The 576716-nt window shown below is 39.5% G+C and overlaps 4 protein-coding genes and 3 pseudogenes across 9 annotated transcripts; 4 read left to right on the forward strand and 3 right to left on the reverse strand.

The window, feature by feature from the left end:
• The first annotated feature begins 39952 nt into the window (after nt 1-39952).
• Nucleotides 39953-41659, forward strand: INSM2 (INSM transcriptional repressor 2). The gene has a single exon (XM_008158979.3). The coding sequence runs from the start codon at nt 39953-39955 to the stop codon at nt 41636-41638; it is 1686 nt and encodes a 561-aa protein (XP_008157201.2). The 3' UTR covers nt 41639-41659.
• Nucleotides 41660-43702: 2043 nt separating this feature from the next.
• On the reverse strand, nt 43703-317513 carry RALGAPA1 (Ral GTPase activating protein catalytic subunit alpha 1). 2 transcript variants are annotated; one of them, XM_054716552.1, is made up of 40 exons: nt 317124-317513; nt 288098-288208; nt 285188-285237; nt 281471-281528; nt 272928-272971; nt 271441-271618; nt 268918-269033; nt 266099-266237; nt 264648-264856; nt 260389-260628; nt 247495-247692; nt 242965-243102; nt 238631-238779; nt 235041-235170; nt 233147-233384; nt 230997-231158; nt 211704-211871; nt 208435-208559; nt 206437-206653; nt 204964-205140; nt 199809-199961; nt 195664-195857; nt 195311-195409; nt 191376-191531; nt 189535-189663; nt 179699-179824; nt 177168-177226; nt 173973-174081; nt 172573-172683; nt 161767-161835; nt 151412-151546; nt 150834-151017; nt 139810-140671; nt 136619-136690; nt 114587-114710; nt 107095-107250; nt 91226-91384; nt 89561-89688; nt 60397-60521; nt 43703-45035 (listed from the first exon to the last, which is right to left on the reverse strand). In XM_054716552.1, the coding sequence occupies exons 1-40, from the start codon at nt 317227-317229 to the stop codon at nt 44887-44889; spliced, it is 6252 nt and encodes a 2083-aa protein (XP_054572527.1). In that variant the 5' UTR covers nt 317230-317513; the 3' UTR covers nt 43703-44886. The 2 variants fall into 2 exon arrangements, with proteins under 2 accessions (XP_054572527.1, XP_054572526.1); XM_054716551.1 differs by having other exon boundaries at nt 210333-211871.
• LOC103301987 (eukaryotic translation initiation factor 3 subunit C-like) lies at nt 93319-104299 on the reverse strand (annotated as a pseudogene).
• A 41282-nt stretch (nt 317514-358795) lies between the features above and the next one.
• Nucleotides 358796-399189, forward strand: BRMS1L (BRMS1 like transcriptional repressor). Of its 5 annotated transcripts, none has more exons than XR_008556164.1 (11): nt 358796-359092; nt 363158-363248; nt 369213-369340; nt 371323-371402; nt 384969-385175; nt 388922-389018; nt 390576-390659; nt 391396-391460; nt 392559-392598; nt 393086-393271; nt 395826-395885. XR_008556164.1 is itself a non-coding variant. In XM_054716553.1 (11 exons), exons 1-11 carry the CDS (start codon nt 358951-358953, stop codon nt 397737-397739), a joined length of 1179 nt encoding a protein of 392 aa, XP_054572528.1. In that variant the 5' UTR covers nt 358796-358950; the 3' UTR covers nt 397740-399189. The 5 variants fall into 5 exon arrangements, 4 of the variants coding, with proteins under 4 accessions (XP_054572528.1, XP_027991596.1, XP_008157200.1 ...); XM_054716553.1 differs by lacking the exon at nt 393086-393271 and adding an exon at nt 397622-399189 and having other exon boundaries at nt 395826-395952; XM_028135795.2 differs by lacking the exons at nt 384969-385175; nt 393086-393271 and adding an exon at nt 397622-399189 and having other exon boundaries at nt 395805-395952.
• A 51777-nt stretch (nt 399190-450966) lies between these two features.
• LOC103301995 (ADP/ATP translocase 2-like) lies at nt 450967-452635 on the forward strand (annotated as a pseudogene).
• Nucleotides 452636-455323: 2688 nt separating this feature from the next.
• Nucleotides 455324-469520, forward strand: LOC103301991 (elongation factor 1-beta-like; annotated as a pseudogene).
• Nucleotides 469521-537133: 67613 nt separating this feature from the next.
• On the reverse strand, nt 537134-545256 carry LOC103301990 (dolichol phosphate-mannose biosynthesis regulatory protein-like). Its single transcript, XM_054715649.1, has 2 exons — nt 545007-545256; nt 537134-537195 (listed from the first exon to the last, which is right to left on the reverse strand). Exons 1-2 carry the CDS (start codon nt 545254-545256, stop codon nt 537134-537136), a joined length of 312 nt encoding a protein of 103 aa, XP_054571624.1.
• Nucleotides 545257-576716: the final 31460 nt, after the last annotated feature.

The following is a 576716-nucleotide window of genomic DNA, read 5'->3' on the forward strand; positions in this document are numbered from 1 at the left end:
TACAACCAAGTTCCAAATCCAAAATAATTAATGAACTTGCTGGTAAACATTCTTCTCATGGTTCTAGTTATTTTTCTAAATTTTACACTTGCACCTCTTCAAGAATGAGTTTTTTTTTTATTTGACTGATTAATATTTGTGAGAACTGGACTTACTTTCTTCATATTAACTTTCTAAAAAAAATCCACACACCCTATTCAAACTCAGAGAAAATACACATTTGCTCATTAAACCTCACTGCTTTAGATAATTTTTCCTTTTCATACATTAGCATAGAAAGCCAATGTTTGATCCATGCTGCAAAAGCCTTTAGAGTCCGAGCTTCTGAATTAAGGTCATGTAAAATTCTCATTGCATAACCTTCAAAGTCGCTGCCTTCCCTCGCCAGCGCCCGCTGCCGCCGCGCGGTTTCGCTGTCCAAGGTGACCACCTGTGACAGAAGCTTCGCACAGAAGCTCCGGATTGGGTCCACGGTGACCACACAGGCCGCAGGGCCTGCCAGTCCTTTGAATCCCCAGCGCCGGAAGCTCCCGCACTGGTTTTCACAGCTGGAAGTTATGGGGACTTCTCTTCCCAGCTCCGGGCTGGGGCTGGGACCCCTTGCTCCTCCGGGCAGCCTCCACAGAAATGCTCTCCCTCCCTATTAAAAAAGCAGCACACGTGGGTGCCGGGCCAGCCCGTTCCCTGCTTTCTTCTTTACTTCTGTAGTTGTAGGACCTCCATTCAGCCAGCTTTCCGGCGGTTCTGGATGATGGTGGTTCTGTATTTTAGTTGTACCTTTGATGTGATTGTGGGAGACGCGAGTATAGGCGTTTACCTACACCAGTGGTCGGCAAACTCATTAGTCAACAGAGCCAAATATCAACAGTACAACGATTGAAATTTCTTTTGAGAGCCACATTTTTTAAACTTAAAACTTCTTCTAACGCCACTTCTTCAAAATAGACTCGCCCAGGCCGTGGTATTTTGTGGAAGAGCCACACTCAAGGGGCCAAAGAGCCGCATGTGGCTCGCGAGCCGCAGTTTGCCGACCACGGACCTACACCACCATCTTCTCCAGTCTCCTCGGCAACCCTAATTTCTGTAGTGACTCCGTGTTTCTAGGGTGGTTTGGGACCTACTCATTTGTCCAGTTGATTTATACTCTTAATGAAAGATATTGATCCCAATGATGACCACAGTTTCTACACTTAAGCTCCTTTAAGTCAGTAGTTCTCAACCCGGGCTGCACATTACACTCACCTATGGAGCTTTTAAAAAATGGAGCTGCTCAGAACCCTCCTCAGACTTGGAGAATTAGGAACTTTGAGGGTGAGTAGCAAAGTGAGTTGAACGTGCAACCTTTTTGGTGTATGGGACGACACTCCAACCAACTGAACCTCCCGGCCGGGCTATTCTTAAGTATTTTGCTTCAATAAAGACAGACCATGCTATTTAAAGTTAATAAATTATTAACTTTGACAACAATAATGTATAAACCTGAATTAGTTTTTCTAATAGTGCACTTATTACATATATGTGTCTATATCTAGTTCTATCGATACATACATATATATGTTAGATAAGTAGTTATTCTAAAAACTAGAATCTTTAAATTAATGTTTAATTTTGCACTATTATACATTAATAGGGTGGAAAAATAAATAAATAAAATGCACCACTAAATATATAGTTCCATGACTAGTAGTAGTGTTTATTTATGTAAGGTTATTCTGCTTAGGACTTTTAACTTTCAGGAAATATCAGTCTAAAATAAATCATTAATTCAAAAATGATAAAAGACATTTTATGGAAAAAAGACACTGGGCCCTACTAGGTTGCAGACTCTCAGCCTGTTCCTCAAACCTTCCTAATACTGGCCAACTCCCTTTCCACGGTCAAAAGCTATCTAGACCCTCTCCCTTTAGTTTATTCTCCAGGGGAAGGCTGGGGCCCATTTATTGATCACTATTCAGCTTCTCTCTTTCTTCTACAAGAGCCAGTCTGTTTATCATTCTTTTTCTCTAATGGAGAGAGAGAGAGAGAGAAGAGAAAGAGAGAGAGAGAGAGGGAGAGATAGAGAGAGAGAGAGACTCCCTTAAGCAGGAGTTTAAAAGAGAATGCCTCAGAACAACCCTTTAAACCAATGTCACAAATGCTTCCTTTAAAAAAGGAAACCCTCTTAATAAAAAAAATGAAAAAAAAAACTAAAAAAATAAAAAATAAAAAAATAAAAAAGGAAACCCTCTGAAATGATGCTGTTCCCAAGAGGGCCGTCTGACAGTTTTGTTGCTATATTCTCATTTCTACTACCTTTGTGTAATCATTGTGGTGAAAATTATTGGAGAAAATAGATGCTCTACATTGAACCTTCACATCAGGGTCAACTTTCCTCCACCCTCAAACCCACCTTTCATGCGTGGACACGTGGTATTATCTCTGTGAATTTACATTTTAACTTACTACACTCAACTTGTATTTTTACCGGATGGAGCTCTGATTGGTTTGATATATGACAAATAGTATATATTTAGAAACTCAAACTGCTCCCTCTCTTTTTTTCACACCGGTTAGAGGGGCGGGTCTCAAAGCACAGAACTGGGACAGCCACTGCTTTTGTTTGTGCTTTATCTCATTAAGTGCTGATCACCAGGAAAGCAAACAGCCTGTCATGAAATTTGCCTTGCAAACAATGTAACAAAGAAATCCTGTGAAAAGAGGCTGAACAGAAGGTGGGTTTAATCTGTTGTGGTGTTGGTTAGCCCCGGTTTCAGACTAAGAGCGATGACACTTGGACAAAAATTGGGAGTCTGCCTGCAGGCAACACTTACCCCTGATGTAGAGGTTGTTACAGAAACCTAACCATTGGAAGTTTTCAACATACAAATGAGGATTTATTAAAGGAATTATCTTTGAAGGCTCACAAAGCAATCCTGTTTTCTTGCAAGATGGATGAAAGGCAGAGATTTCAAAACATTTGCTAGAAAACATCAATAGCCAATCCTGCTGATTTAATTTCTTCAATCCCTCAGGCATCAAAAGAAGTTGTGACTTGTCCACATTTGCTTCTGAAGAAAAGCAATATTGTAAATTAAAAATGGCTGGAGCTTAGCTGGCCACATTTCATTTTTAATTAGTTGGAAATTCATAATATTTATTATTATTTCTTCAGCTCGGAAGCTAAGGAACTTCCTTCTCACATTTGTTGTGAGCAGGGTACAGGGAGTATTGGTAACATTCACTTATACACCAAGGAAAAGTTCTTAGATTTAGCTGTCCATCAGAAATACTGAAAGAAACAATATTTAGTCAGCTCTGTTTATTTTGAATTTTTATAGAATTTATTGGGATGACACTGGTTAATAAAATTATATAGGTTTCAGATGTACAATTCTATAATACATCATCTGTATGTGTACTGTATGTTCACCATCCAACGTCAAAACTCTTTCTATCACCATTTATCCCCCCTTTAGCTTCTTTTATTTCCTCCTACCCTTCCTTCTGGTAATCACCATATTGCTGTCTGTGTCTATGAGTGTAATTTTTTTTTATGTTTTTTTTTTGCTTAATCCCTTCACCTTTTTCACCCAGTTCCCCCAAACCTCACCCTTCTAACAGTTATCAGTCTCTTCTATGTATCTATAAGCCTGTTTCTATTTTGTATGTTTATTTTGTTAATTAGATTCCACATGTAAGTGAAATCATATGGTATTTTTCTTTCTCTGACTGGCTTATTTCACTTAGTATAATACTCTCCAGCTCCATCACAAAAAGTAAGATTTCCTCCTTTTTTACAGCTGAGTAACATTCCATTGTATAGATGTTCCACAGCTTTATAATCTGCTCATTTGTTGATGGGCACTTGGGCTGCTTCCAAATCTTGGCTATTGTAAATATTGCTGCAATAAACATAGGGATGCATATATTCTTTAGAATCAGTGTTTCAGGTTTCTTCAACTATATTCCCAGAAGTGGAATCACTGGGTCAAAAGACAGTTCCATTTTTAATTTTTGGAGGTAACTTCATACTGCTTTCCACAGTGGCTGCACCAGTCTGCATTCCCACCAATGTGCACAAGGGTTCCCTTTTCTCCACATTCTCGCCAGCACTTGTCGTTTGTTGATTTGTTGATATTAACCATTCTGACAGGTGTGAGGTGATAGCTCATTGTGCTTTTAATTTGCATTTCTCTGATGATTAGTGATGTTGAGCATCTTTTCATAGGTCATCTGTATATCCTCTTTGGAGAAGAGACTATTCAGGTCCTTTGCTCATTTTTTAAAAATTGGATTGTTTGTTTTTTCTGGTGTTGAGTTGTAGAAGTTCTTTAAAAAAAAATTTTTTTTTTCACAGAGAGAGAGATAGAAACATCAATGATGAGAATCATTGATCAGCTGCCTCTGCATGCCCCCTACTGGGGATAGAGCCCGCATGTGCCCTGACTGGGAATCAAACTGTGACCTTTTGGTTCATAGGTCGATGCTCAACCATGAGCCACACTGACTGGACAAGTTGTATAAGTTCTTTATAAATTTTGGATATTAACGCCTTATCAGTTATATCATTGGTGAGTATGTTCTCCTACTCAGTGGGTTGTCTTTTCATTTTGTTATAGTTTTCCTTTGCTGTGCAAAAAGTTTTTAGTTTGATGTAGTCCTATTTGCTTTTTTTTTTCTTTTGTTTCCCTTGCCGGAAGAGATATATCAGAAAAAAATGTTGCTACAAGAAATGTCTGAGATATTACTGCCTATATTTTCTTTTAGTATTTTTATGGTTTCAGTCTGACATTTAAGTCTTTAATCTATTTTCAGTTTATTCTTATGTATGGTGTAAGAAGGTAGTGTAGTTTCTTTTTCTCTTTTTGCATCTATCTGTCCAATGTTACCAACACCATTTATTGACTATACTGTCATTACCCCATTGTGTGCTCTTGCCTCCTTATGGTCAATATTAATTGATCTATATGCCTGTTTTTAATGCCAGTACCATGCTGTTTTGATTACTATGATCTTCTAGTATAGTTTGATATCAGGTGGTGTGATTCCTTCAACTTTGCTATTCTTTGTCAAGATTGCTGTTGCTATTTGGGGTCTTTTGTGGTTCCATGTAAATTTTTGGAATATTTGTTCTAGTTCTGTGAAATACGCTATTGGTATCTTGATAGGAATTGGGTTGAACCTATAGATTGCTTTTGTAGTGTGGGCATTTTGATGATGTTAATTCTTATCCATGAACATGGTATATGCTTCCATTTATTTGTATTTTCTTCAATTTATTTCTTCAGTGCCTTAAAATTTCCAAGTACAGGTATTTTACATCCTTGGTTAAGTTTATTCCCAGGTATGTAATTTTTTAATCATTCAATTGTAAATGGAATTGTTTTTTCATTTTCTTTTCTTTCTCTTTTTTTTTGACAAACCACCTCTTTTAAAAATATATATTTTTATTGATTTCAGAGAGGAAGGGAGAGTGAGAGAGAGATAGAAACATCCGTGGTGAGAGGGAATCATTGATTGGTTGCCTCCTACATGCCCCCTACTGAGGATTGAGCTTGCAACATGAACAAGTGCCCTGACTGGGAATCAAACTGTGACTTCCTGGTTCATAGGTCAGCGCTCAACCAGAGTCAAACAGGCTGGGCTAGTTTTTCTTTATGATAGTGCATTATTGGCATATAAAAATGCAACTGATTTCTGGATATTTGTTTTGTATCCTGCTACTTTACTGAATTCATTTATCAGTTCTAGCAGTTTTTGATGGGATCTTTAGGGTTCTGTGTATACATATCATGTCATTTGCAAATAGTGAGAGCTTTACTTCTTCTTTTCCAATTTGGATGCCTTTTATTTCTTCTTATTGTTTGATTGCTATGGCTATGGCTTCCAGTGCTATGTTGAATAAGAGTGATGAAAGCGGCCATCATCTGTCTTGTCCTGATCTTAAGGGAAACAATTGTAGTTTTTGCCCATTCAGTCTGATGTTGGCTGTGGACTTGTCATATATGGCTTTTATTATTTTGAGGTATGTTTCCTCTATTCCACTTTGCTGAGAGTTTTTATCATAAATGGGTGCTGGATTTTATCAAATGCCTTTTTTGCACCTATTGATATGATCATTTGATTTTTATCCTTCATTAAAATATTTTTTATTGATTTCAGAGAGGAAGGAAGAAGGAGAGAGAGAGATAAATATAAGTGATGAGAGAGAATCACTGATCGGCTGCCTCCTGCACCCTCCACCCCGCCCCCCCTTTCCCCCCTCCCACACACACACACTGGAAATCAAGCCTGCAACCCTGGCATATACCCTCTTGACCGGGAATTGAACCATGACCTCCTGGTTCATAGTTTGATGCTCAACCACTGAGCCATGCCAACAGGGCTTTATCCTTTATTTTTTTAATGTGGTGATCATAATTATTGATTTGCTGATACTCTATCAACCTTGCACCCCTGAAATAAATCCCATTTGGTCATGATGTATGATCTTTTTAATATATTGCTGATTGGATGTGCTAATATTTTGTTGAGGAACTTAGCATCTATGTTCATCAGGGATATTGGCATATAATTTTCTTTCTTTGTAGTGTCTTTATATAGTTTTGGAATTAGGATAACACTGGCCTCATATAATGTTCTTAGGAGTCTTTCCTCCTCTTGAATTTTTTTGAATAGTTTGAGGATAGGTGTTAGTTCTTTTTTGAATGTTCGGTAAAATTTACGTGTGAAGCTGTCCGGTCCAGGACTTTTGTTTGTTGGGAGTTTTCTGATTACTGCTGCAATTTGATTAGTTGTAATCTGTCTATTCAGATTTTCTGATTCTTTCCTGATGCATTTCTCTGATGATTAGTGATGCTGAGCACCTTTTCATATGTCTGTTGGCCATACATTTACATGTCCTCTTGGGAGACATATCTATTCAGATCTTCTGCCCACTGTTTTTTATAAATCCTCACCCGAGGATATGTTTTATTGATTTTTTGAGATAGAGAGACACCCACAGAGAGAGAAAGAGAGAAACATCAATTGGTTGCCTCCCATACTTGCCCCAATCAAGGATCGAGCCCACAACCTAGGTATGTGCCCTGACTGGGAATAGAACCTGCAACCTTTTTGGTGTATGGGATGATGCTCCAACCAACTGAGCAACCTGTCTGGGCCCTCTGCAACATTTTTAATTGAATTGTTTTAATTGGTGTTAAGCTGTATATCCTTATATATTTTGGATATTAACCACTGATCAGATGCATCATTATGAGTATCTTCTCGCATTCAGTAGGTTGTCTATTCATTTTGTTAATGGTTTTCTTTGCTATGCAAAATTTACATATATTGAAGGTTGATTTTTTTTGTGTGTGGGACAATAAATAGCATTTCAATTCCTTGCCAAATGATAGGTAAGTAGCATTTGTTAAGTGGTAGAATGCACTGAGCTGCACAAGGCTACCTCTTTTCCCATCTTTGGCTCTTTAAGTACCAACAGTACAAAACTAAAACCAAAAGGAAGCTATTCAATGCCCTGGTCAGTGTGGCTCAGGTGGTTGGGCCTCGTTCTAGGCACCAAGGGGTTGGCGGTTCAATTCCAGGTCAGGGCACATGCTCAGGTTGCGGGCTCAATCCCTGGTAGGGGGCATGCAGGAGACAGACTATCGATGTGTCGCTCTCTCATTGATGTTTCTCTCACTCTCTCTCCCTTCCTCTTTCTCTAAAAATCAATTTAAAAATCTTTAAAAAAGAAAAGCTATTCAAAACAACAGTCAGGTCATCCCAGAGATATCCCCAATAGCACCCTACATTTGCCATTTTCTCTTAAAGATCCAATGGTTAGGGAGTATGTGGGAAAATCAAACCAATTTTGCTCCTCATTCTTTTAAAAAATATATATATTTTAATTGATTTCAGAGAAAGGGAGAAAAGGATAGAAACATCAATGATGGGAGAGAATCATTGATCGGCTGCCTCTTGCACCCCCCTACTGGGGATTGAGCCTGCAACCTGGGCATGTGCCCTGACCGGGAATCAAACTGTGACCTCCTGGTTCATGGGTTGACACTCAATCACTGAGCCACACTGGCTGGGCTCAAACCAATTTCAATTGGTCTCAAACATCATTTTAATACTTTTATTTATATTGCTATAATCTCAGGCATTCTCTTATTGTTTTTCAAACAGGTATCTATAATTTTTTTCTATTTAGGACTTTCTGTAAACTTTAAAAATTGAGCTGTTTTGTTAAGCAGCATCTGCTAAAACCTGGGCCTACCTAATATCAGTAAATGTGCTTCTATTTAACTTTCTATTTACAGTCATAAGAGAAATAAACGTATAAAATAAATGCATCTCGATGCATAGCTGTGCAGAAGTACAGATGTTTTATTAATGAAAATGAATCCAGCTTTTTGTAAGTCATGGCAGCAATATAACATTTCATTGTTTGGTTCTGTGCTAGACAGTCCCTGCTGTTTCTACATAGAAATTCCTGTAATGCTTAATGGACATCTGGAAGAATTCAGGCAATTAATCGAATTCACGTAGGAGCTGGGCTAATGGCTGTCTGAAAGGCAGATTACATTAAATCAAACTTGCAATATGAATGAAAGCACTTAATCATACATGCAACATTCATTAGATGCGACACAGCAAGTGTTTTGATTACTTTAATGAAAGATCAGGTAAAGTGCATCAGCTGAACAGATTGAAAAGACAGCATGCTTACAAATGTTTGATTATGCTGAATATCAACAGAAACAGTGCCAGTAATTTATAGCAAAACATATTTGTAGGCGGCTAGAGCTGGTGAACTCAGTGAAATTTGGGGCCTTTCCTTAAAAACAATAATTAATATATGATAAAAGTTTAATCAAATGTCAGGAAAACAGACAGATTGCTGGAAGTTTAGTAGTTTATAGTCACTGGGTATCCTCACGTTTTGAGTGACTTGAAGTCTCCTTGAACCCCATTGAGGTGCACAGTTCTTTTTTTTTTAATTACTTTATTGATTAAGGTATCACATATTTGTCATCAACCCCCTCCCCCAGTTCCCTTCCCAAACGCCCCACACACATGCCCCCCTCCCCCTGTTGTCCGTGATCACTGGTTAGGCTCATATGCAAGCACCCAAGTCCTTTGGTTGATCTATCTCCCTTATCCCCACCCTCCCCTACCTTCCCTCTGAGGTCTGACAGTCTGATCAATGCTGTTCTTGTTCTTCAGTCTATGTTGTTCATCTTTTCCCCTAGATGAGTGAGCTCATGTGATACTAGGAATACACTTATAGGAACCGAAATGAATCAGTCTATAGTGAGTTTCTTTCTGGGCCAACAGCTCTTTTGAGTCCCGGTTTCTATGTCCAACAGTTGTTTATGTGTTCATAACAGCAATGATATTTCAGTTCTAGATGGTGGACAAATGGTGGTAATGCAGGTCTGACCCTCTCTGGTTTGGTCCTGGGCAATCTGCAGTGACGCACATCTGCTGACTGCTAGTATGGCAAGGCATCGTCAGCGTCTTCCATCTCTGGACTGTTTCTCTTCTGACTTCATGGCTGGAGCACTCCTGTCAATTCCTCTCTGTTGCAGGAATCCACATGTCTCGGAGTTGTTTTCTGAAAGTATACAAACATTTTCTCGACCAAAAGTTAATAAAGGAATATTTTCTATAAATTTGACTTGCGATCCTTTTCATTTTTTTGCCCAAATGATTTTCCTTTGGTTTGTTTTGACACCATGTATGTTTTACCTGGGTGACTTGCTGTTAGCATTACAAATGAAAGTTAATTTTCTAAAGTAAAAATTTTCTAGATGTAATTTATTTGCAGGATATTTTTCCTTACATGATATTCTTCTACTATCCCCCCTTTTTTTGGTTTAAATATTGGGAGGCTTTTGGAAATTTTATGCTGTAATCTTGATAGCTTTTAAATTTTACTTTTTTGGACTAAAATGTGACTGCTTTAGGTTCATTATATGTTACGCAATTTTACCATGAGATGAACTACCAATAAAAATTTTAGTTAACACTTTAGTAACAGCTTTTTTGTCCAGTACAATTGATTTTTCTAGAGTATTTGCTTATTTTGATTGGCCAATTTAAATTAGTCTGAAAACTTGACTACTATTTTACTGTCAAATTTAATACTCTAACAACCATCTCGTTTTACCCTGTAATTATTAGTGGAGAGGATTATTTGCCTTCTTGAGTAGGCCCTGAGCATTCCTGGTGCTAGGCTGGATTTAGATATCCTAGACCCCAGTTCCCCGGATCATGGGTGCAAGACATCTCCATCAAGTCTTGTTGCAGTGAGAGGGCATCTGCTGTTGGCCAAGTCTCTGTTACCTGGGTCCTGATTTGAGCTGGGCATGTGAAGCTGAGCAGCCATGGGGGTAGGAGATCTCCTTCAGCAGGGGTGAGGGTTCAGGCCCATTGAGGTGCACAGTTCCTGTTTCTCAGTTTTATGGGGCGATAGTTGACATATGACATTTTATAAGTTTAAGGTGTACAATGTGATCATTTGATACACATATACATTATGAAATAATTACCACAATAGAGTCAATTAACACATCCATCACCTCACATAGTTACCTTTTTTGTGTGATGAGGACATTTAAGATTTACTATAATGTACACAATTCTTGAGTGGAAAGGTATTGCTATACTAAACACATTGTATTAAAAGAAGAATTAACTTCGTATGTTGGGCTTTAAAATCTCATGCCAAGAATCAAAATGCTATCTTAATAGTTGTTCCTGCCTTCTAGATTCATGAATATTTTTCACCTTTTCTTCACTAATTATTGATCTCTTACCACCCCGCCCCCCGATATTCTGTAGGAAGAAACCGTATAAGATAGATTTCCTATATAACATTAATGTAGCAAATGCCGTTTGCAGCTTTTTGGATAAACAAAGATAAGTGATTTTTCTATATCTATCTATCTATCTATCTATCTATCCATCTGATACCACTGTAATTAGAATTTTATTATTCCAGAATTAAGCATTACAGAAAAATCCATGAATACTGTTTTTAAAAAATATATTTTTATTGATTTCAGAGAGAAAGGGAGAGGGAGAGAGAGATAGAAACATCAATGATGAGAGATATCATCGATTGGCTGCCTCCTGCACGCCCCACATTGGGGATCGAGCCTGTAACCTGGGCATGTGCCCTGACTGGGAATCGAACTGTAACCTCCTGCTTCATAGGTTGATGCTCAATCACTGAGCCACACCAGCCGGACTATGAAAACTGTTTTTCCTTTTGGAGAGACAAAAAATTGAGTGTATCCCCAAGTACTTTTCAAATATCAAATTGCACAATACATTTTTAGGCTAAATGAGTTGATTATTTTTACAACAGGCTTTCTCAAATTCATTACACACATTCACAAAAAGGGAAAGAAAAACAAGCTGGCCCAGAATATAACCATTAACTATAGTCTACCAACTAAGTAATTATTTTCTGCCTAAATGTCAGCAACATACTAAGAATGTAACTAGAAGAAAAGCCTCTTGAAGTGCTACTGACTTAGGACTTCCCAAAATCGTTTAGTTAATGTCACAGTTACTTCAAAATGCCCACGTTGTCAGCTATTGAACGTATATATATGTGTGTGTGTGTGTATATATATATAATTAAAAAATGACCTTGCTCTTCTGAACTATGTTGCCCCATTTACTTGTCCAATCTCTTATTTCAGTGGGTTATGTGATCTTCGCATTCTAGGCTTCTGTTTGGAAATGGAATAAATATTTGTATTAGCTCAGGTAGGTTCCGACAAACTAAAAACTTTGTGTTTCTCCGCACTGGCAAATCTTCACCTGTTTATTTGACTGATTGATCAGGAACTGTCACTTCAAATATGTTTTTAATCTTTACTACCTATCCATCCAACGATCTAGCTGTCTGTATCTTTAATTCTTCTGTGACTTTGTTCTTCAGACAGATTAGAGGAAAAAGCAGCTACAAAGATCTACTTGTATTGTGATTTATGATTGTATTTTCCAGGTATTTGTGATCATATGCTTCTGAGATGTCTGAAAAACTGTTTGCATCTAAAATGTATTCTTTGGTATTCCTCCAATTTACTTTCTTAAAAATAAATTGGAGGAATACCCAAGGATGGAGGAGGCAGGGTCTCTGTGTCTGGGAAATGCCCCTTCTCCCAGAATTCTGGAAGAAAACATAAGAACCTATAGCAATAAGACATGGAAATTTTATTAGAGCAAATGTTTGCCTCATTGCACTCCTTTCTTCTCCTGTTTAATTAAAACTGGCTAGATAATTGAAGGACTTGCAAAATCTAGAGTTCATCCTTTTCAGGGTGTGCCCCTATGAGAAAATCGAAAATCATTTTATTCAAACTCAGTGGTTTTATATTCTTGATTTTGTAATTCTTCTACCAAAGGCTTCATTCTCAGAACCCAAGTAAGCGTGAGATAGGACAGAGAAAGCTGTGAGTTCCTGCCTAGTCACTGACAAAAACTTCCTGCTGTTAAGTCTACTAGGCTTAGCCTACGGCTATTTTTCAGTAGGTAAGTGTTCACTGTTGCTTTGATTAAGGTGACTCTTCAGTTGTTCATTTTTACAATTTTCCATAACAATAACAATGCCATTTACTGAGCTTCTGGCATATGTTAGTATTATTTACAGTAAAACTATCATCACAACTCTCCAAGGAAAGTATTATTTTGAGGATGAGAACACAGAGCATCAGAGAAGTTGTTCAATGTAACACAGCTAGTAAGTTGCACAGCCAGAGTATAAACTTGGGTCTGTCCAACTTCAAGGCCTCTCTAGCTAACTAATCACTCAACATCATCCTTTCATTGTGTGCTTTATGTACTCCTCTCTTCCCTTGCTCTTTCATCATGTATTTTGGTTCATTCTACACGTACCTTTCTGAAGAAATGGTTTTGTAGTAGATGAAAAGGGGCTCATATCTTTAAATCTTACAATGGAGTCCTCTACTAGCAGCTCCTAAGACAAGAGTTCAGTCAGCATGTGGCTTGCAGACACATAGGAAACATCCAGGTCAATTCTGAGAGCTCTGTCAGGCAGTTCGCAACGCCTGGATTACTCTGAGTTTGGAAATAATGAGTAGAAGCACCGCTAGGCGTAGTCCAATTTGGCCCCCAAAACTTCCACAATGTAGCTAGCTTAGGAAGCATTAAGTTTAGTTTTAATTACTTTCAACCACTTATTAAGTAATTACTATGAGCAGAAAACTGTGCTAGCTACTTTGTAGATAGACCCAGTTACTTCCCTCAAGGGTGTTCATAACGTAATAAGAGAGAGAATATATTTAATTAGTGCACACGTAGGACTGGTAAATAGAGATTATAGGCATAAGGTCACGTAGTGTCCACGGTGTCCACCCAGTAATGCCATTGTGAAGCCTTAAGTTATGAATTGTATTTGGGAGGGTCCTTCGTTGTATATTAGACCATATCTGATGCTTCTGCTATAAAACACATCATTTGAGTTAGTCCGTGTGGGTTTTTGGAAGCAATCTTCGAGTCCATGGTAATGAAACCAGAGAGGAGTGTAAAGAAGTTGAAGGAAATAAAGCTAAGCTTCAACATTCAATAACAAAACAATATTTTTTCTTAACACCCAAACAACAAACAAATGGAAAAGGAAAAGGCCAACTTGAGAGGAACTGGAAGAATAGATGGCAATACAGTTATTTCCATTAGCCCTCAGATCTAAGGTTTTAAAAGTGCTTTACAAAATATTATGCCTCACAATATCTTTATGAGTGAGGCAAGTGTTATTATCACCATGTAGAGGTGGGGAAAAGAAGGAACAGAGGTTTGCTGCTTTTATGCCAAGTGAGGCCAAATATTTTGTGGAGTATTTGAAATGAGACTTGAAAATAGAGAAGGAAAGAGAGAGAAAGCTGGGAGAATTTGTAATTGAGGGGCATAATTTCACACCACATAAGTGTCTAGAGAACGCTAATATAGTGAATCTTCATTTCCAGTGAAGTGGAATGAAAGCCTCGAATTGCTTCATGCACCGCATCGGGTAAATAGCAATTTCAGTTTCAGAAAATCCTCCACTCACAGTAGAGTTGTTCAGTGCAAATGGTCATGATGAGGATTTCACACATAATTGTCCAAAATATATTAATAGTTTTGTGTGTGTGTGTATATATGTATATATACACATATATGTATATGTGTATATATACATATATACATACAAAATATATCTATAAAAACTTTCTCAGTTGAAATATAAATATTTATAGGAATTGTGTATACTCTTAAAAACTGTTATTTGTTCACATATTTCTTTTCCTTCCCCTCCTTGACTTTTTATATACTGCTTTTCTGTGTTCTCTTTCATTTTGGAACTTTCTTTAAGGGGTTCTACCCAGGGAAGACAGATGCAATAGCTCAGTAAAAATAAATACTGGAGTTCTAGTTTCTTGTATAAAAAATATATATATACTAGAGTCCAGGTGCACGAAATTCGTGCATGGGGGCGGGGGGGGTGTCCCTCAGCCCAGCTTGCACCCTCTCCAATCTGGGACCCCTCGAGGGATGTCCAACTGCCCGTTTAGGCCCGATCCCACTGGACATCCCTCTGACAATCCAGGACTGCTGGCTCCCAACTGCTCTCCTGCCTGCCTTCCTGATTTCCCCTAACCGCTTCTGCCTGCCAGCCTGATCACCCCCTTACCACTCCCATGCCAGCCTGATTGATGTCTAACTGCTCCCTTGCCAGCCTGTTTGCCCCCAACTTCCCTCCTCTGCTGGCCTGGTCACCCCTAACTGCCCTCCTCTGCAGGTTTGATCGCCTCCAACTGCCCTCCCTTGCAGGCCTGGTCCCTCTCAACTGCCTTCCCTTGCAGGCCTGGTCCCTCCCAACTGTCCTCCCCTGCTGGCCATCTTGTGGTGGCCATCTTGTGTCCACATGGGGGCAGGATCTTTGACCACATAGGGGCAGCTATCTTGATTTTGTGTGTTGGAGTGATGGTCAATCTGCATATTACTCTTTTATTAGATAGGATAAAGGCCTGGTGCAGGGGTGGGGGCCAGCTGGTTTGCCCTGAAGGGTGTCCTGGATCAGGGTGGGGTTCCCTTGGGGCATGGAGAGGCCTGGGCGAGGGGCCTGTGGTGGTTTGCAGGCCAGCCACGCCCCTGGCGACCCAAGCAGAGGCCCTGGTATCTGGAATTTATTACCTTCTACAATTGAAACTTTGTAGCCTGGAGCGGAGCCAAGCCTCCTGCTCGATCCATGGCTGCCGCCATTTCTGTTTGGATTTGTTTACCTTCTATAATTGAAACTTTGTATCCTTGAGTGGAGGCCTGGGCCCGCCAGAGTGTGTGGAAAGCTTGGCTTCCTCTGTTGCCGGGGAAACCCAAGCTTCCCTTCTGATAGCCATCTTGGTTGGGGTTAATTTGCATACTTGCCCTGATTGGCTGGTGGGCGTGGCTTGGCTGGTAGGCGTGGCTTATGTAGCGGAGTGATGGTTAATTTGCATATTACTCTTTTATTAAAGAGGATATATAAAACATAAATACATATTGATTTCCTTTATGTAAAGACTTTAAATCTCAACATTCCCAGCGAGAAAGGCAGTTCCCATGGTTATTGATATATATATATTTTAAATTTAACTTATTGGGGTGACATTGGTTAATAAAGTTACACAGGTTTCCAGTATATAATCCTATAATACATCATCTGTATATTGTATTGTGTGCTTACCACCCCAAGTCCCTCCTTTACCTTCTACCTCCCTCACCCCCTCTTCCCTCTGGCAATCACCATACTGTTGTTTGTGTCCATGAGTCTTTCTTTTTTATCTTTGCTTAATCCCTTCACCCTTCTCACCCAGCCCCAGGTTTTTGTATTTTTCAGCAGAGTGTTTGAAGTCACAATATTTAGAAAGTTAAGTTGCCTATCAAAAAATTTCTGACAAAACTAGGAATAAAATCTATGATCTTAACACCAAGTTAGAACTTTTCAAGCAGTTAGTGCTAATGAATATACTATGAGGCTCTTGTTTTAATGAACTAGCACCGTAATTCTTGTTCCATCAAAGATTTGATGTAACAACGATGCTTTCATTGTTAAACTAATTTCAACGTATTAATCACCATTAACCCTTTTTGAGGAGCAAGTCAATTTCTTTATAATATATCAAAATTATTAAAGCTGCTTACATCTGATTTTTTACTATATTTTAAAGTTACAATGTACTACTTAAGAAATTATATTTAAACTAGAGGCCCGGTGCACGTAATTCATGCACAGGGGGTGTCCCTCAGCCCAGCCTACACCCTCTCCAATCTAGGACCTCCTGAGGGATGTCTGACTGCCTGGTGGAATCGGACCTAAACGGGCAGTCAGACATCCCTCTCACAATCCAGGACTGCTAGCTCCCAACTGCTTGCCTGCCTGCCTTCCTGATTGCCCCTAACCACTCACCTGCCTGCCAGCCTGATCACCCCCTAACCACTCCCCTGCCAGCCTAATTGATGCCTAACTGCTCCCCTGCCAGCCTGTTTGCCCCTAACTGCCCTCCCCTGCAGGCCTGGTCACCCCTAACTGCCCTCCCCTCCAGGCCTGGTCCCCCAAACTGCTCTCCCCTGCAGGCCTGGGTCCCCCCTAACTGCCCTTCCCTGCAGGCCCGGTCACCCCCACTTCCCTTCTCTGCCGGCCTGGTCACCCCTAACTGCCCTCCCCTGCAGGCTTGATCGCCCCCAACTGCCCTCCCTTGCAGGCCGGGTGCCTCCCAACTGCCCTCTCCTGCTGGCCATCTTGTGGTGGCCATCTTGTGTCCACATGGGGGCAGGATCTTTGACCACATGGGGGCAGCCATCTTGTGTGTTAGAGTGATGGTCAATTTGCATATTACTCTTTTATTAGATAGGATAGAGGCCTGGTGCACGAGTGGGGGCCGGCTGGTTTGCCCTGAAGGGTGTCCTAGATCAGGGTGGGAGTTCCCTTGGGGCGTGGGGCAGCCTGGGTGAGGGGCCTGTGGTGGTTTGCAGGCCGGCCACGCCCCCTGGCAACCCAAGAGGAGGCCCTGGTATCTGGGATTTATTTCTCTTCTACAATTGAAACTTTGTATCCTGGAGCGGAGCCAAGCCTCCTGCTTGCTCCGTGGTGGCAGCCATTTCTGTTGGGATTTATTTATCTTCTATAATTGAAACTTTGTAGCCTTAAGCGGAGGCCTGGGCCATCCAGGGTGTGCAGAAAGCTTGGCTTCCTCCATCGCCAGGGGCAACCCTAGCCTCCTGCTCTCTCCAGCTCCATGGCTGCCACCATTTCTGTTGGGATTTATTTATCCTCTATAATTGAAATTTTGTAGCCTGGAGTGGAGGCCTCAGCCAGCCAGGGTGTGCAGAAAGCTTGGCTTCCTCCATTGCCGGGGAAACCCAAGCCTCCCTCCTGCTCGCTCAGTGGCTGCAGCCATCTTGGTTGGGGTTAATTTGCATACTTGCTCCTGATTGGCTGGTGGGCGTGGCTGGTGGGTGTAGCTGAGTGATGGTTAATTTGCATATTACTCTTTTTTTTTATATATAGGATATAGCTGTAAGCCGTTCTCAACTGGTTTAGGGAATAATTTAGCCCTAATGCTCTAAGGCAGCCATTGCATGTAACAAATTAATTTTTCTCCTGAGAGTCTAGAATGGCACTACTTATATACTATCTTGGGAAAATTGAGAAAATAGTCAAGTAATTTTATGTGTACTGTAGCTCAGATAAGAAATCTTGGTTGAGAATGTTAAAGTTCTTCGCATCACTATCCTCTTTTAGCAATCTCTTCTCCCTGGCAAAAAATTAACAAATAAGCCTTTGGGAAAATCTATTTTATTGGAAAGCATAACAGTCCATACATATCAACATGGTAGTTAAAAGGTACTAAGGCAGGAAAAGGTTTTATTTACTTATTAGAGGCCCGGTGGGGTCCCTCGGCCTGGCCTCTGGGGATTGGGCTGAAACCGGCTCTCTGGCATCCCCTGAGGGGTCCCGGATTGTGAGAGGGTGGTTCTTGGGTGATGCACCCCAGAATTAGGCTCCCTCCTCTCTGGTTCCAGGTGCGTCATCTGAGAACCACAGCTGCCAAGTCACCGCAGCTTGGCAACTCCTGTGTTGAGCGTCTGCCCCCTGGTGGTCATTGCAAGTCATAGCTACCGGTCGGATGGTCGAATGGTCAGACGGTCGCTTAGGCTTATTTATTTATTTATTTATTTATTGTTAATCCTCACCCAAGAGTATTTTCTTCATTGATCTTTTAGAAAGCATGGAGAACAGAGAAACAACAATGTGAGAGAGACACATCGATTGGTTGCTTGCCACACACGCCCAAGAGGCCAATCGAAGTACATGCCCTTGTCTGGACTCGAACCCATGACCCTTCAGTCTGAAGGCCCATGCTCCAACCTCTGAGTCAGACTGGCTAAGGCAGGAAAAGATTTTATTAATGACAGGGAACTCTATTAGACAATAGCAGCCAGGCCAATATTCTAATTATCTCTATGTAAGCTCCCTAGAGAAATGTAAAGGATGTAAAGGAAATGTAGCCAACCCTGAGATGATCTATTCTGCTCTCACAATAATACTGTCTTCTTTAATTATCATTTTCAACACACACACACACACACAGTATATATTTATTTTTATTTAAAAAAATTTTTTTGTATTGATTTCAGAGAGAAAGGAAGAAGGGGAGAGAGAGATATAGAAACATCAATGATGAGAGAGAATCATTGATTGGCTGCCTCTTGCACACTCCCTACTGGGGATCAAGCCTGCAACCCGGGCATGTGCCCTTGACCAGAATCGAACTCGGGACCCTTCAGTCCACAGGCCAACGCTCTATCCACTGAGCCAAACCAGCTAGGGCCACACACAGTATTTAATGTCTTTCATTAAACAAGCATAGTTGATATTTAAGTAATAGAAAAAAAAAAAAAACAAGAAAGATGTTACTATAATTGATCTCATGAGCTATGACATCCTTAGGTTAAAAAGAAAAGAAAACCAACTTACCAATAAAAACAACAAAGATTAGAGAGTACAATAATTTCATGTTATACATAGTCACTCTAGTCTTGATTCATATTTCTCGTGAGTTTTGATTAATTCATTATTGGATACCAAAACTTCAACTATACTCTATTAGTAACAGAAATACCTGGATTGAGTAAATACTCTATGCTGCCTTTAGTATAAAGGCAGCATAGAGTATTTACCTTCTTCTGAATTACTCATTTCTTGGGCTGTGTGGATTTGGTGCTAGAAATGCTGATCAAAACGGCGAAAAGCAAAAAATGGCACATACATTCTTCCAGTGGGTGAATTATCTCTTGGGAGTTCTGACTGAATTTTGGAATCTGGGTTTATTTGTTTTAAACAAACAGCAGTACATGTCAGTTCAAACGGAAGCTGGTTGAAATTAAGATAATGGAGCACCAAAGGGAAATGAAGCATGTTCATCTCTCCTCCTGGAAACCAGCTTTGTGGAAGTTTCCATGGGTGTTAGCCAGCCTAGCGTCTCTTTCCATTAATCCCAAAGTAACATGTACAGCTGACCCTTGAACAACAAGGGTTTGCACTGCACATGTCCACCTATATGCAGATTATTTTACCTAATAATAGACAAACATGTAAATTGACTGTACCTCTGCTATGCCACCAGCCAATCAGGAGTGATATGCAAATTAACCCAACAAAGATGGCAGTTAATTTGCATATACAGGTGCCGAATGACTGGGGCAGGATGCTTGCATTGTTGCCATGGCGACGATGCAGGCGTTCTGCCCCACTCCCAGTCTCTCAGGGCCTCTGGGCAGCGTGGGAAGGTGGGGCTGGAGCTGAAAGAGGCGGCTCCAGGGCCTGAGCGGAAAGGGGCTGGGCCGGAGTGGAAAGGCGGTGCGGGCAGCCAGGGAAAGGAAAGCCCATTCTGGCATGAATCTTTGTGCATCGGGCTCCTAGTTAAAAGATAAATACCAGCAGTCCTTCCCATATGGGGGTTTGCATTTGAGGATTTAGCCAACCACAGATGGAAAACAGTATCTTTTGCATTTCCAGTCGTGGATTGAAGACGGTTTTCGGTCTGAGGTTGGTTGAACACATAGAGGCCAAGATCTGATTACAGAGTCAAAAGTTATTCGAAGATTTTTAGATTTTTTATTCAGCAGGGCGGGAGGCGCCCCAACGACCTCCTTGTCCAAGGGTCAACTGTAGTTTTAGGCGAATATCATTATAGAGAGAAGCCACAGGTTTCCATGGGTATCACATAAATGGAAGAGGAATAGCATTAACAAAGTTATACATTTTATGTAATGACATGGTAAGTGATTAATGGTTTGTTCATTTACCTTGAAATACAGAACCATAATTTTTTTTTTCATACAAACTTATTTATTTGGATTTTTTTATATTTCAAATTATTGATACATTCAAAGAGTAATTTTAATCTCTATAATTTTTCATGGTGTGATATTTTTTGAAACATTCACCCACATGAAGACCTGGTTTACATTCAAGAGAACCATAATTTTTCTTGGAGAAAGCACAATGGTCATTCTCTCTTAGTATAATATATAAGAATTTTTTCAATGAAATTATCTCATTATTAGTCCAGTGTGTTACATTCTTAATTTCTGATATAAAGCTCAATTTCAACTACATCTAATTATGTAGCAGGGAATCTAGTGTTAGTATGTATTATAAATAAGCATTAAAGGAAAACATTTTTTGTTTTGCCTACATTTCCAAATGATGTAACATAAAATATTACTTATGGCATCTAGTACAATGATTTAGGTAATAATGCCACTAGTTAAAGCTATGACATGGATGTAATACATAGTTTCAGCTAGCTTATCAGACACAAATCTCCAGGAAAATAGGCTTTATTGGTTCAGATACTTGCCTGCTTGCTTTACAGAACACTTTGTTAAGTGAAAGGAAGAATAATGTCTCCAATTGAAAAACAGAGGGAGTTTGGGGCTGGCAGAATGCAATTGCCCAAGTTAGAGTGAACCAAATTGATCTGAAATCATTTAGATAACAATGTGATGGGCAGCGGACAGCATTTGTTATGAAGACAGATTATGCCAGGCAAATCTGATTTATTTGGTCTTATAAAATTACTCAACAAGTTTGTGGATAAAGAAAACTCTATGGACAAACAATATATCTAAATGTTTATAAAAGCTTTTGATGTGGGTCTGTATGAGATTAAGATAATTGAAATGCTGGGAAGATGCTGTCTGGATAACAATGCAATGGTGTGGTTATCAGATTTAAAACAGAGTAATCATAAAAAATGGATCATGATATCTAATTGGCAAAAAACCATAAAAGAGCTAGCGTCTTCATAGATTAATATTGTAAGCAAGTATGAAAATTATGTAGTACACAAAAATTAGCGTATTCTTTCTTTAGGAGGTAACATATCATAAATAAAAATTAGTTCAAAATACTTTACTACTTGTCCAAAATGAAGTATTACTTTATTTTGGCCTCTACTGATATTTACAAAATTTGAATTTGTGGTGCCTGCCAAAAGCATTAAAATAAATAATCATAGGTTTGATAGGTTTCTAAAACATAGTAAAATTCAATGAAATTATGATGTCGGTTTGTGAATAAATTCCTTTATAGATTTTTAAGAGCTGAGAGATTATTTAAAAGAAAATAGCTGTAGTAATGGTAATAACTTTGAGAGAAACAATAACTAATTACAAATAAGGATATGGAAGGAAAAAGGAATACAGTGCAATGTGTTTTAAAGTCTTATTGTCAAGTGGAAAAAATGCTTTCAATGTATATGTACATGGATTACACTAAAATATTTAACAATATCTATACATGGCTATTAACCAGTCAGAACTGATATTGTCATAGAGCTAGAGCAGGCGCTAAAGACCTCTTGTTATGCTGGGCATTAACTCTTCAGGTGATGGATGATGGGGAGGGGGTGGTGTTTTGGAGAGGCTGGAGTGACTGGGGGAATTAAGGGGAGAACATTTTGGAAAGGTAGTGGCTAGTTGCTAATTGATATGGAGGTATTTTAATATTTAAAATATAAAAATACTTAAATAATATTTAAATTTAAAATACTTTAAATATTAAAAACTGATAAAGCTTTTCTGGTGGGTACCAGCTTTATAATAGCCAAAGGATCTAAGACAAATAACAAACTGGTAGAAAATTTGAATAAGTTAAATGATAAAAAGTGAAATATAATTTCAATAAACAGCTTACAAGATGTTAAACTGCATTAGTAATTAAACAAGTATAAATTTATTTTAATAGAACAATAATTTTTACTTAATTAAGCAATAAGTATTGTTTTTTAAGTTTTTTATTGAAGTATAGTCAGCATATAATAGTATATTAATTTCAGGTGTACAACATAGCAATTTGATATTTATACACTTTACAACATAATCACCATTCTAAGTTTAGTAACCATCATTATTATTGACAATATTTCTGTGCTGCACACTACATCACAGTGACTTATTTATTTTATAACTTACTAGAGGTCTGGTGCACAAAATTCATGCATGGGGGGAGGGGGGGGGCGGGTGTCCCTCAGCCCAGCCTGCATCCTCTTGCAACCCAGGACCCCTTGGGATTGGACCTATACCGCAGTGGGACATCCCTCGCAATCTGGGACTGCTGGCTCCTAACCACTTGACTGCCTGCCTGCCTGATCACCCCTAACTGCCTCTGCCTGCCTGCCTGATTGCCCCTAACCACTTGCCTGCCTGCCTGCCTGGTTGCCCCTTACTGCTTGCCTGCCTGCCTCATCGCCCCTAACTGCTCACCTGCCTGTCTGATTGCCCCTAACCACTCTTCCTGCCTGCCTAATTGCCCCTAACTGCTCACCTGCCTGCCTAATGGCCTCTAACTACTCACCTGCCTGCCTAATGGCCTCTAACTGCTCACCTGCCTGCCTGATCACCCCTGCCTCTGCCTGCCTGCCTAATTGCCCCTAACTGCTCACCTGCCTGCCTAATCACCCCTAACCACTCTGCCTGCCTGGCTCATGACTTCTAACCACTTGCCTGCCTGCCTGATCACCCCTAGCTGCCTCTGCCTCAGCCCCTGCCACTGTGGCTTCATCTGGAATGATGTCCAGAAGGTTGTTCAGCTGTCTGGTCTAATTAGCATATTATGCTTTTATTATTATAGATTATTATAGTCTAGAGGCCCAGCGCACGAAATCGTGCATGGGTAGGGTCCCTAGGCCTATCCTGCAATCAGGGCCATCTTCTGCCTGCTTGCCAGTCCCCAGAACTGCCCCACCGCCTCCACCCACCTTGGTTCCCCATTGGCTGGGCGATCAATTTGAGTCTGCGGGCCGGGGGGAGGGACCAAGAGGTCTGCCTTCCACCCGCTTACCAGCCCCAGTCCCACCCCACTGCCACCCACCCAGGTTCCCCATGGTTCCCTGTTGGCCATCCAGTGATCTGAGCCTGTGGGCTTGGGGGAGGGACCAAGAGGTGGTCAATGCACCTCATAGTGACTGGTTGATCGGTTGTTAGGCCATTATGGTCACTGGCCTTTTATTATATAGGACTAGAAGCCTGGTGCATGAAAATTCATGCACTGGAGGGGCGTCCCTTAGCCTGGCCTGCCCCCTCTCACAGTCCAGGAGCCCTCAGGGGCGGGAGGTGACCTGGTGATCAGGGAAAGGTGACGCCCCCATCACACCTCTGCTGCTGCCACTGCCAGCAGCACAAGCCTCAGCCGACCCTGGTTACCTGAGCCTCAGGTGGCCCTGGGCGGATGGGCAGCCACCATCCAAGGCTTGCCTGCACCTCAGGCCGACCCTGGGTGGCTGGGGGGCTGAGGGGACTGGGGAACTCCGGAGGCAGGCCTTGCCGCATACCTGCCGCCCCAGCAGGCTCGGGGGACTGGGTGCCGCCATCTTGTGGCTGTGGTCGCCGCTATCTTTGAGGGCATGGCAGTCAATTAGCACATTCTCTCCTTATTGGCTGTGGGCTCTGCCATCTTTGTGATGGCATGAGGGTCAATTAGCATATTCCCTCTTTATTAGATAGGATTCCCCTTCACCTTTTTCATCCATCCCCTTTCCCCTTCCCTTTGGCAACTACCAGTTTGTTCTCTGTTTCTATGACTGTTTTTGTTCATTTTTTTTTTTTTTAGATTTCACATATAAGTGAAATCATATAGTATTTGTCTTTCTTTGTCTGATTTATTTCACTTAGCATAATACACTCAAGGCCCAATCCACATTGTTGCAAATGGAACTATTTTATTATTTTTATTATTGTTGATTAATACTACAATGTATATGTGTGTGTGTGTGTGTGTGTGTGTGTGTGTGTGTGTGTGTGTGTATGTCTCATTTTCTTTATCCATTCATATATTGGTGGACATTTAGATTGCTTCCATATCTTGGCTATTACTAATAATACTGCAATGAAGATAGGGGTGCATAAATATTTTCAAATTTGTGTTTTCATTTCCTTCGTATAAATATCCAGAAATGAAATTGCTGGATCATATGGTAGTTCTATTTTTATTTTAATATATTTTTATTGATTTTAGAGAGGAAGGGAGAGGGGGAGAGAGATAGAAACATCAATGATGAGAGAGAATCATTGATCGGCTGCCTCCTGCACACCCCACACTGGGGATCTAGCCCGAAACCCAGGCATGTACCCTGACTGGGAATCAAACCATAACATCCTGGTTCATAGGTTGATGCTCAACCACTGACCCACACTGGCTGGGCTATTTTTAATTTTTGAGGGGACTCCACCAACAGTACATGAAGGTTCCCTTTTCTGCACATCCTTGTCAATATATGTTATTTTTTACTTGTTGATAGTAGACATTCTGACAGGTGTGAGGTGGGATCTCATTGTGGTTTTGATTTGCATTTCCCTGATAATTAGTCATGTTGAGCATCTTTTCATATATCTATTGGTCATCTGTATGTCTTCTTTGGAGAAATGTCTATTCATGTCCTCTGCCCATTTTTCAGTCAGATTGTTTTTTTAATATTGAGTTGTATGAATTATATATATATATTTTAATCACATATCAGATATGTCATTTGCAAATTTCTTTTCCTATTTATAAGTTGTCTTTTTATTTTGCTGATAGTTTTATTCACTGTGACTATTGATGTAGTCCATTTGTTTATTTTTGCTTTTTTCCCCCTTGCCCGAGGTGTTATATCCAAAAAGAAACTGCTAAGACCAGTGTCACAGAGTTTACTACCTATGTTCTCTTCTAGGAATTTTATGGTGTCAGTTCTTACTTTATAAGTTTTTAATCCATTTTGAGTTTATTTTGCATATTGTATAAGAGAGTGGTCCAGCTCCTTTTTTTTTTTTTTGGATGTATCTGTCCAGTTTTCCCAACACAAGGAGATTGTCATTTCTCCATTGTATATTTTTGCTTTCTTTCTCATAGATTAATTAATTAACCACATTAGTGAGGGTTTATTTCTGGGCTCTCTATTCTGTTCTATTGATCTATGTGTCTGTTTTTGTGCCAATACCATACTATTTTGATCATTACAGCTTTGTAGTATAGTTTGAAATCAGGAAATGTGATACCTCCAACTTTGTTCTTCTTTCTCAAGATTGCTTTGGCTACTTAGGGTCTTTTGTAGCTCCACGTAAATTTTAGGATTATTTGTTCTAGTTTTGAGAAGAATGCCATTGATATTTTAATAGGGCAATATTTTTTTCTTTTAAGTCACAGAATATAGTTAAGGGAAAGTGGCATTCCTAAGCCTGCTGATAGAAGTATGAATAGATACAACCTTTCTAAAGAACAGTTTCTCAATATTTATTAAAAAATTTTTAAGTGTTAGGTAAATGGTTCTTGTAGTGTTAGGCTAACTTAGATGGATCAGTTTTCTCAGTGAAAATAACTAAAATATCTGGATTTAAAATGTATTCTTAAAACATAAAAAGATATGAAAAGATAGTATGGAATTACCAGTATTAAGGTGAAGGAGAAATGGGAATCCAAATGTGGAAGCTATTCTGCCCTGAGGAAATTTGCTGTTTGATAAAAATTAGAATCTTTATCTTGATAGACTTTCAGTGCAAGGGAGACAGGAAGCAAGACCCAGCACCTGTACATGATAGGAAGCCTAACAGGAGACCCTTTCCCCTAAGATACTGGCACTCCAGAGCCCTTGAGTATTTACTGCTTGTATTCAAATTGCCCGGGTCAGTGAATCTCAAGGCTTGAACTTGGGTTAAATTTTTCTGGATTGACCGTGCCTCCAGGTACTTGGCAAACAAATTTAAGTCTACTCTTAAGTAAGATACCTCCATCATAAGCTTAAATAACTTCCAAAATAATTTTTAAAGTACAATGTACAGCATATTCATGATGATAATCAGGTACACACACAAAAAAACTAGATTAAATGAGCAAGAATCAGCATATACAACAAACAACACAAATAGACTCATGCAGACTTTAAATATTGAAATTATGGGGCATGGACTATAAAACAAGACTATTAAACAATTATGCTGACTATGATTGAAGGCACAAAAGACCAGCATGATGATACCCAGTGAGAACAGGAAACCACAAAAAGTAACATAGCAAGTTTGAATTTGGAAAAGAACCAAATAGAATTTTATTGTGATTTTAAATGTTTTCATTTTATTTTAAATAACATTTATTTTTTAAAATTTAATAAATATATTTATATTTTGTAAATAAAAATAAGTTTTACAAGTAAAATTTATAAATAAAAACTTAAAACCCAACAGGATTTTAAGTGTAGCTTTGACATACCTTAAGACTCAGTGAACCTGAAGATACAGCAAGAGAACTGAGCCAGATGCAGCATGGAGACGGGGGAAAGGGAAACATACGAGAAGGTAAAAGACACAGAAGATATAGTGGGAATGTTCAACAGAGGTCTCGCCAGAGTTCTAGAAGGAGGAGAGAAGGAGGTGAGCAATTATTTGAAGAGTTAACTGCAGAGTAATTTCCAAACTGACAGAAGACTCCAGACACTCATTTTAAGAACTCTTATTAACCTGAAAGCATCATCATACCTAACAAAATGGTAATATGCAAATTATCATCACTCCGCTACGCCCACGATTGGGCCTGCTGGAGGCGCGGGGGGTGGGGGGGGTCGGGACTCAGGATGGCTGATTGGCTGGCGGTAGGAGCTGGGGGCGGGGACTCGCGAGTCCCCACCCCCTGCTCCTCCCGCCGGCTTAAATGGCCGGCGCTGCTTAGGCCGGCGCTGCGGAAGACTCTGGTGGCGGAACTCGGGGTGGCCGATTGCGTGGCTGCCAGCACCAGTTTTCCGCCAGCAGCAGTTTTCCTCTGGCCACCCGCCCGATCGGAGCGCCTCCCGATCGGAGTTCCTCTCGGGGTGGCCGATTGTGCTGATCGGAGGGTGGCCAGAGGAAAACTGCTGCTGGCGGATAACTGGTGCCGGCAGCCAGGTGAAGGAAAAGTCTATTGCATGAAACTTCGTGCAACGGGCTCCTAGTGATAAATTAAAAGAAAACTATACCTACACACACTGAAGTAAAACCTTTAAAAACCAAAGACAAAGAATAAATATGTATTAAAAGCAGCCAGATAAAAAAGATAAATTACTTTAAAACGAGCAACAAAATACCAATATACTGAGAGCTGACTTCTCCCTAGTAAAAATGGGAGGCAGAAGACAGTGCAATATTATTTTAAATGTGCTGAAAGAAAATAATTACCAACCTAAAATTCTACAGGTAGATACAATAAAGACATTTCAGACAAACTGCAGCTAAGATATTTTGTCTCTAACAAATTTCCTAGTGAAGGAAATTTCAAAGCATGTATTTCAGGCAGGAGGAAAATGATTCCACATGGAAAGCCTGAGGTACAAGAAAGAATTAGGAGCTAAGAAAGTGGAAAACATGTGGGAAAATCTAATGAATATTAACTGTATAAAATAATAATAATGTCTTATGGGTTTTTAAAAATACAAAATAAAAAACACAACAATAATAGCACATGTGCAGAAAGAGTAAATGCAGTTAAAGTGTTGTAACTTTTAAAGTTTTATATTAAAACACTTCGATAAATTATAAATGTGTGGCCCAGCCAGTGTTGCTCAATGGTTGAGCGTCGACCTATGAACCATGAGGTTGGGGTTCAGTCCCCGGTGAGGGACATGCATGGGGCAGCCAATGGATAATTCTCTCTCATCATTGATGTTTCTATCTTTCTCTCCTTCTCCCTTCCTCTCTCTAAAATCAATAAAAACAAACAAAAATTATAAATGTGTGATATAATTTTAAAATTAATAAAAGGATTCAAACAAAAGGTATAATTTTAAACTGGTAAAGAGAGGGAATTTGATAAATGAAAATTGGAAATCTATCTAAAAGATAAAAAAGAACAAGAGATGTAACATTAGACAAATGGAAAACACTTTTGAAGATGGCAGATTTAATTAGAAATATAGTAGAATTATGTAAATGTAAAAGGATTAAGTGCTCCAGTTTAAAGATTGTATATCTGGTTAAAAAACCCAACTACTGTTGCTGTAGCTGGTTTGGCTCAGTGGATAAAGTGTTGGCCTGCAGACAGAAGGGTTCCGGGTTCTATTCCGGTCAAGGGCACATGCCCAGGTTGTGGGCTCAAACCCCAGTAGGGGGCATGCAGGAGGCAGCCGATCAATGATTCTCTCTCATCATTGATGTTTCTATCTCTCTCTCCCTCTCTCTTCCTCTCTGAAATCAATAAACATATATTTTTTAAAAATCCAACTACTATTAACAGGAGACACATTTTAAAAAAATGATAAAGAAACACTGAAGTCAAGAGGAAAATATATACGTTCCAAACACCAACCAAAAGATAGGTGATGTCTCTAGAGGAAAACAGACAAAACAGACTTTAAGTCAGAAAGTATTGCTACAGATAAGAGGGATACTTTATACTGCTGAGACATTCAACTAACCAAACATATTGCTTTTAATTCATATGCCTATGACAAATATCAAAATATACAGAGCAAAAATTGAGAGAATACAAAGTGAAATAAAATAATGTGGGAAGGGACATGTACATATACTAGAGGCCCAGTGCACAAATTCATGCACGGGTGGGGTCCGGCCGGCCCGGCCCCAATCAGGGCAGATTGGGGCCAGGCCTGTCAGGAGGAGGAGACGGCGGGAGGTTGGCCGGCTGATCCACTCTGATCGGCCCGATCAGGGCCAGGCCGGCTAGGGGGAGGGGCTGTGGGCGATTGGCAGGTGGGCCCTGCCCCCAACTGGAGGGACAATTGAGGGCAGGGCTGGCCATTAGAAGGGGCTGTGGGAGGTGGGCCAGCTGGCCCCACCCCCGAATGGGGTGGGGAGGCTGATTGGGGTCAGCGGCCAGTGGAGGGGCCATGGGAGGTTGGCCAGCCAGCCCCACCCCAGCTGGCCCTGCCCCTGATCGGGTTGGGGGCGGCTGATCTGGGGTGGGGCCGGGCAGGGGGAGGGGCTGCAGGAAGTTGGCTGGCCGGCCCCGCCCCCTATTGGGGTGTGAGGGAGATCAGGGGTGGGGCCGGCCAGGGGGAGGGCCACGGGGTGTTAGCTGGCCACCCTGCCCTCGATTGGGGTGGGAGAGTCTGATCAGGGGTGGAGTTGGCTGGGGGGAGGGGCCGCAGGAGGTTGGCAGGCCAGCCCCACCCCCTGACAGGCTGGTCCACTGGCCACAGTGGGCATCATAGCGACCGGTCCTTCCTGTCATTGGCTTTTTATATAGAGAGATAATACTGGGCATGTACAAAACGGCAAAATACACATTTTTTTCAAGCATATTAATGGAATTTATTTATTAAATCTAAATATACAGATATAGATAAAGATTGATAAGGCTTTTTTTCTTCCAACCCAGATAGACTACCTTCATTTTTATTCTAGAATGTTTTTTGAAACACACATACACGTTATTCTGTGTAATAAAAGGGTGGTTACATAGTCAGTCTCTACCCTTATACATTTATAAGCAACATCAAGTATATATATACCAATACTGAGCACTAGTGTGACCCAGCACTAGAGAGGATATAGTTTAGCTCAGTCAATTTAATTCTCATTCTGTGATGCAGGTATTGTTTTGCCTAATTTATAGATAAATAACTGAGACTCAGTGAGATTAAGAACATTTTCTAAGATCACCTCTTTAGTAAATGACAGCACTAGAATTCAAATCTACTCTTTTTATGAGCAATGAAACGGCTTCAGAAAATACTTAATCCTTTGAGACTGGAAATGAGGAGAATTTTATGGCAGAACCTCTATAAAATTAGGAAGATGCTGTCCTTGTGCAGCACTGACAAAGGTTTAAGTGTCTACTGTAGAGGAGAGGTATATATTCAGCCAAAGAAGTGGCTAAATAGATTGATGAGGGAGAGTTATCTTAGAAAACTGAGATGATACTAGTGATTTGGAATGTGAGAATAGCTGAGGATAAAGAACTGTCATGTATCCAGCATAACAGAAAATAAATGCTTCTCCATTATGGTATCTTATGCCATTGAAAATCCTTTTCCTCTAGCTCAAGTTCGCTCCTTTCCAATTACTTACAGTTTCTGAAGTGAATCCCAATCTCAACAGGCAGTCTGTCATGACCAAGTGAAAGTCAAGTGGTAAGTTCTCTCTACTTACAAGTTTTGAGAATGTCTACATTATCTATTTCACTCCCTAACAAGGGAGAAGAACACTCATAGAGATAATATAATTACATTGTTCATCAATAAATGATTTAAATCCATTCAATACTTAAATAATTAGGGCCATATCATCTTCTATTAACTATTTTAATATTCTCCTGGCTGAACTCCCTGCCTGAAGTCTCATCCCACACTCCCAACCTTCTCCACATCTTCGCCACAGCCCCAGAACGTTAGTCTGACACAGCCATTAGAGTTCCTTCCAAAGCAAAGATGCGGTTATATAATTTAAATGCTTTAGAAAAATCAGTGGCTTTCAGTGAATAATACCCATGCTCAATTTTAGTCTGAGTATATAATTAATGCTCTTTGCAATTCAGCCCCAACTTATCTTTCCAGCCCAGCTCCTCCACTTCCTATCATATCCCCTTACCATGAGAAACCACAGACCCATACCCCATGAATGGGGAATACTATGCTGTTGTGCCTATGAGATAAGAAAGTGGGGCCAGGGAGGTTAAGTGACCTGCCTGTCCAAGTCCACAGCAAGTAAATGGCAGAGCCAGGATTCAGTCTGAGCCTGACTCCAAGTCAAAGGCTTCATCCAGTTAAACTACATTGTCTTCTTTTATATGTTTTATGAATCTTGTTTTAACCCTGTGAAACAAAGTTAATTTTGAGCATATTAAATGTTATGCATAATCAATGCTGTCTTCTTGTATCATACTGACATAAAATGTCAGTCACATAAACTATTCTGTTATTTTGTAAAATTTATAGTTGCCTTTAATGTCAATAGTTTTCTTTTACCTCAGACACATAAATAATAACAACAATCCCTTCCATTCATTTGGGGCTCATGATGTGCTATGCATTATGCTAGGCATTTTTTTATACCTAATATTTAATGATCAAAATACTCTTTGAGGTAATTATTACTATTTCAATTTTGTGACGAGGAAACTGGCTACAGAAGGCTAAGCAAGTTGCTTAAGATTAAACAGCTAGTAACGGAGCAGGAATTGAACTTGAGACCCTCTCACTTTATAGCCTGTGCCCTTGACCACCACACTATGCCATCTCCCTTTGAAGCTCCTAGATTGAACTTATCAATAAACAGCCTGGACCTTCGATGCCCAGTGCCTGAAATTTTTTGTTTTGCACACACATAGCCTCATCTTGCAAGTCTTGTCTTTACAAGTAGCTGACAACTTCTTTCTGCTCCCATTCACCTAGTTTCGTGGATACCGAACAACTTAGGGTAGTAGAAACTCTGGTTATGAGATGGGGTTTATTTTCCCCGTAGAGAATGGTTTCAGAGGCAGAAAATGGGAGTGATCTAAGTGATGGATCAATTGCCTGAGGTGGGGAAGAAAAGACTGTCCAAAGGTCTTTTGATGCAAGGAAGTCCTTTCTATTGCTCTCATTTTTCTGCACCAAGATTCCCAAATACCTAGAATCTGGGATCCTGTGACTTTATCTTTCCTCCCCTGTTCTCAGGCAGAGTGGGCTCTATATCTGTAGCTTGCAGCAATAAAAAACAGTGATTTTTTTTTTTTTTGAATCATTATACTAGTACTAGAGGCCCGGTGCACGAAATTCATGCACGTGGGGGGGCCCTCAGCCCGGCCTGCACCCTCTCCAATCCGGGACCCCTCGGGGGATGTCCGACTGCCTCTCGCAATACAGGACTGCTGGCTCCTAACCGCTCACCTGCCTGCCTGCCTGATCACTCCTAAGCCCCTAACTGCTCCCCTGCTGACCTGATCACCCCTAACCGCCTCTGCCTCGCCCCGCACCTGGGACCCAGGATTCCCTCCTCTGGCTGGTCGTAGGCACCTGAGACCAGAGCTTCCCTCCCTCTGGCCGGCCGCAGGCACCCAGGACCTGGGCCATGGGACGGGCTGCAGCTGCAGCCGCAGGGGACTGTGGGCAGGAGGCTGTGTCTGGGCCGCAGCCGCAGGCGCCTGGGACCATGGGACGGGCTGCTTGTCCCTCTCCTGGGCCGCAGCCTGGCTGGTCCCCATTCCTCTCTCACGAGCTCATTTGGTCCCCATTCCTCTCTCCCCAGTGTTAAGTGTCTGAGCAGTTCTGGTGCCAGGGTGCAAGGGCGCAAGGGCATGAGGGTATGAGGGCATGATGACCATTTGCATATTAGCTCTTTATTATATACGATAGCCATCCATTCATTTACCCATATGCTGGGCATTGTTCTAGATACTGGATATGCAGCTGTGGACAAAACAAGTAATCTGTCTTCATGGACCTTGCAGCCTGCTGGGGGACAACAGACAATTAACAAACAGATACATCTATGGTGACAGACAAGTGCTATGAAGAGAAGAAAAGCTGAATAAAGGGACAGAAAAGGATGAAGGGTAATGGTGGGGATAGGGCTGCTCTTTTGTTAGGGTGGTCAGGGAAGATCTTTCTGACATAGTATTCTTTGAGAAAAGACCCAAATGAAGTGAAGGAATAAGTTGTGAGCATATCTGAAGAAAGAACATTCTGGCAGAATAAACAGCCTTGAGATGGCAGTATCCTTGCAATGTTTGAGGAAAATAAGGAGACCAATGTGTATGGAATAGACAGAATGAGGGAGATGTGGGTTAAGAATAGCTAGGGCCTGGCCAGTGTGGCTCAGTGGCTGAGCATCGACCTATGAACCAGGAGGCCATGGTTCTATTTTTGGTTAGGACATATGACTGGATTGCGAGCTCAATCCCTGGTAGGGATATACAGAAGGCAGCCTATCAATGGGTCTTTCATCATTGATATTTCTATTTCTTCTTTCTCCCTCTTCAATCCTCTCAGAAATCAATAAAAATATGCTTTAAAAAAAATAGCCAGGGATTTGAATTTTATTCTAAATACTAGAGGCCTGGTGCACAAAATTTGTGCATGGATAGGGTCCCTAGGCCTGGCCGGCAATCAGGGACGATCAGGGCCTTCCTTCATTCCACGCCGCCCCCTGATGGTCAGCGCACGTCATAGCAATCGGTTGAACTCAGTCTCCTGGTCGAACTCCCGAGGGGACACTTTGCATATTAGCCTTTTATGTATATAGATGGTGAGAAGTCATTTGAAGATTTTGAGCAAAAAATTAAAATGATCAGATTTACATTCTAATAGGACCCATCAGACTACTGAATGGAGACACACTAGCAGGCAAGAGTAGAAGCAGACAGACCAAGTGGAGCACAGTGGGAGAGGATCTGAAAATAAGATTCAGAAAATGCTTTCAAAGTAGAGTTGATAAGAATTGCTAATGGATGGAATATGGGATGTTTGGCTTGAACCAAAAGTTTCTGGGTTTAGGTTTAGGCCACTAATTGAATTGAGGTGCCATTTACCAACACGAGGGTTAGGTTTAGGATAGAAAAGCAAGAATTGTTTGAGACTTGTGAGAGAGTTTGACCTCCAAGTTACAGGCCTGCAGCAGCTGCCACTGGGTTTAACCTTTCACAGGGCATATCGAGGCGAGGGAGCGAGAGATAGAAGAAATACAGTTCCTTCTGAGTAATCCTTCACTATTCAAATGACTGAGAAGTAGGCCAGTAATCTGAGCTTCCCTTATCCTCACAGCGATGCCAGGGCAAGAAGTCTCTCTTCAAAATTTTCTGATTACTATTGTCTCAGAGTTTTTGAATTTAAATCAAAGTAATTTATTCCACAATTAGAGATAGCTTAAAATGCAAATGGCTTGAGAGATAATTCACTGTTTATGAATTTTTATTAAAATAGAGTAGATGAAGGTCCTGAGTGCTTAATTAAATCACTAGCAAGAGATAGAATGTAGATAAAGAAAGCAAAGATTTCACTATCTTGCCAGGGATTTCCTTGTTTACTATAATTTCTTCTTTTTTATTGTTGAAAGAATTACATATGTCCCCTTTCCCCCCTATTGACCCTCTCCAGCCTGCCCCCACCCCCACCCCAAGCTTTCACCATCTAATTGTCCATGTCCATGGTCTGTGCATACATACATACACAGTCTTTGGTTGATTACCTCCCACCCACCTACCCTCCCTGCCTTCCCTCTGAGATTCCACACTGTGTTCCATGTTTCTATGTCTCTAGGTCCTCTTTGTTCATCAGTTTATTTTGTTAATTAGATTCTACATATGAGTGAGATCATGTGATACTTGTCTTCCTCTGACTGACTCATTTCACTTAGCATCATACTCTCCAGGTCCCTCCATGCTGTCTCAAAGGGCAAGAAATTCTTCTTTTTCACTGCTGCATAGTCTTCCATGGTGTAAATGTACCACAGCTTTTTTATCCTCTCGTCTACTGATGGGCACTTGGGCTGTTTCTAGATCTTAGCTATTGTAAATTGTGCTGCTATGAACATAGGGGTGTGTATATTCTTTGATTGGTGTTTCAGATTTCTTAGGATATATTCTTAGAAGTGGGATCACTGGGTCAAATGGCAGGTCCATATTTAATTTTTTGAGGAAACTCCATACTGTTCTCCACAGTGGCTGCACCAGTCTGCATCCCACCAGCAGTGTATTAGAGCTCCCTTTTCTCCACATCCTCGCCAGCACTTGTCATTTGTTAATTTGTTGATGGTAGCCATTCTGACAGGTTTGAAGTGATACATTGTTGTTTTAATTTGCACCTCTCTGTGTTTATCATAATTTCCAATGGGAAAGTGGAGAAAGAAGAGGTCATATATTAAGGATCTAGGGTTATACCCAAGTGGAGGGCATCCACCTAAATTCTTTCTCCCCCCTGCCTTTTAGCCCTTAGTCTCTTCCCGAAAGCGTTCATCCACCGGAAGGTCTGTGGCATGATAGAAGCTTGTCGCCTCTTTCCCAGGGCCAGAGTGCAAGCAGGTGCCTCTGGAGAACGCTGCTCACCTGTGCATTCCCATTTGATGTTGCTCAGTCGTTTCCCCAACAGTGTCCTAAGGGAAGGGGCACCACATCCACCCCCAGAAAGGCGCCACGGCAGCTTTTACATGACCTGTTTCTGATGAATGCTTATTGCAAAAAAATTTAACAAAAGTTTAAAAGAACCAAAATTCCTACTAACCAGAGGCAACTCCAACAACATTTTGGCATATTTCCTTCTGGTGTTTTATTCAGTTTGTTCTTTCATAACCGAGCTCTTTATTGTGCATGCAACTGTTTTTGCTTAACATTAGGGCATATATACTTGTCCATGTCATTTCGTTTTTATGGCTACGAAATTATCTGTAGAGTAGCTGCACCATGATGTCCTCAAGTTATTTTCTGACTTTTTACAATTACAAATAACACTGATAAACAGCCTTGTGCATAAATCGCTGCCCTTCTTTTGGGTGATTTACTAAAAGAGTAATTGGTGAATTAAAAGGTATATATGTCTTTTTTTTTTTTCTTCTTTGGGTATATATGGGGTTTTTTTTTTTTTTGGTGTTTTCTTTTGGAGGGGTGCTGCTTTTTTTTTTTTTTTTTAGAGAGAGAGAGACAGTGAAAGGGAAGGAGGGGGGAGGAGAGAGAGAGAGAGAAAGAGAGAGAGAGAGAGAGAGAGAGAGAGAGAGAGAGAGAGAGAGAGATATTGGTTGCTTCCCACACTCGTGGACCTGAGCTGGAAGCGAACTCACAATCCTTAGTTAACCTGCAAACCTTCCATGCATGGGCTGACGCTCTAACCACTCACTGAGCTACGGCCAGGGTGGGTATACGCGTTTTTAATTTTCCCAATATACATTTCCCAATGTATATTGGGAAATATACATTGCCAAACTGATTTCCAGAAAGATTATCAAATTATACCGGGGGGCGGGGGGAGACATTACTGGATCTGTTAGAAAATGTGGCAGCAGTTCTCTTTTTTCTTTAAATAACGAGGAGAGACCGCTGTGCATTATTATACCAATCATTACGTGCTCTGTTTCACAGTATCACGCAGTAGTGGCTGCCAATGCCAGTGCTACAGAGCACGGAGAATACAGATGCACGTGTGCAGTGCAGCTCCGGAGACCCTCCTTTCGTGGAGTTTGGGTGCTCACTGGATGTTGGGGGGTGGAGGGGACGAGGAGCCGAGAGGTCAGAGAAGGGGCGGCAGTGGGGATGCCGCCAGAAGAGGGGAGTTGCGCAGGTGGCAGCGTAGCAGCACCCAGCCGCCTCCTCACACAGGAAGGACTGCAGGGTGACGAAGGGCGGCCGGGAAGCAAACCCTTTGGCCACCGGAGTGATGACGATGTCCTTTGGGTTAACCAGAGATTTCGGGGGGAAACTTCTGTCATATGGGGGCCAGAAATACAAACAGCTGCTGTCTGGCCTTCTCCTACACACACGAGTGTTCCTGAAAATAACAGGGAAGTTACTCCTTGAACACTGTTTCTGGACTGTCACAGAAAGCACACACAGCAATTACGTGATGAGTGATCGAATAGATGTACACATGGAAGACAGGATGGCTGGACACCTCTGCTGTCCACCTAATAACTAGCACCATTCATTCCAAAACATTTATTGCATATCAGTTCTGTCAGTCACGTCATTAAACATTCCATATCATACCTGCTCTTTTGACTTTTTAAGTTTTCATTTTCCTTTTCTTTTCTAGAAACAGACATACAGTCTCAGTTGTTAAAAAGGGACTGAGCGGAAGAGGCCCACATAGTGGCATTTCCCTTTTTCTCTCTGGCAGCATAGATAGCTAAAGGTATTTTCCCTCATGCAATTTAAAAACCAAAATGTCACCCCCTCACTTTAAAACTTTAAATGGTTCTCCTTGCCTGTCTTAGGTAATAAAGTTCAAATTACGTTACCTGCTCCTTTAAAATTCTTTTTACAATCTGACATATCATGATTTTTTCCTTCCATTCTTTTGTGTATGTGAAAAATTTTTGTGTGGTAAAAAAGTATAACAAAAATGTTCATTTTAACACATGTTAAATGTGCAATCCAGTGGCATTAATTGCATTCACAATGTGGTCCACTGATCATTACTATTGATTAACAAAACTTTATTACTCCAAAACAAATTCTACAACCAGTAAGTTCCTATTCCCCCAGTACCTGATAGCCAATAATCTGCTTTCTATCTCTATGAATTTGCCTATTCTAGATATTTCATATAAGTGAAATCTTATAATATTTGTCCTATTGTGGCTCATTTCACTTAGCATAATTTTTGTAAGGTTCATCCATGTTGTATCAGCATTTCCTTCTTTTTCATGGCTGGGGAATAGTCTATCATTTGTATATATCCCACCTTTTGTTTACACACTTATCTGTGATGGACAATGGTTTGTTCCCCCCCCACCCCCCATTTTTGGGCTATTGTGAATAATGCTACCATGCACATTAGTGTACAAGTATGTGTTTTAGATGTCTTCAGTTGTTTTGTGAACATACCCAGAAGTGCACATGCTGGTTTAAGTAGTGATTCAGAATATCAATTTTGATTATAAAGTGTCAGGTTTATTTAGTTAATTTTATATGATTTCATGCTACTTAGTAGAAAATACCACAATGATGGTGTTTTCCAAACTTGGGCCCCAATCTATTAGTAAGTTATGAAATCAATTTGTTTGCTATGATCAGCATTGTGAAAAAGGAAATAGAAAAGCAAGAATGCATTGCACTACTTAAGGGCATTCTTTGGTGAATCTTTCATTTCAGTTGTGTGTGTGCTGTAAAATATGTCTTATTGTGGGATGCGATCAGAAAAAAAAAATGAGTTGAAGAGTGAGATTTGGAATTAGCCAGAACTCAGTGTGAGATTGGGCTCTTGGGGCCTTTTACCAGTTATCTAACTTCTTTTGTGGCTCAATCCCTTCATCAAAACAAGGAAAGTAATAACATGTCCTTGTTTTGTGTGCCCATGTGTGAAAATATGAGAGATTACTTAGGTAGAGTGCCTAAAATATAGTCAATGATGAACATACGTAATTACTTCCAGATCTGCCTAACAATAATGCTCTCCCTGTAAAAACACTTCATTCGCTAGAAGGAAGACAGTATGGACTGACGACCAGACACGTTGCTCGGGCTGTTTCTGCAAAATGGTTTTGTAAGGAGACTCAGACACACGGCTCTTTCCCCTTCTGATTCTCACATTGTGCTTACAACCTATTATGGATTTGGCCCTGTATTATACATCTGTCGTATGTTTCCTCCTTATTTCGCAGATCGGCTCGTGTTGCAAACTTTCCAATACCTTCTAGTGTTTAACACAGGGTGCTGGATGAAAATCTAGGGAGTCTGGCCTACAGCACACCTTTTGCAAGGACTCACTTCTACCCGGGGAAGCAGACATAATCCCGATTCCACCGGTATTTCTCACTCGATCTCCTCCATGCTAAACACGCCCGGGAAGCACCAGGCCGTGTCTCTGGGCAGCACAAGTGGAAGGTGTGAACAGAGAAACCACTTCACCTGAGGACACTGGGAAATTGGATTCTGACTCCCCCCTCCCCCTCCTGTCGCCCTCGGGCCGGGGGCGTCGATAATCCCCGCGCACCCGGGCCCCGGAGCCTGCCCGCCCCTGAGCTCCCGAAGCTCGCGGCACGCACGCGCTCCCGCCCTGAGGGCCCTTCTCCCCAGATGAGTCCTCCTGGTCTCCGCGGCGCGCGCGGTGCGGATCGATACCGGGCGGCAGACGCGCTCCCGCCGTCAAGTGCAGGCACCGGGCGGCGGACTTAGCAGCCCGGCCGCCCGGGCGCAGCTTCCCCTCGGCTCGATCCAGGCAGAGGCCCTTCACGCATTCCCCGGCGGACGCCCACCTGGTCGCCTCCCCGAACCCCGCTGCCCCTTCCTCCCAGCTCGGCTCCGCGGGGCGGGGCCTTTCTGTCAGGCCCCACGGCGGGGGCAGCAGGGCCCCGGCCCACAGGCAGGGAGCCGCGGGCGGGGGGGCGCCGTCAGGTGGCCCCCGCAGGGCTCCTTGCTCCGTCCCTGGAGGCGGCTGCAGCGGGGAGCGCGGCGCTTCCTCACACCCCGGGACTTACCTTCTTCCGTCTTCTCTTTCCCCGGTTGGGCGGCGGGGGCGGGGGTGGGGGTGGGGGGTTGGTGGGGAGGGGGGGATGCCTCGGGCAGCCCCTAGGTCGGCTGGGGCCGGGGAGGCGGACAGGGGCGCGCTCGCCGCCCGCCGGGGGACCCCGAGAGCCCGGCTCCGCGAAACCCCGCCCCGGAGCCCGCTCCCACTCCTGATTGGCCAGCGCGGCCCCGAGGCGCCGGCGGGGCCCGGGCCTGTGTCTCAGCTATAAAGGCCGAGCAGGCATGACCGCCGCAACGAAGCTCCAGGGGCAGCCGCGGTGCTCGCCCGCTCGGCCCCGGTAGCACCCCATTCCCCCCGCCCCCGACTGCACCATGCCGCGGGGCTTCCTGGTGAAGCGAACTAAACGGACTGGCGGCGCGTACCGAGTGCGCCTCGCCCAGCGGGTGTTCCCCGTCCCGGAGCCCCCGGGGGCGCCGCCCTTCGCCCAGGAGGCTCCCAGGGCCCCCGGGCCGGATGCGGAGCAGGCGCCACCGTCTAGCCAGGAGCCCGGAAAGGGGCCGGAGGCGGCGGCGGCGGCGGCGGCCCGGGAACTGTCGGGGTCGCCTTGCCGGGCCGCCGGGGTGAGCCCGGGGGCGGGGGGGCGGGAAGGTGCCGAGTGGAGGGCGGACGGCAGGGAGAGTCCCAGGCCCAGCTCCAGCCCCGCCAAGCCGGTGGGCGTGGAGCTGCGCCGGGCGTTTCTGGAGCGCTGCCTCCGCTCGCCGGCCTCCGCGGAGTCCTTCCCCGGGGGCGCCGCTGCCGTGGCCGCCTTCTCCTGCTCGCTGGCACCCGCCGCCGCGCCGACCTCGGGGGAACAGTTCCAGCTGCCGCTCCGGGCTCCGTTCCCAGAGCCCGCGCTGCACCCGGACGCCGCACCGCTCTCGGCCGCCCTGCACAGCCTGAAGCGTCCCGCCACGGGCGAACGCCGCGCCAAGGCGCCTCCGGGCTGCGTGTCCGGACCCGCGGCCGCGGGGGTCAAGAAGCCAAAGGCCATGAGGAAGTTGAGCTTCGCTGATGAAGTGACCACGTCGCCGGTCCTAGGCCTGAGGATCAAGGAGGAGGAGCCCGGAGCCCCGTCCCGGGGCCCGGCGGGCGGCCGCACGCCGCTGGGGGAGTTCATCTGCCAGCTGTGCAAGGAACAGTACGCGGACCCCTTCGCGCTGGCTCAGCACCGCTGCTCCCGCATCGTCCGCGTGGAGTACCGCTGCCCCGAGTGCGATAAGGTCTTCAGCTGCCCGGCCAACCTCGCCTCCCATCGCCGCTGGCACAAGCCGCGTCCCGCCGTGGCACACGCCGCCGCGGTCTCCTCGATGGACGGGAAGCCTCCTCCTTCGTCCTCCCCGGATCCCGCGGCTGTTGCCTCTTTTCTGGCGGAGGGGAAGGAGAACAGCCGCGCCGAGCAGACGGGAAATCAGCACCTGCAGGCCCGGGACAGCTCCGGGCTGGAGCCGCGCCCGGACGGCGCCCCATCCCAGGGCCTCCAGGTGTTGTCCCACCTCGAGGCACCGCTGCCTCGGGGCCCCTACGCGGAAGGGGTATTGGGGCGTCGACTGCCTGGGCCGGGCAGTGCCAGTGGTGTCGGGGGACCCGAGATCTTCGTGTGCCCCTATTGCCACAAGAAGTTCCGTCGCCAAGCCTATCTGCGCAAGCACCTGGGCACTCACGAGGCGGGTTCGGCCCGCGCGCTGGCCCCAGGCTTTGGCTCCGAACGCGGGGTTCCGCTGGCCTTCACTTGCCCCCTGTGCGGGGCGCACTTCCCGTCCGCGGACATCAGGGACAAGCACCGGCTGTGGCACGCGGTCCGGGAGGAGCTGCTCCTGCCAGCTTTGGCCGGGGCTGCCCCGGAAGCTCGGAGCCCGGGAGGGGCGTCCGACGGGAGTGCTCAGCAGATTTTCTCGTGCAAGCACTGCCCGTCCACTTTCTTTAGCTCCCCGGGGCTGACTCGGCACATCAATAAGTGCCACCCCTCCGAGAGTCGGCAGGTGCTGCTGCTGCAGATGCCCCTGCGGCCAGGCTGTTGAGGGCCCGGAGGCCGCGTAGTTGGCGAGGTTGGCCCCGGAGGAAACAGATCGTGGGGATTTCTGTAGGGCTCTCTTCAACTTGCAAGTTTACCTCATTGCTTTCCTCTATGTTCTCTCCTAGAAGTCTCAGTAGTCCATGTTCTGACATAGGGGCGGACAGCAAAATGTAAAACCCCTTTCTAGAGCAGGTTATGTATATGGATGGCATAAACATTCGAGGCCAAGGACTGCCAGCTTTAAATCCTTCTTTCCCCATGAAAACGGTATCCCCACCCCCTCACCTCCCAAACTCTGAAGGTCCAATGAGTCCCATCTGACTTGTAATTCCTATGGAAAGTCGCAGTGAATGCGTGCATGTCTCAATGTCTACAGTCCTTTTTTGTTTTCCCTGTTGTCATCGCAGGCACCTATTTAGTTTGTTTCAATAGGGTCAGATATCTTGCATTGTATATTCTGTGAATTAAAAGTTGTGACTGGTACCAAACTTATGGGGTGGGGGGAGATTCAAGACCTGTGTCTGTAGATAGAAAATATGAGGATATTTGTGCTTTGGGGATGTGGGGATCTCCCTGTAAGCTTTCCTTTCCTCAGAATTAGTCCACTTTTAAGTTAGTGTTTGGAGGTGGGGAGTGAGCTACTTTATAGGGAGCAGCTGACATATCCCCAAGATTCTCACCTTTAGCTATTTTGTGTGTAGTAAGCAGGAAGAGATACTTTAAACCTTAAAAAAAAAATAGCTTTTTGGAAATAGAGAACTCATTTCCTGAAGTTTAACTGTTTTAGTAGGGTTTCACCCAAATTGTTTGATGCTTCCGTTGTAAATCTTGCACTGTGTATTATAAATTAAACTATGTTCAGTTTAAGGAAGATGTTAATACCTATAATCCACAATGGAGCTGAATGACAAATCATTCAATATCCAGTATTTTCTTTTCAGCAATCTGTCTTACAATTTTTATGTAAACCATATCTGGTGTACATTCTGTACCCATGTCCTAAGAGCCAGAGTTTAGGACACTGAGTGAGTACTGCTTGACAGACCGCCTGTGTTTGTAAGATGCTCACCACCAAATAAATGTACATAGCTGGTGCTTTGTTGTGTTCTGTGTTTGTCTTAAGAATTCCATTAAACACAGCCTATTTTTCAAAGCTACATCTCCCCAAAGCCAGTATCTTACTTTATAATTTTAGTGACCCACTTAGATTACAGCCAGGAGAAATTCTATTTTGTAAATGAATGTAATGGTGAGGAAATGCAATGGAAAATTTTCTTTTAAAGTACGGCTGTGCAGATGGAGCTCCAAAAGGCAAAGAATATGCACTATTCTTTAAAGACACTTTACCACCCCAAAATATCAAAAGAAAATATATTTAAAATTTTAAAGAAATCTAGTGAAGTGTTATCTGAAAATGAAAACAATCATGTTAATTGTCCTAATTAACTGCTATTTCAAGTTGGTATTTTCATTCCATTCTGTTACATATCATCAAACCATTAGCTGTTCATTAAAAAAAAATTGAAAGCACTGTAGAAACGTGTAAGCAGTTACTTTGACTTTCCTCTTTGTAATTCTTCACCTAGGTTGTGGGAAACTGTCTGTATTGTTTAATCTTGTTCCAAGGGACATTTGTTTAATTGTCTTTCGTAGGAATTTTAGTTTATTTTCTACATTGTTTCATAGGAATTTTTTATTTATAAGAAAATAAATACTTAAGTGCACAGGTTTTAGAAACTATAAAAAGTTTTGTTCCTGAATGTATACTATAAGCCAAACAAATTTAAGAAATCAAAGAAACATGAGGCTGAGATAAATTGATGCTTTAACCAAGTGCACTGGGTGAAGTTTCTGGCCAGACCTTATGAAGGAGTAAAATTTCCTGCATTTTTAATGACTGTGGTAGGATCCCTGTGAAATAAGTTAGGGGTGTATCCTGAAAAGTCAAGCCCATTTTTCATGATTAAGATAATCTAGATTTATGCTTCACATCTCTCCATTAATCATATAGCCCTGATTATTAAATATGAAAATACATAAAAGACAAAAACACTAATGGACATAAGTGATAATATTTTTATTATATTACTAAATACTATATATTTTTTTCACTGTTACAAATTTGTAGATACTACATGAAAGATGATACATAATTTATATTTTATAGTTTGTTGTATGATGTATTTACACATGCAGTTAGTACCGATGCCATGCTACATTTCCTTAGGAGATGCCCATTTAAAACAAAATATGAGCAAAATGTGAGCAGCTTATCTACTGTAGGAAAATACTTCTGGAGAGTGGAATGTATACCAACCTGCACCTGCAAGTTGAGTATTAACAATATTAGATTTAATTTGGACTCCTGGGTCATGTTACTTTTTAAAAAAATACACATAATTTAATTAACACATTTATATCAGAAAAGTTTTTTCCTTCTTTCCTTTTTTCCTCCCAAGTCCCCCCTTTATGGTATTTAGGAAAGAACATAGATACACCAGGATCCACCAGCCAATAATAAAGGGCCACAATCTCAAAAAAAAAAAAGGGGAGGGGGCATTTAACAGTGATACTATTTCAAAAGCAAAACATTAGAAAAATATTGAAGCTAGACTTAAATCAAAGTTAGCACAGTGATTTTTCTGGTTATTAGATATGCCATGGTGTCACCACACAGCCAAGAAACGAGGCATTGCTTTGGGAAGAAAAAGTTAATGCTAAAATTATTTCAGTTAGAATTTGAGATGCTAAAAGACCATTTATTTTAATGTTTTATTTTCATAACATAAATAATCCATACACATCTGTATATTAACAGATTTGCAACTTTTGCTATAACTTTACAAATGCTTAAATTTAAAAATTTACATTTGTAAAAAAATTATATATTTACTGAGCCCATAAAGTTGCAATGGGGCATGATAAATAAAATAATGAGAACCAATTCTATTTTGGTTCAAAGGTAATCATGAAATTAAAAGTAAAACTTCTTAGACATAATTATCTAGAAAGGTAAAGGGGTATTGAATGCCCCTCTCCCCCAAGGCAGTTTAGAGTGTAGGGGGAAAAAAACAACTGAATAAACAACTCAAATCTAAAGTATTAAGTTACAAATTATTTAAATCCAGTGTTCTTTTTACAATAAATGTTCAGGAAGGAACATGCATGCTATGGCAAACATAAGAGCCCGAAAGGGTTAACACTATGTTCATGCTAAGGTGGCTACTGCTGATCTCTGCTGGGCTGCTCGTCTCAGGATTTATTGGCTGAGCCAGAGGATCGACGCAGCTTCATGGACATACGGCTTTTGCTAGTTCGAGGAGACATTGGAGAGGCCAGGTCAGCCCCATCTACCTGCGTTGCTGTGGGAGTTTCACTGGGTAGAACCTCTGAGTAGGAGCCTGTGGGGAAAAGCAAGAGCTTTAGTACAGGTCAGGTTATCCAGCCTCTTATCCCATATAAAACAACCTGTCGCTACTAATTTGTAGCAATGGATCCCAAACCTTTAATGAGGTCTTTTGAGAGGAAAGAACAAGCCCAAAACTTTCTTGTTATAACAGTTTACTAATATTTTATTTAAAACCCAATGATCTGGTGGCTCATGCCATCATTTTAGCAAGAAAGCACTAATCCTTATTTCCAGAGCCAGAATCAAGCAGAGAGCTCCCCAGAAGAAGCAATGGGAAGCAAAATCTTTGGGCCAGAAAGGACAGGGATCCAAAGCAATATTCACATGCAGGACGGGCTTAGGAAGCAGGTAAGAAGGACCCATTCCTATCTCTAGGGCATAGGGTATAAAACCAAGAAAAGGGCCTTCACTGCCTAAACTTGAAAATAACAAGCAATCAGTTCCAAAAGGAATTCAGCACGATGAGACCATTATATATGCTAGGTATTAAAATATGCTTTCAAGAAGGAGGAAGAGGACAAGAATTCGCATTTGAAAGTCAGTTAAAAAGACAAACTGACCCCTCAAAATGTCTCGATTTAGAAGAGATAAGCAATACTTTCTTTTCCTTAAAGTTTTGCAATTATATTATCCAGTCCTAGGAAACAGGCAACCAGTTATATTAGAAGATATAAAAATTTAAAAGCAGGGGATGGGTGTGGGATGGGAATGGGGGAATGAGGACAAATATGTTATACCTTAATCAATAAAGAAATTTAAAAAAAATTTAAAAGCAAAGTTAAGTTCAAATTAGAAAATTCTTTGTGTCATTTATAAAGTAGTTCTTCACCTCTGTACTTTATTTCCATGAACTGATTCTTTAATATACAGCAACTCTACAGAACTTTGCACATTATAGGCTCTCAAATATTTTCTGAATAAATAATAAATTATATTAAAAATAAAAGCCCTTGCCCGGCTGGTGTGGCTCAGTGGTTGAGCGTCGATCTATGAACTAGGATCGATACCCAGTGTGGGGAGTGCAGGAGGCAGCCAGTCAGTAGTTCTCTCTCACCATTGATGTTCCTGTCTCTCTCTCCCTCTCTGAAATCAATAAAAATATATTTAGCCCTGACTGGTTTGGCTCAGTGGATAGAGCGTTGGCCTGTGGACTCAAGGGTCCCAGGTTCGATTCCGATCAAGGGCATGTACCTTGGCTGCGGGCACATCCCCAGTAGGGTGTGCGCAGGAGGCAGCTGATCAATGTTTCTCTCTCATCGATGTTTCTAACTCTCTATCCCTCTCCCTTCCTCTCTGTAAAAAAATCAATAAAATATATTAAAAATATATATTTAAAAATAAAAAAAAACCTTCAAAAAAACAAAGGAAATCAGCAAATATAACAGAATAACAAAATTTAAAAAAATTCTGTATATTTTAAAGCACTTTAATCCAGATTTCTGGGCTCTGTGTACATGGCAATTTTCTTTATAGGTGTCACAAACGGACAGATACACACCATATAGGTTGCAGGCTTAAATTTACACATCTCCTTACTCTGTAGGGAAAGCTTTGGCATATTTGTTAGCCAAAGTAGCACCTCACTGACACTTTAAGCTTGGATATAATTGTACTAGAACTTCCATATAATAAAACATTTGTGCCTAAATTGAAATAATGAATATTTATAAGGAAACACAAGATCATTCAATAGGGATATTGGTCCTACTGAGATGTATCCCTTTTATTAAGAATGTGTCTTGGTAGGACACTTCAAAATGTTTTAAAGGGCAAATGTTCTCATTATACTTATGAACAAACATACATTGTCAGAGAAAAAAAAATTATTACTTATAATCCAGGTCAACTGCCCTGCTTTTCAAAGCAACTTCTTCAATATTATTATTTTTCTAACTGAAATGAGGTTGGCCTTCAAAATACAAGGAGAAGGAATATATATATTTCGGTTCACTTTTACTCATCCTGAAGATCTGAACTGATTGATCGTGGAAAACCACAAGGAGAATATGAACCCATGGCCCTTTTTAGGAAAGCACTGCAGATGGACGGCAGAAGGAAGGTGAAGAGCAGTGGCTCATGCTTTTCTGGTAATGCATAGTACTCCCGGCCAATCATGACAGGCTTTCCCATGGCTATTTACCTTGAGATGGCCAATGTTTTCTAGCGGAGGTTTTGGGAGGAAGAGAACTATCACTGCATTTCTTTCTTTGTTGTAAATGAAGAAATGGAGTAGCGAGCAGAAGTGAGAAAACAAAAGAGAAGATAGATAACAGGCATGAGAGACACTGCAGAATTTTACAGGTGTTAACCAAGGAGCAGAGAAGAGAGTAACCAGGTTTTTAATATGAAATACAATTGGTCATGCAATGTGTTAGAGTGATGATGTATCACAATGAATGCTTTATAAATTAAATGTTATACTTACCAACTAACAAAACAAGTTCAAATAGGAAAAAAGAAAAGAAAAGAATTATCTATGAGAGATGCTATAAACATCTATCTTTCCAAGTGTTCACTATACTGGGGGTATGTTATCCTGATCACTCAGTCATAGCATCTTTAGAGCTATACTTACTGCCCCACATGTTAGCCATAGCTTCCACATTAATTAATTTAAAATTAAATATAAAAATTTGGCTTCTCAGTGAACTTGTCACATGTTAAGTGTTCAGCAGCCACACGTGGTTAGTGGCAAGCATACTGGACAGTGCATTCAGAATATTTTCATCATCATAGAAAGTTTTATTGGAGAACACTGCTTTAGAGTATGCCAAATTCAAAGAATATTTTCCTCAAAAACAGGAATTCCCACGTCTCCCTTACACCCTGCAGCGTGAAATCCCCCCTTCAGTAAACCAAATCAAATCAGGCTTCTTACTGTGTGTAGAATATAGCTCTGAGTACCTCTTCACATTTTAGCAAACAGTTATGGTATATACTCAGCATACCCAAACTCTATAAATAATTTAGAGTAGACAGATCTCAACTTTATTTATTTATATTAAAAACATTTTTATTTATTGACGAGAGAGAGAGAGAGAGAGAGAGAGAGAGAGAGAGAGAGAGAGAGACCAATTTGTTGTTCCACTTACTTATGCATTCATTGGTTGAATTTTGTATATTCCCTAACCAGAGAATGAACGTGCAACTGGCATTTTGGGACAATGTTTTAACCAACTGAGTTCCCTAGCCAGGGCTAGATCTCAATTTTAGATGTAAAGAATACAGTGATTTCATTTCACATCCTATTCTGCCTAAGTACTGATTTATATCACCTGAGTCATAAAGAATGTTAGTTTATTTCTATTATTAATATATCCTCAAGTATAAAGTTTAAAAAGTATCTATGGACTCCTATATTTATGCATACTGTATCTGTTACTAACACTGGTACAGTACTCACACAGACTGTGTCTATATCTTAAAGGTATAATAAATTGACTCACATATTGTGCATAGATTACAATAAACTATTATTACAAATACATGTAACATGATGAATATGACTGTGGGATATACAGATTACATATAGGAACTTAATGAATAATTTATTATTACATATAATATACAGATTACATATAGGAACTTAATGAATACTTTATTATGGCTTTGTTTGTACTGCTTGCTGATAGGCATGACCAGTTTAAACTGCTAAAGTTATAGGGTAGACATAGCCTTTAAAAATATTATAACTTAGAAAGCAATTCCAATTAATACTAAACTAAGAGGCAATGTTATCTGTTAGAAAGCATGGGCATGGGTTAGATAGGTATCGTTAAATGCCAAATTTGTCATGTTATTAGCTTTTGGATCTTGGGCAAACAAACACCAGACAGTTTTCTTATTTGTAAAATGGAGACAATACTAATTATTTTACAAAGTTATGAGGGATGAATGATGACATATGCAAAGATCTTGGCACAGAGCAGGTACCCAATAAGTGTTAGCCCTATAATAAGATTACTAAACACATAAGAGTAAAATTAATAGACTTTGAATCAGAACAGATGAGGATTAGAAAAGAAGGAATAGAAATTAGAAATATTTTTGAAGAAAATGACCACTTATAAAATATAATTGTTGAAATGTGGAGAACACAGCATACCAAAAAGTTTAGTTTTGGGGAAATTAAATAATTTATTTACTCTTATGCTAACATTCCTATACTATATAACCTTATATTAAAGGATGCAGATTACCTAAATAATCTTATGGCTTTAATATTGTTAAAGGAGGTGATAAGTGATTAGCATGGATTCACCACTGAATGTCATAAAGGAAATAACACATTTAAAATAAAATGGCACAGAAATATAGGCAAAGTGGTTTCATTTTAAGATATTCAATAATTACCATTATTGCAACTTAGAACATATTAGTCTAAGCTTGTCATATTTTATCTCCTTACAAATGGGAAAACTGGGTTTAAGATACATTAATTTATTTGAGATCATGTAGATAATAAACAGCAGAACTAGGATTTAACCCAGATCAGTCTGATTCCAAAGTCCATACTTCTCCATGGCAACCTTAAAACTATTTTTAAAAAAGAAGATTTTTTAATGAGTGGTAAAGTAGAGCCTTAAAAACAAAAATATTTTATAATTTCTAATTTGTAAATATGACATGTGATTGGGCATTTTCTCTCTTTCCTCTCTCTTTCAACAGCAAGAAGGGGTTGAAAATATTTACATGAAATGGGTAATTATAATAGTTAAGATCATGGACTCTGAAGTCAGAGTCTGGCTTTAACAAGTACCAGGTGATTCTGGATAAGCAAAAAAAATTTTTTTGTAAGCAAATTAAAAAAAGGAAACCTCATAGAATTGCCATAAAGATTAAATGAGAGAATGCATGTATACTACTTAACACAGCAATTGCTCAATTATTATTTTACTATTATCATTACAAAAATCATTACTTTGAATGAATGTTCTAAGTGGAAATTGAACATAGTAATTACTGTCACAAAAGGTTAATGGCTAAGAGACAACCAAGATGGCGGCATAGGTAAACACCTGTACTTGCTGCCTCTTACAACCACATCAAAACTCCAACTAAAAGACAAAACAAATACCATCCGGAACCACGAGAAACCTGGTTGAGTGGAAGTTCTACAGCTAGAAGGAAAGAAAAAGGCGCACTGAAACTGGGAGGAGGTGTGGAGGTGCGAAAGTGCAGAGGTACGGAGGAGCGCGAAACGGGCTGGCAACTGGGTGTGCTGTTGTTTTTTTTCAATCAGGAGGGAGATACAAGCTCCCGATTGCTCTGAACTCCAGTTCTGGGCCAGACTCTGGGGACCTAGACTCATACGGGGAGAAACTGGACTGTCTGGCATCGGGCAGGAACGCGAGGGTGTCTTTCTCTCAGAGGTGCTCCCAGCGATCACTGTTCCTGCATGGGGCCGCAGGACACAGAGACCCGGGGACCTCTCTGGTGCAGGGCTGACTGGCAGCCATTGCTGCTTGCTCCACCCTGGTGATTCCCTGAGACCCCGCCCCACCCAATTTACAACCCCACCCAAGCTGTGCACAGCAGCTTTTGCATATGAATGGCCTGTCCCTCTTGCAACCTAAAACCTAACAAACTGCAGCTGGGTCAGAGAGCTCCAAAGCGTCCAAAAGAAAGCCTAAGGCCCTGCAGTGGCAGCCCGCATTGCTTCACAGCTGGGCCTCATCTGGGCACTTAGAAACCCCAAAGAGGAGGAATCTGCAAATCTCTCTGTAGCTCCTGCTGGGTGGCATCAGGCAGTGGCTGACTTTGCACCTCCTTGGAGATCTAAGAGCCAGTGTACCCAGTGGTCAGTGTGAGAACATACCAGATTACAACCCTTCACATCCATAAGCAACACACTCAAGGGGCAGACTCAGCACCAAAGCTCCACTGAAGCAAGTCCTGCCCCATAATGGTGTCTCCTGCACAGCAGTTCTTCCATTGTAGACACAGCTGGTCCTCACAGCCAATTGACCTGGAGGTCAATTCCTCCCAGTGATACCAACAGCAATCAAGGCTTAACTACAACAAGACTATGCACACAGCCCACAAAGGGGTGCACCAAGAGTGTCCACCTCAGGTGACTGGGGAGGCTGAGCCACTGGGCCCTATAGGACACCAACCACACAAAGCCACTCTATCAACACAGGGAAGCAGCCAAAAATGTGGTGACAAAGAAACATGTCACAAATGACAGAAATGGAGGAAAGCAAACTACTGGCTATAGAGTTCAAAACCATGGTTATAAGGTTACTCTAGAATCTTCTAGAAACCTCCGAGAAATTTAGTGAGAACCTCAAGGATATGAAAAAGAACCAATCAGAAATTAAGCATACACTGTCTGAAATTAAGAATATACAGAGATCCAGATAAGTGGGGGAGGAACCAAGATGGCGGCAAAGTTAAACAACTAAACTGCGGCCGCGCACAACAATTTCAAAAATACAACTAAAAGACAAAACGTCTACCACCCAGAACCACGGGAAAGCTGGCTGAGTGGTAGATTTACAACTAAGAAGGAAAAAGAAAGGAGCATAAACGCGGAAAAGCTGAGGTACGGAGGCGCGCAAATCGGGCTGGTGGCGGGTGTGGCTTTTTTTCAACCAGAAGGGAGATAAGCTCCCGATCACTCTAAAATCCAGTTTCTGGGGACACGTGGGGACCTAAGGGGAGAAGCTGGACTCTTGGCTATTGGGTTGGAAAGTGAGAGTGACTTTTTTGCAGAGGTGCGCCCAGCAATCATTGTTTACTGCGCTGGAGTGCAGGACGCAGGGACTTGGAAACATGGAAAGGCAGAGACAGCTGACGGCAGCCATCGCCGTTTGCCACGCCCTAGCCTAGTGATGCCCTGAGACCCTGCCCCGCCCTGAGACCCTGCCCTGCACATTCTACAAACCCACCCAGGCTCCACACAGCGACTTTTGCATATAAATGGCCTGTTCTGTGGAAGCTTAACCAAATAAACTGCAACTCCAGTCAGACTGCTCCAAAACCACCAAAGCCCAAGCAAAAAGGAGAAAACTGTAGTTCTTGCTTTAGCTCCTCCTGGGGGGCCTCAGACAGTAGCTGACCTGCACCCCATTGGAGATCCAGAAACTAGGGTATCTAGTGGTCGGTGTGAAACGACACCAGATTTCAACCACTCTCATAAGGGACACATTCAAGAGGCAGACTCAGTGAGCACCAAAGCCCTGCTGGAACAAGTCCCGCCCCATAAACGTGTCTCCAGCACAGCAATTCTTCCGTTATAGACACAGTGGGTCCTCACAGCCAATTGGCCTGGAGGTCAATTCCTCCCAGTGACACCAACAACAATCAAGACTTAACTACAACAAGGCTGTAGACACAGTCCACAAAGGGGTGCACGAAGAGCGTCCACCTCAGGTAACTGGGAGGCTGACCCGTTGAACCAATAGGACACAATAGGACACAAAGCTACCCTACAAACTCAGGGAAGCAGCAAAAATGAGGAGGCAAGGAAACAGATCCCAAACGAAAGAAATGGAGGAGAACAAATGAATGGACATAGAGTACAAAACCACGATTATGAGGTTTTTCAAGAATTTCATGGAAAAGGCCGATAAATTTAATGAGACCCTCGAGGATATGAAAAAGGACCAACTAGAAATTAAACATACACTGACTGAAATAAAAAAATATTATACAGAGACCCAACAGCAGACTAGAGGAACGCAAGAATCAACTCAAAGATTTGGAATACAAAGAGGCAAAGGACACTCCTCCAGAGAAGCAAGAAGAGAAGAGAATTCAGAAAGTTGAAGATAGTGAAAGAAGCCTCTGGGACAACTTCAAGTGTACCAACATCAGAATTATGGGGGTGCCAGAAGAAGAGAGAGAGCAAGATACTGAAAACCTATTTGAAGAAATAATGACAGAAAACTTCCCCCACCTGGTGAAAGAAATAGACTTACAAGTCCAGGAAGCACAGAGAACCCCAAACAAGAGGAATCCAAAGAGGACCACATCAAGACACATCATAATTAAAATGCCAAGGGCAAAAGACAAAGAGAGAATATTAAAAGCAGCAAGAGAAAAACAGTTAGTTACTTACAAGGGAGCACCCATACGATTATCAGCTGATTTCTCAACAGAAACTATGCAGGCCAGATGGGAGTGGCAAGAAATATTCAAAGTGATGAATAGCAAGAACCTACAACCAAGACTACTCTACCCAGCAAAGTTATCATTCAGAATTGAAGGGCAGATAAAGAGCTTCACAGATAAGAAAAAGCTAAAGGAATTCATCACGACCAAACCAGTATTATATGAAATGCTGAAAGGTATTATTTAAAAAGAGGAAAAAGAAGAAAAAAGTAAAGATAAAAATTATGATCAACAAATACGTACCTATCAACAAGTGAATCTAAAAGTCAAGTGAATTAATCTGAGGAACAGAATAAACTGGTGAACATAATAGAATCGGGGCATAGAATCGGAGTGGATTGATAATTCTCAGGGGGAAAGGGGTGTCTATGTGGGGGGTACGGGAAGAGACTGGACAAAATCATACACCTATGGATAAGGACATCGGGGGGGAGGTAAGGGCAGAAGGGAGGGTGGGAACCGGGTGGAGGGGAGATATTGGGGGGGGGGGGGAAGGAGAAACAATTGTAATAATCTGAACAATAAAGATTTATTAAATAGCCAAAACCAGTTTGGTTCAATGGATAGAGTGTCGGTCTGCGGACTGAAAGGTCCCAGGTTCGATTCCGGTCAAGGGCATGTACATTGGCTGCGGGCACATCCCTGGTAGGGGGTGTGCAGGAGGCAGCTGGTCGATGATTCTCTCTCATCGATATTTCTAGCTCTCTATCCCTCTTTCTTCCTCTCTGTAAAAAAATCAATAATATATATATATATATATATATATATATATATATATATAAAAGATTTATTAAATAAATAAAAAAAAGAATATACAGAGATCCAACAGCAGACTAGAGGATCCCAAGAATAAAGGCAAAGATTTGAAATACAAAGAAGCAAAAAAATACCCCATCAGAAAAGCAAAAAGAAAAAGAAAATCCAAAAATATGAAGATAGTGTAAGGAGCTTCTGGGAGAACCTCAAGCGTACCAACATCCGAATTATGGGGGTGCCAGAAGAAGAAAGAGAGCAAGACGCTGAAAACCTATTTGAAGAAATAATGACAGAAAACTTCCCCCACCTGGTGAAAGAAATAGACTTACAAGTCCAGGAAGCGCACAGAACCCCAAACAAGAGGAATCCAAAGAGGACCACATCAAGACACATCATAATTAAAATGCCAAGGGCAAAAGACAGAGAGAATATTAAAAGCAGCAAGAGAAAAACAGTTCGTTACCTACAAGGGAGTACTGATACAACTGTCAGCTGATTTCTCAACAGAAACTATGCAGGTTAGAAGGGAGTGGCAAGAAATATTCAAAGTAATGAATAGCAAGAACCTACAACCAAGATTACTCTACCCAGCAAAGCTATCATTTAGAATTGAAGGTCAGATAAAGAGCTTCACAGACAAGAAAAAGCTAAAGGAGTTCATCACCACCAAACCAGTATTATATGAAATGCTGAAGGGTATTTTTTAAGAAGAGGAAGAAGAAGAAAAAGGTAAAGATAAAAGCTATGAACAACAAAGTGACAACAAATACATATCTATCAACAAGTGAACCTAAAAATCAAATAAATAAAAAATCGGATGAACAGAATAAACTGGTGAGTATAATAGAATCAGGGGCATAGAAAGGGAGTGGACTGACAATTCTCTGGAGGAAAGGGGTGTTGGGGGTGTGAGAAGAGATTGGACAAAAATCTTACACCTATGGACGAGGACAGTGGGGGGGGGCTAAGGGGGTAAGGGTATGGGGTGGGGTGGGAACTGGGTGGAGGGGAGCTATGGGGGGGGGAAAGAGGAACAACTGTAATAAACTGAACAATAAAGATTTATTAAATAAATAAATAAATAAAAAAGGTTAATGGCTAATAATTTTAGGCTAACCTAATGATATGATTAGGAATCTGTTTTTAAAAACACAGAAAACAAATTTATAGTTGATGATATATGTTGAAGGAAACTGATTTTCCTGTTGGCATTTACAAAAATTATTTTAAAGATTATATTCTACCTAATGAAGCGGTAATATGCAAATTGATCATCACTCCAACACACAAGATGGCCACCACAAGATGGCCGACAGTGGAGGGCAGTTAGGGGCGACCAGGCTGGCAAGGGAGGGCAGTTAGAGGTGACTGGCCAGCAGAGGAGGGCAGTTGTGGGCAATCAGGCCAGCAGGGGAGGGCAGTTGGTAGGGCAACCCCCTGCAAGGAAGGGCAGTTAGGGGCAACCTGGCCTCCAGGGGAGGGCAGTTGGGGGTGACTAGGCCTGCAGGGCAGGGAAGTTAGGGGCAACCAGGCTGGCAAGGGAAGGCAGTTAGGGGTGACCGGGCCACCAGGGGAGGGCAGTTGGGGGCAACCAGGCCAGTAGGGGAGGGAAGTGAAGGGCAACCAGGCCGTTAGGGGAGCAGTTAGGCGTTGATCAGGCTGGCAGGGGAGTGGTTAGGGGGCGATCAGGCTGGTAGGCAGAAGTGGTTAGGGGCAATCAGGCAGGCAGGCAGGCAAGCGGTTGGGAGTCAACAGTCTTGAATTGTGAGAGGGATGTCCGACTGCCCGTTTTGGCCCGATCCCACCCGGATCGGGCCGAAACGGGCAGTCGGACATCCCTCGAGGGGTCCCAGATTGGAGAGGGTGCAGGCTGGGTTGAGGGACACACAGCCCTCCTCCCCTCCCCCGTGCACGAATTTCATACACCAGGCCTCTAGTATATATATATAACATCTTCTGAGTTCCTAAAATATATTCTTTCAGGTTACTTCAGAAAGTAAAGTGCAAAATGACTTTTAAAGAAGAACACTGAGCTTAAATGGTTACCTAAAGCAATGGCTAAATTTTGATGATTTGTTCTATCCAAAGGTTTAAGAGATGGATCTGATCATCATAACACTATCCCATCTATATGTGGCAATACAGATTTTATGAAATAACAGTAAAATAGATTAGAATGAAGGATGATTTGACACTACCCTAGGTTTTCATAATCACTCTTATCTAGATTAACTCTTATTCTGATGGCATACATAGAAATATTTGAATCTTATTACTAATTTTTATAATATTTATTTAAATAGCAGCCTAACTTAGTTCGATTCCCAGTCAGGGCACATGCCCGCGTTGTAGGCTCAATCCCCAGTGTGGGGCATGCAGGAGGCAGGAGGCAGCCGATCAATAATTCTCTCTCATCACTGATGTCTCTATCTCTTTCTCCCTCTCCCTTCTTCTCTGAAATCAATAAAAACATATTAAAAAATAGCAGCCTATAAATTTTCTAAAGGTAATTATAGTTATATGTAGGTATAGGTATGTATATTTATGTGTGTATATGAATATGTGTAAATGTGCATATATAGAGTCAAACACCAATCAATCCTTTAATTTTTAAAGTACTAAAATTTCTACACTTAATTTGCAGAAAAACAATAATTCCAAGTGGAGTTATATACTAGCTCAATACTACACAATAAACATTAAACATATTTATGGCTGGTGATATTAAAAAGACAACACTGGAAAAAATGAGTGCTATTTTTAATGTTGAAATTGAGAAAGACAATGTTTATTGTGCTTTTCCAGCAAAAAAATCCCGTTTCTTGTTGGCATTCCATAATTTCTTTTATTAAAATAAGGCTTGATTTGCAAAGACAATGTGCTATTAGGGAAAAATATCTAGATTTTGAACTACCAATGTAATTTGGTAAAGAAGAGGAGTAATTTAATTGCAGAGTCAGAGGAGAGGTGTTCATGAATATTAAAAAAGTTAAAAAAGAAGGTCACTGTAAAACTTTTGATATTTTCCACACACATGCCTGACAAAGATAACGGGATTTTTCCTGTAATTTTTTTAAAAATAAGGGACAAGAACAATCTAATAATGTTTTAATGTAGTTATCATGATGTCACACTTTGTTGATCTCCCATATCTCCCCCTCAATGACCTTAGGGATAAAAATAATTTCCCGTAAGTATCAGTCTAATGCCAGAGTCCATTTTGAGAAAATACAGTTATGAAATTTATGGAGCAACTATGATACACCAAAAATGCTTCTCATATCTATTTAAATAACACTAAAAATTATTTTTTAAATCTTTTTTTGTATTTTAATGTTATCACAGTTGGTACATTACTGTTAAATAGAAAGTAGGTTTTAGTTATCTTAAATCAAGTTGTCAACTTAAAAATAGTATTTTTCACATTATTCCGTCAAATAAAATTATGTTATAGGATTGGTTAGAAAGATGGTATTTTTTATATGACTATCATGTTGGCATTACTTTAAACTTAATTTCAAATTATTGCATTAGTATTGATCAGTATTATTTTATATACATGAAGTATGCATAGAATATTTAAAGTTAATTTTCACTTGCAATTATGAATGCATTTCCTCAGTGTGGCAAATTTTATCATCTGTTAAAAAGTAAAAGTGAACCAAAAAACTTCCCTACTGCTATTATGTGGTTTATTTCATGTGTTCTCTCCCCCACTTTCACTTACACTTTTAAAGAGAGTTCTATATGTATGGGGTGGTTTAGGACAGAAAAATCTGAGGTGACTGGAAAACAATAAAACAATCATTTATCAGGAACAGAATGCTTTTGTTACTGCAGAAGTAAATATTTCATTTTTATATTGTGTTGAACCGAGAACCACTCTGCTAAAAATTTCTATCTTTAATAACTACACAGTCTGCAAAAAACATATAAAAAGGTATTTGGTAATACTGGACCAAGTTATTTACAGCAAAAACAACCTCTTAGAGTTTGTTTCTAATGGTTCCTAAAGGTAAAGACAATTAAAAAAAATTAATTGAATGTTCTACAGCATGCTGTATCACAATTGAGCTGTTTTGCACTAAATAAAGTTTTCTTCTTCACTGCACCCCCAAAAAATATTTAACTGAAAGAATTTTTAGCATGGCATTAGGTTTATGTTAAAATTCACATCTGCATTACTATTTAGATAACTGTCAGTTTTATGTTAAACAAGTTGTAAATAAAATACTGGAATATATTAAAAAATGAAGCCAAAAGAGCCTTGACTTGGTTACTGTATCATTCTTTACTTAATGCCTCAGAAAGTGAGAATACTATTTACTTCCCCTATTATATATATATATAAATATAGGCAGTCCTTGGGTTACGTCGGACTCAACATACGTTTCGTGGTTACGTCGCAATCTCCCATTTATTTATATATAAAAAAAGTTCCGTCATTTTGACGTATGTACATATGTGCTTTATGTTTTTTATTATTTATTTACCACAAGTAAAGGTCAGGAATTTTTCCTTTCTTTTAATTTTTTTTTTTACTGTTTCACTTCATTACGTGGGTTCCGACTTACGGCGAAAATCGTGTTACGTTGCACTGTAGGAACGGATCTCCGACATAACCCGAGGACTGCCTGTGTGTGTGTGTGTGTGTGTGTGTGTGTGTGTGTGTGTATGTGTGTGTGTGTGTGTGTGTATCCGGCGAAATATGCAGAATAGGCAAAATAGAAAGGAATATGAAGAAGAGGAATGTGAAGGACTCCAGTTGGTAAACAACTAGAACATTAAAAACGACACCCTTTCTACATTTAAGGGGAAAACTTAGTCTGAGTGTGGTCCCATTATCAATATTTTTCAGTTGTGAAATATATAGCTTGACTATGTGATTCACAAAAGTATTATTCATATCTATTTTAATAATCTAGTCTATTTATCAGATATTCTCTATTATTAAAAAGGACATTTTCAGGTATACTTAACTAGTTTTTATTTTGTTGTTCATTAATTTACTTTTAATATCTTTCTTTTGCCATCTTTCTTTATGCTAAACTGAATAATTTTAGATAGTATCAATCCATTGAAGTGAATCTTAGGTTTTTTAATGTCTCTTTCAAAAGATTCAACCTAGTCATCATTGCTAATAAGTCTTTTATATTAATCAAAAGAGCTCTAAGATTTTAGGTATAATTATTTTTCTAATGCCCAGTTAAATGATCACAGAAATGGAAGCTTTAATTTCATCGACTAAATCTCAATTGAGAATTACAGTAATTTTTTTTCAAATAAATTGGGCAAGAAAAGGAGTACTGTACCTTTAAGCTTATTTAACATAGAAAAAAATTAAAAAAGAGAATTTGAAGGGTTACCATAATAAACTTCAAGTATACTGTATTATCTTTTCCTGCTTCCTTTGAACTCATTAAAATAGTCAGGTGCCTAGTACAGTGCAAGGCACACAACAGAACAACTATTTGGTGAGTTAAGATACTCAATAAAAATGCAACACATTATAAAATACAAAGACATACCATTTCAGTTCAGTAGTACTACTTTTTCATGCTGAGAAACAAAGAAGGTCAATACAAGAAGGTGTAACTAATTTCAACCAAGGGGTTTATTATTAGTTATTTTTTATACCAGAACCAGTGTTAGTGTTTCATGCAGACTGGGTTAGTAAGTATAATTCTGGAAAAAATTTAGTGACCATTTCTGAAATGTTTAGTATGAACCAGGGCAGTGTTAAGTTTGCTTACTGTTTGAGTTACAAGCTTAGTGCTTGCTAATTAAAAAAAAAAGGAAATAGGGGAAGAACAAAGAATGTTTTGGTTGACACTTTGTCTTACCTTCAGATAAACAGAACTGATATTTAATGATCTAAAGAGGGAAAATAAAATAAATAAAACAATCATAAGGAGTACAAAGTATTACAGAATAGGAAGGCCATGAGTCATTTACTTTTTACTGATTCCTTCAAAATTAGTTAATAGTAAAAATGCAGTACCCTTTTATCATCTTTAAATATTATAAAATAATTAACTATTTTAAGTCCTTTTAAATCTAGACCATTCAACTTTATTTGCAAAATTAGAGATAAGACAATATTCTTGGCCATAAAATTCAATGCTCTAAAGTTGACAGTGCATGTTCAACTTGTGTTTCTTTCGCAGATACTTCCTTCAGTAATGATTCCGTGAAAAACAAAAATCACCGCCCATTAGCTCAGATAAAATGTGGTGTATGTACTTCTATGAAGACTGTTGACTTTCAAAGAAACTCCATGTAGGTAAAAGAAAATATGAATCAAATTTATAGGCCAGATTCAAATTTTAAATAATGATGAAAAATATTTATATTTCAATGTTGAAACTGGAATTTTATTCAGGCATGTATTCTATTATTTTAAGAGTTTTTAGAACAAAAGGGTATTGCATTTCAAGTTCAAATAATGACAAGTAACGAATACTTGCTTTTAATCTTACCAGCATCCGGTGGTAAATGATGGTAGGGAGCTGGAGAAAAAACCTGCGCCGCAAAATCTTCAAATGTCGTTGGTTCTAAATGGTGCTGGACAATTGTTTGCAGGTACCGTGCTCTCTCCTCATAGCTGATTTCCGTCAGTTAAGGATGAAGTTAATGCAGCTTATATTGAAAAAGAATAGACTCATCAAAAAGGACTATTGTGATTGCTAAGCCATCAGTTCTTGATAAATATAATGATTCATTAACCTTGCATATATCAAAAGTATGGCTTTTTAAAGAGTAAATAATATGGTTTTTAACATGTTTACATTTCAGGATATCACTATAAATGGCAGCTTAACAGGTAGACATTTATTAGAAAGTAATTACAATACTGAACTGTTGGAAGAAAGAAAGTTAAGTTTACTTGAGAAAGGATTCAACTGCTATTAGGTCAGCCTTTTTTTAGTCAGCTTCAGATCTGAAGATTTGCTCTGAGAAGCCAAACAATAAATATGATAATGCTGCTTAAAATACTATGTCTGAAATTCTATATTTTTCATTTGTAAAGATTTATTGTGAAAAATTCCTGCATATCTTCCTTTTTTTCCTTTTCTAAAATCTCTGCATTTTCCCAACAATTGTCCTCATATTGAATGGAAGACTACTGTTGCTATAATCCTTGAATAACTCCATGCGGTTAAGATAAATACATAGTTGAATCTGTATGTCAGGAAAAAACCCCAGTCAATTATAACACTGAAACAAGCAGGAATATTTGCAAAGAGACCACAGGACTCCTAAATACTGTCTAACAAAGCATCTACAGGGCACTGACACTGACAGAAAAACACTGTACTTCCCTTTCACCACATTTTCTTCTCTGATATTATTGACAAGCAACCAGTACCTTGAAGTGTTGTTGCTTTTGAACAACCCACTCCAGGCTTCCTGTTTCAGCAGGCCTGATTGTGCTGTTAGCACAGAGAGGGCGAGAAAGAGAGAGAATATTTCTGTTGTTCACGAAAGCAACTATGGAAATGGCTGTCAAAATGTAGAGCAGCAGGCAGCAACATACAATTATCAGGAAAAGCTCACATGCTGACTTCATGTCGTATAGTTCCTGAACTGAGAAATCAGTTAACCTTTCTTCTACAACTTTTAAAAGTTTTCCTGCTGTACTCAATATGCTCTGTTGATAGGCTCTACATAAGACATTTAAGTAAGTATAAAGAATAATAACAAATATGCCTATTGGTTGTTTTTTTTCACTCTGATTTTCCGAAACTCATTTAAATATTTTCTCCTCAAAATTCCTTATTCTTTGGAAAAGAAAATTACAATTCAATTACTGTAGTTTTACAATTCTAGAAATTGTATCCCAAGTCTACAATCAAGATCAAGAAAAAAAGTCGTGAAAGATAATTTAAAATTCTAATTCAATGGGACCTACCATAGTCAGTTATATTTATAAAAGTTATTAAGAAGAGGGAAAAAAAGCATCAGAGTAAAGGTAAGCCTATACCAATAGGTCCTTGACTTAGACTGTGATATCCTTTGCCCTCTAAATAGCTTGAGTACTTTCTCCTTGTATTAAAATTTATTTTATGCACTGAAATAATATGAATTCCAATTCCGTGCCATCCATTATTTTCAATTCTGCACACTGAGGTTGAACTTCAAAAGAATTTTACTTCTGAAATGAGTAGCAACAGGACAAGATTATTAAAATGATCAGTGCTAAGAATTTTAAGGAAGGATCATATAGACATTTTTGAGTGTTAACATAGAAAAGAAATATAGCACACTTTTAAAAGAAGGTATATGGTTATAAATGGAAAAGGATGAAACTGATGGTTCAATCTAAATAATACCACATATCTCACAACTTGTTGGAAAGTACTTTTTTCATTGGGGGAGATTCACAGCTGCTGAATTTTCTGCAGTTAATAGAGTCCTTTGATTCACAGCAGTGCCCCTTGTACAAAAAATACTGGCCTTTGTGTATTACCAGAAACTAATTTTCTATTTGGCTGAAAAGGGAAAAATGGGGTTATTGCTTCTCCCTCCTACAGAGCTTTTCATTATGCCTGATGCACTCAACTTCTAAGCTCTTCTGAGAAAAAAAATAACTGAAGAGGCAAGAGGTAGAAAAATGAGCTTGTTAGCACATTAGAAGTGAAGTATCTTGGTGGGCCCTAGAAATTCCCAGTGGTGTGTTAACTTATCACTCTATGCATGCTGGCACTGATAGTCTCCCAATTGATCACTCTCTTTTCGCACCAAAGGTGCTGCCAGGAAGCAAAGGCTGAAGGCCCACAGGAGAACAGTTTGCTATCAAAACAAGCTGTTTTTAAAAGTCTGCTTGAATGGGTAAAATGCTTCATGAAAAGTAGGGTGGAGACACCTACCTGCTTTTAAAATGCTCTACTTTCAGAGGGCTTATAAACGAAATATTTCACTTTATCTTATTATATTTAGAGTTTACACAAAAATTAAGCAGAAAGAAAGCAAATGTTAATATTTCTAAAGCAGGAGGATATTTCCAATGCAGTAAAATTTATAAAAGCAAGACTTGACTATCTAGGTAAAATACATTTTGGAGTATAATTATACTTCATTATACAAAAAAAGGAGACATAAAACTATACAAGCTAAAATGATCCAGATACAATATATTCATTTATATAAAAACACAGGATGTATTTAATAAAATTACAGAACATCTTCATTAGTGAAAATGATGCTTTCTAAAATGATTTTTAAAGAGGGAAACAATCAAACCTTGCTGGTTTGGCTCAGTGAACAGAGAGCCTGCGGACCAAAGAGTCCCGCGTTCAATTCCGGTCAAGGGCACACACCTCAGTTGCAGACTCTTCCTCAACCCAGGCCCTGATCGGGGCTCATGCAGGAGGCCACCAATTGATGTGTTTTTCTCACATCGATATTTCTCTCTGTCTTTCCCTGTCTTTTCCACTTTCTCTAAAAACCAATGGAAAAATATCTTGGGTGAGGATTAAAAAGAAAAAAAAAGTGAAATGATCATTAGTGATTGAATTTAAATTAGGCAGTCTAATGTCTGAAGTTTTCTTTTTGAGGAATTATCTTCAGAAAACACTGCTAGCTTAGTAAATAATTAGTCTACCTACAGTAACTCACCTTCTAAACATTTTTTATAATTTTCAGTTTGATGTGGTCAAATAAGTAAAACCAACCCATTCTATAGTATTTAAATCTTTTCCTTTATTTACTTCAGAAAACGAAATATTCAGGAGATTTAACAAACTCTGAGTACTTAAACACAGTCCTAAGTCCACAAACAAGGTGCTTTTTGTGACTGCGATAAGATAAAGTTCCAAACAGCTCTGTTAGCATCTGCATTGATAATCATAATCCAAAGCGGTTAACTCCTATTTCTCCTATAATAGATTAGACAAAGTTAGACATGTATTCCTTAAAAGGCAGCTCTCTAGGAAAGAGTTATCAGTAACTATAAATTAAGTGGCATACACAAACTTGAGGGATAGCAATAATAGGATAGCTCAAGCTATATTCCTTCTGTGAGAGCGTGTTGGTACTGGCACTGAAATTAAAAAAACTGAAATGGGTAAGGTGATAAAAAGATAATGGTAAACTAACAAATTCAGAACAAAATTTAAAGTACAAGTCTAAGCTGAATTAAGAAGGTTTTTATTGTAAATTTAAAATCACCCAAGCCAAACTAGCTAATAAAAAGCTGTTTGATGAGGGAGACTTTTTAGCTGGTAGGAATCTTTAATACAAAACTAGCCAATCAAAAGAAATAACACACAGGTGCTGCAATCACAGCACTACAATTATCCACTAATCCTTCCTTCTACTTTCTGCAAAAGCAGAAAAGGGGGGAGGAATATTGCTATTCTAAAAATAATAAAAAGAGCCAACCAAATATTTTCTGTAGTACAAACAATTTAAACCTAATCTGTACTTCACAATATTAAGTTAACATTACTATTCAAGTAATTCCTATTGATTTTAAACTTCTGTATGGAATTATTTGTGGTCCCCTGTCACTGTGTTGAGACCAGCTGTCAAGAAAGTGGGGTTCAATTTCAGCCCAGTCCTGGAAGGAGGTACATGAATCCTCTGTGCCACAGTTTACTTGTATGTTAAATGGGGATACCACCACCTGCTCTTATTTATGTCACATGGGATGTCAAAGATAAAGGATATAAATACAGGGTAACCCAAAAGTCCCACGACATCTGTGCTAAAAATAGTTTATTTTGACCTTTGGGTCAAGCCTTTGTAAATAGCAGGAGGACAATTTTCAATGCCAGTTTAAGAAACATCTGTATTGATTGATGTACAAGAACTCTTTGCTAATATTTGTTTGTAGTATATATAGAGGGACTTATTTGGATGAAATGAAACTGATTTCTCATGAAAAAAGACAATATGAAAAAGGTATAATAGAAGGTTAAGTAGTACCACAATTTTCAAATCTACTAATCTCTATAAAAATAAATAAAAGGTAGATCTGGTCTTAAAGAAGTAACAAACTTTCATGCTCCACAATAAATTTCTTAATAGTATAATGTAAGTCCTAGCTGGTTTGGATAAGTGGACAGAGTGTCGGCCTGCGGACCAGAAGGTCCAGGGTTCAATTCTGGTCAAGGGCACATGCACGGATTGCATGCTCGATTCCCAGCAGGGGGCGTGCAGGAGGCAGCCGATCAATGATTCTCTCTCATCATTGATATTTCTATCTAACTCTTCCTCTTCCTTCCTCTCTGAAGTCAATAACAATATTAAAAAAAATAATAGAATGTAATTTTGAACTGCTTTTACTGTCAGAAAAGGCAAAACTTTCAGTTTTGTGATCACTACTTCCATGGCATGCCCATTAGGTTGTACAAACATTTAGCTCCCAAGACCACATTTAAATTACAACTAAATTATAGAACAATCATAAACGAGAACCACCTAGCTAATTACAAGTCCAATAACCAAGAATTATAAAGAAGTAGCCAGGATGACACTAGAGGGGTGGAGACAAATAAAGGGCAGGTCCCACACGATTAAGAAGCAGAATGTCTATCTTGGATGCAGAGGTTCCACCTCAGAAGTGAGGGGTGTCCCAGCCCTATACCTGGCTCCCCAGCCCAGTGCACCAGTGCTGAAAAGAGGAGTCCCCATGACATTTGGCTTTGAAGGATTGTGATGAGTAAGATGAAGGGCTGCTGGAGTCCCAGGTGTTCCTCTTAAGGAGCCACGCAAGGACTTGATGTCTCAGATTCACTTGCTCTGGGCTCCAGTGTGAGGCCTGGAGGGGCAGGGATCAGGGAGGCTCTTTCTAGGGATGAAATGCTGGCAGACACCGTTGCTCCTTTGCTGTGCCCTCTCCAGACCAGCAGTGAGGAGCAGGTGGGTGCCAAATCTGAGCTCTCTATTAACCTGGCTAACGCTGTTTGTTCCAGCAAGGTGAGATTACCTGAGACTCCACCCTCCACCCAACACTCTAGCTGGCCTGAGCTGCTTCCAGCAGTTTTCCCACAAGAACAGCCTGCTTCTGGCTTGTGCTGACAACTTGCCTAAAATCTCTCAAGGTCCACAAAACCCAAACAAGCAGCAGTTGGCCTCAGCTTGCCCTTGTACCTCTTGCTAAGCAGCCATAAGCCTAGCACAAGCGAACTGGTCTTGTTACAACTTGCATTGTAACTTCCTTCAGATAGTCCCAAACCTGGCATAAGTTTCAGCTAGTGTTGGCTGGAACTTAACTTGAAGTAAGTGAGTTCCAGAACAAGAGGCGGCTAGCCTTAGCTCACATCATGGTATCCACCAAAGGGTCCCAAGCCTGGCACTAGTGGCAGCCAGCCTGGTTTGCAGCAATAGCCTCTCCTAAGGACCTCCAAGTGGTTACCAAGTGCAGGTCACTTTAGTAGCTCCCACTAGGTGGCCCCAAGCTGGCACAAATGTCAGCTGATCTTGACCGAAGCCCTTCCAAAGAATCTCCAGAACCAACAGAACTAGTGGATAGATTCAGACCACAAGAGATCACACAACCACCTCCACAAACAACATACCCAAAGGGCAGGCTTGGATGGCACCTGAGCACCACTAAAGCAACTCTTGCTCTGTGGGGTCAGCCCCCATACAACAGCTTGTCCACTGCAGCCAAAGTCAGCTCTCATAGCCTGTCAGACTGAGGGTCAATCCCAACTATTGATATGTTAACAGCAATCAAGTCTCAACAAGAGGAGGAAACCCACAACCCACACAAGGGACCCTGCTGGAGCATCCGGCTCAGGTGAACAGGAAGACTGTACCACTGGGTCTCAGAGTATAACTACAACATTAAGGCCACTCTGCCAAAACAGGGAGATGTAGCAGATCTACCTAACACAAACACAGGTAGTTAGTCAAAATGAGGAGGCAAAGAAACATATCCAAAATGAAGAAACAGGACAAAACTCTAGAAGAAGAACTGAATGAAATGGAAACAAGCAATCTACCAGATGCAGAGTTTAAAACACTGGATATAAGGATGCTCAATGAACTTAGAGGAAGAATAGATGAACTCAGTGAGAGCCTAAACAAACAGATAGAAACCATAAAAAACTACTCAGAAATGAGAATAACAGATGAAGACTACATTAGAGGGAATCAACAGCAGATTAGATGAAGCAGACGACTGCATAAGCGACTTGAAAATAAGGTAGTGGAAAACACCCAACTGGAACAAGAGAGAGAGAGAGAAAGAGAAAGAGAGAGAGAGAGAGAGAGAGAGAGAGAGAGAGAGAGAGAGAGAGAGAGAGAATATTTTTTAGGGGACCTCTGGGATAATATAAAACATGACACCATTCTCATTATAGTTGTACCATAAGGAAAAGAGAGAGAACAAGGGATTGAAAACCTATACAAAGAAATAATGTCTAAAAACTTCCCTAACAAGGTGAAGGAAAAAGACACATAATTCCAGGAAGTGCAGAGTCCCAAACAAATATGAACCCAAAGAGATCCACAGCAAGACACATCATAATTAAAATGGACTAAATGCTACAATCAAAAGACATAAGGTGGCTGAGTGAATAAAAAAACAAGACCCGTTCATATGCTGCCTAAAAGAGACCCACTTCAGATCAAAAGCCACACATACCAACTGAAAGGAAAGGGATAGGAAAAGATATTTCATGAAAATGAAAACAAACAAACAAACAAACGGTGGGTAGCAATACTTATATCAGACAAAATAGACTTTAAAACAAGGGCTGTAACAAGAGACAAAGAAGGACATTTAATAATGATAAAGGGACCAATACACAAGAGGACATATCTCTCATAAAAGACTCATCTAAATATATAAAGCAAATATTGATGGACATAAAGGGAAAGACTGATAGTAATACAGTCATGTTAAGTGGCTTTAATACCCAATTGACATCAATGGATAGATCATGAAGACCAAAAATCAACATAGAAACAATGACCTTAAATGACATATTAGACCAGATAGACTTACTAGTAATTGATAATTTTTAGAAGATTTCACCCATAAGCAGTAGAATGTATACATTGTTTTCAAGTGCACTTGGAACATTTTCCAGGATAGGCCACAAAACAAGTCTTAATAACTTTAAAAAGACCGAAATTATATCAAGCATCCCTTTGGACCACAATGGTATGAAAGCAGAATACCATTGGTGGAGGCTAAATAACATGCTATTAAACAACGAATAAGTTAACAACAAGATCAAGGAACAAATCAAATGATCTTTGAGACTAATGAAAGTGAAAACTCAATGACTGAAAATCTATGGGGCACAGTCAAAGCATTAATAAGAGGTAAATTTCTAGTAGTACAGGCCTACCTCAGAAACAAAAGAAAAAAATCTCAAATAAATAGTCTAAGTAATGCCTAAAGGAATTAGTAAAAAAAGAACAAAGCAAGCCCAAAGTGAGTAGAAGGGAGGAAGTAATAAAGATCCGAGTGGAAATAAATGAAACAGACTCTAAAAAATAAAACAAAAAAGATCAATAAAAGCAAGAGCAGGTTCATTTAAAAAGATTAAAAAAAAATTGATAAACCTTTAACCAGACTCATCAAGAAAAAAGAGAGGGTCCAAACAAATCAGAAATAAAAGAGAAGTGACAACTGACAGAAATACAAAGGATTATAAGAAAACTAGAGGCCCAGTGCACGAAATCATACATAGGTAGGGTCTCTAGGCCTGGCTGACAATCAGGGCTGATCAGGTTCCCTGCCTCCCCCTTCCCTCGCTGCTTGTGCCCCACCACCGCTGCTTGTGCCCCACCACCGTGCAGTTCTCCTGCTTTCCCGCCTCCTCCTTACCTCGCTCCCTCAGTGCCCCGCCGCTGCTGCTGGTCACCCACCATGTTCCACACCGCCCCCTGGTGGTCAGCACATGTCATAGCAAGCGACTGAACTGTTCTCCAGGTTGTACTCCCTAGGGGACACTTTACATATTAGCCTTTTATATATATAGATACTATGAACAATAATATGACAAAATATTGGACAATGTGGAAGAAATGGATAAATTCCTAGAAACATACATTCTTCCAAGACTGAATCAAGAAGAAACAAAAAATATGAACAGATCAATTACTACCAAGGAATCAAACCAGTAGTCAAAAAACTCCCAACAAATAAAAGTCCTGGACTGGATGGCTTCACAGATGAATTTTACAAAATATTAAAAAAAAAATGAATACCTATCCTTCTCAATCTATTCCAAAAAATTCAAAAAAATGGAAGGCTACCATGCTCATTTTACTAGTATGAGGTCAGCATTATCCTGATTCCAAAACTAGACAGGCAGTACAAAAAGAATTATAGGCTAATATCTCTGATGTATATAGATGCAAAAATCCTCAATAAAATATTAGCAACCTGAATTCAGCAATACATTAAAAAAATAATACATCATGATCAAGTGGAATTTATTCCTGGGATGCAAGGTTGCTTCAATACCTATAAGTCAAAATTAATGTGACATATCACATAAATAAAATAAAGAATAAAAATTATATGATCATATCAATAGAGCCAGAAATCCAGCATCCACTTATGATAAAAACTCTCAGCAAAGTGGGAATACAGGGATATATACTAGTATACCTCACATAATAGGGGCTACATATACATATGACAAACCCATAGCTAACATCATACTCAACAGGGAAAAGCTAAGTGTTTTCCTTAAGATCAGGGACAAGACAAGGATGTCCACTTTCACCACTTTTATTCAACATAGTGTTGGAAGTCCTAGCCACAGCAAGCAGACAAGAAAAATAAATAAAAGGCATCCAAATTGGAAATGAAGTAAAACTGTCAGTATCTGCAGATGATATGATACTGTATATACAGAACCCTAAAGATTACACCAAAAAACTACTGGATTTGATAAATAAATTCAGTAAAGTAGTAGTATACAAAATAAATATCCAGAAACTAGTTGCATTTTTATACACCAATAATAACTATCAGAAAAGGAAACTAAAAAAAAAAAAAAATCCCATTTACAATAACATAAAAATATTCCCCGCCCTCCCCCGCCCCCCCAAAAAAAAAAAAAAACCACCACCTAGTAATAAATTTAACCAAGGATTTAAAAAAACCTGTACTTGGAATATTATAAGACATTGAAGAATAAAACTGAAGAAGATACAAATAAATGGAAGGCTATTCCATGATCATGGATGGAAAGAATTAACATTGTTAAAATGTTCATACTACTCAAAAACAATCTACAGACTCAGTGCAATACATATTAAAATACCAGTGGCCTTTTTCACAGAGCTAAAACAATTAATTTATACAGAACCACAAAAGACCTCAGACAGTTAAAATGGCATGATACTGAAGAATCCTAAATAAACCCATGCCTACATATATATATATATATATATATATATATGGTCAACTAATCTATGACAAAGAGGGCAAGAATACACAATGGCATAAAGACAGTATCTTCAATAAATGGTGTTGGGAAAATGGACAAATACATGCCAAAAATAAAACTGCATCATTTTCTTACACCATTTATGCAAATGAACTAAAAATGAATGAAAGTCTTAGCTGGAAGAATTGAAACCATAAAACTTCAAAAAGAAAACAGGCAGTAAACTCTCACATCACTTTTAGTAATATTTCTTTGGATAAGTCTCCTTAGGCAAGAGAAACAAAACACCACTAATCATCAGGGAAATGTAAATTAAAACCATAATAAGATATCACCTCACATCTGTCAGAATGCCTATCATCCAACATCAAGTGTTGATGAGGATGTGGAGAAAAGGGGACCCTCTTGCACTGTTGGTGGATTGTAAACTGGTCACAACCACTACCGAAAGTATTATGGAGGTTCCTCAAAAAATTAAAAATAGAACTACTATATGACCCAGGAATTCCACTTCTGGGTAATTATCTTTAGAAATCTAAAACATTAATTCATAAAGACATATGCATTCACCTGTTCATTGCAGAATTACTTACAATAGCTAAGATATGGAAACAACTTAAGTGTTCACTGATAATGAATGGATCAAGAAGATGTGTTACATATATACAATGGAATACAACTCAGCCATAAAAAAGGAATGAAAACCTGGCCGGTGTTGTTCAGTGGTTGAACATTAACTTATGAACCAGGAGGTCATGGTTCAACTCTCGTCGCACATACTGGGTTGCAGACTTGATCCCCAGTAGGGGGCATGCAAGAGGCAGCTGATCAATGATTCTTTCATCATTGTTGTTCCTAACTCTCTCCCTCTCCCTTCATCTCTGAAATCAATAAAAGTATATTAAAAAAAAAAGAATGAAATCTTGACATATGCAAAAACATGAATGGACCTGGAAGGCATTATGCCAGACAGAGAAAGACAATACCATATGATTTCACATATATGTGGAATCTTAAAAACAAAATAAACAAACAAAAGAGAAATTTATAGATACAGAGAACAAATTGAGGATTGCCAAATGGGCGATGGTTTGGGGGATGAGTGAAAAAGGGGAAAGGATTAAGTTGTACAAACTTTTAGTTATAAAAACAGTCACATGGATTTAAAGAACAGCACAGAGAATACTGTCAATAATCCTATATAATAAAAGGCTAATATGCATATAGACCGAACAGCCGAACAACCGGAACAACTGAGCAGCCGGTTGCTATGATGTGCGCTGACCACCAGAAGCGGGTATGCAGAACATGGCGGGCATTGGCCGTGGCGGGATGGTGGAGCAGGTGAGCAGGGGTGCCAGACCAAGGCGGGGCACTGGTTGCTGTCATGGGGATGAGCCTCTGGTGGTTACTGAAAATTCTTTGCTCCTGTGTGCCGTGGTCCCACCCAGTGCTCGCACCTGCTGCCTGCACCGGCCCTACCTGCACCCGCAGCCAGTGCCGGAGCCATCACTTGCACCCGCTGCTGGTACCTGGTGCCTGTCCCGATCACTTGACACCATCAGCAGGTGTGAGTGCTGCTGGCCCTCATCGCCCGAGGGCTTGTCCACCTCCCCCTGTTCCTGTGGGGTGATCAGGGCAGCAGCTGCTGCTCACACCAGTTGATGGCACCGGCCCCGCTTGCACCCACTGCTGGCGCTGGCCCCAAACGCTCAGCAAGTGGGAGCGGGGCCGGCAGATAGGGGACCAGGGGCTGCTGCAAGAGGGGCTGGGCGAGGGCATGGAGGATGGGCTGAGACCTGCCTCTATGCCTACTGCAGCCTCGTGGCCCACCGTTCCTTTCAAAGTGCACAAATTCATGCACTGGGCCCCTAGTATTGTAATAACTATGTATGGTGTCAGTTAGGTACTAAGACATATTGGGGTAAGGTGTACGAATGCCTAATCACTATACTGTTTGCCTCAAACGAATATATTGTATGTAAACTGCAATTTAAACAGAAACTTAAGATAAAAAGTAATTTGTCTCAAAGAAATGGAAATTTGTACATGTGCACATATATATGCATGTATATATGTTGTACATAAGAAGAATGAAAGTATAATTTTTTACAAAAGGGCATTATGAAAAATAAATGTAATTGTAAGGAGACTTCAAAGACATAGCATTGCTTAACTAATTTTCTCTTAAATTGAAGTTGCAGGTTTTCTTTCCTAAAAAAGAAAAAAAACTATTGGCTCCTTTTTAAGTAAAGGCAAAATATGAAGTGTTTAGATTTGTGCTTAGTATCAGAGCCTCAGGGATTTAAGACCCATTCTGAAATTTCTAATTCAGTAAGCATTCCCTACATTCATATTTCTGTGGCTTCTTTGCAGTTTTAGCACTTAGAATTTCATCTCCTTTCTTTGTAATGAAGATTCTATTAATAGTAATTATTGGAAGAGGGAGAGTTTTGTCTACTGACTGAAAAATTTTTTTGGAGTACTACTAACAACATTCACAAATTAAGATGGCTGGTAGCTTGAAACTGGCTATGGTGGGAGTTTTTATCTCACAGAACTTGATGAATGCCACAAATTGGGGCCTCCCCCTGCTCTTGAGTCAGTTGTTAAACTCACAATGTGCCTCTTTCCTCATGTTTGTTCTTCTAATAAACTAGTGGGGAGACTGGTGTCACGGAACAGAGGCCATGTCTTCTTATCTTTACATATGTCTCTAGCACTTAACACAGGACCCAGTAGTTCTCAATGACTATAAATTATAGAATGAATGAATAAAATTGGTTAAGAGATTGGTATACAGACAGCCTCCTTCATCTAATGCTAATTTTGCTTTCCAGGGGGCAAACCCCTTTGGGGCAAATATATTTGGGACTTTCCTAGGATTGGTTTACAGAGAGTTTAAACCTTTGAGAGAGAGTTTGGTTCCTCATACCTTTGATCTCGCTGACCACCTTTGGAAGAACAAAGTAAGTAAAGCATAATGTATATTAAAAAAGTGAAAAAAGCACACAGGTAAGATCTGATATTAAGAGAAAACTGATAACGTCTCAAAACAAGTATAATAATTGCCTAAAGAAAAAAAAATCTATAAATGTTGAAAGTAATTATAACTCACTACAATGAGGACTGAAATAAACATTTTGCCACATTGGTCATAACAATTTTTTTAATTTAAAAAATATTTCAGTTTTTTTTATAAATTATATAAAGGTATGAGGCAACAAGTTTAGTTAAACTATTTCCATTCATTTAAATGGCCATCTATAAAAAAAAAGGGAAACAATTTCATAAAAATGCCCACAGAAAAAAATTCAAATGGAGGGTAAATTCAAAACAATTTTAAACAGATCTCCAAAACGCCTCTGGATACATAAGAACAGAGGCAATAATATCCTTGAAAAATAATACTTAGAAATTTAAATATTTAGGTTTTTCAAAAGGCCATCTTGAGAAGGTTTGTCCAGGCATCATTTATTGAGAATACTTTAGGGCAGTTTGATCTAAAGGAAGGTTACAATAATGATCCATTAACATTACTTTCAGGAAACTTAGCAAAATCAGCAAAATGTTTGTTTAGCAATAAGCCTTGCCTTGATGGAGAATACAGCCAGAGCTTTGCTTGGAAAAACAAAGCTGCTGACTGGTAAAGTTGGGACTAGAACCCTGGTCATTCAATGGTCCAATGCTCTTTCTACTTCCAATCTCAATGACCTGAGTTTTATATAAAGAAAAAATATATAAGAGGTATTTTAGTTAGCTCAAGAATGGCCAACACAGTGAATATTAGCTTAAATTATAAGATTCACAGTTTTTGGAAAATGTTTATATACTAAAGTATCATATATAGCATATTAAAAGTCCCTGATGAGAAAAGTCCCTGATGAGAAAAAAAGTGAGAAAAGAATCAATCTACATTTGGCTTTTTAGTTCTAAGAGGCCTTGAAATATCTTCAAACATCCTGAGGCAGTATCATTACACAGGGTCTTGAAAAAAATAAGAATTTTATTGAGACATAGAATATGGGTAGACATATTTTGCAAGTACATCTCAAGGATTTCCTGACTGCTATCATCAGTAGTAAAGTGGCAAATTTTCCTGAAATACCCAGGGCAATTAAGTATCCCATGGACTAATGTGTACTACTCATCTGTAAGATGAAAGTAAACTGTATTGCTACCCTTAATAAATTAATACTCCATTTATTTCCTATTGTAGCTAATTTCTTCAGGAAACATGCTGTCTAGTTCATATGCAGTAAAAATAAAAGTCCCTTAAATAAATAGCATGAATCTTGGTATAAATAATGTTTTTTTGTACTATGTTAATAGGAATTCTTCTGAAAGTCTGCAACAAGTTATGCCAAATTATTGTGTATAATTTTTATGATGCCTCATATTAATGAAATTCTTTGGTAGTTGATACTATCTACACCATGAAGGAAAAGCTGTGATTTGTCAGAACAGACAAAGCTGGGCTTTAATCCATCCTTTTAACCATACTGCCAAGTCTATATTGTTTTCACTGCGTCTCAATTAGGAGACAGGCAGGACACCTGGTACTTCTTTATCTAAGTCCCATGGGCTGCCAGATGACTCAAAATCCATAACAGGTGCTAAGGCAGTGTGAGGAGAGACCTATTATTGAAAGCTGGAGTTGAATAAAATTTGAACCATATATAATTGCTCATAAATCAGTCAATTACTAAATGAAAACATTAAGTAAAAAGTTTATAAAAGCTCAATTTTACCAAAGTTCATGTAAACACATTTAAAAATATCAATCTTAAATAAATAGGATTAAAAATTTAAACCTACTAGAAGGTTCTGAAAATCCTTCCTGAATCCAATAACCACTGGTTTCTAAAAAGCACTAAGATGATTATTAAATATGTGTACCTATTTTACTTTCATGATATTTGTATGAAACAAAACATCTAAAAGAAAAGCAATTTACCTAGATTTCTAATTTAAGGAAATTAAAATTATGGACTCTGATTCTTGATAAGATCTACTTGAAAATATTATCATTAAGTAATAATGAGACTTTCATAGTCAATAGAGAACTGCTTCAAATCACTAGTATTAGAGTAAGAGTTTTAAGAAAATGGAGGACACCAGAAACAATCACCTTTGTGTTTTCCTTTTGGGAACAAAAATTTCAGTACATTAATGCTGAGGAAATGCATGTATGTGTTTGAACTAAATACTAAACTTGGGATCTGTTAGAAGATTGTAAAAAGGAAAAAAATAACTAAATAAAGTGAAATTTTACAGTGTACAATTACTTACGTGTTATCTCTACCTAAATGTGCACTAACTTAATTAAGGTTTTGTTTAAATGCTAAAATTACCAGGAGTACAAAAAAGTGATTTATTATTATGGTAAGTAGTTACAAAGTACAGCAAACTGTCATTTAAGACCGTGCCATAGGATCTATGATAAACAGTATATTGGCTTAAACTAATGCACTATATGCCTCCAGGGAATGATAGGCTTAGAGACTGGACTTTAACATCAAAATCTACCCATTAATCTTGACTTAAATATAATCTATTCTGCAGTAAAAGGGAGAATGGGCATTCAATGAATTACTGTTTTTGAAATATTGCACTGGAGCCCATTTACTAAAATCATTTAAGAGGACACGAGGAGATGGAATACTAGTAAATTTTATAGACTGCTACAGATTTACAAAACGTGCACCTTATTTTCCCTCAACTTAGCAAGAGAATATCATTTAAAAATTCTATAGATTAAAGAAGTTTTCTTAAAATATCTTCCTCTAATCCTTTGAAATAACATATTTTATAAATTATAACACTACAATATAGTTTAGTCAACTAATGTTCAATCGAAAAAAAGTATTGGCTATGGAAATATACGGTAAGGTTCAGGATCCTGGGGGCTAAAATAAGCTTTAATATTTTAAAAATATTGTAGATCATGTTTCTTTGCATCAGAATCACTAACTACATGATTAGACTGACCAGAAAAAAATGGATAGGCCAAGAATAGTGTTTATAGAAATATCATGGCATACAATGCATCAGAAAAAGACAACAACCCTCACATTTTGAAAGATATCCAAAATAAAATTAAATAAGAGATAACCATGATGACTAAAATAAATGTTACTCACTTAAATGATAAATCCAGTATTTAACCTTAAGATTTGCTAACTAGTTTATCTTTAGTGCATTATTTTAGCACTTGCAATTGTTACCCATAATATTAATTTACATTTCTATATTAATATAGCTCATATATATTCAGGTGATATTTGGGAATCCTAAAGAGCACAGTGTAAAGAAAATTAAGCCAAATTCATCTTTAACGTCACATGATATATGAAAATTGAGGTGGTTTTAACCCACTTTTCCTTATTTTCAATTTTTATAAAGATTAAAAACTAAATTTTTTTCATTTAAACACAGTTTCATAAAGCAAAACTGAGTTTTGCTCTGCTATAATCTGGTGGGCTGAAAATATCGATAATGACATGTTAACAAGGAATTACTATAAGTGGTTGCTTAAATGTATTTTTTCTTTCTTCTTGATAGTAGGTATGTGCTAAATAAAAGTCAACACTCCTATCAAGAGAGGAAGTAAATGTAGAAACATCAGTTCTGCAACAGCTATTTTTGTTCCTTCTCTTTTCTGAACAGCAATTAGTAAAGCAACCCCTTCCCCTCCTCCCTAGTGCTGTCAAGCTGTTCAGAGCAGTTTGCAACTCGACAATGGTACCATTGTGAATGCTCTCTGGGCTTCCTTCCCACAGAGAGTTAAATGGGCAGTTCCTGCTGCCCATGATTGGTGTCCAGTGAAATAATACTCAAGAGCCAGGTTTTATCAGCTTCACGCCAAAGAAGTGAAGCCAGGGAACCCAAGCCTTCATATCATACTGGACCATATGCCAACCCTGATGGCCCCAAAGGTTTATCACTAAGAATCAGGATCCATCATGTCCCTTGTGAAATTTCACTTCACATACCTTATGTGAAATGCAAAGCTTCACTAAAAACCAAACCTTCCTTACAATTGGTAAGAACAGATGGACGGTAACAGTGGTTTGGCAAGCAAAAGTTAAGATTTAAATAGGCTGTGTTCTAGTGTTTGAGAAAAAAAGCAGAAGAAAATGGGGAGATTTGTGACCCGTAGCTTAATTTTAATTCCATTATTGAGTTATTAAAAATTCAATAGCAAAAGCCCTTATGTTTATTAAAAAGAAAAGAATGGATATGGATTAAAAACACTGCAATACCTATGTCAAACAAGGTTAAAGACTAATTTCAGCTTTACAATTCTTCCTTCTTTGCTCTGAAATCCCCAAACAGCATCTCATTCTACTGCTGCTTTTATATTTAAATAATGACTAGAATAAAACTTGCACATTAAGTGGTAGGTGTGGTGAATAATAATGTGAGCATACCAAATGCACCCTCATCACTAATATCAACTTAAGGGTTTAAAGGAGAAAAAAAATACCCTTTGTTCTAGCAAAGGTGAGAAGTTGCTAAAGACAGAAGTAGAGAAACTTCAAATTTTGTTGTTTTTAGGGAACAGTTTGCCCATCACCTAATAGAGTTCTCTATCTTCTTTCTCGTGCATTAGGATATGACCCAACTGTCTAGATTGGCAAATGTGAACAATACTGTCACACTGGATTTGACAAAAGAGAAAAAATGGTGGTAGTGTTTTTATTTCCTTTGATATTTTTGTTGTGAAGCCAATGTACTATCAGAATAAGATAAAAATACTTCATTTATCCCTAATGTGTAAAATTATAATAGTGCATAAAAGCACAATAATGTATAAAAGTACTTTACATGAAAAAGTGAAAAGAAGGATTGTTATGCAGGAATGAAGAGTCAATCATGAAACTTAAGAATAATGAAAATCTAAAAAAAAAAGAAGAATGAAAATCTCAAACTGTCTTTTTAAATTGGCAAATATGTGTAAATTTTATCAAACATTTAGAGACCTTCGTAGTCTCATTAAGAAAAATAACACTAGCTATTATTAGCCTGGCAATTACAGTACAACTAATTATCATACAAACAGAGACTTTATTTAAATACTAATCTAATCTATTTATTTAGAAAGGATTTACTAGAAAAAGAAAATACATTCAAGCTTCGTTCTGCTACTCAACAGGTAAAAATTATATAAAAGCAGAACTGTCACGGTATACACTGGCTGTTAATATTATTGGAAGTAACATTAGAAAAACCAAGTTTATGTTGGTTTTCTTTCTGCCTGACTACATTATCTGGTTTTGACTTACTTCTTGGATCTCATCTGCTACTATTCTTGCCTTTGTTGTGGAACTCCCTGAATTTCTTGACCACATCACACTTTTATCCCTCCATGTCCATTTCCTATCCTTGAAAAGCTCTTCTCTGGCCCTGTCAGAATGGCAAAATCCTATATATCTGTGAGGTAATTAGCAGAACATGCTTCCTCAGTAAAGCATTTCTAATTTCTCCTTCCCACTATCCTCTCACACTTTAATACAAAAGCACCTTTACATCCTACTTTGCAATATCACTATTGTTGGATCCTTCAGAGTGCACTTCAATCATTGATTCATTCATCCATCCATCCATTCCTTCATTCACCGGGGTCTTCCTCTCTCCTAAACCAGACTGTAAGCTACTTGGTTGTATCCCTAGCTTTTCTCTCACAGTGCCTCCCATATCCTATCTAATAAAAAGAGTAATATGCAAATTGACCATCACTCCAACACACAAGATGGCTGCCACCATGGGGTCAAAGATGGCTGCCCCCATGTGGACACAAGATAGCCACCACAAGATGGCCAGCAGGGGAGGGCAGTTGTGGGTGATCAGGCCAGCATGGGAGGGCAGTTGGGGGGAACCAGGCTGGCAGAGAAGTTCAAGGGGGACCAGGCCTGCAAGGGGAGGCATTTGGGGGGACCAGGCCTGCAGGGGAGGGCAGTTGGGGGTGACCAGGCCAACAGGGGAGGGCAGTTAGGGGCAACCAGGCTGGCAAGGGAAGGGCAGTTAGGGGTGACCAGAGGAGGGCAGTTGGGGGGGACCAAGCCTGCAGGGGAGGGCAGTTGGGGGGGACCAGGCCTGCAGGAGAGGGCAGTTGGGGGCGACCAGTCCTGCAGGGGAGGGCAGTTGGGGACAATTGGCTGGCAGGGGAGCAGTTAGGCATCGATCAGGCTGGCAGAGGAGTAGTTAGGGGGTGATCAGGCTGGCAGGCGGAAGCGGTTAGGGGCAATCAGGCAGGCAGGCAGGCGAGCGGTTGGGAGCCAGGAGTCCTGGATTGTGAGAGGGCAGTCGAGTATCCCTTGAGGGGTTCCAGATTGGAGAGGGTGCAGGCTGGGCTGAGGGACCACCCCGCCCCCTGTGCACAAATTTCGTGCACCAGGCCTCTAGTAGTAGTCAATAAATATTGGTGAATAAATGAAAGATTGAAAATTGCTAAGTAACCATTTTTTGGTTGAAGAAATATAATCTTTAAAAAATACTTAAATTTGTCATAAGTGCACTGAATTCTTGGTAGAGAATAAAAATTTAAGTATTTCTAGAATTAATACAATCTTAATATACAAAACCCAGGGTCCGTAATGTCCAAAACAACCGAAGGCTTGACTGACCGGAAGTCAGTCCTGCAGTCAGTGCTGGGTTGCCATAGCAACCCAGCACTGACTGCCGAGGGGGCTGTGGATCAGGCCCGGAAAGAGGCAGGGTCTGATCTGCAGCCTCCATGGCAACTGTTGATCAGCACTTGCCTCTCTCTCTCTCTCTCTCCAGGCTTCGCCAGCAGCCGTGCCTCTGTTTCTCTCCGGGCCTCTGCGGGGGCTGCTGATCAGCCCTGCCTCTCTGATAAGGCCCGGAGATAGGCCCTGAGACACTGACTGGCATAGAAACCGACCAATCAGAACCAAATCTGGGTGAAGTGTGAGGAGCCAATGGCTGCATAGGAGGCGGAGCTTTTGACTCTGACTGGCATAGAAACCGACCAATCAGAACCAAATTGGCTTGCAGGGGAGGGCAGTTGGGGGAGAGATCAGGTTGGCAGGGGAGAGCAGTTGGGGGCAAGATCAGGCTGGCAGGGGAGGACAGTTGGGGATGATCAGGCAGGCAGAGGCAGTTGGGGGTTAGATCAAGCCAGCAGGGGAGAGCAGTTTAGGGCGAGATCAGGCTGGCAGGGGAGGGCAGTTAGGGGCAATCAGGCAGAAGCAGTTATGGGTGATCAGGCAGGCAGGCAGAGGAAGTTAGGGGCAATCAGGCAGGCAGGCAGGTGAGTGGTTAGGAGATTGTGAGAGGGATGTCCGACTGCCGGTTTTAAACCCCCCCCCCCCCCCCCGGATGTCCGACAGGGATCGGGCCTAAACCGGCAGTTGGACATTTCCAAAGGGATCCCCAATTGGAGAGGGTGCAGGCTGGCTGAGGGAACGGGGCCCCCCTCCATGCACGAATTTTGTGCAACAGGCCACTAGTGATAATAGAGATAGCAGTTAATCATGCACTGAAGTCCTTTTTGTGAGTTTCCATAGTTTAAATATAAGAAAAATAATTATTACTAATCCATATTAGTAAAACTTTCAAAAAGATCATCACTAGAGAGTATTAAGAAACAATGCTATTTTCAGACATACTGGTTTCATTTCCAAAGAATAAATTCCCTTCATTATTATTAAAAGTGTATTACATACCAGATAAATTTATATTGTTGCTTTTGCATTTTTTTGAAAAGACACGGGCAGATTGGTTAGACCCGAACTCATATCTTTGAAGGTATGTAATAAAACTGTACTCTCCCCACCTGTCACTTACACAATGATTGTAAGGAAGCCTCTAAAATATCAGCAACCTCATCAATAGACATATATTGCCATTCTTCAAAAAGAATAGCTGAATAAATTAAAACTGATTAGTAAAGAATATATTAGAGTCACACAGAAGTGTTGCACATATGCAGGGCCCCTGTTTAAATAATGCTCTGTGTACATACACAGACTATAAAGGTTTGGCAGCAAAATCCAGGCCAGGGGGATGTTTAATCAAAAGTTTTTCAGCAAGAAATTGTGCAATAGCAATGCCCATGTCTTTAACACAGGAAACATAAACACTCCCATTACAAAACAGATTGTTAGGTAAATGAGACTGTCTGCTCTTAGGTCCTACTACAATGATTAATATCAAAGGCATAAAAGCTATAAGCATTTCAGAGACCACAAAAACCTGGATCACTTAGTTCAGGAGCGGGGAACCTTTTTTCTGCCAAAGGCCATACAAAATTATCAACTTAAAAATTAGCCTGCTATGTTTGGTCAAACATTTAATTAATCCACCCCTAATGCCTTGGCAGGGCCAGAACAAATGTTTCTCGGGCCTTATGCGGGCCAGATGTTCCCCACCCCTGACTTAATTGATGAGACATTTTATTGTAAAAATTGCCTTCGCTTCTTTTGAAGTATGAATGACCATAACCATAGATCTTAGGATATTTAACAAATAACCAATTTGTCCATGAAGTTTAAGACTTTCATTTAGAAAGTATGTAGAACAAATGACACTTAAAAGATATTGAGAGCTCCTAAAGATGTAGATAGTGCTAAAGTTCAGAAATAAAACTGAAGACCTCAGCAGTGCCTAGACTCCCATAGCTGCCCCCATCCCACCGTTGTTCTCCTGTGGGTACCCACCTTCCTTGTCATTCAGCAGGAAGCGTGAGCCTTCAGGACTTTAGCTCTGTACTGCTTTCTTCCTGGGGAGGACACAAAACTGTACTCTCCCCATCTGTCACTGTCATAAAGTAGTCTTTTAGTATACTTAGATTTGTGTTTTAGAAGAATATTTCCAGTGTCAATGTAGAGGATAATAATAATGATAACATCATTAACAACCAGGTAGCTATCATTTTCTGAGCTCTTGCTACATGACAGACAGGCTGCTTAGTGCTTCAAGTGGATAATTTCATTTAATCCTTACAATAATCCTGAGTTTCGTAAACTTCGAACAGATTTTTAAAGAATAGACATAAAGACAGTGACACACTTAATAAGTAGTTCCAGACTCTTTAGCCCAATGCTTATTTCCCAACAAACAGCTTCCAAAATTTAAAATATAATTGATACATAAATTAAGCGTACTTATCAATATTATCTTCTAAGTCAATGACCTACAAAAGACAATAGATACATAAAATTATGTAGTTTCTCAATAAACACACTTTCTTCTAACATGAAATGGCAGCAATATTGATGAGCCTTCCTAAGAGGTTTTATAATGTTCTATCATAATGAATGGCAAACTGCATTAGTGGAGCCAATCAATTACACTTCATTTCATTTTGGCTCTCATACTTTTGCAACAGGTTCTTTACATTTGAGAAGTAAAATGTAGGGATAACAAACTGTGACTAATTGAAGAATGATCATTGACTTCTGGTAATTTGTCTGATAAAGTTAAACAGAAAACCAATTCTGGCATTTAAGAAAAAGTCAAATCTAAACAGATTAGAAGAAATCAAATAATATTGGTTTGGTAGGAAAGAATAATAAACCTAGGAAGAAAGTGTTTTTTAAAAATGCCATTTAATTTTAGAACATGCCGTATATTGAATATTTCAGAATATTACATACGTATATGCATATAAATAAAGACCCAAAATGTAAATTACAAAAAATCATAACAGACATGCTGCATTCCATCTACTCAAATCTCACCATTTCAGGCCCAGATTCTCTAAACATTCTCCCCTGGAACTCCCACAGCCTTTCATATGTAAACCTATTATGACACACTGTTTCTTGTGATATGATAATGTACATATTATTCTCTCCCCATTAAATTATAAGCTTATTAAAGACAATGTTACCACCTAATTTGTCTTTGCATCTCTCCAAATCTTTACCACTACCATGTTAGTGATCAATAAACATATGTGATAGAAAAAAAGCACTAAAGTTCTGTTTCTTGACCTGGTGGCAGTTAAACTGTAATTATTCATATATAGTACATTTAGAATTAATGTACTTTTCTCAAATTACATTTTGCAATAAAAAAAGTTAAAAAGAAAACTTAAGAAAAAAGAGGACATGTGAGATGGTTAAATTTTTTTTAAAATCCTCATCCAAGGATATGTTTACTGATTTATGTGAGAGAGAAAGGGGGAGGGAGGCAGGGACAAAGAGAGGGAGTGAGAGTGAGAGTGAGAGACATCAATGTGAGAAACACCAATTGGTTTCCTCCTGCATATGCCCTGACTGTGGATTGAACATGCAACCTAGGTATGTGCCCTGACAGAAATCAAACCCACAACCTTTGGTTGTATGGGAGAATGCTATAACCAACTGAGCCACCCACCCGGGCAAGATGGTTAATTTTATGTCAATTTGGCTAGGTGATGGTACTCATTTTGGTCAAACACCAGCCTAGAAACCCAATTCTGGCATTTCGGAAAAAGTCAAATCTAAACAAATTAGAAGAAATCAAGCTGCTTTTAAATCAGGACTCTAAAGCAGAATACTCCCCATAATGTGGGTGAGTTTCATCCATCAGCTAAAGGCCTTACTAGTACAGATGAGGTCCCCAAGGAAGAAAGGAATTTTATGTCCAGATGCCTTCTGACCCAGACTGAAACATCAACTCTACTCAGGAATTCCTGCAGAATTCAGATTTGCTAGTCCACAATTGTATGAGCCAATTTCTTAAAATCAGTCTTTATATATGTATACACACATCATATTGATTCTGTTTTTCTAAGAACTCTAATACAACATGATTGTATGCTGTAACTTCTGAAAATTTCTATGTATAATCTTACATTAAATTTCTATGTATAATCTCTGGGTCAAAATAAATAATTGCTTTAAAATTTTTATTTAAAAATAGAGCCCTGGCTGGGTAGCTCAGTTGGTTAGAGTGTTGTCCCAATATGCCAAGCTTACGGGTTCTATCCCTGGTCAGGGCACATAAAAGAAGCAACCAATGAATGCATAAATAAGTGGAACTAATCAATGTCTCCCCCCCCCACCTCTCTCTCTCCCTCTTTTCCTCTCTCTCCCCCCCTAAAATCAATCAATAAAAAATAGCCATGATAGCTAAGATCATGAAATTAATGCTTTGAAATTATTATTTCCAATACAAAAAAGCCAAAAAACAAAAACAAAAACCAAACAAACCAAACAACTCCCTCCAAAAACCCAAATCTCTCTCTTTCAACAGGTAACTGATAAATGATAGCTAAAATAAACTTGAAATACCCTGCAGGTCCAATGGTTACCCAGAATCTGCCTCCTCTTCCTCTCCAGTGTTATACTTCAATTGTAATTACATGCTCAAACCAAGAAGCTGGGCTTGAGACAAAAAAAGTATATAGCTGACAAAGTCAGAGATAGCAAGAAAATGCTTTCCAAGTACAAGTAATGCAAGAACTGACAAGTGAAGTGAAGGAGAGATTTCAAAGCTTGAAAAACAGTCATCAATACTGACAGATTACTGTAATTCTAGCTGCTAGCAAGATCGATTTGGGCAGCATTTGACAATCAATATTGTCCTCATTTAGTGAACAACATTAGATTCATAGTTACAGAAGATACTCCAAGGATAAAATTTAAACTGTATTTAATGATCATAAATAGCACAATTTATGCTGTGGAATCTTAGTGGGTACTTTTATTGGGCATAAAATAAGTGACACAGCAGTGTAAAAATTATCAAATATAATTGAGTTTATTACATATTATTTTACCTCTTATGAGGATTAAAGTAGTAACTCTGGTGATTTTTAAAGCCTACTTCTATCTCAATTTCTAAGGTTTATTGATCTGTTTTAGATCACATAATTTTTTTCCTTATCCAGATTTGTCAAAAAAATACATTTTAAAATTTAGTATTATATTTCTGATATATTTGTTATTTTAAATTAAAAGACATACTCATATTTCAATATCTTGAAATAAAACATCATTGTAATTTATTATGTAAAATTTCACTTAAAATCAAGTAATTCACCTGTATGAAGTCTTTCCCCCCAATGTTTAGAATTAATATAGAACTTTGTGAATCTTTGTCAAACATGACTATATGTTCTTCAGATTAGCAAAGGCTAGTAGTATCTCTGCTATATACTTTAATAGTATGGGAAAATAATTTCCATAAAGCTTCTAAATTCAAGCTTCCAAGTCAAGAAAAATTTGATCTCTCTTATTTAATGTTTTTACTCTGAGTGTTCAAGAATTGATTTTGCTGATAGAAATTGCTCATATATGCTGTGTAAATAAAGTGTTCATGTTTACTGTTTTCATCTGAAATTATCTCTCTTCATCTTAGATTTTTCTCCAATGTGATATCCATTAACGTCTCAGCAAGATTTAACTATTACAAACTTCACGAAGCAGACTTGAAAATCCAATCCAATCCAATCAATTAACCTACCAACCAAGCAAACACAAAAACCCAATTAGGCAATTCTATGGTGTTGGGAAGAGTTGTTTTATATTGACTGAAATCTTTACACATAACAGAATTAATCATTGCACAAAACTATGTACCTTATTTTATTTACTAAGTACATCCAAATTCATTATCTCATTTAATCTTCACAACAATTCTGAGATGGGTATTAGCATGTTTTTTACAGATAAAAAAAGTGAGGTTTAGAGATTCTGTGACTTGGTCAAGGTCATAAAGCAGAGCTTGAATTAAAAGCCGTGTTTTCTAATTGCAAATCTAGTTACCATACCTCTAGTGTAATGTGCAAATCTGAAATAGCTCTCAAGAGTATGAACTTAGATGCAGGAAAAAGAAATTAAGCCATATCCCCAACACTTTTAATTTTGCATTTAAAACTACTTTATAAAGTGTGCATATTAAATGTTATTTGTACCTTGGGCCAGAAATAGTTTGTGTCTGCCCAATAAACCCATTTCCTGCTATATAATACAAGAGGCAAACAGAGTTTGTATTATAATCTAATCTCTCTCTTACCACTTCCCCGAAAGATTTCAGGCATTCTTTCAACTATCTTTTTTAAAAATATGTTTTTATTGAGTTTAGAGAGAGGAAGGGAGATGGAGAGAGAGAAACACTGATGTGGAAAAGAAACATCGATTGGCTGTCTCCTGCAAGCCCCCTATTGGGGAATGAGCCCACAACCCAGGCAGGTGCACTGAAAGGGAATTGATCTGGGGACTTCTCAGTAAATGGGATGATGTTCAACCAACTGAGCCACATAGATCAGGGCTCAACTGTCCTATCTAATAAAAGAGCAATATGCAAATTAACCATCACCCTGCTACACTCACCAGCCACGCCCACCAGCCAATCAGGAGCAAATATGCAAATAAACCCAACCAAGATGGCTACAGCCACAGAGAGCAGGAGAGAGGCTTGGGTTTCCCCGGCAATGGAGGAAGCCAAGCTTTCTACCTGCCCTTGCCGACCTAGGCCTCCACTCAAGGCTATAAAGTTTCAATGATAGAAGATACATAAATCCAAACAGAAATGGTGGCAGCCATGGAGCTGGAAAGAGCAGGAGGCTAGTGTTGCCCCCAGCAAAGGAAGCCAAGCTTTCTGCACACCCTGGCTGGCCCAGGCCTTGGCTTAAGGCTACAAAGTTTCAATTATAGAAGATATATAAATCCCAATAGAAATGGGTGCCGCCACAGAGCAAGCAGAAGGCTTGGCTCCGCTCCAGGCTACAAAGTTTCAATTATAGAAGATAAATAAACCCCAGATACCAGGGCCTCCACTTGGGTCGCCAGGGGGCATGGCCAGCCTGCAAACCACCACGGGCCCCTCACCCAGGCCGTCCCACACTCCAAGGGAACCTCCACCCTGATCTGGGACATCCTTCAGGGCAAACCAGCTGGCCCCCACCCGTGCACCAGGCCTCTATCCAATCTAATAAAAGAGTAATATGCAGATTGACCATCACTCCAACACACAAGATGGCTGCCCCCATGTGGACACAAGATGGCTGCCAAAAGATGGCCAGCAGGGGAGAGCAGTTGGGACGGACCAGGCCTGCAAGGGAGGGCAGTTAGGGTGACCAAGCCGGCAGAGGAGGGAAGTTGGGGGCAACCAGGCCTGCAAGGAAGGGCAGTTGGGGGGTACCAGGCCTGCAGGGGAGAGCAGTAAGGGGTGACCAGGCCTTCAGGGGAGAGCAGTTAGGGGCAAACAGGCTGGCAGGGGAGCAGTTAGGCATCAATCAGGCTGGCAGGGGAGTGGTTAGGGGGTGATCAGGCTGGCAGGCAGAAGCAGTTAGGGGCAATCAGGAAGGCAGGCAGGTGAGCAGTTGGGAGCCAGCAGTCCTGCATTGTGAGAGGGTGGGATCGGGCCTAAACAGGCAGTCGGACATCCCTCAAGGGGTCCCAGATTGGAGAGGGTGCAGGCTGGGCTGAGGGACACCCCCTCACCCCCATGCACAAATTTCGTGCACTGGGCCTCTAGTGTTTTAAATAAAACGGTAGAGGACACTAACCTCAGGATGAACATCAGAATCAGGCAGACTATAAAGAAGCAAAGGTCAGAAAGAAGACCACCTCAATGGACCTGACAATGTGGAGAAAATTAGTTAATGGGTAATAATCTGTATATTCCTTGTAAGATTAATTACTTTTGTAGAGCTATGCTGGGAATAATAAACCAAATCCTTATATTTCACTACAATGACCACTTAAAATCTGAGTTTTCAACTTAAAGTGAAGCTCTAACTGCCATAAATAAGAAATGCTATATAAATGTCATTAAGATTAATCAATGTAACATGCCATGATCCACCTATAATTCCATTTCATGGTGTCAGAATACATGAGAAATTACATAAAAATCAGGTCATGTAAGCCAATTTTCATCAAAAGAAGAAAATACATGCGGCAGACTTATAATAAATCCATTTCATATGGAAAAAAACATAGTATATATATTTTTAATTCTCACCCGAGGATATTTTTCTAGTGATTTTTAGAGAGAGTGGAAGAGAGAGGGAAAGATAGAGAGAAATATTGATGTGAGGGAAACACATCATTAGTGGCCTCCTGCACAAGCCCTGACCAGGGTACCAAACAGAGCCCAGGCCGGGTAGGAGCCTGCAACCGAGGTACGTGCCCTTGACCAGAATTGAACTCTGGACCCTTTGGTCCGCAGGCCAATGCTCTATCCACTGAGCCAAACTGGCTAGGGCTAGAATATTTTTAAAAACCTTCCCTATAAAGCTTAAATCCATAATCCTATATAATAAAAGGGTAATATGCAAATTGTCCCCTTGACTGGGAGTTCGACTAGTGCTTTGAGTGGGGGGTGGGGCTGGCCCACCAACCGCACACGCCCTCTCCCCCTAGCTGGCCCAGCCTGATCAGCCCCCAATCAAGGTGGGCTGGCCAGAACCCACCCATGCACAAATTCGTGCACTGGGCCTCTAGTTTATTATATAAAAAGAAATAAAATGCTTTTAACCATATAGGAAAAGTAAAAGAAACCATAAACCTGTTTTACAAAGGAATATCAAAAAACAATTTAAAATTTAATACTGTATGCAAATCGTGTCCCAGGCACTGTTCTAAGAGCTTTATACACATTGCTTCACTGAGTTCTCATAATACCATGAGCTACATATTATTGTTCTCATTTTATATTCATGAAAAATTAAGGCTGAGAGAGATTAAATAACTTGTCCAAGACTAGCTATATAGCATTTGAGGCCAGGCAATCTGGCTCCAGTAATCATATTCTTAAACATTCAATTTCCTTGCAAACTTCCATGTCTCTCTGTTGTTCCCTCTGCTTCTGGAATGCTCTTAATCTCACCCACCCAAAAAACTCAATCATCCTTCAAAATTGGTTCAATCGTCATATTTCTCAGAAATGTTTCCTGATATCACAACCCCTTTCAGCTATATAAGAGGCCCCTTGTTATGACACTTCCAGAATATGCTGCATAACTACTATAGCACATGTAAGCACATATACTGAAAATAGTATATTTCTTTAATTAGATTGAGTACTCTCTGATGACTGTTTTGGTTATTTCTGCACATCCAGAGTAGTAGAGTGCCTAGCACATAATGGGGCTCTAATTAATTAACCAAAAGGTAATTAAGCACTGAATTTAAAAGTATATAAAAGAAATTATATCATTCAACTATCATAAGTGCTCAAATTCAAATACTGGGGAGGAACTCCATCACCTATAGATCAATAAACCGAAATTCAAAGGTCTTAACAACAGAAAAACATTTACCTTGGAAAGTAAACAAATATTAGAATATAAACCATATATTAAAAAGGATACAAGTTTTGATACAGTGGAATCAGTGATTTCAGAGCACGGCTTGCATTTATAGCTGTGGCTCGAACCATAATGGGTAGGACCTTTCCATTCACAATAGCACCATCAAAAAGTGGGCCAAAGAAGGGAACCTAATTGAAAAATTAGAACATAATTTTATACTAAAATTGAAGGTTTATAAAAGAACAATCAAGACACGGCATACAAAAATGTTTCTGCTTTCCCTTTAGTTCTTTCTTCAGTAGAAATACTATTCAAATTCAATTATTTTCCATGATGGGTCATTCACACTAGAACAATAAACAAAAAATGCAAAAAGTCTACAGGGTTTCATTCAAAAGAACTGTGTACTTCATGTAACAGACTAAAAAACTTATATTCCCTGCCAACTTTCAAATTTTTGTAGCCTCAATTGTACCAAAAAATTCAACACTGGAAATAAATTCTTCTTCCTCCATTGAGTAAACACAGGCAAGATATACATTCTTATAGGTAGCAAGTTAGTTTTTTAAAAGTTATTTTTGTGTGATACCCAGCTTTATTACAAAACCTGAAACATTTCTATTACATCATTTATTAGAAAAATCTAATAATTTTCATTTTTATCACATGACTGACAATTTCAAGTTATTCTATTTGACTACGGTTGGTACAAATGACAGCAGAAGGCAAGCATATGAGCTGTGAATAATACAGTAAGTATTTTAAGCTTATGGCCACATATTGTCTCTGCTGCATATTATTTTTCAAATAAAAAAAAAACCATTAAAATGTAAAAAAACATTCTTAGCTTGTGGGTTATACAAAAATAGAAAGTGGGCCATAGTTTGCTGACCTCTAGTTTAGATGAACCCTAAAATAAAATCTGGCCATAAGCTTAAATTCACACATAGGGAACTTAATTAAAGGAATTCTTAAGATTCATGATCAACTGTCAAAAAGTAAGTTTTCTATAAACAAAAGTATTCAATTAAAAAAGTAAGAAACATGAAAATACTACCAAATATTTATTATTTTGAAGGCAAATACTTACACAGGTATGTTTCAATCCCACAATATAACACATCCAACTAGAACTACTTATTTGGCTTTAAAAAACACACACACTTTTTAGAACTTGAACTTAAGTGACTTAAGTAAATAATCACATAATCTTAAGATGTATCAACTAAAAATACAGGAATCATATGTTCTTATTATAAAGGAAATTATTACTTCTTACTGTGTCATTTAGAAGCATCCTATATAATAAAGAGCTAATATGCTAATTAGACCAAACAGCAGAACAACCATCCAGACGACCTTCCAGATGAAGCCGACCTTCCAGATGAAGCCGTGGCTGCAAGGGCCAAGCCCCTTGCACGAATTTTGTGCATCAGGCCTCTAGTTCCTTCAATAAAAGGTAAGCCCTTTTGTGAGCTTAGCATAAAAGAACTTCCACTCTGGTAATATCAAGCTTTCTTCCTTTTGAACATAGTTTCTTGCTACTTTTCCTGTTTAGCTCCTTCTGAACCAGATTAAGACAATTCACATAGCTACCAGAGTTTGTCTTATTTCCCACCATTTTCACAACTTGATGTATAGTGTAATCCTTCTGAAAGAAGACAAGAAACAAAGCCATACAGAACTTAAAATATATTACTAAAATGTAAGATAAGAAGTTCTTACCTCTGGTTTTTTCATTATCTGAATACTGAACATGTGATTTTTCATTGGATATATTACAATAAGGACATCACCAAATTCTGTAGGAATAATTCCTCTTCTGTAGTCTCGAGTATGCTCTGACCAAACAATGTGTACTTCATCATTTCCTAAATGTCTCAACTGGAAAACCAAGAAAATAGTTCAGAGTGCTTTAGAAAAGCCCTGTATTTATATAACTATTGTTAACATACTATAAAAAGATTAAAAGGTAAATAAATAAAAAATCATATTTAAAAAATTTCATTTGACCATTTTTTTACAATACATGAAACACAAACATTCAAAAACATCAAGTGACTCTACAGAAGACCAGATAGTTTTTTTAAAAATATGTTTTATTGATTTTTAACAGAGAGGAAGGGAGAGGGATAGAGAGGGATGTGACTGGGGATGTGACAGCAATCAAGGTACATGCCCTTGACCGGAATTGAACCTGGGACCCCTCAGTCTGCAGGCTGACGCTCTATCCACTGAGCCAAACCGGCCAGGGCAAGACCAGATAGTTTTTAATGGCCTATAGTTAATGGGAAACAGAGAATTTAGATAAAAAAGATTAACATACATCCCAAATACTCTCCTTAACTTGCAATTGCACCAATTTTCCACTACCAAACTTTTTAAATGATTGTTTTTAAAAAGTGATTGATTTAGCCCAGCTGACCTGGCTCAGTGGTTGAGCGTCAACCTACGAACCAGGTCACGGTTCCAGTCCTATTCTGGGCACATGTATGGGTTGCAGACTCATTCCCCAGTAGGGGGGGTGCAGGTGGCAGCTGATCAATGATTCTCTCATTGATGTTTTTATGGCTCTCTCTCCTTCTCCCTTTCTCTCTGAAATCAATATAAAATAAAAAGTGACTAAGATTCCTTTTGTTTTTCTGATCACTCATAGTGCTAATGAGCAGTGAACTGGTCTAAAAGAGGTAATAGGAAGAGAAGTAAAAGAAATAGATCATTCATAAATTGGGCAATCACCTATTAAGTATGAGAAAGTTGACTATATTTGGTTTAACAAATTTATTTCCAGGTTTTCTTTGTCTATGAAACTATGCCTATGAAATTCATCCAAATAGACTTCTTTAGAGTTGCTAGACTCTCAATATGTTATTTAAATATTTGTGGTGCTTACTAAGATGTTTTTGGCAATCAGAGAGAGATCATATTGTGATTAAAATTATAAAAAGCACAGTACCCCAAAGTTGAATTTCTGTAAATTATTAGAAAAATGAACCTAATACCCATTAGTCTTGCATGTTCTTCATAGAGATTACTGTATGGACATGCATTTTAAAACAAATTTTGGTTATCTTAGCACGTTTATTGATTCTGCCACTGCAGACATTTGAGTCCATTTTTGAGTCACATCTCACATGAACCTTCCTATTACTTTCAGATAAGTGGACATACCGTAGTTGGGAAAGTCTGAAAGCAAAAACTAGAATAAGTGTCATTAGTATTTTTATTTTTAGTATGAGCTATTTCTATTTCTGAAATATGCTTTTTTTGGCTTAAACACCACAGGGTGGAAAAGAGTTAAATGTGTAATTTAAAGAAAGGAGTTAAGTCCAGTTAATGAAAGGCTCTCTGGAGTTCTTAACCTAGGTTCAAAGGCTCCGTGAATATTTGAAAGTTATCTGTAAAATTTTATATATTTTTCTGAGTAGAGAGTCTATCAAAGTAAGAGTAGGCAATACAAAAAAAAAAAAAAAAAAGGCAAGAATCAGTGTTTTAATGTTTTGTTTCTTTTAAAACTCTAAATAGGCCTTTAATGACTGGGATATGGTTTAGGATTTAAAGATTGTTGAATGTTCCAGGCCCATGGTCGGCAAACTGTGGCTCGCGAGCCACATGCGGCTCTTTGGCCCCTTGAGTGTGGCTCTTTCACAAAATACCACGGCCTGGGCGAGTCTATTTTGAAGAAGTGGCGTTAGAAGAAGTTTAATTTTAAAAAATTTGGCTCTCAAAAGAAATTTCAATCGTTGTACTGTTGATATTTGGCTCTGTTGACTAATGAGTTTGCCGACCACTGGTCTAGGCCATGGGGACAGAAGTGATCAGTAGGCTGTCTGATACTGCTGCTGGCAGTAGCCACTCTAGTGCATGTAGCCTTTGTTTTTGCAGTAGTGCAGTAGCCATCCTTCTGGTCTCAGAAATAGCCACCACAGGTACCCTGAGTGGTCAAACTCCACTCATTGTTTCCTACCAGGCTGCTCAGCTTCTCCGCCAGCTTACAGAGCCAGGTTATGTTGGGCATTGGGCTCTGTGTTGGCTGGTCCAAGGAGGCCATCAACTCTTCATCAATAATCATCTTGCTAATGATGGTGTGCACAGTGGGCAGGTTCAACCTAACCAGTGTCTCCATGCTGATGTAGTCATAGATACTGCTGTAGGTGAAGCAGGTCTGCAGTGACTCTTCCTGGATCTTCCTAACCAGCATGACTCAGACTTTGTTGTCCTCAAAACAAGGTCCCCATACTTTGCCATTTATCTTCTCATTGATGATAAAACTGTGGCAGGTCTTCCAGTCGCCCATCTTCATTGATTCAGGGGGGATCCAGAAAGGGCTGTCATTGGCCCATTAGCAGCTGGTAATGGAACTGCTTGCTGATCATATGTTGGCAGGCATCACTCTGTTGGGCGGCCATGTAGGGGATCTCCAGGAGCATGGCAGACACCAAGTAAACACACTCCAGCAGCTCCAGGTTCATGTGCAGGTGGGAGGGCACCTGCTGGTGCCACTCCTTCTGCTCCTGGCTGGCTCCTTTAGGCGGTGCAGCAGAGACCCTGGACCAGAAGTTTCTGGGCCTGGCTGCTTGACTGGATGTCCAGCAGGGCACTGTGAGCATCACTGGACAGTGCTTGGTGGAAGGCACAGATGCACAGCTGTACCGTGGTGCCGTTTTACAGGATCTGTACTGGACGGACTGCTGCTGAATGCTGTCTTTTTTGTTGTTGTTTAACTTTTTGTGAATGCTGTCTTGTAGGTGGCTCATAGCATGAGGTCGTGGACCTGGTACCAGTGGGAGATATGGCAGAGGATGGCGCACGTGCAGTCTTTGGCATAGATGTACTTGCAAAGTCTCTCCATTAGCACAGCTGAGTCCTTGCCCTCATTTTTTGCTTGATCTTGGCCAGACTTTGAGGAGCCCTTAGGGAAGGTAAGCTGCTGCTGATGGGCCTTGTAATTAAACTTGCAGAAGGTGTGCAGTATGCATCTCAAGCAGACACGACAGATCTCCTCAGTGGTGCCCTTCTCTTCCAGGTAGCGCTGCACAAGCTCAACGATTGGAATACACCTGTGCCTCATCCTTCAGGTGCTCCACATACTCTTTCGAATGAGGATCAGTATTTTGCATTATTTTGGTAAATTCTTCATCCATTCATTCCACCAAAGTTAGGATACAGCCATAGACATGCAGTGGCTCGTCAACATTATGTAGGCTCTAACTCTCTTCCAGAATGTTCTCTTCAACAAAGATGTTACGTTTTGCAAACAGGATGTCCATCAGCTCATTGATGCAGTCCAGGTACTTCTGCCACATCTCTGGCTTCATGTATGTGGCCAGGCTGGGGTTGTAGTCATAGAGAGAACTTGATCTTGATGATGACACCCTCCCCAAGGTTGTTTTCAGAAGCAATCTGAACCAGCAGCTGTAGCAGCTCAAACTGGGTTGCACAATACGTTCCCTTCTTGCCTTGTGCCTGTAGGATCTCATCCAGTTTTTTGATAACAACAATGTAGATGGATGATCTCAGTTCCGCTGGCAAACATTTTTGGTTTCTCCTTAATGAGCACACTCCACTTTGGACCCTTTCCCACTCCCCACCTTCATTGTCCTCCTCCTCATCCAGGCACACAGATTTCCGATCGTGCTGCTTCTTGGCCCATATCTTCACAGTAGCCTTCTTGTCCTCCTCATTGGCCAGAGCCATTTTAAGGAATCTTAAGGCCAACATGGTCTGTTTCCCTTCTTCCTCCTCCTCCTCCTTGTCAGAAGACATTTAGCCTGTGTCCCACTCTTCATCCTCTGAGTCCTCATCTTTATCCTCCATCTTTTTTAGGAACTTGCAACTCTCCAGAAGGAACTTCTGGTTTCTTCTTCAAGAAAGCTGGAGCACTGACTCTGTCTTCATCCCCATCTGAAGAGCCTTTTGAATTCTTTCTTCTCAGCATCTTCATCTGCAGACTGTTCAGGGTTCTGCTTATTTGTAATATAGGACTCAAAATCTTAGTGTGTTTTTGGATCTTCTGGAGCAGGGTGCTCAAGGCCTTAGCATTGTTCTTATTCATCTTCTTCCCTTCCTTATCTTTCCATAACTCATCAAGATAGTACCCTAAATCAGCCAGGATACGGATATAGAACTGGGGACACCTTTCTTATCCACAATGCTTTTAGCCTTCCCACATGCTTTTCCCAGGAGGTCAAACTCTTCCAGGCACCTGGTGACATCCTGAATCTTCATGGCATTACCAAGGGTCTGATAAGGTTGGTCAATTCCTCAAATCTGTTGTCCTTGGCACTTCGAACCACTCTCTTGATATCTTCTTCATCTTCACTCAGCAACAATGGCTGTTTGCGGTACTTATGCCTGACAGGTTTGGTGACAAGCTCCTCCCTGAACAGGGACAACTGGTGCTGAAAAACTGTGACATGGCAATGGCGCTGAAGGGCTGTAGCAGGCGCAGCCAGATCAGCTCAGCCTATGAGTCACACCACAGAACTCTAATGGTTCTTAAAGTCCCCAATACCAATCTATCCAGAAAATCCTCATCATTATGGATGTCATTAAGTATTTGAGAATACAAGGTAAATTCCTGAACTTTAAAATTTGTATCACTAAACAAGAAATGTCTTCTCAGATACTTTGATGGTTATAAGATATAGGCAGCTATTATTATTCTAAAGATAGTACCCAGCTAAATCTAGAGACTGGAATCTATTTTAGAAACATAGTATACATTTTTTTTTCTTTTAAGGAGGACTTTTTTTTTGTAGGTTTAAGTGGATTAAATAATTCTTTGTTTTTTACTTTGGAAACCATAAATGTGCTTATTGCTCTAAATACATGATGGTAGACCTCAAATATCAAAATATTGTATAAGTTTTTTTTTAATCTTTATTGTTCAGATTATTACAGATGTTCCTCTTTTTTCCCCACATAGCTCCCCTCCACCCGGTTCCCACCCCACTCCATGCCCTCCCTCCCCGCACTGTCCTCATCCATAGGTGTAAGATTTTTGCCCAATCTCTTCCTGCACCCTCCACACACACACCCCGCCCCCAAAAATTGTCAGTCCGGTCCCCTTAAATGCCCCTGATTCTATTACATTCACCAGTTTATTCTGTTCATCAGATTTTTTATTTATTTGATTTTTAGATTCACTTGTTGATAGATATGTATTTGTTGTCCCTTTGTTGTTCATAGCTTTTATCTTCACCTTTTTCTTCTTCTTCCTCTTCTTAAAGAATACCCTTCAGCATTTCATATAATACTGGTTTGGTGGTGATGAACTCCTTTAGCTTTTTCTTGTCTGTGAAGCTCTTTATCTGACCTTCAATTCTAAATGATAACTTTGCTGGGTAGAGTAATCTTGGTTGTAGGTTCTTGCTATTCATCACTTTGAATATTTCTTGCTACTCCCTTCTGGCCTACACAGTTTCTGTTGAGAAATCAGCTGACAGTTATATGGGTACACCCTTGTAGGTAACGAACTGTTTTTCTCTTGCTGCTTTTAAGATTCTCTCTTTATCTTTTGCCCTTGGCATTTTAATTATGATGTGTCTTGGCGTGGTCCTCTTTGGATTCCTCTTGTTTGGGGTTGTATGCACTTCCTGGACTTGTAAGTCTATTTCTTTCACCAGGTAGGGGAAGTTTTCTGTCATTATTTCTTCAAATAGGTTTTCAATCTCTCTCTCTCTCTTCTTCTGGCACCCCCATAATTTGAATATGGGTACATTTGAAGTTGTCCCAGAGGCTCCTTACACTATCTTCATATTTTTGGATTCTTTTTCTTTTTGCTCTTTCAGTTGGGTGTTTTTTGCTTCCTCGTATTTCAAATCTTTGACTTGATTCTTGGGATCCTCTAGTCTATTGTTGAATCTCTGTATATTATTCTTTATTTCAGTCAGTGTATGCTTAATTTCTGACTGGTCCTTTTCCATCTTTTTGGCATTCTCTCTAAGATCCTTGAAGGTCTCACTAAGTTCCTTGGAGGTTTCTAGAAGATTCTTGAGTAACCTTATAACCATGGTTTTGAACTCTATATCCAGTATTTTGCTTTCTTCCATTTCTTTCATTTGTGACATGTTTCTTTGTCACCACATTTTGGCTACTTCCCTGAGTTGATAGAGTGGCCTTGTGTGGTAGGTGTCCTATAGGGCCCAGTGGCTCAGCCTCCCCAGTCACCTGAGGTGGACACTCTTGGTGCACCCCTTTATGGGCTGTGTGCATAGTCTTGTTGTAGTTAAGCCTTGATTGCTGTTGGTATCACTGGGAGGAATTGACCTCCAGGCCAACTGGCTGTGAGGACCAGCTGTGTCTACAATGGAAGAGCTGCTGTGCAGGAGACACCCTTATGGGGCAGGACTTGCTTCAGTGGAATTTTGGTGCTCAGTGAGTCTGCCCCTTGAGTGTGTTGCTTATTTACGTGAAGGGTTGTAATCTGGTATGTTCTCACACTGACCACTGGGTACACTGGCTCTTGGATCTCCAAGGAGGTACAAAGTCAGCCACTGCCTGGGGCCACCCAGCAGGAGCTACAGAGAGATCTGCAGATTCCTCCTCTTTGTATGGGGTTTGGAAGTGCCTAGACGAGGACCAGCTGTGAAGCAAGGCAGTTTGCTGCTGCAGGCTTAGGGCCTTCTTTTGATAGCTTTGGGGCTCTCTGACCCAGCTGCTTCCTGTTTGTCAGGTTTTAGGTGGAGAAAGGACAGGCCATTCATATGCAAAAGCTGCTGTGCACAGCTTGGGTGGGGTTGTAAATTGGGAGAGGCAGGATCTCAAGGAATCACCAGGGCAGAGTAAACAGCAATGGCTGCCAGTCAGCCCTGCACTGGAGAGGTCCCGGCGCAGGAACAATGACCGCTGCAAATACCTCCTTCTGAAAGAAAGCCACCCCTGCATTCTGACCCGAAGTCAGACAGTCCAGTTTCTCCCAATATGTGTCTGGGTCCCCAGAGTCTCGCCCAGAACTGGAGTTCAGAGCAATCGGGAGCTTTTATCTCCCTCCCAATTAAAAAAAAGCAGTGCACCCAGTTGCCAGCCCATTGTGCATGTGCACGCCTCCATACCTCCCACCCGTCTTAATGTGCTTTCTTCTTTACTTCTAGTTGTAGAACTTCCACTCAGCCAGCTTTCCTGTGGTTCTGGATGATAGTTGTTCTGTCTTTTAGCTGTAGTTTTGATGTGGTTGTGAGAGGCAGCAAGTACAGGTGTTTACCTATGCCGCCATCTTAGTTCTTCAAAATATTGTATACGTTTTAATTCTCATTATTTACACCACACACAGACTTGAATGATATAAATGTAGGACTTAGGCTTTGTGACATATTTAAAAACCAAAAAAGATTACACAACTCAAAAGCCATGGCTCTATAATTTCATTTTTTAATCAAAATACTTTAAAAATATCCTTCCTATACAGCCATCCCCATGTGTCAGTTTTCCTAATAGGTTTATGTTAACTGAATACAAAAGAAATGTGAAATAAATTTAACCAGGAGGGATGATCCAATCTAATTTTGATACATTAATGTCATATGCTGTACATGTTACAATAGCAGCCAGATCTAATACTAAGCTCCAGGCTATACTGAGATTTCCAAATGGCAGATTGTTCTAAGTGATATCAAGTATAATTGAAGTAATAAACGATAGCAAAAGCTGAGCACACTGTCAGGAAGAATTTAAGTATTTACTTTTTAAAATTAAATGAGTTAGGTTAGGAAAGACAAGACAACTGAAATAATGCAGGTCTCAATTTACAGAAAATTCCTTTTATTTATCTGCTACATTAACCCTTGAACTCTTGCCAAAGCTATCTATAATTTCTAGTGTTCACTTATCTAAAGAAATGAGAGACAAGGGCAACTGTAGTTTTATCTTATAACCAAGGCTTCCCTTCAAATATCTACCACAGAGTACTAAAAGTCTGTTTAATGGAAAAGAACAATACATTTTTACCAAGATGTTGTAATGAAGATATTTGTGGTCCAAAACCAGGTGTATAACAAAGTTATTCTAAACATGTTCAAGCAATTTAAGGGAAAGCTTCAAGAATATCCCTTATGCTTTATATCCAAATGCTAAAAAAGTAATTATTTTATGCTGTCATGACAAGGCATGCTTTTATATCTATATATAGAATACTCCTACTATATAATAAACACAAATTGAGAAATTACTAATCATTGTTATATATCTTAGAAATTTCTGAAAAGACTACTGAAAAATCAATTTTGAGTGTTTAACAGTTAATAGAAATTTTAGAAGTGTGTTTGGTATATTTTATTTGACATAAAAACTTTATATAAGATTTTATATTTACTTATTTCTTATCTCTCATGAATTTACAAGACCATGTATAGTCAATGAGTTTTTCTATACTCTGAAAACACTCAAAGGGGTTCCTAACTACATGTACTACATTGTACCAGATGTCAATCCCTTCTGAAATAGAGTACAAGACTTATGTATATAGAGTAGGTATGTTAAAATCACTGACAACCAACTACTCTTCCAAATTCAATTCAACTACTGCTGAAGTTATTTTGGAATTCAAAGTATATAACATTGGCTGTCGATTATCATTGCCAATTTATGAAGACAAAGCAGTTAAATGAAATTCAACATATATAAAATTGAAGTCCTCAAACCATTATAGAATATTAGTACCAGAAGAGACCTTAAAGTTCTAATTTCCTCCCCAATAGAGGAACTTCCACTGCAATATTCCTGACAAGTAATCCTGACTCTGCTTCTAAAGTTAGGTAGCTTAAAAATTCACAAATCAGTCCATTTATTTTTAAAGAGCTTCAATCATTAGAACATTCTTTATACTAAGCAAAAATCTCCCTTTCTGAAGCTAGTTCTGCCAAAATGAGAAGGATTATCTAGTAAATCTAACTTACAGTCTATATATTTTCAGATCAGTCTAATAATATATCTCAACTTTACTTTTCCAGGCTAAAAGTGTCCTTAGTTCTTCTTACAGTTTACAAACGAATTCATTATCCTGGATTATTACCTCAGTTTATTGATATTTCTATTAAGCTGTGGTGTTCTGACAAAGACAACTAGCCTATCTATCTATAGTGGCACTAGTACTTTGTTCTGTTCACTATGTTTAATTTTTTGCATTTTTATATCTTTGGCTCAAATAGAAGTTGCAGTCAATTCAAACCCCTAAGTCTTTTTCTACAAAGTTCTTTTAAGCAGGTATAACCAAGTGCTAGAACTAAAGAGAGGATTTCATATTTATTCTCATTAAATTTTACCTTATTAGGTTCAGATTTTCTTTAAGTCTATCAAGGTCATTTGTTAATCTGATTCTGCTATTCAATGTGTTGCCTCTCTCTTTCCCAGATCTGTGTTATCCTTAAATTCAAATTCTGTGTCTTCATGTAAATTTTGGATACCAATGTCAAATGGTACACAAGTTTGGGTAAGAGCCATTACAGATGTTCCTCCTGGTTAAAAAATATCCACACTTATTAAATGCTTACTAAGTGCTTCGTGATAACTTATTTAATTTTTACAAAAATGCTACATGGTAAATATAATTATTATTACCTCCATTGTTATAGGTGAGGAACTGAAGCTTAAAAAGATAAAGCAAGCTTGGCTAAGGTCACATAACTAGTTCTAGAAACCGCACTTTAACCACTTCTCTATATTGCCTCTTATTAAATAATTAATTTATATCTCTAGATATAATTACACAACTAGTTATGAATATACTAACTGAACTATTATTAAGACTACATTTCTTCAATTTGTCCACAAGAAATGACTTTGTTAAATGCTTTATACTGTCTATGGTTTTCCCTGATCTAGTAATCCTATTAAAACTAATTAAGTTACTTTGATGCAATTTGTTATGGTGAACTCATTGTGGCTCCTAGTGATCACTACTTCATTACCTAAGTGCTCACAAAACATCTGTTTAATAATCCTATTTTGCCAGGCATTGACATGGAGTTCATGAACGTTAGTAATTTTTGTAGTTGGTGGCCTGTTCAATCTCTTTTAATGAAAATCGGATGCCTGCCTATCTTATGGTAGTGTTCTCATTTTCCGTGATTATGAACAGAGAGAGATTCCAGAGTCAATTCTAGATTTCCTCAGTGCCACAATACATCACTCATCTGGAGTTGGAGACTAGAATTCATGTAAAGTAATTTCATAAAATCAGCTTACTCTATGACTTCCCCATTTCTGTTAAAAGCAACTAACCATTATACTCAGGGTCAAAACCTGAAAGTTGTCAATTTCTGTTTTCCTTACTGTATCTCTAACAGGCTCTTCATTAAAAAAAAATTATAATCCTTTTTTGTACTTTCCTATTTCTTCTACTGTTGTCCAAGGTCAGATGCCAGTTATCCTATACACCTGAACTAGTTCATGAGTTTCTAAAAGGCCTTCTTCTCTCCTCCCTGCTGTCCTTCCTACCCAATTCTTTCATACGTTAGAAAATACTGAGAGCTGAGTAAAGCACTGTGCTAGCTATTGCAGATACATGGTGAGGAAAAAAACAGACACAGTCTCTGCTCTCACAAAGCTTCAAGACCAGTGGAGGAGCAGAGTAAAATAACTAGGCAATAAATTAATTATGAATAATACAGACAATGCTTTAAATATACTCCCCCAAATGCAAGTATCAAAGAAAACTAAGCTATAATGACAACTTGAAGAATGCAAAGAAGGTAATTAGGTTAGGTAGTTATTTCAGCAGATAGTGGGTATACATGCAGAAATTGAAACTGAATAATATTGCCCCACACCCTCATGCTTTCCTTAATCTTCCAAACACTCGTATGTAGCAAAACATACAATATCATATACTCCTCAATCATGTGAAAAGCATACTTTCATCCACATCCTTAGAGCCACATAAGTTTTCATACATTCACTTCCTGTGTGGATCATTCATTTATTTTTTAGGAACTAAGAAAAGCTTCTTGCTCTAGCTGGTTTGCCTCAGTGGATAGAGCATCAGCCTGCAGACTGAAGGGTCCTGAGTTCGATTCCAGTCAAGGGCACATGCCCGGGTTTTGGACTTGATCCCCAGTAGGGGGTGTGCAGGAGGCAGCCGATCAATGATGCTCTCTCATCATTGATTTTTCTCTCTCTCTCCCTCTCCCTTCCTCTCTGAAATCAATAAAAATATATTTAAAATAAAAAGAAAAGCTTCTTGATGCAATAGGCACAGCATCTATCTAGTACATGATATCTAAACAGAGTGGACACTCAATAAATAATACTGACAATTAAAAGGATAATACCACAATACTAGGCAATTTTTCCCCTATCATTACATAGTGTAAAGCATAAAAACAGGATTATCTGCAGTTATGGCATTTATTTTAATATGCCACTTTGAAGGTGATAAGTGCTATAAACAAAATAAAATAGGGTATGTAATGGAATTACTTGGTAGAGGGGGCTACTTTGCTGGGATGGTCTGGAAAGGATTCTCTGAGGAACTGTCTATATGAGTCTGAGAATAGGACAATGAAAATGAGAAAGCCTGATGATGTGGAGAAAGAGCATTTCAAATAGAAAGAAGAGTAAGTGCATAACTTCTGAGATAAGAACAAGCTTGACATGCTGGCAGATTAGAATGACAGCCAGTAAGGCCACATGTGGTAAAGGAAAAAGAAAGTAACAGAAGATGAGACCAGAGGGGTAGGCAGAAAGGTGGCCAAGTCACACAGGGCATTGAAGGCCATAGTGGGGAATTCAGATTTTATTCTACATGCAATGAGAAGCCATTTATTTCTATACCACCCAAATTATATCATTTACAGTGGTGAGATAAATTTACTCTGAATCATTTGTATTTTCTGGTTTCTGTATCTATTCTTGTCATTGGGAGTATATTTATAGAAATCGGGGTTAAGGATAGAGTCTATGACATTAAAATAGAATTATTTTATGTAAGGTTGTTATATTTTGGGACTGAAACCATGCATATAATTCCATAACATTTATTAACTATTATAGTACTATACACTTTTACTAAAATAATGAAAATCTTGTTATTCCTTAAACTTGTTTTTTAACTAATTCTCAAGACTATATTTAGCATATAGTTCTTTGGAAAGTAAAGTATATTGCAATTTTATTTCTAAATAAAATAAAAATAGGAAATATTATAATCAGACCAAATAGGTCTATAAAAGCTCACTCATTTGATAAACTATTGTGACCAAATTTTTAAAAAGAAAATGAATTGCTGTCCATTATACTAACAGTATTTCAGAAGAAACTGACTTAAATAAAGGTTTCTTTCCCCTCTTTTGGGGGGATCCAGGAAATGAAAGATAGACTAGAGAGTCCAACTAAATATGTCACAATTATCTGAACTTGATCTTTATCAAACTCGTAAAAGGATGATTCAGCTACCTATGAAGCAGAGTATCAGCAAGTGGCTAGAACAAGGAGACAGAGGAAATGAGACAAGCTCCTGTGAACACTTTATACCAATGCTTGCAGCACTTTTGATTTTTTTAGGGGTGAATAAACTTAGTTAAGTGGAAATTATTTTTAACCATTTTCCATCAATCCTCCTCAGGTAGAGATAATTTATAGAACAGATGATTTGAACTAGGGTTATATCAGGATTTTTGATATGGTGGAATAATATTTCTAAGAGAGACTACTTTGTTAGATTGAATGTTTGGTTAATTTGTTCAAGAAGTATAGTCTATATTGTAAAAATTCTGCTCCTACTGTCTTGAGCCTTGAAAAAGCTTCTCATCACAAGAAATAAAATGATATATTTAAATATTTTTAAGGATACTTACCTCTCATTCTGAGAAAATAAAATGCTTAAAAATAATTTACAAAATCACCACATAGTTTAAATAAAAAGTGAGAACTCAAATTAGTTTCTGTAAACTAGATATAAATGATTTTCTCCTTTCAAGTTTAAAACAAAGAACCAGAGTCATAAATAATTCTAGCTTGCCAGAGGCATGGCTATTTCTTTATACTGACTGTCGACTATCTAATTTAATTAGAGGTATTAAACTCCATGCTGAGGTCAACGAGCCTTACATCCTCCAATATTACACTTCAACCAGTGCTCATTAATGTGTCTACTGAATGGATTAACACACTAAAGATATATGTACAAAGGAAAGGGGGACAACCTAATGATATCCAATTGTTCATTTGTAATAGGACACATGTTCTAGGCCTCAACTTATTACCTCTAATGTGGAATTTATTAAATTCAGGAGAAAAAATGCCAATACAGAAAGTGATTTTTTATTAAGGGGAACTGGTATAAGACAACTGGTTTCTATGATTAAATTTAAACATTTAACCTTTTATTAAAAAGAAATTGATACTATAATAGAGCTAAAATATAAGCCTATTATTTAGAAAAATCTTACATACTAGCACTCTGAAGAGCAGATTAAGAACAAGAGTAATAAAGAACAGGAAAAAGAAAAACTCAGTATATAGAGTAATAAATATTAAGCTGACAGGTTTTACTTTTATATGGTAGCTACTATATATGTGAAAGCAGTGACATTTGAAACTTCAAAATACTTGGAGAATAAACAACCCACTTCTAAATAACATGTGGGTCAAAGATTCTCAGGAGAAAATAAAAAATATTTTGAACTAAATGAAAATTAAAAAGTACTGGAAAAGGATACTAGTGATGGGTGTATAACAGTAAATGAATTTTATGCCAATGGACTGTACATTTAAAGTAGTTAAAAGGGTAAATTTCATGTTGCATATATATTTTATATTAAAAAAACCCTCTTTCTATACTTATATGAAACTCTTAGTGTTCAAGGTTTAATCCCTCAAAACTCCAATACTTAAAATTTTCACCATTTAAAAGTATAATTTCAAATAGAACTCAACTGTTTAACAATTCTTAAATGGTGTTATCATTTCCAAAATTAATTTTGTTGTGATACCTATTGTTAAACATCCATTTCAGATTCTTCTTATATAATTAGGGACAAATCATTTGTGAATGTTTTGAATGAAATAATAAATCTTACTTATTTGACATTTCTACAAAGGTCACAGGTACGAAAGTTTAAGTACCGTATAATGATCAGGTTTAATATAGTGAAATAAAAATATCCTGACATAATTTTAAAAAAGTATTTTAACAAAAAAATTATATACTTTATTCTGCTCTTATGTGTGCAATCTAAGGTACTATTAATTTTAGACTGCTTGGGGTTTAAAAGTTGTATCCATGGAGCCAAAAAATGATGATAATGATTAGCATCTGTCACTGCCAAGTTCTTAATGATTAAAATTATTTATTTTTGTATTATATTCATAATTGTCTCTAATTTGAGTATGGCTTATTTTCAGAGATTTAAAATGAGTTGATGGAACAAAGTGCTTAATTAAAGTTTTAATGACGTTTCTTCTTGTCACTGGCTCATTTTGTTGTGTTTTAAATTTTTAAAAATTTTTAACTATAGAATTTATTTATAATTATTTTAAAATTTATTTTTATTGTTGAAAGTATTACAGATGTACTCCCATCCCTCCCGCACACACCTCCTCCCAAGCCCACCACACTCTTGTCTGTGTCCATCATGGCTCATTTTGTACTTCTAAAAACTACATGCCAAGAAATTCTATAGCAAACCTCTATTGAACATGTTTTCCTACATTTATCAATCATCTCCACCTTTATTAATCATTTAAATCTAATTAGCATCCCTATATTACTTTTACTAACCATTACTCATTTAGTAATCATTTTCCAACAACATTCTAAAATATAAAAAAAATGCATCAAGGATATTAAATCAATCTTATCAATATTTAAGAAGAGTTCTGAAGTTCCTTTTCAATAGTGTGATAAGAGCACTGTTTTCACAGCTTATTAATGAAGTGTACAGAGCTTTGATATCAAGCAACAAAATATCAAGTAAAAATGACCTATGATATTAAGTTGGTTACATACAACAGTAGTTTTGAATAAATGGAGGAGGAAGAAAAGATGGAGGAAGTGAAGAAGGCAAAGAGAAGAAATGTTGGACAAGATTTTAATTTTAAAGTATTTCTTCCTAACAAAACCAAATACACACAACTGTACTCTGAGGTATCCCTGTGGTCGTTAAAATGATTTTTGAATAATGGTGCCAGCTACAGTAAAATGGTGTCATAGGTTTTAGAAGGTGTGGGCCATCGAAACTACTCCACTATCTCTCTTGTGAAACTTATTTAAATTAAGGCTTATTTTATCTGCTATATTAATTTTAATTAAAAGTTATAATAAAGAATGTTATATTTTAAGTGCTTTTGTAATAATTTACTTTTCCCCCCTCTCCCTCAATCAATAAAAACATATCTATCCATACAAAGGGATTTGAAATATAATTTCACAACTTTGTATACACAAGTTTTTCAATTTGTCAGATCTCCATTTTCTTGAAGGCAAATCTTTAGTTAAGACAATCAATCATATCATTAAAGAAAACAGAGTTTGTTCTATAACAATACTGTTTCTGAAGACAGTATTAGGTGAGTACTCAGAATTAGTGTTTGATCAATTAGATTACTTATATAATTTATATAATAATTTTTGTAAATACCAGGATTTTAACACTTACTTTTTTGGTCAAAGAGTCATCAGACTCAGAAGGCATTCTTGTTGATACATGAAAAATTACTTCCATTGTAGAGGTAGCAAAATATGGTGTGGTCAATCCAGTGCTTTTGTTTTTTTGTAGTCCTCCCATGAAACCACAATGGTTTGTAAGATTTACCTAGAAGCAATGAAGAGACACAATATTAATCAACTAAACAAAATTAAAAAAAAACTCAGTTGAAAAAGAGCAAATTTTTCACTTGTAAAAACAAGGGGAAGGAGATCAACTAATGCTTGACCCAGAATTACCAGTGAGAGCTGCTCTGTTCACTTCAGTATTTTTTCTTAAGTATTTGAAGATCCCTAATTAATAGGAGTTAATTAGAAAAGAAATGAACAGCTGTGTACTATGAATCTTTAGTTAGGCTACTAGGTGTTAATGGTAAATTGGAAAGGCTGTGGGGGACACCAAGGCCAGAGAGTAAAAATCAAGTAGCAAAAATCAAGACTGGAAATGATTTCGGGAAAAGTTAAAACAGTAATGCCACTTTGATAAAATTATTAATTAGGTGTATCATATTTACTCTTCAAAACTGCCTTCCTAATTATTAGTATGTATCATTAGCCCCAAACAAGAATATCAAAATGCAGAACTTAAGCATACTTCAAATGCATCGAACTAGGAATCAATCTGTGCAAAGATTTTTAAATACCTTTTTTTCTGATTCTAGATACAATAAAGGCTAATATCAGGGCCATTGCATTGACTTATATTCCCTGGATCTGTGTGATGCATGGAAATCAGCAACTTAAGTTCATTATAGAAAATTAAAGAAATAATGGGAAAAATTTTTAAACACTGCTTAAATTTCTCCATTCAGAGAACCACTTATACATATGTTTTAAAATAATAAATCTGGATATCGGATAAAGTAGAGAATTGTAAAAATAAAATCTCTGTACTATGTGAAGAGACATGTCTTTTAACCATCAATATCAGCTACTAATGGGTGAACATATGACTAATTTTTATACCATTACTATATGAGATTGGTTCAGTAATACATTCATATAATTAACAATTCAAAAGATATACCTTCCATATCTCATCTCTGGCTACTCAGCTCTCCCAGAAAGCAATTTCTTAAGTATCCTTCCAAAAATGTTCTCTGTATATACAATTAAATTCTTTTATGTATGTGGGTTTTTACATACACATAGCACTTATATACAATGTTCTGCACTTTGCTTTCTTTGCACTTAAAATACCTTGAAAAATACTCCTTATTAGTAAGTAAAGAGCTTCCTCATTTTTTGTTTTGTTTTCATGGCTTCACAGTTCATTTTCTTGATGAACAATAATTTAACTAGTCCCCTACTTGAAGGATATTTAAGTTGTTTTCAATCTTTTGCCATTACAGTCAATGCTGCAGTGAATAACACTGAACACGTCATGTTGCATTTGTGCAAGTAGATCTGTAGGACAAATACTCCAAAATGGAACTGTAAGTCAAAGGGCATGTGCACTTTTAATTTTGAAACCCACTAGCCAAATTGCTTTTCATACATGGCACCAATAGTGAATGAGAGTACCTGTTTCCCTCACACCACCTCAAATTATCAAACTTTATGATCTTTGATAATTTGATAGGTAAAAAGAGTATCTTAGTGTAGATTTTTTTTTTTAGTGACAAAGTTATTTTCAAGTCAATTATCTGATTATGTAAAGGAGAAAGTCTGTTTAATGTTCCCTTGCTGTAAACACTTCGATAACACTTGCTGATCTCTATTCTTTTTAAATAACCTTTTTATCTGGAAATCATTGAAAATTCACATGAAGTTTTAAAAAATAATAAAAAGAAATCCCATGTACCATTTACCCTGATTCCTCCAGTGAAAAACTATATTACAACCAGGATACTGACACTGATAAAGTTAAAAGACAGAACATTTTCATCATGAGAGGATCCCTCATGTTGCCCTGTTACATGATTCACTCCCACCCCACTGCCTCCTTAATCTCTGGCAATAACTAATCTGTTCTTCACTACTAAAATTGTCATTTTAAGAATGTTATGTAACTAATCTGTTCTTCACTACTAAAATTGTCATTTTAAGAATGTCATTTTAAGAAAATACTCTGGAAATTACAGAGTATGCAACCCTCCCAAGTGTTTGGAGATTTTTCAGTTAATGATTTCCAGTGTGATCCCATTGTATGATTTCACTGCTTTTAAATTTGAAGTTTGTCTTATGGTCCAACATATGGTCTATTTTGGGAACTTGAAAAGAATATGTATTCTGTTGTTGTCAGACAGAGTGCTGTATAAATGCAATTACTCCCTCCTGATGATGATGTTGAGTTCTTCCACATACTTGCTTGCTGATTTTTTGTCTGGTTCTTCTCTTAGTTGTTGAGAGAGTGGTGAAGTTTCCATCTATAATTGTGGATTAGTTTATTTCTTCTTTTAGTTCTATCAGTTTTGCTTCGTATATTTTGCAGTTCTGCTGTTTACTGAACATATAGGACTGTTATGTGTTCTTGGTGGAGTGACTGGATTGCGAGAGGATGAAGGCCTGGCTGAGGGGACACCCTTCACCCCCGTGCTTGAATTTCATGCACCAGGCCTCTAGTATGCATATAAGATCTTTGGTTAATCTCTTCCCGCCCTCCCCCCTCCTTCCTTCCCTCTGAGATTCATCAGTCCTGCATTGAGCATCTGACCCTGGTGGTCAGTGCGCATCATAGGACTGGTTGTTCTGACATTTGGTCGATTTGCATATTAGGGTTTTATTATATAGGACTAGAGGCCTGGTGCACAGATTTGTGCACCGGTGGGGTCCCTCGGCCTGGCCTGTGGGGATCGGGCCGAAACCAGCTCTCTGACATCCCCTGAGGGGTCCCGGATTGGGAGAGGGCACAGGCCAGGCCGAAGGACCCCACTGATGCACGAATCTGTGCACCAGGCCTCTAGTAGATAGATAATACCAATGATGTTGTCATTCACCAGTCTGAGTGAAATATAGAAACCCTACATCACTTTATGGCCCTTTACTTTCCCTGTTCTATAATAATAAAAGCGTAATATGCTAATTAGACCGGACAGCTAAACAATCTTCCAAACGTCATTCTGGATGTCCTTCTGAACTAAGCCGTGGTGGTGGGAGCGGAGGCAGAGGTGGCTAGGGGTGATTAGGCAGGCAGGTGAGCAGTTAGGGGCAATCAGGCAGGCAGGCAGAGTGGTTAGGAGCCAGTGGTTAGGAGCCAGCGGTCCCGGATTGCGAGAGGGTGCAGGACGGCTGAGGGACACCCCCTTCCGCCCCATGCATGAATTTCATGCACTGGGCCTCTAGTTGTAACATAATTGTCATGAATATTTTCATGTCACTACATTTAGAAAGACATCAGATAGTGAAATAATTTTTGCACCGACCATCAAACATGGGTGGTATATTTACCCGTATTTTTTTTTGCCATGCTCTTTCTTCCTGATGTTCCAAGATTCCTTTTATCATTTCCTTTCTGTTAACAGAACCTTGTAGTGATTCTTTTAGGGTAGGTCTGCTGGCAACAAATTCTGTAAATTGTCCTTAATCTGAGAATCTTTTACTTCATTCCTTTGCTAGCTATAAAATTCTGGGTTGACAGTTTCTCCCCCCCCCCGCCCCTTGAAAAACATTGTCATTTCCCCTAGTCCCCATAGTTTCTGATAAAAATTTCACTAATATTCTAATTGTTTTCCCATTATAAATAAGGTCCACTTTTTCTCTGTACACCGTTGAGATTTTTTTTTGGCTCTAGCTTTCTTAAGTTTAATTATGATGTATCTTAGTACAGATTTCTTTTGATTTCCTGTATGGGTTTCACCCAGCTTCTTCGATCTGCAGTTTTACTACCTTTATTTCTCTTGCCAAATTTGAGAAGTTTTTAACATTATTTCTTCAATTGATTTTCAGACCGAACCTCTTTCTCCTTTTTATTCTTTTTCTGCTTTCAGATGAGTTTTTTTTTACAATTCTATCTTCCAGTTTACTGATTCTTTGTTCTGCACACCAATCTCTACCTGGTTGTTGCTGGGCCCATCTATTAAGCTTTAAATTTGTTATTGTATTTTCAGTTCTAAAATTTCCATTTAGTTCTTCTTTGTATCTTCTATTTCTTTGCTAAGACTTCATATTTTTCATTTGTTTCAACTGTGTTCCCAATTGCTTGTTGAAGCATTTCCATTATGCCGCTTTAAAATCTTTGTCATCTTATCCTGACTGGCGTTCTGAGTGGTTAGAGCATTGACCCGTGCACCAAAGGGTTGCTGGTTCGATTCCTGTTCAAGGACATGTACACCTGGGTGACGGGGTCATTACCTGCCCCTGATTGGAGCATGTATGGGAGGCAACCAGTCAATATCTGTCTGTCTCTCTTCCTCCCTCCCTCCCTCCCTCCCTCCCTCCCTCCCTTACTTCCACCCTCTGAAAAGCAATGGGAAAAATATCCTTGGTGAGGATTAACTAAACAAAAAACAAATAAACAAAATCTTTGTCCTCTAGGCATTGGCATCTATTGTCTTCTCATTCAGTTTGAGACTTTCTTGGTTCTTTGTACAATTTCTGATTGAAGCCTGAATATTTTCAAATGTCAGTAATTCATTCCTTTACATGGCTGAATAATATTGTCATATGGACATGCCATACTTTGTTTAGGGTTCAGATTGCTCCAAATCTAGCCTACAGTTATTATTACTGCTGTCTATTTGATTCTAGTTATCCTAGTGAGTGGTATCTCACTGTGGTTTTGATTTGCATTTTTCTGATAGATAATAATAACAGGCATTTTTTTCATGTACTTACCAGTTGTTTATTTTCTTAGGAAAAATGTTTATTTCAGGTCCTTTGGCGACTTTTTAAATTGGGTTGTCTTCTAATTATTAATTTATGTAAGTTCTTTATAAATTTTAGAAGTGATTTGCAATTATATTTGCCAATTCTGTGGGTTGTCTTTTCACTTTGTTGATAATGCTCTTTGAAGCACAAAAGTTTAAATTTTAATGAAGTCCAATTTATTGTTTTCCCTTTGCTGCTCATGTTTTTAGTGTCATATCTAAAAATTCCCGTTATTTATAAATTACACTTCAATAAAGCTGAAAAAAATAAGAATCCCTTGTCAAATCCAAAGTCATGAAGATTTACCCATTTTTGTCTTGTAAGAGTTTTTAAAAAATATATATTTTTATTGATTTCAGAGAGAAAGGGAGAGGGAGAGAGAGAGGGAAACATCAATGATGAGAGAGAATCAATGCCTCCTACTGGGGACTGAGCCCAGAATCCGGGCATGTGATCTCCTGAGCTTCTCCTGAAGCTCAACCAGTGAGCACACTGGCCAGTCCTAAGAGTTTTTTTTTTCTTTCTCTTTTTTATTATTAGATTTTTCAAACATACAGCAAGGTTGAAAGAACACTCCTACATCTACCACTTAGATTCAACAACTGAAACCAGTCTTCTAAGACTCTTATAGTTTTAGCTCTTACATTCAGGTCTTTGATCCATTTGAGTTAATTTTTATATACAGTGTGAGAGGTAAGAATCCAACTTCATTCTTTTGCATATGGCTCTCCAGTTGTTCCAGCATTATTTGTTAAAAAGAGTATTCTTTCTCCACTAGATAGTCTTGGCACTCTTGTTGAAAATCAGTTGACCATAGATGTGTGGGTTTATTTCTGGAATCTAAATTGTATTTCATTGATAGATATGTCTATCTTTGATGCAAGTACTACATTGTTTGATTAGCATTGCTGTGTACTAATTTGTTCTTTTTCATATGTTCCTTGCTTTTACTAATACTTATTACCAATACTTTTCTGCTTTGTATTTTTTAAACAGAAAATCTATTTACAGTGTTTCTTTATACTTTCCACATACATAATCTCAGCTGGACTTCACATCACATCTGTTGGGTAAAAAAGTATATTACCTTTGACAAATAAGCAAACAAACCCAGAGAGCTCAAATAACTTACTTAGGGTGAAATAGCAGGTTAGATCAGCCATAAAATATAAACTGAATGATAAAGACTTATGTATTAGACACTGTGCAAGAACTGGAATTTAAAAAGAAAACAAAATAGGGCAAAAGTATCTGCCTTCCAGTAGCTTACAGTCTAATGCACTGGCCTTCAACAATTTTACTTATGTATTCTCTATAAGAATTTTGAGAAACTATATATTAAATTGACAACTACAATAAAAACTTTCATCATAAGTTTAATTATGTAAAGAGATAATTTCTAGTATACTGTATGTTACATATATGTGCTTTAAACATATTTTCATCAAAATCTTAGAGCTATAGATTTTGCTGAATATATATAAAATGTCTGCTACTAACTTAATAACATACCAATCAGCCACATCAAATTCACTTTCATGTCAGAACATATCTGACACTTCATTTTTCAATTAAAATAAACATCTTACCTAATAATAGACCAACATGTAAATTGACCATACCTCCACTACGCCACCAGCCAATCAGGAGTGATATGCAAATTAACTCAACAAAGATGACGGTGAAATTTGCATACACAGGCGCTGAGTGACGGGTCTGGGACGCAGGCTTTCTGCCCCACCCCCGGTCTCTCAGGGCCTCTGGGCAGCGTGGGAAGGCGGGGCTGGAGTGGAAAGAGGCGGCTCCTGGAGCGGAAAGAGGCGGCTCTGGGGCCTGAGTGGAAAGGTGCTGGGCCAGAGTGGAAAGGCGGTGCTGGGCAGCAAGGGAAAGGAAAGCCCATTCTAGCATGAATCTTCGTGCACTGGGCTTCTAGTATTAATATAAGTTTCAGTGGTAAATATCTCACTTCTGATTTACAATTCTAAGATAGATTTGACATAGAAAACTTGATGTGAGTTGGTTGCCAGGATGACCTAAAGTGCAATACCTTTCCATATTTCTTGCTTTGCTTTTAGAGACTCTCTCAGTAACATGACCTCTTGAATGAACTGTCTTTTTTTGGTTCTAAACCTTCTGGGGCAATGCAGGACTTGGGTGGTTGAGTGGTAAGCCTTTCTTTTACAAAAACAAAGAATAGAAAAGGAGAGGAAAGAGACTACAAAAGGGTTCTCAGGCATTAACTTTAGTAAAGTTGAGAATCTATCTGAAAACTAATCTCCTTAAAACGAAACATGCTGATGTGCCCCCTAGAAAGCCTTGGTTTAGTTCCAAGGGTATTTATATCTTAGTTTGAAGACTAATAGTCTAGTATTCGTAGCTGTGAAGAAAATCCAGATTGCTAAACCTATGCGTTTCATACTCTCTGACAATATATTGTCTCATAAAGTAGTCAACAATTTCTGTTCAAGGTCCCAACTGCTGCTGTCTTTGCAGATATAGGATAGAAACAATAACAAACCCACTGTATAGTTATTGAGTCTCCTAATATAATGCTTCTTCTATAAAATAAGATAGAAAAAAACCCACTACTGCTTCCAAATAGAAATAAAATATTTGGTATAATTTAACAACAGTACCTCCCAACCAAGACCAGCTACAAAATCTTCATATGCTTGACTCCCTCCTGTATTAGTGAGAATGGAATGTTTATCTTCTTGTCCTTCAGCAACATAAAATACAGCGATCTTGTGTGTCTCTCGGCTATAAAACAAAAGATTATACCATTCATTTAAACATTAATGTATTGGTTCATTATCCAATAATTATGTTCTGTGTACAAAGTATGTGGCAATAAAAAGATGAAAATGCATTAAATCTTATAATCTGAAGAGGGAGATAAGTAATTATAAGTGAAAAAATTATAAAAATTACAAAATTGCCATTGGAACTGAAGAAAGGTATGATTACTTCTGACTGGAGAAACTTGAAGAAGGTAATATTGAGTTGAGTGAAAGTAAGATTTGACAAATGAAGAAGAGGAATTATATCAGAAAAGCCCAGGTCTGAGTGCATGAAGCATCTTAAGAGTTGCCTGTTGTACAATGTGGCTGAATCGCAGAGTTAAAGGAATTGTGGTTTAGAAATAATATTGTAGAATAGAGATGTGTGAGAAATGATTCATTTCTTCAAAAGTACTTATCATCCAGAAGAAATGTGTACACAAATATTATAAAACTGTCATCCTTGGCAGTCTGGAAGACTGTGCAAGCCCAAGGCTATACCCTCTTCGGAGCAATCAGAGAGCGAACCTCCAAGCTACTAGTCTCTGGGTGAACATGCGGCAAAAAAACACTCTGAACATAATAGCTGCCTCCAAGCCACATCCACAGTAAACAATAAAAATCTAACTGGTTAAAGGAAATAAAGCACAAACTTTTATTAATAAGTAGATTAGGTCAACCCAGGGAGAACCCTTGGTAGCAAGGCTAAAAAAAAAAAATTGCAAAAAAAATGAGCATGGAGATCAGAGGCACACCCTGGGCCTGGGGAATAGAGTTTGCAACATTAGTTCAGCCAACTCACTAGAAAATAAACAAATAATCAAACAAACCACCACCACTATCACACTTTTATTATTTTAAAAAATATATATATATTTATTGACTTCAGAGAGGAAGGGAGAAGGAGAAATAGAAACATCAATGATGAGAGAGAATCACTGATCGGCTGCCTCCTGCACACCCACTACCGGTATGTGCTTGTAGGTATGTGCCCTTGACCAGAATCAAACCCAGGACCCTTCAGTCCACAGGCTGACGCTCTATCCATTGAGCCAAACCAGCCAGGGCCCACCAACACACTTTTGATTCAAAGACACAGATAAAGTTGAAAGCAAAAGAAATGGAAAAAGATACCATGCAAAGAGTAACCAAGAGAGCTGAAGTGGCTACACTAGTATCAGACTTGAAAACAAAAAACATTATTAGAGATAAAGAGACATTTCATACTGTTAAAAGGTTAATCTAACAGGAAGATATGAAAATTAAAAACATATATGCACCTACCAACAGAGCTTCAAAGTACATAAAATGAAAGAAGACAGAATTGAAGGCAGAAGACACTTCTACAGTGTAGGAGACATCAATACCCCACTTTCAATAATGTGCAAAAAAACCTAAGAGAATATCAACAAGGAATTAGAAGATGTGAGTAACAGTATAAACCAACTAGACCTAACAGACAACTACAGAACACTATCCAACAGTAACAGAAAACACATTCTTCTCAAGCATACATGGAACATCTTTCAAGATAGACTACATAGTAAACCATAAAACAAGCCTCAATAAATTTGAAAGACCTGAAATTATGCAAAGTGTATTTTCTAATCACAATGGAATGAAATTAGATATCAGTAAAAGAAGAAAATTTGGGAAATTTACATATATGTGGAAATGAAACAAAGTACTCCCAAATAACTGATGGGTCAAAAAATAAATCTGAAGGGGAATTAGAAAATATTAGAGATGAATGAAAATGAAAGCATAATATACCAAAACTGATAGCATGCAGGTAAAGCAGAGCTCATTGGGAAACTTACAGATGTAAATGCCTATATTAAAAAGAGGAAAATATCTCACATCAATAACTAAATCTTCCACCTTAAAAAACTAGAAAAAGAAAACCAACTAAACTCAAAGCAAACAGAAAGAAAATAATAAAGGCTAGCATGGAAATAAATGAAATAGAACAGAAAAATAATAAGAGAAAAATCAAGGAAGCCAAAACTTGGTTGACATGATAAAAAAAAAAAATGACAATCTACCAGTAGATAAGCAAGGAAAAAAGAGAAACTCAAATTACTAAAAATCAGGAACAAAAGAAGAGATATCACTACATAGCTTACAGAAATAAATACCTTACAGAAGTATAAGGGAACTAGTGACCTGGTGCATGGATTCGTGCACATTGAAAGAAAATTAATTAGAAGGTGGCCCGTGGGTGGGACTAGGCGAGACAGGCCGTACATGGCCTAGAGCCAACCTTCCTTGGTCCCTCCCTGGTGCCTGCAGAGTGAGCAGGGTCCCTCTGGCAGGTGGGGTCCCTTGGCCTGGCCTGTGGGTATTGGCCGAAACTGGCTCTCCAACATCCCCCAAGGGGTCCCAGAGTGCGAGAGGACACTCTGCAAAGTTGCTGTTGTACAGGGTGTGGAACACAAATGCAAGTGTACAGTAAACTAGATACAGAGCGACAGTGCCCCAGCAACAACATAACCCACAGCCGAAGGTGGAATCGTGTGGCCCCGTGAGGAATTGGCTCCCTCCTCTCTGGTTTCAAGGAACTGCTGCTGCCAAGTCACTGCAGCTCGGCAGCTCCTGCCCTCTGTTGGTCAGTGCACATCATAGTGACCAGTCGGATGGTGGGAGGGACACTTAGCATATTAGCCTTTTATATATATGGATACTACCAACAACTGTATGCCAACAAATTAGCTAAATCAGATTAAATGGACAAATTCCTAGATAAACACAAATTACTAAAACCAACATAGAAGAAATAGAGTGCCTGAATAGATCAATAACAAGTAAAGAGATTGAATTAGTAATTTGATTGAAAAGGAAGAGGTAAAATTACCTCTACTTGCAGATGAGATGATTTTGTACACAGAAAATCCTAAGGAATATACCAAAAAGCTATTAGAGCTTTCAATAAATGAGTTCAGCAAGCATTCAGGATACAATATGTATATAGAAAAATCAATTATATTTCTATACACTAGACACCCAGGATTGCTCCCTTCCTCTCTCTAAAAGTCAATAAAAACATTAAAAAAAAAGTTAAGCTCCTGCTACATATTTCTAGTCACAAAACTATCACCAAACTCCTAAATAAAGACTTCTAATAAACATTAAAGTAAACGAGCTATACACACACTTAAGAAAAACTGATAAAAAAGAAGATAATTATTTTTCAGCCTGCTTATTCCAGTTCAGAGTTGCGGGTGGCTGGAGTTTACCCAAGTAGCTCAGGGTGCAAGACAGGAAGCAATCCTGGACAAAATGCCATTCCATCACAGGGAGCACTCAGACCCCCACCAACACTCACTCATACTGGGACAATTTAGATGTGCCAATTAATCTAATGTGCACATCTTTGGAATGTGGGAGGAAAATGGAGTACCTAGAAAAAACCCACTCAGACATGGGGAGAATGTGAAAACTCCACAAAGAATAGATTTTTTCCTCCTTATCAATGATATAATGAAACATAGTTAGCTCTAGCTGGTTTGACTCAGTGGATAGAAGGGTCCTGGGTTCGATTCTGGTCAAGGGCACACACCCAGATTGTGGGCTCGATCCCCAGTAGGGAGCATGTAGAAGGCAGCCAATCAATGATTCTCTCTCATCATTGATGTTTCTCTCTCTCTCTCTCTCCCTCTTCTTTCCTCTCTGAAATCAATAAAAACATATATTTTCAAAAAAATAAAAGAAACATAGTTAAATATTATTCAAGGACCTGCTATATTCTGAAAACTATAAAACACTGCCAAAGGAAATTAAAGATCTTAAAAGAAATCCCACATTCATGGACTAGAAAACTCCCCAAATTGATCCACAATCCTAATGCAACCCCCATCAAAATCCAAGGTGTCTTTTTTTTTTTGTACAAATTGGCAAGCTGATCCTAAAATTCACAGGAAAATTCAAAAGATTCAGAATAGCCAAAACAATCTTAAAAAAGAAAACCAAGAGAGGACTCATAATTCCTAATGTTAAAACTTGATACAAACCTACTGCAATCAATGCACTGTGGTACTGCCGTAAGAATAGATATCTAATCTAATAATAGACAAATATGCAAATTGACCGCACCTTCGCTACACCTAAGCCACGCCCACCAGCCAAGCCACGCCCACCAACCAATCAGGACGAGTATGCAAATTGCCCCAACAAAGATGGCGGCTAATTTGCATATCAAGACAGTGTTGAAAGAAGCCAAGAGCTGCAAAGGGGAGTAAAGCTTCGAAGAAGCAAGCAAGCCAGGGGGGCGGGGGGAGGAGAAGGGAGGAGCGAAGTCAGGGCCGTAGGCGAAGGGAAACGAAGGCGGGCTGGAGGAGAAGGCGGGGCCGGCGGCAAGGGCGGAGCGGAGGCGGGACCGGGGCAGAAGGGAAACGCGGGCGGGCTGGAGGAGAAGGCGGGGCCGGTGACAAGGGCGGGGCGGAGGCGGGGCCGGGGGTGAAGGGAAACGCGGGCGGGCTGGAGGAGAAGGCGGGGCCGGCGGCAAGGGCGGGGCGGAGGCGGGGCCGGGGCAGAAGGGAAACGCAGGCGGGCTGGAGGAGAAGGTGAGGCGGGAGGCAAGGGCGGAGCGGAGGCGGGGCCGGGGGCGAAGGGAAACGCGGGCAGGCCGGAGGAGAAGGCGGGGCCGGCGACGAGAGCGGGGCGGAGGCGGGGCCGGGGGCGAAGGGAAACGCGGGCGGGCGGGAGGAGAAGGCGGGGCCGGCGGCGAGGGCGGAGCGGAGGCGGGGCCGGGGCAGAAGGGAAACGCGGGCGGGCTGGAGGAGAAGGCGGGGCCGGTGACAAGGGCGGGGCGGAGGCGGGGCCGGGGGTGAAGGGAAATGCGGGCGGGCTGGAGGAGAAGGCGGGGCCGGTGACAAGGGCGGGGCGGAGGCGGGGCTGGGGGTGAAGGGAAACGCGGGCGGGCTGGAGGAGAAGGCGGGGCCGGTGACAAGGGCGGGGCGGAGGCGGGGCCGGGGCAGAAGGGAAACGCAGGCGGGCCGGAGGAGAAGGTGAGGCGGGAGGCAAGGGCGGAGCGGAGGCGGGGCCGGGGGCGAAGGGAAACGCGGGCGGGCCGGAGGAGAAGGCGGGGCCGGCGACGAGGGCGGGGCGGAGGCGGGGCCGGGGGCGAAGGGAAACGCGGGCGGGCTGGAGGAGAAGGCGAGGCGGGCGGCAAGGGAGGAACAGAGGCGGGGCCGGGGGCGAAGGGAAACGCGGGCGGGCTGGAGGAGAAGGCGAGGCGGGCGGCAAGGGCGGGCCGGAGGCGGGGCCGGGGGAGAAGGGAAACGCAGGCGGGCTGGAGAAGGTGAGGCGGGAGGCAAGGGCGGAGCGGAGGCGGGGCCGGGGGCGAAGGGAAACGCGGGCGGGCCGGAGGAGAAGGCGAGGCGGGAGGCAAGGGCGGAGCGGAGGCGGGGCCGGGGGCGAAGGGAAACGCGGGCGGGCCGGAGGAGAAGGCGAGGCGGGCGGCAAGGGAGGAACGGAGGCGGGGTAGAGTGCAGCAGGAAATCCCATTGCAGGAATTTTCCTGCAACGGGAAAGCTAGTGTAGATATATTTGGAACAGAATCTTGGGTCCAGAAATAAACCCTTATATACGTCATCAATTGCTTTTTGACAATGTTATGAAGGCAATTCAATCAGGAAAAGAATAGTATTTTCAACAAATGGTGCTAGGGCAACTGCACACCCTAGCTGGCCCTGGACTCCACTCAAGGCTACAAAGTTTCAATTATAGAAGATAAATAAAACCCAGATACCAGGACCTCCACTTGGGTCGCCGGGGGGCGTGGCCGACCTGCAAACCACTGCCCCTCACCCAGGCTGCCCCACACCCCAAGGGAACCCCCACCCTGATCCGGGACACCCTTCAGGGCACATCAGCTGGCCTCCACCCATGCACCAGGCCTCTATCCTATCTAATAAAAGAGTAATATGCAAATTGCCCATCACTCCAACACACAAGATGGCTGCCCCCATGGGGTCAAAGATGGCTGTCCCCATGTGGACACAAGATGGCCACCACAAGATTGCCATCTGGGGAGGGCAGTTGGGAGGGACCAGGCCTGCAAGGGAGGGCAGTTGGGAGCAATCAAGCCTGCAGGGGAGGGCAGTTAGGGGTGCCCAGGCCGGCAGAGGAGGGAAGTTGGAGGGGACCCAGGCCTGCAGGGGAGGGCAGTTGGGGGGGCCAGGCCTGCAGGGTAGGATAGTTAGGGGCAATCAGGCTGGCAGGAGAGTGGTTAGGGGGTGATCAGGCTGACAGGCAGAAGCGGTTAGGGGCAATCAGGAAGGCAGGCAGGCGAGCAGTTGGGAGCCAGCAGTCCTGGATTTTGAGTCGGAAATCCCTCGAGGGGTCCCAGATTGGAGAGGGTACAGGCTGGGCTGAGGGACATCCCCCTCCCATGCATGAATTTTGTGCACCAGGCCTCTAGTATTTCAATAAAGCTGTTAAGAATTTAACTTGGATGCATGATCTATGTGTAAATGCTGATCCTGGCAGAAAGGGAACTTTCAGTGTTCTCATTTTTCAAGGTACAGGGCTATCAATTAGAACTCATAAATTTATTAAAGTTGGAAGAGCTAGACTGAAATGTTCACCTAATACTATATAAATCTAAAAGCTGAGATAAATGTATGTGCCATAAAGAAAAAAAAGTCTTTAAAATGCAAAAAGACAAATCACCTTTATATTATCCATGTCCTTCTTACAATTTAGCTGCCATTTTATGTCAAGTCTTAATCTTTATCATTCCTTATTTCTCTACTTACTAAATACTGCTGCTAAAATATTGGTATATTACTATTAGATTAATGTGCATCACAAAAATGAATAATGAGAAAAAGGTATTAGAAAAAAATGAAATTAGTTAATTTGTAACCACAAATACTCTATAAAAATATGTGTAGTACTGGCAAATATTATGAGCATACTATGAAAAAATTCAATGTGAAATCTGCTCAGTTATAAGCACATCTGAATCCCTGTATATTATATATTCTACAATAGAAATACTAATAGAAATTATTTTGAGATTTGAAGTGTAAAAATATGGTGGTTAAATCATGAAAAACAGGAATTGGTTCATTTACTCAAAAAAATAAAGGATCTATAAACGATCTAGGTAGATAAGAGTATAAAGAAAGAAAACTATTATTTTCTTTAATTCTTTTTTTAAAAAGCAAACAAAAAGGCCCTGGCTGGGTAGCTTAGCTGGTTAGAATGTCATCCTGATATGCCCAGGTTGCAGGTTCATCTCTGATCAGGGCACATACAGGAAGCAACCAATGTATACATAAACAACTGGAACAACAAACTGATTTCTCTCTGAAATCAATAATAAATGAATACATAAAGCAAACAAAAATGTCATGGGTTCATTTAATATAGAGTATCCAAAAAAAAAATTATGTTGTCTCAAGGAAGATGTCCTATTCAAAGTAAACATGAGAATGAAACTACTTTAGCAGAAACCAAGTAGTAGAAAAGCATAAGGTAATGCAAAAACAAACAAACAAACCAAACAAACAAACCCAAACCATGAATAGGCAACATTGGCTGCTAAGGCCTGAGCTCTAAATCAGCAATTTTCAGCTGGTGTGCCTTAAGAATTTTTAAAACTGACTATTTATTTTGTTAGGACACTGACCTCTTTTCCCTTAGATTGTCAAATAAAAAATGACAATGGCCAACACATCAGTAGCCATCGTGTGTGAATTAATATTATACCTATGTTTTTGCCAGATAGGCAAAACACTTATTTTTTGGTGTACTGTAGAATTTTGGTAATTAGATTATGTGTGCCATGAGATGAAAAAGGTTGAAAATTGCTGTTCTAGATTAAAGAGTCTGGTTAGGCACTGGGAAGTCACTAAGGAATAAAATAAAAAATTTACTTTACCAAGATTATTCTGGTACTCAGGACTGTCTAGATGGAGAAGAGCCCAGAGATGAGAGACTACAGACTACTTAGAGAGTTGTTATAAGTCTCTTAGGAAGAAGTAATAAGAACATGAACAAAGGGGTTGGTATCAGGAAAAGGGGACAGAGATGAGAGATAATAAGAAAGAACTGTCATAACGATTATGAAAATCTAAGGGTAAGGGAAAGAGAATGGTGAAGTTTGGGTACTTCTAAATATAACTGGGAAAATTAGCAGAAGAATCTGATTTGGGAAAGAAATGCAATAAATAGGTAGATAAAAATTTATAGTAAACAGCTACAAAATCATGACTGAGAATTGAGAGATAGGTATACATGGGCAAAAAAGAATGGGGGTGAGAAGATATGAGAGATATCCTAATGAAAGGGATAACTATGTTAAGAGGTAGGGGGTAGAAGATGAGCCAGTGAAGACAAACAGAAAATAATTAGAGAATTAGGAGTTGAACAAGGTAATTTTAGTTATATAGAAGCCAGGAATGAACAATATTTAACGGAGTGGATCCAGAGACATGGAAGCATGGAACAGAGTGTGGAATCTCAGAGGGAAGGTGGGTGGGAAGTAATCAACCAAAAACCTTGTATGCACATATGCATAACCCATGGGCACAGACAATAGGGTGCTGAAGGCCTGGGGTGGGAAGGGGGGATAGGCTGGAGGGGATCAATGGGGGAAAAATGGCACATATGTATTAAACTTTTAGGGGATATAATACTCAGGGCTTCTTTAGGGCAGTGAAACTATTCCATATGATATTACAATGATGAATACATATCATTATACATTTGTAAAAATTCATACAATATACAACACAAAGAGTAAGCTCGAAACTATGAACTTCAGTTAATAATAGTATGTTAATATTGGTTGATCAATTAACAAATGTACCACAGTTGATACAGATATAAATTAAAGTGTAACTATGTGGAGGGGGAAAGGGTATGTTGGAATTCTATGCTCTTTGCAAACAATTACTTTGTAAACCTAAACTGCTGTGATTTTTAAAAATGCTTATTAATTAAATTAATCAGATAAAAATTAAAGAGGCTGATGTGGACTGAGAAAACTTTAGACCTAATGGTAGGGACACTAAAATTCAGAAGGATAGTTTCAATAGAGCAGCAGAGGTCTGAGAACACATGGTGTGCAAGACAGCAAAAGTGATGTAATTCCTTCCCTCAAGGACCTGACCATTAGTACCAATGATAAGTTATTATGGGGAACAGTTAGGATATGACAACTCACAGAGAGCTATTACAACTATTTTTGGAAAAAAGCAATAAGAATATGAAAGAAATAATAATAATAATCTATACTAATAAAAGGGTAATATGCTAATTAGACTGAGTCGATCAGACATCCTCCTGACATCCGACTTCCTTCTGGACAAAGCCATGGTGGTGGGACCAAGGCAGAGGTGGTTAGGGGCAAGACCAGGCCGTGAAGGGAAGCAAGCAGTTAGGGGGCGATCAGGCCAGCAGGGGAGGGCAGTTAGGGGTGACCAGGTGGGCAGGGGAGGGCAATTAGGGGCAATTGGGCCAGCAGGGGAGCAGTTAAGCATCGATCAGGCTGGCAGGGGAGTGTTTAGGGGGTGATCAGGCTGACAGGCAGAAGTGGTTAGGGGCAATCAGGCAGGCAGGCAGGCGAGTGGTTGGGAGCCAGCAGTCCTGGATTGTGGGATTGGGCCTAAATGGGCAGTCGGACATCCCTCAAGGGGTCCCAGATTGGAGAGGATGAAGGCTGGGCTGAGGGACACCTCTCCCCCCACCCCCCCGTGCATGAATTTCATGCACCGGGCCTCTAGTTGAGTTATAAAACAATATAAGAGAATATGAAAAACTTTCTTTGAAAAAATTTAGTAGGTTTTTTTTGTATCAAGAAAAATAAACACCCAGCCATACTGGTGTGGCGCAGTGGTTGAGGGTCGACCCATGAAGCAGGAGGTCACAGTTCGATTTCCAGTCAGGGCACAACCCCAGGGCTCGATCCCCAGGAGGGAGCATGCAAGAAGCAACTGATTGATGATTCTTATCATTGATGTTTCAATTTCTCTCCCTCTCCCTTCCTCTTTTTGAAATCAATAAACACATATAAAAATAAAAGCCCACTATAGTGGAAGTGCTTAATTCACCTAAAACCCTAGTTTTTTAATAAAAAAGGATGTTTAAAAAATAACCATAATAATTTGTTACTGTTACATAATATAAAAAAAGATGTAAATTGCAGCATCAATAATCTATAATGAAAAGGGAAAAGTAAAAGTAAAAAGTTTCTGTATGTTACCAAATTAATTTATCAGCTCAAAAATAGGAACTTATAACTATATTTGTCCTATGGTAACCACGCAGGAAAAACCTGCAGTAGATACACAAAAGATTATGATAAAGGAGTCAAAGCATACTGCTACAAAAAGTCATCAAATAACAAGACAGCAAGAGAAGCAGCAAGGAACAAAGGAGCTATAAAACAGAAAACAATGAACAAAATGACAGTAGTAAGTTCTTTCCTATCAATAATTACTTCAAATGTAAATGGAATAAATTATCCAATCAAAAGACAGAATGGCTGAATTGATTTAAAAAAAAGAGAGGGATACAAATGATAGGTTGCCTACAAGAGACTAACTTTAGCTTTAGGGACACACAGAAAATGAGAATAAAGGAATGGAAAAAGGTATTTCAAACAAATGATAAACAGAAAAAAAGCAAGAGTAGTTATACATGTATCAAAATAGACTTTGACTTAAAAATGATCAAAAGAGCCTGGCAGGTGTGGCTCAGTGGTTGAGCACAGATCCATGAACCAGGAGGTCACAGTTCGATTCCATGTCAGGGTGCATGCCCAGGTTTCAGGTTTGATCTTCAGCAGGAAGGCAGCAGATCAATGATTCTCTCTCATCATTGATGTTTCTATCCCTCTCTTCTCTCCTTTCCTCTCTCTGAAATCAATAAAAACATATTTGAAAAAAAAAAAAGGGAATTCTAAAAGCCATTCAGAATTTTAAAAATATGGGCAAAAGGGATAAAAATGTAATTATATAATGACAAAGTGGTCAATCCATCAAGATGATATAACAATTGTAAATATTTATGTGCCCAATATCAAAGTACTGTTGTGCAAATACTCACAGAAAAAGGAAATTAATAGCAATCCAATAATAGCTGGGAACTCCAATACTACCCTAATGGAAAGATAATCTCAATAAGACAACAGTGGATCTGAACAATACTCCAGAGTAAATGGACCTAACAGACATATTCTGTTAGAACATCTGTCCAAAAGGAGCAAAACTACGGCCCGCGGGCCACATGCGGCCCGCCGAGGACATTTATCCGGCCCGCCGGGTGTTTTTGCCGCCGTTGCCTGTCCTGCTTAGCAGCCAACTTAGCAGTGTGCATAGGAATTTGTTCAGAGTTTTTTTTTTAAACTATAGTCCGGCCCTCCAACGGTCTGAGGGACAGTGAACTGGCCCCTGTTTAAAAAGTCTGAGGACCCCTGTTAGATCATGAGTTAGGTTAGATCACAAAACAAGTCTCAATACATTCAAGAAGATAGAAATTATATCAAGTATCTTTTCCAACCACAATGAAATTAAACTAGGAATCAACAACAGGAGGAAATCTGGAAAATACATAATACTATTGAATTTAAATGATACACTCCTGCCAAAACCGGTTTGGCTCAGTGGATAGAGCGTCAGCCTGCGGACTGAAAGGTCCCAGGTTCGATTCCGGTCAAGGGCATGTACCTGGGTTGTGGGCCCAGTAGGGGGTGTGCAGGAGGCAGCTGATCGATGTTTCTAACTTTCTATCTCTCTCCCTTCCTCCCAATGTCACTAATGACTATAGATGCAAAAACACTCAACAAAATACTAGCAACAGAACTGAATAGCACATAAAAGAATCATATAACATTATAAAGTAAGCTTCATCCCTTGTATATAAGGATGGTTCAACATCCACAAATCAATAAATGTGATACATTAACAAAGATAAAAATCACACATTTATCTCAACAGATTCAGAAAAAGCATTTGACAAAATTCAACATCAATTCATGATAAATCTCACACAAATTGGGTAGACAAGGAATGTGCCTCAACATAATAAAGGCCATATATGACAAACCCACAGCTAACATAATACTCAATGGGCTTTTACTCTAAGATCAGGAATTAGATCAGGGTGCCTACTCTGATTATCACTATTCAAAATAGCAATCAAGCAAGAAAAAGAAATAAAAGACATCTAAACTAGAAAAGAAAAAATAAAATTATGTCTGTTTGCAGAGGACATAATCTTATAAAAATCCAAAAAATTTCACCAAAAAAACTGTTAAAACGAATAAACAAATTCAGTTAAGTTTTAGGACACAAAATTGACATGCAAAAGTCACTAATAATATCTGAAAGAGAAATAAAGAAAACAATCCCGTTTATAATAGCATCAAAAAATACTTAGGAATAAATTTAACCAAGGCAGTAAACAATCTTTACAACGAAAACTATAAAACAACAATGAAAGGTATTCAAGAAACAAATAGAAAGATTACCTATGCTCATGGATTGGAAGAATTAATATTGCTAAAATGTTCATACTACCCAAAATAATCTACAGATTCAGTACAATCCTATCAAGATTCCAATGGTATTTTTTACAAAGTAGAAAAAAAAGTTCTAAAATTTGTACGAAACCACAATAGTCTACATAGGCAAAGCAATCCCGAGAAAGAAAAACCTACCTGGAGGCATCACACTTCTTGATTTCAAACTATATTACAAAGCTATAGTAAGCGAAACAGTATAGCACTGGCATAAAAACATATATATCACAAACATTAACTTGAAATGGATTAACAAATTCAGTGTAATACCTGAAACCATAAAATTCCAAGGAGAAAAACAGTATAAGCTCCTTTATATTAAACTTGGCAATGATTTTATGGATATGATATCCAAAGCACAAGCAACAAAAAACAAAAACGAACACAAACAAGTGGGACTACAAAGTAAAAAGCTTCTACACAGCAGGCAAAAGAAATGATAAAATGAAAAGTAAACATGGAACAGAATAAAATATTTATAAACTACATATCTGATAAGGGGTTTAGTATGCAAAATACGTAAGAAATTTATATGCCTCAAATGCAACAAAACAAATCACCCAATTAAAAATGAATAAAGGACCTAAATAGACATTTTCCCAAAGAAGATCTATATATATGAAAGGCTAAGTGACTGACCGTCCGGCCAGTACATATGATGCACATTGGTAATTTAAAAATAAACGTTGACTCGCGCATGCATGATACACATAAAGCTCTCGCTGGTGCAAATCGCACGCGTGTTTTAATTTTATAATACTATATTATATATACTATTTTGACATGTAATTTTTTGCAATAACATAATTACTGCATAAATCTTTCTTTTAATTAATTTCCTTTCAATGTACAAGAATCCGTGCACTGGGCCACTAGTTATTTATAATAGCCAAGACAAGGAAACAACCTAAGTGTCCATGGATGGATCAAGAAATTGAGAAAAAGTTACCTATACCTATACCTATACCTATACCTATACCTATACCTATACCTATACCTATACCTATGAATTTAGCCATAAGAAGAAAATACCTTCATTTGTGAACTTAAATGAAACTTGAGAGCATTATGTTAAGTGAAATAACACAGTGAAAGAAAAATATGTATGTATGTCCTCATTTATATATGAAATCTAAAAAAAAAAAAACTAAACTCATGGAAACGAAGACAGAATGGTAGCTGCCAGGGGCAGAGGTTGAGGGTGGGCAAAATGGGTGAAGGTGGTCAAAAGGTACAAAGTTCCAGTTACAAGACAAATAAGTTATGGGAATGTAGTGTTCAGCATGATTACTATAGTTAACAATACAGTATATTTGAAAATTATTAACAGCAGATTTCTAAAGTTCTCACCACACAAAAAATTGCACCTATGTGAGGTGATACATAAGTTTAATACCTTATTATGGCAATCATTTGACAATATATACATGTATAAGTCATTACACTTAAACTTACATAATATTATATGTCAATTATATTGCAACAAAGCTGGGGAGAAAACTCTGAAGGGATGATATGAGAATACATAAATTAATTTGTTCTTAAAATGAAAAAGCAAAAAAACTCCCCTAAAACCTAAAATAAGAAATGTAACAAAATTATGGCACCACGTATGAATTTTTAGTAGTATTTATTTTGAAAGTCTCAATGAATTGGATTTTTGTAAAAAACAAAACTACTAAAATTGACCCAAGACCTAAAATAAAACCTGAGGAGACTAGTAATAATAATAAAAAAAAGCAAACTAAAAGAATTAGAAATTTTACTTATTCTTCCAAATATTCAAAGAACAGTTAATATTTTATAAAACTGGCTATAACTTTAAGAATGTAATAAGGAGAAACAAAAATTAACTATAGAATATAACAGATAGATTATATGCCCTAATTCAAAATAAAATTCTAGTAAATTTAATACAATAGGAAGTCAAAAGATCTAGCAAAGTTCATCCCAAAATGTAATAGTTATTTAATATCAATAATCTAGTGATATTGAAATACAATATACATCAATTAGTCAAGAAAGCAACACTATATGAAAATCTGAACCAATGCTGAAAAAAATTCTGATAACATTTAACAACCTTTTGTTATAAAAACTCCAGAAAACAGGCTATTTCATTAGCATGATAAAAAAGTACCTATTTTAAACCAGCAACCAAAGATATCCATTCATACTATAACTATGTAACACTGTAGTGCAATTTCTGGTCAGTGAAATAGGACAGGATATAAGCAAAACATGCATGATTTTTAGGAAGGAGATTATCTGCAGATAATGATTACAAATTAAACAAATCCTAAGAGGGATCTAAGATGGCAGAAGAGTAGGTAGAAGTTACACTTATATCCTCCCAAGGCCAAATCAGAATTATATCTAAATTACAGAACAATCAAACTGAATAACTAACTAAACACTAGCTGAACAGAAGTCTTATAACAGGATATCCAGAAGAAGCCATCAAAACTGGTAGGAAGGGTAGATGCTCCAGTGCCAAAAGAAGAGTCCACAGGACACCTGACTGCAAAAATCAGCAGGGAATCCATCCATGAGGGTGAGACAGGATACTGTTAAAAACCAGGTGCCCTCTTAAAGGGCCAGCATACACAATCTTGATGGGAGAAATTCACTGTGGGCTCCAATGAGGGATGGCAACTCAGAGTGGACTGGAGTTATACAGGAAGAAATTTGGTTATATGGCTTTAGGGAGAGGAATGGAGGGATAGCTGCCAATGTCACTGTACTGAGTTAGATACCATCTCTCCTGGGATGAGCCCAGCCCTAGATACTGCATAGTCTGGTGAGATGCACTAGCCCAACCCTCCTGATTCCATGTAGAGCCATCCTGCCAACCACCAGACCCTGCTGGGGTTAGACTCTGAAAAGTCAGCCTGAGGGTCGATCACACCCACAGATGGGCCAAGATAAATTAAGACTCAATTGCAACTGCCCTAGCTGATTTGGCTCAGTGGATAGAGCGCCAGCCCTCAGATTGAAGAGTCCCAGGTTTGATTCTGGTCAAGGGCATGTACTCTGGTTGCAGGCTCAAACCTGGGCCCTGGTATGGGTGTGTACGGAAGGTAACCAATCAATGTATCTCTCTCACATCAATGTTTCTCTCTCTCTGTCTCTCCCCCTCCTTTCCACTCTATCTAAAAATCATGGAAAAATATCCTCGGGGGAGGATTAACAAACAACAACAACAAAGAAGAGTCAATTACAACAGAATGGCACACATAACCCACACAAGGGACTATCTTGGAGCACTTAGCTCAGGTGATCAGGGACAATGCACTATTGAGCCCTCAGGACACCCACTACATACGGCCACCAAACCAAGACTGAAAGACAGAGCAGATCTACCTCATACACAGAAACAAACACAGAGAGACAGCCAAAATGGGGAGACCAAGAAACATGCCTCTAATGAAAGAATAGGAGAAATCCCTGGAAAACGAACTCAATAAAAATGGAGGAAAGCAATCTACCAGATACGGAGTTCAAAACAATGGTTATAAGAATGCTCAAGGAACTTAGGGAAAGAATGGATGAACACAGTGAGAACTTAAAAAGAGAGATAATAAGCATAAAAATGAGATAGAAACCATTTTAAAAAGTCAGAAATGAAGAATACAACATCTCAAATGAAGAATGTACCAGAAGGAATAAACAATAGCTTAGATGAAGCAGAGTATCTAATCAGCAATTTGGAAAACAAGGTAGCAGAAAACACCCAATCACAACAGAAAAAAATTTTTTTTAAAAAAAACGAGGATAATTTAAGAGACCTCTAGGACAATATGAAATGTATCAACATTCACATCATAGGGGTACCAGAGAAGAGAGAGAGCAAGGAATTGAGAACCTATTTGAAAAGATAGTGACTGAAAACTTCCCTAACCTGGTGAAGAAAATAGATATACAAGTCCAGGAAGCACAAAGAATCCCAAACAAGATAAACCTGAAGAGGTCCACACCAAGTCACATCATAATTAAAATAGCAAAGGTTAAAGACAAAGAGAGAATCCTAAAAGCTGGAAGAGAGAGACAGTTACCTACAAGGGAACTCCCATAAGACTGTCAGCTGATTTCCCAACAGAAACTTTGTGGGCCAATAAGATTGGCACAAAATATTCAAAATGATAAAAATCAAGGACCTAAAACCAAGATTACTCTACCCAGTACAACTATCATTTAAAATTGAAGGAGAAATAAAAAGTTTGCCAGACAAAAAAAGGCTAAAGGAGTTCATCACCACCAAACCAGTATTACATGAAATGCTAATGGAACTTCCATAAGAAAAAAAAAGGAGGGGAAAAAAAGAACATAATTATAAAGAATAAAATGTGAATAAATATGAAACTATCAATAATTACTTTACATGTAAATGGCTTAAATGCTCCAATCAAAAGACAAAGGATAGAAGAATAGGTAAGAAAGCAAGACCCATATATAAGCTATTTACAGGAGAACTTCCTCAGAACAAAAGATACATACAGACTAAAAATAAAGAGATGGAAAAAAAATATTTCATGCAAATGGAAAGAAAAAAAAAAACTGGGGTAGCAATACTTATATCAACAAAATAGACTTTAAAACAAAGGCTATATTAAGAGACAAAGGACACTACATAATAATAAAGGGAGCAATCCAAAAAGGGGATATAAACATTTATGTGCCCAACAAACGAGTGCCAAAATATGTAAATCAAATCTTGATGGGCATAAAATGAGATATCGACAGTAACACAGTCATAGGGGATTTTAATGATCTAATGACATCAATGGATAGATCTTCCAGATAGAAAATAAACAAGGAAATGGTGGTCTTAAATGACACACTAGATGAGGTGGATTTAATTGATATCTTCAGAGCATTTCACCCCAAAGCAGTAAAATATACATTTTTCAAGTGCACATGGAATATTTTTTAGGATGGACCACATGTTAGGACATAAAACAAGTCTCAATAAATTTAAGAGACTGAAGTCATATCAAGCATGAATATATATACTAGAGGCCTGTTGCACAAAGATTCGTGCAATAGGCCTTTCTTCCCCTGGCTGCTGGCACCGGTTATCCTCAGGCACCTGGGACCCAGGCTGCAGCAGAACCTTCAGTCTTCACTCTGTGCCTGCGTATGCAAATTAACCTTCCATCTTTGTTGGGTTAATTTGCATACTCACTCCTGATTGGCTGGTGGGCATTGCGGAGGCATGGTCAATCTGCATCTTTCTCTTTTATTAGTGTAGATATTTTACCATATGGGATGAAATTAAAAATCAATCACAAGAAAAAACCCACAAAGACATTAAGAGTAAATAATATGTTACTAAACAATAAACGAGTTAACAATGAGATCAAGGGGGAAAAAAATCAAGATACTTTGACACTAAGGAAAATGAGAACACAACAGCCTAAAATCTGTGGGACACATCAAAAGAAGTCCTAAGAAGAAAATAGCAATACAGGCTTACCTCAAGAAACAAGAAAAATCTCAAATAAACAATCTAACCTTCCATCTATAAAGGAATCAGAAAGAGAACAACAAAGTCCAAAGTGAGAGGAAGGAAATAAAAAAGATCAGAGTGGAAATAAATGACATAGAGTCTTAAAAAACCACACACAAAAACAATGTAAAAGATCAATAAAACCAGAGGATGGTTCTTTGAAAAGATTAACAAGATTGATAAACCTTTAACCAGACACATCAAATGAGAGATGAGAAATAACAACTGACACTACAGAAATACACAGGATTATAAGAAAATACTATGAACAATTATATACCAACTAATTGGACAATCTGGAATAGATAAATTCCTTGAAACATACAATCTTGCAAGGCTGAATCAAGAAAAACTAGAAAATCTGAAGAGACCAATTACAACCAACAAAATTGAAGCAGTAATCAAATAACTCCCAATAAAGATAAGTCCTGGATCAGATGGCTTCACAGGAGAATTTTACCAAACATTCAAAGAACTAATACCTATCTTTTTCAAACTATTCAAAAAGATTCAAGAGAAGGAAGATCCCAAGCTCATTTTCTGAGACAAACATTATCCTGATTCTAAAGCCAGATAAAGACACTACAAAGCAAGAAAATTATAGATCATTATCTCTGATGAACATAGATCAAAAACCCACAAAAAATATTAGCAAATCAAATTCAGCAATACATTAAAAAGGTCATATACCACAATCAGGTGGGATTTATTCCTGGATGCAAGGTTGGCACAATATTTGCAATCATCAAGAAATCAACAAACAAGTATTGGTGAGGATGTGGAGAAAAGGAACCCTCATGTATTGTTGGTGGGATGCAGATTGGTGTAGGTAGCCACTATGAAAAACAGTATGGAGGTACCCAAAATTAAAAATGGAACTGCCTATGGCCCAGTGATTCCACTGGGTATGTAGTTAAAGAAACCCAAAACAGTAATTCGAAGGAATAAGAACCCCCATGTTCATTGCAGTGTTGATAGCCAAGATTTGGAAGCCACCCAAGTACCCATCAACAGATGACTGAATAAAGATGTGGTACATATATACAATGGAATATTACTTAGCCATAAAAAAGAATAAAATCTTACAATTTGCAACAGCATATATCGACCTAAGTGCAGTAAGTCAGACAGAGAAAGACAAATACCATATAATTTTACTTACATGGTGAGGTTGAAATTATATAGGTATTCTTATACAATGTTGGTAATACTAGAAATTAGTATGCTTTGACCTAATAATTATATTTCTAAAAATCTACTGTAGGGTAAGACATTTTAAAAAATTTAAATGTCCAATAACTAACTGGGCACCATAAAAAATTTTTTTTGAAGAATATCAAAATGGCTGAGGAAAATGTTCACAATATAAATTTTAAAAAAGATAACTTACTGTATATTACTATGATTCCAGTTTTGTAAAATAAACAATCATAAGTATAAGTCTAATAAAAAAGAAATAATGAAAATAAGCAATTGTTAACAATAGTTTTATAAATATGTGGTTTATTTTTGTTTTATAATAGCCAAAGAAATGAAACATTATTTTAAAAAGATCATTCTAAGGAAAGTTTAAAAAAAAGCACCCATCAGTTAGGAATTAAGGAAATGAATAAAGATTATATTGTTCCACAAATTCAGTATTAATAGGCATGAAGGGATAGACTATAACTTGGAAGAACAGTAACAGGGAAGTTTTATTTTCTTTAAAGGCAGATTACAAATGTGCATCTGGTAAGAAGAGTAAGTAGAAATTCAAGATAAAAAAGAGATAACTTTTTGAAGATCCAGAGCAGGCAGAGAAGGTGAGAAGCAAAAGTATAGATGGGGGGCGGGGAGGGTTTTCTGAAACTGAATGTGAGCAAGATGGCTCAACATAGAAATTTTAAAGAGACAAAGATGTAAGGCAGAGTTGTTTGATGTGGGAAAGACCTGAATGATCTTATTCCATTTGCATTCCTGTAATATAGTGATGGCATGGCGGATGGTTTGTTTCAAACTAGTTTCCCAATTGTCAGAAATCACTGGGTTTAATTAATGAGACTAATGTGGGTTAAATGTGATTGTGTGGAGGAAGAATAAAGGTTAAGAACTGCTGTTCTAGCACACTGTCTTTCACACAGGAGGTCAAACATTAGAACTGAATTCTTAGTGAGGTTAGAAAAAGAGACCTTTTGACAATAATGAAGGGTTTGAGTGAACAGGAATAAGAAATTTGACAAACAGGAAGACTGTTGAAGTAACGGAGCATTAATCTACAGTAAGGCTTTATATCACACTGGTTTGATAATTTTCTCTAGTAATGTACTGCTGCCTAGGAGTAGAGAAAATACATATTAAAAATGATTCTGGCCTGGCCAGTGTGACTCGGTGGTTGAATGTAGACCAATGAACCAGGAGGTCACAATTAGATTCCCAGTCAGGGCAAATGCCCAGGTTGCAGGCTGGATCCCCAGTAGGAGTGTGCAGAAATTCGCCAATCAATGATTCTCTCTCATCTTGGATGTTTCTATCTCTCTCTCCCCCTCTCTTTTCCTCTCTGAAATCAACAACAACAAAAAAGTTCTGATTATAGAATTGATTACTGCCATATATATAAAGTCAAATACAGAACAGTTTTTAGGGTCTTAAATATGGCATTTAAAAAATAGGTGACAGCCCTGACCAGTTTGGCTCAGTGGATAGAGCGTCGGTCTGCGGACTCAAGGGTCCCAGATCCGATTCCGATCAAGGGCACGTGCCTTAGGTGCGGGCACATCCCCAGTGGGGGATGTGCAGGAGGCAGCTGATTGATGTTTCTCTCTCATCAATGTTTCTAACTCTCTCTACCTCTCCCTTCCTCTCTGTAAAAACATCAATAAAATATATTTTTTTTAAAAATAGGTGACAATGTGTGAGTTTGCTGGACAGAAAGGCAAGTGAAATCAGAGGTGGGTGGGCATATTTAATGTGGGAAAAGTGAAAGTAAAAAACTGGAGATGTGAAAGTATAAAACCCCAGTTGAGTTAAAATGTGAGAGTGAGAAATGTGGATGTTAAGGAGGTTGTAAATTTCAGATGTGAGAAATACAGGTATTCTTAATAATGATGATATCCAAAGTGCCACTTTATTACTGTATTTCTAGTTATATTGCCAAAAAGCACCTATACAAAAATTTCATTTTTGTTAATCTAGAAAGTAGCACATATATATGGATTAACCCTATGGGAATTTCAGTTAAGTAATATTTTGTTGTTTCTAGTACTGGTTTCCCATTAAATTTTATCCAGATACACCAGGAAACTATGGTATAATGGGGTTTTATGCATAAAAATCCACATTATCCAGCTTGCAATCTGGGCATTTGCCCTGACCGGGAATCAAATTGTGATGACCTGGTTCATAGTGGCAATTAACTGTATTTGGATATACCATAAGGCACATCCAAGGGCTTAAAGAGAAATCAGATTTATGGCAATAAACCCAACTATATCCATCTTCTTTATTCCATTAGTATTTTTTATTAGGTACTAGCTTATATTTAGTAGTCATTTCAATTGGGGCCTCTTAGACTAATCAAAAAGGTATATTTGGGCCGTCTAAGTATGTATGGGAAAACAAAAAGAAAATTTATAGGTTCAATTAAATTTCTGCAATTCAAAAGTTGATTCTGAAATGCATAAAAAAGGTATAAATAATTCAAAGATACCTAACATTTTAATATTTTCCTTTAAAAGTTTATTATTTCTAAGGTATAGTAAAATACAGTTTCTGCTCAGAAAGTTGTAACTCAGCAATACAGTACTATTCATACAAACAGAAATAGCTGACTAGTTGACAGTTATAAATTTGAGATTTTCCAACAACTTACCACTGTCTTGAATCCAAGTTCCTAAGTTCTCTAAGTAGTTTTTCATTTTTCTTTAGGAGATGAAAGCTCCTCCTAAACAGATAAATTTATAAACATTTTCATCACCTTTGCAGTGAGTGACATGGCAGTCCCAGAAATACTTTCTATTCTACTCATGCAATTCTTGATACTTGACTTACCTTATCATACTTCTAACACAAAGGAGAACAGACCTTAAAAAAAAAGTAAGGCCCGATCTGGTTTGGCTGTGAATAGGGCCTGCAGACTGAAGGGTCCTGGGTTTGATTCTGATCAAGGGCACATGCCCAGGTTGTGGGCTTGATCCCCAGTAGGGGGCATGCAGGAGGCAGCTGATCAATGAATGATTCTCTCTTATCATTAGTCTATCTCTCTCTCTCCCTCTCTTGAAATCAATGAAAAAAATTTGTTTAAAAAAGGAACATGGCATTATTTCTACCCAGACCCTCATATATTTCTGTCAGTGGATCATTATCTATTTCATTTTTCTTTGCAGATGCTGTGAACCTCCCAAACTCATTTCCAGAAAAAAAAAGAAATAAAAATACTTATAGATTCCTTCTCAAGAGTTTCATTAGATTAGAAAGATTTTTCCTCATGAGAAATAAAATATTCTCAAAATCTAAATCATTACCAAGTAAGCATGTGTTATATGGATGGAATTTGCTTTCTTCCTTGTTTTATACTATATTATTTTACATGGAAAAATGTATGTATAAGTTTTACCAAATATGTTCTATATGTACAAAATGCAGTAGTCTCCCCTGCCCTTAACCCTAGTTTCAATTATCAGTGGTCAACTGAGGTCTGAAAACATTAAATAGAAAATTATAGAAATAAAAGTTCATAAATTTTGCGTGCCATTTTGAGTAGCATGATGAAATCTCACTGTCCCGCTCCATCTTGCCTGGAACATGAATCATCCCTTTGTCCAGGGTATCCACATTGTATACCCTACCCGTTATTCTCTTAGTAGACACTTTGATTATCAGAGAGAGAGAGAAACCACATTCACATACCTTTGTTTACAGTACTATTTTATTATTAGTTATTGTTAATCTCTTACTGTGCCTAAGTTAAAAATTAAATTATCAGAGGTATGTCTATATATATGTGTGTGTGTGTGTGTGTGTGTGTGTGTGTGTGTGTGTGTGTGTATGAAAAAATATTTCATATATATGTAGTTAGGTAGCACTACTACACACTACTACTAATACAGCCTCCCGACCTTTAATTTTTCTTGAGACAATATATAGACCATTCTATAGCAAAAGAGTAGAATGCATTTATACAAGTGGCAATTAACTATATTTGGACATACCATAAGGCAAATTTGTTCCTGATATAATGTGGCTTTCCCATAAGGCAGAGGATATTGCCTTCTAATAAATGGAAAGGTTTAAATCAAGTTAAACACTAAGTAAGCAAGTAGAACTCCATTTCAATGCTTCACATGCATTTGAATTACTTTAAGATTTATTCATTTACTGATATCTGAGCTTCCTACCTACTACAAATTGAACAGAAGCAATACATTAAGTGATGCTTCTTCTATTTTCATACAGCTTTCAGTTTCGTAGAAATTTAAAAATTAAACATATATTAATAATGCTTTATACCAGTGTACAATTTTAGTACTTTACGTACATTAACTAATTTAATCCTCACCATTATGTTATTTGGGAGTTATTTCCTCCAAGTTTAAGTGACTCCAATCTGGGTCTTCTTATTTAAGTCTATGTAATGCCTTTTCATTTAACTCCTACCTAACCTACTTGAATACTTTGTGTGTTGATTGCAAGTTTTTACAACATGCATAAGAAAAAACTTTAAAAAAAATTATAGCCAGATTCTTTTCTTGATTTTGTGTTAAATCTTCAGTTAATTCCTTTGACAGAAACAAGAAAGGATCATATTGGTATTTGTCTAAAAAAAATTGTGAGGCTTCTGTGACATAAGAAGAAATATATATTTGGGCTCTACCTCCAGTCCCTGACACAGAGCTCCTAAAACTCTTGTAAATTCCTGATGATGCAGGTGACAGGAACATCTTCACAGAGTTCCTAAATCCCTTAGGATTTCCTGGGTAATTGGAGAGCTTTTGTTCTAAAGAGGTGACTCTTGATGGGCTCCTGGATAACTTCAGGATGAGGCCATGTCACCAGAAAGGCAACCATGATTAAAAGGTTGGTAAGCGAAATAAACCAATCAGAGAAAGATAGGTAGCACATGATCTCACTTATATGTGGAATCTAATGAACAAAATAAACTGATAATCAAAACAGATCCAGACATAGAAGCATGGAACAGACCTATGAATCTCAGGGTGGGTGTGGGTGTGGAAGTGGGAAGAGGTTAACCAAAGAACTTATATGCATAACCCATGAACACAGAGAATAGTATGGTGAAGGTCTGGGGAGGGGGCAGGAGTGGGATGGAGGGGATCAATGGGGGGACAAATGGGACATCTATAATACTTTGAATAATAAAGATAAATTAAAAAATGAAACAAAACAAGTTGGAACTTTCAGCTCTACCTCTGAGTAGGGGTTTAGGGCTGGAGATTGAGTTAATATCAGTTATGGCTATATGACGAAGCCTCCATAAAAATCTCTAACTATGGGGTTCACGGAGCTTCTAGGTTGGAGAACGCATTCAATGTTCTGGGAGGGGAGCACACTCCAACTCCACAGAGACAGAAGCTCCTACACGGGGGACCCTTCCAGACCTCACCCTATGTACCTCTTCATCTGGCTACATGTATCCTTTAACTATCCTAATAAACTGGTAAATATAAGTAAATGTTTTGGAGCCATTAGAGCTAATTATCAAATCCAAGGAAAGGGTTGTGGGAACCGGATTTATAGCTGGTTAGTCAGAGTATGGGTGGCCCAAGTGGGGGCAGTCTTCAGGTCTGTATAACTCCAGGCAGTGTTGGAATTGCATGGTGTGGAAAACCCACACATTTAGTATCAGAAGTGTTATGAATAAGAAAAAAGTTTTTCCTATTAGCTTCTGTGAAGGTTGGAAAAATAAGATTATTTTTCAATTATATGCCCCATAATTTCTAAGTCAGATAGTGAGGAAGAGAACAGAGACTAAAATGCTTGATCAAAAGATAAATAAAACTAATGTATAAAAACAATTAAGAAAAACTTCTGCTTTATTCTTACCTTTTGTCCCAGGAATTCATTCCCAATATACTAAGAAGCAATCTGCAATAATAAAATGCTGACTGAGGCTTTTGAGGTGCTGGTTCATCTTGCTCCACAGCTTTCATGTTTAAGTCATTAAAGTGTTTCTCAACAAATTCTTTTTCCTCTGTATGTTGCTTAAGGATAGCATTAATAACATCATTTTCCTGTTTTTCAGAAATGCACACAGGTTGTGGAGCAGGAATATTAAGTGAAATTCCAGTTCTCTGTAAGCATTCAGGACTGGTTACACCTAAATACTGCAAAAGCTCATCAAGAACATCTTCATCATCTCTGATTGTATCCCAAGTTGGTACAGTTTCTCTAAATCTTTTAAACTGACAGGAAATCCCATCTTTTATTGTTATATCTTCTAAGCATTCGGTAGATGTAGGTGGCTCTTCTGGCTTCTCTTGGTGAGACAATGAAAGTATGAGAGATGTAGGTTCTGACAAGCCACTTACAGGAGGTGGTCCATATAGGATAGCAGAATCCCATGAATATTTTCCAGAAAGATCACGTACTATGATTCTGACATTTGAATTGGCTGATGCAAGACCAGCAGATAAACCTCCTCCAGGTATACTCTCTTCTGATCTGATCTGAATACAGGACACTAAGGTTGTATTGTTCAACACGAAGAACTGGATATTTGGACTCTCAAAGAGTTCAGGAGAAAGTTCAGTACTTTCACTGTAATGATTGTCATGATTTTCACACACCTGACTTGTTAACATAGCAGGACCACCACTCATTGGATAATGGCCCAAGTGATTTACCAGATGTGTAATAACAGTGCGAGCAGCTATAGAAATTAATCCTTGTTGCATTTGAGTTTTCACTAGAAAAAAAAAAAAAAAGTGAGTGGGAATACTGTTGCTTCTAGGATGTCATATAACAATGAGACACTGGACAACAAATGGGGACATTATCAAAACCACACTCCAATACTTCAGTAATTATTAATATTTCCAATTTAGACTGTATTACAGAAATGACGGCAAATAACAAAACTGTTCTTTAGTGAAGTTTTTCTGTTAATTTTATAAAGAGCCCTTTTTGAAAATGTTGCTTATGGATTCTTAATTTAAGTCTTTAAAAGTATATCATACCTTAAAAGAAGGATCAGAAGTATTAGAAATCACTTGAAATCACTTAGCACATAGATTAGAAAGCCAATGAAATCCAACTGATAAGTTTATCTCATAAGCAGATTCAGAACAGTTTGCAGCATGCCTTAAATGTCACTTAATTATGGCTTTTATCAATGATGTAGAAGTTTCAGAGAAAAGTGATCTTTCACTAAACTTTAAGAGTTGTGATCAATTTAAACAGTGAGTTAGTGTAGCCAGTACATGATTTAAAAAAAAGCTTTATTTTAAAGAAAAAAGTATTTTATGGTCCTGCATACGTCCCCCTGGCCCCCCCAAAGTATCGTTCAGGACATTGTGGTCTAGTTTGAGCAGTTAGTTGTATGTAAGAAGCATCCCCCCCCCCACCCTTGTTTAAGCACATTAGAGAAAGCAAATAGATAAGGAGCATATCCATGTGAGTAACTTAAAAAAAAAAAATCACAGGAAACAGTAAAAAAGAAAAAAGCTCAAAAAACGATGCAATATGAGGCCTGAAAAGGCAGGGTGCCTAATGGCAGAACCAAAAGAAGGAAAAGAGAGGGGACAAAGAAGACAGAGAACACAGAAAGAGGGTGTAAAGGGAGGAAGGAAGAAGTGGAGATAGACAGTAAGTTGTCAAAGTCCACTAGTCCAAGAATGCCACTGTCATTCTAAGGAGAGTTGATGTGGAAACCAGTTTTGGAATAAGTGGTGTCAAGAAGTGGGGACAATTTAGTGATGTTTATCTTGACACTTTTCACCTGGGAGATGGGAGGAGAGCTGCCCCTTGTAAATAAGTATAATCATTCATGTAGAAAGAGGACTTTGGTTGATTGTGTGTGTGCTTACAGTATTCTGGTCTTAGTTACTGACATGATTCAGAATGATTGTGTCTCTGGATTTACAGAGTGATCAGAGTATTGTTTATATTCTGAAAGTTAATCATTTGGGAATACTATAGTCTAGCTGCCAGAATAAATATAGGTTGATCAAAGTATTATCTATATTCAATAAATTCCTTAATTTTAAATGTACTTTGTGATGAATTTTGGTAACTGTATAGAACTGTGTAACCACCAATATAATCAATATATAGTAAAATTACTACATGAAAAAAGGATAAATCTATCCTAGCTGGTTTGGCTCAATGGATAGAGCGTTGGCCTGCAGACCAAAGGGTTCTGGGTTCAATTCTGGTCAAGGGCACGTAACTTGGTTGCAGGTTCCTCCCTGGCCTGGGCCCTGGTTGGGGCACATGCAGGAGGCATCCAATCAATGTGTTTCTCTCACATCGATGTTTCTTCCTGTCTTTCCCTTTCTATTCCACTCTCTCTAAAAGATCAGTGAAAAATATTCTTGGGTGAGGATAAAAAAAATAAAAAAAGGATACATCTTAGTTTATGTAAATTATTATCTCAACTAGGGGCCCGGTGCATGAAACTCGTGCATGGGGGGGGGGGGAGGAAGGGGGGTTTCCCTCAGCCCAGCCTGCACCCTCTCCAACTGGGGACCCCTTGGAGGACATTCCTCTTGCAATCTGGGACTGCTGACTTCTAACTGCTCACCTGCCTGCCTGATTGTCCCTAACTGTCTCTGCCTGCCTGCCTCATTGCCCCTAACTACCCTTCCCTGCCATCCTGATTTTGCCCCCCAACTGCCCTCCCCTGCTGGCCTGATCTTGCCCACAACTACCTCTGCCTTCCTGATCACCTCTAACTGCTCTCCCCTGCTGGCCTGATCTCGCCCCCAACTGCTCTCCTCTGCCGGCCTGATTGCTCCTAACTGCCTCTGCCTCGGCCCCCACCACCATGGCTTTGTCTGAAAGGAAGTTGGATGTCCGGAAGATGGCCAGTTGACCTGGTCTAATTAGCATATTACCCTTTTAGTAGTATAGATAGATTATATAGGATAGGATTGCTTAAATGAGGGTGGAGAAGCCTTTTTCAGCAGGAGATGCTCTTGGCAGACAAAAACACATAATCCCTATATCTGGACTGATAGCCAGCCATATGCACTATACTACCAAACCGGTCATGAAAAAATTGAACCGCTTTCTTACACCTTATACTAAACAGCTGTTGCCCTTAAAACCCCTCATCAGCCCCTACCTTAGGTTGTGCCTTTGAAGTTCACCCAGATTAGGTTCTGATTGGTCGGTTTCTTTCCCAGTCAGCATCAAAAGCTCCGCCTCCTAGGCAGCCATTGGCAACTCTCACTTCACTCAGATTTGGTTCTGATTGGTCGGTTTCTATGCTAATCAGTGTCAAAAGCTATGCCTCCTAGGCAGCCATTGGCTCCTGGCACTTCACCCAGATTTGGTTCTGATTGGTCGGTTTCTATGCCAATCAGTGTCTCCAGTCCTATCTCTGGGCCTGATCAAAGAGGCAGGGCTGATCAGCAGTGTCCATGTAGGCCCAGAGAGAAATAGAGGCATGGCTGCTGCCAAAGCCAGGAGAGAAAGAGAGAGGCAACGGCTGATCAACAGCTGCCACGGAGGCTGGGGATCAGACCTTGCCTCTCTTTCTGCAGGCCTCTCTCTGGGCCTGATCCGCAGCCCCCTTGGCAGTCAGTGCCATGGCAACCCAGCACTGACTTCTGGTGCTTGGTCGAGCCTTGGTCATTACGGACCCTGGCGCGTGCTCTCTCTCTCTCTCTCTCTCTCTCTCTCTCTCTCTATATATATATATATATATATATATATGTAAAACCAATTTTAAATGTTTATAAGGAGACTAGCTTGTGCATTGCTGGTGATTACTTTATAAAAAAAAGGCAAGAGAGCTCTGGCAGGTGTTGCCAAATGGTTAGAGTGTGAGCCCGTGCACAGGAGGGTAGCAGGTTCGATTTAGGGTCAAGGGCATATACCTGGGTTGCATGTTCCATCCTCAGCCCAGCTCAGGCGCGTGCAGGAGGCAACCAATTGATGTTTCTTTCCCTCTCTATCCCTCTCCCACTCTCTCTAAAAATTAATGGAAAAAAATGGAGTGAAGATTAACAACAACAAAAAAGGCAAGAGTGAACAGTTACATTTTCAAGGATATAGCCATAAAGATTCAGAACCAACACCACTGGGTATAGGCAAAGTTAGCAACAAACCAGCCACTAATATTAATAACAGCATCTCCATGATTCCACTCTATAAAAGAACAGTTTTCTTTGTTTGGGCTATGGTTGATTTTGAAATCTTGCCAAGCATCAAAATTTCAATCTTCTTCCATTATCAATCAAGTTTTATGTCTACATAGATGTACACATGAACATTTTACGTAAAAGCTCAATTACACTGAGCTGTTCCAGCCATTATATTTATGGCTAGTTCTGAAAATCAGTTATTCAACACTAGAGAACAACACTAAATAATTAAACTTAATTCAGTTCTACATTTTCAAGACTATAAGCAAAGTAAAAAGATGTCACTAGCTGATGAGAAACAGAGGGGTAGCTTGCTTTTTCTTCTCTAATTACAACTTAGAGTATAATAAATATTAACACTGTAAGGGGCCTTATAGACACTCTAGCCAGTACTTATTTTGTACCTGAGGACAAATAGGTTCACAGAAGTTAAGTGATATGCCCGTTTTCTACAGAAGATTTTACATTAGTACTAGTCTTTTGCTTCCCAGCATAATGTTATTTCCATCTTTACTACAACTCTGACTTTCATATTTTTTTCTTTTTTGGTCAACTGCCTTTTCTTTTGGCAAATCACTATGACATATGTAAACACTGAATTCAATTTTTTTCTGTATAGAGTAACTTCAAAAAGCATTACTTAGCATAAATTATTAAATATATGGCCATTATCAACTGAAAACACTCATTTAAATAAGACTAAATTTATTTTAAACTAGAGACCCGGTGCACGGATTCGTGTACCAGTGGGTCTCTTGGCCTGGCTTGCGGGGATCAGACTGAAACCGGCAGTCCAACATTCCCCGAGGGGTCACGAACTGCGAGAGGGCGCAGGTCAGGCCAAGGGACCCCACCCGTGCACGTCTCTAGTATGCATAGAAGATCTTTGGTTACTCTCTTCCTGCCTTCTCCCCTTTCCTCTGAGTTTCATCAGTCTGTTCCATGTTTCCATGCCTGTGGTTTCTGCTCCTGTGTTGAGTGTCTGCCCTTTCGTGGTCAGTGCACATCATTAGCTTAGGCTTTTATATATAGATGGTAATAAAACAAAGATTTAAAAATTTTTGATGTAGGAAAATACTTTTCTGTTCTTTATTTTCTTTTTTATTTTGAATAAGCTTAAAAGGTGACTTGTATTTTTGTTTGTTTTCAACACAGAAGCAAATGATCTTTGTTTATAGTTAAACCAGGGCAATGGGAACAACAGTTCTTTCTGATTCAAATTCTCTAGAGAGCATTCCTTTTGCAAGTTTACAGATGAGTAAACCTCACATGCTAATTAGAACCCATGGACCTTTGTTTTCAAATTTAAAAAAAAAATACGTTTTATTGATTTTTAGAGAAACAGGAATGAAGAGAGAGAGGGAGAGAGATAGAAACATTGATCAGCTGCCTCCTGCATGGCCTCCACCAGGGATAGAGCCTGCAACCTGGGCATGTACCCTGACCAGAAATCGAACCCAGGACCTCTTGGTGGATGGGTTGACACTCAACCACTGAGCCACATCAGCCGGGTGTGACCTGTTTTATTTAAGCAGAGAATCATTTTTGCAGAAGCAACAGAGTATAATTTAATAGAAATAGATCACAGAAAATAGAGAATTCTTGATGTTGTCTCTGATTTGCTCTGTGATCATGAACAAATTACATAAACTCTTTTAAGACCCATTTTTCTCTAAGAATAACAGACTTTTTGTAAAAATAAACTGAAAACTCATATACAAAGTTAGATATAACAAAATAATATAAGTCCTTCAATTTTGAGAGCATTATAAACAACATAAGTTTTATGAGTTCCTTTTTAAAACCTGCTTATAAACAAACTGTACGAATGAACCAGTCCATCTATAGATTCTGTTCCCAAAGGAAGTAGTAGTGGGAATGCAATATAAATGAATTTGTTCACAAATCTGTCATAATTATTCATATTATTCATATTAAAAACACATTTAGATTTCAGATATAGGCAAAAGCATTTTCTTTCCTAAGTAGTTTCTCTAAATATACAAAATGATAAAAATCTCTCAACTTTTTTATTGGGAGGATAGTTTTATTTAGATATATTTTTGAGTTATCAACTACAGAACATACATATCTCTCTTCTATAAATATGCTTAGATATAAAGAAAACATGAAATGCTCTAATTTAGAAATTCAAAATGAAATTCTAAACTAACTGGCCTTGTGAGAATATGTAAAATGAAGATATCGATGCTGCTAAGGCTTTGTGTAACTAGGATTCATTTAAAAAGTCTATTCAGGGTTGTCTTTTCAGATTGTCAGATTAAACAAACCTAACAGCATTGGCAGCAAACCCATAATTACAGATTATTATGGCATACAAAAGCAACAAGACATAAAAAGCTGCTGCAATTCACTGCACTCTAATAGAACATGCAGAGGAAGTTAATTTTGGCAAATGCTTTAAATATTAGCTTTGCATAATATGTATAGGTGAAACTATAATTAGGACAGAATGAATTCTTTGGAGCCTCCTTTCACTCCGACTCTGCAAATGATGACTTTTTGCTAATAAGACTACTGCCATTTGACAAAAAGCCAACTTCACTACCTCTCTTTATTCTTTAGTAAATTTAATAATTACAGCTACTCCTGCCAATAGTTCTGAAATCAGACTTGTTCAATCCAATACTGAGCTTATTAGGGACACTCTATGTTTAAAAATCTTTGGCCAAAAAAGTACTTGAAGATGATGAAGCATGCCTTAGACAAGGGCACAATGATTAGTCATTTTCTCCACATTAAAAACCCCAAAATGCAGCATGTAGTCACCACAGATCACAGAATCACCTGCTGTTAGTTCACAGCTGTTCCTAAAAGCTTCTGCATTTATCTGGTCCTTAATACCTTTAAGAAAGTCCAAAGGGAATAACTGAATACATTTAGAGAATAGTACTCCACAGAGTATCTGGTACCAATATAAAGCTCATTTACTTAAATTTTTACCTTTCTGTCTTTAAAGTGACTGTTGTTAACAGTACAGTAAATTTGGTATGAAATACAATAAAACTTGCCTTTACATAGTAAACCATTTATTTCACTGTTTAAGAAATACACTACACTGCCCTTAATCAAACTTTTATCATTTTACACCTTTAAAAATGCAAAAACTGTGCCCACCAATGAAAAAAAGCTGTAAGATATCCTATACATATAATAAAAAGCTAATATGCAAAGCAACCAAATGGCAGAACAACCAGTCGCTATGACATGCACTGACCACCAGGGGGCAGATGCTCAATTCAGGAGCTGCCCCTTGGTGGTCAGTGTGCTCCCAGAGCCAGAAGGTCCTGCCTCTCCTGCCTTGGAGGCAGCACTAAGCATGTCCAACTGATGGCATAGTGCATGAATTTCATGCACTGGGCCTCTACTGCGCTCGGGCGCACAGACACAGTTATAAAAAGGAATGAAATCTTACAATTTCTGACAGAATAGATGGACCTAGAGCAGTGATGGCGAACCTATGACACGCGCGTCAGCACTGACATGCATAGCCATTTCTGATGACACGCGGTCGCTGAGGCGGCCGCATGCCGAGGATGAAACATTGGCGAAATAATGTTTTTTCCTCAAAGTGACACACTACCCGAGTTATGCTCAGTTTTTTGGCGAAGTTTGACACACTAAGCTCAAAAGGTTGCCCATTACTGACCTAGAGAGTATTATGCTAAGTGAAATAAGTCAGAGAAACAAGTACCATATATACTAGTATAGTCAGAGAAACAAATACCATATGATTTCACTTATATTAGGACTCTAAAGAACAAAATAAACAAAGAAACAGAAACAGATTCACAGACAACAGGAAACAAATTTATAGTTGCCAGAGTGGAGGGGGTTGGGGGACTGGGTGAAAAAGGTGAAGTGATTAGGAAGTACAAACCAGTGGTTATAAAATAGTTATGGGGATGTAAAGTACAGCATAGGAAATATAGTCAATAATATAATAACTAAGAATGGTGCTAGGTGGGTACTTGAAATACTGGGGGGATCACTCTGTAAATTAAAATTTTCTAACCACCATATGCTATACATATGAAACTAATATAAAATAATAGTGAATGTCAATTTTATTAAAAAAAATACATTTTTAATGCAAAAGGCAACTATTTTCATATAACTTTGTTTTTAGATAAAATAAACACTCTATTTTACTATGCCAAATCTAGAAAAATAATAAGTTGAGATATTAATTATTGTCTAAATATTTTGTACTGTCCAGTATATCTCTATTACATATGAACTATTTCATTTGTATATTGTGTGGTAGACAAATTATTACCAACTTGTGATCAACTCAAAATACTATCATGATCACATCCTAGGTGTTTTAATCATTTGTAACTATTCTGCATTTAAAACTCAAACTCTTCTTTAGTAGCTTACTCCTTGACCACAACCTCCTAGTCTAGTGATTTCCCAATTTGTTTTGTAGAGTCCTTGGAGATGGATAGGACAGAAGTCAGTAGGATCCCAGCCACTATCCTGCTGCAGCTCTACTTTAAAAAGTTTTACAAATTGGGCTTCCTTGTGAAATTTATTTGAAGAGGTTTCACTGCTTAAAAACTCATTTTAAAAACCACTGTCCTAACATACTGATTCCCTTAGTGGTCTTCAACTTTGGCTGCATATTCATCACCTGCAAAGCTTTTAAAAATCCCTGCAATCCCAGATCAATATATTAAAACCTTTATTGACAGGATGAGAGCATCAGTATCCTAATGTGAAGCCAAGGCTGAGAATCATTGTTCTAACTTCTTATTACTAACCACATCTACTTTCTGACTCACTGGATCACTCCATTTTCTTCCAATTTATTAGCCATTTCTAGCATCAGGTCAATCCTTACCAAGCTTAGATTCCATGGTTATACCATATACCAATATTCTGAAAGTCATAGTTTGTGTTTCTGCCATATCCACCTTACTGAATATTGATTGGTGCCAACAAAACTTTGTAGTTTTCATCTTCTTTCAGGCCCTCAAAAACTTCTCTCAATCCTCTTAGTTTACTTCCATCTTCTTTTTTCTGGTCTCAGAAGAAGGGCTAATATTAGCACCTATACTCTCCAGCTCACCTGTCAGGAACTTCACTCTACTAATGCTGATTACCTTCCTACTTTCCGTCTCAGCTTTTTCAATTTATAATTAATTTCAACTCTCTTAATCCTTAAAAAATCCCTTAACCCCAAATCATCCTTTAGCTTACCTACTGTTTTATCACTTTTCTTTTCTTTTTAAAAATAGTCAAGCTTCTTTAAAGAGTAGTTTTGACAGATGGCTCTACAGTACTTCCTTAACTCCTTTTTGTTCCTCAACCCATAGACATCCGCTTCTGCCTCCTACTTCTCTGCTGAAACTAAAGCAGACATACTTGTCAGTGTTTTATACTTGACCTTGCTATCATTTAATACTGCTGGCCAATCTTTTAAAAATCTTTCTCTTCTCTTTGTTTCTGAAAAATTACTCTCTCCTGTTTTTTCCTTCCTTTCCAACTTTTTCTTCTCAGCGCGTGCGCGCGTGCGCGCGCGCACACACACGCACACACACACACACACACAAATATATATTCCTAACAGAGACCTCTCTGCTAAGATCTAGACCTGTATATACAAGAAACAGTCTACTATATATCTTCATGCAAATATCCAATGGGCACCCCAAATTAAACCCTCCTCATTACCCCTCCCAAGCCTCTGAACTCTCTCATGTTCTTGGTCTAGTCTGGGAAAAATCTATCTAATTTAAGCCTTTAACAACTCTTGCTTGGACTATTTCAACAGCCTCAGGATTTGTTTCTCTACTCCTGAGTTAACCTCCCTAAAATCAGTCTAACATACGAGATCAGCAAACTTCTCTGTGAGGGGCCAGACAAAATATTTTCTGCTTCAGGGCTACACAATCTCTGTTGCAACTACTCAACACTACTGTTTTTACACAAAAGCAGCCATAATGATACATAAATGAACCACATGGAGATGTCCCAATAAAACCTTATTTATAGAAACAGGTGGCAGGTGTGGGCCATAATTTGCCAACTCCTGTAAAATATTGTCAAAGTGCTATTAATACTAATTTTATCATGTATATAACCTCCTTAACCCCTTCAATAAACTGGGTTCCTCTGAGCTACCTCTGTATCCTGAATGCACTTTTATTTTTATACTCATAAGGTTATTTGTTTACATCTTTGCCTTACCCTTATATCAAATAGTAAACTCTGAATGTAGAAGCAATGTGGCTTTAAAAATACCTTACTGAGTTCACTATGGACCAAGAACCATGCAAAAGGTTTTATACATATTATTTTATTTAGTACTTAAAACGACCCTATGAGGGAATAAATATTATCTCCACTTTATAAATAAGAATACAGACATAGTTACTTAGCTATTTAATGAGAGTCAACATTCAATACCATGCCTGTCAGACTCCAAAGCTAAATCTCCTATTTAATTATAGAAATCCTATGATGTAGAAAGTAAAATATCAAAAAGAACTTATCAGAATAACTTAGCTAGAAGTATAAAGGGAATGTCATCACATGTAATCTTAGCAATTGTGTATATAAAGGTATTTCTTAAACTGAAAATAAAATTTGCAATAATATATATGGTGAGGTAAACAACTACAAAGTAAAACATGCATTATTCATCCTCACCCATCATTTCTACCCAAGGCCTCAAATCATGCCTTAAGAGAACCCAAACAACAATACTGTCCTGAAGACAATCCATTTTACCTTCGGTTACTGGTTGGAGTTTAGAAGATCGTTCTGAATCAGGAGAGTGCAGAGGTTCAGGTTCTTTCAGACTTTCCAAATGCAAAAAGGGATCATAATCTACAGATGCCAAGTCTGATAGGCTTATTGGAAAATACTTCGGATTGCTAAAACATTGAGATCCATAAACACATCCATGTAATACCTGAAAATACAGGGGGGAAACATACAAGTTTTCCTTTTCAGTAAAAATAAATAAAGTAAGAAGAGAAAAAAGTCCACTCATAATGCAAGAGCTTAACAAAATTTTAAATAGTTTAAAACTTAGCTCTTTGATTCCGGTAAAATTTAATACCTCTTAAGAAGAAGAAGTAAAATTTAACTAGTGATGCTTATATTCAACGAAGATCTGACTCTTCAAAATCTGGCAATAAAACAACAGTGTACTATAGAAACTACTTTTTAATTATCAAGATACTGTAAGATAAATTTATGTTCTTATAAAATACCTAGTCTAAATGAAAACACTAAGAAATGTTATTTCTTTAGGTTTTATAAACCCTTGGTTACCAAATAAATAATAAAGCAAAGAAGTTTACCTTATAAATGCAATTGAGGACTGACTTTTCTATTTTATCATTTTCTGCTCCTGTAGCATGGACTGGTTGGAGCAGTGTCTTTAGGGGTAAGGCCATGATCCAGTCCAGAAGGCACAGAAGTAAAGATACCACCAACTGTAACAACAAAAAGATCATTATTATTGTCAACTCATAAAGTAAGAGTTTAATACTTAACAGAAATTCACCAACTCATTTTTTGGTTAATCCTCACCAGGATATTTCCCCTCATTGATTTTAAGAGAGAATGGAAAGGAGCGATGGGGTGGGGGTGGGGCAATTGTGCAGCACTTGGGAAAAGAGAGAGAGGGAGGGAGGGAGTAACATCGATGTGAAAGAGACACACTGATTAGTTGCCTCCCGCATGTGCGAACCAGGACTGGGGATTGAACCTGCAACCCAAGTACATGCCCTTGACTGGAATCAAACCCAAGACCCTTCCGTGTGCAAGCAGATGATCTAACCCATTGAGCACCACCGGCCAGGGCTCACCAACTTATTTTTTGTTTTCCAAATTTATTTCAGAAACTATCAATCCTAAATTGCAACATTAATATTTATCTAAACCTAACATTTAAGATGTTTTTATTGTGGATTTCAGTGCAAGCACAATGAAAGATAATAAAATAATAAAAACAGGAATGTTAAATTTCTTTAATTAGAACACACATTAAGCTTAAAAAACAATAGGCTTCAATTAGCTATTCTTATTTAACTGCTCAAGGAATGAAATACAAATGAAAAGTTTTAGTCCATACATATTACAATCACTTCCACATTCCTCTTCTAATTAAATACCTCACTGAATACCCTGCCAGAAAGACTAGACTATCTTAACCATATTCTGAAACTGTTACTAATTTTTTAAAATAAACGTTTCCACTGGATACTTTTAAATTAATGGATGTTATAACCAAAACACCCTTATCAAAATGTGGAGTAAAACAGCAGTACCTCTGTGGCCCATTTTATTGTACAAGGAATCACAATCAGTGCCTTAAAAGCATTAATCAAGTAGCAGTAAGTGATCTGTTGGTTTTTAGACTGAAAGATTAATTTTCCAACTCAAGGAGTAACGCTGGTCTGAATCTCCCAACATAGCCTCCAAAAGAACAATAAAGAACAAAAAGAACCAATAAGACATCACAAAACCAGTAAGACATCACAAAACCTAGGTTTAACCAGATAACAGAACAACCAAATTTCAAATTATGTGTAAGTAGAAAGTATACAGAAATCCCAGTAAGCTTTTCCCCATTCTCCTAGTGTAAGCTTTCATGAAGAGGAAGGGCAGTTTGGGGAAAACTGCAAGAGAGAAGGGAACTAGGTACAAACCTAAAAACCACTCAGAAAGAAAAAGACCACCCTAAGTGTGAGTACTGTGGTACTGACCACCACCTGTTAATATCAAACATTAGAGTAAAGGTAACGAAGAGCACTAAAAGAATTGCAATGCCAAAATATAATTCCTGATGGATTTAAAGGCCACAGAGAAAACAGAATTGCACTGTTAAACTTAATTAACTGAGAACTAGAACTGTGGACTGGAACTAGGAATACTATTAGAGAAGAATGTAGAAAGATAATGCCAGAAGTAAAAGGGAAAGAAAAATTGAGATGCATGACAGAGAAGCATGAAAAAGAGGTAGGTGAGATCAAAGGTGACAAAAGCAGGGTTAGAATCCTGAATGCAATTTTTCATTGACTATCACGTAGTGATAAAAAGAACTATTACAATAGTCAGTGTAAGGAGACAGAAGAGAACCAACCAACCAACCAACCAAACAAACAAACAAAAGACAACAAATAACAAAAAATAATTAAAGAAAAAATAAGAGATCTCTACCAGAAGATTCAAGAAATAAAAGGAAAATTCAAACCCAGATTAGGAATACTGAACAACGAACAAGAAAGTATATTATCTGACCATAAGAAAGAAGATTCCTCTGAGGAAGAACCTGGAATTCTAAAAGTGAAGTGAAAGCCACCCTAAAAGTATTGGGAATAAATAAATTACCAGGATAGGTGGAATACATGTAGAATTACTTTAAGGCACAGAGACCCAATCTGTCAAAATTCTAACAAGAATATGTCAACAAATATGGAAAACAAAACAATGGCTTAAAGACTGGAAACATTCAATATATATTCCAATTTTCAAGAAAGGAGATAGTAAGGAACATAGTAAAGTTAGTTACGTTTTGTAGACTACAGTGAAGCCTCTGATTGCATCGATCAAGCTATGGGTACTCTGAAAGAAATGGGCGTGCCTCAGCATTTGTTTGTTCTGATACATAACCTACGTTGTGCACAGGGAGCCCTGGAGAGACAATGGTTTCTTATAGGCAAAGGTGTCCTACAAGAATGCATTTTATCTCTGTTTAATTTGCACGCAGAACATATATGAAAAACTAGGGTAGGTTCAGAGAAAGGACTGAAAATTGGTGAAAAAATATCAATAACTTAAGATATGCAGGATAATACCATCTTACTGGCAGAAAGTAGCAATGATTTGAAACAATTTCGATTAAAGTAAAAGAAGAAAGCGCTAAAGCATTCAAACATTAAGAAGACAAAAATCATGACTATAGATGAAATACACAACTTTAACATTGATAATGAAAACACTGAAACTGTTAAAGATTCTGCTTACCTTGGTTCAGGAATCAATTCAAACGGAGAATGCAACCAAGAAATCAAGGAAAGTTTGGGACTTGGAAGGGAAGCAATGGAAGAATTAGAGAAGATCACTAAGAGCAAAGATGTGCCATTAGAGACCAAAGCTAAGATCACTTACACCCTCCTACACCCGATTACAATGTACAGATGTGAGAGTTGGAGTGAAAAGGGCTGTCCAAAAATTGATTCATTTGGAATATGGTGTTGGAGGAGAGCTGCACAGATATGCTCGATTGCCAGAAAGACAAACCAGTGGGCTCTAGAGCAAATTAACCTGAAACATTGCTGGAAGTAAAAATGACAAAACTGAAGCTGTCCTATTTCAGGCACATCATGAGAAGACAGGGTTCTTTGGAAAATACAATAAGTCTGGGAAAAACGGGAGGGGGCAGAAAAATAGGAAGGCCAAATATGAGATGGCTTGACTTCATAAAAGAAGCCATAGGAATGAGCCTAAAGGAGCAGCACAGGGCTGCTGAGGATAAGACATTGAAGACATCACTCATCCATAGGGTAGCCAGGAGTCAGAGCCAACTCAACAAACACGTATACACATTAGTGTGAGAATACCAAAAAAGTGTACTGGTAGAATACTGAGTAGAAAGAAAGAAGTTAAAAGTATACACAGGAAAGGTAATGTTTTTTTTGGAAAATAATGTTGAGATGGGGAGAAATGCTTTGGAAAATGTAGTAAAAAGAGAAATTTAGGATCCTGCATGTCTTTTTTTTATTTTAATTTTGGACCTATACTTCTTCTTCTAGTTAAAAGGCATCATCCAATTAAGACACTGTTCTTTGTTAAACTTCCAGAAAAGAAAGTTCTTGAAGTAGTAATCTTGTAAACCATCCCAAGTGACCAAACTTGTCCACAGATATGCAGAGGAAGTATTCATCTATACAAAACTACTAAAAAAGAAAACATAAGGATCTAAGCAATTCAGCTGACGCACCCCTCCCAATAATCCAATTATGAAACAAAAGAAAATTGTAATGCAACATCCTAATTTAAATATTTCCAAACAGGTATTTAGATATAGGGAACAAAGAAAACTCCATCTTCAATCAGAAACTAAAAAACTAAACAGAAATAATCAAGGAAAGAATGAACTCAAGTCAGGAAAAGAAAAGAAAAAAAATCATATTAGAAATGATGCCTCAATTATAAAATGCCTAAGGAAGAATAAATTTGAAAAATAAAAAACAAAATTTAATAAGGGACATTGAAGAACTGTGGGAAAACAAGAGAATAAAAATGAGATAAAAAAGTAAAGTGTCAGAGAGAAAATGACTAAAATAGAAGAAAGAGAATATCCAATTTACATATAAGAAGTCTCTAAAATCTACATATATAAAAGGCCCACCAGATGCCAGGACAAACTGACCTCCAATAATGAACTCTTAATACATATCCTGTGCTAAAATTTCAAAAGTTAAGACTTCAAAAATAAATAAAAAAATATCCTTAAGGCCTCCAGGACAAAAGATAAAATAATTTAAAACTGGCATCAGACAGACTTCTCAAAACAATACACAGCCCAGGCAGATTCGGTCCCTGGTTGGGATGCATATGGGAGGCAACTGATCGATGTTCCTCTCTGACATTGATGTGTTCTCTGTCTCTCTTTCTCTCCCCGCTTTGCTGTCTCTCTAAACAATCAATAAACATATCCTCGGGTGAGAATAAATACACACACGCGTGCACACACACACACACACACACACACACCCCAAAACATGAAAAAAAAAGATAATAAAACAACCTCAAGAAAAGTAAGGACTCGACAGCTAAACAAGCTGTTTTTCAAGTATCAGGGTTATAGAAAAAGTTTTAAATATGCAAGAGCTTGGGGACTTCTGTATTCATGAGTCCATCGTGAAGAATAAAGATGAACTTCATCCAACCAAGAAGTTGACTGAGGATGTTCAGCAAAAAGATTAATGGCGAGTATTTGCTATATGTAATTATACTGGGGTGGGCAAAGGTAGGTGTACAGTTGCATTGTGACATTCTTTTGAGTTAATAAAGCTATAGTAATAATCATAATCTGCATGCCTTTTCATACCAGCAATTGTAAACCTACTTTTGCCAACTCCTGTAGGGCTAAGATTAATATATAAAAGTGAAGATGAGTGTGGATGAGTCATTTGTTAAATGTCATATGCTGTATGTTATGTGTAGAAATAAAGTAACTAAAAACGGAGGTGAAGAGAGAGCAAGAGAAAAGTAAAATAAGATCATTTATTAACATACAAGCAAAAGATAGGAGATAAAGAATATCATTCAATAATCACTAGCCAGATAGTAGGAGATTAAGTAAGAAAGCAAGGGGAAAAGCCATTCAAATTGGAAAAGAAGTAAAATTGTTTATATGCACAGATGACATGATATTGTACATAGAAAATCCTAAAGACTCCATGAAAAAACTACTAGACTTAATAAATGAATTCAGCAATGTAGCAGGACACAAAATTAATACCCAGAAATGTATGGCTTTTTTACACACCAATAATGAACTCACAGAAAGAGAAAATAAACAAACAAACAAACAAACAAACAAAAACCCATTTACCATTGCAACAACAAAAAAATTTAGATATCTAGGAATAAACTTAACTAAGGAGGTAAAAGACCTGTGCTCAGAAAACTACAGGATGTTGAAAAAAGAAATAGAGGAAGACATAAACAAATGGAAGAACATACCATGTTCATGGATTGGTAGAATCAACATCATTAAAATATCCATACTACCCAAAGCAATCTATAGATTCAATGCAATCCCAATTAAAATACCAATGGCATATTTCACAGATCTATAACAAACTCTCCAAAAATTCATATGGAATAAAAAAAGACCCCGAATAGCTACAGCAACCCTGAGAAAGAAGAACAAAGTTGAAGGGATCACAATACCAGATAGCAAGCTATATTACAAAACCACTATTCTCAAAACTGCCTGCTATGGGCAAAAGAACAGACGTACCGACCAATGGAACAGAACAGAGAACCCAGAAATTAACCACAGCCATCATGCTCAATTAATACTTGACAAAGGAGGCAAGAACATACAATGAAGTCAAGACAGTCACTTCAATAAATGGTGTTGGAAAAATTGGAAAGATACATGGAAAAAAAATGAAACTACACCACCAACTTAAATCATACACAAAAATAAACTCAAAATGGATAAAGGACTTAAACATAAGACAGGAAACCATAAAAATCTAAGAAGAATCTCTAGGCAGCAAAATATCAGATATGTCGTAGCAATATCTTTACCAATACAGCTCCTAGGACAATGGAAACTAAGGAGAAAATAAACAAATGGGACTACATCAATATAAAAAGCTTCTGCACAGCAAAAGAAACTATCAACAAAACAACAAGAAAGCCCACTGCATGGGAGGACATATTTACCAATGTTATATCTGACAAGGGTTTAATCTCCAAAATTTACAGGGAACTCATACAACTTAACAAAAGGAAGATAAAACAATCCAATAAAAAAATGGGCAAAGGACCTAAATAGACACTTTTCGAAAGAGGACATACAGACGGCCAAGAGAAATATGAAAACATGCTCAAAGTCACTACTCATCCGAGAGATGCAAATCAAAACAACAATGAGGTACCATCTCACACCTGTCAGAATGGCTATCATCCAAAAAGCAACAAACCACAACTGCTGGCAAGGATGTGGAGAAAAAGGAACCCTTGTGCACTGCTGGTGGGGATGCAGACTGGTGCAGCCACTGTGGAAAACAGTATGGAGTTTTCCTCAAAAAATTAAAAATGGAACTCCCATTTGACCCAGTAATCCCACTTTTAGGAATATATCCCAAGAAATCAGAAACACCTATCAGAAAGGATATATGCACCCCTATGTTCATAGCAGCACAATTCACCATAGCTAAGGTTGGGAAGCAGCCTAAGTGCCCATCAGCAGATGAGTGGATTAGAAAACTGTGGTACATCTACACAATGGAATACTATGCTGCTGTAAAAAAGAAGGAACGCTTACCATTTGCAATAGCATGGATGGACCTGGAGAGCATTATGCTGAGCGAAATAAGCCAGTTGGAGAAAGGTAAATGTCACATGATCTCACTCATTTGTGGAATATAATGAACAACATAAAATGATGAAAATAGAGCCAAAGTTATAGAAGCATTGAACAGACCGTCCAACCTAAGAGGGAAGGTGGGTGGGTGGGTAAGAGATCAACCAACGGACTTGTATGCATGCATATGAGCATAACCAATGGACACAGACAGAAGGGGGGGAGGTGAGAGCATGTGCTGGGGGGTGGGAGCGTCTGGGGAGAGTTCAATGGGGGAAAAAGAGACTTATGTAATACTTTAAACAATAAAGAATTAAAAAAAAAGAAAGCAAGGGAATAAAGGCATTAAAATAAGTATACATATAAAGATAATCTTACAAGAACAAGCTATAAAATTTCCGAATACCAAAAGGAACTTAAACAAAAGAACAAGGGAAACACATCATGTAGAGGAAGAAGCAAAGAAAATATAACATAATTTGCATATTAATCATAAAGTGACAGATGTGAGACCAAAAATATAAATCATATCAGAATGGGTTTAACTTGCCTAATATAAGAAAAAGATTTTCAGTTTGACTCACATAGCAAGACCCAAGTATATGTAGTATTCAAGAGATATAGTAAAAGAAAAACGATTCAGAAAGGTAAAGATATACCAGACAAATTAGAATTTAAACCCAAAAGCATTAATTCAAAATGATGATAAAACATTTATGATTATATATGTATCAAATAACCCAGTGACTACTTTTATAAAGCAAAAGCTGCAATAGATGCAAGGAAATATAAAAACATTAATAATGGGAGACTTCAACATACCACATGACAGATCAAGTGAACAAACTATAATCCACATGAACAAAAGTTACTTGAGAATCTCAAAAATGTTTGACAATACTAAAAGGGATCTTCTTACCAAGAGAGTTTGAAAACTGCTAGTACAGAAACTCAAAAACAGACCAAGTAGTTATGGAACTTGATTATTCACTAGAAGGCAAAGGTGAATTTTTTATTAAGTAGAAATAAGAAATCTGATAATCCATTGGGAAAAGCAAACATTAGATCCCTATCTCAAAATACAACAAACTCCAAATAAATGGGGATAAAGATGCAAAAATGAAATCATACAAATACTAGAAGAAAACATGAGTGAATTTCTCTTGACCCAGCATTCAGTGAAAGCTTTTCTACCTATGATTCAAAATCAAGACACAATGAAAGATTGATAAATTGACTATATAAAAACAATTATTTTCCATAACCCCACACATGAAACAAAAAAACCCACCATAAGCAACATCAAAAGACAAATTAAAAAAGGGAGAAAATATATGCAAAATATATCATAGAGTTAATATCACTAATATGTAAAAATTACAGGGGAAAAAATCACCAAAATCTGTCAGAAAAGGTAAAACAATATGAATAGACAATTCACAAAAATAAAAAATATAAAAATTAAGGCATTATTAATTATGAGAAGATATTCAACCTGACATAAAAAAAGAAAGGTACGCTGGCCATGGTGGCTCAGTTGATTGGACATCATCCCATGCACCAAAAGGTCACCAGTCTGATTCTCTGTCAGACACATATACAGGTTGCAGGTTTTATCGCTTATCAGAGTGCATATAGGAGACAACCGATCAGTGTTTCTCTCTTACATCGATGTTTTTCTCTCTCTCTCTCTCTCTCTCAAAATCAGTACATATTTTAAAAATTAAAAACAATGAAAAATCAACAAATGTAAATGAAACCTACACTGAGATACCACTGTTTTCCTACCAATATGGCAAAATTGTTTTTGAAAAATGACACACACTGAGTTTAGGCTCTGAGGAAATTGAGACTCTCATAGTTTCCTTGCAGAAACACCATTAACAAAATTACATATCAATTTACCTTTTGACCCAGCAATTCCACTTCTAGGACTATATCCTGAAGACCCAAACCCAACAATGTTAAAATAAATATATAGGTTCAAAGCTAGTCACTGCACCATTATTTATAATTGCAAAATTCTGCAAATAATCTGTATGTTTACAAATAGGATAGTGAGATGAATAAATTATGTTACGTTCAGACAGCTGTAAATAGGAAAAACCAAAAACATAGAAGATCTTTATGAACTGATTATGAAATTTCCAGAATATACTGTCAAAAATTTAATGTACCAAAAAAAGTGTAATAAACAAGGAGAGAAAAAAACATAGATGTATCAGCTCATTTATGCAAAAATAAAGGATGAATAAACCATAGATTAAAAAATAAAAAGCAACAGGGATAGGGTGGTGGTGGTGGTGGTGAAAAGGACCATAAAATGGAATACAAACAGAAGAAAAAAAAAAGACCTGAACTGTATTTCAAATGAATTATATAACCACACTGAAGTGAGGAAGGGGGAGGGAGAAGTAACCCAAATAACTTTTATTATTTTTAAAAAATCTTTATTGTTGAAAGTATTACATAAGTCCTGCTTTCCCCCCCATTAACCACTTCTAGCCTGTCCCCACTCTCCACCCCAGGCCTTCATCCTATAACTTTTAAACACAATTTTTTGAATTATATACTACATTCATGGTAAACTACACAAAGGCATAGGTTAATTCTAAAACTGCTTTCATTTTCCTAGAACTGCACAAAGTAAATATATTGTGGATAAAGGAAGCTAAGTTTCTCATTGTTGGAGCAGTTACAAACATGGAAAGGGGGAAAACTAGACTGAACCTTGTGGTGTTAAGTTAGAATCAAAGGTGTCAGGATAAACTCATGATGTTTTAAAAATATAAGACAGTAAAGAAATATATATATATACAGGGTGCCCCCCCCCCCAAATATATTCACACTTTGAATAACTATAAAGGCACAATGGGTGAAATCTGAGAAGAAAGGAACATCAATGAGCTGTCAGCTGTTAAATTAAGTGTGCATTCATTTTTTGGGGACACCTGTATAAAACACACACACACACACACACACACACACACACACACACAAAATATATATATATATATTTGTGAGTATATAATATTATCTACTTTCTAGCTCTATCTGCTGAAAGGGCCTAAAATAATGAAAACCCAATGACATTGTACACACCTAGCTCCCAGATCTTAATTTCAAAATAATTATACATGGATAGAATGTCCTTCAATGTTCCTTACAACCTGAGATTCAAAGACTTTATCAAATGACCATGATTAACTTAAAATTTGGCTGAAAATATAACTTGTTACACTTAATAGAAAGCTGTATCTCACATTACAGTCTATTTTAATTAATTATCTTTATTGTTGAAAGTATTATATATGTCCCACTTTCCTCCCTTTAGCCCCCACCCCCTGCCCCAGGCTTTCATCACTAATTGTCTGTGTCCATGGGCTATGCATATATACATACAAGGTCTTTGGTTGATTACCTCATACCCACCCATCCTCCCCTGCCTTCCCTCTGAGATTCCACACTGTTCCATGACAGTCAATTTTAAATATAAGATGAATTAATGTTTACCATATAAATATATATAACTTTGCAATTTTAAAATATAAGTATTTTACTATGTAAGAATATTAAATAGCAAAAAAAGTTTTTAATTACCCTCTTGTCCATTTCATAAGATGAAGCTTCTGTACTTGGCAAAAGATGGGTAATAGTGGCTATCAGAATCTATAGTCAAAAAATAAAAAAAGAAAAGAAAAAGCACAAAATATATTAAACGAATGTTCATTCTAAAACATTAATGTTAATGTAAAAACAATATAAAATCTATTGCTGCAAGGTTATTCTGAAACATTAACACTGTTACTTCAAGGTAATTTTTAATGTGTAAGCTTTTCAAGTACATTAACTACCAATTATTTATAATCTTCATGTATAGAACCAACATTATATATGCTGTTAACTATGAATGGATTTCTCACAAACTCAACTCATGAATCAATATGTATAAATACACAGATAATATATGTTCTAGTAGAAAATTGAAATATATAAAGAAAAGCAAAAAGATGTATAAAAATCATCTGCAATTCTGTCACTAACGATATCTACCCTACTCAAAATATTAGGTATAGAAGGAATATACCTCAACATAAATAAAGGCCATAAGTGACAAGCCCACAGCTAATATAATATTCAGTGGTGAAAAGCTAAAAGCCTTTCATCTAATATACAAGGAATACAAGGATGTCCACAGTTGCCATTTCCATTCAACATGGTACTAGAAGTCCTACCACGGCAAGTGGGCAAATAAATAAATAGCACCTGAATCTAAAAGGGAGAAGTACAATTATTTGTTTGCAGATGACATGATCTTATATATAGGAAACCCTAAACACTGCACCAAAAAATTGTTACAAATATAAATGAATTCTGTAAAGTTGCAGGATACAAAATCAAAATACCAAAATCTATTGCATTTCTATACACAAGCAACAAACCATCACAAAGAGAAATTAAGAAAGATATCCCCATTTACAGTAGCATCAAAATCAATAAAATAGAAATACATTTAATTAATGAGGTAAAAGACCTGCACACAGAAAACTATAAAGCACTAATGAATGAAGAAAGACAGTACTATATGATTCCACTTATATGTGGAATCTAATGAACAAAATGAACTAACAAAGTGGACAGACTCATGGATACAAAGAACAGACTGATAGGGGGGTGAGGCCTGGGTGAGAAGGGTGAAGGGATTAAGAAAAAAGAAAAGAAAGACTCATGGGCACAGCAATTTTCACCTTTTCATTTAAAGGAAGCATTCTATAGCTTCTCTTTGGCATATCTGAATTGTCAGCATCACTATTCTTACACTTTGCGGCCTTTATTAAGTAAAATAAGGTTTACTGAACACAGGCATTAGGATACCATGACAGATGATCCAATAACTGTGATGGCTACTAAATGACTAATGGTTGAGTAGCGTGTACGGTGTGAATATGCTGGACAAAGGGATGATTCATATCCCATTGAAGAAGGACAACGTGAGTTTTTATCATGCTACTCAGAACAGTGTACTATTTAAAACTTACTATAAATTGTTCATTTCTCAAATTTTCCATTTAATATTTTCAGATTACAATTGACCATGAGTAATTAAAATTGCAGAGAGCAAAACTGTGGATAAGGGAGGACTACTGTAAATGAAAAGATATTCCATGTTATAGATTGGAAGAATTAATATTGTTTAATTGCTCATACCACCCACAGCGATTTACTCATTCAATGAAATAAATTCCAATGGCATTTTTCTCAGAAACAGAAAAAACTATTTTAAAATTTGTATGGAACCACAAAAAGTCATAAAGAGCCAAAGCCATCTTGAGAAAGAAGAACAAAGCTGGAGGCATCACACTTCCTGATTTCAGGTTAATTATAAAGCTATTTTAATAAGAACATGATGGTAAGCTACACAGGCACATAGAAAAGCAGATCAGAATAGAGAGCCTATACACAAACCCACACTTACAGTATATGGACAACTCATCTCTAACAAGTGCACCAAGAACACACATTGAGGAAAGGAAAGTCTCTTCTATAAATGGTGCTGGGAAAACTAAATAGCTACATACAAAAGAATAAAACTGCATCCATGTCTTATACCACTCACAAAAATTAACTCTAAATGAATCAAAGACTTAAGTGTAAGGCCTGAAGCCATAAAATTCCTCGAAGAAAACACAGGGAAAATGATTCTTGATACTGATCTTGGTATTGATTTACTGGATAAGACACCAAATGCATAGGCAATAAAGCTAAAACAAACAGGCCGGGACTACATCAAACTAAAGAGCTTCTACAAAGCAAAGGAAACAATAAAAATTAAAAAGGCAACCGATGAAATGGGAGAAAATATTTGCAAACTATGCATCGGATGTGGGGCTAGTACCCAAACTATATAAGGAACTCATACAACTTAATAGCAAAAAAAACCCAAAACCAAATAATCCAATTTCAAAATGGGCAAAGGACCCAAATAAACATTTTCCAAAGAAGACATTGAAATCATTACTAGCTATAAGAAAAGTGCTCAACATCACTAATCACCAGGGAAATGCAATTCAAAAGCACAAGAAAGCACCTCACATCTGTTAGGGCTATTTTCAAAAAGACAAGAGATGCCCTAGCTGGTTTGGCTCAGTGGATAGAGCATCAGCCTGTGGACTGAAGGGTCCGGGGTTCGATTCCGGTCAAGGGCACATGCCCAGATTGTGGGCTCAATCCCCAGTAGGGAGCATGCAGGAGGCAGCCAGTCAATTATTCTCTCTCATCATCAATGATCTCTCTCTCTCCCTCTCCCTTCCTCTCTGAAATCAATAAAAACATATTTTAAAAAAAGACAAGAGATAACAGATGTTGTCAAGGATTTGGAGAAAACAGAAGCTTTATATACTATTGGTGGAAATAGGAACTAGTACAGTCATTATGAAAAACAGTATGGCAGTTCCTCAAAAATTAAAAATAAAACTACAAGATAATCCAGCAATCCCACCTGATGGAAATGAAATCAGTATCACAAAGAGATATCGGCACACCCATGTTCATTGCAGCATTATTCCCAATAGCCCAGATATAGAAACAACATAAATGTCCTTCAACTCACAGATAAGGAAATGTGGTATCTATATGTATAAAAGCCTAAGTGACCGTTACAAGCGAATGACAAGAACAACTGGTCAACCAGTCGCTATGACACACATAGACCACCAGGAGGCAGATGCTCAACGCAGGAGCTGCCCCCTAGTGGTGGTCAGTGCACTTTCACAGCCAACATCCCGCAGCCCCTCCCCCTGGCTGGCCCCCCACCCCCAATCGGCTCTGATAGGGGGCTGGCCAGCCAACCTCCCACAGCCCCTCCCACAGCCTGCCAAACTACCACAGCCCCTCCCCCTAGCCAACCTCCCATGGCCCTTCCCCCCCCCCAGGCCAGTCGACCTCCTGCGGCCCCTCCCCCCGGCCAGCTGACCAACCTCCCATGGCCCCTCCCCTCTGCTGGCCGGCGCCCAAATAGGCCTTGATCATCGGCCAGGCCGAGGGCTCACCTGTGCATGAATTCGTGCACCAGGCCTCTAGTATATACTAGTATGTATTCAGCCATTAGAAAAAGAAGGAAATCCTGCCATTTTTGACAACATGGATGAACCTAGAGGGCATTATGCCAAGTGAAATAAGCCAGACAGAAAAAGCCAAATATTGTATTGTATCACTTATATGTGGAATCTAAAAAAATATTTAAAAGCTGAGACGGAAAGTAAAATAGTGGTTGCCAGGGGCTGAAGGAAAAGAAGGAAAATGAGGAAATGGAGGTCAAAGGGTACAAACTTTCAGTTATAGGTTAAGTGATGGGGATCTAGTGTACAACATGGTAACTATAGGGAACTATATGGTCAGTAATGAATATCTGAAAGTTGCTAGAGTAAATTTAAGTATTCTCATCATAAAAAAAAGTTAACTGTGCGAAATAATGAATGTGTTAATTATCTTGATTTTGGTCATGATTCCACAATATCAGGTTATGTTGTATACCTTAAATATATATATCTGTCAATTATTCCTCAATACATTTGGGGTGGTGTAGAAACCTATCCTCTTGTCTTCCTAAAATATTTATGTATATACTAGAGGCCTGGTGCATGGATTCGTGCACCGGTGGGGTACCTTGGCCTGGCCTGCACCCTCTCACAATCCGGGACCCCTCAGGCGATGTCAGACTGCCGGTTTTGGCCCGATCCCCATAGGCCAGGCCAAGGGACCCCACCAATGTATGAATCCATGCACCCGGCCTCTAGTATGCATATAAGATCTTTGGTTAATCTCTTCTTGCCCTCCCTCCTCTCCTCTTCCCTCTGAGATTCATCAGTCTATTCCATATTTCCATGCCTGTGTGTTGAGCATCTGCCCCCTGGTGGTCAATGTGTGTCATAGCTACCGGTTGAATGGCCGAACGGTCGCTTAGGCTTTTATATATACCAGAGGCCTGGTGCAGGTGGGGTCCCTCAGGGTGGCCTGTGGGGATCGGGCCGAAACCCGCAGTTCAACGCCGCTTGCAATTCCTGCCTGCCACTCCCGCTCATCCCAGCCCTGCTGTGCCTGCCGTGGGCTTGCACCCAAGTCAGTGCAATACTGGCTTGCACCCAGTCAGTCCCTATCAGGAGAGGCTTGTGTCACCACAGTGGCACTCGCCAGCTGTGAGCCCTGCATCTGGCACCCATCTTGGGGGGGCCGGGACGTGATCAGCCCTCTGGGCAGGCAGTGGGACACCCTTGCTGGCCTGAGATCCAGATCTGTCCCACTCATGTTCGCACCGGTTGTCAGGAGCCACCTGGTGGCCACTTTTATATCATTTCTTCCTTGCGGAGCATCTATGGAGGGGACATGGCCATGGTGCCCGAGGCCAGCGGCACTGTTGGGATCATGCCAGCAGCACTGGTCCGTCGGTGCCTGGCCCATTCTCTGGAGATTACACCTGCAGGACTACTGAGGGATTGAGTGGCTGCCACCAGGCTGGTGAGCCACCAGTACAGGTCTGTCAGCTAAGTGGCATTCCTGCTGTGGGAGCGCACTGACCACCAGGGGGAAGCTCCTGTGTTTAGTGTCTGCCCCTTGGTGGTCAGTGTGCACCATAGCGATCTGTCTTTTGGTCACTAAAGGCTTTTATATATATAGACTAGAGCCCGGTGCATGAAATTCATGCACTGGGGGGGGGGGGGGGGTGTCCCTCAGCCCAGCCTGCACCCTCTCCAATCTGGGACCCCTTGGGTGGGATTGGGCCTAAACCAGCAGTCGGACATCCCTCTCACAATCCGGGACTGCTGGCTCCTAACTGATCAACTGCCTGCCTGCCTGCCTGATTGCCCCTAACCGCTTCAGCCTGCCAGCATGATCACCCCCTAACTGCTCACCTGCCAGTCTGATTGACGTCTAACTGCTCCCCTGCCAGCCCGATTGCCCCCAACTGCCCTCCCCTGTCAGCCCAATCACCCCTAACTGCCCTCCCCTGCAGGCCCGGTCGTCCCCAACTGCCCTCCCCTGCTGGCTATCTTGTGGCAGCCACCTTGTGACAACATGGGGGCAGCCATCTTGTGACAACATGGGGCGGCCATCTTGTGATGACACAAGGGCGAGACGCCACCTAGGCTTTTATTAGTATAGACTATACTTAGACTTTATTAGTATAGTCTATACTTATTAGTATAGACTAATAATTAGTATAGAGGCCCGGTGCATGAAATTCGTGTATGGGGGAAGTGTCCCTCAGCCCAGACTGCACCCTCTTGCAATCCAGGATCCCTTGGGGAATGTCTGACTGCCAGTTTAGGCCTAAACCGGAAGTCGGACATCCTTCTCACAATCTGGGACCACTGGCTCCTAACTGCTCACCTGCCTGCCTGCCTGCCTGATCACCTCTAACCACTCTGCCTGATCACCCCTAACTGCTCACCTGCCTGCCTGATTGCCCCTAACCACTTCTGCCTTGGCCCCCGCCGCCACGGCTTTGTCGGGAAGGATGTCTAGCATAACATCTGGAAGGTCATTCAGCTGTCCGGTCTAATTAGCATATTATGCTTTTAATACACACACACACACACACACACACACACACACACACACACATATCTTATATAATAAAAGCCTAATATGCTAAGTGTCTGGTCATCCAGTCATCCATTCAACCAATCAAAGCGTAATATGCTAATGGCATGGCCACTCAACTGCTTGCTATGACGTGCACTGACCACCAGGGGGCAGATGCTCCAACCGGTAGGTTAGCTTGCTACTGGGGTCCGGCTGATTGAGATGGGCTGGACATGCCCTGGAGCCCTCCTGCGGTCCCTCCCTGGCTGGCCAACCTCCCACGTCCCTCCATGGTCCTGATTGGGCACCAGTGGGGTCCCTTGGCCTGGCCTGTGCCCTCTCGCAATCCTGGACCTCTCAGGGGATGTCGGAGAGCCAGTTTCAGCCTGATCCTGCAGGCCAGGCCGAGGGACCCCACTGGTACACAAATTCGTGCTTCAGGCCTCTAGTGTGTGTGTGTGTGTGTGTGTGTGTGTGTATATATATACATATATATATATATATATATATATATATATATATATACACACACACACACACACACACACACATATATATATATATACTAGAGGCCCAGTGCATGATTGAATCATGCACGTGTAGGGTCCCCTACACGCTTTCCCTTTCGATCATGGGGAGCTGGGTGCCTGTCCGCTGGTGCACCAGGCGCTGGAGGCTTCTGAAAGGCCTGCTGCCTGAGCGGACAGGCACCCAGCTCCCACACTTTTGCTTTCTATTGCGGGGGAGCTGAGTGCCTGTCTGCTCAGGCACTCAGCTCCCCTGCTTTTGATGGTCCGCGCGGCGCGACGTCAGCTCGCTGCCCCAGAGGCCCCTTCTGTGCTGCAGCACAGCCATGGCGCAGACGCTGAGCTCGTGCCGCTGCTGGCGACGCAGCTCAGCGTCCCGCCGGCCCAATCAGCTACCCCGGCCACCCCGAGTCCCGCCCCCCCGTGCCTCCTGGCCAATCATGGGCATAGCGAAGGTACGGTCAATTTGCATATTTGTCTATTATTAGGTAGGATATGTATAAGTATATATATATATACCTCCATACATTTACATGTACATTTATGTGGCTTTAAATTTACATACACCGAATAGTATATGAATAAATTTGATACAGAAATATCAAATGGTAACAGACATTGTTAAAAGAGAAAATATATAGTGTGCTATTTACCCTAAAAATCTCTTTTTTTAAAATCCTCACTTGAGGATATTTTTTTCTATTGATTTTTAGAGAGTAGAAGGGAAAGGGAGAGACAGAGAGAAACACTGATATGAGAGAGAGACATCGATTGGTTGCCTCCCGTATACCTCTCTACCAGGGCTGGGAGCCTGCAACTAAGGTACCTGCCCTTGACCAGAATCAAACCCAAGACCCTTCAGTCCGCAGGCTGATGCTCTATCCACTAAGCAAAACCGACTAGGGCCACCCTGCAAATCTCTTGATCACATTCAATTTTTTATATGCTTGTTAAAAATATACAGGGGGTAAATTTATTGTAAGCTATTTTTTACACCTCATTCTGTACATTGGTTCCCGAATGATCTGCCTCTGAGAGTCAGCTCCTTTTCGCTGGAAGCAGGCTGGCGGTGGATAACTCGGGACCTTGGACACAGCCTTGGGGTGCTATATGTTTTTATAAATTATTGATTTAATGCATCAGGTAGAAAAAAATCCTCAAAATATCTACACTAATAAAAGAGAAACATGCAAATTAACCATCACTCTGCTACACCCACAAACGATGCCCACCAGCCAATCAGGAGCGACTATGCAAATTAACCCAACCAAGATGGCAGCCAGCCACAGAACTGGAGCAAGCAGGAGGCTTGGGTTGCCCTGGCAATGGAGGAAGCCAAGTTTCCCACCTGCCCTGGCCAGCCCTGGCCTCCATTCAAGGCTACAAAGTTTCAATTATAGAAGATAAATAAATCCCAACAAAAATGGCGGTGGCCACGGAGCTGGAACAAGCAGGAGGCTTAGGTTGCCCTGGCAATGGAGGAAGCCAAGCTTCCTGCCCTGGCTGGCCCTGACCTCCACTCAAGGTTACAAAAGTTTCAATTATAGAAGATAAATAAATCCTAGATACTTGCTTCCAGCTGGCCCTGGCCTCTGCTAAAGGAGGCACTGAAAAAAAAAAAAAAAAAAAAAAAAAAAGGAAAAGAAAAAGAAAAAGAAAAAGAAAAAAAAGAAAAAAAGGAGGGGCTGGGACCTTGGGTCGCTGGGGGGTGATCAGGCCAGGATGGGGCAGCAAGGGCCGTTGGGAGTAAGCAGACCAGCAGGGGGGCCAGTTGGGGGTGAGCAGGCCATCAGTGGGGGTCAGTTGGAGTTGATCAGGACAGCAGGGGGGAGCAGTTTAGAGTGAGCAGGCCAGCAGGGGGCAGTTGGGGGTGAGCAGGCTGGCAGGCAGAGTGGTTAGGGGCAATCAGGCAGGCAGGCAGGCAGGTGAGCGGCTGGAGCCAGCAGTCCCAGATTGTGAGAGGGATGTCTGACTGCCGGTTTAAGACCGATCCCTGTAAACCGGCAGTAGGACATCCTTCGAGGGGTCCCAGATTGGAGAGGGTGAAGGCCGGGCTGAGGAATGCCTCCCTCCCCCGTGCACGAATTTCGTGCACCGGGCCACTAGTACTGTATATAATAAAGGTTTACCAGTAGAATCTAGTATATTAGATGCACCTGCTTAATAGTGATAATAGAACTGAGCCTCTATTCCTAACTATGTAAATAGGTAACAATTAGTGAAATGCTCCATTATTTTGGAATTCTAGTCCTACTTTCAACTAGAGGTGAAATATAATAGCTCTTCATGTTTAACTGTAGCTGTTGGCCACTATAATGCATAGTGAAGCAATTTGCAACAAATCTTCACACTTAAGTACTTAGGTAAGTATTAATATATAAACTGATAAAGAAAATAAGGAAAAGGATTTGAAGGCTTTCAAATAAAAAATAATCTGCTTAGAGAACAAACTTAATTTTCAAATAGAATAAGCAATCTTAAAGGGTAAAATTTTCAAATGTTTTCATACTAGCATATAGATGCACATTCACATTTATATCCAGTTATCATATTCCCATTGATAATAATAGCTGCAGCAAACGTTTATTAAAATTTATGTATCCCCCATCTTAATGGCACTTCCCTGTCAGCTGTGACTTTACATAGTTACTAAATGCTCAGTCCTCTCACCTTAAATTAAGGGGGGAGAGGAAGATAATTGCTCATCTTAAGAGATTTTTAAGAATTAAATGAGATAACATATGGAGATGACTGGTGTATTAGCTGGTACATAGTAGGTGCTTAATAAATATTAATTACCATCTTTCCTAAAAATGTTACAAGAATATGAAGAACAATAAATTCTGGTTAGAGAGAACTGGTAAGCATTTTAATTTTTTTATGAGATGGATTTAAGCCAATAATTGAAGATGGGATGTAAAGAGGAAAATCAGAGCACTTCAGGTAAGAAGAGAGTGAGGGGTATGTTTAGTCAATATTAAGCCAACTCAGGTGCCTGGACTACAGTGTATTTCAAAGGAATATGTACATGATTCTGAAAAGATGGGTTGGGTCCTCATCTGAAGGCCTGGAAAACCCTAGCTAAATAACTTGGATCTTATTTTATAGGCAAATGAAAACCACTCAAAAGATTTTGTTTTTTTTCAGGTAACTGACATAATAGTCATGTAAATGTGAGTGACAACTTGATAGGGAAGAGCTCAGAAGCCAGGAGATCAATTAGAAGGCTATTGTAGTATACTAGATGCCCAGTGCATGAAATTCGTGCACTCGGAAAGGGGGAGGTTCCCTCAGCCTGGCCTGCGCCCTCTCGCAGTCCAGGAGCCCTTGGGGGATGTCCAACTGCTGTGGAGGCGGGATAGGCTCCCGCCACCACTGCTGCGCTTGCCAGCCATAGCTCAGCTTCTGGCTGAGCAGCACTTCCCCTGTGGGAGCGCACTGACCACCAGGGGGCAGCTCCTGCATTGAGCATCTGCCCCTGGTGGTCAGTGCGCGTCATAGCGACCAATTGTTCTGCTGTTCAGTCGATTTGCATATTTGCCTTTTATTATATAGGATTATATAGGACTAGAGGCCCAGTGCACAAAATTCTTGCATGGGTAGGGTCCCTAGGCTTGGCAGGCGATCAGGGCCGATCGAGGCCTTCCAGCTGCCAGCCGGGGCCTCCCTTCCCCGGCTTCCGGCCACTGGCTAGGGCCTCCCTTCCCTGGCTGCCAGCTGCTGGCCGGGGCCTTCCTTTGTTCCGTGCTGCCCCCTGGTGGTTAGTGCACGTCATAGCAAGTGATCGAACACCCAGTCTCCCGGTCGAACTCCTGAGGGGACACTTTGCATATTAGCCTTTTATATATATAGATCAAGACAGAAATAATGAATGGATAAAATAGTTCAGATATAGTAGAAAGTATAGAAGACATGGAATTAAAACAAAATAAAAACTATAAATAATTAGCTGAAGAGGTAAGAAAAATAATGAATCAAAATAATGTCCTGATATGGTAGTTGGAGGGATGGCATGTTTTCTTAACCTAAGAGATGAAATGAAGCCAAATACACATTCATACAGACAATGGCAATTATAAATTTGCAGGTAGCATTTAAAAATAAGAACACAATCTCCTAACATAAAACACAAGGGAACTGTCATGAACTTTTGATACTCAAAAATGCACATTGGGTTGCCATTATTTGCTTGTGCAAAATTTGAAGAAAACTATTAAATAATTTTATATTTCAAGGTATCCAAATTTTAAAATCCTTAACAAAGGTCGTTATGAGAAATAAATAAGAAATTACTTACTTGAATAATTTTCAAGGGAGAATCAGGCTGGTAAATCTGAAGTCTAGGTATATAGTGAACCAGCATGTGAAGCATGTTACAAGCTACATGGGCTACTGTTTTATTAGTAAACTGTAAAAATAACAAAAGAAAAACACATAAAAATTTCTTCCTGAACTGTTATGCATCAATGCATTAGCTGCTGAAAATTTTTAAACTTTATATTTTTTGTCATTCTATATTTATAAAGTGTTTATTAAAGTATTATTAGGAAGATAAATATACAGCTGCAAAAAAAAACACAACTCATTGCAAAGACACAATTTTATTTTTCCTTTGTAATGTTTGTCCTCATTTAAGCCTTATTCCATTTTCTCTTACCTAGATTTTTACAGCAGCTTCTAACCTTATTACCAATCTTTACCCATTCAAATCTACTAGACACAATACTTCCAAAATAATCTTCTGAAGAACTCCTCTGATGCTAACATTCGATATGCTTAAAACTCTTAAATGACTCCCCAGTGGCATAAAGTCATGCTTTTTATGCTTTTCTCTCTATGACCAAATCCTACCCACTCTTCAAGCCCTGACCAAATGTTTCCCCTTTCCCAAGTCTTTTCTGGTTCCTAAGTCAAAGTGATCTCTGCTTCCTCTGAACTCAATCAGCAGTTTGCTTGCACCACATTTGGTTATCTCAGCTTTTTATACTTTATTCCTCTTATTTTAATCTTTTTCAGCATCAGATCATTAATCTCTTGAATCTAGTATTTACAATTCTTTTCATTCTGGTATCCCTTACTCTGCCTAACAAAACACCTCAAACAGTATATGCTCAGAATTATCTGTCAAATCGGTAATATCTGTACATTGTATCTTTAGAGTCCTATACAGATAGTGTAATATAAGTCTTAAGACAGAAAAAATATTATGCATCTGTTCAGAAACAAAAAAAAAAAATCCATTTATACATTTAGAATCTTCAAATAATTAGTTTATTTCTGAACAAATCTTATTTTGGCCACAAGGAGGGGCATTTAACTTGAATGATAAAGTAAAAAAGTTGAGCAGTTCAAGAATTCAGAAGTAGTAAAGATCAAATAGTAGGTTACAAAAACACTGATAAAGAAAAAATAAATAACCCATGTTGTTAAATGACTGGTTTCCTTTTTAAGAGCCACCCATATGTTTCCTATGGACAAAGCCAAATACATAAAAAGATGACTAGGACCACTCTTGAAGAAAAAGTCAGGAGCAAGGAAATAATGTAATAATAAATTAATGAAAACATTTATTAAAGAGCACAACCTATAATTAACATTTGGAGAAAAAATAATCATGATTCTATACTATTTTAATATATTCCACTAAACAGTGGTTTGTTGTGTTGTTGTTTTTTTGTGTGTGGTTTTTTTTTTTACCTTCAAGGAAACACATATTACATTCAGAGCTTCCTTAATTTGAGGATGATGAGACTCATGGACTAGTTCTTCACAAATCCAAATACCTAAACTGCAAAGTGCTACACATCTGCAAAAGAGGCAACCAATAATGATACAAATAAAAATGTATGCGCTTTTAAAGAAATAAAACCACCATCACAACCAAAACACCCACAACTAGCCAACATAGAATGAACATGCACTGTTTAAGTAAATTGATCAATTTGTTACTTTGTATGTTAGCTCTTCTTAGGAAGAGAAAGGAGGAAAGCACATCCCTAAAACTTTAAATCTAATTTTCAATTATAACTTATTACCAAAATCAGAGGCAGAGATAATATAAAGGATTTTTCTAACAAACCCATATTAAGAAATTGATATTTTCATAAAGATTCTCAAATATATACCCTGCTTTCAAAAAGGAAAGGATGTCATTTGATTAACTGATAGCAGAAAAATGAACTTAAGCAAACTACAAACTCTTTAAAAAACAGATTAGGTACACAAATAAAATGTATATACTTCATAAAGGGATTCCAACAGAAACAGAACTTGTAGAATTTTTTTTCTGTTGCCTAATGTCTTCATTTTCCTATTTGTACTGTTTCAGCTTGAAGGGAGTAATTTGTGATCACAATCAGTGGAATTCCATTAGTGTGTTCAAATATAAGCTTCTGATGAAGAATATAATGGTTTTACGAATAAAAAAAATTGACTCCTTCTAGGATCCTAGTTATATACCTGGCATGTCCTGGTACTGATATTCTTAAATTCAGCAGAATGCTAAATTTCAGAATAATTCAATGCAGAAACATTTTACTGAACACATTGGATCAGAAGTTCTTCAGCCCTCTCTTTCAGTCTAGCACAGTGTCAATGCTAGAAATTGTTTACTATCAAAACTATCAGAAAGTCTTCTAAGCAAGTCTACTGCTTTATTTCTTCTCTACTATTATCTACTCATGAATCTTAGATAATAGTATTTATAGATCTAAATAACCAAATTTCATTGTTAGCAGTAGAAAGAGTTGTAATCATCAAGTAACATTAAAGTCTAAAACGTGAGGCCAAGTTCTCCACGGATGCAGCTAACTAAAGGCACTGACTGGGAGTACAACTGTTTAACAGGTTTTTTTCCTTTTTCTTTTGTGATCGCACACCTGCATACAGTTTCCTACATTCCTCAAGATGTCCAAATAATCTATATCATTCCCAGTATGGCTCAACTCTCTGCTCCATATCAATTTTGGGGGTATAAGCGTCTAAGGCCTATTCTTAATAAAAGCTATTGTGTTAATGATTCCCAAGTCTTTCTGGGGATCTATATTTTAGGCTTCAATATTCTTTACTTGAGAGGCAACATAGTTAAAAAAAAAAAAAAACAGGCAGAAAATCTAGAATCTGAAGCTCTAAGTTCAAATGTGGTTCAGCTATTATTATTTATGCATCTAATAAGGCTCTGAAGACAAACTATCAAGGTTTTAATCATGGCTCTGCCATTGCTGAGTGATAGGGATAATTATTTAAATACTCTGGGCTCCTATAATAGGGAGGATTCAAATTGTATCTATCTTCTAGAGTTGTTACAAATGAGGTAATAAAGTATTTAGAGCAGTGCCTGGCACTTAGAAAGGACTTAGTAAATGTTAGTTTTCTAAGACATCGGTTTCATGCTAGCAAACTTGGAAGAATGATGGTCCCATTAATTTCTTAGAATTGTGATGAGGAATAAATAAAACAATATAATAAGAAAATTCTTGCAAACTCAAAAGATTGTCATTATCATAGAAAATACTAGAGAATTAATATTCAAAATGATCACATTTGAGGGTAAAGCTACCAGAAATGAAAATATGGTATAATGGAAAAGACAATGTCATTTTCTAGGGATGTCCAGTATTAAAATGAAATTAAAATAAAAATTTACTCAAAAAGATTTGTGGTTTTTTAAAAATATTTTTTTATTGATTTCAGTGAGGAAGGGAGAGGGAGAGAGAGATGGAAACATCAATGATAAGAGACAATCATTGATTTGGCTGCTTCCCTCATGCCCCCTACTGGGGATCAAGTCTGCAATTCAGGCATGTGTCCTGACTGAAATCGAACTGTGACCTTCTGGTTCATAGGTTGATGTTCAACCATTGTACCACACCGGCCGGGCTCAAAGAGATTTGTTTTTAGTTAACTTGACTATTAAGTAAGAAAAATATGGAACTTAATTAAAAAGCTGGAGCTATGTCTCATTTAAGCAAACTATTCATTTTACATTATTTTTACTAGTGGAAAAAATAAGAGACTTAAATTAGAATTAATATTCAAATGGTCAAAGCCATGATCTGCACTTTCATTAACCTGGGTCAAAAAATATGTACGTAGGTAATTGGAAAAGAGAAAGCTTTGCAGAGATGTAGGTCAGAGGAGGAACAACACAGGCTACTTTTGAAGCTAATGACATTCTATTAGAATTAGATTCAAGAAATATAATATTGCCTGAATTAATGATATTTTGGGGATGAGAAGAAACATATGATACTGGCAACCATGTGATAAATCTCAACCTTTTTTAAAAAGGTTTAGTAAAACAGAAAATGACAAGTTTTTGCTTCTAAGTAAGGCATTTAAAAAAGAAAACATTCTAAAATCTTATATTTGTTATGTAATACACATTATATAATATGTTGTATATGTAAATCACATATATTAATAGAATATATTACTTCTATAATATAATAGAAAATCCTGATCCAATATTTATTAATATCAAAATATACTATTTTCTTTAATACATTACTTTCTATAATAAAAATATTTTATTTTAATTCAATTTAAGTAACATTCACTGGGTAACTACTACTACAATTCAAGGTATAGCAGAAGAGACAATGACTATATAATCTAAAGGGAAAGCAAAATATATTTAAATATAATTGAAAAAGTCATTTTCAATACTGAGGGTAAAGATAATAAAATGGGTGACTAATATTTTATCTTTTTAATGAAAAAAGGTTCATATTTAAATCATGAAAAAAGTATTTAATCATACAAATAATTTAAATTTGTAATTCAGAATAGCTTTTGTGTATCTGAAACAATGTGGACTGCTAAATAATCCAACTTCTAAAGTGAGATTGCAAACAGAATAGTTATAACAAATCTTAAGAATATCTGACCTACCGTGCAGGACCAGAGGGCTCATCTCTTGCTGAGCTTAATACAGTTTTGATTATAAGTTCCTAAAATAAGGAGGAATAGTAGCAATAAGAGTTCATTCGTTAATTCAATAAATATTTATTAAATGGCGACTATGCCAGGTGCTAGGAATACTATATTGAAATAAAACCAACAGTCTTTGTTCTCATGTACATACTTTTAATAGTCTAATATTACTCATAAAATTAGCTAAATAAATAAAACAATGGTATGCTCTGATTGTTTTTCCCCTCAAAATTCTTATGTTGAAATCCTAACCTCCAGAGATGATGGTATTAGGATGTGCTTAGGTCATGAGGGTGAAGCCGTTATGAATAAAATCAATGATCTTACAAAAGAGACCCCCACAGAACTCCCTGGCTCTTTTTACTTTGTGAGGACACAGGGAAAAGGCCCAGGATGGACCAGGAAGAGGGCCCTCACCTTAAAACGACTAAGCTAACCCTTTGATTTTGGACTTCTCGGCCTCCAGAAATATGAGAAATATTCTTTTGTCATTTTTATAAGCTACCCAGTCTGTAATATTTTGTCATAGTAGCCAAAAATAACTTTTTTAAAAAAGGTTTATAAACAACTAGGGGCCCAGTGCACGAAATTCGTGCACGGGTTGGGGGTGTTTCCTCAGCCCAGCCTGCATCCTCTCCAATTGGGGACCTCTTGGGGGATGTCCAACCACCGGTTTAGGCCCGATCCCACAGGATAGGGCCTAAACCGGTGGTCGGACATCCCTCTTGCAATCTGGGATGGCTGGCTTCTAACCGCTCACCTGCCTGCCTGCCTGATCACCCCTAACTGCTTCTGGCTGCCTGCCTCCCTGATCGTCCCTAACTGCCCTCCCCTGCCAGTCTGATCTCGCCCCCAACTGCCCTCCCCTGCCTGCCTGATCACCCCTAACTGCCCTCCCCTGCCAGCCTGGTTGCCCCCAACTACACTCCCCTACCAGCCTGATCTCAGCCCTTCCCTGCCAGCCTGATGTCACCCCTAACTACCCTCCCCTGCTGGCCTGATCACCCCTAACTGCCTCTGCCTGCCTCATCACCCCTAACTGCCCTCCCCTGCTGGCCTGGTTGCCCCCAACTACACTCCAGTTGGCCTGATTACCCTTAACCCCCTGCCAGCCTGATCTTGCCCCCAAATGTCCTCCCCTGCCAATCTGATTGCCCCTAACTGCCTATGCCTCAGCCCCCACCACCATGGCTTTGTCTGGAAGGAAGTCGGACGTCCAGAAGATGGCCGGTCAACCTGGTCTAATTAGCATATTACCCTTTTAGTAGTATAGATAGATTATATAGGACTAGAGGCCTGGTGCACGAAATTTGTGCACAGAGGGGGTGGGTCCCCTCAGCCCAGCCTGCACCCTCTCACAACCTGGGACTGCTGGCTCCTAACTGCTCACCTGCCTGCCTGCCTGATCACCCCTAACTACCCCCCCACCCCCCGCCAGACTTTGCAGTTCACCCAGATTAGGTTCTGATTGGTCAGTTTCTATGCCAGTCAGCGTCAAAAGCTTTGCCTCCTAGGCAGCCATTGGTTCCTGGCACTTCACCCAGATTTGGTTTTGATTGGTTGGTTTCTATGCCAATCAGCGTCTCCAGGCCTATCTCTAGGCCTGATCAAAGAGGCGGGCCTGATCAGCAGCCCCCGAGGAGGCTCGGAGAGAAACAGAGGTGCAGCTGCTGGGAGAGAAAGGGAGAGGCAATAGCTGATCAACAGCTGCCACGAAGGCTGGGGATCAGACCTTGCCTCTCTCTGTTCAGGCCTCTCTGGGCCTGATCCGCGGCCCCCTTGGCAGTCAGTGCTGGGTCACTGCGCCAGTACCGGCTGTAGTCAGTGCTGGGTTGTTACCCAGCACTGACTTCCGGTGTTCAGTTAAGCCTTGGTCGTTATGGACCCTGGCTCTTTATATTAATAGATTAGAAGCATATCTGCTCCTAATCAGACACTATTATCTTTATTTTTAAGGTTCAGTATTTGGAGTGAGTTCCATCAGCAATTATATAGTCACTTTAATATTGTACCATCTCCTGTTCAAGCCTGTTAATGCTTTAGGTACATAGGATCCCAAACCTCAATTCCTACAGCAGAACAGAATATTCCATTACATTATGTTTGATTCCTCACATTGAGAAATTGGGAGAGGGAGAGAGTCAATATGCAGGTTTAGTGCCATCTTAATCTTAGAAGCCTTATATTACTAGCATCGTATCTGGCACATAGAATGTTTCAATAAATGTTCAGTGAGTGAATGAATGAATCCTAAGAGAATGACACGTGGGTGGGTTCAATAATCAGAAAACATTTCCAAAGCAGTTATAAACACAAAAAAAGGCTATGCTCCTAATAAACATTCCAGCCTGTGTTCTGAGGAGTATGGCTAGTTAATGTTCTTTAACAATTATGTGGATTTCTAAGAAAAGAAAGCATACACATTTTATTGAATATACATTATGATTATACATCATTTAAATGCTAACAATTAGCAACTGATTTCTTACCTTAACATCTGTAAACTGAGACACAGCAATATCAGGAATATTGGGATGAAGAGCAGGCAGTTCACAATATAAGTTAGGAAAGCAAACTAAAGATCCCAGAAGAACTTGTGCTTCCACTCTTGGTGCCTACAAGTAACCAGATTTTAAAAATTTTAAAATATATTAGTGTTATTAAGTTATCAGAAAAATTATTTTATCACCTAACCATATTAGACAGAGAAGTAAGCGAATAAGACAAAATTCAAAAAGAAACAGGGAAACACAAAAAGATTCAGGTTTTCATTTATATTTCCCATATAAACTCCTATCATTCTCAATAAAGGCAACAAATAGCAGAGCTTTCCTCAAGAGCAGCTAATAAGCTGAAATTAGCCTCAGTTAACGAGACTATAAATTTTTAAAAATATTAACAACACAAAATTACCCTAGTTTTAAGGAAAAATATACTTTTGTTTTAAAGGCAACTCATACATCATAAGACACTGTTCTTTTAAAAAAATGTTATTATTTTCATTAGGGTGACATTGGTTAATAAATAACACATTGTTCTAAAACATTCAAACACATGGAGGCTAAATAGCATGTTATTAAACAACTAGAGGCCTGGCGCACGAAATTTGTGCACGGGTGTGTGTGTGGGGGGGTTGTCCCTCAGCCCAGCCTGCACCCTCTCCAATCTGAGACCCCTTGAGGGATGTCTGACCACCCTTCTTAGGCCCGATCCCACCGGAATCGGGCCTAAACGGGCAGTTGGACATCCCTCTCACAATCCAGGACTGCCAGCTCCCAACCGCTCGCCTGCCTCTGCCTGATTGCCCCTAACCACTTTCTGCCTGCCAGCCTGATCACCCCCTAACCACCTCCCTGCCAGCCTGATCAACGCCTAACTTCTCCCCGGCCGGCCCGATTGCCCCTAACTGCCCTCCCCTGCCTGCCTGGTCACCCCTAACTGCCCTCCCCTGCTGGCCTGGTCATCCCTAACTGCCCTCCCCTGCAGGCCTGCCCCCCCAACTGCCCTCTCCTGCAGGCCTGGTCTCCCGCAACTGCCCTCCCTGGCTGGCCTGGTCTCCCATAACTGCCCTCCTCTACTGGCCTAATCACCCCTAACTGACCTCCCTGCTGGCCTGATTGCCCACAACTGCCCCCCCCTGCAGGCCTGGTCCCACCCAACTTCCCTCCCCTGCAGGCCTGGTCCCCCATAACTGCCCTCCCCTACTGGCCTACTCCCCCCCCTCAACTGCCCTCCCCTGCAGGCCTGGTCCTCCCCAACTGCTCTCCCCTGCAGGCCTGCCCCCCCTCAACTGCCCTCCCCTGCAGGCCTGGTCTCTCCGAACTGCCCTCCTCTGCCAGCCTGGTCACCCCCAACTGCCCTCCTCTGCTGGCCTGGTCACCCCTAACTGCCCACAACTGTACTCTCCTGCAGGCCATCTTGTGGTGGCCATCTTGTGTCCACATGGGGGCAGCCATTTTTGACCACTTGGGGGCAGCCATCTTGTGTCTTGGAGTGATGGTCAATTAGCATATTACTCTTTTATTAGGTAGGATAAATGGATTACCAATGAGATCAAGAAAAAAATTTAAAAATTCCTGGAAACAAATGAAAATGAACACAAAACAACTCAAAATTTCTGGGACACAGCAAAAGCAGTCCTGAGAGGGAAGTTCATAGTACTACAGGCATACCTCAAAAAACAAGAAAAATAAGCTTATTTAACCCTACAACTTAAAGAATTAGAAAGAGAACAATAAGAAAAGCCCAAAGGAAGTAGAAGGAAGGAAATAAAGATTAGAGCAGAAATAAATAACATAGATACTAAAAAAAATAAAAAAAAAAAAAAATTAATGAAACCAAGAGCTGGTTCTTTGAAAGGTTAAACACAATTGATAAACCGTTAGCCAGACTCATCAAGAAACAAAGAGAGAGGACCCAAATAAATAAAATTAGAAACAAAAGTGGAAAAGTAACCACCTACACCACAGAAATACAAAGGATTGTAAGAAAATACTATGAACAATTCTATGCCAAGAAGCTGGACCATGTGGATGAAATGAAAAATTCCTAGAAAAATACAATCTCCCAAAATTGAATCAGGAGGAATCAGAAAATCTGAATAGGTCAATAACAACTGATGAAATAGAAGCAGTAATCAAAAAACTCCCAGCAAACAAAAGTCCATGTCCCAACAGCTACACACGGGAGTTTTACCAAACAGTCAAAGAACTAACATCTGTACTCCTCAAACTATTTCAGAAAATCCAAGAGGAAGGAACACTTCCAAACTTTTTTTATGAGACAAGCATTATCCTAATTCCAAAATCATATAAAGACACTACAAAGAAAAAGAATTACAAGCCAATATCCCTGATGAATATAGATGCTAAAATCCTCAACAAAATACTAGCAAATCACACCCAGCAATATATTAAAAAGATTATACACCATGACCAAGTGGGATTTATTCCAGGGATGCAAAGCTGGTACAATATTCACAAATCAATAAATGTGATACATCACATAAACAAATTGAAAGACAAAAATCACATGATCATATCAAGAGATGCAGAAAATGCATTCGACAAAATCTAACACTCATTTTTGATAAAAACTCTCAGCACAGTGGGAATAGAGGGAGTATATCTCAACATGATAAAGGCCATATATGACAAACCTATAGCCAAAATCATATTCAATGTGAAAAAACTAAAAGCATCTCCCCTAAGAACAGGAACAAGACAGGGATGTCTGCTTTCACTACTCTTATTCAACACAGTACTGGAAGTGCTAGCCATAGCAATCAGACAAGAAGAAGAAATAAAAGGAATCCAAATTGGAAAGGAGGAAGTAAAACTCTCATTATTCGCAGATGATATGGTATTGTACCTAGAAAACCCTAAAGATTCCACCAAAAAACTACTAGATTTAACAAATGAATCTAGCAATGTAGCAGGATACAAAATCAACATCCAAAAATCGATGGCTTTTTTTATACACCAATAATGAATTCTCAGAAAGAGAAATTAAACAAATAATCCCATTTACTATTGCAATAAAAAATTAAGATACTTAGGAATAAACTTAACCAAGGAGGCAAAAGAAAAGACCTATACTTGGAAAACTATAGGAAGTTGGAAAAAGAGACAGAAGGAGATATAAACAAGTGGAAGAATATACCATGTTCATGGATTGGTATAATCAACATTAAAATGTCCATACTACACAAGGCAATCTATGGATTTAATCCCATCCCATTAAAATTTCACAGAGCTGGAACAAATACTCCAAAAATGTATATGGAATCAAAAAAGACCCTGAATAGCTGCAGCAATTTGAGAAAGAAAAACAAAGTTGGAGGAATCACAATACCAGATTTCAAGTTATACTACAAAGCCACCGTAATCAAAACAGCCTGGTACTGGCATAAGAACAGGCATATAGATCAATGGGACAGAATAGAGAACTCAGAAATCAACCCAAGCCATTACGCTCAATTAATATTTGACAAAGGAGGCAAGAGCAAACATTGGATTCAAGACAGTCTCTTCAATAAATGGTGTTTGGAAAATTGGACAGATATATGCAAAAAAATGAAACTAGACCACCAACTTACACCATACACAAGACTAAATTCAAAATGTATAAAAGACTTACTAGTAAATGTAAGTTGTGAAACCATAAAAATTCTAGAAGAAACCATAGGCAGAAAAACCTCAGACATCTCTCGTAACAATATGTTTACAGATACATCTCCTAAGGCAGTGGTCGGCAAACTCATTAGTCAACAGAGCCAAATATCAACAGTACAATGATTGAAATTTCTTTTGAGAGCCAAATTTTTTAAACTTAAACTTCTTCTAACGCCACTTCTTCAAAATAGACTTGTCCAGGCTGTGGTATTTTGTGGAAGAGCCACACTCAAGGGGCCAAAGAGCCGCATGTGGCTCGCGAGCCGCAGTTTGCCAACCACTGTCCTAAGGCAAAGGAAACTAAGGAGAAAATAAACAAATGGGACTACATTAATATAAAAAGCTTCTGCACAGCAAAAGAAACCATCATTAAAACAAAAAGAGATTCTAGCATATGAGAAAATATATTTGGCAATGATACATCAGATAGAGGGTTAATATCTAAAATATATAAGGAACTCAAGACAACTTAACAAAAGGAAGGCAAATGATCCAATTAAAAAATGGGCAAAGGACCTCAATAGACACGTCTCCGAAGAGGACACTGGTGGCCAAGAGACATGAAAAAATGCTCAAAGTCACTAATCACCCGAGAGATGCAAATCAAAATGACAATGAGGTACCATCTCACACCTGTTAAAATGGCTACCATCAAAAAATCAACAAATGACAAGTGCTGGCGAGGATGTGGAGAAAAGGGAACCCTAGTACACTGCTGGTGGGAATGCTGACTTGGTGCAACCATTATGGAAAGCAGTATGCAGTTTACTCAAAATATTAAATATGGATCTGTCATTTGACCCAGTGATCCCACTTCTAGGAATATATTCTAAGAAACCCGAAGCACCAAGCAGAAAAAGAATGTATGCACCCCTATGTTCATAGCAGCACAATTTACAATAGCTAAGATCTGAAAACAGCCCAAGTGCCCATCAGTAGATGAGTGGATAAAAAAGCTGGGGTACACATTTATACCATGGAGTACTATGCAGCAGTAAAAAAGGATCTCTTGGCTTTTGAGACAGCATAGACAGACCTAGATAGTATCATGCTAAGTGAAATAAGTCAGTCAGAGAAAGACAAGTATCACATGATCGCACTCACATGTGGACTTTAAGTAACAAAATAAACTGATGAACGGAGTGGATCCAGAGACATGGAAGCATGGAACAGAGTGTGGAATTTCAGACGGAAGGCAGGGGAGGGTGGGAGGTAATCAACCAAAGACCTTGAATGCATATATGCATAACCCATGGACATAGACAGTAGAGTGCTGAAGGCCTGGGGCGGGGGGAAGGGGAGGCGGCCTGGAGGGTGTCAATGGGGGAAAAAAGGGAACATAGGTATTTTTTTCAACAATAAAGAATTATTAAAAAAATAATAACATTGTTCTAATGAGCATATGATTCAATGTTACTACCTAAGGATGAGTTAAATAACTAAGGATGAAAATGTTAACTATATTTTAAAAGTCACAGGCACTAATCTAGATAGTTTTTATGTTATGCACTTGACATAAAACACTGCCAGTACTACTTACTAAAAGCGAAATTAGAATTTATGCTTGGAGTGAAGCTAACTTTTCATCTTTTTTCCCTTAGCTGTATTGAGCCATTTCTGAAGTACTAGCACTGAACATTTCTTTTTCTTCTCTGAGTTCTTAAATGCCTACCAAACACCAACATCAACCTACTAATACATTGCAATATTTACTAAAATAAGTACAAATTGATTTATACATTTAATACCTAACAAAGATGCTAAAAGAATCTATTAGAAATATAATACTTCTATTCACATAAATCAAGAACCTATCTTCAAGAGGATTTCCTTATGTTAATAAATGCCATAATAGAGGTAATGGAGTACTTTAAAAATCTATTATGATTTTCAATAAAACTAATTTCTGTATGTAAAAAATAATCAAGATTTATTACAAGACAGCAGCATAAATGGGCAGGTTAAGCTGGTAGCCACTGTCCCAACTTAAAGTTATCCTGTAAAAATATACCTGATTTTTAAAAAACAGTATTTAATGAAAGAGATTACCTAAAGGTTTTTCTTGACAGGTGGATGAGGTAACCAGGAATGTTCAGGTATATGGATAAAATGGGGGCAGACCTAAAATGTGATAATACTTAAGAAAAGCAAAAACTAATCAATTATTTTGTAATCTGCCTGGCAGGGGATGGGATGGGCGTGATTAACAGGAAGAAGTTGGTATGTATAGGATCTAAAATGGAAATCCAAAGAGCAAGGTTTACACTGTGTACTGCCAACATTATCCAGAGGAAAAAAATGTCCTTTACCCTATAGTGGAGATGTGGATATCAGGTTTGATTCCTGCATTTCTTTTGTTTCCTATGCTGCCTTTCTCAACAGGTATTCCTCATATGAACCAGGAAATGACTATTTTCTAAAATTTTCCAAGATATTACATATGTAGTCTTCTTGATGTGTAGGAGGGACATGTAGTCACATAAAATGGATGCCTAAGGGCATTAGGGTTTAATTCTCCTGTAGAACTTTGAGAAAGGCTGCAGGAAATATGCTGACTAGTCATCTGGGATAACTGGCCCATTAAACAGTAATAATTTTCATGGTAAATTGATAAAAAATGACATTGGTTTAGCCCAGCTGGTGTGACTCAGAGTTTGAGTGTCGATCTATGAACCATAAGATCACTGTTCAATTCCCAGTCAGGGCATATGCCCAGGTTGCTGGCTCCGTCCCTAGCAGGGAATATGCAGGAAACAGCCGATCAATGATTTTCTCTCATCATTGATGTTTCTACATCTCTCTTCCTCTCTGAAATCAGTAAAAATATATTTCAAAGACAAAATGACATTGGTTTATGTACTGGTCTCCCCTGAGTTCTGTAAACTTTTTGCCAGTATCCAAAAGATTGGTAATCTGTGTATGCTGATAATCCTTCTTATATAATAAAAGGCTAATATGCAAATTGACCAAACGGCAGAATGACTGGTCACTATGATGCGCACTGACCACCAGGGGGCAGACGCTCAATGCAGGAGCTGCCCCCTGGTGGTCAGTGTGCTCCCACAGGGGGAGCGCTGCTCGGCCAGAAGCTGGGCTCACAGGCTGGTGAGTGCAGCGGCAGTGGCAGGAGCCTCTCCCATCTCTATGGCAGCACTAAGGATGTCTGACTGACGGCTTAGGCCTGCTCCCCAAGGGCTCCTGGACTGCAAGAGGGCACAGGCCAGGCTAAGGCCCCCCCCACCCCCCAGTGCACGAATTTCATGCACCGGGCCTCTAGTATATGATAATAGCCTTATAACTTGTTTAGCATCCTTAGTTTGTCTACCATTTAATCTACTCCTAAGTTAATATACTTATTTAATATTCCCAAAGCACAGATTCTCTCCCTTTACTTAAAAAAATTTACTGTTATCTAGTATTCTATATAATAAAAGCCTAATAAGCTAAGTGCCCGGTCATTTGGTTAGCCGTTCAACCAATCAAAGCGTAATATGCTAATGATATGCTAAGGCTGCTCAACTGCTCGCTATGACGTGCACTGACCACCAGGGGGCAGACGCTCCGACCGGTTGGTTAGCTTGCTGCTGGGGTCCAGCCGATCGGGACTGAGTGAAACAGGCTGGACACACCCTGGAGCCCTCTCGCAGTCCCTCCCCAGATGGCCAACTTCCTGTGTCCCTCCCCAGCCCTGATCATGCACCAGTGGGGTCTCTCGGCCTGGCCTGCACTCTTGTAATCCAGGACCCCTTGGGGAATGTTAGAGAGCTGGTTTTGGCCCAATCCCACAGGCCAGGCCAAGAAACCCCACTGGTGCACAAATTCGTGCACTGGGCCTCTAGTAGAATTATAATCTGAATCCCAGCATTCAAAACCTTCCAAAGTGTAGTAGTCTGAAGCAGTGCTTATCAACCTTTAATGTCCATATCAATCATTTGAGATATAGTTAAAATGTATATTCTATTTCAGTATGTCTGGGATGGGATCTGAGATTCTGCATTTCCAACAAGCGCCAAGATCATAACAAATGTTTTTGGTGTGCAGACTACATTTTGGATAGCTGGGATCTAAAATACCTTTCTGTTCTTTCTGTCTACTACTCTCTAGTTAGGTTAACTAGCTTCTAAATAAAATGGATTATTTGTCATTCTTTGACAGCTTTCTGATGTTTCCCCCTGCCTAGAATACTACCCCTCATCTCCATTCTGACTTATAAAAATACTAATCTACCACGGATATAGTCAAGCATCTTTTACATGAAACCTCCCCTAAACAAGTAAGATCTCTTCTTTGTCTGAATTACCATATAATTTATTTTATTTAACAAGCTCTCATATTGCACAATGTGTCATATAATGTCCTAACCATGTTACAAATATTATTTTAATCCTTATAAAATAACCCTATGAGAAAGGTCATCTCCATTTTATAGATGAAGAAACTGAGATGGAGAAATTAGAAACTTGCACAAGGTCTTAGAGCTAATAAGTGGCAGAGCTGGGATTTGAACCCAGGCTGATTAACTCTAGACTCCATGCTTTTAACCACTATACTAAGCTCCTCCTATTGGTATAGACAAATAGGTTGTCCTATGTTCTATAAATGTTAATATACACTGAATGGCCAGATTATTATGATCTCTGAATGCATGATAATCTGGCCACTCAGTATATATACATATATATATATTAGAGGCCCGGTACATGAATTCGTGCATGGATGGGGTCCAGCCAGCCTGGCCAGGGGGAGGGGACATGGGCAGTTGGCCGGACTGCCTACTGTCGAATTCCTGGTCGAGGGGACAATCTGCATATTAGCCTTTTATTATATAGGATATACACCGAGTGGCCAGATTATTATGATCTCTGAATGCATAATAATCTGGCCACTCGTTGTACTTTATAATCTTATCTCATTTATTCTATATCCTTCTGTATTCTACCCAAAAGAACATTTTGTACACAAGGCAAAAAAAAAGTTTAATAATAATAGCTTAGCACTATGTTTAACACATACTACGGTGCTAAATAAATACTTACACATTCAATTAATAAATATCTATAAGTATGATGCTGGGCTAGGCCCTGGAGATGCAAGATGAGTAAGACATGATCACTGTTCTCAGGGAACTAGAGAAATTATAAACACAGGTTTTTCTTTTATTTGCAAATTTCCTCTGATGATTGCATCCAGTTTCATGGGTTTCAATACTATCTCAAAAGCAATGTTTCCCAGCTTTACATTTTCAGTCCTGATGTATCCTTTGAGCTCCTGAGTAATACATACAATGGACCTCCCGACATCTCATGCATGTCTAATGGGCAGCTTACTATGCCCCAAATAGAACTCCCCCCCTCATCACTGTTGGTCTTTTGTAGCTTATAAGTGAAAAAAAATGTTTGTAAAACTGCTTTGCAAGTTATAAAGTGCTAGTCAAGTATTACTGATTATTCTTCCCCAAATACTCTTTGAATTTTCTAGTAGGCTTTCAATTAATTATTTCTTATTTATACTTTGCTCCAGAGTGATCTTTCTAAAATACAAATTTGATCATGTCACTCTTTTCTTAAAATCCTTCAATGGTTCTTCATTATTTCCTTAGGATGAAATCTATTCTCTTTAGCACTATAAACAGTCACTGTCTTTCTCTTTAATTCACCCCTGCCTCTTAAAATGAACATGTTCCAACTATACTGAGTTACTTGACACCACCTCAGCTCCATAGCTACATAAAAAAATCCCACATGCTGTTTTAGAGGTTAGTGTGTATTCCTAAGAGCATATTTTCTGGGTTATCTCACCTCTGTTTCTTTCTTTTCTTTTGCTATAGTCTATTGTCATTTCTTTACTTTCTTCCCTCCTGTCCTTATATGTATTTCCTCGGTTTAAAATTCGGTTTTGCTTATCAGATTTAGTCCATTTTTATAGCTCTTGGGTCAATTCCTCAACAAATTTTAGTTATACAATCTTATACATTAGAACTTCTTTTTTTAATGCAGGAGATGCAACAATTCCAATTAAACTGTGAAATTTCCTGAACATTAGATTACTCTATTTTTATCAAGAACAGCTTAGCTCTTCCTTTGTTGCTATTTAGTAGTGTCCTGGTTAACTAATATTTGTTATATTATGAAGAACAGGAAATAAAAACTTACATTGAGAAAAGCTGAAGAAGCCACTCTGCCAGCTGCTACAATAAAATCCATAATAAGCATTGTGGCACCAGGCAAACCAAGTGAAAAAAATTGAGGTGAGCAGTGCTTGATGATTGTATTGACAATATCCTGAGAATAAGGAAAGAAGGGAGAAAGAATATAACAAATGTAATCTTGAGTATCAGCTAATCAATATCCTTAAAAACAGATATCACATGAAATAATAAAACAGGTAATCCTATATAATAAGAGCCTAATATGCTAAGTGTCGGGTCGTCTGTTCAACCAATCAAAGCGTAATATGCTAATGTATACTAAAGCTGCTCAACTGCTCGCTATGATGTGCACTGACCACCAGGGGGCAGACAGTTGATTGGTTGACCAGTTGCTATGATGTGTATTGACCACCAGGGGGCAGATGCTCCAACTGGTAGGTTAGCTTGCTGCTGGGGTCCCTGATCAGGACTGAGTGAGATGGGCTGGATACACCCTGGAGCCCTCCTGCAGTCCCTCCCTGGCTGGCTAACCTCCCATGTCCCTCCCCAGCCCCAATCGTGCACCAGTGGAGTCCCTTGGCCTGGCCTGCGCCCTCTCGCAATCCAGGACCCCTCGGGGGATGTCAGGGAGCCGGTTTCGGCCTGATCCACAGGCTAGGCCGAGGGACCCCACTGGTGTACGAATTCGTGTACCGGGCCTCTAGTTCCCATATATTGGCTGACTAATTACAAATACTAATTTTAATTCCTCCAAATAATCCATACTTATTATTATATTCTGTCAAAGCAAAGTAAACTTAAAACACATTTGTTTAACTGAGATCAATACAGCATTTTTTTCATTACCACAGAGGAAGTTGGAAGGCTCTTTGTTTCAGAGGGTTAAAACTGAATTGGCAGAGTATCTCCTCCTGTTACCTATTTGTTTCCATGTGATGATTCTGATCTCTGAAGTTGTGTGACCTGTTATATTACAACTGAAGAGATTCTCTTTTTTAGATAAACTGAAGTCCTTTGATGATAGGTATTTAGCATTGGAAATCTAGATGTAGTCACCTTTGAGGGAATATTCTTGACTTGATTAATAATCCACTTTGCCTTTGGAATTTACAATGAGAATGTGGTATATTACCTTGTATTACTCAATGTGATTTATCTTACACAAAAGCTCTCTTTTTCTAGTTATCAAGAGCATCAATTTATCTGAAACATGTTATAAGGTAGAACATTGTAATTAGTCCTAATTAATGCAAGAAGTTCACTCATTTTTCAGAAAGTGAAATATCTTTTAATATAAATTTAATGCTCTCTAAATGAACTGAAAGTGAAATTTAACCACATTTGATAAAAATGCTTGCATTACTTTGACTTGTAACCTCCCACACTTTTCAGTTTTTTTGGCCAGGATCAAAACCCCTGAAGTAATGTTCTAGAGTCATAATTATGACTATATAATGTAATGATTGTGATTGACACAAATGCCAAGTCAATATAATTGTCATTATGATCATACAATTTATGGTAAAAAGAAAATGTGATGTGCTGACTCTTAGAGTAGAAATAAACCTCTGAATACTACATGACTAGATGAGTAAGTCCATATGCCTCAAGTACCAATTATCAAGTAATAATTACAAAATGTCAACGTAAGCAAAGGATGGCTTAATCTCTTCAAAAAGTGAACTATTTGGTATAACATTAGAGGAACAATGCATTTAATAATCACGTCAACCCCTTGTTACAATAGCTTGTTTTTCCACATACATTTCAAAAACAAGAGTTAAAGAGCACTGAGAATCAAACATAAACATATAAAGCAACTTGCTAGAAAGTGCATAAATTTACCTGATCAATATGAAGTAATCCACAATGCATTATGTTATAGAAATGTGTCAGAAAATCTCTATTTGGAGAAACATCTTGTCTTCTTTTCATTGTATTGCATATAAGTTTATAAGCATGTAATTTACCTTGCTTATATTTATCAGTCAACATGGTTGCCTACAATTTAAAAATATTGGCTTTATTACTACTCAAAAACAAATACTGTTTATTAAATACTTAAACATTTAAATATAGTAAGATATATATATGAGGGACCCCACCCGTGCACAAATTCATGCACCGGGCCTCTAACATATAAATCCTATATAATAATAGACAAATATGCAAATTGACCATACCTCCGACACACCCACAAGCCACGCCCACCATCCAATTAGAGCGAGTATGCAAATTAACCCAAACCAAGATGGCTACAGCCACAGAGAGCAAGGTTTCCTAGGTTACAGAGGAAGCCAAGCTTTCTGCCAGCCGTTGCAGGCCTAAGCCTCCACTCAAGCTACAAAGTTTCAATTATAGAAGGTAAACAGATTCAAACAAATGGCGGCAGAATGGAGCTTGAGAGAGCAGGCCAGGGTTGCCGCTGGCAACAGGGGAAGCAAAGCTTTCCACACACCCTGGCTGGGCCCACCCGCTTAAGGCAACAAAGTTTCAATTATAACCCCAACACAAATGGCTGTGGGCCTCGGAGGGAGCCCCAGGATTGGCTCTGCTCCAGGCTACAAAGTTTCAATTGTAGAAGGAAAATAAATTCCAGATACCAGGGCCTCTGCTTGCGTTGCCAGGGTGCATGACTGGCCTGAAAACCACCACAGGCCCCTCGCTCAGGCTGCCCCACGCCCCAAGGGAACCCCACCCTGATCAGGGCAAACCAGCTGGCCCCCACCCCTGTACCAGGCCTCTATCCTATCTAATAAAAGAGTACTATGCAGATTGATCATCACTGCAACACATAATATAGCTGCCCCCATGTGGTCAAAGATCCTGCCCCCATGTGGACACAAGATGGCCACCACAAGATGGCCAGCAGGAGAGGGCAGTTGGGAGGCACCGGCCTGCAAGGGAGGGCAGTTGAGAAGGACCAGGCCTGCAAGGGAGGGCAGTTGGAGGTGATCAACCCTGCAGGAGAGGGCAGTTAGGGGTGACCAGGCTGGCAGGCAGAAGCGGTTAGGGGCAATCAGGAAGGCAGGCAGGCAAGCAGTTGGGAGCCAGCAGTCCTGGATTGTGAGAGGGATGTCCGACTGCCCGTTTAGTCCTGATCCCAGAGGGGTCCCAGATTGGAGAGGGTACAGGCTGGGCTGAGGGACAACCCCCCTCCATGCACAAATTTCGTGCACCGGGCCTCTAGTATAAATATAAATATAAATATAAATATAAATATAAATATAAATATAAATATAAATATATAGGCCTGGTGCATGAATTTGTGCACAGGTGGGGTGCCTCGGCCTGGCCAGCGATTGGGGCCATCTTGGGGCCAGCTGGCTGGGGAGAGGGACCGCGGGAGGTTGGCTGTGGGAGCACACTGACCACCCAGCTGGCCGGGGGGAGGGACCACGGGAGGTTGGCTGGCCTAGGGGAGGGACTGTCAGAGGTTGGCTGTGGGAGTGCACTGACCACCAGGGGCAGCTCCTGCGTTGAGCGTCTGTCCCCTGGTGGTCAGTGTGCATCATAACAACTGGTTGTTTGGTCGACTGTTCTTAACGGTTGTTCAGGCTTTCATAGATTTTTTTCAAAGCACATATCTTATTTATATAACAAAGTGTTATTTATATATCCCTTACAGTATGATATTGTTGTTATTAAGTTTTCTGTGCCTGTAACATCAAATGCTTTACTATTCATTTTTGTTTTGTTTTTAAATAGACTTTTTAAAAGAATAGTCTTAGGTTCATAGCAAAATTGAGCAGAAAGTACAGTTTTTATATACTCCTTAACCCCACACACGCTATTTTCTTAAAAATTTAAATTCTTTATTGTTTAAAGTATTACATAAGTCTCCTTTCTCCCCCTGACCTCTCCACGACAGCCCCTGCCCCCTATAAAGCAATATATTTATTTTCATTCATTTCTATGTTGGCCCAATTTCTTTACTGAACTAATTATCAGAATTATTTAAACCATTATCATTAAAATGATACAAAACAGTATGAATTCCCACATAATTTCACTTAGAAAAATGTATCAAGCATATCAAGTGATACTTAAAAGAATCACATCTTTAAAGTATATACTGTGACACAAATTTAAGGTTAATTATTTCATTAAATATAATCTATACTAATAAAAGCCTAGGTGGTCCTCATGCCCTCAGGCGACGCCCTCACATCACCATAAGATGACCGCCACAAGATGGCCAGCAAGGGAGGGCAGTTGTGGGCGATCAGGCCAGCATGGGAGGGCAGTTGGGGGTGACCAGGCTGGCAGGGGAGGGCAGTTGGGGGCAAGATCAGGCCAGCAAGGGAGGGCAGTTGTGGGCGATCAGGCCAGCGTGGGAGGGCAGTTGGGGGTGACCAGGCTGGCAGGGGAGGGCAGTTGGGGGCAAGATCAGGCCAGCAAGGGAGGGCAGTTGGGGGCGATCAGGATGCAGGGGAGCAGTTAGGTGTCAATCAGGTCGGCAGGGGAGTGGTTAGGGGGTGATCAGGCTGGCAGGCAGAAGCAGTTAGGGGCAATCAGGCAAGCAGGCAGGCGAATGGTTAGAAGCCAGCAGTCCCGGATTGTGAGAGGAATGTCCGACTGCCGGTTTAGACCTGATCCCTAAACCGGCAGTCAGACATCCCCCGAGGGGTACCAGATTAGAGAGAGTGCAAGCTGGGCTGAGAGATACCCTACCTAGTGCACGAATTTTGTGCACTGGGCCTCTAGTCCTATATAATAAAAGTGTAATATGCAAATTGTCCCCTCCACTGGAGTTCTTCCGGGAGTTCAACCAGGGGGCGGGCTGACTGGGGGAAGGGAGGGAGGCCCCAGCCGGGGGCGCTGGCAGGCAGCCGGGGAAGGGAGGGAGGCCCCGGACAGCGGTGGCAGCAGCTGGGAGAAGGGAGGGAGTACCCGGCCGGTGGCCGACAGCTGGCAACCACTAGGGACCCTACCAGTACCTGAATTTCTTGCACTGGGCCTCTAGTAAAAACATACTTTTCTATAAAAATGATGCATCCTGTACAACAAGCATATCAAACTCGCGGCCGGCGGGCCACATGCGGCCAACAATGAATATTTTTGTGGCCCCGCCAATATAATGGTATGTAAGAAACATTTCAATAAAAATGTTGTAACTTAATTTTGACAATATTGTTATACATAATTATTAACAACAAACTATAACGTTCACTAATGACTGATTATTATAAGCGTGTTTCATTCATTTCCCTTATGTGCCTTATGCGCAGGCGCACCATTTCTCTCCACTAATACTAGCAGTGAATATTTTAGCAGCTGATTGCCATGCTATTATTCTTGTACTGACTCGTTTGGTGTGCACAACAGGAAATATTTTGCTTTTGGAGAACCAGAAAAATAGGTTTATTTGTGTTATTAATTTGTGCAATTATTCAGTGACTGGTAAGTTAATGTTCAAGAAAAAATATTAATTTTTATTAAAATGTTCTATTATTTTATGTTAATGATTACTCATTTATTTCAGCTCTTTGTATTCAGCATGTCTCTATCGAAACAAACCTACATTTCTATGAAAATTGAGGCTTTTGTTTTTTTGAAACCCACATAAACTTAACCCTTATTTGGCCCATGTTAGCCTTTGAGTTTGACATGCTTGCTGAACAATAATTTTGCTATGCCCACTCTCTTTGCTATATAACCCCTAACGACTAAAAACTAAGTGTGCTAAAAGACAATAAATCAAACATCTGTCATATGTTTAAGACTGACACATACTTATATGCTAAATGAAATGTTTAAATTTTATATATTAAGCTTACCTTGAAAAGCCAAGGTGTAAGAATTCTCAATGGAGGTATCAAAATTGGTGGAGAAGGGGAGGTCAGGTTATCAGTCGAAATGCCGAGGTTATCTCTAATCTGTAATTTTCAAATAAAATGCAATAAACCTATGTAAAATGTTCTTTCTTCTAATTTGTTTTACCTTAAACTTGAGATCAAGTCCAGTATCTACCACTAACTACATATTTAATCATGGTTAAGTGACTTCATCGTGGAAAGCACCAGTATATAATAAGGGGGGGGGGGGGAGAAAGGATAGTGTGGCTATGTTATTTAAGGCTTCTGCTTCTTAATACTTTATTTTAGTTTCCTTCTCTTCTTTTCTTTTTTACCTTAGCTAAATTCTGCCAAAGTTCACAGAGGTAATCAAAAACTTGAGCATGTATTTCAGGATCCATAATAGCATTGACATCTCCCAAAATGCCTAGCATTCTTCGCCACATTACAGTAGCAACATCAGCATGCCATCCTGTAAGAGTGCCCCCTGCCATCACACTACAACATTCAGATGGAAATTCACTGATTTCTATAGAAAAAAATAATACACAAGTATTAGTAATTTTTCTGGATAATTGATCATAAAAACACAAAAGAGATGAATTAACTATCTTAAATATCAATAAAAGTAAATAAAAGTTAATATTCATCAGTGTTATTTTTTTCTTGATAAGGTAAAAATATTACCAGTTCATAATTCCTTATTATGGCAATAATTACTTATCCCATAGTGCTTCTATCTAGATTTACCTAAGGAGGAAATGAGGAAGATACTGGATAAAGAAATTTATGTTTGATAAAAAGATCATATTTACAACTACATAATCTATCTAATAACTACTTCAGATTATATCATCAAATTAATATAAAATCTCAGGCTACAGGCAGATCCTGTAGGAAGTCTTTATAAGCCAGTTTTCTTAGTTAATACTTACAAAGAAATACATTTCACAATTATGTCAGACCTACCATTAAAAGGTATCACAACGACATTGAAAAATACATATTTTTACTAAAATTTAAACATAATCTAAAATTTCCGTAATTATATTTTTATTAATATTGGCAAGGTTATATGTAAAAAATATATTACCTTGGATCCTAGTCCTATCACAAATTATGTGATGTATAAGTTATTTAATGACCTCCCTAAGGCTATGCTTCTTCATTTGTTAAATAGATGGGATAGCTGAGTATCATTATAGGTCTCCTCCAGCTTTAAAAAGAAAAATCTATTACTCTTGAAAAAAAATTTTTAGTAAAGTTATTGGGGTGACATTGGTTAATAAATTATATAAGTTTCAGTTGTATGATACATTAAAAAACTCTTTCTGCTCAATGTATACAGTAAAAAAGGGAAAATCACTGTCAGTAAAAAATTTTCCTGTTTGATAAAAATCTTATTATGTTTGTTAGTACTATATGTACATCCTTTACTCTTAATGTTTACCTATTTTTCTTTGCTTATAAGGTATATAATAACTGATTGTATTATTAAAAAGCTACTGATTAGTCTTTCACAATAATAAAAAATGGGCTCTGGTATAAACTCACTAGACTAAAAGAAAGCATGCAGTGTTTACTAGGTGTACCGGTTAATAACAGCGGATTTTGTAATCAAAGAAAACATGATAATTTCAAGAGAAACATCAAAAGTGCTTTATTCAAGGTAATGTCCATCATCTACACATTTCCCCATCTTTCAGGTAATTTGTGGATACCGTCCCAATAGAACTTCTCTTGTTTTGAGGCAAACCATTCAGAGACCCAATTTTCCACTACTTTGTATGTTTTGAAGTGCTGCTCAGAAAGTGTGTGTGCCATTGATCAGAACAAGTGGTAATCTGAAGGAGCAAGGTCTGGTGAATAAGGCGGGTGGATTAATATTTCCCAGGCAAGATCTTTTAATGTGTCTTTAGATGGTTTTGAAGTGTGTGATGGTGCATCATCATGAAGCAAAATTACTTTGCCGTGTCTTCTGGCACATTCTGGTCGTTTCACGATCAAAATGTGGTTCAAATTGATTATTTGTTGTCGGTAGCGATCAGTATTAACGGTTTCACCTGGTTTTAGAAGCTCATAATACACCACACCTTCCTGATCCCACCAAACGCAGAACATTGTCTTCTTTCCTAAGCGTTGTGGCCTTGCAGTCGATGTTGATGGTTGACCTGGATCAACTCATGATTTTGTGCATTTGGGATTCTCAAAATAAATCCACTTCTCATCCAGTCACAGTTCAATGCAAAAAAAGACTTTTCTTTCCTGTCGTTGAAGCAACATTTTACTGATGACTTTTCGGTTTTCCATTTGTCTTTTGTTCAGTTGATGTGGCACCCACTTTCCTTCCTTTAAAATCTTCCCCATTGCTTGTAAACAATCGGAAATTGTTTGCTGAGCAACCTTTAATCTTTCTGCAAGTTGTTTTTGAGTTTGACATGCATCTTCATCCATTAATGCTTGTAATTGTTGGTCTTCAAACTTCTTCGGTTGACCTGGACGTTCTTTGTCTTTCACATCAAAATCATCACTTTTTAAGCATTTAAACCAGCTTGTTCACCATAAGCTTCCTGAAGTATTCAGCAGCACTTTTCTTCAAAATAATGAATTATAACTTCCCGCAAATGCTCTTTTTTTGGCACAAAATTAGACATTTTTAAGTGTAAAAATATCTATGATGTTAACACTTTCAGCAAATTTGACATTTGAAGTTTTGAAGCTTGTTGTCAATACAACAAAATAGCATACATATCAAATCGCATATATATCACCATATGTGTAACTCCATTTATTGAAAAAAATCTGCATTATTAACCGATACACCTAGTACTATCTCTGTTAACATCTCCCCTCTCTACAGATGCTTCATAATATAGTGATGTCAACTTTGTCTCTAATTTATCCCTCTCAAACTAAACAAAATTTTAAATGATTACAAAGCAAGCAACAATGTGATTCCTTTTATTTTTTAATCCTTACCCGAGGATATTTCTAAAAACTGATTTGAGAGAGAGAAGAGATAGAGAAAAACATCAATGTGACAGAGAAACATCAATTGGTTGCCTCCCATATGTGCCCCAACTGAGGATCAAATCCACAACCTTTTGGTGTACAGGATGACGCTCCAACCAACCAAGTCATCTGGCCAGGGCACAATGTGTGATTCTTTAAATCCTAGATTGGGCTAAAGGTGGTATAAGGTTGCTATAAAGGACATTATTGGGACAACTGAGGACATTTAATTATGAACTAAAACTGCAGTGACATATCAACATTAAATACCTTGAATGTGGCCATTATATTGTGGTCATGCAGGAAACTAATGTGTACTTATTCTTAGGACATTCTCACTGAAGTGTTGAGGTGTGCAGAGTCTGATATTTGTAATTCACTGTTAAATGACTCAAAAAAATAGAATTTAAAAAAAGGGATGATGGGATTTTTTTGTGTGCCTATGTGTGTATACACAAGGATAAAGTGGCAAATAATAACTGGTGAATTTAAAGGATTTATGGATATTCATTTTACGAGTCTTGCAATTTTCTAAAAGTTTAAAACTTATTCCAAATGCCAGAAAGAAAACTAAAAACAAAAAATTGTAGGTCAAAGGAGGAAAGGAAAGATCAGAAACAACGCACAACCAGAAACAGGGCTATGTAATTCCAAGTTAATTGCATGCTAAGAGAATAAGTGTACCTTAAAAAAAAAAGAAAAAAAGAAAGGGGGTCAAAAGTTATATGGCTTAAAATTTCTTCCTTTGGTCAGAGAACAAACCTGCTGCATTATCAAGGAAACTGGCATTCTGTATTATTTACTGTAAATATCTCAACAACTATGTCCTTGACCAAAGTTTTTAGCATATTTGCAAAAATGACTTCTTATCCTGATGCTTATTACATCATGTAGGACTTAGCAAAAATAACTTCTGTTTTTTTTATAGTTTCTAAGGTTTCCTACTTTTTAACATTTACTTAAAAATATACTTTGTTTGGATGGCCTACTTTTTAATTAAATTTAGTTGATATACTTGAAGAATCAAGTTCAATGAAAAATTATTGATTTGATCAATTGTTTCACTGAAAGTCTGATTTGCAAGTGATAATTCTACTTTCTCCTATGAGTCAGCAGGTTCTTCAAATACAACATTAAGAATAATGATGCCAAATTATGTATTTCCTGCTTTAGAAAATGAATGGCACTATGTCAATGATAATATAACACACAAAATTAATGTAATCACTAATGCTAGAACTGTAATCAACTATAAAATAACAAAAATCAGAGTATAAAATTATTCTTTAAGAGTAAGAAAAAATGTTATAGTAACAAATTTCTAAGACTTAGAAAACCCCAATGATAGAATAATACATAATAAATATGTATATAATACATAATCAAGTTTAAGATGCCTTATTTTAAGATCTCTTAACACTAATGCCCTGAAAGGAGAAATGGCAAATATCTAATTTCCAAATATTGCCTAGGTCATCTGGCGTCTGAAGAACAGAGTGGTGAAGTTTCTCATCAAGCTGCAGATCTTTCTGTTCCATATGTTCTATATTCAATGTAGAAGGAGAAGGTGTTTGTGACCTGGATCCCAGAGCTGAATGAACTGGAGAAGCACTTTCTGAACCTGTAGATATAATTTCATAAAATTAGCATAAAGAAGATACTCAATACCTTCTATCTAAGATGTAATGCTTAAAGCCCCAATAAAACAGAAATTTAAAATATCAAAAGATAAAAAAAGGTTATACATTAGCCAAAGAGGTAAAATCATAATATTATACAAGACTTTGTATCTAGTGGTCTCATCTTATGTCTACCATGGAACTAGTATGGAATCAGAATTGGACATACCAGCTAATAGAAGCCATCAGTGAAGGCAAGAATCTCTACTCCCATACCTGGTCCAGCTATAGAGACTTTGGTACCCACTGCTATTCAATTTCATTTACTTTAATCTTGGGCAATTAGATTTATTTTATTATTTTTTTCATATATTTTTATTGATTTCAGAGAGGAAGGGAAAAGGAGAGAGAAAAACCAATGATGAGCAAGAATCACCATCGGCTGCCTCCTGCATGTCCCCTAATGGGGATTGAGCCTGCGACCCAGGTATGTGCCCTGACCAGGAATTGAACTCTGACTTCCTGATTCATAGGTGGACGCTCAACCAATGAGTTGCTGGTCAGGCTCTTGGGGCAATTAAAGAAGAACTTGCTCATTGGGCTCTATATACCACTATGGTTGCTAGCCTGAATTACAGTGGTCCCTGGTGGTCCTAGTCTTTAGTCTCCCTCTAACCCTTACCCCTTCTTCCTAATCCATTGTCCATAAGGAAAAAAAAAACAAAAAAAAAAAACCCAAAATAAAAAACCCTAAAAACTAATCTAATCATGTCACTCCCTAATTTAAAATCCTTCTATGACTCTTTAGTGGACTCAGCATAAGTCCAAACTTCTTAGTGTGGTTTTCCAATCTTTCTGCAACTTTATTACCATTCTACTCTCTCTCTAATACAGAGATTTTCAACCTTTTACATCTCATGGCACACATAAGCTGATTACTAAAATTTTATGGCACACCAAAAAAATATTTTTTGCTGATCTGACAAAAAAAAGGTATAATTTTGATTCATTCACAACGAACAGCTATTGTTGTGTTGGCTATTGTCATTTTTAAAATTTTATTTGACAATCTAAGGGAAAAGAGGTAGGTCAGTGTCCCTGACTACATAGTCAGCTATTGCATGTTTTAAAAATTCTTGCGGCATACTGGTTGAAAATTGCTGCTCTAGTACTTTTAAGTTCTAGTCACAGAAAGTAAACTGGTATTTATCAGAATGTATCATACCTCTGGCCTTTTTCACATGTTTTCCTTTACACGGAGCCCTAACCCTCTTCTTTTAGGTCTGGTTGACTTCTATTTATTTTTCAAGTCTCAGCTTAAACACTACTTTCTAAGAAGCCTAATCCTGACCTGACCTGACCAGTGTGAATAAGGATTCTCTGCTATAACTCCTTGTATTTCCCCATTATATCACTTATCACAATGACTTGAAACTGCCTGTTTAGTTTTAAATATTCTTCAGTAGCACATATACTCTGTAAGAACAGGGACTTATCTATGATATACTATAGTATTGCCAGTGTCTAGTACAGTGTCTGGCACACAGACATTCTTATTTTATTTTTTTCATTCTCCTTATTTTAAATTATACATAATGAAAATTAATATTGTATTGAAGAACTGGTGGTGGTTGTAGTGGAGTACTGCTAGTACCAAGCAAGTAGTTAAAATATTAGGTCTTTTCATTTTATTTTGAAGCTTCTTTCGAGCAGAGGCCCTAGCCTGGTAACTCAGTTGGTTAGAGAGTCATCCCGATACACCAAGGTTCTGGTTCATCCCTGGTCAGCAATCAAACACTAAATGCATTACTAAGTAGAACAACAAACTGATGTTTTTTTTCTCTCTTTCAAAAAATAAATTAAAAAAAACTTTCTAGTAGAGAAATATCAATATTCTGTACTCAATAATCATAAAACTCTATGACTATTACTTCTTTCCATACAATAAAGCAAAAAGCACATATATTAAATAAAGTATATAAATAAAATGTGTATTATTTTATTTCCACAAACGTGTCATTTCATATTATTTATATAATTTTTAAATATAACACAATAAGTGCCTTAAAAAGTACATATGGAGGTATGAATGCCTTCTTTAATGATAATCATATGACTTAATCTAGGTTCAATTATGACACATAGTATGAGGTAAGTTTCCTGTCCTTTATTTGGAATTTGGTGTAAATTAATATGATACAAAATCATGTTAAAGGGCAGCTACAGAAACTTAAGGATACTATACGTTAATACAAACACAAACTGCTGAGGGCACAATGAAAAAAATCTTCTTAACATTTATCAAAAAATTTAAGTACGTGATAAAAACAATCATTAGCTTCCTAGTCAAAAGCAAAAAAGATTTTTTTGCTTTGTTATAAATATGTACAGTATACCCAAGATATAACATTAAATATTATTTCTTATTATTTTTTAATCCTTGCCCAAAGATATTTTAAAATTTATTTTTAGAGAGAGAGTGAGAGAAAGAAAGAAACTTGGTTGTGAGAGAGAAACATCGAACAGTTGCCTCTTATAGCCACCCAGATTGGGGATTGAACCCACAACCTAGGTATGTGCTCTGATTGGAAATCGAACCTGGTTCAATTAACCAAGCCATCCGGCCAGGGCTAAAATATGAATTTGTAAAAAATAAAGATATTGGTATAAATATAGTCATGCCCACAAAACAAGCTGTTTAGTTTTTGTTTTTATGATCTATGAGATTTATTTTGCAGTTCAAAAAAAGTTATAGGAAAATAGAAGGGTATTTCAGGACTACTAACATTCTTTGATAGAATACAGCTATTCTTAAAGTTAACAGTGTGATAACACATGCAAATTTCACCTTCAGAAAATACTGTGTTGAATTGTTTCTATATTGAGTATATAAAGTTGTATTCTTTGCTGAATTTTATGTCTTCTAAACAAATTAATTCAAGAACTGGGTTAGTTTTTTAGAAAAACATCCCTGGCACTATTAATAATGGCCCCATCTACCTAATAAAAGAGTAACACAGTCACCAGCCAATCAGGAGTGAGTATGCAAATTAACCCAACAAAGATGATGGGTTAATTTGCATATGCAGGCGAAGAGTGGCCGGGGACGGGGAGGGACATTTGCGTCGTTGTCATGGTGATGACGCAGGCGTCCACAGCACCCCAGCCGCTCTGGGCCTCTGGGCAGCGGGGGAAGGCAGAAAGGTGGCTCCAGGCCAGAGCGAAGGCGGTGCCGGCAGCCAGGGGAACGGCAGCCAGGGGAACGAAGGCCCATTCTTGCATGAATCTTCATTCGTGCATCGGGCCACTAGTTAAGATTAGAATAACTAATAAAACTTCCTAGTAGGGTCCTAGAAACAATCACTCTGTATAGCAAACATGTTACATAAATATTAAAAATTCTTAGAAATTGAATTAACCGAAAGTCATTGTGAGGCAAAGGCCTAAAATAAGTTCTCTATACATATCAAGTTTTACTTTCAGAACTTTGTGTGAAACTTTATTTTTGATAACTAAAAACAAATAAGAAAAAGTGGGGTCATACTTCTTTTACATATTATAATCTTTTGAAGACACAATAGTTTGATAAATAGCTTTAATAAAACTAGAATATGGCTTATATGATAAAACATCTCTAGTTCACTCAGAGCAAGATGTTTAAAAAGTCTTCTTACCTTCAAAAAAATAACTGGTCTCCAGATTAAGACAGAGACACATATGGTGGGATTCTGAGTCACAGGTTGAGATGGTTATCAGGTAGATCTCTAAACTACTGAGCAAACTTCTCAGGCATTTTATTATTTCTACTTTAAAATTCCAATCTTTTCAAGGTTCAACAATCTCTCTACACTGTCTAAAAATTTAGTTCTGATAATATTAAAATGTGTGTCACAGTAAAATCTAACACCTTACATTTTTTATTCACACATTTTAAGTGTATAATTACATAAAATTGGCAACTGTATATAGTCCTGTATTCAACAACACAATAAGAATATATAACAGATCATCACCATTAAAAGCTTTCTTATACCTATTTCCAGTTGATCCCCTTCCCTAACCCAAGTAATCACTGATCTGCTTTGTCACTACAGTTTTGTCTTTTCTAGAATTTCCTATAGATGGAATAATAAAGTATGGTATGTAGGCTTTTGTATTTTACTTCTCTCATTTAGCATGTTTTTGAGAGTGAGTTATGGTTTTCATATATTAACATTTAATTCTTCTTTCTTGAGTACTATTCCACTGAATATTCAATGAATGAATACATAACATGAAAAGTTGCTGAAGATAATTTACTGTATAAACATAGAATATTAGTATATTGAAAAATAGGCTTAATAGCCAGTACGCTTTACATTTTTTATAATACTTGCCAAAGAAATTTATAAAAATTTAGGCTGATTCTGAAAGACAATGAAAAAGGTAGAGTGCGGTAAATCTTAACTTTTGCTTGTTTGTAATCTATTTTAAAATTGCTGCAGGAAATGCTCTGATGCCAACATACACAAAATTTCACATACAATACTAGGAGTTCAGAGTCCCCTGAAGTTATGCATGTGGATTTTAGGTCAAAAAACTCTTAATTTTTTATCCATTATTACATAAAGGTGAGTGAAAAAATAATACTTAGCCCTAGCCCGTTTGGCTCAGTGGATAGTGTCGGCCTGCGGACCAAAGGGTCCTGGGTTCGATTCCGGTCAAGGGCACGAACCTTGATTGCAGGTTCCTCCCCGGCCCAGGCCCTGGTCGGAACTGGTACACAAGGCAACCAATCGATGTGTTTCTCTCACATCGATGTTTCTGTCTTTCCCTCTCTCTTCTACTCTCCCTAAAAAAAAAATGGAAAAATATCCTCGGGTGAGGATTAACAACAACAAAATAATAATAAAACTTAAATAGTTATAAGTAATACTTAAAATCTATCAAAATTAAATTCTAAACAGGTTCTTTGGTGGATTTAAAAAATGCATTTAAGAAATACATTCCCTGGAGTAACTTTACCAGTAACCGTTGCAACTTCAGCAGAGAAAGCTTGTTGATTAAGACTGCTTGTTTCAGAATCTATGTGAAGCGTGGTTAGACTAGCCACTTCTTGCTCTTCAGTACTCTGAAGATGACCAGAACCTGAATCCACATCAGCAGACGATGCAATCCCAGTATCAGCTCCAAAGCCAAAATCTATAAGAAAAAGAAATGGTAGTACACAGAAGTCCCAATCACAAAACAAAAATATCTACAAGAGACACAGCTACTTCAGCAAAATAATTAAATATTAACATTCTCCCTAAATCTATTCTATTTATATACCACTCACACAAGTGTAAATAATGCTAATGCTTGAAAGTTTACAATTAGAAACAATTTTTAAAAGTTCTCATAGCTAATTATTAACAAACAACAATGATAAAAGAAAAACAGCCAGACATATATCATCACTATTCTTATCCATGTTTCTGATAGCTAGTAATACACTTACTGCTCTTAAAGTACTTTATAATCTTTAATATATATATATATATATATATATATATATATATATACACTAAAGTACTTTATAAATATATATATATAAAGTACTTTACTGTACTTTATATATATAAAGTACAGTAAAGTACTTTATAATCTTTAGTGATTATAAAGTACTTTACTGCTCTTAAAGTACTTTATAATCACTAAAGATTATAAAGTACTTTAAGAGCAGTAAGTGTATATATATATATATATATATATATATATATATATATATATATATGTATCACATATATGGATGATAAAAATCATTTTTCTTTTAAATCGTATTTCCAGTCTGAGATAAAAGCAGTATATATCCATAAGGGTGGCAAATATATAATTCTCCAATGTATCTCCCAGCTCTTCACAAACTTGGTTCCCAAGGTTTTGACTTTCTTTTTTAAAATTTTGGTACCCTTCACTGACTGCCAAGTGTAATACAGAATTACAGCAGAGAAGCTATATGGTAGTGATATAATACCAAATAATATCACTGATGTCATTTTAACATGAAGCAATTATTCAAGAAACATTCCGAGTAGTGTAGCAATAAACATAACTGTACTGAACATAATGAAGCACTGAACACAACTAGGTTTCCAAATATGAGTATATAAAGTAGTGACAACTCATAATCATGACTATCTGTCCTTTATTCTAATATCCAAATCCATACTAATTTTTTTCCTACATTTTTGTCTTTAAATCATTCATTTTATGAAAGGACAGTATATTTTGTTTTTTTTTAAATGTCTTTAGTATGACAAAATAAAGTGGCCCCAACTTGAAAATGATTCCCTAAAACTTCCTTTGGAATTTCACTGAAAAATGAAATAAAAATATGTGGAAATCCCCTAAGTAATATTAGAGAGGAAGGTGATGGTCATGTGATTCATAAGTCAATCTCAAACAGAAAACAATCAACAAAAAAACAATAATGCTCAAATAGAAAAAGATACTTGCTGTCAAATTTTCGTCCATCATATTGGAAAGCACTGAAAGAATCCGAATGACTATCTGAGCTGATAAGATCACTGCTCCCTGCACTGGCAGGAGAAGTCCATTCTGAGGGTACACCTGGGTCATCAATAGGGCGCATTTGGTTCTGCTTGTTTAGAATATCAGGGAGGTCTTTGGGAATTTCGAGGCTGCCTGGACTACTTCCTCTTCTTGTCATAGTCTAAAAATTCAAGAAACATTTATCATTTTTAAAAGTCCTGAAATTCTTACTAACATCTGAAATCTTTCATTTCTGAGTCAATTATCACAATAAATGTTGAGGTTTAGGGCCTGAAGCAGGAGGGGAAAACACGCTAATGGTACAATCTTCATTAACTGTATGGAGCTGGGAGCTGGAACCTGAACTACTGTTAGTCTGCCTACAGCAAAGACCCAAATATCAGATGGTACTGGGCCTAAGACTCTTAAACCTCAAAAGGATCCATAAAGTAAATATCAGTTAAAAGAGTAGAAAGAGGAAAATATTCAAATGGAAAAAGAAGCAGCAATAAGAAGAGACAGTGAAAGGAGGAAAGAAGGCCACTCTACAATGATGTCATTCTATAATGATGCTATGAAGATGTTATTCTATAATGATTCTATCATTTTTTCCCACTCAAGAAAAAAAAAAAAATAAGGGTGGGAAATGTAATGGTCCTGCAGACTTTCATTAAGGACAAGTTGAGTTGGTGAAAGAGGGTATAGGGCAGTGGTTCTCAACCTTTCTAATGGCGCGACCCTTTAATACAGTTCCTCATGTTGTGGTGACCCCCAACCATAAAATTATTTTCGTTGCTACTTCATAACTGTAATTTTGCTACTGTTAATGAATCATAATGTAAATATCTGTGTTTTCCAATGGTCTTAGGCTCTACAGCAGCGGTTCTCAACCTGTGGGTCGCAACCCACAGGTGGAGAACCGCAAGCAGGGTCGCCTAACACCATCAGAAAACAGATATTTACATTACGATTCATTAACAGTAGCAAAATTAGTTATGAAGTAGCAACAAAAATAATTTTATGGTTGGGGGTCACCACAACATGAGGAACTGTATTAAAGGATCTCGGCATTAGAAAGGTTGAGAACCACTGGTATAGGGGGTATAAATGGTGATTAAATAAATAAATAAATAAATAAATAAATAAATAAGACAAGGTGAAACTCAAATGGAATATGACCATTCTTTTTGTTGTTGTTGTTAATCTTCACCTAAGAATATTTTTTCCATTGATTTTTAGAGAAAGTAGAAGGGAGGTGGAGAGAGAGAAACAGTGATGTGAGAGAGACACATCGACTGAACCGAGGGGCCGGGGATCGAGCCTGCAACTAAGGTAGGTGCCCTTGACCAAAATCAAACCTGGGACCCTTCAGTCCACAGGCCAGCACTCTATCCACTGAGCCAAACCAGCCAGGGCTGGACTATGACCATTCTAAAAGGCAATTCCACATATATTTATCTTTCCTTAACAATTAAGCATTATTAGGGATAAAATTGCTTCTATTTTCATTTTATCATAATTCTAATACTCAAAACAAAGATAACTTTTAAATCTACTTCAAAGTTATCTGTAATGACTGAGAAATTTATGCTATCAATGTTATGGGAGTTTGGCCATAACACTGGAGTTTGCTATCTTTCCTGCTAAGGGCTGGCAACAAGGCATCAGTGTAACCTATGAGCAAATAGAGGGAGGACTAAGAAGGCAGTAGTTTATACCTAAGTAGTTGAGCAAACAAGTATTCTAATGTTTTACTCTGGTCAAAACTATATGCCTGCTTGTTTTGTCTTTGAATAAAAAATATGAAAATATAATTTAAAATGTTTAATTAAAAAGTTTAAATTTGGGGGGAAGGCTGTTTGAATAAAAATTTCCACATATTATATATAGATGAACATAGTTATACATCTTTTAGTTTCTCTACCCTCCTCTCTAAAACCAGATAAATAAAATAATACTTACTGAGGCATTACCACTTCGAAGTCGTTCTGCTATAAACTCATCCATCAGATCAGGAACATTAGCATTGCTGCTGCCAATATCACTATTAAGAGGAGGCAGTTTTGGGCTCATATCCTCTTTATTGACTGAAAATAAATAAATAACTATATATAGTGAGGAAATACTTAACCGCATTTTCTAAATTTGAAACAAACAAGAACAACTCAAAAACAAATTACCTATGCCATATCAATTATTTGCCAAACATGCATTTATAAATAATTTCTCTCCCTTTAGATTTAATTTTAAGAATTAGTAAATTGATATTTACTTTAACTAAGCAGATGTTAGTCAATCTTCAGTATAACCTTAAATAGCAAGAAAGCTTATAGATAAGCACTAGTTGGAGTTAGGTTAATATTGATTATAAAGAAACTGGTATATTTATCTTTCCACCTCTGTGCTTCTATCTAGTCTTAATTTATAATTCCCTTTTTTCCGAAAGAGTATTTGCAAGAAATACATCCCTTGAATCTATGAAAATCTCAGTGGGACATAAATGCATTTAAATTTAGATATTAATAAATAAAAATTCTATAATTTTGACATGTTGTTTCTATTCACTACAAAATCTAATTTTATTGCTTTAATAAAAGAGATTTTCACAAATATTTTTCTGTAAAAAGCCCAAAATAGTTTTCTTGATTTTTTTTTTGTTATCTTGATTTTTTAATGTCTACATTATGATTAACATTACCAAGAATGTGTTAAACTTGGGAATTTAATTTACAGAAAATAAGATATTTATTTCACTATTATGCCATTAAAATGTTTATTTCTCTTCAATTAAAAGAGAATCAGCACTTGTTATATTCCTAATTAACTACAAAGCATTTCAAGTTAAGGAAATATACTGATCAGGAGCTAATTGTGAAATACCATTATCTTTATATTAATGGCCAGGCTTTGCTAAGCTGTCAAATACTGCCCTCAAGTGGCATTAATGGCTCAATGCAAGTTGCATTCATTGTTAATCATGCTAACAAAACCATGTTAAACAAATAAAATCAAAACCTACCTTACTGCTGAAAGTTAATTTTCTATATCTGTAAACTTATTTTAAATTTGAATCATGACAAAATAGTTATCATAATCTTGCTTTTTGTAATTTGTCCATAGAGGTTCCATGTTTAAATCATGACTGGTTATCATGAAACCTTTATGCACATCTAAAATCTCAGAAAAGAGTAACAGTAAGTGTTTCAAGGGCATAACTTGCATTCTATACAAATGAATGCAAAACTTAATAGCCTATAGCTTGTTTGGAAATCACTTAAGTAACAAATAACTATATACACTTTCAGATTTAAGAAATAATTTCCTCTTCAATTACAGTTAACTAAAAATGTTGGTGCTGATTGTAGGACCTTGATTTCCATTATGTTACATAATGTCCAAGTAATATTCTACCAAGAAAAAAATATCAGCAGTAAAAATAAATGAACTCAATGATATAGCTAGTGCCCTTCTAAACATAAACTATAGGGGTGAAAGTATTCTAGCTCCTCAGAAAACTTAATTTCAAGGCTCATGTAGTAAACACTCAGAAAAAAATATTTAGATAACCTTTGAAAGGTCATTGAAATTTTCCTATATTTTCCTTTTTCTTATCTTGTTCAGCAGCAAAGAGGTTTAACTAAATGCCTTATAAGGGAAATTAGTAATTTAAATGAACATTTTATGCTGGGAAAAATATAGCTGGGAAAAATATAGCTGGGAAAAGGCGCATGCATAACCAAACAGAGAGAAAGCAGTGACCATCCCAAAGCTTTTTGATTGCTTATAGCTTGCTTCAGTTGCATTAAGCCAAACTGGTGCTGTCTTTCTCCTTTTGCGCTCTGCACATTGTTAGTGCTCACCTGCAGCTTTCCTTCCAAAATAGCCCATTACATGACTGTACAGATCCCTCAGTGGAGCCTCTGGTGGCATTCTGTTCTGCCTCTGTGGGGAAACATTTGCCTTCGGCTTTGAAAGAGCATGTACAACAGTTTTATAAACGCCACCCAGGGAGCCCTGCGGTAGTCCTGTCTCATGACTTGATGATCTAAGAGTACTACGACTACCTAACTGATTACTTGCAATTCCTTCCTTTTGTAATATAGTAGGAATCTCTGTAGACTCCTTAATTGTTTTAGTACTTACTGATGTTGTACCAATTGTATCTAGAGGTCTGTACACACCAGGTTTTACTAGCTCAGAAACACTGTTTGAGCTGGTCTGGGGGGCGTTACTGGTGTTGCTATTGCTACTACTACTGAAGCCACTGAGCTTCCGCAGTCTCATCTTCCATGGGGCCTCTTTGTTTTCCATAGGATTATAAAACTGAACTGACTCGGTAGATGGTCTAAAAGTAACATGAACACTAGTTCGTTTTTTAGTAGCAATTTTCATGATTTTGGCTCTATGAGTTACTGTTTCAGACAAGCTCCTTTTGGTTGGAGAAAGCTTGCTAGTGTTTGTAACATGAGGCATTCTACGGTTAACAGGTGCTTTTAGTGTTGTTTTCTTGGCATGCATAACATGAGGGACAGTTTTTTTTTCATTAATTTGCATATCCATAACCTTTTCAACTAGTGTTATATCTACACAAGCATCTAATTCTGTGGCTGCTTGTCGATATAGATATTTCCTCTTTTCTTTATCACAAGGGCTACCTGAACTAGGTTCCGGTGACTGTTCATCACTGTTCAGTTGCTTAGATTTTTCAGAAGTCTTTGTTCTCATAAGACTATCTAATTGGTTAGATGAAGTATTATTCATGAAGACAGATGAGTTTTGTTCTTTTTGAAACTGTATGTTTACAGGAGTCCCAACAAAAGAGATATTTTCTAATTTATTTTCTTGATCTAAGTATTCTAATTTATCTAAGGATGACCTTTCATCCTTATTTACTGCAATAATCACTTCCTGAGAAGCTGCATCTTTACCTAACTCATTTTTACTGTGATTTTCCTGGTTTTCCTTAAAATATTCTTTCAGGGAGGAAAGAAGATCATCATCTCCTTCAAGGTCAATGTACTGGATTTGTTCAAAAGCTGAATCTGCGAGTTCTACTGGATCTATTAAGTGACAAAGATGGTCATATATGCTATCACCAACTTCCAGAGAAGACTCTCTACTATGAGTATCAGTGATGTGGCTTTCAGTGGATCTAGTTATTGAAGAAGCCTCTGTGGAACTCTGCAAGCTTGGCGCATGACGGGACGAACTGTCAATGACAGGAACTGCACCTTTGGCTCGTTCAACAGTGAATGGTTCCAAGATGTCAGAAGTGCTGCTACTTCGAGGCAACGGCTGTTCCTCATTCAAAGCACCAAAAACTTCATTCCCAGTGTCTTCACTTTGTGAAAAATGTCTGACTCTAGTTGGGCGGGGAAGTATTTGAGTATCATCAATATCTGTAAAAAAGAAATATTACATAGAAGAGAATGATATGAATATGAAAAATAAGTATTACTTTCAACCATACCCTAGTTAAATGCTTAAAAATAAAAAATTCTGAGATTTTTGTAAGCTCAATGAAAGAAAATATATTAAAAGTACAAATATGTTTTTAAATAATGATGGGCACAAGCCAATACAGCAGTGTCAATGAATTAGAAAACTACCAGAATATATTTTAAAATGTTAACATGCATAGAAAGAGACAGTAAGGTGATGAAACATTTGGAAGTGCAGTTAAAGATAGAGCTGTGCCAATAACTCAAGCAATTCAAACTGCTGTTCAGTTTTTCCTACTTATTAAGTTCCAAGCAGAAAAACTAGATCTTAACATAGAAAGCTGATCTAACTATACCATTGTAAAGTCTTATAGGGTCTCATAAATTCCCGTTTTCTTCCTTATCAGGCAAGAATCATCATCTTTTCTTCAAATCTTGCCTATCTGTTTGATCATGTATTACAAATGAAAATCTCCACCCTCCTCCTAAACTCCTCTTTGTCAGGAAACTATCTGTTCTATGAAGTATTTTATGTAATTTTATTACAGCATTAACATCTATTCAACCCTATCAAATAAAAACCAATATACTGTTAAAAAAAACTAATTGTATTTTTAAATTTCTGACTAATACACCATTTAATCCTAGGAAGAAACCTTCTCTGCCTATCACTAGCTCTTTCCATTAAACAACCATCAAACCTTAAAAACTGTATCTATGTTTTCTTACATCTCTTTTTAAAAATCACAGATTTCTGAATAAAAGTGGACATTACAAACTGTCTACTTTAACTCTCTCACTGAGGAGATCGAGGCTTAAAGAAGTGAAGATACTTTCTCAAATTTATAATCATAGTTTGAGAAGCAGGCTTAGTGTTATTACATTGCTTTTGTTGCCTGAAATGCTAAGTATATGGTAAAGGCTCAAAAATATTTATGAAATCAGAAATAACAAAATGGAACACTATTTAACTATACAGATATATACTAATTAGAAATATCAGAAGTAAAATACATCTTTGAATTTATCATGGCCTTTACAATACCTAGAAATAACTAAAATATTTTTTCAGAAGCCAGCAAAATATAATGAAAAAAAGGACACAGTCAAAAAGTCAGCTATTGTTACTCTTTAGGTTTGTAACACAAAGATAATAAGCAACAGGACTATAACTGAACAATCAAAATGAGAATTTAGATGCAGAGTAAGACAGACCTTGTCCAAGGTCACATAATAATTTATTGATGGTACTGTCTAGAATTTAGGCTTTCTTACTCTATACTCTGAGATCAGTTTTCTCATTTTTAAAATGGGAATAGCATTCAAAACATTTTCAGGATTCATACTATGGATGAAAGGAGACTAGTCTTCCTGTTATTTCATTCATATCATCCTCTTTGTATGAGGTCCAAAAGGAGCCACCTTATACCAAATTCAGGTCAAGAGAAATTTGTATTATGCCAAGATTCCACTATATTCCTGAAAATATACATTTATACTCTCTTCATAGGTCAAATTTTACAAAGTTAAACTTCTTTTATTAAGTTGAGAATATAATACTAAAATGATGCTGGCTTTCTTCTTCATGACCCTCCTCCCCCCCTTAGAAATTCTTCTAAATAAGAAGTAAAACATCTAAGAATCTTCATATTTATGCACATATACTTATTTATTATTGCAGCAGGTAAATAAAGCATATTTGTGCATCTTGATGAATGTAAATATTTTCGGTTGTTATATCTCTCACAATTGATCATAAGAATCTCTGTGCAGAGGACAGAATTTGTTCAACATGCACAAATATTCCTTTTTTTTTTTTTTTTGCACAAAATATCTTTTCCACAAAATATTCTCATAGGACTCAGCAAAGTTTATGGCAAATACTATGTAACTTTTCTATAAAAATTCTTAAGAATTATGTAGTTGAAATTTTATCAGCTCCAAATTTAAAATCAAGATCATAAGTCTTACTAAAATTTAATGTTATGAGACTAGCAAATAAGTGAACTTCAGAAAAAAAAGTAGTTTTAACCTTTTGCACTCGGATGTCGAGTGTGGCTCGACACGGTTAGCATCGGTAGCAGCTCGAGAAAAAAGCAAGCGAGTGCAAAGGGTTAATGTTTAGTTTCTTTTATTGATATCTCATTCTAAAGCCAGTAAAGATTACTATAAAGTTGTTTTTAGAAATTTCTTCCCAAACCCAGTCTCCCCATTGCATATTAGAAAATTTAACCATTTATTTTAGCCTAAGTTGTTTCCTAAACTTTTGTAACCACATATGAATATCTAAAACTTTTATGCAAGTTTAAGAGATTTTTAAAAATATATTTTTCTATCCATAATACAGTGTTAAAGAATTTAAATTTAAACAAAAAAACTTTATGAAAGTTTTAAGCTTTAAATACAGTTCTTACATCAGCATATGACAATACTAATTGCATAAAATCAAAGAAAATAATTGCTAACAGAAAGCTAATGTCAGCACTTGCATAATTGACTCTAATAAGCCTTAAATTGAAAGAAATACAGTAAAACCTTGATATAATGTGCTAATTCAGGCGAGGGGTTGTCTGTTAAAGCTGGAAATCCGTTATATAAAAGTAGGTTTTCCGAATGCATATGTTAAAAATTTGACAAATTAGTAACTTTTTAACTTATGTAGACATGTTTGTGTAATTAAAATTATGTATGAAAGTTTAATTGCACAGAAAACTGTTCTATATGTATTACAATAATTTTAAATTCTTCCTGAATAGGTCTAATTAATGTGTGCATTCAACCAGACACCACGAGTAAACAAATGCACACAGCTGGGGTGTGGCTTAGCGCATGTCAGAACATAAGCCAGCAGGCGATAAAACTGCTACAGAAAGTCATGCCACACGCCAACAGAACCAATTACTGGGTGGGATGCGGTGTGATCACGTGCTAATCATTCTCCAAACACTGTTTACAAGCAGTGACTCTTGTATTTAAATATAAATAGTTGTAGATACATAATATTTATGTTGGCAAAATTAGTAGTGTTTTTTCCAACATATGGCCTAGTCACTATAATTTGTTAAAAATAAGAGTGAACAACAAAAAAACAATAACCTTGTTGATTTAATTATAAGCAAATCTTGGTTAAAAGCATTTTAACCCTTTGCACTCGCTTGCTTTTTTCTCGATTCCTTTATTCTACTCGGGATTTAATTTTTTTAATACCCCAGATTTTACAAAGCGTGGCAGTAGAATAAAAAACTGGAGTTTCTTTTCATACAAACTTATTTATTTGGATTTTTTTATATTTCAAATTATTGATACATTCAAAGAGTAATTTGCACTCGGCATCCGAGTGCAAAAGGTTAAGATTAATTAACAAGGTGTTAATTTTCACATATGACATATGGACTGTAAGTTTTGTCCATTAAATCTGAAGTCTGTGAAATCGAAGTCCACAAAATTAAGGGTTTACTGAATAACTAAACTTTAAGGAGAAAAGGCGAAATAATAGCTAAACCATATATAGTCTTTTCTACACTCTACGCATTGTTCTAAGAATCTTATATATATTAACTCATTTAATCCTCATAACAACTCTGAAGTAGGTGTTATTATCCCCATTTTATATACGAAAAAACTATTTAAGTGATCTGCTTTAGGTTACACAGAAAGTGGAAAGTTGGGATTGGAAGGCAAATATTAGTGCATGTCCTTATACTCTTGAATAATATATATTTATGAAATAATTCATTAATTTTTTAAGTTGGTAAAAATTATATTATTAAAGCAGCACAGTAAGTTATCTCCATAAAGATAAAAATCGTAGAAGTCAAAACTTAGTCAAATACAATATTTGTAAATTATACAGAAGAAAACAATTGACAGTTTGTATTAGATTGCTGAAAATAATGGTGGCATCAGGTTAAAATAAAAATGGCCTTCACAATAATCTAATTATACTGCTTATATTTTACCTTAAAAAATAACAGCCTCTAAATTAAATTAGTTTAACCTAAAGTGTTAGTAAGCACTGAATGAGCAAAACAAGAAAAAAGGTTTTTTAATAAACTAAAAAATACTTTTGAACACTGAGAAAATGGTTCCTACAAAATACTGGAAATATCAGTTTTATCTCTGGATTTCCTTAAAATATTTAGCATTAAAATTTTCTGTATTAAAAAGTAGTTTTTTTAATAATATCCTGCTTCAGAAAAAAACAACAACAAACCTTTGATATTTCAAAAGATAAGCTGTAAATTAAAGCATAATGTATAAAGTAAATAATTCCTTACACTATAATTTTTTATTAATATCTTAATATCCCCATTGCTTAAAATAGCTCATCACAGAGTAGGAGCTCAATAAAATTTTTAATAATTTCTAAAACAAGGTACAGAATCAAGTGCCCAAATCCCTTTTACCAAAGTTAAATTCCATTATAAGTCAATCATAATAGCGATCGGTAATAATACATATTTTTATAGCTCCTGAATTCATTAAAATCATTTACATTAGTACACTGAAATTGATGCCACTCTGAAGCTCAAGATTTTTTTTTCTGGAACTGCCTAAAGGAAATGGCAATGTCCTTTATGTAATTTTTGCCTATTTGGGCAATAAAGGCAATGTACCCTTCAAGGTAAGCAAAAACTATAGAGCATTCTATTTATAATCTTACTAACAGAGGCTAGTAAAAAACTCTACATCTTTTTAAGACTAGATGTTCAGTTTGTAGGTAATTCAAAGCAGTTAACTACATCACTGAAATCATGAAATGACTAAAAAGCAACAAACCAAGTTTAATTAATTTTCATTTTAGACCACTAAAATTTAAACCACTAAACTATCTTTTGTTCTTTTATCCTTCTAATAATTTTTTCCTTGACTCTTAAATTCTGGAAACAGGCAAATAACTACTGATCACCTTTTATGATAAGCAAAGTATACTGCTTAATTTGTTTATAAACATGTTATATAATGTCATGTTTAAGTTAGCTTCAGATTTTTCCTGAGATGTACTTTAAAAAAAAAAAAAGCACAAAATTTTTCAGCAAAAACTTTCTAATTTAGAATTATGCTTAAACCAGCAGATTATAGGCAGAAAAGCTGTGAAATCTTACTAGCACATATTGATGATAAGAAGAAAGAAGTTCTTTGATTGTATAAAGAAGGGCCGGCCTACTTGTTTGATTAGAGATGAAAAATTCTCTTTCTGATCAGGCAGAATTTAGGAACAGGATGGGGTGTGAGAGATACCATCTTCTTTCTTCTAATACTCAGAAAATAGAAACAGAAAGATCAAAGTATTTTGCTCTACGAGCTCAATTCAAATAATGCAGCATTGTTAATAACATTAGCAGTGTATATTATATGGCCTAGACAGACTAGACTCTGGGGCTAATAGCAACAAATATGGCAAACAAATTAGCAACTTTGAAAACTTATTGAAAGAAAGTAGGTCTGCAAACTATTTCAGGGTGAGAAACCCACAGTGCTTGATTAGAAAATAATAATAGTTGCAAAAGTATAAACAAAGTCAGTTGCACACAACATGCTTATGTTCTTTTACATCCCTTCTTTCATTAAAATATTATTTTTGACAGTAAAAGCTAATTTGAATAAGAATAATTATTGAGATTTCTGGCTTCTCTCTCATCTGTTTATCAGGAAAATTAAAGACTGTTAGGCTGGGCTAACAATGTGTAGAAGAAGAATTAGTATCAGAGAAAGAACAGGGCGTGTGCTTTCAAAACACCAGTTTAACTTGTAGAACTTTAAAAAATGATGTCAGATGCTTGTGCAATGTCCAACATATAATATCAAAACCTCAGGCAGGAGCCTGGAAAAAAATACTTTTCAGTATTAGATGAGTTTGATGTTAAGAATTAAGGTCACTGACACAGTGCCAATGCCCTTGAATCAGTCCCCAGAGCTAAAGAAAACTCTTCAAGGATATTCAGCTACTCAACTAGTTTACTCTGTATAAAGCTATAACAAACACATAGCATCGCACTCACAAGGTAGGCAGAATGGACATCTTAACCAAAAATACTTGGAGGAAAAGAAGAAAAGAGGAGGAAAAAAGGATGGACAAAATTAGGGTATTTTCAAAATTGGTGGTTGGTTTTTAAAATCTTACTATGTTAAAAAAGAAGGAAATTAAAAGGAGTTTCTTTTTACCCCCATAAGAATCCAAGAATATCAGGTAAATATTGTTCTGGAAAATTCTACTTCTAATCAAAAGCCAGAGTGTTTATCTCTGAGTAGTTTCATTGTTGTTGTTGTTGGTGGTGGTGGTGGTGGTGGTGGTGTGTGTGTGTGTGAAGTTGTTACAGACATCTCAACTCTCTATCTTAGATGATGAGTCCAGGATTCCAGGATTTATTCTGAGTTCAATTAAATATGCTCACATGAAATACAGAATTGTGAAAAACATTTTTTCTTTACGTACTAGTTCACTTTCCTTATTATTTTTCTCTGTATATTAAACTATTTTAAAGTAAAATTTATTCAAACCTTGTAAGAAAATAGTTTGGTTGAGGATCTAAGACTGTGATTTCCTTTAAATTTAGCACTGTTCATACAACTTCATTTTCCTCTCTCTCTCTCTCTCCCCCTCCCCCTCAATATAACTAATACCTGAAGAAGCAAACTCTAAGCTTCAATTTGCCTCCAAGAACCACAGGGGCAATAAAAAAAATCCAGTTATTCTGATTTCTACTGTGTAAGCTTATGTTAGAATAATCCTGTCCAATTTTCATAAAGCTAGTATTTAAAATTATGACATTGGTTCGATGTCTTCCAAATTTGTTCCCTCTGAAACCTTAGTGTTATAGTACGAAAATATGTGTACCTGGGTAAGTTTTCCATGATTAAGTAAGTTTGAGAAATATTGAGTTAAACAATTTTTTTAACAGGACTTCTGGGGGCCTTTAATGTGTTGAGGTACACTATAAATCTTTAACCCTTTTTACGCCTATTAACATCTCCTAGGAAAGGTTTTCAATTACACATCCGTTTCTAAAATGCTGGATTCATTCACAAGTCAGTTCTCAGGAGAGTTTTTGTTCCTTGCTTCTTTTAAGTCCTAAGAGAAAAATGATTTTTACTCAAAGTCTAGTTATGCTTTTATACATAACACACACACACACACACACACACACACACACACACACACAAGAAACACTGGAGGAAATTGTTTTTCAAGTTATCAATAAAAAAACACTGGTTTGGAGGATTATGTATATTATTCCCTATACTCTCCCATATAATCCATATTTCCTAAAATTAACATTATTTTAATAATCAGATATAAAATTTGTTTTTATTTAGTAACTGGTGTCTCACTATTATCTAAATCTTTAAAACTCTCATAGAAGGAATTTTATCCCAAATGGGGGAAATGAAAACAACAATAAATAAAGCAGCCACTTAGAAAATTTCTTTCAAGCATTTCTACATAAAAACACCTCCCCCATCAAATTATTAAAAGGTAATCTTTCTGAATTATGTATTGACAGCAAAGCAAGAATTCTGAGACAGGAATTTATCCTGGTGAAGAAACAACTTTAGAACATTTTAAAGGGAACAACCTCATCTTTATTTGAGCGTTTTAATAATATTTTAGCATTTAACATGCATATTTTCCAAAATATTACTTAAGTTGCAGACAATCAATTTTGTAAAGCCCTTAAGACTCTGAAAAAAAGAAATCTTCCTGACAGTTTTAAGATGGCAGTAGAATATTTAATCCTAGCAAACATTTAAGAATTAATGGTAAAACCTCATTTTATTTTTCTAAACACATCAAAAGTGGTTTACATTAAATGCTTTAACTGTATTTAAACAAAGCTTGAAGCAAAAAATATATCTAAGAGAAATTTATAACAAATTGGGAGTATCTTTTATTTGTATCGAATTTAGTTATAAGAACAGAAACATTGTTTTATTTGCCATTTAGATAAGTATATTATAATCTGATATAAGCAACCAAAACCAGGGCTACTTATATAGGAAGGTATAGTGCTTCCATGGAGCATTGAAGAGACAAAATAACCTAATTCTTTATTTGGAGGTAAGTATCAAATGTAACAAAAATATGTTAAAATTCATAGTATTCCATTTATTTATTTCAAATCTTACTACTTGTTGTACTAGTAGCTTAATTAATTCAGGTAGCCTAATTTTATTGGTATAAAATACATTCATTTGTCATCAAATACTTATTGAGCATCCAGATTTAGATCTAAGGTCAAATTTTCTATTTTATTATTGTCATCAATAAAACTGCACAATTGTATCATAAAATTCATTAGTAATTCATTATTTCTAATTAATTATATTTTGGATTCAAAAATAATACTGAACACCTCTCAAAAATATCATAAAGAATATATTAAAGTAACCTTCCCAATCAAGATATCCTGAAATAGAAAACACAAATATATCACATCTGATAATTGAATATTTCATTTTCTCATTTTAGAAAAAGCCAATACAAAAAAATTTTTTAAGTGAATACTAAGTTTTTTCATTGACAGTATTTCCAAAGAATACCAAACACAAGAATGTCTGTGTTATCTACATGTTATCTAACTCTTGGTTTTGGAAATCTCTGATCTTAATGGTTTAGGGATGGTGGAAGGGACTTCACCTGATGCACCTTCCTTCACATAAGCCTACAGTCCATTAGGAACTGAAAGGCAGATAGGTTGTTTTAGAAAAACAAACCGAAACAAAACCGGCCACCTCACCATAAGTGGCAATGTACTCCTAAGAAGAGAGATAGGAAAGTACCCAAGAATGTATAGGTAACTAACTTTCTTTGAGCTAGCACATTTTGCATAGTAACTACATTCAACACAGGCTTGCTTCTTTCTAAAAGACAAGACATGATATGATTTTATTCATTGAAAACTTTTTTAAAAAAGAAAAAACTTATCTATGGTGATGAAAATTAAAGTGGTTGTGTGGGTGGGGGGGTGTAGGTGTGCATGTGCATGTGCAAGTGCATCAGAAGGGTACTGACTTAGTGTTTCTAGAAAATTTTAGGGGGAATGAAAACTTTCAATATTTTGTTTCTGGTAATGGTTAACAGCGGTGTGTACAATTCTCAAAACTCATTAAACTGAACCCAGGATCTATACATTTTATTATATATTAATTAAACCTTATTAAAGAGACCATACCAGTAACTGGGGATTAAGAACATTAGTACAATTAAAAAGTTGAGCAGGTTTTAAGGCTCCTTAGAAACTGAAGCTTCACAGAATGGCTTCTTTGTTTGGTTTTAAAATGAGTGAGTTCTTAGGATTCTATATATTATTATAAGCTAATATAAATACAAAGATTTATTATAAAATAACTTTCAGATTATGTACTTTTCTTGATATTAACTCCCCTTGCTTACTTCCATTACTATACATGACAGAGACTGCATTATTCAAGATATACCATAGTGTAGTAAAAACAATGGAAGATTGAAAGTCAAGGCTCTGACTGTTATCTTCCAAGTCATCTTTTGCGAAACATTATAATGACATAAATATATACTATTACATCTTTTAACCATCTAAAAAGAAAAAAATCGAAACATAAACAGAAAAAAAATTGGCCATTTACAACCCAAAATACTAGACATTGGCACAGCACTAAACTTAGCACTTCCAGAATGAACTGCAAGGATAGGATTAGAGTTCAAATAACTCAAAATGTTGATTTCTCAACCACTTTCCCAATTTCCCACACCTCCCCCAAAGAAATTAACTTTGAAGAGTTTATTTGATTAAGCAAAATTTGAAAGCAGAAGGATTAAAAAGTGCAAAAGGTGGTGCAGAAATTAGCAGAGGTGGCACTACCTGAAAGCTCATCAGAAAGGGGAGTGAGAACAATATCAGGCAAGAAGGGTTTGGAAGTATGGATCAGAACAGGAGCACTTTTAGCACTGCGTATATAGGCCGATGGCAGAGCACATTCACCAATGGATCGGCTTCTCATGGCTTTAAAAAAAGGAAAAGAAAGAAGTGGGAAAGGAAAAAAGAAGAGTGACTATAATGAAAGGCTTGTGTCACAGAAAAAGCAGCAACAGAGAAAACTAAAAGATACAAAGGAAGGAAATTTTAAATTAAAACATTTCAGCACGGCAAATATTGGCAAGCTGTAAGAAAAGAAATCAGAGAACATATATGACCTTTCAAATGTAAATATTTTGATGTAAAGCAGGAAAATGCTTTTTATTATTAGCAGTTACAATGGTAGAGCATTACAAAACAGCAGACACTTTAATAAGCCCTATGTTCTCAAAACCAAGGGTTGATAAGTTCATTGAATGGAAACATAAAAAAGAACTCAGTATTATTAGTTCAAATAAATTTTTGGTACCATATTTGGGCCTTTCTTTGAGCCATCTGAGACAATTCTGAACCATTCTTCTTAATAAAGCTGAATTCCTAGAAAAATAATTCCTACTTTCATACACTTCCCTAATAAATTGTCAAGGACATTCAAGATCTTTTTTAGAAAATTGTATGTAATTCATAATCTAAAGAATTGAATCTTATGGTATTTGTTTCTGGTAGGAGAATACTTAATCAAATCAGTATCTCTTATTTACATGAAAGTTAGTACAACTTTATTTATTTTTTAAATCTTTACTGTTGAAAGTATTATATGTGCCCCCTTTTTCCCCATTGACCTCTTCTAGCTCTCCCCAGACCCCGCCCCACCCCCACAATTTAAAAAGTTTAAATAGAAACATTTACAGAAAATAAAATTTGTAATCAGCATGAAGAATCAATTTACTAAAAAAGTAAACAAGTTTGTGCTTACTCAAAATCTTAAGCATAGTATATAAAAACTTAGCACTGCCCAGCTGATGTGCTTTAGCTGGTGTGCTTCAGTGGTTGAGCGTCCACCCATGCATGAATCAGGAGGTCACCAGTTCAATTCCCGGTCAGTGCACACACTTGGGTTTCGGGCTCGTCCCCAGTAGGGCATGCACAGGAGGCAACTAATCTATATTTCTCTCTCATTGTTGTTTCTATCTATCCCTCTCCCTTTCTCTTGCTCTAAAAATCAATAAAAACAAATAAAATAAAAAAACTTAAAAAGTGTATTACTTTTTAAAAATTGCATTTGTAGCTGTATGTCTTTAAAGGAGAGTCACAAGTTCACAAGACTAAAGGCAAATTTTATTATATTTAAAACTAAAGTAATAATTAAGTTTAGCTCAGCTGGTATGGCTTAGTGGTTAAGCATCAACCTATGAACCAGGAAGTCATGGTAAGATTCCTGGACAGGACACATGCCCAGGTTGTGGGTTCAATCCCCAGTGTGGGACGTGAAGGAGGCAGCTAATCGATGATTTTCTCTCATCATTGATGTTTCTGTCTTACCCTCTCCCTTCCTCTCTGAAATCAATAAAGATATATTAAAAAAGAATAGCTATTAATAATTAAGTTTATACTTCCCAAACATTTTTTAACTTAACTATTAGTTTAGGAATTTTTGAATAAGTAGTTATGTGTATTGTTGTGTATAGAGGACTTTTAAAAAACAATACTGCATAATATTGCATAACAGTGAAATAGTGTCATTGGTAAAAAGATTTGTTTCCCTGATACCTAAATTACTTAGCCTGTCACACAGGCCTTTGCAACTAGCTGCAATAAACACTGAAACTTCATCTCCAACCCTTCTCTCATCCTGCTGTCATACAGAATTTTACACTGTTCCCAGAAAATTTCATGCTTTCACAACAGCATGGCTTTGTGAGTTCATTATATACTTGGTCTTCTTTTCTTCCTGAGACAACCCTTCATACTCAAAATGGCATCTCATCTGTGAATCTCTCCCACATAATTAACTTATTAGCAATAAAGCAATGAACAAAACAAACAAGAATTCCTGCTTTTACAAAGCTTACAATCTATTTTTAGTGGATTGTATGTTTCCAGTGTCAGCCTCCCAACTTTTCAAATGTAAAAAACATATCCTCTTATCTTTATATCCTACAGTGAGGCTCATATGAACTTAATAAACCTTTACTGAGTGGATATCTGTATTTGAGAAGCCCAACAAAATCATTTAAAAAACCAAAGTTTCAGTTGAGAATATATAGAGGAGAAAACCAGAAGAATTATTAACCAAAAACTAAAGGTATGCCAGAGTTGATAACTGGAAAAGAATGATAGATTTTTCAGAAATTGTTATTTATGTTGGCAAAATAAGTAATTCCTTAAGAGCAGTTTTTAGATAAATTTATGTGCAGCAAAACATGGAAGGTAGGAGTATATTAAGACAATGGCAACAATTTTTCTTCAGTGTATGGCTTGTATTAAAAATAAGTGTATTTTAAAATGGAACACATACACAAAATGTTAGAATCTGGCTCTACTCATATTTTCCTGCTAGTTTCTTGTTTTTGTGAAAATGACCAATAATTTTATAATCCAATCTGAAATAACTGTTCTGTTGATTTCAAGATAATCACTCAGTAAAAGTTGTTACAGCAAAGACACACACAAGGCAAAACTTGAAGTGCTGCTTGTTAACACATACCACCTACAGTTATAATCAGATGTGATTTGCAGAGATAATTCTTTTAAAACTAAACTGAATCAAATTTTTGATTACACAAATTATAATATGCTTTCTTCTATTTTTTCCCTTGGGTTAGATAATTCCTTCTGTTTCTCTTTTCCACCACCAACTTGAAGAGATAGGGCATTTCCCTTGGAATTTCTTCCATAATTGCAGTGGTATGTCAGTGTTATGATCTGAAATGAATTCTTCCAACACCGACCACTATGTTTGTTACTATACTACAGGTCTTTATGCATACCTGGAAATCTGGCAAGTGCCTCACAACCATGCAACTCCCACTATAAAAAATTAGAATAAATTAAGTACTGGAATTTTTGAGATGTAGTAACCTAAAGCTTATGTCAGAAAATCTCTGTTAAGCCACTAACATTTCTATTGCTGCATACATGCCAAAACCACATTCATCAGTGATCTTCTTACATCTGTAGTATCCTTTTATACATAGATAAAAGGGCAGTATCAAAAATATAACATCAAAAAGTAAAATCAGCATGGCTGATGTGGCTCAGTGGTTCAGCGTCAACCTATGAACCAGGAGATCAGGGTTCAATTACATCAGGCCCATGCAGTGTTGTGTGCTCAATCCCCAGTAGGGGGCATGCAAGAGGCAGTGATCAATGATTCTCTCCCATCCTTGATGTTTCTCTCTCTCCCTCTCCCTTCCTCTCTGAAATCAATAAAACTGTATTTTTTTTTAAAGAAAAAACACATTTTCAAAACTACAAGCATGCCAATTTTTAAAGGATTCTTATCTTCACTTCACCCCACTAAAAATAAAAAAATAAATAAATCCACTCTAATAAATTCATTTTGGACCACACTATCAAAAACTGTAACCTTCACTTCAGAGTTCCCATGCAGCATAAGAACACAGACAGCAAATGTGATGGATCACTGAAAGCATACAAACATATAAAATAAACAGGAGGAAGACAACTCTGGCCTTTTCTCACTTCCAAAATGTAACACATATTTCTCACTAATTTTAAATTAAGTTCACAATATGTATACATGTGTGTTCACTGGAAGAAATATACCTGTAAGTTCTCAAATTTAGGCCCAAGTCTATAATAAACTAAGAGGAAAATCTGGAATCAGAGCAGTGATATATTTATTCCAAATGTTGAATACCAGGTTTTAAGTCATAATTGCAAACATTTAACATTGCTTCTCATGGATATATCCTATATTAAGTCCTAAATTCACTGTACCTCCTTTAATATTTGCTGGCATAGCAAAACCTTAAAAATTTTAATTACATTTTAAACTCAATATGAATAACAGAAAAATTCTTATTAAGGCCATCCTGAGAAATCTGACTAGAGGATTATGGAATATTTAATATTTTTTTAAATGAAGACAAGTTGCCTTTAAGTGAAAAAACAAATCCTCTTAGCAGAATTCCAATCTGAAAACTCTAGAAAGCAACCAATAAAATACATGTTTGGATATAATAAAATTACTTTTTTATAAATTTCACCAGAGACTACACTAGTGCCCTCATGAAATATAAGGACATCAAATGCAGAGATTAGTTTAGACTACAAGTATAAACAAAGCTGCTTAAAGTTAAATAAGTCTTTAGAAGTTATATATGTTATCACTCTATCAGGTAAGTCAGTTGTGAGAAAAAACACAATACTTTAAAATATATATATATATATGTTTTATTGAGTTTCAGAGAGAGTGGAAGAGAGAAGGAAAGAGAGAGAAATGTTTATCCACTGCCTCCTACACGCCCCATATAGGGAATGCAGCCCACACCCGGGAAATGTTGTGCCCTCACTGGGAATTGAACAGGCAACCTTTAGGTGCACAGGACAACACTCAACTGAGCTACATTGGGCAAGGCAAAATATAATACCTTTAACAAGAGGAACTTAGGTTTGTTATTTAAAGGACTACTGCATAAAAGAGAAATGTAAAGTATATTCTCAATGTGATTTATTTCTCCCAATTCAAGTCATACAATTAAGAAATAGAGAATGACAGACTTTTAAAAAATAAAATTTTCAAAGGCAAATCTGTGATTATTTCAAATGTCTAATTCGCTTTCTGTTCTTAATGAATATCAAATATTTTAAAATATATTTTATTGATTTTATACAGAGAGGAAGAGAGAGGGATAGAGTTAGAAACATCGATGAGAGGGAAACATCGATCAGCTGCCTCCTGCACACCCCGCACTGGGGATGTGCCTGCAACCAAGGTATGTGCCCTTGACCAGAATCGAACCCGGGACACTTCAGTCCGCAGGCCGATGCTCTATCCACTGAGCCAAACTGGTTAGGGCATCAAATATTTTTTAAATTTACTGGGGTTTACAGAAAAACTGAGTGGCAAGTACAAAGAGTTCTAATATATCCTCTTCTCACCAGCACCAGGTTCCCCAAATATTAACATCTTGCATTAGTCAGCAAGGAATATTTGCTACAACTGATGAGCCAATACTGATAGCTTATACCAGGGATCACTCTTTGTGTTGTGCATTCTATGGGTTTTGGACAAATTTATAATGACACATATACACCATTATAGTATCATACAGAATAATTTCACTGTTCTAAAGACCCTCTATGCTCCCCACCTATTCATCCCTCCTCCTTGCCCTGCAATACTGCCTCACCCCATAACCAGTGACCATTTTACAGTCTCCTTAGTTTCCCGTCTTTCAGAATGCCATATAGTTGAAATCATATATAGCCATTTCAGATTGGCTTCTTTCACTTAGCATTTGGGGCTCCTCCATATATTTCATTGTCTAATAGCTAATTTCTTCATATCCTATATAACAAAAGCCTAATATGCTAAGTGTCCAGTCATCCAGTGGTCCATTCAACCAATCAAAGTGTAATATGCTAATGATATGCTAAGGCCGCTCAACTGCTCGCTATGATGTGCACTGACCACCAGGGGCCAAACAGTTGACCAGTTGCTGTGATGTGCACTGACCATCAGAGGGCAGACGCTCCGACTGGTAAGTTAGCTTACTGTTGGGGTCTGGCCGATTGGGACTGAGCGAGACGGGCCGGACACGCGCTGGAGCCTTCCCGCAGTCCCTCCCCGGCTGGCCAATCTCCCAAGTTCCTCGCCAGCCCTGATCATGTACTGGTGAGGTCCCTCGGCCTGGCCTGTGCCCTCTCGCAATCTGGGACCCCTCGGGGGATGTCGAAGAGCCGGTTTCGGCCCAATCCCACTGAACGCAGGAGCTGCCCCCTGGTGGTCAGTGCACACCCCTAGGGGGAGTGCTGCTCAGCCAGCAGCCAGGCTCATGGCTGGCAAGTGCTACCCCTGTGGGTGTGCACTGAGGGCTCCCAGATTGTGAGAGGGCGCAGGCCGGGGTGAGGGACACCCCCTCCCCTGATGTGCACGAATTTCATGTACTGAGCCTCTAGTCTCTAAATAATATTCTGTGTGTGTATGTACTAGTTGTTAATATATTCACCCACTAAAGAACATCTTGGTGCTTCCAAGTTTGGACAATCCTATATAATAAAAGGCTAATATGCAAATTATCCCCTTGACCAGGAGTTTGAATGAGAGTTCGACCAGGGGGCAAGGCCAGGCAGCCAATTGCCTGTGGCCCCTCCCCCTAGCCGGCCCTGCCCCAGATCGGCCCCCTCATCCCGATTGGGGGTAGGGCCAGCCCACCAACCGCTCACAGCCCTGCCCCCAGCCGGCCCCACCGATTGCCCCCCCCAATTAGGGGCGGGGTCAGCTGGCCAACCTCCCGCATCCCCTCCCCCTGGTCGGCCCAGCCGGCCAGACCCCAGTCGTGCACGAATTTGTGCACTGGGCCTCTAGTTATGAATAAAGTTGCTACAAATACTTGTGTGCAGGGGATTGTATGGATGTCATGCCTTCATGTTACCTGAATAATTATCAAGGATGGTAAGAATATGTTTATTTTTTTAAAAAACTACCAAACTGTCTTCCAAAGTGACTGTACCATTTTGCATTCCCACCAACACTGATAGTTACTGTTGCTCCACCACCTTATCAGCACTTGCTGTTGTCAGTATTCTGGATTTTAGCCATTCTAATAGGTATGTGGTGGTATTTCATTGTTTTAAGGACAATTTATTTTTAAATCCTACAGATTAAACCTATAGATATATCTGCATATATGTATAAAGTATGTAAGTATACATAACTGTATTCTGTACCATTTTAATAGCACAAAATTGGAAATTAACTAAATGTTCATCTTCAGGATATGGGTTACATTATGGTACTTCCATGTAATGAAATCTGATGTAAGAAATTCAACAATTTCTGATATACAATAATCTTTAAAATGTATCATTATAGCTTGACTTCACTTCCTAGCACCTCTCCCTTTCTTACCCCACACTCCAGCCACTATGACCCCCTTATTCTTTCTTTCTAAGCACACTCCTGCTCCAGGCTTTTATGTTTTTTTCTTCTGCTTAGAACACTCTTTCCTCTAGATATCTGCTCTCACTTTATTGTTGTCTCTGGTCTTAAATCATGATTAGATAGGCCTTCACTGACTTCCCTATCTAAAACAGTCCCATTTCAACATCCTATACTCTCTTGTCCTTTATTCTACTTACTTCACAACACTACTTCCTGAAATGGTTACTGTTTTATCTATTTTTTATATGTCTCCCCAACACTACAACTGTCAGCTTCAGTGGAATTTATTAGCTTTGTTCCTTCCAAAAGCCTGAATGCTTAGACAGTGCTTACATAATGAGTACTTAAAAAAACTTTTTTCGTTTGAATGTCTAAAAAGTCATGATTCATAACAGTGTGTGTATTATACTATGTACACAGGCTAAATGTATAAAATATCTTTAGCAGCATGCTCAAGAAACTGAGAATAGTGGTTTTCTCTAAGGAAATGAAGGGGGAAGGTGAGGAGTAGTGATGAGGGAAAGACCAGAATGTATATACTTTCATAGTTTGAATTTTTAACTAAGTTCATTAAGAACACAAAATATTAATTTTAAAAACTAAAGAAAATGTATGTCCAAAGAATATCCTAATTTAATTTGCTGCTTCTTTTAATATTTTCTACCTTTAGCAGGTACCTTTATTACCAAAATTGTTAATGCTTTAACTTTTTACTTCATAGGTTTCTTCAATGAACAGGTATGATTTAAAGATGAATATTACTCACATATATAATATGCCTTTTAAAAATTAGAGATATACCAACATGTTAACAATGATTACTTTGAATTAGACAGCTAAAAAGTCTTTACATTTAAACCTTTACTCCCCACACTAAGCGTAAACTACTTCTATAAAAAAATTCAGGAAGAATTTTAAAGATATTCAAGTAAGATTTAAAAGACCATGATTTTGCAGGGCCAGTGTGGCTCAGTGACTGAGTGTCAACCCATGAACAAGGAGGTCACAGTTTGATTCAGGTCAGGGCACATGCCCAGGTGGCGGGCTCCATCCCAGTAGGGGGTGTACAGGAAGTGATTATCTCTCACATTGATGTTTCTATCTCTCTCACCCTCTCCCTGAAATTAAAAATAAAATTTAAAAAAGACCATGATTTTTAAGTCTTTTAAATCTTTAATTTCTATATTCTCTTTCTAGTTTTGTTTCTCTGTTTAGAATATAATTCTTAACACTTTAGAACCCATCATTTTATAGATGACATATCCTTACAACAATGGTTTTAAATTTCTTTTAAATTAACAGTGTTTGCCAATGATTACCATTAAATAATAGATACATTCCTCCAGAAAATTCTCCTTCCATAGAATTGTAGATTGTAAAGCCTGAAGTAACTACAAGCAATTTTGTTTCAGGCACTACACAGATGAAGTAAGTAAAGTCTAGAAAGTTCAGTAAATTTTCTAAGGTTATCTAGCTATCTAGTAATGAAAGAAGAGTGAAAAAAGAGACTAGGACACAGCCCTTTTGCTTTTCCTTATAGCACTCAATCTACTACAATTCAAACCAAGTTAAAAATCTCTGAGGGGGAAAAGGAATAAAATGGTAGCTAAATCTATAGTATCCTGAGTGATCCTTGTTAAAAACAGCAAGGAACCTAGCAATAGACTCCACCTTGGCCTCAGCTGTCTGCAAATAGAGAGCATGTATTCCTTGCTGAAAGTCTGAAGCCAATCTAAATATGTAACTGTAGTACTGAAAGTTTTCCATGTTTGTGAGTATATTCACTTAGTAGAAACTATACCAGTTAATGCATGAGTTCTGGAAAGTGAATCAGTTCTACTTCAACTCTGTAAAATAACAGTTTAGAATTATTGACATTACAGTAAAATAAACTACATAAAAATAATGTACGATAAATCTTAATACCATAAAGGAACAACACAGCATGTCATTGGACTCTTGAGTACTACTGAAAGAAAAAAAAGGTTTTGCTATAGAAGTATTTCATTTAACAATAAAAATCAACTGATAAGAAAACTGCATTTAGATACATTGTTACTAAGGACTATAAATGGATTCCCCTGTACAATTCTCATGATCGTAAAGAGTACATACCAACAGTTTTTTGCCGTACTATACTCCTCGCCTTTTCAGTTCCTGGGGAACCAGTGGTTGTTGCACTTCTCTGTCTCATTGGGGCTTGGCCAGGCTGATCACGACTCCATCCTCTAGAAAATGACTTGTCAACTGAAACTTTCTGAAATTCATGTCCAACTCCTAGAAATGTAGATTTGCAATCTTAGTATATCTGATCAATAATCTTTTCAGATTATGTGTACTACCTAACCTCAGATTCTTAGACTTATTCATAATCTATATATATAAAAGCCTATGCGACCGTTTGACTGGTGGCTATGATGCACACTGACCACCAGGGGGAAGATGCTCCGACCAATAGGTAAGCTTGCTGCTGGGGTCTGGTCAATTGGGACTGGGTGAGACGGGCCGGACACGCCTTGGAGCCCTCCCGCGGTCCCTCCCTGGCCTGATTGTGCACCGGTGGGGTCCCTTGGCCTGGCCTGTGCCCTCTCGCAATCCGGGACCCCTCGGGGGATGTTGGAGAGCAAGTTTTGGCCTGATCCCTGCAGGCCAGGCCGATGGACCTCACAGGTGCAAGAATCCGTGTACTGGGCCTCTAGTTCTATATAATAAAAGGCTAATATGTAAATCGACCAAACTGCAGAATGATCAGTCGCTATGACATGCACTGACCACCAGGGGACAGAAACTCAACGCAGGAGCTGCCTCCTGGTGATCAGTGTGCTACCACAGGGAGAGCGCCACTCAGCCAGAAGCCGGGCTCATGGCTGGCGAGTGCAGTAGCTGTGGTGGGAGTCTCTCCCGCCTCCATGACAGTGCTAAGGATGTCCGACGGCTGGCTTAGGCCCATTCCCCGGGGTGAGCAGGCCTAAGCCATCAGTCAGACATCCCCCGAGGGCTCCTGGACTGCAAGAGGGCACAGGCCAGGCTGAGGGACCCCTCTCCTGAGTGCACAAATTTTGTGCACTGGACCTCTAGTGTATTATAAAGTAACAAGATAAAATGCTTGTGTACTGTAAGGCTTTATTGAACTTCATTTTATGTAGAAATCATATTCTAAAACAGATGCAGAGCTTTTAAAATATGCCATCGACAATAAGTATTATAAATTCTCTGCCACCCAACTGACTCATAATAGAAATGAAACATCTGGACAAGCCAAAAGAATAGAAAATGAGCTAACCAAAAACCATCCTGAGGTGGAAGTTACTAAATCTCTACCTGTCAATAATAGCTACTTGGGAAATAGTCCAGGAAAAAGTAGTTTGGTCACATACTTACTATCTAGTGTTAAGCGTGAAATGTGACTCAGATATAATCTCTAATTAGAAACTATTAAGAATGGAAAGTACTAACAAACCAAGGATCATAAAATCATGTATTAGTAACATAATCACTGTTACTGCCCCTCTATCCCTTTTAAATATTAGGGAGATATGCAATCCACATGTAGAGTGTTTACTTTTAGTTAAGAACTAAGAAAATGTTTTCAAAATAATCTTCAAATAATTATTTTTAAGTAGAATAATATAAAACCATCATCTAACAAAAATTTATGTATGATAAAGGAACAGTGTTTGATAAACTTCAATTTTGACTATTAAAAATACAATATTTAAGATTCTGACTTATCTACACTAATAAAAGAGAAATATGCAAATTGACCATACCTCCATGATGCCCATCAGCCAATCAGGCATGAGTATGCAAATTAACTCAACAAAGATGCCAGGTTAATCTGCATATGCAGGCACGGAGCGGCTGGGCGGGGCGCCTGCTATGCGGGGGAAGATGGGGGGCGGAGGGAGCTACAGGAGGGGCACTCTGGCCCTGAGCAAAGACTTGCAGGCTCCTGGGTGGCCGGGAGCGAGGACTTGCAGGCTCCGGGGTGGCCGGGAGCAAAGCCAGGGGAAGGAAGGCCTATTCTTGCACGAATCTTCGTGCAACGGGCCTCTAGTTTATCTATAACTCTTTATGTACAGAACACTTTGTCCCACATCAACATTATTACTGATTTTAAGGTTCTTCAACCTTCAGGATAAATGAAGAAGGGAATAATGAAGAGAAAACATGACTTTTAACCTCAGCCCTCTCCCTGGCTTGATCTTCTGAGACCAAGTTATTTATACAAATTTATATGGAACATATCTGTGAACAACTCTTACCTTTCCCTTTGTGCTTCTTTTGCTTCTGTTCACTCAGCTTATCCAATGGTAAATCACTGAGATCCAAACTATATAAATTTCTAGCTAAAACTTTAGTTAGTGTCTCCATAGTCAGTGACCACTCAGTGGCTAATTCTTCCCAAAAGGTCAATGATGACAAGACTGAGAGTAAATCATCCCAAAGTTCTCGGGAAATGTACACATTTAGATTTGCTTTGATCCAGGCAACTATAAGAGTCTATAAAGACAAAAATCAGAAATAAAAATGAAATATATTCAAACTCATATATATTCAATTATTTTAAATTACTTAAAAACAAGTAGAATAATATCCATGACCTTTTCTTGGTACATACTAATTAATACAATCATTAGTATCTACTATATATTTCAGTTCAACAATTGCCAACTCTCAACATTCTAGCAATTAAGACAAGTTGCCAAAACTGAAAAGAAATCTCCTTAAAGTTGCTCTTTTATGTTAATATTAAATAAATGCTTTTTATAAAGATACAAAATCTTCCCCACACTAATCGTTGAAATTACTGAGTAGTTAATGGTTACTGAATAAAAAAAACCCCACTACATCCTCAAGTCACTAACTATAAAACTTGAACATTCTAAAAATAGAAATTAGAGATGTACCTAACTTAGTGAATGTATTTTTGAAAAATAATATGTAAATTGAAGAATAAAATTAAATTTCATTGTAAAGAAACCAGAGGAATAGTGTTCTGTATAAATCCAATCATAGTAAAAAACTTATTCATAAAAGAATAAATGTCAATAATTAGCTAGTACCCCTGTGATACTGCAGATATATCCAATTGAAGAAATAAGTCACAAAATAGTTTTTCAAAAGCTGACTCTTAGAAATTTTATTAAGAAATTCACAAAAATTTACAGGTTAAATGTAAAGATGAAAATGAGCAGCGTTTACAGTACAGAAGATTAATAACTAGTGAGCCTCCATTCTATCTTTAAATGTTCAGATTACAAAAAAGTTATTCTACATAGCAAGGTAAAATTTTGTCTTCCTATAGCTCCCACCATTGGGTTTGTTCTAACAATGGGGAAATTAAAGAGAGAAAGAATAAAGGCTAATGAAGTCAAGAAGAGTTTAGATAATAAATATAGCTGGTTTCAAAGGGTTTTTCACTAGCAGCATAGAATTTTAGGTAAACTAGCATATTTGAAAATAAATTAATTTGAATAGTTATACTTCTGGTCAAGAATTAGATCTCAGATTTTGACATTAAGAACTATTTTTACCCATGTATTTGTATTCAATGTGTCATATTAAGAAAATATTTTGCTTTCTAGTTTCCAAAAAAATCATAATACATTTAAAGTCAGTATTTTATCCTCAGGTTGGAAAACATGATGTATAAATTTCTATAAAATCAAACTACCACTGATACTTCAAATAAAGAAGTGAAGAGAATAAAGTCTTATGGAATAGCATAAATAAAAATCTTGATTATTTACTACTTTTCATTACTGTGGAACAATATAAAACAAAGTTTTGGCTCTCCAACAGGACCCAAGACTTGGAAACTCATAAAGCAATCAGGCTACTACTCATGAAGCCCTCCAGCAGCTTTTTGCAATCATACAAGTATGCTACACAAAAAATAAATATCATCAGCCTGGGTTAACGCTTTTTTCTCAGACCCATATTTCCTCCACTTTTATAATAGGTTATGAATTTGTACATACGGCAAATAGTGTATTTTAAAAAGCAATTTTTAATTTAGCTTTACAAAAGATACTTTAATATAAAATGACCTCCAATTTAAAGCTTTTTCCCCTCAGGTAACAAATACAGAGCTCAGTGAGTCTTAAAAAAATACATATCTATACATCTATTTAACTATCTATTTATTTTTATTGCCTGAAAAAGTGGTCCTGCAAGTCGACCTGCCAAGGTCATATTTTTTTTCCCCTGGAACTGTAGAAAAACTTGTGATGGCATCTTCAGAACAGACTCCGTGACTCTGAGCAACACAAGCAGCATCTGTTCCCTTAAAGTAAAAAAATTAATTAGTTTCCTTCTTGCATATGTTTGCTTTTGATTAATGAGTAACTTTCAAATTATTATTTGCTTTAAAATGGTATTATCTTTCAATAACTCAAATAGCAAGTATCTTTCAAAATTTTAGAATTCTGAAATATTACAATTTTAAATTCCACTTTATAAATCTATATCATTTTAATTTTTCAGACACAATACCCTCTCATCAAATAAATATTTATGCAAAAGATGAAAATTTTGGGTGAAAGTGGTGAGACTGTTCCTATCCTATACCCCCAAAATTAAGTAGTAAACTTAGAAAGCTGCTTGAAGAACACTCATTCAGCTATATAATATAGTTCTACCTTGATCATCTTTACAATAGGGAGAACCACCACATATCTAGAATTGAAACAGGTTCAATTTAAAAACACTACATGATTTTATTAACCAATGTCACACCAATAAATTCAATTAAAAATGAAACACCACATGATATTTTAAGATTAATAAATCACAATGAGCCTGACAAGTAATCAAGGACCATCACTCTATTACTTCTTCCCATCTTTTAAGTTTGACCATTTAAAAGAATAGATTTTTTTATTGATTTCAGAGAGGAAGGGAGAGGAAGAGGGAAAGAGAGATAGAAACATCAATGATGAGAGAGAATCATTGATTGGCTGCCTCCTACATGCCCCACATTGGGGATTGAGGCTGCAACCTGGGCATATGCCCTGACTGGGAACTGAACTGTGACCTCCTGGTCCATAGGTCGACGCTCAACCGCTGGCCTGGACATTTTTAAAAATATATATATTTTATTGATTTTTTTACAGAGAGGAAGGGAGAGAGATAGAGAGCTAGAAACATTGATGAGAAACTTCAATCAGCTGCCTCCTGCACAACCCCTACTGGGATATGCCCGCAACCAATGTACATGCCCTTGACCTGAATTGAACCTGGGACCCTTCAGTCTGAAGGCTGACGCTCTATCTACTGATGGGCTGGCCATTTTTTAACTCTTTATGTTCTTTGTGTATTGCAAATCAAGCCATCTTAATAATATCTTTACTTTGCCTTGTTCTCCTTGATGTTTATTATTAAGACCACAAAACTACCATATTTTCACCTAATAATTCAACTATATGTGAAAAAGAGGCTGACATGGGAACTATGCTTGGCTGTATAGTGAGGCTAACAGCCTAAGTCCCTATCACAGCCCCTCCTCTTTGGCTTTATTTGCTAGCCCATTTCAGATATAGCAACACATGGAGCAGTCCATGTGAGAAAAAATACAGCAGAGGCAGCAAAAGATTCCATATTTAGATGTCAAGGTTATTCTGGAAAGTGAGGAAAAAATCAAAGAGAAAAGTATCATTCAATGAAAAGTATCAATGAATTTATTAACAAATGAACGCATGCAATCATTCATAAAATAAAAATCAAAGGTGCCACATTTGTAATCCTAGGCTTCTAGCTTAGCTATATGAAAAGCTATTTGAAGTAAACTGCATATGCAATAAAGTATAGATTTCCAAATAAATCTTATCTGATTTGTGGTCAAACCTTAACTCACTCATGTATAAGATAACCTTTCACTTTATGCTACAATAATAATGATTTTAATTCATAAAGACTTGTAAACTCAATAAAAATATGTGGGCAATCTTTCATTATGCTTTTACTTAAAGGAACTGGTAACAATTAAGAGAAGAATTCTAAAATTGTGTTCCAATTTTAAAACAAGACTCTCTTTAACCTGGCTCCACAGCATTGATTCAAAGCATATAAAAAGTAAAAAAGGGCAAACTAATAAAATAATTATTCAAAGTATTTTAGTTACTGGCAAATAATAACTAGGGCTCTGAAGTCAGAAGGACCACAGTTCAAAGCTCACCTGTGTGAACAAGGATAAATTACTTAATCTCTTGTGCCTAAGAATCATAAAATACAGATATCATCAACTTCATAGGATGTTATCAGGATTAAGAAAATACATGTAAAGTGCTTGAAAAAATACCTGGCACATAAAAGTGCTCCAAATAAGTTAATAACGATAACTACTTCTAAATATAATTATATTAATACTGTTAATAAAGATTTTTTTCAAAATAAAGCCATTTTCCCATATATAGCAAAATATAAATTAAGCATGTTCTTTGAGTAAGAACTTCCATTTTTTAAGAATGAGTCAAAGAGAAAAATTATATGTATAAGGATGTTGACCGTCCTCCCCTCCTCCAACAACAAAATTAAATATCTACATATCCATCAATAGGTGACTGGTTAAGAAAATTATGGCACACATATATGGCATAATACTATGTAACTGTGTGTGTGGCTTGGTGAGAGAACTTTTGGCCATCTTTTATTTTCTTTTACAAACTTTTCTTTGAATTTCATAATGAACATGTGCCATTTTTATAAAAACTGAAGAACAGCTCTTCTCAACTCCCCCAAAGGCCTATTTTTTCCATTCAATTAAAACCAATCTTTATAGAGTACCAATACTATCTAAGATATTATGCTAAGAAATGTAGGAAATATAGAAACAAAACAACCAGTATATACCTTTTAAGGTCTCTCAATTCAGTGAGATAAACAAATGTATACAAGTAATTTAGGGATTAAGACAATGTGACAATTATAACAGAGGTACAAATACAGAATTAAAGGAAGAAAGGAAAAAAATACAAGGACATGTGGAAAAATGAAGGTGACACTAAAGATAATGGTAACAATAAAAAAAGATGGCAGAAATTAGACATTGTAAAGGAAAGTTCAGATGTGCTTAGGAAATTTGATAAAGCTGGAGGCAGAATCCCACCCTGCAAGATGTTTAGGTTTGAGAAAGGGCTGGAAAGTAAGCAAGGGCCTAACTGTACATGGCCTTAAATGCTAGGTTGAGGAATCAGGCATTCATACATTCCATAATTACTTACTCATTCACTCACACATGCATACATGCATTCAATCCTGGGGACACAGGAGGTTATCATATGCCCATTTTAGAAAAATAACCCACGGGGTCTTTTGGAAGTTTGAACAAAGATGTTGAGATAGCCCGGCTGGTGTGGCTCAGTGATTGAGTGTCAACCCATGAACCAGGAGGTCACAGTTTGATTTCCAGTCACGACACATGCACAGGTTGAGGGCTTGATCTCTAGTAGGAGGCGTGCAGGAGTCAGCGAATCAATGATTCTCTCTCATCATTGATGTTCCTATCTTGCTGTCCCTCTCCCTTTCTCTCTCCGAAATCAATAAAAACATTTTTTAAAAGATTTTTTTAAAAAGATGTTGAGATAAAGCGAAGGAGACTATTGTCATAATTATATAAAATACTATATTCACTTATTTAGTAGAAGCCTATAAAATATTGTAACAAGCCCTGTTCACAGACACTGTTCTCTAAAAATTACGATATCCATACACACAATATAAAAAACATAAAGAATAAATATTTTTACCAAGTCTTTTTGTCCATTGATACTTGCACAACCATGAACCGATAAATGTTAAGAATACGTTTACACATATCTGTGTGCTCATCCAGAAGACTTTTTATTTCATTTGCAGGTTCAAGAAGAAATATATTTGATGAGTTTATAATAAACACCTAAGACAAAAGAAACATTAGCCATTCATTATAGAATTTCAATGGCAAATTTCTTATTCAAAGAAAAAAAACCCTTAGATGCTGACTAGGGTGTGATCAATAATAAATTTAAAAGCATAAGGCAATAGATTAATTATATATAATTCTACTTCTACCACAAACTTGATACCTGAAATATAAACTCCTTAAATCTGTGTATTTTATGTTTACCTAGACAAATTTTAAATTACTACTGCGAATGTCCCAAGTTTGTAAAAAACAGCGTATTTTTTTAAAATGAGAGCTTTCATGTAAGAATGATATTGCTGTCATAAAATGAAAGGAACAATAAAAAAATACAAATAGTTTAGAATAAAAATGATACCCAAATCAAGAATTTTCTGAATGAGGTGTTTAAAAGCATCTTTCCTCTTTTTACATGTTTATTGGCAATGTCTGTACATCTCTTTTGATAATAAATAGACTGTATAAACAGACTATATATTATAGTACTACTAATTAGGACCCATCAATGTGTATCTTCAATTAAATTCATTACAATCAAATCATTTATACTTTATTGAGCACAAAATTATAATGGTAATAGGCATGTGGCAAAGGCACTCAAAGACACTTTGCAAAAGAGAACATTGCATCCATTATAAACCTAGGACTTTTACATCTTTTATATTCATAATTCTGATTTAAATCCCCTGGATGAATTATGTAACAAAATATAGTTGTAAAATCATGTAAGAAAAGTACATTAAGCTAACTTTAAAATAGTTAAAATAGAAAGAAGCTGACTATAAGCTTAGCAACACTGACCAAGAAATGCAAGAGAGGTACAAATAAACAGCCTACATAATAAAGAGGTAATATGCAAATTGACCATCATGCCCTCACACAAGATGGCCACCCCATGTGGTCACAAGATGGCCAGCAGGGGAAGGCAGTTGTGGGCGACCAGGCCAGCAGGGGAGGGCAGTTGGGGGGGGACCAGGCCAGCAGGGGAGGGCAGTTATGAGAGACCATGACGGCAGGGGAGGGGAGTTAGGAGTGACCAGGACGGCAGGGGAGGGCAGTTGGGGGGACCAGGCCTGCAGGGGAGGGCAGTTGTGGGGGACCAGGCCGGCAGAGGAGGGCAGTTGGGGGGAACCAGGCCGGCAGGGGAGGGCAGTTGGGGGTGACTGGGCCGGCAGGGGAGGGCAGTTGGGAGCGATTGGACTGGCAGAGGAGTGCAGTTGGGGGCAATCGGGCTGGCAGGGGAGCAGTTAGGCATCGATTAGGCTGGCAGGGGAGTGGTTAGGGGACGATCAGGCTGGCAGGAAGAAGTAGTTAGGGGCAATCATGCAGGCAGGCAGGTGAGCAGTTGGGAGCCAGCAGTCCCGGATTGTACGAGGGATCCCAGACTGGAGAGGGTGCAGCTGGACTGAGGGACACTCCCCCTGCATGAATTTTGTGCACCGGGCCTCTAGTCATAAATAAAATAAGGACACAACTATATATCCAGGAAAGAATTTTAAAATGATGATAGTTCACTGAATAGCTTTATGCTAATAACTGAAAATGTAATGCTTTTTAAAAGTATACTTTTATTGATTTTTATGAGAGAGACAAAGGTAGAGAGAGAGAGAGAGAGAGAGAGAGAGAGAGAACAGAGAGAGAGAAACATTGATGTTAGGGAGAAACATCAATCACTTGCCTCCTGTACAAACCCCAATGGGGGATCGAACCCACAACCTGGGTATGTTTCCTGACTGGGAATCGAACCAGTGACCTTTAGATGCATGGGACAATGCTCAACTAACTGAGCCACACCGGCCAGGGCAAGTAAATTATTTTGTAGACAAACATAAATTGCCAAAACTGACTGAAGAAGAAATAGAAAAGATGTATACATTGAAACCATGAATGAAAGTGAACTGGTAATCAAGTTCTCCCTGACCCATCTCTGAACACCAGGCCTGGAAAGCTTTACAGGCAAAGTTTTGCCTAACCTTCATGGAAGATGATCCCTATTTTACACAAGCTGTTTGAGAGAGAAAGATGAAGGAAAATCACCCAATTTATTTTTACAAAACTATAATCCTATTACCAAAAAAATAAAAATAAAAAAGGACTATATAAGAAAAGACCAATATCACTTACGAACATATGGCCGAAACAACAGTAGCAATTCAAATTGGGCAAAATATAATACTTATTGATTGACTAGTATTTACCCCAGAAATGATAGGATGTCTTGACATCAGAAAAGCCTGTTAATATAATATACTCTATCAATAGATTTAAGTGGGGAAAAAAAGTATGATCATCACAATGTATTCAGAAAAACCATTCAGCACTTACTCATTATTAAAATAAAATACTTTATTTTAGCAAACTAGAAAAAATGTATAATTCCTTAATTTGAAAAAGAGTATTTATCAAAAACTATAACAAATGCTATAACAGCAACTGAACCTGAGAAATACTGCCAAAAGCCAAAAACAAGGGTACTCACTATCATCTCATTGTCCTCAAGGATGCCACGCATTCAAAAGGAAGTGGTGAAGCAGGGAGTAGAGAATGAATATAAACATGAATAAATTGAAAAGGAAAAGACAAAACTGAACTCTGTAGCAATCTGGGAGAAAAGCTCTCCAGACAAAAGAAGATGCAGATATAAGGTAACTGAGGTGACAGCCTGTGCAGCACATATGAGAAACAGCAAGGAGTATAGAATGAGGTGAGGAAGGAGAAAAGGCAGTGGGAAATACATTAAGAAACAGAGACAGAGCATGTGAAGCATAGATTCTCATACTACCAGTGGTAAAAGAACAAGTTTCTTCCACCAATCTTTAGCAGAAAGGTTCTATTAGAAATATGATAAAAAAAAAGAATAGGAAAAAGGAAATGCAAAAAGACATACAAACCCAAACTTTCATTAGATTTGAGAGATATTCAATGACTCAGTTTATAAAATTACTCCCAATTTTATAATTATGTTGTGGGCCAGCACTAGTCAGTCTATGGATTACAATCTGAGGAACAATCCTATATAACCCTATATAATAAAAGCCTAATATGCTAAGTGTCTGGTCATCTGTTCAACCAATCAAAGCATAATATGCTAAGGCCTCTCAACCACTCCCTGTGACGTGCACTGACCAGCGGGGGGGGGGGGACACAGAGAGTCAACCAGTCGCTATGATGTGCACTGACCACCAGGGGGCAGACAGCAGACACTCCGACTGGTAGATTAGCTTGCTGCTGGGGTCTGGCCAATCGGGACTGAGCGAGACTGGCCGGACATGCCCTGGAGCCCTCCGGCGGTCCCTCCCTGGCTGCAACATCCCACGTCCCTCCCCGGCCCTGATTGTGCACTGGTGGGGTCCCTCGGCCTGGCCTGCATCCTCTCGCAATCCAGGACTCCTCGGGGGATGTCGGAGAGCCGGTTTCGGCAGATCCCACAGGCCAGGCGGAGGGACCCCAATGGTGCATGAATTCGTGCACTGGGCCTCTAGTGATGTAAGTAAAACCTTAACAGACCATTAAAAAGGCTTTTGTTTTTATGATGAATGATAAACTTACTAGCAAGTTTTAAGCAGAAAAATGACATGAACTGACTGTTCTTAATAGGATCACTCTGGCTATTATTTTGAGATTACCAGGGTGATGGGTGGGCAAGAGTAAAAGCAAAAATACTAATTAGGAGTTTACTGCATTCTGGCCAGCATGGCTCAGTGGCTGAGCATCGATCTATGAACCAGGAGGTCACAGTTTGATTTCTGGTAAGGCACATGCCCAGGTTTCAGGCTTGATCCCCAGTGCAGGAGGCAGCCAATCAATGATTCACTCTCATCATTGATGTTTCTATCTTTCTCGCCCCCTCCCTGCCTCTCTCTGAAATCAATAGACATATTTTTTTTAAAAAGGAGTTTACTGCAATAATCCAGATGAAAGATTATGGAGGCCTGAACACAAGAGGTAATGTGAGTGCTCAATCCTAGTCCAATTCTGCATACATTATGAAAACTGACAGGATTTGTTGTCAAATTGGATGTAAGATATGAAAGAAAGCTAGGAAACAAGACGGCCTGATAACGGTGGTTGGCAAATTTATTACATTTAAAAAATTATACTCTACACTGAAATACTGAACTATGTTCAAATTGTTTAATGATTATGTTATTTTTAAAAAATAATCAAAAAGTGATCCACCTGCAAAACTGCCTGGGTACCAGCTCGTATGTTTTGTTCTGTGGCTTCTTCAGAGGCGTTATGAAGAACATCTTGATAGGTGCCATTTTTTGCCCAAGTGGAATTTCGAACATGATCAGCAATATTGGTCCCATTTTCCTGAAGCAAAATACCAAGTTTTTAATATTTTATTAATTAAGAATGCTATGACAAATCAGTAAGTTGAAGTAAACTGGAAATTATTGGATACCACTGCTAAGCATATTCTCAAAACAGCAGATGTCTTATTTGATTACAAAAGCTGTTTGTTCACCAGAGATTATTGTATCATTTCAGATATAGAGACATTTTTCTATGTACCAAATGAATAAACCTCCCCTCTGTATACTTACACACTTACACAGCCTTGAAAGAGATGGATTTTGTTCTAAAGTAAATGCCTTAATCTAAAAAACTTAAATAAAATAGAAAATTGCTTCTATTTATCCTACTTAAGATTAGTAAAATTCCTATTATCCGTAGAAAGAATTCTGATACTTGAAACCAGTAAAATTGCAGCTTTCTGCTTGAGTTATAGCTGTCAAAATCTTACTGACTAGAGATTTCCCTTATCTGTGAAAAGCCACACAAACAGAAATTTCACTCAATGTTGTTCCCTTTCTTAAAGTTACTCTCTAGTTTCTTTCAGCTTTTGGCCACTCACCAGTATCTTCAAATGGTTGGTTTTTTTTAAAATACTTTTTTCTAGAGCTTATCATTGTAAAATGCAGGTGGTTTCATCTAATACTTTGCCATTGCCAGAAACAGCACTGAACTCAGCTCTGAGTAGCCAAAACAGTACCTTTCTCATAAGCTCCAGGTATCATCTAAATAGTTTTATTTGAATGATCCACAAGTACCTCAAATTAAAAATGTTTAAAAGGAAGCTTATTAACTAAGTTTTCTTCCAACCCCCAACTTCCTACTAACCTCTCTAGCTACCTTGGCCACTACCACCACACTTGCATTTTTAAAATTCCTATTCAAGAGTGAATGGCAACTACCCAAAAAAAGAAACTTGGGACACCTCCCCATTTCTCATTTCTCTCAGCCAATTTAATCATCAAGACATATTGATTGTACCACCAAAGCAGCTCATATATCAGTCTTGTTCCCTATATTACCACTAGAGGCCCGGTGCATGAAATTCGTGCACGGGAGGAGGAGGTCCCCTCAGCCCAGCCTGCACCCTCTCCAATCCGGGACATCCCTCTCACAATCCTGGACTGCTGGCTCCTAACCGTTCACCTGCCTGCCTGCCTGATTGCCCATAACTGCCCACCCTGCCAGCCTGATCACCCCTAACCACCTCTGCCTGCTGGTCTGATTGCCTCTCACTGCCCCTCCTGCCGGCCTGGTCACTGCACGCAGCCTGCTGCTCAGTCGTGTAGTCGTCCCTCACTAAACCCCCTGCCAGCCTGGTCGCCCCACGCAGCCTGCTGCTCAGTCGTGTGGTCGTCCCTCACTAACCCCCCTGCCGGCCTGGTCGCCCCACGTAGCCTGCTGTTCAGTCGTGTGGTCGTCCCTCACTAACCCCCCTGCCGGCCTGGTCGCCCCACGCAGCCTGCTGCTCAGTCGTGTGGTCGTCCCTCACTAACCCCCCTGCCGGCCTGGTCGCCCCACGCAGCCTGCAGCTCAGTCGTGTGGTCATCCCTCACTAACCCCCCTGCTGGCCTGGTCGCCCCACCCAGCCTGCTGCTCAGTCATGTGGTTGTCCCTCACTTACCCCCCTGCCGGCCTGGTCGTTCTCGCAGCCTGTTCAGTTGTTTCGGTTGCGATGGTCATTTAGGCTTTTATATAGATAGATAGATAGATAGATAGATAGATAGATAGATAGATAGATTGCAACTGCCACTGTCCTATCTCTATCAAGTACTTAGTATCTCCCTTCTGAACTTGGCTAATATTTCCTAACTAGTCTCTTGCCTCCAGATTGGCCTCCAATCTATCTTTCAACCGAGACTTGGTATAATACTCCTGAAATATGTAACTACTCATGCATTCTTCTACTCATAATCCTTTGAAGGCTTTCCAGTGTCCAGAATGTAACCAAAGCCAATTACAATGGTATACCTGCATATTTTTGTAGATTCTATTCACACTATGCGGTTCCTTTCCCATTTGTTACCTGCTCCTTACATCATACTACCTCCTCCAGGAAGCCTTCCCTAAACTGTTAGATGTTCCCTCTTTCACACACTAGATCACAGAAATAATATTGTTTTATACTATTTACTTTGAATATTTGTCTTCCTGCTAAATCATAAGTTATGTAAAGACATAAATGATGTTTTTTGGGGGCTTATATCTCCAAAACTTTCTCAATTGGCATGGTTTACAGAACAATTTATAATTTGTGGAAGTGTTTTATTGTCACAAGAAATGAGAAGACGATAGATTTTTAATAAATGATCCACGGAATGCTAAACATACTATAAGGTGCCTGAGAATCTGCACATACACAAACTATCCTGTATCCAATATGTCTTACAAATGTCCACATGCACTATGTGAAAAAACCCCATTTATTAAAAAAACTAAACAAAAAAACATTTATAAAAATTATCTGAATGTATAACTTAACTCCATTTTATGAGTAATGCCTAATTTTAAATGATTTTTAATATATTGAATTTATCAGAAATATCCTATATAATAAAAGGCTAATATGCAAATTGACTGAATGGTGGAAAGACCAGTCACTATGATGCACACTGACCACCAGGGGCATATGTTCAATGCAGGAGCTGCCCCCTAGTGGTCATTGCACTCCCACAGGGGGAGCACTGCTCAGCCAGAAGCCGGGCTCACGGCTGGTAAGCGCAGCAGAGCGGGCCTAAGCCATCAGTCGGACATCCCCCGAGGGCACCAGGCCTCTAGTAAATCAATAAATGATTCTATCTTCTGTTTTTCATTCATGCCATTAGCAAGAGTTGCTGGCATTAAAAAAAAAAAAAATCACATCTCTAATGGCAACACTGGTTGCAGTATTTAAGCAGCAGAAGACACCTGTACAACACACTTATATCACCTTGCATTTGTAGCTTTGTTCTTTCCTCCCACTTTCAACTATTTGATTTTTAGTTATGTAAATAGATTATATTATCTGTCATTTTAATTTAAGGATAGTAAATGACACAGGGTAGGCTCAGTATTAAGCTAAAAATTCATGACAAAAATTTGGGGGAAAACAGATTATTTAGACTGACAGTTTTATCCTCTAGCTTGGTGCAAAATTTGGATATTTTTGTTGGTATATAATAAGTAGAACTGGAAATTTTATTTCATAATTTACATGGTTAATTTTAGTTACTTCAATTAAATTTCTTAGTTACATTCTCCCCCTTCTTAGACATAGGGGAGAATGCCCTACAAATACATACATACATATATACACTGAGTGGCCAGATTATTATGATCTCTGAACGCATAATAATCTGGCCACTCAGTGTGTGTGTGTGTGTGTGTGTGTGTGTGTATTTTAGAGGCCCGGTGCATGAATTCGTGCATGGGTGGGGTCCGGCCAGCCTGGCCAGGGGGAGGGGACATGGGCAGCTGGCTGGCCTGCCTGCTGGTCAAACTCCTGGTCGAGGGGACAATTTGCATATTAGCCTTTTATTATATAGGATATACACTGAGTGGCCAGATTATTATGCGTTCAGAGATTATAATAATCTGGCCACTCAGTATAAATGTATATATACATATATGTATAATTGATTCGCTAAATCCCTAAGGATGTAGCCTATACATTCATTGATTAAAATTCTGATAAATTTCATTGATAATATTAAATGAATCACGAAGGTGAATAAACATTACCAAGTTGCTCCTATCTGGATTTAGTAAGAGACATGTCAATATCAGACTCTCATTTTTGGTGAGAACCTGACCTATGACAACAGTTAAACAACTAAAGGACAAAAATTCATTTAGGTTTAAGAAATAAAAGGCACCTTATAGTATGTTTAGCAAATTCCACTTCTTCTCTCCTTTCTCTAATCTTTTCCCCACTGTGAGAAAAGTCAGTCATTTTTAACACAGACCAACTTATTTAGCACATCAGATGTTTTTTATTCTGCAACTGGCATTAATGCAAAAATTTTTAAGAAAGGACTCAGAATATTCTGGTTTGTGCTGGGTACCCAATCTTAGAATAAGACAGGTAAGAAGAACTGTAGTTTGGTAATCACTCTAAGAAGTATGTGTGACAACATCCATTTTTATCTACTACCACAGTTTTAAATATTATACCTTTTATAATAGCATCTAATTTTGATCTAGACAATGACATAATGATTTAGTATATATAACCTCAATATTTTTTTTTTAAAGTGTGACATCAAAGTGCTTTGGGATAGGGTACTGAGCTAATTGTAATGTTACCGAAATTATAAAATATACTAATGGTATCTTTACCTTCCCATTTAGTAAGTATATGTGTGTTAACATCACACTTTTTGAAAATCTAATCTATTAAACAAATAATAAAGTATATAAGTCTTATTTTACCTCTTCTCTCTTTTCTCCTTCTTCCATTGAAATATCATGGTCTGGAACATTATCAATGCAAGGTAAGTCAGAAGAAGAAATCACAATTTCTTCAGGCTCTTGCATGAACAAAGGTTTTTCCTCTTGCTGAATCCATTCTTGATATACTTTTACCACTTTCCTCATTGCTGCTGCTTCACAAATTGGTAATAAAAATGCCTAGTGAAAAAAAGAAAAGAAATAATGATACTTTTTAGATGCCTTTTACTTTGCCAAAAACCACTAATACATATATTTCTATCATTTTATAAAATGAGGTATAGACCATTTAAAAATATATATGTTTTAGTGATTTTAGAGAGGAAGGGAGAGGAACAGAGAGATAGTGATGTCGACCCCTGAACGAAAAGGTCACCAGTTTGATTTCTGATTAGGGCATATGCCTAGGTTGCGGGCTCAATCCCCAGTATACAGGAGGTAGTCAATTGATGATGTTTCTCTCTCATCAATTTTCTCTCTCTCTATTCTTCTCCTTTCCTCTCTCTCTAAAAATCAATAAAAGTATATTTAAAAACAAGATTTTAATTGAAACAAAACAAAATCTAACTCTGAGAATAAAAATCACATGAAACAAATCAACTGAGCTTTTCTAAGCATATGAAGAAAAAGTTACAGTTTTCTTATTTTCTTTTACTTATAACAAACTTATATAAATTAAATATTAAGACAATAATACTTCAGAAATTAAAATAAATATTTTAGTTATTCTTTTCTTTAAGTACTTGCCAGGTTGCCTTAACTTTTTAAAAAGGAAATATGTCCTTGTCACTCACAAGAATACTACATTTTCACATCAAAATAAATTTTTAAAAAAATCCTCACCCAAGGATATGTTTCCCATTGATTTTATGAGAGTTGAAAGGAGAGGGAAAGACGGAGAGAAACACTGATATGAGAGACACACACTGATTGGTTGCCTCCCGCATGCCCCTGACCAGGGGCAGGAGCCTGTATCAAAGTACGTGCTCTTGACCAGAATCAAACCTGGGAGTCTTCAGTCTGATGCTTTATCCACTGAGCAAAACCAGCTAGGGCTCAAATTTTTTATACAATTCAGGCAACAAAAATAAAACAGTAAAAATATTCTTAATCACACCACCCAAATCCTCTCCTTACGCATGTTTGTGTTTATGTAATATTTCACTGTACTTTTTATTTACAAATAGAAATTGAATTAAATTGCTTTTAATTTTTCATTTTACAACCACTACCTATTCATTTCAATTCTAAAAATCAGCCCAGCCTTCCTGGCTCAGTGGTTGAGTGTCAACTTATCAACCAAGAGGTCATGGTTCGATTCCCAGTCAGGGCACATGTCAGGGTTGTGGGCTTGATCTCCAGTAGGGGGAATGAGGGGGCAATTGATTGATGATTCTCTCTCATCATTGATTTTTCTCTCCCTCTTTCCCTCACCCTTCCTCTCTGAAATAAATTAAAAATCATCATTAATTGCAATGCCACAAAGTAGCTAAAATGAATGAAGGACGTATCAACAACAAATCTCAAAAACAATGGTTTATGCGAAAGGGAAGTTGCAGATGATAGTAGACCATGATATAATTTATATACATTTTAGAAGTATCTAAAAAGAAAGAGTATAACTTTCAAACCATATGATGGGAAGGAGGAGGATACAGAATAAAAAATCATTAATTAAAAAGAAAGTAAAAAATATGAGAAAAATATATAAAAAAGAAAAATAGAAGGAACAAAATAGAGTAACAATAAATTTAAACATATTAGTAATTAAAATAAATATAAGTATTCCAATGAAAAGATACACATTTTTAAAAGTCGAACCATATTCACAAGAGACATATAAATCTAATTATATAAAAAGGGTTGAAAATACTTAAAAAAAGACACGAGGCTAATTCTAATAAAAAGAAAGCGATATAAATGTACTAATCCTACCTAATAATAGAGTAATATGCAAATTGACCATACCTTCGCTACACCCACCAGCCACGCCTACCAGGAAACCGTCGCAGGGACGTTGGGGTGCGGCCGAGCCCAAGGACGGGAAAGCCTCGGGCGGAGGCTGGCTGGGGGAGCCGATTGGGGCCCTTATCAGGCTTGATCTCCAGTAGGAGGAATGAGGGGGCAATTGATTGATTTGCCCCCTCATTCCCCCTTTTACCTGGCGCAATCAGCCCCCAACACCCTGATGAGGGGTGGGGTAACCCAGCCAACTGCCCCTTCCTGCTCCCCCTGGCCAGCCCTGGCCCCGATAGATCCCCCACACCCCGACTGGGGGAAGGGCCAGTCAACCAACTGCCTGTGGTCCATCCCCCTGCTAGCCCGGCCCGATGGGCCCCCATCGGGGTGGGGTGGCTAGACTCCACCCGTGCACGAATTTGTGCACCAGGCCTCTAGTATCATTATAAACATGTATGTTACTTAATTACACAGCTTCAAATTATACAAAACAAAATCTATGAGCCCTAACCGGTTTGGCTCAATGGATAGAGTGTCGGACTGCGAACTGAAGGGTTTCAGGTTCGATTCCAGTCAAGGGCAAATGCCTGGGTTTTGGGCTCTATCCTCAGTAGGGTGTGTGCAGGAGGCAGTCAAATAATGCTTCTCTCTCATCATTGATGTTTCTATTTCTCCCTATCCCTTTCTCTCTGAAATCAATCAAATATATATATTTTTAAAAGTCTATGAAACTATAAAGGAAAATGTAGACAAGTCACCATCACAGTATTAGATTTTAACACACCCCTCTCTATAACTGTGATGTTAAGCTGACCAAATATCTTAAGTGAGGACACAGAAAAGTTAACAAACACAATAAGCTTGATATAAGAGACTTTAATGATTACTGAACTCAAAATAATACATTGTTTTCAAAGACATAGGATATTTATGAGAACTGACTACATATTGAACTGTACGTTTTAATAAATTTTAAGTAATTAGTACTATAAGGACTATATTCTCTGACCAAAAAATTAGAAATTTGTTAGAAAAAAGAAAACTAAAATAATCTAAAATGTTTGGAAGATATACATTGAGAAATGATTCATAGGTCAAAGAAGGAATTAACATGAAAGTTAAAAAATATTTAGAAGTAAACAATAACAAAAATGCTATACATCAAAATCTGTAGACTGTAGATACAACATTATTAAGAGGTAAAATAATAGCCTCAAAAATGCTTCTATGAGAAAAATGTGAGGCTAATATGAATTAGCTAAAAAAAAAAAAAAAAACAACAACAACAAAAAAAAAACACCAAAATAAAATCAGGAAAAGGAAAAAGAAAAAAGCAAAAATAATAAAGAGAAAAACAAACATAAAACTGATAAAATTTTAAAAGCAAAAGTTCATTCTTTGAAAAGACTAATGAGAGGGAGAGAAAGGGGAGTGTGTGGTGTATGTGTGTATGAGGGAGGGAGAGTTAGACCCTTCAGCAGTCTCGGGGGCTGGCACACTGGGCTCTCCTAGACACAGGAAGACCCTGCTATTGCTGCAAGCACTCCAGGAACAACTAGCTCTGGCACAGAAACCACGCCATCTTGAAGGGGAGAGCTGCTGTGTCAAGGAGCACAGCCTCACCACCACCCAGACTAGCCTCAGACAACATCCCGGACCCTCTAGCCACTATGACCAAAGACCTGCCACCTCATTTCACATCAACACACTCCAGGACTGCAGCCTACCTGGCCGCAGGCTCCTGTGAACCCAGAGTGCGCTCCCCTCCTGCCAAGCCTGCTGCTTCAGACACAGGCCCCAAGAGACACGGTGCCTGAACCCTTCGATGAGTTTTGGAGTGCATGAACCTCACGCCAACCCTGCCACTTTAGCCATAGGAACCACACAACTCAGCGCCTGAAACCTTTAGTGAGTTTCAGAGTGCGTGACCCCTTCCTCCCCTGCAAAACCCCGTTGCTTCAGCCGTAGGACCCGTGGGACTCGGCTCCTGCACACCTTGGTGAGACTTAAAGTATACACCCCTCCTATCAAGCCTGCCGCTTCAGCCACTGGACCTGTGCTACTGGGCACCTGGACCCCTTGGTGAGAGAGTGTATGAGCCTACTGCCCAAGAACACCGCAGGATCTGCATCCCGGAATGATCAGTGCAGGCTCCGCCCCCAACACAGATAGAGCTTTCACCTGGCGCACGCACTAACCCCAGCCCAAGTCAGAGCTGCTGGTGCAACCTGGTGCTCCCAGCCACAGGTCATAGTACCACACTGCATATGCGCTGCCAGAGGGACCTAGGGTGCCATTCTGCCTTGGGTGCTGGCGCCGTACAGTGAATTGCATGCCAGAGGACTCTGAGCCCTCACAGTAAGTCGCACACCAGAGGAACTGTGCACGTGCCTCCACTGACCCCAAGAATCTGAAGTGGATAATTGAAGGTCCAGAACGAGGGGAGAAGGAGGTATAACTCAGAGCAGAGTCAACAGAAGTGTGAAACTCGAGGCAGACCCAGCCCCTGGTCTATTGAATTCCAGATAATTGAAATGCTAGGGTCTTCAATACCTGAGACCCCAAGCAGGGAGCCCAGGGCCAGAAAGAGACAGCTAAAATGGGGAGACAAAGAAACAACCTCCAAATGAAAGAAAAGGAGGAATTTCCAGAAAAGGAACTAATGAGATGGAGGCATGCAATATGTCAGAAAAAGAATTCAGCATAAGGGTCAAACAGTTCATAAATCGGATGGATGAGAAAATCACAAACTTATGTAACCATCATAAGGAAATGAAGAATGATATACCTACAATAAAAAACACAATGGAAGGTTTCAAAGGAGACTGAAGAAGTGGAAGACCAAATTAGCAAATTAGAAGACTGGGCAGTAAAACATACCCACTATGAACAGCAATTTGAGAAAAAAATTAGAAAACAGGAGGAGAGCTTAAGGGAGCTTTGGGACAACATGAAATGAAGTAACATCCATATAATAGGGGTGCCAGAAGGACAAGAAGAGGAGCAAGGACTAGAAAACCTGTTTGAAGAAATAATGACAGAAAACTACCCTGATTTGGGGGATAGGAGGTAAATTACACAAGCACAGAGGCACAGAAAGTACCAAACAAGATGAACCCAAAAAGACCCACACCAAGACATGTCGTAATTACAATGGCAAATGTTATCAACAAAGAGAGAATCTTAAAAGGATACAAGAGTGGGGCAGAGTTACATACAAGGGATCTCCCATTAGATTATTCAAATGATTTCTCACAGAAACACATCAGGGCAGAAGGGAATGGAATGAAGTATACAAAGTGATACAAAGTAAGGGACTGAATCCAAGAATACTCTATCCAGGAAGGCTATCATTCAAAATTGAAGGGGAAATCAGGAACATCACAGATTAAAAAAAAAAAAAAAGGCTAAAGGAGTTTATCACTACCAAGCAAGCAATGTAAGAAATGCTAAAGGGAATGCTCTAAAAAGAAGAACTAGAAAGGGCAGAAGAACACAAGCATACAGAATAAAAATGGCTACAAACAAGTATCAATAATACCCTTAAACATAAATGGATTAAATGCTCCAATCAAAAGACATCAGGTGGCTAAATGGATAACAAAACATGACCCAAATGCATATGCTGTCTACAAGAAACCCACCTCAGGAAAAGGCACTCACACAGACTGAAAGGAATGGAAAAAGAATTTAAAGGCAATTGGAAATGAAAAAAAAAAAAAAAAAAAAAAAAGCTGGGGTAGGAACACTTGCATTTGACAAAATAAAACTCAAAGAGAAGGCCATAATAAGAGATAAAGAAGGCCACTTCATAATACTAAAGGGATCAATCAACAAGAGGATAAAACTCTAGTAAACATATATGCACTCAATGCAGAAGCACCCAAATACATAAAAAACCTCTGGAAGATATCAAGGGAGAGATCAACAGAATTACAATCATGATAGGGAACTATAATACCTAATGGACATCACTGAATAAATCCTCTAGAAAAAAAAAATCAACAATGAGACAGCAATCCTAAACGAATCACTAGATCAGATGGATTTAATTGACATCTTCAGAACATTTCACCCAAAAGCTACGGAATATACTTTCTTCTCAAGTGCACATGGTACATTTTCAAAGATAGACCACATATTGGGACACAGGCAAAGTCTCTTCAAATTCAAGAAGACTGAAGTCCTATCAAGCATCGTCTTATATCACAATGGTATATTAGAAATCAATTACAATAAAAATAATTTTAGAAAATCAAACACTTGGAGTCTAAATAGCATATTATTAAACAATGATTGGGTTACCAAAGAGATCAAAGAAGAAATAAAAAACATCCTGGAAATAAATGACAATGAAAACACAACAATCCAAAATCTTTGGGACACAGTGAAAGCAGTCCTGAGAGGGAAGTTTATAGCATTACAGGCCTACCTCAAAAAACAAGAAAAACTGGTAATAAATTATCTAACTCTACAACTTAAAGAATTAGAAAGAGCAACAAGAAAAGCCGAGAGTGCACAGAAGGAAATGATTCAGATCAGAGCAGAAATAAATGACACAGAGATAAAAAAAAAAAAAAAATACCAAATATCAATGAAACCCAGAGCTGATTTTTTGAAAGGATAAACAAGATTGATGAACCTCTAGCCAGGCTCAGCAAGAAGCAGAGAGAGAGGACCCAAATAAACAAAATCAGAAATGAAAGAGGCAAAATAACAACAGAGCCCACAGAAATACGAAGAATCGTAAAAAAAAAAAAAATAAAATACTATGAGCAACTCTATTCCAACAAACAGGTCACCCTAAAAGAAATGGACATATTCCTAGAAAAATTCGACCTTCCAAAACTCAACCAGGAGGAATCAAAAAATCTGAATAGGCCGATATCTATGGAGGAAATTGAAGCAGTAATCAAAAAACTTCCAGCAAACAAAATCCCTAAGCCAGACTTCTTCACAGGGGAGTTTTACCAAACATTCAAAGAACTAAAACCTATCTTGCTCAGACTATTCCAAAAAATTCAAGAGGAAGGAACAATTCCAAGCTCTTTCTATGAAGCCAGCATTACCCTAATCCCAAAACCAGATAAAGACACTAAAAAGAAAGAGAATTACAGGCGAATATCTCTGATAAACATAGATGCTAAAATCCTCAACAAAATTCAAGCAAATAGGATCCAGCATTACATTAGAAAGATCATACACCGTGACCAAGTGGGATTTATTCTAGGGATACAAGGATGGTACAATATCTGCAAATCAATAGACGTGATACATCACAGAGAGACAAATATCAATAGATGCAGAAAAAGCATTTGACAAAATCCAACAACCTTTCTTGATAAAAACTCTCAGCAACATGGGAATAGAGTGATCATACTTCAACATAATAAAAGCCTTATATGACAAACCTACAGCCAATATCATACTCAATGGGCAAAAACTAAAACCATTTCCCCTAAGAACAGGAACAAGTCAGGAATGCCCACTCTCACCAATCCTGTTCGACACAGTACTGGAAGTGCTAGCCATAGCGATCAGACAAGAAGAAGAAATACAACGTGTACTGGTTAATAATGGTGGATTTTATAATCAACGAAAACATAATAATTTTAAGAGAAACAATAAAAGTGCTTTATTCCAAGTAATGTCTATTGCTAGCTACACATTTCCCCCATCTTCCAGGTAATTTGTGGATACCGTCCCAATAGAACTTTTCTTGTTTTGAGGCAAACCATTCAGAAACCCAATTTTCCACATTGTACGTTTTGAAGTGCTGCTCAAAAAGTGCATGGGCCATCGATCGGAACAAGTGGTAATCTGAAGGAGCAAGGTCTGGTGAATACATCAGGTAGGTTAATACTTCCCAGGCAAGATCTTTTAACATAACTTTAACTGGTTTTTGAAGTGTGTGATGGTGCGTCATCATGACGCAAAAATTCCTTTGCCGTGTCTTCTGGCACATTCTTGTCGTTTCACGATCAAAACGTGGTTCAAATTGATTATTTGTTATCAGTAGTGATCAGTATTAATGATTTCACCTGGTTTTAGAAGCTCATAATACACCACACCTTCCTGATCCCACTAAACACAGAGCATTGTCTTCTTTCATAAGCGATTTGGCCTTGCAGTCAATGTTGATGGTTGACCTGGATCAACCCATGATTTTGTGCATTTGTGATTCTCAAAATAAATCCACTTTTCATCGCCAGTCACAATTCAATGCAAAAAAAGACTTTCTTTTGTGCCGTTGAAGCAACATTTTACTGATGACTTTTTGGTTTCCCATTTGTCTTTCGTTCAGTTGATGTTGCACCCGTTTTCCTTCCTTTAAAATCTTTCCCATTGCTTGTAAACTATCGGAAATTGTTTGCTGAGCAACCTTTAATCTTTCTGCAAGTTGTTTTTGAGTTTGACATGCATCTTTATCCAATAATGCTGGTAACTGTTTTTTTTGTTGTTGTTGTTGTTTTTTAAATTTCTTTATTGATTAAGGTGTCACATATTTGTCCTCATTCCCCCATTCCCATCCCACACCCCTCCCCACGGATGCCCCAACCCCCTGTTGAACTTAACCGTTGGATAGGCTCATATGCATGCACACAAGTCCTTTGGTTGATCTCTCCCCCCTCCCCCCAACCTCCCCTATCCTCCCTCTGAGGCCTGATAGTCCGATCGATGCCTCCTTGTTTCTGGTTCTGTTCTTGTTCATCAGTCTATGTTGTTCATCATTTCCCCTAGATGAGCGAGATCATGTGTCCCTAGAGATATACTTATAAGAACTGAATGCGAGACGAGCAATAATAGTTATGCTGACAGGCAAATGAATCAGTCTGTAGTGAGTTTCTTTCTGGACCAACAGTTCTTTAGAGACCCATTTTCAATGTCCACCAGTTCCTTATGTGTACATGTCAGCAGTGACCCCTCAGCTCTGGATGGTGGACAAATGGTGGTAACGGAGGTCCGACTCCCTCTGGTTTGGTCTCGGCCAGACCCAGGGGCACGGCTTCACCCGGACTCAGGGGCACGTGGCCTCACCCAGACCCAGGGGCGCGTGGCCTCTCCCAGACCGAGGGGCGCGTGGCCTCACCCGGACCTAGGTGCGCGAGACCTCACCCGGATCCAGGGACACATGGCCTCACCCGGACCCTGGGGGCGCGTGGCCTCACCCGGAGCTAGGTGCGTGAGGCCTCACCCAGACCCGGGACCCAATTGCTGGTAACTGTTGGTTTTCAAACTTTTTCGGTTGACCTGGGTGTTCTTTGTCTTTCACACTGAAATCATCACTTTTAAAGCAATAAACCAGCACTTCCAAGTATCTTAAGCTGGAGCATGTTCACCATAAGCTTCCCGAAGTATACGATAACTTTTCGCGGCACTTTTCTTCAAAATAAAGTAATGAATTAAAACTTCCCACAAATGTTCTTTTTTTTGGCACGAAATTCAACATTTTTAAACGTAAAAATATCTATGTTAACACCTTCAGAAAATTTGACATATTAAGTTTTCAAGCTTGTTTTCAATACAACATAATAGCATACACATCAAATCGCATATATACCAACTGGTCAACCTAGAAGAAATGGACATATTCCTAAAAAAATATGACCTTCCAAAACTCAACCAAGAGGAATCAAAAAATCTGAATAGGCCAATATCTATGGAGGAAATTGAAGCAGTAATCAAAAAACTTCCAACAAAAGCTCAGGACCAGACGCTTCACAGTGAAGTTTTATCAAACATTCAATGAAGAAATAAAACCTATCTTGCTCAGACTCTTCCAAAAAATTCAAGAGGAAGGAACACTTCCAAGCTCTTTCTATGAAGCCAGCATTACCCTAATCCCAAAACCAGATAAAGACAATACAAAGAAAGAGAATTACAGCCAATGTCTCTCATGAACATAGACGCCAAATTCTCAACAAAATTCTGACAAATTGAATCCAACAATACATGAGAAAGATCATACAACATAACCAAGTGGGATTTATTCTGGGGATGCAATGATAGTATAATATCTGCAAATAAATAAATGTGATCCACCACATAAACAAACTTAGAGATAAAAACCATATAATCATAACCATTGATGCAGAAAAAGCATTTGACAAAATCCAACATCCTTTCTTGATAAAAACTCTCAGCAATGTGGGAATAGAGGGATCATACCTCAACATAATAAAAGCCTTATATGACAAACCTATAGCCAACATCATACTCAATGGGCAAAAACTAAACTCATTTCCCCTAAGAACAGGAAGAACTCCTGTTCGATATAGTACTAGAAGGGCTGCCATAGCAATCAGACAAGAAGAAGAAATAAAAGGTATCCAAATTGGAAAAGAAGAAGTATAACTGTTCTTATTCACAGATGACATGATACTATACATGGAAAACACCAAAGACTCCATCAAAAAACTACTAGACTTAATAAATGAATTCAGTAATGTAGCAGGATACAAAATTAACAACCAGAAATCTATGGCCTTTTTATACATCAATAATGAACTCACACAAAGAGAAATGAAAAAAACAATCCCATTTACCATTGCACCAAAAAAATTAAGATACCTAGGAATAAACTTAACTAAAAACATAAAAGACCTGTACTCGGAAAACTACAGGACATTAAAAAAGGGGATAGAGGAAGACATAAACAAAAGGAAGAACATACCATGTTCATGGATTGGTAGAATCAACATCATTAAAATGTCCATGCTACCCAAAGCAATCTACAGATTCAATGCAACCCCCATTAAAATACCAAGGGCTTATTTCAAAGATCTAGAAGAAACTCTCCAAAAATTCATCTGGAATAAGAAAAAAAAACACCCCGAATAGCCACAGCAATCCTGAGAAAGAAGAACAAAGTTGGAGGGATCACAATACCAGATAGCAAGCTATATTACTAAGCCACAGTTCTCAAAACTGCATGGTACTGAAACAGGAACAAACATATAGACCAATGGAACAGAACAGAGAACCCATAATTCGACCCAAGCCATTATGCTCAATTAATATATTTGACAAAGGAGGCAAGAGCATACAATGGAGTCAAGACAGTCTCTTCAATAAATGGTGCTGGGAAATCTGGTCAGATACATGCAAAAAAATGAAACTAAATCACCAACTTACACCATACACAAAAACAAAATCAAAATGGCTAAAGGACTTAAATGTGAGACAGTAAACCATAAAAATCCTACAAGACTCCATAGGCAGCAAAATAGCAGACATATATCCTAGCAATATTTTTACAGACACAGCTCCTAGGGCCGTGGTCGGCAAACTGCGGCTCGTGAGCTACATGCAGCTCTTTGGCCCCTTGAGTGTGGCTCTTCCACAAAATACCACAGCCTGGGCGAGTCTATTTTGAATAAGTGGCGTTAGAAGAAGTTTAAGTTTAAAAAATTTGACTCTCAAAAGAAATTTCAATCGTTGTACTGTTGATATTTGGCTCTGTTGACTAATGAGTTTGCTGACCACTGTCCTAGGGCAATGGAGACTAAGGAAAAAAATAAACAAATGGGACTACATCAAAATAAAAAGCTTCTGCACAGCAAAAGAAACGATCAACCAAACAACAAGAAATCCCACTGCATGGGAGAACATATTTGCCAATTCTATTTCAGATAAGGGTTTAATCTCCAAAAAGGAACCCTGCTTCATTGCTGGTGGGAATGCAGACTGGTGCAGCCACTATGGAAAACATGGTGTTTCCTCAAAAAATTAAAAATGGAACTGCCATTTGACCCAGTAATACCACTTCTAGGAATATATCCTAAGAAAACAGAAACACCAATCAGAAAGGATATATGCACCCCTATGTTCATAGCAGCACAATTTACAATAGCTAAGATTTGGACACAGCCTAAATGCCCATTAGCAGATGAGTAGATTAGAAAACTGTGGTACATCTATACAATGGACTACTACGTTGTTGTAAAAAAAAGAAGGAATTCTTACCATTTGCAACAGCATAATGGAACTAAAGAGCATTATTCTAAGTGAAATAAGCCAGTCAGTGAAAGAAAAATACCACATGATCTCACTCATTTGTGGAATATAAAGAACATTATAAACTGATGAACAAAAACGGATACAGAGGCAAAGAAGCATCGAACCGACTGTCAAACTACAGTGGGAAGGCTGGGGAGGGTTGGGTGGTGGTGGGGGGAGGTAAGAGATCAACCGAAGGACTTGTATGCATGCATATGAGCATAACCAGTGGACACAAGACACTAGCGGGGAGTGGGGAGGCATGTGCCAGGGGTTAGGGGAGGCCGGGGGAAGGACAATGGGGGGAAAAAGGAGACATATGCACTACTATTTGTAATACTTTAAACAATAAAATAAAGTTTTCATATGGTTTATTTTCCACAAAATTTCTATGTAATTGAGAATGTGCATTTAGGAATTTCTAACTATCTTTATGTAAAATAGCTTCCACTTTTTTCATTTCTCTCCTTTATTTTATTCCCCAAATAATATATGCCTTAAGCAACTTTAATTTCAGAATGCCTTATAGGACAAACTAAGCCCCTGTAGGGAGGATAAAGGCAATTAAAACATTGCTTCTTATTTTTATAAACCACTTTATTGATCAGAAAGTGAAAGATGAAATGATTTTATTATAATTTATTAATCAAATAATAGAAAGAAAAGTTTCAAATCACAAAGTAACTAAGAAAATTTTCTGAAAACAAGTATGAGGGGGTAGTTATTAAACTAAAACCATCATAAACTAAAAATATAAAATACTAAAGGACTACATGTAGTAAAATTTAAAAACTAAGTATGAACTTTAAAAGCCATTTTTAAGAAGAGTAAATTTTAAAGAGCCAGAAGTCAGTACAGTATATTCAATATTAAAGACAAGTCTGTATTACAAATTAAAAATACTGAGAGATACTTTACCTGACGAAATATCTCTGTGACAAAGTTTACATTACTTCTTTTAGAAGAAAAAACTCTGCGAACTATTTCAATGTCTGTGAGATGTTCTTCATCAATACTACAGAGGCTAGATGAGCTAGGTTCTCGCTCCGTCAGAGTGCTTGTATTAGAATGCGACTGTTCTGGTTCTGTAGTTCTATCTGTTTTATCAGTATTATCAGTTTTATTTTCTTCTCTAGATACCAAACTAGCTGCTGCTCTCTAAAATAAAAAACAAAATGGGGAAAATATAATCATTAACAAGGTATTCTTTCTTCTAATAACAAATACTAACAGAATCCAAAGAATTTATTCAAAATAATGAAATGGCAATAAAAGTAATTCAACATCTAAGTGATACAGTGATAGTCGCCACTAGTCATCTACCCATCTATAATTAGATTTGTTTTTCAGCATATCTGCAGTACAAATAAGTTAATAATTAAAGCTGGGTAAGAAATTAATGCAGATAGAGTTAGCTCAGAACTTCAATAATAAATTAAAAAACGTAATATTGGACTGTCTGTTCAATAAAGCCTTAATGTTTAAAATCATCTCTAGACAAAAATTACACAAGTAAAAACTTTTTAAACAAAAAACAAAGAAATGGAAGAAAATTTATAACAGAAATAGAAATGAAGCCAAAAGGTTTTTTAGGAAAGTCTATTCTAATATATAAAAATCCTGGGTTGTAACGACCAGTAACGACAGAGGCTCGACCAACCAGAAGTCAGTCCTGCTTCCGCTGCAGGCGTGGTGCCCCAGCACTGACTGCTGAGGGGGCTGCGAATCAGGGCCAGAGAGAGGCCTGAAGAGAAAAGCAGGGACTGAACCATTGTCTCTGTGGCAGCTTTTGATCAGCACTTGCCTCTCTCTTTCTCTCCCAGTCTGGCCAGCAGCCGTGCCTCCACCGGGGCTGCTGATCTGCCCCGCCTTTCTGATCAGGCCCCGTTGATAGGCCCAGAGATGCTGACTGGCATAGGAAACAACCAATCAGAACCAAGTGTGGGTGCTGTGAGGAATCAATAGCTACCTGGAGGCGAAGTTTCTAACGCTGACTGGCATAGAAACCGACCAATCAAAACCAAATCTGGGTGCTGTGGGGAGCCAATGGTTGCCTAGGAGGTGGAGCTTTTGATGCTGACTGGCATAGAAACCTACCAATCAGAACCAAATCTGGGTACTGTGGGGAGCCAATGGCTGCCTAGGAGGCAGAGCTTTTGATGCTGAATGGCATAGACACCGTCCAATCAGAACCAAATCTGGGTGCTGTGGGGAGCCATTGGCTGCCTAGGAGACGGAGCTTTTGATGCTGACTGGTATTGAAATAGACCAATCAGAACCAAATCTGGGTGCTGTGGGGAACCAATGGCTGCCTAGCAAGCAGAACTTTTGAAGCTGACTGAAATTGAAACCGACCAATCAGAACCAAATCTGGGTGCTGTGGGGAGCCAATGGCTACCTACGAGGTGGAGCTTTTTACGCTGACTGGCATAGAAACTGACCAATCCGAACCAAACTGGCCAGCAGAGGAGGGCAGTTGGGGGCAAGATCAGGCCGTCAGGGGAGGGCAGTTGGGGGCGAGATCAGGTCTGTAGGGGAGGGCAGTTGGGGTCGAGATCAGGCCGGCATGGGAGGGCCATTGGGGGCAAGATCAGGCCAGCAGGGGAGGGCAGCTGGGGGCAACCAGGCTGGGAGGGGAGGGTAATTGGGGGTGAGATCAGGCCGGCAGGGGAGAGTAATTGGGGGCGAGATCAGGCCGTCAGGGGAGGGCAGTTGGGGGCAACCAGGAGGCAGGGGAGGGCAGATAGGGGTGATCAGGCTGGCAGGCAGGTGAGCAGTAAGGAACCAGCGGTCCCAGATTGTGAGAGGGATGTCCAACTGCTGGTTTAGGCCCGATCCCACAGGGGGGTCCCAACTGGAGAGGGTACAGGCTGGGCTAAGGGAACCCCGCCTCCGTGCATGAATTTCATGCATTGGGCCTCTAGTATTCTAATAACAATATAATTTTTACCATGACTGGAGATGAAAAAGTAAAAGTGTTATTAAGGTGGTGATGAAGAAATAACTACCATGGTGAATGATAGGAGAAGCACTATTCTGGTAAATATCATAAATTACTTTGGTAAGTTACTCGATTTTTGGTCTGTTTTGCCATCTTTATAAAATAAGAAGCTTTTAGGTAAATGATCTCAAATATGCCTTCCCAATAAAAAAAACTCTATTTCAGTCTATTACATTCTGGGATAAGAAAAATAGTTCTGCTTGAGAGTTTCTACATTTAACCCTTTGCACTCGCTTGCTTTTTTCTCGATTCCTTTATTCTACTCGGGATTTAATTTTTTAAATACCCCAGATTTTACAAAGCGTGGCAGTAGAATAAAAAACTGGAGTTTCTTTTCATATAAACTTATTTGGATTTTTTAATATTTCAAATTATTGATACATTCAAAGAGTATAAAAAGAGCTGCTACCAATGCTAACCGTGTCGAGTCACACTCACATTCAAGTGCAAAAGGTTAATAATTCTTTGTAGAGAACAAAGTTTTGGGGAAAACACACACAGCCATATAAATAGGAGGGTAAGGGGAATATAAGTCAAATTTTCTAAATGCTAATCCTATATAATAAAAGAGAAATGTGTAAATTGACCGTACCTCCGCTATGCTCACCAGCCAATCAGGAATGAGTATGCAAATTGACCCAACAAAGATGGCGGGTTAATTTGCATACACGGGCGCTGGGCGGAGAGCAGAGTGGGAGACCTGGCGGAGAGTGGAGCGGCTTGGGGAACCTGGCTCCCCAAGCCACCAGACGGAGAGCAGAGAGGGAGAACTGGCAGTTTGGAGGACTTGGCAGAGCAGGAAGGGAAAACCCAGAGCGCGGGGAGCACCAGGAATGCTGTGAATTGTAGTTCTGGTGGCAGACAGATCTCCTAGACACTAGAGCAAAGTGAGCCTGGAGCAAGTTACTGTTGCGGTGGGGGATGGAAGGAAAGCAAAGGTGAGAGACATAAGTAAAATCAGAGTGTCTAGGAAAAATTAAAGGGAAGTTATCATAAAACTTCCAGAAAATCTCCACCAATGAAGCAAAGAAAAAAATTGCCTCTATTATTCTGTGAGCAACAAACCAAACTGGGTTGGGGTCTCAGACAATTCACTCATATGATTGCAAAGACAGACAGAAACTCTTGGATTGGAGAGGGCTCCCCTGAGGGCTCCCAGATTGAAGAGGGTGCAGGTCGGGCTGAGGGACCCTACCCCTGCCCCCCCCCCCCCCCGCACAAATCTTCATGCACCCGGCCCCTAGTAAACTAATAAACACATTATAACTCCACTTAATTTTTAAAAGATTTAAGAAATCATACAAAATACACACACAGTATAAGATTTTTACAACTAAATGAGGAAATCTGAGAAAAGAAAAATAAAATAGTAATATGGACAAGTTCAGGAAAAAAGTACATTGAGGGTAAAATTAAAAGTGGAAAAGAGGAAAACTTTAATTTAAAATAACCGATTTTTAAATATTAGCTCCTCCTTTGTAGAACTGTATAACATTTCTGGACTCTGTGTTTATTGGGAAAAAATAAGGAATAAAATGGTGACAGAACTTTAAATCAGCATTCAATGAATGCCTAGAAATCTAACAAGAATTATGAAGGTTCTACAACCATTTGATTGCAAACTGTTTCCAATTGCAGGAATTTATTGCAAAATTCAGAATATTTTTATTCATACAATTCAGGATATTTTTAGTACTATAAAATTAACATAAACTACAGAAATAAATTAAAAGCTAAGACTCAGCTCTGGCTGGTGTGGCTCAGTTGGAGCATTGTTTATATACCAAAAGGTGGCAGGTTCGATTCCCTATCAGGGCACATATCCAGGTTTCAGGTTCAATCACTGTCCTCCGGGCTCATGTGGGAGGCAACCAATCGATGTTTCTCTCTATATCTCTCCCTTCCTCTCTCTAAAATCAATAAAAATTGTTAGGAAAAAAAAAAAAAAAAAGCTGAGTCTCAGCAACAACTGAAATTATCTTCTATACCTTAAAAGTTTTATATTTTTGCTACGAAAACTATTGGTCCTATAATTATTGTTAAAATTTAGATTTATAAAATATATTTATACAAAATAAATATTATTATTTTATTTAAATGTGTTCTACTCCTAAGGCAAATCAGTGGACAAATCTCTTAAGCCATTTCTAACTTTAGCAAGTTATGTGTGTATTACCTGGATATTCTTTGGCAAGATTTCACCTTCCATCCCAGGAATATGTGGTCCTGTGTGTGGCTTTGGCTCAAGCCAGAAAGAAACCAGCCAACGAATGACAATAACACGAGCCTTAATGAAAGGCTCCTTTGTACAATATATTGCTTCGTTGGTTTCAGCATCTTTTTTTATCATGACATAATGTGGCTTTGGTCTCATCTGTGGAATATCTATGCAAAATAAAGGAGGAAAAAACAAAATAAGAAAGGAACTATGCTCAGATAAATCTACATTTTTAAACATTTGAGAAATCCCTGTGACGATACCCTGATTTTAGAAGTAGATTTAGCACAAAAATGACATTTTAAGATAATTTGTGCCCTGGTGGTTTGGCTCAATGGATAGATCCTCGGCCTGAGGACTAAAGGGTCCCAGGTTCGATTCAGGTCAAGGGCACATGCCTAGGTTGTGGGCTCAATCCCCAGTGGGGGGCATGCAGGAGGCAGCTGATCAACGAATCTCTCTCATCATTGATATTTCTGATTCTCTCTCCCTCTCCCTTCCTCTCTGAGATCAATAAAAATATATTTTAAAATAAAAATTTAAAAAATTTGCTACATATAAGCATAGAATCTAGAAGAGTAAAACCATATATTGCTGATATATAGAAACATGTCCTTTTGAAAAATATCATGAAAAGGCTCAATGAATCCTAAGAACAGAGAAACTTCAGAGCCATTTAAAATGAATGAAAGCTTATTTCAATTAACCTAATATTGAGACAGATTTTGAAGTAATACAAAACATGAGATTTTTTCCTTGATTTTTTAAAGCAAATAATATTCCCAATGGCAAAGGCTTGCTACCTTAACTAATTTAAGCCATTTCTACTAGCCATAATGGTTTTGCCTATACCTGTTCCTAGACTTGGCAGAGCTTAAAATTAGAAACATCTTTCTGCAAAAAGGACATTTTCACATAGGACTACCAATGCTTTCTATATATAGCAGATGTCTGCTTCTAACCCAGGATTTGTCCACAAGACTCTAGCTTTGAGGCTCCAACAGACATCTTGGCACTGCTACTAAATACTGGACAAGACATGATCAAAATATATGATAATATAATTATTCATAAAGAATTGAATAAGATATACTAAACTGAACTCTTGGGGAACCTTAAAAAGAAAATTTATAATATAGAGAGATCTATCTCATCCAATAGGTAAGATCCAGAGAATAAGCTTTTTAATAAAAAATCTTTTCACTCACAGTGAAAATGTCCTAGTAATAAGTTTCCACTTTGGATATAATCTACATCTCTAATCAATCAATACAAATATTAAATTTTATCAGTTTTCTGCAGGTAATAAATGTCAACTTTACACTGAGGTATGTTTTATTCTTAACTTTACATTGAGGTATGTTTTATTCTTATGCATGATCTTTTAGAAAATTCCAAAGGCTACCTACCAAGCACAGGATGATATAAACTGCTCTCCTTGCACATGTTTGGAAAAATATAAGACAAATAGTACTTCTTAAAATGTGAAAACAAAAATGAAAATCCCCTTTCTTGATTTTCTTTGTTCTTCCATTCTAAACTTTTTACCTAAAAGACACAATTAGAATCATTCCAGGAAAAAGAAACAATTATCTATGATAAACAAACTTATAAAAGGTTACTTAAGCAATATACTAAACTATTACACTATGAAGATATACTAGTATAGACATATGTGTACATATATATATACACACACACACACTACATATATATAAACATACATAAATATATAAAGAAGAAATTTTAAAAACTGGTCTAATGACACACAAATACCTTATATTCCAAAAATCTTAGAAGTTAAAATGTGCTCTGAAAAACTGTCAAAGTTTATTTAAAACTCAGTTCTATTAATGACAAAGATACTAATGTTCTTTCCTCTTTGCCTTTTCTAGAATAATTCAGTCTAAAAGTTATACAAAATATGTGAGGAGGTGGGGGATGTAAAAGCAGTGGCCACCAAGTACAGGTAAACAGACTCTGACCACAGGAAGTAGGGCATCCATAATGGGAATATAGCAGAGGCAGCAATAGCCTAGTGGGGACTCCGAGTCTAAGAGAGATGAGGGCAGTGTCCATGAAGTGGGGGGACATAGGGGTTGGGGAGGAGCAGTAAAAAAACAGAGCAGTAAAATATACCATGTGAGAATTCCAATAGGGTGAGAAAGTTACCTAAGTAGGGAGATGGTAAAGGCAAAAAGTAGGCCATAATGAGATATCACTACACAATCACTTTAGAATGGCTAAAATTACAGACTGACCATACCAACTGTTGGTGAGGACAGGAATCAACTTTAAGTTTCATACATTGCTGGCAGAATGTAAAAAGGTACAACCATTTGGAAAAAAAACATGGTAGTGTCTTAAAAAAGTAAATATATTCCAATTCTTCAAACCAGCCATTCCACTACTAGGTATTTGCCCAAGGAAAAGGTAAGTTTATGTCCACAAAAAGACCTGTTTACCAATATTCATAGCAGTTTCACTAGTAATAGCCAAAAACTGGCAACAACTCAGTTGCCAGGTGGCTGAGTAACAAATTATGGTATATCACTAAAATGGAAAGCTACTCAGCAATAAAATGGACCAAACTACTACATACAATATAAATAATTTTCAAAATAACTATGATTTAAGAAACCAGACCAAAGAAAGCATATACTATATCATTCCATTTATATGAAATATGGAAAAAATACAAACTATAGAGACAAAAAATCAGATCAGTAGTTGCCTGGAGATGAAGTAGTGGAAAAGGATGGATTACAAAGGGATCCAAGAACTTTTAATGGTGATAGATAGGTTCATTATCTTGACTGTGGTGATGGTTTCATGGGTGTATGCATGTAATAAAATTAGTCAGATCGTATATTTCAAACATTGCTGTTTATTGTATGTTAATTATATCCCAATAAACCAGTACAACAATTTTAACAATCTTTATTAAGTACAAAAGTATTTAAAAAACAAAACTGGTAATACTAATGATAGTAAAAACTTCCCACTATAGCCTGGCAGGTGTTGCTCAGGGGTTGAGCACTGACACATGAACCAGTAGGTCACAGTTCAGTTCCTGGTCAGGGCACATGCCCGAATTGTGGGCTCTATCCCCAATAGGGGGCATGCAGGAGGCAACTGATTAATGATTCTCTCTCATCACTGATGTTTCTGTCTTTCTCTCCCTTTCCTTTCTTCTCTGCAACCATAAAACAAAAACAAAAACTACCCACTCTAGAACACTTTTTATTCTAAGTTCTTTACGCTAATTATTTCAGCCTCAAACACCAAAATGGGATAGGCATGATTTTTATCTGTTTTAAACTCAAAGAAGTAGTCTGTCAAAGGTCACACTATGGCAAGATGTAAACCCAGGATTCAAACCCTGGCAAACTCATTCAGAATCCTCATAATGTTTGATTCATAGAGAATTTTTGTGTTTGGAACAGTTACAAGGAATGTGTATGTGCTAAGAGCGTTTCCATCAGGACATACTAATTTCATGTCTATGGATAAATAGGCTGCTTTACAAAATATATGCATGCACCTGGCCAAGCCAACATGGCTCAGTGGTTGAGCTTCAACCTATGAACCAAAAGTCAAGATTCAATTCCTGGTCAGGGCACATGCCTGGGTTGTGGCCTCCATCCCCAGTGTGGGATGTATAGGAGGCAGCGATCAATGACTCTCTCTCATCATTAATGTTTCATCTCTCTCCCCCTCTCCCTTAATCTCTGAAATCAATAAAAATATATTAAACAAACAAAAATATGCACCTGAAAGTTTTAAAAGTACTATGAGGTTTAAGAGTAAATTACATTTCCCCACTCCCACCCCATTCTCAGCCCACCTCTCTAGTTGCTGCCTCTTGGCAGACTGTTCCTTAATCAAAGATATTACATTTTCATTTAAAGTACCACAGCTGCTAATTATAAATGAAAGTATTAGAAAGTAAACTCAACTGACTCAGATAAGGTATATATATATATATATATGAAAAGTCTACTGTAAAAATTTCTCCTTCTAGCTTCCTTTCTAAGAGCTTCAAATGTCTCCAATAATTTTTATTTCAGAAAAGACATATTAACATATTTTCAAAGGTAAAAATTTGTCACTCCTTCTTTAGGATAATAAGCAAATATCTACTATAACAGAATAATGGTAAAAGAGGGGGGGGGAATTACCCACACAGGGTAATAATGGGGATAACATCAAAGAAAATAACATGTACCTGAATTACTATATATTTTAAAAGTGCTTCAAGAAAATAGCTTGTGAGATCTTCTTGTCCTTTATCTCCTGATTGTGGGGGGACAAGAGGAGTGATTTCCTCTATAGTAACTTGAGCTATCCAAAGACAAAAAAAAAAAAGCTTAGTATAATTACAAAATAAATTTAACAATGCAATAATATAACCCAAATAAAATTTAACTGCAAAACATATGCAATACTGCTTGAAAACATTCTAATGATTAAACCTTGACATAAATCTGTCATTCTGATAGTCCATCACAACAATCATAAACTTTAATAATCAACTCTTTCATGAACCCTTGATTGAGGGAATATAACACAGGACTAGACAAAGAGATATGTAGGAATTAAGAGTAAATAACAGCCCTAACTGGTTTGGCTCAGTGGCTAGAGTGTCGGTCGGCCTGCGGACTGAAGGGTCCCAGGTTCGATTTCGGTCAAGGGCATGTACCTTGGCTGCAGGCACATACCCAGTAGCGGGTGTGCAGGAGGCGGCTGATCAATGTTTCTCTCTCATCGATGTTTCTAACTCTCTATCCTTCTCCCTTCCTCTCTGTAAAAAATCAATAAAATATATATATTTTTTAAAAGAGTAAATAACATCTCGCCCTCGCTGGTTTGACTCAGAGGATAGGGGGTTGGCCTTCGGACTAAAGGGTCTTGGGTTCGTTTTCAGTGAAGGGCACACACACCTCGGTTGTAGGCTCAATCCCCAGCCCTGGTCGGGGCTAGTGTGGGAGGCAACCAATCAATGTGTCTCTCTCACATCAATGTTTCTCCGGTCTCCCTCCCTTCCACTCTCTCTAAAAATCAACGGAAAAATATCCTCAGGTGAGGATTAACAAAAAACAAACACACACACACACACACACACACACACACACACACACAGAGAGTAAATAAAATTTTCCTTGGCAAAGACCTTCTCATGATATTTTAAAATTCACATTAAGAACATCTATTACAAAAGTTCCATAATAAGATGAGAAACATAAATAAGAATGTGCTCATTCATGAATGAAAAGACAATCTGATTACTCTAGGTAAAGACCACGCTTACTGTTTAAGGTAGTTCCTTTATTCAAAGGATGAAATACTATTTCCCTCTCAAAAAAAAAAGAAAAGAAAAATTAACATCTTAGTTCTTTGATTGCAAAAGTGCACTTATAAAATAAAAAAACTTTTATATATTTTTCCTTCTCAGATGTTCAAAAACATTCATGATAACAAAAGCAAAACCAAGAAAAATCAACCCACAACTAGCTGAATTCTTTTCAATGTTTCGTAAGCAGTAGTACCTGGTTTAGTACAGGCAGATCTCTAAATCTATCCCTCAGTAACTACCAGCTAAGTAATTAAGCTCACAGAAATGAATTTTTTTTTTTTTACAATCCTCTTTGCGTCAAGTGAAACACACTTGTGCTTTTTAAAAAATATATGTTTTTTATTAACTTTCAGAGAGAGAGGGAGAGGGATAGAGAGATAGAAACATCAATGAGAGAGGAACATCATCAACCAGCTGCCTCCTGCATGCCTCCGACTGGGGATTAATCCTGCAACCCTGGCATGTACCCTGACTAGGAATCCAACTGTAACCTCTTGGTTCCTGGTTGACACTCAACCACTGAGCCTCATGGACTGGGCCATACATGTGCTTTAATGCACATCCAAATTAACTCAAGGATTCAAGATGATACGTGAGAATCAGAAATTAGAGATAAATGTAAACAGCCTACATTAACTATGTATTTTTTATGCTTTGACACCAGAGCCTTGATGGCCCTGGACAGAGTAACTCTTCCACAACTACTTATTTCCCAGAGTAGTAAAGATCGCCCTGACAGTTCACCTTTTATATGCAAACCAATCAACCCAGAGTCCACATATCCACTGCTTCCTTTACTGGGCTCACACTCAGGGCCACTGTTCCTCTGACCTAATCACCTTGGGGCCAAGAACCAGACAACTAGGGACAACTCACCTCCCTCACTCCACCCGACTAACCCTGGTACTTCCCAGTATGGCCACCCTCCCTGGTGTGGCATGCCCTCTCCTCTTAGGACAGTGATGGCGAACCTATGACACGCGTGTCAGCACTGACACGCGTAGCCATTTCTGATGACACGCGGTCTCAGCGGCCACATGCCGAGGATGAAACATTTGCTGCTCCTGAGGATGAAACATTTGCGAAATAATGTTTTTTCCTCAAAGTGACACACTACCCAAGTTATGCTCAGTTTTTTGGCGAAGTTTGACACACCAAGCTCAAAAGGTTGCCCATCACTGTCTTAGGAACTCTGAATAACAAAATATTTTTTTTAATGGTAATTGTCTCCTGATCTGTTGTTGGCCTCACCATACCTGAATAATAATGAAACCTACATTTTAAAATATGGCCTTGGATTACTGTTAATAAATGTACAGACATTTAAAAATATATATATTATCAAACTACACAGAAAATTTTAAATAGTAATGTATAAGATCTCATTAATCTTACTTTCTTGAAGATTGAGTGGAGGATTAATGAGATTATCTAAAGTTCGAGGTCCATATTCGGATTGTGGTGCCGAAAATCCAGGGATTAAGCATGAAAACATCCAAAGCTGTTCTTTGCTACAGTTATTCTGAAGAGCTTGCAACCATAACAAGAAAAGACGAACACCTTCCCGCCGGATCTAAAATAAAATTAAAAAATATATATATTTTTACTTGTCATGGAAATACTTTCTGCTTTTTAAGGCCAAAATCCTCTAGAACAGGATTACAGAATGACACTTTGCAAAAGATAGGTAGGAAAGGTAGAAAGGAGGTAGGAGAAAGAAAGGGATGGTGGATATAACACCCATGACATTTCTTAAACCCTCATTATCTGTAAATCTAAATTCACGAATTTTGGACAAATAAAGAATGAACTTGGCCTGTAACTACTTAAAGCCATCAGGTAATTTTTTTATTCTACAATTTCCAATTGTAAAAAAATCAGAAAATCATTTCCTTCTTGTTTATTTCCCTCTCCTTCCCTCTTTTACATAACTACCAAGAAGCAAAAAGCAAGAATAAAGAGGGCAAAAACAGTTTCTTGCTATAATGAGTTCAGTAAAAGAAGGAATGATTATGGGGATCTTGGTGAGCTAACTCAATGCTATTGTTCTTAAAAATAAGTTTTTCACCATCTGAAATTATCTCATTTACTTATCATTTGCTGCTGAGCTGCAAAGCAGGAATTTTGGCCTATTACTATATTCTAAGTACCTAGAACAATGCCTGTACACAAAAGACAATAAATATTTCAATCAATCAATGAATTCTCTCCCAGGAAAAGATTTTTTTTTTAAAAAATTCAACCTTAGATAAGCAAAACACAAAGTTCTTCATTAATCTAACCTCACTGTTAGCTTTGGAAATTACCCTAACACAGCTCTGTTCACAACCACTGTCATTTATTTAACTGTTTCCACCTCATGGTTTAGTCAGATAGCAGGATAAAGATATAGGAAGGCTTTTTCCTCTGTACTGTTACAACCACGTTTTGATGCCAAAAGTACCTACAATCTGACTTTTATCTAACCTACAGCAAGATACTTTTGACTGGGTAGCTTCTCTTACCAGAGTACAACGAGATAATAAAAAAGAAAAAAATTTATATACATTCCCTATTTTCCTCTACAACTAAGAATAGCTGTGATAAATGCAGAATAATTTGCTGAATGACTAACTTTTGTCTTCTGGAGACCACAGAATAAAGTATTTCTGGCAGTGGCAAAAGTAAAATAGTTGTATGTTTTTAACAATAGTTTTTCAATAGCCTGGTCAACCTAGTATGTATTTTCATAATGAATATGTTGCTATATTTTAAGTGAATTCAGTTCAATTAAGTGAACTACAGGTAATTCAAAATTCTTTAGAAAAAAGTTGATATAGGAAAATTACTATATGCTTTACTTAGTTTTTAAAAAGTCATAGAAGAGAAATATAATAATATACCTTCAAGGAGTTTCCTGTATGAAGTAGTTTCTTTAAAATCAATCCTGAAAAGAAAAAATTATTTTAAATATTCACATCTTAATTTTTCTAAATGTCAGAGTTCTCGGTCAGACTTGAAAACACTTTAAAACAAGTCCTTGGCAACCTCCAAATTATTCTTGGTGACCTTGCTATCCCTCTGGCCATAATCTTGGGGCCAGAAGGGTATATAAAAAGTCACCTTTTTAACACATGGCTTACTGAAATTAAACATGATATCATCTATTGAAACAAATTCTAAGCCCCCAAATTATATTTAATACAACAATCTATGTATATGTCTTATTTATACTGAGAATATAATTAAATATTTCTCCATCAATAATTCAAATAAAAAACCACTACAGAAAATTTCCATTTAGTTAAGCACATAAACATCTATAACTCTAATATTTTCTTTAAAATATTTCCATTGTATTAATTTTTTCAAAATATTCAAAACCATCAAGATATTCAAAACCATATTTTTTCTTTTAAATCACATGTTTCAGAACAATAAAATACTAAAATAACATTAACATGCATCCAGAGGTCCCCATTTTTCTGAACAAATATCAACAGTCCCATATTTCTTATACTTTCAAATTCACTTATTCACATTATTTATAATGCTTTGCCTAACAGTACAAGTATCACTGAAGCCTCCTGTGAACCCATCCTGAGTTATTTTCCAGAAGAAACCATTACCCAGATTTTAGTATTATTTCCAAAAATATTTTATTAATACTTATTGATAAGTCCATAAAATATATAGAATTGTTTTATATGTTTAAAAACTTATACCAGTAACAAGAATTTGTTCCAGAGCTATTTGTTCTAATCCTGCATTTTTTTATTTGTTCTACGAACATTTATGTATAAATGATCAAGCCTGTGACTTCATTTGGTTTATGTTTCATTTGTCATATAAAAATAAGGTTTAATGTTTCAACAAACTGTGTTGATTTATCTGCAATTCCCTTCCTTATGTTTGAACAAACTCAATTTCTTAAAGTAATACTATGTAAACACCAGTCATCAGCTCTCTTAAAAATCTATTTAAAAAACACAGTTTGGTATCATGTATTGGATCCTGGAACAGAAAAACAATGTAAGAGCAAAACTAATAAAATATGAGTAAGTTCAAAGTTTAATTAATTGTAAAAACAAAACAAAATCTTACATATATGGTACATACAAAACAAGTCATTCTATATAAGTTGCTTTTCACATCCAACATTACCTTCTGAAGTTTATATTGATGCATGTACTCTAGTTATTTTAACTGCTGTATTATCCTATGCCATTGTGTGAATATACCATTCATCTACTTAATGTTAGGACATTTGGCTCGTTTTCAAAATTTTGCTATTCCCAAGAATATTATTACAAATGTTCTTGTTCTTGACTCACTTTATGCATTAGTTTCCCCAGAATATATAAAGAGAAACAAAATTACTCACTTTCAACTTTACTAAATATTGAAAAACTCTCTCCAAAGTATTTGAGAAAAAATAGCAGTCCTATTAACGTGTATAAGGGTGTATAAGGGTGCTGTGATAACAATTCTTGGCAACACAAGAAACTGACAAAAGCTCTATTATGGCCAGTCTGATGAGTATTAAATATCTTAACAATGTTTTCATTTGATATCTCCTAGTGATATTCAGCATCTTTTCATTTGGCCATTCAAGTTTCTGCATATTTTTCATTGGGTTATTTTGTTTTGTTTCATATGAGAGCTCTTCATACATACTGACTACTAATTCTATGCCACTTCTAGGAATTGGAAATATATTCTCCCAAACAACTCAACCATGTTTTTGACTGAGGGGATGGTATCTTCTGATGTACAAAAGTTTTACATTTCAATATAGTCAATTCAACATGTTTTTCTTTTTACATGTACTTACTGTGTCTAATTAAATACTACCCTACCTTAAAGTTACAAAGCTAAACCACACAGTTTCTTCAAAAAATTAAAAATGGAACTGTCATTTGAGCAAGTAATCCCACTTCTAGGAATATATCCTAATAATCCCAAAACACCAGCCAGAAAGAATGTATGCACCCTTATGTTCATAGCAGCATTATTTACAATAGCTAAGATCTGGAAACAGCCTAAGTGTCTGTCAGTAGATGAGTGGATAAAAAAAGCTATAAAAAAGAAAGATCTATTATCCTTTGAGATAGAAGGGAGGGACCTGAAGGTCATGCTAAGTGAAATAAGCCAATTAGAGAAAGACAAATATCTCACTTATATATGCAATCGAATGAACAAAATAAATTGATGAATAAAATAGAACCAGTGGAGTGAAAACATGGAACAGACTGACTAATTACAGAGACAAGAAGAGGATGGGAAGAGATTAAACAAAGAACTTATATGCATATACAGTATGCATTGGCCATGGACACAGACAATAGAAGGCCTGGGATGAGGTGGGAACCAGGAGGAAGGGAGCAATGGGAGAAAAAAGGGGAGACATCTCTAATACTCTCAAGAATAAAGATTAAAGAAAAAAAAGTTTTGCAGTGCTGCTTTTCAAGTTTAGGTCCTGAAATTTATTTCTGTGTAGAGCAATAGAACTTTTTTTCCCAGATGGAGGACCAATTGCAGTAATGATTCTTTCAGGGTTTATAATGAAATGAAATGCTATCACAATCACATTATAAATTTCCATTTATAAGCCAAGGTCAGTGGTGGGTTTCGTTGTCCTTTTCCATTAGTCTATTTGTCCATCCTTACATGAATGATAGTGTCTTAATTATTAGAACTATATAATAGGGAGAGAAACCAAGATGGCGGCATATGTAAACTCCTAAACTGCTGCCTCGCACAACAATTTCAAAATCATAACTAAAAGACAAAACGGACATCATCCAGAACCACAGGAAGGCTGGATGAGTGGAAATTCTACAACTAGAAGGAAAGAGAAAAGCACACTCAGAGGAGCTGCAGGAGGCAGAGGTACCGAGGCACACGCGCAGAGAGGGCTGGCAAGTGAGTACGCGGCTGGCTTTCTCAAGCGGGAGGGAGACAAAAGCTCCCGACTGCACTGAACTCCAGTTCCGGGCGAGACTCTGGGGACCAAGACTCATTCGGGGAGAAACTGGAATGTCAGGAAAGAGAAAAGCACACTGAGATTCAGAGGAACTGCGGAAGGCAGAGGTACTAAGACAGGTGCGCGCGGACGGAGACGGCTGGCAACTGAGTACACGGCTGGCATTCTCAACCGGGAGGGAGACAAAAGTTACTGATAGCTCTGAACTCCGGTTGCGAGCGAGACTCTGGGGACCCAGACTCATTCGGGGAGAAACTGGACTGTCTGGCAGCGGGCGAAACTCAAGGGCAGCTTTCTCTCAGAGGTGCTTGCAGCGATTACCGCAGGACACTGAGACCCAGGGACCTCATAAGGCAGGGATGACGGAAAGTCATTGCTGTCTGCTCTGTCCTGAGACTTCGCCCCATCCAAGGTGAGCACAGAGGCTTTTGCAAGTCTTGTCTCATAAGGGTGTGTTCAGCACAGAAGTCCTCCCAGCGTAGACACAGCTGATCCTCACAGCCAATTGGCCTGGAGGTCAATTCCTCCCAGTGATACCAACAACAATCAAGGCTTAACTACAACAAGACTGTGCACACAGCCCACAAAAGGGTGCACCAAGAGTGTCCACCACAGGTAACTGGGGGGGCTGAGCCACTGGGCCCTATAGGACACCTAGCACAAAAAGCCACTATATCAACTCAAGGAAGCAGCCAAAATGTGGAGACAAAGAAACAGGTCACAAATGAAAGGAATGGAGGAAAGCAAACGACTGGATATAGAGTTCAAAACCACCATTATAAGGTTTTTCAAGAATTTTCTAGAAAAGGCCAATAAATTTAGCGAGACCCTCGAGGATATGAAAAAGGACCAACTAGAAATTAAGCATACACTGACTGAAATAAAAAATAATATACAGAGACCTAACAGCAGACTAGAGGATCGCAAGAATCAAGTCAAAGATTTGAAATACAAAGAAGTAAAAAACACCCAACAGGAAAAGCAAAACAAAAAAAGAATCCAAAAATGTGAAGATAGTGTAAGGAGCCTCTGGGACAACTTCAAGCGTACCAACATCCGAATTATGGAGGTGCCAGAAGAGAGAGAGCAAGATACTGAAATCCTATTTGAAGAAATAATGACAGAAAACTTACCCCACCTGGTGAAAGAAATAGACTTATAAGTCCAGGAAGCGCAGAGAACCCCAAACGAAAGGAATCCAAAGAGGACCACGCCAACACACATCATAATTAAAATGCCAAGAGCAAAAGACAGAGAGAATATTAAAAGCAGCAAGAGAAAAACAGTTAGTTACCTACAAGGGAGCACCCATATGATTATCAGCTGATTTCTCAAGAGAAACTTTGCAGGCCAGAACGGAGTGGCAAGAAATATACTAAGTGATGAATAGCAAGAACCTACAACCAAGATTACTCTACCAACAAAGCTATCATTCAGAATTGAAGGTCAGATAAAGAGCTTTAAAGATAAGAAAAAGCTAAAGGAATTTATCATTGCCAAACCAGTATTATATGAAATGCTGAAAGGTATTCTTCAACTAGAGGCCCGGTGCACAAAATTCATGCATGGGGGCGGAGGAGGGGTGAGGGGGTTGTCCCTCAGCCCAGCCTGCACCCTCTCACAATCTGGGACCCTTCGGGGGATGTCTAACTGCCAGTTTAGGCCAGGTCCCACAGTCAGAGATCCCTCTCACAATCCAGAACCACTGGCTCCTAACCACTCGCCTGCCTGCCTGCCTGATCACCCCTAACCACTCTACCTGCTTGCCTGATCACCCCTAACTGCTCACCTGCCTGCCTGCCTAATCACCCCTAACCACTCTACCTGCTTGCCTAATTGCCCCTAACCACTCTGCCTGCCTGCCTGATTGCCCTTAACTGCTTGCCTGCCTGCCTGATTGCCCCTAACGGCTCGCCTGCCTGCCTGATCGCCCATAACCACTAACCTGCCTGCCTGATCACCCCTAACTGCCTCTGCCTCAGCCTCTGCTCTGGCGGCTTTGTCCAGAATGACGTCCAAAATGATGCCGAGAAGGTCATTCGGCTGTCCGGTCTAATTAGCATATTGTGCTTTTATTATTATAGATAATTATATCATTGCCATATACTAATGTAATGTTTTAAATGAACACAGAATACACATTCTCAAGCACAATGCAACATTCTCCAGGAGATACTATATTCTGAGCCACAAAATATCTCAAAAACATTAAAAGCAGCAATATTATATAAAGTGTGTTTCTAACCACAAAAGAATTGTTAGAAATGATACAGAAAAAAATCTGGGGTAATATCAAGTATTTGAGAATTTAAAAAAGAAAAACACTCTTAAGTAAGCCATATAGGTCAAAGAGACCAAATGGAATATTAGAAAGTATTTTCAAATGAATGAAAATCAACTAGAGTTCCTGATTTATTTTCCTTTATATATAAGACAAAAAGGAAATAAGAGTTTTAGCATTCTTCAGAGTGACAAAGAAAAATAACCACTAGGTATAATCTCAAGTTAGACATTTATTGGAATACTAGAGGCCAGGTGCACAAATTCGTGCACCAGTGGGGTCCCTCAGCTTGGCCTGCGGGGATTGGGCTAAAACCGGCAGTGCAACTCTGCCTGCAGCTCCTATCTGCGGCTCCTGCCTGTTGCTCCCGCTCATCCCAGCCCCGCTGCACCTATCCCAGGCTCGCGCCCAGTCATTCCCTAATGGGAGAGGCTCGTGCCACTGCAGCGGTGCTCGCCAGCCCTGAGCCCTGCATCTGGTGCCCATCTGTCAGCTGAGCGGTGGTCCCATTGTGGGAGCACAGTGACCACCAGGGGGCAGCTCCTGCATTGAATGTCTGCACCCTGGTGGTCAGTGCATGTCATAGTGACCAGTCGTTTGGTCGCTTAGGTTTTTACATATATAGATTATTAATCATAACTAGATAGCCCACAGGTCCTATGGAGATTCCTTAGGAGACACAGTAAACTTCTGAAGTTCAAATGTCTCAAAAAGTTGCTTCATAGATAACCTTCAAGGACATTTATATAAGACTAGAGGCCCGGTGCACAAAATTCATGCACAGGGTTGCAGTCACAACCCACAGGTTGAGAATCGCTAGCAGGGTCGCCTAAGACCATCGGAAAACACAGATATTTACATTACAGTTGGGGGTGTTCAGGCTGGCGGGAGCGGGGGGTGTTTGGAGGCAAGCAGGCCGGCAGGCAGAGTGGTTAGGGGCAATCAGGCAGGCAGGCAGGTGAGCGGTTAGGATCCAGCAGTCCCGGATTGTGAGAGGGATGTCCAACTGCCAGTTTAGGCCTGATCCCTGTAAATTGGCAGTAGGACATCCTTCGAGGGGTCCCAGAATATGGGTACCTAGAATATGAGGAGGGCAAGTGTCTTATTATGACACCTAAGAGCACTGTGATACTACAATTGTTACAGAACCAGACTCAAAATCAGCGAAGCATCTTGGTTTAGTAGCTGGTAACAGAAAGTCTGTGACCTCCTATCTGCTTGGTCTCCACAAAAGGTTCCCTTCCCCTGCCCCAATTTTCTTTTCAGCTTTGTTACGTAATCTGAAAAGCTCCCTCTTGACCTTTCAAGCATAAAGCTTAACTCTAAGTTCTCCCCCTTTTTGTGTGGGGCAAACTACCAGTTGACACTCCTTGCTTTAAAACCTGGAGCCATTGCTTCTGCTCTACTTGGCACTTTGCATTACCTTTCCATTCCTGATTCACAAAGATATTTATTTTGATGCTGAGCCTATTATTATTATTATTATTATTATTATTATTATTATTATTATTTGGTGTTATAATATCACCATCATTGCTAATGTATTCAGAGTACAAGAAGAGGTGAAACAACCGAACCAGCCTGGCTCAGTGGTTGAGTGACAACCACGGTTTAATTTCTGGCCAGGGCACATGCCTGGGTTGTGGGCTCGATCCCCAGAGAGGGGCGAGCAGGAGGCAGCCAATTGGTGATTCTCTTTTATCATTGACTAGAGGCCTGGTGCATGAGATTCATGCACTGCGCGGGTTGGGGGGGGGGGTCTCCTCAGCCCAGCCTACACCCTCTTGCAGTCCGGGACCCCTTGGGGGATGTCCGCCTGCCGGCTTAGGCCCATCCCTCTCACAGTCCAGGGCTCTCACAGTCCGGGACCCCTTGCTCCTTACCACCTGCCTGCAGCAAAGGTAGGCAGGAGAGGCTCCCGCCACCGCCGCTGCGCTCGCCAGCCATGAGCCCAGCTCAGGGCTTCTGGATGAGTGGCACTTCCCCTGTGGGAGAGCACTGACCACCGGGATAGCTCCTGCGTTTAGCATCTGTCCCCTGGTGGTCCGTGCATGTCATAGTGACCAGTCGTTCCACCATTAGGTTGATTTGCATATTAGCTTTTTATTATATAGGATTTTATCTCCCTCTCCCTTTCTCTCTGAAATCAATAAAAATACATTTTTTTAAATAAAAAGGTGAAACAAAGAAATGTAATGTACCATTTTGATAGGAAGTCTATGTTTTTTCCTTTTATTCCTAACTAGAGGCCCGGTGCACGAAATCTGTGCACGGGGAGGGGGTGTATCCCCTCAGCCCAGCCTGCACCCTCTTCAATCCCGGACCCCTCAGGGGGTCTAGACCGGCCATCGGACATCCCTCTAATAATCTTGGACCGCAGGCTCCTAATCGCTCACCTGCCTACCTGCCAGGTCTCCCCCCGCTGGCCTGGTTGCCCCAACTACCCCCTCTGCCGGCCTGGTCGCCCCTCACTGTCCCCCCCTGCCAGCCTAATCGCCCCCAACTGCCCCCCCTGCCAGCCTGGTCACCCCCAACTGCATCCCATGCCAGCATGGTCACCCCTCACGGCCCCCCTGCCAGCCTGGTCTCCCCACACAGCTTGCTTGTTCAGCCATCTGGTTGTACCTCACTAACCCCCTGATGGCCTGGTCGCCCCACGCGGCCTACTTGTTCAGTCGTTTGGTCGTCCCTCGTTAACCCCCGCTCCTGGCCTGGTCGCCCCACACAGCCTGCTTGTTCAGTTGTTTGGTCGTCCCTTGGGCCAGCCCTGGGCGGCTGGGCAGCCGACATCTGAGGCTTGCCTGCGCCTTGGGCCGGCCTTAGATAGCTGGGGGGCTGATGGAACTGAGGTACTGGGGGACTCCAGAGGTAGGTGCGCAGAGCACCTGCTGCCCCAGCGGGGCTTAGGGGACTGGGCGCTGCCATCTTTGAGGACGTGGCAGTCAATTAGCATATTCCCTCCTTATTGGCTGTGGGCACTGCCATCTTTGTGAGGGTGTGATGGTCAATTAGCATATTCCCTCTTTATTAGATAGGATAAGTCTAGTCCTGTATCATTTATTATGTTTTTACTAAAACATAAACTATGAATTAATTTCAAGTAATGACCAATCAATTGAAAAGCATTTTCTTATATTATCATTTATTTCAAATGTGAAATACACATTTAAATTACTTACCAATACTATGAAATTGCCATCGCTGATGAATTCTTTCTGGAAGAAGTTGCAAAATTTTCTAAAAATCAACATAAATAAAACAACAACCAAGAAAAAAGAATGAAAAGCAAGGAATGAATCCACATTCTGTGCAACATGAAAAATTAAAGAGCTTACACTAAAGCTTTAAGAGTTTCTTTGGTAAAAGATAGTATTACAAATACAAGTTAGTCTTTGAGCTAAGCTGATAATACTGGAAATATTTCCGAAATGGCACACGTCAATATTTGAAAACCCCCAAAACAACAAAATATGCTAATAAAGACATGAAATAGTAAATTAATTTTAACTTTTACAATGATGTTGAAAGTAATTATATTTCTCCATAGTGATTAAATACTAACTGCAATATATTTCAAAATGCTTATTTACTATTCTTAGAATTTCTGCATTGTGGATATTACTGATAAATTTTTAAATTTTTTCAGATATTAAGATTTGTGACATTTTCTCTCTTCAAGTAATTCTTTCTACTGTTTTAATAAATCATGAGGAAATATTCTGATTTTATAAAAATCCCATTATACTAAGTTAATGTATGTGAACCCAAAGGCACTTATATTTTATAACTATAGGCTGAAGAACAAAATTTTTAAATTCAAAAGACCTATTTAGTTAAGCTAATATAGGTTTCTATAATTGGAAATAAACACTTTTTACATATAATACTTACAAAATTTTGCCTTTAATTTCTTTTACGTGTTGCATAGGTGTGAATTATTCTAAATCCACAGCTGCTGTATGTACTATGCTGCTGAACTAAGCTCTCAGTACTCTACTTACTGAATGACATTTGTGTGTGTTTGGTGTTACTACTGCTCTTTCTTATGTAGTTATTAGAAACACCATTAACTGGATGTTCATAAAGGCTAAATACTAAACTAGACACTTTATAAAACTGTATCTTATTAATCTTCACAACCAACCTAAAAAGAGTTTTTTAATCTCATTTGACAAATTAGAACATGGGTTAAGTAATGTGCTTAGGTTAGAAAGTAAAAGAACCCAGCCGGTGTGGCTCAGTGAATTGAGTGTCATCCCATGCACCAAGAGGTTACTGGTTCGATTCCAGGTCAAGGCATATGCCCAGGTTGCAGGCCCAATCCCCAGTGAGGGGCATGCAGAAGGCAGCCAACCAATGTTTCTATCTTCTCTCCCTCTCCCTTCCTCTCTCTCTAAAATATCAATAAAAAACATATTTTTTTAAAAAGAAAAGAAAGCAAAAGATATGCCTATTTCTAAAATGTGTGCTTTTATACTATTCTGCTCAAAGGATAGTATACATGTTTTACACTTCTCTCATATGATCTCACACAAGATGATGAAGAAATTACAAAGTTCTTCACAGATCAATGCTGGTCTCACATGAGATACATAAACTTCTTTACCTTTGCCCTCTTCATATTTCTCTCATAGCGAGCCAACAATTGCATAATTATAATTATTTTGAAAAACAATAAAATTATTTTGAAAAGAAGTTTGTGACTATTCAAAAGCATTCCTAAATTATGACTATGAAATTATAATTTAGATTTAACCCCTCATAATATGTAAATGAACATGTCTACATGTTTTTATGTGGTTAATATAAAAATGAATGAAATTTTGTGAACTCTTAACTGAACAGTAAACATCTTACACCATGTTATCAATATTACATAATGAAGTTTCCTATTCCAAAAGGAAGAGATCACTTTATAATGTCTTCATTAAAAAAAATTATCATTAGTCTCTAAAGGAATAACATTCATTGTCTCCATTATAAGTAGAAAACACAGCATATAAATTAAATTTTTTTTCAAAAGATGAAAACCCTGTATCAAACATTATTCTTTCCTAATAAAATTTAGTGCTTCATTAAAGACAAAGATTACTATTCAAAGAATAATCAGTATATAGGGTGTAGCAAAAAAATGTATACATAAACTTTAAATAATTATCAAGGCAATGTTTATTAAAATACATTTCATTTTTAAAATTGAGCTATTAGCTGTTAAAGTGTGTATAAATTTTTGGGATACCCTGTATATTATACATAGAAAAATAAATATTACTTTTTAATAGAAGAAATACCCTGAAAAGCTTCTATTAACTTATTAATCATTTCAGTTTCCTGAATATAAAGCAAGCATGAATGTCTGAAGGAACACTTTCTAGCAATTATCATCTTGCTTACTCTGTGGCTACTTTTACTCTTTCCCAAAACATCTATATCTTAATATTTGCCTTGTAAACAATTCATGCAAACACTTGAGGAGGTAAATAAGAGCGAATTCTTCAGGATTAATGACTAATGAAATTAAATTAAGGTCAAGTACCAACATCAGTTACTTCCTTCTGGAACCCTGGAAAAAAAACCAACTTTCTTTTTCTAGCTATGACTAATCAATATAAATCAACAGCTAAGAGAGATATCAGATTGCTCAAATTCTTCTAAGCTGTATCAAAATACAAAACAATGAATTATCTTTAATTCACTGCACATAGAACAGATCCATCTTTAGAGAGTGATTTCCAAATTCTTTACTATGCCTTTCAAATCACAAGGTCTAAACCTGACTTTCTCCAGATCTCTGAATTCTGGATAAATATCAGAAAATTCCTATCACTGTTTGATTTCAAAGACAGAAGGAAGAGCAAGACGTTATCTTTAAAGCAGGCACGCAGTGGGTGGGGGTGAGGGCACCCTAATTTTTATTAATGTGGTAAAAATAAAACACAAATTTTTAGGAAAGTATCAAATGTTGTTGTTTCCTTCTGTTTATTTAGCAATAAAGACTTGTCCTACACCACTCCAAAATAATATAGAACAATAGTTTATAAAATATTTAAAACTGTTTTATACAAATTTGCAATGAAAAGCAGTTAAAGAAGAAACTATAAATTACTTAGGTATATAACAGTTCCATAAAGTTATCCTCTCAAGTAAGAATGTTTTAGAATTTTAAAAAACCCTGGAAGGTATGGCTCAGTTGGTTGGGCTTCATCCTATGCACGGAAGGATTGTTGGTTCAATTCCTGGTCAGGGCACATGCCAGGGTTGTGGACTCAATCCCCTGATAGGGGGCGTACAGGAGGCAGCTGATCGATGTTTATCTCTCTCCCTCTCTCCCCGTTCCTCTCTCTAGTATCAATAAAAATATTCTTTTTAAAACCTCCATTTGTGTAAACCTCCCTCAAATTAAAATTTTGTTTACAAACACATTTTATATATATATATATACACCAATTTCCTGGTGTCAAATGTGTAAAAACATAATTGTATCTATACTTAAAAATAATATATGTACCTCAAAAATAATTAAGAATTAAGTCAGGTATATTTTTTAGATTAAAAATGTAATTCAGTTTTTGAAAAGCACAGCAGATTCAGTCTTTTACTTAATATATTTGTATTGATTTCAATGAGGAAGGGAAAGGGAGAGATAGAAACATCAATGATGAGAGAGAATCACTGATTAGCTGCCTTCCACACACCCCACACTGGGGATGGAGCCCGCAACCCAGGAATATTCCCTGACCGGGAATCGAACTATGACCTCCTGGTTTAGAGGTTGACATTTAACCACTGAGCAATACCAGCCGGGCCACAGTGTTTTTATAGTTTATAGTTCAATACATTCCTTTGTATGTTCCAGGTACCACTTTTGTAAAAAAGAAAGATTAGCAGGTTCTTACCTCAAAAATAAAAAGTATAGCATCCAATTCCTCCCTTTGAGACTTGTGACCTAAAACATTTTTACAGAAAAATATTTTATTATAAACATTATCATTTTATCCTCACTGTTAACAACCACTTAAATAATCTAAAATATCTCTTGCACTGAAGATTTTTCTGTGATTTTTTAAAAATAAAATGGTTAAAGTATACTCTGTTCAATGTGAACACAGTATCACAGCATCTCTGTCTACTCTTTTTCAACAACTAAATTTAGACTACACATGTTTATGTCTAAAAACAAGTCATAATATATTGTGGAAAACTTTAAATGAACTCTGAAACCGAAAATATGAAAATGACTGCTCAAACCTGATAAATGCCTCTAGGGCAGACCAAAGAATGTGAGGAAACAAGCAAATCATTCCAGGAAAAAAGCAAATCTCCTAAGCCTTTTCAAAATAATAACAGTACTATGAACCCATAGCTGTGCAAGGAGTATTAAAAGCTGTCTGCCAAAAAAAAAAAAAAAAAGAAAAAAGAAAAAAGCCAATGTCCAAGAGTCTATTTTAAAGTGAAAATATATGACAATTGGGGAGAAAACCAAGATGGTGGCATAGGTAATCACCTATGCTTGCTGCCTCTCACAACTACATCAAAACCACAACTAAACGGCAGAACAACTACCACCCAGAACTGCAGGAAAGCTGGCTGAGTGGAAGTTCCACAACTAGAGAGGTGAAGAAAATGCATTGAGACTGGTAAGAGGTGCGTAGGAGCAGAAAGTGCTGGCACCTGGATGTGCTGCTCTTTTAACCAGGAGGGAGATCCAAGCTACCGCTTGCTCTGAACTCGAGTTCCGGGCGAGACTTTGGGGGACCGAGGCACATATGGGGAGAAAAGACTGTCTGGCATAGGGACAGGAACGCGAGGGCAGCTTACTCTTAGAGGTGCTCACAGCAATCATTGTTCCTGCACAGGGGCGCTGGACATGGAGAACCGGGGATTCTCCAGTTCAGGGCTGACTGGCAGCCATTGCTATTTGCTCTGCCCTGGTGACTCCCAGAGATCCCGCCCCACCAAAGCTGTGCACATCGGCTTTTGCATATGAATGGCCGGTCCTTTTGCCTAAAACCTGTCAAACTGCAGCAGGGCCTCGTCTGGGCACTTCCAAACCCCATACAAAGAGGAGGAATCTGCAGATGTCTCTGTTGCTCCTGCTGGACGGCCCCAGATAGTGGCTGACCTTGCACCTCCTTGGAGATCCAAGAGCCATTGTACGTCAGAGTGAGACCATAACAGATTACAACTCTTCACATCCATAAGAGACACACTCAAGGGGCAGACTCAGTGAGCACCAAAGCCCCACTGAACCAAGTCCTTCCCCATAAGGGTGTCTCCTGCGCAACAGATCTTCCAATGTAGACACAGCTGGTCATCACGGACAATTGGCCTGGAGATCAATTCCTCCCAGTGATACCAACAACAATCAGGGGTTAACTACAACAAGACTGTGCAAACAGCTCACAAAGGGGTGCAACAAGAGGGCCCACCTCAGGTAACTGGGGAGGCTGAGCCACTGGGTCATATAGGACACCCAACCACACAAGACCACTCTATCAACTCAAGGAGACTTAGCAGCTACCCAGTACATAGAAACAAACACATGGAAGCAGCCAAAATGAGGAGACAAAGAAACATGTCACAAATGAAAGAAATGGATGAAAGCAAAATACTGGATATAGAGTTCAAAACCATGGTTGTAAGGTTACTCAAGAATCTTCTAGAAACCTCCGAGAAATTTAGTGAGGCCCTCAAGGATATGAAAAAAGACCAATCAGAAATTAAGCATACACTGACTGAAATAAAGAATAATATACAGAGATCCAACAGCAGATCCCAAGAATCAAGTCAAAGATTTGAAATACGAAGAAGCAAAAAACACTCAACCAGGAAAGCAAAAAGCATCTAAATATATGAAGATAGTGTAAGGAGCCTCTGGTATAACTTCAAGAGTACCAACATCTGAATTATAAGGTGCCAGAAGAAGAGAGAGAACAAGATACTGAAATCCTATTTGAAGAAATAATGACAGAAAACTTACCCTACCTGGTGAAAGAAATAGACTTACAAGTCCAGGAAGTGCATACATCACCAAACAAGAGGAATCCAAAGAGGACCACACCAAGACACATCATAATTAAAATGCCAAGGGCAAAAGACAAAGAGAGAATCTTAAAAGCAGCAAGAGGAAAACAGTTAGTTACCTACAAGGAAGTACCCATACGACTATCAGCTGATTTCTCAACAGAAACTTTGCAGGCCAGAAGGGAGTGGCAAGAAATATACAAAGTAATGAATAGCAAGAACTTACAACCAAGATTACTCTACCCAGTAAAGCTATCATTTAGAATTGAAGGTCAGATAAAGAGCTTCACAGACAAGAAAAAGCTAAAGGAGTTCATCACCACCAATCCAGTATTATATGAAATGCTGAAGGGTATTCTCTAAGAAGAGGAAGAAAAAGGTAAAGATAACTGCTAACAAAGTGAAAACAAATACGTATCTATCAACAAGTGAATCTAAAAATTAAGTGAATAAAAAATCTGACGAACAGAATAAACTGGTGAATATAATAGAATCAGGGGCACAGAAAGGGAGTGGATGACAATCTCGGGGGGGGGGTAAAGGGGTAAAGGGAAGTATGGGAAGAGAATGGACAAAAATCTTACACCTATGAATGTGGACGGAGGGGGGGCGGTAAGGACAGAGGGTGGGGTGGGAACCGGGTGGGGGGGAGCTATGGGTGGAAAAAAGAGGAACAACTGTAATAATCTGAACACTAAAGATTTATTTTAAAAAAGAAAAGAAAATATATGACAATTACTGGAAACATCAACATAAATCAGAATCAATTTTTAACATCTTACCTTTCTGTTTAAGACTAGCTTCAATAGTCACGAAATTCTCAAAGAACACATAATAAATATGTGAAAAATGTTGGTCAAAAAACTGTTTAAGATCGATAGACTCCGCATTCTCTGAAAAATAAATGAAAACAATTTTAGTGATTACAGTTTACAAATACGTTAAATTATGTTCAGCAGATATGACAGTTGCAAGTTTCCTTTAACAATGTTAGCTTTAATTTTATAAAATGATATAGTCATCATAATCTTTGTTTTGCAAAAGAAAACAATGTCACAGAAAGACTTATTCCAAACCATTAACCAAACCAAAAAAAGAAGTCAAATTCCATTTTGAATTCACAAATATGCCTCTAACTTCTCCCTTAAGACAGTTTAAAAATCAGTATTTCTATGAGTAATAATATATTGTGCCTAAAATACATGTTTTCAGTAAATACGTATCTAACAACAGGTTTTATAAATAAGTACTTTAAGTATTGTAAAGCTTAAATACAGATAATAGTGCTCTAAAAGAACTGTCAGTGTAGTCCAGGGCACACAAAACTAAACAAAGAAGAGTGGGCTTACAGTTGTGATTATGTGAAACAGAGTTTATTCTTGTATTATTAATTATTGTATTACTTGTTTGTATTACAACTGTAAACCTACTTTTGCCCACCCCTGTATAATTGTACCCACAGCAGAAAGTGTTAGGATCTGAAAATGAAGTTACAAAGTATAATGGCAATTTAGAAATACAAAATTTCTTTCAAAGCTCAATGAGAAGTGAAAATGGAGAAAGAAAAAATGCCTGAGGATATCTATACATATAAAAGCCTAAGCGACCGTCGCAACCAAAACAACTGAACAGACGACCGAACAGGCTGCGTGGAGGGACCAGGCCAGCAGGGGGGTTAGTGAGGGACAACCAAATGACTGAGCAACAGGCTGCGTGGGGCGACCAGGCCGGCAGGGGGGGCAGTTAGGGGTGACCAGATTGGCAGGGGGGTCAGTGAGGGGCGACCAGGCTGGTGAGGGGGCAGTTGGGGGAGACCAGGCTGGCAGGGGGGGCAATTAGGGGTGATCAGGCAGGCAGGCAGGTGAGCAGTTAGGAGCCAGTGGTCCCGGATTGTGATAGGGATGTCCAACTGCCGGTTTAGGCCCAATCCCACAGGGGTCCCGGATTAGAGAGGGTGCAGGCTGGTCTGAGGGGACCCACCCCCCATTCACAAATTTCATGCACCGGGCCTCTAATATTCTTTATAAAGACTTTCAAGGATAGAAGGACTCTGGACATGAGCTGGTGGGGTTGAACAGGAAGAGCATTCTACACATAAACAAACACATAGAGTGATGAACATGTGAAGTGTAATAGGATGCAAAAAAACTAATTCATTTTGGCTAGAGCTAAAGAGCATTTTAAAAAAATTAAACTGGAAAAGGAGTCTTTAGATATGTTATAAAATGTTCTGAACAAAAACTAAGGAGACTGAATTTATTATTCAAAACAAGATATCTGTAGGTGTATAGCATGTATTCATGCATTTTGTTGTTTGGCTTATTTTCTAGGGGAGTGAGAAGATTGAGGGAAAAAGGGGAATGGAAAACTTATGTACTTTCTTACTATTGAAGCTTATTTATGAAAAACACATTTCTCTTATAATAAAAAATAAATTTGAAAAAGGCACAGGGGGGAAAGTCAAAGATGTTTTTTTACCTGGTAATGAGATGGAGAATAAACTATTAATCCTATATAATAAAAGGATAATATGCAAATTGACACTAACAGAGGAACGACCAGGAAAGACCGGTCACTATGACGCGCACTGACCAACAGGGGGCAGACGCTCAACACAGGAGCTGGCCCCTGGTGGTCAGTGCGCTCCCACAGGGGGAGCTCCACTCAGCCACAAGCCAGGCTGACGGCTGTGAGCACAGAGGTGGTGGCGGGAGAGTGCTAAGGATATCCGACTGATGGCTTAGGCCTGCTCCTCTAGGACTCCTGGGCTGCCAAAGGGATGTCTGACTGCCAGCCCCCGAGGAGTCCCGGACTGGGAGAGGGCGCAGGCTGGGCTGAGGGACACCGACCCCCGCCAAGGGCACAAATTTTCATGCACCGGACCTCTAGTTGTTAGTAAACTCGCCTTAAAGGTAAACATTAATTAATTAATTGGACTGATCTAACACTCAAAGGAAGACTTCAGAATAAAGTTAAATAGTACCTATATATAGATAACATATTAAATTCTCATTTGTGTATTATTTTTCCTACAAACATAATAAATTATAAATTATAATTATAATTTATAATAAATTATAATAAATTCTATGGAATTTTCCAAGACTAGTTTCCCTTTTACTCTACTCTCCCAAAGAAGGGATAGATGGCCTCTCCTCTATTCTCTTGGATTCCTTACATTTCTCTCTTATAGAAATAACTATATTTCAAGTATTCTCATCTTTTCTCTAGGATTTGTCTAATGCTTCTTTAAAATAGAAACTGTGTCCACCTTAGTATTCCAAAAACCTAGCACAGTGCTGAGCACATATGTGCTCAAGTGGGTTTTATTCTATACTAGAGGCCTGGTGCATGAAAATTCATGCACTGGAGGGAGGTCCCTCAGCCTGGTCTGCCCCCTCTCACAGTCCGGGAGCCCTCAGAGGTGGGAGGTGACTAGCAATCAGGAGAAGGCAATGCCCCATCACACCTCTCCTGCTGCCACTGCCAGCAGCACAAGCCTCGGCCTGCCCTGGTTACCTGAGCCTCGGGTGGCCCTGGGCGGCTGGGCAGTCGCCATTCGAGGCTTGCCTGCACCTCGGGCCAGCCCTGGGTGGCTGGGGGGCTGAAGGGACTGGGGGACTCTGGAGGCAGGCACGTGGAGCGGCCGGGCCTGCACCTAGATGGAGCTGAGGGGACTGGATGCCACTATCTTGTGGCTGTAGTCACCGCCATCTTCGAGGGTTTTGGCAGTCAATTAGCATATTCCCTCCTTATTGGCTGAGGGTCAATTAGCATATTCCCTGTTTATTAGACAGGATAATAAAGAGCTAATATGCAAATGGTCATTGCGCCCTCTGGCCAGGGGCAACTGAGGCCGTGCTCCCTGCCCTGGCGCCGGGGCTGGGGGACCTGAGGCTGGGTGGGAGGACCTAAAGCCGCACCCCCCGCCCCGGCACCAGGGACAGGGGACCTGAGCCGGGCCAGTGGACCTGAAGCCAAGTCCCCCACGCCGGGGCCAGGGGACCTGAGGATGCGCCGGGGAACCTGAGGCCATGCCCCCAGCCTGGTGCTAGGCCAGGGGACCTAAGGCTGCGCCCGCTGCCTGACAGGGCTTGACGGGGGACCTGAGGCTGCGCCCGCTGTCTGACGGGACTTGACGGGGGACCTAAGGCTGCGCCCACTGCCTGACAGGGCTTGACGGGGGACCTGAGGCTGTGCCCCCTACCATGTCAGGCTTCACGGGAGACCTGAGGCTGTACTCCCCTGCCCTGCAGGGCTTGATGGGGCCAGCTGGGTCTGAGTCTCACGCGATTTCAAGGCACGCGCAGGTGGGCGGCGACTTGACTCTGGGTCCCACAGCGTGCCCCAGGCTCTGACAGGAGGGAGATTTTCCTATACATTTTAATAATTTTCTTTCATCTCTAACACTTCTATTATATAGAAAGGGCAAATAGCAACATTAAAATATTTCCTCTAATTAATTCCCTTCTAATGCACACAAATTTCATGCACCTGGCCACTAGTCTATATATGTAAAAGCCAAGCAACCAGAACGACTGTTTGCTATGATGTGCACTGCGGCCAGCCTTCTGGCCAAATAGGGGGGCGGCCCCACACCCAATTGGCCCCCAACACCACTATCAAGGGCAGGGCTGACCAGCCAACCATCCGCAGCCCCTCCCCCTGGCTGGCCCCACCCACGATTGACCTCCCCACCCCAATCAGGGGCAGGGCCAGCCGGCCAACCTCCTGTGTCCTCTCTCCTCCCCATTGGCCTGGCCTGATTAGCCCCCAAGAAATGGCATGTCTAAAATAAGTGGTTCATAGTAATAACCAACTTGCCTCTAGAAAGCTCTAAGGACAACTGATGAAAAAGCACAGATGACTGGAAACCTTGAAGCTACTGATTTAAAACTAGTGACCCGTTGCAAGGATTCGTGCATATTGAAAGGAAATTAATTAGAAGGCAAGCCAGTGGGGCGGGACTGCACACACCCTGGAGCCAACCTCCTATGGTTCCTCCCTGGCTGACTACATGTGGGGTGGTGCCATGGCTCGAAGAGCATCTGTGGAGTGAGCGGGATCCCTCTGGCAGGTGGGGTCCCTTGGCCTGGCCTGTGGGGATCAGGCCAAAATCCGGCTCTCCAACATCCCCAAAGGGGTCCTGAAGTGAGAAAGGGCACTTTGCAACATTGCTGTCATATAGGGCGTGGAACACAAATGAAAGTGTGCAGTAAACCAGATTTGGGGCCGACAGTGCCCCAGCATCAACATAACCCAGGGCTGAAGGTGGAATTTTGCGGCTCCAAGAGGAATCGGGCTCCCTCCTCTCTGGTTTTTAGGCACCTCATCCAAGAACCACTGCTGCCAAGTCACTGCAGCTCGACAGCTCCTGTGTTGAGCGTCTGCCCCCTGGTGGTCAGTGCATGTCAAGCTACCAGTCAGATGGACACTTAGCATATTAGCCTTTTATATAGATAACTAGAGGCCCGGTGCATGAAATTTGTGCATGGGGGTGTGTGTCCCTCAGCCCAGTCTGCACCCTCTCCAATCTGGGACCCCTCTAGGGATTTCCGACTGCCCGTTTAGGCCCAAGACCCAGCACTAACAGCAACCTCCCTTGCTTCACAGCTTGGTCTCTCCTGGGCACTTTCAAGCCTAACACAAGTAGCAGCTATCTGCAGACTGCCCTATAGCTCTGCCAAGTGGCCCCAGGCAGTGGCTGGCTATGCATCTGCCAGGAGGCCAGAGCCAGTGCACCCAGTGTACAACTTCAGACCATACCAGATTCAAAAGGCAGATTCAGTGAGCACCAAATCCCACTGAAGCAAAGTCCTGGTCCAAAGGGGGTGGTTCCTGAACAACAGCTCTTCCACTATAGTCACAGCTGGTCCTCACAGCCAATTGGTCTGGAGGTCAATTCCTCCCAGGGACATCAATAGCAATTAGGGCTCAACTACAACAAGACTATGCACAAAGCCCACACAAGGGCGCACCTAGAGTGTCAGCTCAGGTGAATAGGGAGGATGAACCACTGGGCCCAATAGGACATATACTACACCAGGCCACTACCAATTACAGGAGACAGAGCAGCTCTACCTAATACATAAAAAACAAACAAAACAACAACAACAAAAACAGGGAAGCAGCCAAAATGTGGAGACAAAGAAACATGTCACAAATGAAAGAACAGAAGAAGTCTGCAAAAAAAAAAAAAGAATTAAATGAAATGGAAGCAAGCAAACTACCAGATACAGAGTTCAAAACAATGGTTACAATCATGCTTAAGGATTTTAATGAAAGCTTCAAGGGACTTAGTGAGAATTTCAAGGGTCTTAGAACATCAAAGACATAAAAAAGGACCAGTCAGAAATTAAGCATACACTAACTGAAAGAAAGAATAATTTTCAGGGATTCAACAACAGAGTAGAGAAATCTGAGAATCAAATCAACAATGTGGAATAAGAGAAAGCAAAAAACACCCAATCAGAAGAGAAAAAATAAAAAATAATGAAGACAGTGTAAGGAGCCTCTGGAATAATTCTAAGAGTACCAACATTTGCATTATGGAGGTGACAAAAGGGGAAGAGAGAGCAAGATATTGAAAGCCTATTTGAAAAAATGACAGAAAACTTCCCCTACCTGGTGAAAGAAATAGACTTACAAGTCCAGTAAGCACAGGAAATCCCAAACAAGAGGAACCCAAAGAGGCCCGTAATTAAAATGCTAAGGGTTAAAGACAAAGAGAGAATCTTAAAAGCAGCAAAAGAAAAGCAGTTATTTACCTATAAGGCAGTGCCCATATGACTGTCAGTTGATTTCTCAATAGAAACTTTGCAGACCAGAAGGGAGTGGCAAGAAATATTCAAAGTAATGAATAGTAAGGACCTACAACCAAGATTCTATGCAGCAAAGCTATTATTTAGAATTGAAGGTCAGATAAAGAGCTTCACAGACAAGAAAAAGCTGAAGGAGTTCATCACCACCAAACCAGTATTACATGAAATATTGAAAAGTATTCTTTAAGAAAAGGAAAAAGAAAAAAAGATCAACAAAATGGCAAAAATATACTTATCTATCAACAACTGAATCTCAAAATAAACAAATAAGGAATCTAATGAACAGAATAAACTGATGAATAAAATAGAACCAGAGGCGTGGAAATATGGAACAGACTGACAAGTCTCAGAGGGAAGGGGATGAGGAGAAATTAACCAAAGAACATATATGCAATACCTATGGACACAGACAATAGGGTGGTGAAGGCCTGGGGCAGGGTGTGAACCAGATGGAGGTGAACAATGGGGGGAAAAAGAGGGACATCTATAACACCCTCAACAATAAAGATTTAAAATTAAAAATATATATATTTAAAATGAAAAGAAAATACCATCAATAATTCTTATTTCCTTTGATTCATTCAATTCTCCTTTGTTTTCCCAAAAGGTTACCTTTAAATAATTTTCTAATTTACCCTTTTTAAAAAAATAGTTAAAAGACAGAATAAGTACAGAATTTAGGCCATCATCAAAATCAGTCAGGGATTTGTACTCATTTTATTTCTTAAGAATAAATTTTTACTCAACTTTGAAAGGTCATAACAGCTCTGATTAATTTTATCACCATTAACGTTCCAATTAAAATTCAAATAATGTCTTTAATTCTTCCATAAATTCTGTGCTTCAAATGCATTTTTTTCATGTAATCTTCCAACAATATCTGAGGTAATATTACTTTAATTTTATATATAGGTAAATTATCTATATAAGTATTAAATAGTAACAGCTGAGATCAGAATCCAGAAACTCTGACGTTCTCCACTGTATCTCCCTACTTACTAGCTATTTAATACTCAAGTTTCTTGGGGATTAATTACTCTCTACCACACTGGAAATTGCAGGGATTAAGTCAGGTAATACATTTAAAATGCTTGGTCCAGAGTCAGCCACATAAAAGTGGCCAACAATATTAGCTATCATTACCAATATATGACAGCTGCTTCTATAAAAACTAGAGGCCCGGTGCACGAAATTCGTGCACGGAGGGGGGTTGTCCCTCAGCCCAGCCTGTACCCTCTCCAATCTGGGACCCCTCAAGGGATGTCCGACTGCCCGTTTAGGCCCGATCCCTGGGATCGGGCCTAAACGGGCAGTCGGACATCCCTCTCACAATCCAGGACTGCTGGCTCCCAACTGCTTGCCTGCCTGCCTTCCTGATTGCCCCTAACCGCTTCTGCCTGCCAGCCTGATCACCCCCTAACCACTCTGTTGCCAGCCTGTTTGCCCCCAACTTCCCTCCTCTGCCAGCCTGGTTACCCCTAACTGCCCTTTCCTGCAGGGTTGATCACCTCCAACTGCCCTCCCTTGCAGGCTGGGTGCCTCCCAACTGCCCTCTCCTGCTGGCCATCTTGTGGTGGCCATCTTGTGTCCACATGGGGGCAGGATCTTTGACCACATGGGGGCAGCTATATAGTGTGTTGCAGTGATGATCAATCTGCATAGTACTCTTTTATTAGATAGGATAGAGGCCTGGTACAGGGGTGGGGGCCAGCTGGTTTGCCCTGAAGGGTGTCCCTGATCAGTGTGGGGTTCCCTTGGGGTGTGGGGCGGCCTGAGTGAGGGGCCTGTGGTGGTTTGCAGGTGGGCCACGCCCCCTGGCAACGCAAGCAGAGGCCCTGGTATCTGGAACTTATTTTCCTTCTACAACTGAAACTTTGTAGCCTGGAGCAGAGCCCAACCTGGGGCTCCCTCCGAGGCCCGAAGCCATTTGTGTTGGGGTTATAATTGAAACTTTGTTGCCTTAAGCGGGTGGGCCCGGCCAGGGTGTGTGGAAAGCTTTGTTTCCCCTGTTCCAGTGGCAACCCTGGCCTGCTCTCTCAAGCTCCATTCTGCCGCCATTTGTTTGAATTTGTTTACCTTCTATAATTGAAACTTCGTAGCTTGAGTGGAGGCTTAGGCCTGCAACGGCTGGCAGAAAGCTTGGCTTCCTCTGTTACCTAGGAAACCTTGCTCTCTGTGGCTGTAGCCATCTTGGTTTGGGTTAATTTGCATACTCGCTCTGATTGGATGGTGGGTGTGGCGTGTGGGCGTGGCTTGTGGGTGTGTCGGAGGTATGGTCAATTTGCATATTTGTCTAGTATTAGATAGGATGTTCACTCCTTAAAAACATCTCTAAGATAGTGAAGAAATGAAACCATATCTGAAATGCACTTTTGTGTTCATGTGAAAAAGTCGAACTATTTATTTAGTTATTATTAGAATTTTAAAAATCCTGAGAATCATAATACTCAGCTATAAGAATATACTTAAATTCTGAAGTCAATCCATAATAATGAGTATTTAAATAGGTTCAAATTTTTTCACTATTCTAAAAAACAGTGCACAGATCCTACAAACTTATCCACTTACATTCTCAGAATACTAAGAAATAAAAATGGTGGTTTCAAAATACATATGTTCATTTTAGATGTTGATAACTTTGACAACTTTATAATCTTTTCTAAATTTTGTAAATTTTTAAGTCCATAAACTAAGATAATTTACTATTTTAAACATGTTGCAAATGTTTCTTAGTTTGCAATTCTTGTCTTTTGACTCTGTTGATGAGTTGTACTATTAGAAATTTAAAATATTTTATATACGCAAATTTATCAATCATTGCTGCGACAATTTCTAAGTTTGGTGTAAATGCTAAGACTAGCCTTACCTATTCTAACATTTAAAATATATCAGCCCTAGTCAATGTGGTTCAGTTGGTTGAGCGTTGTTGCCCTGTGCACCAAACAGTAGCTGAGTTTGATTCCCAGTTTGAGTCCATACAGGAGGCAGCAGATTGATGTTTCTTTATCTCCCTCTACCTTCCTCTCTCTCTCTAAAATCAGTAAGAAAAGCCCTAGTTGGTTCTGCTCAGTGGTTAGAGTGTTAGCCTGCAGACTGAAGGGTTCCGGGTTCAATTTTGGTCAAGCTCGATCCCTAGCCCTTGTCAGGGTGTGTATGGGAGGCAACCAATTGATATAACTCTCTTACTTCGGTTTCTCTCTCTCTGTCTCTCCCCCTCCTTTCCACTCTCTCTAAAAAAGTCAAAAGAGCCCTAGCCAGTTTTGCTCAGTGGATAGAGCATCAGCCCTTGGACTGAAGGCTCCCAGGTTTGATTCTGGTCAAGGGCACATACTTCGGTTGCAGGTTCCTGGGCCATGCTTGGGATGCGTGCAGAAAGCTACCAATAGATGTGTCTCTCTCACATTGAAGTTTCTCTCTGTCTCTCTCTCTCCCTTCCACTCTCTCTAAAAATCAATGGAAAAATATCCTCGGGTGAGGATTAAGAACAACAACAAAACACACAAAAAACAAACAAACAAACAAACAAAAGGTCAATGGAAAAATATCTTCGGGTGAGGATTAACACAAAACAAAACAAAACAAAAAATCTGTAAGAACATATTTAAAATAAATAATAAAATATGCTTATTTTTTCCTTCCAGTTTACACTGAAGAATTAGAACTATTTAGATTTTATTCTGTTATAAGATATAAAGTACTGATTTGTGTGTTTTTATCCAAGTGACATTCCTTCTTCTTGACCTTTATCTAAGTCACCTTTTAATGAAGTAGTCACATGAGCTCCTTCTGTAGGAAACAGACTCATCCTTTTTAAATTTAACATCCTTTAAAACAATGTTTTTATTGATTTCAGAGAGGAAGGGAGATGGAGAGAGAGGAACATCAATGATGAGAGAGAAGCATTGATTGGCCGCCTCCTGCATGCCTACTAGGGATTGAAATGAGACTTCTGCCAGACATGGAATCAAACCATGACTTCCTGGTTCATAGGTCAACACTCAACTACTGAGCCACACTGGCTGGGGCTTAACACCCTTTTTAAAAACTATATATATATATATATATATATATATATATATATATATATATAAAATTATTTTAAAAAGGAAGAGGTAGAATGGGATAGAAACATCGATGATGTCACTGATTGGCTGCCTTCTGCACACCCCCTACTGGGAATGGAGCCCGCAACCAGGGCATGTGCCTTGACTGGGAATCGAATGGTGATCTCCTGGTTCATAGGTCAATGCTCAACCACTGAGCACGCCGGCCGGGCTTAATATCCTTTCCATTTACTTATTTTTATTATTTTATTTTTTATTTTAATTTTTTAACATCCTTTTAAAACGTAACTGTTCTGGACTACCAAAAAAGTGTACAAATCTTTCTTAGAGAAAAACATAAAATTTTAATTTATAAACATTAAGGAAAGCCTAAATAAAGTCTCCTTGGGATAAAAAGAATATTCTACAGATGTCAATCTCCTCTAAATTAAATCCACAAATTCCAATTAAAAAAACCCTAACACTATTATCATTGAACTAAACAAACTGAATCTCAAAATCATATGAAGAAGCAAAAGGCCACATCACCAAGAGATTTGTATTAGTTTCCTGTGGTTGCTATGACAAGAGCCACCAACCTGGTGTTTTGTTCTGTCTTCACATCACCTTCTTCTCTATGTCTATCTATAGGTCAGTTTATTCTGTTAAATGAAGAGTGAGGGGTGTACACTTTAAAACTAGCATGTTGTTAGGATCATTAGACATAAATTTTCTAATAATTAGCTGTTATATAAGGATCATGAAGATTGCTTTCAATAATGAGAAAGATTATGATAACCTCTGCGATAATGCTATAACCTTTTTCAGTTAATGTTCTGTGTGGGTTTTTTTTTGTTTTTCATTGTTTTTATATTTTACATAGTGCTGACTTTAGATTCTCAACCATTTTATTTTATTTCATTTGCACAGGTACTAAAGACAACCCAACATTTATTTCTGATAAGAACGCTAACTTTAAATGTTTTTTATTTTACCGCTGTCAACTGAAATTGCTCTCAAAAAAGCAACTTTGCTCTCCTCATACCTAACATATTCATTCATCATGCACTATATACTATTTACTGAGTATTATATGCCAGGCACTATGCTGAGTCTAGCGACATGAAGATAAAAAGATACACCTCTGCCCTCAGGAAGGTATGAAACTAAGTAATCTATCTATATAATAGAGGAATATGCAAATTAGCCGGGACACCGTAACATCACGACCAAACAACAGGGACCTGAGGCTGCATGGGGCCTGGCCGTGGCAAGGGACCTCAGGCCATGCCTCATGCCCAGCGGGGCTTGACGGGGGACCTCAGGCCGTGCCCCCCCTGCCCCCGCCTCAGCACCATGCAGGGGGACCTGAGGCTGTACCACCCCGCCTGGAGAGGCTTGACGGGGGTGGGGCCGGCCGGGTCTGGGTCTCACCCAATGGGGGTGGGGCCAGCCAGGTCTGGATCTCCTGCGTTTTCGAAGCGTGTGCGGGTGGTGGGCGGGGACTTGACTCTAGGTCCCGCAGTGCGCCCCAGATTCTGACAGGAGGGAGATTTTCATATACATTTTACTAAATTTCTTTCATCTCTGATACTTCTATTATAGAGAAAGGGCAAATAGCAATATTAATATATTTCCTCTAATTCCCTGTTAATGTGCACGATTTTCGTGCACCGGGCCACTAGTTAATTATAATAAAATAGACAAATCACTAGAAGTAAATATGTACAATGCAGGAAAAACCCCTATACCTACTTGGTAGGGAAGGAAGATTAGGAGCTTTCAGGTGTAAGACCAAAGGAAGGTATTATGGTACAGTAGTATTATTAGCAAAGGGATAGGCATCTCAGAAAGTGATTTCTGGTTCAATGTTACTGAAATGTAAAGTAGCAGAGAGGGGTAACAAGAAGTAAAGAGGACAATGGAAAAGACAAAGATAAATTTATACTGGGATACTTGGAGTTTGAGGTGTCTGTGGGACACCCTAACATCCATTTACCTTTTTCTATCAATGTTGTAAAAGATGAAAAAGTAACCTGGAGGTTGGTGATACCATTTACAGAAATAGAAGGGGGAAAAACCACACATTTAGATTGTGTAGACATTTTATTTTGGAAACAATAGATCTAGCAAACATATTAATCACCTATTTCTCTGTTTTCTCCAAGGTCTATTTCTATCACAATAGTGCTTCTAAAAGAAGACACATTAGATAACATATGAACATATATACACACAAATTGTGATGGGAATCAGAATCAAGAAAAAGTGTTTTAACAACAACATAAAGCATGCTATCTTTACTAAGACATTGAAAACGTGTAACCCAACATGTTTCAATTTTCACTTTAGCTGCTAGGAAATCTAAGAACCAAATTCAATGCCTACAGCTGTAATCAGCTCATCTCTGAAATCTGATAATGTTTCCTTTCTTTAAGTAGTAGGTATTCAGTTGCTTATCACTAACTGTGCTATTTCACATTTTATTCAGTCCTATATGCCATATAAAACCCTTTAGATGCAATAAAATCATTTTAAAAAACTGTTAATGCAAAGATGACTTGCAGTATTTGAAACAGCTTGTTTTACTAAGCAAATTAATCAGTAACATTGTTTATGTAGATAACTTGCTCAGTAAATCACTTCTTTAAAAATAACAAAGATAAAGTATTTCAGAGGTCAAATTAATTTTTCAAATCAAATTAATTTTTCAAATGAGTGATATTCAAATTAAAGAATATAAATTAAAGGGTATAAACAAATTAAATACAAAAGGGTCTAATGTCATGATATAAATTACTAATTTTGCACTATCAAATCCTTAAAACATAAAATGCCATGTTAGTTTCTCTTCATAGGCAATTTACAGTTTACAATGATGCATGCATTTTCAGATTTCCAGCTATATTGGTTCCAAGTTCATCTATACCACTTTTAAGTTGCTTATTTTATGAGCATATAATATTTGCTTCTGTCCTTATACATCACCACTTATGCCTACTGAACATGAGTTTTCATATTTCTGATTTAAGATATTTGAATATAATTTTAATTGTAAAAAATTAATATATTCAGGTTTGAGGTATATCAGATATATTGCACTAATCAACTAATTAAAAATTTCTTCTCTAAATATAAATAAGTAAAAAATGGGAACCAAGTTGCTTTCTATGAAGTCAATTTTCAGTCACATTAACTTAAGAGAAACTCTTATTATCAGCATCTGATATCCAGTGTCTTGAAATCTGTTATGTTTCAGGGTTTTGGGGGGTTTGTTTGTTTGTTTGTTTGTTTCAAGCAGGTGTGGACATTAAAGTAATTTGTGACAGAGAGCAAACAAACAAAATGCACTTTGACTTCTCCTACTTAAGAATTTCCAAGCCTTGTGTGAGGAAAGAAAATCCAGGCAGAGCCAGTGGTATCCAGGAATTGAGAAAATGGCCTGAGAGTCCAAGAAGACCAAGGTAATTAAGAGTTCACAGAACAGAGCAACAAAGAGGAGAAAGCTGCATACAATGAGAACCCAGGGAACTGGAGAATCCCTTTCCAGTATGATCACAACACCTTGTAAGGAAACTTTCCAAGAGAGGAGAGAGAACTATGTGAAAGAATTTGAGAAAATAAGTACCAGATGCTTACATAAGACCAAGAACAGTGCTTGTTCCCAAGAGCTGGGTTATAAAAAATTTTCCTCATAATTTACAGAGTATTTTGGTAGAATATATACAAAAGGATTTACACTCACATAGATAGTAATTAGCCCTAGATGGACCCATTCAACAAAGTGTAAAAGACCTGAAATGATCAAACTGTTTCAAGGCAATTTAATAGCACCCCTCAAAAAAAGCTCGACTTTATAATAAGACAAAAATACTTAGTAACTAAGAAGGTAAAATTCACAATATCAAACCATCCAGAGATTACTCAACATACAAAGAAACAAGAAAACAACCCAGGATGAAGAGAATAATCAGCTGATTGAAACTGATGCAGATTTGACAGATGTTAGAATGAGCAGAGAACTATTGTTACTTTAATGGTATTCTGTAGATATAATAATTAAGACATATGGACAATATAACTTGCACATATAATTTAACATATACAAAATGAACTAGATGAAAACTATAATGTCTGAGATGAAAAATAAACTGGCTGACCGCATATAGCAAAAGAAAAGAGTAGTGAACTTGAAGACAGAGAAATAGAAACTATCCAAGATAAAACAAAAAGAATAAAAAAATTAAAAGAATGTCAGTTGTTTTCCTGCTATGAGACTTTCCAATTACTAATAATACTTTCTAATAACCTAATCTAATATTATAGTTACTAAAGCACTCATAAGTTTCAAAAAGGGATGGGGGAACTTAGTAGGGGGAAATGACTAAAATTTCCCCCAACTTTTTGAAAACTATAAACCCACAATCTAATAAGCTCAATGAACCCCACCCAAAAAAATATTTTTAAAACTATACCCAGCACATATTGCTAAAAACTGGTAATGAAGAGAAAAATCTTAAAAGTAGTCAGAAAATGAAAATGATGTAAACACAGAGGAAGAAAGCAGAATTTATATCAGAAACAGTACTAGCACAAAGACAGCAGAGTAAAATTTTTAAGGGGCCAAGGAAAAAAGCTACCAATCCAGAATAGTAAACAAAGCAAATCTTTCAAAAAAGAAGGCAAAATAGTTTTCACACCAACAGGATCATAAAGAATACATCACGAAATCAACATCACAGAACAAAGGATAAAGGTAATCCTTCAGAAAGAAACAAAATGATAATGGATGGAAGGAAATATCTGTCTCTGCAAAGAAATGAAGAATGCAGGATATAGTGCTATACAGATAAATATATGCTTTTATCTTATTTTAAAGTCTTTTAAAAATAACTGTTTATTTAAACAAAATAAATAGTGTAGATTTTACAACATGTATAAGAAAATGTATGACCGAAAAAGCATAAAAGCTGGGGTGAGAAATGAAAGTACACTCTTATAAAGTTCTTATTCAATACTAGAGGCCCGGTACACGAAATTAGTGCATGAGGAGGGTGTCCCTCAGCCCAGCCTGCACCCTCTCCAATGTGGGACCCATTGAGGGATGTCCGACTGCCCGTTTAGGCCTGATCCTGATGGGCAGTCGGACATCCCTCTCACAATCCAGGACTGCTGGCTCCCAACCACTCACCTGCCTGCCTGCCTGATCCCCCCTAACCACTTCTGCCTGCCAGCCTGATTGACGCCTAACTGCTACCCTGCCGGCCCAATTGCCCCTAACTGCTCTCCCCTGCCGGCCTGGTCACCCCTAAATGCCCTCCCCTGCTGGCCGGGTCACCCCTAACTTCCCTCCCTTGCCAGCCTGGTTGCCCCTAACTGCTCTCCCCTGCTGGCCTGATTGCCCTAACTGCCCTCCCCTGCCGGCCTGGTCAACCCTAACTGCCCTCCTCTGCCGGCCTGGCCAACCCTAACTGCCCTCTCCTGCTGGCCTGGTCGCCCCTAACTGTCCTCCCTTGCAGGCCTTGTCCCCCCCAACTGCCCTCCCCTGCTGGCCCAGTCACCCCTAACTGCCCTCCCTTGCCAGCCTGGTCGCCCCTAACTGCCCTCCCCTACAGGCCTTGTCCCTCCAAACTGCCCTGCCCTGCAGGCCTGGTCGCCCCTAACTGCCCTCCCCTGCCAGCCTGGTCACCCCTAACTGCCCTCCCCTGCAGGCCTATTTGCCCCTAACTGCTCTCCCCTGCCGGCCCGGTTGCCCCTAACTGCCCTCCCCTGCAGGCCTTATTGCCCCCAACTACCCTCCCTTGCAGGCCTGGTCCCTCCCAACTGCCCTCCCCTGCTGGCCATCTTGTGGCGGCCATCTTGTGTCCACATGGGGGTGACCATCTTGTGTGTTGGAGTGATGGTCAATTTGCATATTACCTGTTTATTATATAGGCTAAAAAGCAGTATAATATCACTTAGTAGTAGACACTGGTAAATTAGAGATGCATATTATAAATCATAAAGCAGTCAATAAAATGATAAAACAAAAGAATAGAGCTAATAAGCCAACAAAGGAGATAAAAAAAAAAAGAATCATAATTTACTCAACTAATACAAAAGAAGGCAAAAAAAAAGACAGAGAGGGGAAAATGGAAACTTAGAACAGATAAGCCAAATAGAACACAGAGCAAGATCACAGACTCAAACTTAATCAAATCAATATGACATTAAATGTACATCATTCAGATCTCTATAACTACTTATAGGTCTGAATCGAAACAGAACAATTACAAATAAGGAGATTGGATCAGTGATCAAAAAGCTTCCAACAGAATAAAGTCCAGAATCAGATAACTTCACTGAATTTTTTTCCCTTTTATTTTATTGATTTTTAGAGAGACAGGAAAGGAGAGAGAGAGAGAGAGAAGAGAACATCAATGTAAGAGTGTAACATCAATCGGCTGCCTCCTGCACGCCCCCTATTGGGAATCTGGCCTGCAACCTGGACATGTGCCCTTATCAAGAATGGAACCAGCACCTTTTAGTGCTTGGGACAATGCCCAATTGGGCCATATGGGCCAGGGCTCACTGGTGAATTTTTAAAAGAATACATACCAATCCTTCTCAGACTCTTCCATATATCAGAGGAGAGGGAACACTTTCAATCTCATTTTACAAGATCCAAATTACTCTGATAAAAAAACAAACAAGGACACTACAAGAAAAAATTACAATATCCCTGAAGAACACAGATGTAAAAATTCTCAACAAAATGTCAGCAACCAAAGTCAACAATATATTAAAAGGTTCATAACCATGAGTAGGTGGCATTAATTCCAGGCATGCAAGGATGGTTTAAAATCCACAAATGAATCAAATTAACACATGAACAAAATGAAAAATAAAAATCCTAGTATCTTCTCAATAGGTACAGAAAAAGCATTCCACAAAATTCAACATCCATTCCTAATAAAAACTCTCAACAATGGCATTTTTCACAAAAATAGGTAAAAGCAATTCTAAAATTTGTGTGGAACCACAAAAGATCCCAAATAACAATGCAATCTTGAGAAAGAACAAAAGGGGGAGGCATCACACTCTCTGATTCAAACCGTATTACAAAACTATAGTAATCAAAACAGTATAATATTGGCATAAACAAACTGGTATAAAGAGAACAGAATAGAGAATCCAGACAAAAATCTATGCATAAACGGCCAATCGATTTATGACAAAGGAGCAAGAATACACAACAGAGAGAGGACAGACAGTCTCATCAATAAATGGGGTTGGGAAAACTGGATATCCACATGCAAAATAAAACAACTAGACCCCTATCTTATACCATATACAAAAATTAACTGAAAGTGACTTAAAGACTTGAATGTAAGACCTGAAACAATAAAATTCCTGAAAGAAAAAAATAGGTAGCAAGCTTCTTGACCTTAGCCTTGGTGATGATTTTTTTAAATCTGAAGACCAAAGCAAAGCAACAAAAGCAATAAACAAACAAGTGGGATTACATGAAATTTTAAAAGCACAGCAAAAAATAAATAAAAAATGAACAAAATGAAAAGTCAACCGACTGAATAGGAGAAAATATTTGCAAATCATATATCTAATACGGAGTTAATGTCCACAATATATAAAGAACTCATACAACTTTATAGCAAAATAACAAACAATCCAACTAAAAAATGGTGAATTATTACAAACACTTAAGGAAAAATAATACCAACTCTATGTGAACACTTCCAGAAAATTTAAAAAGAATACTTACAGGGGATTAAAAATGGTGACGGAGTAAGGGTATACTACACAGACATGCTCTAAGGACCAAACTGGAAATTAAACTAAAATACAAAAATAAACAAAGAAACCATCCTGAATAATCAACTGAAGACTAGCTGGAGAGAACCGATAACCAAGGACGGAAAGTGGAGACTGCATGGAGAGTGGTAGGCAGGGTGGAGGCACAAAAGGGCTGGCTGAGCTCCCACAGACAGCAGTGGAAGTTTCAGAGAGATATCTCAGCTGAGGGGGTTTACCACTGAGAACTCTGAGCTCTCAACCCCTAGCTGGGGCCCCCAGCAGAGAGCATCAGAACTAAGAAAGGTGCCCACATAACATATGGCTATGAAAAGCAGCAGGGTTGCTGTCTGACAAGGAGACAGCTGGAAATGCAGACACCCTCTTAAAGGGCCAACACACAAAATTTCATGTGCACTCATCTTGGGTTCTGGCAGAGGGAGGGCAGGGTGGACTGGAGTCATGTGAGCAGAAGCCAGGGGTGGGGCTCTTGGGTTAGAGCTCAGAAGGCAGACACCCCGGTTTCCTGTGCTGAGTGATTCCTTCATGCTGCAGAGGACATCATTCCCAGGCAGATCTTTGATATCCAGGTTTTTGTGAAGAGGGAAGACAGTTGGCCCACCCTATTAGAAAACCCCTTTCCCCACCTTGTGGAGTTTCTGAGGGCCATTAAGAGACTGACATGTTCCCAACCAAGTCATCAATCACCCTTAGGTAATTAGTACTGAGAAGACCCAACATATGAACCTCCTCATGAGATGTCTCTGAAGTATTCTCACACAAGAAAATGTTTGACTCACATTTAATCAAGCCTCCAAGCCTAACTTTCATTTTAAAGGAAATACAGACTTAAAAGTAAAGGTTAAAGGACACCAATAGAAAGCAATTAGGCAAACAAAGAATGTACAACTTTCTGTAAGGCACCTACCCAGGACTCTTCAAAAGGCAATGTCATAAATCAAAACCAAGCAGAAGTTAAGGTGGTAGATTTTCTAGAATCTATAAACCTTGATTAGATCCGGGGGGAAACTGCATAGAAATTCTTAGGAGACTGTTGGAAAAGTTTGTCTTGTATATTAGTTGTGATTGTAGAATGCTTTTTACTTTTGTAGGTATGATAGTGTCATTGTGGTTATGTAGGAAATTGCCATTCTTAAGAGACTCATGTTGAAGTATAGTAGGTCCTTGGGTTACATCGGTGATCCGTTCCTACGCCGCAACATAGTGTGATTTTCGCTATAAGTCGGAACCCACCTACATAAGCACCTACGTCACTCACATGGAGCACATACATAGCAGTAATGAAGTGAAACAGTAAAAAAAAATTTTAAAGAAAGATAACAATTCCTGCCCTTTACTTGTGGTAAATAAATAATAAAAAACATAAAGTTCATATGTACATATGTCGAAATGATGGAACTTTATTTTTTTATAAATAAATGGGAGATGGCAGCGTAACCACGAAACAATGTACGTCGAGTCCAACGTAACCCAAGGATTGCCTGTATTTAGGGATTATGATGTCATATTAACAACTTATTTTGAAAATGTGTATGCATCAGTTTGTGTCTGTGTGGGGTGGAGCGAGAGGAGAGAGAAGGGAAATGTCAAACATTGTGGCTCTATTCTTTAAACAATTTTAAGTGTTTTAAGTTTTTCACAATAAAAAATAAGAAAAAATTTTGGTAAAGTTAAAAAAAAAAAAGAGACTGAAAACAATTAGGCCCCCCCCCCCAGACAAAAGCAATTGCCCCACCCTGTTGAAAAAAAATTCTTACCACACTGTGGACAACTACCTGAGGGCTATTCAAGACAAAATCCTATCAGTCTGTAGGCAGAGGGAGTACCTGGAGGCTTTGAGTCTTTGCCTGATCTAATTAGTCAGAATCAGCATTTAACACTGTCCAGCACTAGAGATTGGGAGGTGTAGCAGATCTACCTTATACACAGTCACAAACCCAAACAGGCAGCCAAAATGAAGAGAGAGAAAAAAACAACCCCCAAATGTCCTACCCGATTTGGCTCAGTAGATAGAGCACTGGCCTGCGAACTGAAGGGTCCCGGGTTTGATTCCAGTCAAGGGCACATGCCCAGGTTGCAGACTCAATCCCACTGTGGGGCGTCAATGATTCTCTGTCATTATTGATGTTTCTATCTCTCTCTCCCTCTCCCTTCCTCTCTGAAATCAATAAATATATATTTTAAAAGAAATTTAAAAAACAACAACAACCCCAAATGAAAGAACAAGAGAATTCTCCAGAAGGAGAGATAAATGAAATGGAGATAAGAAACATATCAGACATAGAGTTCAGAACAATGATGACAAAGACACTCAACAGCATTGAGAAAAGACATAGTAAGTATGAAGAATGACATAGCACTAATAAAGAACACAGTGGAAGGAATACACAGCAGATTAGGGGAAGCCAAGGAAAGGATCAGTGAATCAGATGATAGAAAAATATCACGCAATCAGAGAATCAAAAGAAAAACAATTTAAAAATAGGAGGACAGCTTAAGGGAACTGTAGGACATGAAATGTAACAATAGTCACACAATAGGTGTACCAGAGGAGAAGAAAGTGAGCAAGGGATAGAGAACATTTGAATAAATAATGGCAGAAAACTTTCCCAACCTGATGAAAGAAAAAGTCACATAAGTACAAAAGCATAGAGTCTCAAGCAAGAAGAACCCAAAAAGGCCCATGCCCAGACACATCCTAATTAAAATCCAAAAAGTAAAGACAAAGAGAGAATCTTAAAGGCAGCAAGAGAAAAACAAACAGTTAACTACAAAGGAGTTCCCACATAAGGCTGACACCTGATTTCTCATCAGAAACTCAACAGGCAGAGGGACTGGCATGAAGTACTCTAGGTAATGAAAAGCAAAGATCTGAAACCAAGATTACTATATCCAGGCAGGATATCATTCAAAATAGATGGTAAAATAAAGAGCTTCATTGATTTAAAAAAAAAAAAAAAGGTTAAATGAATTTATCACCACCAAACCAGCAGTGCAAGAAATGCTAAAGGGACTGCTGTAATGAGAAGAAAAAAAGAGAAACATGGACATACAAAATTAAAATGGCAATCATTAAGTACCTATCAATAATAACCTTAAATGGTAATGTAGACTGCTATAGTCATTATGAAAAACAGTATGGAGTTTCCTCAAAAAATTAAATATGGAACTGCCATTTGACCAAGTGATCTCAGTTCTAGGACTACACCCTAAGAAACCTGAAACACCAATCAGAAAGAAGGTATGGCCAGCAGGACGTGGCTCAGTGGTTGAGCATAAATCTATGAACCAGGAGGTCACAGTGTGATTCCTGGTCAGGCTAGATCCCTACTGTTGGGCTCCCAGTGTGGGGCACAGGAGGCAGCCAATCAATGATTCTCTCTCATCATTGATGTTTCTATCCCTTTCCCTTCCTCTATGATATCAATCAAAATATATTAAATTTAAAAAAAGGAAAAGAAATAAGATATGCACCCCTATGTTCATAGCAGCACAATTTACAATAGCTAAGATCTGTAAACAGCCTAAGTGCCCATCAGTAGATGGGTGGATAAAAAAACTGTGGTACATTTATACCATGGAATACTATGCAACAATAAAAAAAAATTCTCTTACTCTTTGAAACAGCATAGACGGACCTGGAGAGTATTATGCTAAGCAAAATATGCCAATCAGAGAAAGACAAGTATCACATGATCTCATTCATATGTGTACACTAATGAACAAAATAAAGTGATGAACAAAACAGATCCAGAGACATAGAAGCATAGAACAGACTGCGGAATTTCAGAGGAAAGGTGAGGGAGGGAGGGGGGGTGGGAAGTGATCAAAGAACTTGTATGCATATATGCATAATCCATGGACACAGACAATAGAGTGGAGAAGACCTGGGGTTGGGGAGGGGGTGAGGGGGAGGAATGGGAAGTGTGGAGGGCAGAGGGTTAGAAGTGGTCATTCGGGGGGGGGGGGGAGGAGAAAGAGGACATATGTAATACTTTCAACAATAAAGATTTAATTTTAAAAAAAGAACATTTATAATATTGTAAGGCTAACATTACCTGGTTCAAAACAAACAAACAAAATCACAGGAAAATTACAGACTAGTATCTCTCACGAATATAAATACATAAACAATAAACAAAATTTTAGCATATCAAATGCAACAATATATAAATACTAGAGGCCTGGTGCACGAATTCGTGCACCAGTGGGTTCCCTCAGCCTGGCCTGTGGGATTTGGCTGAAACCACCTCTCTGACATCCCCTGGGGTCCCAGATTGTGAGAGGGTGCAGGCCAGACTGAGGGACACCACTGGTGCACGATTGGGGCCAGTGAGGGATGCAGGAGGGCTCCAGGGCATGTCCAGCCCATCTCACTCAGTCCCGATCTGCCAGAACCCAGCAGCAAGCTAACCTACCAGTCAGAGCGTCTGCCCCCTGGTGGTCAGTGTACATCATAGCAAGCAATTGAGAGGCCTTAGCATATCATTAGCATATTACACTTTGATTGGTTGAACAGACAACCAGACACTTAGCATATTAGGCTTTTATTATATAGGATGACAATACACACAGGACCACTGAGCTTACTCCCAAGATTGCAGAGTTGTGTAAACATTTGAAAATCAATGACTATAATACAGCATTTCATACAAATGAAAAAAGAAAAAAACATCTTTCCATCTCAACAAAAGAAGAAAAGTATTTGACAAATTTAACATCCATTCCTGATGAAAAGTTTCAGCAAACTAGCAATGGAATGAAACTTTTTCAACATGATAAAGGCTATCTATGAAAAACCTACAGTTATCATATTGTATGGTAAAAAAAAAAATGATTGCTTAACCAAGACAAAAAAACAAGACAAGGATATCCACTCTCACCACTTCTATTCTACACTTTACTAGAGGTTCTAGTGAGTTCAAAAGGCAATAAAAAGAAATAAAGGAAAGGAAGATTAGAAAGGAAGAAGCAAAATAGTATTTATTCACAAACGAGATTGTCTATGTAAAAAATCCAATGGAATCTTCAAAAGGCTAATAGAACTAATCCTATCTAATAAGAGTAATATGCAAATTGACCATCACTCCAACACACAAGATGGCTGCCCCCATGTGGTCAAAGATGGCTTCCCCCATGTGGACACAAGATGGCTGACACAAGATGGCCAGCAGGGGAGGGCAGTTGGGAGGGCCCAGGCCTGCAAGGGAGGGCAGTTGTGGGCGATCAAGCCAGCAGGGGAGGGCAGTTGGGAGGGACCAGGTCTGCAAGGGAGGGAGGGCAGTTGTGGGTGATCAGGCCAGCAAGGGAGGGCAGTTAGGGGTGTCCAGGCTGGCAGAGGAGGGAAGTTGGGGGCGACTGGGCCTGCAGGGAAGGGCAGTTGGGGGGGAACCCAGGCCTGCAGGGGAGAGTAGTTGGGGGGGACCAGGCCTGCTGGGGAGGACAGTTAGCAGTGACCAGGCCTGCAGGGGAGCAGTTAGGCATCAATCTGGCTGGCAGGGGAGTGGTTAGGGGGTGATCAGGCTGGCAGGCAGAAGCAGTTAGGGGCAATCGGGAAGACAGGCAGGCGAGCAGTTGGGAGCCAGCAGTCCTAGATTGTGAGAGGGATGTCCGACTGCCTAAACGGGCAGTTGGACATCCCTCAAGGAGTCCCAAATTGGAGAGGGTGCAGGCTGGGCTGAGGGACACACCGCCCCCCCCCCGCCCCCGTGCACAAATTTTGTGCACCGGGCCTCTAGTGAGTTAATAAAGTTTTTAAAATACAAGGCTCATGGGCATAGGATATGCCAAAAAAATTTAACTTTTCAAGCAGTCATAATTGATGGTGGTAATACCAGCATTGGGATCTGATATTGTGTGTATAATGTGGGATAAAAAAATATACAGATCATGTATCATAGAAATATACATTTGAAACCTACATAACCTTATTAATCAATGTTACCCCAATAAATTTAAATTTTTAAAAACGATACAAGGCTCAATATACAAAAATCAATTGTATTTCCTTACACTAGCAACAATCAGAAACAAATATAAAGATGTCATTTACAAGAGCATCAAAAGTAGAAAATATTTAGGAATAAGTAACAAAGAGACCTGAACATTAAAAACTACAAAACATTGCTAGAGAAATTAAAGAGCCCTATATAAATGGAGAAACATACCTTGTTCATGAGTCAGAGATTTCAATATTGTTAACTTTTCCCAAATTGACCTATAGATTCACCATAATCCCAATCAAAATCCCAGCAGGAAAATTTATCTTATTTATTTTAGAAATTGACAAGCTATATCTTAAAATTCATATGGAAATGTAAATGACATGGCATACTGCCCACCCCCAGAAAAATCCTTTGAAAAGGAAGAGCGAAGTTGGAGGGACAACACTACCTGATTTCAAGATGTACTATCAAGTTACAATAAATTTTAAAAAACACTGTGGTACTAGCAATAACACAGACAAATAGATCACAGGAACAAAAAAGGAGTCCAAAAATAGATCCACACATACATGTCAACTGAGTTTATGAAAAACTACAAAGGCAATTCAATGGTAAGACAGGGCAGTCTTTTTCAACAAATGGTGCTGAAACAATAGGATATATCCATGTGCAAAAAAAATAAACTTCAATTCATATCTCAAACCATATTTACAAAGTTAACTAAAGAAGGATCATAGACCAAAATATAAATCCTAAAATTAAAAATCTGCTAAAAGAAATCATAAAAGAAAATCTTTGTGACCTTGGGTTAGACAAAGATTTTAGATACAACACCAAAAGTATGAACCATAAAACAAAAGTTTGATTATATGGACTTAAAATTAAGAATTCCTCCTCCTTCAAAGAAAATGTTAAGAAAATTAAAAGACAATTCAAACTTGGGGAAAAAATCTGATAAAATACTTTTATCCAGAATACAAAGAATTTTCACACCTGAATAAGAAAACAAACAATTTTAAAAATAGGTAAAAGATTTGAGCAGCCACTTCAAAGAAATTATACAGTGATAAATAAGCACATGAAAAGAAGCTCAATGTTATTAGATATCAGGGAAATACTAATTATAACCACTATATACTTCTTATAGTGGCTGAAATTAAGAAGACTGGCAAAAAGTGGGGCTGGTGCATTTGTGGAGAAAATGGTAGTCTCCATACACTGCTGATGATGATAAGGGTTAGCTAGCTAGCTTAATTAGACAGACAGGAAGAGGGGGTCCAGGGACGATGGAGGCATTTCTGGCCTGAGCAATTAAAAGCAGCCCTGACCTGAGCAGCTGGGAGAGCCATAAGGGAGATTAAAAGCAACTCAAACCTGAACAGATAAGATGGATATGTGAAGGGCAGAAATAGCTCCAAGACTTTGAAACTAATTATATGTAGCAAAATGACCAATGAGGAAAGCACAGGGGTCCTAAATTGAGGAAGGGTCCAATTAGAAAGGGTCAAGTTCAGACAAAGAACTACAGCCTTTATAAAGCCAGAGACAAAGAGATTTACAGATTTTTTAGATTTACTAGTAGATTTTTCCCACTAGAGAGAGAAAGCAGGCTTTTCCCATTTGGGGGCCCTTTCTCAGGGCATCCCCTATGGGACACCCCTGCCCAGATGGAGTTTGTATATGCTTCCAATAAACTTCTACATTTTTATTTTAAAAATCTTTTAGTTCTCGAATTTATTCTTCAACTTTGTCGGACAAGGACCCACGTGAAGTTTGCACCCCGAACCGCATGTTTCAATGAGAATGTAAAATGGTAAAAAACAGTACGGCAGTTTCTTTAAAAAGTTAAACAAACAACTGCCACATGATTTCAGCCATTCCACTCCTAGGTATTTATCTAAGAGAAAAGAAAACGTGCTATACAGGTATCCCTCATAGGAGCTTTATTTGCAATAGCTGAAGCTGAAAACCCACATGTCCATCAACAGGTGAATGGGTAATCAAGCTGTGGCATATTCATACAATGGAATACTACTCAGCAATAAAAGCTATGTGCTATTGACATACTCGACAACAATATTGATGAATTTCAAAAGAATAAGGCTGAATAAAAGAAATCACACAAAAAATATTGTATAATTCCACATATATGTATACACACACACACACACACACACAATGCAAACTACTCTGAGGTGACAGCAGGTCAGTGACAGACCAGGGAAGAGAGTAGGTGCAAGTAGGGATGGAAGTAAGGGATTCCAAAGGGGAAAAAGTAAACTTTAGGGAGTTATTATTCTAATTGTCTGTATATGTTCCGGATCTTAATTGTCATGATGGCCTCACAAAGTATATATATGCCAAAAATTATTCAATTATATGCTTTAAAAATATGTGCAATTTATTGTATGTCAATTATACCTCAATAAAGCTATTAGAAAGAATGACCCAACAATAATCAATATATTAGCTAAATAAGAACTCATCTTTTTCTTTTTAAATCTAGAAGGCTGATTTGTTACCTTGCCATAGATGATGAAAATTAATATTTAGTCATTATATGTCAGGCATTATGTTAGCCACTTTACATGTGCTAACTTAGTGTCATTATCTTAAAGTTATCAGTTATATATATATAAAAAAAGGGGGGTGGGGAGATAAGAGGAAAACACAAAACTTTTTAAACTAGACAAGGTTTTATTTCTTTAAAAAATAATAACTCGTAACTTCCAATTCCTACATATCAAATATATAGCAGTATTTCAGAGTCAAGTTCTATAAATTCAGCTGGAATTGTCCTATAGTGGGAACGCATGCCTGAAAAAAGTTTACACTGGATGTTTAAATATGTTATATATTTGGGTCCACTGAATTATATAAGTACCCTAAATAAATGGCAGTTCAATCTAAGGGTTAAAAATATAGTTCTGATGAAACCAAATCAAAATCAAAATCCTGTGTAACTGGCAATACTCAATTACTTTATGTGAAACTTGTACCTGTTTCCAAAAAAGGTTCTCAGTGTCTCTTCTATACACTATATTTTGACAAGGTTTCTAAACCTCGGCACCATTGACATCTAGCGTTAGAATATTGTTGTGAGAGATTATTCTGTGCATTGTAAGATTTTTTTTTTTTCAACATTCCTGCTACCCACTAGGAGATTGAAGCACCTCCCCCAAGTTTTGACAAGCAAAAATGTTTCCAAACATAAACCTCCTCAACACATAGGGCAGGGAATCTGAAACCACAATGTTCTCTATTTGAAGGTTCTGAAGGATATTTTAAATGTTTTTATACAGTATATGCTCTATTTTTTTTCAAAAAAGCCCATAAATCACTAAAAGGTAAAAGGATTTTTTAAAATTATTGTTTTGTTTTCAAACCGAGGAAACCAGGCCATACAAAATATGCGGTATGTATGACCACTTAATTTAGACCTTGTCTCCTCTGTCATGGAAGAAATTTCTGTCAAAAAGTATACATGAGCCATTCCTTCACTGTAATATTAGAGAACTATGGCTTAATTTAGGAAATGTCAATACTCCACTGGAATTCAACTTTATAGCTCTGCCATTCATTACTCAACCTACAGTTTATCCCAAGTAGGTGTCAAATTCCATGAAGTCTTCAATTTCAAACTTCCATCATGTGTGATACATCTCCTACACTCACACATTCTTTCTTTTTCTCACTCTCTCAGCCAAACGTTTTCTTCAACGAGTTAGTTCTCAAGTGGAATGAAGATCATAAATTAAAAGATCACAATCTCAACTACATTTAGAAAATTTATATTTTTCTTGAAAGCTGGGCTTCTTTTTATACCATTAAACTGTATTTGTTTTCTCTCTATTCCACAGGAATAAGTACAACTTACTTGTGATAAAGATTTGCTGTCATAAATGTAGGAAAAGTGAAAAACTATACTGGAGATATGAAATCTGGGCTCCATTTCTGGCTCTGGCCTCTAGTACCTGGATGGCCACTTGACATTCCCAAACGTCAGCTTCCTCATTAGTAAACAATGGAGGATAATATCTACCTGTAGGGTTCTTGTGAGGATTAATTATAATTTAGGTGAAATCATTATGAAAACAGTAAACCACTATACAAATGTTAGGTGTCACTGGTGGTATCCTGGTAGTGTGATGCGATGTGATGTGATATGTATGGTACGGTACGGTACGGTATGGTAGAGAAACAGGCACCCCAAATAAGGGACTTAAATCACGGAATAAACTCACTAGGAAGAAAGCTTGAGATAAATTCTAAGCTAGGACTCATTCAGACGTGTGGGTTCAAAATTCCATTCTGACATTAACTCTGTATTAACTCGGGCAAACTAACTTTCCTTCTCACCTCAAATTTCATCAAAAAGATCCAAGTACTGAGCCAGATGTTCCATAAATACTATTACAGCCCTGTGAGTCTAAAGGGACCCAGTATCCAAGATTCCTTTAACACTACATCCAAAATGCAGGGCACTCTTTGGTCCGCCAGCAAAACAGTAGAGGGAAACAGACGACAAGACATTTTTCGTTAAAGAAAAGCGGGTTCTATGTAATTCTCTAGGGGCAAAGGAAGCTGTAAACTACCTTGTTGACTATAATTAATAATAGTTCTCCCTACAGGACAGTGGTGATGAACAAGGTGCATTAACCAAGGGCGGGGCTCCTTCCCACCAGCTTTTTGGGGAACCACCCACTTGCCAAAAAGAGGTATGACTGCTTCCTCCCGGCCCTCGTTACACAAGAAACTTGTAAATACAGGTACAGGTGTCGGTTGTCCGAGAGAGGATTATTTTCACTTGGGCAGGGAGGACGGGAGTCATCTATCTGGCAAACACGCCCTACAAACACCATTCCCCACAGCACCACGTCCACCGAAAGTCTGAAAAAGATCTGTCTTTAGATAACACTAGTTTTTGTGTGTGTGTTTTTTTTTAATGACGTGGGATTATTCACTCAAAAGGAGATAACCCTGTGTTACTGGTTGATCAGTGTTTGACAAGCGCCAAGTTTTCTCTTCCCCAAATTAACCGCCCTCCCGCCTCCCTGCAGAGGCGCCGCCTCCCCCTCCCCTCGCGCAGCCCCGCTCCGCGCCGGGACCGGGGAGTCCCCAGGGGCGCCCGCCCGGGAGGCTGGCCCGCCGCCCAGGCCTCCGGCGCCGCCGCCCCCCGCTCCTCACCAATGACGCATCGCAGGTGCTTGAGTCGGGTCAGCGCGTCCTTCTTGGTGTCCAGCACCTTTTGGGTAGATTTCTTCACGTCCCCGTGCGGCTTCTTGGAGAACATCCTGCCGCCGCGGCCGTCCCCGGCCCCGGCCCCGGCCCGGCCCCGGCGGCGGCGAGAGGCGAGAGTGGGCGGGGAGGAGGCTAGCGCGAGAGGCTCATTCACTCCCCAACCTTGCGAGGCCCCGGGGCAGCCGACTCCGCCCAGACCCAGGCCGGGGCCGCCGCCTCCACCCGCCTCGCGCCGCGGCTGCCAGGCGCCTTCGGCTCCGGCCCCAATATGGCGGATCCCTTCTCCAGCCGGGCACGGAGCTGGGGAGACCTGCGGAGGCCGCCGCCGCCGCCGCCGCCGCCGCCGCCCGCTTCCTGTGGCCGCCGCTCGCCGCCACTGGCCGGCCCAGGACCGGAGCCGCGGGGGTGGGGCGCTCGGCGTCAGCAGCTCCGCTCCCCGCTCCCGGAGGCCCCCTTAAGGTTAAAGCGTCTCTAGCAGCCTGGATCCTGCAGGAGCCGAAAAGGGATGGAGGGGAGGGGATTTCACGACGCTGCCGTCAGTAGAGTATGGTCCCCCTGGCAACGGCCTTCTGACGTCTGACGTCAAAATTTCCTGACGTCATGCCAGCGTGAGATCACCCGTGGCATGATCCCCGCCCCTTTGGTTTCCTGGGTAAGCCGTCCAAGGAGGAGCCCAAGAAAGTCAGAGAAGGTAATGACTGCGTGCGTTGTTTTAAGCAAACTCCGAGAAGAGTACCGTCTGCGTTTTGTTTATAAAGGCCCTTCATCTCTACTGTGTACTATGTCATGGTAACCTAAGAAAAGAGCTCCAAAATATCAAAGCAGACGTGCGATATATTTTATTTTATTTTTTTAAATATATTTTATTGATTTTTACAGAGAGGAAGGGAGAGGGACAGAGTGTCAGAAACATCAATGAGAGAGAAACATCGATCAGCTGCCTCCTGCACACCCCGCACTGGGGACGTGCCCGCAACCAAGGTACACGCCCTTGACCAGAATCGAACCCGGGACTCTTGAGTCCGCAGGCCGACGCTCTATCCACTGAGCCAAACCAGCCAGGGCTGTGCAATATATTTTAGATGCCAATTCTGAAGACTGTTGTAACACCCCTTCATTTACTAATTTGAATTTTGTTTAAATGATTTTGGTTTGTTTTGCAAAGCGATGATTAACAATTTACCGTAGTTTAAAGATTTGTAGGGTTCTAGTACATCCTATTGATTAAAATTATCTTGTACAAATAAATGAGTTATGCTGTACCAAAAAAAAAAATTACAGGGAAAACAAATATGGAGAACTTTAGGATGAATTTTCCCAACATGTAAAGAGTACACAAATCCAGGAGGAAATTAAGGCACAGGTAGAAAAATTAGTAGAGAACGTGGAAAAAAAATCACAGAAGTGTATACACATAACTAAAACATGTGAAAAATATTCACACTCATTAGTAATTTCAAAAATCAAATTAAAACAAATTTTAAAACCATTTTTAAACAGCTTTACTAAGGTGTAATTGATATACAATAAACTACACATTTTCAAAGTATACAGTTTGGTAAGCTCAATGTTTGCATACAGCCATAAAAACATCACCACAATGAAAATAGTGAACAAACTGTGCATCACCCCCTCAAAATTTCCTTTTGCCCCTTTGTTATCCCTTCCTCCCATTCCCACATCCCTAATCCCCAGGCAACCACTGAGCTTTCTTTCACTTAGAGTTTGCATTTTTAGAGTTTTATATAAATGTAAGCATAAAGTATACTCTTTTTGAAGGGGTGTGTGTGGGGGGGGGGAGTCTGGCTCCTTTTACTCAATATATATAATTTATTTTTAATAATAATGTAATGTTTTATCAGTGAAATTAGTAAAGACTTTTAAATTAGCCATCTGATGGTGAGTGTGACACCAGACACTCCTATTGCTTCCGGGGAAGAAGCATTAATTACTACAAACTTATTGGAAATTAAAATTTAGAGTTGTGGCCCTGGCTGGGTGGCTCAGTTGGTTGGAACATTGTCCCAATATGCCAGTGTTTTGGGTTCCATCCCTGGTCAGGACACATACAAGTGTCAACCAATAAATTCGTGAATGGGTGGAACAACAAATCAACGTTGCTCATGCTCTCTCTCTCTCCCCCCCCCCCCTTCCTCTCTCTCTTTTTCTCTTTCTTCCCCTTTCTCTCTCTCTAAAAAAAAAATTGTCATTATGTATTATGACACAAAATATTTATATACCTTGATTCATTAGTTCTACTTTTAGAACTCTATTCTAAAAAAAATTGAAATGGGAAAATTATGTAGCAATATTAAAGCATAATTAATAACACTGAAAGACTGGAAACAATATGAATGTCGATCAGAAAGGAGATGATTATTCAAAAGGTGGAATGTTATACAGCCATGAAAATTATTAATGTGAAAACTTTTTAATGACATGGAAAATACTCAAGATAATGTTAAGTGAAAAAGCAGATACCCAAACTGAAAATATGTATGTTACCAAAGCTGGGAAAAATTATGCATATAAATTATAGTTAGAAAAAATGTTTTAAAATACTCTAAAATTGTGATTATATCTGCAAAGTATAATTGCAGGTGATTTTTATTTTCTTCTTTATAGTTTGCTTAGTTTCTTTTATTTTTTTACAAAAAGCATAAATGGCTTTTAGAATTTAAAAAACAAGTTTTTAAAGAAAATTAAAAATTCTAATGCACCAATTTTAAACTCACAAAATAAATTAAGATATATAGAAACAGAAACTCCTTAAAACAGGGCTTTATTAAAACTTTATGCCATGCCGAAACTGGTTTGGCTCAGTGGATAGAGCGTCGGCCTGTGGACTGAAGGGTCCCAGGTTCAATTCCGGTCAAGGGCATGTACCTTGGTTGTGGGCACATCCCCAGCAGGGGGTGTGCAGGAGGCAGCTGATTGATGTTTCTCTCTCATCGATGTTTCTAGCTATCTATCCCTCTTCCTTCCTCTCTGTCAATAAAAATATATTTAAAAAAAAAAAAAGAAACACTTTATGCCAAAACCGGTTTGGCTCAGTGGATAGAGCGTCGGCCTGCGGACTGGAAGGTCCCAGGTTTGATTCCGGTCAAGGGCATGTACCTTGGTTGCGGGCACGTCCCCGGTAGGGGGTGTGCAGGGGGCAGCTGGTCGATGTTACTCTCTCATCGATGTTTCTAGCTCTCTATCCCTCTCCTTTCCTCTCTGTAAAAAATCAATAAAAAAATATATTAAAAAAAAACTTTATGTCCTACTATAGCACAAAATATTCTTTTGATATTTAAATTGTTATGCTTACATTATAAAATGTGTTCTTTTGATAATAGAAGAATCATTCTGACTATCATTTATTTGGTGATTTAGACACTTGTGTCCCTGCCTATAACCCAAGTCTCTTTTCTGAGATATTAATTGGACCTCGCCGTTTAGAAATTCCACAAACTACTCAAATGTAATATATATACACAAAACTTGTAGTCTTTGTCCTGCTTCTTCCCAAATCTTATCTTTCTTCTTCACCAAATATCTTCATTGATAATACCATTTATCAATCCAGAAATTAGTATCATCTTAAGGCTTCTTCTTCTCTCTTGTCCGATTTACTCCCCACCCCACAACATAGCAGGATTTGAACATCCATTCCCTTCTAATGAAATTTTAAGAATTAAAAACACACAAACACAAACCATGCTCCACTGTCCAAGTTAGCCCTTTGCACTCGCTTGCTTTTTTCTTGATTCCTTTATTCTAATGCTAACCGTGTCGAGTCACACTCAACATCTGAGTGCAAAAGGTTAGACTTCAGCATTCTAGCACCCTGGGCAAAGCAAGTGTGTTGGTGATGGGGCACATAACCAGGTCAGTCCAATAAAACTTACTCCTACAAGTATTGGAAAAGAGAAACTTGTTTTTTCCAAGATGATGGCTTGGAATTGCTAGGAACCAACATATGAAAGGAATTGCTGTGGATTAAGCAACAATCCAAGAACAGAGGGGATAGTTAGAAAGGAATAGACTGAGTCTTGATAACATTCTTTAGGCATTTGGATCCAACTTGCCTAAGTACCATGATCTTTTCTATTTCACAGGCCAATAAAGTCCTTATTTTGCTCATTCCAGTTTCAGTCCCTTGCAATAGGAAAAATCCTGATTTACACATTTTAAAGATATTCTCCTAGGCTGAGTAGAGATTACAAATTATAAAAAAGCAAACAAAAAACCAAAATTGCTTGTAAATAATAATATTGCAGCACTCTTCTGAAGTCCTCCAGCAGTACTTCCTTTTGTCTTTACCATGACATTCACCACACTCTGTTGTAGTCCTTCTATGCTTCCTCTGCATTATTATTGGACTGTAATCTCTCCTTAAGACAGGTTTTTGGGTCCCCCTGTCGTGGCTCAGTGGTTTAGCGTCAACCTATGAACCAAGAGGTCGCGGTTTGATTCCATTTAGTCGGGGCACAAGCCTGGGTTTGGGGCTGGATCCCCAGTGTGAGACGTGCAGGAGGCAGCTGATCAGTGATTCTCTCTCATCATTGATGTTACTCTCTCTCTCTCCCTCTCCCTTCCTCTTGGAAATCAATAGAAATACATTTTTTTAAAAAGGAGGGGTTTGGCAAAAAAATATTTTTTTATAAATAAATAAGGGCAAGCCACTTGGGCCCCCTCCCTGTTGCAGGGAATCTATCTCTCAATAAACTTCACTTCCACTTAAAAAAAAAAAAAAAAAGGACAGGTGTGTGTGTGTGTGTGTGTGTGTGTGTGTGTGTTTTTCATGTTCCACAATTCAAGGCTCCAAGGGTTGTCTTCTCTCTCTCTTTCCCTCCTTCCCCCTCTCTCTTTCTGTCTTCCTCTCTCTGTATCTGTTTCTCTCTTTCTCTGCCCTCCCAATGGTACCAGGCATGTGGTAGACATTTTCATGGAAAGCATGAGTAAATACTAGGCACTCAATAAATGCTTACAGAGTTTATGCAAATATAATAAAGTTGCTGTTTTTGCTGTCAATTCCGGAACAGTAATCTGCCTGTCGGGGGACACCAGAAATGCAGAGAGGATGCTGGAAGGAGGACAAAGACAGGAGCAGACCAAAATGTAAGCAAAGCCAATCTTTTACTTTACAGGCTTTGATTCATCGGGAAACATGTTTTATGCTTTCCTTAAGCTTTGAGGTGGAATTTTAAAAAAAATTTATGTTTATCTATTTAAATGGTGGGTGTTAAATTGATATTAGGGTCTTAAAATATCAGAATGTTGTATATGGTTGAGAAAATAATTCTATCTAATAAAAGAGTAATATGCAAATTGACCATCACTCCAACACATAAGATGGCTGCCCCCATGTGGACAGAAGATGGCCACCACAAGATGGCCAGCAGGGGAGGGCAGTTGGGAGGGACCAGGCCTGCAAGGGCAGTTGGGGGCGATCAAGCCTGCAGGGGAGGGCAGTTAGGGGAGACCAGGCCAGCAGAGGAGGTAAGTTGGGGGTGACTGGGCCTGCAGGGAAGGGCAGTTGGGGGGACCCAGGCCTGCAAGGGAGAGCAGTTGGGGGGGACCAGGCCTCATGGGGAGGGCAGTTAGGGGTGACCAGGCCTGCATGGAGGGCAGTTAGGGGCAATCAGGCTGGCAGGGGAGCAGTTAGGCATCAATCAAGCTGCAGGGGAATGGTTAGGGTGTGATCAGCCTGGCAGGCAGAAGTGGTTAGGGGCAATCAGGAAGGTAGGCAGGCGAACAGTTGGGAGCCAGTAGTCCTGGAATGTGAGAGGGATCCCAGATTGGAGAGGGTGCAGGCTGGGCTGAGGGACATACACCCCTGTGCACGAATTTCGTGCACCGGGCCTCTAGTAAGGATATAAAGAATAGGATAAAAGGAAAAGAAAAAGAATGTTAGTCTTTATTAAACATTTCCATGATTTATCTATGAAAATGAGCATAAGTTGTGGTCACCAGAGACAAACAGAAAGATAAACCTGGATGCTATAGTTGGGGCAATTTATTGTGTCCTAACTCTATTACTAAGAATTATTTCCATATACTATTTATGTGTTTTCTTTCATACATTTTTTCTGTTTGCTATATCATATCCCAACTTTTTAGCTGCAAACAACTTGACAACAAAAAGACTTTTAAGCAGAACTATATATGTTTTCTACAAAATTAATCTTGGTTTCCTTTCTATTACTTGTATCCTTTTTTAAATCCTCTTTTCCTTATTTGTACCCCATGTAAACATGGATATGTTGTCACTTTTTCGTCTGCAAAGAAAAATTTGATATCCTATAACATTGATGTAGTCAATCAAAGAATCTGCAGTAACTGAAAAATATCAGTGAAATTCTGCATGGTACAAATTAGAATTGCTCTTGGAAACCCTCCTCTATAAAATAATTTCATTAGGAGTGAGGCTGCTTGTTTGTGAAGTTGTTTCCTCCTACGTTCTCACTCATAGTGTTGTGGGTCAGTACTAGTCTCTCCCGTGGGATTAGGAGAAAGAGCATTTCCAGTTACATGTATGGGAGATTGTGGTTTTGTGGCAGGATTTGTTTGGGAAATCTGCCCCTGCCCCTTGGGTTTCCAATGTCCCAGCTCCTTCTGTCCCACCATGGGAAAAAGTCCAGCCATGTCTTCAGGAGGACCAAAATAAAAGCCAGTTTCCAGAATTTGTGCTTCTTCTTACTCCTTGGGGGTCTGTGCAATCTTCTACAGGCCCCAGATGGCCACTAGATCTGCATGGCCACGTTTTCCTGGGTGAGTGCAGACCAAAGGGGTGGGGGTTAGGGGCGGGGAGAGAAGAGTACATGGATTAACCAGGAGCTTTTTCTAAATAACCAATCAACTTTCCAAGTTTTCATAGGCTTCTGATGGGGTCCACCCCCTAGCCAAAAATCTTTTTCTCAGGTTAGACTAACAGGCCTCTATGGCCAAACACCTCCCCTTGTGCCATTTTGACTTATATTGTGCATTTTCTTATCTGCTCCCGATTCCCCCTTAATCCAGTACCAGAGGTGGGAGAAGGGAAGGGCGTTAATCTTTGGCCAGGCAATGCTGGAATCCCCTAGAATGTGTGTGAAACTGGAGCTTCCTGGAGAAGCAAAACAGGCTCAATGTTCCCAGCTGACCATGCTTAACAATGTCTGGCTTCCCTTGGTCTCTTCCTATTAATAACTAGCTAACTACGGTAACAATAGCACTAGCCCTTTCCAAAATATTTGATCAGCATAGAAAAATTTAAAAATACAGTAAAGAAGGGAGCTGTAATACTTTTGCCAAAATTAGGTTTAAAAACAATACTTTGCTTAATTGTAGCTTGTTTCAATGACAATCTTATAATTTTTTTAGGTTTACAAAAATCTAATTAGTTCCTCCACGCACGGCCTACATATTTGTATCATCAAGGTTACAGGGCTTGTTTTGAGGAAGCATTATGATATATTGGAAAAATAATAAATTAATCAAGGGATTTGGGTTCTAATTCCTTACAATATCAGTTTTCTCATTAGTAAAATCAAGATAGGGTTTTGTGAAATTCAGAAATTAATACTGTGTTTTCAATTATGATTTTTATAATTACATCTGAATTAGACATTCCATTTCAGCATTTACTTGCTCTGGGATCCCTGGCATATAATTTAATCTCTTTGAGCCTTGTTTTCTTCACATGTAAACTATATCAGTACTTGTGATAATTAGGTGAGAAATGCTATTGGAAGTTACTTCTATAATGGCTGACACATCTTGTAACATTCCTTTCCTTCACAGACTTTTAATAAACCAATTTATGTATTTGTTTAAAGATTTGCTCTCCCACTAAACTGTAAACACCCTGAGGACAGACACCATGTAGGTTTTGTTTAAAACTGTATTTCAGTCTTCTTGCAAAGTGCCCTTTGCAAAATGCCTTTAATAAATATTTATTGAGTAGGAAGACTGAATGTCAGTTTGCCTCCCTTTCTCTTGCATAGGCATACAATAACTCTTTGGTGAATGAATGAAAAAATTTAGTATATAAAAAATGTAACATGTGATTAATAATCCTATATAATAAAACCCTAATATGCAAATCCACCGAATGGCAGAACGACCGGTCGCTATGACTTGCACTGCCCCCCTGAGAGGCTGCCAGCCAAGATGGGTGCCAGCGGGGGGGGAGTGGGAGGGGGGAGGGGCGATTGCCCTGCCTGCTGGTCACCCCACAGATGGCCCTGATCGCCAGCCAGGCCTAGGGACCCTACCCTATATGTTGGGAACAGTCCCTTAGATTTAAAAATTAAAACCTGGCAAGGCTACTCTAACACTGAAAAAACAGGATGATGCAGCAATGACATGCATGGACTCTGGCTTGCACATTTTGTGGTCAGCCCTGATTCTGACTTATAACTGTGTGACAAAGCCAATTACTTAACTTTTCTCTGCTTCAGTTTTCTACCCATACATGGGGGAAATAGTACTACTGCCTCAGAAGGATCATGTTATGTACTACTTTTTATAATCAGGGCAAAAAAAAGGTAGCTGCCCATACACAGCAAGATGCCTTTTACCTGTATGAAAAATATGGTCACTGATGCATGCAGCGTCCCAGATTGCGAGAGGGATGTCCGATTGCTGGCTTAGGCCTGACATCCCCCAAGGGGTCCCGGATTGCGAGAGAACGTAGGCCCAGCTGAGGAATTCCCCCCCACCCACCCACCGCTCCTCATGCACGAATTTTGTGCACCGGGCCTCTAGTAATTATGTAGCTGGCATACTTGAGGAAAAAAGGAAATACTATTGCAAACCAAATGGGCATAAATGTAATTTAGATATAATATATCCAAGCCACTGCCTGATTTTCTCTTCCCAAGGACTTAAATACTAAAATGTTTTGAAAGTGTAAGCTCTCTCTACTAGAGACATACTTATTATGAAAAGAAAACCCAGAAAATTACCTTTGAAGTTTTTTGCTTCTGAAAACTTGAATTCAAACTTACCTGGTATGTTTAAGCCATGAACATTCCAGGAAAAATAGGTCATCAAATCTGCCAAATGTGAACATACTACATTACTATTTTATATAAAACCAGGTTTATTCCTATTTAAGAGATTTTTTAAACTAATAGATTAATTTTTAATAGACTTTATTTTCATGAATCAGTTTTAGATTAACAGCAAAATTGAGAGGAAGGTACAGTGATTTCCTACATATTTCCTGCCTCCATACATGCACAGCCTCCTTCAGTATCACTATCCCCTACCAGAGTGGGGTACATTTGTTACAACTGATGAACCTACATTGACATATAATTGTCACCATGGACCATAATTTACAACAAGATTTATTTTTGGTAGTATAGATTTTATAGGTTTGGACAAATGTATGATATATGTCCACTATTATAATTATCATACAGAGTATTTTCACTGCCCTAAAAATCCTTCATGCTCCACCTATTCATCCCTCCACCTAATCCCTGGAAACCACTGATCTTAAGTAAACTTATTTTTTTAAAACAATTTAAAAATTTACAGAAAAATTGAGCCAATAGTATAGAGAGTTCCTATATGACTAATTTTCGCACAGTTTCCCCTATTATTAACGTCTTATGTTATTATGCAATATTATCATTGAACCAATAATATGTTATTATTAACTAACTTTAAAGCTTATTCAAATTTCCTCATTTTTTATCTAATGTCCTTTTTCTGTTCCATATTCTTATCCAGGATACCTTATTATATTTAGTTATCAACTTCTCCATATGATCCTCTTGGCTGTGATAATTTCTCATATTTTCCTTATTTTGATAACCTTGAGAGTGCTGGTCAGGTTTGTTGAAGGATGCCCCTCTATTGAAATTTGTCTGATGTTTTTCTCATGAGTAGGCTAAAGTTGTGTATCACAGAAGCACAATTGATGTTGACCTTGAGCACCTGGCTGAAGTGTTGTTTGACATGTGTGAGAAACACACTCACCAGTTCAAAATTTTAAAAAACGGACATGGAGACACGAATTAAGGCAAAAGCTAGGCATTTAATGTTGGTCTTTCAAGACCAGGGGTCTGGTGGACAGGCACGCCCAAAGTGGTTACAACCAGCGTTTTATTCCTTAGTGCGCAGCTCACTCCTCATTGGCTGAGTACTATGGGTGTACAATCTTCCCAGATGTCATTTAAGTTTCATTATTTCCTTATAGGGTACTAGAGGCCCAGTGCATGAAAATTCATGCACTGGAGGGGGGGCATCCCTCAGCCCGGCCTGCCCCCTCTCACAGTCTGGGAGCCCTCAGGGACAGGAGGCAACCCAGTGATCAGGGGAAGGCGACGCCCCTATCACACCTCTGCTGCTGCCACTGCTGGAGCGTAAGCCTCACATCTGAGGCTTGCCTGAGCCTCGGGCAGCCGCCATCTGAGGCTTGCCTGAGCCTCGGGCCGGCCCTGGGAAGCTGGGCGGCTGAGGGGGTTTGGGGACTCCAGAGGCAGGTGCGCGGAGCAGCCGGACCCTCCTGGGGTTGGGCCTGGCCATGCTGCGCAGCTGCCACCCCAGCGGGGCTGAGGGGACTGGGAGCTGCCATCTTGAGGCTATGGGCACTGCCATCTTTGAGGGCATGGCAGTCAATTAGCATATTCCCTCCTTATTGGCTGTGGGCGCCGCCATCTTTGTGAGCATGTGATGGACAATTAGCATATTCCCTCTTTATTACATAGGATTCTTTCTTTCCCCTTTCCCAGTTTAAATTCCTTTGTTAGTTGGTCCCTCCCCAACATCCTGTTTCCCCGGGGACTCTCCAGGTGCATGAACTTTGTCACGACTGCAGGCCGCAGGCCGCTATGCAAGCAAACTACCAGTAATTTTCCATTCAGGATTAAATGCCTTGCCTTAAAAATAGACCACCACTGACTTTATTTCTAATAAATTCCCTCTTCTTTTCTTTTTACTTTTACTGGTCTTATTTTCACTCTTGTATTTTCTGCTTTTCAGATTGCTTTAGAACCCGTTGACTTTCCTCATCATAGGAGTGAGTCTAATTTGGTTTCTAATGATAGCAAATTATTTTGCTGATAGGTCATGGGCATCTGCCTGTTAATAGCTGCCTTAATTAGTCTCTGTGCTAATCCTCTTACACAGGGGATAATACAACACCCTGCCACTGTCAGGACTCCTGGTGCAATGATGAGAGATGTAAGAATCGAGGCCCTTAAGCCTTTGCATTTTATAAACCATTCTTCCAACCATCCAGTGAAGGAGTCATCAATGCCAGCATTTTCGGCCAGTTCATGAGCCAAAGTTGTTAGTCCTTGGAGGGCCTTTGTGATTGTGCCATTGGGAGCTGTGTTATTGGGAATGAAGGCACAACACTTTCCTCCCAACATAACACAGACTCCCCTTTCTCTGCCAGTATCATGTCTAGCACTATCCTGTTTTCCCAAGCCATCTGGCTAGTGGCATCTAACTGACTAGCTACCCACTGAAGAGCATCCTGGGAGTAATTGATAAACTTCTTCTGATTATAATAAATGTAGTTAATCCCAGTCCACGTTTTTATTGATAGTGGACCATCAGAAGAGTGCAGACTCAAATCCAGTGGCTACCTGGTTGCAGGCCTTAAATTCACTGGGAACCCCTATTGAGTCAATATATATATATTGGAGTCTAAAGATATGCTATTGCTCTCCGTGCCGGTGCTTACTTTCATTCTGTTTGGGTACCTGGTGGAATGCCATGGTGAATGGAAAGGCCAGTTGAACTAGGGCAAAGACACCAGTCCAATTGGATGGTAATGAGTCATGGAGGTTCCTTTTCCTACAATACCACCAGACGTCAGCCCGGGGTATGTGGAGAGCTGAGTAATTGCCAACGCTTGACCCATTGGTGACATTTAAGACACTGGTGCAGGTTGTCTATTCTCCCATAGGTCCAGTGAATTCTGCCCCCTGCCTAGAGAGGCAAGAGGAGTAGTTCACATTCCCTACAGAGAAAGAGGGGATTGCTCTAGGATCTGATCTTTGTAAAGTGGGAAGGACCAAGGCAGACTCTTACAGGACTCGTTTCCCCATGCATCTTGTCTTTGTACAGGGCCAGCATGCAATATTTTCCACCAGGATCAGTATCCCATCCAAAGGGAAATGGAACCATCTGCACTTGTGGCCATCCAGCAGCATATGCATAGCAATTGCTCTTGTTAAGTGCCTATACTACACTGAGTGGCCAGATTATTATGATCTCTGAATGCATAATAATCTGGCCACTCAGTGTATATCCTATATAATAAAAGGTTAATATGCAAATTGTCCCCTCGACCAGGAGTTCGACCAGCAGGCAGGTCAGCCAACCGCCCATGTCCCCTCCCCCTGGCCAGCCTGGCTGGACCCCACCCATGCAAGAATTCATGCACCAGGCCTCTAAAATATATGTGTGTGTGTGTGTGTGTGTGTGTACACACACACACACACACACACACACACACACACACTTACATACATACATACACTGAGTGGCCAGATTATTATGTGTTCAAAGATCATAATAATCTGGCCACTCATACATACATACATACACTGAGTGGCCAGATTATTATGCGTTCGGAGATCATAATAATCTGGCCACTCAGTGTATAAATTAGACCCATTCAACCCAGGTATTTGTATCACCATACCCAGTTTCTATTTCCAGTCTGCCTTAAATCACTTACCTTAACTACTTCCACTCTCCTGGGGTCATTATTAGGTGATGTTAGTTCTGGTTCAGATGTATTAGAAGTTATATTCTTTTCTACTTTAGGAGGGCTTTGAATTTCTATCCTAAACCTAGCAGTTGGATCTCTACCAGTAAGATCTATCCCAAACCCATAAGTTCTATTAACTTCACTATCTGGAACCTTTATAGTCAGAAGGATAGGGTTACATCCTAGGTTTTGACAGTTGGGGACCTTTCAAACATATGTAATTTTGACTTTAGAGGTTTTCCCTGTGACTAGGAGGCAGTCCAGCCTTGATATTGAGTAGTCCACCAGACATTGCTCCAGCCTGGGCATGGTGGACCTGTGTATCAAGGACCGGGAGGGGAGGTTTGCTACTCAGGGCATAAATATTTTTCAGAGCTGCTTAAGGCTCTCTGTTCTTCTAAATTTCCACAAGATAATTTGGCAGGCGTCAAACTTAATAGTTTGGGTCACCAAAGTCTTAGTTACATTGATCATTTGTTTGACCAGATACCTAGCATTTATTCTTTGCATAACAACACATCCAAACCAAAGTAATCTGGAGAGAGCGAGCCAGGCCATGATTGGGAGAAGGATTAGTGTGTCTTTCTTTTTAGGACTACCTTTAAAGGTTTTTGTTGTTGACACTAGCACCTTCCACTGATCTCCTTCCCCGCCTCCCAGATTATCTTTTACCAGTCCCTTGACGCAAGTGTAATGAGTGCAGCCCTTTTCAGCTTTTTGTGTGGTTGTTTTGGTAGTCAGGAACACCTGATAGGGACACTCCCCGGTGGCCAAGATGAACCATGAACTCAAGAGGTGGGGTCTGGGCAAGGAGTCCTTTTAACCTGAGGAATGACAGGGTAGAAAATATGGCCAGTATGTAGTTTCTCAAAAATTGATCTTTGGTTCTTATGGTAGGGAGATCGGGAGCTCTGCCCAGGTGTGGGAGCCCATATAAGATCTCATAAGGGGACAGCCCCACATCTTTCCTTGGCGCTATCCTAACCCTGCGGGGTGCTATAGGAAGACATTTTGTCCAAGGTAGTTTGGTTTCTAAGATTATTTTGGTAATTTGCCTCTTAAGGGTCTGTTAATTCTTTCCACCCTTCCTGAAGATGGGGGATACTAAGGGGTATGACAGTCCCAATTAATGTCTAATCTTTCCATTCCCCTCAACACTCTTGAGGTAAAATGACTTCCATTGTCTGAGTCAGTGTTCTCCACCAGGCCAAACCTGGGTATGATTTGCTCCAAGATTATCTTTATGACACTCCCTGCGGTGGCGGCCACAAGGGGAAAGGCTTCCACCCACCCAGAGAAGTGATCCACCATTTTCAGTAGGTATCTTTGTCATCCCACCCTAGGCATTTCTGTGAAGTCTACCTGAATCTCTGTGAAATCGACCTGAATGCTCTGAAATGGTCTTCACCTGGGTCTTTCCCCTTTCAACTGTCTCCTTACCACCTTTTTGTTTATTCTTTGGCAAGTCACACATCCCACACACACCTGTTTAGCAATGGTATAGATACCCACACACCCATAATTCCTAAGTATTGTATCACACATGGTTTGGGGACCCTAATGACTCCCCCTATGCAGTATGGACATCAGCTTCCTCATCATTTCCCATCAGGGAGCACCAATCTTCTATCTCCTGTTTCAATTGCACCTATTTTATCTAATTCCCTTTCTTCCTCTTTAGTAAACTGGGGCCTTAATGTTACCTTTGGACTACTTGGGATCCAACTAAAGAGTCTGTTTCCTTCCTCCAGAGAGGCTTGTTTGGCAGCCTCCTCTGTGAGTCTTTATCTACAGCCTCCATCGAGCCTCCCTTCTGGCGTCTGTTTACATGGACAACAGCCACTTCTGTCAGGAGTAAAAGACTTCCTAATACTTTCTTGACCAATTCTCCATGGACCAATTCCTTTCCCTTGCTGTTTATGAAACCCCATTCTGTCCAAATTTTTCCAAAAGTATGCACTACTCCACAAGCATATTTAGAGTCAATGTATAGAGTGCCTTTTTGGCCTTTGAGCAGTTTTAAGGCTTTAGTTAAGAGCATATAATTCACCCGTTTGGGCTGACCAACTATTAGGTAGTCTACCTCCCTCACACAAGGAATGTTTGGTTCCATTAATGAGGGCGTAGCCATTTTGTCTCTTTTCCTCTATTACCCAGGATAACCCATCAACAAACAGCTTGGCCCCGTCTGGCCTGACCTTAATTTGGTATTCTATGATGTCTAGGCAGTTGTGTTCAGATGCTTCCTGGTTTTCCCCTACCTTTCATAGAAACCTGGCGGTGTTCAGGCAGGCATAGGTGGTCAAAACCAAATCATCCCTTTCTAACAATATGGCCTCATACTTCAGAATTCGGGAGTCTGTCAGCCATCTCCTGGCTCTTTGATTTAGTATGCTCCTGACCTGATATGGATTGCTTACTATTAAGGCTCCTCCAAAAGTTAATTTCCTGCTCTCCTCTACCAGTAAGGCAGTAGCCACCACGGCCTGCACACATTTGGGCCATCCTCTGGAAATGGGGGTCAAGGAGTTTGGAAAAGAAGGCCACAGGTTGTCTTTTACCCCCCAGGTCTGGGTGAGCACCCCAAGGGCTACCCTCTGGTCCACTGTTACAAACAAATGGAACAGTTTCTCCACAGATGGTAGGGCTAGGACTGGGGCTGAAATGAGAGCTTGTTTTAGTTCCTCTATTGTGTGAATTTCCTCTGGAGTCCATATTAGGGGGTCAGGTTCTTCCTCTCACAGCTTGAGATATAAAGCCTTTGTCTTCTGAGCATATGAGTCAATCCACAACCAGCAATAGCCAGTTATTCCCAAGAACTTCTGAGCTCTCTTTTCGTTTTGCGTATAGGCAGACTCACTATGTCTGATATCCTCTCTGGGTTTATTCATATTTTTTCTTCACTAATGAAATGCCCTAAGTACTTAACTTCTTTTTCTACAAATTGTAACTTATTTTTGGAGATGCACAAACCATTTCTTCCCAGAAAGTTGAGTGGATTTGTTGTAGTTTCTGACACTTTATCTTTTCTTTCCCCAGATATGAGGAGGTCATCTACATACTGTAGAAGCTGGGCCCCTATAAGAGGTTGAAACTCATCTGGTACTCTTTTCAGAATCTGGCCAAATAAATTTGGGGCCTCCATAAAGCCTTGTGGTAACATGGCCCAGCGGTACTGTTGTTTTCTCCCGCTTGTTGAATTCTCCCACTCAGAGAGGTCTCTGCCCTTAGGGTCTAGAGGACAGGCCCAAAATGCATCTTTTAGATCCACTACACTGAACCATTTGTGTTCAAATGGGATTTTGCTGAGGAGAGTGTAGGTGTTAGGCACAATAGGATGGCGGGCCTGGACAATCTAATTTAGAGTCCTCAAATTCTGCACTAGTCTGCATGACCCATCAGGTTTCTTGACCGGGAGGATTGGAGTGTTGTACAGTGACATACAGAGCTCCAACAGTCCATCTTTAATTAATCCCTCCATTACTGGTTGTAGGCCCCTCCTTCCTTCAATAGGGGTGGGGTATTACCTTCTACAAACTATTTTCCCCAACTGTTTTAGCTGAATTTTTAATAGTGTGATTTTTAATCCTCCCCTGTTGCCCTCCTTGACCCACGTGAGGGAATCAATCTTCTTTTCCTCCTCTTCATTCAGAAAGGCCATCATTACTTTTATTTGTCCTTCTTCTACCCCTAATCCTAGACCAAACCTCACAATCAAGTCACGACCCAGAAAGTTAACTCCTGCCTCAGGGACAGATAATAGTGACCCCTCAGTTTGTTCTGATCCCATCATGAGTAACATTTTCATGAAAAGTGGAACCTGAAATCCCTCCCCTTTTACTCCTGATACAGTAAATTTTTCCTTAGATAATTCTGTACCCTTTGGTTGATACATACGAGAGGAGAGAGCAGCCTCGGTATCAATAAAAAAAAGTCACCTCTTCTCCCTCCAGTCCCACCTTCAACTTTACCAAGGGTTCTGGTGGGATCTAGTCAGAACGAACCCCTGACCCCCCTAGTCCTCATCGAAAGTCATGAGGGAAATCACCTTTTCCTCTTTTTTTAATTCTGGGCACTCCCTTTTAAAGTGTCCCGGCTTTCCACACTAGTAACACCCATTTGTATTTTTAAAAGTTTTCCCTTGCATTTCCCTTTGGTCTTTCTGCTGACACCTAAGGTTAGCATTTCTCCACTTCTGCTAGGAGAAGTCTTAACCTATCTGTTTTCTGACCACCTCTTCTACAGTGGAGACCATGATTTTTGCCTTTTGTTTCTCCTCCTTTCTTCTTACAAAGACTTTCTGAGCTTCTTAGTAATTCTTCTATTGGTTTTTCATTCCAACCCTCAATCTTTTGCAACTTTTTGGTAATGTCTGGCCAGCTGTTGGTCACAAAAGTGACCTTCAAAAGGCCCTATCCTATTGGGTCTAGGCCCCAGAGTATTTCTCATCTGATCTCTGTGTCTTTGTAAGAAGGCCAAAGGGGTTTCCTCCTTCTCTTGTTGGACCTCAAATGCCTTATACACATTTTATGATATAGGAGACTCTTTTATCCCCTTAATTATAAGTTCCATGAGGTCCTGCATTTGTGCTCGGTCCCTGAGGTCATTGTTATACCAGTTGGGGGTTGACATTCAGGAACTTTAGTTCCGCTGGCAAGACCCCTTGCCTAGGAGGATATTGTCTCTCCTTGGTCACGGCTGCCCTTCTGATCATTCTTCTCTCTTCCCCTGTAAATAAGATTTTCATAATGGATATCATCTCAGCCCAGGTATAGAAGCTGGGTCCTGAGAACTGGTCCATCTGTTCTCCTAAACCCAGGGGATATTCTAAAAGGGGTTTCATCTTTTTCTTAAAATTTCTAACCTCTGTGCTTGTGAGGGGAGCATTCACAAATCCAGTTTCCCTTGTCCCGTGGGGACCTCTTGGAGAGGAGACATTGGTTGCTTAGAAGGGATTGGGAAGTTTTCAGTGTCTTTGCTCTAATTCTTTTCTTAGATTGGGGTTAGGAGCAGTTGGCTGAGCTCCCGCATAATCTTTAGTCCCTGGCTCTTCTGGCTCCTTGGTTGCCCTCTACTCCTCCTCCCCAGTCTGTGGAATATAAAAAGGAGGTAAGCATGATGAAGGGTCCCAGGGTATTTCCTTAAGGCCTTCCTCTTCTTTTTTTTAAAAAAAATATATATTTCTTTATTGATTTCAGAGAGGAAAGGAGAAGGAGAGAGAGAGACAAACATCAGTGATGACAGAGAATCATCGGTCGGCTGCCTCCTGCACACCCCCCACTGGGGATCGAGCCTGCAATCCAGGCATGTGCCCTTGGCCGTAATCGAACCTGGGACCCTTCAGTCAGGAGGCCGATGCTCTATCCACTGAGCCAAACCGGCTAGGGCTCCTCTTCTTCTTTAAGAGGAAACATACGGGTCTGTCCCTGTAACCAGCAAAGGGCATAATGTTTCTCCGCCTGTGTGGACAAGGACTTTCCATTCACATAAATAACTAGAGTTTGGCACACCCAGTCTTCATCTGAGCCAAACTTGGGCCAAAAGGTAAAAGGTCTGTGAACTGGGTCTTTAGGCCATATAAAACAACAGTATTTGCTCATCTTTCGTTTCTTCTTGTCTTTGGATTGGGGGCTGTCTCCCCAGAACCTCAGCACCCTCCCCAGTGGACTCTCCAGGGGAATGTCTAAGGGAGCCTCCTTGGCTGCACTTCCCTTGGTTTCCCTAGGCCTAGATTTCTTGTTCCCCATTTTCGGCAGGTCCCTGTGACTATCCTATGTGCTCAACTGCCCGTACGGGAGGATTCTCGCACACTCTGAGATTCACTTGTCCGTCTCCAGTCATTTCCCTCACGGGAGAACAAAACCACAGATCGAGACTCTGCACCCGCTTCCTGCCTAGGACACGTCGCAGTCACACACACTCGACCTCTGAAAATACCCAACCACTCAGGAGGTACTTATAGTCCAATTTTCCTACCTTGGCTCATGTGCAAGGTTGCCTGATTGCCGTGGTGCTTGCTTTTTCTCCCCCATGTTGCCCTCACTGTCTTCCAAATAACAGTCTCTGGCTTGTCTATGGCTTCTGCAGAGTCGGGGGCACACAGGCAGAGCAGGCCATCCGAAATTGGGTGGGATGCATCTTCCCCTCAACTGGGGTCATGCTCCATGCAGGCACAGAGATCCTGGACGAGGCCCCAAAATTGTGAAAAACACGCTCACCAGCCCAAAATTTTAAAAAATGACCACGAAGATACAAATTACAGCGAAAGCTAGGCATTTAATGTCTGTCTTGCAAGATTGGGTGTCTGGTGGTTACAGGCACGCCTAAAGCGATTACAACCAGCATTTTATTCCTTAGTGCGCAGCTCATTCCCCTGGTTCCTCATTGGCTGAGTACTATGGGTGTACAATCTTCCCTGACGTCACCTAAGTTTCATTATTTCCTTACTAGAGGCCCGGTGCACGTATTCATGCACAGATGGGGTCCCTCGGGGTGGCCTGTGGAGATCGGGCCCCATCTTGCACCCCCAGCCTTGCAGACCCACAGGCCCTCCTGGCACCCCACCTTTGCCTGGTGCCAACCCCTCACCTGCTCCACCATCCCACCTGCAGGGCAATTGATCAGGGCCAGCCCCACCCCCGCCCAGCTCCCTCAGCGCCTGGGTGCCGGGCGGTGGTCCCACCCCCTCCGCCGTCATTGGTCACTGTCTGTGGGGCATTTGGCGGAGTGATTGGTGGGGCAATCGGACCCAGCTTGCAACCACCTTGGCCTGGCGCCACCTGCTCATCATCCCGCCACGGTCCCACTCTCATTGGGGCCAGCAGCACCTCCACTGCCGCCTGCTGCCAGCTCCACATTGCCGACGCCCGCCATGTTCCATACCGCCCCCTGGTGGTCAGCACACGTCATAGTGAGCAGTCAAACTCCTGGTCTCTCAGTTGAAGGACCTCCCGTGGGGACAATTTGCATATTAGACTTTTATTATATAGGATAGGGTATTCTTTCTTTCCCCTTCCCCAGTTTAATTTCCTTTGTCAGTTGGTCCTTCCCCAACATCCTGTTTGCCTGGGGATTCTCTAGGTGCATGAACTTTGTCACGTCTGCAGGCCACTATGCAAGCAAATTACCAGTAATTTTCCATTCAGGATTAAATGCCTTGCCTTGAAAATGCACTGTGCCGCGCCAGCACAGCCAAGGGTTCGGCGAGCCTGAGGGAGGGCCAGCAAAGGATGATGAAAAGACAGACAAAGAGAATAAGCTGGGTCTAGGTGGATCTTCTGTGCATGACTGAGACCACAGAACAGATCCAGTCTGCAAGCTGATGCTTTATTTTATAGTCAGAGGTAAACAATTTACAATGTTCTTGTAAGTTTCACTTGTTTGGCAGCACTTGCTGCATCTCCCACAGCCCATTAGCTACCCAGGAAAGATCTAGGGCAGTGATGGGCAACCTTTTGAGCTTGGTGTGTCAAACTTCGCCAAAAAACTGAGCAGAACTCTGGTAGTGTGTCACTTTGAGGAAAAAACATTATTTCGCAAGTGTTTCATCCTCAGGAGCAGCAAATGTTTCATCCTCGGCATGCGGCTGCCTCAGCGGCCATGTGTCATCAGAAATGGCTACGCGTGTCAGTGCTGACACGCGTGTCATAGGTTCGCCATCACTGATCTAGAGAGTAGTCACAAGATCAAGCTTAATTATGCTAAAAGGGCTGTGCCCTCCAAGCTGGGACTTGTTTGCGGCTTTGCCAGCAGGTCAGTCCGAGGCTTAACCCTATAACCGCTCCCTACAATGCACCACCAGTGACTTTATTTCTAATATCAGGTTTCTCCAGTATGAAGTTTAGTGTGATTGTGGGATGTTATTTTTTGTTGTTGTTGTTTGTTTTTTGCCTTTTTTATACCATACTCTTTTGGGGAAATCATTATATGCAGCCACAATTTCTTAGTTTTTCATCCTATATAATAAAAGCCTAAATGCAAATCGACCAAACAGTGGAACGACCAGTTGCTATGATGTGCACTGACCACCAGGGGGCAGATGCTCAACACAGGAGCTGCCACCAGCCCACAGGCCCCAGTCCAGCCAAGGCGGGTGCCAGCAGGAGCCCCCTGATTGTCCTGCTGGTTGCCACACAGAGGGAGGCCACCAGCGGCAGGGGGTGGGGCCTGCCAGCAAGTGGGCGGCTGCGGGGGGCAGGGCTGGCTGGCGTGTGGGCCAGCGCTGCCCCCTATCGCCCTGCTGGTCACCTCCTGCAGAAGCAGGCGACCATTGCTGGTGGGGGGTGGGGGGTGGGGGGGTTAGCGAGGGGGTGGCACCAGGCTGGCCAAGGCGGGTGCCAGCAGGGGTCCCTTGATCGCCCTGCCGGTCACCCCACAGATTGGCCCTGATTGCCGGCCAAGCCTAGGGACCCTACCCATGTATGAATTTCATGCATCAGGCCTCTAGTTTTATTATAAAAACTGGTACATTTACTTCTATTACTTTAGAGACTACATCTGTTTTTGTTTCGTTATTTGTGAATGGGAAGTTTGCAATTCCAAGAATGGGAAGTTTGCAGTTCCAACTGTGTTGCAATGGTAAGAATAGGAGCAGAATGCTTACCAAGTGAATCCTAACAAAATAAAAACAGCAAGGATCTGAAATTAGTAGTTAGAGAACCAGCAAGTTCCATTAGTGACCAAGAGATAGACCAGCAGTTCTCAAAGCTTTTGGTCTTGGGCTTAAAATTATTGAGGACCCCCAAAGGACTTTTAGTAATCTATTACATTATTAAAAATGAATGTGGAGGTATCTACAAAATCCTAATGAAAAAATCTATAATAATAAAAGCATAATATGCTAATTAGACTGGGCATCCTTCTGGACGACCTTTTGGATGAAGCCGGGGCTGTGAGGGAAGCCTGGGTCCCCCAGTGCCAGCAGCTGGGGGAAGGCAGGCCTACTCTTGCACGAATTTTGTGCATCGAGCTTCTAGTTCAAATATAGAAATAAATGGAGAGAGATTTTGTGTTCATGGAATGGAGCATTCAACATTTTTTAAGATGTCAGTTCTTTCCAACTTGATCTATATATACTCAACAAAATAGCAATAAAAATTCCAGCAAGCTATTTTGTATATATCAACACACTGATTCTAAAGTTTATATGGAAAGGCAAAAGATCCAGAATAGGCAACACAACACTGAAGATGAAAAAAGTTGCTACAATCTGATTTCAAAATTTACTATACAACTATTGTAATCAAGACAGCATGGAATTGGTAAAAGAATAAACACAGCAATTAATGGAACAGAATATAGAGCCCAGAAATAGACCCCCCCCCCCCAAATATGGTCAACTGATGTTTGTCAAAGGAGAAAAGGCAATTCAATGGAAGAAAGGATAATCTTTTCAAAAAATGATGCTGGAACAAGTGAATATCCACATGTGAAAAAATGAACCTAGACACAGACATTGCACTTTTCACAAAAGTGAACTCGAAAAGGATCATTCCTAAAGGTAAAATACATAACTATGAAACTTCTAAAATAAAACTTAGGAGTGCCCTGGCTGGGTAGCTCAGTTGGTTGGAACATTGTCTGGATATGCCAGGGTTGCAGTTGCACCAGGGTTGCAGTTTGATCCCTGGTCAGGGAACATATGGGAGTCAACCAGTGGATGAGTAGATGGGTGGAACAACAAATCGACGAGACTCCCATATGTGCCCTGACTGGGGGTTGAATCCGCAACCTTGATGTATTGGGATAACACTCTAACCAACTGAGCTATCTGACCAGGGCAATAAATAAAAAGGAAAAAGAAAACTTGGGAGAAAATCTAGATGACTTTTCATTTGTCAATAGGGTTTTAGATATAGTGCCAAAAACAGGACCCATGAAAGAAAAAGTTATTAAATTTGATTTAATTAAAATTAAAATTTCTGTTCTGTGGAAGATACTGTTAAGAAAATTATAATATAAGCCAAAGCCTGAGAGAAAAATCTTTGCAAAACACATATATGAAACAAGATTTGTTTAAAATATGCAAAGAACTCCTTCTCCAGCCAGGTGGCTCAGTTGGTTGGAATGATGTCCTATAGACCAAAAAAGTTACAGGTTTAATTCATGGTCAGGGTACATGCCTGAGTTGTGGGTTCCAACCACAGTTGAGGCACATATGGGAGGCAACTGATCAATGTTTCTCTCTCACATCGATGTTTTTCTCTCTCCCCCTTCTCTAAAATAAACGAACATCTCCTCTGGAGAGAATTTTAAAAATTGGTTTTAAATATGCAAAGAACTCCTAAAACTTTGCCCTGGCCAGTGTGGTTCAATTGGTTGAGCATTGTCCAGTGCACCAAAAGTTCACCAGTTCGAATTCCCGTCAGGGTACACACCCAGGTTGTGGGTTCAATCTCCTGTTGGGGCACAAACGGGAGGCAACCAATCGATGTTCACTTTCATATTGGTGTTTATCTGTCCCTATTTCCCCTTTTTCTCTCTCTCTTAAAGCAATAAAAACATTAAAAAACAAACCCAAAACTCAATGATAAGAAAAGAAGAAACCCAATTTAAAAAGGTGCAAAAGACTGAACAGACATCTCACCAAAGAAGATATACAGATGGCAAAGAAGCATATGAAAAGATCCTTAACACAATAAATAATAAAAACATAAAAAACAAAAATAGAAAGAAAAAATACATAAAAAATAAAAATAAATGAAAAGATCCTCAGTATCATTTGTCACTAAGGCATCACAAATTAAAATAACAGTGAGACACTATCGCACAAATATTAGAATGACTAAAATTCAGAACACTGGCTACACCAAATGCTGGTGGGAATGCAGAGCACGGGAACTCTTATTCATTGCTAATGGGCATGTGAAATGTACAGCCCACTTTGGAAGACAGTTTGGCAATTTCTTAAGAAATTAAACATAATCTTACCATATGATTTAGCAGTTGCTCTTCATGATATTTAACAAATTGGTTGGAAAATACGTTGCCCTGGCCGGTGTGGCTCAGTTGGATGAGCATTGTCCCATGCACCAAGAGGTCACCAGTTTGATTCCCAGTAGGGGCATATGCCTGGGTTATGGGCTTGATTCCCGGTGGGAGGCATATAGGAGGCACCTGACCAGTGTTTCTCTCACATCAGTGTTTCTTTATCTACCTCTCCCTTCCTCTCTCTCTAAAATCAGTAAAAAAAAAATTTAGAAAAATAAAAAAGAAAATGTTCTCACAAAAGTTTGCATACAACTGTGTATAGATATCTATAATAATAAAAGCATAATATGTTAATTAGACTGGACAGCTGAAAGACCTTCTGGGCATTTTTCTAGACAACCTTTTGAACGACGCCGGGGCTGCAAGGGCCGAGGCAAGCCGCCGCAGCTGCGAGGGCTGAGTCCCTTGCATGAATTTTGTGCATCAGGCCTCTAGTTAATTCATAATTCCAAAATCTGGAAGACCAAAGATGTCAATAGGTGAATAAATAAACAAACTATGGTACAATAGTACAATGGAATATAACTCATTAATAAAAAGAAATCAAAGTCTTTGCCTTTCCCTCTCCAATCTCTGTAATAATAGGTGCCATTTTGCTGTTTTGGACATTACGGTACTGTGACTCAGGTTGTTTAATTGCTGAAGCCATTTTAGAGATTGGAAGATGGTGGCAAAATAGGTGGACCTTTCTCCCACCTCCTACCAGAATCTACCTGGAATTAAAACTAAATTGGGGAGCCCAGGCTGGTTTCCTTCATTGGTTACAGTGCAGGCCTACATACCGAAGGATCACAGGTTTGATTCCCAATCAAGGGCACATGCCTGGGTTGCAGGTTCAATCACCACCTGGTTGAGCATGCAGAAAGCAACCAATTGATGTGTCTCTTTCACATTGATGTTTCTCTCTCTCTGTCCACCACTCCCTTCCAGTTTCTCTAAAAAATCATGGAAAAAAATATCCTTGGGTAAGAATTAACAACAACAACAAAAGGAAACTAAATAGGAAATAGTCACCTTGAAATACCAGCAGAAGACTGACTGAAGAGAATACTTTTAAACAAGGAAGGGCAGACACCAGCTTGAGACTGCACCTACTTGCATGAAATGGTTGTGGTTGAGCCTCACAGTTAGCCAGCCTGAGAAGAGATCCTTCCCACAAATAGGACAACAACAATCAAGACCCAATTACAACAGGAGAGCCCAAATAAACCAGCTCAGGAGTTCCAGGAGATTGCACCACTGGATCCCACCAGACATTTACTACAAATGGCCACCCATGAAGACTGGGAGTCATAGCAGGATATCTATTACATAGAAACAACAATGAAGAGACAACTACAAGGGGGAAACAAAGAAACAACCCCCAGAGGGAGAAGAACAAAGATGGCAGCGTCGGTAAACACCAGTACTCGCCACCTTCCACAATCACATCAAAATTACAAATAAAATACAAAACAACATCATTCAGAACCACCTAAAAGCTGGTTGAATGGAAGTCCTACAACTACAGAAGTAAAGAAGAAAGCACACTGAGACTGGTAGAAGAGGCAGAGGCATGGAATGGGCTGGTCTGACACCCACATGTGCTGTGTTTTTTTTTATTGGATGGGATATTTCAGCTGCAGAAGCCCCCCATGAGGATCAAGGGGCCCTAGCCCCACACCAAATCCCCAGACCAGGGTTCTGGAGCTGGGAAGAGAAGTCCCCATAACTTCGGGCTGTAAAAACCAGTGGGAATTGTGGCTGAGTGACACAGAGACTGCTGGAGATCCAGGCATTCCTCTTAAAAGGCTTCCCCACAAACTTACTCAGATTCAGTCCCTCTGAGCTCCAGTGCCAGATGGCTTTGGGGAGCCCAGGGATATATGGGGAGGAACTAGATTGACTGGCATCACAGCAGGTACTCTGGGGTGGCTTTCTCCAAGACAGGGATCCCCTCAGGGGTCATTATGCCTATGCTGGGACATCCCCTGACTCAGGGCTGACTGGCAGCCATCTCTGAGTTTTCATCAGCCTGGCTCACACTGTTTTCTCTTCACTGGTGATTCCCTGAGATCCTGCCCCATCCAATTTGCAGCCCCACCCAAACTGTTTGCAGCAGCTTTTCCATATAATTGGCCTTTCCTGGCTCAGGCTACAGATTTTGCTAAAAATCTCTCAAACAAGCAGCAGTTGGTGTCAGTGTGCCCCAGACCTCTCAATAAGAGCCCAGAGACCCGGAACTAGCACCAGCCTGCTTTGCTTCACAGCTGGGCCTTGCCTGGGCACATCACAAGCCCAATACAGGTAGCAGCCATCTGCAGACCTCTCTGTAACTCCTGCTGGGTGGCCCCAGGCAGTGGCTGGCTTTGAACATCCCAAGAGTCACCAGAGCCAGTGCACCCCATGGACAGCTTCAGACCATAACAGATTATAACTCTACACATCCACGAGCTACACACTCAAGGGGGAAGACTCAGTGAGCAACAAAGCCACACAAATGCAAGTCCTGCTCCATAAGGGTGTCTCCTGCACAGCTCTTTCACTATAGTCACAGCTGGTCCTCACGGCCAGTTAGCTTGGTGGTTCATTCCTCTCAGTGACGCCAAGAGCAATCAAGGCTCAACTACAACAAGGCTGTGCACACAGGCCATACAGGGGCGTACCTAGAATGCCCACCTCAGGTGAGTGGGGTGGCTGAGCCACTGGGCCGTACAGGATGCCTATTACACAAGGCCACTCTGCCAATCCAGGAGACATAGCAGCTCTACCTAATACATAGAAACAAACACAGGGAACAGCCAAAATGCAGAGACAAAGAAATATGTCACAAATGAAAGAACAGAAGAAATCTCCAGACCAGAAAAAGAACTAAATGAAATGGAAGCAAGCAAACTACTAGATACAGAGTTCAAAACAATGGTTATAAGGATGCTCAAGGATCTTAACCTTTTGCACTCGGATGTCGAGTGTGACTCGACACGGTTAGCATTGGTAGCAGGAATCGAGAAAAAAGCAAGCGAGTGCAAAGGGTTAATGAGAGCTTCAAGGAACTTAGTGAGAATTTTAAGGATCTTAGTGAGAACGTCTAAGACATGAAAAAGGACCAGTCAGAAATTAAGCATACACTAACTGAAATAAAGAATAATTATAGGGATTCAACAGTAGAGTAGAGGAGGCTGAGAATCAAATCAGTGATTTGGAAAATGAGGAAGCTAAAAACACCCAATCAGAAGAGAAAAAAGAAAATAATTGGATGAGCATAGTGTGAGGAGCCTCTGGGAAAACTTTAAGAGTAGTAACATTCTCACTGTGGGGGTGTCAGAAGGAGAAGAGAGAGTAAGATATTGAAAACCTATTTTAAGAAATAACAACAGAAAACTTCCCCTATTTGTTGAAAGAAATAGACTTACAAGTCCAGGAAGTACAGAGAGTCTCAAACAAGAGGAACCCAAAGAGTCCCACACAAAGACACATCATAAGTAAAATGCCAAGGGTTAAAAACAAAGAATCTTAAAAGCAGCAAAAGAGAAGCAGTTAGTTACCTATAAGGAAGTGTCCATATGACTTTCAGCTGATTTCTCAACAGAAAGTTTGCAGGCCAGAAGGCAGTGGCAAGAACTATTCAAAGTGATGAATAGCAAGGGCCTACAACCAAGATTACTCTACCCAGCAACACTATCATTTAGAATTGAAGGTCAGATAAAGAGCTTTACAGATAAGAAAAAGCTAAAGGAGCATCACCAAACCAATATTACATGAAATATTGAAGGGTATTGTTTAAGAAGAAGAGAAAAAGGAGGAGGAGGAGGAGGAGGAGGAGAAAAAAAAAAGATAAAAATATGAACATTAAAATGGGAATAAATACATATCTATCAACAATTGCATCTATAAATCAGAATAAGTAAACAAGAAATCTAATGAACAAAATAAACTGGTGAATAAAATAGAATCAGAGGCATGGAAACATGGAACAAACTGACAGATTTTAGAGGGAAGGGGGAGAGAGGGGTGGGAAGAGATTAGCCAAAGAACTTACATGTATATATGCGTTTCCTTTGGACACAGACAATAGGGTGAAGACCTGGGGCGGGGTGGGAATTGGGTAGAGGGCGGCAGTGGGGGGGAAAAGAGGACTCTGTAATATCCTCAGCAATAATGATTTCTTTTTTAAAGGAAATTACCCCAAATGAAAGAAAATGAAGAGCTCCAGAAAAAGATCAAAATTAGGTGGACACGAGTAATTTATGAGACATGGAGTTCAGTGTAATGGTTATAAGGATGTTCAAGGAACGTAGTGATCACTAAAATAAACTGAATGGGAACTGCAAGGAACATAGTGAGAAGTACATCACCTATGAAAAAGGACATAGAAATCATAAATAAAAACCAGTTGTTAATGAAGAATACTATATAAATATCAAGAATACACTGGATGGCATTAAAAGCAGGCTTGAGAAACAGAGAATAGAATCAGTGATTTGAAAGACATAGTAGGAAGAAAACACTCAGAGCAGCAAAAAGAAAAAAACTTGAGGAAAGTGTATGGAAATGTTGAGACAACATGAAAAGGAACAACATCTGCATCATAGGGATAACATATGGAGAAGAAAGTGAGCAAGGAATAGCAAGGAATCCAGAAATCATGGCATTTTATATACCAAAAATGAACTCTCAGAAAGAGAAATTTAAAAAAAACACCATTTACCATTGTAGTAACAACAAAAATAATATTGATTCCTAGGAATAAAATTAACCAAGGAGGTAAAAGACATGTACTCAAAAACTATCCTATCTAATAAAAGAGTAATATGCAAATTAACCACCACTCCATTACACCCACAAGCCATGCCCACCAGCCATGCCCATCAGCTAATCAGGAGCGAGTATGCAAATTAACCCAACCAAGATGGCTACGGCCACAGAGAGAGCAGGAGGGAAGCTTGGGTTTCCTCAGTGATGGAGGAAGCCAAGATTTCCGCACACCCTGGTTGCCCAGGCCTCCACTCCAGGCTACAAAGTTTCAATTATAGAAGATAAATAAATCCCAACAAAAATGGCAGCAGCCATGGAGCTGGAGAGAGCAGGAGGCTAGAGTTGCCCCCAGCAATGGAGGAAGCCAAGCTTCTGCAGCCCTGGCCTGCCTTGGCCTCTGCTTAAGGCTACAAAGTTTCAATTATAGAAGATAAATAAATCCCAACAGAAATGGCTGCCACCATGGAGCGAGCAGAAGGCTTGGCTCCGCTCTAGGCTACAAAGTTTCAATTGTAGAAGATAAATAAATCCCAGATACCAGGGCCTCTGCTTGGGTCACCAGGGGACGTGGCCAGCCTGCAAACCACCACAGGCCCCTTGCCCAGGCCACCCCACACCACAAGGGAACCCCCACCCTGATCCAGGACACCCTTCAGGGCAAACCAGCTGGCCCCCACCCATGCACCAGGCCTCTATTCTATCTAATAAAAGAGTAATATGCAGATTGACCATCACTCCAACACACAAGATGGCTGCCCCCATGTGGTCAAAGATGACTGCCCCCATGTGGATGCAAGATGACCACCACAAGATGGCCAGCAGGGGAGGGCAGTTGGGAGGGACCAGGCCTGCAAGGGAGGGCAGTTGTGGGCAATCAAGCCTGCAGCGGAGGGCAGTTAGGGGTGACCAGGCCGGCAGAGGAGGGAAGTTGTGGGTGACCGGGCCTGCAGGGAAGGGCAGTTGGGGGGACCCAGACCTACAGGGGAGAGCAGTTGGGGGGGGGGAGCAAGCCTGCAGGGGAGGGCAGTTAGGGGTGACCAGGCCTGCAGGGGAGGGCAGTTAGGGGTGAACAGGCTGGTAGGGAAGCAGTTAGGGGCAATCAGGAAGGCAGGCAGGCGAGCAGTTGGGAGCCAGCAGTCCTGGATTGTGAGAGGGATGTCTGACTGCCCGTTTAGGGATCGGGCCTAAATGGGCAGTTGGACATCCCTCAATGGGTCCCACATTGGAGAGGGTGCAGGCTGGGCTGAGGGACACCCTCCCCTCCCCCCATGCATGAATTTCATGCACCGGGCCTCTAGTAGAATATTGAAAAGAGAAATAGAGGAAGCTATAAACAAATGGAAGCATATATCGTTTTGGATTGGAAGAATTAACATCATTAAAATGTCCATACTTCCCACAGCAATCTATAGATTCAATTTAACCCCAGTGAAAATACCATTGACATATTTCACAGATCTAGATCAAATCTTCCAAAAATTTATATGGAACCAAAAAGGAGCCAGAATAGCCATAACAATCTTAGAAAGAAGAACAAAGTTGGACAGATCACAATACTGGATATCAAACTATACTACAAAGCCATTGTAATCAAAACAGCCTGGTACTGGCACAAGAACAGGCATATAGATCAATGGAACAGGACAGAGACTCCAGAAATTAAGTCACAATTATTGTCAATTAACATTTGACAAAAGAGGCAAGAGCATACAATAGAGTAAAGACAGTCTCTTCAATAAATGGTGTTGAGACAATTGGACAGGTACATGCAAAAAAATGAAACTAGATCACAAACTTACACCATACACAAGAATAATCTCAAAGTGGATAAAGGACTTAAATGTAAATTGCAAAACCATAAAAATCCTAGAAGGAAACATAAGCAGTTAAATTTCAGTCATCTCATGTAACAGTTTTCCCCAATATATCTCCTAGGGCAAGAGAAACAAAGGAAAAACTAAAGAAAAGGAACTACATCAAACTAAAAAAGCAAAAAAATAATAAAATAAATAAAATGAAAAGGGAATCCACTGTATGGGAGAACTTATTCACCACTGATACATCTGATAAGGGGTTAATTTCCAAAATATATAAAGAACTCATACAATTCAACAAAATGAAGGCAAACAATCCAATTAAAATATGGGCAAAGGACCTGAATAGACACTTCTCCAAAGAGGACATACAGATGGATAAGAGATATATGATAAAATGCTGAATGTTAATCATCAGAGATGCAATTTAAAACTACAATGAGATGTGACCTCACACCTACCAGAATGGCAACTATCATTCAAGCAACAAACAACAAGTGCTGGTGAGGATGTGGGGAAAAGGGAACCCCAGTATACTGCTGGTGGGAATGCAGACTGGCACTGCCACTGTGAAAAAGAGTATCAAGTTTATTCACACACACAAAAAAATAGAACTGCCAAAACACTGATCAGAAAGAATATATGCACCCCTATGTTCATAGCAGCATTACAACTAGAGGCCTGGTGCATGAAATTCGTGCACTTGGGGGGGGGTTCCCTCAGCCTATCCTGCGCCCTCTTGCAGTCTGGGAACCCTCAGGGGATGTCTAACTGACGGCTTAGTCCTGGCAGTCGGACATCCTTAGCACTGCCACAGAGGTGGGAGAGGCTCCCACCACCGCCACTTTGCTCACCACACAGCCGTGAGCCTGGCTTTTGGCTGAGTGGTACTTCCCCTGTGGGAGCACACTGACCACCAGAAGGCAGCTCCTACGTTGAGCATCTGCCGCCTGGTGGTCAGTGCTCATCATAGAGACTGGTCGTTCCGCCATTCAGTCGATTTGTATATTAGCCTTTTACTATATACCGTATTTTCCAGCGTATAAGATTTTCCTGGGTTAAAAAGTCATCTTATATGCCAGAAAATACGGTAACTCTGCTTTTCTGGTATATATACCATATATATATAATATGTATATACCGTATTTTCCGGCGTATAAGACGACTTTTTAACCCAGAAAAATCTTATATGCCCAGTCGTCTTATACGCCAGAAAATATGGTAGGATAGCTAAGATCTGGAAACTGCTCAAGTGCCCATCAGTAGGTGAGTGGATAAAAAAGCTCTAGTACATTTACACAGTGGAATGCTATGCAAATGTAAAAAAAAAAAAAAAAAAAAAAGGATCTCTTACCCTTTGCAACAGCATGGAATGGATGGGTCTGCAGATTTTCATGCTAAATGAAGTAAGCCAGTCAGAGAAAGACAAATATCACATGATCTCACTTATTTGTGGAATCTAATGAACAAAATAAACTGACGGACAAAGTAAGTCCAGAGACATGGAAGCAGGGAACAGACTTACAGATCTCAGACAGAAGGGATGGGGGCAGGAAGAGATTAATCAAAGAACTTATATGCATATATGCATAGCCCATGGACATAGGCTATAATGTAATGCCAGCCTGGGGTGGGGTGGGAGCTGGGTGGACGTGGGCAAAGGGGGGAAAATGGGAGATAGCTCTAATACTCTCAACAATAAAAATAAATAAAAAAAAAAAAGAAATTAAGCCATGAAAACACAGGGATAAATCTTAAATGCATATTACTAAATGAAATAAATCAGTCTGAAAAAACCACATTCTGTATGATTCTAATGATATGACATTCTGGAAAAGGCAATACTATAGCAACAGTAAAAATCAGTGTTTGACAGGGGCTAGGTGGCAGGAAGAGAGAGTTGGAAAGGTGAAGCAAAGTGGATTTTTTAGGCTAATAAAATCTATATATATAGATTTAAGCTAATAAAATCTAGTATATAAAAGCCCCTGCCAGCTCCAGCCCCATTCGCACCCACAGCTGGCGCCAGAGCCGCCGCTCGCATCCATTGCTGGTGCCAGCCCCAATCGCTCCGTGCTGTCAGTAGGTGTGAGTGGCGGCTGCCAGCCCCAATTGCCCCTCACGGCTTCTCCACCTCCCCCTGCTCCTGAGGGGTGATCAGAGCCAGCAGCCACCTCTCACACCCACTGCCGGCACCGGTCCCACTCACACCTGCTGCTGGTGCTGGCCCCAGTCGCTCCGTGCTGTCAGCAGGTGCGAGCGGGGCCAGTTCTGTCAGTGTGTGGGAGCCGCGAAGGTGGGAGCGGGGCTGCTGGCAGACAGGGGACCAGGGGCCATGGCAAGAGGGGCCAGGATTGGGGGTGGAGGATGGGCCGAGACCCGCCCCTGTGCTCACCGCAGCCTCGAGGCCCACAGTTCCTTTCAAGGTGCACGATTTCGTGCACTGGGCCTCTAGTATATAATGAGTGTAAAACTTCTTAAGTGAAATACTGTTTTTAGGGAGAGTTGTTGAAGCAAAGGCTACTGATATTAGCATAAGAATATGAATTATATTCAAAGAGAAGGGAAATAAGTAAACTATATCCGATATCCTCTCTCTCATGCCCCTAACTTAATCCATTACTAAATTTTGTTGATTGTGCCTCCCATTTCAAATTTGTCCGTTTCTTTTTTTTAAATAAATTTTTAATTTTTCCATTACAGTTGACATATAATGTTATTTTAGTTTCAGGTGTGCAACATAGTGATTAGATATCTATGTAATTTATGAAGCAATAACCCTGATAAATCTCGTAACCATCTGACACCGTACATAGCCATTCCAATGCTATTCCCTATATTCCCTATGCTGAACCTTACATCCCCAAAACTGTTCTATAATATCAATTTGTAATTCTTAATCCTTTTACCTTTTTCACTCATCCTCTCAACCCCCTCCCATCTGGCAACTGTCAAAATGTTCTCTGTATTTATGAGTCTGTTTTTGTTCTGCTTGTTCGTTTATATTGTTTTATAGTTTCCACATAAAAGTGAAATCATCTGGCATTTTTCTTTTTCTGTCTGACATATTTTACTCAGCATAATGCCCAGTATTTTCATCCATATAGTCACAGATGCAAGATTTCATTCTTTTCTATAGTTGAGTCATATTCTATTGTATATATGCACTACTTTTTTATTCATTCAACCTAAGTGTTGATGGACACTTAGGTTGCTTCTATATCTTGGCTACTGTAAATAATGGTGCATATGTCTTTGATTTAGTGTTTTGGGTTTCATCAGATAAATACCCAGAAGTGAAATATTTCTGGATCCTTCTCTGTCTCTTGTTATAGCCTTTGTTTTAAAGTCTATTTTGTCCGGTATAAGTATTGCGACTTCAGCTCTTTTTTGCTTGTTTTCATTTTCATTAAATAATCTTTTTCCATCCCTTTACTTTTAGCCTGTGTGTGTGTGTGTGTTTTTTAAATAAATCTTTATTATTCAGACTAGTAGCCCATTTGCACGAAGATTCGTGCAATAGACCTTCATTCACCTGGCTGCCTGCACCAGTTTTCTGCCGGCACCGGGGACCCAGGCCTTGGCTGTGGCCACCGCCTTCTACCTTCTTTCAGGGTCCCGGCTTGGCCCTGGGCGGTGGCCTTGGGGTCGGCTGCACCCAGCGTCCCTGCAACCCGATCGCAGGCACCCGGCTGGCGCCCAAGGCCCGGAAAGCCCCGGGTGGCTTTCCGGGCCTTGGGCTCCGCCGCACCCCAGCCGGGTCCCTGAGATCGGAGCAGGCACCCGGCTGGCGCCCAAGGCCCGGAAAGCCCCGGGTGGCTTTCCGGGCCTTGGGCTCCGCCGCACCCCAGCCAGGTCCCTGCGACTTGATCGCAGGAGCGAGCCGAACCCCCAGGTCGGCTCGCTCCTGCGATGGGAGCAGGCACCCGGCTGGCGCCCAAGGCGGCTTTCCGGGCCTTGGGCTCCGCTGCACCCCAGCGACCCTGCAACGGTTTCCTGGTGGGCGTGGTTGATGGGCGTGATTGGTTGGTGGGCGTGGCTTGGGCGTAGCGAAGGTGCGGTCAATTTGCATATTTGTCTATTATAAGGTAAGATTATTACAGTTGTTTCTCTTTTTACCCCCATAGCTCCTCTCCACCTGGCTCCCCCCCCCCGCCATTACCCCCCCACACACTGTCCTTGTCCATAGGTGTAAGATTTTTGTCCATTCTCTTCCCACACCCCCAAACCTCTTCCCCCCCCAAGAATTGTCAGTCCACTCCCTTTCTATGCCCCTGGTTCTATTCTATTCACCAGTTTATTCTATTCGTCAGATTTTTTATTCACTTGACTTTTAGATTCACTTGTTGATAGATATGTATTTGTTGTCACTTTGTTGTTCATAATTTTTTATCTTTACCTTTTTCTTCTTCTTCCTCTTCTTAAAGAATACCCTTCAGCATTTCATATAATACTGGTTTGGCAGTGATAAATTCCTTTAGCTTTTTCTTATCTGTGAAACTCTTTTTTTTTGTTTGTTTGTTTGTTTTTTGTTTTTGTTTTTTTTTGTTTGTGTTTTTTTTGTTGTTTTTTTTTTTGCAGAGATAAAGCGCACTTTTCTTATCTGTGAAACTCTTTATCTGACCTTCAATTCTAAACAATAGCTTTGCTGGGTAGAGTAATCTTGGTTGTAGGTTCTTGCTATTCATCACTTTGAATATTTCTTGCCACTCCCGTCTGGCCTGCATAGTTTCTGTTGAGAAATCAGCTGACAGTCGTATGGCTACTCCCTTGTAGGTAACTGTTTTTCTCTTGCTGCTTTTAATATTCTCTCTTTGTCTTTTGCTCTTGGCATTTTATTTTTTTTTTATTTATTTTTTATTTTTAAATATATTTTATTGATTTTTTACAGAGAGGAAGAGAGAGGGATAGAGAGTTAGAAACATCGATGAGAGAGAAACATCGATCAGCTGCCTCCTGCACACCCCCCACTGGGGATGCGCCCGCAACCACTGTACATGCCCTTGACCGGAATCGAACCCGGGACCCTTCAGTCCGCAGGCCGACGCTCTATCCACTGAGCCAAACCGGTTTCGGCGCTCTTGGCATTTTAATTATGATGTGTCTTGGTGTGGTCCTCTTTGGAATCCTTTTGTTTGGGGTTCTCTGCGCTTCCTGGACTTGTAAGTCTATTTTTTTCACCAGGTAGGGGAAGTTTTCTGTCATTATTTCTTCAAATAGGTTTTCAATATCTTGCTCTCTCTCTTCTTCTGGCACCCCTATAATTTGGATGTTGGTACGCTTGAAGTTGTCCCAGAGGCTCCTTGCACTATCTTCATATTTTTGGATTCTTTTTTCTTTTCCAGTTGGGTGTTCTTTGCTTCTTCATATTTCAAATCTTTGACTTGATTCTTGGGATCCTCTAGTCTGCTGTTGGATTTCTGTATATTATTCTTTATTTCAGTCAATGTATGCTTAATTTCTAATTGGTCCTTTTTCATATCCTTGAGGGTCTCACTAAATTTCTCAGAGGTTTCTAGAAGATTCTTGAGTAACCTTATAACTGTGGTTTTGAACTCTATATCCAGTAGTTTGCTTTCCTCCACTTCTTTCATTTGTGATCTGTTTATTTGTCTCCGTATTTTGTTTTTGTTAATCCTCACTTGGGAATATTTTTCCATTGATTTTTAGAGAGAGTGGAAGGGAGAGAGAGAAACATTGATGTGAGATACATTGGCTGGTTGACACATGTGCCCAGACTGGCCAGGGATGGAGCTTGCAACCAAAGTACATGCCCTTGACTGGAATCAAACGTGAGACCCTCAGTCCGAGGGCTGACTCTCTAACCACTGAGCAATTGGCCAGAACTATACACTTGGAATAATTATAAAGTGTTTATCAAAATACATTTCATTTTCAAAATGTAATAGAATCTACAGACATTGTGTGTATGCAATTTTGGGGGCACAGCCTGTATGGAGCCAAGAGCTTAAAAAATGTCATCAGAATCTTTCTGTTTCAGCTTTGCTTTTCCTCTATGTTGGCTCCTCTTACCTCCACTAGCATGTGGATGGAGAAATGCCCTAGCAAACTGAAGCTCACAGACTTCATAGGACTTTTAATTTCAAAAGATGAGAACTTCCTAATAGCACCAGTAAAAGTCTGGCAATGCCCACCGTGGTCTAGATTGGTCCACATGTCCATCCCTGAGCCAGGAAAAGATAATATTCTCATTAGTCACCTGAACCAATAAGCTGAATGGAGCAGAGGGGTTTCTCCAAAGAAAAGTCAGGAAGCTATTACTTCACAAAGGGGATAGAAACTGGGGAGGCCAAAACAAAAGATACCCACTCTACTAACTGTACAGAAAAATTATCTGAAGAGGAACCATATGGATTAAAAATCAAACTGCATACACAGTATTTAACCTTGAGAACAATATTAGAGAAAAGGAAATTTCTCTACTTAAAAGCATTAGATAATGACTACAGAAAAGCGTATAATAATTTGAACCATGTGATAGTGGAATAATAATAATAACATAACTATTGTAACAAATGTTATAAAATTTATAGTTAAAATAACTAATTTCTGCACGTTAGGTAGTTAATGCAAGGATGGGCCCTGTACCAGTGAACAGGCTATTTTAATTACCATTAGGTTGTTTCATCCTTAAAAAATTGAAGTCATATCTTATGTAATTGACATAGTTATAAATTGGTCTCATTAGTCGTTATGTAAGTCCCTAAAGTTCCTTTAGTTTGAGTAGTTAAAATGTTTACCATGATTTTGAGTACTAGTTATTAGTTGCAGCCTCTAAGGTCTTCTGACTTTTGTTTTTCCAGCTACAGTACTGACTCAGTCAGAAATGACAAGATTTGTTGATTTTACAGCTGATGTCTCAGCTCCACCTAGTGGTGGTGATTGGATTTTAAGTTTCTTCCCTCAGAGACAAAATTTGCTAATTAAAAAACAATGGAGCCCAAGGAATATAATGAGTATGAGTGAGAGTAAAACATGGACTTCGAGCTGCTTCCCTATATCTACTTTATTCCCAACAAATATGAAATTAAAAGTTATATAAATGGAAGTTTTAATATTTTCTTCCTGCACCAGATATACTCCCTGGATTACATATGTTCCACTTTGGAGATCACTGGCCTAGAGAAGACCAATCTTCACACATATGCCCCAAAAGATACATACAATAATATTCGTGAGGCAACTATTTTTAATAATTAAAAAAGGAAACAATATAAATTTATTAACAGGTTAATGAGTCAAATTTTTAATATTCATTAAATGGAATATCTGTACTCAATGGAATACCTTAGAGCATGTTGAAATAACTGGATTTATCACAATGGATAAATCTCAAAAACATTGTTAAGGAAAAAGGTAGTTGTAGCATAATATGTATGAGAACACTTTAAAAATATGAGCCTTTTAAAACATGTTGAAGCAACCCTACATATTACTTATGCACACAAACATACAGCAATAGTATGCACACATGCATGGCAATCAAAAACACCAAAGTCTTCTCAGGTTACTCTGTAAAGAATTGGGATTGAGGAGGGATCTGGAGCCAATGTAGTAAAATGCTAAGACTTGACAAAGTTTAAAGGTGGGTACTGTGTTAGATATATAATATTCTGAGTACTTTTTATGTGTTAAATTATTATATAATATTAAAATATTTAATAAAGAGAATTAGAAAAAAGTTACCCCAAGGAAGATTTGGGAGGGAAACTTAAAGGAAAAAGTCCAAATTATTTTATATCTACTTTGTACCAGAGCAAACCCAGTAGGGAATAGAGTGGCATAGGATTATCTACAAGAATACTAAAAGGACCAAGAATTATGATAGGCCATTGGAGTGAAAGGACCAAGAATTATGATAGACAGATCATTGGAGCTAAAATTTTAAAAAATAAGGGGAAGTGACATTAGGGGTATGTTCTTTTCCAGCCTTATGTTTTTCCTTATGATTCTGCTTATATTCCCTACACATCTTTTCTAAAATCTGTTTGGGGAGATGGGAGAGAAACTCTCCTTTTAAAAAAAATTGGGGTGACATTGGTCAACATGAACATATAGGTTTCAGGTAAGGGTTTCTATGTTACAAGTTCTGTATATTGCACCCTGTGCCCACCACCCAAAGTCAAATCTTCTCAGGTCACCATGTATTAGGCTCCCCTTTGCACCCCACCCCCTTCCCTCTGGCAACCACCACACTGCTATTTGTGTTCATGAGTTTCAGAATTTATATCCCATAAATGAGTGAAATCATATCGTTCTTAGTTTTTTCTGATTAACTTATTTCACTTAGCATAATGTTCTCAAGGTCCATCCATGTTGTTTCAAATGGTGCTATTTCATCCTTACTTATGGCTGAGTAATATTACATTGTTTATATGTAGCACATCTTTATCCAGTCCTCGATAAAACACTTTGGTTGTTTCCATGCCTTGGCCACCGTGAATAATGCTACAATGAATATAGGGGTGCATATATCTTTGCAAATACAACCTCACAAGCAATTAGGGAAATGGAAATCAAGACTGCAATAAAATACCACCTCACACCTGTTAGAATGGCCATTATCAACAAGACAAGCAATAAGTGTTGGAGAGGTTATGGAATAAAGGGAACCCTCAGCCTGGCTGATGTGGCTCAGTGGTTGAGCATCAACCTATGAACCAGTCAGGTCATGGTTCCATTCCTTCCTCTCTGAAATTAATAAAAATATATCTTTTAAAAATAAAAATATATTTTTTAAAAAGAACCCTCATTTACTGCTGGTGGGACTGCAGACTGGTACAACCACTATAGAAAGCAGTCTGGGGGTTCCTCAAAAAATTAAGAATAGAGTCATCATCCAACCCAGCAATCCTCTCCTGGGTATACCCGAAAAATTCGAAACTTCCTTTAAGTAAAACACTGTCATACAACTCTAATTGCATTATCCCCTACTGTCTGGCTGCCTTACACACAAATATAATGATGGCAAGAATTTTAGAGCTGTAAGAAAAGTTAAAGATAATATAATGCAACATTCTCATTTTACAACTGACCAGAGATGAGGTGGTTTGCCAAATTTAATTGGCTGGTTACTAGCAGAACCAGAATGCCTCACATTCAATTTCCTTCTGTATTTCTTTGAAAAGCAGCAACATAAAAAACACCTAAAGATGTACTCTGTGTTGCCGTTAAGTGCAGGCTCTGGGTTAAACTACCCAAGTTCAAGCCTAAATCTACTTATTAGCTGTATGACCTTGGCCAAGTAATCTAACTACCCTGTGCCTCAGTTTCCTTATCTGCAAAATGGAAGGCATAATCATATCTACTTCAAAGAGTAGTTATGAGGATTAACTGAATTGATGTACTTAAAGCACATAACAATGCTATAAAGAGTGACCAGAAATCTAAGCTATTGTTACTGTTTTGCACACACTCTGCTAGCTGCTGATATAACAGCCATTAACAGAGGTTGGGATTTTACCCACAGCTGTTATTCTTTGGTCTGGAGTTTAAGAAACCAAACCAAAACAAAATCCACAGTTGAGATAATGTTTACAAATTTGGATATTTCACATAATATCTAAATTTCCAGTTTCTCTTGAAAATTGGCAGGTGTGACATCTCCTAGTAAGCCAGAATTCTGAGGTAGTAACAACAGGCTGGAGCTACAAGCAGTTGCTCCCTTTAGTCCGCACTACTCATATAATGTATGTGCATGTGCTCACACTCTTCCAGTTTCCACCTTTTTAAAGATGTACTTCTTTTTAAAAATTTTATTTCTTTTAATCCTCACCCGAGGATATGTTTTTATTGGTTTTTAGAGAGAAAGGAAGGGGTGCTTTTTGGTGCCCAGGACTACACTCCAACCAACAGAACCACCTGGCCAGGCTTCCGTTTCCATCTTTTAACTTCACCTGCCTGACCACTGCATTCCTTTGAAATTGTATCCGCTAAACATTACACAATACAGTGTGACAGAAACAATTACAACGTTGCAAAGTACAGAAGTAGCCTGAAAGAACATGAGTGTGTGCTGTATGGCAGAGGTGCTGCTGGTGATGTATGTTGTCCAGAAAGCGGCTTTGAGAAAGAAAAAGAGTAAAAGAGGCTTGCAGAGAGAATAAGATGTGCAAAGATATTGAAATGGGAAAGTTTGTGTGTTTAGCAACTGAGGGGTTCAGTTATGAAGAACATAGTAAGAAGAGGAGAAGTAGACTGACACTAGATAATAAAAGCCTTAGTTTGCATTTTACCCTGTAGGAGATGGATAGCCCTTAAAATGTTTTCTGTCACTAAATCTAAATCTAACTTTAATGCAATTATCGCTGGATACCCTCACCATCCTCCATAAAATGTCTTTGAACCTCATGCTTGAGAATGAAATACTGTAGAATCCACAATATTCTATGAAATGTCTTTCAATAGCAAATTGGCACTTTAAGAAGAAGCTCTCTCTTTATAAAATACAATTTAGATTTGTCTGCAAATGAAGTTTCCTCATTTGTAAAATAGGGATAATAATAGCACCTACCTCCCAGCTATTAAATTAAGAATTAAATTCAGTATAAACCATGGATACCTGATACAGAGTAAAAGTGTCAACTAATTTTAGTTATTATGATTGTGATCTTTATTGACTCCTCCTTGTGTATCATCTTTCTCATTGAGGAAACAACATTTCACTAAGTCAATTAAGTATTTTTCATTGAAAACTAAAGTTAAATCAAGACTAGTGGCAGTGGCATCTTTGGGCTGTATTGGTATAAATGTAAAGGATACTAGATGAATTGCCCAGATAAAACTTCCTTCTATATTATTGATTGCGAAAGCTTCAAGAACAATGTCAAGATTTTTGTGCAACACAGAAAGTGTAAGTTATCGTCTGCAGTTACTAATTCAACACTTAATAGTTTATCAGTGGTAATAAAGGTGCTTAGGTAGTAGAGACGTTTTTCCAGTTCCCCCAGGCTCAAGGAGGAGGAAAAACACTTGGAAAATACCTTTTCACATCTGACAGTAACATCTTCGATAGCTAGGGAGCTCAGACAACCACTTGGCGGGAAAACAATAAATACAGACTAAATCCGCACAATCTGTTTCTGTTTAGTTTATAAACTGCGGTCGAGACTGTCAGCTTTCGTGCCTTGTGGGACTTGAAGTCCAGAGGGAAGAAGTGGCGAGGGCTGTTGAAGCTTGGCAGTCAGCAGCCCCCGCAGGTCTGAGCTGCGAGGACTACAACTCCCAGCAGAACCTGCAGGGCCGCGCTGTAATTACGGGCAACCAACCGCACCTGAGCAGGGCCAGCCCCGCCCCTCGGCTGTGAGGCCTGCCTCCACCAATGGCAGAGCTCCCAGTGCGGAGCCTCGGGGTTAGGTTGTGAGGCTCCGGCTGGAGGCGGGGAGGAGCCCAGAGGTTCCGAGCTAGCTCGGCCGCTGGGTGGGTCGGGGCGTTCGGCGCGCCCTCCAGTGAAGAAGCGGTGGCCGGGCTGGGCACCGGGAGTGGGAAGCGACGGCGCGGCTGGAAAATGCCGGTCCACTCCCGCGGGGATAAGAAGGAGACCAACCATCATGATGAGATGGAGGTGGACTACGCCGAAAACGAGGGGAGCAGCTCCGAGGACGAGGACACGGAGAGCTCGTCGGTCTCCGAGGATGGGGATAGCTCAGGTGTGCAACCCGGCGGGGCTGGGACCGAGTCCGCGCGCCGGGCTGGCGACAGGCCGCTCCCCGCACGCCGGGCAGCTGCGTCCTGCCGGGCGAGCGGGGCGGGGAGAGAGAGGGAAGGGGCGGAGACTGGCTCCCGGCCCTCCGCAGCCCCCGGGCGGTCTCCGGGCGCTGCCTGGCTCCGGGCGGGTCCCGGTCGGCGGGGCGGGGCGGGGCGGGGCGGGACGCGGGCCTGAGCTTGCCCAGCCGGGACGCAGCGCCGTCCTGCTCGCGGCCCTTAGGACCCCGGGCAGTGCCCCCAGGCTGTCCACTCACCGTAGCCGGGAATGCCCCGCAGCTTGTCCGGGAGACTCTGGAAATAGCTCCTCTCTCCAAACCGCAGACCTCTTTCCTTATTTTTCATCTCTGCGAGCCTTCTCCACATGGGTGGATGGTCGGGGCTGAGCTTAGTTTGTACCGGATCTTGGATGGTTTAGAATTTAACCTCAGAGTTCACGTCAACCTGTCATTCCTCGCTTGACATCAGTCAGGGCTCCTGCGGGGGGCTTGGAGAGGGGAGGCGTGTGTGTGTCTGTGTTGTGAGAGAGACTTGGGAGTTGTCCTGTTTGCAGCATCTCTGAAGTTTTCAAGACTGAGAAGAGCCCAACCTCAAGGGGTGATTGGGAATCATGCGAATAAATTGGGCTGATTTCTGGCAGCTTTGAAATTCTCCAAATCTTTTCTTCCCTGCAACCTTTTCTAACTTGGGGCTGTTTTGAGTGGTGTTTTTGTTTTTGGGGTTGTGTGTGTGTGTGGGGGGGGGGGGGGGGTGAGGTGGGGATGGAGCAGATTAACACTACAAATTAATTTTGCAAACTTTTAGGAATTAAAAACTTAAATGGAATTTGTGATGCCTGAATTCTTTTCCTTCTATCCATATGATGAGGACGAGACTTTTTTTTTTTTTCTTAGCCTGATTTTGGCCACGTAAAGCAAGGATTGATGACAAGTTGATGACATTGTGTTACAGCACTGACATTCTTTAGGGTTCCCTTTCAAAGCAAACCCCTATGGAAGTGTGTAATTTCAATAAACAAATCAACCATCCCAAATAAGTATTTATGAGTGACTTCATTGTGGGCACAACTTAGTGTGAGCTGTAAATAAATAGTTATGACCTGATCTCGAGAGCTGCCATAAGTCACCACTTGATTAAATTGCCAAATGAATGCTGATAAACAATGCTGTAGGAATTCAGAGGTGGAGGCAATCTTTTCAAAATAGGGTGAGCAGCAAAGGTTAGTTGAAGAAGGTGGGAGCGCCTTCATTATCATGAAGAATGGGTAGAATTTGGATTGGGGTGGTAAGGGTCAGGTGTTTCTCAGGAGGAGGAATTTAAGAAAAAGTATAAAGGCCAGAGCTTAAGGTTTATTCAAAAGAACGAGAAAACCAATTTGGTTGGGAGAAGGATTTGAGCGAGGAAAGGAAAAGGAAGGTATAGATTTGAGCTAGGAAAGGAAAAGGAAGATATTTTTAAAAGCACAAAACAGGATTGATGAATGCAAAGAAACTGGTTGTAGGATGAACAGAAGAGTAAAGGATTTGAGATGAAGATGGAAAATAGAGTAGTTCAGACACACTGCTCTAGAGGTGATGGTGGTATATTTAAGAGTGCCCAACTGACAGGTGGGAATGTGGATTGGAACCTGCCCGGGATGGGAAGCATACTTTAGATGTCATCTGGCAAGCTACGAAAGTAGGAGATATTTAAAAAATGAGGAACACAGAGAAAAAACATCTAGACTGTTTGTGAATACATTTCCTAGATCTGTAAAACATTTTATTTTCAAATGTTCTTTTTTGGATGGGAGTTAGGATCTCACAAAGTGACATCTATTGCTTAAAATTCTCCCTCTCTAATTTTTATGTTAACTCTTGTGACTTCTTACTGGTTTTTATTCTATCCCAGAAAATAACAAAACCCTTTATTTGTGAGGAATGTAATAATAATTTGAGCTATAAGTCAAACTTAAAAAAATATATATTTTTTATTGATTTCAGAGAGCAAGGGAGAGGGAGAGAAAGATAGAAACATCAATGATGAGAGAATTCATTGATCAGCTGCCTCCTGCATGCCACCCAATGGGAATCAAGCCCCGCAACCCATGCATATGCCTCTACTGGGAATTGAATCGGTGACCTCATGGTTTCTGGGTCGATGCTCAACCACTGAGCCACACCCAGCTGGGCGTAAGTCAACTTTTTTAAGTGCAAAGAAATTGTAAAAATAAAATTTGCAGTTTTACTACTTGTAAAAGCACATCTTTTCTACTATTGGCTTACATGTTCAACTTCCACAGTTTTATTCCTCTTAAACCTTGATACTGAGCAGGTCCTAAGGCTACAGGAAAAACTCTACTATGCAGAGATATTGGGGAGTGAGTCATCCTGAGGGACCAAGTTTTGAAGAGCTGCGGAGTAAGCTATTAGAAGCCAGACATAATTTAAATGGTTTAGGAAAGTTAAAAAAAAAAAAAAGAATCATATACTTCCTTGCTATGTGAAAATAACAGTACCTATTTTAACTCTTGCTCATAGTTTGACTTTCATTTGATGAATATCAATATGCAGATCATTTTATACAGACTGATGGTTGCCAGAGGGAGTATGGGGAATTGGGTAAAAAGGTGAAGGGAGTGAGAAGTACAAATTGGTAGTTACAAAGTAATCATGGGGATGTAAAGTAAGACATAGGGAACCTAATTCAGTAATATTGTAATAACTATGTATGGTGCCAGGTGGGTATTGGAAATATTAGGGGAACACTTTGTAAAGTATATACTGTACACTATGTTGTATACCTGAAACTAATATGAAAGAATATCGAAGGTTAAAAATGATGTAGACTAATTTTACACTTCAGTTATTTTGATGTGTTGATTATATATGAGGTAAAAATAGAAAATATGGAATATAGGACAGACCTGGTAATAAAGTGTCTTTCTTAAAAGGTTTGCTTGTTTTTCTCCTCAGTTTCCTCTTTCTCACCGACTGACAGTAATTTGGGGAGGGGGAACAATGGGAGTATAAGAATAGTATGTAGATGAACCCTGATGGGGTAGCTCAGTTGGTTAGAGTGTCATCCCGATATGCCAAGGTTTCTGGTTTGATCCCTGGTCAGGGTTTATACAAGAATCAACCAATGAATATAAAATAAGTGGAGCAACAAATCGATGTTGCTCTCTCTCCCTTCTTCTCTTTCTCTTATTTTTCAATAAGAAAAATAAAAAAAGAGATGAAGATATCCTGTGGTTAACAAAATGAGATTAGTTTTCTTTTTCATGTGATTGGCAAATCAGCCATATGAGCAGTTCTAGAAGAATTCCAAAAGTGTTTTTGAGCAATATTAACCTTTAAAGGATGTAATCATTTTGGTGCTTAAGATATAGTGGGTTGGTGGAAAACAAACCAAAAGTAGGTTATGTACTTTATAGTCATAGCTTAATGTCAGCTCTTTAAAATGACTTAAAAATGAATAAGAAAAGAATAAAGCCTAGAGACGGCTGTAGTTTTAACTCCCATCTGTTTTGTAGGTTAAAACCTACAGTGGAAATTATTTTGGACAAATGCTGTTTTTGTTTTTCTCTTAAGGCTTAATAGAGGCCTTGCATATCTAACTTCATATTAAAGTTCTTTTTTCTTTTTTTAACCATTTGAATTAACATTTAGATATATTTGGAGCATAAAACTAATATTATTAAATTAAATTAAATAATTGATTTTTGAGAGTGTGTTTGTTAAAACTAGGGACAGTGAAATAAGGAAGGGCTTAGAACAGAAGAGGCAACAGGAGAGAGTCTGGGTGCGGCTTCTTAGGCTCAATGAGAAGTCAGAAAAGGAGGCCTAAGAGACAGGTTCAGGGGTTAGGAGCTCCTGCTACCTATTGCTCCGCTGGCCGCAAGTGTCATGGGGACCCTTAGAGTTTAGGAGTTTCATGCCCGTGGGGTAATGTGACGGGGAAGGGAAAGGTGTGGGCTTGCTCCAGGGGGGAGAGTGGAGTGTGCCTAATTTCATTTTTGTTATTAACAGAAATGGATGATGAAGATTGTGAAAGAAGAAGAATGGAATGTTTAGATGAAATGTCCAATCTTGAAAAACAGTTTACAGATCTCAAGGATCAGTAAGTAGTGGCTTTAGAAGGTCATTGTCACTGAATCTCAACCATGTCACATGTATAGTAGCACAGGAGAAAGTTTATTCACCCTGAACTGTTTTCTTCTTTGTGTGTTGTGGGACTGACTGATCTGAAAGAGCCTTCTGTTATTGTTTGCTTAAGACTTCATTAACTAAACTGAAGGTTTTGAGGCAGGTTTTTTGAGGGGTGTAATAAGGTCTCTATGTGGATGTTGGGTCTAATCTGCTTTATTCATTCCTTTGTTAAATAATTGGGTATAGGTAGCATTTTTAAAATTTGAGGGTAAGAGAGAGTATTTCCCAAAGATGGCAGAGTGATTTTTGTTTGTATCTTAACATTGGATAGTACATACTTGATTTTACATGCGTATTGAGTTTGCTTCTGGCAGTAACTCTGTAAGGTTGGAAGATAGTCTTATCTCCATTTTGCTTGTGAGAAAGTTAATGGTCAGAGAGGTTAAGTGATTTGCCCATAGTTCATCAGGGAGGGATAAATTAAGTCAGGCTTTCTGCCTCCTAGTGGCAGCGGATTCCTTTCACTAAGACACGTTACTTTGGAGGAGATGTCGTGGAGTAGAAAGAGCACAGGCTTCACATCCAGGCTTTCTCAGCCGATCAAAACGGTATAATGATAGCTTTTTTATTATTGAATGAGCAGTGGATAAGATTCTTAGCCATTTGCTTAGTGTGTAGTAAGTGCTTATTAGATTCACCCCACCCCCCTTTATAATGCCAAGCTCTTAGGTAAAATTGGTAACACGAGAATAGGCTACACTGATTTAAAAGAACAAAATAGATGCTGATACAGATTTTTAAAAAACTCTTAAAGGTGAGCTTTCACTTTAGAAGTTGCTGGCAACGTCATGGGGCATAGCTATGTATTAGGCATTGTAAATGAAAGAGAGAAATTTATGAGAATATAGATACCTTCCATGTGTGAAGACTCTTTGGTATATGAATTCTTCATAATTTTGCTGCTTCTTCTTTTTCCCCAACCATTTCCCTAGAGAAGCCCAAAGAAGAGATGAACTCATTAAATATCTGGAATTGACAGGCTAAAATGGGACAAATTTGTTTATCATAGGAATCTGGCTATTTACACAATTTCTGGTCTTAACTTTCATTGGTAGTAGAGATGAATATGTAGATAATATTCCATGCTAGTGCAACACATTAATATAAGCAATTCAAAATCATCCAAAGTTTAAAATTTTGGCTTTAAAAAACATGGTATCATTTTCTTATTCTAAATGTTTAATTATTAATATTAAATTAAAATGAGTTTAGATCGCCAAAGAATCCATTATTTGGGAAATATGAAGAGTTCATCCCTGATCATTCTGGTAAAAAGGAAACAAATTTGTATTTTTCTATTTTAGCACAAGTAATCAATGAATGAATAATTCTCATACAATTAATTAAGATATGCCTGTTAGGTTTTTAAAGTTTATTTCATAGTTATTCAAGAAATGAAAATTACTGTAAAGCTCTAGTATAATATATTACACTAGTAGCCCAGTGCACAAATTCGTGCACATTGAAAGGAAATTAATTAGAAGAAATATTTTAATATCGCTACTCGACTTTTCTCTATAATAGAAGTGTCAACCAAATTCACGATTGACAATGACAGATTGAGACACACACATGCCGATTGGTGCCAGCGAGAGCTTTATATGTATTGCGCATGTGCGAGACAACTTAGCCTTTTACTAGGTGTACCGGGTAATGCGGATTTTGTAATCAAAGAAAACACGATAATTTCAAGAGAAATATCAAAAGAGCTTTATTCAAAGTACTGTCTATCGTTTGCTACACATTTTCCCCATCTTTCAGGTAATTTGTGGATACCATCCCAATAGAACTTTTCTTATTTTGAGGCAAAGCATTCAGAGACCCAATTTTCCACTTCTTCATATGTTTTGAAGTGCTGTTCAGAAAGTGCATGTGCCATTGATCAGAACAAGTGGTAATCTGAAGGAGCAAGGTCTGGTGAATACAGCGGGTGGGTTAATACTTCCCAGGCAAGATCTTTTAACGTATCTTTAACTGGTTTTGAAGTGTGTGATGGAGCATCATCATGAAGCAAAATTACTTTGCCGTGTCTTCTGGCACATTCTGGTTGTTTCACAATCCAAACGTGGTTCAAATTGATTATTTGTTGTCAGTAGCGATCAGTATCAATGGTTTCACGTGGTTTTAGAAGCTCATAATACACCAGACCTTCCTGATCCCACCAAACGCAGAGCATTGTCTTCTTTCTGAAGCGATTTGGCCTTGCAGTCGATGTTGATGGTTGACCTGGATCAACCCATGATTTTGTGCATTTGGGATTCTCAAAATAAATCCACTTTTTATCGCCAGTCACAATTCAATGCAAGAAAGACTTTCTTTCATGCCGTTGAAGCAACTGATGACTTTTCGGTTTTCCATTTGTCTTTAGTTCAGTTGATGTGGCACCCATTTTCCTTCCTTTAAAATCTTTTCAATTGCTTGTAAATGATCAAAATTGTTTGCTGAGCAACCTTTAATCTTTCTGCAAGTTGTTTTTGAGTTTGACATGCATCTTCATCCAATAATGCTTGTAATTGTTGGTCTTCAAACTTTTTCATTTGACCTGGACATTCTTTGTCTTTCACATCGAAACCATCACTTTTAAAGTATTTAAACCAGTGTTCACAAGTATCTTGAGATGGAGCATGTTCACCATAAGCTTCCCGAAGTATATGATAACTTTTTCTTCAAAATAAAGTAATGGATTAAAACTTCCCCAAAATGCTCTTTTTTTGGCACGAAAGTCAACATTTTTAAGCGAAAAATATCTATGATGTTAACACCTTCAGCAAATTTGACATATGAAGTTTTGAAGCTTGCTGTCAATACAACAAAATAGCATACATATCAAATTGCATATATATCAACATATGTGTAACTCTATTGATTGAAAAAAATCCGCATTATTAACTGGTACACATAGTATATATAGAATAAACTTGCTTAATTAGACCTGTTTTATGATTTAGCTAAACTTTTTCCAGCACAGTGAAGCACCCCAACTTCTCTTTCAGGTAATTGTCAGCAACACAGCAGTAAATATCAACACGAAGCAGATTATTATTGTAGATCATGCAGGGAGAACAAAGGGTAAAATATTTAACTGCAGCAGTGTTTGATTATATTCTGTGCAGTAAGCAAACCTGAAGTCATTTTCAAGGCCCACCATTTCTTTCTTCTTTTCAGTGGGTCAAGTTTCTCAGTTTTCTAAATATCTGTTTTCCGGTTAATGAAAAGCAAATAGGATTCCATTGAGTCTCCTATTTATCTATTCCAGGACTTCTGTGAAGATCAAATGAGATGAGGCATGTAAAAATTTGGTTAAAGTGTAAATGTTTCTACCTGGCTATAAAGCAAGTCTTGTTCCTGGGCTGAAGAAACTGCAAGGAGGCTAGTTGCTAGGGAGAGGAAGCTGGGCATTGCTACGTGACATTGTTATCCAGATGGACACTTAGCATATTAGCCTTTTATATATATAGATAGGAAAACTTTGCAGCTAGTAAGTCCTTAAGCCTAATCTTGTTCATCTTGGGGCTGGCAGTTGCCTTGATTTTTGCTTTCTCATGACTCACTATATCCACCAGACAGCTACCCCTACCAGCTTCATTCAACTCTGAAAGTATTAAAAGTAGACCCATTACCACCATTTAATAGGATTCTTTCTCAAAGACTTGGTATCTAGAATATGTTATAGGAAAAAAATTAATCTTTGTGTCTGGTTTATACTTCCTTTTTTGTCTTGTCCCATTTGCCTTATTTGTTATTTTTATCCTGTATATCTCTGTAAGCGGTCTCAAATCCTCTTTAGAAAAGGTGGGAAATAAGCTGATATGATAAGAATACTATAATAGTAATGATAGTAAGAATAGTAATATAATTATCCTGCTTCTCCTGTTCTAGTACCACAGGGCACAATAGCACTCCTTTCATAAGGCAGAAAATTCACCATTTGCAGTTTGTGTAATGGTGGAAGGTGAGTTCTTCCACCTCCTTAAAAAGATAGAAGAACTTATACCACCCAAATTTCCATTCATTTCAATATTCATTGTTCAACAAACATTAATTAAGCATCTACTCTGTGACTGATATTGTTGCTGCTGAGGGACTCATGATCCTTGACTTAAATGAGTTTATACTTGAATTCTAAGATTGTAGAAATTATACTGATTTTGAGGAATCTATTTTTTAAAAGGGTAGTTAATTGAATATTGTTAATTCACATACCTCTTCATTCAAGATGCTGTTCATCTATTCAGGATACATTGATAAGTTCGGTGTTTTTAGATGCAGTCATTGTTTGTATCACATTTTAATCATTTTGCCTAAAGTTGTATAGTAAATCCTCACTTAGCATCATCAATAGGTTCTTTGACCTTAAGCAAAATAACATATAACAAAACCAATTTTACCATAGGCTAATTAATATAAACAAGAGTTAAGTTTCTATAGTACTTCATTAGTGTTATAACAAAATGACATTGAATGAAATTGCTATATGAAGATCTGCTGTATTTATAATTTCAAAAAGTATTAAGTATCATGTTGTACTTTTCTGACATTACACATTTACTTATCATTGTATTTTGAGTTTAGAAAAATTTAACCCAGACATGATAATATATTATTTTGGCAGATAACTCAGATTATTTTTCCCCTTTTGGTTTATTTTAAAGAATATTTATTTATTAACACACGAACTTGCTTTCTCCCTTCAGATTCATTATATAAATCTCTATGCTAATTATAACGATCAATTATAGACAATATTGACTCTATTGTTTGTCTTGCTTTTTATTTTCAAGAGGAAAAGCAGAATTTTACATGAAAGCCAGGTGCCATGTTTTCAAAAGCCAACTGCTAGTTATACTAACACCTACAAGCTTAATCAGTGGTTTCTTTTGGAAGTTACTACATGCCATCCTGGTGACATATTATGACATATTCTTCACCTATGATAAAAGTAATAAATGGCAAAAAATAATTTACAGAATGATTTTAAATTATTAGTCTGCTTTGAAATTTTTAGGGATATCTTGAAAGTGCCGCAAAACTAGGATTAGAAGTGCCTTTCATAAAGAATGACAATGTAAACATTTTCTTGTTAAAAGGGTTCTATCCTGCAGAATTATTTCCAAAAATAAATATTGAGTTATCTCACATATTAGTACTTGTCTTTGATAAACTAAAGGTATTGGTATGGTAGCTGGCAAATTAGAATATTTGTATGTGGACTCGAATTCGACAATAGGGATCCCCTATCCCATTTTCATTCCCTATCCATGGGACAACTCACTTTATTAAGCATCTTCAGTTGCAGCCCCTGGGTATGCCTGATCACAAGTTCTATAGTTTTTCTATTTTCTATAGTACTATTGGTTTTACCTTCAGCACTCTACTTACTCTTTGTTCTTTTTTAAAAGAACAAAGCAGGCTAAATATTTTACTCCTGACTCTTTTTCAGGAAAGGTAGAGAGAAGCCAAGGGATTATTTCTTTTGACAACTAGTAATGTCTCAAGTTGTTCAAAATGATTTCTGTGTTTCTTTTAAACTCAGTGCTTAAATGACCTTTCTGTTAGACTCAACTTATTGTTATGCAATTAAATAAACCCAATAATCTAGAGTGCCAAAAAGTAGTGATTTCAGTTATGTTTCTTTGTATTGTGAATTAACCATTAAAGAGTGATATATCTAAAAAATGATCGCAAAAATTTATTTTATGACTAAGTACATAAAGTCAAATACTTGTAATTGAGTTTTTAATTTGAGATCAAGGCAAAAATACATTTGGTAGGTCATTAGAATATGAATATTAGGAAGAGGTATTATATAGAAATGGTAAATTGTTAGCCTTTGTTGGGCTTTTTAAATTAATATCTTAATTTTTGCTTTGTTAAGACTTTATAAAGAACGATTAAGTCAGGTGGATGCAAAACTACAAGAAGTCATAGCTGGAAAAGCACCAGAATATTTGGAACCACTGGCAACTTTACAAGAAAATATGCAAATTCGTACAAAGGTAGCAGGTAGGAAAGTGAAACATCTTTTTCATATAGTAGAATACGAACTCTTCAGATTTAAAAGGTGTTTGTCAAGTGAGCATTTGTTGTTAATGGAATCACAAATATATTTACACTGTGGACCAGAGTGTTTCACTGTCAATCACTGTCAATCAGCCCACAGTTATTATTAAATGCCTCTTGCTTTTCTCTGCTGCTGTGGGGTATCTAAAAAACAAAAACAAAACAAAAAAAAGGCCCTCAAGTTGCTTACGGTGTTACAGTGTTGTTGATAAGATATTTCCGCAAGTGAGACAATTAGTAGTTTCATTAAGAGATACTGTTACTATCATAGTTTAATTTCCTATTAGATAAATTAAAGTTCAATTTAAATACTCTTAGTAGTTTTCACCATAAGAGTGATAAGGATTTTTTTTATTTATAAAAACATTAAAAAGTGTTTGATCAAGATATAGAGAATAGGGAATTAGCCCTCAACCAGATAATTTAATGGTAATTATGATAGGATTGTTAACTCATTTGTGGCTATGAATAAATGAAAATGTACTATAGTATTTGTATGATTAAAATTTCACTCTTCTCTTTGTGAGTGGGATCCTACCTCAGAATTATCTCCTAGCACTCATCACAAGGATATATCCATTTAAAGAGCACTTGGTTTTTCATAGTCAAACTAAAAACTGAATTTTAATTAATGAAGAGGCTAATTGTTGTCTTTTTTTCAGACACTAATTGATCCTCATGTACTTGTTATACTAAATGCATTATTGATAATAGTTTCTTTTAGTTACTAAGCCTATCTTAATCCAAATTTTATTCTTGAGTGCTTAATATTAATATGTAGATGATACTCAGTTTGTTTGCTGTCTGCATAATGGTTTAGCACACCCTTAAAAATAAGCATGTCTGTAATTTTCTTTGACATTCTGAAAGAACTATGTGAGATTCACTGGATATTTAGGAAATATTACTTGAGTCAGTTATTCAATTTTCTGCCCTGTGGCCTTTCTTTAGTTTTTTATTGTATGGAGAGTAGTGTGTATGAATGTGTTGCTAATGGCATAGTTCTGAATATCTGTCCCTTGCTTTTGCTATACAAGAAAGACATTTCTAGGGCCAACTATGGCATGGAGTGTAGTATATCCATCTAGAGCTCTGCCATTTTTGTGATGGCATATTTGCGTGGCCATGTTGCCTTGGTACCTCTGAGTTAAACTCTCTAGAGCATCCATCCTGTAGGTACAGCCTGGTCAGGAGCATTCAGACATCACAGATTTTGTTATATCAGTTTATACATCGAATCCTCTTGGAAGCTTTGGACTCTAAAAACACATCGTACTTAATGTTATGGTTTTGATGGCTAGAGTATCCGGTTGTTTGAGTATATGATTAATGAAACCAGAGCTTATTTACTCTGCTTCCATTATGAGTCCTCAGAGGTTGTTTTTCATGGGAGAAGAGTTTTATTTTCATTTTGATCATTCTCTATCCAACATCTAGGGGTATTCTCTAGAAGAATGGGGTAAGAACTAAAATTTGTGGTATAGTTTCTTTCTAGCTCTTCTTAAAAATATATATATCTTTATTGATTTCAGAGAGGAAGGGAGAGGAGAGACAGAAACATCACTGATGAGAGAGAATCATTGATCGGCTGCCTCCTGCACGCCCCCTATTGGGGATTGAGCTCGCAATGCAGGCATGAGCCCTGACCAGGAATCGAACCATGACTTCCTGGTTCATAAGTCGACGTTCAATCACTGAGCCACACTGGCTGTGCTCTTCCTAGTTCTTAAACTCTTAGTTTTCTACTCTTCTTTAATATATACCTTAGCTGAGCCTTTTAGTTTTAGATTTTAAGGAATAAGTTAGAATCACTGGTCAATTTCTTCTTAATTCATCTTAGAAAATTCAGTTAGGACTATTTCTGTAGGAAAGTGATATTGAAACTTTGTTGCGAACATAATCAGAATAATTGTGTTTGGTTGCAGGAATCTATAGAGAGCTCTGCTTAGAATCTGTAAAGAACAAATATGAATGTGAAATTCAAGCTTCTCGCCAGCATTGTGAGGTACTGTTATTTTGCTTAATCTTTAAGCTAATTTCATTTCTTTAAGCCTTTTCTGAGTGTAGAAGTTTAAAAAGTAAATAAAATAAGTTAAAAAAATTAAATAGTACTTTAGTTCATCACTTGTGTGAATTTTTAAAAAAAATATAGTTGTACTGGAAGCTGTATTGGAAATAGGACACAAAGGAAGGACCAGAGAAAAGAACTAAGTGAGATAATTTTAGAAGTTTCGTAGCTGTTACCTTAAAAAGATTTGGTAATGATTCTAGCATTACTGATGGTAATGTCATCTAGCATTACTGAAAATACTGTAGTGTTATTTACAATAGCCAAGATCTGGAAACAGCCCAAGTGCCCATCAGTAGATGAGTGGAAAGAAAAAGCTGTGGAACATTTACACAATGGAATATTATGCAACTATAAAAAAGAGAAAGAACTCTTACCTTTTGCAACAATATGGATGGACCTGGAGAATATTATGCTAAGTGAAATAAGCCACTTAGAGAAAGACAAATACCATATGATCTCACTTATATGTGGAATCTAATGAAATAAACTGATGAACCAGAGGCATAGATGCGTGGAACAGACAGCTGTCAGAGGCAAGAGAGGTGGGGGGACTGGATGAAAGAAGGTGAAGGGATTAGCCAGAGAACATATATACATAGCCCATAGACACAATAGTGAGGTGATGGCCAGAGGGAAGTGGGGGTGGGGACTGGGTGGAGGTGGGCAAAGTGCGGGGGCGGGGGTTTGGGGGGAGGATGGGAACATCTGTAATAGTGTCAACAATAACAATAAAGTTAAAAAAATTAGTGTAATGTGCAAGTTAAGACTCAAATATGCATATTCATTAGGTCAGTTAGAATGTTGGGCTATGTTATCAATTTCTGATTCTCTAAATTTGTTTTCACATCTTTGGGCATAAATATCTATTTATGGCAAAAAAAATAAATGTACTTTTCTATAGGTTCTGTTTATTTTGAATAGCATTTTAAAAACAGTGCTAATTTTACAGATAACTTTTCGTAAAACTTAGATAAGATTTCAAGTGTACTAGTGGAAATAAGAAGATAAGTTCTATAATGATTCTTATCTTACTTTAAACATTCCAAATCTTTATAAATAATTAAAATACTAAAAGTAGATAAGTATGAAAATGGTGGATCTTGTTTCATTTTTCTGATTACAACTGAAATGAAGCATCTTTTTTAAAAAAAATATATTTTTATTGATTTCAGTGAGGAAGGGAGAGGGAGAGAGAGATAGAAACCTCAATGATTCTCTCTCATCATTGATTGGCTGCCTCCTACACACCCCACACTGGGGATCAATCCCGCAACCCCGGCATGTGCCCTGACCAGGAATTGAACAATGGCCTCCTGGTTCATAGGTTGATGCTCAACCACTGAGCCACGCCGGCCAGGCCTGAAACATCTTTTTGATGTTTGCTGGATGCTTGGATTTTTTTTTTCTTAAGAAGTGCCTGTTTATGTCTTTTAACTTAATGTTGGGCTGTTAGTCTTTCCCTCATTGATTTTAGAGGTTCTTCATATATTCTGGATACAAATGCCCTGCTGGTTATATGTTTTGCAAATATTTTTACCCAGGCAGTGAGATGTCTTTGAACTCTCTTTGATGACTTGATGAACAAAAGTTTTACATTTTAATGTAGCTAAAGTTTAATCTTTCCTTTATGATATGTGCTTTTTGTGTCTTTCCTACTTTGAGCTGAAAAGATGTATCTTCCTTTAAAATTTACTTTTTAACATTTAAATCGATAAACTACCTTTAATTACTTTTTGTGTATGGTATAATGTATGGATCTAATGTATGGCTAGGTAATTTCAACACTCTTATATACTCCACTAGAGGCCCGGTGCACGAAATTCATGCACTGGGCCTCTAGTGGAGTATATAAGCCCAGCCTGCACCCTCTCCAATCTGGGACTCCTTGGGGGATAACCGGCAGTCGAACATCCCTCTCACAATCCGGGACTGCTGGCTCCCAACCGCTCGCCTACCTGCCTGATTGCCCCTAACCGCTTCTGCCTGCCAGCCTGATCACCCCCTAACCACTCCCCTGCCAGCCTGATTGACACCTAACTGCTCCCCTGTCAGCCCGATTACCCCCAACTGTCCTCCCCTGCCAGCCGGTTGCCCCCAACTGCCCTCCCCTGCAGGCCTGGTCCCCCCAACTGCCCTCCCCTGCAGGCCTGGTCTCCCTCAACTGCCCTCCCCTGCAGGCCTGGTCCCCCCCAACTGCCCTCCCCTGCAGGTCCGGTCGCCCCCAACTGCCCTCCCCTGCAGGTCTGGTTGCCCCCAACTGCCCTCCCCTGCAGGTCCGGTCGCCCCCAACTGCCCTCCCCTGCAGGTCCGGTTGCCCCCAACTGCCCTCCCCTGCTGGTCCAATCGCCCACAACTGCCCTCCCCTGCCGGCCATCTTGTGGCAGCCATCTTGTGACCACATGGGGGTGGCCATCTTGTATGAGGGTGTGACGGTCAATTTGCATATTACCTCTTTATTATATAGGAAGGATTGTTTACCCACTAATCAGTAATTATAGCTCTTTTTTATTTCAAATGTCCATGTATGTGATGGCTGGTTTCTAGTTTTTTTCATTTGTTCCGTTGGTCTCTTTGGCTGTTTCTGCACTAGTATCATAATTCTGTTTTTACAGCTTTCAATCTAGTAAGTCTTGAAAACTCAATAATTTTACCTTGTTCTTTTTGTTCTCACAATTGTTATTGTTAAAACATTTTTTAAGTTGAATTTATTGGGGTGACACTGGTTAACAAGATTATACAGGTTTCAGGTGCACAATTTTACACACATCATGTATACATTGTATTGTGTGTTCACCACCCCAAGCCAAGTCCCCATCCATCACCATTTATACCCGCTATACCCTCCTCCACCTCTTCTCACCCCACACTCACAGTCAACACACTGTTGTCCGTGCCCATGTGTTTTTTTCCCTTTCTTTTTTTTCTCAATCTATCAGCTCCCTCACGCAGCTCCCCAGCCCACCCTGACAGCTGTCAGCCTGCTCTCTATGAATCTGTCTTTGTTTTCCTTGTTACTTCATTTTGTTCATTAGATTCCACATATGAGTGAAATCACATGGTACTTGTCTTCCTCTGTCTGGCTTATTTCACTTAGCCTAATGCTCTCTATGTCCATTCATGCTGTTGAAAAAGATAAGATTTCTGTCTTTTTTATGGGAAAAGTATCCATTGTATTAATGTACCACAGCTTTTTTATGTACTCATCTACTGATGGACACGGGCTGCTTCCATATCTTGGCTATTGTAAATATCACTGCAATGAACATAGGAGTGCATATATTATTTCAAAATTAGTGTTTCGGTTTTCTTCAGGTAAATTCCCAGAAGTGGAAGCGCTGGGTCATAAGGCAGTTCCATGTTTAATATTTTGAGGTAACTCCATACTGCTTTTCACAGTAGCTGCACCAGTTGCATTCCCATCAACAGTGCATGAGGGTTCCCTTTTCTCCACATCCTCACCAGCACTTGTTGTTTGTTGATTTATTGATGATAGCCATTCTGGCAGGTGTAAGATGATATCTCATTGTGGTTTTAAATTAAAAAAAATTTTTTTAATTGATTTTAGAGAAAGAGGAAGGGATAGGGAGAGAGAGAGAGAGAGAGAGAGAGAGAAATATCAATGAGAGAGAAACATCAATCGGCTGCCTCCGGCATGCTCCCCCACTGAGGATTGAGCCTGGAATTTAGGCATGTGCTCTGATCTGGAATCAAACTAGTGACCTCTTGGTGTGTGGGTCGACGCTCAACCACAGACCCACACCGGCTGGGCTCATTGTGGTTTTAATTTGCATCTCTCGGATGATTAGTGACATTAAGCATCTTTTCATATGTCTATTGGCCATCTGTATGTCCTCTTTGGAGAAGTGTCTATTCAGGTCCTTTGCCCATATTTCATTTGGATTGTGTGGTGTGTGTCTTTTGGTGTTGAGTTGTAAAAATTTTTTGTTGTTTAGTAACATCTTTTTAAAAGTTACTTTTTATTTTCTGCTGCTGTATAGAAAAGTAATTTTATATATTGATATTATATCCAACCTTATTTATTTCTCATTTTAATTCTAATAAATTCATTACAGAATTTTGGGTTTTCCATGTAGATTATGTCATTTGTGAATAATGCCAGTTTTTTTCTTTCAGTCTGATCTTCCTCTTAATTTATTTTACTTGTCTTATTGGCAATAGGACCTCCAGTACAGCATGGAGTAGAAGCAGTAAAAGCAGATTCTTGTTGTGTTCTTGATTTTAAGGGAATGCTTTTAACAGTTTTATAATAAATATATTTACTATTGGTTTTTGGTTAATACTATTTTTATTAAGGAAATTTACTTTTGTTTCTTGTTTTCTAAGAATTTTTACCATGAATAGATTTTATTAAATGCTTTGTCTGCATCTATTGAATTAGTCAAGGTTTTTTGCTCTTAATATATTAATGTGGTGACTTACATTATTAATGGATTTTCTAATGTAAAACTATACTTGGATTCCTGGAATTACTATATTTTTTGTGTATAGCCAGATTCATTTGCTAATATTTTGTTTAGAAGCTTTATTTCTATGTTTATAAGCTAGATTTAATTTTTAATTATCATACTACCTTTAATTCTATTTTAAGATTTATGAAATGAGTTAAGAATATTCCATATTTTTCTCTTCTATAGAGGTATATATTTAAGATTGCAGTAATTAGTTTCATGAGTGCTTAGTACACCTTACCTTTATGATATATTTTTTAACAGTCTCATAAAAAAAGATGCAAGAAAGTACAAAAGAATGAGTTTACAACATGATGCCCATCACCCCTGAATATGTAACATATACTTCAGACAAATGAGGGACATTTTCTTATGTAACCACACTACAATCATTAAAATCAGGAAATGTACATTAATATGTTTCTATCATCTAATCTTCAGCCTCCATTTAAGTTTTAGTAGTTGTCCCAGTAGCACCTTCAGAGCAAAGAGATTCAGTTCAGAATCACATGTCTTTGTCATTGCATTTAGTTGTTATGTCTTTTTAGTTTCCTTCAATGTGGAATACCTCAGTCTATCTTTGACTTTCGTAAACTTTCCATTTTTGAAAATTTTAGGCTAGTTATTTGCAGAATGTTAATTTTGAATTGATCTGCTATTTCTTCGTAATTAGAATCAGGTTTTGTATCTTTAATAGGAATATCACAGCAGTGATACTGTGTTTTTCTGATTGAATTCTATCAAGCAGTGCACAATTTTGATATATTCCATTATTGGTGATACACACTTTGATCACTTGATTTACTTGGTGTCTTCCATGTTTCTCTAAGTAAACTTACTTTTTTCTCATTGTGATTAATAAGTATACAGGGGAGAAGTTCTTTGAAGCTATACAAATATCTCATTCCTCATAATGCTTTCAATTTATTTACTTATGTAAGTCTGGACTCATTGTTCCTTACTCATTCTTTTTGGACTGCTTCATCTTTCAATTAAAGAGGAAAGTATATCAGAATTTCTCTCTGTGGTGGTAGATTTGCTAATACCTCTTTGTATTTCCTTTCTTTTTGTTCCAAAATTTTTTTTTCTGAATTAACTAAGAAAACACACATGCATACTATAATTTTTTTTCATTTTTAATTGTTTATTGATTAAGGTATTACATGTGTACATGTCTTCCCATTGCCTCGCCCCACCCCACTCCCATATATGCCCTCACCCCCCAGTGTCTTGCGTCCATTGGTTATGCTTATATGCATACATACAAGTCCTTCAGTTGATCTCTTATCTCTCCCACCCCTCCCCAACCTTCCTGCTGTAATTTGACAATCTGTTTGATGCTTTACTGCCTCTGTATCTATCTTTTTGTTCATCAGGTTATAATGTTCTTTATTATCCATAAACTAGTAGCCCATTTGCAGGAAAATCCTGCAAGCGGCTGTTGTGGCCACGTGCACTGCTGCTGCCGCCTTTTCGGCCACCGCGCCTGCACCCGCTCGCCACTGCCGCCTGCCCCGCTCTGCCTCGCCCGGGCTTTCCCTCTGGCAGCCATCTTGCTTTCCGCTTTTCCTCCCTCTTCTAAGTTGTCTTCAGTCTTCACTCCTCCCTCTCTCCACGTATGCAAATTAACCACCATCTTTGTTGGGTAATTTGCATACTCACCCTGATTGGCTGGTGGGCGTGGCTTTGGCTGGCGGGCGTGGCTTGGGTGTAGCAAAGGTACGGTCAATTTGCATATTACTATTTTATTAGGTAGGATGAGATCATGTGGTATTTTTCTTTCATTGACTGGCTTATTTCACTTAGCATAATGCTCTCCAGTTCCATCCAGGCTGCTGCAAATGGTAAGAATTCCTTCTTTTTTATAGCAGCATAGTATTCCATTGTGTAGATGTACCATAGTTTTCTGATCCAGTCATCTGCTGACGGGCACCTAGGCTGTTTCCAAATCTTAGCTATTGTAAATTGTGCTGCTATGAACATAGGGGTGCATATATCCTTTCTGATTGGTGTTTCTAGTTTCTTAGGATATATTCCTAGAAGTGGGATTACTGGGTCAAATAGGAGTTCCATTTTTAGTTTTTTGAGGAAACTCCATACTGTTCTCCACAGTGGCTGCACCAGTCTGCATTCCCACCAGCAGTGCACAAGGGTTCCTTTTTCTCCACATCCTCGCCAGCACTTGTCGTTTGTTGATTTGTTGATGATTCCCATTCTGACAGGTGTGAAATGGTACCGCATTGTCGTTTTAATTTGCATCTCTCGGATAATTAGTGACTTTGAGCATATTTTCATATGCCTCTTGGCCTTCCTTCTGTCTTCTTTCGAAAAGTTTCTATTTAGGTCCGTTGCCCATTTTTTTTATTGGGTCGTTTATCTTCCTTTTATGAAGTTGTATGAGTTCCCTGTAAATGTTGGAGATTAAATCTTTATCAGTGATAACATTTGCAAATATGCTCTCCCATACAGTGGGCTTTCTTGTTGTTTTATTGATGGTTTCTTTTGCTGTGCAAAAGCTTTTTATTTTGATGTAGTCTTATTTGATTATTTTCTCTTTAGTTTTCATTGCCCTAGCAGTGGTATCGGTGAAGAAATTGCTTCAGCATATGTTTGAGATTTCTCTGCCTGTGGATTCTTCTAGTATTTTTATGGTTTCCTGTCTTATGTTTAAGTCCTGTATCCATTTTGAGTTTATTTTTGTGTATAGTGTAAGTTGGTGGTCTAGTTTCATCTTTTTGCATGTATCTGTCCAATTTTCCCAGCACCATTTATTGAAGAGACTGTCTTGACTACATTGTATGTTCATGCCTCCTTTGTCGAGTATTAATTGAGCATAATGGCTTGGGTTGATTTCTGGGTTCTCTGTTCTGTTCCATTGGTCTATGTGCCTGTTCTTGTGCCAATAGCAGGCTGTTTTGAGAACAGTGGCTTTATAATACAGCTTAATATCTGGTATTGCGATCCCTCCTACTTTGTTCTTCTTTCTCAGGATTGCTGTGGCTATTCGAGGTCTTTTTTTATTCCAGATGAATTTTTGGAGAGTTCTTTCTAGGTCTGTGAACTATGCTGTTGGTGTTTTAATGGGGAGTGCATTGAATCTATAGATTGCTTTGGGTAGTATGGACATTGTAATGATGTTGATTCTACCAATCTGTGAACACGGTATGTTCTTCCATCTGTTTATGTCTTCCTCTATCTCTTTTTTCAATGTCCTGTAGTTTTCCAAGTAGAGATCTTTTACCTCCTTAGTTAAGTTTATTCCTAGGTATCTTCATTTCTTTGGTGTGATGGTAAATGGGATTGTTTTCTTAGTCTCTCTTTCTGTAAGTTCACTGTTGGTGTATAGAAATGCCATAGATTTCTTGGCAGTAATTTTGTATCCTGCTACATTGCCGAATTCATTTATTAAGTCTAATAATTTTTTATGGAGTCTTTAGGGTTTTCTATGTACAGTATCATGTCATCGGCGAATAAGGACGGTTTTACTTCTTCTTTTCCAATTTGGATGCCTTTTATTTCGTCTTCTTGTCTAATCGCAATGGCTAGTACTTCCAGAACTACGTTGAACAGGAGTGGTGAATGCATGCATGCCTGTCTTGTTCCTGTTCTTAGGGGAAATGGGTTTAGTTTTTGCCCATTGAGTATGATGTTGGCTGTGGGTTTGTCATATATGGCTTTTATTATGTTGAGGTATGATCCTTCTATTCCCACCTTGCTGAGAGTTTTTATCAAAAATGGGTGTTGGATTTTGTCAAATGCTTTTTCTGCATCAATTGATATGACTATGTGGTTTTTATCTCTCAATTTGTTTATGTGATGTATCACATTTATTGATTTGCGGATATTGTACCATCCTTGCATCCCTGGGATAAATCCTACTTGGTCATGGTGTATGATCTTTTTGATGTACTGCTGTATCCGATTTGCTAGAATTTTGTTGAGGATTTTGGCATCTATGTTCATGAGGGATATTGGCCTGTAATTCTCTTTCATTGTGTTGTCTTTATCTGGTTTTGGTATTAGGGTGTTGCTGGCTTCATAGAATGAGTTTAGAAGTGTTCCTTCCTCTTGAATTTTTTGGAATAATCTGAGGAGGATAGGTTTTAGTTCTTCCTTGAATGTTTGGTAAAACTCCCCTGTGAAGCCATCTGGCCCTGGGCTTTTGTTTGCTGGAAGCTTTTTGATGACTGCTTCAATTTCTTCCATAGTTGTTGGCCTATTGAGATGTTTAGATTCTTCCTGATTGAGTTTTGGAAGGTTGTATTTTTCTAGGAATATGTCCATTTCCTCCAGTTGTCCAGTTTGTTGGAATAGAGTTGTTCATAATATTTTTTAACAATCCTTTGTATTTCTGTGGGGTCTGTTGTTATTTCTCCTCTTTCATTTCTGATTTTGTTTATTTGGGTCCTCTCTCTTTGCTTCTTGGTGAGCCTGGCTAGAGGTTCATCAATCTTGTTTATCCTTTCAAAGAACCAGCTCTTGGTTTTGTTGATCTTTTGTATTGTTTCTTTGGTCTCTATGTCATTTATCTCCACTCTGATCCTTATTATTTCATTCCTTCTGCTTACACTGGGCTTTTCTTGTTGCTCTCTCTAACTCTTTGAGTTGTAGGGTTAGGTAATTTATTACCATTGTTTCTTGTTTTTTTGCAGTAGGCTTGTAGAGCTATGAATTGCTCTCTCAAGACTGCTTTCGCTGTGTCCCATAGATTTTGGATTGTTGTGTTTTCATTGTCGTTTGTTGCCATGATGCTTTTTATTTCTTCTTTGATCTCTCTGGTAACCCAGTCATTGTTTAATAGCATGCTATTTAGTCTCCAAGTGTTTGATTTTTTTCATTGTTTTTATTGAGTTGATTTCCAGTTTTATGCCATTGTGATCTGAGAAGATGCTTGATATGATTTCTATCTTCTTGAATTTGAAAAGACTTCGTCTGTGTCCTAATATGTGGTCTATCCTTGAAAATGTTCCATGTGCACTGGAGAAGAATGTATATTCTGTAGCTTTGGGGTGAAATGTTCTAAAGATGTCAATTAACTCCATCTGATCTAGTGTGTCATTTAGGATTGCTGTTTCTTTGCTGATTTTTTGTTTAGTTGATTTATCCAGTGGTGTCAGTGGGGTATTAAAGTCCCCTACTATGACTGTATTGCTATCAGTCTCTCCCTTGATATCTTCCAGAAGTTGTTTTATGTATTTGGGTGCTCCTGTATTGGGTGCATATATGTTTACCAGAGTTATATCTTCTTGTTGAATCGCTCCCTTTAGTATTATGGCCTTCCTTATCTCTTGTTATGGCCTTTACTTTGAGGTCTATTTTATCAGATATAAGTATCACAACCCCAGCTTTTTTCTCCATACTATAATTTTCAAAACAGTAAAGTCATTCACAATGTGAAATTTGGAGGCCCAAAATACTAATGATGAGATGTTCCACAATGCACGTCTACTATCTCAGCTTTCTTAGATCAAAACAATTAGAAACTGAATGCTTATGATTCCAGCTGAAACTCACCTCCCATGGAAATTTTTTAATTTTTTTTAAATTGTTAGAAGAACACTTAACATGAGATCTACCCTCTTAACACATTTTAAGTGTGCAATACAGTATTGTTAACTATAGGCATACTTTATCATTATGTATACCTGAAATTTTATACCTGTTGAATAGCAATTTCCTATTTCCTCTTCCTCGTACCCCCTGGCAATCACCATTCTACTCTCTGCTTCTATGTGTTTGACTTGTTTATATACCTCATGTATGTATCATGCAATATTTGTCCCTATGTAACTGGCTTATTTCACTTAGCATAGTACTCTCAAGGTTCATTCATCTTAGATTTACTTATTTTTTTTAGACTGACTAATGTTTCACTGTATGTGTATATCACATTTTCTTTATCCATTCATCCTTCAATGTACACTAAGGTTGTTTATCACATATTGGCTATTATGAATGGTGCTGTAATGAACACATGAGTGCAATTATCTCTTTGAGATCCTGATATAAATTCTTTTGGGCATATACTCAGAAGGGATTGCTAGATCATGTGGTAGTTCTGTTTTTAAAATTTTTTAATTGATTTGTTGATTGCAGAGTAAGAGAGAGAGAGAGAGACAGACAGACAGAAACAGACATCAATTTGTTGTTCCACTCATGTATGCATTCATTGGTTGATTCTTGTATGTGTCCTGACCAGGGATCAAACCTGCAACCTTGGCATATAAGGATGACACTCTAACCAACTGACTTACCCCGCCAGGGTGGTAGTTCTATTTTTAATTTTTTGAGAAACCTCCATATTGGTTTTCACAGTGACCACATCATTTTATATTGCCATCAACTGTGCACAAGATTCCAATTTCTCTATATCCTCACCAACACTTACCTGTTTTTTTGATAATAGCCATCAAAACAGGTAGGAAGTGCTATCTCATTGTGATTTGCATTTTCTTTTTATTTTTTAATTTCTTTATTGATTAAGGTGTCACATATTTGTCCTCATCCCCCCATTCCCATCCCACACCCCTCCCCATGGATGCCCCAACCCCCTGTTGAACTTAACCGTTGGATAGGCTCATATGCATGCACACAAGTCCTTTGGTTGATCTCTCCCCCTTCCCCCCTACCTCCCTTATCCTCCCTCTGAGGCCCGATAGTCCGATCGATGCCTCCTTGTTTCTGGTTCTGTTCTTGTTCATCAGTGCTGACATGTACACATAAGGAACTGGTGGACATTGAAATTGGGTCTCTAAAGAACTGTTGGTCCAGAAAGAAACTCACTACAGACTGATTCATTTGCCTGTCAGCATAACTATTATTGCTCGTCTCACATTCAGTTCTTATAAGTATATCTCTAGTGACACATGATCTCGCTTATCTAGGGGAAATGATTTGCATTTTCTTGATGATTGGTGACATTGAGTACTTTTTCACATACCTATTGGCCATTGTATATCTTTGGAGGAATGTCTACTCACGTTCTTTGCCCATTTTTTAATTGAGTTCCTTAAAGTTTGGGTATTAGCCCCTTATTAGATATTTTCTCCTATTCTGTAGGTTGCCTTTTCACTTTAATTGTTCCTTTGCTGTGCGGAAGCTTCTTAGTTTGACATAACCACACTTATCTATTTTTGCTTTTGTTGCATGTGCTTTTGGTGTGTCATATCCAAAAAAAATCATTGCTAACACCAATGTCATGAAGCTTATTCCCTATATTTTCTTCTAGTGGTTTTACAGTTTCAGTTTTTACATTTAAACCTTTAACCCATTTTGAATTGATTTTTGTATATGGTGTAAGAGAAGAACCAAATTTTACTCTTTTGCATATTTCTGCCAAGTTTTCCCAACACTGTTTGTTGAAGCGACTGTCCTTTCCCTATTATGTATTTTTGGCACCCTTGTTGAAGATCAGTTGACCATATATACATATATGCATGGGTTTATTTCTGGGCTCTCTATTCTATTCCACTGGTCTATATGTCTATCTTCATGCCAATATCATATTATCTTAATTACTATAGCTTTGTAATATATTTTGAAATTAGGAAATGTGAGGTCTTGAGTTTTTTTCCCTTTTCTTAAGATAGTTTTAGTATTCAGCGTCCTTTGTGGTTCCATATGAATTTTAGGATTTTTTTCTTAGATGCCATTGGGATTTAAAAAAAAAGAATATATATATATTTTTATTGATTTCAGACAGGAAGGGAGAGGGAGAGCAAGAGATATAGAAACATCAATGATGAGAGAGAATCATCACTTGGCTGCCTCCTGCACGCCCCACACTAGGGATCGAGCCCACTACCCAGGTGTGTGCCCTGACCTGGAATTGAGCCATGACCTCCTGGTTCATAGGTCGACACTTAACTACTGAGCCATACTGGCTGGGTGGGATTTTGATAGAGATTGCACTGAATTTATAAATTACTTTAGGTAATATTGACATTAACAATATTAAGTCTTCCAATCTGTATACAAGGGATATCTTTTCACTTATATGTTTTCTTTAATTTCTTTCATTAATGTCTTACAGTTTTCAGTGTACAGTTCTTTCTTTTTTTTAAATATATTTTATTAATTTTTTTTTTAAAGAGAGGAAGGGAGAGGGATAGAGAGTTAGAAACATTGATGAGAGAGAAACATCGATCAGCTGCCTCCTGCACACCCCCTACTGGGGATGTGCCTGCAACCAAGGTACATGCCCTTGACTGGAATCGAACCCCGGACCCTTCAGTCCACAGGCTGACGTGCTATCCACTGAGCCAAACCGGTTAGGGTGTACAGTTCTTTCTTTAGTTAATTAAGTATTTTGTTCTTTTTTGTGCTATTGTAAATGGGATTGTTAATTTCCCATCCTTTTATTTCTCTCCTTTTTTATATATGTTATATATGTATATATACATGTTATATTATCAGAATCATACATTTTTAGAATTTTTTATATCTATTAGTAAATGTAACATTTTATCCTTCCGCTTTCTCTGTAACAATGATTTTTCTTTAAAGACTATTTTGTCTGATAATTAAAACAGCTACCCTATTTGTATTTGGCCTGGCATTTGCCTGAGAGAAGGTTTGTTTCATCCTTTTTTCCCAACATTTCTATGGCCTTCTATTTTAGGTATATTACTTATAAATAGCATATGACTTGATTTATAATAAACCTATTTTAATCTGTCTTTTTAAAAATATATTTGTATTGATTTCAGAGAGGAAGGGAGAGGGAGAGAGAGGTAGAAACATCCATGATTACCGAGAATCATTGTTCAGCTGCCTTCTGCACATCCCCCACTGGGGATTGAGCCCGCAACCCGGGCTTACGTCCTGACTGGGAATCAAACCGTGATGTCCTGGTTCATAGGTTGATGCTCACCAGCTGGGCATGTACAACTATTTTTTTTAAACCTTGGAATTAATAATTGTTTAGTTTATTGTTTGTTAGTTTTCTCTGTATTTATCAATTCTTCCCAGAGACTCCAGTAGATCTGTGAAAGCTTTCTAATGCCATTTTCCATGTGATTGAATGCATTAGATAACCCACGAGTGCCGTTTCCTTCTGGTGTCCTCCCTCCAGGGAGCAGTCCTTTCAGCCTTCCGTCCCCTGTGCTCCCACTCCATCCTGCTCCATCCTTCAGAGTTTGCCAGCTGCTGGAAGTATTTGCTCCTTTTCAGAATGTATTCAACTTTCATTTATGAGCATAATGTGATAAGGAGGGCCTTCTCCTTTCCAGGCTTGAAGGTATTTTCCCTTGGACAACCTATCCAGATGCTACTTCATTTCTTTTAAGATTTGAGGTAGTGTTCAGACTTTTCCAAATATTGCCCCTTGCTCACATTTTTTTCTTTACAAAGAGCACACTTACGTATAGTGTATGTAGTACATGTCTTGGGGTTCTATCTTAGTTTAGTTACCATATTCAGAGATCACAGTATGCAATTGTGCCATCCCTTGGTTTGATAACTGCAGGTGTTTGTTTTATTTTGTGCATTTCATTAGGTCTTGGGGAAGAGACAGTTTGTGATATGGGTTCATTTGTAATCTTACCCTAGAAGTCTCTCCCTGCTTTTTGAATTCTGAATTTTTAGTGTCTGCAGAGCAATAATATGGACATCAATAATTTATGTAGCCAATACTCTATTATTGGATTTTATTGCTTTCCTAATCTTTGCATTGCAACTATGCCATAGTTAGCATCCTTTTACATACAACTTTGGTTGAGATTGTTATTTCCTTAGGATAGAATCTCTAAGTGTAATTATTAGATCAAAGGATGCAATCATTAATCCCCTTAATACTTGTTTCTAAATTGCTATCCCAAGTAATTGGATCAGTTTATATACTAGTATCAGTCAACATTGTGGATTATAATAGAAAATAAAACTTTACTAAGAGAAAAATAATATCACATAATGCACATTTTAATTTCCACTTGTGTTTTTTTCTCTCTCTCATTTTGGCCTCTTTTGGCAGTGGGAATAGGCAGTATTTAGGTTGTCTTGCTGAGTTATCCGTGCTTGTTTAATGCCATCTTATGGTTATTGAGCCTTAATCATGCTAGTTTTTTATTGCCTTTTTACTTTCATTTGCTTTTAAATTTGATTTTAATTTTTATGTGATTAAATGTATTAGTCTTTCCTTTATGGTTTCTCCTGACTTTTGTGTTTTGAAAGGTTTCCTTTATCCCAACATCAAATAAAGAGTCACTATCTTTCATTTAGTTCTTTTAGGTTTCATTTTGTAAATTTAACTCTGTAGTCCATTTATTTTCATGTATAATGTGAGACATAGAATCCTGAGTTTTTTATGTATATAGTTAAACTCATTTCTGTTGTTTTATTTATTATCAGATTTGCAGATGATTTGAAAAGTCACCTTTATCATATACTAAAATTTCCTTGAATTAGGGTCTATTCTGAGCTTCTGTTTTTGTTTTTTTGTTAATCCTCACTGGAGGATGTTTTCCCATTGATTTTTAGAGAGAGTGGAAGGGAGAAGGGGATAGAGGGATAGAGAAAAAGAGAGAGAAACATGGATGTGAGAGAGACATGTTGATTGGTTGCCTCCCACATACGCTCCCAATTGGAGTCTTTATTGAACCTGCAACCCAGGCAGATGCCCTTGACCGGCGATCAAACCCGAGACCCTTCGGTGCAGGGGCTGATGGTCTGTCCACTGAGCCACACTGGCTAGGGCTGTTCTCTGAGCTTTTAAATTCTATTCTGCTTATCTTTTTCTCTCTTAAATAAACACAGCAGTGTTATACTTTACTGATTTTTTTAGAGTGAGAGGAATGGAGAAGAGAGAACGCAAAATCAATTGGCTGCCTCCTGCACACCCTCTACAGGGGATGGAGCCCGCAACCCAGGCACCTGCCCTGATTGGGAATTGAACCAGCAACCTTTTAGTGTACTGGATGGTGCCCAACCAATTGAGCCACACCAGCCAAGACTATTCTGTTTATCTTTTTATTGCAGTGCAGTATACTTTTAAAAAATGATGATAGCCTTATAATATGTTTCATTCTCTGGTAATGCTAGTCCTTCAGAAATCTCCCAGGACTGGAGAGTCCTGAAGGAAGATGAAACCCGTGAGGTGCCCAAGTCAGGAAACTGCCAAAAGGAAGCTGGTTCTGAACATGGGCCAGACAAACCAGTACAAAAATGGGAACTTGGAGCTACTTTCCTGCCTCCTTGAAGCTGCCCTGATGAGAAACAGCATAGGTGTCAGCCTAGGAAAGGGCTCAGGGAGCAGCTTCACTCAGTCTATGTGTGACGATTGCAGGGATTGGGGTCTTAAAGCCAAATATATAAGTAGTGCCTTTAAAGCAAAATTACCTGTTGAACATAGAAGCCTCTATGGGCTCCCAAGCAATTCGAGTTTCGATGCCCCTTTTCCAGATGTCCTCTAGCTGCTCTATTATGACTTTTTTTATCCTCAAGGAAGCCCTTTCAGACTTACCAGGTTAGGGGTAAGGGAGGGAAGAATAAAGAAATCAGAATGAGAATAGAATCAAGGCACTTCTATCTGTAAGCTTTAAAACACACATACAATATCTTTAGAGATGCTTCCGAAGCTTCAAACATTTCAGTCGCATTGTGACTTTTTTTATTCGTTGTAAAAAATGGTTAGTGGATTTATTTTAGAGTTTCTGTTTAGCCAAGGGCAAACTTATCAGTAGAAAGGCGAGAACATACCAGTTAAACTCTCATAGTCTTAATAAAAGCCCTACCACTCCAGCGCTATAGTCAGAGTCATCTTTAGGTGGACAACCTGGATCTATTTATAGCTGTCACATACACAGTGGTGGGGTCTGCTCTCCCTTTTTCCTGACACACAATATTTCCCAATTCTTGTAGCACAGTTTGAATAAGGCTGGAATACTTCATAAGACTTTACCAAAGGCAGGGGAACAAGTAAAAGGAGGTAAACAGAGAGTAGCCTGCCTATGAGATCATTTTTCATATGAGATCTCGTTTTTGTTACCTTCAGCCTTGCTTTCCTACTAGCTCCTGGTTTGCCTCAAATTCACAAAAGTCATCTTTTCCCTCCCACTCAGGAGAATCTTCAAGCGTGTGTAGACTCTAAAATTTCAAACTTGAAAGAGAGGACTTTATGATTGACACTGGCAATGCTGTCTGCCTGGGTGTGTCCTATGCCTTCCACAAGAAATCATAGCTAACTGTATTCCAGTAGCTTCTACAAAATAATCATCTAGTTATATCCCAATAGCCTAATCTCCTTACTAGCAATAAGCATGTGGTGAGTGGCTTGGGAATCTGTCATAAGCACTTTATGTAATGAATCTAAAAATATGTTCATTATGGCTTTTCAAATAAGGGGTACAGTGCTATATAAAACAACAATGGACTAGAACTAGTAGACCTGGGTTCTAATCCGATTTGCCAGTAAACAGCCTTGCCTCTTGTAGCAAGTCACTCAGTCCTCCCATAGATAGTTTTGTTGCGAGATTTGGATATAGTTAGTCTGTAATTTTATGATCTTGACTGTAATTGAAGTATTATAAAATTTGTACTTGAATCTTTCTCTTTGTGATATATTAGCCTATTTTAATATTATGCTGAGATATTAGTGAGGAATAAAGGCCCAATTACTGTTCCAATGAGGAAATATGATCCATTTTATAAAGTTGTACTTTATTGGACAGGTTCTCCATTATGGTGACAGGTGGGACCTGCTTATATTTAAGAGGAGACATGGAGCTTATTATGAGTTTCTTATCAAGTAAATAACTTCTTTAATTATCACATACAAATTTAGATGTCCTTAAGCAATTTAATTGCATGTATTTTCTGGTTTTATTTCTTTCATATTTTGACTTTTCTTCTTTAAAATACTTAAGTTGGAATAAAAAAGCAAACAAAAGCATCATTCGTTGAAGTACTTTAAGAATAAGTTATTTAGTACTCTTAGTTAAGATAGACCAATTTTTCCTTTCTACTTATGTATAATCTTTTTTTTTTTAGAGTGAAAAGCTTTTGTTATATGATACAGTCCAGAGTGAGCTAGAGGAGAAGATAAGAAGGCTTGAAGAAGACAGGCATAGCATTGATATTACCTCAGGTAATGGGAATGATGTGACTGTGATGTTTAGTTTAGGTGACACCGAACCTTTGACTAATTATAATGTCTCACTAGAGGCCCGATGCACAAAATTTGTGCAAGGGGCTCAGCCCTCGCAGCCACGGTGGCTTGCCTCTCCTAATATAAATGTTATGTAAAAGAAGTGTTCTAATGAGAGGGGAGAAGGGGAGACTTCTAAACAGTCGGTAAGATTGTGATTGTTCCTTTGATTTGAACTCAGACTTCAGAAAGATGTAGAAAATGGAGCACATGAAAAGGGACAAAATATAAGTTTGACAGGAACTATAAGAATAAGAATACTATACTATAAGAATGATAAGAATATAATTTTTTAATAAATTTACTTATTGAAGTTTTTTTTAGGGAGAGAGAGAGGAAGGGAGAAAGAGAAAGACAGAGAAACATCAATTTTGTTGTTCTGCTTATTTATGCATTCATTGGTTGCTTCTTGTATGTGCCCTGACCAGGAATTGAACCCACAAGTTGGGCATATCGGGATGATACTCTAATCAACTGAGCTACCTGGTCAGGGCAAGAATATTATTATTTTATGAGAATAGTATTGGAAGATAATAGGAGTAGGCTTTGAAGACAGCTATAGTATATGTTGCCTCTAAGTTTTGAAAGATTGTCATGTGGAAGAAGGAATAAAAACCTCTTACCACGCAAACTAGGACAAATGGATAGAGTGACAAGGAGGCAGATTTGTGTCTCAGATAAAGGAAAAACTTGCTAATAATTAGATCAGTCCAATAGAAATTGGCTTTTTCAGGGGTATTGTGGAAAGGCTTTCTCCACTAAATGGATTACTTACTGGGTTGTCCTACAGTTCTTGCATATGTATTATTTTATTTTTTGCAAATTCTGTTTTTTTGTATAGAGTAGACATAGTGGAGTCAGACAAGCTGAGCTTGATGCCACTGCTCCATTACCTGCTAGTCAAGGGTGACCATGGGTGACAGTCACTTTAGCTTTTCTAATTGGTCTTTTCATTTGTAAAACTGAAGCAATGATAATACCTCCCTCAGAGGTAGCTTTGAGGGTTAGTTGAGACAATTCATGTATATTTAACAAAGTGCCTGATATATGTTGACCAATTATTAGTTATTAAGTTCAAGTTGATTTTTACTTCAATAAAAGCAGAGAAAACTTCATAAATATATAGCTGCTCATGAAATTCTTGTAGTCACATATCTATATACATATACATAACCGCCAATGAAATTAAAAAATATATATTTTATTGATTTTTTACAGAGAGGAAGGGAGAGGGATAGAGAGTTAGAAACATCAATGAGAGAGAAACATCAATCAGTTGCCTCCTGTACACCCCCCACTGGGGATGTGCCCGCAACCAAGGTACATGCCCTTGACCGGAATCGAGTCCGGGACCCTTGAGTCCGCAGGCTGACGCTCTATCCACTGAGCCAAACCGGTTAGGGCCCAATGAAATTTTGCTACCTTGAAATTATAGTCTCTTTTTCCTCCTTTGGTCTCCAGGAATCAGCTAATACTTAATTTTTATTTACTTGCCAGAGCTGTGGAATGATGAGCTTCAGTCAAGAAAAAAGAGGAAGGATCCTTTCAGTCCTGACAAAAAGAAGCCTGTTGTTGTTTCAGATATCCTTTTCCAAATTTCCTGGGTTTTTGTTGTTGTGGTGGTTGTTGCCTTATGAATACTTTTGCACTGTACATACCTTTATAACTCTTATTAGTATAAGTAATATACTTATAATTCATTACTAATTCATTACTATATATATTAATATATACTTATTAGTATACACTGTCTTTGTTTGCAAGATCTGTAATAAGCAAAAGATAATTTATAAAACTGATTAAAGGCATAAGAATATAATTTAGATTAAGAGGGATGGGAGGAACAAAAATTTACAACTTCAAAAACTGTTATGACTTTATAGTTCACAGGAGCTTTGATGTGAAATAGCTGTTTAGTATATAGCACAATTACATAATTCTTGTGTGCTTTTTAACATTTTTTAATGTTTCTTAACGTGGAGTGTCTTTAAATTAAATTAATGTGTGCATGCAATCTTAGCATTCCTTATGGTACCCTACCCTTTTCCCCTGACTTTTCCCCCATTTCAAAATAGTGACTAGGTTGTGCTATATCTGACAATATATGTAGAATTAAAAGAATATGGTTAATAACATCTGAAGTATTGTGATACATTTATCCTGGTACTAAGGTTTTTGAAGAATAATTGAAGTCAGAAATCAGCATGCCAAGGGATTATGTCCAGAAATCATTATTCTATTCTTTGAAAAACAGCAGTTTGAAAGTATAATTCACAATGTGAAATTCTTACAGTTAAAATGTCCTTGACTTTTCAACGTCCATATATAGTTTATATGCTACAAGACCTTGATATTCTTGAAGACTGGACAACAATTCGGAAGGTATGATTAACAAGCAATGGGATACAAGTATATTTTTATAGTTTACTTTTTAAGATTCTATGGTTTTTCACTAGTACATTAAAATAGGATTATTATAAATATACTTTGTCACAGTTTCTCTAAGGCAATTAACACTAATAATTAACATTTTTTCTTGTAATAAATAATTTATGTAAAAGTATAGAAAAGCATTTATTTAGGTTGCCCCAAAGTAATAATAAATAACCATTTTATGCCCAGTTCTTAGGCTGGTCCTGGCTTACAGAAGGCACTCAATAAATATTTATTGAATGAAAGAAAATGAAAATTTCAACCTTTGTTATATGTTTTGCATTTTGTTATCAGAGATTCAAGAATTCTAGGATTTTCTGTGCTTGTTTGAAAGTGGATCTTTTGTTTTCCTTTTTTAGAAATTTTTTAGTTGAAAATGAGAGATTATTTCAGGTATTAATAATACTTCCCAGAGAAAATATCATATCATATATATGTATATGTATGTATGTATATATATATATATGTATGTGTGTATATATATATATATATATATATATATATATATTTATTTAAAAACTTAAAAAAATTTTTTTTTTAGAGAGAGAAAGAGAAAGAGAAACATTGACGTGAGAGAGAAACTTCGATTGGTTGCCTCCTACATGCACCCTGACTAGGGATCAAACCCTCAACCAGGAATCAAACCTGCCACCTTTTGGTGTGTGACCACACTTCAAACAACTGAGCCATACCAGCCAGGGCTAAAACTTTTTATTTACTGATTTTTAGAGAGAGAGAGTTATCAACATGTTGTTCTACTTATTATGCATTCATTGGTTGATTCTTGTATGTGCCTTGACTAGGATTCGAACCTGCAAACCTTGGCGTATCAGACCATGCTCTAACCATCCGAGCTACCTGCCAGGGCTCATATATATTCTTTATGGTCTTAGACATTAACAACTTATTAGAAGCGCTGAAGATTGTATTTCACTGTGCTTGTTATTGAGCTTATCTATCAGTGGTCACTGTATATGTTAAATAGATACAAAAATATACTTTGTGGACTCAGACAACGTCTTTCTTCCTTTTTCCCCCCTCAATTAGGCGATGGCTACACTGGGTCCACACAGAGTGAAAACAGAACGTAAGTCATTTAGTCTGAGCTCAGAAATCTTTATGGAGACTGTTGATTCAGGGTTAAGTCATCTACGTACAAAAGAGCTTCCCCTGTCAGTGGTTTCATTTCATCAGTACACACTATACCCAGAATTATGAGGAATTCTGTGGAGTCTTCGCCTCATATAAAAGTTTCAAGATTTGTGAATGAAATGTATTTCTTCTTTCAGTGTTTCAGCTACATTACTATTGATAATAGTGGATCAGTAATTTTAAAAGTATTTATTTAGTCTTTTTTTTATGGGCCCAGTAATTCTCTAAGGGAGGTGTTTGGAGTCCATGCGAATCCTCTGGAATTGTGGGCACCATTTCTTCTGTGCCTGCATTTTCTGGGAGAGAAATTAGAGTGCTAGCAGTGTGATCCATCAGAAAAATTTACACACCACTAAGATTTACACATCTGATATACCTTAGTAAAATTTATATACAATTACTTTTTTGACTTTTTTTAAAAGTCTGAAAATCACTGCCGAGTTGAGGTCTGAGTCCAGCAACCACAAGAAATGAGTTCCAACAACAACCATGTGCCTAGAAGAGGACCCAGGGCCTCCAGCCCTGACCAGCACCTGCAGTGCAGCCTTGTGAGGCCCTGAGCAGAGGACCAGCTCACCTGTGCCTGCACCCAGCGAAATGTTTAAATTGTCAGTGTTTATTATGATTCCTTAGAACTCAGGCAGTGCCTAGTAGTTTCTCTTCATTTTCAACTTTCTCAAATCAAAGTCCAGTTGGCTCTCTGAATCAGGATGTTTTACCAAGCAAAGGAGAAAATAGAGGAATATGTGACAGCCAGGAAGCAGGAGATTCAGCACACATGAGTCGGAGGACATTCTCGTGGTTGTGAAAGGGGATCCCAGAGTGTCACTTTGCAACAAGCCCTGATCATGGCAAGATGCCAGCTTTTTGTAGATTCCTTCAGGAGAGGTGTTTTCAAGAAAAACAACAACACACAAATAAATATAGATTGCCTCACATGTTTGAGTGTATAACACAGTGATTCACATATTTCTTATGGAGAGTCTGGACATGAATTAGTGATAGGTACATTATAAAAAATTAAGCAATCAGCATATCATACCAATACCCCCAAGAAGCAGTGTTTTAACTCCCGGGGAAACCTAACTTATTCAGGAAAAAAAATGCTATTATGTTATTGTACATTATTTACCACATTTACATTTAAAGTCATATTAATAAAACACAAATAAATTACTTAAAAAAAAATCGCTGCCAAAGTAGTGATGGACATTGTTGTCTAGGATAACTCTCTTTCGTGCCTTCTTTCACTGTATATGAAATTTCTAATTCTTCTAAGAACAGTGAAGCTAGGTTTATAAAATACATGTTTTAAATATTAAAAAGTACATTACAACAGATAAATAATCTATAAGAGCTCAAATTCTATTTTATATTTAACCCAAGGATTAATCTTTAAGCTTTATTATTAGGTCATGAAATTGTGGCAATACTATACTAAAAATGCTTCCCTTAGAAATTAACTGGCAGGGTAACTCTCTAAATCTCTAGGTTGTTAACATTTTTTTAAAATAAATCTTTATTGTTCAGATTATTACAGGTGTTCCTCTTTCCCCTCCCCCCCATAGCTCCCCTCCACCTGATTCCTCACCCCCCCATGCCCTTACCCCCCACCACTGTCTTCATCCATAGTTGCAAGATTTTTGTCCATTCTCTTCCCGCACCCCTCAAAGCCCCTCCCCCCTGAGAATTGTCAGTCCACTCCCTTTCTATGTCCCTGATTCTGTTGTATTCACCAGTCCATTCTGTTCTTCAGATTTTTTATTCACTTGATTTTTAGATTCACTTGTTGGTAGGTATGTATTTGATGTCTTTTTGTTGTTCATAATTTTTACCTTTACCTTTTTTATTCTTCTTCCTCTTCTTAAAGAATACCCTTCAGCATTTCATGTAATCCTGGTTTGGTGGTGATGAACTCCTTTAGCTTTTTCTTGTCTGTGAAGCTCTTCGTCTGACCTTCAATTCTGAATGATAGCTTTGCTGGGTAGAGTAATCTTGGTTGTAGGTTCTTGCTATTCATCACTTTGAATATTTCTTGCCACTCCCATCTGGCATTTTGAGTCATGAATTCCTTAGAGGATCTTACTATACTATTGCTTGTGTCTCCTCCCCATTTCTGTTGTCTGTAGCATTGTGCCCTGCTTGTTTTCTTCATGGCACTTACCACAATTTGTAATTTTTTATTTATTGTTTACATGTTTATCTGTCTCCTGACAGGATTGTAAGCTCAACAAAGGTCAGAATCATATTTCTTTTAGTCACAGTGCTTAGAAAACATTTTGTTGAATGAATGAATGAATGAATGAATGAACAAACGAATGAATGAGTGAGTGAATGAATACTTATTGAATACCTTCTGCACATCAGGCACTACTTGAGACTCTGGGAATACAATGATACAAGAGAAGGACCCCCAGGAATTTGTTGGGGGAGGAAGAATAATATATATGAAAATAAATAATTAACAACATAATGACAAATTGTAATAATTGCTATGAAGGAAATATAATGTTGTGATGAAGATTAACTGAGGAGCTAGGGTGGTTGGAGAAGACTTTTCTGAGGTGGTGACATTTAAATGATAAAGAGGTGTCTACTTCATAGTATACTCTTGACAGTGTTCTTTTGTAAAGAACATTTTTCTCTGCATGAGTTTACCTGATTAATGCCAAATCATTTCTAGGACATAAAAAATAAAGGAAGTTCTACTTAGGACATTTCCCTTTTAGGATCAAAGGCCCGGGGAACTCTTGGAATATCTAGTAAACTCTTTTTCTTTGGAATTGTCAGACAGCTGCTGGGGAGAAAATATGAAAAATATAATTTTCAATGGAAACATGGCAATTGATATTTTAACTCGTATTTAAAATTGGCCTTAGTAATTGGTAGTGTCCTGCTTTCCCTTCTGGCACTTGCCTAGTTAATCGATGGTTTAGTGTACATTATTTAGCTTTGTTTAGTACTTATACTGAAAATTTTGTGAATTATATTTAAAAAGTAAGAAATTAAATTTTCTTATTTCTATTAGATTTAGATTATATAAGAAACATTTTTAGTGTTTTTTTCACATATATGCATGGATTGGTGTTAATTCTTAATGTTCTGCACTTTTGTTCTGACAGTGTCTTATTAATATAACAGTTTTTGAACTGATCCCTTTAGCACCTGTGAAACTGGAAAAACATCTGCACAGTGCTAGATCTGAGGAGGGAAGATTATATTACGATGGTGAATGGTATATACGTGGACAGACAATATGTATTGACAAAAAAGATGAATGTCCTACAAGGTAAAACGCCTTTATCATTTCAGTGTTTACAACATTGATAATAAATATTTGCTGCCTCCATAGTATATTCATAATTAGTTGCCTGTGGATCCTTTCTTTCTCTTAACATATGATTTGATTAACATGTGTGTACACCAGTGTTACTCTTTATATACAAGAGTTGCATAGTACATGAACACAAGCATTAGCACAAGTGGAAATCTTGGAATTATTTAGGTAGGTAAGGGATGCTATTTGTTAATTCTTATAGTAGATGACCTTTAAGTCAGAGAATTGTGAATTTGACAGTGTGCTTCCACATGTGTGGACCTATCAGTCCTCCCCTTTCTTCTTGGTGTGACAGTATTCTGGATAAGAAGAATTTGGATCAATTAAAGTAGGAAAGGAATGGAAAACTCATGAAAACTTTAAGAGCAACAGTAATTAATGTATAACTTGAAAACTGAAAATAGTCTTTTAAAGTACTTAATCTGTCTAGGCTTAAATAAAGTTTATATAATTACTTATATAGCCTTCTAAGTTTTATCTGGTTGTGGCTTTTGAAAAATATTAATACTAATTACTGCTTTAATTCCTTCAGTAGTTAAAGATATAATTCTCAGAGTAGTAACCATCTAACATTAAGAAAATATCTTTCTAGATTTCAGTGGTAAGTAAAGTATAGAACAGTGATGGGCAACCTTTTGAGCTTGGTGTGTCAAACTTCGCCAAAACACTGAGCATAACTCGGGTAGTGTGTCACTTTGAGGAAAAAACATTATTTCGCAAATGTTTGATCCTCAGGAGCAGCAAATGTTTCATCCTCGGCATGCGGCCGCCTCAGCGGCCGCGTGTCATCAGAAATGGCTACGCGTGTCAGTGCTGACACACGTGTCATAGGTTTGCCATCACTGGTATAGAATATTCAACTTGCATTTAGTATAGAATGTTCATTTTCCAGATACAGTGGTTTTAATTGGATTGTAATTTCATCTTTAAATTTTTAGGATACCAGGAGCATTATGTATAGAAATTTCTCTCAGAAGCTCATTAAGCTGATTACTAGGTTACTAGACGATACCCCTGGATTCTTGGCTTTCTCTTATTACTTTGGAAACATTTACTATTACTTAGTATAAATGTGGTTTAAAAGATGAAATAGCAGAGGAGACAAACAAAAATCTATTTTTAAAAGGATTTCTATATTGGGATGAGTAGTGTCCAAAAAAATCTGTACAATTACCACAGGGGCTCTACACTGGGAATTAGGGATTAGCATTTAAAAAGATTTTCTACAGCCAAGACTGATATGAATTGGAGGTGTAATACCATATAAGTAGTGGTTTTAGTTCCACTCTTTTTTTTTTTTTTTTGGGGGGGGGGTGTGGAGGGGTAAGGTGGGGATTGAATAGGAACAATGTATATTTATTTAATAGTTCTAATAATAAATCTCACCAACTATTAGAAAAAGAAAGAAAATGATCTATTAGGTGTTGCTAAATATGCTATTTTGACAAAATGACAGATGATTGTCAGTATTCTGGTAAAAGGCAATTAATTGTGTACCTGAATCTATTCTTGTCGTCCTGTTATTTTGATTTTATAGCTAGTACTTGGAAACGAGTAGAGGAAGAATATTGTGATTCATTCATTCATTCATTCCTTTTTTCCCCCCCCCAATCCTTTTTAGTGCCGTAATTACAACAATTAACCATGATGAAGTTTGGTTTAAGAGGCCTGATGGAAGCAAATCTAAGCTTTACATTTCACAGCTACAGAAAGGAAAATATTCAATTAAACATTCATAATCATGATTTAAGTGTTATCTAAATCTACCTTATTAGTGTTACCAAATGTGATGTGCCATGGGAGTAAAAATGTATTCAATGACTTCAATATTCTCGCTGAATCATGAGAGACTGTGTATTTGTAGGTAGTATTCTAAGTAGACCTCATATTGATATGTTATTAAAAGAGACAGAAAAAATGTTTAATTGTGATCATTACGTTTATTTACCTTTTCGGTCCAATGACCAATAGGTGTATATGGTAGGGGTTTCTTATTAAACGTTTTTATGCAGATCTGTGTTTAGTGAACTGTGTTGCTAAATGGCTAATTTTATCTGCATTTTAAAAATTTTCCATATCTTTGTCACTCATTATGTGTTTGTAAATAAGCATCATAAAACGTTTCCTATAAATGGTTTGTACTAGTATATTAGCGTTTAATCAGGATTGAAATTAATCATATTTATGTATGTATATATGGCATTATCAGCTTGTTTAGAACTGATGGCCTTACTTTACAATCTTTTTTACCCAAAATTAAGCTATTGGGTTTGACAGCTAAAAGGAGCACTTTTGTAGACTAGTAGCTTTCTTTCTCGTCTTCTTTGATTGTATGGTGGTGACCTATTTTTACAAATGATACTTAATGTTAATTAGTAAAATTAGTGTCAAGTAATAACATGCTTCTATGTGTATTTCTCGTGAGCCTTTAGAGAGCAGGTGTTTATGCTGCAGCATAAGTGGTGGACAGTAACTGACAGTATTGTGGTGCTTGCTGTGCATTCTGATCTTCAAAACAGATTTTTAGTAAGCATTTTCCAGAGGTAAAAGTAGTTCCTTTTACTAATTTTATTCCTAGGGCAAAATAGACAGGGATAATTGCCCTGAATTCTCAAATTAGAAATTTTATCTACACTTCTACTAAATTCTATACTTTAAGGGCACTGGGTGCAATTTAGAAAGTATTGGCCTCTCTTCTCTTAGCCACATTCAAAATTAATTTCTAAGCCTCAGGAACAGTACAAATAATCGAAACCCTCAATATGGCAGCACAGTTGGCTGTAGTGTATTTTAGGGTACAACCAAATCAAGTATTCCTGGTGGTCTTGTGCACTTTAATGTCTGTTATAGTGAGACTTAAGAGGATGAGGAAGAGATCTACTTATTAACACTTAGGGCAGGAATATCTGCATTATTCCGTTTGTTTTCTTACTATTTTACCTCTGCAAACAGCTTCCTGTGTGGATCACTACTTCACAGTTGCCAAATGTTAAAATATTTGACATCTGAAATTCATTATCAGTAAAGTTATGTACTTTGTTCTGTTTCTAATTAACTGTGGCAAATGTACATAATGTCGTAATCTGATAGTATTTGACAGTACTTATGTATACAATATTTCATAAGCATTTTTAATAAGATTTGTATTTTTAAATTTAGTATATAATAAAAAGATGTGTTTGAGTGTCATTTGTAGTGTCTTGAATTACTTGTGTATAAGTTCTTTATTATTTATAATCTGTCTACTTCTAAGAAGGATTTGAGCCATTTTACATTAATAGATACAGAGTGTTGAACAAATGTTTTTGCTTCCCTAAAGCACAATTCAACCTCTATTGGGGCATATTTAGACACATAAGGTAACTAATTTATACTTAATTTTAAAATATGCATGTGTTTTACTTTAATAAAAGCATACTGTATAAGTTCTGAAATTCTAAATAGAAAGTTTTGATATTAATTAATTAATTTATTAATTTTGAGAGTATGTTTATTAAAGCTAGGGACGGTGAAACAAAGGAAGGGCTTCGGGTAAAAGAAGCACAGAGCCTAGGCGGCGGTCTGCTCTGGTGTCTGGAAAGGTTAGAGGGGAGAACTAAGCCATGCTGGGGCTGCTTTTCGCCGACTGGGAATCGAGAGAAAAGGGGGCCTTGGAGACAGCTCCCGGGGGTTAGCTCGGGACTAGCTGGTGCTGCTTGTTGCTCTGCTGGTCGCAAGTCTCCTAGGGACCCTTAGGTTTGTTAGGAGAGAAAAGTAAAGATGCATGCCTGAGAGGAAAAAAAGGCATGGGCATGCTCCTGAGAGAGCCCAGGCTGGGCCTTTCTCTTGAGGGTTCTTATCTGTTTTCTAAAGGTAGGGATTGTAGAGGAGGTCTTAGACGAGGATCTCAATAAAATCTCATCAGCTTTATGCTGATGCACCAAAACGATATTCTCCTGACTTCATCCATCCTTGGGTGTGGTTGGCACAAAAGGCACTAATGGGATTTCTGCTACCTGTCTTCAGGAGTAGGATGATTTACACTTTTCCTCCCTCTGGTTGGGGAGGAGAAGTGTAAATCATTGACTCTCAAGTGTCTTTGGTTAGGGAAGATAGGATTTTGCAATTTACTAGATGGCTATAAACTGCTTGGCTGTTTAACTATCTGTCTCAGTTTCCCTATTCCACTTGTCCTGACTTACCTGTCTCATTACCTCCTCAGATACTTCACTGAAATATTTTAGAGATGATGAGGGAGGACAGTCTGGCTTCAGTAACTGTTTCCTGCTGATGAAGGTCATGGTCCCTGCCTGTATAGAGTATGGAAGTCTCTCCCTGCCTGATCTAAGGGCAACAAGGGGATGGGATCCAAGACTGGAACAGAGAAATTGTTAGCTGATTCTTCTAAAGCAGAGATGGGCCAGAAGCATCATCCCCTTGGTATGGAATTATTGCATCCTGGGGACTGATTATGAGACCTCCAAAACCAGGATTTGGGGCATGGGATGAAGCATCAATTCAGTTATTCCTTAGAGTTTTATACATCTTGTCCAGTTTAAAGGTATGATTTGAAAGTTTATTTTTAGAAATCTGTAATTTAGAATAAGTCAGAGTTCTTCCCATGGCTTTTTCTAAATACATAACACATCTGCAAATGCATCAGAGTAAGGCAATGACTGTTTCTAAATGACAAAAACTTAAAATGACATGGTTATAAAATACAGGAAAACTCTTGTCTTCTAATAGAGTGAAAAAAGAACCAATTTCCAACTCTGTATTAACTTACTTTTGATGTTTAAATTCATTGACCTAATTAAATTCATTATTCAGCTTAACCATATAACTCTCCCTCAAGATTTCTCTTCACAAACCTACAGCTTTCACAAACCTTCTATAAAGGGAGTTTTTATTTTAAAAACTGACTATGATTTAACATACTTACTTTCAAAACTTTAATATTTATATATACCTATTTCATAATATTGATACTGATTTGGGTAAGCTTATGCTCATCTAAGACTATAGAATATATATATACTAGAGGCCCAGTGCACGAAATTCATGCACTAGAGGGGGAGGGTGTCCCTCAGCCCAACCTGCACGCTCTCCAATCTGGGACACCTCGGGGGATGTCCGACTGCCTGTTTAGGCCCGATCCCTAAACAGGCAGTCGGACATCCCTTTCACAATCCAGGACTGCTGGCTCCCAACTGCTCACCTGCCTGCCTGATTGCCCCTAACCACTTCTGCCTGCCAGCCTGATCACCCCCTAACCACTCCCCTGCCAGCCTGATCGATGCCTCACTGCTCCCCTGCCAGCCCGATTGTCCCCAACTGCCCTCCCCTGACAACCCGGTCACTCCCAAATGCCCTCCCCTGCATATTCCCTTTTTATTAGATAGGGTTTTTTCTTTAACATATTGGACAGACCTAACTGGTTTGGCTAGGTGTATGGAGCATTGGCCTGCAGACTCAAGGGTCCCAGGTTTGATTCCGGTCAAGGGCATGTACCTTGGTTGGGGGCACATACCCAGTGGGGAGTGTGCAGGAGGCAGCTGATCGATGTTTCTCTCTCATAGACATTTCTAGCTCTCTATCCCTTTCCCTTCCTCTCTGTAAAAAAATCGATAAAATGTATTTTTTTTAAAAAAAGAAACATTTAAGATTCCTCCATATCTGCCTGGCTGGTGTGACTCAGTGGTTGAGACCCCAGGCTGCCGCCGCTGGCAGGGGATCATGCCATGGGGGTGCGCGCCCCTTCCAGGCTGAAACCCCAGCCCAGGCTGCCGAAGCTGGCAGGGGATCGGGCTGTGGGGAGTGAATTTGTTTTTGTTTTTTGTAAAGGGTCAGGAGGGCCTCTGGGCAGCATTCCTCCAGGCCGCTTACTCTGCAGGCTCTCAGCGGCAGCCCTCCCTGAGACTGGGGGACTCCGGCGGGGCTGAGAGGACTGGGCGCTGCCATCTTGTGGCTATGGGTGCCGCCATTTTTGTTGTGGAGTGATGGTTAATTTGCATATTACTCTTTTATTAGATAGAGTATATATATTTTTAAATATATTTTATTGATTTTTTTTTACAGAGAGGAAGGGAGAGGGATAGAGAGTTAGAAACATCCATCAGCTGCCTCCTGCACACCTCCCACTGGGAATGTGCCCGCAACCAAGGTACATGCCCTTGACTGGAATCGAACCTGGGACCCTTCAGTCCACAGGCCAACGCTCTATCCACTGAGCCAAACTGGTTAGGGCTATAATGTATTTTGTTATTGGCAGTTTGCTGTTAGACTTCTAGTGAAAAGGTCTAGTGGAATTGTTAGAATCTGTAAAGTGTGATGTAGCTGCTGTTGCTGCTATTATGTTTAGATCAGCCTCTGTCTTAGGATCAATTTAAGGGCCTTTCCTGTCACAGCTCCCAGTATTTTATGTTCAGTTCACCCCTTCCTACAATCTCTCATTTAAAAATCTAATCACAGCTAATCCAATTTATTGCTAATAATTATTAACAAACAGCATTGGTATACTCATTGTGTCCCTTTTCTCACTGTTCATTTTGGTAGGCTGGGCACTAAGTACTTTTTATTGCAGCCTCCCTCATATAAAAGTTGTTCTGAGATACATATTGTTACTCAGAACTCAAATACCACTGACAGAGCCGTGTACATACATCTCATTGATAGTTACTTAAAAAGAAGAACAGCCGAAACCGGTTTGGCTCAGTGGATGGAGCGTCGGCCTGTGGACTCAAGGGTCCCAGGTTCGATTCCGGTCGGGGGCATGTGCCTTGGTTGCGGGCACATCCCCAGGTGGGGGTGTGCAGGAGGCGGCTGATCGATGTTTCTCTCTCATCGATGTTTCTAGCTCTCTATCCCTCTCTCTTCCTCTCTGTAAAAAAATCAATTAAAAAAAAAAAAAGAAGACCAGGGATGTTGGCTGTTATTTCTAAGATTTTCTCTTTGGACCCAGTAAGTCCTATAGACTAAAATGGAACTAAGATGAAGTTATAAGGTAAGGAAAATGGATGGTAGGATAAATGAATATAGTAGTTAGGATTTATGTAGTCTCTTGCCAAATTGGAATGTAAACTATTTTAATTGCTGAAGATAAGGAAATCTAAAATATTTTTAAAGAATACAAAAGCTCAGAATCGGGGGAGAGAAAATGCATGTTCCTTATATTGTCTTTATGAATGAACTACAAGGATTGTGGCTCTTGTGTCAAGTGGAATTCCCTGAGGCAGTTTCCCCTGTTGTTCACTGTGGCCCAGAGTCTTGCCCTTTACTTCACAGGCCCAGAAACTTGAACTTTATATGTATGTCCTGTTGTGGGCTGAATTGTGTCTCCACATTCATATGTGAAAGCCATCACCCTCGGTACCTTACAATGTGACTGTATTTGGCGATAGTACCTTTAGAGATGTGATTAAGTTAACGTGAAGCTGTTAGGTTGGGGCCTAATCCAATCTGACTAATGTCCTTATAAAGAAGAGGAAATTTGGACACCAGAGGAAAGACCAGGCGAGGACACAGCAGGAAGGCAACTATCCGAAAGCCACGGGAGAGGCCTCAGAAGACACAAAGCTTTGGACACCTTGATTCTGGACTGGTAGCCTCCAACTGTGAGAAAATAAGTTCTGTGGGTTAGGCCATCCCGTTATGGCAGCCCCAGCAGACTAATACGTGCCCCAAGGTGACAGCTCTGGGGAAGTTAGACCAACTCACGGGATTGAAATGACAGCTGAGTGTCCACTTAGTAATTTACGTTGGGAAGTATAACTGAGAAGGAGAACACTCTTCAGGTTGCTATTTGGCACATTCCTTCCTTCTAGGAAAATCATTGTGAAAGCAGACTTGTCACCAGAAGAAGATTTCTTTATTTTGGAGAAACCAGTAGTCAGTCACCTGTCCTCTGGTGAGGGTACCCCCTTCCTGGTATTGTGCTGGACACACTGCTATACTCTTAATGTTCACTTTGTTTTTTCCTAGTGGCCTATTGATTGAGCTCTCTCCTCTGTTAAGGTGCTGTGCAGGCCTGGCCCACAGCCCTCTCTAACTTCTTTCTAAACCATTTGCTTTGCTATTCTAGCCAATGTATTGACCAGTGTGGCCCCTGACTCATGGGCAGCCAGTGATAATAATACTTACAATTTGAGTGTTTGCCATGTGCCAAGAACCGTATCTATATATATAAAAGCCTAATAAATCAAATGACCGAACAACCAGTTGACAAATCGCTATGATGTGCACTGACCACCGGGGACAGATGCTCAATGCACAGGATCGGGCTTCCTCCTGTCTGGATCGGGCCTGCAGGGATTGGGCCTGTGGGGATTGGGCTCCCTCCTGTCTGGATCAGGCCTGCAGGGATTGGGATTGGGCCTGTGGGGATCAGGCCTGTGGGGATCGGTCTGAAACTGGCTATCAGATATCCCCCGAGGGATCCCAGATTGTGAGAGGACGCAGGCCAGGCCAAGGGACTCCACCAATACACAAATCTGTGCACCGGGCCTCTCGTTTAATGTATAAATGAAAAGTCATTTAATATTGTTCATATTTAAAACAATGAACACAAATGTAAGAATTCTGATGTGATTACTCTTTATAAATTTACTAGAGGCCTGGTGCACAAAATTCATGCACGGGGGTGTGTGTCCCTCAGCCCAAACTGCACCCTCTCCAATCTGGGACCCCTCAAGGGATGTCCGACTGCATCCCTCTCACAATCCAGGACTGCTGGCTCCCTACTGCTCACCTACCTGCCTTCCTGATTGCCCCTAACCGCTTCTGCCTGCCAGCCTGATCACCCCCTAACCACTCCCCTGCCAGCCTGATTGATGCCTAACTGCTCCCTGCCATCCTGTTTGCCCCTAACTGCTCTCCCCTGCAGACCTGGGTCCCCCCCAACTGCCCTTCCTGCAGGCTTGGTCGCCCCCAACTTCCCTCCTCTGCTCTCCCCTGCAGGCTTGATCGCCCCCAACTGCCCTCCCCTGCTGGCCATCTTGTGGCAGCCATCTTTGACCATATGGGGGCAGCCACCTTGTGTGTTGGAGTGATGGTCAATTTGCATATTACTCTTTTATTAGATAGGATTAGATAGGATCATATACTAGACGCCTGGTGCACGAATTTGTGCATGGGAGGGGTCCCTCGGCCTGGCCAGCGATTGAGGCCTATCGGGGAGATGGCTGGCCAGGGGGAGGGAGCCTGGGAGGTTGGCCAGCTGGCCCCCCAATTGGTGCCTATCGGGGCCAGCCGGCCAGGGGGAGGGGCTGCGGGAGGTTGGCTGTGGGAGCGCACTGACCACCAGGGGCAGCTCCTGTGTTGAGCGTCTGCCTCCTGTTGGTCAGTGCATGTCATAGCGACTGGCCGACCAGTTGTTCCCGTCGTTCTGGTCGTTCAGTTGTAATAGCCACTTAGGCTTTTATATATATAGATTAGGACTTTCTGGTCATAATGTTTTTCTGAAGGTATGAGAGGCAAAAATCCTGTGGCAGGATTTATATATTGAGAGTGCTAAAGCTGAGTTGATTATCTCAAGTTGCTAATCTTTCTGAAAAAATGTGTTATATCTATCTACTTATCTATCTAAAAAGCAACTATAAGTATAAAATTTCTTTGTTCCTGTACTTGAAGTTAAATGTATTCTTTTAAAAGACACATTTTGTTATTAAAGGAAGATCAAGGGGATAAGTTATGCAATAACAGTGTTTAAAATTTTTTTTCTTTTTCTGTATCTAATATTGGTTTGAGGTGGGTGACCTTGTCAGGAGTCTGTTGCATTCTCTTGAAGAGAGAAGTGCCACATGGTATAGCATTTCACCTCTGCTAGTCAAGATGATAGTTTCTGTTAAACTGCTTAGGAGACCAGGCCTTTAAGCAGAGGCTACACTACATCTACTAGTAGAGGGACGTTGAAAAAAATACCGTATTTCATTTATTAGTATTTAAATAAATACATTTATTAGTGAAAGAATTTCAAAAAGGCATTGTTAATGGCAAAGATAGTACTTCCACTTGTTTGATGATGAATTTATGATTTCCTTATACTTAAGTACATCGATGGGTAATTGCTCTTATTATAGCAAAGTTATTTTTTAAAAATATGTTTTTATTGATTTTAGAGAGAGAGGGGAGAGATATAGGAACATTGATGAGAGAGAAACATCCCGGGCGTGTGCTCTGACTGGGAATTGAACTGTGATCTCCTGGTTCATAGGTCAGTGCTCAATCACTGAGCCACACTGGCCAGGCAAAACTTTTTTTTTTATAAGACTTCAGACACTGTATCAATTACTGACTACAGCAGTTTTTTATTTGTCCATGGTATTAAGTTATATTTTATCAATGTACTTCTATAGTATGTTTATATTATAACATTATCCACTACACCACTTTGATTGGCCAGGGCAACCTCATTCTTTCTAAGGACTGTGTGGTATTCATTTTTATGGAATAGCCACATGTAATTCCATGGTATGCAATATCAGCCCAACATTGATGGAATATTTAGGTTCCTTTTCTCTCTCCTTTCTTCCCTCCTTCTCTTTCTTCTTATCACACAAGGCTGAAGTGAATACTCTTGTATATACCATATTTTCCGGCGTATAGGACGACTGGGCATATAGAAGATTTTCCTGGGTTAAAAAGTCGTCTTATACGCCGGAAAATACGGTACATCTTTGACCATTGGAAAGAACATATTTGTGGCATAAACTTCAAGAATTGCTTGATCAAATGGTAGGGGAATTTTATATTTTATTAGATATTGCCAAATCTTCCTGCAAATAAATTGTACCACTAGCAGTAACTGAGGACGCCTATTTTTTCCTTATCATCAGAAAAGATGATTCTGATCATTAATTTTCAGGATAATTTTTTTACCTTCTCTTTAATTGTTTGTTTTGCTTCAGGCTGCATGCTAAGTCCTCACCCAAATCCTTTGAGAAGTTTTCACTCACTTCTTTGATGTCAGCTACCACCTGTGGCCTGACAGTTGCAAATCTAAATCTCTACTCTCATCCCAGTTACATATTTCAGGTTGTCTGCTCAGCATTTCCATCTGTTCCTCATACTTTTAAAAATTAACACACAAAACCAAAGATTAGCTCTTCTTTATATCTCTCCCCCACCCCCACATGTACTCCTCCTTTGTTCCCACCCTTGATTCATACTACCATCCCTCCAAACTCAGACCTTGGAGAGGCTGTGGCAGGTGGTTAAATTCCTGGACCTCGTGGACTTTGGAGCAAGACTAACTGGGTAGGAACTCTGCCACTTATCTGCTGTATGACCTTGGGAAATTTCTTAACCTTTGTGTGCATCACTATCCCCATCTGAGAATGGAAAGAATAATACTTAGTACTTCATAAGGCTGTGGTGAGGAATTGATATATGCCATGTGCTTAGCACCGTGCCTGTTACATGGTAAGTCCTATGTAAGGGCTATTTATGTATTTTGACTCCTCACATCTATTTAATTACCAAGTCCTATAGATTTTAACTCTGTAATCAAACTTTTTTCTCCAGTCCTACTGATGCTGCCTAGTTCAAGCCTCTAGTACAGGGGTCCTCAAACTTTTTAAACAGGGGGCCAGTTCACTGTCCCTCAGACCGTTGGAGGGCCGGACTATAGTTTAAAAAAAAAAAACTATGAACAAATTCCTATGCACACTGCACATATCTCTTTGCTTCTTACCTTTTCCCTCTATAGCAAATGTTATATTTCTAAAACCCAGAACTGATGTGTTTTTTTTTAACTTCCTGCCGGACTTCAATTCTTTCACTTACCCAGCACTCCAGTTCCACTTTTTCCAGGAAATACTTTTCCCAACCACGTGGTTCCAATGGGAGCATCCATTTCTCTCTTGCTCCACCAATCTTGGTTATAGTTGTTTAGACTAGGTGGGCATGAAACTCAGCTGTCCCAGGGAGAAACCTTCCCTGGGATCTTTCCAGCTATAGCTGTGGAAAGATAGCCAGTCTCCCTTTCATGTTGAAACTGGGAAGGCAAGAACGTTTGGGAATTATAGGCAAGTAAGTTTCCTGCCCTGTGGAGTAAGATGACACAGAGAGCTGAAGAGAAGAGAGATGGATAGGTAGTTTCTTGAAATTGAACTCCTGCTTCCAGCTGACTCATAGTCCATCTGTATACCAATCTTCCTCATGTGACATGAGATGTTCTAGTAAATTACTCCTTTTCTAATTTTTTATTGAATTTATGGGGTGACATTGATTCACAACATCATACAGGTTTCAAGTCCCCCTTTTCTACTTTTTAAAATCTGGGTTTCTGACTCTTGCAACATTTATTAGGGACACAGGACTTCATATTCTGTTGATTTCCATCTTAAAAATCATAATAAACTTTTACAATCGCATCATACATTCAAGGAATGAAAAATAAAGGTACTGGTAGAATTGTAGCTGTACATGTAAAAAGGAGAGAAGCAGTCCCTGACAACTAGGAACCGCCTGGCACTCGCTGCTTGTCCTCATGTTCTCCTGTTGAACATAAACAACCTCATAAAACAGCAGCATCAAACAAGGCTGCTCTGTGGCTGTGTTGGGAGTGAGACAAAAAAGAAGACCCTTCCCCCTCATAATCTTGCCTAAGTGTAGATAAACAAGGCCAGTCTACAAAGCACAAGAATACTCGACCTCCCCCTTTTTTGACTAATATGAATGACTGCTGCTTCTTTACCAATACATTCCCTTTGCCTTGTCAATAAGATTTATTAAGATACCTAATCATGGAATTGTCCCCACTTCCTGACAGTAATCTATCCAGAGCAAAGCCCTACTTCCTTGAGCACAACCCAAAACCTCCCACTACAAGCCCAAATCCTGTAAGTCCTTTCTAGCACCTTCTTTCTCAGATACCCCGAGTTTCCATGGTGTGTGTTCTCTGTCTGCAATGCGCAGGAGCCCAACTTGCTCAACTGTACGTGCGTTCCTGGTGGTCTTTGGCTGGAAGGCATTGATTCATGGAGCATTTAAACAGTTTTGCTTGAAGAGTTTTCCATTAGATTTGGACTAAAGTTACTTAAGCATATTCTGGACAGTTTTCTGGGAGCTTCCAGTATGTAATCTTCTATAATAATAAAAGCGTAATATGCAAATCAACCAAACGGCTGAACAGCAGAACAACCGTCCGGACGCCCTTCCGGACGAAGCCAGGGCTGCGAGGGCCAAGGCAGCAGGGGCTGTGAGGGCCTACTCTTGCACGAATTTCGTTACAGTTATAACGAGAGGCCCAATGCACAAAAGTTCGTGCAAGAGTAGGCCTTCCTTCTCCTGGCTGCCGGCACCAGCTTCCCTCCGGCACCTGAGACCCTGGCTGGCTTCCCTCGGGCCGCCCTCTGGCACCCGGGACCTGGGCTGGCTTCCCTTTAGCCCCGGCTTTGTCAGAAAGGATGTCCAGAAGGACATCTGGTCTAATTAGCATATTACCCTTTTATTATTATAGATGATGGATAAAACACACAGTAGGCTTTGATTTTCAGTCATGTTATAGAAAAATCATAAAAGACAAAGTCCAAGTATTTCATGAAAGACATTTGTATCGCAATCTTAGTACTTTGCTCTCCAAACCAGAAAATAATGTGTTTCTGATACATTAAGCACAGGCTGTCTCCTGGAAATGTAAAAGCTGTAGTACCACTGTATTTTGATTAAAACCTGAAGGTGGCAGTAAATTCCTACAAGACTTAGATGCTTAGTTTAGAATTTGTATTTTTCCTTCTGTTTATTCAAAATCGTATAGTGAGACTGTAGTTCCATTTAATTGAAATGTGTACTAATTAAGAGATGCTTAGGAAGAAGATAAAATTCTAAACAAGGATTATATTGTTATTACTATTTACTGACTGCAAAGAACTCACCATGTAAAAGGCTTAGGAACATTGCAACATATACGTATGCTATAGCGTTAATATAGAAACAGAGTATGTAATTAAATAAAAAGAAACTTTTAATACAAGTCAAAGTGCTATAGCATTAAGTAGACAGTTTATATTTGTCTATTGAATTTATAACCCTGTTGTAGGCTTTTGTCCCTCACTTCCCCAATTTTATCCTCAAAATTTTATTTTACTTTTTATCCTCAACATTTTAAAAAGATTCTTGTATAGTTGTGTTTTTACCCAATAATCTACTTAAAATCAATAGAATCTCTACATTATTAATCAGGAATATCTTAAGTGATAATTATAATACAAATAGCAAGTCAATAAATACTAATTCATATTGGAGAGCGAATTAGTCTATTGATCTGTTAACGAAAAAACCATTGAAACCTGTAAAGAATTTTAGTGAGTTTATTTGAGCCGAAATGTCGACATATGCCGGGAAGCAGAACCTCAATGAATTGAGATAATGCTCCGGAGAATGCAGGGTTACATCTATATTTATACCTTGAAATCAAAGAAAAGGGACGTAGGTGAGTTACATGAAATCCATTGGTGACAGATTAGGGAGGTGGGACAAAACAAAGCGGGGAAACCTCTGGGATTGGGTGAAAAGTGAAATGATGGACATGTGCTTCTCTTACAGAGATAGATACAGGATACTTTAACGTAATTAACAGTTGACAATTAACTTGATAACAATAACAATGAAGGAATGTCCCGGTGCCATTTGTTGTGCCCTGAGGGGTCCGGGGTAAAAAGGAAGTTACAAGTTACCCAGACATCTCACAGACATCTCACAGATATGTTATCTTAGAGGCAAAAAGGCAAATGGGCTCAGTAAAGATCTAAGTTGACCTTTGTCAGGGAAGATATCGGCCTAGGACATGACTGCCCACTATAACCTGTTTGTAGTTAAATATTTAATTTTCAAACCATCCTTTGTGGTTATTTCAGGTCTCTGAGTTTGCAAGACTGCCACATAGGCCTCCCCTGAGCTTGTCAGGTTAGCATGTGGCTCCTTCCGTTCACACATTCCCCTTTTGGTCATAAATCAATCCAAAGGATGCATTGATGACCAACCTTTTGGTTGGATAATGGAGTCCCACGGTGCTAGGAAGGCTCATTCCTAGGATGTCTCAGTGTCAGCATGCCTCGCTGAACAGGTGGACCACTGGGGATGGGGCAAGACCATAACCTTAGATGGCATTTAAGGTCGAATTACATATATATTTTAAAAAGGCAGGTAAATGGGAGGCAGTCAGATCCTATATGTCCTTGTTAAAAGTATTCTGGATCATTTCTAATTTTGAGCCACCATGATCCGAGTCTTTTTGCTGTTTGTCTTACATTCTGCTTTTCTGCATCTAATATAACATTTACATATCATGAACAAAAGTAACAATAGTAAACCAATAACACTGATTAGGAACAGAAAATGTCTAATACTAGACAAGGAAAAGTCTAAGGGGAACAAGCATCACAGCCAACTGAAAAACCCTTTACATGTATTATCATAATTTTTATTAAGCTAATTATATGTTTTCCTCCTTCATCCACTGTCATTCGTACCTTATGATATGTTTGGCCAAATGAATTAAGACTCCACTATTTCATTATCTAGAAGCTCTAATTTTCTTCTGGCCAATTAGTTCCCATAAAAATGGCCTCATGGGGAGGAGTTCAATTTCCCAATACATTGGTTTTTCAGTATCAATATTATCATAGGTTTTATGAACCTCAGGCAAAGTTATTTTGCCTATAATTTCAGTATTACACCATATTCCAGTATTATTTAAAGTAAACGTGGTGTTATTACAGTAAAAATCAGTTATTATAACAGAAGAGTTTTTTAACCCTTCCCAGCAAAACGCCCCTTTCCCATATACCATATGTTGTTATTCATGGGGGTAGATACAATAGGCCAGGACTGGGTGAATTCAGTATTCCCTATGGATTGAGGGCATAACCATTCACCTTTCTAATTTTCACTGACAGTGAGATGGGTTCACATTGTTTATTATTTTTAAATATGGCCCATAAACTTCCCATTGGAAGTATTCTAGTATTATAGAGGATAGTCCTTACGCCAGCCAGTTGAACTACTGGGAATTTTAAGCTTAGGATTTAACTCACACCTGGGCTTTTAAAAACACAATATCGTAGATCACATTTCCCATTTAAATTTTTTCCAAATTCCTGGGGAACCATATGAGTCCCATTAAGTGTCTGGCCTGGGCTTCTGCAGCCATTATAGTTGGCCATTGTTGCATAGCCACTTCAGATTCTTTGCATTAACATAGACAATAGGCCCTGTTGAGTTAGGGCACAGGCACGTTCCCATTGTTGGGTTTGTGCATAAGTTTTTAGAGTCTGTTCTATCCATGAAACTAAGGCTTTATTGTCTTTCCATGCTGCTTCCCCCTGTTTTTCCTTCTTCCGGAAACAGCATTCCCTCTAGATGACCTATTTGAGATAAGAATCCTTTTCTAATGAATGATGTTCTTCATTAGCTGCAAGTTCAGCTTGTCCCAGGATACCAAGGCCAGCCCCTACTCCTCCAAGTATTCCCCTTTTGCTTCTTTTAGGGAGACCAATGTTGTTGGATCCACCAGAAATATTGTTGCCATTGGGTAGCTATGACTTGGGAGCAGTTAGGGTATACTGAGTGGAGCCAAAAATGTTGAGTTTCCCATGCCATAGTTAAATGAGTGAAGGAGACTCCCAAATGGGCTAGAGTTTGAGTATTTATAGGGCTCCTCAAACATCCAGGACACAAGGACGGTGAGGTAATTATAAACATATCTACCCACCAAATGATGTCAATAATTTCTGAAATGGGGACCCATTGATTTCTTTCTTATTTCACAGACATCCAGCCATAAGAGCATGGCTGGTGAGTCTGAGGACATGATATGCTATGACAGATAGCACAGGCTGCTGCAAGCCTTTGGCCATCATATCCAGGTGTTTTTCTTAGTTATTTATCACCCATCTCTATAGCCATACAATATTCATCCAGATTACATCCATATACAATTCTACCAGTGGAATTATCAGGGAGATATTCTTGGAGGTATTTGCCTAAGGTGGGTCCTTTATAATAGATAGAGCCAGAAAACAACAACAACCACCAAAGCTTATATTGATGGTAGGAGAAGACCAATGTATGGCTAATAAGGCATTAATTTCACGATCATACCTGATAATCAGAACATCATTGTATACTAGGTGGGAAAGATTAGCAGGTATTTAGGTTAAATTTTCATATCTAATAAAGGAAGAGGTCTGGGGAGGCAGATATTGTTTCCACTAGGGAACCATAAGGATAATAATAATATGAAAATCATTTTATATACATTCAATCAATAACAATCAGTTGATATAAAACAAGGTTCAAGCAGTATCAGTTTGTGATCATACAGGCCTTGTTGATGTCATCTTGGGATAGCTGTCTGCCTCCGTGGTCGGCGACTTCTCATCCTCGAAAGGTCCCAGCTGTTCCTTGTCCTTGAAAAGTCTTTGATCTCCACTGCAGACGGAGATGGGGTCAGAGATGGGAGTAGACGTCCATTCATAGTCAAATGCCTTTTTTAAATGAGAAATGTGAATCCATGAGCTACCTCCTTTAAGTTTAGTTGCACATGGGTTAGTTAGTAATACCTGGTAAGGTCCCCTTCAATGAGGTTGGAGAGTCTTTTATTTGGTGTCTTTTCCAAGACAGCAAATCTGGTTGTAAGCCATGATCTTTGAACCCTTCGTCTCCCGGGAGCGCACTGTGAAATGAATCTGTTACCAATTTGTTAGTTCCTACAATGCAGAATGTCTGCTCTTTACTTTTCCCTATATTCAGGAAACAAAAGATTTAAGTGTCAACAATATTTTAAATAGAATCATAAGAATAATTATCCTCAATTCATTTAGTCCCATAGTTGTTTTTGTTTATTTATTCCTTGAAGTTCTATAAATCTTCATCCAGTTCAAAATATGACCTGCTTAGAAGCCTGCAAGTTAGAGTAAATCCGAGTCCTTTTCATGGATTTTTCTAGACATATATACCTACAAATGCATCAGAATAAAGCAGTCCACAAATGACAAAAATTTAAAAGTAGCATGGTTATAGATTTGATAAAAACCTTGCTTTTCTATAAAATATAACATTCCAAGACAACAACTTCTTGGTAAGTAATAATCCCTGTAAAATGACATAGAGAATAATATAAAATTTGTATACCTTTAGATTCAATTATAACTTTAACATATAAAGAATAATATGCAAGATTTTAAAATGAGGCACAAGGCTTATTGCAAGCAGTGTATTGAGCATTGAAAATAACACATAAACTCCCAATATGTGAAACGCAAATTCCCAGAGTATCACTGGCAGACGCCCCCACAGGGAATCATGACTCTTGGCTTGCCGGTGTCCCTGACTGGACACATGCTACCCTCCTAAAGTTTCCTGTTTGAACTTGGCTCTGAGAATCTTTGCAAGTTTCTTTCTGAAGCAGAGTGCCTTAGCAACGCACGTGACCTGTCCTTGCTCTTGATTGGAGCTCAGGCACACAGTCTTTCCTGATTGGCTAATTCAAAGGGAGGGGTTGGCCCTTGCTCTTTCAAGGGAAGCATCAAGCCATGCGGCCAACATGGCGGCTGCCAAGTCACAGTCCAAAATGGAGGCTGTCTAAACTATTCTTAGACAGAAAAGATGATTTGTTTATTCTCACAACAAAGGAAAGAGCAAACCGAAATCCCTAAGAGATAGACAGCCACAATTATATTTCAGACAAACAGACAGAAATCTCACTAGCTGTTTTTGGAAGCTGAACCCTGAGAGGGAGAGCAAGAAGAGCCCCCAAGATTAAGAATTCTTGGCAGCTGCTGGGACATTCTTGCAATCTCTCTCACGCTTTCAACCCCACCACACACAACTAGGCTTCCCCGAAGTGGGACTTGCCTTTTCTTTCAACAAATTAAACAACAACAGAGACACAAAAACATCAACACTGTTATACAGGCGCGCAGAAAACACACTAAGAATTTACACCAGAGAATGTCTAGCATTAAAATTACCAAAGCAGTGTCTTTGTCCCTGGTTTGGGAACTGCCCCTCTCTAGAATTTCAGTCCACTCCCAAAGGACTATTCAAAAATGGCTGTAGACATTTGTTAACTTCAGAACAGTTCTGAGACAGTCCCTGAAAATCTTTTTTATTAATTTCCATCGATAGGAAGAAAAAAAATTTTTTTCTTAGAAGCTTCTAGTTTCCAAATCAAGATACGCTTCCCATATACTCATTCACTTTAATTTCAGAGCCGGCATTTTTTTTCTGCATGCAAAATATTAACAAAGGTACCCCAAACAAACTGCATTTTTTTCTTTCTGGCCATTCCTCAGTTAATATGTTCTAGTTAAATTTTCTCATTTCTGTTAAGTACTTGCAAGTAAAGGCTTCTTATCAGGAGTATTAAATGAGGGCTGGGGTCTTGGGAGCTTCTAGCCTTGGAGGCATAATTTCCCATGTTAATTTTTTATTTTTTTGGATATCTGTAGTCTGAGCAAACTTTAGATATGTTATGTAGTAGGTCAAATGTGGCCTCAGTTTCTCTCCCGGCTGTCTAAAACCACAAAAAGTTTTTGGGGCCCGGGCAGACCAAGCCTTTATGGTGGCCCCCTAGAAAAGCCATTTAGTTAATTACAGTCGGAACTTCCAGACGGGGCTCCTGCATTTCTGACACTTCCACAAAATTCTTAGTCACCTAAGAACACCTCAGAATCAGACTATTCTTTAAAAATAAAAAAGTGTTGCCCCTTTATCTTCGGAGCTGAATGAGTTCAGCTCATTTATACGGCGAAGGTTATTTTTGCTCAGACTCTCAGCAATTCCAATTGAAAAGCCAAAATCAAAACCAGCCACCCATTTTTCCTCCAGTCCTGCCTAAGCCTAGGTTCTGCCAACCCTTAACCTGGGGTTTTGTCAACCCTGGTTCCACCTCGAGGATTTTAAAACACAGCTCAAATAAAGTCAGAGACCCTCTACCAAAACAAGGGGACGGTCCTGGATCCAAGAGAAAAACTCACCCACGTTCACCCAATGGGCGGAGAACCGGTGGGCTCAACGGGCCCTTTGCTGGATCCTAGCTCCAAGTCCAAGTCCAAAGGATGATCCCGGGTGAGTTTTCTTTGGAATCCTGCCACGACTACGCCAAAATGTTAACGAAAAAACCATTGAAACCTGTAAAGAATTTTAGTGAGTTTATTTGAGCCGAAATGTCGACATATGCCGGGAAGCAGAACCTCAATGAATTGAGATAATGCTCCGGAGAATGCAGGGTTACATCTATATTTATACCTTGAAATCAAAGAAAAGGGACGTAGGTGAGTTACATGAAATCCATTGGCGACAGATTAGGGAGGTGGGACAAAACAAAGCGGGGAAACCTCTGGGATTGGGTGAACAGTGAAATGATGGACATGTGCTTCTCTTACCGAGATAGATACAGGATACTTTAACGTAATTAACAGTTGACTATTAAGTAGATTATTTCATAGTTCCTTCTATAAGGAGCTAAACATTGTTATTGGTACATTGAATTATACCAAAAATTAAAGTGAGGTATAGTGACCTCAATATATAGGCACAAAATTATTAGAGCTTTGAAAATTAGAAAGTATATAATTTCTATAATATTTCTAGATACAGTTAAGATAAACAGGTACTGCCTGGACAGCATGGCTCAGTGGTTGAGCGTCGACCTGTGAACCAGGAGATCATGTTTCTATTCCTGGTCAGGGCACATGCCCAGGTTGTGGGCTCGATCCCCAGTGTGGGATGTGCAGGAGGCAGCCAATCAATGATTCTCTGTCATCATTGATGTATCTCTCCCTCTCTGAAATCAATAAAAATATATTTAAAAAAATAAACAGGTACTGTATGTAAATACACTAAGTTAATTTTGTTGAGCTAAATAAATGATGCTGGTATTTTAAATATCTTCCTATGATGATGCTGAATAATTATCAGTTTAGAAATTAATATAGCTGATATGAATTTTCAAGATGTTATTTGTCCCGCCACTTAATTACATTTAATTCAATTTTTAAGGTTGTATTATAGTAATAAACTATTAATCACAATAAATGCAAATTTAATGTTCATAATTCCATATAATTTAATTTTTATTCTTTTTATGACCATTTTTCTTAGTTAGAAATTTTACATAAAGACTGAAAGAAGATAGTCATGGGTTTGTTTGATTTTGACCAAGGAATAATGTTAGAAGCATAGACATATGACATATTTATTCCAGAAATATTGATACCTGTTCATAATAAAATATTTCTAAAAATGTTATTTTTAATATAAAAATATTCTCAATAATTGTAAATAATGAATCCATTTCATTTTCAAATAATGTTTAGATTTGTTTGTAATAGTTGAAAACTTTCTTTTGTTTTGTTAATAATCCTCATCTGAGGATATATATTTTGTTTGTTTGGAGAAATGAGACTTTTAATAACACTCTGGAGAGCGGGTGCCCATTATACAGGATCACAGGTGGGGCAAGGAACATAGCCTATTTATTTAGACCCTCCTCCAGTTCCTCATTGGCTGAGGACTGTTTGGTCACCTATTTCCTAATAGGCTGCCTAGGTCTTGCTGCCTCCCATTGGGTTATTTTAAAAAATGGGCTGGGGCGTTCTCTAGTTGCCTCCACCTCCTTTTGTCTAGGGGAATCTTCCTAGGACATGTGCTATCAGCCACTTGTACAGCTCTCATCCTCTCTCCCCACCCCCACATCCTGTTTGCTGTGGGGAAATTCAGCAGCCACCAGGCCACATGCTGTTTCTTTTCTGTGAAGATAAATCAGAGGCATATTTCTTACAAATTCCCCCCTCTTTTTTTTTTTACACTGATTCTATCTTCATTACCTGTTCTAAAACCTGTTGGCTTTCACCCACCAGAAACTCTTAGCTAGTCATATTTCTGTCTGTGTGTCTATAATGTAATTTTGGCTTTCTATTTCTTGGGGACTTTAGTTTGCTCTTCCCTGGTTTATGAGTAATAGGGACAAAGATTATATGGGGAAGTAGGGATTACAGGCTTGGGGAAGTAAGCTATACAGGCTGGGTTGGGACTCCATTGTTTGGGCAACAAGGTTAATATTTCCATGATAATGGGCAGTTCTTGAATGAGAAGGAGCCACATTCCAAGGTTGACTTCCAGCCTGGTTGGTATGTCCTGTCTTTTAAGAGAAAGGGCAATCATGGTAAACAGCATAATTAATATTTCCCATTACCATAACTAGTCCCCAATATTCTGTTTTTCTTCATAACCCTGGGAGGAACAGATCTGTAGAAGTACCCTCTAGCAGTGAAGTGGGGGCACTCCTGTTTTTATAAAGGAAAATAAAATAGTATTTTCACATTAAAGCCACTGAAGGCTGGTGAGTTGTCCCGAGGATATTTTTTCCATTGATTTTTAGAGAGAGTGGAAGGGAGGGGAAAGGGAGGAAAGAGAGACAGACATCGATGTGACACTCATTGATTGGTTATCTCTTGCAATGCACGCCGATGGAGCTGGGAATGAACCTGCAACCCAGGTACATGCCCTTGACTGGACTGGAACCTGTGAACTTTCAGTGCATGGGCCAATGCTCAAACCACTGAGCCACGCTGCCAAGGCAAGCTGAAAATGTTTTAAAAGTCTCGTAACTATAGATTCTGTATAATTTAGTGCTTTTTAAACTTATGATACTTGAATTCTTTTTTTCAGTAAATGTAAATAGAATTCCCTTATGTGTCATCGCCAGCTTAAAACCTATGTATCAAATGAAGTCTGCATTATTTTGTATTGACTAGTGGTCGTTAATAATAATGGCTGCCAGCAGAGGGCGCTTTGAGGTTTATATATTAGAATTACAAACATTGGTGGCAAAGAGTCTAGACTGGATTGTCTCCAAACTTTTTCTGAGTAAAGGCACTTCTAACATTTCTTTATTCCCTATGATTTCCTGTCTCATTTTACAAACTCCCAAACTGTGGCAAGGGATAAGAAGGCCATCTAAAAAAAACCAATAGTTTCCAGCTTACAACACAAAACAGGTGTGTAAGAGATGGTCCTGTATGACCAAACCTGAGGGAGGCAGGAAACGTCCTGGATTTTTCCTTCCAGCCCCTTTCAAATTCCAGCACCACTGTCAGCAGTTCTCCCCTAGAGATCTGTATAAAACCCAGAGAGAAAAGCATGGAGTTTATCAGGAATGTAAAGTGCAGCATAGGAAATATACTCAATAATATTGAAATAACTATGTATGTTATCAGAGGGGTATTAGACTTGCTGAGGTGATCATAAGTTGTTACACCTGAAACTAATATAATATTGTATGTCAGCTGTAGTTGAAAATTTAAAAAATAAAAAGAACATGCAGTTTAAAAACACTCTAATTTAGTCAATAAGGAAGTAAATACCAAATGGAAAAGAGAAAGCCCAAGTGGGGACCCGTGCCGAGGTTGCCTCTGGATGACTGAGGGCAGTGATTTTCATAATTTTTGACAGGAACACATCTTAACACATAAGTGTGTATGCACAACACAAATACCACATGCATACACATCTTAAACAAAATATCTTGAAACAGCATTTATCTTCATAATCTAAGAAGGAGGTTCATATAATTTTTAAATACTTAAATATAGAAACTAAATTCTAACAGGGATTTTTAAGGAACATGACAAACTTGATTTGGAAATGTATATGGAAGAACAAAAGGCCAAAATTAGCCAAAACACTTCCAAAGACAAATAAGGTAAGGAGGTACCTCCTTACCAGATATTTGAATTTTAATAACGATTTAGTAATTAAAATAGTGAGGTATTCATATGATTTCACTCATATGTAGAATCTAAACAGCAAAATAAATGAACAAACAAAATAGAAACATACTCAGAAGGAGAATAGACTGATGATTGCCAGAGGGGAGGGGTTTGGAGAGCTGGGTGAAAAAGTGAAGGGATTAAGAACCACAAATTGGTAGTTACAAAATAGTTATAGGGATGGTAACTACAAAATAGTCATAGGGAATCTACACTAATAAAAGAGGAACATGCAAATTGAACGCCCCTCCGCTACACCCATCAGCCAATCAGGAGCGAGTATGCAAATTAACCCAACAAAGATGGTGGCAGCCACAGAGCTGGAGCAAGCAGGAGGCTTGGGTTGGCCCCGGCGACGGAGGAAGCCAAGCTTCCCGCCCACCCTGGTCGCCACTGAAGGAGTGGCTGGGTACCTGGGTTGCCAGGAGCGACCCAGGCTTCCAGCCCGCCCTGGCCTCCGCTCAAGGAGGGGCTCGGAGCTTGGGTCGCCGGGGGCATGGCCAGCCTGAAAATGGCCCTCAGCTCCTCACTCAGGCTGGCCATGCCCCCATGGAGTAAGAGTCCCCGCTGGGGGGCTTGGCCAGCCTGCAAACAGCCATCAGCCCCTCACCCAGGCTGGCCAGGCACCCCAGTGGGAACCCCCACCCTGAAGGGGGTGTGGCCAGCTTGAAAACAGCCCTCAGCCCCTCATCCAGGCTGGCCACACACACACCCAGTGGGGATCCTCACCCCATGGGGGCATGGCCGGCCTGAAAACGACCACAGGCCCCTTGCTCAGGCCGCCCCATGCCCCAAAGGAACCCCCACCCTGATCCGGGACACCCTTCAGGGCAAACCAGCCAGCCCCCACCCATGCACCAGGCCTCTATACTAAGGGTAATATGCTAATTAGACTGGGAGACCTTCCAGGAGACCTTCTGGATGTTCTTCTGGACAAAGCCATGGTGGCGGGGCCGAGGTAGAGGTGGTTAGAGGCCAAGAGGGGAGGGCAGTTGTGGGTGATCAGGCTGGTGGGGGGGACCATTGGGGGTGATCAGGCCGATGGGGGGGGCAGTTTGGAGTGAGCAGGCCAGCAGGGGGGCAGTTGGGGGCGAGCAGGCCAGTGGGGAGGTCAGGTGGGGGCGAGCAGGCCAGCAGGGAGGGCAGTTGGGGGTGATCAGGCTGGCGGGGGATATTTGGGGGCGAGCAGGCTGGCAGGCATAGTGGTTAGGGCAATCAGGCAGGCAGGCAGGTGAGCAGTTAGGAGCCAGTAGTCCTGGATTGCAAGAGGGATGTCCGACTGCTGGTTTAGGCCCGATCCCTGTAAACCGGCAGTAGGGCATCCTTCGAGGGGTCCCAGATTGGAGAGAGTGCAGGCTGGACTGAGGGATACCCCCCCACCCCCATGCACGAATTTTGTGCACCGGGCCAGTAGTATAGTCAATAATACTGTAATAACTATGTACGGTGCCAGGTGGGTACTTGAAACATGGGGGGAACATTTTGTAAAATATGTGATTGTCTAATCACTATGCTGTACACTTGAAACTAATATAAAATAATATTAAATGTAAACTATAATTGAGAACTAAAATTTAAAAAAGTAAACAGTGAGATACTGGCATAGGAATAGATGAGCTTCATGGAACAGACTAGAGAACTCAGAAGCACACTCATCATACTTGTGTGATGGTTGATATATGACAGGGAGGATCGTAGGGCACCGAGGAAAGAGTGGACTTTTCAATAGGGGCTTTGGAAAAATAGTTACCCATATGGGGAAATATGGAAATTGGACTTCTACCTTTATATAAATATCAATTTCAGTGGGAGAATTTTGGAGAGATGATGATGACAAGAAAAACTAGATATATAATTCTCTGCTGTTGTTCCAGCACATGGGAGGTGTGCAGATCAGCTCTCCTGTTTGAGACTTGCCAGAGGCTGCAGTGCCCTTGTCTACCACAGGAACCTCCAGCACCACAGGATTTGCTGGATGGAAGCCTATATGGCAGGGCTGCTTGTAGCACAGCCTACATCTGCTGCTGCTCCTCTGGATGACTTCCCAAACTGGCAGTGTTTGGAGTGATCTGACCTATGGCTTGGGTTCCCAAACATGCACATTGTCTTAAAAACCTGAAAAGAGCTACTATCCGCTGTGCCTCTTTCTTAGTGGTATGAGGTGCACGGTGTGATCAATCGCTCTTTACTTTGGATGGTACGTCTCAGAATACCCAAGCCCCCAGTCTCACTCAGTTTGATACTTCACTAATGGGGCAGGTCCTTGAATCATTGCAGGGTCTTTTACATGTTTCTTCTCAGAGCATTTAGAGTACTTGCCCCTCTCCATCGTCTTCCCAACACCCCAGCTTGATTAACAAGATGCCATCAATATAACGGATATGCACAGTGTTCTGTGGAATGCCCAGACAATAAAATTCTTTTTGGTCTGGCTGGAGTAGCTCAGTTGGTTGAGTGTCATCCTGTGCACCAAAAGGTTGCAGGTTCGGTCCTCAGGCACTGAGGCAGGGCATGTATGAAAGAAACCAATCGATGTTTCTCTCACCTCTCTCTTCTCTCTCTCTCTCTCTCTCTCTCTCTCTCTCTCTCTCTTCTCTCTCTCTCTCTCTCTCTCTCTCTCTCTCTCTCTCTCTCTCTCAGGCACTCAGGCTGGGCATGTATGAAAGAAACCAATCGATGTTTCTCTCACTTCTCTCTCTCTCTCTCTCTCTCTCTCTGTCTCTCTCTCTCTCTCTCTTTTTCTCTCTCTCTCCCTTTCTCTCCCTCTCTCTAAGCATGTCCTCGGGTGAGGAGTTAAAAAAAATATTTTTACTATAATTTAACAAAGAGCAGGAGAATTACTATAACCCTGGGTCAAGACCATGATGTATATTGATGGTGCAAATAAATGTGAATTAATTCTGATTTTTTTTCCTGGTAGGGATTAAAAATACTGCATTTGCTAGATTATGCCAGAATTTGTCAATCTGTTACATAAACAGCACATTAAAATCATAGCACAGCAGCCCTGGCCAGGTGGCTCAGTTGGTTGGAACATGATCCCATTCACCAAAAGGTTGTGGGTTCAGTTCCTGGTTAGGGAACATGTTTAGGTTGGGGGTTCAATCCCCAGTCAGGGCATGTGCTGGAGGCAGTCGATAGATGTTACTCTCTCTCCCTTCATCTCTCTAGAATCAATAAACATATCCTTGAGTGAGGATAAAAAATAAAGTTAAAATCAAAGCACAGCAGCTATGATTGGGGCTATCACTTTATTAAGTTTATAGCAGTCTACAGTTCTGCCATGATCTGTATATTTACAGATTGGACTGGTATATATCTTTTACCTTTAAAAAAATGGTTTTATTTTATTTATTTATTATCCTAATATATAAAAAGCTAGGGGTTGTCACAACCGAAACAACCGGATGGATGACTGAACAGCAGGCTGCGTGGGGCGACCAGGCCAGTAGGGGGGTTAGTGAGGGATGACCAAACGACTGAATAGCAGGCTGCGTAGGGCGACCAGGCCAGCAGGGGGGTTAGTGAAGGGCAACCAAACAAATGAACAAGCAGGCTGCATGGGGTGACCAGGCCGGCAGGGAGGGCAGTAAGGGGCGACCAGGCCTGCGGGGGTTGGGGGGAGCAGTTGGGAGCAACCAGGCTGGCAGGGGGGAAGTTGGGGGCGACCAGGCCGGTGGGGGGGGCAGTTGGGGGTGACCAGGCCAGCAGGGGGGGCAGTAAGGAGCGACCAGGCCAGCGGGGGATGAGGGGGCAGTTAGGGGCGATCAGGCTGGCAGGCAGAGGCAGTGAGGGGTGATCAGGCTGGCAGGGGGGGCCAGTTAGGGGCAATCAGGCAGGCAGGCAGGCAGGTGAGCGATTAGGAGCCAGTGGTCCAGGATTGTGAGAGGGATGTCTGACTGCCGGTTTAGGCCTGATCCCCGGGTTCGGGCCTAAACCAGCAGTTGGATATCCCCCAAGGGGTCCCGGATTGGAGAGGGTGCAGGCTGGGCTGAGGGGACCCCTCCCTAGGCATGAATTTCATACACTGGGCCTCTAGTTTTATATATATTGCTTTTAGAGAGGAAGGGAGAGGGAGAGAGAGTTAGAAACATCAATGATGAGATAATCATTGATCTACTGCCTCCTGCACACCCCTTGCTGGGGATCGAGCCTGCAACCTGAGCATGTGCCCTTGACCAGAATCGAACCTGGTACCCTTCAGTCCATAGGCTGACACTCTATCCACTTAGCCAAACCAGCTAGGGCAGAAGAGATTTTTATGAAGAATTGGCTCATGTGATTATGGAAGCTGTGAAGTTCCATGATCTGCCATCTGCAAACTAAAGACCCAGGAAAACCAGCCATGTAGTTCTAGTCCAAGTCTAAAGGCCTGAGAACCTGGGGATCAGATTCTCAAGGGCAGGAGAAGACCCATGTTGCAGCTCCCAGCTCCAACAAGTAGGCAAGAAGTAAAAAGATGCAAATTTCTCCTTCCTTTGTCTCTTTGTTCTATTTAGGCTCTCAAAGGATTAGAGAGGACCACCCACCACTGGTCTGCTTTTTTGAGTACACTGAATCAAATGTTGATCTCCCCTGGAAACATCCTCACAGACACCTCCACATAATGTTTAATCTGGGCACCCCTTACTCCTGAAGAGGGGCTTGGCACATACAATTAATCATCACAGGCAAATAACAATCCTTTCTTTCTTTCTTTTGACAATATTTAAATTGTTTCCGAGTGACTTTTTAAACTTCTACGTTTTTAAGCTTTCATTTTTAGAAATATACTATTAGAAATGGATATCTGTTTATTTGGGTTTTGCACACTTGTCCAAACCATATTTAAAAAAATATTACTAGGTCTTGCACACAATTTAAAAAACAATTAAGTAGTTCAAAAAGTCTAAGATTGCTTCTTATTGCCGTGAATGCTATACTTAATCTGATTACTCTTTATGTCTCCAGATCCAGCACTTGAACTTCAACACACCTTTACAATTTTTTTACTTTGTCAATTTTCTCTTTTAATAGTAAAACCATATAACCCTGGCTAGTGTGGCTTGGTTGGATGGTGCATGGTTCTGTACACTGAAGGGTGATGGGTTTGATCTCCAGTCAAGGCCCATGCCCAGATTGTGGGTTGATCCCTAGTTAGGGTATGTGCGGGAGGCAACCGATTGATGTTTCTTTCTCACATCAATGTGTTTCTCTTTCTCTAAAAAATCAATAAAATAAAAAAAAATAATAGTAAAACCATCTATTTTAAGAAAAATTTGTACCAATTCTATTATAGTGTTTTAATTGTCCTACTAGAAAAATGTCACATTTTCTAGCATCTTTTCTAAAAAGAACACTGAAAGTTTGTAACAAAACTAATTTGAAAGTCTTAAAAATCATAGCACTTTTGCTAATGGTGGAAACATACTTTCATAGTGCTCTTTATAACTATGAATTATGCTACTATAAAATGAAACTATAAAATATTCAACATTAATTCTCCCATTAAAGTGAAAAGATTGATCATCACATTCTCTCTTCCTCCTTCCTTCCTTCTTTTTTTTCTTTTTCTTAATTGTTTTCCAACAGCTTTTCTTAATTTCAGGTAAAGCCTTCAGTGCCATTCTGAGTGGAGTACAGATAGAAAAGATGTTTGAATTAGCACAGAGCCAAAATGGAACCAATATTCATGTTTCACGCAGGGTGTTGGGAACCATTACCCTAATGGTGACATGAATTATTGTAACATCAGAATCGTCTACTTTTAATTCAAAGAGACATCCAGGCTGAACATAGCTTCTTAGACCTTCAATGTCAGTATTTTAATTTGACTTTCTCTTTGTACTCTCCAAAGGAAAACAGCATCAGTATTAAACTGCATTGTGGGCTTTTGTCCCTAGTCTTTTGAACTTCAGTGTCTCCTCCCTGGTTTATCTTTATTTTTTCAGAATATACATGATCTTTTGGTTGTAATTCTCTTTGATTTTCGGTGCTTTCTATTTATTTCATCTTTTTTATAATAACACCTCAATATATTAAGTTTTCCTACCCTATCCTAGCCTTGAGATAGCTTATATGACAGTCATCTAGTGACAACTACTTTTTATACAGCCCTTTGTGCCCAAAACTACCTTCTCTTAGTAGTATTTGCAAGAGAAATCAAAGAGAAAACTGTCCTTGTTCTTCTAAGGCAGTTTTAAGGCTTTGGTTGTTAGTATCAGTCTTGTTCCACCTAACTTACTTTTCCCCTTCCATTTTTCTATTTTATGTAGATGTTCACTTGCCTTGATTATCAAGACCTGGTTACCCCTACACTTACCCAGTATAACTTTGATCTCCTTATTTCTAGATCCTTGACTTCTTCTTGGCAGTTGATATCTCAGATTTCCGTAGCTAAATCAGTCTGTTCCCCAACCTAAGGCTTACTCAAGTGAAGAGTCTGTGGGCTCCCTAATGTCTGATTCCCAGACTGGCTTATTTTTGATCATCCAACCCAATGACCAGCGTTTGGACCCTTAACTTATTTCTGATCTTCACCTTTCCTCACACAATCACATGTGGCAATTTTGTGAAATGTAAACTCCTTCTTGCCAGATGTGGATCTAGGTTCCTATCAAATCCTCTCTAGGCCTACATCTACCCTTGGATAATTCGACTTTCCCCATCCATTTGATAATGAAACCTTGTCAATTTATGTCTTAAAAATTTCTAAAGTGTATTTCCTCAGCATTAGGCAGGACTACATCAGTTACAAATTATGGAAACACAATTCAAAAGCTAGCTATGCAAAAAAGGGAATTTATTCTTTCTAGAAAGTCGAGAGATTTTGAAACTTTGAAGTCTGAGTAGGCTTCAGAGTCAGGGAGGTCCTTATGTGCAAACATTGTTATCAGGAACCTGCTGTGTAGCCTTCACTCTTTGGCAAGCAGAGGTTTTTATGGTGGGAAAGACCTCACTCTGCAGCTCCAGGCTTACACAGTGCTGACAGCACATAACCTTTAGGTAAGGAAACTGAGGCACAAGGGTGTGAAGGACACTGACTTGGCAGGATTTCAGATTTTTATCTTGTACTATTGATTAGATAAGTGAACCAATACATCATTGGAAGTTATATTACAGAGTGAAAATTCAATCCATAGAGATGAGCTAAGTAGGAAAAACACACATTCCTTTTAATTAGATAGCGGTGGGAAGAGTATGGTCAACAGTATCACATACTGTCTAGGGGACAAGCAGGCAAAGCACTATAAAGTGTTGATTGTAGTGAACATGGAAGTCAGTGATGAATATGACAAGGGGAATTTTGTTGAAACTCATAGCCAGAATGTGGTGGGTTGTGAAATGGGGAGGAGATGAGACAATGAAGAGGAGCAGAAAGAGAGGGAGCTCAGAGGAAGGGAGATGTTGGAAGACTACTGGGAAGGAGCCAGTAGAAAGAGGCAGTTTGAAAATATGGGACAGAGTAAGGTACTTGTGAAGTCATAATGTTGGCCACTTATTTCTCTGAAACAGGAGGGAGAAAAAGAAGATTCACATATAGATAAGGCTTGTTTATTGTTCTAGTGGCAGGAATTTGAGGAATCCTTCTGATGGCTTTGGTTTCTTCATGAAAATAGAAGTCTGATTTCCTCAGATTGCCTGCTGAGTGATTTGGCAGGGTTGGGAGAGGGTTTGCGTGTGTGTTGTAGAATTTAGAAGTTAGAGAAGAATAGAGAAGATTTTATCCATGTCAGAGAGATATGAAGAAAAGGGAAGTAACGCGATTAGAAAAACATAATTCTGCGTTTCTTTTCAGTGCTGTGAGCCCATTTGAGGTTGATGACCATAAAATTAGAGTAGATTCATTCCTTTCCTGTGATTTTTCTCTGGCCAAGCTCAGAGGATAGTTGGAGAAAATACAGAGTGGATTTTAGCCAGGGTTAGAAGTAGAATGGGACAATGGAATTTAAGACGTAGTAGTCACTATGTAGTCTTTTCTGCCTTTTTGGACAACATTTTCCTTTTATTCCATGCATACCTGGTATTGATCTTATTAAGTAATACTTGTCATTTTTATTTTCTTAGAAAATTCTGTATTTCATATATATTATAAAAGTTTTAGCTTAGAGTCATAGGTAGAATTTGTAAAGAAGAAACCTTCCATATCTATGGTTATAATTGCCATTTTGTTTCTTTTTGTATATATTTGTTCTTTTTTTCATTGCCTGGAGGTTTATTTGTTTTCATTTTCCTCATCAGAGAATCTGTTCTTAGAATTATTATTAAAAAATTTTTTTAAGAGTTGTTTGTTTTCCTTTTTATTACCCAGCTTTTAGTCGTTGTTGTTGTTAATCCTCACTCGAGGATATTTTCCCATTGATTTTTAGAGAGAGTGGAAGAGAGGGGGAGAGGCAGAAAGAGAAAAACATTGATGTGAGAGAGACATGGATTGGTTGCCTCCCACACATGCCAACACCAGGGTCAGGGATCAAGCCTGCAACCGAGGTACATGCCCTTGATCAGAATCAAACCCGAGACGCAGGCTGACATTTTATCCACAGTGCCAAACCGGGTAGGGCAGAATTTTTAATTTCCCCTGTTTTCAGGCCACTGTTAGGGTTGTTCGTGTCTTTACTTTTTCCTACATTAGATAGTAGTCAAATGTCCTCAATGACACTTCGCTGATGTCTTCCACAACCATGGGATTCAATTCATTTTCATAGGATTGAGTTAAATCTTTATTTTAAATTGAGATGTAATTGACATGTAACATTATATTAGTTTCAGATGTATAACAATGATTTAATATATGTGTTTCATGTGAAATAATCACCACAATAAGTCTAGTTAACATCACCACACATAGTTACATTTTTTCCCCCTTGTGATGAGGACTTTTTAGATCTACTCTCTTAACAACTTTCAAATACATATACAACATGGTATTATTATGAATATTTAAGATATGTTTTTATTGATTTTAGAGAGAGGGAGAGGGATAGAGAGATAGAAACATCGATGAGAGAGAAACATTGATTGGCTGCATGCTGCATGCCCCTCATTAGGGATTGAGTTTACCACCCGGGCATATGCCTTGACCAGAAATCAATCCAGTGACCTCTTGGTTCATGGGTTCATGCTCAACCAGCCACACTGGCCAGGCTGGTATTATTATTATAGTTTCCATGCTGTACATTATATCTCCATGACTTGGTTATTTTATAACTGGAAGTTGGTAGCTTTGACCTTCACTCATTTTACTTATCCCAAACACCTCATCTCTGACAACCACTAATTTGTTCTCTGTATCTATGAACTCTTTTATTTTTTATTTTTAAGATTCCATATATAAGTGAGAGCATACAGTATTTGTCTTTCTCTGTCTGATATATTTCACTTCGCATAATGTCATCAAGTTCTATCCATGTGGTTAAAAATGGCAGGATTTTCTTCTTTTTTATGGCTGAATAATATTTCATTGTGTATAAGTGCCACATTTTCTTTATCCATCAATGGACACATAGGTTGTTTCCATGTCTTGGTTATCTCTCTCTCTCTCTCTCTCTCTCTCTCTCTTTCTCTCTCTCTCTCTCTCTCTCTCTCTCTCTCTCTCTCTCTATATATATATATATATATATATATATATATATATATATATATATATATATAAAAGCCTAAGCGACTGTCCAACCATCCAACCATCCGACCGGAAGCTATGATGCACACTAACCACCAGGGGCAGATGCTCAATGCAGGAGCAGAAACCACAGGCCTGGAAACATGGAACAGAGTGATAAATCTCAGAGGGAAGGAGATGAGGGGGGAGGGCAGGAAGAGATTAACTAAAGATCTTATATGTATATTATAGGCCCGGTGCACGGATTCATGCACTGATGGGGTCCCTCGGCCTGGCCTGCATCCTCTCGCAATCTAGGACCCCTTGGGGGATGTTGGAGAATGGTTTCAGCCCAATCCCCACAGGCCAGGCTGAATCCGTGCACTGGGCATCTAGTTGTAAATAATGCTGCAATAACATGAGGGTGCAAATATCTTTTTGAGGTTATGATTTTATTTCTTTGGGGTAAATACTCAGAAGTGGAATTGTTGGATTGCATGGTAGTTTAATTTTAATTTTTTGAGGAACCTCCATATTTTTTTCCATAGTGGCTTCACCAGTTTACATTTTCACCATGAAATGAAAAAGTGCAGGAGGGTTCCCTTTTCTCCACATCCTCGCCAACATTTATTATTTGTCTTTTTCAAAACAGCCATTCTAACAGGTGAGGTGGTATCTTATCCTGGATTTGATTTGTATTTCCCTGATCATTAGTGACGTTGAGCACCTTTTCATCTATTTGTTGGCTTTCTGTATGTCTTCTTAGAAATGTTTATTCAGACCCTCTGCCAGTTTAAAAATCAGATTTCCCCTTCCTTCTTTCCTTCCTTCCTTCCTTCCTTCCTTCCTTCCTTCCTTCCTTCCTTCCTTCCTTCCTTCCTTCCTTCCTTCCTTTTTTCTTTTTTTTGCTATTGAGTTATATGTGTCCTTTATTTATTTTGGATTTTAACCCCTTATCAGAAATATGATTTACAAATATTTTCTCCCATTCAGGTTGCCCTTTCATTTTGTTGATGGTTTCCTTTGCTGTATGGAAGCTTTTTAGTTTGATGTCCCACTTGTTTATTTTTGTTTTTGTTGCCTTTGTTTGTGAAGTCAAATTCAAAAACAATTATTGTCAAGACTAATGTCAAGGAGTTTACTGCCTATGTTTTCTCTAAGGAATTTTATGGTTTCAGGTGTTATGTTTAAGTCTTTAATGCATTGTGAGTTGATTTTTGTGTGTGGTGTAGGAAAGGGGTCCAGTTCCATTCATTTGCATGTTGCTGTCTAGTTTTCCTATTTTTATTAAAGAAACTATCCTTTCCCCATTGTATATTCTTGGCTTCATTGTCAGAAATTAATTGACAAAATATACATGAGTTTATTTCTGGGCTCTATTTTGTTCCATTGGTCTCTGTGGAATTGACTTAAACTTATAATATGTGATAATTTTCCTTTATATTCAATAAAAGAAACTAGGAATTTATTAAATTTGCCTTAGTTAATTTTGTTTAGGACTTATATGTATGGCTTTTTCCACTCCCAAGGAATCATTGAAAATTTTTTACACATTATATTTTAAGGGTTAAAAGGCTATACTTACTGAGGGAGGAGTGTGGAACAGGAAAATGTCAGAAAGTTCTATTTTATGGTTTCTGAAATTGGAATTAAGAGCTGGTGTTGAATTGTTATCCAGCTAGCAACTTGGTAGCTTTGGGTATAGCCTCATTGCACATACTAACTGATATGAATACAATAGAACTGAGGAGGTTAATTTTCTTTCTGAAAAAATGTTTTGGCAGAGTGTTAGTGAGTGGGTGGGATAATGGGCACATGTGCATTTTTGTACATTACTTGGGGAGGTGCATATCATTATGGCCTGTATGAAAGGCTGTTTGGCAATATCAAAAGCCTTAACTATGCACATACCCTTTGTTGCAGAAATACTGCTGCTAACAATGTATCCTATGACAATAATGCAAATGAGAGGACAAAAATATATGTATGAACATAGATATTTATTACATCAGTGTTTAGGATAGAAAAATAGAAGTAATATAAATTTTTTATAATAGTAATTTGTTTAGATTTTGAAATAGCTATATAATAGCTGGTGTATTATGAAGGCATTTTGTAAAAGCATGCAGGTGTGTATGTGTATATATAATTTATACTTAAAAACGTAAAAATCTAGTACACCTAAAACTAATACAAAATAATATTGAATGTAAACTGTAGTTGAAAAATAAAATTTACAAAACACACCAAAAAACCCTTTAAAATCTGGACAGGAGTGACTCAGGGTAGCAGTAGGATAAGAATGGCCCACTTAATTTGAGTAATTTGAGTGAAGTTCAATATAAGAATTATTTATAAGGTGTAGGGAGGATATAGAGAAACAAGAAAGAATAATATAGAACCTAGAACTGGTAAGAGTGTGGGGGATAGGATGTACTTACCACTTCTAGGTCCACCTGAAAGGGCCAAAGGAAGGGGCAGTATGTGGGATGGCCTTTTTGTAGGATTTATGACTTTTCCTAAAGGGATGTACTTCCCACAGCAACTCCACATTATGGTTGCTGGGAAATGAATATCTTGCTTCTCTTTCCTTTCTCCCCATACCCTCTTAACAGTGTTTTTCATCCACCGAGCTTGCCCAGAAATCAGACTAAAAGGGGGTTCTTTGATGTGGTCCAGTTAGATCAGTCTCTAAAGGCACAGCAGGGTTGAGAGTGGCTCTGAAGGGGCAAACAGAAAATATCCAGGTCAACAGGTGCAGGCCAACATGTTAATAGAAGTTTTGCAGGGCAGTGGGATTATGGGTTGATATAGTTGTCTTTTTCTTGGAAACTAAAAAATATATTTCTAAATTCCAAATAACCCATGGGATAAAAAAATAAATCAAAAGAAAAGTTAAAAAGGATTTTGAACAGAATTAAAATGAAAACACAACATCAAAACTTGTAGAATATTGCTGCTAAAGCAGTACTTAGTGGGACATTTATAGCACTAAGTGTCTATAGCATTAGAAAAGAAGGAAAGTCTCAAATAAATTATCTTAGCTTCTACCTTAGAAGACTAGAAGAAGATACACAAAATAAAAAAATAATAAAGAGAAGATTAGAGATCAATGAAACAGAGAAAAAGCAATGAAACCAAAATCTGGTTCTTTGAAGAGATCAATTAAAGTGACAAAGCTCTAGCCAGAGTTATCAAGGAAAAAAGAGACCAGACACAAATTATCAATAAAAGGAAGGAAAGAGGAAATCACAATAGGTCTTATAGCTATTGAAAGGATAATAAGAGACTATTAACAACTTTATTTATGCCAATATATAACAACTTAGATGAAATGGAAACATTCCTTGAAAAATACAAACTACTAAAGCTCACTCAAGAGAAATAGATTACCTGAATAGTCCTACATCTATTAAAGAAATTGAATGTGTCTTCAATGTAGTTAATGACCTTTTCATAAAGAGAAGTCAAGGCCCAGATGGCTTCACTACTGACACTGCATGAACACTTCCAGAAAATTGAAGAGGAAGGGATACTTCTCAATTCATACTGTGGCATCAGATTACTCTGATGCCAATAAGATAAGAAGACTATAGACTAAAACAAAATTTTAGCAATTAAATCCAACAATGTATAAAAAGCATACATTGTGACCAATGGAGTTTCACTCAGAGGTAAAAGATTGGTTTAACATTTGAATGTCAATCAATAAAAATCAGTGTATTAACAAAAGAAAAGAAAATCCATATGTTCATCTCATTGGACACATAAATAACACTTGACAAAATCCAAAATCCATTATTTTTGAAAATTGATTTTAGAGAGAGGAAGAGATAGAGATAGATAGATAGATGATAGATAGATAGATAGATAGATAGAGAAATCGGTTGCCTCCTACACATGCCTGGACAGGGGATTGAACCCACAATCTGGGTATGTGCCCTGACTGGGAATCAAACCAGCTGCCTCCCGCACACCCCCACTGGGGATGTGCCCGCAACCAAGGCATATGCCCCTGACCGGAATCGAACCTGGAACCCTCCAGTCCGCAGGCCGACACTCTATCCACCGAGCCAAACCGGTTTTGGCAACATACATTCTTGATAAAAAAACTCTCAGCAAACTAGGAATAGAAAGGAACGCCCTGAACTTGACAAAGGGCATCTGTGAAAAATTTAGAGCTAACATCATCATAATGGGCAAAGACTCAATGCACTGCCTCTAAGATCAGGAACAAAACAAGGATGCCTGTTCTCATAATTTCTATTCAGTTTTTATTGAAGGTACTAGCTAGTGCAGTCAGGCAAGAGAAATAAATAAAAGGCACCCAAATTAGAAGGGAAGAATAAAAACGTTTTTGGTAAATGACATGATTATTCATGCAGAAAATCTGGTAGAGTCTACAAAACTAATGCTAAATGTGACTTTACCAAGGTTGTAGAATATAAGATATCCAACTGTACTGTTTTATCATATGTATTATATTATATAGTATATTATAATCAATTATATTTCTACAAACTAGGAATGAACAATTAGAAATTGAAATAAATACTACTTAATATAGCTTCAAAAATATGAAATGCTTAGGGATAAATCTGACAGGAGATGTATAACACTTATATACCAGAAATTGCAAATATTACTAAGATAAATTAAGGACCTCAATAAATGGAAATGTATACCCTGTCATGGGTAATTAGACTTAATATTGTTAAGATGTCAAGTGTCCCTATGTTGATCTACAGATTCAATACAATTGCAATAAAAATCTCAGCACATCTTTTTATAGAAATTAATAAGTTGATCTTAAAATTCATATGGAAATGCAAAGACTATAGAATAGCCAAAACAATTTTCAAAAACAAACAAAGTTCACGGGCTAACACAACCTTTGTTCAATGTTTATTATAAACCTGCAGTAATCAACACTGTGGCTGTGGGGTAAATAAATCAATATAATAGATAAATAGATCAATTTTACAGAGTTTAGAGTCCAGAAATATACCCACACTTTTCAGTCCAGGAAAAAAATCTTTTTAACAAATAGTTCTGGAATAATTGGATATCTATGAGCAAAAAAATGAACTTTAATCAATACTTTGTACCATATATAAAAATTAACTAAAGACGGCTTATAGAGCTACTATAAAGTCTAAAATTATAAAATTGAGAGGGCAAAACACAAGAAAATCTTTGCCTCACTTATGACTATGAGGCAAAGATTTCTTGCATATGACAACAAAAGCAAAATCTACAGAAAAGCTTGATAAATCGGACTTCATTAAAATGAAAAACTTCCACTCTTCAAAAGACACTGTAAGAGAATGAAAAGACAAGCCACAGATTGGGAGAAACTATTTGCAAGGCATCTATATATATAAAAACCCAGTGACCATTACAGCGGAACGACCAGGATGACCAGAACGACCGGTGGCTATGATACGCACTGTGACAGCTAACCAGCCTGATAAGGCGGATCACCCCCAACACCCCTATCAGGGCGGGGGCCAGCCGGCCAACCGCCTTGGCTGGCAGAAATTTGGGTCTGGGGATCTTGGAGGTGCTCAGTCTCAGGAAGCTGCGTGGGCAAAGCTCTCCTTTGGCCGAAGTGGACCCGGCATCAGGGAACTGGAGTCGCAGGTGGGGTTAGGAGGCTTTCCTGGCGGTCACAGCAGTCCCCGTGGGCAATGCACAGCACCTGGGCGTCTGGCCCCCATCGCAGCAGCAGCAGGAATAGGGGCCACAGGGCTCAGGGGGCACGAGGCCTGACCTGGGCTCTTACCCCGCCCACTGGGCCCAGCAGCACTAGCAGGTGGGCTGCGGATCGGAGGGAAAGCGAGCCAGGGGCGCAAGACCCCCCCGCCAGCCAGAGCCCCGAGCAGCGTGGGTGTGGCCGGAGCTGGAAATCCTGGCAGAGTGGGCGGGGCTGCAACCCCACGCCTTTTTGGCCTTGGCCTTGGAATTCTGTGGATAACCAGTGTACTGGCTACCAGCACGTCAGAGGTCAACCCCACTTCAAGAGAGAGGACATGGCGGAAAGTGGCAAGGCCACAGGAGGGATGGGAAATGCTGTGGCCATCTTCGGGAAACACAGCTGCCACGGTCTTCAGTAACTATGAACAGATACTTTGGTCTCGATTCTACAGAAGGGGAAGGTGAGACTCAAAGAAGGGAGCCTTCCGCAACACCTCACCCTGACCCTGTGCAGCATTGTTTTCGTTGAAAGTAGAGGAACCAAAATGTCTTTAGATCTTTGCTATTTTAGGCAGGAAAGAATTTAGCACGGGGAATTGGTGCTTGGGAAATTATTGGAAAGCTTGGGGAGTGGGTATTAGGCTGGGCCCCCAGGAAAGACTCCCTAGCCAGCGGGAGGAGCTGCCCCCTCAGCCACACTGGAGTCTAGGACACTGTGGCACAGCTGTGACCAGGGGATCAGGAAACTGCTGCCCTCGCAAGTACCCTCCAGCTCCCATAAAACAGGTCACTGGGCACTGCCTCTGCCACAACTGCCTGTGCACAGCCTGGATTCCGCTGCAGAAAACCTCCACATCTCTGCAAACATGATCACCAGCAGCAAACAGCCCAAACTGCGGGAAGATGCCTCTGCCCCACTTATGCCTTCAAAATATTGTGCAAGCGCATCCAATCGGCAGAAACAAATTCATATCCAGAAACCTAGCTGCAAAGGAGTTGGGCAATTTCAGACTTCCATCTAGGAGTGAGATCTTGCCATTGGTATTGATAAAAATGGGGCCCAGCTGGTGGGGCTCAGTGGTTGAGCATTGATCTATGTACCAGGAAGTCACAATGTTTCCCAGTCAGGTTTTGGGCTTGATCCTCAGTAGGGGCATGCAAGAGGCATGGGGGGTGGGGGAAGGGAGTGTTCCTCAGCCTGGCCTGCACCCTCTCCAATCTGGGACCCCTCGAAGGATGTCCTACTGCTGGTTTACAGGGATTGGGCCTAAACCGGCAGTCGGACATCCCTCTCACAATCCGGGACTGCTGGCTCCAGCCGCTCACCTGCCTGCCTGCCTGTCTGATTGCCCCTAACCACTCTGCCTGCTGGCCTGCTCGCCCCCAACTGCCCCCTGCCGCCGGCCTGCTCGCCCCCAAATGCCCCCTCGCCAGCCAGATCACCCCAACTGCCCCCTGTGCCAGCCTGCTCACCCCCAACTGCCCCCCCTGCTGGTCTGCTCGCCCCCACGTTCCCTCCCCACTGGCCTACTCACCCCCAACTGGCCCCCTGCTGGTCTGCTTACTCCCAATGGCCCCTGCCATCCCATCCTGGCCTGATCACCCCCTGGCGACCCAAGTTCCCAGCACCTCCTTTTTTTTCTTTTTCTTTTTTCTTTTTTTCAGCACCTCTTTGAGTGGAGGCCAGGGCTGGCTGGAAGCAAATATCTAGGATTTATTTATCTTTGATAATTGAAACTTTGTAGCCTTGAGTGGAGGCCAGGGTGGGCAGGAAGCTTGGCTTCTCCATCACTGGGGGCAACCCAAGCCTCCTGCTTGCTCCAGCTCCTTGGCCGGCCGCCATCTTGGTTGGGTTAATTTGCATACTCGCTCCTCATTGGCTGGTGGGCGTGGCTTGTGGGTGTAGTGGAGTGATGGTTAATTTGCATGTTTCTCTTTTATTAGTGTAGATTGTGCACACTGGGTCCTGTAGTGCCTAGAACAGTGATGGGCAACCTTTTGAGCTCGGTGTGTCAAACTTCGCCAAAAAACTGAGCATAACTCGGGTAGTGTGTCACTTTGAGGAAAAAACTAACTCCAAGACTCTAGTCGCAAATCTTTCATCCTCAGGAGCAGCAAATGTTTCATCCTTGGCATGCGGCCGCGTGTCATCAGAAATGGCTACGCGTGTCAGTGCTGACACGCATGTTATAGGTTCGCCATCACTGGCCTAGAATATGCATTTATATTTTCTAGTAAATTTATATTTAACATAAGAAACTTATGCTTTTCTTTTTTTAAAAAATATATTTTATTGACTTTTTACAGAGAGGAAGGGAGAGGTATAGAGAGTTAGAAACATCGATGAGAGAGAAACATCGATCAGCTGCCTCCTGCACACCTCCTACTGGGGATGTGCCCACAACCAAGGTACATGCCCTTGACTGGAATTGAACCTGGGACCCTTCAGTCTGCAGGCCGATGCTCTATCCACTGAGCCAAACCAGTTAGGGCGAAACTTATGCTTTTCATTATTTCTATTGCTGTTGAATAATCAACAATTATTAGACTATAATATCAAATATTTTAATATTATAAAATTAAATATTAAAATATTTATTACATATTTAACAAACTAATATTTATCATTAATATTTATTTAATATTATTAATAGCAATATACAATCAATTGTCCAATTTATAAATCAAGTTATTATATAAATTAATTTTATTTTAATTGATATTTGTTATCAATAAAGCAATATCAAATATTAATATTAAATATTTTATTAAAAATAAAAGTAGGAGGCTAATACTTTTCCCTTTTTTCATAGAAATTATGTAGTAATAATTTTGTACTCTAATTGTAAGTAACATGAAATAATACAATGTATACTCTAACCATTTGAATTAAAAACAATACTAGATGTTTCTGTTATCAGTGTATAAGAAATTCATTAATATATTTAGCATACTCAATATAATAAAATTCTACAAAGAAAACTGTACTTATTTAAAGAGATGTTAGAAGTGAAAAGCACATCTTACATATATTTCCTGCCAATACTACAATTACATAATTTCTATCTCAAAAAACCAAATATCATCTGTGTTAAATCTAGATGTACCATTTTTTACAGATCCTTGCATCTTTAAAGGTGGCTGTCCCAAATAAACTTAATGGGTAATCTCTAACTCATTCTAGAAAAACCTGTTCAGTTCTTTTCAAATGAAATTGCAATCTAAAACTAAGTATCCCCTTGGAAATAGAAGAGTGAAGATAAAAAAGGAAACGGCCCAAAATGTGACTCATTCTTTTGACATGAGGTTTTAAAGAAACATGCAAAGGAGAGCAGAATGTAGATTTTCATTTTGTGGTAAGTAAAAAAAAAAAAATTACCTTAGTTATAAAGTATATACCACTTTGCATGAAATACTGCAATTTCTTGAGAGAGTAATCTGAAAACTTATTTGGATCATTGTTAGCAAAGTTCACACCAATTTTCTTTAAAAAAAAATTCCTAATCTTTTCCCAAACTTTTCCTAGAACTATAATGGTAGAATGAGAAAAATATATTAAACGTGTTTTCCCTGCATTGTAATAAAATCCCCAATTATCACAGTTTATTATTCTAGCAAGACATATTACTGCAATTGAACTTTTAGTCCTTTTTTTCTTTTATATACCATGTTCCAAAATCAATTACAATACTCTGAAATATAAATTGTGGTGAATAAGTATTTGGAATTGATTTTCCTTGTAAAATGTTTTACAAGTTAGAAGCACCCTTAAGTGGTTGGGGCAGTTTTTCATCTATTTGACTTTTAGAAGAAATTAAAATACTTCGTTATTATGACATTTTTGTCATGATGTTCCCCTTTGTAAAGTGGAAATAGAGTTTTTTTGCTACCATAACCAAAAGTGTCAGGATGAATATTTAAAAAATATTCTCAGAGAAAAAAATGGCGGCAGAATAGGCAGACCTGTTCTGCACCTCGTCCCAGGGCCAGACTGGAAATACAACTAAATTGGAGGACATTCACCTGGAATTACCAGCTGAGGTCCAGCTGAGGAGGAGACTTATATCAAGGAAGGACAGAAAACACCTGGAGACCAGTAGGAAGGGCAAGGTCGTGAGAGGAGCTGACCCAGCTCCTAGGCTGGCAGGCTGAGAGAGGAGAGAGCGCTGGGCTACGGCAGGGTCTGTTCCCTCAGAAGATAGAGGCCCGGAACCCAGACTGGGCTCCACAGCCCCCAGCTCCAGAGCCGACACCCACGACCCACGTAACATCCAGCCGTGAAAGGCGGCAGGGCTGCTGGCTGCAGTGGAGCTTGGAAACTATAGACCAGAGTCATTTGGAGAGAAAGCCACAGTTGTGTTTTTTCCCCTCAGAGCCCAGGAGTTTTCATTTGCAGCTGCTCACCCGAGGCTCTGGTGCAGGAAGGGAGACAAGGACTGGGGTTAGAGGCATTGCAGGGAGAGTTGGAAAAACAGCCAAGAGCATTGGGTCAGAGGCCCTCAAACTGAAACACCATTTTTCCGGCGAGGAGCTAGCTGCTCCCAGAAGACACAGGGCAGGAAAAAAAAACACACCCAAAAAACAAACAAACAAAAAACAACAACAAAAACCTGCCCTAGTCCTAGGTCAGTGGTCGGCAAACTCATTAGTCAACAGAGCCAAATATCAACAGTACAACGATTGAAATTTCATTTGAGGGCCAATTTTTTTAAACTTAAACTTCTTCTAACGCCACTTCTTCAAAATAGACTCGCCCAGGCCGTGGTATTTTGTGGAAGAGCCACACTCAAGGGGCCAAAGAGCCGCATGTGGTTTGCCGACCACGGTCCTGGGTGATACCGGAGCCCTGCCTGCCACACCCTACATTTTGAGCTTTTCACAGGAAACAAAAGCAGAAGCCACCTTACAGGTTTGAACAGCCTCACGGAGCCTCAATGACTGGATATGGGGAGGGGCCGTCTTCCCCACTCTCCTGGGAACCAGAATGAGACTTTCCTTGCCTGGGAGAACTGATAAAAATTCCAGGTTCCTAGCCGACCCCATTGGTCTCCAGACAAGGATCTCTGTCCAGCCAAGGTCAGAGTCATGTTTTGGGCCACTTGCAGAGGAGTAGCTCTGGGACAGGGGGAAACACACCCACCACATTCCCTGAAATCTAACACCTCCCCCTCCTAAAGCTCTTTGAGAAACAGACTTTTGAGGGAGTAAGATTGACAGCTGGATGGTAGGAAAAGGAGGGCAGAGGTGGACCCCGGGGAACCAGGGGAAGTTTGCTGATCCAGCCCTGGACCCCCAGCTGCGAACAAACCTACTTTAGAGGGCAGATGGGCCCTGCTTGTTTGTAGCCAAGGCTTGTGGAGACAGACACAAACAGTGGATCGGTGGGTTGCTTGGAGCTTCAAGCAGGTTGCTGAAAGCCAAAAGACAGTGCCTGACAGTGGTTAGCAGCTCAGTACCTAACAGGAAGCCCAGAATGGGCAGACAGAACAGAAGAGTGGGATCCAAAGCAAACTCCCATGGGGCACTATACTCGGCTGAAACGGACACCACTTCACTTTTTTTAACTTAAAAATTGTTATCTCTCTCCCATTTTTCTTTTTTCCTCCCTTGTTCTTCTCTTTTTTCTTTCCTTTCTTTTTTTCTTTTTAAATTTATCTTCATCTATCTGCTTTATTGATTTTTTATTATTCTAGTCTCTGTTATTTCGTTCATATATCCAACTTTCCTCTTCCCTTTTCCTACTCAATATTTCCTTTTTTTCACTACTCAATTTTTTCTCCCTCTCTTTTCTTTTTCTCCTGCTTTCTCATCTTTTCTCTTTTTCAAAATTTATTTTAGGTCTATCTGCTTTCTCCTATATTTCCCTTTTCAATTTTTTTCTTGTCTTTTCATGCCCCCCCCCCCCCTTATCTTAAACAATTTTTCTTCCCCTAGTCCTCTACTTCTTTATTCTTATTTTCAGCTTTCTGCATTTATATATATACTAGGGGCCCAGTTCACAAATTTGTGCACCTTGAAAAGAACTGTGGGCTGCGAGGCTGTGGTGGGCACTGGGGCGGGTCTCAGCCCATCCTCTGCGCCCCCAACTGGCCCCTCCCTCCATGGCCCTGGGTCCCCTGTCTTCCGGCAACCCCCCTCCCACCGCCACCGTGACGCTCCCAAGCACTGCTGGTGCCAGCCCCACTAGCACCCGCTGATGGCATGGAGCAATTGGGGCCAGCGCCAGCAGCTGGTGCGAGAGGGGCCCTCGCTGGTAGCGGGTGCGAGCGGTGGCTCTGGTGCCAGCAGCGGGTGTGAGTGGGGCCGGTGCCGGCAGCAGGTGCGAGCGCCAGGTGGGACCGCAGTGCGCAGGAGCAAAGAATTTTCAGTAACCACCTGAGGCTCGCCTGGATGACAGTGACCAGCGCCCCGCCTTGGTCTGGTGCCCCCGCTCACCTGCTCCACCATCCCACCATGGCTGACCCCCACCATGTTCCATACACTCCCCCTTGTGGTCAGCGCACATCATAGTGACCGGTTGTTCGGTCTATTTGCATATTAGGGAGATATATATATATATATATATATATATATATATATATATATATATATATATATATACTAGAGGCCCGATGCACAAAATTCATGCAAGAGTAGGCCTTCCTTCCCCCAGCTGCCGGCACCGGCTTCCCTCCGGCACCTGGGACCCAGGCTTCCCTCTGGCCGCCAGCAGGCACCCGGAACCCAGGCTTCCCTTGCAGCCCAGCTTCATCCGGAAGGTCATCTGGAAGGATGTCCAGTCTAATTAGCATACTATGCTTTTATTATTATAGATAGATTCCCCCTTTTTCTTCTTGTTTTTTGTTTGTGCTTTTTTTTCATTTCTTTTTGTTTGTTTCCTTGTATTTTTTCTTTCTTTTTTTATATCATTCTTGCTCTCTTTTCTTTTTCCTAATCTCTCTTCTCTGATGGTTGCTTTTGTTGGTGCTGAAAGGGTCTTGTTTTTTGTGTGTGTCTGTTTTGTGTTTTGTTGTGTTGTATATTGTTCTGTTCAGTCAGCACCTCCACAACAGCTCATACTATGTGGTCGGGTGAGCCACAAAGTCAGCCAGACTGAGGGGAGACTCCATCCATGAATGGGACAATAGCATTCAAGACCCAACTACAACAGGAAAACCCAAATAACTCAAAAAAGGGGTCTTCCTAGAGCACCCAGCTCAGGAGATCTAAGCAACTGCACTACTGGGTTCCACAAAACACCTACTACATACAACCACTCCACAAAATCTGGGAAGCATAGCAGTTTGATCTAATACATATAAACAAAAACAAAGGGACAGTAAAAAATGGGGACACAAAGAAACAACCCCAAATGAAAGAAAGGCAGAATCACCAGAAATTGAAATAAATTAAACGGAAGTAAACAATTTGTCAGATAAAGAATTCAGAGTAGTGGTAATAAGGGTGCTCAAACAATTCAGTGAGAACTACAAGCAACTTAATGAGAATTATAAGGGTCTTAATGAGAGTTATATCAACATGAAAAGAGAGCTTGAAACAATAAATAATAATCAATTGGAAATGAGGAATTGCATAGATGAAATAAAGAATACCCTGGAAGGATTCAATAGTAGAGTAGAAGAAACAAAGGACTGAATCAATCAATTAGAATACAAGGTAGAAAAAACACCCATTCAGAGCAGCAAATGGGAAAAAAAATTAAAAAGCAGAAGGAGAGTCTAAGGGAGCTTTGGGACAACATGAAACCTAACAATATTCACATTATAGGAGTACCAGAATCTGAGAAAGGGATAGACAACCCGTTTGAGGAAATAATGGCAGAAAATTTCCCTAACCTGGTAAAGGAAAAAGTCACTCAAGTTCAGGAAACTCAGAGAGTCCCAAACAAGATGAACCCCAAAAGACTCACACCTAGGCACATATTAATTAAAATGGCAAATATTAAAGACAAAGAATCTTAAAGATTGCAAGAAATAGAAAGTTACCTACAAGGGAGTTCCCATTAAACTGTTAGCTGACTTCTCAATAGAGACACTCCAGGGCAGAAGGGAATGGCATGCAATACACAAGGTAATGAAAACCAAGGGACTGAACCCAAGACTACTCTATCTAGTAAGGCTATCATTCAAAATTGAAGGTGAAAAAAGAAGCTTTGCAGACCAAAAAGGCTAAAAGAGTTTATTACCATCAAACCAGCACTGTAAGAAATGCCAAAGGGACTGGTGTAAAAAGAAGGAATAGAGAGAAAGGAAGAACACAGGCATAAAGAATAGTAATGGCAATAAACAAGAACCTATCAATAATAACCTTAAAAGTAAATGGATTAAATGCTCAAATCAAAGGACATAGGATAGTTGAATGGATAAGAAAGCATGACCCATATATATGCTGTTCACAAGAGACCCACTTCAAAACAAAGGACTCATACAGAATGAAAGTGAAGGGATGAAAAAATTTTTCCAGGCAAATTGAAATGAAAAAAACAAACAAACAAAACAAACACACACACACACATAAAACACTGGGATAGCAATACTCATATGTGACAAAATAGACTTCAAAGGGAAGGCCATAACAAGAGATAATTAAGGTCACTTCCTAATACTAAAAGAATTGCTACAACAAGAGGATATAACTCTAGTAAACATATATGCACCCAATAAAGGAGCATCCAAATATATAAAATAACTTCTGGAAGATTTCAAGGGAGAGATTGACAGCAATATAATCATAGTAAGGGACTTTAACAGGCCCACTTATATCACTGGATAGATATGCTAGACAAAAAATCAATAAGGAAACAGTGATCCTAAATGATACACTAGATCAGATGGAATTAATTGACATTTTCAGAACATTTCACCCCAAAGCTACAGAATATACATTCTTCTCAAGTTCACATGGGACATTTTCAAAGATAGACCACATGTTAGGACACAATCTAAGTATCTACAAGTTCAAGAAGATTGACATTATATCAAACATCTTCTCAGATCACAGTGGCATGAAATTAAAAATCAACTACAACAAAAACACAAACATTCAAACACATGGAGGCTAAATAGCATGCTATTAAACAATGAATGTGTTACCAAAGAGATCAAAGAAGAGATAAAAAACATCCTGAAAACAAATGAAAATGAACACACAACAACACAAAATCCATGGACACAGTGAAAGCAGTCCTGAGAGGGAAGTTCATAGCACTACAGGCTTACCTCAAAAAACAAGAAAAACTTTTCATAAGTTATCTAACATAAATAATTAGAAAGAGAACAACAAGAAAATCCCAGAGTACATAGAAGGAAATAATAAAGATCAGAGCAGAAATAAATGACAGAGACTAAAAATAAAACAAAACAAAAAAACAATACAAAAGATCAATAAAACCAAGAGCTGGTTCTTTGAAAAGGTAAACAAGATTGATGAACCTCTAGCCAGATGCATCAAGAAACAAAGAGAGAGGAACCAAATAAATACAATCAGAAATGAAAGAGGTAAAATAACAACAGATCCCTTAGAAATACAAAGAATCATAGAGTACTATGAATGACTATATTCCAACAAACTGGAAACCTGGGTGAAATGGACATATTTCTAGAAAAATACAATCTCCCAAAACTGAATCAGGAAGAATCAGAAAACCTGAATAGCCCAATGACTACTGATAAAATTGAAGCAGTAATAAAAATTTCCAGCAAACAGAAGCCCTAGTCCAGATGGCTTCACAGGGGAGTTTTAACAAACAGTCAAAGAAGAACTAACATCTATACTCCTCAAATTGTTCAAAAAAATTCAAGAGGAAGGAACATTTCCAAGCTCTTTCTATGAGGCCAGCATAACTCTAATTCCAAAATATGATAAAGATATGACAATGGAATAGAATTACAGGCCAATATCCATGATGAACATAGATGCTAAAATCCTCAAAATATTAGCAAATCAGGAGAAACCAAGATGGCGGCATAGGTAAACACCTGAACTTGCTGTCTCATACAACCACTTCAAAACTACAACTAAAAGACAAAACGGACATCCAGAACCACAGGAAGGCTGTATAAGTGGAAATTCTATAACTAGAAGAGAAAAGAAAAGCACACTGAGACTCAGAGGAGCTGCAGAAGTAAAGTGCAGAGGTACGGAGGCCCGCGCGTGAAGAGGGCTGGCAACTGAGTACGTGGCTGGCTTTCTCAATTGGGAGGGAGACAAAAGCTCCCAACTGCTCTGAACTCCAGTGCCAGGTGAGACTCTGGAGACCCAGACTCATACGAGGAGAAACTGGACTGTCTGGCATCGGGCAGAACTCGAGGGCGGCTTTCTCTCAGAGGTGCTTGCAGTGATTACCGAGGGACACTGAGACCCAGGGGCCTCTTAGGGCAGGGCTGACGGGAAGCCATTGCTGTTTGCTCCGCCCTCAGACTCCGCCACATCCAAGCTGTGCGCAGAGGCTTTTGCATATGAATGGTCTGGCCTTTGAAATCTAAACTTACCTCACAAACTGCAGCTGACTCAGAGAGACCCAGAACATCCAAAAGAAGGCCCAAGGCCCCACAGCAGCTTGTATTGCTTCACAGCTGGGCCTCATCTGGGCACCTCCAAAACCCAAACAAAGAAGAGGAATCTGCAGATCTCTCTGTAGACCCTGCTGGGTGGCCTCAGGCAGAGGCTAAATTAGCACCTCCTTGGAGATCCAATAGCCAGTGTACCCAGTGGTCAGAGTGGGATCATCCAGATTACAACTCCTCAGATCCATAAGGGACACACTCAGGGGTCAGACTCAGTGAGCACCAAAGCCCCACTGAAGCAAGTCTTGCCTCATAAGAGTGTCTCAAATTATGAACAACAGCGTAGACACAGCTGATCCTCACAGCCAATTAGCCTGAAGTTCAATTCCTCCCAGTGATACCAACAACAATCAAGGCTTAACTAACAACAAGACTGTACACACAGCCCACAAAGGGGTGCACCAAGAGTGTCCACCTCAGGTACCTGGGGAGGCTGAGCCACTGGGCCCTATAGGACACCTAGCACACAAAACCACTCTATCAACTCAGGGAAGCAGCCAAAATGTGGAGACAAAGAAACAGGTCACAAATGAAAGAAATGGAGGAAAGCAAACGACTGGATATAGAGTTCAAAACCACGGTTATAAGGTTTTTCAAGAATTTTTTAGAAAAGGCTGATAAATTTAGTGAGACCCTCGAGGATATGAAAAAGAACCAACTAGAAATTAAGCATACACTGACTGAAATAAAAAATAATATACAGAGACCTAACAGCAGACTAGAGGATCGCAAAAATCAAGTCAAAGATTTGAAATACAAAGAAGCAAAAATCACCCAACCAGAAAAGCAAAAAGAAAAAAGAATCCAAAAATATGAAGATAGTGTAAGGAGCCTCTGGGACAACTTCAAGCGTACCAATATCCAAATTATGGGGGTGCCAGAAGAAGAGAGAGAACAAGATACTGAAAACGTATTTGAAGAAATAATGACAGAAAACTTCCCCCACATGGTGAAAGAAATAGACTTACAAGTCCAGGGAGTGCAGAGAACCCCCCAAAAAAGGAATTCAAGGTGGACCACACCAAGACACATCATAATTAAAATGCCAAGAGCAAAAGACAAAGAGAGAATATTAAAAGCAGCAAGAGAAAAACAGTTACCTACCTATGGGAGAACCCATACAATTGTCAGCTGATTTCTCAACAGAAACTATGCAGGCCAGACAGGGAGTGGCAAGAAATATTCAAAGTGATGAATAGCAAGAATCTATAACCAAGATTACTCTACCCAGAAAAGCTATCATTCAGAATTGAAGGTCAGATAAAGAGCTTCACAGATAAGAAAAAGCTAAAGGAGTTCATCACCGCTAAACCAGTATTATATGAAATGCTGAAAGGTATTCTTTAAGAAGAGGAAGAAGAAAAAAAAGGTAAAGAGAAAAATTATGAACAACAAATACATATCTATCAACAAGTGAATCTAAAAGTTAAATGAATAAAAAATCTGATGAACAGAATAATCTGGTGAATATAATATAATCAGGGGCATAGAAAGGGAGTGGACTGACAATCCTCGGGGTGAAAGGGGTTTGGGGGATGCAGGAAGAGACTGGACAAATATCATACACCTATGGATGAGGACAGTGGGGAGGGGATAAGGGTATGGGGTGGGGTGGGAACCGGGTGGAGGGGAGCTATGTGGGGGGGAAAAAGAGGAACAATTGTAATAATCTGAACAATAAAGATTTAATAAAAATAGAAATAAAAATAAAATATTAGCAAATCAGATCCAGCAATACATTAAAGAGATCATACACCATGACCAAGTGGGATTTATTTCAGGGATGCAAGGCTGGCACAATATTCGCAAATCAATAAATGTGATACATCACATAAACAGATTGCAAGACAAAAACCACATGATCATATCAATCGATGCAGAAAAAGCATTTGACAAAATTCAACAGCCTTTTTTGATGAAAAGTGGGAATAGAGGGATCATACCTCAACATAATAAAAGTCATATATGATAAACCTACAGCCAACATCACACTCAATGGGCAAAAACTAAAATCATTTCCCCTAATAACAGGAGCAAGACAGGGATGTTTGCTTTCACCATTCTTGATCAACATAGTACTGGAAATTCTAGCCATGACAATCAGACAAGAAGAAGAAAAAAAAGCATTCACATTGGAAAGGAGGAAGTAAAACTGTCACTATTTGCAGATGACATGATATTGTACATAGAAAACCTTAAAAATCCCACCAAAAAATTACTAGATTTAATAAATGAATTCGGCAATGTAGCAGGATACAAAATTAACATACAGAATCTATGGCATTTTTTACACACTAACAATGAACTCTTGGAAAGAGAAACTAAAAGAACAATCCCATTTACCACTGCAACAAAAAAAGTAAGATACTTAGGAATAAACTTAACAAAGGAGGTAAAAGACCTGTACTCAGAAAACTACAGGATGTTGGAAAAAAATATAGAGGAAGATATAAACAAGTGGAAGGATATATTATGCTCATGGATTGGTAGAATCAACATAATTAAAATGTCCATACTGCCCAATGCAATCTATAGATTCAATGCAATCCCTATTAAAATATCAACGGCATATCTCCCAGATCTAGAACAAAAACTCCAAAATTTAAATGGAACCAAAAGAGACCCCAAATAGCTGCAGCAATCTTGAGAAAAAAGAACAAAGTTGGAGGCATCACAATACCAGATATCAAGTTATAGTACAAAGTTTCTGTGCTCAAAACAGCATGGTACTGGCACAAGAACAAGCATGTAGATCAATGGAACAGAACAGATACCCCAGAAATCCACCAAACTATTATGCTCAAATAATCTATATATATATAAAAAGCCAGCAACCACAATGCCAGAATGACCAGATGACCGGTTGCTATGACGTCTACTGCAGCCAGCGAACCCAGCCCCTCCCCCTGGCCGGCCCCACCTCTTATCAGCCTTTCCCACCCTGATTGAGGGGGAGGCAGCTGGCCAACCATCCCATGGCCCCTTGCCCAGGCCGGCCCCACCCTCCAGCGGGGACCCCACTCTGATGGGAGCATGGCCGGCCTGCAAACCACGTGCAGACTCTTGCCCAGGCTGGCCCTGCCCCCCAGTTGGGACCCCCACCCCGATCAGGGGCATGGCCGACCTGCAAACCACCTGCGGCCCCTCACCCAGGCCAGCTCTGCCCCACAGTGGGGACCCCCTCTCTGATGGGGGGGTGGCTGGCCTGCAAACCACCCGTGGACCCCCACCTAGGCTGGCCCCATCCGCAGTGGGACCCCCCCTACCTGATTGGGGGCGTGGCCCCTCACCCAGGCAGGCCAAGCCCCCAGCAGGGACCCCCACCCTAATCGGGGGTGTGGCCTCTTGCCCAGGCCGGCCCCGCCCCCCAGTGGGGACCTCCACTCCTATTGGGGGCGTGGTTGGCATGAAAACCACCCATGGCCCCTTGCCCAGGCCAGCCCCACCCCCTAGCAGGGACCCCCCCACCTCGATCGGGGACCCCATCAGGGCAGGCCAGCCAGCCCCCACCTGTGCACCAGGTCTCTATCCTATATAATAAAAGGATAATATGAAAATTGACCCTAAAAGAGGAACGACCAGAACGACCGCTGGACCAGTCACTATGAGGCACACTGACCACCTCTTGGTTCCTTTCCCTGGCTGGCAAGAACCGAGGGTGGTAGCAGGGGATGTGGGTGGTACCAGGGCAAGCCCCCCCTCCCTGGCTGGTCGCTCCACATGCAGAGGGCAACTTGTGGTGGGAACGGGGCCGGTGAGTGGGCGGTAACAGCCTACATCTCAGTCCCTTCCCCAGCCGTCAGGCACTGATCACCCTATAGTGAAAGGGGAACGGAGGGTGGGTGGCAGTTGGGGGCAGGGCTGGCTGTGGGCAGCTGGGGAAGATGGCCCTGATCGCAGGCCAGGCCTTGGGACTGTACCTGTGCATGAATTTTGTGCGCTGGACCTCTAGTATTTTATATAAGAGGCAAGAACATACAATGGAGTCAAGATAGTCTCTTCAATAAATGGTGTTGGAAAAATTGGACAGATATGTGCAAAAAACTGAAATTAGATCACCAACTTACACCATACAAAAAAATAAACTCAAAATGGATAAAAGGCTTAAATGTAAGTCGTGAAACCATAAAAATCTTAGAAGAAACCATAGACAGCAAAATCTCAGACATCTCTTGTAGCAATATGTTTATGGATACATATCCTAGGGCAAAGGAAACTAAGGAGAAAATAAAGAAATGGGACTACATCAACATAAAAAGCTTCTGCACAGCAAAAGAAACCACCAACAAAACGAAAAGGTAGCACACTGTATGGGAGAACGTATTTGGCCATGGCACATCTGATAAAGGTTCAATATCCAAAATATATAAGGAACTCATAAACTTAACAAAAGGAAGACAAACAATCTAATAAAAAAATGGGCAAAGGACCTAAATAGACACCTCTCCAAAGGGGACATACAGATGGCCAAGAGACATATGAATACATACTCACAGTCACTAATAATCTGACAGATGCAAGTCAAAAGGACAATGAGATATCACCTCACACCTGACAGAATGGCTACCATCAACAAATCAACAAATGACAAGTGCTGGTGAGGATGTGGAGAAAAGAGAACCCTCCTTCACTGCTGGTGGGAATGCAGACTGGTGCAGCCATTATGGAAAAAAGTATAGTTTCCTCAAAAAATTAAAAATGGGACTGCCATTTGACCCAGTAATCCCACTTCTAGGAATATATCCTAAGAAATCTGAAATGCCAATCAGAAAGACTATATGCACCCCTATGTTCATAGCAGCGCTATTTACAATAGCTAAGATTTGGAAACAGCCTAAGTGCCCATCAGCAGATGAGTGGATAAGAAAGCCGTGGTACATTTACACAATAGAATACTATGCATCTGAAGAAAGAAAGAACTCTTATCATTTACAACTTCATGGATGGACCTGGAGAGTATTTTGCTAAGTGAAATAAGCCAGTTAGGGAAAGATAAGTATCACGTGATCTCACAAATATGTGGAATCTAATGAACAAAATAGATCCATAGACAGACTGTTGAACCTCAGAGAGAGGGGTGGAAAGGCAGGGGAGGCTGGTGTGTGGGAAGAGATCTACTAAAGAACTTGTATGCATATATGCATAACCATGGACACAGACAATAGTGTGGTGAAGGCCTGGGGCTGGGGGTAGGGGTGGTCTAGAAGTCAATGGGGGAAAAAGGGGACATATATAATACTTCCAACAATAAAGATTTAAAATTTAAAAAGTATTATTTTCATAAATTTTTAACCAAAATGATTTCATAAAATACTATTTTATTTATGGCTGTGTTATTTTTGATACCAGGAAGTTTCCAGATTAAAAAATTCATATGGCCCTTGAACCGTGGAATCCTGGACAATTAGGAGCCCAGTCCCCAAATCACTTGTCTCTTCTTTCCTTTAAACATAGAGATAACGCTGTGTTGTTTGCCAAGGACTTCCTAGCAGGTGGAGTGGCCATGGCCATCTCCCAGATGGCAGTAGCGTCCATTGAGTGAGTCAAGCTGCTGCTGCAAATGCAACATGGCAGTAAGCACATCACCACAGATAAGCAATATAAGGGCAATATAGATTGCGTGGTTCATATCCACAAGGGGAGGGAGTCCTGTCCTTCTGCCATGGTAATCTGGCCAATGTCATCAGATACTTTCTCACCCAGTCTGTCAACATTGCCTTCAAAGATAAATACAAGCAGATCTTCCTGGGTGGTGTGGACAAGAGAACCCCATTCTGCCACTACTTTGCAGGGAATCTGGCATCAGGTGGCACCGCTCATTGTGTTTTGTGCATGGTCTTGATTTTGAACATACCCATCCAGCAGCTGATGTGGGCAAAGCTGGAACTGAAGGGAAAGCCAAAGGCCTCAGTATTGCGTGGGCAATATATACAAACCTGATGGGATTAAGGGTCTGTACCAAGGCTTTAATGTGTCTGGCCAGGGTATTATTGTTGTAATTGTACCCCGAATCTCACAAAGGCCGCCTCAAGAAGCCGAATTATGGAGTCATTTATTAAAGGCCGGTGGCATACGAGGGGCAAAAGTGCTCCAGATCTCGCAGCACTGTAAAGCTCGCCACATCTGGCTTATATTGGCAGAATATCACAAAGGTATTGATTACATCTTTGGGTCTGGAATGAGGAACCTGGTTTGCACAAAGCAGTTACAGAAGCGAAATTGATCAAGTTAGTTATCTAAAGTATAGTTTTGGGTCTACGGATCACTGAATCAACAGAAACACATTATCTGGGGCCACTTGGGCAATTTAGAATAATTGTGCTGTCCAGATTCTGGGACCACTGAGTCAACCGGAATGCATTATCTGTAGCTACTGAGGCTGATTCCGGGACCACTAAGTCAACCGAAACTCATTATCTATAGCTACTGAGACAATTTAGGGTAATTGAGCTGTCCTGGTTCCCAGAAGAATGTGCTTCAATAACCAGTGAGATCACAATCAATGGGACATTCAAACCACCATCAATGGAATATTCAATCGATTTGGATAGCATACATAAGTTCAGAAAAATCAAAATAACTTTTCTATTGTTTTAGCAAGCAAATGAGTACAGAACCCAAAACAGCAGGGTTAAACTATTAAACAGCAATTTTTACCCAAGAATGGTTGCTACCATGCTTCATTATCATCTACCAAGCTACCTACTTCGTACCTACCTACTTCGTACCTATGACTCTGCAAAGGGAATGCTTCCAGATCCCAAGAACACTCGCATCTTTGTCAGCGGGATGATGGCACAGTCCCTCACAGTGGTGACTGGGCTGACTTCTGATCTATTTGACACTGTTCCTTGCAGCATGTTGATGCATTCAGGCACAAAGGAACTGATATTATATACAGAATCATACTCAGGTGCTGGAGGTAGATTGCTCATGATGAAGGAGGCAAAGCTTTTTTCAAGGGTGCATGGTCCAATGTTCTCAGAGGCATGGGTGGTGCTTTTGTACTTGTCTTGTATGATGCAATCAAGAAGGTCACATGAATTGTTTCCTAGTCTTTCCTCTTCCCACCACCATGAACAAGTATGTTGTATTATGTAACATATCTATTTATCAATGGCACATATTTACTGACTGAAAATGGGAAGCAATAATATTCATCTGACCAGTTTTCTCCTAAAGCCATTTCCATGATGATGATGGGACTCAATTATTTATTTTTTATTTCAGTCATTCCTGATAAACAACAAATTTCAAAAAATAAAAAAATATCTGAAATATAAAAAATCATATGTATAATGGGCAATTATGTATTTACTTGCATATATAACAGCATTTGATTATAGTGCCACTGTCACCATTATTCTCTGATGCCATGGCATAGAGGTTAATACTAAATATTCAAACATCTAACTCTTAACCACAGTGTTTGTGTATATAGCACTTTCATACTCATATGAACAACAAAGTAAGAACTTAAGCAATTTCTCTTTCTTTCTTTAGTTTTTAAATATGTTTTTATTTATTTATTTTTTTTAGAGAGAGAAACGTTAATTGGCTCCCTCTTGTACGCCCCCTACTGGAGATCGAGTCCGCAACCCAGGCATGTGCCCTGACTGGGAATCCCCAAGGCAACCTCCTGGTGCATGGGATGATGCTCAACAAACTGAACCACACTGGCCAGGGTGTTAAGCAATTTCTTTTGGAGAAAAACAGAAAAATGTCAGTAGATGGTGAAACAAAGTATTTTAACTTATTCTAAATTTAAAGAGATAAAAACATAGCTCAACCATTTAAGGGTACTTCTGACTTTTAAAACATTTTTTTATAAGAAAAAAAATCAGTTCCAAATACTTATTCTCCACAATTTATATTTCAAGTTTGTAATATTTATTCTTTCCTATAAAAGTAAATACTGTACGAGAAGAGCAATTTAGAAAAAGCCTTTTATGAATACAATGTGCCATGTTTCAACTTTCTAATTCATAGCAACATGTACATTTTCAGAGTATAAATTGCCAGCCAGAGATCCAAAATGGCAGTGGAGTAGGTGGAAGCTACACCCACCTCCTCCCAGGACCAAACTGGAAGTACAACTAAAATATAGAGCAATCAACCTGAATAACCAACTGAACACTAGCTGAAGAGGAGTCTTATAGGATTTAGACTTAAGAATTTACAGAAGAAGTCACATTGAGACAGGTAGGAAGTGTGAAAATGCAAGAAGGGCTGGCCCCACTACCAGGGGCTGTGGCTGAAGTTCCAGAGGGATATCTCAGCTGTAGGGTTGGAGGTGTGAGGGTTTCCTCTGATAAGCAGATCTCAAGCCCAAGCTGGGCTCCCAAGCCCAGAGCACCAGAGCCTGGAAGAGGCACCCTCCTAACATTTGGCTGTGAAAATCAGTGGGGTTTCTGTCTGCCAGGGAGAGACAGGATTCTGCTAGAAACTCAGGCACCACTTAAAGGGCCAATGCACAAAATCTCTTTCACAGCCACTCACCCTGGGCTCCAGCTGAAGGAGGATGGAGCAGACTAGACTCCTGGGAGGAGAGACTGGTTTGTGGCTCTGGGAGAGAGCTGAGGGGACAACCGCTGGGACCCCTGTGCTGAGTCACCCTACTGCACTACAGACACCATCTTTCTTGGGTAGAGCATGCACTTCCATGTAGCATCAGCCTGGGGAAAAGCAACTGCCCCACCCTCTGGTCTCCCTGTTGACCCATCCTGCAGAGCTTCCACCCTGGTAAGGAGTCAGTGGCCTGGGCTGGGGTGTAGAGATCTGGGCAGATTCAAGGGGTGTCAGTGACTGAGTTGTGTAGCTTAGGGGAACCCTTCTCATGCATACTCAGGCCCAGAAGAGGCAGCCACAAACTGTGGATCTTTTTGTAGCTCCAAATAGTTTGCCCAGGGCGAGTCACAGGCAGTGTCTGACATTGACCTGTGCTAGAGTCTCTCACAAGAGTCCCCAGAACCAGCACACCCAGTGGCCAGCTTCAGACATCAGAGCAAGGTCTACTTAGCTTCATAAGTGGCATACCCAAAGAGAGATCTTGGCAGGCACCAGATCCTGCTGAGGTGAATTCTGTTTTGTGTGTTCAGCATATGCACAGTAGCTGATACACTATGGTTGGGGTTGATCATAAGTTAGCCAGTCTGAGGGCTGATCCCACTCATGATTGGTCCAATCAAATCTGAATTACAACAGGAGGGCCCACATAACCCACACAGGGGACATCCCTAGAGTACTTAGCAGAAGTGATCAAGGAGACTGCACCATGGAGTCCCACAAGACACCCACTATGTAAGGTCACTGGGAGTCACAGAAGATCTAACACATAGAAAGAAATAGAAAGAGATAGTCAAAATGAGAAGACAAAGAAACATTCCCCAAATGAAAGAACAGGATAAATCTCCAGAAAAAGAGCTAAGTGAAATGGAGGCAATTTACAATTGTTACAAGAATGCTCAAGGAAATTAGGGGAAGAATGGATGAAATCAAGGAGAACTTAACCAAAGAGATGGTAAACGTAAAAAGGAAACCATATGAAAGAACCAATTAGTATACAATATCTGAAATGAGGAACACACTGGAAGGATAAGCATAAGGTTAGACAAAGCAGAGGATTAAATCAGCAATTCAGAAACCAGGTAGAAGAAAATGCCCAATCAGAGCAGCAAATAGAAAAAGGAATTATAAGAAATAAAGCTAGTTTAAGGAACCTTTGGGATAACATGAAGCGTAACAACATCCGCATCATAGAGGGACCAGAAAGAGAAGAGAGAGAACACGGGATTGGGAACCTATTTGAAGAAACAATGACTGAAAACTTTACCCTACCTGGGTAAAGGAAAAAGACACACTAGTCCAAGAAGCACAGAATCTTAAACAAGATGAAGTCAAAGAGGCCCACACCTATACATCATAATTAAAACGCCCAGTGTCAAAAGACAAAGAGAGAATCTTAGTAGCATCAAGAGAAAGGCAGTTAGTTAACCTATAAGGGAGTACCCATACAATTTGACTGTCAGCTGATTTCTCAACTGAAACTTTGCAGGCCAGAAGGGAGTGGCAAGAAACACTCAAAGTGATGAATAGCAAGGACCTACAACCAAGATTATTCTACCCAGCAAAGCTCTCATTTATTAAAAAAAAATATTTTTTATTGATTTTAGAGAGGAAGGAACAGGGAGAGAGAGATAGAAACATCAACGAGGAGAGAGAACTGGCTGCCTCCTGCAGCCCCCCACTGGGGATGGAGCCTGCAATCTAGGCATGTTCCCTTGACCGGAATCAAACCCAGGACCCCTCTGTCCACAGTCTGACACTCCATCCACTGAGCCAAACTGGCTAGGGTGCAAAGTTCTCATTTAGAATTGAAGGTCAGATAAAGAGCTTCACAGACAAGAAAAAGCCAAAGGAGTTCATCACCACCAAACCAGTATTACATGAAATGTTGAAGAGTATTCTTTAAGAAGAGGAGGAGGAGGAGGAGGAGGAGGAGGAGGAGGAGGAGGAGGAAGAAGAGGAAGAGGAAGAAGAAGAAGAAGAAGAAGAAGAAGAAGAAGAAATGAAAATAAAATGGCAATAAATACATATCTATCAACAACTGAATCTAAAAATAAAAATAAATGAACAAGAAATCTAATGAACAAAATAAACTAGTGAATAAAATAGAATTAGAGGCATGGAAACACAGAACAGACTGATGAATCTCATAAGGAAGGGGGACAGAGGGGGCAGGAAGAGATTAACCAAAGATCTTAACATGTATATATGCATTAACTATGGACACAGACAATAAGGTGGTGAAGGTGTGGGACAGGGTGGGAACCAGGTAGAAGGGAGCAATGGGGGGAAAAAGAGAGGAGAACATCTGTAATACTCTCAACAATAAAGATATTTTTAAAAAAGCAATGTGAAGAGAAAAATATTTTTAAAAGAGAAAAAATATTTATGTGCAAATGTTTTATGAATGTATCACTTGCTAAAGTGAAAAAGGTGAAGGGATTAAGCAAAGCAAAGCAAAACAAAACAAAACAAAACACCCACATAAAAACACTTAGATAGACAAAGTATATTCATTACCAGAGGAAAATGGGGGTGGAGGGAGGCAGGATGGAGTAAAGGGAAAATAAGTGGTGATGCAAAGAGACATGACTTAGGATGGTGGACATACAATACAATACAATACAATACAATACAATACAATACAATACAATACAATACAGATGATGTACTATAGAATTATATACCTTAAACCTATATAATTTTATTAATCAATGTAATCCCAATAAATTAAAAAAAATTGTCATTCATGACAAAACCACCATCTATAATAATAAAAGCATAATATGCTAATTAGACCAGACAGCCAAACGACCTTCTGGACATCATTCTGGATGTCCTTCTGGACAAAGCCGCCGCGGTGGAGACCGAGGTAGAAGTAGTTAGGGGCGATGAGGCAGGCAGGCAGAGGGGTTAGGGGTGATGAGGCAGGCAGGCAGGCGAGTAGTTAGGGGCGATGAGGCAGGCAGGCAGAGTGGTTAGGGGCCATCAGGCAGGCAGGCAGGCAGGCGAGTGGTTAGAAACCAGCAGTCCTGGATTGTGAGAGGGATGTCCTGGGTGTAGGATGGGCTGAGGGACGCCCCCTCTGTGCACAAATTTCGTGCACTGGGCCTCTAGTATTCTAATATGGGGAAAAGGTCAACATTATTGCCATCACAATCCCTTGGAGGTTAGACAGACCTTGGCTTCTTTTTCCTGGTTTCTCCTTTTTGCTGTGTGGAACAAGCAAGTGTTTTAGTATCTCTCAATCTCAGGTTTATAACTTATAAATGGCGAAAATAGCATCTATTTCCCAAGGTTGCTGGAAAGTTTAAATAAGTCCTTGTAGAAAACATACTGTCTGGTACAGGGTAAGCATTAATACCTATTACTATTGTTATTGCAAGTGTAGTCCTTTATACTTTACACGTTATGAAGTACTTTTATCTATAGTGTCTCATTTGAGATAATTAGTTCCTGGATGACAGTACAACTTTTATCACAGAACCATGTGCAAGTATTTAATAAGCATGATTGCTACTGGGTTTGTTCAGGTGAAAAAGCAGCCGATTACATTCCCATTGCTTTGATGTCAGATCAAAATGTGTTCAAGGTATTATTATTTTTTTTTTAAATCAAATTGTATCTGACTTCAAACCATTTAAAGATAATTTTATTTATTCACATTTGTCAGGCTTTCTCCCACAAAGCTAATTTTGATCCTTACTTTATGTATGGGGAAGAGAAATGTGAAATAACTTTCGTAAGGTGAGAGGGCCATCAGCTCTATAACTAGCCCTCGCTCAATGATGGAATGCTCAGCATGTGCCATCTTCTGTTCTGGCTCTAGCTGAATTCTGAAAATGTCAAATCTTGTTTGTAAGCATTTGAATGCACAGAAATGAAAAGCAGGCACCAGAACAGTGGTTGTGTGAAGTCTTTGGTAGTGGCCCTGCCATCCAGTCCTGGCCACTTACGCCTTTAATTTTCTTACTCATCAGCGAGTGTTAAATCCATTTTAAAAAGTACCCTGTAACTTCCAACCTTAAGGAGATGAAACATGGTTTGGGAAGCAGTTAAAAGCCTTATATGTTGAGTAAAAAAAAATTTTTTTCTTATGAGATTTCCTGAAAGCACTCACATTTCACTCAAAGGTTGAGAATTATTTTTTCTTTCTTGGTCTGGATGAAGTTAGATTCTTGCCTGAAGGAAACAGAGTAATATTGGTAATAGTCTCAGAATGACCTATGAGAACACTCTGCTGTAGGGGGTATTTCCAGAGGCAGATAACAAGTGCTGTCAATCTCTCACACCATTATCAATTGGTGATAATGGTGCCAATTTGCACATTCAGCAAAGATGTCTAAGTTGCTACTGGACAGACTTCAGCTTTTTCCTGGGATAAAAAATTGTTCCTAGAGTCTTGTGGGAAAAGGGGACATATGCAGAGCTCCTGCTATTCCATTCTGGTTTATGAGCATTGCTATTTATGAATGGCTTCCTTGTAATTAACTGTTTGATTTAAAACAGAACTTGTGACTTTAATAACCCCCAAAGCACAAATTTGAAACATTAACCATTTGAGGAGACTCAAAAAGTCTTTCAATTTCAAGGCTATAATTGATTGTACAGCACACAAAATAATTCTTTATTACTTTACAGGATAATTAAGAAAACATTATGGAAAGCAGCTTCTACCGCTAAATAAAATCTAATTTCTATTTGCAGAATTTCAATTTTTGTTCTAAAAAGTTCTACCTCAATGAACGTATTTCTTTTTAATTTTTGATAAGGTAAGTTAGAAGGGGGGGGGCCTTTAATTTGGTGTTTAACAAGAAAACTTACTTTGTAAAGGGAACAGTAAAAGTTTTTCTTATTCTTTTGGAGATAGTTTCCAAATCTGAAGGTATGACTTAGGACAAAAGTAAATGGAAAGGGACATTAAAAAATCAATGGTCATAGAAAACAAAGCACACTAAATGGAGTCATATATAACCCCAAGGCTCTTAATATTCTTGAGGAAAAGAATGCACGGCAAATAATGCTTTCAGTTTTATTTAATACTTTTCTCCCCAAAATGAAAACAAAGGTACTGGTTGCAGTCATTCTGAGACAATCCCAGAATATCAGCAAAAAGGAACTAGTCTGTTTTATACTTTGTGGGGGGAACATCTTTACATTTTAGAATAGCATTCCGTGATTATTTTTAATGGGAAAATAAAATATAGGTGAGCTCTCCAGGAATCAATATTCTCTTATCTCTATTAGTGTTTTGCAGGCTGATTAGTTTGCAGAGGTTGGGTTTGATTGCTACTGAAGTAGAAGGCATTATAGATTCTCTGTTTTTCTTCGATCCACTTGGCTGAGGTCTACGGATCTATCTCTATGTATTTGCCTACCTTTCTACATGGTGCTTAGCACTGCAGCACTGGGCCTCTTCTAAACAGATTGTGAAATTCTATTGTGCTGAACTCTCAAGTCTCTTTCTGTGAATAGGTAACTACACCTCTTCCCCTTCCCCACACCACCGCCATTGCCCTCAGGAGAGCTGTTCCGTTAGGTAAAGGCAAATGAGCCAGACAGAAACAGGCGTTTAGAAAACAGCTTTGTGTGTATATGAAGGATGTATCCAGCTAAGTTTTGAAAGCAAAATGTGGAGGCACTGAAGGTCATAAGATTTATGTAATTCATATAGCAATTTAAAAAGTGACCAAGAGAAAACTTGCTCAACATCTAATGTGTGGTATTCTTAAATGATTGAATACAAGAGTTCAATATTTCCAATTTTTAACATCCATGGTGTACTGCCTTGGTTATGATAGTTGGCTATCAATCAATCCTTTATAAATATTTTTTTCTGTTTTTAAAGAATGATTAATTAAATGAGTTATATCATCCATATTATCTAAACCATTTATTTTCAAAAGTTTGAGATAGAAATAAAGCATAAAAGAATGATGTTTTCTGTCCAGCCTAGCAAGAAATTTTTTTAATAGATTGCTTATTTAATCAAGTATTTCTCTCTATTTAAAATATTTCAGCATTAAACAGTAAAATTGCTAAGTCCTTTGACTTTTATGCAGGTATATTTGAAGTTGCATAAATGTGTGTTTGAAAAAAACTGGGTAAAGTTTGTATAGTTCTAAAGGTTAAGCTAGTTAAATACAAACTGAGTCAAGTATTATCAGATTAATGCTTTCCAGTTTTTAGTCATATGATGATAACTTATTGTACAAATTGTTAGAGAGATTGTCAAAACCATGTTTAAATAGAAACTATTTAAAAGGATTCCCTTTAGAAGGATAACCCATTTATAATCTAAATATATATTTTTATGCAGAAAGTGATTTATGCTTTAATAATTATGGTGGTCTATAAATAATATAAACTAAAATGATTTAATTGGTATTTGCTGAAAATATTATTATTGAATTCATTATATTTACTGGAAAGTAAAGATAGCATTAAATACTTTAATATAAAGTCTACATATAAAAAAAATCTGAATTCTTTCCCAGAAGCCAATACAGAATCATATTGGTGAATAAACACCATTATTGCTGCTTCAAACAGCTGCTTAAGAAATCTGCTCCCAATTAACCTCATAGACAAATGAAAAACCATCTTCTAAAAATGGACACATTTATTTCTGTAAATATGTAAATTCCTCAGCATTTCTACAATGTTGGAATAAACCGTTTTCAATCTATATTTATAGATCAGAGTTGGGAGCAATTTCTCTATCCTTTACAAACAGCCTTGACTTCCTACTCTGAGTTCAAAACTGCCTTAAATTGTGTCATTTTTTTATACAAAAGGCATTCTAAAATTGTATTATGCATTTATTGTGCTGAAAGAATGACCCTTGCCATGCTTTGTTTACTGAATGTCAGATTTTCATTTGTATTACAGCTGTGTACCATAGCAGTTTCGGTTTTGTATGAAGGGCAAATAATGCACAAAACAGTCAAACCACAGAGCAGTAATTAGCCTGGAAAAGATCAAAGTGTGCTCTTCTAAATCCAGCCAATTTGCTCTGGGTGTGCAAAACCAATAGTCTTTCTTTTGCTAAGGTCTCTTATTAATTTTTGCTTTCGTTTGTTGCAGAGCAGCTGCTTTACTGTCAACCCAACATCCTGCTCTAAAAAAAATCCATTTTGATGCCACAAATGCAATTTCAATGGGTTTAGGAATAATAACCAGCTTTTTTTCACCCCACTTCTAGGAGATAGAAACCTGAAATGAAAGTTTTCAGCATCTGTAAAGTGAAAGAAAGAAACATAAGTCATAACACTGTTTGGATTTGTTTCTCTAGAAAAAGCTGAAGAAGAGTGAACTGGAAATATTTCTGCTTTTAGTGCTTTTAACCAGCACTACCCTTTTCAGTGTATGGCTATTGCTCTCTTCTTTTCTTAATATGAGTTCTTTTTATCCTCAGGGTTACATTGTGGTTTTTATAGAAAAATGGAATGATCCAAGTTATTAATTAAATCCAATCCAGCAGAAAAAAAACCTTAAACTAATAGTTTATACATTTCAGGATGAAAACAGTAAAAAAGATAGTATTAATTTCTATTTTCTTGATGTAATTAGTATTATTCTTGAGTGAATATGAAGTGGCTGTTGAGGATGGTAAGGAAATAAAAACTGTGAAGGATAAAAGAGTAAAACGTTATAACCTAAAAAATAAAATATGACCTTGGAGAATATATTTTAAGTATAGTCTATGTATTTCTCGCTTCCCTTCTCCATTCTTGTCATTTTTCTCTCAATATTCTCTTTGGCAAAAAGTAGAGAGAAATAAACTGATTAGTTTATTGATTCCTATTATGTGGCAGCTTTTCTGTAATTGTTACCTATATATAAATATATAAATATATAAATATATATATATTTTTAGTAATTTTTTCTCACCCAAGCAATGAATATTAACATGTATTAGCTGAGTAAATATATTTTTGTGTGTCTAGTGTTGCAACAATTTTCCTGGCTTCACAAGAAACCATTTAAAATTCATTCTGAGTTATATTCCACTTCAAACATGTGCCAAATATTTGTTTTGGTATCAATATAACAAGCCTACTAGACACTAAAATACAACCAAGCAAAACAAAAAGTGTAATGATACACAGAATTAACATAATGAAAAGAAGCACATACAAGTAATTAAGAATAATTGATTCATAAACAAATGTATGAATGTCCATGAAATGACCAATTGGTTTGTTCTGGAAATGTTTTCAATTGAACAGGAATTTAGTGCTTTTGAAAAGTAACAAAATGATCATACATAGAAGTTAAAGTATCTCTTTAAACAACAGGTACAAATCAGACATTAACTCCTGATTTTACTCTTAAGTAACTCTTAAATAAACTTGAACTGCAGAATTCTTCATTCTTTTATATTATTTGGCATCTTTTTTTAATATATTTTATTGATTTTTTTACAGAGAGGAAGGGAGAGAGAGAGAGTTAGAAACATCGATGAGAGAGAAACATCGATTAGCTGCCTCCTGCACACTCCCTACTGGGGATGTGCCCGCAACCAAGGTACATGCCCTTGACCAGAATCGAACCTGGGACCCTTGAGTCCACAGGCCGACGCTCTATCCACTGAGCCAAACCGGTTAGGGCAGTGGTCGGCAAACTCATTAGTCAACAGAGCCAAATATCAACAGTACAACGATTGAAATTTCTTTTGAGAGCCAAATTTTTTAAACTTAAACTTCTTCTAATGCCACTTCTTCAAAATAGACTCGCCCAGGCCGTGGTATTTTGTGGAAGAGCCACACTCAAGGGGCCAAAGAGCCGCATGTGGCTCGCGAGCCGCAGTTTGCCGACCACGGGGTTAGGGCATATTATTTGGCATCTTATTAACATCTGTTGTTACCCCTATAGCCTTTATAATGCATTCTATTCTTCCCCTTCTTTATTATTTAAGAGGCCAATTCTGAAGATGATAGTGTGATGGTAATAAATCTATACTAGAAATTAAATAAATATACTTAACCTTCATTTACAGCTGTTATTAGATAAAGTCTTCAAGTTCATATAAAATTTCCTTGATTACCTTTATCTAGCATCTGTAGGACTTAACCTGAATTTCTCTATAAGACAACTTGAAACATGGCATTTAGCAAACAAAATGGCCTCAGGGAATGTGAACACAATCTCATTTAGAAAATCCTGAGAATATTTGGACTAAGATTTTTAAAAATGATATTGGGGAGAATGAGAGATTCTAAAGATACAATAGACCTTTTTTTATCCAAAGAAGAAGAACAAAAAAAGGAGGAGGAGAAGAAGGAGAAGGAGAGGGGGAAGAGGTGAAGAAGATGAAAAGCTAGTTTGCAAAGTGTAGATTGGTGGTTTCATTATTAGTTTAAATTATTGAGAGGGTAGTTCTAGAATTCTTGCAGAAGTAATTATCTCTGGCCAATTCAGTAAGGCAAGAAAGACATAAAAAAATGTAAGGACTGGAAGGGAAGAGACAGAAAACTTAAGACAACGAACAAACTGTTAAAACTAATAAAAGAATACAAGTTACAATGGCAAAAAGGAAAAAAATTAACAGAGTTCTATACTTGCACTAATCAATTAAAAATATAATGGAGTCCTGGTTGGTGTGGCTGAATGGTTGAGCATCAACCCACAGACCAAAGGGTCTCAGGTTCAATTTCCAGTCAAGAGCACATAACTGGGTTATGGGTTCATTCCTTGGCCCCAGTCAGGGCAGGTGTGGAAGGCAACCATTCAATGTGTTTCTCTCACATCAATGTTTCTCTCTCCCTCCCTCCCTCCTTTCCGCTCTCTCTAAAAAAAAAATCAATGAAAAAAAATCCTCAGGTGTGGAGTAACAAACAATATATCTATATATCTATCTCTATCTCTATCTCTATCATCTCTATCTCTATCTCTATCTCTATCATCTATATATACATCAATCTATATACAAACTAGAAAATCTTATGCCTTTTATTATAGCAACAAAACTTGAAGCATATAGAATATGATCTAACAAAATGTGGATAATACAGAAAAATCTTAAACATTTTTTGAAAGACCCCAAAAATTTGTCTAATGTGATCACAGCTTTTAGAGAAGAGTTTGAAACATAATAAGCACTAAAGAAATATATTAAATAAATAAATGAATATCTGAATAAATGGAGAGATATGCCATTTTCATAGATGGGAAAATTAACATTGTAGAGCCCTCAATTCTTTTTTTATTTTCAGTGCAGTTCCAATATTGTGGGGGAAGCCATAAGAAGAAATGGGATTGGAAATCCTACCTAATAAAAGAGTAATATGCAAATTGACCGTACCTTCGCTACACCCACAAGCACGACCACCAGCCACACCCACCAGCCAATCAGAGCGAGTATGCAAATAAATCCAATCAAGATGGCTACAGCCACAGAGAGCAAGGTTTCCCAGGCAACGGAGGAAGCCACGCTTTCCGCCTGCCCTTGCTGGCCTAATCCTCCACTCAAGCTACAAAGTTTCAATTATAGAAGGTAAACAAATCCAAACAGAAATGGTGGCAGCCACGGAGCTGGAGAGAGCAGGCCAGGGTTGTCCCCGGCAACGGAGGAAGCCAAGCTTTCCACCTGCCCTGGCTGGCCTAGGCCTCCACTCCAGGCTACAAAGTTTCAATTATAGAAGGTGAATTAACACCAACAGAAATGGCGGCAGCCACGGAGCGAGCAGAAGGCTTGGCTCCGCTACAGGCTACAAAGTTTCAATTGTAGAAGGTAAATAAATTCCAGATACCAGGGCCTCCTCTTGGGTTGCCAGGGGGCGTGGCTGGTCTGCAAACCACCATAGGCCCCTCGCTCAGGCTGCCCCATGCCTCAAGGGAACCCCCATCCTGATCCGGGACACTCTTTAGGACACACCAGCTGGCCCCCACCCCTGCACCAGGCCTCTATCCTATCTAATAAAAGAGTAGTATGCAGATTGACCATCACTCCAACACACAATATGGCTGCCCCCATGTGGTCAAAGATCCTGCCCCATGTGGACACAAGATGGCTACCACAAGATGGCCAGCAGGGGAGGGCAGGTGAGAGGCACCAAGCCTGCAAGGGAGGGCAGTTGAGAGGGACCAGGCCTGCAAGGGAGGGCAGTTGGAAGTGATCAACCCTGCAGGGGAGGAGAGTTAGGGGTGACCAGGCCGGCAGAGGAGGGAAGTTGGGGGCAAACAGGCTGGCAGGGGAGTAGTTAGGCATCAATAAGGCTGGCAGTGGAGTGGTTAGGGGGTGATCAGGCTGGCAGACAGAAGTGGTTCGGGGCAATCAGGAAGGCAGGCAGGCGAGCAGTTGGGAGCCAGCAGTCCTGGATTGTGAGAGGGCAGTCGGACATCCCTCAAGGGGTCCCAGATTGGAGAGGGTGCAGGCTGGGCTGAGGGACACCCCCCCCTCCGTGCATGAATTTTGTGCACCAGGCCTCTAGTATATTATAAAAGAGGGTAACAACAACAAAAAGTATAAATAAAATAGAGGCCATTCAGATACTGATGATGATAGGGTGCCATGAATCAAGTCAATGATGTGTATCTGAGAGCCAAGAGGAGCATATGTTTGGGTGTTGTTTTCTTACCTGTTTAGCCATCCTGTATCTTTTGATTGGAGCAGATAATCCATTTGGATTGAAAATAATTGTTGATAGATATGTATTTATTGCCATTATTCATACTTTAATCTTATTTTTTCCTTCTTCATAAAGAAACCCTTTATTTATTTATTTATTTTTTCTTTTTTCTTTTTTTTAAATATATTTTATTGATTCTTTACAGAGAGGAAGAGAGAGGGATAGAGAGTTAGAAACATCGATGAGAGAGAAACATCGATCAGCTGCCTCTTGCACACCCCCTACTGGGGATGTGCCCACAACCAAGGTACATGCCCTTGACCGGAATCGAACCTGGGACCTTTCAGTCCACAGGCCGACGCTCTATCCACTGAGCCAAACCGGTTTCGGCCAAGAAACCCTTTATTTTTTTTTAATGATACTGGTTTGGTGGTGATAAATTCCTTCAGCTTTTTCTTGCCTGGGAAGCTCTATATGTCCTTCAATTCTAATCGATAGGTTTGCTAGATAGAGTAATCATGGTTGTAAGTCCTTGCTTTTCATCACTTTGAAGATTACATGCCAATCTTTTCTGGTTTGCATGAAAAATAAGTTTCTGTTGAGAAATAAGCTGACAATCTTATGGTGCTTCCATGTAGGTAACTAACTGCTTTTCTCTTGCTGCTTTTAAGATTCTTTCTTTATCTATAACCTTTGGCATTTTAATTATGATGTGCCTTGGTGTAGGACTCTTTGGGTTCATCTTGTTTGGGACCTTCTTGGACTTGTGTGTCTTCTTCCTTCACCAAGTTATGGAACTTTTCTGTCATTATATATATCTTGCTCTCTCTTTTCTTCCACCACCCCAATGATGTGAATGTTGGTATGCTTATACTTGATGTTGTCCCAGAGGCCTCTTAAACTATCCTTATTTTTTTTGGATTGTTTTTTCTTTTTCTCTTTGGATTCTTATTTTATTCCACTGGATGTGGAAGATTTCATCTTCTCCTTCATCTAATCTACTGTTGATTCTTTCTGGTGTACCTTCATTTCAGTTATTTTATTTTTCATTTTTATTGTTCCCTTTTATGTTTTCTATCTCCATTTTTTATGTTTGCTATCTCTTCGTTGGAGTTCTCCCTGAATTGATATATTCTTCCCCTAAGTTTGTTGAGCATCTTTATAAGAAGTGTTTTGAACTTTGCATCTGTAGATTGCCTATTTAGTTCTTTTTCTGGAGTTTTGTTCTTTGTCTCCTCATTTTGGCTGATTTTCTGTGTTTCCATATATTAGGCGGAGCTGCTATGTCTCTCAATCTTGCTAGAGTGACCTTATGTAGTAGATGTCTTGTGGGGCCCAGTCTTTCAACCTCCTCAGTCACCTGAGTGAGGCATTTCAGGTGCACCATGTGGAGCAACTTTTCAAATGCTTATTTGCATTGTGTATGTCTTCTTTGGTGAGATGTGTGTTCAGATCTTTTGCCCGTTTCTCAATCAAGTTGTTTTCTTCTTGTTGAGCTTTTAATATCCTTTACCAGATGGTATCTTTTGCAAGTATTTTCTCCAGTCTGTGACTTGTCTTCTAATTCCCTTGATATTGTCTTTTGCAGAGCAGAAGGTTTAAACTTTAATAAAGTTCAACTTATCAATTATTTTATTTTCATCAATTATTTTATCTTTTCTAAAAAGATATCACCAGGGGTTATTACTAGGAGTTTTATAGTTTTGCATTTTACATTTAGGTCTATAATCTATTTTGAGTTAATTTTTGTGAAAATATTGTGTGTCTAGATTAATTTTTTTTGCATGTGGATGTCCAGTTCTAGCACCATTCATAGAAAATAATATCTTTATTTCATTGTGTTGTCTTTGTTCCTTTAAAGATCAGTTGACTATATTTATTGGGGTCTCTTTCTGGGTCCTCTATTCTGTTCATTGACCTACTTGTTTATTCTTTTGCCCATACTACACTGTCTTAATTACTGTAGCTTTATGGTAAGTCTTGAAGTCAGGTATCATCAGTTCTCCAACTTTGTTCTTCTCTTTCAATATTGGTATTCTCTGTCATTTTGCTTTCCGTAAAAACTTTAGATCAGCTTGTCAGTATCCATAAAATAATTTGCTCAGACTTTGGTGTTCATTAATTAAAAAAAAAAAAATCCTGCTAGGTAGTATGCTAATGATAATCCATTCTCACCAAGAAAATAGGTAAACAAATTTTGGGCATTTGTCTTCATAAAAGAAAAATATGTAAATCATTTTAAAATATGAAAGTTATTTTTAAGTTCTTTGCGATGAGATAACAAATCTCTATGTAATACTTCAGCTTGTCATGATGATGTTTTTACCTATTAAATGTTGATTTAAAAATATTGTAAAAATATGGAGTATATTTTAAAGTCTTTGTTTTTATAAACTTTAATACCATCAATGAAATGTTCATCTGGGTTCAATATTTTTACACACAAAGTTGCTTATAATGATGTAGGTAATGATTTTACTAGGGTACTGACTATCATTTATCCTAGGACCTCTTTCCCCCCCCCCGCACTTTTAGTCAAGTTTGTATGTACATGCAGTAGTTCCTTACCAGAGTGGTTTTAAAGATATCAATACTACCATGGCTGAGTGGTTCAGTTGGTTGGAGTGTTGTTCTCTACACCAAAAAGCTGTGGGCTCAATTCCTGGTCAGGGCACATACCTAGGTTGTGGATTTCATCCCCAGCCAGGGCATGTACATCAATTGATGTTTCTTTCTCACATCGATTTTTCTCTCTCTCCCCCCTTCCTCTCTCTCTAAAAATCAATAAAACATATCCTTGGGTGAGGATACAAAATAAAAGATAGCAATACTAATGAGAATGTATATTCTCCATTATATTTTACTTTATTGGGTCAACAAAAAGTTGTTTTTTTGATTCCTAAGCACAAAGAAAGGCATGTTGATAATTTAATTTAATTCAGAGTTCCTGATTTTTACATTGTGGAATGAGAAGATTAATATACAACCTTTAACCTTTGGCCAGGTAGGAAAGAGGGAAACTCCACCTCTATCCACCTCTGTATAAGGAATTATGTAACGTTTTTCCCTTAGTGTTTGGGACCCCCACCTCTGCTCCTCTTTTCTTCTGCTGCTACTCAGCTCCAGAATCAGGAGATGCCCTCGGTTGTGAAGACCTGAAAAACCCTGATGACCTCCAGGTGCTCAGCAACTACCTAGTGGACAAAAGCTATATCAAGGGGTATATGCCATTACAAACACATGTGGCAATATTTGAAGTTGTCTCCAACCCACCACCTGCCAACTTGTATTATGGCCTCCGCTGGTATATTCACATCAAGTCTTACAAAAAGGACAAAGCCAACCTGCCGGGAGTGAAGAAGGCTTTGGGTAAGTATGGCTCTGCCAATGTGGAAGACACCACAGGAAGTAGAGCTACAGATAGTAAAGGCGATGATGACATTGATTCCTTTGGATGGGATGAAGAGGAGGAAAGCAAAGCAGACAAGAGGCAAAGAGAAGAAAGCTTTGCATAGTATGAGTCAAAGAAAGGCAAAACTTGCACTTGTTGCCAAGTCTCCCATGATATTAGATGTGAAACCTTGGGATGATGAGAGGGATGTGGCAAAATTAGAGGAGTGCGTCAGAAGCATTCAAGCAGATGGCTTGGTCCGGGGATCTTCCATACTAGTTCCAGGGGGGGTATACGATTAAAAAACTTCAAATACAGTGTGTAAAGATGATACATTTGAAAGTTATGCTGAAGGACTATATGCATTCCATGGATGTGGCTGCTTTCAACAAGATATAAAATCTATCAAGGACCATTGCCCTTAAAAGCTTTGGAAGTTAAAAAAAAAAAAAAAAAGGTTGATTTTCATGTATTTCATTATTGACAGAGTCTAACAAATATCAAGAACAGAAACATTTAATAACAATTTTATCCAACTTTTTAGAAAAATAAGGCATGGCAGAAATGAGAAAAGGAAGGGAGGACTGGTTCAGCAAAGGGGCTGTTACCGAAAAGGTTCCGCTGTGAGCACCTGGGACTCACTCCCATTGCTGAGCTCCAGAGCCAGTGAAGAACTTTTCTGTGTTGTTCCACTCCAGGCACAGTCTCTCTCTCTCTCTCTCTCTCTCTCTCTCTCTCTCTCTCTCTCATCAGCTGGATATCAATCACGGAGTACTTCTGGCTTAATTGTTTTTAGATTTAGAATCCTCAGGCGTAGGGATACAGGTGTTGCAACGAAGGAGGTATGTGGATCGGGTTACTGCATTATCTACTAAAGTCACCATACCGGTCTTTTGACCTTGTTTTCTAAGGCAGAAAGAACAAGTATTTTTAACTAAGGTTATTACTACTAAGTAAAAAACCCTGCAAAAAAGCTTATCAATCTTGATTAATTTAGTAAAATTTTGTAAGCTCTTCATATTCTATATTTAAACCCATAACTTAAATAGTCATATATGATATACATATAAGTATGTCAATGATATATATTTTAACAGATTTGAATGTATTGTTGCTATTTTTACCTAAGAGAGAGTATGCAAGGAGCAGAAGGATCAGCTCTGACTTTGTCGTTGCTCCTCTTGTGCTTACCCTATTAGTGTTTTCTACAGTTTAGGGTTTCTTTGAAGAGATCTTTTTTTCAGTCACTTATTTATTTTAGGAGGGTTTGTTTACTTAAAAGTAGATAATATTCATATGTTTACTTAACTAGGCACCAAAAAATGCACCTTGTTAAATAAAAACAAAATGAATGACAGAATGATGGGTCAACTGTCTAGTCCTCCATATTGTGGATATCCCATTTTTCCTTCAGGGTGCTTTGCTTGCTGTATATGACATGCGACAGTTTGACATTCAAACCTATTGAGGGTGCCAGTGTCACTTTAAGTGAAATATTAGTAAAGTTTAACATTTTCATAATTATTGGGGTAAAGGTAAAACAAAACAGAAGTTCTCATATTTTTCCCCAGTGGAGTATCTTGTGCATCTCTTGTGGTATGTGCATTCCAGTTTGGAGACTACTAGTCTACAAGTATGGCATATACATCCTCCACCATATGGCCCTTGCCTGCTTCTTTAACCTAAGCTCCTGCCTTGTTGTTCCTCATACTGTACATTTCAGTTATTGAGAACTTTTTGAAGTTCCCTGAATTTATCATGTTGAGTTGTTGAGAGTCATGTGTCAGAGATTTGCTTCTACTATTGCTTCTTCCCAGAATGCTTTTTTTTTTTTTTTTTGACTGCCTGGTAACACCTCCTCTATGAGACTTTTCCTGGCTCTTTCCCATTCCCAGGGAGCATTGAAAACATACATGCTCTCAACCTTAGCGCTCAGCTCTTTTGTTGAATATATTTGCTAATATTCTTGGCTCCTTCTATAGATTATAGTATCCCTAAAATCAACGATGTTGTCTAATTTATCTTAGTATCACCAGCATGTAGCCCCAAACAGGTGCATAACCATGCTTGTTGAATTAATGATGGAGATGGTAGTCCTATTGTACACAGTCCTATTGTACTCAGAGGAAAATAATTCCAAACAATGTCATGAGAGCAATTCTAGCCTGGGCCCAATGTATAGAATAATAGGGAAGAAGGAGTTGGTTTTAATATAAGGAAGAATTATCTAACAATTAGAGCTGCTTGAATACAGGGTGAATGGCTTTGGGATATAGTGAGTTTCTTGCCACTGGAGGTATTGAAATAGAGCCTGAATAGATAACCGCCTTGAGTTGCTTGAGCCGGCTGAGTAAGGGCTTACAGCATCTGGAGTCATCAAGGTGAGAGGAAAAGAATTTAGAAAATCTTTGGATTATAAACAATCAGATTTGAAATCATTTGATATGTCTAGTGATTGGTCTAAACTTTAATATATATATATTTTAAAGTGGTGAGCCTAATGCCTGGCCACTGCGGCTCAGTGGTTGAGCATCAACTATGAACCAGGAACTCCCAGTTCGATTCCCAGTTGGTGCACATGCCTGGGTTGTGGTCTGGATTCCCAGCAGGGGGCGTTTAGAAGGCAGCTGATCGCTGATTCTCTCTCATCATTGATATTTCTGCCTCCCTCTCTGAAATCAATAAAAATGTATTTTAAAAAAGTGTTGAGCCTATTTGAAGTAAACAATTTCTCTGTAATTCATAGTTCCTGGATCTAGGTGAGAAACAACAGTAATGCTACTTTGCCTTCTCACGAGTCCGGCGAGGCAAGTCTTTGAGCAAGTACTGATGCTGTTATTTTTCTTTGTGAGTGTCACTACAGCCATCTAACTTGCTTCCTTTTTTCATCTCAGAAGTAAACCGCCTTCACCCTGCCCAACCATGGATTTAAATTTAGAGTCCTGAGAGTCTATAACAAAGTCATAGTGTCTTTTGAGATTTGGAACAGAAGCAGTTATCTTAATTTTCTATATATTTAGGGCTTTCTAAGACAGAATTTTAATGTATTGAATCAGTTAAACTTAATTCAGGAAATAAATAGTAAGACTCTACCATAGATATAAATAAGGCTAATTATAACACCTTTTAAGGGCATGAATCTGATAACATGGGAACTGGGGCTCAGTGAGGTTAAAGAGATTTGGCGAAATGCTGTACAACTAATTACTTTCAGAGCTAGATTACAATCAGTCACATCTAATTCCACTTCCATAGTTTTCTGCATTTTACCACACTGCCTCAAAAGTCCTGAAGGAATTTTACAATCTCATAAAGGAATAAGACATATATATATATATATAACAATTAGAGAGTGACAAAAGTAAAATCAAGTGTAATACATGTGTTACAGCTACGGAGTAGTTTGGAAGGTCAACAAGGTGAGAAATCACAGGCTAGAGGATACGGACATTTGTATTAAGAGCAAATTTGAAAATAGCTGTGAGAGATAATTAGGCTTACAAAATTTTTCTTTGGGCCTCAAAGTGCATGGCAGCTTTGTCCACATTTAGCAGTGCACTTCTTTTCTTTTGTTTCTTTTTAGTATTACTACTCTCTATCATACTGGCCAATAGGATGCAAGCATCTAATTGCAGCTAATTCTTATACATTCCAGTTACTCCCACAAAAACAGGTTGCCCTGGTAACCAAACAAAAAGAGAGTAGAAAACAGAAGCAAAGTATTTACTTAATGTCTGATGGGCTCTCTGCACCATTTTCATTAGACTTGTTGCTGCCTTTCTTTTTGGTTTGGGTGCCAGTCACTGCTTATTTTTAAGCTATTAAAAGATTGAAAAATTTTTTATTTTTATTTTTTTTTTAATTTCTTTATTGATTAAGGTGTCACATATTTAAAAGATTGAAAATTTTATCAGGTCTTTTTATATAGAAATTTATCCTGAGTAATGAACTCACAACTATTGATTCTTTAAATATATACATTTAACCCAGGAACTTGCAACCCTTGTCAATGGGATTCAAGAGAACAGAGAGTCATTTGATGATGGTAAAAACTCTCTTAAGGATGTTACAAGAAAGGAAGGTGATAGTATATTTGAAATAACTTTGTGAAAGGCCTTGCTATTTATTTTGCAACATCAATAAGAAAAGTATAGACTAACCAGTTGACATAGAGACTTCATTGCTAATTATTTTATGTACAGTCTTTATTTAATAGACTATATAATTAATACAATCTACTGTGTCCTAGCTAGTTTTTAAAAAAATATATTTTTATTGATTTCAGAGAGGAAGAGAGAGAGAGAGAAATAGAAACATCCATGATGAGAATCATTGATTGGCTGCCTCCTGCATGCCCCCTACTGGGGATTGAGCCCAAATCCCAGGCATGTGCCCTGACCCAGAATCCAACAATGACCTCCTGGTTCATAAGTTGTCACTCAACCACTGAACCACACCAGCTGGGCCTAGCTAGTTTTAAACCCTTGGCGAAGAAGATTTAAATGATGAAATAGAAGGCAATTTAGACTCATAAAATATGTCTAACATTTTCTGAATTGGGGAATAGGCCCACTCTCTTCATCCCTACTATTGTCTTGGTACCTCTTTGAAGTACTAAAACATGAGAACTTCAAAGGCAATCCAGGAAGATGGCAAACTCTGGAGGTATAGACAAATACACATGCCGCTAGGTGGTAGGTTTGCTAGGGATCTTGGCAAAATTGAATTTTCTTAAAGAAAAAAAGACAATTAACATCTGCATAATCTGCATATAATAAATTGCTTCATCTAACAATTACTTTTAAAAATCACACTTTGTGTATATCTTACAAAAATGTGACTCTACAATGGGAATGTCATTTGTAGGAATAGAAAAAAAAGCTGGATGCTTGTTTGGAAGTTTAATAAGCAGGAGGGAAAAAAGGTTGTTCCATAAAGAGGTAGATCTTCTATGGAATGTCACTGCTCTGTGACATAGATCCACCCATGTGTGTATCTGGAATTAGCTGTATTAAAGTAAAATACATTCTTTGCATCTTTCTATGCTAATTCTCTTAATCTAGCAGCTGAGTGTGGGATTCTTGGAACAAGATTTTTTTTCAAGGCATTTGCCTTTTAGGAGTAGAGTCAACATTATGCCAAGTTAATTCTGTTCTAGGGTCACAATGTAGAAAGGTAAAAAAATATAATACAATTTTTCTCCATATAAAGAACACTTGCTTGTAATAACAATAACATTAACAACCTATGAGATTGTTCAGTATGTAATGCCTCAAATGTGACTTATTTATTTATTTTGGTTAATCCTCATCTGAGGATATTTTTCCATTGATTTTTAGAGAGAGTAGAAGGGAGGGGGAGAGACAGAGAGAGAGAAACACAACACTGATGTGAGACATCGATTGGTTGCCTCCTGCAAGTGCCCCAACCAGGGCCGGGGATTGAGCCTGCAACCAAGGTATGTGCCCTTGACCAGAATCAAAACCATGACCCTTCAGTCCATGGGGCCGATGATCTATCCACTGAACCAAGCCAAGTAGGGCATGACATATGTTATTTTTGTACTTTGGGATGAATATCTAATTCCTCTGTCTTGTGAATTGGTTTTTTTATGTGAAGGACTAGAGGCCCAGTGCACGAAAGTTGTGCACTGGGGTGAGGGGTCCCTCAGCCTGGCCTGCGCCCTCTCGTAGTCTGGGACCCCCTTGGGGATGTCCCCCTGCCGGCTTAGACCTGGGATCGGGCTTAAGCCGGCAGGCGGACATCCCTCTCACAGTCCAGGATCCCTCTCACAGTCTGGGACCCCTCACGCCTTACCGCCCACGTGCTTGCTGCTCCTTAGCGCTGCTGCCGAGATGGAAGAGGCTTCCGCCACCACTGCTGTGCTTGCCAGCCGTGAGCCCTGCTTCTGGCTGAGCGGTGCCCCCCCTGTGGGAGCTCACTGACCACCAGGGGGCAGCTCCTGTGTTGAGTGTCTTCCCCTTGGTGGTCAGTGCACATCATAGGGACCAGTTGTTCTGACGTTTGGTCAATTTGCATATTAGGGTTTTATTATATAGGATGATAATGCAGCTTTAACCAGTATCACCAACATCTTACTACCACTGTAGCCATAGTGGAAAAATTAGAGTCAATATGATGGCTAATTCCTTTTTGGAATGTTTCTATGTGGCAAATTCAGTCATTCTTTGGAAAGGATGTGATAGGTTTGAGTGAATTTTTTTGAGTTAAGATCCAATAAAAACAGCTTGAGTTTCAGCCTATAGGAGGCAGATTTTGCTCTGAGAAAGGTTGATAGGTGTATTACCATGCTGAAGTCTCTGCGTATGGTATCCAGTACCTGCATAGAATAGGTCAGGCTTTACGAGCCTGAAAGCAACATCAAAGGAAGCTTGTAAAGAGTTCTTTGCTGAAGTTAGGGAGATTGGGAGAGTAATGTTGTCCTTTGTCTATCCGCAGGGAAAAATGTAGGTTGGTGATAAAAAAGGATTTCTGCTAAATTCTTTCAGATTTATCCCACAGCAGCATTTAAATGCTTGTCATTCTAACTTAGGAAATGATTGATACTGACTTTTCCTCACTAACTAATATTCATTCATTGTTTTATTTCTGTCTATTAATTAAGTCTACTAATTGAAGACTTTAAATGTTTCAGATAATCAAGACTACACCCAGCAAAATGCTAACGACTTTTCCTGAGTGTAATCTTAATTATCTGAAAATTTTATTTAAAGTCTTTGATCAGTGGCCTAAGGATAATTGAAAAACTGAGTCCATATTACCAAATAGTAACAATAACAACAAACACCACAGCATCCTTTCCTGATTGCATAGCCATAGAGGATCTCGTAGACTGACCTCAGCTCCTTTCCATTTCTTCATTTGTCTGGTGAGCCTTGTCAATAATTTAAGTAGCTGAAGGACTCCCTCTCTTTCTCTGGCTTCCTCTCTCCCATGGGCCCATTACCTTTGTTAGCCTGCCTTAGAAAAAGAGGAGACATCTGTGACATGGTCTAACTTCTCCCAAGTCAAGGATACCTCAAAGGCAAAGTTTGAGGGGGAGGGGGGCATCAGGGAGGAGAGAAGGAATTGTAAACAAAGCGATAGCTGGGGAGTGGCACTTTCTTTCTGGACATTCTGTGGAGCCCCTTTAGAGGCAGTGAAGAAAGTAAAATCCAGAGGCATCTTTAAAAAAAAATGCTGTTTAAGGTTCTGACTTCTTAAGCCGATCTAATAGGGAATAAAGATGAGATAAATAGTGTAAGCCAGGTGGCCAGGTACAAACCCAATCCTATTTTGACTTACATTTGCTATTTTTTCAAAGGGATTTTCAGCTTCTCTATTTGGCAATATGCCAGAGGATCCAACATGGCTAAGCTATGGCATCATGTGGTTGCAGTTTCCTGGACCAAGATCTAAATAGCCTCAAATGCTCCCCCAGTTAAAGGAGTGTGGGCTCTACAGACATAGATTTTTTCTTTAGTTTATATCTTAAATAGCTTTGTGTGAAGTATCATTAAGAAGGAAGAAAATTATGGAAAGAGAAGACAGGCATTTTTTTTTATTGATTGACTAATTTGAATTCTTAAAAAATCCTCACCCAAGGATATGCTTATTGATTTTTTGATATCAAGTTTGAGTGATGATGGGACTATACTTTTGGGGTATTATTCCAGGTTAATGTCTGGGAATACTGTATATTTGTGAATAATTCAGAAATCCAGGGGCCTTAAATTGAATTTAAAAATAATTATGAAAATCATTTCGTGTTGGTTCCTTTCATGTTTCTCCTTAGACATATCTATTTAGTAGGAAAAAGTGGGAGTTGCTTGACTCTTTTCTTTTCCCTTTCATTAGTCCTGATTTTTGTTGCGGGGGGGCGGGGGGTGTGGTGTGTTACAGAATTGGTTGGTCAACATACCTGCATAACTTAGGTGCAATTCAAGATCTTCTCTTAAGAAAATTAGTTCATGAGACCATGATTGGCATCTGTTTTGCACAATCAAAATATTTCTTTGCTGAGCTAAAAATGCCCTTTTAATGCTTTGGGGGTGAGTCCAGAGACAGTGCTTTATCTGCTTCTGTACATCTATGAGAAAATAAAAGGGCCTTAAGAAAGCTTCTCAACTGGAGGTGTGAACCTCAGATAAATTGGGAACAAATAACACCCATTTCCTCTCCCAACCAAAACGTCTTCTTTGAGCCTGCCCCAGAAACAGAGAGAGGGAGACGTATCTGCACATTTATCTGGAGGTTGGAAGCTGGAGAGAGGATTGAATTGTCAGTGAACTTTGTACTGTGATTTCATATTGAAGTGGCTGCATCTGTGCCACCTGTTGATGGCATGATTGGAGCATTAGTCCTGGCTCAGCCTCGGCACCATTGAAAACTCTGCTTAACATCGCCCTGGGGGAGGCTTTATTGGAAACCCAGTCACTTTGCCTCGGCAATGGTGTACATTGGCGCCCCATTCAACCCTTTCTCTGACATTAGCACTTTTGAATGGGCCACCAGTGAAGCCTTTCAGTGAGAACATGCAACCGGGGTTTGTGGGTGGCCTAGGGCTGAGCTGAGAATTCTTGTTAATGGACTGAGAGACTTAGCCTATTGAGGCACATGAACTCAGTGACCAAAGAAAAGTGAGACAAAGATGTCCCTCACAGGAACATGTAGGTCAGAAGTGGACAAAAGCAGACATGGACCAGTCAAGCTATTTGATTACTGAGCTGAATAGGGAACATGGATCCCTGTAAAAGGGGGTGGGAGTGGGGTGGCAGTATGACTGATTTGATAGAAATCTCAAAAATACCCGCACACCCTGAGCTCGAGACATTTACCGAATTGCAGGTGGTATGTGAAGTTATTTTTAAAATGTTTGTTTCCCTTCCACTTGTCTTTGTGGTCATTTCCTATTTGGCAGTACTTAGAAAAGACCCAAATAACTAGGATGAAGAGAAAGGGCCACAAAATTGAACTGGAGAAAGCATGCTTACAAGTAGAAGGGAACCATGGGCAGCATTCCCCAAAGCACTGGTACTCTGGTCTGTTTTCAAGCTCTTTAAGGGAACATAAGATAAGCTTTGGGAACCTGAACTTTTATATGTTTAGGATCATAACTTCAATATATGAGTGTAATTTCAAAACCTTTTTACTCTAAGACATAGGCTAAAAAATATGTCTGAAATTTTGCAAAGAAACAAAGGAAAAGAACAACAACTCAAAAAGGTTAAGAAATCCAGGTACAAGACAGGGATGCCCACTCTTACCACTTCTGTTCGACATAGTACTGGAAGTATTAACTATTGCGATTAGACAAGAAGAAGAAATAAAAGGCATCCAAATTGGAAAAGAAGAAGTAAAACTGTCCTTATTTGCAGATGACATGACACTGTACATAAAAAAACCCTAAAGACTTCATCAAAAAACTATTAGACTTAATAAATGAATTCGGCAATGTAGCAGGATACAAAATTAACGCCAAGAAATCTATAGCATTTCTATACACCAACAGTGAACTTACAGAAAGAGAGACTAAAAAAGCAATCCCATTTGCCATCGCACCAAAAAAATTAAGATACCTAGGAATAAACTTAATTAAGGAGGTAAAAGACCTATATTCGAAAAACTACAGGACACTGAAAAAAGAGATAGATGAAGACATAAACAGAAGGAAGAACATACCATGTTCATAGATTGGTAGAATCAACATCATTAAAATGTCCATACTACTCAAAGCAATCTATAGACTCAGTGCACTCCCCATTAAAATACCAACAGCATATTTCACAGACCTAGAAAGAATTCTCCAAAAATTCATCTGGAATAAAAAAAGACCCCAAATAGCCACAGCTGTCCTGAGAAAGAAGAACAAAGTAGGTGGGATCTCAATACCAGATTTCAAGCTGTATTACAAAGCCACTGTTCTTAAAACAGCCTGGTACTGGCACAAGAACAGACATATAGACCAGTGGAATAGAATAGAGAATCCTGATATCGACCCAAACCACTATGCTCAATTAATATTTGACAAAGGAGGCATGAATATACAATGGAGTCAAGACAGTCTCTTCAATAAATGATGTTGGGAAAATTGGACAGATACATGCAAAAAGATAAAACTAGACCACCAACTTACACCATACACAAAAATGAACTCAAAATGGATAAAGGACTTAAACATAAGATGGGAAACGATAAAAATACTAGAGGAATCCACAGGCAGAGAAATCTCAGACATATGCTGAAGCAATTTCTTCACTGATACTGCTCCAAAGGCAATGGAAACTAGGGAGAAAATAAACAAATGGGACTACATCAAAATAAAAAGCTTTTGCACAGCAAAGGAAACCATCAACAAAACAACAAGAAAGCCCACTGCATGGGAGAACATATTGCAAATGTTATCACTGATAAATGTTTAATCTCCAACATTTTCAGGGAACTCATACAACTTAATAAAAGGCAGATAAACGATCCAATAAAAAAAATGGGCAGTGGACCTAAATAGAAACTTTTCAAAAGAAGACAGAAGGAAGGCCAAGAGACATATGAAAACATGCTCAAAGTCACTAATTATCTGAGAGATGCAAATCAAAACGACAATGTGGTACCATCTCACACCTGTCAAAATGGCTATCATCAACAAACGACAAGTGCTGGAGAGGATGCGGAGAAAAAGGAACCCTCGTGCACTGCTGGTGGGAATGCAGACTGGTGTAGCCATTGTGGAGAACAGTATGGAGTTTCCTCAAAAACTAAAAATGGAACTCCCATTTGACCCAGTAATCCTACTTCTAGGAATATATCCCAAGAAAGTAGAAACACCAATCAGAAAGGATATATGCATCCCTATGTTCATAGCAGCACAATTCACCATAGCTTAGATTTGGAAACAGCCTAAGTGCCCATCAGCAGATGAGTGGATTAGAAAACTGTGGTACATTTACACAATGGAATACTATGCTGCGGTAAAAAAGAAACAATTCTTACCATTTGCAGCAGCATGGATGGATCTGGAGAGCATTATGTTAAGTGAAATAAGCCAGGCAATGAAAGAAAAATACCACATGATCTCACTCATTTATGGAAAATAAAGAACATTATAACCCGATGAACATAAAGATAGATACAGAGGCAGTAAAGCATTGAATAGACTGTCAAATTACAGTGGGAAGGCTGGGGAGTGTTGGGGAAGGGGGGAAAGAGATCAATAATAGCATGCGCCCAGCCAGTGTGGATCAGTTGTTGAGCATTAACCTATGAACCAGGAGGTTATGGTTGAATTCCCAGTCATGGCTCATGCCTGAGTTTTGGGCCCAATTCCCAGTAGAGGGCATGCAGGAGGCAGTCCATCAGTGATTCTCTCTCATCATTGATGTTTCTATCTCTCTCTCCCACTCTTTCTCTCTGAAATCAATAAAAATATATTTTAAAATAATAGTAATAAAAATAATAGCATGCTTAATTTTCATTAATCCTATACTGTTGCTTCTTGCTATATAAATTTTGGTGGGAGAGTCATTGGTCCCTATGTCATCAGTGGAAAGAGCTCCCCACCTCCACTAGTTGCTGGTGGGAGGGGACTCTTGGGTGCCACCGGAATAAGAATTTCCAGAGGCCCCCCTGGGAGGACGAGATATTGTAGAAAGCTGAATTTCTAAGGTCCCATTTCCCTCTGTCCCACCACAGAAGTGTAGCTGTGGCTTCAGCAGAGCTAGGATCGAAGCCAAAGCCAGTGCCCAGAGTTTCCGCTCCATGTGGGCGCACAGGTAGGTCCAGTCCAGCATCAGGCTAGCTTAGCTTGTGTTCCTCACTGCAGACTGTCAGTCCATTGCATGTGGGATCCACAGGGCCACATGGCTATGGAGGGAATACAGGTGAATGCAAGAGAGCCACAAGAGTGCCAAGAGAGTCCAGGGCTCCTTGTCTAGGGGGTTATGTATTCCCAAATGTTCATGGGCTTGCAGTGGCCCTGCCTACTCTAGCCAATGATCTCAGTTCCCAGGTTTGACTGATAGGCATCTTCCCTATGTTCCCCAAACTTTACTGCATCTCCCCTTTTGTCCAGTCCCTTCCCCCAGTCAACTTCAGGGGATGGGGTGGTGCTTCCCTGGGGAGTGTGAAATTGCAGCTTCCTGGTGAAGCTGAACAGATGGCCGTGCTTCTAATGTCTGGCCTCCCTTTTGCTCCCTCCTATTATTAATAACTAGCTAATTACAACAGAATCACTTATATTTAAACATGTGCAAATGTCTGGATATAGCCACCTAAACAAATCACTTTTAACTTATTCCAACTATTCCTTTCTAAATTAGTAAATTTCAATGAAGGTTATTGAATTTCTAGATATTTTTAAATAACATGAAATACTGAAACGTTGATTGCTAAATAAGTCTTTAAATTCCCCTGCTTTTGTCTTTATTGTTGAAAGTCTGTAAAATGGATTTAAGCTTTGGATAAAATGTCTGGCACTTGAAGGTGTGTTTCTTAAAAGTGAGAGTGTTTTTAAAATGTGTTCATAAACATTAGTCTAAGGAATGCTAGTCACTTATTTTATTTTATTTTGGTTATTTTTGGAAATTGAGGCTTCTAAGAATTAAAAGTTCAAATTAAGTTGGGAGAAATTATATGGTTGTGATAATAGAATGCAGGAGTAATGGAAATTCATTTTTGAGGAAAAAATTCTTGCATTTTCTCTGCAAAAATTAGTAGTTCAAATTATGTTAAGATCTTTATGTGTATGGTCTTTGTGTGATATGTGTTTGTGTATTATGTGTGGTAAATTTTCAGGGCCAGATGGCATTACTAGGATATAATCTTTTATTGGTCTAATAAAAAAAAGATTAAATATTTATATAAATTAAGCAGAATTCTGTGGTCTGGATAAATTTTTTGATATTAAAACTGGTTTAAGTTTGATTAATGTCTTTTAGAGTTATTACCATAAAATATATGTTTTTCCCTAGATTTACAAAGAGTTATGACATAATCTTTTGGTTAAATATATTTGACAATCTTTCCAAGTTTAAATTTTAAGACTTTTTAACTGAGAGATGACTTTGAGTCATTCCAATGGGGCCCTGGAATAATTCAAGGATTTATTCTGTCTTCTTAAAAGAACTATTTTGAACTAAATTAGGCTGATTTAATATACTTGAAATTATGTGGGAAGCTTTGTCAAATAAATATTAATAATAACTATATTCTATTTATATGCATATATTTTGTTAAAATGAATGTTATAGAAATTTCAATCTGCTTCAGAAAGGAATTTGCAAATATTCAGAACCAAGTTCAAACAGGAAACTCTCAGGAGTAGGGGGTATCCAGTCAGGGACACCAGGCAAACCAGGAGTGATGATTCCCTGTGGGGGTGTCTGCCAGTGATACTCTGGATATTTGTGTTTCACATATTGGGAGTTTATGAATTATTTTCATTGCTCAATACACCCTTTCAATAAGCCATGTGCCACATTTAAAATCTCACATATTATTTGTTCTTTATATGCTGAAATTATATATTGAATCTAAATATATACAAATGTTATATTATTCTCTATGTCATTTTATAGTAATTACTAGAGGCCCGGTACATGAAAATTCATGCACTGGAGAGGGGATCCCTCAGCCCGGCCTGCACCCTCTCACAGTCTGGGAGCCCTCAGGGGCAGGAGGCGACCCAGCGATCAGGGGAAGGCGATGCACCCACCACACCTCTGCTGCTGCCACTGCGGCAACGCAAGCCTTGGCTGGCCCTGGTTACCTGAGCCTCGGGCGGCCCTGGGCGGCTGGGCAGCTGCCATCCGAGTCTTGCATGTGTCTCGGGCTGACCCTGGGTGGCTGGGGAGCTGAGGGTACTGGGGGACTCCAGAAGCAGCGTGGGGAGTGGCCGGACCCACCCGGGGGTGGGCCCGGCTGTGCTGCATGCCTGCCGCCCTGGTGGGGCTGAGGGGACTGGGCGCTGCCATCTTGTGTCTGTGGGCGCCGCCATCTTTGAGGATGTGGCTGTCAATTAGCATATTCCCTCCTTATTGGCTGTGGGTGCTGCCATCTTTGTGACGGCGTGAGGGTCAATTAGCATATTCCAGCTTTATTAGATAGGATTATTTACCAATAAATTGTTGTCTTGGAATATTATATCTTACAGAAATGCAAAGTTTTTTTTTATCAGTTGCATTATAATCAAATCTATAACCATGCCACTTTTAAGTTTTGTCAGTCATGGATAGTCATGGCTTTAGTCTGATGCATTTATAGGTATATTATATCTTTAGAAAAATCCATGAAAAGGACTCTGACCTACTCTAACTTGCAGGCTTCTAAGCAGGTCATATCTTTGAACTGGATGAAGATTTATAGAACTTCAAGGAATAACTCTGTTCAAAAAAAAATACTGGCAAATAATCAGGATAAACAAAAATAGTTATCGGACAAACTGAATTGAAAATAATTATTATGACTCTGTTTAAAATATTCTTGATTCTTAAATCCTTTGTTTCCAAAATATAAGAAAAACTAAAAAGCAGACATTCTGCATTATAGGAACTAATAAATTAGTAACATTCATTTCACAGTACTCCCAGGAGACAAAGATTCAAAGGCTATGACAACCCGGAGATTTTTTTGTCCATTGGGAAATATATTAATTAAAGACTCTCTCCAACAGTGTTAAAGGGACCTTACCTTATCAGGTACCTAACCAGGAATGGACATCTACCCTTGTCTCTTGACACTCACCTTCAGCTCAAGGATGAGAAGCCACCAACTACAGAGGAGGTAGACAGCTATCTCAAGACGTCAACAAGGCCTGTATGCTCACAAATTGATGCTGCTCAAACCTAGTTCTTAATATCACCTAATTGTTATTGATTGAATGTATATAAAATGATTTTTATATTGTTATTATCTTCCTTATGGTTTCCTAGTGGAAATAATATTTGTCTTTCCAGATCTCTCTCCTTACTAGACATGAAAAATTTAACATGCTAATCTTTCCCACCTACTAGACAATAATATTCCGATTATCAGTTATGATAATGAAGTTAATGTTTTGTTGGCCACACACCGGTAATCTTCTACATCAATATAAGCTTTGGTACACTTTTTCAGGCTATATTTATTATAAAGGACCTACCTTGGACAAACTTCTCTAAGAACACCTCACTAGTAATTCCCCTGGTAGAATTATATATGGATCTAATCTAGATGAGTATTTTAGATGAATATTGTCTAAATATAGGAAAGAAAGGAAATCTTAACCTTTTCAACAGCATGGATGGACATAGGAGCATTAGGCTAAGTGAAATAAACTAGTCAAAAAAAGACAAGTACCACATGATTTCACTCATATGTGAAATCTAACGAACAAAATGAACTAACAAGCAAAATAGAGACAGGCTCATAGATAGAGAGCAGGCTGACAGCTGTCAGGGTGGATTGGGGGGCTGGGTGGAGGATTTGACAGATTGAGCAAAAAAAGAAAGAGAAAAAACTCATGGGCACAGACAACAGTGTGGTGATTTTGGGGGTGGAGTAGGGAGAGGTGGAGGGGGTATAATGGGTATAAGTGGTGATGCAAGGAGACTTGACTTGGGATGGTGAACACACAATACAGTGTACAGAGGATGTATTGTGGAATTGTGTATCTAAAACCTGTATAATTTTGTTAACCAGTGTCACCACAACAAATTTAATAAAAAGGGGAAAATATAGTCAGCAAGATGTAAAGTACAGCCAAAACCGGTTTGGCTCAGTGGATAGAGCGTCGGCCTGCGGACTGAAGGGTCCCGGGTTCGATTCCGGTCAAGGGCATGTACCTTGGTTGCGGGCACATCCCCACTAGGGGGTGTGCAGGAGGCAGCTGGTCGATGTTTCTCTCTCATCGATGTTTCTAGCTTTCTATCCCTCTCCCTTCCTCTCTGTAAAAAAATCAATAAAATATATTTAAAAAAAAAAAAGATGTAAAGTACAGCATAGGGAATATAGTCAATAATCCTATATAATAAAAGGCTAATATGCAAATCGACCGAATGGCAGAATGACCTGATGCTATGATGCGCAATGACCACCAGGGGGCAGATGATCAACACAGGAGCTGCCCCCTGGTGGTCAGTGCACTCCCATAGAGCGAGTGCTGCTCAGCCAGAAGCTGCTCACAGCTGGCGAGTGCAGCGGCAATGGCAGGAGCCTCTCCCGCCTCTGCAGCAGCGCTAAGGATGTCTGACTGCCAGTTTAGGCCAGGTCCCCAAAGGGACTGCACCTAAGCCATCAGTTGGACATCTCCCAAGGGCTCCCAGACTGTGAGAGGGCGCAGGTCGGGCTGAGGGACAACCCCTCCGAGTGCACGGATTTCGTGCACCAGGCCTCTAGTATTGTAATAACTATGGTGCCAGGTTGGTACTAGACTTATAGGGTGGATCACATTTATTACATAAATGTCTAACCACTATTCTGTATACCTGAAACTAATATAAAATAATATTGAATGTTTACAGTAATAATACAAATAAAAATATGTATTTAAAAAAAAGGATGAAGGACCCTGTGTGCATGTGCTCTCTCTCTCTCTCTCTCTCTCTCTCTCTCTCTCTTTCTCTCTCTCTCTCTCTCTCTCTCTCTCTCTCTCTCTCTCGCACACCCTCACCTTTCCTCTCTCCTTCCCCAAGGAGCCTTTCTTTGCCTTTCTTTCTCTTAAGCTCCAAGGCCCTTCTTTCTCTCTGTAACGGGTTCTATCTCTGTGACTTTCTAAATAAACTTTCACGTGTATTTGAGTTCCTTGGCTCTGAATTCTTTCCCAGCTGAACTCAAGAACTGAAGTTGCTGAACTGAGGCCTAACATCTGCGGGCATTCACCATTAACAATGTAGGCTGGGCCCTTTGAAACAACAGAGCCTCATTAGTAATTATATTAGACTCACACTGTGACTGCCCTTCCCCTTTATACTTTATTAATGACCCTTGGTGCTTTCCCAGCAGTTGCGGGTCTGTAACGGCCCAGCCAAAAGGCTACCTGGATATGCCAGACCACTATGGTTGCCACGAAGACTCACAGCCGCAGGTGCGTTGTGGTTGGAGGATGGTGGGAGGGCTATGTTCAGCATTTGGACCACAGCCTGGGTACGTTTTATCAGGAACTCGCTCTTTAACGTGAGCAGCTAGCTAACATGTTCTTAATCCTCCTATTCTTATTATGCTTGTTGAGTCTGATTTCTGCTCCCACATGTCTCCATTTCTGGTATCATTCAGGTGGTCTACTTTCTGATTTGGTTTCTCTGGACAAAAATGAAAATATTTTCTAAATTGTGAAATAATGTATCAAATAATGTGGTATTACAGTTACATTTCTGCTGTTTGGATGATTATTCTGACATAAGGGGCTGATGCTACTCCCTATTAGTTATGTACTATGCTCAAGGTTACAAGCTGCAAAAATAACTTACACAAAGCTCTTTGTAAAGTCTGCAAAAGGTCCAGAACCCCCATATTTGGGAGACAAAGAACTAGAAGCATATAAATAGGGAGAGCTTCCTCCATGTGTTTGCCCAGAATTTGAAAGACTCTTTCTCTGAGCCCACTGGTGTAATAATAATAAAGTGTAACTCCATTTCTCTAAGTGTGGCTTGGTTTTTCTCAGGACTTCTGTAACAATAGTTTTAGTGGAGAGTGCTTACCAGAGAATGTATACCATGTAATGTTTACTAAATAGCCTCCAACTCCTTTTACTGCTAAATAATAATAATAGCTTCCTTTTGTGTGCCAGAAAGCTTATACACCGCATTTAATCTTCTTTACTGCTTATAAGATAGATATATTCTCATTTTACTGCAGAAAACTAAAGCTTGGGGATATTGTTATTTGTCTAAGGTCTGAGAAATAAGCTTTCGGAATTGACATCTATATGTTCTAACCACTAAGTTATACTATTTGGTCCTGGTAGGCGCATGGTCAGTTGTAGTCAGAATGAGTTGTATGTCATAAAATGTTTAGCATCCTATATAATAAAGATGTAATATGCAAATGGTCATTACGCCATGAAGCGTAATGACCAACCGTGTAACAACCGGTCATAGATCAGCAGGAGGGTGGGGCAGCGATCTACAAGTGTGCGGCGGAGAGCTACAGGAGGGGGTAGGGCAGCAAGCTATGAGGGGGGCGGAGGGAGCTACAGGAGGGCGGGGCAGTGGGCAGAGAACTACTGGAGGGTGGCAGTGAGCTACTGGCAAGCTACTGGTGCACAGATTCGTGTGCAGGGCTACTAGTTTTAATATATTTATGTTTCTTATTTTTTATTTTTTTATTTTTATTTTTAAAAATTTCTTTATTGATTAAGGTGTCACATATTTGTCCTCATCCCCCCATACCCATCCCACACCCCTCCCCATGGATGTCCCCACCCCCCTGTTGTCCTTAACCATTGGTTAGGCTCGTATGCATGCACACAAGTCCTTTGGTTGATCTCTCCCCCCTACCCCCATCCTCCCCTACCTCCTCTGAGGCCCGACAGTCCAATCAATGCCTCCTTGTTTCTGGGTCTGTTCTTGTTCATCAGTCTATGTTGTTCATCATTTCCCCTAGATGAATGAGATCATGTGTTACTAGAAATATACTTATAAGAACCGAATGTGAGACGAGCAATAATAGTTATGCTGACAGGCAAATGAATCAGTCTGTAGTGAGTTTCTTTCTGGACCAACAGTTCTTTAGAGACCCAATTTCAATGTCCACCAGTTCCTTATGTGTACATGTCAGCACTGACTTTTCAGTTCTGGATGGTGGACAAATGGTGGTAATGCAGGTCTGACTCCCTCTGGTTTGGTCTTGCCCGGACCCAGGGGCGCGGATTCACCCGGACTCCGGGGTGCACGGCCTCACCCGGACCTGGGACCCAGCATCACCTGGGCCCTGGGGCGCGTGGCCTCACCCAGACCCAGGTGCGCACCGCTTCACCCGGTCCCGGGATCCAGCCTCACCTGGACCCAGGGGCGCGTGGCCTCCCATGTTTCTTATTTTTTAAACTGTATAGCTTGAATAGTTCCAAATCACAGAAAAGTTGAAAGACTATGTACTGAATACTGTATACCATTTATCTACAATTGTTAACATTTTATTATATTTGCTTTATTTTGTTCTCTATATGTGCACATGTATTGTTTCTTTTTTGTTGTTGTTGTTAATCTTCACATGAGGATACTTTTTTCATTGCTTTTCAGAGAGAGTGGAAAGGAGAGAGGAGGGAGAGAAAGAAATATTGATGTGAGAGAGACACATCGAGTGGTTGCCTCCTGCACTGGCCCCAATCAGGGGCAGGGTGTGAACCCAAAACCCAGGTACTTAGCCTTAACCAGGAATCAAATCCAAGAACCTTTGGTGCATGGGCCAACATTCTAACAACTGAGCAACACTGGCCAGGGTGATATATATATATGTTTTGTTGTCATTGTTGAACCATTTGAAGAAAGGTGTTGACATGATAGCTCACCCCTGAATACTTCAGAATGCACTGTCCAAGTATACGGACAATCTCCTATATGGCCTTTGTACTATTAACACTTAAGAAAATAAACACTGGCTCAATTTTGTCATCTAATATACAGCCCCATTTGAAAATTTCCCCAACCATGCCTAATATGTCTATTTAGTTGCTTTTGTTGACCTAAGATTCCATCAAGGTTTATTAGTTTCATTTGGTTATAATGTTTATAGACTTTTAGTCCTTACTTCCAGGTTTGAGGCTAGAAGTCCAAGATCAAAATGTCGTTGGGGTTGGTTTTGGTGAGGCCTGTTTTCCTGGCTTGTTCTGAGCTGCCTTCTCACTGTCCTTAATGGCCTCTTCTCTGTGACATGAAGAGAAAGAACCCTTTGTTGTCTCTTTCTCTTCTGATAAGGTCAGAAGTCCTGTAGGATTAGAGCTCTAACTTTATGACCTCATTTATTACCTTAATTAGTCACATTGGGGGTTAGGGTTTCAACATATGAATTTTTTTTTAATTTTTTGTTAATCCTTACTCGAGGATATTTTTCCATTGATTTTCAAGGAGAGTGAAAGAGAGAGGGAAAGACAGAGAGAAATATTGATGTGAGAGAAACACATCTATTGGTTGCCTCCTGCATGAGCCCCGACCAGCCCCCGAGCCAGGGAGGAGCCTGCAATCGAGGTACCTGCCCTTCATCAGAATTGAACCTGAGACCTTTTGGTCTGCAGGCTGATGCTCTATCCACTGAGTCAAACCAGCTAGGGCTCAACATATGAATTTTGGATGGGACAATTTAATCTATAACAGTTGGTATTCTGTAAAGTAAAGCTTTCCTCTTTTATTTTCCCCTTTTCACCTCTTCCTTCTTCTTTCCTCTCCTTTTACCCCACCCTTCCCCTTTCTCCTTTTGAGTTTCACTATGGATTCATGCATTTACTTCTCATTTAATATATTATGACCTATTTCTGTCATTATTCATTTTGATGCTCAAATTGTCTGGGATGTGGCCAGTGGGAGCTTATTCAAATTAGCTTCTGTATTCTTCTGACATGACTCTATTAGTGTTTAAACATTGCTTTCTTGAACAACAAGATGTTGTCATTGAACAGAAAGAGTTCATCTACTTGGCTCTAACAGAGTCAAACACTAAACATGAAGAATTGTAGTGGAGGAAGATTGACTATTTTATTAACAACTAGAGGCCCAGTGCATGGATTTGTGCACCGGTGGGGTCCCTAGCCTGGCCTGTGCCCTCTCGCAATCTGGGACCCCTCGGGGGATGTAGTAGTGCGCCAAGTGGCAGGTGGCCGGGGCGGAGCCCGAGCCCCGCCAGACGCCTCTCCCACTCATCCCGGCCCTGCTGCACCTGCCACCACCGCAGCTCAGGAGTGCTGTCACAGAGGTGGGAGAGGCTCGCGCAACCGCAGCTGCACTTGCCAGCCCCGAGCCCAGTGTCTGGTGCCCATCAGTCTGCTGAGTGGCACGCCTGCTGTGGGAGTGCACTGAACACTAGGGGGCAGCTCCTGTGTTGAGTGTCTGCTCCCTGGTGGTCAGTGTGCATCATAGCAACCAGGCGACTGGTCGTTCAGTCGCTTAGGCATTTATATATATATATATATATATGTGTGTGTGTGTGTGTGTGTGTGTGTATATATATATATATATATATATATATATATATATATATATATATGGCGTCACTCAGAAGAACAGGAAGCTAATGCTCAAAAGCTCAAACTCCTGATGGTGTGTAGGTTGTACAAGGTGTACCAGTTAATAATGCAGATTATTTTCAATAGATGGTGTTACACATATGTTTATATATGCGATTTGATATGTATGCTATTTTGTTGTATTGACAACAAGCTTCAAAATGTCATATGTCAAATTTGCTGAAGGTGTTAACATCATAGATCTTTTTACGCTTAAAAATGTCAAATTTCATGCCAAGAAAAGAGCATTTGCAGGAAGTTTTAATTTATTATTTTCTTTTGAAATAAAAGTGCTGCTGAAAGTTATCATATACTTCAGGAAGCTTATGGTAAACATGCTCCATCTCAAGATACTTGTGAACGCTGGTTTAAATGCTTTAAAAGTGATGATTTTGATGTGAAAGACAAACAACGTCCAGGTCAACCGAAAAAGTTTGAAGACCAACAATTACAAGCATTATTGGATGAAGATGCGTGTCAAGCTCAAAAACAACTTGCAGAAAGATTAAACATTGCTCAGCAAACAATTTCTGATCATTTACAAGCAATGGGAAAGATTTTAAAGGAAGGAAAATGGGTGCCACATCAACTGAACAAAAGACAAATGGAAAACCAAAAAGTTATCAGTAAAATGTTGCTTCAATGGCACGAAAGAAAGTCTTTTTTTGCATCGAATTGTGACTGGCGATGAAAAGTGGATTTATTTTGAGAATCCCAAACGCACAAAATCATGGGCTGATCCAGACCAACCATCAACATCGACTGCAAGGCCAAATCGCTTTGGAAAGAAGGCAATGCTCTGTGTTTGGTGGGATAAGGAAGGTGTGGTGTATTATGAGCTTCTAAAACCAGGTTAATACTGATCGCTACTGACAACAAATAATCAAATTGAACCAAGCTTTGATCATGAAACAACCAGAATGTGCCAGAAGACACAGCAAAGTAATTTTGCTTCATGATGACGCACCATCACACACTTCAAAACCAGTTAAAGACACGTTAAAAGATCTTGTCTGGAAAGTATTAACCCGTCCGCTGTATTCACCATACCTTGCTCCTTCAGATTACCACTTGTTCTGACTGATGGCACACGCACTTTCTGAGCAGCACTTCAAAACGTACGAAGAAGTGGAAAATTGGATCTCTGAATGGTTTGCTCAAAACAAGAAAAGTTCTATTGGGACGGTATCCACAAATTACCTGAAAGATGGGGAAATGTGTAGCTAGCGATGGACATTACTTTGAATAAAGCACTTTTGATGTTTCTCTTAAAATTATCATATTTTCTTTGATTACAAAATCCATATTATTAACCGATACACCTGGTAGATGATAGGACAAAATCACAGGGCACTGTGATGTAGGGGGTTGGGGTTGTGCCAGGAGCTGACTGGTTGGCGGTGAAGTAAGAGAAATGAATCATTTATTCAGGTCTTGAGGGCTGTTCTCAGCCTGTTCCTATGTCTCTCTATCTGGTTTCATGGGAAAGCAGCCAGGTGGTCATCCCACCTTAGGGCTCAGGAGCCGAAACATACTAGTAACTTCGGTTAAGATGTTATCTTTCCCCTGCTCCTGGTCCAAGCCTTGTGATCATTAGTCAGGTCCAGGCTCCTGTCTTCGGCTGCCTCAGGGGTTGCTACTTGGGGTGAAGGCTAGGTCTCTGAGAGAGCGCGCTATGACTTCTGGAGCTAGGATTTAAAGGAAAATCGTAATAAAGCCATACGGACTCTAGGTTTCAATGTTCTCTAGGCTACCTTGTATTTTTCTTATCCCACTCATTTCTGGAATTAGTCATTTCTCCAAGGAAACCTGGCTTCTTTTAGTGAGAGATGGTATTTAGAAACACTATCTGTGTGGTTGTAATTACTTGCTGTGATTACTATGCAAATCTGTTATTTTGAATATAGTTCATAACATAGTTATAGAAACGGTACCAATAAAGATTTTATTAAATTAGAGACTAACTCTTCAAGAGTTACAATCAGGCAATTAGTAAGCATTTGAAAAGTGAGTTGGAACATAACATGTATTTAGTAAATATTGATGGATGGATGGATGAATGAATGAATGAATGAATGGCTTTGAATTCTGGGTTTTTCTTGGTCTGCTAAAAGGATCTTCTAACCCAAGTGAATCTGAGGCTATAGTGAATGGAGGAGATTGGGATCAGTCTTTACATTTTATCTACATTTTCAGCCTGTATCTCTATTTCCTGTTACTGAAAAAAATGCAGATTCCCCTTTCCTGACCCCCTATCAGTTCTTATGTTTGTTTTAGTAATTGATTCTGATACTGTTGTAATTAGCTAGTTACTAATAATAGAAAAGAGCCCTGACCGGTTTGGCTCAGTGGATAGAGCGTTGGCCTGCGGACTGAAGAGTCCCAGGTTTGACTCCGGTCAATGGCATGTACCTTGGTTGTGGGCACATCCCCAGTAGGGGGTATGCAGGAGGCAGCTGGTTGATGTTTCTCTCTCATCTGATGTTTCTAACTCTCTATCCCACTCTCTTCCTCTCTGTAAAAAAATCAGTAAAATATATTTAAAAAAATAATAGAAAAGAAGCAAAGGGAAGGTCAGACATTATAGACATGTCATTTGGGCAGCTTCACCAGGAAGCCGTACTTTTGCATTTCCCAGTGTTACAGAAAACCGGAGAAGAACCAAGCAACACTTAGAGAGATGGAGTTACATTTATTATTATTATTATTATTATTATTATTATTATTATTACTACGCGCGGGCCCAGAGGAAAATGTCTCTCAAATTCTGGGCAAAGTCACACAGGAAGTTTCCGGTATTATATGTTTTTACCTTCTTTGTCTCCCAAATAAGGATTTTTCTGGTTCCCTTTGCAAGTTCATAAAGGGCCCTCTGTGCTGGGGCTTTGAGACCTCAACCAAAGGCTTGGCCTGGTAACTTCATCTGGGGAAGGTTTATGGCCTCTTTGGAACAGCAAGTAGTCTTATTTTCCTTATTATTCAAGCAAGCAAGCATTTACAGAAGCCAAATGGCCGGGTTAAAATTTCAAACAGCAGTTTTTATATAAGACTAGAGGCCCGGTGCACGAAATTCGTGCATGGAGGGGAGTTGTCCCTCAGCCCAGCCTGTACACTCTCCAATATGGGACCCCTTGAGGGATGTCCGACTGCCTGTTTAGGCCCGATCCCGGTGGGCCTAAACGGGCAGTCAGACATCCCTCTCACAATCCAGGACTGCTGGCTCCCAAATGCTTGCCTGCCTGCCTTCCTGATTGCCCCTAACCACTTCTGCCTGCCAGCCTGATCAACCCCTAATCACTCTGCTGCCAGCCTGTTTGCCCCCAACTTCCCTCCTCTGCCAGCCTGGTCACCCCTACTGCCCTCTCCTGCAGGGTTGATCACCTCCAACTGCCCTCCCTTGCAGGCTTGGTCCCTCTCAACTGCCCTCCCTTGCAGGCCGGGTGCCTCCCAACTGCCCTCTCCTGCTGGCCATCTTGTGTCCACCTGGGGGCAGGATCTTTGACCACATGGGGGCAGCTATATTGTGTGTTGCAGTGATGATCAATCTGCATATTACTCTTTTATTAGATAGGATAGAGGTCTGGTACAGGGGTAGGGGCCAGCTGGTTTGCCCTGAATGGCATCCTGGATCAGGTGGGGGTTCCCTTGGGGTGTGGGGCGGCCTGAGCGAGGGGCCTGTGGTGGTTTGCAGGCCAGCCACGCCTCCTGGTAACCCAAGCAGAGGCCCTGGTATCTGGAATTTATTTTCCTTCTACAATTGAAACTTTGTAGCCTGGAGTGGAGCCAAGCCTGGGGCTCCCTCCGAGGCCGGCAGCCATTTGTGTTGGGGTTATAATTGAAACTTTGTTGCCTTAAGCGGGTGGGCCCGGCCAGGGTGTGCAGAAAGCTTTGCTTCCCCTGTTGCCGGCGGCAACCCTGGCCTGCTCTCTCAAGCTCCATTCTGCCGCCATTTGTTTGAATTTGTTTACCTTCTATAATTGAAACTTTGTAGCTTGAGTGGAGGCTTAGGCCTGCAACTGCTGGCAGAAAGCTTGGCTTCCTCTGTTACCTAGGAAACCTTGCTCTCTGTGGCTGTAGCCATCTTGGTTTGGGTTAATTTGCATGCTTGCTCTGATTGGATGGTGGGCGTGGCTTGTGAGTGTGGCTTGTGGGTGTGTCGGAGGTATGGTCAATTTGCATATTTGTCTATTATTAGATAAGATGGGTGCTTCACCAGGGAACCACCAGCCTATTCCCTGCAGAACACTGGGGGAAGGGATCCCACAAGGAGAAGATAGACGCAGGCTTAGTGAAGTTGGGGTGACTAGAGAAGGTGCTTGTCAGTCAAACCTGGGGACAAAGATAATTGGGTAAGAGTGGGTGTGGCCACTGCAAGTGCCCAAGAAAATTTGGGAATACACAATCTTCTCAACAAAGGAGTTCTCTCTATTGTTCTCCTCCCTCTCGTTGCTCTTATTGCACTTGACTCTTGTGGTGCTCTTTTTCTCCTGCTTCTTTGCTTTCTCCGGTATGGCCCCAGCCATGCGGACCCCACGTGAAATGGACTAATGGACTGCAGTGGGGAAGCACAAGCTAAGCTAGCCTGTTGCTGGACTGGACCCGACTCCAACACGGAATGGAAATTCTGGACCCTGGCTCTGATTTTAGCTCTACTGGAGTCCCAGCTACACCTCTTCTATGGACCAAGGGAAATGGGACTTTGGAAACCCCGGGGTGTGATTCCAGGGAAATAAAGCTTTCTACCACACCTCATCCTCCTATGGGGGCCTCTGGAGATGCTTATTCCAGTGGTACCCCAAAACCCCACTTCCACAAGCAACAGGGGGAGACGAGGCCCTCTCCCCTCCGATAACAATTCTAGGAAGCCTCTAACTTCTCACCTGTGGTTCTCAGTGTATCCCTTCAGATTTCTGGGGGGATGAGATAGCTTATCTTAAAAAGAATACTTGAAAAGAAATATTTTTTACTGGTTTTACAAAACAGCTAGCTGAGGAATATTTTTTTCCCCACAGATGAAGAGAATCCAGTTAAAATGGAGCTAGAAATACAGATTTTAGAGCTCTCAAGACTCTCAAATTTTTAATATCTATTCTGAGGAACAAGGATTCGGTCACAACCACTCTTTTGAGGATTTATTTACTGTCAAATAGTAATTGGATTTTGATATAGCAATTCATTTTGGTGGGGGTTGGGGGTGGAAAGGTGATTACAAAGTAACAAACAAAATGTAAGTGATGGTACCTTTGGTTTTCTTTTTCTTTTTTTTTCTTTTCCTGCTCCTGGATCTTTGCAGATACTAGGAATAAACCCCCTATTTCCCACAGTGGTCTTAGAAAACAAGGCATACACTTCAGCTACTTCTGTTGTGAATAATCCATTGAAGCCAAGCTGCGTTATACTAGATTCATGAGTGTTCACACATAGGTCATATCCTTACATATCGCTTTGAATTTGTGGGACGCATATGGTGTACCACTTCTATAGAAGAAATATTTTCATTTTAGAATTCAACTTTTGTAACCTTTGGCAACATGTAGTATCAATGGCTCTTTGTTGTTAGAAAAAAAAGTAAAACTGTAAGCTATTCCCAAGGATATGCAGGGCGTTGCTATAGCAACAGAATCTGCCTCCCAGCACTACAAGAGAAGCTATGAATAAAAGATGGTGTTCTAAGGACAACAGAATAGAAGAGGTTGTTTCGATCCTTCTAATACCTGAAATTTGCTGTTATTTTGTTAAATGCAGAATAAAAATCTTGGGAAAAGGTCCAGTTCACTAAAGGATGAATTTCTATATTGTACTTCAGATGTCATGGGGAAAAATACATGCTTTCCAAATAGAGTCAGCTCATGGTAGGAAGACCAGGAAAAGGCCAAAATATTTGATTATGTATTTTTTTTTACTCCAAATGAAATAACTCAAAGATGAATATGTTACTCAAACATATAAAAAAATAGGACTATTTTAAATTCTTGACCCCAAATAGTCTTCTGGTTCCATCATAAGCACACTTTACATGAAAGATAGGGCAAAACAAAGTACTCTAATTTGAGCTTGCATTATCTATTCTGAACCCACTTATTTCGTGTACACCCACTTTAGTCACTGAGTTCTAGTTCTTAGTGGCTTCACTGTAGCTGGCTATTTACCTACCAACCTAGCTATTCCAGGACGATAGATAAAGGTTTCAGATGACCCAGAAATGAATGAATTTTGAATCTCTCTCTCTCTCTCCACATACATGTGTATATGCATATCTCCCCACATTTATCTTTATATTATGTTTAGTTTTTAAGAAACAATTTTTTTGGTGTGAAGTTATTGGTGAACTGTTATTCAGTGAAGTAAAGAACTTGCCTCTCTGTAAGTGCTTATTTTAATATATTAAGGGCTAAATGAAATTATTGTTGCCAGAGATATGACTATCAGAGCAAAGGGCAGCCATCTATAAGCCACGAAGAGAGGTCTCACAAAAAACAAACCAAGCCGGGTCCGTGATCTTGGACTTCCAACCTCCAGAACTATGACAAAATGAGTTTCTATTATTTAAGTCATTCAGTCTATGGCATTTTATTATTGCAAACCAAGCTAATAAGGGGATTAAGACATTTGGTATGATTACTTCCTAAATTGTCTTTCAGAGTCAAAGTTTACCCTCTGCTTGTAGGAGACAGGTGTGCACATAATTCTCAAAGCTTTTCTGGGACTTTTCTTTTGCTACTGTCACCTTGGAAACTTTACACAATTGGGGACCTAAAGGTTAAGAATGACTATGTGTATTTAAAAAATAGTACTTGCCAGCCTGCATGGCTCAGTGGTTGATCGTCGACCTATGAACCAGGAGGCCCACGGTTGGATTCCCGGTCAGGGCACATGCCCAGGTTGTGGGCTCGATTCCCAGTTTGGGGGGTGTGCAGGGGGCAGATAATCAATGATTCTCATTATTGATGCTTCTATCTCTCTCCCCCTCTTCTTTCCTCTCTGAAATCAATAAAAATATTTAAAAAACAGTACTTGGTTATGATACTTAGAAAATAGAACTTTTTGTTTTAGGTGGAATAATTTTCCTACTGAATTTATGAGTAAATTCAATTGTAGAAACTTAACAAAAAGGTAACATTTGTTTTTCTGCTCTATCTTAATTTAGGTGTAGGTAGACGACATTTGGGAAGGATGGGCTAATAGACTATATATTAATGCTAATCTTATAAGAATAAATTTCTGGATAATCACTGTCAAAATTTCAGAGATCTTCTTTTTTCTTGTTAAGGGTTTTCTTCTCCTTGGAGCTGCCCATAATTCAAAGGCTTCAAAGATTTTAGTAAAGAATCTATTCAGTTGAGCTGGTTATATGGCTTGGTTGTTTCTCCTACTCTTGAAACTGATCAGGATACTAAAATGTTACTAATGCCTGGCAAGAATATAGGTGGGAATATGAATGATTTTATTCTCCTTACTTTTCCACTTACTTTTGTGAATTTTATATAATAAGCACTTATTATCTTCATAAAGGAAATCAATCAAGTTTAAATATATTAGGTATTAGAAGAATTTGTAAAAATCCTGTATTTTTTAAAATATATTTTATTGATTTTTCACAGAGAGGAAGGGAGAGGGATAGAGAGCTAGAAACATCGATGAGAGAGAGACATCGACCAGCTGCCTCCTGCACACCCCCCACCAGGGGATGTGCCTGCAACCAATGTACATGCCCTTGACCGGAATCAAACCTGGGACCTTCCAGTCAGCAGACTGACGCTCTATCCACTGAGCCAAACCGGTTTCGGCAAAAATCCTGTATTTTTTCATGAAGAATTTTAGGTGGTTTACAATAAGACATTTGTACAATAAAGCTAGATAAGCTAAGAATCGGAAATGTAAAGGCATTGAAAGAAGGAATACTCTAACATGAGATTTAATATAGTTATTGTAACTAAATATTAAATTTAGCACAGCTTTCTGTTAGTTAAAAAAAGCAGATTAGAAAATTCTCACAATCTGATCAAAAGAAAGTATATCAGCACTTTGTGAAAGAATATTTTTTCCTTGATAAACTCCCAAGAGGAACTTGTCATAGTATGTTCTTATTTGTGTAAAACATAAACAATTTTTATATTGTCATAAATACAGAGAAAATATCTGGGAGATACCCAGGAAACTATTTTTTTTCTTTTTTTTTTTAAAATATATTTTATTGATTTTTCACAGAGAGGAAGAGAGAGGGATAGAGAGTTAGAAACATCGATGAGAGAGAAACATCGATCAGCTGCCTCCTGTACACCCCCACTGGGGATGTGCCCGCAACCAAGGTACATGCCCTTGACCAGAATCGAACCTGGGACCCTTGAGTCCACAGGCCGACGCTCTATCCACTGAGCCAAACCGGTTTCGGCAGGAAACTATTAATGGTAATATAAAGTTGTTGACTTTCGCTGTTTAGCCCGCACTTTTTCCTTCTATTGGTGACAACGTCCCTCTTCCTCAAGGGAATTGCTCCTCTTCTATTTCAGCCATGAGTTTCTGGGCACTGCCAACCATAGGATAAAGCAAGCCAATAGGAACATGTCCCTGGAATTTGTCTAAGGAAGAAAAAAATTCCTTTTCTTGTTAGATGACGGTGATGCAAGAATATGATCCCTCAGTCATCTGAAGCCCTGTTCACCACCTGAGAAAATGTCAGAGAATAACCCTAAACATGCACAGAGAATTAGAGACAGGAAGTTCATATCCCAGGTCCGTTCCCTGGGGCTTTGGTCTGCCCTGGTTTCAGCAGTGGTTGTTTTGATTCCTTACCCTACCCTGTGGTCTTCAAGTTCCTCTCTTCATTTAACTTCCTTCAAACTATAGGTCTCTCACTTGCAATGGAAGGAATCTAGACTACTTGAATACCTCTGGAGGTTAGAATTGTATCAGCAAGCAGAGAGAGATATGGAAGCTTTTATGTTGCTCAAAAAATTTTTTTTACCATAAGTATAATATTATATTTATAAATAAAATACTAATAGAAATAAAAACAAGAGCAATTTATCATGAAAAAATGCATATAAGAGATACCCAACAATAGAGGATAATGTTTCCAGAAAAGCAAATGCGCTAGGGCTTTATTTATGTGTCTATTTTTTATATTGGGCTTTGCTAAAGTCTGAGAATAACACTGAAGTGGTACTCAGTGAAGGAACTAAGCTAATGTGCTACTCAACATTTATACTAGAATAGACTGTAGAAAACCTAGAAGAGTAGCCAGAGAACAAATCTCAGGCTATCAGCCTATTGATCTAAGGACCTTTAACAATTCCAGGTGAACTTTTCTGACAGAAGTGAGTATATACTGTTAAAGGCACAGTGATATGCTTTCGATTGCACATGAGCAGATGGTAGGGGTGACATTTTATGAAAGAAGTTATGTTCTTCTTATGTTCTTACTTGAATGAAAGGTCACCTCACTTGCAAATGGAGATGAGTCACTGAGGTTCCTGAAGGTGGGGCCAAATTTTCTTCAAGAGGCAACTTCAGTTCTGCTCAAGTCCTTGAAAGTATTTTACTGAGACCTGCGGGTAGCTTAAGATGGATATGGCACATCACCGGGGGAAGAGAGACTTGAACTCTACACTGTTCCAGTGACTCACTGACACCTATAACCTTAGCAAACCTCTCAATGCTGTGTTCCTTTTGAGCAGCTGTACTTCCAGAGACGCAACTGTTTTTGTTTTTTTTTGTACTAATCTGTGTGAAAGGACGTCAAAGTCAGTATGTCTGAAACTGAACTCATTATATATTCCTGAAAACATGCGTTTATTTCTTTATTCCCTCTCTGGTTTTAGGATAGCTCTACTTATCCAGTCACCCAAGCCAGTAATCTAGGAGTCATTCTAGATTCCTCCCTCTCTCTTAGTACCAATAAGCAATTGCCCCTCTCTGAAATATTAATAGATTTTTATCTTCTTCTCTTCTCTTCATCTCCACCACCTCTGTTTTGGTTCTGCTCTATTTCTCATAGGATTAATAAATTAATTGATTAAACAAATATTTATTGAGCATGTATCCTATGTCAAGCACTGTGCTAGGTTCTGAGGATTTGGTGGTGAATGAAACCAACAGACCCTGCTCTCATGTAGTTGATAACCTAGGGAGCTACTGCAATGCATTTGCAACTAGCGCCCCTGCCCCTAGAATAGATGCTTAGACTGTGAGCTTGAGCTCTTTCTCAAATCCAAATCCAAAATGCAAATCTGACTTAAATTAATGAAATACAAACTCATTAGTCTGGCACACAAGTTATTCACGACCTGGCTCCTGCCTTTGTCTCCAGACTCTTCTCCTCCCTCTTCCCCCTACTATAGTAGCATAAAGAGTGACCCATCCACTGTTGAAAATTAGCGTCATTATTTATAACAGACCTCATAGTCGGGTTAAATCATGATGTAATCTTATTCATCAAAAAACTATGGAGAAAACCAGATTTTCTCCTTTTCCATATAAAAAACTTTATATTCACTTCTTAGACTCAGAAAATAAAGGATTCAGTTACTTGATTTGGAAGTTCCTTTGCTCTTTGTTAAGTACTCTCTAAAGATAAAAAAGGGCTTGGGGACTCTTTCCCTCCCCACATGGGAGTCTGTGCTTGTTTCTCAATAAATTTCCACTTTGCTACCAAAAAAAAAGAGGCGGGGGGGGGGGGGCTTGTAGATAAATTATTAGGACTCACAAGAGATTCATCAGTGTTATTGGAAACAGGTTTAATATAGATAAAAAATAGAAAATATAAGAAGCAATGTTATTTGCAATAACAGCAAAAACTTCAAGTACTGAGAATATATTTGACAAAAGATATATAAGACCTTATAGAAGTTAATTATAAAACTTTACTACAGTATAAAATAGACATGTAATGAGTTTATGGATCAGAAGACTCAATATTGATGTAATTTCTCTATTCTTCCCAAATGAATCCCTAAAATCAATTTATCCTAACAAAAATTCCAACAAGTTTTTATAAATCTTGAAACATGACAAGTGGAAACTAAAATTCACATGGTATAACAAAATGCTGAGAAGAGGCATAATAATTCAAAGAATAAATTGAGGGAGGGATATCCTAACGGATAACAAGATTTAATGTGAAATTATAGCAATTAAAACAGTATAATATTTGGCCTGGCTGGCACGGCTCAGTGGTTGAGCATTGACCTATGAACCAGGAGGTCATGGTTTGATTTCCAGTCAGGGCACATGCCCAGTTTGTGGGCTTGATCCCCAGTGTGAGGCATACAGGAGGCAGCTGAACAATGATTCTCTCTCGTCATTGATGTTTCTCTCTCTCTCTCTATCTCTCTCTCTCTCTCTCTCTATCTGAAATCAATAAAAATATACTTAAAAACAAAAACAAAACAGTATGATATTGACACAAGGATAGGAATTAGATCACATATATATGTGGAATATTGGTATATAGTAGAGGTAGCAGTATAATCAATAAGGAAAGTATATATCTTTTTATAAATTATACTGGGACAGTTGGCTATCTATGTGGGAAGAGAATTGGATATCTATTTAACAACACACATAAATTAAATTCCTAAAAAGAATTAAAGACCTAGACACTGCGGAGGAGAAACCAAGATGGCGGCATAAGGTAAACACCTATACTGCTGCCTCGCACAACAATTTTAAAACTGCAACTGGAAGACAGAGTGGACATCGTCCAGAACCACTGGAAAGCTGGCTGAGTGGAAATTCTACAACTAGAAGGAAAAAGAAAAGGACACAGACTCAGGAGCTGTGGAGGTGCAGAGACCCGTGTGCGCAGAAAGGGCGGGCGGCTGAATACGCGACTGGCATACTTGCGGCATGTGGAGAGGGCGGGCAGCAAACGCTCAGCTAGCTTTCTCGTTCAGGAGGAAAACAAAACCTCCCGACTGCACTGAAATCCAGCTCTGGGTGAGACTTTGGGTACCAGACTCATTCGGGGAGAAATTGGACTGTCTGGCAGCGGGCGAAACTTGAGAGCAGCCTTCTCTCAGAGGTGCGTGCAGCCATTGCCACGGGGCCCTGAGACACAGGGGCCTCTTAGGGTGGGGCTGATGGGAAACCAAGGCTGTCTGCTCCACCCTGAGACTCCGCCCCATCCAAGCTGAGCACAGAAGCCCTCCCAGCAGAGACACTGCTGATCCTCACAGCCAATTGGCCTGGAGGTCAACTCCCCCCAGTGATAACAACAACAATCAAGGCTTAACTACAACAAGACTGAACACACAGCCCACAAAGGGGTGCACCAAGAGTGTCCACCACAGGTAACTGGGGAGGATGAACTACTGGGCCCTGCTAGGACACCTAGCACACAAACCAACTCCATCAACTCAGGGAAGCAGCTAAAATGCGGAGACAAAGAGGCAGGCCACAATTGAAGGAAATGGAGGAAAGCAAAAGACTGGATATAGAGTTCAAAACCACGGTTATAAGGTTTTTCAAGAATTTCCTAGAAAAGGCAGATAAATTTAACGAGACCCTCGAGGATATGAAAAAGGATCAACTAGAAATTAAGCATACACTGACTGAAATAAAAATATTATACAGAGACCTAAAAGCAGACTAGAGGATCTCAAGAATCAAGTCAAAGATTTGGAATACCAAGAAGCAAAAAACACTCCTCCAGAAAAGCAAAAAGAAAAAAGAATCCAAAAAGTTGAAGATAGTGTAAGAAGCCTCTGGGCAACTTCAAGCGTACCAACATCAGAATAATGGGGGTCCCAGAAGAAGAGAGAGAGCAAGATACTGAAAACCTATTTGAAGAAATAGTGACAGAAAACTTCCCCAACCTGGTGAAAGAAATAGACTTACAAGTCCAGGAAGCACACAGAACCCCAAACAAAAGGAATCCAAAGAGGACCACACCAAGACACATCATAATTAAAATTCCAAGAGCAAAAGACAAAGAGAGAATATTAAAAGCAGCAAGAGAAAAACAGTTAGTTACCTACAAGGGAGCACCCATATGATTGTCAGCTGATTTCTCAACAGAAACTATGCAGGCCAGATGGGAGTTGGCAAGAAATATTCAAAGTGATGAATAGCAAGAACCTACAACCAAGATTACTCTACCCAGCAAAGTTATCATTCAGAACTGAAGGGCAGATAAAGAGCTTCACAGATAAGAAAAAGCTAAAGGAGTTCATCACCGCCAAACCAGAATTATATGAAATGCTGAAAGGTATTCTTTAAGAAGAGGAAGAAGAAAGAAAAGATAAAGATAAAAATTATGAACAACAAATATGTATCTATCAACAAGTGAATCTAAAAACCAAGAGAATAAAAAATCTGATGAACAGTATTAACTGGTGAATATAATAGAATCAGGGGCATAGAAAGGGAGTGGGCTGACAATTCTCGGGGGAAAAGGGGAGTGGGGGGTGCAGGAAGAGACTGAACAAAAAGCGTAACCTATGGATGAGGACAGTGGGGGGGGGCGTGTAAGGGCAGAGGGTGGGATAGGAACCTGGTGGAGGAGAGCTATGGGGGGAAAAAGAGGAACAATTGTAATAATCTGAACAATAAAGATTTATTAAATGAAAAAAAAAAAAGAATTAAAGACTTAAGGGAAAACAAAAACTTTAAAACTTGAGGATATCTTTAATCCCTGGGTTAAGAAACAATTTCTTACATTAAAAGCACAAGTAAAGCCGAAACCGGTTTGGCTCAGTGGATAGAGCGTCGGCCTGCGGACTGGAAGGTCCCGGGTTCGATTCCGGTCAAGGGCATGTACCTTGGTTGCGGGCACATCCCCAGTGGGGGGTGTGCAGGAGGCAGCTGGTCGATGTTTCTCTCTCATTGATGTTTCTAGCTCTCTAGATGTTTCTTCCTCCCTGTAAAAAAAAAAAAAAAAAAAAGCACAAGTAAAAAATGCACATATTAACCATATTAAAATTTGTATTCAAAAGGCCACAAAGTTAAAAATTAGTCATTTTGACTAGATATTTGCAATACATTATCTGACACTGAACTCAATAACTGTTACTGAAAAATGTGCCTGAATCTCTTTTTTTCTTGTCTGAATGAAGAGCATCATTTTGTACCCACTAACCTAAGCCAATAACTAATATATGGAATGAATTAAGGGGCAAGTCAATAAAAAAATAAAAACAACTCCATATAAAAGAGCAGTATATATATATATATATATATATATATATATATATATATATATATACTGTTCTGTTTTTTATTTTTATATTTTCCCCTTGTTTTCTATTTCCCTTTTTACTCCTTTTTTGTTCCTGTTAATCCTCACCTGAGAATATTTTTCCATTGATTTTTAGAGAGAGTCGAAGGGATGGGAAGAGACAGAAAGAGAAACATTGATGTAAGAGAGACACATCAATTGGTTGCCTCGCACAAGCCCCTGGGGCGGGGGAGCAATTGAGGTCTGTCTCCTTGACCGGAATCAAACTTGGGGCCCTTCAGTTCACAGCTCAACACTCTATCCGCTGAGCCAAACTGGCTAGGGTTGGCTTTTATGAATTAAAATACTTTAAATTCTTTCATTTCCCCCTTCTATTTGCTCATTAGTTTTGTCCTCTTATACTCTTTTTTAATGTTACCCTTGAATTACAACATGTATCCTTGATTAAATAGATCTACTATAAATTAGTACTTTTACTGCTTCCCCATAATAACAAGGTCTATAGAATACTTTATCTTATTGAACCCCGTTGACTTTTGTACTATTGTTTTCCTTTATTTCCCTTCTACATATATTTTAAACCTACATTATTATTATCCTATCTAATAAAGAGGGAACATGCTAATTCACTGTCACGCCCTCACAAAGATGGCGGCGCCCACAGCCAATAAAGAGGGAATATGCTAATTGACTGCCACACCCTCAAAGATGGTGGCGCCCACAGCCACAAGATGGCAGTGCCCAGTTCCCTCAGCCCCGCCAGGACGGCAGGCACATGGCAAGGCCTGGGCCCGCCCCCAGGCAGGTCTGGCTGCTCCATGCACCTGCCTCTGGAGTCCCCCAGTCCCCTCAGCCCCCCAGCCTCCCAGGGCCAGCCTGAGGGGCGATCAAATGACTGAACAAGCAGGCTGCATGGGGCGACCAGACCAGCAGGGGTGTTAGTGAGGGATGACCAAACGACTGAACAAGCAGGCTGCATGGGGCGACCAGGCTGATAGGGGGGAGGGGTAACCAAGCCAGCAGGGGAGGTGCAGTTGGGGGAGATTAGGCTGGGGGGGGGCAGTGAGGGGTGACTAGGCCGGCAGGGGGGCAGTTGGAGGAGACCAGGTCAGCAGGGCGGCAGTTAGGGGTGACCAGGCAGGCAGGCAGGTGAGCAATTAGGAGCCAGCAGTCCAGGATTGTGAGAGGGATGTCTGACTGCTGGTCTAGACAGGTCGTACATCCCCCGAGGGGTCCCAGATTGGAGAGGGTGCAGGCTGGGCTGAGGGCCCCCCCCATGCATGAATTTCATGCACCAGGCCTCTAGTCTATATATATAAAACCCTAATACGCAAATAGACCAAATGGCGGAACAACCGAACAACCGGTCGCTATGACGTGCGCTGACCACCATGGAGTGCACGTGGAACATGGCAGGCATCAGCCGTGGCGGGATGGTGGAGCAGGTGAGTGGGGGCGCCAGACCAAGGTGGGGTGACGGTCACTGTCATTGGGGTGAGCCTCTGGTTACTGAAAATTCTTTGCTCCCACACACCGTGGTCCTGCCGGGTGCTTGCACCTGCTGCCAGCACCTGAACCTGCTGTCGGCGCCAACCCCACTCACACCCACTGCTGGTGCCAGAGCTGCCGCTCGCACCCGCAGCCGGCGCCTGGCACTGGCCCCAATCACTCGGCGCCGTCAGCAGTTGTGAGTGGCGGCTGCCAGCCCCGATCATCCCTGAGGCTTCTCCACCTCCCCCTGCTCCTGAGGCATGATCAGGGCAGCAGCAGCCACTCGCACCTGCTGATGGCACCAGCCCCACTAGCACCCGCTGCTGGCACCGGCCCCAATCACTTTGTGCCATCAGCGGGTATGAGCAGGGCCGGTGCTATCAGAGTGTGGGAGTGGTGGCGGCGGGAGCGGGGCTGCCAGCAGATGGGACTGGGGCCGTGGCAGGAGGGGCCAGGCAGGGGCGTGGAGGAGGGGCCGAGACCCACCCCTGTGCCCACTGCAGCCTCACGGCCCACAGTTCCTTTCAAGGTGCATGAATTCATGCACTGGGCCCCTAGTTGTTTTATAAAGTCAATAATCATTTGAATTTGACCACATATTAACCTTTTCTTGCTCCTTATTATGTCCTGCATTTCTGTGCTGACATCTAGATTCATTGTACTTTTGCTTGAAGAACTTTGAATATTTATTTTAGTATGGGTCTTTTGGCAATAAGTTCCCAGAGTTTTTATTAGCCTGAACATATTTTTATTTTTCCTTCATATTTAAAGGATATTTTTGCTGGGTGGGTAATACAAAATTGGAAGTTATTTTCTGTCTGCACTTTAATGGTATTATTCCATTTTCTTTGGTATCTTTTTTTCTGTTGACAAGTCAACTAATTATTTTTATTGTTTCTTCTTTAAAGGTAACGTGTTGTTCTTCTCTGGCTGTTTTTAAGATGTTCTCTTTGACTTTAGCTTTAAGCAGTTTTGCATGATGATTTTGAGTGTAGTTTTCATGATATTTATCCTGCTTATGATTAGAGAGTTTTTAAATCTATGGCCTGAGATCTTTTGTCAGTTTTTAAAAATTCTCATCTAGCTTCTACATCATTCTTTTTTACCTCTTTTCTGAAATTCCACTTATACAGACATTAGCTCTTTTACCATGTTCTACATATCTCTTGTGCCCTTTTTCAATTTTTCATCTTTTTCTTCATGTTCTAGTCTTGATATTTTCTATTGACCTATCTTTCAGTTGTCTAATTTCCTCTTCTTTTGCATCTAATATGCCTTTAACTCTGTTTATTGAGTTTTTATTTTTCAGCTATTGTATCTTATAGATTCATTTGTCTGATGAAGATCTCTATCTTATCATATAGCTTATTAAAATATCAATCAGTGTAGGTCTATAGCTCCAATATCTGGATCACTTTTTGGTTTGCTGTTTATTTTCCGTTTTTGTTTTTCCTTCATGGGTTTTGGTTATTTATTTCTATTTTCTGGCATGCTTAGTAACTTTTTAGAAACATTGAATGTATGCTTTATATAATAAAAATTGTAAAGGCTCCGAATGATGTTATCCTATTCCAGATAGAGGTTAGTGTTTTTTTTGTTGTTTTTTTTAATGGTATATAAAGTCACCTTAATCCAGTCAGGGAGGAGGATGAGTCAAGGTTGCATTTAAGTCTTTGTGAGAGCTAATCTATTTCTCTTTTGCTTTACTGCAAAGATAAAGCCTTTTCTTTTGGCAAGAGGGAGATTACTGAACTGAAAGCCTGAGATATTTATCAGATCTTCTTTTCCTTGGTGGATCTTGAACTTCAGTTTTTATCTTTCCAACACCAAAAGACAGCCAATAAGCTTGGCTTAGATTTAGCCTCTTAGCTGTTGCTTTCTGCTTGCTTTCTAGGCTTCTCACCGTTTGTGATTTAGGAATTATCAAATTACTCGAGGGGGAAAATGACCAAGAATTTCTAGTTCACTTCTCTGTGATTCTCTTTTCTCCTAGATCCTGGTTCTTCTAATTCCTGGCTGTTGTAAATTACAGTTATAACCTTTCTATCCCTATCCTGGCTATCCTAAATTCCAATACTTATCTATCTCTGAGCCACTATTTTCTACTTGACCTCTTATGCCTGATTGTTTTAGTAAATGCCTTGAAGGAAAAGGGGATAGATGATGTCATGGTCACTCCAATGCATTTTCCTTCTTTCAAGGATTAGCCCTCAAGTTCTGGCATCTTTGGTTGCACTTCAATACCTTAGAAAATGACCTTGGTTTGTTTGTCTTGGTAGCTTGTTGAGATTTTTTAGTTATTCTTGGCTTGGCTTGGCCTTATACAAACTACTGTAGCAGAAGTTCCAAATCTCCTCTTTAAAATTATTCTTTTCTTTGCTGATGACTTATATCTGTTTTAAGATGACACTTTAATTTATTGCAATTGCTATCTTCTAATTGATTCACTAATATTAGTATATACTAGCAGAGTAAAACATATCAAAATGAGTAATACTGTTGGAATTTAGCATGGTCAGATAACTATAACTCATTCCTGTGATTAGAGATTTAAATCACACAAGAATTATTTGTATTATTCCCTTTCTCTGACAAAAAGAATGATCTATGAAAAACATATTCCTAGATTTTATAATGTCATTAAAACCCAGCAATGAGGAAGTCTAACTTATAAAACTTTCCTCTATTGATTTTATTAACTTTTTTGGTCTGGGAATTATTAAAACTACCCTAACTTTTATTTATTTATTTTTATTATTATTTATTTATTTATTTTAAAACTACCCTAACTTTATTGCTCTACTGGCTAACAGGAGTTTCTTTATAGCCTGAACTTACTGAATCAAGAAAACCTTATGCTGGAGTCAGGTCAGACTTTACCTATACTAAATACTCTCCATCTACTAACTCTATAATCTCACCCGTGTGAATTTTATAAAAATTAAGAGACAATGTGAGTGAGAAAGAACATGGACTAGGAGTTCTTCTAGTCTTGCTCTGCCATTGATTGTGTGATTTGGATCATACAGACTTCTCTAGGTCTCTGTTTCCTTATCCTATATAATAAAAGCCCAATATGCAAATCGACGGAACAGTGGGATGACTGGTCACTATGATGTGCACTGACCATCAGGGGGCAGAGCTCAACGTAGGAGCTGCCCTCAGCCAGCAGGCCCCAGGCCAGCCAAGACGGGTGCCAGTGGGGGCCTCCTAATTGCCCCACCGGTCACCCCGCAGAGGGAGGTGACTGGTGGCAGTGGTGGGGGGGCAGGGCCGGTGAGCGGGCGCCACCAGGCTGGCCAAGGTGGGTGCCAGTGGGGGCCCCCTGATCGCCCTGCCAGTCACTCCACAGATCAGCCCTGATTGCCGGCCAGACCTAGGGACCCTACCCATGCACGAATTTCATGCACAGGGCCTCTAGTCTATAAAATAAAACAATGTAACTGATTCTCTGCTTGCTGAGAAGTGGGGTTTATGTTGTCTTCCTCCTGCCTTGCTTTAATCTGGTAGAGACTTGTAACTACTGCAACCAATAGGGTATGATAGAAGTGATGCTATATTACTTCTGAGGCTAGATCATAAAACAGACCCAGCTTCTATTTGGCTTTTTCTCTTTTGGGACTCTGGCTCTTGGAACTTAATAACCCTGCTATACTGAAGCCCAAATTAGTTCATGCAGAGAGACCAGATGGAGAGAGACCCGAAGGGAGAGAGACCCATATGCAGAGATCTATTTTTCCTTTTTCAGCTTCGCCCTGTATCCTGCCTGCAGAGGTAACTGGTTTCTCCAGTTCCTGGGTCCTTCTGTAGAACTGACTTACTTCTTCTTCTTCTTCTTTTAAAATATATTTTTATTGATTTTTTACAGAGAGGAAGGGAGAGGGATAGAGAGTTAGAAACATCGATGAGAGAGAAACATCGATCAGCTGCCTCCTGCACACCTCCCACTGGGGATGTGCTCGCAACCAAGGTACATGCCCTTGACTGGAATCGAACCTGGGACCCCCCAGTCCACAGGTCGACGCTCTACCCACTGAGCCAAACCAGCCAGGGCTGACTTACTTCTTGTTGGCTCTCCTTACTGTATATAGATGCTTAGTTTTTAACTTTCTCTGGTATGTTAGATTAATGTCCATCTATGCTTCTGTTTTCCAGATTTCAAAATTTTGTCTTTATCACTCATTTGCTGCTGTCTACTTTCCTGTATTCTTTACCCTTGGGGATTTATGTCTTTATTTCTCTTATTTTGTTTAATAAGGCTGAGAATGAAATAGATAAATGCTTATGTTTTTATAAGCTCCATGTTTAACTGGAAGTACCCTGTTTTTCTTTGTAAATTTTATATTACAACTCCATTTTCTTTTTGGTTTTGCATAATCTTTGAGAGTTCTGACTATAACAACTACTAAAACTTCCCAGGATCAGATATCTGCTACGATGTTTCTAGTGAAAGATACTATTGGATGTTTTGTTTTAGTAGCCTGTGGAGAAAAGAGTGGGAAGGAAACCTCCTACACATATACAATCAGTTGTTTTATTTTTATTTTTAAAATAATTAATAGACTTTTTGAGTAGTTTTAGTTTTACAGAAAAAATTGAGTGGAATTATCAGTTGATATATATATATTTTTTTAACAAAGCTACAAAGGTAATTCATTGGAGAAAGACTATCCTTTTCAACAAATGGTGCTGGAAAAACTGGGTACTTGCATGAACAAAATTAAGCTTCCATCCATACTTTATACCATATACAAATATGAACTCAAAATAGCTCATAGCCCTAAATATAAAATATAACATGTAAAATGTATAGGAGAAAACAGGTGATAGCCTTTCTGACCTTGGGTTAGATAGATGGCTTAGGTATAAAAATAAAACTTGATAAGTTAGTCTTCATCAAAATTAAGAAGTTCTCTTTAAAAGATACTGTGAAGAGAATGAAAGGACTGGGAGAAAATATTTACAAACCACATATTTGATAAAGACTTGTATTCAGAATATACAAAGAACTCTGAAAACACAGCAATAAAGACAAAACGCTCAGTTTTAAAAATTGAATAAAATTTTTGAATAGACACTTTAGCTAAGAGGATATATGATGACAAATAAACACATGAAAAAAATTCTAAACATCATTAGTTATTAGGGAAATGTAAATAAAAACTACAATGGAACACTCCTATATATAATTAGAATGTCTAACAATAAAAAGAGTGACTATACCAAGTGTTGATGAGGATATGGAGCAACTAGAACTCTCCTACATTGCTGGTGGGAATGTAAAATAACATGAACACTTTGGAAAACAGTTAAATATGCACCTACCCTGGAATATAGTCATCCCCCTCCTCGGTATTTACCCAAGAAAAAAATGAAAGCATATATCCATACAAAGACCTGGACACTAATGTTCATAACAGTTTTATTTGTATCAGCCATAAGAATTGGCAAACAATTCAAGTGTACATCAACAAGTGAATGGATGAAGTGTTGTAAATTAAAACAATGAAATAATATTTAGCCACAAACAGAAATTAACTATTGTTACATGAACAACATAAATAAACTTAAAAATCATTGAGTTAGAGAAGCCCAACTACTAAAGTGTACATGCCGAATGAGTCCATTCATATAAAGTCTAGAGTATGGAAACTGATCTGTAGAGATAGCAAGTAGCTTAGTGGTTGCCTGAGTCCAAGGTGTGGCAGAAGTAAGGAGGGATTATAATGGGGCAGGAGGAAGCATTTGAAATGATGGCTATGTTTGTGGGTGATGGTTTTACCTGTGTATACATATGTTAAAACTTATCAAATTGTACACTTTAAATATGTGCAGTTCATTTAATGTTAATTATGCCTCAATAAAACTATCAAAATAGGGTGACTGAAGCCACAGCCCACATGGCCTCGGGTTCAAAGACTTGGAGAAGTGCTGACGTGCAAATTAATACATAAGACAAGAAATATAAATTTGGAAATTATGGGGGAAGCCAGTTGTGATCTTAGTACAAGGGACCAAGTTCCACTGAGTCTCCGTTCCCATCAGCTTTTATTTACTAGAATACACAATCGCCTTTCAGGATTGCAAACAGACATATCAAAGGTGATTGTTCAGTAAACAGTAAGATTATCAGGTTGGGGGAGTTTGCTTTAGGCCATTTAGTCATCAGCAGTAGCTAATAAAATGCAGATATTCACCCTGTGAATATCAAAGAGCCCCATTCAGCCTTCTGACTGGACTTCTTGCATTTATATTAATTACTGTTGATCTTGGTTCCCAGCACGACCTTGATATTTTTGTCTTGAATGTCTTTTAGTGGTTTTAAGGGGGGAAAAAACCAACAAACCCAAAGGTAAATGAGAAATTCTGTCTCTGAAGAGTTAAAAATCATCATTTGAAAATGCTCCACTAACATGAAGTGTTTCTTGCCTCTTCTCATTTGGAAATATAAAATGATGACTAAAAACTACTCAACATGCATGCCAATTGAAGTTGATTAACCTCTGACCTTTACACATCATTTAATGAGGCAGCATGCATGCTGGCATGAAAAAGGCTCTGTCAAAATGCTGAGTTTGAGATGATTCCTTTTTCTGGAGCTCTTTGTTTTGCTCCCGGCCCACCTAATTTGACCCTTGTCATGCTCCTAGGAGGCTGGGGGCTTTATGTGAATCCCAATCAGTCACAGTTGTTGGCAGAAGCAGCCTGGTGGAGAATGACAGTGTGGCTTTTCATGTATAAAAAGATGTATGTGATCAACAGAAAATAAAATTTCCTTTTGTCTCTGGTGAGTCCAATTTAGCAATTATTATGGTATTTGAAGAAAATGTCAGTGTAGTGATTTTGTTTAGATTAGTTTGTGTTTTGATGAGCTAAGAAAAGAGAGCGGATGCCAGATAGGTGCGTGATAGCAAGCCGACTGAATTTTCTGTGCTGTACACAAAGACTGAAAACAAATTGCCCACAGATTGAAATAATTTCCATGGGGTCACAAATGTCAACAACATCTTTCAGAATTGGTTTTCTTTCATGATGTTGTCCAGCTATGAAAACGAGCCCTGCATTAAACATATTTAGAGCCTTTAGAGGACAACTTGGAGCTCTTGGTGATGTGTCATCCTTTCATATTATTTATTCATATCACTATTATCATCGTGATTGTCAGTGTCATTATTAAACATTTATTGATTGTCATGTGCAGGGATTTAAAAAACCCCACTGAAACTATACATTTAAGGGCACATGAAATTTAAATACTCCCTTTATATAGTTTCATTTAATCATGTGACAGGTCTGCATATGATAAAATATTCATAATTCTCCCATAAGCAATGGAAACTTTTAAAAAATGAGCTTGTAAAAGCAATATAGTGCCACTATTAGAGCGAGGTTAAAGCAAATCCTTCTAGTTGCCTAACAAACTATTAAAGCTCTTTAAATGGAGAATATTAATTTGGGCCTTAATTTCATAGAAAGTGCTTGCTATCTGAGAGAGGCCATGATGTAAGATGCTTTTCTTATTCATTCACATGATTAAGACTAAAATATACAAACTTGTAGAGGGAAAGGATGACCCTATCGTCTATCCCACATCTTATCAGGCATGCATTCATTTTTATCATGCATTAATTCAGTAATACTTACTAAGCAGCTACTATCTAGGAATACTTACAGATACACATAGGTCAGAAGCAATTACTTTGGTGAGAATATGACAGCACAGAGGTATGATCTATGTATAATGAGAGGCACAGAAGAGTCTCCTAAGTTCATGTTGTGGGTGGTGGCGGTACTCAGAAAAAGCTTTTTGGAGGAAGTGATGCCTCAGTGAAGATCTGAAAGATGAATAAGAATTAACAAGGCAAAGGGAGAAAGGAGGTAGAAGAAGGTCAAGGGCAGAGGCCAGCACATGTGAAAGCTCAGAGGAGAGAGAGAGAGCGATCATGGCAACTTTTGTAGAAATAAATGTAGTTCAGTCTGGGTGGGGTACAGAATGAATGGAGCAGGGACGAGGCATATAACTGGGGAGGTAAGCAAAGGCCAGAGTAAGGCCTAACATGTACGTTTAATTACCTAGCATACAAAGTAGTTTAAGCATGAGATTTACTTGCTTAGACTTTCACTTTAGAAAGGACTTAATATTGTCTGGTGAGAAGAAAAGTAATTAGATTTGAAAGCAGATTATTACAAAATATTATAATGGAAATTTGTTAAACATATTAGTGTTAATAAATATATTGTGTTTTATTTGGTCCTTTTGAGGTATATGTAATTTGGGTAGTTTTAATTGTATCTTATTGTCATATGCCTTTAAGACTCATATTCATGTATGAATATATAATTTAGAATTTAAAACAATAGGTACTAAGCTACTCTGCCTGGAGGTGGGAAGATAGAAGCCTCTTCTATTTCACTAAGTTAAGGAAAAAAAACCCTTTATGCTCCAAACACATTCATAGTGTTCTCAAAAACACAGGTTCCATGAAAACCATCTAAACTGGAAACAGAAGAGAGAAGAATCCTGTAATACTTATTCATCATGTGAGTTGGATTTGTATTTTGTGACTTAATTAGGAGAACTCAATGCATTTGAGAACTGGAAATTAGGGCTAGAAGTCTCTATTTTGAGGTCAAGTTTTGCCTGCATGGCTATGTGTGAACCATTGTATGAGGTAGTTAATTCATGGATCCAGCAAATGTTTATGAGTGCAAACCATATGCCAAGCACGGTGCCAGAAGTCTGAAAGAACGAGACAAATACGACCTCCTGGAGCATATGGTCAGTTTGTGAGGAAGAGACCCATTGACCAACCAGCAAGTGGGATGCAAGGATGGTAGAATGTCAGTGCACAGCTTGAGGCAGCCATGTGCTCGAGTGCAAGACAGAGGAGGGTGGTTTGGGTACCTCTCTCCAGTCTCTGAGGAATCCATGGAAATTCTCCAACCTATTTTTCTGTTCAGGGAACTTTTAGCCCATATTCAATGATCAGCACTTTAATTTTTACAGATCTGACTTCTTGTATCAATTTTGGTTTTTCAATATATACAGGGTGTCCCCAGAAATGCACACACACTTTAACAGCGGATAGCTCAATTGGTGTTTCTTTCTTTTCATATTTAACCCATTGGAATTAATAATTATTTAAAGTGCATATACTTTTTTTGGTATATTTTTTACCCTGCAGGCTAGGAATTTTGCTGCAGAACCTTGCTATTGGGGTGCTAAGAGGCTCACTCAAAAGTCACTTGATCACTGTAGTTTGGAAGGTGGAATTTAAATGAACTTTTTTTTAGAGAAGCCATGAGTCTGGACTTGGCTTGGGCACTCCATGATTCTTGGTGGTGGTCAAGCCCCAGATTATGTTTTCACCTCTTATTTGCTTATGCTGAGTCACACGATTGCTTTGATTGCAGAGTAGACCCTTTAATTAAATAAATGGATATGAAGCTGGGCTTATATGGGGTTTACTATAGTAAGACATGGTTCGGCCTGAATCTTAAAAGGACTTGATGCATCTTTGATGGGAATAGAATAATCATAGTTGGTAAAATGTCATAGAGGTGATATGTTTTAATTTATTTGAGTTTATTTGGTAATGAGATTTGTTTGAGGGTGGATCTAGATCTGAGAAAGCAAAAATATAGCTGTACAGTGTTTTTAATGAATGTTTTAATTATGCTTTTTAAAAAATTACTGGAGCCCTGGCCGGTTTGGCTCAGTGGATAGAGCCTCGGCCTGAGGACTGAAGGGTCCCAGGTTCGATTCCGGTCAAAGGCATGTACCTTGGTTGCGGGCACATCCCCAGTAGGGGGTGTGCAAGAGGCAGCTGATTGATGTTTCTCTCTCATCGATGTTTCTAGCTCTCTATCCCTGTCCCTTCCTCTCTGTAAAAAATCAATAAAATATATTTAAAAAAAATAATAAAAAAAATAAAAAAATTACTGGAAATGAAACAGTCTTCTGTTCTAACATTCTAGCACATTGCCAAGAAGCTTGCTTTCTTGGGGCTCTCTGATTTAAGAAGTAATATAGTATGTGTGTTAAGTTATTTGATACAGTCCAAGGGGAGGGGAAATATATATATATATACTAGAGGCCCGGTGCATGAAATTCGTGCACAGGGGGTGTGTGTCCCTCAGCCCAGCCTGCACCCTCTACAATCTAGGACCCCTCGAGGGATGTCTGACTGCTCTCTCACAATCCAGGACTGCTGGCTCCCAACTGCTCGCCTGCCTGCCTTTCTGATTGCCCCTAACCGCTTCTTCCTGCCAGCCTGATCACCACCTAACCACTCCCCTGCCAGCCTGATTGATGCCTAACTGTTCCCCTGTCATCCTGTTTTCCCCTAACTGCCCTCCCCTGCAGGCCTGGGTCCCCCCAACTGCCCTTCCCTGCAGGCCTGGTCCCCCTCCACTGCTCTCCCCTGCAGGCCTGGTCGCCCCCAACTTCCCTCCTCTGCCAGCCTGGTCACCCCTAACTGCCCTCCCCTGAAGGCTTGATCGCCCGCAACTGCCCTCCCTTGCAGGCCTGGTCCCTCCCAACTGCCCTCCCCTGCTGGCCATCTTGTGTCCACATGAGGGCAGCCATCTTGTGTGTTGGAGTGATGGTGAATTTGCATATTACTCTTTTATTAGATAGAATAGAGGCCTGGTGCACGGGTGGGGAATAGCTGGTTTGCCCTGAAGGGTGTCCCGGATCAGGGTGGGGGTTCCTTTGGGGCATGGGGCGGCCTGGGTGAGGGGCCTGTGTTGGTTTTCAGGCCGGCCATGCCCCTGGGCGACCCAAGCAGAGGCCCTGGATCTGGGACTTATTTATCTTCTATAATTGAAACTTTGTAACCTTGAGTGGAGCCAAGCCTCCTGCTTGCTCCGTGGCTGCCACCATTTTTGTTGGGATTTATTTATCTTCTATAATTGAAACTTTATAGCCTTGAGTGGAGGCCAGGGCTGGCCACGGTGTGCTGGAAGTTTGGCTTCCTTCATTGCCGGGGAAACCCATGCCGCCTGCTCGCTCCATGGCCACAGCCATCTTGGTTGGGTTAATTTGCATATGCGCTCCTGATTGGCTGGTGGGCGTGGCTTGTAGGTATAGCAGAGGTACAGTCAATTTGCATATTACTCTTTTATTAAATAGAATTTTATAATATATATGAAATATATTACAAAATTTGGCTTCTATAAGCTGCATGTCTGAACAACTCATCTTTTTCACAGAAGAGAAAACTGTATGTCATATAATTATGGACCTAACAATTCTAATTCATGTGCCCAGTTGTTGGTACATGACTCATGGAAATGGGTTTGTTTGTTTGTTTGTTTGTTAATTTATTGTTAATCCTCACCTGAGGATATTTTTCCATTGCTTTTTTAGAGAGAGTGGAAGAGAGAGGGAAAGACAGAGAGAAACTGATGTGAGAGAGACACATCGATTGGTTGCCTTCTGCATGAGCCCTGACCAGAGCCTGGGCTGGGGAGGAGCCTGCAACCGAGGTACGTGCCCTTGACCGGAATCAAACCTGAGACCCTTTTGTCTGCAGGCCGACACTCTAGCCACTGAGCCAAACTGGTTAGGGTGAAATGGATTTTTTTAAGACTGTGCTATGGGTATACACAAAGAAGCCAGTCTTAAATGATTTTGAGACTTAATTAGTGAAACATTACAGATACATGGGAAATCCCCTTGAGGTGGGTTCTTTATTATGCTGCTGTGCCTGATAGGCTTCAAACATTGTTTCTCTACTTTATAAAGAAACCAGTGAATAAGGTGGCCTTGGGAATTAGCAGAAACCTGTTACCATTTACATAAAGATATAGGCATAGTGTACTAATGGATCTTGTTTGATTTAAAATATTGTTGCTTCAACATCATCAAAATGTCCATACTATCCAAAGCAATCTATAGATTCAATGCATTCACCATTAAAATACCAATGGCATATTTCACAGACTTAAAACAAACTTTCCAAAAATTCATCTGGAATTAAAAAAAGACCCCGAATAGCTGCAGCAATCCTGAGAAAGAAGAACAAAGTAGGTGGTATCTCAATACCAGATTTCAAACTGTATTACAAAGCCACTGTTCTCAAAACAGCCTGGTACTGGCACAGAACAGACATATAGATCAATGGAATAGAATACAGAACCCAGAAATTGACCCAAACCACTATTCTCAATTAATATTTGACAAAGGAGGCATGAAGTCAAGACAGTCTCTTCAATAAATGATGTTGGGAAAATTGGACAGATACATGTAAAAAAATGAAACTAGACCACCAACTTACACCATACACAAAAATAAACTCAAAATGGATAAAGACTTAAACATAAGATGGGAAACCATAAAAATACTAGAGGAGTCCACAGGCAGCAAAATCTCAGACATATGCTGAAGCAATTTCTTCACTGATACTGCTCCTAGGGCAATAGAAACTAAAGAGAAAATAAACAAATGGGACTACATCAAAATAAAAAGCTTTTGCACAGCAAAAGAAACCATCAACAAAACAACAAGAAAGCCCACTGCATGGGAGAACATATTTGCCAATGTTATCACCGAAAAGGGTTTAATCTCCAACATTTACAGGGAACTCATACAACTTAACAAAAGGAAGATAAACAACCCAATCAAAAAATGGGCAACAGACCTAAATAGATACGTTTTGAAAGAAGACAGAAGGAAGGCCAAGAGACATATGAAAACATTCTCAAAGTCACTAATTATCCGAGAGATACAAATCAAAATGACAATGCGGTACCATCTCGCACCTGTCAGAATGGCTATCATCAACAAATCAACAAATGACAAGTGCTAGTGAGGATGTGGAGAAAAAGGAACCCTCATGCACTGCTGATGGGAATGCAGACTGGTGCAGCCACTGTGGAGAACAGTATGGAGTTTCCTCAAAAAACTAAAAATGGAACTCCCATTTGACCCAGTAACCCCACTTCTAGGAATATATCCCAAGAAACCAGAAACACCAATCAGAAAGGATATATGCACCCCTATGTTCATAGCAGCACAATTCATCATAGCTAAGATTTAGAAACAGCCTAAGTGCCCATTAGCAGATGAGTGGATTAAAAAACAGTGGTACATCTGCACAATGGAATACTACACTGCAGTAAAAAGGAAGGAAGTCTTACCATTTGCAGCAGCATGGATGGAACTGGAGAGCATTATGCTAAGTGAAATAAGCCAGTTAGAGAAAGAGAAATATCACATGATCTCACTCATTTATGGAATATAATGAACAATATAAACTGATGAACAAAAACAGATCCAGAGACAGAGAAGCATCTATCAGACCGCCAAACCTCAGAGGGAAGGTAGAGGAGGATGGGGGTAAGGGAGAGAGATCAACCAAAGGACTTGTATGCAAGTATATAAGCCTAACTAATGGACATAGACAACAGGAGGGGGGTGAGGGCATGAGTGGGGGAGTTGAGGGGGTAATGGGGGGGGGGGGTAAGGACACATATGTAATACCTTAATCAATAAAGAAATTAAAAAAAATAAATGCTCATATGTAAAAATAAATAAATAAATATTGTTGCTTTTGTTCACTATTTTGCAAAACCTAAAAAAAATGACTTAGTGGACAGACCAAACATAAGGATAAGCCACCCCATCTGACAGTACCATAATTTCAGAGTACTTAATAATTCTATGTGACTTTCATATGTCAAAGTTCTTGTGTAATCTGAGAAATCATGGCCGTAGAAACAGCAGCACAATTAGTTGTTTATTTTATTACAGTAGTGGGCAGTGGAGCTGTGGAACACAGTTTTGCAGTTCTGTCTTTGTTGTTGGGAAAAGCTGAATTTCACACTATCACCTACTAGCTATGAGATCCTGGACAAGTTTTCTCTTTCTTTCCTTTCTTTCCCTTCCTTCCTTCTGTTAGCACAGGCAGCCAGGAGTTAACAAAAGAGAAGGGAGCTAGACTGGCTGAGCCTGATTAAATCTGGAAGTTACAGCTTCAGACACCCGCAGGGGAAAGCCACATCCTCTTCCAAAGGGGACTTAATCCTGGGAAGATCAGCTCTCCAATCTAGCCCCGGGGAAAACCAGTCATTAGCTGGAATTACCAATCAGGGTAGGGAGGTATGGGGTAGGGGGATAGGCACATGCCCAGTAGAAGCCAACTTGGTGCAGGAGAAGGTCCTTCTACTTTGAGGCATGTGCAGTAGGAGCCAAGATGGTGACCATAAAGGGGCGGTGTCTGGCCTGGGAAAAGAATCGGATTGGATGGGGGTATGAAACCCCAGAAGATCTAGGAAAGGTGTAGAGGGCCCCCCTGGGAAGACACATGGACATTCTTTAGATTGCTGTTGATTAAGCCCAAGATATTTGAGAGAGTCATGTCAGTTGCACCCCGTCCCAGTAGTGCGGAGGTGTTGTCATTTCCTGGCTTACCTTTGTCTAGGTTCCGGAAGAGGGCTTTGAGATGTGGAACCAGTCTAGCACCGGGAAAGAGGAAATGAAATAGACCTGGGCCCTCCCAAGCTCCTTTAATCTTAAGTTTTCCAGTGAACCCCCCTTGTATATGCGAGTATAAATAAATGTGCTGCGTGGCTCAGGGAAGAGGTCAGCAGAAGAGGTCAGCGACCCACCCGGGACCCAGCTTGAATCTACTTCTGTGTCTCTTTATTTCTTTATTTCTCAATCCCTGGACGCCTCTATCAAGAACCAGTTTCATCTCTCTCCGTGCTGGCCACGGAAAAGGGAGATCCCCGCCGCATCAGGCCCCCGAGGAAAGGCATTGATAGGGGGAGGGGCCAGCACAAGGATTAGGAAAAAGATTGGTTAGTTTGAAAGAAAGCCTGCTCTCTCCCAAGCCTGAGGTAATATAATCAAAACTTAACACAAGCCCATTTCCGTAGCCCACGTGTGCACTGGTGTGCTGGTGTGCGCGAGCTCTCTCTCAGTAGCGGCTGGGCGGGCCTGGCAGGGGCTCAGATTCAGCAGAGCTCCAAGCATGGGCCTGGGTGTGGCAGCACCGAGCTGGTGGGAGCACAGCCAAGAACAGAGACTACGCTGGACCACCAGAGCCCAGGGTGGTGTCATTATAGTTCTGGGTCCTGACCCTCCTGGTGGGCACTTACTCTCATCAGGCCCAAGACTTAGTCCAAGTGAGATGAAGTTAAGCCACCTGGTCATGGATGAGGTACCAGGAACTTGGGGATAGTTTTCTGTGTTTGCTCCAACTCCAATAAATCTTATGATATCTCATCCTCCTATGCCACTTCATCCTCCTAGGCATGGGTCCCCAAAATGCTTTTCTTGCGACTGTGAAAGAGCCCTATTTCCACCAACAATCAACCCTCCCTCCCTCCCTTCCTTCCTTCCTTCCTTCCTTCCTTCCTTCCTTCCTTCCTTCCTTCCTTCCTCCCTCCCTCCCTCCCTCCCTCCCTCTCTCCCTCCCTCCTTACCTCCCTCCCTCTCTCCCTCTCTTCTTCCTTCCTTCCTTCTTCTCTGCCCTTCCCTTCCCTTCCCTTCCCTTCCCTTCCCTTCCCTTCCCTTCCCTTCCCTTCCCTTCCCTTCCCTTCCCTTCCCTTCCCACTTCTGTTTCCACATCTGTAACATGTGGATTACAAGAAAACCTATCTGAGAGGGTAGTTGTGGGAATTGAATGGGGCGTGTAGGTACATAATAGGCCCTGACACCTAGGCAGTGCTCAACAAGTATGATCTGCTTCTGTCGGCCTGTTAGGTGTCTATGGGACCCGAGGAAAAAGGACCTTCTTTGTAAATTCGCTGTGGTGTTCTTTTCATAGGAATTTGCCTGCCTGAGGATAAAAGCTGTGGCAGATATTAGCTCATGTTCTAAGCGTAAGGGGGACCCTAGGAGAAGCAGAGTTTGGTGGAGAATGCCTTGGCCAGGGGTCAGGAAACTTGGCACCCTGGTCCAGAGTTTGAAACTCACTGTGTGACTTTAGATTCTACAGACTTCGTTTCTCACCTCTCTAGTACATAGGAGCTTAGAAATATTTGTTGTCTGGATGAAGGAAATAATCTGTAAAAATGAAGTGATTGGATGGAATGATCCAATTCAATCCTCTTTTGGGGCTCCCATTCTAATGGAAAAAGTTCCTCAGTGACTGGACATTTGCTCTAACCACAGGGCTTTCTGTGAGGTACTTCCAACTGATTTGATTGACACCAGTTTTGGGTGGTGGTGTGCTTGTGAGAATGATACTGGTTTAAGGAAGTAGCTGCAAAGGAATAAAGAAATGGTTTTATCAGAAGCTAAAAAAAAGAACTGGGATACTCCCATAGACAGTCATTCCTCTACTCTTCATTGCCTCTGAGCATGGGCCATTATATTTTCCTGTTATTCTTTTTAGCTACTAAAGAGAATAGGACTAGAACCTACCAAGTTCTACCTTATATGTTTATTTGAATCCTTTGGTAATTCTTTCTTTCTTTCTTTCTTTCTTTTTTTTTTTTCAAGATTGCCCTTGATATTTTAACCCAATTTCATGAAAGATTTTCAATGAGGGCAAGCGGATAGTAATATGATATAAACTCATCATGAACTATTATGCATGGTTGTGAGCTCTTAATGTTTTAAGGGATGATCAGACTGCTTCTTTCTACTCTTTTGTGGTTGGATATAAGAGCAGTTCATGAGAAGTCACACGACCTTGTGCCTAAGTGTACTTTGAGATGTATTTCTTCCACATCCATCATACTAGGGTGTGAGAAGTTGCCAGGATCATTCATAGTACCTGAGCTGCCTTGTTCTTCCAGTCTGGATGAGGATCAACCAGAATGATTTACTTAAGAATTAGGGTGAGAGGAATAAAGAAACCAGAATAAACTTTTGGCTGGGTTGGTATGGTCAGAATTTTAAGGAAATAACATGTAGAGCTCTCTCTCTCTCTCTCTCTCTCTCTCTCTCTCTCTCTCTCTCTCTATATATATATATATATATATATATATATATATATATATATATATATATACCATATTACCATAACATTATATATGTATATATCTATTACCATACCATTTAAAGAAAGACTTACTGTGTATCAGGTGCTGTATAAACTCTTTGAATGCATCACCTCTCTTAATCTTCAAAATACCCTATGAGGTAAGTGCTATGTTTATCCTCATCTTAAAAATGAAGAAACTGATACACAGAGAAATTAAGTAATTTGCCCAAGGTCACACAGCAAGTAGCAAAACTTGAATTTAAACTCAGAAGGTCTTGTTCCAGAGCTTTAGTACAGATAAAACTTGTCATAGCCTGGTTGCCCTTCACTCAGGCAACATGGGACCAAGTCTTGCAGGGGTCCTGCATCTGGAACACTGCTCTGAATTACCAGGAATGTAAGGACCTCCATCAGAGCCAAAATAGACCCAGCAAAGGCAAGGCACTCCTATAGCTATTTCTGAACCTTGAGTGCCCTAGATTATCATTCTGTATTTCTGTTAGAGACATACCCTCCTCGTGTCACACTACAGTGACTCAAGCCAGCACCCTCACAATTCTACTTCTCAACCAACTGCTTTTAGCTCCAATCGAAATGAGACCTCACCATCCTATGCATCTAACTCCAGTGTAAGTGGAATCTTCACCTACATTCTAATAATTGTCTTGGTTTCGTAGAGGGCACCATACTCAAATATCTGCTTTCTGTTCTCAGTCTCAACTTAGAAAATGCCATAATTAAGAAAAATAATGCCTAGGTCCCCACTCTTGTTGGCATCCAGCTTTAGTGCTTGCCAGTGGAATGTGAGCAGATGGGGGCCACTTCTGAGTCTGTGTCTTAAGAAACTGGGCATGTGCTCTTCCACAAGTCCTCTTTCCCTTCCTGAGAGCTGGAATACAGAGGTGATTGTGACCTGCCTTCCATCAAACAGACATGGGAGCTTGTTAGAAAGGCAGAAACTCAGGCCCTATCCCAGTTCCCTGAACCAGAAATGTCATTTTTAGCAAGATCCCCAGCTGATTCACATACACATTACAATCTGATGTACCAACAACAGAAAAACCCTGATTCTCTAAGTGATCACATGGAGCATGGCTTTCCTGATATGTGAGAGAGGAATAAGCCACCATAATTTGAGGCCTCTTTATGAATGGCTTAGCCTTTATCCTAAGGAATGCAGTACTGTTATCTTGATTTTGAGGACAAGAAAACAGATTTAGAAAGCATATCATCAGGACCCTCACAGAAAACAAGATTCAACTTGGATGGTTGGAGTAAAGAGATCTTAATAAAGGGAGGTCTGAGCAAGGTTAAGAATAGAGGGTTAATATAGGGTCCTCTTTCAAGAAGCTTGGCAGTAAAGAAAAGGAATCCAACTGGTAGCTAGAAATTACAGTCTAGGAGTTAGGAACCCAAATATATCTGTGGGCTGTGGGGAAGGGGTCAGTGAAATGTAAGTAACTGAGGTTAAAGAGATGATCAATGAGATCTTGAAGGAGGCAGGGGGCAGAATAAAAGCATGGCTTATAGGGAGAGGGGTGTCTACTTCTCTGAGATAGGAGGTACGGAGGGACAGATGTGTGTGGATGTGGTCAATTTATGATGTGTGTGTGTGACTAGGCTTGAAGGAGCTCACGCCTTCTCTGCAAGCAGGAGGCAAGGCCTTGTGCTGAGGGGCCATTTCCTGTGCTAGTTGAGAGCTTGTGTGAATCAGGATGGGGAAGATGGTGAACCCATGTCGGGGAGGTCTGTGTCCAATTTGAAACTCTCTCCTGTTGTAAGTATTCTGCTTTGTTCCTGGGCACAAATTGGAGAGCCACTCTGGTCTGGTAGGAAGTCACGGTTCTGGTGAGGAATCTCCTATGTTAGATACAATTTGATAGAGAATTTCCTTAGAGTAAAGTCTGGACAATGGCTTCAATGTCTGAACTACCATGTATCATTGGAAGCACTAAAATTTCATTCTTGTTTTTTTTTTTGTCTATCTGCAGAAGCTGCACCCTGGACCTGGGGCTTGAGACCATGTGCTCACCTGGTTGCTTTGAGACTGAGCCCATGTACAATAGAACAGCTGCTGCAGCCACTCTCATTCAAGTTTCTGTACAGAATCACGTGCGGAAAATTTGTTTGTAAGGTGCCATAACCAAAGTTGGCTGCCAGAAATCCTGTGTCTTATGTGCCAGACAGCCTGGAAAAACGGGGACTTTCCCCAGGGACGCAAGTTGCTTGCCACGTGTTCTGCAGACTCCGGTCAGGGATGCTTGGACGCCGGGATGTTGCCACTTTATAGACATTTCCATGTTAGTCGGCTTTGCTGGCCAAACCATGAGGCCAGCTGGTAGCTTCTCTTTGGCAGCTGTTTTAAGAAAAGGATTTCTTTTATAGAACAATGGATTTTTTTCATCCATGTTTGAATGGATTTGGGTTCTCTCTTCCAGTGATGAATTGTGTTTCCAGTCGAAAAAAAAAAAAAAAAAGCGAACAAGGACACATAATGCTCAATCTCTCTGTAACTTCTGACTTCCAGTTCACATGGGAGAAGGGCTCTGCTTTGTACTTGCTGCAGGTAATCATTCTGAGTAATTTTTATATTTAATTGTATATAGGCAGGAGATGATTTTAGAAGCATTAGTTAAAGCTTTCACAAGTTTCATATAAGGAAAGATTTGTAGAAACCTAAAAGTAATATAATACAATGCATGAATTACTAGATGTCTAGTCACATAATTTTTTTTGACATGAATACATTAAATAATTTTATAGAAATTCTTGGCATTTTTCTTAACTCCAAGAACTAAATAACTGGGTAGAATTACCTTATTTTGAATGCTGTTTCTTGTTAACAGAAAATAAAAATTATCTAATTATTTACCAAACAGAAAGAAGCAAATTAAAACTCATTTAACAGAATAATTAATTGCTCGAGGTTTTCTATATTATTCTATCTAGTAATGCATTTGTTTTGCTATGAAAACAAATTTATTTTTTAATTATAGGCAAACATGTCAAAAATAAGCATTCATGGAAAAAGTGTCCATAGATATTATTAAATGAAAAAAAAGCAAATTATATGTGGTATGATTCCCAAACTTATGAAACAAAAAGTAATACAGGCACATACAAATACACAGAGATGCATTTGATGTAAAAAAATAATTGGAAGATATGCTGAAATTTAATTTCATTCTTTATTGACTCTTTCTTGCATTTACTGTTTTCCTGAATGGAGATACTTCCCATGTGTGGCCAGACGGGAGCAGGTGTTAGGAATAAAGAACATGATGCTTCTCAGGTGAGGGTATGGGCTGAGGGCTCCTGAGGAAGGTGAGGTGCTGAGAGGTGTCGCGTTGTTTCCCAGGGAGCATATGATGATGCAGAATTGGAAGCCTGAAATAACTGAGCCCTATTTCTTCCCTGAAAATAAAAAAGTAGTGTTGTACAATCACTTTATTCCCAATTGTTATAACTCTCAGCAGTGTGTATCTGAGGATGGATAAAATTTACGTAATCAGGGAAAATGATTAAAAGCAAGGGAATTTCCAAGCAATTAACACAAAAATAATGTGTTAACCTGTAGAACATGTACTTGATTTACTAGTAAGTCAAACAAATTCCATTTACTGCACTAACAGGTTTCTAATGAGATGGTGGTTTAGGAAATAAGAATGGAGAATGCCCAAGGAAGAAAAGAACATACAACACATTTTGCCCCTGTGTGTCTCTAGGCTCGTCTGACACCCAGGACAAGCGAGCATGTTTTGGGGTGTGTTAAATTGTTACAGAAGGGATGCCAAGTGCTGAACAGACTCCTACCTAGAGCAGATTATTATAGCAAAAAACACTTTATTACAGCCTAGGAGCCAATATTGTCTGATTTCTGAAAACACGCCTACGATTTAAAGTAGGCCCAAGGGGAGCTCGTGGGTGAGCCATCCAGCCCAAGGCAATTTAATGGGCAGAATTGAGTTCTGGCTAATTTCCTTGGTGCTAGTGTGTCCAGCACTCTCATTAACTGCACTAGTTACCAATGGAAAAATCCGCCTTTCAGTGCAGGGCACTTTGCTGAAGTGGAGCCAGCATCCTGCGAAGTGCCTGTAGGATTGATGTGGAGTATTCTGAAGTGGTTTGACGGTCTCCAGAGACTCCCAGGCATGGCATAGTGACTCCTTTGCCCTCAGGGGAAGGTTCTGAAGTGAGACTCTGTACTCACGCCAGGCCTGGTTGCTAAGACAGCTACCCGTGTGTTATTGTGTGGGAAGAGCAGGTTCAGCTCCGCTGCTCCCCTCTCATCACGGGGAGAGGGACTGAAGGGAGAACAGAGGACTGGGAGGAGGGACATGAAGTGACGGAAGTGCAGAGGCTGGGGATGAGTCTGAAAAAGACTCCCGGGTACGGTCACTGCAGAAGAAGGCGTAGTCAAGGACAATTTCAAACCGGAGAGCGTGCCATTTAGGGAGTTCAGGCAGCTTAGCAGAGGGTAAAGAAGTGAGAGGGTTGGGAGATGAAGAAAAGATGCCAAGGCTGCTACAGCGAGCTGAGGGAAGGGTAAGCTGGAGTGGAATGGGGGGTCGGGGGGGGGGCACCTAAAATCAAAATGCGTTTGGATTTACAGGGTGAGTAGGTTCCCCACACAACACACGCTTCTAGAACTTGCTCTGTGAAGACTTCTGCACTTTTACTGGACAGATTCCCATTATGCTGTTGTGTTTTCTGTTCGCCAATGTAATGAGCAGAGGAATGCTTTTCTTCTTCTTTTTTTTTTAAATATATTTTATTGATTTTTTACAGAGAGGAAGAGAGAGGGATAGAGAGTTAGAAACATCGATGAGAGAGAAACATCGATCAGCTGCCTCATGCACACCCCCCACTGGGGATGTGCCCGCAACCAAGGTACATGCCCTTGACCAGAATCGAACCTGGGACCCTTGAGTCCGCAGGCCGACGCTCTATCCACTGAGCCAAACCGGTTTCGGCATGAGCAGAGGAATGCTTTTCGTAAGTGACCCTCAAGTAAAGGAATGATGTTCATCGTCAGTCTCTAAATCGTCTAGCAGCTTAATGCAGCGGGACAGGGCGAAGAGGAGAGGCTCCGGAGGAGTGGACTTCGGCCGGATTGGAGAGCGTGGCTGTCCCAGAGAGACGGGCGCGGCGGGAATGCTGCGGGTTGATTCTGGAACAGTTCACCTTCTCCTTGCAAGGAAGGGGAGACTAGTCTGTGCATCACACCAGGCATCGGGGTGACGCCAAATGGCACGCGGGGAACTCTGAGATGAAAGTACGGGGTCTATAGTCACCGGAACAACAAAAGAGGGTGTGCTTAGAATCCCGAGAGCCCGGCCACAAAAGGGAGAAAAAAGGAAGTAGAAAATTCGCCCAAGGATTGTAGCACAGCTCTAGGAAATCGCACAAGTTAGAGAAGACTTATCAGCAGATGTCTGGAGGAACCAACTAGAATAATTGACTTCACATGCGCAAGAAAAACAGCTGCAGAGAATCAATAAAAGGAGAAGTGAGGAGTCAGGATAGACGAGGGAGGCGTTTTTCAAAGGATCCCCCAAGCCCAGGAGGCATCAGAAAAAAGCTATTACATCTATTATGACAGACGTGGTGATGTAGGGTAAGTTCTACCCCCAGTGAACATAGCGTATGGTAAACTGTGAACAGCAGGCTTGTGAAATTTCAGTGACTGCTCCCTTATTTGCCTGTGCTCTGTCATTAAAGAGAAGGCACTCATATCCTCACCTACTTTTTGCTTTATGATGCTTTCATCTCTGTAATTTTTTGTGTGTTAAAATAAAATCTGTCCTTTTAAGATACCAGCATTTTTGCCCTCCTAATGAGCTTCCCTAGCAGGTAGGAAAGAAAAGGCAGCCTTATGGTTGCAGTTTAGTTTAATGCCTTTGGAGAGTATAAATAACAGTTTGGGCAAAAATATCAGGAAAACTCTTTCAGTCGTGTCTAATTCAAAGACTTAAAAAAGGTGATTTTTCTAAGAGGAGTTCAGTTATATACTTCTGTATATAATTGAGTATATTTTTCTATGCATATTTATGTTATTATGAAAACTACTTTTCTGTATTGTAAGGTTAAAGTTGTTAATATCTTTCACTTTCTAGTTTCTATAGCTATAGGGCAATACTGACATCTTATTTTTAGGGTGTACTTTTAAAGGTAATATTTGTAAATGATGGTACTCTTTTCATTATAAGACTAGAGGCCCGGTGCATGAAAATTCATGCACTGAGGGGGGGGGGGTCCCTCAGCCCGACCTGCACCCTCTTGCAGGCCAGGAGCCCTCGGGGGATGTCTGAGGAGCTCCCCACGGGGCGCGGGCCTAAGCTGTCAGTTGGACATCCTTAGTGCTGCCCAGGAGGCGAGAGAGGCTGCAGCCACCACCGCTGCACTCGCAACCATCAGCCCAGCTTGTGGCTGAGCGGCGCTCCCCCTGTGGGAGTGCACTGACCACCAGGGGGCAGCTGGTGCGTTGAGCGTCTGCCCCCTGGTGGTCAGTGCACATCATAGTGCATCCTTCAGCCATTAGGGTCAATTTGTATATTACCCTTTTATTATATAGGATTGACTTTCTAATACAAGGGAAAAGCATACTGGTATACCATTTTTGTTTTTGGTTTTTGGCTTCCAGTAACTGAATCCCTTTCCAGTGTTATGGGAGTTTCCTTAAAGTTGAAAATGACAGGGAACAGCTTTCCATGCAGCTGTGATGTAGATATGTGAGCGGGACTTGGCCAATCAGAGGCATGTACCCTGGACTTTGAATTGGGAGAGAACAGAGAACAGATTCCTGTTTGTCAACATGAACAGGGACAGCCACTTCACGGAAGCAGCAGGGACAGCAGAGCTGAGGGTGCTACAAGCTGGACACTGACTACTTGGTAGTTGTCACTGGGGAGTTCTGGGTACGAGTTTGGTTAGCAGTGGTTCTGGTGCTTGGCCTTCCTTTGTCTTGCTCATTTTCTGATCTTGGTCTTCTGGTCTTCCCTGTGACTGAGTGAGATACCTAAAGTCCTTCCAATAAATCTCACTTTTACCTAAATCTCATTTTTGTTACTTACTATTGCATTTAATGTTCAGTCGGTTTACCTCACTGAATTAAGAGGAGCCCCAATTTTTTTCCTTTTAGTGCTGTGACCAATAAACAGGGTTCCCCACAGTCCTGGTTTGCCAAGGACTGAGGGGGCTCCCAGGACATATGGGCAAGACCCTGTGTTTGTTTATGTATTTATTTATTTTTAATCCTCACCCAAAGATATGTTTTTATTGATTTTTATACAGAGAGGAAGGAGGAAGGAGAGAGAGAAAGAGAGAGAGAGAGAGAGAGAGAGAGAGAGAGAAGGGAAGAAAGAAAGAAAGGGGGAAATATCAATGTGAGAGAAACATCCATTGGTTGCCTCCCATACACACCCTGACTAGGGATCAAACCCGAAACCTTGGTATGTGTCCTGACCCAGAATTGAACCTTTTGGTATACTGAGTGATGCTCCAACCAACTGAGCCCCCCTGCCAAGGCCCCTGTATTTACTTTTAGTGGGCCAGCCCTACTAAAAGACTCCAGGTATGGTCACTGCAGAAGAAGCCGTAGTCAAGGATAATTTCAAGCCAGAGAGCGTGACAGTCTGTGACAGCTGTCAGGGGTCATACAAAAGCAAGATGGCAAAGAGTTGTTATAGACAAGAGCCCTTAGTGTGACTCCTTAGCCGGTATCAGAGTGTGATTCCAGGACCATCTACATGAAAATAACCTGTTAAAATACATCTATATATATAAAAGCCTAAGCAACCATCCGATCATCTGACCCTCCGACTGTAGCTATGATGCACACTGACCACCAGGGGGCAGACGCTTGATGCAGGAGTGGAAACCACAGGCATGGAAACATGGAACAGACTGATGAATCTCAGAGGGAAGGGGGGGAGGGGGAGGGCAGGAAGAGATTAACCAAAGATATTATATGCATACTACAGGCCTGGTGCACAGATTCGTGCACTGGTGGGGTCCCTCTGCCTGGCCTGCACCCTCTGGCAATCCAGGACCCCTTGGGGGATGTGGAAAAGCCAGTTTCTGCCTGATCCCCAAAGGCCAGGCCGAGGGACCCCACCGTGCACCGGGCCTCTAGTATTAAATAATAAAGTGCTCCTTAGGAATGCAGATCCTTGGGCTCCACTCCAGACCTATTGAGCAAAAATTTTTGGAGTGAGTCCCAATAATTTGTGTTTTAAAACCTTTCAGATGATTCGAATTCACACTAAAATATGAAGATCCCTGTGTTAAAGGAGAAAGCAGGGTGGGGGTGTAGAATACCCTTTTCCCCCTTCTTACTGTGGGCCTGTCTGGAGACCACATTTAAAATTCTTGCCACACTAAGTGTGGACCATGAACCAGCAGCACTGGCATTGCCTGGGCACTTGTGAGAAATGTAAAATCTGAGGCCCCATCCGAGCCCTGAGAAGTCAGAATATGCGGTTTAACAAGGTCTCCTGGTATGCACATTAAGGTAATGTCAAACAGCAGGGGAAGGATTCCCCTGCCTGCCAGGTGTCAGGGGTGGGGCCCAATGGGTAACCAGCTCCTCTTTTCCAAGCTCTCAGCCAACTGAGAGACAGACCCAGGATTCAGACAGTGGGGATCAGAGGCCAACTTTTTTACTGAGAAAAGCTGCATTGGAGGACATGACTTGGTGGAGTCAAGCATGCTTATTAACCCTTTCCTGAGTTGAATGTAACCTCCCAAATATCAGGTTGACCCCGAAGCTCTGCCCCACTAGGCTCTCACATGAGCGGGGCACCTGACCGGAACTCACCCTCCCTGCAGACGGACAGAGCCAGAGGAGGGAGAGGACTGAGCCAAGACGGCCGAGCTTTCACTTCCTACCAGCCAGCAGGCTCCTCGCGCCTCCTTGCTCTTAGGAAGGCCAGGAGTCCCATCTAGGCAAGTAGCTCCACCTGGGGTTCCTTCTTCCTTTTCTTTTCTTTTCTTTCTTTCTTTCTTTTCTTTTCTTTTCTTTCTTTCTTTCTTTCTTTCTTTCTTTCTTTCTTTCTTTCTTTCTTTCTTTCTTTCTTTCTTTCTTTCTTTCTTTCTTTCTTCCTTCCTTCCTTCCTTCCTTCCTTCCTTCCTTCCTTCCTTCCTTCTTTCTTTCTTTTTTTTTTTTAATATATATTTTATTGATTTTTTTTACAGAGAGGAAGGGAGAAGGATAGAGAGTTAGAAACATCGATGAGAGAGAAATATCGATCAGCTGCCTCCTGCACACCTCCTACCGGGGATGTGCCCGCAACCAAGGTACATGCCCTTGACCGGAATTGAACCTGGGATCTTTCAGTCCACAGGCTGACGCTCCATCCACTGAGCCAAACCGGTTAGGGCACCTGGGGTTCTTTCTAACACCAGGATGTAAAAAACTGTCTAGGGAGCTTTCTGTCCCTGGGGAAACCATGAGTCACATGGGGCAGTCAGCCCAGGTGGCCCCACGGTTACTGGGACATAGGGTCTGAGATGACACCTTGGGGAATCTGCATAGGAAGCCCCGGTCACCTGCCCAGCTGCTTTTTCTGACTTCCCATAACACACGGGTTCCACCGCTGCCAAAGCTGGGGAACCGCACGGAAACCCTAGTGGTGGCTACATCTACAGAAGGACCTCGGGAGGCAGGCGCCAGTTAGTAAGCTGCACATTTTTGAAGAGAGAGGGAGGCATTTCACTCCATGCTAACATCAGCACTTTGGAATCTTCCTTCAGTTCACGAAGAAGCTGCTTTTCTCCCACACGTAGGTTTCTCACCTCCATTATATGAAAATGGCTCTGAATTTAGACGTATTGCCTTGTGCCTAGTGGTGTGTTAGTTGAAGTATGGTAGCAACCATACTTAGGTAAAAACTGCTGTTTGAATTTTAACCCTGCTATTCTGGCTTCTGCACGCACTTACTTGCTTAAGGTAATTTTCCTGTGCCTGTGGACCAGAATCACAGGAGATTGATTCCCACTGACTCAGTGGCTCCAGGAGTAGAAACTGTAGATAACCTTTAGAGATTACTGACTCCGCTTGGTTCTGCTTCTGTAAATCTGCTTTTGCAAGATAGGGCCACATTCCAATGTCTAGTAGGGGCTGGGAACCCCCCTGCAGGCTGTTCCCAGCCTTTAGAATTTAGAATTTAGAACAAAGGAAAATTTTTGTGGTTTGGACCTTTAAAAGGACTGCCTACACCTGGGACAGCGCGGTCGCAAGGGTGGACTCCACCTGCGTGTGGTGCTCTCGCGGCCGTCCTGGCCAGTTCAATAAATCCTTGCCTGCTTTTTTAATCAATCAGCAGCCTCCGGTGGTCTTACTTTTGACTCCAGGGTTCGACCCCACAACATTAGTGATATGCAAAACCAGGCATTGAAACCCAGTGTGTCTAGCATTGCCTAATAATTTAATTGGCCATAATGATTTTATTGTCTGGGTTTTTAAAATGGCACAATTGTCAATTTTTCCAAAGTGCTTCCAGGTTGATTACAAATGTACAGGGGAGGAGGCATGTAATATCTATATGCCCAGTAACTGCTTTTTCAAATTATATTCATTCCTCTTTATTTTATTTGAAAGTCTGGTTAGTTCAGTACAGTTCAAGGAAAGCATTGTGGTAAACAGCCCGCTTAAATGTGAGCAGTGTAAAGAGCAGCAGCTTGCAGAAATATTGCTATAGATACTAGGACCGTATCCTGCCTCGATACAGACCACACATAATTGAATCATGTTCAATAGAAGACCATTACAAAACCGAACTTATTTGCAATGCTAATGTGGGGAAGACAGCTGTCACAGGGAATTAAATATGACCATTCAGAGCTTGAATAAATGAGGTGTCCATTATCTTCTGGCTGTGTTGCAGGCTGTTTGAAGAGCACAAATAAATGATACTGTAGCGATAACCAGCCCATGGTTTTGTTTTTTCAGTCATAGAAATATGAGAGCGATGGAGGTGGGGGTGGGGAGACAGAAAAGAAACTTGGCAGCTAAATATAGGCAAGTGGGCAAAGAGTTTGATTTCTCCATTTCCCCTAAGACACCATGGATGCAAGGACATAATCAAAATTCCACTTTTGATGCCTGGAATAGATATTTAATTCTATTAAAGATTTTTATCAAGATTCATCCCTTCTCTATAAGACTCAAATCACAGCCAACTCACAAAGGAGGCTGAATGGGAAAGGGTCGAGTGCGGAGTAAACAAAGCTAATCCTTTTGTCCCGTCCCCAAGGCCTTCCTTCTCAACCAAACAGATAATAAAGGTAACAGAGGACTTCATGGATAATCAATCTGCCCAAGAGCATAAAAGGTACTTGGATCAGTGCTAGTTTTAAAAATGTCATTAATTATCCAGTTAACAAAAAGGGAGGCTTCCTTTGATTGGCTCTGAGCAACCTGTCTACAAATCAGTTTTCTTATTTAAAAACATAGGGATACTGGCTGTCATCGTTTTGACACATGAAAAAGTTAGCAACAATCTTTAAAAAAAATCACCTAAAAGGAGTACTATTTCCAGGTAGAATACCTACTGCAGGTCATTCTAGAACATAGGTTATAGCCTGGAATTACTAGTACAGGACACTGCGGTTGAGAGAAAAACCAGCCTCCAGTGAGCAGTGGCTGGTAAGACTGGCTGGTCTTGCCTTATGACAGATACTGGTGATCCCTCGGAAGTGAACAGGTGTGTCAAAAAGTCTTTTGCTCTTTTCTGTAAACTTTCAGGGAAGTTAGCAGTCATTTAGAGAGAGAGAGGGAGAGGGAGGGAGAGGGAGAGAGAGAGAGAGAGAGAGAGAGAGAGAGAGAGAGAGAGAGAGAGAAACTCAGGGATATGGACAACAGTGTGGTGATTAGGGGGTTGGGGAGGTGGGTGGAGGTGAAAGAGGGTATAGGGGGGATAAATCATGATGGACAAAACATTAAATTAAATTTTTAAAGAAAGTACTAAAAGAGAAATTGATATAATTGTGTGTGTGTGTGTGTGTGTATCAGATATTTTGTGTACTGTGGTATAGGAATTACATTTATGTAGCATGTAAATTAAATTAAAAAATGTATTATATTTCTAGCTTATAAGGACTCTGAGTGCCTTGGTGCTGCTGGTATGTTAATTCAAACAGGTTGGTTTCAGGCATTTGTGTAATATTTTCAAAACTTAATTGGAATTCCAAGCAGTTGCAGTGTGACAGCTGTAAATAAAAATTATTCCTCCAAGCTCACAATATAACACTTTCCTATCAGGGCTCATATATTTTGGGGTGGTTAAAAATCTATTCCTTTTGAGAAAAAGACTGTTGGTAGGATATTTATTGGGAAGGGAAGAGAAAAAAACCCATCTTGGCCTTAAAGATTCTATTTTATATTACGAAGGCCTTGGGTCATGCTGTGTCAGTTGGCCAGATGGTTAAAGGATTCTCTAGCACCCTGGCTTGGAAGCAATGCATGTGCTGGGAGAACTGCTCCTAATCTGCTAAATACAGAAGTCATCCTGTATTCAGAATTTCTTACTTATTAAAAGCCTGAATAATTTAGTATGAAATTAAATAGGTGTTTCAGCTGGATCCTTAAGATTTTTTCCGAAATGGATTTTTCTATCTGATTGTAAATAGCATGCATGTTTGTAGTAAAAAATTTCAAACAGCCCTAACCGGTTTGGCTCAGTGGATAGAGCATCGGCCTGTGGACTCAAGGGTCCCAGGATCGAGTCCAGTCTAGGGCATGTACCTTGGTTGCGGGCACATCCCCAGTAGGGGGTATGCAGGAGGCGGCTGATCAATGTTTCTCTCTCATCGATGTTTCTAACTCTCTATCCCTCACCCTTCCTCTCTGTAAAAAATCAATAAAATATATTTAAAAAATTTTTTTTCAAACAATACAGAAATGTCTGATCTAGTAAGTGAAAGCCCCACATAATTCCAGCCTTCCAGAGTTTCATAGACAGTCTCATGTATATCATTTCAACATTTTTTCCTGTGTAAACCCATCTTCCTCCTCCCCAAAAGATGTATGTATGGTATGATTTAACATGTTTTATTCACTTAGTTGTATCTCATAGGCATCTTGTCATATCTGTACATATAGATTTACTTACTTTTTAAAAAATGACTAATATTCTGTTGTGTATAATAATACTTATTATAATTAATAGGGAAAAGGTCTTTTCTGTTTTTCTACCCAGGAAGCAAAAGTTCTATAAATTATTAAATGGTTATAGTTATATTAATCAGGTATTTTTTTTAATAAAAAGGCCATCTTTTGATCATGGGAACTAAAGTTTACTAGCCTATGTTTGTGTCTATTACACTTTGATAAATGATCTTTTGGTAAAATAAATTTGAAACTTTCTCTTGACATAGAATTGGCTTTAGATCACTCTAATAGGCCTCTGGAATCCCTCAAGTGTTTGTTTTCTCTCTCATGAAGGAAAATTTTCTGCTTAAAGTACAGGGAAAGTTTTGTCAAATAATAATAACCATATTATGCTTTCATTTATAGCTCTAATTGTTGTTCTGGAATATTGTGTTTTGCAGAAAGGACAAGATTCCATGTCATTTGCAAGTATTGCTGATTCTTAAATTTTTGTTTTTCAGATATAAGGAAGCATTTTTAATGCAATTTGGTAAATTATATATTCTCCCCACCCATCCCTCCAGAATTTGGCTATTCTTATTAAGTGGAAATACATTTCTTTGCATGAATTTAGTAAGAGCTGTTTCCAATTGTAGCTATATTAACCAAGATAAAAACTGAAATTGGGCCTGCTTATAGCCTCCATGGCTTTGCTGCCTTTTGCAGAACTTGGTCCATCCAGCATTCTATGGGAATCCCTTACAATCCACAAGGGCAGGCCATCGTTGAACGTGCCATGCTAACCTGAAGGGTATGCTAGTAAAACAAAAAAGGGGGAATATGGGACTCAAGGACTCTGCTATAATACTACCTAAATCACTCTTTACCCTTAATTTTTTAAATTTGAATGATTATTTTCAATCCTCAATCACCCCACCTCAGAAATCACAAGTCTCGTGGAGAGATGTGGACACTAATAACTGGATGGGACCCAATGAATTGTTAACATGGGGAGAGAATATGCATGGTTTCTACCCCCCACAGGGCCACTTTAGATTCCGGCTCATGGGATTAAACCCTGCCGTGGCATGGCTCGGGACCAATCCTTCTCCAGAAATGAAGAATTTGGGCCTAGGTACTCTGCAGCCCCGAATGTTGAGCCTTCTCTGGATCCAGATGGCCCCCGGAATAACCTGGGGAATGATGAAGAAGCTGATGGCAGAGGCTGAGCAATTATTGGAGCGTACTCACACCCCACACATTCCAGATAACTAACCATTGCTCTTTTTGTTTTTCTTATAGTCTGTAAAATCAGAACTCCAGCAGTAAATGCGCTTCACAGACCCTGACCTTCCAAAGCAGGAAGTTCACCACCTCCTTCTGTCTTCTACATTCAGCAAAACAAAAAAGGAGGAGATGTTGGGGAGCATAAGAAACTTGGTTGGAAAGTTTGTAAGGAGGACATTCTGAGAAAAGGGAAGTGTGTGGAAGGCTGCCTGCCCTGTTTGTCAGATTCTGACTTAAGGGAGACTTAGGGGAGTGTCGAAGGTGGCACCCCTAATTATTCCTGACCTTTCCAAACAAGTCTGTGCATATGCAGACCCCCGGGTGTTTACTGGAATTCCTATACTTAATCCCTGGATGCCCTTGCCTAGAGAATAATGTAAACACATGTGTCCTCCCAAGATTACTCACCCTACTGATTGTATCTAAAGATAAAAATTCCAATAAAAGCCTAACGAGGCAGGCAGTTGAGATTGCTTGGACCCTTAAGCCAAGCAAGCCCCTTAGCCCTCTCTTTCACAGTGAAACTGTGTCAGAGTAATCTGTTCATCCATCACTCAGGGGCTGCTAATGAGCCCCGGCAAACTCTGTTTTCTCATCTGCAAAATGGGGATAAAAATGGCTTTTTAGACTACTATATGGATTACTAGAGGCCCAATGCACAGATTCATGCACAGTGAAAGGAAATTAATTACAAGAACTATTTTAATATAGCTATTTGCCCTTTCTCTATAATAGAAGTCAACCAAATTCATGATCGACAATGACAGATCAAAACACACACATGTGTTTGGTGCCAGTGAGAGCTTATATGTAGCATGCATGTGCGAGTCAACTTAGCCTTTTATGTATATAGAATAAACTTGCTTAATTAGGCCTGCTTTCTGATTTAGCTAAACTTTTTGCAGCCCAGTGAAGCACCCCAACTTCTCTTTCAGGTAATTGTCAGCAACACAGCAGTAAATATCAACACGAAGAAGATTATTATTATAGATCACGCAGGGAGAACAAAGGGTAAATATTTAACTGTAGCAGTGTTTGACTATATTCTGCGCAGTGAGAAAACCTGAAGTCATTTTCAAGGTCCATCATTTCTTACTTCTTTTCCATCAGGTCTAGTTTCTAAACTTTCTAAATCTCCATTTCCTGGCTAATGAAAAGAAAATAGGATTCTACTGAGTCTCCTATCTACCTACTCCAGTACTTCTGTGAGGATCAAATGAGATGAGGCACCAGAAAACAGTTCACGGACATTTGGTTAAAGTGTAAATGTTTCCACCTGGCTATAAAGCAAGTCATGTTTCTAGGCTGAAGAAACTCCAAGGAGGCTAATTGCTAGGGAAAGGAAGCCAGGCGTTGCTACATGATGTCATTATCCGGGTGCTCACAGCCACCGTTTCTGGGCTGGGCTGGGCTGTGGGCCGCATTTTGCACCATGGGGTCTTGGCAGTGTTGGCTGTGATTTGGTGGGGTGTCACTCCTGGGTGGTGGTGGGGCCTGTGTCCCACTTTGGGGAAGTTGAGTGTTGTTTTGTCGGCACCAGATCCGTGGTGCTGGCCAGTGCACATCACAGCAGCTCCTGTGTTGAGCGTCTGCCCCCTGGTGGTCAGTGCTCATCATAGCAGATGGTTGGAGGGACACAGCATGTTAGAATTTTATATATATAGATAAGAGATAATCTTTATGCTTGGCACAGAGAAAATACTCAATAGATAATGTTTATTGCTGTGTCTAAGAGTGAGTGTTCTAAATTCTGAAGTCAAACTACCAGGGTTCAAATTTCAGCTACTTGTTAACTCTTCATCTTCTGCAAGTTATTTAACTTCTCTGAGTAGGACTGTCTTCATATATATGCAACCCGTGCAGTTGCCCAGGGCCTAACACTTGGTTTAATGACCTGCTGCACCCAGCAGGGAGAGGGGAGAAAGCCAGTGGCAGTAGCAGGCACTTCTTTTGGCTGGGAGGACCAGAGAGCTGCAGGGGGAAGCCAAGCAGGCCAATCTGTGAGCTGTGAGCTGCCAGCAGCCAGAGAGGACAGTCTCTTAAGTCATGTGCTTGGCAAGCAGCCAGAGGTGAGTGGTGAGTAGAGGGCTGCGAGTTTTGAGGAGCCAGAGCGAATGGGGTCTGAGTCCCATGGGAGCAGTGAGAGCAAACAGTGACTGTCAGCAGATGCCGGCCCAGCAGAGCATGGGGTGCTGCTGTGCAGCTCCCCACTGCTATGCCTGGAGGTGGTATTTCAGATAAAGAAAGGAAATTACAGAGCCTGCTGCTGCTTAGACTCCCAAACCTCGCCTCCTGTTGCCCTTGAAGTTGGCTCCAGGAGCATATTATCTGTAAACCAAGAGCTGTTGTGGTAGAATCACTGTTTCCCTCTGTGACTGAATCGTGGAGGTCAGGAGTCACCATTATGGTTAGGGCAAAACAAACCCTACTCCTAAGCAATGCCGTGGTACTGTCCTACAGAAGCCATGGAGGTCAAATCTTGGAGGGCACAGAGGTAAAAATCTTGCAATTCAGTGCCATCTACTGGAATAGTAGGAAGACTTCCTCAGAGATAAATGCAAAAACAAAAGAGGGCAGCAAATACCATGAGGAACCACAGTAATGAAGATGACCAGAAAGAAAATGAAAAATCCTCAGTAGGCTGGAACACATAGAATTATGTGATATAAATGACAAGAGATTTTAAGATTGCAGTCCTGAAAATACTCAAAGAGATGTGAGAAAATACTAACAGGCAATTTAGTGCACTCAGAAAATGAATCGATTAAAAAAAATCAGCATTTCTCTAAGGAAATTGAAACTTTAAAAACAAATCTATCAGAATTCCTGGAAATGAAGCATGCAATTAAGAAGATTAAGAATGAACTGTTGAGCGTAGAAAACAGAACCAACCAGTCAGAGTAAAGAACTAGTGATATTGAAGATAGGAATCAAGAAATGATGCAGAGGGAAGAAGTGAGAGACCTGAATATAAAGAAAAATGAAAGAGCTCTTAGACCTCTCTGACTGCATCAGAAAAAGTCATATTAGAATCATAGACATTGTGGAGGATGAAGAGAGGGAGCATGGAACGGAGAGTCTCTTAAAACAGTGGATGGGAACTTCCCAATATATGGAAAAAACTAGATTCTCAAATCCAAGAAGCAAACAGAACATATAGTTACCTCAATTCAAAGAGGCCCTCTCCAAGGCACTTGGTAATGAAGCTGTCAAAAATTAATGACAAAGAAAAAAATTTCAAAGCAGTCAGGGAAAAGAAGGAAGTGACCTACAAAGGAAACCCCATCAGAATTTCATCCAACTTCTCAGCAGAAAGTCTACAAGCCAGGAGAGACTGCAATCAAATATTCAAATGTCTGAAAGAGAGAAATTATCAGCCATATATAATATATCCAGCAAAATTATCCTTTAAATATGAAGGAGAAATAAGGACCTCCCCAGACACACAGAAACTGAGGGATTTATCACCAAAAATCCTCCATTGCAGGAAATACTCAAGGGAGTTATTCTACCTGAAACAAAGAACATAAGGTTACAACGTTATGAGTAACATCACCAAAAATTTACAGTGTACACAGGGATCATTTGTGACAATAAAAGCATGCAAGGGGAAGGGGGCAAGGTCTGAACTGGCAAAGGAAAATGAAGATCAGATGCACTCAAAAGGGAAAAAAACTATGGTATACTGGTATATGCAACTTCATTTTTTATAAACCTAATGGCAACCACACACAAAAATCCCCAAAACAGGACATATAGCTCAAAAAAGAGAAAACAGCAGAAAGGTGTGTGGGATACCACCAAACAAAAACAACAGACAGAAGGATAAAGGAAAAAGTATCAACGGAGGCACAGAGCTACCAGAAAACAAAAGATAAAATGGCTATAGGAAATCCTCAGACATCAAGAAGGGTCTGAATTCAGTAAAGAGGCACAGATTAGCAGAATGGATCAAAAAACAAAACCCAATCATATGCTGCTTACAAGAGACACATCTAAACAGCAAAGACAAAGGTAGATTCAAATTAAAAAGGTGAAAAATGATTCTCCAAGCAAATAACATACACCAAAAAGCAGGTATAGCCATACTTATTAGTATATCAGACAAAATAGATTTCAAGATAACAAGAGACAAAGATGGATACTTTATAATGATATAAAGGGAACACTACATCAAGAAAACATAAAACTTCTTAATATATATGCACCCAACCAGGGAGCACCAAAATATATTAAACAGCTACTCACAGAACTAAAGGCAGAAACAGATCAAAACACAATCATAGTTGGAGACCTTAATACTCCATTGACAGATCTAGACAGATCAACCAAACCGAAAATCAATAAAGAAATATCAGCCTTAAATGAAATACTAGACCAAATGGACATAATGGACATTTATAGAACATTTCATCGCAGAACATCAGATTATACATGCTTCTCCAGCGCACATGGAACATTCTCAAGGATAGACCATATGTTGGGTCACAGAACTAGCATCAACAAATTCAAAAAGATTGAAATTATACCAAGCATATTTTCTGATCATGATGCCTTGAAATTAGAAATCAACTGCAAAAAGGAAGTAAAGAAACACACAAATACGTGGATATTAAACAACATACTACTAAAAAATGGCTGGGTCAAAGACAAAATAAAAGATGAGATCAAAAGATGTATATAGAGTAGTGAGAATGATAACACAACATATAAAAACTTCTAGGATGCAGCAAAGGCAGTAATAAGAGGGAAGTTTATATCATTACAGGCTTATCTTAAGAAACAAGAGAAATCCCAAGTAAACAACCTAACATTACATCTTAAAGTACTAGAAAAGAAGGACAAAAGCAACTCAAAGTCAGCAGAAGAAAGGAAATAATAAAAATTAGAGCAGAATGAAATGAAATAGAGAACAAAAAGACTATAAAAATTAATAACACAAAGAGCTGGTTCTTGGAAAAGATTAATAAAATTGACAGCCCCCTAACTAGACTCAGTAAGGGAAAAGACCCATATAAACAAAATCAGAAATGAAAGAGGATAAGTCACTATAGACATCACAGATATATAAAGGATCATACTAGAATATTATGAAAGACTATATGCCACCAAATTAAATAACTTAGAAGAAATGGATACGTTCCTAGAAATATATAACCTTCCTAAACTAAATCATGAAGAGTTTGAAAATCTAAATAGACTGATCAGCAGTGAGGGCATGGAAACAACTATAAGAAACTTCACAAGGAAAAAAAAGAAAGAAAGAAAAAAAAGCCCAGGACCAGATGGCTTCACTAGTGAATTCTACCAAACATTCAAAGAAGAATTAAAATCTATCTTTTTCAAAATCTTGCAAAAAATTGAAGAAGAGGCAATACTTCCTAGCACATTCTACGAGGCCAATATAACCCTGGTACCAAAACCTGGCAAAGATAACACAAAAAACTAAAACTACAGACCAATATCTCTGATAAACACAGATGCAAAAATCCAAAACAAAATACTAGTAAATTGAATACAACAGCACATCTAAAAAATAATACATCACAATCAAGTGGATTTATTCCAGGAGCACAAGGATGGTTCAACATTCGCAAATCAACATAATACACCATATTAACAAAAGAAAGGGTAAAAATAATATAATCTTATCAATAGGTGCAGAAAAAGCACTTGATAAGATACAACATCTATTTATGATTAAAACACCCAATAAAATAGGAATAGTAGGAAAGTACCTTAACACAATAAAGGCCATATACGATAAGCCCTCTGCTAATATCATACTCTATTGTGGAAAACTGAAAACTTTTTCCCTAAGATCAGGAACAAGACAAGGATGTCCACTCTCACCACTCTTAGTCTCACCACTCTAGAAGTCCTACCAGAGCAATAAAGCAAGAGAAAGAAATAAAATGCATCCAAATAGGGAAGGAAGAAGTCAAACTGTCACTCTATGTGGATGACAAGATTCTGTATATAGAAAACCCTAAAGACTCTACCAAAAAAAACAAAAAAAAACTATTAGAAACAATGAACAAGTACAGTCAAGTAGCAGGATACAAAATCAATGTACAAAAACCCATTGCCTTCCTGTATACTAATAACAAAACTTCAGAAAAAGAAATGGAAAAAACAATTCCTTTTGCAACAGTGACTAAAAGAATAAAATACCTAGGAATAAACTTAACAGAGAATATTAAAGACCTATGTACTGAAAATTACAAAGCATTATTAAAAGAGATTGAAAAAGACACAACAAAATGGAAAAATATCCTGTGCTCATGGTTTGGAAGAATCAACATAGTTAAAGTGGCCATATTACCCAAAGGCAATGTACATATTTAATGTACTCCCCATCAAAATTCCAATGTCATTTTTTAAAGAAATAGGACAAAAAATCATCAGATTTGTATGGAACCCCAAAAGACCCCAGATAACCAAAGAAATACTGAGAAAAAAGAATGAAGTTGGAGGTATCACACTATCTGACTTCAAATTATAACAGAGCTACAATAATCAAAACAGCATGGTATTGGCAGAGAAACAGACACACAGATCAATGGAACAGAATAGAGAGCCCAGCTATAAAACCATATGTATATGGACAGATAATTTTCCACAAAGGAGCCAGAAATGCACATCGGAGTAAAGACAGTCTCTTCAATAAATGGTGCTGGGAAAACTGGAAAGCCACATGTAAACAAATGAAACTGGATGACAGTTTGTCCCCATGTACAAAAATTAATTCAAAATCATCAAAGGCCTAAATATATGACCCAAAACAATAAGACACATAGAAAAAAAATATTGGTACCAAACTTATGGATCTGGGTCTAGAGAGCATTTTATGAACTTGACCCCAAAGGCAAGGGAAGTAAAGGCAAAAATAAATGAATGGGACTATATCAAACTAAGAAGCTTCTGCACAGCAAAAGAAACTGACAACAAAACAGTCAACTAGATGGCAGAATATATTTGCAAACAGTAGCCGCAACAAAGTTTTAATTTCCAATATATATAAAGAACTCCTAAAACTCAATACCAAACAAATAATCCAATCAAAAAGTGGACAGAGGATCTGAAAATATACCTCTTTCTCTCTCTCTTTCTCTCTCTTTTTTTTTCCCCCACATCATTAATATTTACTGTTCAGCTCTCCCCAGTAGACCAGTGCTAGGACTGAGGGGCTGGGACTCTATGAGAAGTAGGTCTGGAGGCCCTGTGTGCCCAGTGGTCCCAAGGCCTGTTGGTCCTTCCCCCTAAGCTTTCCAGGTCAAGATGTCCTGTGGAGTCCCTGGCTATGTCAGACCCAGGAAAGCTGCCATCCTGGAGGAAAGGCCACATGATGCCTCAAAACCTGCCAATTCCAACATGAGCATGTGACAGAAAGGAAACTGAGGCAAGAGGGTAGAACCCAGCAGAAAAAATGACAGGGGGTCTGAAAGTGAGGCAGGGAGGATCAGTATTTTTCAGGCCCTGAGCCAGAATGGGGCGAGTGGGTGATCTCCAGGTACTTCCTCCTGGCTCTGGAAGAGTAAGCAGGAGAGAAGTGGGGGTTCTGATTAGTGAGGGGTGAGTCCTGAACAGCTCCACCTCAAGGAGTGTCTGCAGGACAGCCATGCTTGAGGGGCTGCTGTGCCTGCACAGGTCCTGTGGGCCCCCGCCCTCGGTATGCACCGGAGGGGAGGCAGCTGCATCCCCGCTGGGCCCTCACCGGGCTTTTTGGTCACCTTCTGGTTCTTCTGCATCACATAAGTGATGAACAGTCCCACAAACAGGAGCAGTAGGAGACCAGAAGCTAGTGGGATGGCAACAGCATAAGCTCGGGGCAGGGAACGCTTGTGGATGACACGCTGGCTGTCGATGAATTGCAAGAGAATCACCCAGGCAGTATAGTAGGGGAAGATGATGAGGCTAACGGGGATGAGGCCGAGTCCCACCACCTGGTCTGGCCCCGTGGCCATTGCCCCGCGCTCTGCTTTGGAGCTGAAAATACACCTCTCTTAAGAAGACATCTGAGCAACCAATAGATATATGAAAAGATGCTCAACCTCACTGGCAATCAGGGAAATGCAAATCAAAACCACAATGAGATACCACCTCACACCTGTTAGAGTGGCCATTGTCAACAAGACAAGCAATAACAAGTGTTGGAGAGGTTGTGGGAAAAAGGGAACCCTCATTCACTGCTGGTGGAAATGCATACTGGTACAACCACTATGGAAAGCAGTCTGGCAATTCATCAAAAAATTAAGACTACCATACGACCCAGCAATCCCACTCCTGGATATATACCCGAAAAACTCAAAGTCATATATTCACAAAGATATATGCACCCCTATGTTCATTGCAGCTTTATTCATGGTAGCTGAGACAAGGAAACAACCAAAGTGTCCCATGATAGAGGACTGGATAAAGAAGATTCCATACACAATGGAATACTACTCAGCCATAAGAAAGCATGAAATAGCACCATTTGCAACAACATGGATAGACCTTGTGAACATTATGCTAAGTGAAATAAGTCATTCAGAAAAAGCTAAGAACCATATGATTTCACTCATATGTGAGATATAAGACTGAAACTCATGGACACAAACAGCAGTGTGGTGGTTGCCAGAGGGAAGGGGTGGGGGGAGAAGAGGGTCCTAATATGAGGTGACAGGAGAGGATGTGACTTTGGGTGGTGGGCACAGGGTGCAGCACACAGATCTTGTAACATAGCTACCCACACTCGAAACCTATATGTTTACGTTGACCAATGTCACCCCAATCAATTTAATAAATAAAATTTAAAAAAAGCCCTGCTGCCACTTCCTTGAAACTATTAATAATTTTTGAATAAGGGGCTCTGCATTTTAATTTTCACAGGGCCCTGAACATTATCTAGCTGGTCCTGTCTCTGAGTTTTGTGTCCTTATGTAAAATGGAGGTTATAATATATACCACATTATTTTTCAATGGGCTTATTTTTTTTGAAGAATTTTTGTGAGTTTATTTGAGCCAAACTGTTGACATATGCTGGGAAGCAGAACCTCAACGAATTGAGAATGGAGCGTTACATTTGTATTTATACATTGCAATCAAAGGAGGGACATAGGTGGGTTACATGAAATTCATTGGCGATAGATTAAGGAGGTGGGATAAAGCAAAGGGGGCGGGGGAGGGGAGAACCCCTGGGATTGGATAAAAAGTAAAACGATGGACACATACTTAGGTGGGTGCAGGAACAATTAACATGATAATGAAGGAATTTGTGGTATCTGTCCTGGCGCCCACCACATTTGGTTGTGCCCCAGGGGCTCCAGAAAAAAGGAAGTTACAAGTTACCCAGACATTTCAAGGGTATGTTATCATAGATGCGAAAAGACAGATAGGCTCAGTTAAGGTTAAGGTTGACCTTGTCAGTGAAGATACCGGCCTAGGACGTAACTGCCCACCATAACTGCGTTTAGTTAAAGTTTAATTTCAGACCATCCTCTGTGGTTCCTTTAGGTCTCTGAGTTTGCAAGACGGCCATGCAGGCCTCCCCTGAGCTTGTCAGGTCAGCATGTGACTCAATGGGCTTATTTTTAACTCTTGGTTTAAATGTTTTTTATCCTTTTCCATTTGTCCCCTTTTCAAATATAATATTATCACACTGTGCTCACATTGGTCCATTTTATTTATTTTTATAGAAATAAAACATTTTTTAAAGGAAGGTGAAATTTTAATAAGTCCAGAGTCGTGGTCGGCAAACTGCGGCTCGCGAGCCACATGCGGCTCTTTGGCCCCTTGAGTGTGGCTCTTCCACAAAATACCACGGCCTGGGAGAGTCTATTTTGAAGAAGTGGCGTTAGAAGAAGTTTAAGTTTAAAAAATTTGGCTCTCAAAAGAAATTTCAATCGTCGTACTGTTGATTTTTGGCTCTGTTGAGTAATGAGTTTGCCGACCACTGGTCCAGAGCATGCAGTCTCATGCTTTGCAATGAATAATCAGACACTAAATGATTCAACATCTTTCACAGACTACTCAATGTCTTTATATGAGGAAATCGTTGCATTTAAAACTGAAGATGTAACAAAATGTGGAACAATTCATAAACTTATATAATAGGAATATAGCTGGGCCTTGAAGATTGTTGCTTTTATGCAGAGCATGGTATGAAAGCAAACTTCAGTACTGTTAAATGCCCTCTTATAACTAATACTTGCAATTTAGATCCCTGCAATCTAGGGCAGAGAGAAATAAAGAACCACGTTGCACTATATTGGGGAAAATAAATTTGAATGAAAGATTGAAAAGGAATAAACCATTTCTGAGTGCTTCAAGTACAATAGCATAGTTGTCTTTATAAACAGAGTACTTGTATTTAATTTTCACCCTTCAGCAGGTAGGAAGAGAAATGGAGAAAAGTGAAAATAGCTTTACAGATCAACAAAGATCTATTGTGGTAATAAGAGGTCTGACGTGAGCATATGTTCAAATCCTAGCAATCTAAAAATGTTTATATTTAGATTTCTGTCTTTAACACTAGAAAATTAAGTGTTGGGTGTGATAATCTAGTACCATTTGAAGTCCCAGCCAGATTTCTTTATAAGTTTGAGGCATCTAAACATGCCAGTAAGTGGTGTGTGTGCGTGCGTGTGTGTGTGTGTGTGTGTGTGTGTGTGTGTGTGAAGGTAGAAAGTGCTTGAGAATGCCTCTTGGGGAGGTGAATGGACACTCCAGTTTTGCTTCTCTCGGTGGCTCTTTGGAGGCCTGTATGCAAACGGACTGGGAATTTACAGTTTGGCAAACAGGGTCTGTTTAAATTTAGAGAGAAGCTGTATTAAAAAAAAGTTAAACTAATAAAAAATACCAGTTGAAGTATTTATAAAAAAGTAAAAATACCTGAGTTGAGCTAAAAATGAAATTACTAAAATGTATTTAATTAAGAAGATTTTCTCCTAACTTCACGACTATATGATCAGAAATGAACGAAGGAAGAACGTGGAGAGCCATGTAAGTAGTCTCTGCATTAAGATGAGTGAGTGGTGGGGTGGTGGGCAGGGAACTGGTGAACCCTTCTCCAATGAAGTGCTTTTAATTTTGCAATTAATAGAATGTTTGTTTTGTTTTGCCCCTAATTTGAGCTTATAATGCCTAAGCCATCAGTAGGACATCCCTGAGGGCTCCCAGTCTGTGAGAGGGGGCAGGCTGGGCTGAGGGGAACCCCCCCCCCTCACCCAGTACACTTAAATTTTAACAAATGAGAGGAAAATGAGCAGGTGGCATGAGGTCCAGGAATGAGAGTGTGAGAGGAGCACATGGTTTTACAGTTCATTGGTTCATGTTTATAAGCAGAAAGCTTCTCTTACAGCCTCAGAGGTCAATCTAGTCTAATAAAAGAGTAATATGCAAATTAACCATCACTCTGACACAAAGATGGCAGCACCCATAGCGTCCCACACCCCGGCCATGGAGGGAGGGAGGGCCGTGGACACAATGCAGGGCTGCTGGGCTGGGGGTGTGCTCCTGGCGGCCGCTGCGTCGCTTGGGGCATGCCCCCAGCTCAGTGGACACAACGCAGGGGGTCCTTTGCACATGAGCTGCAGAGAAAACACCTTTTCTGACCGCTCATTGGCTAAGCTCCCTGTACGCCGCCACTTGCACTGTGTTTGGTAACTTGGGTAATAAGAATCCAAGAAGGTGATCTAAGGTTTTTCCATCTCACTCCTGGAGGAAAAAATGAAGGTCTGCTGCTGGAGGGGCTAAGAAATGTCATATCCTGTCCTAGCCGGTTTGGCTCAGTGGATAGAGTTTCGGCCTGCCGACCGCAGGGTCCAGGTTCAATTCTGATCAAGGGCATGTACCTAGGTTGCAGGCTCCTCCCTGGCCAGGGCCCAGGTCAAGGCTCATGCAGGAGGCAACCAATCAAAGTGTCCCTCTCACACTGATGTTTCTCTCTGTCTTTCCCTCTCTTTTCCAAGCTCTCTAAAAATAAATGGAAACATATCCTCAGGTGAGGATAAAAAAAAAAAAGAAAGAAAGAAAGAAAGAGAGAAAGAAATGTCATATCCTATGAAAGACACATCTTAAAAATGCCTAAAGAAAGTTGTAATTTTTTCGTGGTGAAGGGACTGGAGTCTGTGTTGATGAAAACACCTTGGCGACTGCGGCAGTGGCAGCAGCAGCGGAGTGATGGGGCTGGTGCCTTCCCCTGATCAGCCTGGTCACCTCCCGCAGAGGAGCCGGCCTAAGCCATCAGTAGGACATCCCCTGAGGGCTCCCAGTCTGTGAGAGGGGGCAGGCTGGGCTGAGGGGGACCCCCCCTCCAGTGCACAAATTTCGTGCACTGGGCCTCTAGTGCTGTAATAATGCTCTTTATTGCCTTCATTACCATAATTATTATAGTTACCTTTTGCCACTTAGTCTGACTGTGCCACTTGGAAAAATTACTTCTGAAAATAGTTTTTCTTCAGTCCTTACCCCACCTCTTGCCAGAGTGGCATAAGGGAATTAGTGGTATTGAGTCATGAAGGGAATCAGAAGGATGCAGAAGTGGATGGGCACAGGCCACCCACAGTGCATGTTGGGAAAGGGAGTCAGTGAAGAGTAAGACAATATCGATGGCTTCACTTCCTCCAGTGGGAAAGTGATTGGAATTCAATTTGGAGGGTTTAGGGCTGAATCTGGGATTCTTCATTCAATCTGCTTGTGAAATGTGAGTTGGTCGAAGTGTTAGGAAAAAGTCCAGCTTGGTTCAACAGCATATGTGGAGATTGGTAGAAAAGTCTAGATCAATGATTTTCAACCTTTCCCATCTCATGGCACACATAACTAATTACTAAAATGCTGTGGCACACCAAATATATATATACACATATATTGTTAATCTGGTTTAAAAATAGGTATAATTTTGATTAATTCATATCACATATCTATTGTTGTGTTGGCTGCTGTCATTTTTTTATTTTATTTGACAGTCTAAGGGAAAAGCGGTCATTGCCCTGACCAAGTAGTATTGCATGTTTTAAAAATTCTTGAGGCACACCAGTTTGCCTGCCATGACACACTGGTTAACATTGTTGGTCTAGATTTTAGATTTAGCAACTTCTGTAATTGTTATTAAGTTCAAGAGAGGGATGAAGGGGCTGAGGGTCAGAGTCAGAGGCCTTGGAAATACAACTTTGTTCCTAAAAGAGAACATTACAAACCTTATAATTGGCAACATTTTGAGAAGATAATAAACTTAGGGATGAAACCTAAAAATGAAATACCTCCTATGGTATGGGACCGGGAAAGTTTTCAGGAGGGATTTTATAATTTTTATGTTAATTAAATGTTGTTGGATTAGAATATAACTTAGGCTGTAAAGTAATTAGGCAAATAGGCTGCTGCCATGCTTATTGGAGGCATAGCTCACTTCAGGCATTTGTTAAATTCTAGCTAGAATTTTTCCTAAGTGGTTTTGCCATTGAATGAGCAGAGATGTCTTATACTCAATGGTGTCATCCAAGAACGAACTAATACATACCATCATAGTTGGCTAATTTATAGAATGTTGTTACTACAAGGACCATCTCCCTGACACAGAGAGTTAGGTGTTTGAAAGACAATTATCGGCACTTGTAATCCAAGTGAAAACCTTCAACTATATTTTCCTCTGCTGTTCACTGATTGACTCTCACTAATATCCAGCCTTCTCTTACCCTGTCCTATCCTTGATAGATTGGTAGGAGGAGGATGCAGGGCACTCCAAGCAGATAAAAAGCACCAGCAAAGGCACATAGGCATGGAGGTGTGGGGACGGCAATAGTGTTTGGAGTTGTGATGTGATGATTTAGTGGAGGGCAGCAGGTGGGAGGTCAGGTTAAAAAGAGAACATTGTAAGATGGAATCAAAAGATAGATTGAGGTCAAATTATCAAGACCATTAAAGGTTAGTGATCCGTGATTTCTAAAACTGAGTCTGGTGGCAGAGTGGAAGCTGCATTAGAGTGCAGTAAGGTCAGAAAACCAATGACGTTGTTGCCTAATGAAAGAGGATGAGGCGGACTCTGCTTGTGTCAGTCAGTAGGAAGGGAGAAAAGGATGAGAAAGTTATTTCCTGGATAGAGTTGAAAGAACTTAAGGCAAGATGGATGAGATGGTAGAAGGAAAAGAATGAGTCAACTGTGACCCAATTTAGGTGGCTGGGGAGATCACCTTGTCGTTCCTCATGAAAAGGGGAACTTGGGAGCAGGGATGTGCTGGGTCGGGCATAGGGCGAGGCTCAGGATGGGTGCATTAGTTTTCCAGGGCTGAAATAATATTACTAACTGGGCGGCTTAACCAACAGAAACGGATATCTCTGAGTTCTGGAGGCTAGAAGTCTCCAATCAAGATGTCACAGGGTTGTTTCCTTCTGAAGGTTCTAGGCCGAGAACAGGCCTCTTGCCTAGCTTCGGAAAGTTCCTTGGCCTGCCCAGTCTGCGTGGCTCAGTGGTTGAGCATCGACCTATGAACCAGGAAGTCACGGTTTTATTCCCGTGACTGGGTTGCAGGCTTGATCCCCAGTAGGGGCCGTGCAGGAGGCAGCCAATTCTCATTGATGTTTCTACCTCTCTCTCCCTCTCCCTTACTCTCTGAAATCAATAAAACACATTAAAAGGAAGTTCCTTGGCTTGTGGCAGTATAACTTTAATCTCATGTATGCATGTATGTGTCCAAATTTCCCCTTTTTATAAAAACACCGGTCCTACTGGATTATGGGCCAACTCTACTCCAGTGTGATCTCATCTCAATAACTTGTATCTGCAATGACCCTATTTCCAAATAGCATCACATTCTGAGGTACTGCAGGTTAGTGCTTCAGCATAGGAATTATTAGGGGGATACAATTTAACTCACAACAGTGGGGTAGGGACTCAACGATTAGCTTTGGATGTGCTAAATTTTCAATTGTGGGGGGTACTGATGTCAGCAGGCTGATGGAAGTGGAGATATGAGTTGGACACATAGATTTGGTCATCATCTACATATAGGGAACATTCATGCACTGAAGAATTTTCCATGGAGTATTTTATAGCTGCGGGAATGAAAGCATTTGTCTGGGGAGGAAGAGAAAGAGGAAGAACATAAATTCATTGAGTGCCTCTTTATGAGTGAGGCTTTTTGCCCAGTGCATATAGGTCCAATCTCACTTAATCCTCACATGGACCCAGTGAGGGAAGTTTTGAGTGAAATCTGAAGCCCACGGCCCCACAACTGGAGGATGGTTAAATTGAAATTTGCACCGATGTTTATTTGACTTCACTAAAAGATGCTGCCTCCTCCTGGGGAAAAGAGTATAGGACCATAAAAGGGTGGGAGAATAGCGTAGAAGAATTTAAGAGGAAGAGTTAAAGGGCAACAGCGAGAGCTGTGAAAGGGAAGAGAGAAACCAGAACTGGTAAAGAAAGCCACTGGAAATCCAAAATAGATTTTCAAGGAGCAGGGGGGAGAGCCACAGTATTAACTATTTTAGAGAGGCTAAGGACCTAGAAGTGTCTCTTTGGTTTAGTGCTCTCTCTGCTCTTTGAACGTCCATTTGATTAAGAAGTGAAATTATAACTAATTTTTGTCCACAGTGATTACAGGCAACAGATTCACTATAAAATAAAAAGGGAATTACTGTCAATTTTATTCCAGTCAATGTGCTGTTGGGGGAGAAACACCAATTCTGATAAATTGCTCCATCCATGTGTGTACATTTACCTAGTGATTGACATGGAGGCAAATTTTATTCTTAAATTCTGGCATCGGAACCTGGCACCAAGGTTGGGGTACACACTTTTCCTGTGTACATGTATGCGTTGCTGTTTTGGCTGCTTAAAAAAAATGCTTTAATTTACATAAGCACGGTATACAGGCTAGTGAAGAAATCTAATGAAGACATTTTAAAGGCTATGTTAAGGCATATTAGGACATGTGAGGCTATCTATACTAATAAAAGGGTAATATGCAAATTGGTCAGGACGCCCTCACACAACGACCGAAGAGCAGGCTGCGTCGGGTGACCAGGCCGGTGGGGGAGGCAGGGAGGGGCGACCAGGCCAGCACGGGGAGGGCTGTTGGGGGCAGCCAGGCAGGCCCGGGGGGGCAGTCAGGGGAGACCAGGCTGGCAGCTGTGGGCAATTGGGGGTGACCAGGCCAGCAGGAGGGGCAGTTAGGGGTGATCAGGCCAGCAAGGGGGGGGACATTTGGGGGCGACCAGGTTGGCAGGGGGGTGGCAGTTAGGGACGACCACGCTGGCAGGGGGGCAGTTAGGGCGATCAGGCCGGCAGGCAGGTGAGTGGTTAGTATCCAGCAGTCCCAGATTGTGAGAGGGATGTCAGACTGCCATATTAGGCCCAATCCCCAGGATCGTGCCTAAACCAGCAGTCAGACATCCCCCGAGGGGTCCCGGATTGAAGAGGGTGCAGGCTGGGCTGAGAGGACACCCCCCCCCCACCCCCGTGCATGAATTTTGTGCACTGGGCCTCTAGTTAGTTGATAAATAAGCATTTACTGACTTGTTGCCCATACCTACTTTATATTCACTTCAAAGAAGAAAATTTTCATTAAAAACAAAGCAGTTAAAATGTCAAGGTGCCCATTCTCTTTTTTCAGACTCTCCTTTTTACATTACAAAATAAGTGGATTGAGTGAAGCATAAACTCCTATAAATAAAGGCTTTTCTTGGCATTCCTTGGAGAAATCAAATCCAAGAGCAGTGGTGAAAGGTGATTGTACTATATCCACTACACAGACTATTTCTTCTAATTATCAGCATGAATGTAATTACTTACAAGCATCTTAGGCTCCTGTGATCATGTCCCTTAGAGCATTTCATCTTTAATGGTTTTCCTTGATAAAAAGCCAGTTGGAAGCATTTGTTGCATAACATTGCTCAACCAGAAAGAAAAATACGTACTTCTTGGAAGAAAGATCTGTATGCTTTCTTCTCAATAGTACTTATATTCTGCCAGAATTTGATTAGGAGCTATCTTGGCACAAAGATCGCTAATGATAGAGTCAAATAACTACATAGATTAAACAGTTTCTTGGAAAAATAAAATGTAGTATGACATTCCTTTTCCAAGAATATTGAAGCTCAGAACTGTAGCCACTTAAGATGAATTGTTACCGTAAATCCTCGAACTTTTGAGGACAGAGTCTGGGAAGGAATGGGTTCCTGAGGGAGTTTGTGGATTCTTAGGTGAGATAGTTTTAAAGGGAAAAATTTCTGGGCTGCAAGTGAGACTAAATAGATTAGGAATTTTAAAGCTATAAGAAACATTAGAGTTTATTCCGCCTCCTGCTCCTTCATAGTCTGTTAGTGCAATGGTCACAACTAGTTGCCAGGCCTCAAATTCCTTTCCAGTATTCTTTCCATTCTCACTTCTTTCTGTCGGACAAAAAACAAAACAAAATAAACAAACAAACCCAAGAAAATGAAACCAACACATTCACACACACACACACACGCACACACACCACGACTTCATTTATTTGGCATTAAGAAATATGTTTTAAATGTTTTAAATGAATGCTTTCTAGATAACTAAAATTTACTCCTTAAGCCTCACTTAAAAGATTTTCATGAAAGTGGTCATTTTAAAGAGTATGCTGAGCATAATTTAGCTTTTTCTTGTTGAAATAGTGTCATAATTATGAGCATTACAGTAGTTTCTCTTTATCTGAGGGGGATACTTTTCAAGACCACCAATGGATGCTTGAAACCAAGGATAGTAATGAACCCTATATATACTATATTTCTCCTATACATATATACCTATAATAAAGTTTAATTTATAAAGTAGGCACAGTAAGAGATTAACAACAACCAATAATAAAATAGAATAATTATAAAAATAAAAGTTATGTAATAAAAGTTATGTCCTCTATCTCTCTCTCTATCTATCTCTATCTCTATCTCTATCTCTATCTCTATCTCTATCTCTATCTCTATCTCTATCTCTATCTCTATCTCTATCTCTATCTCTATCTCTATCTCTATCTCTCTGATGACCTGATAACCAAGACAGCTATGAAGAGCTACCGGCTGTTGCATCTACCGCACAGATACACTGGATAAAGGGATGATCCTGGGTGGAGTGAAGTGGGGCCACACAAGATTTCACCAAGCTGCTCCAAATGGTGTGCAATTTAAAAATTATGAATTGCTTATTTCTGGGATATTTTTGGACCGAGGTAGACCATGGGTAACTGAAATAGTGGATAATTCCACAGTTGCTTTCTGGAGTGATCGAGGTGAAAGGACTATTGCTACACAATGGTGATTCAGTTGCTTTTGCTGTTGCTTATCTCTCACCATCTAGTATATATTTCTTCCTTTTATTTGCCAACATGTTCTAGGGCCTAGAATCTAGGACATTGGCACTCCCCCTAGCTGAAGTTGACTGGACGCCTCTCTTGCAGAATAAAATGCAAGATTTTGTGACCACTACGTGGTTAACATTTTTAGCTTTCTTTTTGCTTGAAAACTGAATCCAATGAAGTAAAATACTATTCACAATCTCTATAACCTTGTTTGTTCTTTGGAGATGTTATCTTGAGATTTGGGGAAATTAATTTGACATTTTCACCATGTGGGACTCTTTTCATATCAGAGACCAGATCAGCTCTCCTACCCTTTGATTTGGGAGCATTAAAAACCCACACTTTTTGCCCTAGCTGGTTTGGCTCAGTGGATAGAGCATCGGTCTGTGGACTGAAAGGTCCTGGGTTTGATTCTCGTCAAGGGCACATGCCCGGATTGCAGGCTTGATCCACAGTAGGGGGTATGGAGGAAGCAGCTGATCAATGATTCTCATCATTGATGTTTCTATTTATCTCTCTCCCTCGTTCTTCCTCTCTGAAATCAATAAAAATATAATAAAAAACAAAACAAAAAACCACACTTTTGCTGGTAGTCTTTGGTAGCAAATGGGCTTTATTCTTGCTTTTCTATTCCAGAACATTTATTATTTAACTGGATTTTTTGCACATACATCTCTGGAATTTATTGAGTAATTTTCAGAATCAAAGTGTAATAAACCACTGGTATTCACTTTTATATCATCAGTCACAGAGAGCTTGATACCTATCTCACAGACGTCATTTTGATTCTAGCTATGTTGATCTAGGTTGGTCTTTCTTCTCCCTCATTTGCATCTGTGTGTACGTGTGTGTGTGTGTGCATGTGTGCAAACATAGGAATTTAGGCTGATGCCACCTAATGACATCATCAACAGTAACTTCAACATCCACATTATTGATTCTGCCAACCCTTTGAGCTCAGTACATCATATGTAAGCATTGCTCCCAATCCTCTTGTCTGACTTGCCATGGCTATGGATGGTGGCACTTGTCTCTCTATCTCCCACTCCTAACCTCACCCCCCTTTTTTTGTTTACTCACACTGAGTCTATCTTGGAGGTTGCATGGGATGATAGAAAGGACATGGGCTTTGGAGTTAGATGTACACAGGTTTGAATTCTTTCCAGCTGTGTAACCTCCCGTCTTTACATCTATTGTATGGAGATAATACTGACATAGGGTTAAGTTAGATAATGAATATAAAGCATTTAGCACATAGCAGATTATTAGCTAAGGATAATTAATTACTCTCCAGACATGTGAGCCACTCACAAGGTTAGTCACACCTTGGGTCTTACTTGTCACTCAGATTTGCTCTGCCACTAAGGCTTCGAATCTGGAGTTCCTCTCTAGAGCCACCAGATGCTATGGGGAGGCAGGGTGGCATGGAGATGTTGGAATCACAGCAACGGGGCGAGAGAAGAGGATGGAAGAGATTCTAAGCCACTGATAGCTAGTCCCCACATCTCACCCCATTGCAAAATCAAGGATTGTTTTAGAGCCACCAACCAGTGGTCCGTGGACCATTGGTGGTCCGTGAGGTCCGAAAGGTTGGCGACCGCTGGCAAGGCTCCCTCTACCTCCAATTCCTTTAGAATAGTAATATTCTAGTCTCCCCTTGCTCTTCAATCCCAAGCAAGTCTCTTCATTGCCTTCACCATGACCTTCAGTTCCTTTGTATCTTCATAACGCACTAGATCTCTTCTTGGCAAACTTGTTTTTCATCAGTCTTTTGCTTAAGTCTTATCTTCTCTATTTTTCTTCCATAAATTCTATATTCTGGCCAAACTGAATCTCACCATTTCTTTTTCTTTTTTTTAACATGCTTGTCTTTGTAATCTAATTTGTTATTTATTTTATTTTTCATCTATCTCACCTACTAGGGTATACTTAAAGTCATAGACCTTTGTTTATTGCCTTACCCTAGAACTTAAACAGTTCCTGACCATAAAAGGTATACAACAGGTATTTGTTGAGTAAATTCTCTGCTTTCCCTTTTTGCTTCCATATCTGTATAGTTCATAGGTTCACTCCAGTTTCTGATTGATTATGACAGGAAGAAAGTAAATCAGAAACTTGACAGCACTGTCCTTAGGACTAGGCTTTGATACTCCTAACGTGGAATCTCCCTTGGTAGTGACCTGCCTGCCAGAGAGTACTCTCTAGCTGTTGGTCAGAGTGTGTGCCCCTGGAACAGTAGGTGTGGACTTCTGGCCACTTTATTGGGGCTCTGTCCCACCAAGACATTGTCTCTGTTCTTCCCATTGGGCTTGTGGCTGAGATGTGCCAGGCACTAGTATAGACCTGTTATGGTCTTTACTAAAGAGAATATTAAATTAAATTCTCTTTAGGGCACACCAGCTGCCCCCGGTGATGGGAAGGCTAGGGAGGTGGAAATCAAGAGGCAAGGGTCCTGGTTCCAATGGCATATCTGACACTTGACCTCAGACAAGTCAATTACTTCAAAAATCCCTTTTAAGAGCTTATAATGTGCAAATAGGGTAACAAGTCTGAAGGAGGTTTCTGTTCCCTAAAACGTTCCAATCTGATTGGAAAGGCAGGACACCTGTGAAACCTTTCACTTTATTTCCAAATTTGCTCACTTCTTTCCAGCTCCACAATCCACCCCCTAGTTCTCTTCATCTCCACACTTGGCACCCAAGCTCTAGGTAGCATCCCCTCTTGCCTGGACCACCACAGCTTTTTACCTGTTCTTGCTTGACTTTGAATTTAACCGACACCTTACCTTGACTTATTTGGGCCTGCTTTGTCCTGCCTTGCCCACTTCTCCTTTCTCATCTCACAATCCTCTCTCCTTACCAATTGTGATGCAGTCACAAAGAACCGATCCCTCAAACCTGTGACATCTTTCCCACTTTTGCCTGGAATCCTCTGCTTCTCCACCATCTTCCAGGCCTTAATCTTCACATGGCTGGCTCCTTCTCGGTCTCAGCTAAAAAGGAACCACTGTAGAGGAATTATCTGATTCAAATTCCCTGGTCATCCCATTGCTGGGAATTATGTTTCCTTCAGAGCCCTCATCAAAGGCTACAATGATCTGCTTATTTATTTACTTGTTTGTCTCTGTCACTGGACTGTAAACTCTCTGAAGTCAGGGACTGTGCCGTCTTCAATAACCTCAATACTTGCCTAGCATGGTACCTGATATATATAGTAGCATAAATATAGTACATATTTTATTTTATTTTATTTTTTTAAAATATATTTTTATTGATTTTTTACAGAGAGGAAGAGAGAGGGGTAGAGAGTTAGAAACATCGATGAGAGAGAAACATCGATCAGCTGCCTCTTGTACACCCCCCACTGGGGATGCACCCGCAACCAAGGTACATGCCCTTGACCGGAATCGAAACCAGGACCCTTCAGTCCGCAGGCCGACGCTCTATCCACTGAGCCAAACCGGTTTCGGCAATATAGTACATATTTTAATACTAAACAAATAATGACTGGCAGCTGAGCATAATGCTCCCTGGGATGGTGCTGTATGTCTATATAGCTGGCAAATCAGTGAAAACTTGTATCAATTATATTTATGGTGACTGTGCTCTGTGCCGGTTGTCTTCAGGATACTTTTATACAATTTAAAACTATTAGATACTTTAAAATTATGTGAAATCCTAAAATCAGTTTAAGTTGTATATTCTGCCTTATTGAATCTATTTGGATTTGTTAGGCAGGTGATATACATCAAAACTTCATATTTATAATGTGTACCACTCTTGCTTCATTTGAAATCAGCATTTAAATTGTAGTCTCCTTGTCCTGAGAAACACGTTTTAAAAAAAGACAATTTGACTTGAAGAAGATGACACCCCTTTCCTAAGGGCCCTGCCCAGAGCCACTCTGTTGAATCCCTTTCAGACACCCTGGGAGGTGAGGGTGGCTCTGTTATGAATCCTTCTCTGTTAAGCACCAGATTGTAGGAGTCTTGTTGGGTTGGTTACAAAAGGCAGCTTTCTTTGTTGTGTCAACTAACAAAAGGGAGTTATTCTAAAACAACAGCATGGAGTGCTTAATGAAATACCTGCCTTCCACAGTTATGCCATTTGACAAACATGCAATATGTACTACTGAGCACAGAGTACACTTCTCAAAGGGCTTGCTGCCTCTCGTTTAGTTTGACCTGATATGGATTCATCGTCTTTGCTGGATTCAATGGCCTGTTTAGTAGCATCAGAACATGGGCTCAAAGCCTGTTGGCAGCTCTGGCTGTCTGGGTGCCTTTCAGTTTTACCCCTTTGATTGTAGAGCAGTTTTGTGATATTGATAAATTACAGGTGTGGTCCTCTGAGGGAGGAAAGGGGCAGCTCAGAGTGAATGGCAGTGCCCTTGGGTATCAGGCTCACTTGGACTCATTCATTAGACAACCCTATGTAGTGTTTATGGAATCACAAAACAGGACAGGAGTTAGTTGGCTGCTAATTATGACACTGGATGAGCACATAGAAATCATCATAATAAACAATATCATTCTTGTAGAACCCTTCACATGAGATCAGTCCTGACAGACAAATAGTTATTTACATAACATGGAATCTTAAAAAAAAAAATCCTAAAAAACTAGCAACAACCAAATAAGCAAAATGTGTGTATAGAAGCTAATAAAAATTAGTACCTTAAAAAAATCACTGCAAGTTATGTTTTCTGTAATTATACCAAACCCTAGAGTTTTAACCATGTAATAGTAATTTTTTCATGTTTTTGCCGTTATTGTCCTTTTGATTTACTTAACTATGTCTAACTTGAACAAACAATGTTAAGTGGGGAAACAGATGCGATTAAATAGCCTGTAATTATGTTTTTAGTCAACTGCTACCATCACAGACTCCTCCTGCTACTCGGACCAGAAAAAAAGTGACCTGATTTTACCAACTGCTTTGCCAGACCCTGATGCAGAATAGATGGCCTTATTAAGCAATCAAAAAATCAGCCATTACTGAGGAATGGTAATCAACCGTGTTTATACAGCTCACACACTGGCCCCACAATACACAATCAGGACCATGAATTCTGCTAATTGGGTACCTTCTGCGTCCAGAGGTGCCTGCAAAGGGAAACAAAAGGGACTTGAAAATTAGTGTTTGTAGCAATTAGTTTCTGTCTAAAGGCTTAACCCAGTTCAGGGAAACCATGATTCAAACAGGGATTATTATAGCAACTCTGGTATTTAAATGTCTTCTGCCATTATTTGAGGTAGGATTTAGCTTGGCAAAAGCAATGTAGATTTGTCTCCCCCTCCTTTTATTTTTTATTTACCTAACATGATTTTTGTTTTGAAGTTTTCAAAAAATCAAAGCCATTAAGCCATTGCTGCTTTAAATGTTCTGGCACTCAGTGTTTTTTGTTTTTAAACCTATGATCTTACTCAAGACCAGTTGAAAAGACTGTTAAATACCCGTATTGTTGAGGAGCTCTGCTCAGAGGAATAATGCAGTTGGGTTTTGTTGTGCCATTACTTCTCTCAGAACAATTCATAGTTTAGTGGGGAAACACGGTATAATTCTTGGTGGAGGAAAAAAGGAAAGCAGGTGTTTAACTTATAAATGTATGTACAAATCACATTCTAAGTAATAGTACTAAGATAGTGCAAGAGGAGAATGTAGGTTCTCTGTGTGTATTTTATCTGAGCAAACTAGCAGGGCATTTCCAAACAGGCTCCACTGAAAACCCAATGTAAATAAAGTTCCTTTCAGAAAGGCTTTTGCCCTGTTCTTTCCTTTGAGCCTTCAGCATGCTGATGTAATAATCAGGTAGCCAAATCTCTGCTTTGTTTCTGCCCTGGTAGACTCCCTGCTGCAGCTGATCAAGGGGCAACTTAACAGAAGCACAATTCCAAGGACCTCTTCAAGGCCCAGGGAAGGCACCAGCTGCAGGGTCTTGCTTTCCTGAAGCTTCCCACGTGGTTACAGGAAGATCATAACAAAACAAAACAAAACAGGCTAGGGAGAGGAAAGGAAAAACCTTACAATTCAGAAGACCAAAGAACTCCATGGTCCATTTCCTGTGACTTAAGGACTACATGAGCAAAATGACAGTTTGTCTTTTAGATTTATTAATGATTTGCTCCCTTTAATTACTTAAATGATGGTTAATCAATGTGTCAGTAAGTATAGTAAATTTTTTATTATTAATACCAAATTTTATGTTATTAAGACAGAGATTTTAGAAGGAATATTGGTGCTTTGAGAAGACAATCAGAATGATCAGTATGATAGTTTTAGAGACACTATAACAACATTTTCTCCTGACTGATTACATTACATATTGATATCAGTGGCATCAGAATGTAGTGCAATCAGTCAGGAGAAAATAAGTGAAATGTGAACTAATGAGAGCTAATTGTATCATGTAATAGCAAGGACACAGAATTCTATCATTAAATTAGTTTGAGATGAAACAAATATGAATATAATAATGTTTATAATAATGAGGCAATTAGAGATAATGAAATAAATGCTAGTAAAACCAGATCCCTAGCCCATTTCTGTCCTTCTCCTTCTGATTCCTTCAAACTTTGGGTTGTTAAAGTCACTGGCATATTTTCTGCCATCATTGCTATGTCTGTGTCTTCATCTCCGACATAGGGATGAAGAATTTAAATCTCCTCTATTTTCATGTTTCTTGATCTCATACCTTCAGAAGGCTCCTCACAGTCATGTACCTCTTGCCAAAGTACATCCTTCTCTCTTTTATGAATAAATCATGTCTTGTTCCATAGAATTTTTACTTTCATATACTGTCTTTCCTTGACCTAGGATAGAAAATTGTCACTTCTTGGTATAAACATTGATCTCTTCTTCTCCACGTGTCATAGAGCTGACTGTTCAGGTCTAGTGCTGCTCCATGTGTAACTCAATTGGATTCTGCTTATTAGTCCCTTCCTCGGTGTCCTTAAGTCTTTGACATTCATTCCAGTTAGTTGCCTGACAAAAAGATTCACAACTGGGATGGCAAAGCCAGTTTCTTAGATACCTGGTTAGGAGAGCACTGAACCATTTCTCTTGGGAGATGGTTTTGGACACCCGGCTTCAGCTTGGTAAATTATTAACATCAATGAAATGACTAGGATCCACATTCTGTATTGCAATTTAGATTTGTGCTAATAGTCAATGGTGCTGAGCCCCTAACAGGGCAGGTGGGTGTGGGTTCTAGGGGAGATGATACAACAGTATATTTCTGATCAGTTTAGAAACAGATTTAGTTAAAAAGACTATCTCCCAAGGAGTGACGCATTTATACAAATTATGGATTAAGAAAAAAAAGTGTTTTCTATGGTGCATACCTATTATATTATGAACATTGCATTGGTAATTTAATGAGAAAATGGAAAACTTTTAGTCATTTCGTCTTGTGTCTATTTGGATGTTAATCCAGTTGGTGTACTTATATTTATCTTCAATTTAGACTAGGGTTAGTTAGTGCTAGTGAGTGATATTTGACCCTTCAAACAGGTGGAACTTTGTGCTGTGAAAGTTTCAGCCATCTTTCTCATTTGGCTCTTGTGTTTTTATCATGTATATTACCAGTGTTTTTGCTTTTGTATTACATTAAAAACACATCAGAATGAGCTGTGAGTTAATGTTTCATTTGTAAAAGGTTATGGATTATGCTCAGCTGGTTTCTCAGGCTGACACAGGGTTCAGGATTAGAAGAATGAAAACAAACATGAATGGAAAATGTCACTAACCTTTATTGGGCCCTGAGAGTCCCAGAGCCTGCGTGACAGGAGGCTTTCCTGTTTTCAACGGTATAAAGAAGATGGAAACAAAACAGCACGGATCTTGGCTATTTACATCTTTTAATGAATGCTCTTCATGCTTGGGTTCCTTTGTCCCTTTCCTAGTTTTCAAGGATTTAGCTGTGAAAAGTGTGGATGGTATCACACACTCTTATAAGCCGTGGAGCAGACATCGGTCTAGGATGTTTCTTCCTCCAAATTATGCTCAGCATAAAGGGCATATATACAGCTGTGCATGTATACGATAGTCGGTTACCCATTTTCCATGTTACCAGCACTGAGTTGGAAAGTATTTCCGGATATACCATAAGTAAAACTGTGTTTAAGTGGGTGTGCAGTGAAGGGATATTTAAGATGAGATCTAATATCTTACAGCCGATGAGCCCATTAGGTTTGAATTTGATAGTGCTGTCTTTAAGTACCTTTTGTGATCAGTGAAGAAACAGATTCACGTCCGAGGTCCCAGTGTTAGCGTAGGTAGCTAGATATTAATAAAGGAAGGGTGCAAAGGGTACCAGACATTTTAAGCATAATAAACTGGGGCGCTGAACTGGATTATAAGCCTGCTTGCTTCACCGGGAAGCAGGCTCCTCAGGGGACCACCGAAGGATGTTACCTGTCATTACCGGGGGAGGCATGGAAACGGCAGGAGGAATTCCTCTGCTGGGTGCATGTCCAGTAGAAGATGGCTCAGGGGGAGGTGCTTCTACTTTGAGGCATGCACAGTGGGAGCCACGATGGCGACCATAAAGGCCCGTCTGTCTAGCCTGGTGAAAGGATTGTATTGGATAAGGAAAGCAGAACCCCAGAAGATCTAGGAAATGGATTCGTTAGGGGAAGGACCCATCAGAAGCCCCTTAGGAAATGGATTGGTTAGTTTGAAAGGGCACCTGGTCTTTCCCAAGCCTGAGATAACATACCAGCCTAACAAAGCTGTCTACCTCCCCGCTTTTCCGCCCCCCCACCCCCACATATATACCTTACCGGTAATACTAGTACATGCTCACCCTATTCATTCACATGTTCTCTCTCCATAGCAGCCATGTGGCCCTGCAGCCGCCAGGGGCCAGCAGCAGCAGCAGCGAGGACTCCAAGTGCAGGCTCCCAGGTCCAGCCTGGGTGCAGCAACGCAAGGCCAGCTGAAGCACAGCTGGAACTGACTAGCTAGCCGGACAGGAGCAGACATGGACTGAACCAACAGAGTGTTTGGACTTCTACAATAAATCTTACCACTCTACCTTTCCTCCCATACGCGGGTCCCTGGAATGCTTTCCTTGCTACTTCCTGCAAGGACCCCATTTCCACCATCAGCAGCAGAGCCTTATCAGACTAGAGGAAAGTAAAACTAACTTAAACAAACTGTTTATAGAGTGTCTAGGGATTAAACTGTGATTGGTACAGGAGATAACACAAATACCCAACAATAAATTGTTAGAGCTTTAAGTTTCTATTAAGATTCACTGTCTTTGTTTCCTTACAGTGATTTGGGCTTGGATTTTCTTAACCTAAATATGAATAACCTTGCAGCATCTGAAAAGTATTAGTCTGTTTCTTAACCCTCTTATTTTCTTCCCCTGCTAAGGCCTGATTTGGCATAACTTGTATAAAATAGTACGGTACTTTTCACTGATTTCATAGGTAATTTGAGGAAATACTGTATGAGGATCACTGGGGAAAACTCAAAACAAAACATCTGAACTGCAAATATGTAGTGAGGAATTTTAGACTTTTACAAATGCATTTACTTGTTTCTGAATTAAAATGAGTTCTATAGACTCATGCTTAGTCCAAAATTATTTTAAATATTAGTAGTTCACGGTGCAACTCTGAACTATAATATGGATTTAATGACATTCTTTGGCAGAGTATAAGCATTTGGGAGACACAAACCTATGCCTTTTTATTCTCACTTTATCTAATTATATACTGTTCTTTTAAATACAGATGTTTTGCATTTTAAAAGAAGCTCAAAGTAATCTTTTGGCCAGAAAGGGTTTTCACTTAAAACATATGGAGACTTTCTTTTATTTATTTTTTAAATATGTTTTTATTGATTTTAGAGAGAGAGGAAGGGAGAGAGAGAAAGATATAGAAACACCGATGAGAGAGAAGCATCAACATCGATCGGATGCCTCCTGCACGCCCCCTGATGGGAATCTAGCCCGAAACCCCGGCATATGTCCTGATGGAGAATCAAACCTGTGACCTCTTGGTTCTTGAGTTGATGCTCAAGCACTGAACCATACCAGCCGGGCGATTCTCCCCTTCTTTTGCACACTAATCCATTAACAAATTCTGTTGGAAGTTGTATTTTCAAAATAAATCCTAAACCTGATCACTTCCACTACATCTACTTCTGCCATTTCTACTTCTGGCACCTTGGTCCAAGCCACTGCTGTTTTTCTCTGGGACCATCACAATAGTTTCTCAGCTGGTCTCCCTGCTTCTACTCTTGCTACTACTTTCTCCCCCAAGTCTATTCTCTACCTAGGAACCCTAGTGTTCCTTTAAAAATCTGAATCTGATCATGGTGAATCCTCCAATTCTTCTAATACCACTTAGGGAAAACTTAAGGAATGAAGATTTTGATTCTCTTACAAAATATTCTTTTGTCACACAGAGTTTGGTTAAGTTCATTGTGTGACTCTTTTAGCCCATGCATTCTCTGTGTTGGAATATGATGCAGAATTTATAGAGAATGAATATTTTGCTAAAAAAACAGGTTCTCACTCTCTTTTCTTTGGGTCACCATTCTCCTAAGTGATGATGATGATAAAACTGGTAAAAAACCATGCTCCCTTCTCTTATCTTTCATTATTTTCAACATAGTGCCAAGATTAGAATGGGAACAAGGAGTCATTTATATCAACTTTTGGCTTCATGCTGTCAAGTTAAGAGTAGATTAATGCACTTGTCTTACTTTATTTGCCAATGATTTATTTTTATTTTTGTTCTCTTAATAGGTCCTTTTGAGTCCTCAGTATTTTTTGGTTAAGACAAATTTGTATCATGTCCCATCATTTACTTGCCTTTTCTTTTTTGTAAAAATATGTTTTTATTGATTTTAGAGAGAGGAAGGAGAAAGGCGAGAGAGCAGAGGAGGGAGGGAGGAAGGAGGGAGGGAGGGAGAGAGAGAGAGACAAGAGAGAAGAGAGAGAGAGAGAGAGAGAGAGAGAGAGAGAGAGAATCAATGGGTTGCTTCTGGAAATCTAACCTGAAACCTGGGTATGTGCCCTGACCGGGAATGGAACCAGCGAGCAGGGATGACGCTTTCAGAGCCGGGGACGACGCTCAATCAATGGAGCCATACTGGCCCTGGCTACTGGTTTTTTCCCATCTCGGTTACTAAGAGTGAGTCTACCTTCTCAGGGCCTTCCACATACAAGAGACAGGGTAACAACATAGGGCCTGCAGGGCCGAGCCAGTTAACCAGCCCCCGCCATGCATGGTGCCTTAGTGATATGGGCAGGGATTAAAACTCCTATGGAAGGCAGAGACTATCATTTTCCTGAAATTTAGCATGGTGGCTTCAGAGCAAATCCAGTGGTATTTTTCGGAATTCGTGCTTCTATTTCAGCTATTTGACAGGAAGGTAATGCCTCCTGGTTTGCACAGGTCATGTTCCAGAGAGAAGCTCTTTTTCTTTACAGGCTATAAACTGGATTTCCTAAAGCACAAAAAAAGCAGTGACCTAGTAATTCTTTGAGCTCCTGTGACCTTGGGGATGCATTTTAGTGATGTGGGAGCAAAGTGTGACAGCATCTGTAGAGGGAAAGGCATAGCTGGCAGGTCTCGATTTGGCTTCTAAGGGCACCCGGCGTCTCGGTCTGACTGGTGGGCTGCCTGCTGCCGTTCTGAAGCTCCTAGCACCTTTAAGTGGTGGTAATGATTTGGCTATTGCTTAACTCTCTCCAACCCATTAAGGTTTCGGAAAAAAGGACACAATTTTATTGGTATCGAGGATAGCTAAATACACACACCTGGGAAGTGACATTTTCTATTTTCTTAACCTAGGCAAACCATTAACGAATAAGCTTTCCGGAATACAGTGCTCTCTCTTCCCAAATTTGACCTGGTGGGATCATGTATAGACTCAATGAAATCGTTTGATACTCTGAGAAAAGGGAAGAAATATTCCCACAAAGAATCTAAATATAGTACATGGTTGTTTAGGCTACCCTTAGGGATGTACTAACTGTAACGCTGAACTTAGACATATCCTGGAGCAATATGGCACTTTTGTTAGTGATTTTGTGCATTTTTCACCTCTTCTGCCCTTGTTGCAAATACATGCTAGACTAAATCTAGTATTCTGTGCTTCTGTATTTTATCTGTGTCAACTGACTCAGAGTTTTATTTTGAATATTATGAGGAAGTCCCCTTGTTTGAAATGGCATGACTAAATTACTGAACTGACATAGGATGGCTCTGTTATTGTTATGAAAGTGGTGAGCACTGATCTGTAAGCTTAGACAAAGACATGTTAGAATAGGCTGTTTTCCCTTTGGTTGAGAAATGTTTGTAAATTGAACTTGAAAGGAGAGGAGCACTTTCCTTTTGTGGCCTGTAGAAATGCATAGGCTGCTGGGCTCTCCACTGATAATGCTATCCCAAAGCTCAAGTTCATTTCCTATGCTACTCAACTGACAATTCAATCCAGATAACTAGAATCAAAACTGTTTTGAAAGAAAGTATTACTAAGAGATGACTGAGTAGCCTCCTTTAGCTCTGAGGGCCTTTAATAACTCAAAAAACAGAGTTTTAAAAGATCTGAATTCAACCTTTGAACTCTACTTTCAAAATTGGGATAATGTCAAGAGGTCTGGTGTTGATGATAAGGAAGAGGCTTGACTTCTCAGCAACAGAATACAGGCTTTCCATTACTTTTCTAGCAAGTTTTATCTACAAAAATTTTCCTTTTAAAATATTCCTCTATATCTTTTTGACCAATAGGAAATCTGGTTTTAATGTTGTTTCCTTTCATTCATTCACAAATTTTACTGAGCAGCCTCTATGTACCAACCACTGGACTAAGTGCTGGTTTCACAACTGCAAATGACCTCTGCACTCATGGAACTTACAATCCAGTGGGAAAATATACAACAAACAAATAGGAATTGATTTTCATTTCAATCTAAGTAGCCCTTCTTCCTGTGGGGGTTTGGACTTTATATTTTAAAAATATTTTTCCTTTACTTAATAGGACACAAATTTTCATTTGAATTATAAGAAGAAATCCTGTTCTAATTAGTAGGGTTTATACATCCACATTTGGCTTTTGATAAAATTCAACTACAGACTGACTCTGTATTTTATGCTGTTGGTAAAAAATATTAGAGCTTTAGTGATATAATAAAACTTGACAGTTATTTACTTTCTATAAACTGAAAATACCTTTAATTATTAATAAACTAGAGGCCCGGTGCATGAAATTCGTATATTGTGGGGGGATCCCTCAGCCTGGCCTGCACCTGCTCGCAATCCGGGATCCCTTGGGGGATGTCCGATAGGACCTAAACCTGCTGGCTTCTAACTGCTCGCCTGCCTGCCTGCCTGCTTCATCACCCCTAACCACTCACCAGTCTGCCTGATCACTGCTAACCACTCTCCTGCCTGCCTGATCACCCCTAACTGCCTCTGCTTTGGCCCACACTGCAGCAGCTTCTTCCGGAAGGACGTCTGGAATGATGTCTGGAAGGCCGTTTGGCTGTCTGGTCTAATTAGCATATTATGCTTTTATTATTATAGATATTTATTGAAGGATTTATTTGTGCATATCACTGTGCTGGGGGACGAGTTGTAGGGGATACATAAGTATATTGGCAGAATGCTTCAGATATAATCAATAATAATAAAAGTGTAATATGCTAATTAGACCGGACAGCCAAACAACCTCCTGGATGTCATTCTGGATGTCCTTTTGGATGAAGCCGCAGTGGCAGGGGCCAAGGCAGAGGCAGTTAGGGGTGATCAGGCAGGCAGGCAGAGTGGTTAGGGGTGATGAAGCAGGCAGGCAGAGTGGTTAGGAGTGATCAGGTAGGCAGGCAAGCGGTTAGGAGCCAGGGGTCCCAGATTATGAGAAGGTATATGCCAGGCTGAGGGCCACCCCCCATGCACGAATTTCATGCACTGGGCCTCTAATAAGTAATATAAAACATGTAAAAAATAACTGTCGTATAAGATAGTCTCTTATAGATGTCTTAATAATGAAAGAGAACAGTAGGTGATCAGAGGAGAGATGTTTCCCTTTGATTACATGAGTGATCAAGGGAGCTTTATGAAAGGAGTTATATTCCAATTAGTCCTGAAGGATGGTTAGATTACATTTAAAAAATCCAATTATAACAGCTTGTTTTGAAAAACTTTACACATATGTAAATTCATAAAGAAGAAAACAAACAAAAATAGCACCATCAAGCCCCTGTCAGATGGACCAGGGGAAAGGAGGGCATGCCTTTTGAGGGAATGCACACACAGCTTGAGAATTAACATCACTCCTTTTCCCCTGTCCCCAGTGGTGATGGTCCTGGGTCATTCCACTTTCCTCCACCTTAACAGAACTGGCAGTTCTTGAATGGCCCCCTGCTTCACTAAACTGGGGAGTGGTGATCTGTTTTGTTTGACTATTGCCAAGCCACCAGGGATAACTGAGAAGGAGAAAGGATGGTACAGCCGAGAGGAGTGCTAGGGTTTGGACTTGAGGGCAACCTGAATTTCCACCATGCAGTGCAACAAGAATTTGAGAATGTCCCTTGGATCAAGTGGGCATTACAGAGGGTGGCTGGGCTAGTCTTGCTGGTTCCCAACCACTCAAGAGGGCTGTTAACTCAGCAGGAAGACCCTGGGGGCAAAAGGCCATGGGTGGACTGGTGAGGCAGGGCCAGCGCAGAGGATGGCAAAGTTCGTCCTGAGACAGATCTCCTACATCAAGGCACTGGGCAGAGGCCTCCAAACATCCACGGGCACACCCTACAAGAGGGTTGGCATTTGAATTCAGCCACAGAGACAGAGAGATTTAGACAAAGAAACAGTGACAGCACAAAGAGAAGAGGGGGTTATTTTCTATTTCCTCTTCCTTGCCCAACACGGCCGGGTAAGCCTCTGGAAGAACTGGCTGTGAGAAGGTGGAGCCCACATTCTCCCACACCAGGCTTCAGGAAGCCAAGTCTAGCCCTCACTAGAGAAGGCACAGAGAGGGAGGGGAAAAGGAATGGGACAGAAGGAAAGGCTTAACATGAAAATGAAACAAGCATTTCATGGAGTCTTTAGAACCAGAATGAGAGGATTTTAATGAAGAGTTTTATTTATTTTTTATTTTTATTTTATTTATTTATTTATTTATTTTTTTTTTGCATTTCTTTTTTTAAAATATATTTTATTGATTTTTTACAGAGAGGAAGAGAGAGGGATAGAGAGTTAGAAACATCGATGAGAGAGAAACATCGATCAGCTGCCTCTTGCACACCCCCTACTGGGTATGTGCCCGCAACCAAGGTACATGCCCTTGACCGGAATCGAACTTGGGACCCTTGAGTCCGCAGGCCGACGCTCTATACACTGAGCCAAACTGGTTTCGGCAAGAGAGAGTTTTAAATAGAGTGTTTCTTGCCTTCTATTCCTGGTATTTTAAAATGTTTTATAATTTTAAATTATTGTAAGCCTTTATTTTTATTATTTGTTCTACCCTTAACTGTCTATTTTTATTTGTCTTTCTTGATGGTTTTCATTATTGATTTCTATCTCTGTTTTGGCATTTTCAATGTTTTCCTTGACAAGATTTTTGTTACAAATTTGTATCATATCAGGAATAATTATTAAGAGAATTGGATGGATGCCCACCTGCTCACCACTCTTCGCAGAATAAACATGCACTGTCCACCCCCCAATCAGCAGCGTCCTACCTCCCTACTCTCCTTTTAGAATGTTCCAAAAATTACTTAGGCTAAAATTAATTCCTAAAAACTCTGACAGTCTTATTGTACAGATCATATATTTGATTTATTAAACATTGTTATCTCTTATATCATGCAACAACTGGTTGCTTGCTGTTTTCTAAAATATGTAGTCTTGCCACATCACCTTTGTCAATGTATGTCAGTGCATAGCAGTAATTTGGTATGTCCTGGATTCAAATATCTGGCCTGATACTGGCTTTTGTGAAACCCATTTCAGAATATTATTGCTTTTCTGACTATAGTCAGTTCTTAATTATTTATAATCATAGATCTATAGAAGTGAGTTTTCAAAATTATTGCATTTCGAAATAAGTGTTTGTGCTTATATGGTTGCATCAAATATTCTTCTCTTTAAGTTATTCTAAAGGGATTTGCCTCAAGAGACTCTGAAAATTCTCTTTTTCAGTTTTTCACAGTGCTTGCTTCTTTCTAACATTTTGAAGAAGTGGCTCTGTGCTGTCCCAGACCTTTGAAGCAAGGATAATTTTCCTGTTTTAAAATTTCCATTAAGGGCTATAGCATACAAATAGTCTCTAAAACACACAGTAGGTATAAAATATAGGTTAAAAAATAAGATCTGCCTTGGTCCCTGTCTCTATAGGGGGTGAGTTGGCTTCTTAAAAAGTTGCTGAAGGCCCAGCTGCTGTGTCTCAGTGGTTGAGCATCGACCTATGAATCAGGAGGTCACGGTTTGATTCCTGGTCAGGGCACATGTCCTGGTTTGTGGGCTCGATCCCTAGTAGAGGGCATGCAGGAGGCAGAAGATCAATGATTCTCTCTCATCATTGATGTTTCTATCTCTCTCTCCCTCTCCTTCCTCTCTGAAATCCTATCTAATAAAAGAGTAATATGTAGATTGACCATCACTCCAACACACAAGATGGCTGCCCCCATGTGGTTAAAGATCCTGCCCCCATGTGGACACAAGATGGCCACCACAAGATGGCCAGCAGGGGAGGGCAGTTGGGAGGGACCAGGTCTGCAAGGGAGGGCAGTTGTGGGTGATCAGGCTTGCAGGGGAGGGCAGTTAGGGGTGATCAGGCCAGCAGAGGAGGGAAGTTGAGGGTGACCGGGCCTGCAGGGAAGGGCAGTTGGGGGGGACCCAGGCCTGCAGGGGAGAGCAGTTAGGGGTGACCAGGCCTGTAGGGGAGGGCAGTTAGGGGCAAACAGGCTGGCAGTTAAGCATCAATCAGGCTGGCAGGGGGTGGTTAATGGGGTGATCAGGCTGGCAGGCAGAAGTGGTTAGGGGCAATCAGGAAGGCAGGCAGGCGAGCAGTTGGGAGCCAGCAGTCCTGGATTGTGAGAGGGATGTCCGACTGCCCGTTAAATGGGCAGTCGGATATCCCTCGAGGGGTCCCAGATTGGAGAGGGTGCAGGCTGGGCTCAGGGACACCCCCCCCCCCCCCCCACGGTGCACTAATTTCGTGCACCGGGCCTCTAGTCAATAATAATAAAAAATAAAGTTGCTAAAGACCATCTAGCATGGTAGAACCATACAAAAAACTAAATGTTGTGCATGTGCACCTGTGTGTAAGGTGCATTTATTTATAGGATTTAGTCAGTACACTAAAAGTGGCTCCATTTCTCAGGAATAGAGTCATATTAACCAAACTCTTGACAGTTGTAATAGAATATTTTATTAATCTGCAGTAAGACATATAAGGGGAAGAACTTATAAGAAATATAAGTCTGTTCTGGCCAGCAAGGGCAAGTACCTGCAGGTTGGATCCCTGACACCAGTTAGGGAGAGTGTGGGAGGGAACCAATAGATATTTCTCTCTTTCTCTCTCCCTCTCCCTTACACTTTCTATAAAAATCGATGGAAAAGATATCCTCAAGTGAGGATTAAGAAAAATAAATAAATACAAGTTCTCCCTGTAGAACTACCTCAAAGGTTTAGAGTCAGAAAGTGACCTGATGAGTGTGGAATCAGGACAAGGGGAGTTAATTATATCCTCTATGTTTAAGGCATCATGGTGTCAGCCTATGAGAGCCTGATGAAACTATGATTATTAGAAGAAAATTCTCCTCCTAGGACTGGTCAAGTCCTGAGTGAGGTCATCTTTTTCCTTGGACAAATTCTTTAAGAATGTTATACCATTGATTAGCTTAAAGTCAGGTTCTAATTCTTCTTTTTCTGGCCCAGGAAATGTTTTCTCTCAATAATATGCATGAGGCATATCTGTTTCATATAAAGTAATTTTCCGTTAATTCTCAAGAATCTTAATTATCTTACCTATAGCCTACAATGAAACAAATTTTTACACTATGCTTTGCAAAAAATATAAAATAACATACATTATTTTATTTGATCCAAGATGCTAAATGGAAAAGTATTTAAAAATTACACACAATTATGTGTGTGTTTGTGTGTGTGTGTATATATATATATACACATACACACACACACACTAGAGGCCTGGTGCACAAAATTCATGCATGGGGGGTGGTGTCCCTCAGCCCAGCCTGCACCCTCTCCAATCTGGGACCCTTCGAGGGATGTCCGACTGCCCGTTTAGGCCCCGGTAGGATTGGGCCTAAATGGGCAGTCAGACATCCCTCTCAGAATCCAGGTCTGCTGGCTCCCAACTGCTCGCCTGCCTGCCTTCCTGATTGCCCCTAACCACTTCTGCCTGCCAGCCTGATCATCCCCTAACCACTCCCCTGCCAGCCTGATTGATGCCTAACTGCTCCCCTGCCAGCCTGTTTGCCCCTAACTGCCCTCCCTTGCAGGCCTGGTCACTCCTAACTGCCCTCCCCTGCAGGCCTGGTCACCCCTAACTGCCCTCCCCTGCAGGCCTGGTCCCCCTCAACTGCTCTCCCCTGCAGGCCTGGGTCCCCCCCAACTGCCCTTCCTTGCAGGCCCAGTCGCCCCCAACTTCCCTCCTCTGCTGGCCTGGTCCCTCCCAACTGCCCTCCCCTGCTGGCCTGATTGCCCCCAACTGCCCTCCCTTGCAGACCTGGTCCCTCCCAACTGCCCTCACCTGCTGGCCTGATTGCCCCCAACTGCCCTCCCTTGCAGGCCTGGTCCCTCCCAACTGCCCTCACCTCTGGCCTGATCACCCCCAACTGCCCTCCCTTGCAGACCTGGTCCTTCCCAACTGTCCTCCCCTGCTGGCCATCTTGTGTCCACATGGGAGCAGCCATCTTTGACCACATGGGGGCAGCCATCGTGTGTGTTGGAGTGATGGTCAATTTGCATATTACTCTTTTATTAGACAGGATATATATACACACAGATTTCTTGTTGATTGAGATAAATGGTTTTAAACGTCTTTGATTTGGGGTGTTTTACAGTCTGTCTTTGACAAGGTTTGCTGAAATATCCCAGGAACTACTTGTTGTTGAGGGCACTATCAAGTAACTGTACACTGGGTTAATATTCAAATAAAACTTGATGTATAAGTCGTTTATGTACTGCAGTGTGAGAAAGGCTCCTGTACAGTTATGACATCATTTAATGACCTCCACTGATTATTTCACCTCTTAAAATGGCAAGGTAATTCACAAATAATTATTGAACAGATGTTTCCTAATCTATACTAATAAAAGGGTAATATACTAATTAGACAGGAAGACCTTTTGGGAGACCTTCTGGATGTTCTTCCAGACAAAGCCATGGGGGCGGGACCAAGGCAGAGACGGTTAGGGCAATCAGGCCAGGAGGGGAGGGCAGTTGGGGGTGATCAGGCCAGCTGGGAGGGGGGCAGTTGGGGGTGAGCAGGCCGGCAGGGGGGGCCAGTTGGGGGGGAGCAGGCCGGCAGTGGGGGGCATTTGGGGGTGATCAGGTTGGCATGGGGGGGCAGTTGGGGGCAAGCAGGCCAGCATGGGAGGGCAGTTGGGGGTGGGCAGGCCAGCAGGAGGGGGCAGTTGGGGGCAATCAGGCGGGCAAGGGGGCCAGTTGGGGGTGAGAAGGCTGGCAGGGGGGCAGTTGGGGGCAAGCTGGCAGTCGGACATCCCCCGAGGGGTCCCAGATTGGAGAGGGTGCAGGCCAGGCTGAGGGACAGCCCTGCCCCCTGTGCACGAATTTTGTGCACTGGGCCACTAGTTAGATAATAAAAAAAATGACCATTTATATTTTAGAAGTTGATGGTAATGAGGTTTAAGATGATAAAAACTGTATTAAATTACAGCTGTGATCATAATTCCGTCTGCACAGACTCTTTTCACATTAGAAATGATACTGGTGTCCTCCCTGTAGAGTGTTGTACTCATACCCAGCTATATAGACATTATTTGCTACTGAATTGCAATAAGCTCTAGTAGTATAGTGTCTTAAAATTTAAAAAACCCCTTTATCTACAGTGATTTTAATTAATAGAAAAAGTGTCTCAGAGCTTAGCTCAATGCTTATATACATCTGAGATGGTCAATGAAAACTTGTTGATAGATTAGAATTCATCTGTTCAGTGCTAAATGGGCCAAGTAGTTTGAAATATAATTGTTCCATGGTATCTTTGAGGGACTGGTTCCAGGACCCCTAGAGGATACCAAAATCCACAGATACTCAAGTCCTTTATATAAAATGCGGTAGTGTTTTCATATGCCTATGCACATGCTCCTATATACTTTATTTATTTTACTAGAGGCCCAATGCATGAAATTCATGCACAGAGCAGGGGGATTTCCCTCAGCTTGGCCTACACCCTCTCGTAATCTGGGACCGCTGGCTTCTAACTGCTTGCCTGCCTGCCTGCCTGCCTGATCACCCCTAACCACTTTGCCTGCCTGATTGCCCCTAACCCCTCTGCCTGCCTGCCTGATCACCCCTAACCACTTCTGCTTTGGCCCCTGCTCCCGCGGCTTCATCAGAAATGACGTCCAGAAGGTTGTTCAGCTGTCCAGTCTAATTAGCATACTATGCTTTTATTATTATAGATTGTTAAGAGTATTACAGATGTCCCTCATTTCCTCCCCATTTGCTACCCTCCACCCAGCTTCCACCCCACCCCAGGCCTTCACCCACTATTGTCTATGTCCATGGGCTATGCATATCCTATCTAATAATAGAGTAATATGCAAATAACCATCACTCCACTACGCCCACGATTGGGCGGCGGGAGGCTGGGGGGCAGGACTCGGGGTGGCCTCTCAACGGCCGGATCAGTCGCTGCTGAGGGGAGACCCCTCAGCGTTCATGGGTCGGAGCGGCGGCGGCGGCGCCCAGACCCGCCCCCATCAGCGTTCATGGGTTGGGGCGGACAGCGGCGGTGGCAGCGGCGCCCGGACCCGCCTCCATGCACCTGCACTGGGGGAGGGACTGGTCAGCAGCCGCCGAGGCTGCTTCAAGGGCCAAAGAGGGAGGCAGGGCCAGACCCCAGTGGCTGCAGCTGCTGTGGGGCCCGGGGAGCCAGGCAGGGCTGTAC

Source organism: Eptesicus fuscus, chromosome 5, assembly GCF_027574615.1.
Source record: "Eptesicus fuscus isolate TK198812 chromosome 5, DD_ASM_mEF_20220401, whole genome shotgun sequence".
In the NCBI taxonomy this organism is placed as follows: domain Eukaryota; kingdom Metazoa; phylum Chordata; class Mammalia; order Chiroptera; family Vespertilionidae; genus Eptesicus; species Eptesicus fuscus.

Excerpts from the sequence above, each read along its gene's own strand:
- INSM2 (XM_008158979.3), top strand. The coding sequence starts at position 39,953 with ATGCCGCGGGGCTTCCTGGTGAAGCGAACTAAACGGACTGGCGGCGCG.
- RALGAPA1 (XM_054716551.1), bottom strand. The coding sequence starts at position 317,229 with ATGTTCTCCAAGAAGCCGCACGGGGACGTGAAGAAATCTACCCAAAAG. Across the intron at positions 285,238-288,097 it reads AGCTAGTCTTAAACAGAAAG|GTCACAAGTCTCAAAGGGAG; the intron begins GTAAGATGTTAA and ends AAAATGTTTTAG. Across the intron at positions 281,529-285,187 it reads CTATACTTTTTATTTTTGAG|AAAATTTTGCAACTTCTTCC; the intron begins GTAAGAACCTGC and ends GTTGATTTTTAG.
- BRMS1L (XM_054716553.1), top strand. The coding sequence starts at position 358,951 with ATGCCGGTCCACTCCCGCGGGGATAAGAAGGAGACCAACCATCATGAT. Across the intron at positions 389,019-390,575 it reads TAGCATTGATATTACCTCAG|AGCTGTGGAATGATGAGCTT; the intron begins GTAATGGGAATG and ends TTTACTTGCCAG. Across the intron at positions 395,953-397,621 it reads AAAGATGAATGTCCTACAAG|TGCCGTAATTACAACAATTA; the intron begins GTAAAACGCCTT and ends AATCCTTTTTAG.
- LOC103301990 (XM_054715649.1), bottom strand. The coding sequence starts at position 545,256 with ATGGCCACGGGGCCAGACCAGGTGGTGGGACTCGGCCTCATCCCCGTT. Across the intron at positions 537,196-545,006 it reads GAAGGTGACCAAAAAGCCCG|GTTATTCCGGGGGCCATCTG; the intron begins GTGAGGGCCCAG and ends ATCATTCCCCAG.